General features: G+C 39.0%; 5 protein-coding genes across 23 annotated transcripts; all 5 read left to right on the forward strand.

Annotated features, from left to right (window-relative positions):
- The first annotated feature begins 36,833 nt into the window (after positions 1–36,833).
- RPS6KA3 (ribosomal protein S6 kinase A3) lies at positions 36,834–113,638 on the forward strand. The gene is made up of 22 exons (XM_051794881.1): positions 36,834–37,073; positions 50,172–50,228; positions 71,712–71,828; positions 74,019–74,100; positions 77,869–77,949; positions 78,937–79,016; positions 81,470–81,576; positions 84,690–84,727; positions 85,131–85,273; positions 88,420–88,490; positions 93,347–93,435; positions 93,693–93,757; positions 93,856–93,958; positions 94,365–94,489; positions 96,502–96,627; positions 98,458–98,547; positions 102,846–103,004; positions 106,109–106,270; positions 106,465–106,541; positions 107,326–107,443; positions 108,224–108,364; positions 109,530–113,638. The coding sequence occupies exons 1-22, from the start codon at positions 37,002–37,004 to the stop codon at positions 109,650–109,652; spliced, it is 2,226 nt and encodes a 741-aa protein (XP_051650841.1). The 5' UTR covers positions 36,834–37,001; the 3' UTR covers positions 109,653–113,638.
- A 1,445-nt stretch (positions 113,639–115,083) lies between these two features.
- EIF1AX (eukaryotic translation initiation factor 1A X-linked) lies at positions 115,084–124,120 on the forward strand. Of its 2 annotated transcripts, none has more exons than XM_051794899.1 (7): positions 115,084–115,257; positions 116,168–116,251; positions 117,978–118,081; positions 119,679–119,729; positions 120,938–121,019; positions 121,121–121,212; positions 122,775–124,120. In XM_051794899.1, the coding sequence occupies exons 1-7, from the start codon at positions 115,242–115,244 to the stop codon at positions 122,778–122,780; spliced, it is 435 nt and encodes a 144-aa protein (XP_051650859.1). In that variant the 5' UTR covers positions 115,084–115,241; the 3' UTR covers positions 122,781–124,120. The 2 variants fall into 2 exon arrangements, with proteins under 2 accessions (XP_051650859.1, XP_051650858.1); XM_051794898.1 differs by lacking the exon at positions 115,084–115,257 and adding an exon at positions 115,615–115,850.
- Positions 124,121–145,407: 21,287 nt separating this feature from the next.
- On the forward strand, positions 145,408–227,505 carry MAP7D2 (MAP7 domain containing 2). Of its 8 annotated transcripts, XM_051794860.1 has the most exons (18): positions 145,409–145,524; positions 190,613–190,690; positions 193,928–194,091; positions 201,797–201,911; positions 202,831–202,929; positions 204,816–204,926; positions 206,209–206,331; positions 209,184–209,332; positions 210,316–210,443; positions 218,125–218,357; positions 218,736–218,862; positions 220,145–220,349; positions 220,467–220,571; positions 221,737–221,790; positions 222,421–222,499; positions 223,170–223,356; positions 225,019–225,298; positions 225,884–227,505. In XM_051794860.1, the coding sequence occupies exons 1-17, from the start codon at positions 145,482–145,484 to the stop codon at positions 225,266–225,268; spliced, it is 2,250 nt and encodes a 749-aa protein (XP_051650820.1). In that variant the 5' UTR covers positions 145,409–145,481; the 3' UTR covers positions 225,269–225,298; positions 225,884–227,505. The 8 variants fall into 8 exon arrangements, with proteins under 8 accessions (XP_051650822.1, XP_051650820.1, XP_051650824.1 ...); XM_051794862.1 differs by lacking the exon at positions 206,209–206,331 and having other exon boundaries at positions 145,408–145,524; positions 209,208–209,332; XM_051794861.1 differs by lacking the exon at positions 202,831–202,929 and having other exon boundaries at positions 145,410–145,524.
- An 8,894-nt stretch (positions 227,506–236,399) lies between these two features.
- Positions 236,400–267,046, forward strand: BCLAF3 (BCLAF1 and THRAP3 family member 3). 5 transcript variants are annotated; one of them, XM_051794871.1, is made up of 13 exons: positions 236,400–236,494; positions 241,146–241,270; positions 245,056–245,127; positions 247,061–247,639; positions 247,983–248,648; positions 250,932–251,110; positions 251,768–251,882; positions 252,077–252,140; positions 252,947–253,065; positions 254,893–255,007; positions 259,805–259,900; positions 264,280–264,435; positions 264,573–266,173. In XM_051794871.1, exons 3-13 carry the CDS (start codon positions 245,087–245,089, stop codon positions 264,627–264,629), a joined length of 2,187 nt encoding a protein of 728 aa, XP_051650831.1. In that variant the 5' UTR covers positions 236,400–236,494; positions 241,146–241,270; positions 245,056–245,086; the 3' UTR covers positions 264,630–266,173. The 5 variants fall into 5 exon arrangements, with proteins under 5 accessions (XP_051650831.1, XP_051650833.1, XP_051650829.1 ...); XM_051794873.1 differs by lacking the exons at positions 236,400–236,494; positions 264,573–266,173 and adding exons at positions 236,855–236,998; positions 266,194–267,046; XM_051794869.1 differs by lacking the exon at positions 236,400–236,494 and adding an exon at positions 236,855–236,998.
- A 5,519-nt stretch (positions 267,047–272,565) lies between these two features.
- SH3KBP1 (SH3 domain containing kinase binding protein 1) lies at positions 272,566–487,039 on the forward strand. 7 transcript variants are annotated; one of them, XM_051794875.1, is made up of 19 exons: positions 272,566–272,758; positions 295,836–295,993; positions 347,444–347,567; positions 376,317–376,423; positions 385,972–386,095; positions 391,109–391,183; positions 401,757–401,953; positions 425,840–425,915; positions 435,312–435,406; positions 451,766–451,867; positions 455,458–455,509; positions 459,350–459,430; positions 461,862–462,018; positions 467,056–467,141; positions 470,776–470,867; positions 479,541–479,666; positions 482,589–482,860; positions 484,262–484,325; positions 486,356–487,039. In XM_051794875.1, exons 1-19 carry the CDS (start codon positions 272,755–272,757, stop codon positions 486,395–486,397), a joined length of 2,034 nt encoding a protein of 677 aa, XP_051650835.1. In that variant the 5' UTR covers positions 272,566–272,754; the 3' UTR covers positions 486,398–487,039. The 7 variants fall into 7 exon arrangements, with proteins under 7 accessions (XP_051650835.1, XP_051650834.1, XP_051650837.1 ...); XM_051794874.1 differs by lacking the exon at positions 470,776–470,867 and adding an exon at positions 478,129–478,238; XM_051794877.1 differs by lacking the exon at positions 470,776–470,867 and adding an exon at positions 478,129–478,238 and having other exon boundaries at positions 295,836–295,967.
- Positions 487,040–499,851: the final 12,812 nt, after the last annotated feature.

The raw sequence follows: 499,851 nt of genomic DNA on the forward strand, positions 1-499,851 counted from the left end.
GCTTTAAAACTGAAGTATTATGGAAAATTGCTGAGTGAATATGTTTATTTTTATGGTCTGTAAATCATAGTACTTATTTTAGGAGTGGAAATATCTAATGACAAGGGTTTAAGTGAAGTCAGCTAATTTTCTTCTTCCAGACAAAAAAGAGAATGTAGTCTAGAACAGAGAAAGTAAATTAGGACTCAAAGAAAAAAGCTAAGCACTGGAAAGGAAGACCCACAAAGCTGCATAAAAATCCTGTAGACTGTATGTATTCTGCAGCATTGGAAACTGTCTATTCTAAAGAATTTATTAGTGTATTGAGGGCCCTCTTATTGAATTTACAGCTTCTAATGTAATCAAACAATATTTTCTTTGGGACACTAATTACTTTTACTGTCTATGCACAAGTATGTATATGTCTGTTTTTACAGACCATTCAGTACTATATATGACCAACTCAATTCATATCATTTCCAAAGTTGTCTATAAAAAAACCCAAAAACAAATACTAAAAGTAAGAGGGAAATCCTGTTTCCATTAAAGTTAATGAATACTTTGCCATTGTTTCCAGCAGGGGTGAGATTTCCCCATAAAAGAGAACACTTACATAAATTCACTTTGCTTACTTTGCAGAGTCACACACAATAGAATCAGTATCCTTGTCCAAAGTTTAAGGGGAAGAGAGATCTTCTTCCAGTAACTTTTAAATTGTAACTCTATGTGATGCTATTAAGAAAGTTTTATGTATTTTCAAAATAGTTGGGATATTTTAGAAAGAAATCAGTGAAGAAGCCAACTAATATGTATTAGACACTCTTGTTTTATTACATTTCATTTTTGATAATCCAGTGATATATATATAGGGATATATAGATATACTGTCATTGCCATAAAAAGATTTCAATGCTATAAATTTACTACAAATCCCCTATTGGAATGATGTTTCTACTCCCAACATACCCAGCTGATTGATCAGCTGACAGCTGACAAATTCGGGTTTCATCAAATGAGGGGATAGAAGGCAAATCATAGGTTTAGCTTTAAATGGTTCATCTGGTGTTCCTATACATCTCAGCATTTGTCAAGTTTATCTTTGTGCTGCTGAGGACGAGTCACTTAAATTCATCTTCCGCATTTTTTTTCTGTATTCCCACAATGACAAACGCAGCCTTCTGCTCTGACATGAAATATGTAAGTTATCCGTAGTGGGGGCATGAGATTGGCAGAAAGCAGGAGCTCAACTACCTGAGCTGGGGAGGTTGCAGGAATGTGTGTCAGTAATGAACTGGACAGTCTAGCTGAAGGTGATCAGGGGTGGACTTCAATCATGCTCTCTTTCACCTTTTCTGCAGTTCCTAACTCCTCCCCTGCAAAGCAGCGAGCTAAACTGGAAGGCACAACTAGATTAGATGCAACTTGATCTTATCTATCGCTGTACAGATGAAATCATTGCAGCAACTGTCACCTTAGGGTGTCCCACTGAGCCCTGCCCTCAAAAACTAGAATAAAATGTGAGACTCTAACTCCTAGCACTAAAAGGCAACAGTAATAGAAGTGTCTGATGCGTGTTAGTAAAAGGGAAAAACGTCTGAGAGTGCAAAACCTGAAAGCAATAAAACAGACAAATATACTCCCCATATTACTCTCCAGGTAGGCAACAGTGACTCTACAGGTCTCATTAAACCATCCTGTAAAATGGCATTAAATTTTAGGTACCTTGTTGCACAGTTTAGCATAATGAAAGAGAGACATATGCATAGACGGGCAGTCAAACAGAGGAAAAATAAGCACTAAAAATAAACTTGTGGAGACCACGAAAAGGAAAGGATGTACACTCCAGGAAGGTGATACACTAAATAGTACATAGAAATATGCTTAACATGCTAATACAACATGGAAAATAATATTTAAATTTAATATAAGTCTAGCTTCTAAAAATCAGTTCTATCATTCTTATAAATTATTGTCCAGAAAGAGCACTAAATAAATTTTTCAAAACTTCTTAAACCAGACATATTTTTGTGATCCTGAAAAAAATTTTGAGTAGAGTTTCATTAACATACAGGTAAAAAGTGATGGCCCAACAGGATCAGTCATTGCTAATCCACCCAGTTGTACTGTATATTACTGAAGTAATATAAAACATCCCTTATATTTTCTGGAAGTCTGACATCATGTAAGAAATACTACTGGAGAAAAAAAAAAAAAAGAGTGGACCAATTAGCCATCCATAGCCCCTTATTATCTGTGAGCTTTTTTAGTTTTTTATAAGAACATGAAAGCCATAAAAATGACAAGACCCATTTTATAGATATTTATAGGTAGATGGTCCCTCAAGAGAAAGAACTGCTCCCTGCCGTCTGGGATAATATGTCTTACATTTAGCAAAACCTACAGTTTATGCTTTTTGATATTCATACAAATATTATGCACATAGACATCATCAACAGTACGGATCTTTTTGTAACTGTAACAGCTTTATGAAGAAAGTATATGTATTTAGATATCTGACATACAAAGGAGTGTGTTTGTATATATATAAGTATATGTGTACACATTTTACTTGATTTCTTCCCACTTACAATGTCTGAGACAGAATTCAGCCATCAGACTATTTCTGTGCTTTCTGTAAAATTTATTTCTTGATGTTTATAAAAATAAAGTATCCTCTAATCTGACTCAGTCATTATTTAAACAGTGCTTCACTGTGGACGGCTGATTTGTTCTCTTTATTGCCGTGAATTTGATTTTTTAGAGATTTGGGTACAGGGGAAGAGTTAATGAACAGTAACCATGTGTTGATCCCAACTAAGGTGCACTAATTCCAGGTTCCTCACCATTGAGTTGCTGATGCCTGAAAACCAGCAAGCAAAATGTAAGTTGTTTCACTACAATTTGAGTGACTTTCATAAAAATTAATAGAAGATACAAGCAAGGAAAATTAGCTGCTAAAATACAGAGGGAAAGGAGCTGAGTGGACAAGTGTCCTTCAGGCATGTCTCAGTACAATGTTTGGTGGTTATTGACTCATTCTACATCAAGAAAAGTAGTTTTTTGGCCAGGAAGAACAGTCCTTTAGCCATTTTTCTACATCTACAGAATAAAAACACAATCCCAGCATTCAGCCAAGCAGCTGGTTCATTATGTCTCCCAATTCAATCAAAAATCTATTTATGATTGGTATAACTTCTAAATTAGACTCTCCTATATACGTTCTTACTGTATATAAGGCACTGAGGAGAACAGCTGAAGAGTCAAGAGAAAAACTGACTGAAGTAGTCTCCAAATTAATATTAATGAAATGTAAAACTATAGCAGCATCTGCCTCCTTGAACTGTCTCTCATTTTCTGGTAGAGGTGTACCTGAGCAGTCCCAAGGGCTTAAATACATGAAATTGGCTCCTATGCCTTCCCTGACAGCTGATTAATTTGCAGTCATTGCAAGAGATAATGTTTTTAAAATTGGCAGGTTCTGTTAAAAAAACAGATGGGTATTTTATGCCCCCACTTTTGCTTTCACTACAGTGCAGCTCACTGTATTATTCTCCAAACTGGAAATGATAATTGATTATGGCCAGGGAAAAGGAGGAACTGGGAGAAGATACAACCAAGAGGGGACCTCATCAATGTCCATAAGTATCTGAAGGGAGGCTGTCAAGAGGGTGGAGTGAGGCTCTTCTCAGTGGTGACAAGCAATAGGGCAAGAGGCAACAGGTGGAAACCGATGCACAGGAATTTTCACCTGAATATGAGGAAGAACTTCTTTAATGTTCTAGTGTGTGGGTGACCACACACTGGAACAGATTCCCCAGAGACACTGTGGAGTTTCCCACACTGGAGATATTCAAGAACCACTTGGACACAATTCTATATCATATGCTCTAGGATGACCCTGCTTGAACAGGGGGGCTGGACAAGATGACCCATTGTGCTCCCTTCCAACTCAAAACATTCTGTGATTCTGTGCAAGGCTTTTGAAAGCACTGTGGGTTCAGCAACAGAAAGGAGTTACTTAAAAAGATAACAGACAAAAATGACTACGAAATATCAGTTGCGTGTTTGCCATCTGTCAGAGGAACTCTGATAAGCAAAACTGCTTAGAAAACACTTTGAAATCCTCCAGTGCTAACACAAACTGTTATTACTATCATAATTTCCTTCCCTCCCACAGGTTGGATGGCTTAGTCACTGAAGGTCAAAATGACTCACTGAATGGGCATGCGTTTGTGCCTGATTGCAGGCATGGAGAAACCCCCAAAGATCCCTGGCTTTAGCAAGGAAACTGAGGAAGAAACCGATGTGCTGGTGCTGCTGTGCCCACAGCATGCACCCCAGACCCCTGCAGAAAAGCACAGGGCTTCAAAAACTGCTCTGCCAAAGCTCAGTGTTTTTACTTCAACCATTGCATCGCCCCAAGGGTTGACCCAAAGCACACAGAAAAGAGGAAATCCAGAGAAGAGTCTCTCCCAGGACAGGTCCTCATGCACTTGGGACAGGCTGAGCTACTCAGACCCAGTCTCATTTCGGATGCAGCCATTGGACTCAGCCTAGAGAACCCTCAGAGGATTGCTCAGCAAACCTGTGATAAATGAACATGAGAAATAGGCCCAAATAATCCTTCCTGTGGTTCCCCCAACCCTCACATTGTATTTTTTCCTGTATAATAGGCACTCTGCACTAGTGTGCATGTGCTGCCATCCCAGTGACAGCTTGGACACAATCCTTGTTCAAAGGCAGCATTGCTCCCACTGGGAAAAGCAGGTTGGGATGTGCTAGCTAAAGGTCAGGTACAGAGGGTGACCTGACACAATTATATGACTAGGAGATATTTTGGGACACAATGAGGGACCTCGTGCTGAGGAGTAATTCACGTACAACATCTGTACCCAGGTAGGCCAATAAAAGAAACTTCCTTTGGCATTCACAAGTGTAACCCTTGGCAACTGTTAGAGCTGGCCAATACCCAGTGTGGATGTATTAATGAAAAATGTCCTGTTATTGCTAGCAACCAGATCAGCAAGTTATTGTTCTTTAAATGCTGCAATAACGTTCATGCATGAGGAGCACAACCCCAAATGGAGGTTTCTCCCCTGGCCAAACTTATCCTTGCTCTGTCTTCCCAGATAAAAGAGGACATACAGCAGGTATTAATTGTGCCTGGTACATCCAAGTGCTTTGGACTTGAATGCAATTGCTTTCTTTGACAGGAGGAGGAACGTGACTTACGTAAGAACAAGAGAACGACATAACCTCTTGCAAACTAATAAGTACATTGTGTGCCGAGACAAAGCCTGTAGGAAGAGGAGGTGGCAAGCATAGCTGAGACCTTCAAACAGTGTCCTTGGCCATGCTTTTAACGTGTCCTTGACCACTTATTTACACCCTGAAGAAATCTGCAGCTGCAAGGATGAGTGAAGAACAATACCACCAGAGGAGCAGAACACAGCCCTGACAGAGGTGTCCTGTGGGCACCCTGCATCCTGCATCCCAGCTCACTCTATGAACCATCTGGATGTGTGGGCCACATGGGAGTTTAATCTCACCTTCAGTAGTGCATACAGAAGCAAGCTCTTCTTCCACCTCCATAAGCAGATAGAGATTGGTAGGGAAAGGAAATATTGAAATTCCTCTGCAGGGAAGGAAGGGAGGATGCACAGTCCCATAGGTGCAAATGGGCTTTTTGCAGTGTTCTCATATCTTCTGGGAAACTCATAAAAGTGACCATCATCTGCACTTTTTAGCATGACAGCATTAATCCCAACAACAGAACAAGCAGAGGACACCTTAATTTGCATTTTTCAAAGTAGGAGCAACATGCCAAGAATATGCACATGAATATTCAACAAAAAAAACTGAGAAGCTTTGCCAGATGCTACATGTCAGGAAGTACTTGAATCCACGTGACCAAAAAGCATTGCATTCATCTATGCTTTCATGATAACAGGCTTTCCTATGCTTGAACACCTAAAATACATTGTTATATCTACAAAAGGATGGGTGACAGTTGTTTTGCACTGCATTTCCTACTCTTTGTCTGACAGTTCATTTGTCAAAAGGCTGTTTGATTCAGGCATTTGTACCACATATAATAATATAACAGTAATTCAATATTGCAGAGTGAAATTTGCCACCCATGATTACCTTGATCATTTGAAAACTGAGTGGCTTTGAGGATGATGATTGTAACTCACACTGTGTTATGGTTCCTCAAACAAAAAGCTGGTGTAAATCTTCATCAGAAGCAGATGAACATAAAGCTGCCACTCCGAAGCAGTGCCTGTCTGCCAGGTAGCTGTTGAATGAAATTTACAATGTAATTTACTTCTGGCTCATATTTGTACCAACAAAAAGGGTTAACCAAAAGTATTTCTGATCTTAAAAGCCAAATGTCTGGAACATCAGCATCCTCATGAAGAAGAGAGGACATCCTGAGGAAGAACTTGTGAAGAGGACTACCTGACAGAGAAGCCGTCGTCCATTTGTAACTCTTTTGAAATTTCCTTAGCAGGGAATTAAGGGAAAACAGCTTTAAAGTTTTCATCACAACCATCTGAAGGTTGCACAAGCATTTATACACTGTTATGGGAAGGGTGTATATAAGCAACAGTGATTTTGTTCCTTTTTCAGCCTTTGCCATCATAATGAAACTACAAAAAATACCTATTCTACTTAACAGCTTCTTAAGAGGAGTGATTTAGTGTTAGTGCATAAGGCACCTGGAGAAATCATTAGAGCCCAAATGCTGCTATACAACTTATATGCCCTCTTCAAGGCCATAATTAACCAAATTAACCAAATCCTTATTTGGGGGAAGGAGGGGAGAGGCTTTCCATGACACTGCCACAATTCTGCAGTGAGTGTGATGGTCCTTAGCTGCAGTTTATTGGCTTTACCATCAGATATGATGGGGAGACAAGGAAGAACTGCCAGTGAATGACGGGAATTGCGATTCCTGTCACTTGACAATTTTCCTAAGTCTGAATGCAGGCCTGCCCACAAGAGGCACTCGAACGGGGCTAGCAAGAGGAGAGAGAGCACAGGAGGGCAGCAGGAAGTAGTACAATAAGAAGGGAAGTGTCCCATCCCCTCAGGGTGCTGGCAGGGAGACAGCTCTGCTGAGGGCATGGAGCTGGGACACACTTTACCCGGGCTCAGGGAGGGGGTCACGCCAGCTGGGGCCCGCAGCTCTGTGGGCTGCCCCCGCCCTCCCTGCTCCTGGGAGGCTTTGCAGGGGACTAGCAAAAATACCCCTTTTCTGCTGGGTTTGTTCCACTGAGGAGGAAGAGTACGTGTGTGGTCTCCTGGCTTATGAAACCCTTGGCATTTTATTGCTCCTTAGCTTTAGCATAACTGAGTGCAGCAGTTTGTCTGCTGTCTGGGCCAAGCGTGTCCCGACTTGCATAAAAGGAAATTAACACTGAGGGTTTCAAGCTCAGACCATTTCTATACTAGGGTAAAACTGAAGTATTTTGACACATTCAGCTAATTTGTGCTGTAATCTAAAGAGTGGGAAAGAACTCCCTCATGTTAACCCATAAGTACCTAATACCCATTACAGCTCCAACTCCTTCCTCCGTAGGACTGAATCATCTCTCATTAAAATTTTGCCACTGGCAGCAAGAGGTCAGAAATCCCTGAGGATTTCAGCACACATTCATTCATACTCATGAAACATTATCCTTTCCTAGTGGGGACAGGCCTCCTCTAGGCTGAAACATTCAGGAACAGTGAGTCTGGAAGGAACAGGAAGAGCTTTACCTTGATAAATCACTGCAGCTGGACTTCCTGAGCTGTGCTGAGCATTAATCAGCTTTATTTAATTTATTTCTTTATTTTGGGAAGGTCTAATGAAGCTCACCTGAGGTAAGAACTATAGCAGTGAGCTGTCTTCACTAAGCAAATCCATTAAGCGTTCAGAGGAGTTTAAAGGTATGAAACTGTAACATTGCTGACAGAACGTACCCCAAAGGTCAGGCTGCTTTTTCATCTTTAAGGTATTGATTGTGGCTGTTACTGTCCTTAGAAAAACAGTGACATGCCAGTGTAAAGCCAAACTGCGCTACAGTTTTACAACCAAATTATCAACATGATTCTAAAAAAATTCTTATTATTTACAAATAAACCACCAAAAGTTAAAAGTAGTGAGCTATTAATTTTGTGACAACACCACATACAAATCTAAATCTATCCATTTCTGGTAACCATATTTGAACAGCAAGGGAAAGGTCAGGCAACTACACACAATCTGTTCCTGTAGAAATTTACACTAGCTGAAAAAGAAACTACAAATCCTACATCCCTCACTATGTGGGATGGGGAAAGTAACTCTCTCTTCAGCTGCCTCATGAAGGGTGAATAAGCCTGTGCTTTGTGTAAGCCTTTGAGTTCATCTTAGGTCCAGTACTAGAAGGAGTGTAAGTTTTTGGCCAAAGGTTGATGTCTTTGTTGCAAAACTGGAGATGAAGCTGCTAGAGGCAGAGCAAAGCAATGAAGCATGCTTCTATCCTGGCTCACTCTGCTTACCAGCAGATTCCTTCAAGGCTATTTTTGTGTCCTTCATCTACAATTCCTAAGTCAGGCCTTGGTCACTAAAAGTCCAACATTCAACTATTCCAACAGCACCCCAAGAGCTGAATGCCAACCTCTCCTACCTTTATCAATACACTCTTTCAGTTTTCCTTTCTCTGTACAAATTATATTCAGGCTTTACCTGGAAATTGTTGCCTTTAATACTCAGGGTTGCTTTTGACATTGATCTTCTTTGAGCTACTGCTTCCTTCTACCAGAGCCCTAATTCAGATGGGAAATTACTCATGTGTGTCATGTGTATCAGCTCCTAGAGACCTGTCCAGGTACAGGTGCAGTATTCATGACTTATCTTGGGTTGAGAGTTATCTCAAGTGTTCAAAGCACTTCCTTGTTTTTACAACATTTATAAGTCTGATCCTGTATGCTGCTAATTACAATTTAGTTGTACCTACTCTTACTAAGTATGTGTCATCAAACAATCTGTACCATTAATTTTCCTTTTCATAGAGATTGCACATGACACATAGATATTATATGTGACTGATATTGTTAAAGGGATTTTAGTCCAAGGAATTTCCACTCCACCCCACCAAGGCTCAGGACACTACGGTGCCACGCTGAATGCTTCAGAGATGAGATGATACCCATGAAAGCCACAAGTCTGACATCTGCAAACACTGATCTGTTTTGATAACTGCTCTGCAGTTGCTGAGACTGCTGCTGCCTGGATGAATTAAAAGCAGAAAGAAATTACTTCTTCTCTCATATTTAAAAGCTAGAAGAAAACTCAGTTCACAACAGATTTTCAGCAGAATCTAACACTAATCAAAAATAGAGGCCTGAGTATATGAGCCTAATTATTGTGCAGGGCTGTTTCTCCAAGATTATCAAGTGCAAAAAGAAGTCATGCTGCTTGGCTTCAGTTCTAAGCTAAACTACTCTGGCAAATAGTGCTTCATGTTCCTGAATCTGCTGACATATTATATTGTTTACTGTGTGATTTCCTATGCACTTTTTAAGCAAGATGAGAAAACTGACACACACAGAACTAGTACTAAAAAGACTTTTATATTTTACATTTAAAATGTGAGGATACCAAGAGGATAAAGAAGAGTTTAAGTCTGTGAGACGTTTTGTTATTGGGTTACTTTCAAAAGTTTATCTGTGAAACCATGGTTTCCTGAAGCGAAACTGTTCAGGGCTGCTGGGATAGCATGAGAGATGGTGAGGGCATCCTGGAGTCAGAGCAACAAAGACAAGAGCTGCTTGACTGTACCACTGCATCCCAGGCAGCAACAAGCACTGCACTCCCTACTAAGTGTACCAGCATTGTGTGCCTTCAGTCACGCTTGACCAAAAGGTGTAGCTTGGGTCAGGTCACTTCCTTTGGCATTTTAGGCCATCTCCATGATGGTTGGAGATCAAGACGAGCTTCAGGGCAGGTACAGCAAGCAGGCATATTCCAGGGCACCAAAACCACCAGCACCCCACTGCCAGCTCCACTCCAGGCTCTGCCCCTCTGCAGACCTTGGGCATGACTTCTGCAGTTATACCTCTTGTGCCTTTAATAGTAACAGCAGAATCACAGAACCAGAGAATATATCAAGATGGAAGGGACACACAAGAATCATTGAATCTAATGGCAATATGTGTTATCTTTGGAGTGCAAAAGGTGCAAGGAGCATCAGTCTTGGTAGGCCATAGGCTAGGATGCCACTTCTTCACTTGTACTCTAATATGTCTATTCATATTAACTCCATTTAACATCTGCAGCTGTGTATAGATGGTTCAAAAAGTCTGTTGGTGACCATATATTTCATGAACTGAATCCAAAACTGAACTCTTGTTTTACTTGGCATTTATTTTTATTAGTGTCATTTCCTTTTTCTGCGTATGTGACTATAGCATATCCCCGGGTGTTAATGCTTTCAGAAAGCTGGGGTAGATATCCTAGGAGCTCTGACAAGGGGAGCTGCATTGATTTAATGTTTATTTAAGAGGTGAAAGCACAGGAATTATTTGCTGAAGACTCCAGCTTTTCAGATGTTGCAAGATGTGATCTTCCCATCCACCAGTCTGGTTGGCAGGCAGAATGGTCAGGGCTTTTGCGTGACATAGTCATAAGCCAGAGGTGTTAGGCAGAACTTCAGTAGTTTCAGCAGCATAGCCACAAAAAAGATAATTCCCCCAAGAAAAAGGAACAAACATCACTTTTTTGTCTGCAACCTCATTTGGTAGTAACTATGCAGTGCTATCACATAACTGTTTCCAGTTTTAAAACTTATTAAATAACTTTTAAAGTCTGCACAATTTCCAGCACTTCATAAAGACCTTGGGTTGTGCCATTTTCATTTTGATCATCTTCAGAAGCTTGCTGAGTCACTGAGATGGCAATCCAAAGGGAAGCTGCCGTTTCTCTGAGCCAGTGCATCCAATATGAGTGTGTGAATGTGACTTTTTGAGGGCTCTCAGAAGGAAATAGGACAAGGATAATGTTCCAGATATTAAAAAAAAACAGGGAACCTCTCTAAATTACTTCAAGCATATGCAAAGAAGGAAAGGACTGTTAAAACCCACATCTAGAAAATCATGGCATTATAGTATAAAAGCAAAAAAAATAGAAGATAAAATCTAGAAGCCAGAACAAGAAAGACAAAAAACTGCTTGCACACATTAAAAAAAAAAAAAAAAAGCCTTTTTATGAATCATCAGTTGCAAAAGTTGGGAATTACTTTATTTTAAAACTAAGCTGCAAACAATTTGGGGTTTTTTCCCCTCTACCTTCCCTTCTGGGACACTTGCTTGTTTTTCAGCGATAGTGTAACAGGTAAACTGAAAACCTCCCGTACACAGTGACTGGTTTTGATATGTATTAGTTACTCTAAAACTATTCTCCTGTCAAATCAAATCAAGAATAGTGTGTGGAGGTTGCGAGATGAAATTCACTCATGAGATGTCCCTGACATTCACTGATCTGGAGTTTCTCCAAGAGATCCATGCCAAGGTACTGTTTATTTCCATAGCAACTATGTGCCAAAGAAAAGGTAAGTACTATTAATGTGTAACACTTGTTAAAAAGTTAGAGTCATCATAAAGGATGGCTGGAAGAAGCATTGCTTATTTTCATAGCCAGTCTCCTAATGAGAAGTCTCCAACTTTATTTCAGCACTAAATAGGCTTTTGTGTTTTACTTTGTTGGTTTTTTTATTTTCGTGAATTTCTTTAATAATTTTTTTAATCAATGTAAATTTTTAGTTTTTCAAATATCCCCAGGACTGGGTTCTACAGCTGAGCTGCTGCCTGGTGATTTCCTTGAATGCTCATTCTCACTTTAAAAGAGCAAAATGATCCTTCCTTATAGACCTCCATCCCATATATGATTTTATAGCTCTTTCATATTTCCTCTGAGTCAACACTTTTCACAGCTAGAGTCCTTGTCTGAATTTTTTGTATTGAGCCTATTTAACACACATGATTATCCTTGTCATTCAACAGTGTATCTTTTTAGGTCCTATTTTTTTAATATATATATAAAATATGTATTTTTTTATATATATATGTACTGATATGAAGGCTAAAAAATGTCCATGACATTCAAAATATTGTAGCCCAGTACTGTTTTATGGGTCATTCTCCCTCCCTTCTCTGGTAATTTGCTTCATACTGATTGCCATTCAGGACTGTGCTGATGTTCCTACAGAACTTGCTATTATAACTTCAGAATCTTTGTACTGCTTGATAATAGCTTCTTCAGAGTCTGCAATTGCATATATTAAATTAGGATTTCTCTTGTGAACTCTTTTTATATTTTCACACATTCTCTTCCCCAACCCTGCCATAATACTCAGTATCACAAGATGTTTTAGCAACTCTTCACACTTTCCTGGGTTTTGTTTTTTTTCCACAAAGAAGAGTTTAGAACAGTCACTGAACTTTGCCACGTCATTTTTCACCCCTTTTCCATTCATTTGTGAGTGTAATGAAGAGCAGGGCTCATCAGATATGTCCCTGTGGGACCACAGTGGAAAGTTCCCTCTGGTGAGAAAAGTAACTACAGATTCTTTTAATTGGTTGCTTATCATGTCAGCACTGTCCATCTCATCCCAATCATAATTTCTTAAAGACCCTTCGGTGAATGATCTTGTCAAGTGCCTTTCAGGAATCCATGGAGACCGTGTGAGCTCTATCTCCCATATCAGCATGCTTGTTCACTCCTTCAGAGAACTCTGATAGATTTAGGAGGAATGAATTACCTTTACAAAACCATGAAGAATCTTCTTCAATGTAACATATTTCTCTACATAACCAATAATTCTACTCTTCATTAATGTCCAGTCTGTAATCTTCTAAAACCTCTGCAACTCCTTTCAACAGCAGGCAGCATCATTTGCTATATTTCCATTCCTCTGGTATCCAGGTTATTGGTTGCAGGTGAGACATAAGTGGCTGTACACTAAACTAGCAGTTAATTTGCATCCATTTAGAGCTCTCTGGTGAAAAATATGATCCTGCTGGAAACCCTCTGTTAACTCTCCATGCAGCGGCCACTTAGGGCAATCTGACTTTTCACGGGTTTGCCTTTGCCAAGGCTCAGTTCTTCAAAACTGCTTCAGGTTTGGACATTTTGAAGTCATTCTTTATTCCTATAAAATTAACTGAAATGAGAGTTGTGGAAAGGCCAGGAAAGGAAAAAACATAATAATCTGTCACTGAAAGAACCATGCCAGAATTCTCCTTTCAAAGAATGGACATTTAAAACATCCTTATTTAACTTCCCATGGTGTTCCTTGAAAACCTCTGTGGATCAGCAGGAGAGAAAAGCAAGAGCCTGTGTTCACAACAGCCTCTTTTCCCTTTCAGTTGTGTTTGTTTTTCTGTCTACAGTCAGACTTGTCCTGGTTCAAAGGGAATGAACAAAAAAAGAGATCATGGTGAGTAGGCATGTTCTTTTCAAGTAGGACGAGCCTTCACGAAATGAAAGTTTCTGTAACAAAGGCTTTTAGACACTGGGACTTTTTATACATTGCTCACATATAATTTAGTAATGAGTAGTTCCCAGTGTAGTTAGGCAGTTGTGGACCCAATTATCCAATTACTGCAACTGACGGCACAAACAGAGGAATTGTACAGGGAGCACATTCACGTACTTTGCATTGGTGCTTTTGTAAGCCTGGTGTTATCCTTTCAGTGCTGTGCCAGACTGGGGACATTTCATCTTCATCCCCCTCTGTCCTAGGGGAAGTTTTAGCTCATGTTTTGGGGAGAAAACATTCTGGGTTTTCACAGAAGGCAGCTAACAGTGGAACTATCACAAGATAGCTGGCAAGCCAGAACATTAATTCTCTCAAATTCAGATTACATTGAAGTTAAATTTGCTGTCTCCTCTGAGCTTCCTCTCCTCAAAGTTCTTTCTTGTGATAATTCTACTCCTTATAGATGTCAAAAAGTCATCGCAGCCTCATCAGCCAGAAATTTGCATGCGACCGAAACAAATCCACAGTGAAAACTGAATTTTCTTCTTTGCCTTAACAGAATGTTAGTTTAGTGCATGCCACAAAATACAAACCCAGACCTAGCTCACAACAAACTTCAGCATTCTTTGTGTTATTCCTTTTGACACTTGGGTTTGGCATGAGAAGGGAGAGGTGCATCTGTCAAGCCTGTACCTGCGCAACAACAGTACAAACAATTAGGCAAATTTTTCTTCAAGACACAAGTTCATGTGGAAAGCTAAATAATAAGAGTAGGTTATAAAAAAAGTAGGTTATATGGGCAATTGCAAATAAATCAGATCAAAATTTCCTGCCAAGTGGAACTGGGGTACATATTCTTCCACAAAATGAAGCAATGCATTTCCCTTCACACGTCTATTTCTGACTGTGAATTGTTGTGTGGGAAGTCTAATAGCTTGAGACAATTACTGATTAAAATGGCACTGCAGGAAGGGAGATATTCTTCGTGGGATGTAGTAAAGGTAAAATCACAGATTGTTCTAAATTGCTTGTATAGAACGTAACTTAACAGCGTAAAATACATAAGAGTATTTTTGCCTTGATATAACAATATTCTTACAGTGGTAATCTTTCGCCTGTTAATCTCCTGGATTCCCACAGTGCATAGCTTCCTTCCATTGGTCCCATATCCTAAAAAGTAGTTGATCGAGCTCCAGGACCATGTTTATCTTGCTGGAGGCAATTAGTTAGGACCAGCTGTCAAAGCCACAGCCGTTCCTAGCACGCGTGTGTGCATCTTGTCAGCAGGCACAAGTAACTGCATATGCCTTCCAGAAGATAATGACACTGATCTTAAGCTCAAATTGGGTTTTGTTTGATAGAATAACACATGGAGAATCGGAATACACCATAACCAAATACTATGATATTTCAATAAATGATTCAACTTCAGACCTATTTTCAGTGTTGTAGACTGTTAGCACAGCAGCTGCTTGTAATATAAGCTCAGTTTATCTGAGTACTTAGAGGTTTGAGTACTCCTTTTGAACTTACTTCCATCTCTATATTTAAAAGCTCATTTATCAGATAAGTGCAGCTGAAAGACCAAGAAACCTCTAGGCTTTAAATGGATGGATTAGATTAAAGTGTTGGGCACAAGAAGTGAAGACTTTATTCAATCATGCAACTTCCCCTGCACATCAGTGTTTTCAACACTTTGTCACATTTAGAAACTGTTTAGCTGCAATATTATTAGAAACAGTAGTTAAATGTTACTTATGAAAGAAAAGTAAAATAATGTTACCAGTTCGTGAGCCAGAAATGTCTACCTCCTACTGAATGAGAACTATCAAATAATAAAGAGCTCTTCGAAAACTATAAAAAGACTTCTGTGGCTAAGTGCGTTCCACATCAAACCTTTGTACAAATTCATAATGTAAAATTGATAAAGAACAAATGAAGATTAAGCTTGCAGCAATTACTAAGTACAGGTCAGAGATGGGAATATTTTATTCCAGGAACAATTATCAGGATTGAGAGACCCTGTACTTGGGTCAAGATAAATTTCTGAGGAGGAGCTTTCCTCTCTTGCACTCCCAAAAATGCTGCCTCCCCTGCAACAGCCCCAGAAGAGAACTACAAAAAGCCAGAGGCTTTTCTGTGCAAGTGTTTTTAGGAAGAGAAAGTGACCTGGCATGGCTGGAGCAACTTATTGGGAAACTGAAACAACCATCTGGGAGGGAAGTTCAAACCCAATGCAGTGATCTCTTCTGAAACTGTGAAGTAGAAGAAGAGCAGAAACAAACTGCTGAAGCTTTGAGCCACTGGTAATTGTGATACCTTGCAATAAACAGGGAGCTAATTAAAAGCAGACAAGGTAATATCTTGAAAAGAAGCAAGACAAGGAGGACTTTCCCCTTTTCTGAAGCACTGGTGTCTCAAGCTGGATTTGGATGTGTGGATGTGCTTTCTTCCTGTTCATCATTTTGACTGTTAGCTTTGTTTAAGGCAATGCAAAACTCCTGAGCAGCAGAAGAGCTCAGATTTTTTCATTTGCTTTTGAATTGCCAAATTCTAGACTGTGGAGGTGATTAGCCTCTTTAATAAAGGGTGTCCCTTTCTTTAGAGAAGGGAAAGGGAGCTGGAAGCTCAGAAGTGGCGTGATTTTGAAACTCGCTATCTCCACACTAAATTTTCAAAACCTTTCTCTTAATAGATAGTATTCTGTGAAGTGCAAGCAAAAGAAGAATATGGGCAAGAGAAGATATGGGAGATGGAAAAGGAAAATGTTGAGCAGATTCTGAAAATTATCCAAGTAATTTCTTAAATGAAAGTAATCCTTGACTACGAATGCAGAGGCTGCAAGTAGATGAGACTTTTGGGTGAAGAATTCTTACTAATCAGAAAGAGAAGCTCTGTGCAAGTAATCTGAAAGGAGAATAATAGTATTAGTCACTCCTCATGCTCTGAGATTAACTTCTTTCAAAACGCTGATTACAGCTCCAAGTACAGCCCAAAACTGGGATTTATAAATCAGATGAGAAAGCAGCATTTTTAGCAGTTCCATTTCAGATCCTAGCCATCCTCTTTCTGCATAACCAAGATCAGCTTTTGTGGGCTTATGAAGTATGAACTGTATATAGTTACTCATCCTATATAGTGAATTTTCCCCATAAATCATATTGTTCTTCAGCTGATTTGACAGCTAGGACTGGCAGCTGAGTGGGGTACAGCAGCTCAACAACCAGCCCTGGCCACTGCAGACATCTGTGAAACATTTCTGGCTTTTCAATCTGCATACACAGGTCAGGCTTAAAACAATTTGAGTGTGGGTCACTTTTGCCTCCTCTGTTTTGTTTGCCCTCCTAGCTGACACAGCACCCATGGGAGGAGACAAGGCCAGTTCTTGCATCGGGCACAGGGGGAGTGGGAACACTGAAGCCTGACCGCTCACTTTCACGTGCTGCTCCTGGACACCCTTGGCTCTTGCTCAGGGCAAACCAGTTTTCAGCTCTGAATACCCAAAATCAGTGACAACTAAGCAATAAATTATGTCATAAGAATATGCTGAGCCCATGCCAAAGACATCTAGAGAGAATAGCAGAGAAGATCCATTTGGGAGAAGATACAGTAGGAATTAAAAGCAGGAGCAAAGATTGTCAGACAGCAGACAGCCTTCTGTCAGAGGATGCCTAGTCTGACTTTTTTTAAATTATAGACTGCAAATTTAAGCACAATAACCCTGAAGTAGAAAACTTCAATGGATTCTTATTTAACAAGCCCATGTTTTCTCTGGCTCCTCAAGGAACTAAGTTGCAGAGTCAGTTCCTGCCTGGTTCACTTCCAAACATCTGGAGGTTACACATTGCAGGTGCCCAGAGCCATTTGCAGGGTCTTAGGAAGATGAGTTTGTCTCAGAAAAGCTTCTCCCCTTCTCTCTTTACCTCTTCTGCCTTGTGCCTGATGATGTGTGCTAAATCCTGGCATCCGCAGGCACAACTCCGAGACGGGACATGTTGAATTCACATAACTTTAAACATATGTTTAAGCTCTTGCCCAAATTAAATCTTTAACCACTGCTTAGCTCATACTCTGCCAAATGAAGTCCATGAGGACTAATAACCCCAGTGTTCAATGATTATGAAACCGTGTGGTCAGACTAACAAAGCAAGTGTTCATCCTGTGCTGAATCTGAAGAAGCAGGTTGAACATTTGTCAACATGGATGATGTTTCTAGAAAAGATTCTAATAAAACCTTAGACTTAAAAAATTAGGAGACCAAAACTCTTTAATAACTACATTTCATTACAGTCATTCAAAAAGTGAGAGCCCAGGTGAAAGTGAATTGATCTCAGTTTATACACTGACACTGTATCACCTGCATCTTCATTAAAGGCAAATACATTTAAAGAACATGTCAATTGCCTATGCACGGCAAGACAGAAAATAGGAATGCTGAATTTATGCATTCAGTCTTAAATAAGGCCCTTTCACTGCTTTTCAACTGGTAAGATAGCATTTCTCTCCATTTCTCTATTTATTCCCGTGTATCAAGTCATTTATTGTATATTGTCACCTAGTCCCAAAGCAGTCATTTTTCCTTTAATTGTTCCTCAAAGAAGTTATTGGTGTGTCAATAGATGTCTAAATATTAATATCAAAAAGAATTGTTTTAAAAAGGAACAAGCATCATTGTTTTGCTTATAATGTCTCCTTTTTCCTCTTTTTAAATTAGAGTTTTGCTAATTACCTCCCAAATTAAATGGGTTTTTTTTTGAAATATACATAGATGAATTTGGGTCCATCTCAGTTCCTATTCAAACCAATTAGCAGAATTCCTAATGATGCAAATGAAAGGGAAAATGAGACACTCTTATATCTCTCACTCCCAGCCTCAGCTTCCTTTTTTCTCTTCCTTCTTAGATTCACTATACATTTATCTTGGTTTCTGAAGGAAATGGGGATTATCTGACCACATCGTTTGTCTGCTCACCTTCACTTTTGAACTTTCTGGCTAAACATACCTTGACCTGAGAGAGCTACTGATCTCCAAGAGACTATGTTTCTGTGCATTCTGGTGAAATAGCAGAGGAGAGACAGTCAAGTCAGTCACCCTGCTGGGAGAAAGGTGGCAGTGTGAGATGGGTAGTTACTTGCCCCCATTTTACCCATCTGCAATGCCTCTTGCTAAGGCAAGAGCTTGGGAAGCATGGATACCAAGGTTGGTAGCTGGGTATTAAAGAACACAGAGAAAGATGAGCTGGGATGAGTGTGATAGGAGCCTTAGGCAGATGAAATGCCAAACTGGAAATTAATATTCACATGTGACAACTCACAAACTGAATGTTCTGTAATTTTTATTTTTTTTTTTTAAGAGAGGGAATCAGTTTGTCTGCAGTTCTTGTGAATATCTAAGTTCTGAAGAGGAATCCACCCACATGAGTTGGACAAGCATTTGGCTGAGCTAAAACTAAGCAGGAACTTCAGGACTCAATCCACTGGTGGTAAGAGCTCACTTCCTCACAGTGTTTCCTCCTCAGATGTAAAATGAGTATTTCACCAGAGTACCAGCTCATCTCACCCAGACCAGCTGTGAAAGCTCATGTTAAGTCCAGGTTCTAAAAGTACCACTTCACCTGGCATTGAATTTTTCCCTCTTCCCTCAGTGATAAATTCAGCAAACCTTTCATTTTTGTTTCAGAAATATGATATACCAAATGCCAGGTCTTAATGAAAGCTGCCATATGTAATGTTTTATAAACATAAAAGTAGGACAAGAAATAAGAAAATCAAATCCCATGGCCCACTCTGTTGTGGGAATTTCTTTCATTATAATAACGAGTGCAGCTAAAGCAGATCGACTACAGCTAAAATTGTTCATATGCCTGTTCCATTTTCCTCTTCACAGCAGCTTTGCTATTTAAAAAAATGTGATCTAAAAAGGTTTTGCCCATATACTGATCCCACAATCACATTGGCCAGTTCCTCCAGCATCTTTAGATAAATCCTACCCAGCCCTACCCCATGGTATTGAGTACATCCAGCTTCTTTCAAGTCTCTAATTTTTTTGACCTCTCCTCACTGAGAAAGGGCTGTCCCTTTCCACCCCACAAAATGCCAATACCAAAGCAGGTTTTGCTTGTGAATCATGAGGTGAAAAAACTCACTGAATACTTGAGCCTTTTTTTGCCCCATTCTAACTAGGGTTTCTTCTCTACCCATCACTGGGTTCATGCTTTTTCTGAATTTACTTTGAAATTAACATTTCCACAGAGTCTTTCAGTGCCCCTCAGAACTTACAGCTCCAGCTTTGGCCTTCCCAATTTTGACACTAAGTGTCTAACATTGCTCTGTACTGCCTGTCCTTGTTTCTACTTCTTCTTCACTTCATTTGTGTGTGTTAGTTCAATGAGAAGCTCCCCATCTAGCCATGCAGACCTTCTCCAGAAATTGATAGTCTTCTCACATGACACAACGGTTTATTCCTCAGCTCTCAGTACGTTGCCTTTAGAAACCAGCCATTTTTCCTGGGCTCCCTTCTCCATCACCACAGTTCCATAAGGGATTGTGCCAGGCAACCCCTGAACAAGTCCCTGTTTGCTTCCCCAAAGACCAGGGTGCTCTGCCTTCCTCTGGGCCCAATCTCCAGCATCCTGTGGTTGCTGCATCCCAGGCTGCTCTGTGTGACCAGAACTGTCAGCAGCTCTTCCCTGCGTGTGAGGAGCAGGTTGAGTCAATCACAGACCCTGTTCAGCTAATCTGGCATTTCCATGAGGACCCACAACCTACACGGACCAGGAACCTCCTGGGTTTCCTGCCAGGTGCTGGTGTTGCCCTCCCAGCAGCTGTCTGAGTGGTGGAACCCCCACCCCAAGGGGGAGAGCCTGCAAGCAGGGGCATGGTGCTAGTTTGGAGCTTGTGCTTGTTCCCGAGGAGCAAGTACCATTCTGCTGTGGGTAAGTGTTGTCTGGCTGTTCTGTCAGGCACTGCCAGCCACAGCCACTATTAAACTTCATAAGACTATTCCATAATAGTTTACCATTGAAGAGGCTAGCTAGTCTTCTATTTTTAGATCAGTGAGAGCTTTTACATCAATTATAGTGAGGCTTAATACAATGAAAATGATATTTTTTTTTAAATCTGGACTTTTGAACTTCTTCCTGAAAATAACAGGAACATCAATTCAAATTACTGCTTATCAATTGCTGATGTAATTGGAAGTAGTTTTACGTGAAATAAAGCTTTCCAGTTTGTTTTTATTCTAAACTATTTTCTGGTGTGACACCCATATGTCTTCCCCTGCTCCAGTCAAAGACTTCTTTTTTAAAAATTTTGATCCAGTGTCCGGATCTTGGGAGGGGATTCTGGTGGTTAAAAAACCAAAATAGTATAGTACGGGGATAATTTTTTTTTAGAGTTAATTAAGAAAATGACCACGCCTGTAGCATAGCATTCCTAATAGGCACAACTACACCTTGCTCAATCTGTGATTATGAAACCACTGTTTAGTAAAAGCAAAGATGGATTTGAATACATTGTAGGGGCAGGAAAGAGTTTGCAGCATAGTGGAAATGGAGTCAACAATAGTACGCCTGAAAAATCTCACTCAGGGATAAAAATGGTATAATTATGGGGAAAAAATATATATTGGTTTGGCACTAGCAGCAGTTTGCCAGGCTGGGTGGCTAAACCAGAACAGTCTACATCAGAGAGACATGACCTTAATACTGTGTTGCATGACATTAATGTTTTTATAGCATCTGGAATCCTCAGTGTTGAAATTCAGATACAAAAATGTGAAACATGATGAAAAAGTTATTACCTTCAAGACTTTTCTCATTTGAAAGTCTTAAGACTCCTTTTTCTACAGGAGAAAGAGATATCAGCTCTGTCAGAGCTGCTCAGTGTGGTGTATGTGTGTGTTTTACGCCGTTTTAGTCTGCAGGATAAAAACTGAAAGTGTGGAGTGTTGGTTTTAATGTTACCATCTACATTCTTCCTTTTCTATACCATTCTTTTTGATACTTGAGGTTCACACTCTGCAGATTTTCACCACTGGAAACTCTAATTTTAGCATCAGAGATCCTAAAATGAGATCCTTATTCCTGAGGATGAAGAACACGCTGCAGATGGTACAGAAATGCCAATTATTCTCAGGAATAACTATAATAGAAATTTAGAAACAGACAACTTTGGCCCATTTAGTCCGTTATTTCTTATTCCAGTCACATGTATCAGCCACCAGTCAGGTTTTCTTTCAAAGTTCAGAAGATGTGTAGTGCTTTGCTGCATTGGTTGCAAGTAGAGTGAAAGTCTGTAATCCTTGAGTACTTTTTTAAGGGCCATGTTGAAACAATTTTTTTTTTCCCTAATGTCTTCCTCCTTTGCTTTCAATGTTCTAGGTTAACAGTGTTTGCTAGGCCACCTCTGTAATGTAATCTCTGTTTACAAAGCATTATTTCCTATTCCCTACCTTACCCTACCTTCTTTATCTAATCAGGTTTGCATGTTGGTGCTCATGCCTAAGTACCTGAATGCTACCAGCAGAAATTTGGTTCTAATATCTACAGAAGCATTTTATCTTCTAAATGATTACCCTCTCACAGAAAGCCACTGATACTTCAATTTTCATTTAGCATTAGTGTTCTTTGTTATGGACACTTATGGTATCTGCCCAAGCATAAAGGTTAAAGACTGACCCAGGAGCAATGGACTAGATGGAATTTCCCAGTGTATCAAGTTCTACCTATCTGGTATTACTGGCAAACAACCTGCATCTTCCCTTTCATAAACCAATCAACTTCTGCTTTAAAAGTACATAGATCCTGTACTCCCTTATTTTTATTGTTGTTTTAAAGCAACCAAAACTCTATTGCTTTGATGGTTGTAAACCATCCCAGCTTTCAATCTACATTTATTCATGGCCAATTTATACCTATTCATTCCTGTGCCAGTATTGTTCTTGAGCATAAGCGGCTCCTTCCCTTCCAGGTGTTTTACCTGTTTAACATTCACAGAGAGTAACCATGACTTCTTTCAGCCTTTGCTTTTCTAAGCTGAGCAAGCTCTCTTCTCTAAAACACCTTCCATTACTGCCATCAATTTCCTACACCTGTTCCAGTCTGAATTCCCTCTCCCTCAGTCATTGATGCTCAGAAGTGCACATAATAATCCAGACAGGGTTTTGGCAGAGTCACTCACACCTGCAGGAATATGTCTCTTTTTTTCCTACAATTACTTCAATTGATAAATCGAAGCACTGCACTTCCAGGAAGCCTGTCATTAGTGGCTCATAGTCTGATTCTGATCAGTTAATATGCCCCAAAGTACTTTATGCCCTCCATCATTCCCACCTGGCACTCTCACGACACTTTCTCCAGGATATTTCTGTAGGGAATGGTTTCATTCATAAAATTTTAGCCATTTAAAAGTTAGTGGTCAGGCTCATCAACTTTAAAGCAACTGTCCAGGGCAATTTCTTCCAGGATAATTTCTCAGATGATGCCTGAGTGTAGACAGAGGAAGGCCAATCGAGGCTAGAGCAATGTTTGGGAAACAGTTTTGATTACATCTCTCCACTTTTTCTCATTGTTTGAAATGGGTAAAGCCAGAAAAGACATGAGACAAGCCTACAATATCTCTGGAAAAGCTATTGCTGCTGCCTAAAAGCAAATCATAGTTGGACATTAATAGTTTTCCTATGAGCTTAGGAGCCCAACAGTCATGCCTGACTTGACAGGCAGGTGAACAAAGTAGGTCTAGGTCAATCCATCCATTCCAGGACCAGGGAGGAAGAGACTATGACTTTCTCTGAATCTGCTTATGTGAGCAACTTCTGGTTGTTGTGGTTTGCCCAGCTGGCCCTCCTCCAAGTTTTGCTTTCAGGCCCACTCCCAGCCTCTGCCCTGACCACAACCCTCCTGTTCTTATCACTGCAGGTATTCTGGCACTTTGTAGCACTAGAACTCACTTTTTTGTTTTGTTTGGGGCTGTTTTGGTGTTGGGTTTTTTAACATTTCAGCCAAAGGAGTGAAGGTTGACCAGCAAACTGCTAGCTACCCACCACTGTTAGCCAGCATCCAGAGGCTTCTCATGCAATATTCAGAAAATGCAACCTATTTAGGTGCAGTCTGCTCCTACTGGTGAGAGGCAGCTCTCACCTGATGTAGTTGGACCCCACTTGCATCTCTCAGTTTTGAGGCTGCTGTGAAGACCTCCAAGGCTCTCTTTAGGATGTGGTGGGCTGGAAGGCAGGTGGGTATCTCCTGCCGTGCCTTCTGAAAGAAGAGAGAAGAAAGGAGGAGCAACTCTTGCATTCTGGGCAAGAAATGTTCAAAATTAGGGGCGATGATTTTGTGCAAGAGAAGAGAGTTCTGCCAGCTCTTTCTCACATCTGCATTGCCCTAGTGACAGTGCACTGAGGATGGTGAAAAGGCCTGTGTGTTAGTGGCTGCCCAGGGCGCTGAGAAGCTTGGTAGAGGCTTGCCCACAAGAAAAATCACAATTTGTTGTTCCACTTGAGAAAGTACTGTCTGAGTGCAGAAAGCTTCTTCCAGATACAATGCTAAGCTTGATTTCAGGTGACTATCATTTTTCCTCCCATTTTCAGGTTCATCTTCATGTAGTGACAGTGTATACAGCTACACGTAAGCTACATGTGTATCCATCTTTCCACTGTTTCCAGGTTTTAAAGACTGTTAGAAGTTAACAGTACATCTCAATATTACAAAATTGCCAATGATAATTGCCACATTCTACTTTAGAGACAGTAAAGTAGACAGTAAGTTTCAGACAGTGAAGTTTAGTTGCATTACCATTAAAAGGTGCTCCAGATGTGCTAGAAGAACCAACATTTCTCAACCTTAATAAAACCTGTCTCTCCATCCTAGAGGAAGTTTTTTTAAAGTATGTTGTCTCAATGCCTCCAAAAAATAGGGCATTAGACATGTTTCACAAAACAATACAAACTCATAAAGCTGGGATTGCTCTGTACTTTATATTATCTCATAGTCCATGCTTCCACCTGGCACTTAATGCATCATAAATGCTATAATAAGTACATCAATGCAGTCATCTATTTAATTTTGGCAAGTCCTTGATTGCAGCCTTTTGTAGGGAGGCAGTTGCAGCTAGGAATTGTGATAGACAGTAAATCTAACTGATTTTGAACTGGCAACAATAGCTGTAATGAAGATTTGCATTTTTAAAGGCGCGTAATTAACACCAGTATTAGCTTCTTCCTCCAGCTAAAAAGTCAAGCTGAACTACCTTTTCCTGAACTTGTGTTGGGTTTTGTATTCCTTTTGCTTTTGCTTTGACAAGTATAAAGCATGCAGACCAGCTGCTGCCCAGGTACTATTTTGTATGTTGCTCATACAAGTGGTTAACCCACGAGAGAGAAGCAGTTGGACAAATCAGTAGATGTGTTAGGAAGCAATGGATGAAACAAATACATAACTTATTTCAGGGCTTCATCTGAGACATTACCCTTAAAAACTTGGGCTTTACTCTGTTTTCTAAGGCAAAATTACACAATGCATAAGGCAAGAAGAACTTTCCTTCCATGAGTTCTTCACTTTTATTGTATTTCATATGCACAATCAGCTAATGCACACGATATCAAACATAGAAATGGCTCCAGTGTCCTTTATGTTCCTCCAGCCTTTAGGTGTAGACACTCAGTTAGTTTGAACACACCCATATGAAGACATGACATTCAACCCAGTTATTACAATTTTTTAAACATCACTAAACACAGAACAGTATTATGGTAGACAAAGCACTAATGCTTATGGTTTTGAACACCTTAAAACCCACCTATCAATCAATAAGGCTGAGTTCCTAATTCTTGCAATGCTGTTTACTTATTGTTTCTATAATTTTTTATTTTCCAGAGATTGTTTCTTTAGCTGAGATCTCCTTCAGCTTGTTTGACAAGCTCAGTAACTGCCAGTAGTAACAGTGAAGAAAGATTTACTCAAGCTTTTTCTGGGCCAGACCCCGAGGTATCTATCTAAAGTTTATTTGGTTCTCTGTCAGACAAAATTTCCATGAGATTTTAATGGTCTTTGCCTTTCAAAAGCCATGAGCATAAGCCATTTTATAGGATGCAGAGCAGTTTATGTGAAGAGTTCATCAAACTATGCACAAATTAAAAAGCAAGACTAAGCACGAACTTTTTAGATGCCACTGTGGAATGTAAGATGAAGTCCTTCCCAGTTTTGTTTATGACAGAGCCCCTGAAGCATGGAAATTTTGGTTCTCTAAGTTAAAGTTCTTCACCAGTCCATGAGCAAAAGGAACTATTCATTAATCTTCATTAATTATTACAGACTGAAAAAGAAATACTTGGATGTTTTCACAGAAACTGAGTATATTAGTGTAGCACATTTAAGCCAGAGATATAAGTACCTCAGCTAGTAGTGTACATTTTCCTCATCCTGCATACATACTATCTTGAATCTAGGATTCCTACAGCAGATTTAAATTAGACTACCATAGTCAGTAGCATTAGAGTCAGCATCTGATTCTGAGTATAGAGACAATATCTTTTAAATGTGTGGTGTTATATTAGAAAGCTCTTTTGACAGCTCCTAAGAATGCTCTGCAGCAATCCTTTATGACTGGATGAACTGTGCCATTTTAAAATAAAAGTTTAAAAGCTAGAGGTTTGGTCCTGTAGGTACTTATTTGAATTATGCCTATGGTTTCAATGGGAAAATAAATTCTATTCTTTGTTTTACTGTGCTACTACATTGCAGAATCATGGTCACAGAATATTCAGAGTTGGAAGGGATTACCTTCCCATGTACCTCATATTTAAATTAAATGTTGCCATTAGTTTTCAGTTTGTTTATAAGAAAATAAATTCTAAAATTGAAATTAATCTCTGGGGCGAGAGTTATAAAAGAGTGGTTTCATGAATGGGAAAACCAATGACTGCTTAACCAATCTGATATCCTTCTATGATGGCATGGCTGACCAGATAGATGGGGGAAGAGGAGGGGGTGTTCTCTGCCTTGACTTCTACTGTGAGGGTGACAAAGCACTGGAATGTCTCCTTCTCTGGAGATATTTGAAACCTGCCTGGGTGCAATCCTGTGGAGCCAGCTCTAGGCAAACCTGCTTTAGCAGGAGGGTTGAACAAGTAACCCTACTGTGGTCCCTTCCAACCCCAACCATTCTGTGATTCTGTGAGTATTGTTAATGTTGCTGTGACACCAATTTCGAGAATTCCTTGATTTTTTCCTGCAGAAATACACACATGATTAAAAGTGTGACAAATAAAAAAATGATTCATTGAGTCCATGAGAATTTAGAAATATGCCAGCATGTTTTTCTCCTGCATCCTAACAAAAGGGTGAAAAAACAGCAAGGAGTAGCTTCCAACCTACACTCTAGACAGAGGACCTAAAAGCAAACAAGCTAAAGGCAAAAAATGTGATTAGATCTGATATCAAATAACTTATAAGGCTTATAGAAAAATAAATTGAAACTAAGGCAATGCTAGTTAAACATCCTGAGGAAAACCACACAACTAAAACAATCTGTATATTTTTGCTTATTCTTATTTCATGTCTGTGTTCTTCCTTGCTATGACTATTTAGAGCCATTCATTGCATTCAAATATACCTTATCTTTTGATTATGGACTCAAGTCCATTTTGCTTAGGTGAGTCAGTGGCAGCCAAAACTTTAAATCCCTGAAAGATGCAAAGTGGACAAAAAAGCTAGAGCCCCTCTCATCTTCTGCCAGCAGAGGATCTGGCCCCTGGATACTTAAACACAGAAGGAAAGCCAAAAAAAAGTATGCTGTCAGGAAAAGCCTCCACTTGCTGCTATTTTGCCTGTCCAAACTAAACTGCAAGTTTTATGTTTTTCAAAATGTACATAAAATACATCATGTAGACATCAAAAAAAATATTCTTTGTGGGCGAGAGCAATTCTTGCAGGTACACGGAAAGCAAAAGATAATAAAATGGATAAAAGAGGGTCCATTTGCACACTGATTTTCAACAAGACTTTTTCATTTCAGCTTGCAGAGACATTATAGGGCAGGACAGGAAGGAAAACCAAAAGCATCTGAATAGTGGATCTGCAGCCAAACCATCACTTGCTGACACCGCTATGTCAGCTGCTCAGGTTGGGGTGAAGGTAACAACTCAACCATCCCAGACAACCAACTAGGCCAACACTGTGGCCTAGTATAGAGGACAAAAACTATTCATTAGGACAACCCTGCAAAAATCTTATATATTCCTTTAGACAACACCTCTATGATAACAAAGTGCAAAGTTATTTCAGACTCTACATTTCCTTTTTCCTTCAAGAATAGGAGTACCTGTACCTGCCACAAAGGAGATGGATATTTAAAGACTCGTGGCCAAAATAGATGAAATAAGCATAACTACTTACTTTAGACCTAACAAGTGAGTCAGCAGTCAGATTCTATTTCCCTTGCTGAAGTCAGAAAACAAATTAAGCTGACAGCATTCCTCTAATGGTGATGACATCACTGAGAGCAGAGTTATTTTCAGTCTCTACAGCACCAGTAAAGGAGAAGCATAAAAGAGAGAAAGGGAAGCTTAACTTTTTACTCACGCCTACTCGTAATATATTTCCTTTGCACCCACTACCTCAAATTAGGTATTTTTTGTCATTGTCATTCTGTGTTTAAAAGTATATATGCATTTTTTGGAGGCTTGTAACTGAATAAAACTTTTTTCTTTCTTTCTTTCTTTAGAGAGCACCAATACATAAGGTTTACAGCAATTTTAGCCTTGTATGAAGTGGGAACGAGTCCTCCAAATAGTTTAGAATTGCACCTAAATAAAACAGGGAAGACTTTAAACAATTTACCAAAATGCTCAAAAGCGACCTTATATGAAGTCTATCAGTCTTCAGATGCCCAACCTGTGAGTCCCACAAGACAGTACAGAATGTGGCTCCACATCTGCAAAAATACCTCTCTCTCTCTCAAGTAACTGCACCGCTTACTTTTGAAGGGGAGGCGGAAAAGCTTCTGCTTTTTGACAGTACAAAAACTGTACTTTGAAGAGTTTTTTAACTTGGAAAAAAAAAACTTTCTGGGACAGCAGCTGAGAGACACTGTTAAGGTGGATAGAAGAAGACTCGAGGGGATTTGTGGAAGAGCAGGGCTTTCTTCATGAGAAGCCTGAAGCACAGAGTGACATAAAAAATGCATGAGTCTGAGAAGCAGTAGAAAAGGAGATGCTTAAGTATACAGGCCAATGAACAAAGGAGGAAAGGAGGAAAGTGAAATAAGCCAAGACAGAATTCTGCCAAGCCATGAAGCTGAATCTGACTAAGAAGCAGAAGGAAGTGTGGAAATGTCAAGAGAGATGGGAGCAGCCTGGCTTTGTCGGTGAGTGATGAGACAAGAGGTGATGAGACCTTTGCAGCCACGGGACTGCAACTCCTGGCAGTGGCAACAGACAGGAAGGAAATGCTGAATTGCAAATACACAGTTCCTGAAGGTACATGATTTAATGAGAAGCTGATCACTTGACAAGGAGGATTAGAGAGGTTGGTTTCTTGTACAGCAAGCGGGAATTTATTAAGAGAAAGGGTTTAGGTGTGAAAAGGGGAAGCAAAGTTTTGGATGCATGGCATAAAATATAGAGATAATTAAAAATAATGGTGAACAGGCAGGAAAGAGGAATTGGGGTGAGGAAATAGATGTACATGAGGTGGATGAACACCTCAGATCCACTCAATATATTGCAGGGAGAGCAAGCAATCTTCTGCCAATTGTCAGCTTCAAGCTGCATGAGAAGGATGAATAATACCTTGAAAGAAACACAAGAATGAAGTTAAGAGAACCAGGTCTGTCTTAGAAGATAAAATGGAGAAGAAGAAATGTACAAAGGATTAAGAGGACCGAAAAAGGCAGTCAGAGCTGGCTAGAAGGAAATTAGTGACAGATTTCCTGCTTGTCTCTGAGGAAAAATAAACCCAGTGTGGAATGTAACCCTATAAACAAGAGCATTGATGTGTCACTAATGTAAAAAGTGTTTCTGTAGACTAAGGTGTACAAATTTTGTCATACAGATGAGTGGTGCTTTAAGAAGATAATAAAGCATCTCTTTGTCCTGAGAAACTCTCAAACAAAAAAAATCTGTGCCAACAAAATTAATAATTAAGGCATCCTTGCAACAGACTGATTCAGCACTCTCTGGAGATGGCCATCTTATTGCCATTTACACTCTCCCTCAACCAATGTCATTAATAATGGTTCTAGAGAGCAAAAAGGAATGAGACACTGAAATACTGCAGGAACACCGTCAACACTGATCAAAGCCCTCATCGTAGCTTTTGTTCAACTAGGGCAAGTGGCTCATTTGTGTGCAGCAGAGGAGCATTCACTCTGGTGAAGCAGGCAAAATAGCGTCATTCCTTTCTGAAAATTGTGATTTTTAAAATAGCATCTTTGAAGTCAGACAAAGTTTCAGTTTTGCTGAAAGTGAATCAGTGGAGGAGGAATATAATCCTGACAACTCGTTTAATCCTTTCTACTGTCTATGGTGATGTAATACCTAAGACTATTAACTCATGAGATAAAAATTTGCTTCTTACTGCAGTTAGCTGAAGCCATTGGAAATTTTATCTGGTTATAATGGATTTCATGAAATAATGAATGATTGTTTGTCTCATTAATCTTGTATCTAGTGACTTTAAAAAAGAAAATACTGCCAGATTTCTATAAATGTTTAGAGTATCTCTATGGTTTATCACTGTTAACACAACAGCATTTACAATTCTTGTGATTCACTAAATATTGACACAAAAATTCTTATACAGGACTAACTGGCTATTCACTTCCAAGACGCAACTGCTCCTTATATGCTCTTTAAAACTGTTCTGCTCTTTTTCCTCTTCCTTGTTTAAAGAGTCATCTGTTCTCAGCATCCTCTTTCCGTTTCATCCTACATGTTACATTACCTTCCTTTGCACTTACTGGAGAAGGACCAACAAGCCAAAAATCTTCCACAATCTCCCCTCCTCCACTTACAGCATCTTGCCCGATCTAGTAATAGGTCAAGTCCATCTCCCTTCTTAGCTTAAGCACACCACAGCCCAGAACGTCTGACAGCTCAAATAGCACAGACTTTACAGTTTCTGACTCACCTGTTGCATACATACCATTTTGCAACACCAAAGTTCTAAATAAGGGACCACATCTTAACACAGCCTTCAGCTGCTCTGCAATACTGGATAAATGTTGCTGCTTCCTCATCCTGCTACTCCTTTTGGGAAGGTTGTGACTCTGGAGCAAGGCCGTGAGGATGCCTTTGCTCCACCAAATAGGACAAAGTGGGTCAACACAGCCAGGACAGAGTGAGGTACTCATGAGGGGACTGGGTTTGTTTCATCTAACATTTCTCTTCACTGCTTCCAGATAATGAGCTGTCTTCCATCAGGTTCGTGCTTCCCAGTAAGTGCTGACTTTGGGTGATAGAAATGTGTGCTCACTGTGGAACTGTGTCAGCGCACGGTGCTGAAATGATTGCTGGGGATCTAAAATATCTGTATTTAGAGTAGGCACCTTTTCACCAGTAAATCACCCACGGGACACAAAGAAGGGTGCCATGCTTTGGAGTTTGCTAACCCCTAGCTAATATTGAGTGCTGAAGAAACACTTCAGAGTAAGTCAATCACCAACGAAGTTCCTTTTTCACACATCAACAACACATAGGATTGTGAATCCTTCACATAACTGAATTATAGAGGGAGCTAGGGTTCATGCCAGGAATTCTCCTGCTGCACTGGAACAGCAGACATCATATGGGAAGCTGGGGAAAATACTACCTACATACAGCCTGTTGCACAACGTGCACAATTACAATCCGTATTGATTTACATTTGATAATGTAACAAGTTTTATTGATCACTGGAGAACCTTTTTTAACATAATCACAAACCTGGACCCCTCCCGAATGCCAATGCTTTGTTCTCTACAGGGAAAAAGGAAAGGCACAAATGTGAGTGAACTGTCTTGAGATTTCAAACCAATAGAGGTAGCAAACTGTATTTTTAGGACAGCAGGTATTTTGGAAAATATCAGCAGATTGCTGGGAACAAGCATCAGCTCAGTTGTCAAGCAGGATAAAGGACAGCTGTTAGCTCAGTCAGGAGAATCTCCTTCAGTATAATTAAGGATCAGTAAAGAGAAAGTGAAGCTTTCTAGATTTAAAAGGGATTCTTGGCTACAAGATGCTGGATAATCTATAAAAGGAAGTGAAGAGTAAGATTGTTAGAGTGGATGATTTGGTAGGTAATTTTCAATGAGATCAAGGGATGAGTGAGGACATTAAAACTATTTAATTGTGAGGGCATAAAATCAGGAAATTTAGGTACTAAGGTTAAATCCCAGAAAAAAGTGAGATAAACTAGGCTTTGCTTGTCAGTAGGCTCTTTAAATTAGACCTAATTTGATAACAATAATAAAATGGTATGTGACCCTAAACTCCTAGGTCTGGGGGAGGTAGGCTATTATATAATGCTGTGGCCTCCTCTGGACCTGGTATGTTTTATAGCAGTGATTTGTGAAGCTGACAAGTTTTTTATTGCTATATTATCTTGTATAATATAATATATTCTACCTCTATCACCTTTATATCTTTTTTCTCTCTCTCCTTTTTTTTTTTTGTAAATAGCTATCTTTTGTCATATTTAACCCAGGAGAACCCCAACCCTTGATGACTGACTCTTGTTCATACTCTACCATTTCCTTTCTGTCACAAAATGCCACAATCTGAAATTCTAATCTGCCTCTCAATGTTCCACCGTAATGGGGTGACAACTTGTATTCAGTATTTGATAGCAGGTTTCCATGTAAGATTTCAAAGCTCAGCAAAAGCCTTCTCATATTCTGTGGTGAACAGGGTAAGCTCTGTCATTCAGAAGATAAATCTGAGCTATCTGTATGTACAGAAACACTAAAATGAGAACATATGTTGGAGACAGGTATGCTGTAATGAGGCCGTATTTTATTGAACTCCAGATTTCCACTCATGATGTAGAAACCACAGGCACAATTATTTCCTGCTAGTATTCTGACCACAGATAAAACTCAGAGAAGTAGTACCATCAAACCTGATGCATTATGCTTTACCCTTTCAGTGCAATTTTATGTAAACACACATACATCCAGAAAAGCCAGTTTTAAGTTGTGAGTCAGACATTGTATCTCTAATTTATATAGGATTTAGAAGTTTTTTTATTGTCATTATCACAGATTCTACCACACTTGCAGGCTTAGAACTTCAAAGAAGAGCCTGCCAGAGGAAAATGCCGGAAATGTTTGCATTCCTGTATGATTCCATCATCCCGGGGCCTGTAATGGTAAAAGCACCCTCCAGCAGATGTTGCTTGAAAGGTCAGGTTAAGTCTTAACACACGCTAGACATTCATTTCAGTTCTTCCCTTTTTAATTATTGATTATAACTCTCTCTAACCCTGGTTCGTACAGCAAATCCTTCTGGTGTCTCTGCTATGACAACTCGCACCAGCTGGAAACTTCTTGCAGCACTTTGACTCTCCTGCCCTGGTCTTTGCCAGCTTTCCAAACATCAATGAAACCATCCTTTCAATATCCCAACGAAGTTAAGGAGATGCTCTTTATACTTGCAACTAAAGCACAGAGCAACCAGTTCTAATTAGCACTAAGGCTTCCTTAGTTTATTTTGGCAGGATGTATTTACACTTCTCCAATCACGGCCTCTTCACACTACTGAAAACGTTGTGAAGAAAGACTAAGTCTCCGTAGTTAAATCTCATCTATAAAAAGTGACTGACTAAATTACACAATTGTCCTTTGTGATCTGCTAGGAATTGAATCCAGGTGTCTTGAGAGTAAGAAACTCTCTTTTTCGCCTAGCTACACAAATAAATGGTATTGATTTTTTTTAACTCCTTGGAGGTTTTCCCATGTAAATTTGGACAGTACTTCTGTTTATTTTCCTCTGCATTAAATCCAAATTATATACCTCAGTACTATGGTTGTACTACTTGAAACGGAATTTCACTCTTCTGCACTGCATTTACTATTTCGTATTCTATTCAGAAGATACTGCATTATAATTTCCACCTAATACACTACCAGACCTTCTAGATGAGTGTCAGATTGTGGGTTTTGTTGCCATAGTTTCCTTTGTTTTTTCCCCCCTTTTATGTGTATTTTAAAAATGCAAGTACAAGTTCCCAAACATTATTCTGATAGCAATATTAGCAAACTAATTCTGTTTTATATGTATTATTTTTTGGGCATGACTATGGTGATTTACTGAATTTACTGAATTAATCTGCAATTAATTCTGCATTAATTGCAAAGAGTAAGTAGGTACTACTTCAAAGCCAGGCTCTGATACCACCAACCTTAAGCAAGCTTCCCTAATTTCTGCCACTCACATATCAAGATGCCCTCTGTGGGAAAGACAGGTTAGTCCTATTAAGCTGATGTCTGCCTTGCAATCGGGTGACATTTTAGTGAGATTTGTTAGAAGCAAGAAAAGAAAAATGATGCAGCAGGTGAAGCTCACCTAATTCATATGACAGATTAATGGGATTTTATACAGCACTGTCATTTCTCTGCCAGATGCTACCCTTTTCCTAACAAAGGTGATCAAATTTTTTCATGCAATACAGGTAAAACATCTGTGTGGATGCCATAACGATTGCAACCACTTATGCAAGGGTGAAATCAACCCCCAAAAGCGAGTCTGGTGACAGATAATTCTTAGTGGTGACTACAGTCAAGCAGTGATGGCTGTGCCCAGAGGGAAAGTGGGTAAAAGAAAAGGTCTGCTGCCACAGGTGAAAGCATTACCTTGCTTTGGCCTGAGAAAAAAGGAATGAAAAATAGGAGCTACTGTCTTGAGGCAAAATATCTTCAGCATCTTACCTTTTGCTGGGAGGATGATCCAACTCTGAGCTTAGCAGGATTTGAAAGTCAGAATCCCCCGCATCTTCCAGAGATTAACTGATATGTTTGTCTTCCCTGTGGAGACAATTTCCAGATGATTTTCTTGCCCTGAAGTCTGTTCTTGCATAGTAGCTCCTATTAAAATCCTGATGCAGCTTTCTCCTATATAAAACTTGTGTGGTGTGCTAATACTCAAACCCCTGAACAAGGAAGTGGCATACTTCTATCTACACTCGGTACTTCAGTACCTGAGAAAAGGTCAGATTTTTATTGTTTGCAGCTCTCTTATATGCTAATGCATAAGATCTTTGCCCTTGTTTTATCCTGGATTTGTAGGATGCATACAGGGAAGGACGAAAGATGACCAATGTAGAAAATGTAGAGACACTAACCAAAATATGACATCCACTCTCCTTTTAAAAGAGTTTTTATTTCAAACAAGTAATTTAGAGTATGTATCTGTGGCAAGAAAGAACTAGACAACTATGAAAGTAAAAGAGATGATAATGGAGTTTTTTATTTAGAGGAAGGAAGTCTTTTATAAAGAGGGACTTGTTGAACTTTGTGAAATGCAAGCTTAGGTTTGGGGTAGTTTTCCTGTTTTGACTGTCATCTTTCAGCTGCTCAGGTTCTTCTACCTAATGGCACATATCAGATGTAAATACCTGACTCTGTAGATGATGCAGATACAAATGGATGAGCTCCGATAAAGTCAAGCAAATTATCTCTGAGAGGGAATAGAAACTCGTATTTCCAGAGGGATAGAAGGTAACAATTCTTTTAACATCATGGATTTTCACATGAACTCAAGGATTTTTTTAGAAGTCCTGATTTGTGTGTCAACCACATAATGTACAACTGCTGTAAAAATGAGTTTTCTGCTCAACATTCCAGCAGCCAGTCTGAGACTGAAGTGACCTGGTGCTGATCAGAGTACAAAAACTTATTGCTTACTATTAATAAAGGCTGCCAAGCACTACTGAATTATCTGTTTTAAATTGCCTTCTTCTAAATTTCATACCAATAACTGGCCAAAGTTCCACAAATTGACTGTGTTTGAAGAAAGCAGTCCTGACCTCTCTTCAACCTTTAATAGGGTTGGTTGGTGGGCGGTTTTGGAGGACAAACGAAAGGCAAAAATGGTAGGGTTAGTTTTGATGTGATCTATTCCCTGGTCTAACCACATGGCAGCACAAGCAATCACACCACTTCAAAAGAGAGGCTGATGCAAGGTCCAGACTTAACTGCAGTGAACAAGGAGAGGGCACAGCTGCTTCCCCTGGCAGGGGTGATGGCTTCAAGTGATCATTCAACTATGACCTTTCACTCCAGATATGGAAGTCTCTTGTAGGACCAGCTGAAGTCTGAGTCATTATGAGCAACTGCCTATCCACTCTTCTGTACCTCTTTGTAGATAGGTATTCATGCTTACATGAATATAAAGTAGGATCAAAAATGCTACCAAGCAGAAACAGAAGTAGCCCATGTTCATCACAGTGGTGTGTGCATGCATGCACACACATTTTTAATTACTAGCACTCTTGCCATTCCTCCCACTCAAAAAAAAAAAAAAAGGACTTCCAAATATTTAAAGAATGTTAACTTTTTTCCAAGGATGGAACAAAGCACGTGGCCTGTCAAAATCCACAAATGCTTTGGGACAGTGCGGGCTCTTGAAAACCAAGTGGCCTTCTCAAACAGTTCTGGAAAGTTTGGCTTCTACAGCAAGAAGCCTGACACCAGTGCCCACCCACCTTCGGCTGCTGGTCTAATGTTTCAAGGATTCTTCAGCATCAGCCAAGCCAGCTGATGTTGCTAAAGGATGGGTGTTTATTACGGCGCTTAACATTTTAAGAGAACCATGTAGCGCTGCATACACTGTGCGTCTCAGTATATGTTTAAGTCAGCTGTTTGTGTACTAGCTAACAGCTGAGGGTAAAAAGTAAAATAAGGGCTGTTTTCAGAACCCGGGGGGGGGGGGGGTTTGACGACTTTATCTTCACGTCTCCTGGCCTGTGGAAGTATGACTTTCCCGCTTCGAGGCACCTCCTACTCACGCAGTCAAACTACTACTTAAACGGTATCGCTACAAAAACAAATTCCTACACCCTAATTCCTTTCCCTCTTTTGCCTAATGATATTCTGCACTACGCCGCATCCCACACGCGTCCCAACTCCTCCATCCGCGCTGCTGTTCGTGCAAACAAATTCCGCGTGTCTCCCGCTCCCCCCAGCCCGGGGGGGTTCCCGCAGCCCCCGGTGCAGCGGCGCTGGGTGCGAAGCCCTCACGGCGCTCGGTGCGAAGAACCGCCTGGGCAGCGCTGCCGGGGCGCAGGCGCGGGCGGGCGGCCGCCATGTCGTGAGCGGAAGCCGGCGCGGGCCGGGGAGGGCGGGTGCAGCGCGGCCCCGCCCGGCGGCGGGGAGGGCGCGGGGGAGGGACGGGCGCACCGCGGCGGCGGCGGTAGCAGCAGTCGCCGTAGGAGCCGCCGCCGGAGCCGGCCGGGCTGTCCCGAGCGCTCGCCGCCTGCCTCGCCGCCCCCGCCGGGGAGCGGGAACGCGGAGCGCGGAGGCTGCGGGAGCCAGGCGGGGAAGATGCCCCTGGCGCAGCTGCCAGACCCGTGGCAGAAGATGGCTGTGGAGAGCACGGCCGAGAGCAGCACCGAGGTACGGGGGGGTGCTGTGGGGAAAGTTGTGAGGAGGAGACGGGACCGGCGCTCCCGCTGCCGCCGCTGCCGCTCAGGGCACGGGCAGAGTTTCCTCCTCGGGGGTTTCGGGGCCGGTGCTGGGGGGCAGCGGCCCGGCGGGGGCACCGGGCGGGCGGCGGGGGGCGAGCGCCGGCCCCTGCGCGCCGCTTCCTCCGCGGGGCACTGACTCACGGCCGGCACCGGCCGGGGCTCGGGGCGTGTTTCCCGGGACCGGGCTGCTCCCGGCGCGCTCCCTCCCCTTCCGCCCCCTTTCCCGGGAGGGAGTTAACCTGCCTCCCCGGCGGCCGCCGGCCCGGGCGCTTTTGTTCCAGTGCGGTGTCTGATTACTGTCACGGCGAGTTTCCCTTCCCGGAGCGGCCCCGCCGGTGGGGCCCGGGGTGGGCAGGAGGGCCGGGCCTGCCCCCCGCCGTGTGCCCGGTGCCCCCCGCCGTGTGCCCGGTGCCCCCCGCCGTGTGCCCGGTGCCCCCCGCCGTGTGCCCGGTGCCCCCCGCCGTGTGCCCGGTGCCCCCCGCCGTGTGCCCGGTGCCCCCCGCCGTGTGCCCGGTGTCCCCCGCCGTGCCGCCGCTCTCCCTGCGGCGGCCAAGGGCCGTGCCCGCCCGGTGCCGCTGCCCCCTTATCTCGGCAGGATGGGGTTTGCCGGCAATTTCGCAAGCGTTTGGGAAACCGCAGGGCCGTTTCGCACGGGTGAAGCTTTGTGCTGGGCGGCGTTGCTGGGAACATCCCCGAGGTGCCGCGCAGTGTGGGTTTCCCGCTGTCGGTAGCGGGGCGTTCGCGTGGTGCGCCTGCCCTTGTTAGGCAGGACGCGTGTCAGCTTTCCTAGGCTGGGATAATGAGAGCGGCTGGAAATTAAAAGTCGCCTGCGTCCGAGGCCATAGAAGGCTTCAGTTATGTTAATTTTTCCCCTACTACTGTGTTGGTGTGGATCTGTGTAAACACTACACCTACAGTCAGTCGTGCTTGCTCCGTGAGTTGCTAGTAGCCCACAATGCGTCTGCTAGTTTGCGACCAGACTCCTGTCTGGAAAGAAAAAGCTTCTTCTGACAGTGCAGCTTCTACCTGAATCGGCTCCAGCTGATACGCAGCCAGACTGCTTCAAGTGATGCTGCTCTTGAACGGTGTGGACTCAGGCCAGCTCACGATAATTAGTCGCAAGGTTAGGACTTGTTCCTTAGTGAGGAAGAGAGACCAATGCAGAGTTTCTGCAGTATCGGTATTTGTCCTTTTGATGTTTGTCTTGTCATCCTTCTGTTTGAAGGGACTTATCTCTGGGGATGAGAAGAACCTGCAGTTCAGATCTGACAGGCAGATATGTTTTTCAAATTCTTGCCAGTTACTGTAGTTACTTTTAAATTCTTGCTAGTTATTCACTGATTTCTGAAGTGGTAATCTTGGATGATTGTTTTTAAATGGGGAGTAACTGCAATAGTACTGTGATGCTTGAGGGTGAGGCAGAAGGGTTATGAGAGATCACTTAAATTAATCACTTAGAGAAAAGATCTTAACTGTTGCTTTAGTCTTCCGTGCTCACTGCATGCAGTTTGTGTAACTTCAGGAACAGTATATGTGCCGGATAGGTAGCAAAATAGAGTACATTATTTGAAATGTGTGTACATGCATGTTACTTGTTTTAGCGTATTTGAGACATGATTTGTTTTTAAACTGCTTTCATAAACCTCTTGAAACAAGTGTATTTTGCCTGTTCCTAAAAAAAATAGTTAAACATATTGACATGCATCTACAGTAGTGTATCACCAAAGAATTTCTAGGACTACTAAGAAAACATGAAACAGCAATGAGCTGACAGGTTTGCACTCTAAGGCCCTAGTGTAGAATAAACACTCAGTTCTTGAAAAGACCAGACTGCACCTGTAAAAGCTTCTTAGATGACACTCAAGAGGAAAAAGTTAGACAAGTTGCTTATCTGAAATGAGTCTTCAGGAAAAGAAGTTTTAATAAAAATAGATAAGTTGAAGTCAAATATATAAACAAACTACCTAAATACATCACTTGAATTTTTGATTTGCATGAATTGTGTCTGTGTGTAGCATAGCAATATTCTAATTACAGACCCTATGCTGCACGAATGTCCTTGAGCAAAAATATTTCTTACATTCACTTGGAAACTCATTGTGATTTCAGTTATAGTTTGGTACTAATAAGGTCTTTAGCTGTAACACTGAGTAAAGAGTTTCTGCTAGTGTCTCAGATTTGTTGACACCGTTCTGTCTAATCCCAGTTTGTGTCCTGGCTTTCGTGGAGTTTTGTTGATCATGAAGCTAAGATCATTTCTATGGGAGTATTAGATGCATCTTGTGCTTATAACAGCTTGGTTACATTTCAGTCTTAGTTGAAGTGATAGTGGAAAACCACTCTTTACGCCGTATAAAGTTAATTTGGGTTTCTTGTGTGACCGCGGTGGCTGGCACAAGATTTACCAACCCTGGTAGGTTGCTGTATTATCCACATAGAATCACAAATTATCAAGCTTTAAAACTCAACTCAGACACTTTCCTTGTCTTAACAACTCATGGAGTTTTTAATTTGATATTTCTTTCCCAGGGCAGTCCTGTATTTATTGTGGTACCACCAAGGAGGTGATATTCTGTGATGTGTGAGCAAATTTAGGAGGAGGACTGGAATACCTTTAAATTGCTTTACTTTGGAAGTGTAGTTAACCACAAACAGCTGCTGTAACTTAGGTGTGCAGGACAGCAGATCCATAGAACGTCGTCTTTCTTAAGAAATAATGCAAACAATTTTCTTTTAGATAAAATATGGCTTTATAGTTTTCAGAGATCATTTGCAGGACATCTGTTTCTAAAGGTGTAAATAAGTCAGTGATCCACATGGCATCTCTGACAGCTTTTTCAATGTGTAAAGTTGTTACACTGTTTTTAAAATATTTTGTCTATGTAATGTGTGGTTTCGGGTTTAAAGCTTCCTGTTTTAAATCACAGCACCTTTAAAGCTGTGGAATGATGCTGTCTCTTATAGACTCAGGGTCTACTCAAGATTCATAACAAGCTTAGGGGTTTTCTTTCATGGTGAGAATATGCCTGTTATTTCAAGTCATTTGCTTTCGAGCAAATTGAGTATTGATGATTTGAGTTTGTATTTGAATGCCTGATAAGTAGCCTGATCCTTTGATCTGTATGTACTCCCAGCTATGCATATTAATGTCAACTGGAATAGAATGAATACAGTTATGGCAGCCAAATTTTGGACACCAGTATGTAGAAAGAGCTGGCCATCGTAAGGAGATGCCATTTGCTAGACTTTCTTGGAAGCGTTTGTGACAGCTATCTTTAGGAGTTTTAATTTGGGTGCTCTAAATTGGCTGTGGAGAAAGTTCATTTTTTTCCACTGCTCTTGACAGGATTTGTGGTCACCTGTTTAGGTGTCTAAATAGATGGTATGAATCTCCCTTCACAAATTTCCTGGTTTATATTCTGTATCCACAGTTATTTGAACATGAGATGAGGCAGCAGCATATAATAGTCATACTGATGCTTTAAAGAAACTGATATAATTTAAATTTTGCTTTGTAATTTCATTTTGATGTCAGTGTGACATTCTCTATGTCAATATATACCTCTGGCCTGGAATCTGAAATTCGTCTGATGTCTTGCCACCTGTAGCCGTGAGCCTGCGGCTGTGATTGTCTCTTCACATTCTGTACTGGTCTGTGTAATCAGTGCAGTACTTGTGTTCCACCGGAACAAAGGCTATATTTACATTTGCTATAGCCAACACAGGTAAATAATCCAAAGCCAAAGTGGAATCACCTAAATGGACTGGTCTCTGTGGATTTTGAAGACTATTAGTTGTCTCTCCATTATAGGCAGAATTCTCTGCAGCACTTGGCTATCACCTCTCCTACATACCTGCTGTCAGTACAGTGTATTCTGAAGTCTGTTTCTCACTGATTTATGGGGTGACATTTTCTAACACGGGGTTAAAAATGGGAATTGGAAATTTAATTCTCATCTAAGTAATATACTCTGTATTCTACAAACTGCTGTGATAGATAACAGATGTTATATATATGTAAATACTTCTGAGAAAAATATCATCTGCATGAAAAGTGTTTAGGGGTGTGTGTGGGTTTTCTTCAGCTTTTTCATATCCTTATTGGTACCATTTTACCTGCTCTGTGTTTTGGTTAACACAGTCCTACTCCATGACATAGTACTGATGTCCTGTAGCCAGCTGGGTGGGGTAGGAGCAGGCAGATACTTTGCTCTGTTGAGTTCAGTACCTTCATGCACTGTTGTGTGCACTCTGCAGCTCATGGTTTCCTTGTGAAGGTGTTGGGTTTGACTTTTGCTTGTTCTATTAGTTTTCTTATGACATGGGCAGTTCTTATCTTGTTATTCTTTTGTCTGTTGTAGCGCAGGCAATATTTCTTGCCCCGGTTGGGACATCCAATACAAAATAGATGTAAGCAGACTGAAGTTTAAAGGCTTGTCTGTTGTGTTTGAATTGATTGTGATCTGTCACATTAACTGGAGTTGTTTGTCATTTGAAATGCTTGACTTAGAGTCACAATGATACATAGACTGAGGTGGGCGTTTAATTATTTCTGCACATCAAAAATATTAGCTTTGTGTTGACTGATCTTGGCAGTTGGCAGATCTACCAGCTTTGAGAACTCGTTCAAGAAACTGGTTTGGGGTTGTGTTTTTTTGTGGTGTTTGATTGGGGGTGGTGTTTTGGTTTTTTGTTTTGTTTTTCCCCAAATACAATAGCCATATTCCAATAAGGAAACTTCTAAGCAGTTTTTCAGGCAAGAATAAAATCTTGTAATTATTTTTTTCGGTCTTGGTGACTTTCAAACGGGGAATAATTTAATCAGCAAAACTGGGTAAGTTAGAATCTCTTCAGGGAATTTTTAAGTTTAGACAAACTACTACACTTGGTGTTCTATATGCTTGCATACGTGATACTGTGCTACTTATTCTTTCCTTATTCCCTGAAATAAGATTAAATGCCTCACCCAAATAGAGAGGAGAAAAAATCCTGTGTAACAGATGGGAAAATGAGGCTCAACAGCTTAGTGACCCCACCTAGCATCATTCATGGAGTATCTTCTAGAACTGGGAGATGAACTCTGATTTCCAGGACCTACTCCAGTGACTCGACCACAAAGTTACTGAGAGCTGATTCTTATCAGTAAGAGTTACCATATGTTGTCTTTGATGCAAGGAACCCCCTGTGGTATGCTTAATGCTCCACTTAACTCTTTTCAGAGGAAATGTGTTGCCATTTTTTTTTAATTATTAATTAATACATTTATTGAGTGGAGCCATTCAATTGTATATAAATGAGTATGTGTCTTAGAAATACATTATTATTGTCTAGGTCTTTTTCCTGACACAGTTTCTACAGTTCCATTAAATTAAAATAAGTGTTAAAAGAAAATTCAAATCATTTAGTTTCAAGCAATTATATATTGAATCATGCTTAGGTATATCCAGAATATGTGAAGAAATGGTATTTTATTGTGATATTAAATTTCAAACAATACATAGCTTTGAAAAATAAATACATTTTTTCCTGCAGACTCAAAAGTAGTGGTTTCAGGATGTGAGAGACCATGATGAATATTGTTTGTATTATTTCTTACATAACATGTTTGCCAAAATTAGTTACTGCTAGAACTTAGACTTATATGTGAAACAATGCTTTTAACTTAACAGGGTGTCTTTCTCCTCTGGTCTTCCTGCAGCTGACTTTTGTTATATAGAAAACTCGGAAGTCCGGAATTTTAGGAAATAGTGAAGTTGTTCTGTAGCTTATTCTCTCTTCTTAGCAGAATGTATTAAATTAATAAATGATAAAATAAGCGTGAAAGAGTAATGCTTTAGTTGACTTCAGTATTAAATTTCAGCCTTTGTAATCTATTGTGCAAAGAGGTTCTGAGAAACCAACTCATGTCTGAAAACCTGTGTCTGCCACATGAGGAATTGTGGCACAGCCCGGCTGTGCCCGTTGGCTGCCCCGGCTTGCAGAGGAAGGGCCTGGCACATCCTCCCCTCTGTGTGCCCCCATCCCTTTGGCAGGAGCCCAGGGCTTTCAGTGGGCCTGGGACTGCAGGAGGCAGGGAAGGCACCTGCCTTCTCATGCAAATACGGCCGTGGTAATAGGTGTGTGTACACTCGGTGCTGGAGTCACTCTTAGGGTAATGCGTGTGAGCAGAGAAGGAATTCTTTTCTTTTTATATGTGCAGCAGTGGTTGGATATATTGAAGGGAGTGATTTCTACATGTATATTTCTTCCTCTTTGGAGCAGATGAACAGAGAATAGGTGATGTGGGTTTTTTTGGTTTTGTTTTACTAAGGTTGATGAATTGACATGTTAAGTGTAATAATTTACCACCTATCTGCTCGTACAGGTAGGAAACTAAGTGAGACTTTCGCTTCCTTGTCTTTTTTTTTTTTCCTCTTTTCCTGAACACATGTGATTTGGAGCTGGTTTTAGGTAAGGAAGTGGTTGGCTAGGACAAAGATTTTATGATAGTATATGTCCAGCATCTTGGGTGAGTCGTGGCACTTGTGTGACTTAAGGATGAGTTAATTCAGAGAGTTAAACTCACTGAGAGCTGCAAACTTTTTTAGTTTTCTTTTTCTGACCTGACTTGGCACAGTGCTGGACAAGTGCCAGTGCCAAGGAAAGCATTGCAGTGCAGGAAAGGGAACTGCTTTTCTGTATTGTTAAACTATACTCTTGAGTCATATTAGATGATAAGAAGGTGGTAAAGTAGATAGGATTTACGAAATCACATAGTTAAAGTTGCCCAAGTATCCTGACTTAAGGAAGTTTGTACCTAAATGATCTGCATGCTAATGGCTTTTATCTGAGGTTGATTGTCTATGGAGAGGCAAGTTTCAACATCCTGTTTTTTCTTTTAATACTCAACAAAGGAAGAAGTCAGTCACCTTAGTCAATAAAGTTCAGAATAAATTATATGGACATCGTAGAACCTGAAGTAACAAAGTTTTATGTAAAAGAAATACTTGCAGTAATTTGATGTTTCACAGCATCAAAGACTCATTTTTTTAGTTTTTTGATTCTTTAAAAAAATTGTGTTTTTAATTTTGCGTGTGCTATTTCTAACAGTATATGCAAAATGTATTGAATATATGCTATGAGAGAACAGCTAAAGAAGTCTAAGATGATAACTCACTTCTGCTATTTACATCTAGTCAATTTTAATCAGGTCAGGATTTAGGTAAGTGCTTTGGATCTGTGTGGCTTCACAGCTCAGGAGTTAGGGCACAAGTCATTAATTCAGATCCTATTAAAGCCTTATATTTTATTTAAGTACTGGAGTAGATTGTGAAAACTGCTGAAGATTTAAGAAGGGCTTAGACATAAACATCTTGTGAGCAACATTATAGAAATAGCTGATCATGCCTTGGTGCATAGAGTGGATGACCTCTTAAGGCTTTCTCAGTCTATTTTCAACTATCTTTTTGCGGACCTACAAATTTTTTCTCAGGGTAGCTCATTGCTGCTTAGAATAGCAAGTTTGAGCCTGTACAGTTTGAAAGATTTTTACAGAATGTAGTTGCACACAGTGCCTTGTGTTGTGAACAGCAAGTTTGTTAAGAATGTTTCAGTGGGAATACTGCAGCTTTGAAACAAGCCAGAAGCATTGTTATAGCTTTCCTCTGTTCAAGGACCTCACGGCTCTTGAGCTTTGTTTGTCAGTGGAGAGTCCCTTGAAAACACCAGAGAGTAAGTGCTCAGATCCATATATGCCCAGTGTTTAATGACTAAGCAGTAAATAATACTGGAAGTTTGTGTGTTTAAATCTTATAACCATGCTTAGAAGTTGTTGGGTAAGTCTGGAAGTTTTGGTAGCTGAAAAGTAGGAGTTACCTGAGAGTAACTTCATCGCCTGTGTTACTCATTGATTGACATGTTGAAACTTCTAGTAACAGTTTTTACATGGTCTGATTTGGACGTCTTGGGTGTTGGTTTTTTTTCTTATTTGTGCACTCAAAGCATTATCGTGCACTAACAGGCAGTTATAATTCTTGATGTATCCAATTGTTAAGCCTGAGAATATAACACTTTTAAAATTATGTCTTAATTTGGTTTTATGGCTCTGCTAAAGGGCCCCAATTACAAGGAAAAGTAAATAGTTACATAGTATACTGAACTCTGTTACTAGTATAAGGACTGGTTACTAATTTATATGCTCAAGACCAATATGTGCAATTAGGTAACGTTGAGTTTAATAGCTGACAAATTATTCCAAAAGCCAAAACTGGTATCATTTTCATAAGGGGTTTTTAAAAAGCTGACAAATATAGTTGGGTAAAGAAGTTAAAATTTTTGGCAGAAAGAATACTTAAACATCCCATAATAGTCTAGCAATAGTCTAAATGCAAAGGAGAGACATTTTTGGGGTGGAAAAAGATACTTGGTGGTGTCTAATATCAAAGAAAGTTTGGGGGCAAACATGTCCTTCAAAAAAAATTCCTTTTAGACTGTAGAAAAGAACATAAAGTTTAGCAAGGTAAGTCCAAATTAGTGGAACTTCAATTTGCGAACAGAATGTAAGAATGGAGATACTAAACTGAATCTAAAAACTTCAAGTGGATACTATCTATAATATTATTGATGAAAATAATGGTAAAATAGGAAAAGTTAGTACTATGGGAAACATAATTATTTGCCCACTTAATATTTCAATTAATACGGTTTAGATACCTGTAAAAAAACACTGTGTAATTGGAGTGATGGGTGCCTGATATTATTATTAAATAGAGATATCCTGTCCCAGATTGATAAGTTCAAACTATATTTGTGATTCTAGATGGTGCATTTTATATACAAAATTACTCCTGTGGGTCCGGTACTAATTCGGAGGATAGATGGGAAAAGCATTAGGTTTATTGTGCAGGTGCCCAAGATAGTATAGTTTTGCAGGACTTTTGAGATGAATTGCATCTCTTGCAATAAATGTTGTAATTTTTTTTTTTTAATTATGTATCCAAGTGACATTATGACTTGCAGATCAATATATAGGTGTAGTGTGTAAAGTGCAGGATATTCACTGCTTCACAGGATGTGGTGAATTGATTGTGGGTGGGATGTGGGCTACATTTTTTGATGTACTTCTTTCTTAAGAAGGATTTGGTACAATTGTATTTTCTGAGTACCAATACCTTAACATATGCCCCTGCTTCCTACCTCATGGTCCCTGCAGTGCAGGTTTTTATGGGAGCAATTACCGGTCAAGAAGTGAAACAATATGGATCTCAAAAAGCTTTCTTTAAAATGTCTTTCTTCCAGGAAAATTGAGTACTTGATTATATGCTAAGAGTTCTGTGGGTTTAAACCTGTAATTTTTCATTGCTAGAAATATTGGTGGTTGACTTTCACATCAGAGGTTCTGTCAATTCGTATGGGGGACATTCATGTACTAGCTGCCTGATGCAGATTCCCTGATGTTTGTCTGCTTTCTGCCTGGTTAGAGAACCTGTAGGGTCTGTTTGTGTTCCTGTCCACATGCATTCAAGAAAACTGTTGGAACCCAACTGTGTTTTAAGTATTGATTTCTACTAATTTAGTGAGATATAGCAACAGGTTTAAAAGCTTTGGGAAGCCAAATTTGTAGCTAACTTAACATGAAAAATGTTTCTGGAAAACAGAATAGAAAGTGGAATTGGAGTGGATTGGAAGAGCATTTTGTAGGTTGCCTTTCTAAGGGATGTGCACCCTCCTTTCATTGACATAAATTCATTTTCTGTGGACCTTTTCTGTTATTTTTCTTATACTTGTGCTGTCATCTGAAATATGTTTTACTTTTGGAACCAGGGTACTGGAAATAGCCAGATGTTTGATTCATTCTTGCTTAGTGTCCTGCTATTGGAGGAGTGCAGCTGAAAAGTAATCAGGATCTAGAGTCTCTGTCTTTTGAATTAGACTAATCTGAGAATGTGAAAGATATATTCAGCCCTCTCTTATTCTGGATTCATCAGACTGTTGTATCTGCTTCCAATCTGTTATGTCATCGAGACATGCCCTTGGTTGTAGTTAAATACTAGAGGGAGTCTACACCCAGTAAAACGAAATGTGTTTCATTTGCTCACCTCTTAAGCATGCTGCTGACCTCCTCACTCCACAGTGGTTTAAATATCTGATAGGAACCTTTTGGCTTTGCATTTTAACTCATAAGAAAGACAGTATGCTTTGTAGACTTTGTGAATACACAGCTGCTTTCCATTTAATGGTATCACATACTGGCAAACCGTAAATCATATATACATATTCTTCTTTTCATGGCTCTGACTGCTCTGAGAAAAACTGGTTCTACCATCCAGTGATTCCCTTAGCATAATCATTGCTTGGGTAGACCTATTTAAAAAGATCTTGCTAATCCAGTGATCTGGCTCAGACATGATTGCATGGCACACATGCTGATTTCTTGAGTTTGTTCCTAGTTCCAATGAGTGTGTTTCGAATGCATTGCTCGAATTCAACTGAAAAGTTACTGAAAGCAGTGCAGGGTTAAACCGGAAATGAGATTGTGCAAAACCGTTCGTTTTGCAGAAGTTTGCTGTGGTTTTTCTGGTTGACTGTTGAAAAAGTCAGTGAGGTTGAAAATTAGAGCCTTTTTAAAAACAGAGGTTGATCTCGCCTTTTTGTCTTTGAAGGGATTGTCTCAAGTTTCTGATATGGGTTTCACTTTCAACTAGTTTCAGTTCTCTTAAAATAGTACACGTGAAAGCCTAAAGCTTACTGTGTGGTAAATTCTTACTTAACCTGTAGTTATTATTATTATTCAGCAGAATGATTGTTGTAGCAGGAATCACTATTTCTAAAAATTTGCCTGTGCAGTCAGTTTAGAGCACATGGTTTTGATACACAAATTGCCCTATTTTAGGCCCCAGAGTTTAGCCATCAGTACTTGTTAGAACATTATAGACTCCTCCTTTCCAGCTGAAGTCAATTGTCTTATTTGTTCCTACTGGTTTTCTCAGGTTTTTTTTTTTTCCTGATTGACAAGATACTTGGGAAACTTTCTTGTAACATGAACAGACTGTAGAGATGTGTAGCTAAAATACAGATGATAATTTAAATATATGACATAGATTTGAGAAGAGGGAAAGTATGTGACTTGTGGCCTTGGTGATAATGATAAATGTATAGACAATATGCTTCCCTGTAAAAAAAATTATTTAAGCACTCATTTCTGTTACTTAGCTAAACTGGTACTTTTCTGATCATCTGTTTGATAATTTCAACTTTTTATGTATCTTAAGGAAAGATAGTACAATATTCACTGTCTGTACATAAGTAAAAGATGCTATAGCAAGGCGAATGTGGGCTTTTTGGAGCATCATCTTATAAAATGACCCTGAGCTGTACAACTAGAAGGTTGTACTGACTGCCCTTAACTGAGGCAGCTTTTAAAGCTTATATTCATCGCTGTACTAAGCTGTGAAACTGGTTTCTTGTCCTCTGTCATGGAAGGATGACTTCTAGAGTAGACTGTAGTCATGCCAGAAGTCTCTAGTATCTTCCTGAAGCCAGGAAAGATTAGAAAATAGCACTGCTACCATGTGTCAAATCTCTGCACTGGAAAGACAGTCAGAAGACCAATCATCTTCCTCTCCCCAGCCCCTAAACAAAACAAACAAAAAAACAACAGCAAAAAAACCGAAGAAACACCACCCTAAAGACCCCTCAATGCACCTGTGTCGTATTTGAGAAATCCTTCATTCTTCTAATTTAGCTTTATCCAGCTGCATCTTCTAGCAAAAAAAAATGCTCAGGAGAAAACCTGTTAGAGAGCAAGTAATCCTCTTATGGCACACCCAGTGTGCTTGCAATATCTGAAAATTAGAATTCCTAAGTGGTTAGTATTTAATCTGTCACATATAAAAGACTCTCCTCCAGCCATATGCGAGCTAGAAGACTGTATTAATCAGAAGTCATTACAGAAGAATGCTAGGATTCCGAACAAGAAGTCTGAAAAACTTAGCAGTGGAAAGGAAGGTGTAGAATGAAGCAAAGATCTCTGAATTTCTGAGCAGCTTTTATTAACTTTCTAATGTCTAGAAAATACCTAGACATGTATGTAACTCTTAAGTAAATTAAGTTTTGAAAAAATAGATTAATTAGACTTTGTGTTCTCTAATGCACAAATAAACTTGAATTCTGCCTCTGGTGGTAATGGAAAAGGTAACCATTTGTAACAGTTTTTCATTTGTTTCTAAAATCATACTGAATTGCTGTTAAACTTTTGGAGCAAACTAAGACTTAATGTCCCAGGTGATACCCCATACCATAACTTAGGAAATAGTCCCTTTTGCTTACATCTTGCTAATACTCATGTTTGTTGTGTAAGCAAAGTCATTCGAAGTCTTTCAGGGAAAAACACCTCTGAGAGATTCTCTGAGTATAGTATCACTGTCAAGAAAAAGAAAGCACTTGTTGACTCACAAGGTTTTTAAGACTTTTTAGAACTTTATGGCTAAATTTCAAATTCAAAAACCTATTTCTGTATGCCTTGTTAGAATGGTCCTTAGGAAAGTACAGAAAATAGGAAATGCTGGCTAATAAAACTCGCATTGCATTCATTATTTTTCTAAGGCTATACTATAGTTATAAATTTTCTTGAAGGTAAAGACTGACTTGCCAAGGTCTCACTCTTAGAAAGAACCTGTTTATCTATTTTTTGTTGTGGCTTTTTACTGTTCAGTCTTCATCAGGTTTAACTGGTTTGCAGAAGTTGTAGTAATGGAAAGTAATGTCCAGCTATGTAGTAGTGAGGCTTCAAATGCTAGATTGTTTTATATATTTCTTACTGTGACTTCATCCAGTTTGATTATTCATAAGGGTAAAGGCAAGAGTGGTATTGTATGCCAGCAGTGTGCAGTTTTTCATGTTTACTTTCAATTACCTGTTTTTAGACAATATTAAGAAGAAAGCACTTGATCCTGTACAGCAGCATGCTGTGATAGCACATCTGCAATATATTTATTTCTGTACTTGTATTCAGCATTTCTTGTAACTTGCTGTGTCTTGTTTTTTACAGAATGGACAGCAAATTGTGGATGAACCTATGGGAGAAGATGATATCAACCCACAAACTGTGAGTAAAGCATGCTTGTAATAAAGATAGGTAGCACACTATTGGGTCACACTGACATCACTTCATTTACAGGCAGTTTGCCACTAATGTTTGGTTGTTTAGGTTTACTGGACATGGAGTGCAATCTAGGATCCTAATATTTTTGAGAGAGGTTCTTTCTCCCTGACTCTCATCTGGTTTGGTATCCTACTGTTTGTTCTAAAAGCTCATACCTCATATTCCTTTCTGCCTTCAGCTTGCAATAGTCTTTCAGGGGAAGGTCAAGGGTGAAGAACTGTGAAAGTGTAGTTTCCATTGCACTTGTTACTGAGAGGCATTAGTTGAAAGAATTCTTAACCTAGCCTTCTTGAAAATAGAGACTGCTACTAAAGAGAAGATCAATGAACCTTCCTGACTGTGATAATTTTTTAAAGTGCATTATCTCCTTGTCAAACTTGCAGTTTACAAAATTTCATAATGTGAAGATCCCACTGAGTTCAGTTTTCTTGTTGTGATGACTGTGACTTTTGTCAAACATGAAGTTTGCCTGTAGTTTTGTGTTCGAGAGTACTAGCTGACTGAAATCTGGTGATAAATGGCCTCACCAATAAAACACTGTTTTTGGAGCTCCGTATGTGGTTGGAGTTCAGGATTTGTATGCTGGCATTGCATCTTGGTTCCTCCTCATAGCACCAAGGCACTGCTGTCTTTAACAAAAGGTGAAGAAACAAGGCAAGTGCTGACATGACTGAAGTAGTGCAGTGTTAAAGAGTAAGAAAGGAACAGTATTTGTGTGTTTAGAAGGCAACACTAGGAGAAGATAATTTGTTCTAATATAGTGTAGACTGCAGTCCTGGAAAAGACGATGGGGAGGCAGGCTGTGCACCTGCAGCCCACTGGAGGATTACAGTGGAGAAGATATCCACCCTGCAGGCTGTGAAGGACTCCACACTGGAGCAGGGGGATGTGCCCTGAAGGAAGCTCCAGCCTGTGGAGAGCCCACTCTGGAGGAGGCTACTGGCAGGAGCTGCAGCCTATGGAGAGGAGCACGTTTTCTGGAAGGAAGTGCAGCCTGTGGGAGACTCATGCTGGAGCAGTCCATTCCTGAAGAGCTGTACTCCATGGAAAAGGACCCATGCTGGAGCAGTGCTCGAACAGCTGTAGCTCATCAGAAGGACCCTGGAGAGGGGGAAACTGAGGAAGAAGCAGCACAGTGTTACAAACTGACAGCAATTCCCATTCCACCTGCTCTAGAGGCAGAAGGGTGGAGAATAAAGGAGCAAAGTTCAGCCTGAAAAGAAGGTGGAAAGGTGTTTTCAGCTTTTTCTTTGTTTCTCACTATCCTACTCTAATTAGCAATGAATTAAATAAATTTTACCAAAGTTGGGACTGTTTTGCCCATGATAGTGATTGGTGAGTGATGTCCCTGTTCTTATCTCAATTCATGAGCTTTTCTTCACCTTATTTTTTCCACATGTCTTATTGAGAAGGGGAAGTGAGAGAGTGGCTAGCTGGGTGTCTGGCAGCCCAGAGGTTAACCCCTCACAACTATGAAACTTCTCTCTCAATATATGATAACTGCACTATTACTTACAAGTGTTTTCCTGTATTGCCTTCAGACATTTCCGAACTGCTAATTCTTTTGGTGAGCAACTGATTTTAACACAGTGTGACCAGCACAAAATTAAAACATTTTTCTAATACTCTTTCTGTCATGCTTGAGCTACTTGGTTAAGATTGTTTTACCTTTTTAATGCCTCAGACCAGTATTTTAAGAACATATTTTGTGTTTATTTCTAGGCTGTGCTGAGTAAAAGATTGCCAATAACGGTGTAAAATAATCTAGTGTCTTTTAAACAAGAAGTTATTCCAGCTGCTCAGTCACCTATAGCTGGAAGCTAACCTGTGCTGTCAGTCAGCTGATAAAATACTATTTCAGCTGGGCTGTGATATTCTGTGAGTGCACAACATAAAAGCTTAATTTTAAAATACCACTGAAGCTCATTTAAGTTCTTCTGTTTAACTTTGCACTGAAATGAACTTAGAGCACTTACAGGGTTGCTGACAATTTATGGAATTTCTCAGCTGTAAATGAGGGCAGGCCTAGGGTGTATTAGCATATCAGGTAAGAGGACAAAATATTTTGGTGGGTGTGTAAAGGATGCAAGCTCAGAATAGAGAGTTGCCATAGTCCTGTGGAGATAGAAGAGGTGAAAACTTGAAATCTGCATCCTTTTTCTGTGCAAACCTGATAAGAAATTTAAATAAATATTAAAGCCTAACACAGTTCTAACTACATAGGTACACTCTCTAGTATTCTGTTTATCAGAAGATAAATTTTGTTTCATTACAGCCCTGTTCTTTTGGTCAAAAGTGGAGTTAATTGACATGAGAGCCTGAGTTGCATAGGTTTGATTCAAATTTGTGGCTTGTTTTAAGAAAACCAGGACCTGTAACAATATCTGTTTCTGAGGAATCCGAGATCCTGTATGATTCAAAGTCCTTCTCTTAGAAGGGGTATCATTCAGTAGTCTGGTTTTATTACAGCAAGTATACTGGTTATATCTGACTTTATAGCTTGTCAACATTTTATATCTAATATATCTCACAAATGATCTGTGACCAGCAGGAAATAAGTGTAAGAACAGCTGGCTGAAGCTTGAGCTAATGTGAAAGCTTAAGTGAACATTACTGAAAGAGAGGAAGCTATTTAAAGCTTTCTATTTGCTACCTTTCTCACTCTTGTGCTACCTGCCATTGCTTTCTGTATCTCTGTGTCCATAGAGATTGAGTAAATTAACTGAGCAAATCAATTGTTTTGAGCTGTTACAGTCATGCTACATGCTTTATTACTAGTTAAAGCTAACCAGAAACTGCAGCTAGTCCAGCAAGTAGCTTCTTATTTCGTATGTATGTGAAGAGCATATCGTGTGTGTGCTGTTCTTTGTTATGTTCTTTATCTGAATTCAATTTAGCTGACAGGACACTTGGTACAACCTGTGTATTACCCTTGCACTCTATTAGCTTAAGCATAATTATCAAGCATACACAAAAATATTAGGTTCCAAGAATTTGTGAGAAGTTTTTTTTCAACAAGGCTTTGTCAGTTGCAGAAAAGCTCAGGTGTATTTGGTTTTGGTAACCTGCAGGGACTAAAGATTACTTTTTTACAGTACAGGCAGGAGTAGAACCTATTCAGGCTGAAACTTGCAATGAACCTCTCTTCAATGGAGGTAGTAGGGTAATATTATTACACTTAACTTGTTGTATGCTTTGGTAAAACTTTAAACAAAACCCCACTTTTAAATAAGCAGAATTATAGCATATGTAGAATTAACTAGAACTAAATCATAATGCAACATATTAAAATATTCTGATCTGGGTGATTAAAAAACTGTCTCAGTAGCTGTCATCTTCTTACTAAAAATATATAACTAAGGTAACAGTGACTCTAATCAGTGGGTAGTCAAAAGGTAGTGTAAGAAAGGCTTGCAAAGTCAGTAGTTAAAAAGGTCTTTTTCATTTATTGTTCTATAGTAGAATTTAAATAAAACATCTATTTGCAGTCAGGAGAGATGAAAATTAAGACCTTTGTCTTGCCAATCAGTATTTTAATAGGAGAGTTTATAAGGTAAGTGTGATCTCAGGAAAGGCTTCAAGATACATTGGAAGAATAATCTGAAGCATGTGACAGTATAGTTTCTTTGCTGAAGTACTGAATTTGATCAGTCAATTGTATGTAGTAATAATGTTGAGATTCTGTATTTTATGTGCACAAATACTGTACAATTTACTGTGAATCTATAAAACACTGGTCAGTGGGGGGGAGAGAAGGGATGTTGAAATAAGAGGAGGGAGATTGTTCACCGATTACAACCATGGGCAAAACAGGCACCATCACTCGAGCAGTAATATCAAACCAGAGTAATCTGGGGTAATCTCATTTATTGTATCACCATCCATTAAAATAATGAAAGATAAAAATGTTATAATGAAGTAATTCAGAAAAAAAGCATAATCAAATTGACAAATTTTTAAACTTGAAAACATTTGACAGAGGCTTTAACTGATGTTTAGTTTCACCTCAGTTTTAAATACTACAGCATTGTACTAGTAAGAACTCTTAGTTTCAGAAACCTTGCCTCCATTTTGGCAAGTTGAAGCACTGCTTCAGGACTGCTCTAAACTTCTGTTGGATATTCCTGTTTGGATGCTCAGTAGCAATTTCCAGTTTCAGGAATAGTCATGTGTGTTAACAATGACTATTTCTGATGATTGTTTTTGATCATCATTACTCTTGCTGGTATAACCTTTACATTTCAATTTTCTGTGCATGTTTTGTCAATTTTTTGATGTAAATTCTTGGCTTCGTGGTAGAGGCTCTAAGACATAGCTAGAATTTCTTAAACACTAGGGAAATGTTTGGATTCACAAATGTTCATAGCCCACTAAGTTCCGGATGTCTCATTTTTACAGATTGATACTTAATTTTAGCTGAAACAGCTGCTTGTGTAGCTTATCAGTAGTAAAACAGTGACAGCTTAATATTTTTGCAGTTTTACTGAAAGATGAGGTTTACAGTCGAGTTATCCTTTCATATTGCTTAACCATTCTTGAATGTTTAATTATTGCCTGTTTAATGGAAATCAGACCAAGGAAGCTTTTGTTACAGCATAGTAATGCAATTGTTTGAAACAATAATATTACATAACTCGGTATAACATCATATTCCCTGTTATGAAGTAAATTGTAATTTCTGTTGAAGCCAGCTGATAACCTGGCCATCTAATGAGAGTGTCCACTGTGTAATGGAGTGAAGGAAACAGTCTGGTTTACAAATACTAATCTTGGACTTCAAGGTGTTCCATAATTCTTACATTCCTTTTAGTGCATTTTACTAAATATACTTAAATATATATGCATGACTATTTAATTCTATTTTACAATCAAATAACTTGATTCTTGAACAAATAAGTTTCCCCAGCAAAGCATTTGTAAAACTTAAGTCCAGTTATTCCCTTCTCAATGCCCAGATTTTGCTTTGTAAAAGGCAGAATGCCTTTTTTTCTGTAATATAACGAAATTGGAAGTTCATTATCTTCCCAAGCACTGTACTCTGCTGCAACTTGGATGAATTTTGTTAGCAGCTTAATGGCATGCTTGCATCTTACCTCTAAGAATGGACTCAGAGGTCCTTGTGCAAGAAGTTACAGCATCTTTGTAAACAGTGCAGGGCATCAGGTCTGAGATGTTAACTCTTAGATATCAAACCCTTATAAAGAAGGCAAGCCCTGGCATACTTTTTTCCCCCAAGATGTCATCAGGTCTTGAGGAAAGGCTACAGCAAAACTTTCATTGATGTGTTCTTATGGATTTTCTGAGTGGCTTATTTTGCAGTCATTGTCTTAGGTGCAGGGTTCTTTCTGGAACTTGCTCAGGAAATTGAATAATTTGAGAGTAAGCAACATTCAAAGTCAAGCTGCTTAGTTGTTACATGGAGAGAAAACAGATGGTAGCCCTGCAAAGCCTGTAAACTAACAGATGGAAGCTGCCACACCCCCTGATTAATAGAATATTGCTGCTTTGGCTATACAAACATTTATTATGAAGAAAAGTATATTATTCAGCTTCTGAAAACTCAGAAAATTAGCTTTCTCTTCCTCCACTGTTGACCTTCATGAAACAAGGGCTTTTCATTCCTTATGTGTGCTCCCTCTTTGTTTTTTTCCAGATAATTGAAAGCAATCTTTACTACAGAACCTTACTTGTCTAACAGCATAAAGACTTAATTTGCATTATTACACTTCTCAAACTGAGGGTGTAGGAAATTATCAATCTGCCTACTGGACTTGACCTAGATTAAATGTTTCAACATTTTCTGATTATGTGTAGAAGTGAGCATCACACCATTGTGTGCACATTTTATTCAATAAAACCCATATATTCCCACGTGTTCTTTACTGCTTTGAGAGTTCCTCCAGCATGTTTCAGTTTTCTTGCTCTCTGTAGTGTCTGCGAGCCCCATTCTCTTGAATGTCTAGATGGCAAGTGTGATGACATTTTGTCTTAATTTTTGTAAATTCAGAGCAAATTTAAATGAGAGGAAGATGAGAGATGAACTCACTTTCTATTTCTGTAGTGGAGGAGAAGGAAATGCATTGTGCTAGTGGAGTTCTGCAATTCACAGAACTGTCACTGACAGGCGTAGCAAATTCCTTTTGTTTTGGACACAATTGTTTTGTGATAAACATATATCATATAAATCCTTATCAAAGACTTCAAGGTAAAGGGAGCAACTTGCTGGAGCAATTTGTCCTTGTTATCACAGACTTCCCTGTTGGGGACTGCTGCCCTCTAACCTGTCTCCTCCTTATGCGAAGGAATATTTAAAAGGGCAAACTCTCTTCTGAGAGGTTCTCAAAATGAGTTGTGTAGCATATATCTTAATGTTTCTGGTTGGCTGGTAGTGCTCTTTGGGAACTGTGCAGGCTGTATTCTCCCAGAACACAAGAAATTTCTTCCACCTGCCGCAGCCCCCTGTCAGTTATAGGAGAGCTATTGTTGGGAGGTCACCCCGCTGACCCCTGAGCACTGTGCTTTGTGCTGCACTGGGAGGTCACATAAGAGGTTTGGGAGAGCAGTGGTTCAGTAATTGTACAAATGTTGCGGTTGAAATGCCTGATTCCTGTCACCCTTTGCAGATACAGCGTGTCTGCAGCAGAGTACACTCATACCCTCACAGCAGAAAGATAAGAGAATGGTCGTTTACCTACAGTATCTTTTCATCTTTAAGGAACACTGTAGTTAGAGTAGCTCTTACCACTTACTCTCCATTTCTGCTTTTAGCTGTCCTTGCTACCACAGAGTTTAATTTAGTGATTTGAAGATTCCTGTTCACTCTGCTTTTAGTGTATCAGTTCTTAGACAAGGTAGGGCAGGGAGTTTGAATGGGCTTCCATTTATTTATGTAAATTTATTTTACATCTTCAAAGTGTAAACAACTATATTGCTGTTAAACTGCAATTCTTGAGATATTTCAGTTTGGAATGGGGAAGTAGCTGGAAGTTTAAAACAACTGAAGAGAGGAAAGCTTCAGGTAATTTTCTGTACTATTTATGAAATAATTGAAATCCTTGCATTGCAGGAAGCTCCTTCTGCTTGAGAAGCTCTGTTTATCCCAATACAAATATTAAATAATTTTTCATTCTGTGTTAGTGCCATTGTAGTAGAGAATGCTTCTTCCAAAAAGGCTGTAACACAGTGGACTGTAAAAAGTGCATTGTCAGTGGGGACTTTTGAGCCCTCACTTGAGTCACAAAGTCTTCCTTTGTGCAGTAGCAGTTCCTGAATGCCTGTGTAATGTATAATAATAATTGTGTATATTCAGTACACAGCATTTAAAAGATTGTCCCTGCAGATGGGACATAAAAAAAGACCCAGAGAAGTACAAGAGAACATAAAGAGGGAACAATTTTGCTTGTGGGATCCTGATAAAACCAGGGTCTCTATTTCATCTCTCCAGGTTTAAAGGAAAAGATAGAAACCAATAGTGTAGACAGCCAGGATGTGGTATAGAGATAGAAGCAATGTGTTGTGTCACTTAAATAAACTACTGACTTTGTCTTCTGATGAGGAATTGAAATATAACAAAAAATGCAGTAATCCAGGTATTTGTTAGAACCCAGTCAAGGGAAGCAGTTTGGAGTGTGGGTTTGTTTTAGTGTCTCGTGCAAGTGGGAGTACAGTATTTTACTGTATGTTTCCATTGCTACAGAGTCACTACATGGAGTCACCTGGGTTTGTTTATAGCTGTGTATGTGTATATGCCTTTGACTAAAGGTTGGTACTTGCCTTTGTTTATTACTTGAAAAAGTCTCCACTAATGGAGCATGTACTGTGCAATTCAGTGGTTTTAATAAATATCAAAAAAGATAAAGATATTGTCAATATTCAGAAAATAACTTCCATACTAAATATATAGAGAGATCAAATTAAAAATTTCATCTCTAGCTGTTTGAAGTAATTAGATTGAATTCTAATTCTTAAAAGCATTTGAGTTTTTTTAAAAGCATTGAAAGAAAGCCTAGGTATCTTTTATTACTCTAAGAAGTTTTTCACCCTCTACACAACACTGTAATATTGGTACATAAGTCAGACATTTGAGATGGGCAATCCAGTTCAAATATTTTTGTAGTCTGCCTTGGCCTATAACATCTGTGTAGCATTTTCCATGTGCAGGATTTCAAAGGGCTAGGCACAAGGTCATTTTGGTCCTCTAACTTTACTCTAGTAAATAAAAACAGTCTTTAAGCATTCTCTGCGTTGAAGTCTAAAATGTAGCAATAGACATTAAAATATTTTGTAAAGTTAAAAATCATAAAAATACAGTTATCACAGATAGGACTTAAAATACTTGTTCTTCTGCTTAACTAGTGAAATGTTGCACAGTAGTGTGATTTCTGAAATAGATGTTGATCTCTTTTGGTTTTTTTCTGGGAACCAGGAATCAGTAACATCTGCAACTGCATGTTGCTATCAGGCAATCTGCTTAACTTTCCTGTCCTGATCTCTACCAGCATCAGGAACATGAGTACCACTGCTGCTCAGTTTTTCTTTACCACATGTGTGTGCATGTGGAATCAACAGCTTTTTTTTTTTTTGACCTTTTTTTCGCCCCTTCTCTCTCTTCCCAACCCCCCCCCCCTCCCCCGACTGTGTCTGACTTGCCTGACAGGAAATTTTCTAATTGCCGGAACAGCTGGTCACAGCAAAAACACCAGGGTTGGTCTTCCCTGCTAGACTTGTGATCGCTCAGTCAGAAAATCTAAACATCATGGTTTCTTAGTCATGTTGAAGTTTCTGGCTCTACGTGGTCGTTCTATTCGGGTGAGCTTAGTTTCTTATTTAAGGGAATGAGGGGAAAAAGGGAAAGTTTTACTTTAATTAAACTTCTAATTTGGGAGCGATTTTAGTCTCTCCCTACTTAGGGATTGGTGTTGTTTGGATACAAAGCCTTTTGTATTTTCTTTAAAACAAAAAAAAGTCTGTGGTATGCTCATATTTTGTAGAAGTTTGTAAGGTACCTGCTGATAATTTAGCCTTATTGGGAAATTGTTACCTGTATGTAAATAATGTATAGGCTTATATTTCGGGGGCAGAGGGGAGTGAAGTATGAATTTAGCTGTATATTTCCTCACTGAGAGTCAAATTTTATTAAAAATTTCTGTATTTTTAATAATTAGTGGTTATTTTGATAGTTGCATTGTCATGCATTACTTTAAACTGTAAAATACGACTGTGTGGGGTGACAGTTAAAATAACTCAGGCTTATTAATATCTTAAATTTAGTTCTGAAATGGTATTAAGAACAGTGACACTGTTGCTTGCATAACAGTTAGTGTTATGGTTATTTCAACTTTTAAGTGTTAATTTAGTCATAGCAAATGTTGAATTTGTATAATTTGTCTTACTGGGCATATATTTAAACATCAAAAAGTTTGTTTTAAGTTGAGAAAAATTACTAGTGCAATACTGTATCATCCCAGGCACTGTTTCAGAACTATTTAACAATACATGTAAACATTCAACATGACAGAACATTTTATCGTTGAAAGTCAAATCACTTTTCATGTTTCTCCTCCTGTAAGTCTGCAAATACTTTGCAATGAGGGGGGGAAAAAATATAATCCTCACGACCTTCTTGTGTAATGTCTTAACATCTTAAGAGAAGGTCTATTAACTTGTAAAAGGGATGGTAATTTAACACCCATTAATCTGTCTGCTGATTTAAACTTTACAACGCATATTAGAAAATTAAATTGAATTTTCTTGCCACAACTGAAATGCTAGAACAAGACGTGTATGTAAAAAAAGGGAACATAGGCTGCATTATAATCAAGTTTTTTTAATGTAAACCTTATAAATATTTATCAACTCATAGTCCTGAATCATAGTTCTTTTCCACAGGCAACATGAAATGTATTCTTCAGAAACCTGATCAAAAAACAACATTGTTTTATCTACTTACAGCAGCTCGATTACATTGTCTTTAACATTCTATTGATTGTAAAAGGTTACATAGTGCAGACCAAAGTGAAGGTTTTCAGCCCATATAAATTTCAGAATATATTTGGGATATTATCTCACTAAAACAGGATTTCATAGAAAAGAGCTGAATATGCTCCTGAATTATTTTTCGTTTTAAATAATTTCTTTTTGTTTAACTTTGAATTAGTCTTTTAATTGCAATGGTCTGAAATGTTAGTGCTTACAAAGTAGGAACAAAACTTTTATCAAGAGTTACCGGGAAATGGAAGTTCCACCCAATGAGTATTTTTTTCCAATGCTGACAAGTGCACTTCAGTTCATGAGAAGTTTGTGGTGCTTGATCAAAAGAGAGCTGCATTGCAGAACTGCTTTTGGTGACCAACATGGAACTTCTAAAATGCTTACAGGAATTTCTCAGCTTACCTGCTAAACAACCTACTGCTCGTAGTTCCTTTGGGAAGGAAGGAGTAGCGTCCTGCTTCTGTCCTGGCCTTTGTATTTTCATTCTGAGGAAAGAAGGCATCTTCAGAATTACCTTCCCAGTCTGGTGAACTGTTTATCCAGAGGGCCTCACCTGTCCTTGGGCTTGTTGCTCTGGAACAGGACTCATTCTCCAAACTCCTATCTTGCTTCATCCTATAACACCAAAAGGATGGGAGGAGTTCTGTCTCGGTAACCAGGTCTGCAGTCTTCATTATGGGAGTGAGTTGGCTGTGTGGAACAAACACAGACACAGGCATCCTTCTAGATCTCAAAACTGTTGCAGTAGAAAGCCAGAAATCAAAAAGAGTAGAAAGTTAGAGAGTAAGAAATAAATACATAAATACAGCAATTTTTTTCCCTGAAACTAAATATTTGCAAATTTAATTTGCTTTTAGGAAATCCTGTAAAACAATAGTTGCTGTCTGCAACAAGTGATTTGATGTCAGTCAGAATTGTAACTTTTTCTGTCTTTTAAAAAGATGCAAATACATAAATTGTGGAAGCCTATATTTCTAACTTCAAATGTCCATGTTAATTAGGAGTTCTGCTCTACTGTTGCTTTTCTTTGGTAGTAGTGTAAAACAGACAGCATACACAGAATATCCTTAAGTCGGCTTGACTTAATTTTGTGCATGATAGTGCTTTGATTTTTGTTGTATTAGAATAATTGCTACTTCAAAAGCAGAATTTTTAATTTTTAGAACAATTGTTTGTGTATGAGCATACAAGTAATTGTTAGTTCTGTTAAGTGACTCAAATTGAATATTAGTCACAGATATAAGGAATGGATTTTATTCTATGAGTTAGCTCTCTAACATTGCTTGCTGAAGTAATGAGAGATTGTGAAGTGCTTATTGGACAGTGAATTTTATTTTTAAGGTAGTTTTTAATTTATAGATAGGAGTATAAAAAGCATAGAATGTATGAATGTATAGAATGTGCCTGAGATATTTAAAAATACCTAGACTAGTGCACTCCTCACATTTTTAACTCCCATTTTTACTTTTATGAAGATTTCTGTAAGCCCTAATATAAGAGGTAAAAGTAATTGGTTTTCAGTTTGTTGACTCTTTTTTACTTCAAAAAGCATAGCTCAAAAGGGTTTCATTTCTTCAGGTAATGCTGAAAATTCATCCTATGTTCATACCAAGCTGGGAAAGTAAAAATGCATCTAGGAAACTTCCTGACTCAAGGGAGGGGAGGAAAAGGAAATTATGTATATGAGTTGGGGAACTGTGCCAACATTGAGTCATCCTTTTAGAATCACTTGATATCCAATAAGCTGACTGTCCTTACAGGACATAACTGCTTTATGTGACTTCAGCACCAAGGTTTTAATATCATAGTCAATATTTCAGAAAAGGTTTATTTGATTATATTGATTCACATTATTATGCCTGTGACAGCCAGAAAAATATTTTGCCAAATACAGCAACGTCCAGTAGAGCTCTTATCAGTACATAAAGGCTAACAAAGTAGTAAAAGGAAACGTGCAACTGTGATTGGAGCAGTGTTAAGTGAATTGCTGGGGATTCCATTTTTCTGTTTTCAGCCTTATCTTCACTTGTACTGGGTGTTCATGTGCCTTAAGAGCATGCATTTGTCTAAAGGAAGTAAAACATTCCTGAAAAAGATACTGAGAGGGGTGAAAACAAAGCTGCTACTTCCGTAATGAAAATGGAAAAATCTATGTAGCTACATACCCAATACTAACAAATGAAAAATGATACAAGCACTGTCTTTGCTGCTGCTCAACTTTCATGTGAAAAATAAGATTGCAATTAGCTCTTTATTTATTGGATTGACTTTTTTGAAAATTGTATGGTCAACAGCATAAACTGATTTTAGGGCTGTGATCTTATCTTGAGAGGTGGGTAATGACTGAGGGGGGGTTTTCACCGATATGGGCAATATAGTTCTGACTTAGTTGTTGTGATTAAATCTATCAAAAAGATTTTTTTTTTTCTCTCATTGTGACTGTGTAGAAGTTGAAATTCCAGAACTGTGACCTTTTCTTATGATAATTCTGGCTGTTTCTCATGTGTAAATTATTCCTATACAAAATAAATATTTAAAAAAAATTAATATGTAATTTTAAGCAGAAACTATTAATGAAATAGTTCCCTGAAGAGTTTCTGATGGAATCCCACCAACAATTTTTAATATATTGCTAGTGTCCATTTAGAAAGGAATATTAAAACCACCAATATTGGCACAGTTAAGTGCTGAAGTGTGAATTAAAAAAAAAAGAATCTTGCACAATCTGTGGGAGTGATTTGACTCGGGCAGTGACTCTGGAAGGAGCGATGCCACTGCCTCAGGGCTGGTCCCTCAACAGCTGCGAGCACTGCAGGCAAGGCAGGACTCTCGTAACTGGGAGTGTGAGGCTGTTGCTTTGTGAGCAGCATCACTTAAGGGGCTGATGCAAGGGGCTTCCATAATAACGTGAAAAATCAAGTAGTAAAAAATGAAAAATGATTCAGAAAAGACCTTACAAAACCAGGAGCTAGAAAATGAGTTTATAGTAAAAAATCTGAACAAACTCTTAGGGGGTAAATTAAGTCATAACTGAGTCTGTAAGTAACTATATGTCAAAGATGGTTCTGGTTTGTACCTTCTTAACTCTGTTAAGAGCAGTACAGAATTAACAGGTAAAGATGAAACCTGGGTAATGCTGGAACCAGGATTATCAGTATTTAAGTTAATTTCTCCAACAATTACTTAAACTGGCTGAGCTACTATAAAAGGTTTTAATTATTCATTGAGATTAAAATTTATTATTAATCTGCTTATCTAACAATTACATCAAGTCAAAGTCTTAACCTCATTTTTACAGTTTTTGGTCAGCATGTCAACAATGTTTACTGTCCAGGAAGAACTGTTTTGAATACTGGACCCATCCAAGGACTTGTTGCATGTATCAGATTTCCCCACCTGGTTTTGCCAAACTCGAGTATGTATAGCCATCTCTGTCCTGGTCATCTGTGCCTCTTATTGGAAAATTGCAGTTTATTTAAAAGCCCTACCGAGAGTCAAGTTGCTTCTCAGTGCTATAAGCAAAGATATTATGTGTTTTTTCCTGTCCAGAAATTGTGTCGTAAAATTCAGAGGTTTTATTTAAAACGAGTGTGAGGGTTAATGTTTCATCCTTGTTCCTTTAATATGTCCTTTATTTCATAACTTCCATCTCTGTTAGATGTAACAGAGGTTGATGTGTGGCCTTTTTCCTTCTTTAACTGTGAAACCTTTTGTTCTGATGTTACAGATTTGGTAACATCCAATTTTGGTATTTCTTGCTATATTTCATAGAGCCAGCGAGTGTGCAGAGGGGAAGTTTTTTGATCAGTACTTAGTCATCTGCCAGCTGAAATTCACTGCACTTCTGAGGAGATTTTCACCTTCATCTGGATTGCGTTCTTTTTGTGGGAGAGTGACCGTGCAGCCTTGTTTTGCAGTCCCTTCTGTCCCTTTTAGGAACGGCACATGGGTGTTGTGTGGTATCTTCAGTATCCCTTTCCAAATGCGAAGGACTCAGGACAGTAATTCCTCACATCTCACACAATGAGGACTTCTGGGATTTTCTCAATCCATATATGAACTTTTTTATAAAGAGAAATTTCTCAGGAATCCGTTTCTGAATTTATTATAAGCTTCTTGATGTAAAATTCAGATATGGCAAAGGAGCCATTTATTTTGTTCAGCCTTTAGCTGCTTCAAAAAGCCTTAATCTATAGGTATTCACAGCATGTACTGCACATACTTATCTTGGTCTTGATATTATAAAAATTTACCTGCTATATTTTGGTATTCTCTGCATAGTTAACCAGAAAGATATTTTTTTAAAACCCACACTGTTATAATCAAATAAAGCCTTCCTGATCCTTTCCAACCCCAAATCTTGTTTTTCCTGCATATCTCTGTTAGAGATCTTACCCTGGGGTATCTTGCTTTTGGTTAACTTCCTGTTTCACCTGATTTCAGTTTAATTTCACTGAAGCTGACAGCAGAGGCTCTGCAGTCAGTCTTTCTGTTCAGGATGGGTCCAGTTTACTTTTAGAGTCACATTCCATTTAAACAGAATTCTTTGGATGTCTTATGCTGTAAATGTTTCCTTGTACTTTTTTTCTTATGTTTCCAGTTCTCTGTCACTTTATGTTGTTACACCCGTTAAATGTCATCTGTGTGTGGGACAATTTAAATATACCATTCCATTATAATTATTATTGCAATGAAACTACTTTTTTTTTTTTAGATGGCTACTGTTTTTTCCCTTTGGAGTAATCTGTGCATGTCATAATTTTAACTTATACTTTCAGTATACTGAAGAGTATACACTCAAATCTTTGTCATTCATCATCATGAGTGATGAACTAACTATTCTTTTAATAACTGTTATCTAAAGTAGGCTATCATAAAGATTTGTGTTTTTTAAATATTACTACTCATTTCCCAAATCTTCGTTCGCAAAGCCCAGCCATGACTCATAGTCACATAATTTTGAATATCTAGAAAAGGAGAAATCTATCTTCAGGGAATACCTTTCCCAAGTAAGCATTCCATGTGTGACATACCAGTTTGTTCTTTGATGTCCTGTTTAAGTTAATTCACATCTAATTCTTACACATCTTTAAGGGTAAAGTCACTTTCTTGCTGAAAGTGACTCCCATTTCCCATTTCTGTCCCTGTGAATTGGAATTTCTTTGTCAAGCACTTGTCATGGTGCATGTTTGCACTTGACTTATATCTTTATTCAAGAAGCTGAGACTGAGAATTTTAGGTGCAGTGAGACTCCTGTGGTGTTTATATGTGCTAATATTCCTTATTCTGAATGGCCTTCCTCTTCCTGCTACATGTAAGAGCACAGATCTGATCCTGTGCAGTCTGTTTAGATGATTCAGAGCTATTTCCTTGTGTATTATTTTGCCAATATCAGACATACATTTAAAGATTTTTTTTAAATTATTTTAATCTTTAGTTGGTTGTTTCTCTATCCTTTCTATATAAAATTTGTAGACTAAAGATACTTCCATTTTTCGAGGTGCTATTTAAATTCTAATGAGTGCTTATTGTGTTTTCTCAATTTATCAGATTTAGGTTGTGTCATAAGAGCATGTCTCATGGCACTCACAATACTTGGGTTTTTTAAGTGCATGTCTGGCAACTCTCACAAAGTGTCTACAAATGGTTTAAGCTCAGACTCCAGAATTCTCTTACAGCCCCTACTGTCACATTGTCTTCAGGATTTGGAAGTTAGAGATAAAAGGGTTGTGTAGTCTTTTTGCTGCTGTATTCATGCTTATTAAAAAAATCCATCTGGCATATCTAGGAGTAATAAAAACAGGTGGAAATTACAAACTTGTGAGAACAATACCAGTGGTATTGTGGGTGATACTGGTAGCTCTCCTAGTTATCAGTTCAGAGCCCAGTTTACTAATCCTAGACCAGCTTTTCAGTTGTCCCTGGAACATAGTGCTCAGGAAAAGGTCTGCAGATGACACACTGCTTGTTCTACACAGATGAGTTTATGCCACCCAGCTCTGCATGGGCCACTTGTTTACACAGAACAGTTTTAAGATTACTGAAAATCCGGAAATCTGAGGGGTGAATTGCAGAAGAGTTTATGTATAGATAAACACACGCTTTTCTCTTGCTTTTTCTAGGCTTTTTCATTACTAATGAGAAATACTTACCTAGTAAGGCTCTTCTGCTTCTACTTCCTTTAGGGGTTGAAGTCCAGTTTCCTTTTAACATGTTATCTAATAGTTGTTCCTGTAATAAGATCTCAGAAACAAATACAAGTATTTTATGTTGCAGCAGAGTTAGTTTAGCCTTGAATTTAAAAGTGAAGATAAAAATAATTCACATATATTCAATTACTAGAAGCAAACTGAGTGTTTAATGTTCATTAAGTACCTAAAATATTGATTTATTTTTTTTTCCCCCAGCAACATGATTAGGCTATTATTTTTATAGCCTAATAATGGTTAAATATTTTTTCACTGCTTACCTTGAAGGTGTCTGTCCTTTCTTTCGCTGACAAGCATGTTTCCTATTCCAATTTGCATGGTGCTGCGATCTCTCTTTTTTGTTTTTGTTTTTTTTTAAGCTTTTCTCTTTCAGATTTGATTTGTCTGTGGAATATAGTCCATTCAGTGTTCTTTCCTATGTTTTTTTGCTTTCCTGTACATAGACATACGTTGTGAGGTGCATTACTAAGAGGTTACTTATACTGAGATACTGCCCAGAACGGTTCTGACATGCAGACTACATCAGTACAGGAAATTATTTTGGAATGGTGGTGTTTTAAATTCGCACTCAAACTTGTTTATCACTCACTTCCCTTCAAGGCCAATGTTGATTTAACACTATTACATTGTTGAGGAAACTGAGGGTTATGTTACCTTCTGTTTGTTTCCTTGCATTCTATATTTAGTTTCACTATAATGGTAGCCAGTAGCAACCACTTTAAGTTGACTAACATGGCTTGTTGTTTTTCTTTAAACGGCTTTCTGTGACCCTTTTACTTTCTTGTGTGAAGAAGGCCTTGAGAGAGCTGTGTGTCTAGAAGAGGAAATTATGTCTTGAGACTTTCAATTAGACATTGTGGCAGTGTAATGTTTGATAAGAGGGAACTTTACAACCTTATAAATAACAGAAATAAAATGTAGGCAGTAGAGTACAGTTGTAACTGGAAGGAAGATCCCACCATTGCAAAGGACAGATCACTGGTGAGTGAATGTCTGTACACATCTGAAAGTTGTCAGGGAATGAAAGAAAGGAGAGGAGAACCCAAGTATTTCAGCACCTTATATGTCATCTCATTTATTTTGAATTCGTCACATGGGACAAATGTTTTTACTGTTTATCAGGGAATGATCAGAGATGGACCCTAAGCCAAATTCGGTACCAGACAGAATGGCTGGCTTCTCTTCCAGCTTCCTGTAAGATGCCATCTATCATCTGATGTAATTAGTGCAGTTGGTTGAGAAATAGAGATCTCTTTCTACAATGTGTAAGACTTGCATTCTAATTCAGGTAGATAGTGGGTACAGCGAGGGTTGATTACTTCTGCATATAATTTGTGTTCTATAAAAGGCTTAGCTTTTGTATTTTTAACTGCATTTGCAAAACACTGTTTAGTTTAAAATAACATACATTCAGCAGTTATGTCAGAAAAGGAAACTGCAAATTTGTGGGCAACTATTCATCATAAATCTTCCTCCCAAACATGTTTTATGGACAAGCTACTAAAGTAGGATATTGTTTGAGTTCCTTTTTGTTTAAAACAGAGTTGGTTTAGGTCTGCCTTTTATGGACTGAGGAGTATCTGAACCCTGAGAAACTGCAAAGGCTGAGAATATTCTCTTAGTATCAGGAATGTGAAGTGGTGGTTTGGGGTTTGTTTTGTTTTTTAGAGGGTGCCCAAAATAACCACTGGAAAGTTGGTTGCATAATATTGCATCGTATTCAAAAATAATAATTTTGTTTGTGTATGGAGAGGAAGTTAATATATTTTCTTTTTCATTTCTTATTCTTGTTGAGTTTTGTAATGCTTTAAAGCAATATAAAATCATAGAATGGTTTGGGTTGGAAGGGACCTTAGAGATCATATAGTGTCAATCTCCCTGCCATGGAGGACCAGGCACTTCCAGTAGATCAGGTTGCTCAAAGCCCCATCCAGCCTGGTCCTGAACACCTCCAGGGATGGAGCATCCACAACTTCCCAGGGCAATCTGTTCCAGTGCCTTACCACCCTCACAGCAAAGAATTTCTTCCTAATATCTGACCTAAATTTTCCCTCTTTCACTTTGTACACATTACTCCTTGTCCTGTCACTACAGTTCCTGATGAAGAGCCCCTCTCTGGCTTCCCTGTAGGCCCCCTTCAGATACTGGAAGGTTGCTGTGAGGTCTCCACACAGCCTTCTCTTCTCCAGCATGAACAGCCCCAACTTTCTTAGCCTGTCTTTGTAGGGGAGGTGCTCCAGTCCTCTTATCAACTTCATGGCCTTCCTCTGGACTTGTTCCCACAGTTCCGTGTTCTTATGTCCACCTTGCTTTGCCTCCCTGAAGGAAGTAGATAACAGAAAGATTTGAGGAAGTTGTTTCACATGTTTTTTACTTTCCCAAGATTCCCAGGGAGCAAATAGATAAAACAGTAAAGCAGAAGTGGATCAAAGTATCTGAAGTAATATATTCTTGGCAGTTTGTTTCGCTGTGCTATTCTATTCCTCCCTTGGGATTCTGTTAGATTGCAGTGGGTGGTTTCAGTAGTATGTAATCCAACTGATCACATACTAATTTAAAAGATAAAACTGCAAATGTTCACCAGCAAATTATTCCTTTGACAAGTAAAAGGAAACAATGTTTCTTTCAGACTCTGTAAAGATTCAACCTTGAGTCAACGATGGTAGCATTTTCTCCTGAAAGGAAAAAGAAGTTTAGGTTTATTAGATGGAGTACTCAGCATGCCTGTGTGCACACACATGCAAAATTTTGGTTGTCTTACAATGGAAACTGGCACCTAAACTTACTGGTCATCTTGGATTTGTCTTGTGTGCTAAAACTAAGTGCTTCACATTACAATATCTTTTTTCATTTCTTGATTTTAAAAGTTGCCAGGATGTTCTGTGCCTTATTCCAAATCATGTGCTGGATTTTTTATATATGTACACACTCTCACACATACATGCTCAGGGTTTCCTATGTACTGCTTGTTTACAGCTTTGGCTGTAATCTTTTGAAAAAGAATTGTCAGTCTGGGAGAAGGATGTGTTGGAACATGCTGACATAGATGGACAGTTGCTCTACATTTATACACAGTGTTGAAATGACCAGATGCAAAAGGATACTTTCAGCATTAATTCATGCACATAAATTTTGCAGAATACTTGAAAAACTTATAAATCAGTGCTTCAGAAACACAGCTTTACAACTCTGCCTCTACTAACCCATCACTGTGACTAATCAGTGCACATTTTGGTGCATACAGATGAAGCGAAAGTCTGGAGCAAGGAAGACATACCCTTGGAAGCAAATCATAGAATATCCTGAGGTGGAAGGGACCCATCAGGATGATTTAAGTCCAACTCATGGTCCTGCACAGGACAACCCCAAGATCCCACCATGTGCCTGAGAGCATTGTCCAAATGCTTCCTGAACTCTGTCAGACTTGGTGCCATGACCACTTTGCAGGGAACCCTGTTCCAGTGCCCTCTGGGTGAAGTGCCCTCTTCCACCCTCTGAGTGAAGAACCTTTTCCTAATATCCAACCTAAACCTCCCGTGATACAGCTTCAGGCCGTTCCCTCGGGTCCTGTCGCTAACCAGGTTAGGGAATACTTTAACAAACTGGGTGTACACAAGTCTGTGGGCCCTGACAGGATGCACGAGTGCTGAGGGACCTGGCAGCTGCCACTGCATGGCCACTCTTGATTATTTTCTAATTATCATCATGACTGGAAGACATGACTGAGGACTGAAGGAAAGCAAATGTCAGCTCCTCTCCTCAAAAAGGACAAGAAGGAGGATGCAGGGAACTACAGGCTGGTCAGCCACACCTTAATCCCCAGCAAGGTCATGGAAAAGCTTATCCTAGAAACCATTAGCCTGTACATGAAGGACAAAAAGATAGCTGAGGTCATTCAACATGGATTCACAATGGTGAAATCATGTTCAACGAGCCTGAAGGGAGGGACTGAGGCAATGGGCAAAAACAGAAGCATGGGAGGTTCAGTCTGAACATCAGGAAACACTTTTTCACTCTGAAAATGACTGAGTGCCAGCACAGGCTGTCCAGGAAGGTTGTTACCATCCTTGGAGGTATTCAGAAGGTGCCTGAATCAGGTCCTGACAACTGGCTCTCGGTGGCCCTGCTTGAGCAGGGGGGTTTAGATAAGGTGATCTCTAGAGGTCCCTTTTAATGCCAGCCAACCTGCAATTCTGTGAAATAGGTCTAAGAGTTTCTCCTTATACAGAGGAAAAGTGTTCTCAGATTTATTTTATTTACTGTAACCTATAGAAGAAATAGAGAATGCACAAGAAGTTGACATTGTAGTCATAGTATATCACTTTCTGTACGTCCACTTACAGTGCTTTGCATTATGTGTGTTAATGCCTAGATAGATCTACAGATGACAGTAACAAGTGTGCTTACTTTACTTATTTTCGAACAGTTGCTGATAAGTTCTGAAGTTCTTTTCCTGTGTGGTAAGGAGCGTCACTTTTCAGGGGATTTTCAAATTCAGTGCAGAAAACACTGAGTTAAGTGCAGAACACAAAAAGACTAGAAGCTTCACTGCTGCTTAGAGCTTTCTGGTGACCAGTTTCTCACAGAAGGGGAAACGCTGCAGACTGGACAGCTTTTACAAGATAGGATCTTCTTGCGAAGAAAGGCAGTTAGATTCTTTTCCACAATAGAATTTTCTCAGTGGAAGGTGGAGAATTTATTGCTGCTGAAGTGGGAGTGGAGGCTGTGCTGCTTTACGTGGAAATGTCTTGAGTCTTGCACTGTCTTATAAAGGTGTGTCACTGCAGCAGTGGTCCTCATTTAAGTGTTAAAAAGGAGGGCTTTCCAAAGATATCCAATCCATTGATGCATTTTAGGTGTGCTTTAAGAGGTTTAAATTCTTAAGAAGATTGGTTTCCATTAATGGTTGTAAATCTGGAACAGAGATATGAACCAAATAATATGGACCTAACCAAAAAAGCATGGGAATTGCTGACTTGTTTTGTCTACTCTCTTATTGTTTGGAGACTGATACATCCCTGAAAGTTTAAGCCATGTTGTTACTGAACTAATGCTGCTTGTGTGCTCTATTTATGCAAATAGCGTTGCACAGTGGTTTTTGCCTACATTTGGAAGCATCTAGTTTGTTGAGTTCAGTGGCACTGGTATTTTTCAGTATATTGTGAATTTATAAACCTAGGAAGATGCACCATTAATGTAAATTTATTCCTCTGTTTTCCTCTGTCAGGAAGAAGGAAGTATCAAAGAAATTGCAATAACTCACCATGTAAAAGAAGGACATGAGAAAGCAGACCCTTCACAGTTTGAACTTCTGAAAGTACTTGGACAAGGATCCTTTGGAAAGGTTGGTAACTGAACTCTTATGGAGCCAGTTACTCAGGAATATGGCATTGAATATTGGGAGTGAAATATTTAGAACAACCACAGTCTTGCATTAAGGCAATGTTGCAAGTGAAAACTGCTTTCTAAATTAGTGCTAATGAGGCACTGTAATTGTGGCAGATCTTTTTAAAGCAGTATTTTTTTTTCTAGTTTGCATGATATGTAGATTTCAAAGTTTCGATAGAAAAATTGGCTTGATATGGAATAATTGGGTATTCACTGTTAAAATGGAATGTCATTTTTCTATAACTACTCTGCTGTGTTTGAGGGGGTGAGGGTTGAAAGGTTTTTTTGATAAGTATTCCTAGTTGCTAACTTGCTAATGGTAGGTCATCATTAGTACAGAAGCTATAGCAGAATTTATTTTTGTGGCAGATTGTAATTGCAAGGAACAGATTTTAGGCAGTAATGGCTGCTGAAGTAAACATGATACACCCTAGTCTTGTTCATGCTGGCATTATCTGTCATAATTTAGTTAAGGTACAATGTGCCTTCATATTTATCTAAACACCTGTTAAAGACTCAATGTTTCTAGCATTTGGTAACTGCTGTTCACACTGAGATCTCACTAGGCACACAAGATTTATACTTTTAGTTGTCCAATCCCAACTTGAAAGCAAAACATTAACTTCATATGGACTGAATGGAATATGTAATGAAAGACAACAGAGCCTTTACATCGACTTTCAGCCCTAATTGCAATTCTGAATGTGATGTTAAGCTCTAGCATATAAAGCCAAATCCATCTTGGATATGGGACAAAATTAGAATAATATATCAAATTCTCTTTTGGTGGTAGGAAGTTACTGTTAGTCACATTATTGTTCCAGTTAGGTTTGGAAATCTAGATGCTTAGAAACTATAAAATTTTGTACTCAAACTAGCAAGAATTGACTGAGAAACCTGATTCTAAAAGTTTGATTTAATCCAGAATCATAACAAAGTTTTCATTTGAAAATCTTCAGATCGGGAGAAGTAAATCATTCATGGACAAGGAAATGTAAGCTCATAAATGATCAGCCATCATTTTTTATTGATGTTACTAAATTCAGTACTATAACAGGGTGTGGGGAGAGGAATGTGAGTTTTGAAAAAGCAAAAATAATGAACTGTCTAGATGACTCAGTTTTGCAAAAATGCCAATCTTGTCCTCAGTTGTCTTAGCCTTTATGCAAAAATTATTAATATTAAATTAATATTTAAAAATCCATAATTCCTTTGTTCTAATAATTTGTGAAGGTATCACTGTGTCCCATTTAGTTTAAAAGGAGTAAGTCTGAGTGATTTTCAACGTTTCTTGATGATGTTCTGGTAGTCTCTGGATAGTGCAAATGGTTGTTAACATGAGAATGGGGTACAAAAAGAGGCATAAAACTGCTTTCATATAACATGTTTAATTTTCTCATGTACCAAAACATGTATCTGTAATTTTTTCATAAATAAGCAGATAACCTGTGGCAGGTATATTTTTTCTTTTTCATTTCTAAATCTAAAATTTGGCTCTGCTGGAATTAATTTTGTGTTGAGGTTATTAAAGACAATCGCATTTATACTGAAGAAGGAAATGAAACACACTTTAATTGTGGCTGGTTGTTCTTTATTGGTAACATGCAACACTCATCCAAAGCATGTAATAAAAAAATGTTTTTGTGACACAAGAGGTCAGTCTTATAATTTTATAAGTTATTTTTTGAAAGTTATTTATTATAAATTGATTCATGTAGGTTTCTGGATCAAATTTTGTTCACACGTTTATCATCATATCTGACAATTATTTTACTAGCACATTTGATGTGCCATCTTATGAATTTCAATAAGATAAAACTGGAGATTAATTTTAAAAAAGCTGAATGTTGTGTTTCAGATTTGTATGAGCTTCTGAGAGAATCCAAATTCATACTTTTTTTAACTCACTGAAATCAATTAAGTTAAACCAAAATTAATTTGGCAATCTTGAATGAAACTTTTAGATTACAAAATGAAGGACTAGTAGGAGAAAGTTAAAGAAATTTTTTGTTTGGATTTACAGAATATAAAATTGTCAAATTGAGTTTCATTGAAATCATACTGACTACTTGAATTTCATAGCAAAATACATTAACCTGAGTTGCTTTTATTTTCTTTTAAGAATTCTTTCTAATCTTTAATGCAGGTCTTCCTTGTCAAAAAAATCTCAGGATCAGATGCTAGACAGCTTTATGCAATGAAGGTATTGAAAAAGGCCACCTTGAAAGGTAAGCATTGTTTAGAGAGAGGGAAGGAAAAAAGAGAAGATAAATAGGGGACATTCTACCAAAACCTAATCTTAACACAGATGCTGTTCTGCAGATTGTCTTACAGCTTTCTTCTATCAAACAGCAAATAGCAGAATACACTGCTTTGTGCTGTGAACCTGGAAGGATTCAGTAACAACAGGACTATGTTGGTAGTTATAGGGGAAAGTGGGTTCCTTTCCTTTCCCCACTGTGTTCCTCAGGTGATGGTGGTTTGATGGAGTAGTTGTGTTACATCTGCCACCTGACCTGCTCTGAGCTCTTACTTGAAACTTGATATCCTTCCGTTTTTCATTTGCTGTGTATCACCAAGGATACAGTTAATGCCTTTTGCTCAGTTTATAATTAGGTCATGATATTTAAAAGTGCATTGTATCAGCTGTTTAATTCTAAAAGTTCTAAGCACGGGAGTTAAAGTCTTGTTTTTTAAAACAGACATACACAGTACATTTGCCCAAAGTTTTTGGCACTTGTTCTGGATGTAGAATGTATTTTATAAAATCTTAAGTAAGTCCTTTAAGTTACTTGACCAAAAATGTGTTGTAGATTGATCTGTTTCTTGGGTGGTTTTGGTCTTGAATAGTATCAGTAGCAAGATAAGTTTAAGCCTGAACAATCTCAATTCTGTCTCGGAGAATTCTATAAGAAAAAAGAAACAATGTAATTTTTTACAGTACATTAAAGTGGAAGTCATCTTTCACACTAATACCTTAACAAGAATGTTTGCTTGTTCTTTTATGCCATTATTTAGTACTTCTGTCTATTTGAAGTTCTGATTTATGACTGCACTGAAATTGCAACGATAATTTTGGGATGGTCCCAACAACTTGTAGTGTTTTTTTGCCTATGTTATTGATTATTATATTGAATTTCAATTTTAACATACAGTTTATAGAACAGCAAAGGGAACAAAAACCCTCATTGAATTGTGAACATCTGCTAAAATGTTGAACCTGATTTTTTTTTTTTAACTTAAGATCTTGTGCTGAATATCTCTCACAGTTCTCATTATATAAAAACTATTACAGAGAGTATGTTTTTGAACAGTTTCCTATATTTTGATTCCTTTGTGTTTTGTGGCACGTGTCATTCTCATTATTTACTTCCTATTTTTCTGAAATTGATTTCCACTCATTTAAGGTACATTAATATCCTCAAGAGCCTTTCATTCTCCAGCCTGTTAATGGCTCAGGACTGGTCAAAGGTCACTCAGCAGTTGCTTTTTTAAGATGTTTGAGGGCTTCTCTTCATCACCTTTTGATTGCAGTTTAACCTTATGTGTGAAAATTACAGTCCAAGCTGTGGGTCTGGTTTTGCCTACAGATGGCAGAGACTGATAAATACTGAAATTGGTAGCTTGACTTTTAATTGAAAAAGGGGACTCTTTGAGGCACTAAGAATTCAAGGATGCCACAGTTCTCAACACTTTGTATCTGAATTTTCAGATGCTTTTATGTGCTGTTTGGTTGTGATTCATGTTTTAGGAAGAGCAGAGTTGCAAGCAAATTAAAGTTACTGTTGAAATTTTAATATGAAATTACCTGGAATTAATCCTATTTTCCATAATTGCAACAGTTTTTGATATATAATACTATGTTTTTAAATAATACAGTGTGTTACTTGATTTGTCTGTGGTTCTTTAGCTCTTTGAAGTCTATTTCATAAAGTTATTTTTGTATTCTAAAATTAAAGATAATGCCCTTTAAGACCACACTTAAAAGCAGTGTGCAGGATTCACAAGTCAAATTTAGAGAGAATATTTTCATGGGAATGCAACTGTATTAGCCAGAACACATAGATGTAACTACACAGTCCAACTTTTTAATGTTTAGGGCAAATCTAAGCATAAACACAACTTTGTTTACTGCAGAGACTAGTTTATTAATACACTCTGATAGAAGGTATCATCTTTCAGTGCCCCTTTATGATGGGGGAGAGAGAGAGAAACAGGGCCCGATCATTGCTGGAGAGTCTGGCATCAGATGTAATAAGAAAAATCAGTACTTCCAATAGTATGCTAATGGAAACTATATTCAAACAAAGGTCAGATGTCAGGTCAAATAATGGCTGATACTAATATCTGAAATGAGCTCAGTTCTTTACACTTTTTGTGCTTGAAATTTTTTAAGTCTGTACTTTTTCTAGCTTTCCAGAAATAAGGCTTGTTATCCATATAGCTGTTCCATAGCTTCAAACACTTGAAAGTCTTAAAACTTTTTTCTCAACTGAACCTTCCTAAAAAAAAAACAATATTCTGAATTTCAATTTTGTAATTCAGATGAACTACTGAAACAGTGAAACTACACAAATATCTTGTGACATTTTCATGACTTTAGATGTGAAGGTCAAAATCTAAGTGTGACGTATGCTCTGTGTTTGCTGAGCCCTTATTTCATGTCCTTCATTTTTAGGAATCTGTTTTGCAGGGAGATGGAAACTTGATAGCTTTATTAATTCATGAAAATGTATCTATATAACTTTTTCACAAGTACCTATATTATTGTTAATGCCTATTTCTGTGAAAAGATAGATAAACTTTCTAAAGACCCTTTTGCTTCTTGTCTTTTTTTTACTGGCTTGTTATGTTTTAATATGTGAAAACTCTGGCTTGTTAACTGTACAAGGAGTGCTGTCAGCTTAAACTTTGGAGTGGACTTCATTGCTCTGGGGTGCTTCCCTCAGGTAGATGTAACATTTGTGAAAGGAGCAGTAACAAAATGTAGATTAAGGGAAAGAAAGAGAAATGCAGCATCTTAAACCACTGAAAGCAAACTTTGATAGCTCTCACCTGTCAAGAGCTCTGAATTGTGTCTCTGTCCTGGCTGATTTGAAGCTTGAGGTGTGAACCAAGCCCGGAGTGGGGTGGCAGGGGAGTTGTGGAGGACGCAGCTGAAGCAGGTGCTGTGCTCAGCTGCCCATCCTCCCCGAGCCCATGCGTTGCCAGCACTGTGATGTGGTGCAGCTGCACGGGATGCCCTTTTGAGTTTCATCTGTCCTGGCATAGGAGCCACGTCCAGTTCTGAGCTACCAGGGTGGGACAGCACAGGCAGCTTGAGCAGCAACTGCTTTGATGTCTGATATATTACTCCATGCATGCTTACTCCAAGTAAATGCTCTGAAAATCAAAAAGATTGTTGCAAGTGTACACTATGTTGAATCAGTTGTACTTTTATTTTAAGTTCATAATAAAGAAAGGAAATGAAAAAAAAATTTCCCTTCCAAATTGTGAAGGTACTTGATATCCTAATAGGGCAAGTTATTTGAATGAGTTAAACCACTATAAACATCTTTATGGTAGTATAATTGTATTTATAAGTTTGTTTTGCTATAACTTTAATTCTCTGTGCTTTTTAGCATTAGAGAAAATGGCTATGTTTTCTGTACATAGCTGTGGCAGTTTTGCTCTAGTGTTTAAAAGGATAACTAAGTGTAGAGCAGACTGAAGGGTAGATATGTTTTCTCACATGCTTTTGTTAAATTTATTTGCCCAGCATCAGGTTTTGTCAGTAGCACAAACTGAAGATGATTGAAATGCATGAAGATATTTATCAGAAAACTCTGAACTGTGGAATAAATTCTCTCTCAATTCCCCTCTGTGTAAGGTAGTACACAACTGCAGGCAGTTGTAATATTACAGGATACAATGTGAAGTACATCAGGAAACATAGGAGAAGTACTGATTCATAGTGTAAATATTTTTTTTTTAATGTTGCTCATGTTCTGTTGTAGTTCGAGATCGGGTTCGGACAAAAATGGAACGTGATATCCTAGTAGAAGTTAATCATCCTTTTATTGTCAAATTACATTATGGTGAGTTGCATAAAAATTCATTTTTATAGCGTAAAAATGGGTGTTTGTCAAGATAGTACCTAATACTTGCTTTGTGATTCTGGGAGTCATAGAACATTAGTGTGCTAAGTCCTGATTGTGCAAAGACTTGCTGTGTAGTAATTCTCATGCAAAGTAAGCACATGGCAGACTTCATGTCGTCTTAAATCTTTATAGAACTGAAGAGTCTGTAGCCCTTTGTGCTGTTAAAAAGCAGTTATTAATAACTAGCAATTCTTTTCCAAAATTACCAATCTTTATTATGTCCTACTTTAAGTTATTTCTTTTAGTTGCTTTGCTTAGTCTGTAGGAAACAGATGCAATGGCATTACTTCCAGTTGCATCAAAATTGGTGGGAATGTGCCTTTTAATTTTAATAGTATGGGCAATGTGGAAGATGGGAGGATATCACTACTCTTAACCTGTCATGCAGAAAGTAACGTGAAATAAATGATAGAAGAGTTTCTGGTGTGGTTTGGGTTTTCTTCAGTTCATTTTTCTTTTAGGATCCATTTTTTCCTATAGTTCAAACCTCATATCTCTCTCTCTGATCTGTCTTAAATAATGTACTTTTCACTATTTTATTCTTCTGCAAACTGGACAATCTCTTAAGCTGAGTTTCTAGAGTTTTTAAAATAGGTGCATTAGTTACCAGTTTGCCCTTTTAAATCTGGCTTGTTACTTCAAAATCTGGAATTAAATGCTGACTAACCTAAATAAAGTTTATTTTTTTAGAAATTTCATTGGTGACTTGCTTTACTTTGACAAGACATAGGAGTTACTTGGTCCATGACAGAGGACCAGTTACTTAATTCATTTAAATACATTTTTTCATTAAATACTTTTTTCCCCAAAGGATAAAGAAGAATTCATTTTGGTAATGAAAATAAGGGTGAATTATTTGGTATGTTATTTTTCTGATTGTGGGTAAAATTAGATAATGTTTACTTTTTTAATTGATCTTTTCAGCTTTTCAAACAGAAGGGAAGCTATATCTTATTTTGGATTTTCTCAGGGGAGGAGACTTGTTTACACGTTTATCCAAAGAGGTAAAGTTTTTTAATTTGAAAAATTGTCTATTGATAAAATTTGATTATAAGTTGTCTGTAGACAACTAGGAGAGTTTACTTTTTAAATTTGGTTTTCATTGAATAAAATTTTAATCTCTTTTTAACCACCTATGTTTTTTGTTTGGTTGGGTTTTTTTCACAAAGCAGTTACTTTGTGAAAAGTTAATTTACATTATTTCTGAAAAAAAGGCTTAGACAAGCAGCCTTTCTGTGCTGCTGATATACCTGACAAAGTTTTCTTCTCGTATTGCTCCCATGTTTAAATATAAGATTCAGAAAGAGCATGGTTTTATATAAAGTAACTGTATTCAAATTAACTGATTTATGTCTGGGTTTAATATCCAGAATTCAGTGTCAAATAAGATCTTTTTCAATTTACATATGAATGCAAAATCACATTCTTTATAAATACTGAAAAAGCAAGAATTGTATTCCACTTATTTTAGTAGTTTTCCAACAGTTAACATTTTGCTTTTGTCATGATGGTGATATCTCTGTGTAGATATGGGAACTAATAACCTTGAAGAGTTTCATTACCTCAAATTAATTTGATTATAATTCCTAAGAAATGTTGACATTTAATATATCATATTTTAAAAAGATTTTTTGGCCATCACTCATGCAAAAACTTGAAACAATATATGTTGATAGAGATATAAATATATCCGATATATATCTGATAACCTAGATTTGTAATTGTAGTTACCTTCCATTTTCCCTTGCTATGAGAGTATCTGGGACAACTGGGTGACCACTGCAAAGCTACATGGTTATTAAAAGGAGAGTAGAATGCAATGCATTTTGTGTATAGATATATCTTCATTTCTATGCTGACCACATAAATTATTACATGTATTTTGGTGAAACCATCTATTTCAAGTTGTTTCTTGTAGTTTGTTTTGCCACAGATAAGTAAAATGTTAAAAAAACTTGGATACTTTTCTCTTGAAATCCCTAGTTTATTCTTGATTCCCGAGAAAGGGTGTATATTCGTTTCTTGCTGATGACTTTTTCATCTTGAGCCACTGAAATTTTATAAATCTTAATAGGGTTAGATACAAAATATCACCATAGGTACCTGAATCTAAGAGAAATATTCATAAGTGATGAGTGAAATGGGTATGCTGGAGGCAATTAATGTTGTCCTCATATCAATTCATGTGATTTTAAAATAGATCAGATGAACTAAAAGTTGCTTTTCCCCTATTGACTACAAAGGGAAAAGTGATTAATTCAAAGCTAGAGGTCTACACTGCAGATGTTTGAGGTTAGGAGAGAAAAATTCTGTGCAATGCTTTTAAAGAACGTAGTGTGGGTGTATTATCCTCATGAGATCTTATTCTTTGAGATTTTAAACGTTTCTTATAGAAATTTCCCTTCTTGAATGTGCCTGTACTAAATATTGGCTCTCTTGTAGAAGTAATATCAGCAACAACCTTTTGTACCAGCTTTGGTATCACTTTTTTCTTTAAACTACTAAGGGGAAAATATATTATATTGTCTATTTTTAACTCTTGTTTAGAATAATTTTCATCTTTGCTCCCTATTGCCATTCTTTTTTGTAGGTCCATATGCTTTACCTAAAGATTCTTAAATAGTCTTAAATTCTAAAAACAAAACAAACAAAATAACTGAGTAGTAACTGAAATAGAATCAAATCATGCAGGATCTTTTTTTATTTTTATCTTTTTTCTACAGTCCCAGAAAAGTTGAATTTGAATGTTTCCTCTCAGGGATCACAACAGTTGATGTAATTAGGACAACATGTTTGTTTCAATGAGTGTAAACAGGGATTGGTTTATCTTCCAAACTGAAAAAGTGGGATTGCTACCTGGATCTCTTACCTGTGCTCTTACATAGACTGTTTCTTTAGTTTACTCTTTGACCTACCTTTTCTGCAGTTACATCTCAAGGTTGCATATTGGGGCTTTTACCATCGCTGTAACTTCTTTCTAAAAGTACTTAGTATTTTCAAAACCAACATCCATAAGTTTTTCTTGTCTTTCTGACTTTGTAGACAAAATTCAGGTATTTGGACTTCTTTGGTTAATTTGTTGTCTAGAAGTGAAATGGTCAAATCCACCAAAGAGGTAGTCACATTCTTTAAGGGCTTCCAAAATTTGTCAATCCTACTACAGTTGTTCTCTGGAACAATCAGAAACAACTAACCTCCTATTTTGCAGAAAGAATAATATATTGGCTTCAAAATTATTTTTCATGTATGTCCAAGTATTTCAAGTATGAAATAGTATGGGTTATAAAATCCTAGATTTTGTGTCACCAATAAATTTGAATTTCTAGTGTTGTGTATAGAAATGAATTCAAGTATTATGAAGAGCAATTCTGAAAAACTACTGTTGTTGTTGTTTAGTGTTAGTGCTGGTGTAACCTTTACAGATTCACATGTAAAACATATTGTGTTGCTTTTTCAGGTGATGTTCACAGAAGACGATGTTAAATTTTACTTGGCAGAATTAGCACTTGCTTTAGACCATCTACATAGTCTTGGAATAATATACCGGGACCTAAAACCAGAAAAGTAAGGCTCCTCTGTGAGAAATGCAGTGTATTGATTTCATTTCATAGCACTTCTACCTATGCACTTTTTCTCAGCTGTTAAGCTTAAGTAATTTACTGTATAAATTGAACAGACGGAGGTGGGGGAGACTTGTGGGCTGGTTTTGCTTAAAAGGTTGGATTTCACCTGTCTCAAAAGGGAAAAAGGCTCTTAGCTCAGGGCTCCTTGAGAGAGCTTTAAATTATGTTTGAAGGAGGATGGGAACAAAGCCAGAGATAAGCCTGGAGGTGGCACATCCCAGTTTGAAGGACAGTGTGCTACCAAGGTCCTTCCATCTGCCATATCAGTGGAGGTAGGGGATGGGGATCCATGCGGCAGCAAGGATGCAAGAATTATTGATATGTTAGAAATGTGTTATGGAAGTCAGGTCCTGTTTGACCAGCTTGATCTCCTTCTGTGACAAAGTGACCTGCTTAGTGGATGTGAGGGAAAGGCTGTGAATGTTGTCTTCAGTAAAGCCTTGGACACTGTTTCCCACAGCACTCTGCTGGAGAAACTGGCTTCCTGTGGTGTGGGTGGGTGCATTCTTCACTGGGTATAGAACTGGCTGGGTGGCTCGACCCAGAGAGTGGTGGGGATCGGAGTTACATCCAGCTGGTGGCTGATCACAGGTGCTGTTCCCCAGGGCTCAGTGTTGGTTGGGGCCAGTCCTGTTTAACATCTTTCCTGATGACCTGGGCAAGGGGATTGAGAGCACCCTAAGCAAGTTCACAGGCAATACCAAGTTGGGTGGGAGTGTTGATCTGCTGGAGGATAGCAAGGCTCTACAGAGGGATCGGGACAGGCTGGATGGATGGGCCAGGGCCAATTATATGAGCTTCAATGAGGCCAAGTGCCAGGTCCTGCACTTGGGTCACAACAACCCTATGTGATGCTCCAGGCTTGGGGAAGAGTGGCTAGAAAGCTGCCTGGTGGAAAAGCATCCTGGAAATGCTGTTTGACAGCTGGCTGAACGTGAGGTGACAGTGTTCCCAGGTGGCCAAGAAGGCCAATGGCTTGTGTCAGAAATAGTGTGGCCAGCAGGACCAGGGCAGTGATTGTCCCCCTGTACTTGGCGCTGGTGAAGCCACACCTCAGATCCTGTGTCTAGTTCTGGGCTCCTCACTACAAGAAAGACATTGAAGTGTTGGAGCATGTCCAGAGAAGGGCAGTGGAGCCAGTGAAGGATCTGGAGCACAAGTCTTACTAGGGATGACTGAGGGAACTGGGGTTGTTTAGCCTGGAGAAAAAGGGGGTCTTTACAACTACCTGAAAGGAGATTGTAGTGGGGGTTGGCCTCTTCTCCCAGAAAAAAGGTGACAAGACTAGGGGAAATGTTGCACCAGAGGAGATTTAGACTGGATATTAGGAAAAATTTCTTCGTTGAAAGGGTTGTCAAGCACTGGGACAGACTGCCCAGGGAAGTGGTTGAATCACCATCCTTTGAAGTGTTCAAGAAATGTATGCATATGGTGCTTAAGAACATGGTTTAGTGTTGAACATGGTGATGCTGAGTTGATGGTTGGACTTGATCTTAAAGGTCTTTTCCAACCTTTACTATTCTATGGTTCTAAGAGCATCTTACTTCAGAGTGACATGCCAAGTGCTATAGTCCAAGTTACTTTAAGTAAAGCATAAACTAAAATATACCTGCCTTTGGTTTTCCATGTGTTTTAATACATGCAAAAGAGAAGAGGTCGTCTTGGCCTTTTGTTTTTATTGTTATCATAGGATTTCTGGATTAAACTTAGAACAAATGCATGATACAAAGTTGCATTCGTATGTTATATCTTTGCACTTGAAGCCTGACAGCAAAAATTTTTTTTCCAATGCTGGTTTTTAAAATGCATTACAAATAAAAGCAGAATGAAGTTTAAAGTAAAATATGAAAATAGTAAGTCATAGGCTTTATTTAGTGTGTTGGCAATCACATAATTACACTGAAAACTTAAAAGAAGCTTGAAAGTACAATTGCAATATGGTGGTGTGTCTTGATATACTAGTCATCCATGCTTCATTCAATGACTGAATACTATCTCCTGTTTATGCCTTTCCTCCATAATTTTTTTTTTGAGTTCTAGAAGATGTAAAGGAGAAAATTATGAAAAATGTTTAGCCCTGACTGACAAGAATGGAAAGATTCCTGCTCAAATCAGGAAATTATAGAGTTTTGGCGTGGGATTGCACTTACAAATGAGCAGGGAATGAATTCTGTTTAAACTATGAGAGTGTTCTGTTAAGTAATTCTGAAGTGAGGAAAAATAAGCTTAACATGTGGAAAATGATCTTCAGAAAGCAAAGTGAGAGAACTTCAGTTATTTTTCTAACATTAACTTCCAAGAGGAAAAGGAAGAAATAATAATTGACAGAAGACTAAATAGCTACTGCCTCAAACATAGGGGGTTTTTTTGTTCTTTTTGTTTTGTTTTTTCTTTAAATACTATTCGTCTATACCTAGCCTTGGGTTTAAGTCTTGGGTGCATTCAATTAAAAAAAAAAAAAGCCAAATGTTGAAATTACTTGTAAATTATGGATGGGGAGTAACAAGAGTAATTCTTACAGGCTGTGTCTATATTGTGGGGCTGTGGAAGCACAAGGCCTGCTCCAAGTATAGGGCCTGTTGGTCCTGTCCTTTGGTACAACATGAAAATATTTATTACTTGATGTTATTTGAAATGGTCGACACCCTCTGGAATGTTAATAACAAATTAAGACCTGTTTTGTAGGCATATGAAAACATACCTTGTATAAAAGAAACAGAACCACATCTCTATATTTAACAATTGTGATAAAGCTCCAGGTGCTGCAGATGGCCAAAACTGAAAGTTCAAGATAAATGTTACTACGTATTGAATTTAACCAAATGGTTAAACAAAACTTTGATAAACTGATTCTTTCATTATCTTTGAAAAGAAAGAACTGAGGGAAAAGATGTAGTTTGAAAGTATCTTCTAATAACTCATTTTCATGCATGTTCAATGCTGCTTGTCTTTGTGTGTGCTGTTCTGTTTATTCCTAAATGTCATCACTGCATTGTCCAAAACAGCAGTTAAAAGATATTTTAATTAATTTTTGTATTATTTTTTGGTTTTTAGTATCCTGCTGGATGAGGAAGGACATATCAAATTGACAGGTGAATAAAGAGAAATTGCAATACCTAGATCTTTTCTGCTCATCATAAAATCTTTGCATTTTTCTTTTGGTAAACCAATATGGTAAAATAAGTAAAGTAAATAAAAAGTAAATAAGTCATTTTAACTGATAAGTAATTTAGCTGTGGAGAGAATAGTGTAATTGAAATAAATGAGATACATAAATATTTCAATAAGATATCTGCTTTACAAGTATATCTGATGTTATGGACCTATGATAATGTGGGGAGGAGAGGAGAACTCTGTAATCCCCATATTAGTATTTGGTTTTATATACAAATGATATAAGCATAACACTTCACATTATAGTAAAAGTATCAACCATGAGTGATTTTTTTTTTTTTTAATGTATTTACAGTTGGAACTATTTTTTTTCCCTTTCAGATTTTGGCTTAAGTAAGGAGTCAATTGATCATGAAAAAAAAGCCTACTCTTTCTGTGGAACAGTGGAATATATGGCACCAGAAGTTGTTAACAGACGAGGCCATACACAGAGTGCAGACTGGTGGTCTTTTGGTGTTTTAATGGTAGGTTTCTGGTAAATGTAAATAATAACAAGACTGTGCTTTGCAAGGTTTGGTGAAACAAATAAAACACTAACCTTTAAGGTGAGCTCTACATGAATTCTACAAAGGAAGTCTAAATTATATGAAATTAATAATACCACAGAGTTTGGATCAAGAACATAGACTAGGTTTCATATCCACACCAACAATATGCCATATTTTTATCATCATTTAATTCAAATACTTTGCATTTATATATGTTTATATATTTGCATCTATAGTAGTTTGAATGTTATGGAGACTAAGAGGAATACTGAAGTATACAGAAAAAATACTGTCTATTCCAAAGTGGGGAAGAAATTTAGATGCAAATTTTAAATTTGAATTTACTTTCAGCAGGAAAAAGATCAGTACCTTTCTAATTAGAGCCTACAGTGTAATTAAAACTTAGTGGAATAATGACGACTGTTGTTTTCACACATCACAATAATCTGAATGACACTGAACTGACCTGGGATGTAGTTGCTCAGTTGCTTATGGTGTTTCTACAAGGGTTAGTTACTATGAAGTTGCAGGGTTGGGGGAAATAATATGTATATGGAATATGAATTTGGAATAATTAATAGATCATGTTTGGTATTTGAGGAATGCTGAAGGGCTTTTAATATTTAAAATCTTTGTGTTCAGTTTTGACGTAGAGATTAAATAATTGTATTTTTAAAGAAAATGTTTTTGTTTCTTACTGCTTCTGCTAAATGACTGCAACAGTGCAACTAATGTGTGTGCTCTATAGTACAAGAAGGACTCTTGTGTCTGAAAATAGGTCATCCTATCACTTCTTAATCATTTAGAATGCTGTTGTGATCTGAAAACTGACTATGTAAAAGTAGCACCTGAAAACTAAACTCTCTCCAGACACGCACACACACTCCTCACAACTGCACATATCAGTAAGAACACAGTCAATTAAAAGATAATTACAGTGTAGTTGCAGAATATTTGTTGTTGATAATACTAACATAATTAAACTTCAGCTTTACTTTATAAAACTGGAAAACATAATTTTGTGTTTATCAAGTGCACATGGTAAAATTAAAATCAAGTGCATATGGTAAAATTAAAAATGGCTGAAAGATGTTAGATGTAGCTTTCACAGTCTAAGTGCACTGCATGTTAAGCACTTTGGCTTCTACTTTGAATACAAAAATATGACCTTAAAAAAAAAACACAAACAAATTCTCTGAATTAGTATATGGAATACAGTGCAGTTTTCTCTAAGACATATTTTTGTTGCTTGCATTTCTAGTTTGTAATTTGCATAGACAATCTGTATGTATCCAGTTTTAAATCATTCTTAATTATTTTCTGTGTTGATCAAGACTTCAAGTGACAGTTGGTGTGGTGTAACTACACAGTATCTTACACCACAGAAATTATAGCATAGAAAGAGAGACTCTAAAGATACTTCAGCAAACCATTTGGCCTCTTTTCTTGTGCTGCTAGAAACAAAGTAATATTTAAGCCATTGTTGAGAAATGTATTGCAATTTGTCCTTTAAAATGGTGACAGTTTTAAGGGATGCCATACATCTAAAAGCATTCATTTAAAGTTTTCAGAAGCATTGAGATACTGTCCTGCTGAAATAAAACATTATAACTAGGGAAGGTCAACATTGGCTTACTTTTAAAGTACTATTGGCACATAATGTTGGAATATAGTATTTGAGAAGGGCAACAAAGAACACATATGCTGAGCTGTTAATACAAATGTTTATGCTTGTGACAAATCAGGAGCTTGCCAAAGAACTTTATATTTCAAAACATGCAGCACTACAAATTTACCTTTTAAAAAGTGGGTTTCTTTCAAGTGCAACTTGTGAAAGACCAGAAACAAACAAAAAAATTTTTTTCTTCCTTATACCTCACACATCTTTCTGACAATTGTCTTAACTGTTAAAGTATTAAAGTTAAAAGCCGGTTTTTTTCATGTTGGCATTATTACTAAATTTAAATTTTTTAAACATATCTTGGAAAACTATTGTTTAAGGGTATAAAATATCTAGTAGTAGTGAAGAGATAGCAGTTAGAAGTTTAAAATTTATTTTTAAAAAATGGTGTTTTTAAAGAATACTTTTAGTGCAACTTCATGCTCTTATTGTAGATCTAAGAATACTACAGTCACACATTATTCATTCAAGTTATCCATGTACATTTTTAATGTTTAAAAAGCTGAATGTCTGAGTCGTACCAGAAAGGAGTGGAATAGGATACCTTGTGTTCAGTATGACTTAAGTTTGCATAAGCTGTTCAGAGGGCTCCTTTATAATTATTTTAATTTTTATGTCTTTAACTGTATGCCATGAAATTTCATTGAACTATGTTATTTTGCAGTTCTTAAACCAAAAAAATCATGATTTCTGCCTTAGGAGTCTGGCTGCCATGACTGCTGCCAGACTGCTTTCACTACCTCACTTAGACCTGATATCCCTGCATTATACTGCAGCCCAACAGAAGTGCTTTTATATTTATCTATTTTTACTCAGTCACTTTCAGAACAAATCAGTATTTTAACGGTGTCTGTTGCTTATTACAAGGCACTGTAGAATGTGCATGTACATATTGTGTAGCTCTTGCGTGTTCCTTCAGGCTTTATTTCCACTGTATGCATACAGTAACCACTTTTCATCATGCATGTCTTTGTCAATCAACTAACCTTTCCCCCTTTTCAACAAAGACTATGTACATGCCAGTTTTAAAAATATTGACCTTTTTAAAAATCTCTGCATGAGGAGAAATCATCACTAACTTTTGAAAGGGGAATCTTTTTCCCTATCCCCCACTTTGTTGAAAACTAAAAGTACAGCTGTGTAGATCAAGTCTTCCAAGAATAAACTTTTTAGGCAGAACTGAAACACAGAAAGTTATAGTCTAAATTGTTCAGGTAAAAGTATGTAAAGCAAGGTATCAATATAGGAAAATACTTTGCAGCTTTAAAAATGGCAAAGGCTGCTCAATGTTTGTAGCAATTTAGACTGTACAATGAAGTTGTTTTGCACAGACTTGATTGTTAACATGCATGAATTTTGGAAGGTTAAGATGCTAAGTAGTTTTGTCAAAAATTAGTTTTTGTCCAGGTAATGTAATTGATGAAAGTTTTACTCTATACAGTTTGAAATGCTCACTGGTACTCTACCTTTCCAAGGGAAAGACAGAAAAGAAACCATGACTATGATTCTCAAGTGAGTACACTCTTATTTATATATCTCATCAGGTATTCTACAGGGATGCCCTCCGGGCTGCAATATCTAATTTCTACTCTTCCCTCATTTTCAAAGGTACTGGTAAATCCTCACTCCCTATTCCATATTATTAATTCCCTTTGCCGCCTATCTAATTTGCTTTTCTATTCCTCCCCCATACCAGGTACAAAGAATTTCATAGCAGCTCTTTAATCTGTAATAATAACTCCAGCCATATGATCTTTCCCATCTGATTTCCATAATATTTTTTAACTTTCTTATCCTTTTTGATAACCTGTGCGTTTTTTCCTTGGTGTTTTTTTTTCCCTTTGTTTTAGGTTTTTGGGGCTTTTTGAGAATGTATTTTTTTTTTCTCCTTCTTTATCTTACCAGCTCCTCACCCTACTTCTTTATATTAATGGTGCTACCAACAACTTGCTTCTCCAATACTTCCCCTATTTGCTAAAGTGCATCCTCCCTTCTGTACTCTCCTATAGCTTGCCCAAGCTCCAATTTTCCCCTTGGCTATTTTCAGTATAGATTTTGCATTAGCTATATTGTGAAAATGGCTTTCCTTCATGCAGTTCATGTTCTTGTTTTTGCTAATGAAGGTCTGCTTTTTTTTTCCCTGCTGATTCCCCACATATTGTCTAAACTATGGCGTAACTGCCCTGTTTTTGGGACTGTAGCCAAACACTGTGCAAACAAGTCTGTTTCCTCATATCATAGGTTCACTTCTCTGTTTCCATCCATTTTTAACTAATACCATTTTTTCCATGAAAACTCATAAGACTATTTTAGTTTTCTTATTTGTTTTCTACTTTATTGATTATCATTGTTCTTGATTGATTATTTATCAAGTCCTGTTACCACTTGTCTACCTGTATATCAAAGTCGATATTTCTTCTACACCAACAGCCTGTTTTGAAAAGTAAATATATGAAATTCTTTCATATTTTTTCGAAGTAATTAGAATGTAAAAAACGCTAGAAAACAAACTCATTCTTTTCCTTGCTTTTGCTTTCATAATGCATAAATTATGTTTTTCTTTGCCCTTGTTTTTCTTCCTCATCTTATTTGCAAGTATATTTAGTGATGCTACTTTCTTCTGCTGGCTCAGCACCATGCCAGTTCAAAGCCTCATGTTGTGATTATTCAATGTCTTTAACTAAAAGGTTCTATCTATTCACAGCAATTCTCACCACCTCCTATTTACAAGAAGCTAGTCAGAGATAATTCTACTGCATTCTCACTTGTTTCAGGAGCCATGCATTTTTTTCTATCCACGTCTCATGAGTCACATCTTTCTCTTCTTCCCTTTGCTTGCATGTGACTCCACTCTGTTCCTCAGCAGTCTTTTCACTGTTGCTATAAATATCTTCTGTATTCAGCTGCCATGTAGAATATTCTCATTGCATCTCCCCAGTTAATTGATATTCATAGCCTTTGATAGCACAGAGAGTGGTGGTGAATGGAATTACATCGAGCTGGTGGCTGGTCACAGGTGATGTTCCCCAGGACTGGGTTTTGGCACCAGTCCTGTTAAACATCTTTATCAACAATCTGGACAAGGGAATCAAGGGCACCTCAGCCAGTTTGCAGGTGATCCCAAGTTGGGTGAGAGGGAATATGGATCTGTTGGAGGGTAGGAAGGCTCTACAGAGGGATCTGGACAGGCTGGATCAATGGGCCGAGCCCAGTTGTGTGAGGTTCAATAAGGCCAAATGCTGGGTCCTGCACTTGGGTCACAACAGCCCCATGCAACACTCTAGTCTTAGGGAAGAGTGGCTGGAAAGCTGTGCAGAGGTCAACAGCTGAACATGAGCCAGCCATGTGCCCAGATGGCCAAGAAGGCCAATGGCATCCTGGCTTGTATTAGAAATCAGGTGGCCATCAGGACCAGGGCAGAGACTGTCCCCCTGTACTTGTCACTGGTGAGGTTTTGGGCTCCTCAGTACCATAAGGACAGTGAAGTATTGGAGCAAGTCCAGAGGAGGGCAATGGAGCTGATGAAGGGTCTGGAGCACAAGCTGCAGATCCCTGCAGCTGAGGGAGCTGGGGTTGTTTAGCCTGGAGAAAAGGAGGCTCAGGGGAGACCTCATCACTCTTTACAACTACCTAAAAGGAGTTTGTAGCGAGATGGGGGTTGGTCCCTTTTCCCAAATAAGAAATGACAGTACAATAGGAAATGACCTCAAGTTGTGCATGGGGAGGTTTAGACTGCATTAAAAGAAAAGTTTCTTCACAGAAGGGGTTGTCAAGCATTGAGACAGGCTGCCCAGGGAAGTGGTGCAGTCACCATCCTGTGGAGGTTTTTAAGATGTGTAGATGTGGCACTTAGGGACATGGTTTTGTGGTGGACTTGGGACTGCTGGGCTAATGCTTGGACCTGATGATATTAAAGGTCTTTTCCAACCTAAACCATTATAGGATTCTATGATTCTGTAATTACTTTCAGATTTCCTTTGAGCATGAATCTCTTAATTCCCTTGCCAACTTTATTTTTTCACCTTCTAGTCTTTGTAATTGTTATTAGTTTCAAATAGCTGCACAGAAAGAGTGCAGTGTGTTTTATTATGTAAAGGTGTTTTACCCTCTTTTAATGTTTTCTATGCTTATGAATAGTACACACATAGAAGTATTTTGCTGTTGGTAGTATAAAGAGCTGAAAAACAGAAGATATTTTAAAGTGTTTTCTGATAGGTTCACACTTGTTTTTTCTGGCTATATGTTCTATTTTTATTTTCTGCATACTGGTATATTTTTCCTTAAATTTTTCGTAAAACTTTAAAATGGACAGGTGTGCATATGAACTGATGTTTTCATAGTCTATCATTTAAGATATATTGCTTTTCTTACCTTCTGTTCCTAAAAATCCACAGAAAATGCATTCTTCTTACAATACATGTTTTTTTGGGTTCTTTATTTCTCACAACATTATCAAGACAAGTTTTTGTTTTTTCTTGTGTGTTTTACCTAAAACTGAGAAACTGTAGTTTGAAGAAATCATAGGTTGCAGCAATAAAGTTCAATTTTTAAAACATATTTTCTCTTTACTGAAGAGGTATGCCTTCATCGAAAACTTTGTTTTTGTCCATCAGGAATGTCAGAAAAAAATTGCTGTCACTCATGTAGTTGCATGACATAGGAACTCTGAGGACCTGGTGATTGCCTTTTCTTCTGCTGTGTCACATGTCCAGTATGGGATTTTGTGAAAGGTGCTCCTTCACGATGGAAAAGGAGCAGTGAGAGTCATAATCTTTGTAGTTTGCACGAGGGCCTCTAACTCACTCCTCTGTGGACTGCAGTACATACCAGTCCTTTGTTTCTGTTTATTGAGTCACTTCTCCAGTAGATTTATTGCAATTGGTTTTGGCCTGGTTTTAGATTTTTCTAGGCAGTTGACCTTTCATGCTAAACCTCCAGGGCTGCATCCTCATGTTGGAGCTGTTTTGGATTATAATAGGACAAAGATTTCCACCCACCCCAGCACAGTCCTATCATACTTGTCTGTTTGCAGTCCTTCAGGAACATTGTAAATGTTACCATTGTGCTTTTGCAGACAGTGTGTTCCCTGCTTTCAGTGTAGCTCTGTGATACTTGACTATGAGCAGAAATGACATCACATGAACATGCAATGGTATCACAAAATATAAAATGCATGAGTAAGAATTCAGCTGCTAGTAGTGCATTCCAATCAGGAAGCACTGGATAGCCCACTGCCCATTCCTCCACTCCACTGGTGGCCTTGATCTGCCTGTAGTTATTGAAGAGCCCAAAGAAGGCAAAGTTTTTCAGACTTTTCCTCCTCCCTGCCCCTGACTTTTTAATGCTGAAAGGAATGGAAAATATTGCAAATTCTGGTTTTAAAGTGATGAAAAGTGAACCGGTAACAACACATAGGCATTTGCTGAAGTGTCACAGAGATGGACATCTACAAATACCTGAAATACAAGGCAGATCATGTCTTCTGACTGAAACCTACACAAAGCTTGTGTCATGGACTGTTACAGAAAAAAACAAGGTACAGTTTGAATTAGTGATGGAAAGGAGGCAGTTATATCCCTCTTTACCATTATTGTTGTTATAAGAAAAAGTGAGCCCTAGTAACAGTGAGAGAATGGAGACTCAGTGTTAAGGGGAGAGGAGAAAAATATGGCAAGGATTACAAAACAAAACTAAATGACAGAGCTACAAAAACTTTAATTGAAAAATTGAAGACTGGCAAGCTGGAAAAATAATATTTGAAATAGACTGGGAAGGGGAGTAAAAAGAAAAAAGGAGTGATCTTTTTTAGGTTTTTTTTACCTGCTGATCTTTTAAAATGTCCTACCTTAAATCAGTTGCTGTTATCTAGCTTAGGTTTCCTGCTGTTTTTCCTGGGTTCTCTTGGTATATGTCCTATTGTGGTAGTTTTCTTACTCCTTCTAAACTGTCTTTTATATGAACTATCAGAATGGTTTGTTTGGTGTCATTTGGTAATAACTGGACCTATAAATGAATCAAAGCATATTACAAAAATTTATAAGTGTGTAAACTGTTATCCTGTAGCTATTCTTTTCTATGTGTTTTGCTACCTCTTCCTCTACTAAAGTTCCTGAGTCATTACTGAAAATATTATACTATTCAAAAAAAAAAAAGAACAAACCAAAACAAACCCCTGTGACTGACAGCAGCCTGTTTACATGACATGTTTACATGACTGACAGCACTTTTGCTCTGTATCTGATGTCTGAAGGCAATTTCTCAGTGATGCTGCTTTGTTGCAGATTTTTTGAATGACAAAGCAAGGGAGAATGCAGAGTTGATTCTCACCTAAATATATTTGTATACTATTAATTATTTTTATTCTATAGGGCCAAACTTGGAATGCCCCAGTTCTTGAGTCCTGAAGCACAGAGTCTTCTGCGAATGCTCTTCAAAAGAAACCCAGCAAACAGATTAGGTAAAATGTTTAGCAAAATATTTTAAATTTTACCATAATATTCATAACATCAATGATAAATTTGGGGTTTTATGTAAAATAGGCTTTAAAGTAAGAATGTAGTTTGCCTGTTTGCTCTTCTAGTGATCAACAAGGTATTATCATTTCTGCTAGTCATACATCTAAAATTAATGCAAAAGAAATAAGAAGTAATTTTTCTAGCCATTCCTTTGATCAAGGAGAAAATAGTTCACAGACATTTTTCTTCCTTATAAAAGGAGCAGGTCCAGATGGAGTAGAAGAAATTAAGAGGCATGCATTCTTTTCCAAAATAGATTGGAATGTGAGTATCTAATTAAAAATTAATTCAGCAAACTTCTTGGTTAAGTCTTTGGTGGTGTCATATAACTTTTCCATTCACTATGTGTTCCTTCTCTTCAGAAATTATACAGGAGAGAAATTCATCCCCCTTTTAAACCTGCAACTGGGAGACCTGAAGATACATTTTATTTTGACCCTGAGTTTACAGCAAAAACCCCAAAAGGTAAACAGATAAGAATGAAACTATTTACATATTCAAAAAATAGAATTTGAATGGATCAATTTTGCAGTGATCCATTCAAAATTTCATAGAAAGTTGTCTTTACAAATTTAAAGTGTTACCAAAATATCAGTATTCTCCCACAAAAATGTGATGTAGATATGCTGCTATATGTAAATATTTTAGTAAAGTACTGGTATTTGTATTAGAAAATTGTGTGATTATCAGTTGTGTTTCTAGACAGTATATGCAAAATAATTCATTAATTATTTGTATTTTCATCCTCAGAAACACTTTCTGAAAATTCCAGTCTGTGTAGAATAAAGCTGTAGTTTGCTCCTCAGCGTAGACATAATCTCGTATCTATATTTTAAAAACTCTGCTTGTAAGTAGACAATATGTTTTTCAGATTCCCCTGGTATCCCACCCAGTGCTAATGCACATCAGCTTTTTCGGGGATTTAGTTTTGTAGCTATTGCATCAGATGATGAAAGCCAAGCCATGCAGACAGTTGGAGTGCATTCAATCGTCCAGGTGAGTACATCTGCTTAAAAAAAATTGGTAGATCAGTCAATTTAAAAAAAATCAGTGCTGCGTCTTGGTGGAGGGATTGTTTCCTTCCTCACAGAATGAAGTACCATGACAAAGCCTTTATACAAGAAAAATAAAGATCATAATGTTTTTATCCAAACAAAATCTCTGAAGGTGCAGGACCTGTTTAATTACTGAGCAGCTACAGGTGTAAATAGGTTTCAACCCTTAGATGAAAACATTCTACCATCTCTACTGAATTAACTCTTCAATATGAAGCCATAATTATAAGATGGAGGGGAATAACAGATGTCTTGACTTTTTTTCTGCATGCATGAAAATGTCAGTTGACTCCTGCAATGCAGGAGTAGGAGGCATTGAAATACAGTTGTGGATTATATCTGGATGTTCTGGATTGCTGTGCATCTTGGAATCCATGACCCAGGACATGGAATCCATGTCCCTCCCAAGCCACTTTAAGTTAATTTGCTGATCTGTGCTATTTTGTGACTGATTTCAGTGTATCAGACAAGTCAGTGTTACAGTACATACTCAAGCTTTCGCTTCCTTGAAGTATTAGAATGACTCCAGTACAGTCTCCCATATAATTGTGAGGTTGTCACTTCTAATAATAGCCTAATGCAGTTGCTATTCTTAAATATTCTGCTATTGCCAGTGCTGCTTAGTTTTGCACAACAGACCTTTGGGAAGGTGCAGTTTTCTGTGAGACAAGAAAGGTGAGCCTTTTGCTAGAATGGGGAAGAGGCTTGCCTTGCCTCCTTATGAGGCTGAGGTCGTTCCAAAATACACTGGAGAGCTTACAACTAGCAGGGACAAAAGCAGATGCACGGACAGGAGAGAAAACTGGAAGACCTCTGCAAAAATTGTTTTTCTACTTTGTCTTTCTGCTTTAAAAATTCTAATTACTGAGTCATGAAAACCAACTGGTAATCTAAATTGTGTTTAAAACTTCCTAATGTGGGTAGGAAATAAAAAGGTGTGCTGTATGATTGGGTTTATTTGTATTTTGCACTCCACAGTTATTTTGAAAATGTCTGAGAAATTAAAAAAACCCACAATCTATTCAGAACATGCATAGCTCTTATATTTCGTTAACATTCTCATTATGTTTAGAATAGTCTCAACTTGCTTTTTTCTACATGTTACTGTTTCATGTGTAATAAAATTTTGAAAATACAAGTTTATACCCTCTTTCATTCTCATGAAGCTGTCTGATTTGATATATGCATAGAATTATTTCTGGTCCTGGTATCTTGCTAAAAGTGTCTGCAAGCTTTTCTGTGCTGCTTCTTTCCCCCATAGTTTTGTGGATGAAATTATTTCTCTTTGTGTATGGTTTCCTTCTCTTGTAAAGGTCTGTTTCTCTGATGCCTTTCCTCTGTGCCCCTCAACCGCTTCCTCACTCTATTTCCTCTTTTCTGTGCTGCAGGATACCCAGATGGTTTCCTGCAAATGCTTTGCATCCTTTGCACAAACTCCTTACACTAGAACACCATTTCCTTCCCTTACAAGAGTGAACACTTGTCCTTCTTTCAACTTTTTATTTCTGTGAAAGGATTTTTTGACTGCCACTCCATGTAATTCCATTTAATTATATTCTATTCAGTATGTCTGAATTCTCCAGCTGGCATTCATCTATCTATTCAGATAACAGAAACAGTGATACTTCTTTACCATTGTTGTATCACTATTTTATCTTGAAGTCTTCTGTTTTTCTTTGGTTTGGAGATTCTATCTTCAGTAAGTCAGTACTCAGAAAAATAACTCTGTCAGTTTCTAAAATACAGTGAGTATTATTTACAATATATCTAATTTATAATTTACCCCACACTAATTTTGAACAGAAGGTAGTGGCTCTTTAAACCACTTTGACGTTGTACAGTCATCAGTTGAAAGTTTGAAGCAAATCAATAGGAATTTTAAAAAGCTTATTTTAATGAAAAGATCAGTTACATATTAAGAATATTCATCAATTGATAATGTTATTTTGGTAGCAGTTGCACAGAAACAGCATTCAGTTTACTGATGGATATGAAGTAAAGGAAGATATCGGAGTTGGGTCTTACTCTATCTGCAAGAGATGTATTCATAAAGCTTCAAACATGGAATATGCTGTAAAGGTAATGACTTTGTTATAAACCACACTTTTCAGATTTTAGCATTGGGCATCTTTAATTTATTTGCCATAGAGAACATAGAGATTAAGATAATTTTTTAATATAAAAAAATATTATATGCAACTGTGAACTATACTAGTCAACCAAATAGAATAGATACTGAGAGATATATAGAATTTCTATGGCTTTTGTTATCTATAGGCTATTTTGGGTGGGGAAAAGCAATTTTTAGTCCTTGAATGACCTATATCATTATGGCAACTGATAGGAGCTGCAAGACTGCTTCTAGGAGGAAATGTACTGCAAAAAGCTTTCATGACCTTTTATCATTTCTTTATAGATGTATTCAAACATAGTTATATATGGGTTTTTTGCTTCCAAAGTAAATTCATAAATTCTCAGGTGGGTAAGGCATTCGTAACAGTGTTAAGTCTGGTCATCATCATGGCTGGGCTTCACGAACGAAGATTTGGGAAGGGCTCTACCCACGTTTGTTGCAAGAATTAAGTCTGGTACAACTTCCAGAATAAACTTCAGCTCTTTATTTTTGCTTCCTAGTTTTCAATAAGATTTTTTATGTTGTTATTATGTTATTCTGTTGGGCTTTCTTAACACTTCTTTGAAGGCATTAAATTCTTAGTTGAAATCAGAAGATTTCCCAGAACTGCAATTACAAGTTTTTTTGTCTTTCTGTATAACCTTGTGGGACTGAATGGTTACTATGAAAGCAGAAGTATGGATTAGCAGATTTTCTAAGTGGAAAAATAAAAGCAGTCTTTAAATCCTGTACCGTGAGACAGTTCTCTTTTTTAATTGCTGAAGAGCTTACTACTTAATTATGTAAAATGTGAAGATGAATTATGTTTTGCTGTATCCTTATATGTAGATTGCCTCCTGGAGACCTTCCAGTTTCAATTTGGTAGTTAAATACATATCTTCATTCTGGTTCTGGCCAGGAACAGATTTGATTTCTGTGCTTTCAATTTGAAGTAATTTTTTGAAATTAGAAGAAAGTATTGGTGTAGCTGTGAATTCCCTCAGCTACAACACTTATTGTGAAGATTGCCTCACTTTTTCTATTGCCTCTGTTAAGGCATTTTTTTCCTCAAGGAATCATGACAAAAGGCATAAGGTGATCAGTGTCTGATGTGTTAGGATGGGGCTGTAGCAGTAAGGGCATAAGATGAAGGGGTAGGACAGAGATGGAGAAGATGTTATAAGAAATTCTACAGTTCAGGAGAGGAAAAAAATGAAGAATACTTTCTAAGTAGGGCAAAACAATATTTTTCTTGTTTACACAGGGAGAACTTCAGAGCCTTGTAGCAAATCTCCAGAGATTCAAATGGACTTTCATAATGAATGCTTGTTTGAGTTAACTTTGAGAAATTTTTACTTTTTCTAATTTTTTTATTCTCTTACTCTCCTGCTTTATCTTTTGCTGCACCAAATATTTGTTTGAGATTAGCACTGTGAAAATCAGTTCATTAACATAATCAAACCAATATATCATGTTGAATTAGGAACTTCCTATTTTATTAAATAATAGGTGACTGAGGACTTATCTACTAAAAAGCTTTGCATTATTTATCACAGCCAAAGGGATCAGATCACTTATCTTCCAAAATGCTTTTCAACAGAGATTTTTTTTCACTTTTTCCAACATTTTTTGCTTTGCCTTGCTTTCCAATTTAACAAACTGGATTTGGGTTATAATCCATGCCCTGTACAACAATAAATATTGTTTAACTGTTTATGCCAGTAAGCACCCCAAGGTGTTACACTGTATAATATTCACAAAAAGAATTATGCTTATGTATCTATTTGCTCTTACAGATTATTGACAAGAGTAAAAGAGATCCAACAGAGGAGATTGAAATCCTGCTGCGCTATGGACAGCATCCAAATATTATTACCCTAAAAGATGTAAGTGGTGTTTTAGAGACATCCTTTAGTGTATTATAATCGTGTATCACTTTCTAATTTGAGAGATGACAAACGACATTTTAGATTTGTGTTCATGTTTTTCAGTATTTAAAAATAAAACAATGTCCCAATGCAATTTATTCAACAGTATCCAGTTTTTTACAGACATGTTTTCTTTTAAAGACGCTGATGTTTTGGTACAGCATAATCCTAAAGAGTCAAATAATTCATCCTTCATAAATGCTAGCACAAAAATATGTCATTTGACATTGGCTGTATTTTTAAAGGAACAAGCAAGGGTTTTTTTATTACTTAGTTAACTTTGAATCTGCTTTTGTCTACATTAATCAAAAGCAATTTTAATGTACATTATTATATAACTAAGGATTCACTGTTAGCACAGTACCTGAGGTAATTTTCATGGAGAGTAGCAAGTATTACTCAGTAGTAGACAAAATCTTTCCATATCCATGGCTGTCAGTCTTTTTTACCTAGTATCTTTGTCTGGTCTTTGTATGGAACACTATCTAGCTATTTTTTCTTTGCTATTTGCTCTGACCATAGAAATGCTTTGACCATAAAAAGCAAGGAATACCATAAGTCGGGAGGTAGAGGTTTTTCATAGTGAACAGTAGATTCTGATGATCTAACAGAAAAGGAAAATTGTCTTTCTCTGCTTGATTATTCATTGAAGAGGATTAAAAATTAAAAAGGCATATGCTTAATGACTTTGTTAGACTGCAGGAAAATATTCTGGTTCCCCAAACAAAACCTCAAGCAAAACAGCAAACCGTTTCCTGGAAGCTGAGCTCAGCTGAAGGGCGATTGTCAGACATTTTGAAGTCATTAAAACAATAGCTCATTAATACTGTGGAGATGAGCACTAGAGAACTCTGCATGAAGTTCTTCTACTACAATCTGTCTTCACCTTATCAATATCATATAGTTTGGCCCTTTCTTGGATGAACAAAATAAGGCAGATATACAAGGGAGCCCACCATGGAATTTATCTTGCTGCAGGCTGGATACCATAATTACAATCCCACTTTCTGTTCTGCTTCATGCCATTGCCAATAAAGCAACTGTACTAAACAGAACCTGCATCAGCAATCATGTTGCTTTTAGTGCTGCATGTTGGCTCGTGTGTTACTTTAAGTCATAATAGAGGTTATGTTATTTAAGTGGGAAGACAAACATAAGAATGTGGGCACTTTCCTGAACTTTAGCTTTATGAATATTTTACACTGAGAACAGAGAAATCCAGTCAGCCTTGAACAGTTGCCATATATGCTGAATTATTTTACTTGGTAATTAATTTTTTATCATCATCAGTCATCTTTCAGCAGGAACTGTCTTTCATGCACAGCAACAGCAATACACAAATAGGAGACTACAAAAAAAAAAAAAAGCCTTAAGCCTACAGAGAAAGACAGCAGGCTGTAATTCTCACTCACTTCAGCTTCAGATCAGTTCCCCAAGCAGACATCATGGATGTCCAGTGTAAGGGAAGAAGTATAGGATTCATATACAATAGAAACTTGTATAATATCCAATATTGTAAGAATTTAGCATTAAGTTTTCATTGTCCTAAATCGGTAGGTCCATGGGGCAGATTGCTTGCATATCCCACAATACAGTGGTGTGCTATTGCAACTTTCAGAGGGGACAATAAGGAGTGTTTTTCCTTCAGGTCTCAAACTCGAGCACCATGTCCTATTATAAAAAAAAAACTCATTGTTGATTTGCTCAGTTTTTCATTCAGTTCCACATCAAAACTTAAATGCTTCTAATCTGAAATAGCAAAATAAAACATTTCAGCATTTAAGTGCCTGTCTTTGGAAATAATTATCCTGCAAGAAATAGTTTCTTTCTTTTCTTCTATTTCAAGAAGAAATGCAGTAATACTTGAATTTAGCTTAAGATGGAAATTTTAATTCTTGTTCAGCCTTTTTATGTTATTTAATTCTGAAGGTGTTTGAATTGAAACAATGGATATTCAAAAGACCAAATTATTTCTGCAGTGCACAGTCCTCTGGGGGTTTTCCTTCTGATGGTTATCAGTGGTCTTTTTCAGTTACACAGTATATAAACAAAAGAAGAAGCTATATTGTGCTAACTCAGATGTCCTTCTTATCCAATATCCTGCCTCTGACAGAGGCCATTAGTGGATGCCTAGGGAAACAGTGTAAGAACAGAGGAAGCACACAGCTTCCAACAAAACATTACCTAGAAACTTCCTGTGCCAAACCATTATATGTATGTATTTTAATGTATTAGTTACTGTGCTGTAGCAGAACTTTTGTACTGTTTTGAGTTATTTAAAGCATCGCTTGAAGAATCTTTTCCAAAGCATTTTAGAAACTTGAAACAACATATCCAGTCTCCCTGTCCAAGTGCTTATTTATGAGTTAAAAAAAACCCTCACTATATGTATGTAAAATCTTACTTCACTTTGCAAGAACCTTGTTTTCTTTTTCCATTAAATTTTATGTGCCTACATTTGTTTCTCACTATAGTTTCTTCCACCTTGCCTGGTAGAGAAGACAAACCAACTGATCTTTGGCTTGTGCCCAGAGTTAATTTAAAAAGTAGGGTCACATTTATGATCTTAGCATAATACTGTGCACCTGACTGTGAAGAAAACTTCAACAGTATTTATTCAGTGCAAACAACTAGGTTGATAATACCATCAGAGGCATGGGGGCGAGGGGAATGGTTTGTTTGGGGTGAGTTATTTGTGGGCTTTTTTTGGCAGGCAAACAGGACTAGCAGATAAAATAGTAACCAAATGCAAATTTTGCTTGAATGCCTTCAGCAGTACTGAGGTGTGTCTGCTCTGTCTGTCAAATGAAATAAGCTTATTTCCTTATGTTATACTAGGATTACCGAAAGCATGCCTATTAAAAAGTATCCAGTTTAGTACCTAGAATTAGATAATTCTGCTTTTCAATACTGTGCAATGTTTAAAGTCTTACTACAAACACATTCAGATGATCAGTCATTTATATTTCATGGGGGAAAATTTCTGTTAAATGATAACACAGAAACTCATCATGTCTTCCTCTCCTTAAGATCATAAGCTTGTAAAACCTGCAGAATTATTTCTTTAACATTCTTCCTCTTTTTTTTTTTTAATTTGGTGAGAAAATAAATCCTTTTAGTATAGTTAAGAGCACAAAAATTTTGAAGCTTAGAACTTTAGTAGCATATATTTCCCAGGTTGGGATGAAAACTTATTTTCCTCTTCTCTGTTATTTAGCTGATATCTATTCCCAAATTTATTTTACTACAACTTGGATAATTGTTTCTACTTAAATTAGTTCTAATTTCAAATGTTTTACTGAAGAAAATAATTGCAGCATCACCATAAAAAGATAGGTTGAAATGATAATAGGGAACAGAGCCTGTAAAAGTTTTCACCAAAGCAGGAACCACTTCTGGATGGGTGGTTTGAGCTGAGCCAAGGCCAGGTTGGATGGGGCTTTGAGCAACCTGGTGTAGTGAAAGGTATCCCTGCCCATGGCAGGGAGATTGGAACAAAAGGATCTTTAAGGTCCACCGTTCTATGGAAGTGCAAGTGAAATGAAATGCTCAAGTATATTCCTTAAAACGTGGTTTGGTATCGCTCAGTCTGTAGCGCCCCCTGGTGATAATATAAATAGTTCCCACCCGCTGCTTTCCTGGAAGATAAAAGCCATGCAAAAATTAAGCCATTTTCCAGAACTAGAAGTAAGGGCTAAAATAAGCATATTCTATAAATTTTAGACTTCGATATAGGTTTTATGTGCTTTGTATGGATTCACTTCAGTGTTCATGGAGGCTATTTGAGGTAAACTTCCATTTATTTTTTCTATTTTTTTTCTGGCTCACTGTTCAGTTGAAATGATCTCTGTTCATATTTGTAATTTGGTGCAATAATTGCTGCTAGAATTGGCTCTGGTTTTGCCTTAATTAGACTAGCTTCCATTTTCTACTACTTAATTTCTCTCATGTCTAGTTTAATTTTCTTTTAGTAAAACTATTGGGGGAAAACTATATGTTAATCATCCTTTTTTGTCTTTAAGCACTTACATGCCAGTATTTTTATGTTATTTCATTACTGTACTGCCTTTTTGTAGGAGGTTTTGTGTTCATTTCTGAAGATGAACCATGTTTGGATAGTGTGTGGGTTGAGAAATATGGGGAAAATAATTGAAGAAAACAGCTTGTGGACACACCTTCACTATCTCTGAGTGTTTCACAGGAAGACAGCAGAGAATAAACATTTTGAAGTTTACATGTTTATGTACTTTTTGCAGGTGTATGATGATGGAAAATATGTATATGTAGTAACAGAACTGATGAAAGGAGGAGAGCTGCTGGATAAAATTCTTAGGCAGAAATTTTTCTCCGAGCGAGAAGCCAGTGCTGTTCTGTTCACAATAACAAAAACGGTGGAATATCTCCATGCACAAGGGGTAAGTTTTCATCTCGGACAAAATGTTTATAGTTGTTAATATTCTTCTCTTTCAGAAGCATGAAGTTATATCTTGGTACATTCTTCTGTGTAGTAATTAAGTAATTCTTTGTAAACCATTACACTGCAGCAGGAATTCATGTTGAAATCAAAACATTCCTTATCACCTGTGTATGTGTTCAAATAACTGAGATGATGCAACTGTTTCTGTTGTTCTTCATGTAGTCTGTCAGCAGTTCTGTGGAATATGCAGATAATGGCTAACAGAGAGGATATGAGAGGAAGAAAGTCCAGGAAGAGGTGCTAGGACCAGTTCTTTTGCTTACCCATAGGACCTCATGTAATTTCAATCTCATCCTGTGAAAGACTCTGAAAATTTATTTTCCACCTATCGCACTTGTAATTTCTTTGACTTCTTGGTTTTGAAGAACGCTGTTTATGACTTGTAACTCCTGTGCCATAGGGTCAGGAAGTTGTAGTAGACTGTTAGGAGACAGAAAATTGACACTTTGGGAAATTAGTCTGGAAACAGAGGAAGTAGTTCAAATATAGAGAAGGCCAGTGTGACAATTGCATGGCAAGAATGACAAGTCGTGTTGCATTTTTAAGTAAAGAAGAAAAAGGGAATAGAGAAAAAACAGAAAGTAGGGGTGCAAGGAAAAGTCAGGTTGCTGATACGTAATGTTATTACCCAAGGAAAGATGCTTTGGAACACGTAGTACTCGAATCATTTTAAGTAACAAATAACAATTCAGCACACACTGACATTTCTGGAAGCTGTTATTCCAGAAAAGTTACGGTCAGAGTTATCTGTTATCTTACTCTATGATTCATAACTTTCTGAATCACTTGCTCATGTGTGTGGTTTCATTTGAGTCTGTATGCCCAGGACTAGAATCCTTGGCCAGCAGCATCCCTGGGAATTATGAACAAACCTTGATACATTCTGTATGGAAATACAGATAACAGAATAACAAATCATAACTTGGTTCGTTCTTGCAAAATGGGGCCAAAAGAGGCCCAGTGTCCTTGCATCAAGTAAGGGATTTTAGGAGCCTTTGTTTCTTTACTGTAGACCTCTGTAAATATTGGCATTTTAACTTCTATTAGACCACCTGCACTTTGCAATTTTGGCTTTTGGAAGTTTTCAGGTCTTATGTTAAGTACATCTCCACGTGAAAGAAAGCCACATGTGTAAACAGTGAGCACTTCTGTAGTCTAATTTTTGCCTGGAAGAGTCCTTCCTGTCTTCAGTGGATTTTCCTGTTGTAACTCCTTTGGACACCAGAGGAGCTCATTTGAATATGGTATTATGTAATATCTGGTTTGACAGACTCTGAATCTGTGTGCAGTCTCCACAACCCTTCCCAGAAGGAGTTTCCTCATGGACATTCATAGTACTTTTGAACTGAAAAACTAGCTAAGTAAGGAAATCTTCTTCATCCATCTCTCACCCAAAGCATTCTAAAAGCATATAGCAATTAAAGATTGGCACAATAGACATCATCATAAGGATAAACAAGAAGTACCATGTCATCTTGGAGCAGCAAAATTTTGCATGCTGGTAAATAATTGAGACTGCTAGTCAAAAACATGATGCTAAGAAATAAAGAACTGAAAGGTCCTGCACATTGTTTTGCTCTCTTTTGTTGCTCTAAATAAAATTTTATTTCTGTACAAAATATCAAAATAACCTAAACAATCTGACATATTTTTTTAAAAAATTATATTTCTAAATATTTTCAAAATTTAACTTTGAGAAAACAGCTTAATACAGGAAGGTATTTTATTTATTATTTGACATAAACATTTTGATTGCTTGGGAATTAGCATTTGTATTTGAACTAGACTGTTACTCTTCCCCCTACTTGAGAATTGCTTCCCCTTCTTCCAAAAAAAGCATAAAACTCAAGCAGACTGATTCTAGAAACTGCCAGATCCCCAGATCTGTGCTGCTTCTATTGCCCACTTTTTCCTTTCTACCCCTTTTAGAATCTATTTTTAAAAAAAAACCTTGAAGCATCAATGAGAATAAAACTATGATTTTTATTTTTTTTCTTCTGCCTCTTGGAGCAGTAAAGGATGTTTCACTCATTAGTTAGAGAAAAAGGTTTCTCATCTATTTGAACACCAAAAACAAAGGGTTATCAGGACAAGATTCTCTCATACACTGACATCTAAAGCCAGGATGTTCCCCTTGACATGTACTGTTCCAAGTCAAATTCTTTAATATCATTTGTATATTTTGGCTTACAAAGTGCTTGTTTCCATAATTTTAAGCATCTGTTTTGTTAAATCTGAGAATTGCAAAGTATTTGCAGGCTGAAAAAGTCTCTTCTAAATAGACTGTGTGTTAAATGGCTTTGCAATGTGCAAGACCCTCTGCGCTCTTTCACTTGTTAGCCTTATATTATTTACTTCCCTGAAACGCTGCTCGCCTTGGAGGAGTGTGTAGAACTTCTGCTTTCTGCACTTCTCTTCCTTGCAGGAATTTAAGAGTATCTTCTCATTCCAACGTGATTACCTTCTTTAAAGATTTCACCACAGTCTCTTCTGTTCAGATTTAACCATGAAAAGCTGTGTTTATTATTAATAAAACACCCAGGACAATCAGGAAGATAGAGGCCTTCATGTTCTATTTAAATATTTAAAGGAGGACATTTAGATCCCCCCTACTGTTTTAGAGCTGTATATACCCTTTCCTTTACAGAGAGCAGACTCTGGAGGCTTTAGGCTAATTTGTCTTGTGAAGAAAATATAACCAGTCATTACAGACGCCCATAACTCCAAAAGACAAACTAGGCAAAGGGTCTGATTTAAAGAGCCTTGTCAGTATGCATGTTTAAAAGGAATTTTGTGATTCAGCCATTAGAACAAGACATCTGGAACTCTCTCTACAAATAAATTGGGGGTGTGGGATGTTTGGAGCGTGTTTTATAGTTAAGAGTTTCCAAGTTAGAATTGTAGCATTCCAGACACCACTAAGCATCAGAACCCTGCAGGTGATGGCCCAAGGTGAAATTAAGTAGCAGAATTGCGAATTATAATAGGAAGTTTTTCATGTGTTTAGCTTATTGTATTTAGCAGTTTGTTTTATTTTTTCAGGTTGTTCACAGAGACCTGAAGCCTAGCAATATTCTTTATGTTGATGAATCTGGTAATCCAGAATCAATTCGAATTTGTGATTTTGGCTTTGCAAAACAACTGCGGGCGGAAAATGGTCTTCTGATGACACCATGTTACACAGCAAATTTTGTTGCACCAGAGGTAAATACCAGGATAGCTTATGTGCCTTGATTTATCTTAATGGAATTTTTGCTAGTTAGATATTTTTTTTGTTCTTGCATAACAAGTAGAATCTCTTTGTAAACACTAAAAATTTGAAATCTTACTATTTTTATGGCATAATCAAAGCATTTCTGAGCAGGTTTCTCAGAAAAAAAAAAATTTGTCTCCCTCAGGTTTTAAAGAGGCAAGGTTATGATGCTGCATGTGACATATGGAGCCTTGGTGTTCTGCTTTATACCATGCTCACTGGGTAAGGGTAATTTTAGTTTGCTTTGCTGTAGAATAGCAAACCAATATTAAAAAAAGAATAATAAATGTAGGTCCACTGTTGCAGATGTTTCTATCAAAGCACTGATTAATCTTCACTTTGGGGTTGAGAATATGCTTTGTCTTTAGTAGAATCCAGATTTGGAGGGACTGATGTGAAAAATTCTTTGCTTCTAACATCTCATCCATTTTAGATGTTTAATTTCTGGTTAAAGGTGATTTAGGACCAAGATCCTATTGTCTCGTGAAAATTAGAAGATTAAGCAGCATATATGTTGAAGAAAATATATGTTGCAAATAAAATTGAAATGCATTAAAGCCTGATTGTGTGCAAAATTGAGCCACTGAATAGTTTGAAGTGATGCAGTTAGGATATAATGTGTGATAGAAAAGCATTTTATATGCAATGGAAATGAATTGTAGAAAAGATGATGAATAATAAATTAAAATATAGTACCACAGGTTCAAAAGATATTTGGCAGATGCAATAGCAACTAGATTTATCTTTTTGTGCTGGCTTATTAAGGTTGCCACTTTGGTGGAAAAATCTGCTTTTCAGACCCAACAGAGAATACATGCAGTAAGAACAGTTCTGTAGTCAGTGCCATGTATTTTAATGTGTTAAGAATAATTTCTTTTTACAACTGTTTGACTGTCTGTTGCCTGTAATTATGCTGAACTCACTGAATCTTACAATCAGATTTATAATACCTATTGAGGTCCGGGTTATGGAAGTTTATTAACATTGAAATTGTTTGGTTAAATAGCTACACTCCTTTTGCAAATGGTCCTGATGACACCCCAGAGGAGATTTTGGCCCGAATAGGTAGTGGAAAGTTCTCTCTCAGTGGTGGTTATTGGAACACTGTTTCAGACACAGCTAAGGCAAGTATATTTCCTTTGTCCTTTGGGGGATCAGGAATGGATAGCAATATAACATGTTGCTCATAATGTATATTTTATATATGATTGGGTTTCTCCCATTTGTTATTTTAAAATACTGATCTCATCCCTTATGTGGCTGGAATTTTGTCTCCTGTTTTTGATCCTTTCATGCTTGAACCGTCACTTGCATATGTAGGAGGAAAAACAGCTGTGCCTTACACTGCAGTAGTTAACAGCTGACCTTAGAAATACAGTGTATTTTATCAGTATTCACACCCATGCACAGTTATCCATGGTGAGAAATGCACTATTAAAGCTTCATGTGGAAGCATGACATTAAAAAAGCATACAGACAATCTAAATCATGATAATGAAAACCACTGAAGTGTTATACTTTCTTTTTACTGCATTTGTACAAACTAAAAATATCGGACAACTTTTTTGAGAAGTACATCAAATACACCAAATAAACTCTAAATGAACTTCAGTGTGCAATATCCTTTATGCCCCTTCTATGTAGATGCTTAAAGTGCTAAAGTTTTCCTTATTTAATTGGATACCTTCATTTTGTGTTACCAAGTTTCCATTAAGTCACATAATTAAAAGATATACTGTTAGCATTGCAAGGTGATTTTTCATTTGTTTTAAACTGACATTATGAGCATATTTTTATACCTCTGAAATCTTCAGTTTGGAACTCTAATCTGTTTTAAAGCTGAAGTTTTACTGTTATTTGCATCGACCCTTTATATATTATTTTGAATGTATATTTTGAAACAGGACCTTGTTTCAAAAATGCTTCATGTTGACCCTCATCAAAGATTGACTGCAGCCCAAGTTCTTAGTCATCCCTGGATAGTTCACTGTGACCAGTTGCCTCAATACCAGCTGAACAGGCAGGATGCTCCCCATTTAGTGAAGGTAAGTAGATATTTTCAGCTCGTTGTTTAGCCAAAAATAGTGTAAACAAAAGGGGGTGGTTTTGATTTTAAAGTTAGGGTAGCATGTGTTTCCTCTAAATACTGTTTAGAAGTTGTTGTGACTGACTGTTGCACTAAATCCTAAAATGAACTTGTAATATGTAATAGGATTTAATGAGAAACTACTTACGGGGGTCAATCTAAAATATTTTAAAAATACTTTAATTTTCTTGTGTTTGAAATCTATTGGACTTACTTATACTGGAAGGCTTAACTGTTAGGAAACAAGCATAAAGAAATCATTCATCTGATGGTCAAAAATGTTGTCAGGTGAGTATAGGGGAGCTGAAAAATTGTTTAGCTAATTTTACAGTTTCAGAGAAGCGTTAATTGTCAGTAACTAAAACAAAACAATATACTTTGTGTTCACAGTAAAAGCTAAAGAGAAGTCAAAAGGGCAGTGTTAATTACAGTGGTATCATACTATTCTGCAATCTGTCTGAAACAAGATCTGGTTTTGACCCTGAAATTTTTTCACTTTGAACAAGCAGAGGAAAATCAAAAATAATTGAATTCTACTTCTCTGTATTCCACCCTGTTCGCAGTCCTACATTCAAGAATCTCCTGTGCAACATAAAAGGGATCTGAAGAATATAATTAACACTGTCTCTGAGTCAGCTATTAGAAATTTCTAGCATCAAAAACCACAAGTGGAACGTGGGGGATGTTCTGCTCCCATGGCTTGCAACTTTCTAACTTTTTTTTTAAATAAATCTTCATGTTTTGAATAATGTTGGTGATTTTATATATTTTGATGGAAGCTGAAATGGTTATATAAGTGATAAACAGAGACAACCTACTAATGGGATTTCATTTCCCAAATATCTCACACAGCAGAGAAAGAGAACTTAATTTAGCAATCTAGCTTATACCTTCTGGTTTTGACATTTTAAGCAATGTAAAATCATTCATTACCCTAAAAAACCACTCACTCCTAACACTGCTGGTACTGGAGTAAAGCAGCAGTATGTTTCTGTTTTGTAGATGAAAATAGACTGGAAGTTAAAACTTGAATGTTCAGAGTCTCTGGCATTGAGCACTGTGTGTCTATGGTGTGTGCGTCAGTCACAACATACTCTTACTGGTTTTTCCCCTCTACCCAACAGGGTGCAATGGCAGCAACTTACTCTGCTTTGAATCGTAATCAGTCACCAGTTTTGGAGCCAGTTGGCCGTTCTACTCTTGCTCAGAGGAGAGGTATAAAAAAAATTACCTCAACAGCCCTGTGAAATGACCTCAACCAGACACTTGGTACCGTGGCATAAGATGATAGCACAAATCATGGCGACAGGTAGCACATATCTGACAGATACCTGCAAGCACACTCTGACCCAGCTGGTACCTATAATGCTGCTGCTCCTGCTGCTGCTACTGCTTTCATCTACTCTTGCTTTAAACTGTTGATGGCAAGTTCCTGATCTCACTGGAGCCGCAAACGGAGCGACAAGTGGAACCAATGACAATGATCATGTTCGCAACTGAATAAACCAGAAGAATTACAAATACCACCTCTGTCAAAAATACACTGAATAAAGCACTCTGCACCACATAGCATTATTTTTATAAGGAATATTTTTTTTGTCCCCTAAAATATTCTTTGTTACAGGTAGAAATGGACAGTTTATGTTAAGCACTTAGCTTAAACAATCTGTTTATATTAGCACTATATACTTTGTGCCATCCAACATTTTGTATGTTTTTGTAAACAGTTCACAAGCAGTACATTTCTGTGCTGTTTTCTTTAATGTATACATGCCTTGTTTTACTTAGATAGATATTATTAATCATTTTGACAATTAAGTCTGATTAAACAGTTCACCTGGATTAATCAGTATTGTTGGACAGCTCTAAAAGAAGCCTGACTGTTAAACAGCTATTGAATGTAATACTATGAATAAGTAGTTCTCCTTACCTATGTCTTTTCTGCATTTTTGTGTTTTTGACACCACGTCATGTTATGAATATCAGGATACTGTTTATAGTACTCAAAATTCAGACAGTGGATTTCTCACCATACTATATATATACAATAGGTAATATAACCCAGAGAAAAGATAACTTGCTCTGTCTTTTGTTCCCCTTCCCCTCCCTTTTAGTCTCTCCTGTCTAATCTCTGGACTCAGGAATCACTGCTATACTTTCTGATAGAGGACATTTCTATATCGTTTATTCTTATAATCCATCGTTAATATTTTATCTCTATTCTATGACTTTTGTTTAAGCTGCAAAGGATTTGTTCAGTGATTGAATGTTGGCATTATAGAAGAAAGACAACATTGAAGATAAAGCAAAACATTGTCCGCTAATAAGCGGAAGCCTGTAAAAAGTAGTTTTAAACTGCACTCACTGCAGTTGCAAAACTGATGGATCTAATGTTCTGTCAGGTTTTTTTCTGCTGATTTTAATTGACATTAAAAGCAAAATGAGAGGCGAGTCATACAGATCTGTTGGGTCAGAAAAGGGTAATTCTAATTTAGCATGAAAACAGTATTGTCCCAGTCAGGTAAGATAAAGCTGTTCAGAGTGAACATTCTCACTTGTTTGCAGATGGAAGCAAGTTTGTAATGAGGATGAAAGACTCACTTTAAATACCAATATAAACTTTTAATACCCTTGGCCTCTTGGTGTCTAAAGTAATTAAAGGCGCATCTCGATGGCTGGTCTTGAAAGATCAAATTGCCCACATGAGAAGGAGCACTGGAATGTGTTTGAATTCAGTGAGTGTTCCACTCCACCAAAATTACATGCTGCATTAACTCCTTTCAGATATGAAAACAGCTTTTGGGAATTCAGCTTTAATAAAATATGGATCTGGGTGAACATCTTACATGAACAATGCAATTTAAAAACTAAAAGGTGCAATTTTGTGTTTTGCATAAGAAGGTATTTCCTTGGTTTAGTTGTATTAAATTTCTTTTATGATGATTAATTGGCTTGTTTCCCTGAAATCATCAGAGGTTTGTTGAAAGGGAGGATAATCTTTATGACACCACAGATTTGCTCTAAATGAATGGGAGTGTTTCTTCTGCCAGAATTTCTGAGCTCCTAGGGGAACCTTGCTTTGTTAAACTTGAAAACTATCCCATTATTGCCCTTAAAAATCTGCTAAATATTTAATCCATGATATAATTTGGAAGGAATTGGTTTTATAAACAAGGACTCTTAAATTAGCATAGCTCTCAGAAATTTGAATACACAGCTCTTCCAAGCAATTTGTATTTTTCCCTTACTTGGTGCTCTAGCATTGACATTTGCTTTGTACAGGTGCATCTACCCTTTCTTCAAGAGACATCTCTAACTAGAGGCAGAAAAAGACCATTTTATTTTTTTTTGACAGTGTCAGCAGTTCCAGGGGAATTTAGTAAAACCTTACCTTTCAGAAAATGTATTTTCAGCTCTGTGAGCAATTTTAAGTTGGGCTTCTCAAAGCCTGGAAACTGTACTTTCTGGTGGCTTTTAAAGGGTGTTAATCAGAAGACTGACATATCTAGTCAACAAACAGGATTTAAAACTGATACTGTTGAAATAAAGGGATGTCAATACGTGCCAGTGTGTCAATAAGAACAGTTCAGGAGGGAGTTTCTCCTCTGTTCAGTGTGTATCTATAGATACCTGGCAAACAACAGACCAAAAAGAGGAAGTGTTAAGCTGCCTCACTATTGGCAATATCCATGTTAAAATAATTTAAAAGTACTTCCAGTAGTTTTATTGTAGCCGTATTTTGTTGTCCTCAAGCTCACTGATGATTAGCCAAACAGTGAAGCAAAGTTAACTCCTACATTTTATGTATTTCCATTCTCAAGTGAGCTGTTAATTTAGTCTAGACTTGGCAGATGTTGCTATTATGTCATGTATAGAGCAGCAGAGAATGAACATTTTAAATTGTAGCAAAACAATTGGGGTTTAGCACACCCTAATTTGACTGTATTCAAGTCTAGATATTTTTAAGTTGCTTTCTAAACCAAGGTGTAAAGGGTCTGCCTATTTTACAGGCTAGACATTGTTTTATGTACCTTATGTCCTGGTTCCATGTTCACAACTTTCACATTGATTTTTATGGTTTTTTAGCTGCAGCTGTTAGAACCTATAGAGAAAGCCAGATAATGGTTCTTTGAGTCCCAGCACCTTTCTATTAGAATGTGAGTGTATGATACACTGTGTACATTCATTGCTGGGCTGCTGCTTGGTCTGCAAGGCGTAGCAAGTGACTCAAGGGTGCAGAGTCATAGAGGACAAAAAAAGGAGAACTGCAGATACAGGTGAATTTCTGGATGTCAGCCATGGGGTTTTTTAATTTCTTTTAAGTGTGAAATTATAATTTACTGTGCTTGAGAGCATGAGCAAATGGAGGGAAGAGTATAGTTGCAATACACATTAAATGCCATCTATATCCAGTAAGGGCAGTGTTCTGTATTCATAATCACTATAACATTAAATGAAACTTATAAGGAGTTTTTCAAGGAAGTATTTAAAACTTTTTTCTAAAGAGACAAGGCCATAAGAAAATACATTTACGTGTCTGGGATTTTTTTTTGTGTGTCTTTTGCTTTTGTAAATGTGGTGTACCAACTAAAGCTGTGCTTTTCTATTATTGGAAGGAAAGGATTCGAAGTGTGCTGGCCCTTAGTAAGCAGCAATGGTTAATAGATGAATTTTCACTTATGAAAATGATGTAAATGATTAGCTTTATCTGATACTCTTGACCTAATCAAAGGGAAGGTGTACTTATGAGGGATGTAATTATTTTGCAACCTAGTTTGGGGGGGAGTCTACTTAAACTGTTTTTAAAAAATTACAAAATCACAGATAAAATATTTTTCTACGATTCTATACAATCATACTTTATACTAGTTTTCTCAGCATGGCATGTAAGTGAGTCTAAGGTACTGTTCCAGGAAATCAGTGGTATTGTACCTTATTCTAGACCATTACAATAGCATCTGTTAGATGCTTGGCACTGCTGTCATAGAACTGAAATGCTAGTTTTAAAAAATAAAAAAAATGTACTGAATACTTTAAATGATTGTTTTATTCAGAGTCTGATATAGAAAATGTTCCAATCATGTTATTAATGTGTAATTAAAACTGTTCCAGATGTAACTAGAAACAGTTCTGGAAAGTTATCATTGCTTGTTCTCCTGTCTAATGGCAGGTTTTGTAGTCTTCAAAAGAAATTGAAATTTCTACTATGAATAAACTTTCAAACATCTTAAAATGCTATTTTGTTTAATCATTTGTCCTGCCTAGTTATAAAAGTCGTCATTTGTTCATCACTAACACTGAACTCTACCTTTACAGCACGCACAGTGTGCATTGCCAACCAGAAAGGCTTTTTAATAAGTGTTTGTGAGTTATAATGTTGCAGTGTGACTGCATGTTGAGTCAGGTAAATAGGGAGCCAAAGGAAAAATACACATTCAGCAGATGCTTATAGACCTGATATATGATACAACAAGACCGAAGTGCAAGGATATTGTATTTTAATACCTTGTAAAGATCCCAGTCCACTCTAAAGTAGCACTTAAAGAGAGGCCGGTAAATAATACCTGCTATGCCTGCATTGCTCTGGACATTGAAAATAAAGGCATATTTAATAGTTAACAAACCTTTTAAATATTTGAAAAGTGAAATTATATGCAGAAGCACTCCATAAACAACAGGCCCGTATTTTAGCAGTTCACACAACTTGGAAGCTTACTTACAGCTGTAATTTGTTTTAGCCTTGCAATGTGAAGAACGTGGAAGATTTTGAGAAGTTTGCATAGTTTACGTAAAATTACAGTACTTTTGATAGAGAGTTTATGAGGAATGTAACCAGAGGCCGCCTTCAGTAGGTACCAAAAGGAAGATGTCAAAGGATATGCAGAGGGGTTTGGTGACTGGTACAACAGAAAGCGAGGAGAGAGGTGAAAATCACACATGGGATCCAAGGTGTGCATCGCTGCTGCCCTTTGCTCACACAAGGCTTTGCCCCACTGCCTAAAAGCGTCTTTAAATTAATTTACAAGTAAATTGGATGATCTGTCAGCCTCCAGAAGCTCTGCAAAGGAAGAAAGGGGGGCTGATACAACACAGATATCCTGCTGTTATTATCTCTCCTTGCTTTAGCCTTCCTTACCTTCATACGTGCTCACTTACAGAATGGTTTGGGTTGGAAGGGACCTTAAAGACCATCCAGTTCCAATCTCCCTGCCATGGGCAGGGACACCTTCCCCTAGACCAGGTTGCTCAGAGCCCCATCCAGCCTGGCCTTGAACACCTCCAGGGATGGGGCATCCACAACTTCTCTGGGCAACCTGTTCCCATGTCTCACCATCCTCACAGCAAAGAATTTTTTCCTGCTCTGTAATCTAAATCTACTCTCAATTTTAACCCATTCCCGCTTCTCAAGGTCACTACATTCTCCCCTAAACACTCTTGCCCCATCTCTCCCGTGCGTTCCCCTCAGATACTGGGAGGAGTTATCCCCGGCAGGACTCCGGCCCGGCGGTGCTCGCTGCCCGCTGCTCCTCCTTTCCCTCGGGCTCCCCCACCCTCCCGCTCCGCCGCTCCCGGCCCTGCCCGCCCGTGTCCGCACACGGGGCCGGGCGCGGCGGCGCCGGGCGGTGCCGGGACCCCTCCGGGCCGCGGGGGGGCGCTGTGGGGCCGGGGCGGCGCGGCCGGAGCGCAGCGCACGAGCCCGCGCAGCGCCGGAGCCGCCACCGCCGGTCCCGCCCGGAGCCGCCGCCGAGCCCGAACCGCCGCCCCCGCCCGCTCCCCGCCCGCTCCCCGCCCGCAGCCCCCGCCCGCAGCCCCTCCGCGGCGGAGCGCCCGGCGCCATGCCCAAGAATAAAGGTGAGGCGCCTTTCCGTCTGTCGGGCTCGCAGCGGCGAGGCCCGGCCCGGGCGCGGCCGCGCAGGGCAGGCCCGGGGGGGCCCCTCACGTGGGCGCCGCCGGGGCCCGGAGCCCTCTGGCACGGCCGGACGGACCCTCCCGCCGCCCTGGAGGGGCCCCCGGCCGGTTCCCCCTGCCGGAGGGCGCCGGGGCCCGGCCTGGAGAGGGAGGCCCTGCCCGGGGCTGGGTTGTCAGAGGCGGCCCTGCCGAGGAGGCGGCCGGGCCCCGCTGGGCCCTCACTGGGCAGCGGCGGCGCCGCTGTTGGTGCTGCTGCTCCCCTTCTCCCCCACGCGGAAAGGAAAAGCAGAAACAGCGAGGGGAAGGGAACGACAGGTTTTCAGCGGGGGAAGGGAAGCATGAGCTGCTCTTGTAGACGTCTTCGTGAAGAGCATCTAATGCTATCGCCACGTGTGTGCCTTTTACAAACAGCAGCTACACCTGGAGCATTAGCTTCTCCTTGAGTGTTTCAGGGATTTTAGCACCTCGGTAACTCAGGTTATTCATCTGCTCCGTGATGGTTACGTGCGCCAGGTTATCCCACCATTGTGTAGGAGGTATGTGGTGGCAGGGATCACAGAAGCTGGAAATGGCCATCTTGTGGAATCCTTGTTGAAGGCTGCTGTCACTCCAGAGCAGTCAGGACATCTTGTACAGTGGAAACTCTAATATTTTAATTACTATGTAACTACTCAGCTAAAAATTTAGACCTACAAATGTTAAAAGTAGGCAAAAAAAATCTAGATCTGGATAGGATACTTGAAATAGCCATATAGAGAACAAGCACAGAAAAATCTCCATAAGTCTGAATATTGTATTCACTGTACTCAGAGACAGTAACACATGCTTTTTCCTCCTCCCTCTTTTAATTTAGGCAAAGGAGGTAAAAACAGGCGACGAGGTAAGAATGAGAATGAATCAGAAAAAAGAGAACTGGTGTTCAAAGAAGATGGGCAAGGTGAGTTTTTAACTGTAGTATGGCAGTGTGATTGTTTTCAGTAACATACTATAAATGACATATAATGGAAGTTGATACACAAAACATCTGGATGACTGAGAAAGGTGAAGTAACTGTTATTGAGTGAAGAGAGGTGTTCTTATTGGGGTTGTATTTGAATTCTAAATGACATATTGGGTGTAGGAGAAAGTAGGAAAAGGGAAATTTTAAATAGCTCCACAACTTAAGGATGAAGCTTGCCTCTCCGGGACCTCACTGTGATGCTCTGTGTAAAACAGCACATAAGCATCCCCTAGAAACCCCTTGAGTAGCTTTTGGTGAGGGGCTGTGAGCAGCTGGTTTAGCAGATGTGGCCAGTAATTGTTTCTGGGATGCACAGTCCCACTTTCTGTTTTATACTGACTGTGATGTCTCTCGAATCCGTCAATGAGCTCCTGAAGTCTGACCTGGCAGAACCATTCAGCTCACTGTTCTGTCCCCTCGTGGTTTGGTTCAGTTGGCTCCTGGGCTGGGAAGTCCAGCAACTATTAAAACAGGAGCAATAGGTAGGTCCTTACTAGGCTGTTGTCAGGTGAAGGAAGCTATAGGAGTGGAGGGTGATGATTACATTTCCCCCTGCCCTGCCTTGTGGTGACAGTGAGCTCACCTCCCTTTTGACTTGCCCTGTCTCGTGTGTCACACTCTTGTGGTTGCTCACATAATCTGAGTACTTTCCTAGTGACCAAATAAATAATCAGTTGGTTTGTCAGAAACATGGGAAAAGTCCTGACTGATATCACTGTAAAAGAAGTGACAGTGAACGAATTTCTGATAATCTATAATGGCTGTAAGCAAAAAAGGAGTTGATTTTGATGCACCTATGGAACTTAAAATCCTTTTCAACTCCCAAGCAAAATCTACTCGAATTATTCTCAGTTATGAATAGTCTCATGTGTTTTGTTGGACTGTCTGATTGGTGCTAAGGAAAGGTTTTAGAATTTTGAGATACAGCTCTGGCTAATAGATAGGTTTGTTTTCCTGGCAATTTTGGGTGGTCAGTTAATGTTAACTTTGTAACTTACAAACATCATTATCATAATATAATAATAATAATAATAATATAAGTTTTATTCCTTATAGTTAAATGGTAATACATTATGCTGCAAACTTTAATAATGTGTGTGAAGGTCTCCAGTTGTAACTTGTTGTTGGAACTTGGTGAGGGAGGAGATGAAATACATGTTGAGAGATTGAGGGTAGGTACTGGAGATATGCTTCATAGATTTCAGCTGAAGTCTGGCAGTTGTCAGCAGCGAGATTTTTGTCAGGACAGGTGCTGTGATGCTGTCATAAACTTTCAAACTCTGAGTGTGACTCAGTAGCTATGAAAATTATCTGTAAGTAAGCATTTCAGAGGGAACAAAAGCATGGATGCAACCAGAATGAGTAGTATTTGAAAATATTGATATTAACAGTAATACAAAAACTGTGATACATTCAGCAGCCTGTGTGGCTGCTCAAAGCTGCCCTCAGCTGTTCATGTTTTGACAAAAATTTTGGTTACAATGGCAAAAGCTGTTGGATGCATCATGAAGCTGGAGTTGCTTAGAAGTTTTGCTCTGTGGCACTTTGGGATGGGGTTTAGTGGTAGACTCAGCAGTGCTGGGTTAAGGGTTGGACTTGCTGATCGTACAAGTCTTTTCTGACCTAAATGATTCTATGTTTTTTATGTTACCATCTCTTTTAGAATATGCCCAGGTGATCAAGATGTTAGGCAATGGAAGACTGGAGGCATTATGTTTTGATGGTGTGAAGAGGTTATGTCATATTAGAGGGAAGCTAAGAAAAAAGGTAATTCTGAAGCATTGCAATAGAAAACAGTGACTTTATGCATGTTATGTAATTGTTAAAACTTACATACATAGCTCATTACAAAAGTTAATATTTCTACTGCACTTAATACCTTAAATATATTTTTTTGATAGTAAACTAGTTTCTGTTTCTCTTGCCAGCACAAGAGTAAGCAGTGTTTGGCCTTTGGGTGAAGCTTGTAGTTGAAGGGCTGCCTTTGGATGTTTGTACTTCAGGAGAAGGGGCTTTGGCTGTTTATGACATCATAGTTTTCGTATTATAGAAATTTATATGTATATAAAATAATAAAAAGCTCCCTAATTGTAGATGGAGAACTTGATGACTATTTAGAAACCCACGTTCTGTCTCATACTAGATCAGCACTTTGCTTAGCAGCAGAACTTCTATAACATGAAGATTGACACCCAACATAAAAAAATACAGGTGTAAGAGACTTGTCCCAAGCCACCTTTTCTGTGTGCTATTTCCCAAGACCAGTAAGAATCAGGATTTGAGACTCCACTTAGTTTGATCTGTGGAGGAACTGAATAATTACCATCTTCACACAGGATGATTTATCTGTGAGTAGTTCAATAAGGGCAGTTCAGGAATGTTTCTTTATAGCTTCCCACAGGCACCTCAGATGCCATCATTTCATTGTCCACTTCAACAGCTCCCAAAATACTTCTGTGCAAAGCTGATCAGCAGAGATTTGTACCTTTGGGGCAGTCAGGTGTATGTGTTTGCATTCTTAGCTTTGCCATCTAGGGATGGTGTCCCCTCTGGCCCTTGTCACATGTTACAGCTTCCTGTCCTCTGCTGGTGTGTGGTACAGAGGAGGTCCTCTCAGACATTCACTGTCTTCATTCTGGATTGTTCCACCTGTGGTTTTTGGAGACCATTGAATGCACATATCTTGGTATCAGTGTGAGCAGTGCTACCACTGCCTGCAATAAACTGCTGAAGGTGGAGAATGTGCATAAATAAACACTGAGTGCTGCAGAATTAATTTCTTGCTACAGAAAGCATAATTTATCTATTCCTCATGTCTAAAAGAAAGGAAATCTCAACTGAAAATGTGTTTGATCTCCAAAAAAATCAGCTCCAAAAGCTGATGTATGCATTTAAATTAGCATGTCCTGTTTTGCAGACTTTTGATTAACACAGTTTCTAGAAACAGTTGTGTTCATTTGCTTCTGCTCTTCACTGTGCTTGTCCATCACCCCCTTCATCAGGTTTTGCTTTAAGTTTTCCCCTTGTGGAGCTCCATTCACAGAGTGGTGGCTTGATGCATTAATTCTGCCTTCTCAGAAGTTAAGGCTTAGTAACCACCCCGTTGGCCAGAAGCTCTTCAAAGAAGTTTGATTTATCTTGTAATAGCTCCATAACATGTAAAATAATGTAACAATGAGTATTTTATGACCTCAGTTTTGCTGTTAAAATATGAAGTTGGATATTTCCAGCTTACTGGTTAGAAAGTGAGGGTGGTGGCTGTAGTGACATTTTGTGTCTCAGCAGACATAAATGTACTGCTTGCTTCTTGTGTTACATGACAGAAGTTGAATTTCTGTAACATGATTTATGTTTTCTCGTTCAGGTTTGGATAAATACATCTGATATTATATTGATTGGCTTAAGAGACTACCAGGTAAAAATTCAATATAATTTGCCAGTACAGAGTGTCTTATAAGCAGCTTTATTTAATGTTAAACTGCAGCAGGTGCTGTGAGGAAATTCCTGTCTAACTTTGGATTTGTATTTAGTTATGCTAAATCATGACTTTTAGTTTCCTTGTATTACAGAAAGGTTGTAATGAGTAGACAAATTCTGGTTCAACTTGTTCTTCTAAATTGCACCCTGAGACTTTGTGAGTGGAGGTGCTTATTGTCATCAGGCTTGACCTTATTTTTTTTAAATGTAGCTGTTTGATGCTTGGATCCTGTGATATAAAGGGAGATTGGGTCAAACACTAAACATTTTATTCTGATAATTATAATTTTTGGTAATCAGAATTTTGGAACCTTGATGTTTAGGCTTTTACCTTAAGAGGTAAATTGGACAGTGATTAGTTTGTACTTAAATTTCCAAATATGGAGTAGCATAATTTTACCTAAAATAAAGGGTAATAGAAAACAGTTGTCAGATTTTCATTAGGTAAATGCCCTTCATGAATGTTAGTGTTGTGTCTTCAGCTGAAATAAATCCTGCTTCTGACATGTGCATTAGAGTTGTAAAACATTATAAGATACTGTCACTTACTGTATGTATTAAAGTACTTAAAACTAGGAATTTTTCAGTTTGGCACTTTCTGATTGACCACCAACCACCTCACTACATGTGATCTCTGAAGAAAGGTTGATTTCAAAGGCATGAATCTGAACTTCTCAAATTGTCAAATTCTCAGAAGTTCTCAATTGTCTCAAATTCTCTTCTTGTTGCCCAGAGAAGTTGTGGAGCACCACCCCTGGCAGTGTCCAAGGCCTGCTCAGTGTCCTGGATGGGACATTGAGCAACCTGGTCTAGTGGAGGGTGTGCCTGCCCATGTCAGGGGGGTTGGAACTAGGTGATCTTTAAGGCCCCTTCCAACCCAAACCATTCTGTGAGTTTATAAATTACTTTTAATAGGAGAAAATTAAGTTACCGCCCAGAAGAAATGAAAATATTCTACAAATGAGGATTTTCTGCTTAACATTTAAAGAAACTGGAGGGGAAGGAGGAACAAGATATTCTTCTATAAATAATATAGGTGTTACTCCTCTGTAAATAATATAGTTATAAGTAACATAGTCTGCTGAGGTTAATAGATTTATTTTTGCTTCATAGATGACTAATGAATTCTAATAAATTCTTTTATAGGATAACAAGGCTGATGTTATTCTAAAGTACAATGCAGATGAAGCCAGAAGTCTGAAAGCATATGGGGAGCTTCCAGAACATGGTGAGAACCTTTTCACTTCAAATTGGAAGTTCATATTGGACAAGAGTATTCAGTCTATCTAGTGTCAGTGCACTCCTGAGCTTCTCTGAATTCCTTTTTAGCCAAAATCAATGAAACAGACACATTTGGTCCTGGAGATGATGATGAAATCCAGTTTGATGATATTGGGGATGATGATGAAGATATTGATGATGTAAGTAGTAAATGTGTATTTTGTATCATATGCTTGAAACTGTCATCTTTGACAATAAGCTCTTGTTCCTTGGTTTATAGCCAGTAAAATAACACATTGGTCTTTAGAATAGGGACAGCTTCAGGAAGTGCTGAGGTGAATTGCAGCTTTCTGTTCTCTCTCCTCTCCTACAATCATTCCTTAGTTGACCTCTAAGCACGTAGTATACTTAGTGACATGCTGTTAAAACACACATGGAGAGCAATCTTCTCATTACCCTGAAGATGCCTAAAGGAAAATCAAAGTTTGATCCCCAGATTCCTCTGTAGGTTTAACAACCTTACTGTCTAATAAGAACTGCAGAAATAATCAAGGCATTTGTGGTTTTTAAAAAACAAAGGCTTTAGTTCTCCATTTTTGTTTACATAAAGATTATAAAAAGCTGCATTTTAATAGTTTCTAAAGTTAACCGTAATCCTGAGTTTACAGATTGTCACAATCACTTGTGTTACTGCTTATCACTTCATAGTAACTGGCCATGCACACTCTGAAATTATAGTAGTAAAATTGCTGTAATTCAGATTTTATAGTAAATTGCAGAAGTAGGATCTGCTGTGCAATGTTTTCTAAGATGATGCACTTTATTTACAGTTGAGAGATGAATGTGTGCAAGGTCAGCTGGCTGAGAGGATAAGTAGTAACTTACTGAGCCACTGAGTTAATTGGATAGACTGTTCTAAGTATATTATTATGTTTTAATTCTTCATCTTTTTAGTCCTCTCTCTCTGAGTTGATAACATGGTTAATTCTTTTAAAATACTTACATTATTTTGATTTTTTGAGGTTCTCAGTCTATGATTCATTAGAACAAATATTTTAAAACTATCAAAATCATCAGACGTTTGACCTGCCAGTGATTGAGCTTACTGAAGATTTAGCTCACTGAAGCAAGAAAAACTTTCTAGTATTGCATGCTTTTAATAATGAAACTACTGTAAGGCATCAAAGTGATAGGTCTGTAGGACAAATTTGCAAACTAATGGATCTGTGTGTGGAATAACGTATTTAAGTGAGCAGCTATAATTGGTTTTAAGCTTTTGTCAGCTATGCAAATAATATGCTTTAAGAAAGGAAAAGATGTAAAGACAAAATGTGTCAGCCTGGTATTCCTGGGATGAAGTGGAGATTCCAAGGTCATAGTTCAGGTGAAAAACTCTGTGGAACCTTTTCTTTGTTTTTTATGTCATAAGAATGATTAGAAGGTCAATTCAGGGAATTGACCCTCAAACTTGGTTTTATTTTTGGTTTTGAGAATCATAGGCTAATTTGTGACTGTACTGTTGATGCATAACTGTATTGCAGATACTGTGGTTGTGCAGAATGGCTCACCTGCATGACCAGAGTATTGTCACAGGGCTGTGGGGACATAAGTGTTAAGAAAACAGGATATGAGCTGAGGCAAAACCACAATGTACTAAGTTCAGGAAGACTCCCGTTGAACTGTAAAGGTAACTTTAAGAAAGAGTTGCTTGATGAAAAATGCACTTGCATTAAATACATGGTGTGGTGTTTTTGCTTTTCAGATCTAATTTGGAACAGAGGTTTACATTCCGACTTTTTTCCTCCAAGGATTGTTCTACATTGATACTTCAATTATTTTTTGGGTGAAGTCCCTTACTTTTAAGAAGACTGAAAATTCTCAGTAAAGAGTGTAGTTTGTTACATCAAAAGGATTTATTTTCAATGTTTGTTTTAAAGTATTTATATTTCTTTAGAAATGGATAATGCTGGATTATCACAAAGGTTCAGTGACACACCACAAATATTTTGTCTCTTCACCAATTAGAGCTTTTACCTCTGGATGTAAGTGACATACAGTGACATGGGCTGTAAAAGACTGCATTTTCCCCTCTTCTGCTTTCATCACTACAATTCCAGTTAAACTTGTATTTTGAAATAAAAAATGTTTACCCTGTAATTATCATTAAAGACAAATACCCAGTTCAGATTAGTATCAAATCATACTATGCAGTGTCTGTCCTTATACCCCTTGCCTTGATGTTACCTTTAAAAAAGATTTTGATAATATAAAAGGAAGGCAGAAATCTGCATTTAAACTCACAATGCTTGATCAATCTGCTTTTCATGTCTAGTAGCATGCTGCTATTTTTATACTGATTTTGATAATTAAAAACACTCATTATTTCAAAGGTGTAAATTTTCCACGGTGGAGGGAGGGGTAGGGGAGGAGGAAAGATAAAAAGTGAGCAGCATCTCAAAATTCGCAGTTTTTGGGAACCGCGGTTCGTGCCGAGGCCGAGCTGTAGTTGCAGACGATGAACACTGGGTGGCACCCGACTGACGAGCGGGACACGAATGCGAAACGTTCGCAGTCGGGTTTGTACTGAAAAATAACGCAAAACAGGTTTTCCCCAAAGTGAATGCCTAACATTCTTGATATGGTAAACATGTAGAATATTTTTACATTATATAAAAGGTTATGTTAAGAGTAGAGTTTTATTTTAATCTGAAATTCCATACATTGTAAGGTGCAACATAAAAGCTTATGTGAATGTTGAGTAACAGTATAAATGAGAAAATAAATCTGTGTCAAAAGTAGGAAGAGAATCTTTTCATCCAGAATAAATCACTGAAGCAAACTACTGGAAAGATTCTTCTCCACCTTCAGACTGGAGGAATCAGTTGAGAAACTGAATAAAGACTAACATCATCATGCAAATATTATTTTGTGGTAGCCTTAGTTTCTTTGTCTTCGATTATGTATTTAACAACTTTGAAAGCAGGCTAATGGAAAACTTCCTTTTGTGCCATAAAGATCTGATTCTTGACACTTGTATTCCTTATACAGTCTTTTTGGTATGATGTAAAGTGACTACCCCAATAGATAAAAACAAAATGGCTTTAAATATGGAGTGGCCTCATTGCTTTACGTGATTTTTAAAGAGATTTAAACACACAGAGCTTTTGTGAAAATGTCTTCCCTTTTACTTTTTTCTTTCATTATAGTATCTATTTTCCTAACATGGATCTGGTATCTTACACTAGGAGTAACATTTTCTTAGTAATAAGTAATTTTGCCAAACGTTTCATGGATTTTAAATATTTGTTGTAAAATCTTGCTAAATACTGAGGAAAAGATAGTACCAGTACAGGATTCTTACTCCACTGATCTTTAAGTATCAATTTATTGTCTTTATATGCCTATCACTTTCACTTGTGAAGGAACACAAATGATGTAATGTTCCAAGATGAGGCTTATAAACCATTCCCACACCCATTGGTTTCCTTAACGTATTAAGCAGGCTTTTAACCTCTGAAAATGGTTAAAAGCTCCCAAAACTGATGTTGAGATCGAAGTGCAGAAGGTATCTGTTATTCCAGTTGTACTAGTGGAAAGGTTAATGATTGAATTGCAGTGAATGTGTACTGAAGATACAGATATTGTGGAAATTATACTCGCCAAAACCAATCTTGTGTGTGTGGGAAGAATGCAAAGTGCATGGTCAGTGCTAAGGAGCCACACACACGTATGTGCTGCTGCTTAGGGAACTGTCACTTGTGTTAGCCATAGTTTGGTACCAGAGTCCTCCAGTGTGACAGAGACTTCAGCTGTGGGTCAGAGATGAACCTCTGTTCCTGTCAGAATTGGTTATGGTTTGTCCTGAGGTTCCTCTCAATCTTTATTGCTCCCAGGCTCATGTCTGGCTCAACCTAAACTTTGCAGGTTTTAAGGAAATTTCCTATTTAACTGGTGATTTCTTATTAGTACTGTGGCTCAACACCATCTGGTTTCTGCTTACGTGCTGGGCTTTGTTACCTCCTTGAGTACACTTGGTCATCTTGTTTCTTCATCCACTGCTAAAGCTCCCTTCATAGTCCAATCTAGGCAACCTTTTATTGTCCCTCTTACCTCTTTTTTTTGGAAAAACAGTTAGTACAAGTAGCTGTCTTTCCCACATCTCCATGCAGGCAACAGTGGAAGAACAGCAGCTGCAAGGTAGCAGATTGCAAAACTGCTGACCCTAAAGCCATGAAAGGTGCTCCATCTGTAAGAGTATTTCCTAGATACATTTTCAATAATTCTTGTTTAACTTTGGGAACTGCTGCTGGCTTTTCAAGTATAGTGCAAAATTGAAAGTAGAGATTCAAAAATTATTTTCTTGCAGCCAAAGTATAAACTTTGTGTTCTCTGTTTCCCACTTTGAGGTTTTCTCTGTGGTTAACATTTTGAAAAATTATTTTAATTCATTGTTCCAAATCTTCTTTGTCTCTTTACCTTGTGGTAGGGGCAGCTGTGCATTTTCTTGGACAGCCCTATTGTTTTTCCATGCTAATCCTTAGCAGATACAGTCCAGATATAGTAACTGAAAAAAATAAATGATTAAACAAAAGAAACAACCTCTCTGCTTCTGCAAGAGGAGGAGTTAGTAGTCCATGATTGTTGAGCTCTGGGCCATTTATTTGTTACTGCTGATACGTTGTGTCATATGACTGTGCCCTGTATGTGCCACCGAGCACATCCATGGTTCTGTGTGCTACTGCCATCCTGCTGCATGGCACAGCCATTCGTGTTACATGTTTGGTGCCATATTGAGCACATCCATGGTTCTGTGTGCTACTGCCATCCTGATGCATGGCACAGCCATTCGTGTTGCATGTTTGGTGCCATATTATACGTACACACACCTAAATTAGTGTGCAGATGCAACCTGGTCGAGGTGGGGCTGGCACAGGGATCGCTCTGCACCCTGAGCGATGTCCATGGATGGAAATGGCCCGATGACAGAGGGTGCCCTGTTGCTCCATGTGCTGTCCAGCTGTACTGCTGACCAGGTTCTTCACAATAAACAGGCAGGACTGGTGGCACATCTGCATGTGAAATAATGCTGGGACTGCTGCTTCCTGAGGCCCTCTGGCTGTAAGGTAAGTCCTGTCTTCGGGTGAATTGAGGTGTCAGCTGTTCCTGCTGTTGAGCAGGCTCCAGTCTAATCCATAATTGTTGGCTGTTCCTGAATTTGAATGTCAAGGGACTTGAATTATCCTGTGGTTTCCTGGAGGACTCGAACATAGCTTTTCATCTATGGATACTATAGGTAGTTTGGCCACTTTATAGAATAAGGCTTAAAATAAGTGTAGCTTTCTGGAAGATGTGTGGGAAGAGGGACATATTATCTGAAATAACCTTGTAGTAGTCTTGAGTGCAGTTTGTCTCTTTAAACTTGAGGCCAATTGCTGGCTTTTCTGAAGGTAGCTGTTGGCAATGCTTTCTCATTTTGATACAAAAATGAATCTTTAGAATTTATTTCTCGGGGTGTGATTGCCCTTCCCTTTGGAGAAGGAGGGAGAAGATGTAAGTAGGGAGGATGCCTTTGTTTCATTATATTTTGAATCACAGCAAGCAGGAGTCAGAGTTCCCATTGATTAATTCAGGTTATAGTTTGTGCTCTGTCTTGCCCATCAGATTTCATGCCAGAGATCAATGTTGTGATTATAAAATGCAGTCTCAACCAAATAAAGGAGCAAACTGAACCTTACCTTCATGGAGTAATTCCAACTAGGAAGTAGGTACTAGCAGCAAGGAGCCACCAGAAAAACATCTAAAGACTTGTTTCTCACTTTTAAGTGGGTGGTTGCTCCTGAGCCACACTTGGGAACCAGATGTTTTAATTCCACCAATTACATTTTCAGGATTTCTGTTAGATACTAGTGGGACAAAAAATACACAGATGTCTGACCTGTGAGTTAGCTTTTCTTTATGTTTTTTCCAACATGTTTGTCGACAGAGAGGACCCTTGTACAGCAGTTTTATTTATATTTATTTTATTTATATCCAGGCTGCTGACTCAAGGAAGGAAAGCTTCAGCAGAAGCTGACAGAGACTTCGTAACAGATAAAGGGCCTATTACTGCACCGCTTGCTCAGTAGATTCTCCTTTGAAGCACACTCACTGTGTTTTGTAGGCACCCATTCTTCCCTCTTGCAGAAGCAGGTGGCTTGTATTTGTGTGTCTGAGCTGTGATGGTGTAGGAGTCTCTTCTGTGGCCAGCAGCATCTATATTCCTTAATCAATCCTACTCTTCTTTATGGTTAACGAATTTTATTCCCAGCTGAGGAAGATGATCAGCTAAATGGCCTTGTGTGCTTGGCCTCTGGAGGGAGCAGACAAGCCAAAAACCAAGACCTTGACAGATGAGAGCAAGCAGATTGCCTCGCCTGTGGGTAGAAAGAGTTCCTTGCACTGGATGTCAGGAGGTGCCTGGTGTCTGCAATAAGTATTGCCAGCAATGGAAATACTTGAAGGGGGTTTTTTTAAGGTTTTTCAAGTAGGTTACCTTCTTCCTAAAAAGGCAGCTGATTGAAGCATGTAATGGGCTGAGGTGCAAGCCTGGCAGTGGCAGCAACATATGATGATGATACTGCTGTTCTCAGCTGTAGCAAATGTAGCAAAGAGCAGCAGATATACTGGAGGAACCCTGTGGGACACTCAGAACTGTGTAGGTTATATACGTTCCACTATCTGCAGTGCCAGCTGTCAGGGAGGATTCAGCTTTGTGACAATCCTCAAGACAGAGACAGGACACTCTGCAGTTACTGTGTTTAGCCCCTACGCTTCGGGAAGAAAGCCAAGAGCTGCACAGGCCTTGAGGAAAAAACTGACTCACAAGACCTTGAAACTAACTGTAGTAGACAGTGGTGGAGGGTGGGGAAAGATGCAGAAATGAGGTTGCTGAGAAGAATTTTACTCTTTTGCTGCCTGACTCAAGAAAATATCTTCCCTGCTCACTGCTGAAACTGGAGATGTATAGAGAAGCTGCAGTGCTAAAAGCTGTGGAATGCCTTGCCCCCTTCCTGTCCAGTGGACAGCGACTGTGCCAACTTGCCTTGCCAAGTTGCTCTGGAATATGTCTGGGATGTTAATAATCAACTGTTGCAGCAGGTGGCTGACCAGGGGGAGTCACAGCAGCTCAGTCAGAGGGACCCTTGTGCAAATAACAATGTGCAGCCAGATCCTAAGCTTTGCTGAACATGGCAGAACTAGCCTGTGCTAAGTAACTGTGTGGGTTGTGAGGGAATATACAGAGATGGATCTTCAGATCTGGTTCTGCCAGCCCTGTTAGCTGAAAACATCTTAAAAGATGTCCTAAGACCCACTGGTGCATCATCCAGCGTTACTGTGTTCCCCTTGGGTGACTGGGTCAGAAGCAATGGGCACCTCTATCTCACTGTGGTTGTCAGCTCCATCCCCTTAATAGCAGCTTATACCACTTCCAACCTAGTAATGTGTCTTTGAATCACTGCTGTTAACCAGAGTATGGGTGAGTGAGCAGAAACCTCTTCCCAAAATAGGGCAGCAATTTCACAAAGGTGTTGGAAATGTGCAACAACTTAGGGGCTGTTTCATTAAAAATGTGAGTGGAACAAATAATTACACTGGCACTGACTGATGAAACACTTTGAAAAGAGGAAAAAGCCAGTATTAGCTAGTGCTTCTCTGTATTAAATTATGCTGTAATCCTCAACAACTCCCTTCTCTCCCCCTCCTCTCCCTAGTTTGAATTGATGTATCATGTTGCTGGGTGTATGCTTTGTCCACAAATGTAGAGTGATCTCAGGCTTCATGAAATGTTTTAAACTACACTGCTGTAAAGTTAGTGTTTAGGACTACTAAAGTCAAGGTTAACTGCAGTATTTAGTATAGGATAATACAGAAAATAATGTATGGTTACACAGAAAGAGAAAATAATGTAGACAGTAGCTGACTATATGGTTTTATAGACAGCTTAGGTTAACCTAGAAATAGTTATGTAGGCTAGAGATGTTAGAGAATCACAAAATATTGAGGATGTGTGTCTGATCTAGGGCATGGGAAGATGTTTAGAAGAAACAGCTTGAGTGCCAAGAAGCCAATATTTTTATATTGAGAAAGCAGCATGACTGTCTCTGATTGCTTGTGTAGATTGACATCTAAATCAATTAAAATAATAACGGGGGAAGGAAGAAGAGTGTGACACGTAATAGTTTCCTTCTTTAATACGCAAGCCTTCCTTAAAACAGGTGATTTCCTTATTAATGGTTTTCAAAATAGTATTTACTCTTAACATGGTACGTGAGGAGAAAATAAGATCCAGTGGAGATCAGAACTGTACATCTATAATCTTCCAATCAGATTCAGATTAGGGACTCCTGCCTGTTTACATATTTTTTTAGTATTTTTCACTGTAACAATAATGAATGCACCTACTTTGCACAGCTGAAGTATTACATCCATATGATTTCTTTGGTAGATATTATATTGTACTATTTATTACACTGTAAGAAGAAATCACGAGCTGCAGAAACCTTGCTGTCTCTTGGGCTGAGCTGAATTAGTTGAAGCCTGCAAGTCTTTGCAACTAAAGTTTCCCCACTGTAGTTCTTCTGTGAAACAAGTTCCTTAAGGTAATGAGGTTAGTTTTATGTTTATTATGATGGAGTTGAGTATTGACCACTTTAGGAAGTTGGTATTTATATGTATATATAGGGTGTTACTCTATTTCTGCATGGTTGTGTTGGCAGGATAATGCTGCACTGGTATAATTGGCAGAGAAAAGGATTGGAAACCAACATTTACTAAAACAGGAGAGTTTCTGAAATAGCAAAAATCTTAACACTTATCATTGGCAAGACAATATTTTTGGATAAATGATCTTTAGGTACTTCCATGGTCAATACTCATTTTGAACCTCTACCACAGTGTGTACAACTCAACAGTTTGCAGGGGGATTTTTTGCAAACCTCTTTTTAATCTGGCTCATTTCACTGTTCCATTTGCATTAATGCCAGCCAACCCGAAGGAGAAGTGCACTGGGGGGTGAGAAGAGCAGGAGAGGTATGTTGTAAGCTGGTGCAGCCTCTGAAGGCTTTGAGGAGACCCTGGCCTCAAAAAGTTGTTAGACTCACAGAATTGCACAGGCTGGAAGGGACCCCTGGGACTTGCCAGTCCAATGTGCTGTGCAAAGCAAGTCCAGTTAGAGCAGGCTGCTCATGGCTTTGTCCTGTTGCATTTTTAATGTTTTCAAGAATAGAGGTTCCACAGCCTCTCTGGGAAATCTGTTCTAGTTTGAGCACCCTCATGGTTAAAAGAAATAACTTCCTCGTGTCTCATTGGAATGTTTTCTGTGCCCTGAGTTGTATCCTTTGCCTTCTGTTCACCCACAGTGTGCAACCAAGAGGACTTTGGCTCTCTCCTCTTTCCCTGCGCCTCAATTATGCAGTTGCAGACAGGAGTAAGATTTCCCCTAATCGTTCTTTTCTCCAGGCTGGGCAGATCAAGATGTATGAGTCTCTCCCCAGATTCATGTGCTCCAGTCCCTTCAGGAGTCTTGTTAATCTGCTGGATTTGCTCATTTTTCTTATGTTGGCGAGCCTCAAAATGGACACAGTCCTTCAGATGCAATCTCAGCATGACAGTGTTCTTCACTGCAGTCTGAAACAAGCATCTGGTGTATGATTTTTTGTCCACTGCTGAGCTGTTGGAGCATTTGATCTGAATCACAAGATTTGAACTTGACTCCAAGGATCTGAGAACTCCTGACTCTCTTCCCTCTTAGAGAAGGTAACTGAGTGATTCTATCTGAGCAGAGGATTGGTGTGAAATGGAAAAATACAACTGGGAGGTATTGCATAAAAAATTTAGAGGCTCCTTTTTTTTTTTTTTCTTTTTAAATAGCTTTTCTCTTCAGTGCAATTAAAAGTGCCTCTACCACTAGTGAAAACTGCACAACAGATTTTGGTATTGGTTACTGTCATAAGCACAGACATATAGATCTGAAAACCTTTGGGGAAACTTAGAACTAAGATTCAAAGGTGTGATTAATATCTCTGAATCCCAGCTGAGAAAAGTAAATGCTGGTATAGAGGGTAGGACATAGTTCTCATACCAGAAGGAACCTTCAGATGTGTACTTGTTTGAGCTGTGAGGTTCTGGAGATATTTTTAAGTTCATGTTTGGACAAAGTATTTTTCTTAAGTCTGTAATCAGTCTGAGTGTTCATTCAGTAGGATCATTTGTTCATCTTTTTTATTTAATTATCTGGCAACCTTTCTTCTAAGGAGGTGCTTTCTGAGGAAATAAGTGCAACTGCCTAATGTATAACTGCAGTAACTTAATTGTTGTTATTGCTGAGAGCAATTTTAAACTCCCTTCCTGTATCTGTCTGGATTAGGTGGATGAACTGTTTGGTGGATGAAGAATTGGTTGGATAGTCACATCCAGAGGTGGTCAGTGGCTCAGTACACAGATGAAGAACAGTGTCAAATGGCCCTTGGGGGTCCTAGTACTGCTTAATGTCTACATCAATGACATAGTGGGATCAAGTGCACCCTCAGCAAGTCTGTGAATGGCACCAAGCTGAGTGGTGTGGTTGACACACCTGATGGACGGGATGCCATCCAGAGGGACCTGGACAAGCTTGAGGAGTGGGCCCATGGGAACCTCATGAGGTTTAAAAAGACCAAGTGCAAGGTGCTGCACCTGGGTCAGGGCAACCCCCAGGCTGGGAAATGAACAGATCAAGAATAGCCTTGCTGAGAAGGACTTGGGAATCCTGGTGAAGGGAAAGCTGGATATGAACTGGCAATGTGCACTCACAGCCCAGAAAACCAACTGTGTCCTTGGCTCCATCCAAAGCAGCATGTCCAGCAGGTCAAGGGAGGCAATTCTGCCTCTCTACTCTGCTCTTGTGAGACCCAAACAGGAGTGCTTCATCCAGCTCTGGGGGCCCCAGGACAGGAAAGACATGGATCTGTTGGAATGGGTCCACAGGAGAGCCACAAAGATGATCCCAGGGCTGGAGCACCTCTCCTATGAATAAAGGCTGAGAGAGTTGGGGCTGTTCAGCCTGGAGAAGAGAAGGCTCTGGGGAGACCTTCTGGCAGCCTTCCAGTACCTAAAGGGGGCTTAAAGATGGGGATGAACTTTTTAGGATGGCCTGTTGCAATAGGAGAAGGGATAATGTTTTAAAACTAAAAGAGTTTAGATTTAACCTAGATAAAAGAGAGAAGTTTTTTACAGTAAGACTGGTGAAACACTGGGACAGGTTGCCCATAGAAGTGGTGGATTCCTCATCCCTGGAAACATTCAAGGTGAGGTTGGACAGGGCTCTGAGAAACCTGGTCTAGTTGAAGATGTCCCTTCCAAAGAGGGGTTGGACTAGATTGTCCTAAAGGTCCCTTCTAATCCAAACTATCCTATGATCTAATCAAAGGCCCTATTTATTTGTCACTGCCTTGATGTCAGCAACACCTAAAGTCAGTCAGACTATTGCAGTCTATCTACAATATTTAAGGCAAAAGAGTCTCCAGCTCAGTCTTCTAAGTGTCAGAAGCTGAAGGCCCCTTCCATGGCCAAGTAGCAACTGTCACAGACAGAATGGGAACAGCCACTGGTGGCTCAAACAGCACCAGCTTTTACTGTACTGCTGGATCAGGTACTGGATCTGCATGAGACAAGGGCAGAAGGCAGGTAAAAGGAGACTTCTACTGCTTGGACCTCAACTAAAGAAAAAAGGAGGTCAAACATAGTGTTTCAGTGTATCCTCTGGTATTTCACTTTTTCCTCCCACAGACAGGACTTGGCATTTTCTGTTCTTGAACTTTATAAGGATTCTGTTGACTCATTTCTCCAGACTGACAAGGTCCCTTTGAATGGCAGCATACCCATCTGATGTATCACCTACTCCTCCCAGTGTTGAGTAATTTGCAAAGTTGCTGAGGGTGCAGTCTCATCATTCAGGCTGCTAATGAAGATGTTATGTAGTATTAACTCCTGGGTTACACCACTAGTGACTGGCCAGCTGGCCTCCAGCTTGACCTCATGCCCCTGATCACAACCCTCTGAGTCTGACAGTTCAGGTAGTTTTCAATCCACCCCATTGTCCATTTATTTAGTCTTTATTTCATCAGTTTCTCTGTAATGATGTTATGAGGGACAGTGTTGAAAGCCAACATAAATAAGATCCACTGCTCTCCCTTCCTCCAACAAGTAACACATACGATCTCATCATAGGGGAGGCACGATCTCCACTTTGTAAATCAATGCTGACTACTCCCCAACACCTTCTTCTTAATATGTTTGGGGATCATTCACAGCATCCCTTTCCCAGGGTCTGAGGTGAGACTGCCTGCCCTGTAGATTCTTGGATCCTCCTTTTTGCCCCTCTCGAAGAAAGCAGTGACATTTGGGTTTTTTCCAGTCCCCAGGAACCTTCTCTGATCACCGTCACCTTTCAGAGATTAGTGAGAGTGGCCTCACAATGACATCAGCTCCATGGTGTCATAGCTTACATAACTCAAATCTAGAGGAAGCAACACATTCCATGAATTGCAGGATTGGCAGGGAGGAAGAAAACCAGTCCTTAATTGTACATGACTGTGAACTTTAACCTTTGCAATTAAGGTAAGTTAATGTTTGATTAATATCATATATTTACTCGAGTATTGACATGCATGACAAATATCTAAATACATCTCTGTGAAACTCCACACAATTATAGAATCACAGAATATGCTGAGTTGGAAGGGACCCAGAAGGATCCTCAAAGTCCAATTCCTGGCCCTGCACAGGACACCCCAAGGTCACATCATATGCCTGAGAGTGCTGTCCAACTCTGTCAGGCTTGGTGCTGTGACCACTTCCCTGGGGAGCCTGTTCCAGTGCCCAACCACCCTCTGGGTGAAGAACCCTTTCCTAATATCCACTTAAACCTCCCCCAGCTCAGCTCCATGCCATATCCTCCAGTCCTGCCACTGGTCACAAGAGTAAAGAGATCAGTACTTTCCCCTCTACTTCCCCTCATGAGGTTATTTTATCTTTTTAACATACATTTTGGATTTCTTTGTTGAAAGTTTATACATTATAAACCAAAACATCTGATTTTTTAGTACTTGTAGGTACATTAGGTGTATCTCATCAGATACCTTCTAGTTTTAGTTTCTCCAAGTATGGCTGCTCTGCTCCTCTCCTTTAAATACATCGTCCTACGTTTTCTCCACTGAAACTGAGAATACTGGACCCAAGATCAAATCCACAAATACAAGAAAGAATTCAGACATATGGAATATATGGTTATATACTACCCTCTGGGAGTAGGGAAAAAAATACACAGTTCTAAATAGGAGACAAGCAGGTTACTGTTCCCCCAAATATGGTAAAGCAAGTTTTATTGGTGGTGTGATCAGTGTGGGAATCTTTTGGCTGAGATGTTACGGAATTGATATAGTTCACAGCAAATGACTATTTATATCAAAGCATTTCCTACAGACCAAAGAAGTTGGATGCTGCCTCAATAACAGAAGGCCAGAGAAAGGCTAATTACTAATTTAGGTCCTCTTCATTTCAGACATGCTGGAAGGAGCAGCTGAGTCTAGATTCAGGTTTTAATGTGGTAAAGCTCTAAGTCAACTAAATTGGAGAGGTAAATGAGTGCCAGGGTAAAGGAAAGAGGGATGTGGAGCAGAAGTGTGACTTTACTGCCTTGCCTTAGCTGAAGTCTCTTGCTACATTTCTAACTCCATAAAGTAGGTTGGTGAGAGGTGTTGTCTCAGTTAGGTAACTCACCGAGGTGTTTCCCATCTGTTGAATCTTCTCCCTCCAAACAGGCTAGGTGACAATCTTTTACCACCACTCCTAAAACCAAACAACTTAATAAATAGATTATTTTAATAATAGAGCTTTATTAATACTATGTGGAAGACCTGAAACCTGCTGCAAGATCATAAAAATGTTAGTTGAAGCTTGCTTTTTAGTCGGACTATGTCAGCCCTGGACTATGTCACTCTTAGCTTTGTCTGAGTCTTGAAAATCCCCAGTGACAGAGATTGCTGCACTCTTCTGGACAACCTGTTCTAGTGCCCAGCCACTCTCTTGCTGATTTCACTTCTTCATGCCCAGTCTGAACCTCCCAAGTTGTACATTGTGGCAATTGCTCTGTTAGAGCAGCTGGCAGTAGTAAGAAGAATTTGGCTCTGTCACTTTTGCAATGATCCTTCAAATAGTTGTAGGCTGATATTATGTTACTTCTTAGCTTCCTTTTGAACAGACTAATTAAGTCCAGCTCCTTCAGCCTCTCCTCAGTAGCTTTCTTATTAACCCTCCATTGAACACTCTCCAATCTTGCCCTGTCTCTCTTGACCAGAGGTATCCAAAGGTATATTTCAGGCTTGGCTTCACCAGTACCAAGCAGAGATTATCAGCAAATTCCCTTTGATGTGCTGGCCATGTTTCTAACGTGACCCAGTATGTCCCTTCTTTCAGAAGAGCAAGCTGCGTGTTCACATTCAACCTCGTGTGCACTGTAACCCACAGGACTGTGACCTAGCCAGCCACTTCCCAGTCTGTACCTGCACATGGGCTTATTCCAGGTGTTCCAGGGGCAGAACTTCGTACTTCTTATAAGGATCATGAGGTCTCTGTTCAATCCTTAAGTTTTTCAGGGCCCTTCTGGGTTGAACCAGCAGCTGTTTCCTGGAACTTGGTGTTGTCTGCAGGTCTGCTCAGAGCAAGCTCTGCACTGCAGCCAGGTTGTTGTTGATGGCATTGGATACGGGTGCCAGAATTGAGCCCAGAGTGCTTTGCTGATTACCAACCAAAGACTGAGTTATTGACTGCTTTCAATCCCTCCAAACAGGCTGTTTGTCCAGTCCATCCTTCTGCTGTTTTGAGAGGGGAAGGGTGGGGAAGGTGGGGTCAAAAGCCATATTCAAATCAAGGTATATTATACCCACTGCTCTGCCCTTGCCCACAGGGCCAGACATTTCTTCACAGCAAGCAATCACGCAGGTCAAACATGGTTTGCCTTCCTGGGCTGACTACTGCTGATTATGTGCTCCCTGATCTTTCCATCAACTGAGATGTAGCTGACTGGCACATAGTTGCACCAAGAGGGCAACCCTCCAATCCTCAACCGCTTCCAACCCAAACCATACAATGATTCTATCATTCCCAAGTCCTCCTCCTTGCCTTTTTTTAAAGATGAGGATTGATAATGGCCTCACACTCAGGCCCACCAGGTCTCCCAGTAGCTTGGGGTGATTCCCATCCAATCAGATCCAATGGATCTGAACACACATACCAGTTGCCCTAACCTGTTGCTCCTCCATTGCTGGCTGCAATCCCTACCCCAGTTGTGCCTGTACAGGCAGAAGTCTGGGAGCTGGCTTTGGCTGTGAAGACAGAGGCAGAAAAGAGGCACTGAGTTCATCAGTTTTTTTGTTGACACAAGGGGCCTCTGTCTGCAGAAGCCTATCCTTGAACTTGCTTTTCCAATTAGCAATCTCCAGAATCCGCTTTGTTCTCACTGTTTCTCAGCAGTCTTGGCTCCAGCTGGGCTTTGGCCTTCCTGGTTTTGACACTAAGTACCTAACACTGTGGGTGGTTTTTGTCTGTCGAGTGGAAGTTGTTCACTTAACACATTAGAATACTTGTGTTTAGTTTGTCTAATCTAAACCACATAGGAGATGGTCTTTCTGACTCTTGCACACTTTTTCTCCTGTAGGTCAAGACTCATTAATGAACATGGAAAAATTACTCCAGCTACAGAAGCAATTGTCTTATAGTAGGAAGACAAGAAAAAGAAGCCTGAAATTACAACCCAGTTAAATGTGATAAATAAAAATATCAATAAAAATTGAATGAAATCATTCTGGGTTTTAAAGATTTAGAGGGAAGATGCAACTAGACAGTGAAGACCAACATATGACCCTATAGGAAGGTTTAGGGTTGGTCTGCCACTGGGAAACATTCTTGGAAGAGGATCATACTCAGAGTAGTTTGAGTTCTGGACTGGGACCAAGGCTAATTTGATTGGTAAAGCTTAAATTTTAAAGTAGGGAGCAAAGCTGTGAAAGGTTCATTTAATCTGCATGAGGATAATGTAGTGAGAAAGGAATATCACAGGGTCAGAGGAATGAAAGTGCCAATACTAATATACAGACTTGGAAACTGCTGGCTAAAAATCAGCCTCTTGTGGTGGCCAGGGTGAAGTTATTGCATTGGCACAATGAAACAGAGGATCCAAAACAATTGAGTCAGAATGTGAAACTAGCTAGCACAGAGACCTGTGGAAGATCAGCAGTTTTGCCTGGAATAAGAGGATGGAATTATATGCATAATTTTGGAAAGATGGAAGAGAAAAATAAAGATGGCGAAACAGCATTATGCAATAATGACTTCAGAGAAAGAAAAGGGATGATAAGTATAACATGGATCATGTTGGAGTTAAAATCATTTAGAAAAAGGTAGGAAAAATACTGTACTGTACTGAAGTGTTGAAGAGTCTGCAGTATCCCAGAAAGCCTGGGAGATAGATTTGGACAGGGGTGTAGATGTCTGTCATGTCATTTGGAAAAGAAAATAAGTACCCTTAGTATCTCTATAAATATGGAGATACAAGGTTGTAAGGCCTAGATGTATTAACAGATCACTACACTGCAGTAAGGAGATATGCAAGAGTGGTATGAAAACTTTGTCATATGGCTAGGAAGGAATTTGCAGAATCCTTAAACATTTTTAAGTGCAAGTAATTAATTTCCATTACTTCGACTGGAAATAAAAAGAAATTCTGAGATGTCAGAATTCTCATCAAATAGAAACACTGGTTTTAACCATCATAATTTTTCCCTATTAGTTGTGTTAGTTGCATCAGGTTGTATCTTCAAATTGAGCTTAAAGACAGAGTAAATAACCTCTCTCATAAATATCATTAATTAATTTAAAAACAAACTTTGAACACTCTGATATGCAGTAGAAATAAAAAAAGGGAAATTACAAGATGTGTACTAGATACAATTCTGATTTTCAACAGAGGGAGAGGGAAGACTCAATTTTCAAAGAACTAGAATTCATAAAATACACTAACTGACTAAAAAACAGCATAATGCATTTGGGACCATCCTTAACATTATTTCATGATTCCAGCAAGCCTATTTTTATTAACTCACTAGCACTTAGCAAATGTTTCTATTTTAGTCTCTCTTATGTTGGCTTCAGAGGTTTGTAAATGTTTACAAAATGCATTCACTATATTTGCTGAATTATAACTCCTATAAAATTAAAATTTAGAGGAAGCAGAATGTTCTATGAATTGCTGAATTGGCAGGGAGGCAGAAAATGGATCCTTAATTCTTTGTGGGAGTGATCTTTAACCTGTGAAATCAAGGTAAGCTCATGTTTGATTAATATCTGATGTTTACTCAAGTTTTGAAACACATGACAACCATCTATATGCATCTCCATTAGACTTCTTAAAGTTGTTATTTTATCTTTTTAGCATACATAGTTAGGAGTCCTATGTTGAACGTTTATACATTATAAACTGAAGTAAATGAGTTTTCAGATGCAGATTGAGTAGTTTGTCGTAGCTGTGTTGAAGTCACTGGAGCTCAGCCTGAGGACCCATTTCATTCTTGATGAACAAGTTTTGTCAATAGACCCTCCCCTTTTGTGTTAAAATGTTCAGTTTTATACTCATTGATTTCAGACTCAGCTCAACCATTTCTCAAACACTGCTTGCTTCAAAATTATTGATCTTATTTTAATAACTAGGAGACCTTTAGACTGCAAGCATCTACAGGTATAGCCTGATTTATCATGCTTTGAAGCAACCATCACTGTGATGAGTGTTGCTTTCTCTGTGTTTGAGTTTACCAAGTCACAAACACGGCACACTCCATGTCTGTGGAAGTTAAGGAAGTATGAAAAATTGATTATAAGAGTAAATCCTCATCTTCTACAAAGTTCTTTCTCTTTCAATAAAAGCAATCAGAATTTGACTTCTACTTCCCTATGTTGGACATGCACCAAGTATATTAAGTTACATCTGGGTCTGTCATAAATTCCAAAGAGGCAAAAATTAATGAATGAATGTTCATGATTTAAAAACTCGTTAAAACTTATTTATGAAAGCAGACCTAAAGTGCACTGACTTCTCCCCTTGAGTTATCATCTCTCCCAGACTTATGAATAGTGCTCAGAGAGAATGAGGCACTGGACTTCCCAGGCATTTAGCATGCAGTGAGCACAGAGCATGCAAATGGGCTCGTTGAAAGTGTGAGGCAGAGTCTTGCTGTGCAGATGCAGTACTACTCATAAGGTTATGTAGTCACAAGATCACATGGCTTCTTGGACCTACCTAGTCTAAATATTGTAGAGGTTTTGCATCCCCAGGGTAGGCATGATTTCCCTTCTCTTCCAGGTGACTGAATTTATTATACTCAGGATAGGAGTTTAACCAAAAAAGTAAAAAACCTAATTCTCTACTGACTGACTGCCATCTGATGCAGTATAATTATTATTCAATGATAACTGAACTTAATAAGTTTAATGCTATTTTAGGCATTCAATCAGAGTAGAAATATCTTAAGATTTGATATTCCATAAACTTGAGAACAGCTCATTATCAGTCTGAGGTAGGTACATTCCTGTTCATGCTTCTATCATATATGAATGTAACATAATCCTTTCCTATATGGTTAAATGATGTACCACTGGGGGAAGAATGTTCCACTTCCTGGCAAGGTATGCTGGTGCAGTTAAACAAAAATACTACAAATAACTGCAAATCCTTCAGGCACGTATCAATCACTTCAGCAGGTGGTGAAGAGGAAAGGAGAAATGTTTCTCTGACTGCAGGGCAGACATTCTTTCCTTCCTGAGCAAGACTTATCCTCTCCTGCCTCTCCCAGTAAATGCTAAGACTGTGTCACATCCTGTTAAAGCATGAAAAGCTAACAAAGCTTTTGCCTTTCCTTTGCCTAATACTGCAGTAAATAACCTTTAGTTTAATCCCAGAATCAAAAGCAATCCAAAACTCATCAAAATCTAACTGGTTCATATTCCCCAATGACACCTGCTCACTAATCTGCAAAGTAACTAGTGACAGAACTTTTCAGATTCATGGCTCACAAGGTTTTGAATTTGGAGAAGAGCAGGTATTTGGTGGCAAATAAGGAAGGCCTTATTTTACAGGAGAACAGGAGAAATAATATATATCAGTCTTTCAATGAAACATTGATGAAAAACTATTCAGTTTAAATCAGGTATGAAATAGATTTGTGCTGCATTCCACTACTGTCTATCCCATTACTATGCTCAGTAAAGCAGGGTGTGTATACCAGGGCTATGTTTGTACATGACTTAAAATGCCTGTGCTGTCAATAAATAACAAAGGACAAGGTGATGAGAGAGTTCCTCCCTTGCTCTATTTTCACTTATTTTTGTGAAGATCAACCCCATTAGTGTCAACCTTTTCCAAATCAAACAGCTATGGCTGAACTTCAAAAGATAAAAGTGTGAGGCAAGTGAAAATATGCCTCTATTCAAGGCATTTGAGGAGTATAAAAATCATATGTGGCATAGGATAATGGGGTAGAAGATGTGATTTAACAATATACAGGTTTTTCTTAACATATTTTCACATGGAGGAGAACTAATACAGTTTTCACATGTCAAATAACAAATACAAAAGCAATTATGATTCATCCTAAAAATTATTTTAACATTTAGCTGATATTACTCACTGAATGACACTTCTTAGATACGTAAATAAACAAAAATAAAGCAGATGGATGGAGTTCAAGCTTTACCAGACTGAGCTGCACATTTTTCCTCCTCTACAATCAAGGGAATTTAAAAAGACAAGTTTAATATTTGTGAATATCTATGGCTTCTTAGACAGTGAGAGAGAAACTGAAGCCATTTCACCAGGGCAAATGCAACTATTTTTTATACAAACATTCATGACTAAAAGGTAGAAGTCCTTCAGAAATACAACCATGAGTTCCAATTTCAAAACTGTGGTTTTGAAATAGCACACCATTTTGCTGTTGATATGTCCCTTCAAGACTGACACCACCAGCACATTTTATAGAAAGATTTCAAGTGACTGGAAAAAAAGACTTTCCTCAGTTTATTGACTCATGATTTTTTTTGTGTAAGATTGATCCCTCTTGAGGAAGATTTCTTATCAGTCAATTAGTCCATCAGCATTTCTGTCATTTCATAGAATCATAGAATAGTTTGAGTTTGAAAGGACCTTTCAGAGGTGTTCTAGTCTGACTCCTCTGTGATGAGCAGGGACACCTTTCACTAGTCAAACCCACTCAAAGTTCCATCCAACTTGGACTTGAAAACTGTAATTAGTTATACCCACCACCTTTCTTAGGTTTCTCATACATGTTAAAACACTCTTTTTAACTTCTGAGTTATGTTCTGTTTTTCTCGGAGGGTGCAAACTTACCTGATGAAGAGGAGTACTTCTCTTCAGATGAGCTTGGATTGCTTGTAAAAATACCTTGGTGCAAGCATTTAATTTCATCCAGAAGTTATGAGGCAGGGTACTTCCAGGAGTTTCAGAAAAGGAAGGATTATTTGGAAGTTAAAGCAGATAAACACTGCCCAGGAGAAGTGGATTTACCATCTCTGACATGCAGCGTTTGTGTGACCCTGGGCCAATCACTCCAACTGAAATACCACAGGCGGCCATTCTGCTTGCCTTACTTTTTGGGGGTTCTCAACTTGTCTGTTATTGATTCAGAATAGCAAAATAGAGCAAAAAGTGTGGACCAACACAGATTTTTAACATGGTAAATTTTGCCAGTTTGCTCAGGACTCACTAATCTGTTTTCCCTCAGAAGCATTCCTGGGGAGAGATGGCTTTGGTTACATAGATACAACCATCTAAAAACACAGAAAAGAAGGCAAGATTTTCAAAATTAGTATATACTTTTGATAATTTTGATTTGAGTGTCTGTTAAGTTGGCAAAATTAGCAGTATCTCCATCTTCTTTCTGTCTGCATCCTGAGCTGACTCTAAGACTTTACTTCTCTGCAAATTTACCTCTGAGATTTTCACAGATGTAGTTCGACCAACACCTGCTGTAGCACATGTATGAATATTTGCACAGACCTCTTTAAATACAGCACCTGCTAAAAATGTATGGTAAGAGGGGAAAAATGTTTTCCACAAAAGAAACCCAAAGTGGTATTGATTTTAACAGTGCACAACACGCCATAAAATAAAGAAACATGCTTTAAAACACAACAGTGTGGAACAAATATTACCAAAAGACACAGAGGGACAAACTGGGCATCAGATGAAGAAAGCAGAATAACCAAAGTGTCTGCAATAAACACTCTCCCAATCCAAGTGCTCAATAGGATGTGCCTTAAAGAGATTAAGTTGTGCTTGGGAAAATTCCTGCACTGCTTTATGGGAAATTTCCTGCACATGTCAGAGAGCTGTGATAAGAGGCTGGCCAATGCCCAGCAAACACATAGCTTCTCTCTGCTGTCTCCTTGCCCTCACAGGCAGTGCTGTGATAATTCATGCTCCTGGCTCTGGAGGAGAGGAGAAACTTTCCGATCCCATCCCTCAGCTCCTAAAGGCTGTAGGACTGTCAGGCTGTGTAATCCTTCCCCTATCACTCAAAAGTGGACCCTCACGTTGCTCCTGGTAATGTGCCACCTCTAGGATGGTTTCCTTCCATTCATAGGAATGGATAATGAAGAAAGGTGGAGTATGGAGAGTTAGGGAGGAACATGTGACATCTCCAATTCTGAGCATGCAGACACTGGTTACAGTCCCACCACAGCTGGAAAAGCCCCTTTAGCTGCTCTAGTCAGGAAAATAATCTTGTTCTGTGGAGTATGGGCAAAATTAAACTGTTTATAACTTCCTTTTTAGAGGCTGAATATTAAAAAATTTCCTGGAGTTCCTCTATCTGTCGTAAGGCAGGATACACAAATATTTCTGGAACTAGTTCCTGACTCCCAGGTGTAAGTGCAAAACTCTGTAGATTGTATCACACTACCTCCAGTGCTTAAATATCCATAAATTATTTAAAATCAAACCTGAGCACAAATGATTATGGTCTTGTTTCACAGGTGCTGGTGGATGCACACTGTATTAAATCCACTACTCCCTGCTTGAAAACAACCTGCCAGCCTCCACAACATAAAAGAGTTAACAAACAACTACAGACAACTCCACACACATTACCTGCTGTTAGTTCTTCCCTGTATGTGAAATACGATAATAGCACTACTTCAACTTAGAAGGCTGTTACAAAGTTAAATTTACTAACATTTGAAGGAGTTATGAGAGTACCGCAGGAATGTCATCATGGAAATTAATTAATCTGCCTTCAAGGCAGGGTTTGAAGAATGTACAGTGAATATGACATGAAAGATTTCACTTTACATGATGAAAATGAAGAGAAGCATTAAAGAACTATACATTAATTAAACACATCCTTTGCACTGAATGAGGCAGGAGTCGTGTGGAAAAAACCATTCTGCAAAGGTAATTTGAAAACTAACTCATATCACATACTACATAAAATACTATAGGGGAGGTTTTTGTCTTCATAGATTTAATGTTTTCTGTATAGTTTCCTAAGGTTTTCTTTAAAATCTCTTTTTTTTTTTTTTTCACTGCATGTCTCCCAGTCTGAATGCTGTGAACCAGCTATCAGAGGAAATTACATCTGTAGGAGAATACTTATTTCTTCATGTGACATGCTATGCTTACAGGCTCCATGACCACTTCAGAGCCAGCACTAGTTCAGCAGGGCAGATTCTCCAGCAGTCCCATCCATCCCTCTCCACCCAGCCACTGGCTACTGCCTGAGCACCCTCCCTGCAGATACCCTCATACCCCTTTCTTCAGCTTCTGGCTATACTCCCATCTTTTCCTGCCCCTTCATATCCCTCACATCCATTCCCTGCTTTCCTAATTCCCAGTCTTGGAAATTCATCCTCTCTGTTTCCTTCCTCTCATCACTAAGCCCATGTAACTTCCACTGAGACCAGCTGTTCTTTCCTGTGTCTTTGTCAGACAGCAATAGGCTAAAGATTAATTAGGATTACAGGAGAGTCTTTCTTCTTTTGGTCTTGTTGCCAAAGGTGCCCCTGGAAATCAGAAGGCACAGCTATGGTAAGACAGGTAGAGTTTTTCTTCTGTAACATGAGCTAAACTGTATAATTTAATCTTTAGAGAGTAGAGCTCCTTGATGGAAGGTTAGCCTAAGAAAGAGCTGGCATGAAAACATCAATTTGGCAGAGGTATAAACAATCAAAATTAATTATTTCATTGATAAGGCAACATTAGGAATACCTGTTACTATACACACCAGAAAATCTAAATCTATGTAATCAAACTTTTATTGAAGTGTATGAACTCAAACACAAGGATATCACTTGAATGTATAGATGGAAGATGAAATGTTGCTCAGCGCCCCAATAATCTATAGTTAATAAGAAATAGTGATTTACTGGGAGACACATGAAGAACACCAAAGCAAATGCTTTCCAAAAAAACCAGTCACAAATAGTTTCCTCATCCATCCCCTTATATTGACTGTGGTCTGTATTTTCAGGTAAAAAATATAATCGCTTGGCAAAAAGAAGAGAACAAAAGGAATAGAGACGGAAAGTGGGAGGATTAAATGTGTCTTTCAGTAAATTTTGGTAAACTGGCAATGAAGATGAGTCAAAGAGGTGTTTGGCATCTCCCACCACTCCTATTGTTTTCAGGGCAACTTGGCGGGAGCTGCCCCAAGGCCACACGCCCCGGGGCCGTGTGTGTTCCTGTCTCTCTGCTGAGTCCCAACATGGTCCAGAAGCAGCAAGAACAGCAAGGTGGGAGCAAAATAAATATGTAAGGTGTGTGTTAAAGGGCCGTTCGACCACCACCAGAATGTAAGCGATGGGGAGAAACAAAGATGATGTTTCTTTATTTCTCCTCTTCTAATACTGAGTACAAAGCGGTCCTGCCCCTGCAGGGCCAGCCCGGCCCGCAGGGCCGCCCGTGGGGCGCACCGGGGCGCAGCTGGATGAGAAGGACACGGTGCCACCGATTCCTCCGAGGCCGCGTGTGGCTGCAAACAGCGGATGAAACCACCTGGATGGAAAAATCCGGGCAAACGGCGGGACCCCTCGGGAAGCCGGAGGGCACGCGCTGCTTGGCTCTCGGGGATAATCCGATGGAACGTCCCCGGTCCCCACGTCCCGGGCTCGGCCGCGCTGCCGGAGCAGCACCCGCGGAGCCGCGGGGCGGGGCGGCGGCAGCACCTGGCGGCCCCGGAGCCGCCCCCGGCCGCGCAGGCGGCCCCGGCCCCGCTCCTCCCCGCCGTGTCAGGTGCCGGGGGCGGGCACTGCGCCTGTGCGGCGGCCGCGGGGCGCCGCGGAGCCGAGCGGAGCCCCGGCGGGACACGGCGGCGGCACCGGTGGGAAGATGGCGGAGCCCGGGGCTGCGCGCAGCCACCCGCGGGCCACAGGTAAGGGATGGGTCCGCGGCACCGCGAGCTGCTGGAGGACAGCGGCTCGCCCGCTCGCTCGCCCGCCCGCCCGCCCGCATCCCGCGGCTTCCCCCGGCGCCGTCCCGTCCCTTCCCGCCCCGGCGCTGCCGGAGCCCCGCGGGCGGCGGGAGGGGGTCGCTGCCCGGCGAGCCCGGCAGGTGCCGAGGGTCCGGCCGCCATCTCGCAGGGATGGGGCGGGCTGTGCCCAGCGGGAGCCGCGGGGCTGCCGGGCGGCTGCTCCGGAGGGGACACCGAGCAGGGCTCGCCCGGGGCTCCCGGCGAACCTTTCCCTTCCCCTTTGTGGTGCGGGAGGTGTTTGCCGTGAGGTGGCTTTTGTGCCGCCGCGGTTTCCCCGACCGCCGGCGGTGCTGCCGGGGAGGGCGGGCGGCAGCTCGGCTGTGCCCCGAAGTGCAGAGCAGGGAGGCAGCGATTTATGAACCTCTTTGCGAGCGGTGCCTGGGCCTGCCCGTGCTGGTGCTGCCCAGCCCGGGCAGCAAACTGGTTGAGCTGGTATCGAGCGTGAACGCCTCACTCGGAGCCCTTGTAGAGGCACGGCTCCCAGTTAAGGTCCCTCCTCGTTGCTCGGCGAACGTAACTTTTAATTTCCGAGGGCAAAAAGGGTGTGTGAGATGTGGTGGAGGCTGCTGCTGCTGCGTATGGAGTAGGTAACACCTGGCACGGGATCAAGTCCCTGGGCCCCAGGAGATGTTGCGGCCGGGGCTGGTGGTCCTGACCTTGGCTCTTGGCTCCACGTGTGGGTGTTGGGGTGGGTCCGGCCGCTGTTTTTTCACGTGACCTCTCCTGGGCATGAGGTATGAGATGAGTGGTGATTAGGTTTTAGGTAGCTGCTCATTATATTTTTACCTTAAATATCTGATATGGAGCCTCTGCTTTGTGGATGGTAAGCCATCTAAACCTGGGGCATCAGGGGGAATTAATTTCCCTCTCGTCCTAAGCCATTGTAGTGACTAAAAATAGCTTTACAATTCTTTAGGAGATAAGGAAGTTTTATTATATTATTATCCCAAAGTTATGGAGCGGGAAGATGAATCTGAGACTTTGACTTCTCTGAGGTAACACAATGCAAGGAGCCAAGGAGGGAGACGGGAACGCCTGTGTTTGCTGTTCTTCGCCCTTTTCCTTGTACTCAGCACTCACTGCTTCTGCTGTGGCAGTTGAGCACTCAATCTCTTCTAGCTCTCGAGTCTCCATTTTTTCATGTTTCACATGGAAGAGAAGGGAGAAAAACAATATTCGAAATTCATATTTGTGACTTTTTCTTTTTCACCTCTTCTCTATAGCATAAGGAATTCTGCCCAATATTGACTTGCACTGTTCCTAGACATTTTTCTTTTTGTGTTTTTCTAGTTTATTCTTTCTAATTTCAGAGGCAAATGTTGCAAAGAACATTCACTTGTTATATAGACCAGTACATCATCTGTTTTTCACCCTATATGAGGTCGGGGATCCATAGAAAAGGCAGCATGTGGTATAATTAAAGATGATATCAAATGGGTCATGTTGTAGACCATGGACAGGCACAAGCTGATCTAATCACTTGTGGTCAAGCATTGGCCTTTGAACACTAATGCCCAAACAAGGCAGTGTAGAGTGGTCTTAGCCAAATTTTTTATTTTATTTGAATTGTCTGCTAGGAGGTCATGTATGATGTGGTGTGAAGGACTGTGTGTGTGGTGTGTTTTACAGGCAGCAGTATGGATGGGATTTGGATCTGTGCAGCAGAGAATGAGACTTTTTTTTTTTTTTGCGGGACTTAACTTACTAATTTTGTAGGAAGCACAACAGCTACTAGCAGAATCATTAATATGGAAGTGGAAATTATGTTCTTTTAATTCATGTGTTTGTATGTCCTGGAGTCCTCACCTTGTTCACAGGAGTAGGAAGAATCTTCCCTCTGTGTTCCAAAATAGGGCGCTGCCCCCCAAAAGGGCGCTGCCCCCCAAAAGGGCGCTGCCCCCCAAAAGGGTGCTGCCCCAGCTACCATCAGTGACTGCAGCCACTGTTCCCCTTCCTAAACTTGTAAATCTCTGGCAGCGTCTGAGTTTTGATCTGGAGGATTCTCCAATGCTGAGGGAATTGCTAGGATGGCAGTGAAAAGAGAGGAAGGACGTTTGGTGTGTCCAGCACTTCAGAGTGTGTGCCCAGACAAGCTGTAACAAGCAAGCCTGCAATAAGGGAAGGTATTTGCATCTCTAGACTACTAAGGAAGAGGATATTGTTCAATTGTTTATAATTCTGCGAACAAAGAGCAAAATTCTGTGGCACATGTGAATAATATTTGCAGAGCTCAAGTATATCCCATTGCCAAAAATTAAAGGCATGAGGCAAACAACAGAGAGGCTGCAGCCTGAGAAGACACTGTAGGAATGTTTTAATCAGGAAGAGTGTTAGGTGACCTAAACACAGGCATTATTGCTGTCTGTAGTAAAGGTAATGACTAAACAGCATTTGAAGGACAAACTGCTCAGTATTGAATCTCCCATCTTCCTTTCCGCTGCCCAGTGAGACTTGCTTAATGTATGTGCTGAAAGATAAAAATACTGGATATTCTGATCTTCAGAGCAAAAATGTTTTTGTTTTTTTTTCCTTACAGAAAACATGGTTACCCCTAATGCAGTTTTTAGGAAAAATAACGTGTTGTGCCTGTGTATCACAAAAACAGTTTGTGTGAAAGGAATTAATGTGTGTATTACTTTAAAACTGCTGTGTGGGTTTCTCTTCTTGATCTCAATGCTTTTCCAAGTGATTTCTTATAGGCCAAAATGATTTAAACAATCTGCACTTATACTCTTCTTTTTGTACTATACTATTTTCTCTCATATGGACATTCAAAGTTGTTTATTGCCTACGTTAATTCATGTGTTGCTTTTCATGTGATGTTATCGTTTGCAAGTATTGCCTTTAGTTCAGGGCAGTTTAATATGCTACATCCTCTCAAGGTTACTGTTCTGGTATTTGAAATATTGTAACATTGTCAGACTTTGTCTCTGTCCTTTAAAAGCAAAAGTCAAATCCCTTTCGAACAAAGTTCATTTAATTGCAGTGAAGAAAAACATCTTGCTTCTGAATTGCAGGATTGCAGAAATAAAGGGTATATCAGTTGAAATGCACATGTGAAAGGAAAGTGAAGGATCTGAAGACTTTGGTGTTTATAAGACACTATTGTATAGTGTCACATACCTCCATTTGCTTTGGTGGTTGGCATATCAGTAGCAGTGGAAGGGCATCAGGAATGATTTTTTTAATACTAGGTAATTATTTCTAGACATGCTAATTGCACAAGCATATACATATTTAATGTAAATGAAACTTTATATCCTGCATGATGATATTGTATGAAGATTTATGTAGTAAGGCTTTTTTTAATCTCATGAATAAATAAAGTACAATTATAACTTTCTTGGTTATCAGTCTTTTAATGTATGTGGAGCAAAACTGACAGGGGAAATGCTTTTAAAATCTTATTCGTATCTGTCATTCACTTACAAGGGCATTTTAAGGCTACACAATTTTCAAAGCAAGACTTTTAATTCTGTTTAATTCTGGACCATTTAGGTGGTTAGGAAAAAAAAATCTTATTTTGTTTTTGTGTGTTTCACCTCTACCAGAAGGTCCCAGTGTCAGTAATGTTGAGTAGCTTGTTTGACTCTTCTCTGTTTTGGTTGTCTTGACCTCTCCTCATGAAATTTGGTTTCTGCACCTACTCTGATAGACTGCTGGAGTTTTCAACCCTTCATTTGTGACTGCTTCAAGCTGTCAAGCAGATCCTATTCTCAGTTAAAGTTCTATATCCATTTATATAGTGCTGTTTTGGTTTTTCAAAGTAGTGTTTTATGGAATTTTTATAGATAACTGGACTGTACAGGTTGGAGGGAGATAAAGCTGATCAGGATGCAAATTTTGGGAATGCAAATTTTGGGAATGCTAACTGCATTGAGTTACAACCAAGTCCAGTTGTCGCCTCCCAGTTTCCATCTTCCTTCTTTAGTTGGCTGTCACAGTTATTCTCAGCCTGGTAACTTCAGGCTTTGTGAGAGCTGTGTGTCTTCTGGGTCCTGTTTGATGCAGTTGCATTTCAGGTGGTGTGTGTGTGACAGGTTATGCTCAGCTCTCAGTGTACTGTGGTACACTGATTTGGGTCAGTAAGTATGTTAAATGCACTTGTACTACACACTCAGATTTAACTTTCTTGTGGATATCTCCTACTGACAGAGAGGGAAAATCTGGATAATATGCTTAAATAGTGGAAGGAGTAGTAATGCTGTTATTATATAACCAGCCAAGGTTATTGGAGTAATCAAAAGCAAACTTCTTTCAGTACTGCAATGGGGCTTTTTCTAATCTGCATGGCTTATGACATCTTAGATAACTCCTGAGTTATTTTTCTCCAATTGACTTTTGTTTGGTATTTCCATTACAACTTGATAAATTACTGTGTTGTTTTCTGTGACTGGAATTAGTGCGTGTAGGAACATGGTATGTGTTAGTTTTCCCAATATACTTGTGTTCAAGCAGCTTACCCCATGAAAAAAGTGACCTGAAATCTTGGGTAGTCAGAGTTACTTTACAGCAGAGCATTACCCTGGACTGACTTTAGATAAGATATTTAGAAATACCTTTCACTGTGTTTTATCTCCACAATGATTAATGATGATTGTGTTGCTGTGTAAAGATAAGAGGTAAGTGGGTTTCACAAAGTGGAAATCTATCTAACCATTAAAATGGGAAAAAATTAAAAATCTCAAGATTATTGTTATGCTTGTAACACATCTGACAGACTTTGTGTCTGTCATTCAAATAATACAGTTTTGGTTTTTTTCTTAATTTGTATCACAAAGCTGTCAAGGTCCTAAACCCCTAGCACCCAGCTCAGCAGGTCTGACTATTGTAAGAATTTTAGTAAAGTACTTATTGTTGCAGTTAAATAGTAATCAAAAAGTGTTTCATATGGAATTTCTTCTGGTTTTGAGTTGTCTTCTGTGCTCTGTGTATGTACATACATAAGACTTTTTCATTTCAGACTTTCTGCAGTTGTAATGAACAAACCCATTAAAATGCCTGTTGGTCTCATCTTAGTTTTTTTTATTTTCCTCCTGTTACTCTTAAATGCATTATCCACAGTAGTTACGCCTTTCCTTAACTATTTATTGTCTATATCCTCTGTGATCTGAAGTCTTGTGAAGTATTTATTGTGCTTCTTTTCATTTAATGTATTATTTGTGCATACCGTCTTTGCTTGCCAAATGCCAGATTAAACTGCATGGAAATGTTTTGCCGTAAATTCTGGGACATCAGTTTCTCTTTTGCACTCAAATATCTGAAGGTTTTTGCTACTGCTTTCATGTGTTTGTGTCTCTTTCCCTTTGATCAAAAGGAAGCTGATTATTCTTGTGTTATTGAGGTGCTGCAGACAAACGTCTATTTTACGGAGATTGATAAAGCATTTCCGTGATCTTTGCATAAACTTCAGCTATGTAGCAAGTAGACTCCTGTTTGCTTTTTTGGCAGCTTTGCAGTGAAAATGTCCGAGGCAGTGATGAATAGTAGAGGTATTCCTGACGTTGTGCAGTATTCCTGGTTTGTGCAATTGCGTTGTAGCTGTTTGCTTAGAAGTAATTTTGCTTTAAACTGTTTTTCTCACCGTGCTGAAGTTTGTTTTTTGCTGTGTTTTCATGTTATTTTTCTTGGCATAAAGATGCCAGTAGCAAACTTCTCTGATTAATGTTTCACTTTTGTTAAATTCATTCCTTTACAATATGGAAAATGCAGCTTTTTGTGTTGCAGTGTTACATAAACATGCTTTTTGATTGGACCAGTTGGAAAAACATAGTGTTGAACTGAATGTCTTGTAACAATTTAGCAGAAGAGATTGTTTCCTGTGCTTTACATAGTATTTAACTTTCTGAACTTTCTGCTTTTCATTACAAGAGTAAATACGTGTTTGGCACAGTCTTGGACATTCAAATCCTTTTTTTTTTTTTCTTTTGTGAAAAATCTGGAAACTCTCATTTTTCTGTATTTTGATTACAGAAATAGGTGAAATTGTCAGAGTGTTTGAAGTCAATCCCTTCAGTAATAAGTTGTCAATTTATTGTTTTGTGAAGTTGTTCCTGTGTGCTTGCATTTGCCTTCCAAGAGGATCAGTCCACTGAATATGTATTAACTTGGTTTGATAAGATGAGCATTGTAGTCTGGGGCCCCTTCTGAGTTGGTACTTCATGCCAGAGCTGACTGCCTCTTGGCCTCATGTCCAGGTTAATACATCTGCTGGCACAAAAAGAAAAATGGATTTTATGCCCCATAACCTTACCAACCTTATGCACCATCATTGGTGTATTGTGCATCCAAGCATTTTAGAAGAAGAAAGTATATGAAGCCTCTTAAGTCTGCTTAAGTCTACTCAACTATTCTTTGTTGAATAGTTTCTCTTAGATACTCCTTTTTCCTAGTAGTGATTTTAATAAATTAAATGAGGCTCTAGAATTTATCAGTTCTAGCAGAGGTTTTGAAGGGATGGAAAAAGCTGTGTTGGATAAAAATACATGACATTGTGTATCAATTTGTGGATGCCACTATAAAAACATCTCAAAAAAATCTCCTGAAACAGCACTGACACTAGTAAATCTGATTGTTTTGTCTGTTTTGATGCCAGATGCTGGAGAACTGTTGTGGTTTTGTTTTACTTAGGTAAGATCTGGAAGTACGCCTTGCTTGGTTCAATCCATATGAATTACCAAATTACTTGTCTCGTGCCAAGCAGAAGCTAGCAGGGCTCTTCTTTATTTCAGCAAAATGTTCATTCAAATATTTATAGTTTGCAATTAATTGTGCTTGTGGGTGTGGTGGAATACTGAAGTTCTTCATGTGGCTTCGATCAAAAGAGAAAGATACAGATTTTCCTAAGGTGCTGTGGCATGCCTGGGTTTGTAAGTCCGGCAGGAGTGCTGAAGGGATCCTCCCCTGCTCTACCACAGAGAGCTCTGCTGCCTTTTCACTTAAGCAACAGATCAGGTGATGGCTGGAAAAACACTCCAGTCTGAATAAACTAGCTGTGATTGTTGAGGTGGGATAAACTTCCAATATACAATTATTTTGTGAGTAAAATAAACTTCATTTTGAAAAAAATCCAGTCACGTGAAACAAAAATAGTTTTCCATGCTGTTAAGTTCACTGCATGGCAAATCACACAAGAAGGGTCTTTCCTTTTGTCCCGAAGGGGAAAATAGGACCATATTGCAATGTTTGCAATCTTTACATATTTTAAGTAAAGGGATTTAGTTTTTCTTCCCTTGGGAGGGTGGTATCAACTAGTGGGAAGTGCTTTCCTTCTCCTGTGGCTGGTGACTTGCCCGCCTCCTGCCAGGTTTCATTGCCTTGTTTGTGTTGAATGTGACATCTGTGTGTGTGTGCAGACCAGCTCTGTGTCAGGGGAAAGAGACTTCGGGGAGAGGACTGGAATGTGCTGTTGGGTATCTTAAAATGTTGATAAACAGTGAGCCAATTATGGCTTCCAAAATAAATGACGGATGAGGTAGTTCTTTCCCTCTCCCGAAGGGAAGAGAGAGTAGGGCTTTACTTTTATGCTTAGTTTCTTGGCTTTTAGTACCACGTGTCAGCCACAGGGCATCTTTTTCCCGTATGCTTAATGGCCTATTAATAGATGTAAGTATTTCCAATATATTTCCTGGGTTTAGTAGCACTAAGTGCTGTGGTTATAAGTAAACATGGCAGTTTTCAGTAGTCAGAGGAAGTGGTTTAATGGTGCAGTGAAATGAATGGGTGACCTTCCTTTGGCATAAATGAGTTTTTGATGAGGTTCTGGATGTGAATGCTGGATTGCAGGGTTATGGGCCAGGATATGTTTCATGGCTCATTGGGGGCAGGTTATGGCACTGAATGAAAACCTTTGAGTGATGCACGGGGAGAAATTGTTTAGAGAAAGTATTATGAAGAAAGGTTGCATTTCTCTGGTGTTATCAAGTTACAGAAAGAAAATTTGAAACAGAAATAACTGCACAGACTAAGGCATTTACAGATAACGGAAAGAGTTTGGTTTTCATAATAATTTTTGTAATCTAAGGGCAATTTTGCATCTCCCTTGCAGTATGTTTTCCCTGTTTTGGGTTGGACTGTTTTTTTGTGCCTCTGAGGTTTTTGTAATCTCAGTTCTTATAGTCACTGCCTGTATCTAGCCTTCCTTTAATTCTCATGCTGCCAGAAGATGTCATAAAAAGAATAAGTGGCCTATCTTTGAATTATAATATATTTAATATGTGATGAAGTTGTCCAAGTCGTGTGTGAATGGAACTGAAAGTCATGTTACACAGTACAAGCACATCCACTTTCAAATCCAATTTTTGTCATGACTGGTCTCTTTGAAATGCTGAATACAAACTGAATACTGTAAGGGAAGTCTTCATGCAACCGAGGTTCCTTGTAATGAATGCTCCCTAAAGCACAGTGACAAGCTTACAGGCCATGTAGCAACTGAAAAGGTGTTTAAAATAGCACAGTGATGCTCCTGGAAGACCACTGACTTCTCTGTTGCTGAAAACCCGTGTACTGCATAGATCTTCTGGTGCCTGCTTGCTGATAGTGGTGCATCTGTGCTACTGATGAACTGACATCCTACTGGGTTAACTCTTGAGATTTTATAAGTTGGCTTTTTATTTTTCTCTCTAATGGCGTTTTCCTCATTCCCTGTTCTCGTGTACTCACCCCTGCCTACAAAGGGATAAGTGAGAGAGAAACAGTATCTCCTTCACTGCTGTCTTCCCTGGTGGCCAGAAGAAAAGCATAAGGGTTGGGTGTAAGATCACAGCAAGCATACAACATGCTTCCTAGAGTCCCACAGATTACAGTTACAGGAGTTAGAGATGTATCCAGAAGACTTGGATACGTCTTCCTTACATACATATTCCCATGCTCTAGCCTGGTCCTTGCTCCAGCTTCATAATTACACTCAGTACAGTAATTAATTCTTGCATTTGGTGTTCCAGCAGAGCTCGCCCCTCTCCATTCAGCCTCGGGAGTGGAGGGAGAGAAAAACATGATGCTAAGGAGGAGACTGGGCCCATCAGATGGGATCCAGCAGGAACTGACCTCTCACCAGCCCACCTGCGTCCTGCAGTGGGAGCCCAGAGGGCTAAAGGAGCTCCAAAATTTTTCTTGTGGCAGCTGCAGGGGAGGCAAGGAGACCTTGGAGAAGAAGAAGATGGAAAGGAAAAGAAAATGCATTCCATGTTATTTAACCTCTGCTTCAGGCATTACAGTTCAGTAATAGAGAATCACCATATCAAAGAGCTCTTTGAAAATCAAAGGTAACAAAACCAAATAGGCTGAGGAATGTTTTTCTAGTCTTCACAGCAGCTATTGGTGTTGTAGTGGGATGTAATTTTTTAAGTTGTAGACTTAGGAAAGTAGAGGGACAGAAGTCTTCAAGGTGGTTTTCTAATGCCTGTTTTGCACTGAAATGAATCCAGATATCTCCTGGTGATGCACACATTCTGAGAAATTCTGGTCAAAACTTCCATGTTACAAGGTAGCACTTGGAAGGTGTAATTTTCCTATTCTGACTTTCAGTCCCAGTGGCCAAGAACTGGTGGATCTCATTTTGAGGAGCAGTGTTTCAGGCTGATTATATTATACAGTCCTTCATAAAACTCTACAACTGAAAAGTCCCAAGAAGGAAAACTCTTGCATATGGAAAAACTGTTCAGCAGCTCAACCCTTTTATTACATCTAGATTTGAATGCATTCAGCCAGCCCTATCTGTTTCTAGCTGTGTAATCTAGTCCATTACTTCATGCCTTGCCAGAACAAACAAATTTCTTCCTCTGTCATTTGGTAAAAAAGGTAGTTTCAGCATTGTCTGGCAGATGCTAAGTGCTGTTATTAGGGAACAGTGCAATAAATAAAGATACATATTTATTTGTAGGTAGAGCGTGAGTGACAGTCACTGAGTATACAGTCCAGGGTTTTGGGAATTCTTGTGATGCGGTTTACCTGTAAGGACTGATGGTGTTAGGTTTGTAGAGGAAAAGCCTTTCAGTTTACATCAACTAGCACTCCTTTGATAAGGTGGTACAGGATTTGGCTCCTGGTTCCAAGCATGTTACACTGAAGTAATCTGCCCCTGAGTCTTCAAATGTTTCATCAGGCACAAGAATCCCTTCATCTTCTAGTGATAGCTGACTTTCTCCTTTTGGTTCAGAAATGTTCACTGCATCAATAAAAAGGTATTTAAAGCAAAAACAGAAGTATTTATTTCTTATGGTTAGATGATCCTCTTGCCTATGCACAGAAGCAGTACCAAAATGTTTGCTTGCTTGTTTGGGAGAACTTAATTTCAAATCCCATTCATGTTCTCGGGTAAGAAGTTTAGATGCTGACCTACTGAAAAAAAAAAATAAAATTGTTTTTCTTTTTTTTTTGTAGCATTAACCCTTCTCATTGAGGTAGAGAAGGTGAGTATAGTTGGCTGTTTGTGATAATATATCTGTAGTTTTCTTTGTCCCATTGCCTGCTACCCTGTATGAATCCATTCCTCCTTCTCCTCGCAACTCAGGCTTAGAGTAAGGCCAAGCCCTCTTGTGTGTGTGTAGACCTGCTCTTCCTTCTGCCAGACTTACTTCTTACATGCACAGAGTGGGATGTGGCTTTTGCTGCACCTCTGATTTCTCTTCTCCTCTTCCAAAATACTGACTGGCATCTGCTACTTAAGCCAACTTAATGTACTCGTTTCTCTCCTCTTTTCACTTGCTGCAAGTAGGCAGTTTTTTCAAGCCCTGACTCTGTACACTTTCAGCCTGGTGCACGGTGACACGGGGCTCTGTGTTCAACAGAACTACTTTGTTGCCACTATCAAACAAAAGCCTTTCCTCATACAGGTGTGTCCTGAACTTTGCTCTGACCACAGTTAGTCTGTGTCTAATCAGTCCTGGCAAGGAGCTCCACAGTCAGCTGCCTTCTGTGAAGAATGCTACATCTGATGAATGTATCTTACCAGTGAGGCAAGGCTTGTGGACAGATAACCTCTTTTTATTAGACCAGCCAATTATAGTCCAAACAAGCAAGGTTCCCTGCCCATCGATCTGAAGAAGGAGCAACTTGGTTCATGACATGTGGAAGTGGAGAAGTGAAAACAACAGGAGAAGTGGATGTATAAGCCTTGAGGCTCTTGAGGCAGCCACTGGTTCTTGCTCTTACAGACAGACAGGATGTTGTAAGCCAGCCTTTTATACTGGGACACAGCACCTGTGATCTTTTACTCTGTTACAGGTGTGCTGAAGTGTGGCAGCCACTGCTCAGGCTGGTTCTGTTCAATTTGGTGTGGGTTCTAGACAAGCACTAGTCAAGAGGGAGGGAATAAAAATTCAGATGTCTAATTTACTTAGAAAACTATTCTAGTATGGTTCCTGGATTTGCAGGGTGGATATTGCTATTACATTTCATGAGCTGACAAGGTGAAGTTGAGAGAAATCTCTTGGAATTTAAAACAAAGTGTGGAACCCGTTGATGAGTTTCAGGTTTTCTGGGCTCATATCCAAAACTAGTGCAGTTGTTGTTCACTTTCCTCTAATGAAGCAACTCTGATGAGTCAGTTTACTAACTGAAGTTGTAATGGTGGAATTCCAGATTAGCAAAGGAAATAAAAACTGATGTCAAAAAGGAAAGAAATAGTAAAACCCAACCCAAACAAGGCCTCTTTGATGTATCTTTCATGTCTGTATGTTTTGGTCCAGGATGCATATTTACCTGATTTTTAAAAGTAACTATCCTGATATGTATCATCATGGTATGCAGTATTCAGATTTCTTGTAAATGCTGCAGCTAGCAAAGTTTTGAATGCATTCTCTTGCAATAATTACTAAATATTTATCAATTTCTAAATCTAGTAAATGCATTTAAGTAGGCAGGCAAGGCTTTTGTTTCATGTACTGCTGTTGATTTGTCCTCTAGGTTTTTCACTTGCTTGCACAGTATAGTGAAGATAAATGGCAGTACGGGTTAGCTTCCATGAAAAATGGGATGCAGTCTCCACTTTCCTTGTTAGAGACCTTCCTTTGTTAAGGTAAAATGTCAGATGGAAACTTGCTGGCTTTCTGGAAGAAGTAAAAATGTCATCCACAACACAGTTAGCAAGCTTGGATTTTTCTTTCTCAGTGTGGTGGGATTTATGGCACCAGACTGCAGGCACATCTGGAGCTAAACTGCAGCAGGCAAGCATGTTACTCTGACTCCTTTTGCATGGACTCTGCATCTGCTGTTGTAGGCTTCTAATATTTCTTCAGTAGAAAGAAGTTTAACAGTGTCAAGTGTATTGTATCAGTAAAGCAGCAGGAGCTTTGCTGTTTTTCTGTAAGATTTTTAGGGAGGATTCCAGGGTTAGGAGAGAGTAAAAGAGATCCTGCTGCCACCTACAGCATCAGTAAATATCAGATCTGTTCTGAGCACATGCATGCTGTCCTTTAGTGTTTCAGGGATAAGTTACTAAGACAGTTAGGGATATGCAGCAGTTATCTGAAAAAAACCCTTTTCTCTTACTTAGTTGAGCTGTGTTTCTCATTGGGAGCCATAACTGGAACCCACTGTCAGAGTCTTGCATGCCCAAGGGCAGATTTTTTTTCAGCAAATTTGAAGGGAAGGGAATTTATGAAGCCAACTACAACTGCTTAGTTTCAGATTTCAGAGCTTTCAAAATCATTATAGAACTTGTTCTTGATGCTTAGCCTTGTTTTATTCAGCTTGATGAAAAGTTCAGTGCAGTGTAAATAAGGCGGGGGGGACCCTGTTTTGAGTGTTATGTAAAATAACCTTAATTTTTTTGCCTTTGAAAATAGTATATATTTTTATCTCCTGCACAGATTGCCTGCCAAGTGTAGAGAAATAGCAACTCTTTTAACACTTTGCTTGTAGCATGAGGGTGTGTGCTTTTTAAAATGGCTGGCAGAGCAAATTGCAGACAGGAGGAGTGAGGGGGTTTTTTTGTGTACAGCACAGATGTGTAGGAGATGGAAAGTTAAACTTTGGAACAGTAAACTATTGAGAAAGGCAGAGATTTCCCTTACTACTTTCATGTCTCATCTTTTAAAGTATAACCAGATAAAAGGTTTAGTTTCATTTGACTGACAGAATGAGAATAGTAGCAAATGTGTGTCAGGAGAGGAGGTTTTTGAACTGTATCCTCACGTGTGTGGAGGCAGAGGATAGACTACAGAGAGATGTATGTTGGCAGGGGTAGTGTGAACAGTCCACTTTATTTTAGAAAGAGTTGGAAGGAATAGGTATGAAACTGTACATTTTCTTTGAGAAGCTGTAGAGGGAACCTAAACCTGAAGGTGGTCCTGAATGCTTAGGAAAGGTGATAAGGGCAAAAACTGTAACCAGAACAAAGGGAAATCTTGAGCTTGATTTCAGGGAGGTGAGGAGGTGTGGGGTGTCTGCAGTTCAAAGCTGTTCACTGGGCATCCACATGCCTTGAGAGTCAGCCTTGTATTGGTGAGACAGTACGAGCAGCTGTGAGGCAGCATGGGTTTATCCTCAACTTGTTGCAGTCATGGAAAGCTTTCGATTTCAAAACCCTGTGTATTTGAAATACATAATGAAAAATATTAGGAATCTGCTTTTTGTGCCTGTTAACACTGCTGTAGCCTAAGTCTTAAATGATGACTGATGTGAACAGCTTTGACAGCCCTGGTGTCATTGGTAAGGAAGGAATCCATTAGTTCTTCATTTTTTTTGTAGAAGCTTCTAAGTTCTTCTGAAAACAAAGTCTCTGCTTCAGATATACATGGTGAGTTCTGGCAAACTGTTCAGTGATTGTTCTGTGCCTGTTCTCTGAAGAGAAGTGTTAATGAGGGGAAAATGGTAGGAAGCTCACACTGATATCTTGTTGTGGGGGAACTACAGAAAAGGGTTTGCTTATTTACATGAAACATTCTTTTGTCAGTTGATGCTACCAAGACATGACTGTAGTTATGTATATGTTACCAATAATGAGCAATTGGTATTATTTTCCTTAAGCCTTCTCATGATGCATTGATTTTTTTTTTCTCCCAGCTTGAGTACTCTACTGTAAAAAATCTTTATTGGTTGAAGTCACTAACTCATGATATTTGTTCTGATGTGTCCCTTTTTTCTTAGTTTACTTAGTGAGGTTTGAGTTTTGCAAGGAAGATACATTTGCTGATTGATGAGGTGACTTGATCTCCTAGGAGGGTATAGAGCTCTTTGGTCACTTGAACTAAAATAAAAAAGGAAGGGGTGGGAGGAGGGGGACAAGACATTGCAAAGCAGGTGGGTGTATTGTTTTGTTTTTAGAGACCTAAAAGCAAGAACGAAGCTCATCGTTTTAGTGTCAAAGCTCTGAAAAAATATGGAGGAATAAATAAGCCTTAAATCTGTTAACATTTTGTAGTGTATTATCTAATGTGCTTCTTGCAACAGGATTAATAATATAGGTGTGTGTAATTACTTTAAGATACTGTGGTACCATGGGTGAAGCAAGGAACCATACCCTGAATTTCTAAAATGTTAATCACACCTCTGCGTCATTTCTGCCTCTGTTCTCACTCATTTCCTCAACTATTGCAAAACCAGCCTTTGCTGTTGGTATTAATATTTTTTATGGTGCTTGTACAATGTACTGAGTAAGATAGCCATAGGTTGTTCATTTGGAGAGATTTTGCATGGGAAAAGTCTTGAGGAAGCTATTTTTGAGCAATACCTCCTAATTTACTTATGGCAAGTGTAAAATGAGAAGACGGTGAGGTGAGGGCTATTTGCTGTTTTTAACATCTGTAAGTGACAGAAGCCCTGGTGTAAGATCCACTCTCAACTATAGTTTTTGCAATTTCTTTTGTTTTTAGTAGATCTTGCCTCCTGCTGTTTAGTTAATATGAAGACAGTGTGCAGGTGTCTATGTAGAGTGGAGAGAATCATCCTAGAAGTGCCTGGACATGGACATGCTTACGTCCGAATAATGCAGAGTGTGGGAATTCTCTTCCTCTGATGAAATTTTTTTTTTTCCAACTGTTTCTACCATTCTTAATGAGTTACTCATCGAATGCTAATATTTCCTTTACAGAGAGGGTTTTTCTGTTCTAGACACTTAGGCTAAAATTGAGCAAACCCGTGATTAATAACAGATTACACACATTAATTAAGCAATAAACAGGGTCCATATACATTCTCTGAAGAAATGTCATTATATTAGAGAGCAACTCATCAATTTTCATCGTGGTCCTGTTATATATTTATTTATAAATATGGAAACATAAGGAGTTTGCATATTGACTTCTTTTCTTTACTCAAATCTCTGCTTTTATAAAAGAATCTTTTAAAAAGAGCATCCTGCTCCTGTTAGATGATCCTGGAAAAGAAAATCAATGGATGAGGATGTATACCGGAACATCTACCAGATGCATTGACTAAAAAATCTTTAATCCTGCATGTAAATGAAAAGAAAAATGCAGTTCAGGAAGATTATTTCTTTTGTTCTTACAGTTGATTTTTCATCCTCTGGTAACAGATTTATCTTTTGCAGTTTTTGTGCATACATATACACACATGAAAGAATTCTTCTGAAGTGTCCTGTATTTATTTGTACTTTCTGTAGAATTCTGCATACAGTCATGGGAAGAAAATGGCATACATCTCTTTGTTTCAGTGGGATTTATTGTCATGATGGGAAAAAGAATAATGGGATTAAGATTAAATAAAGGTCGAGCATTTTATGTTAGCATTACTGCACTGCTGTTGTTTCCTTGTGACCTTTTGCAAGCATCGTTCTTGCTGTGCTTTCATTAAACTATGAAAACTCTGAACTCTCCATGGGTTTCTTTCTTATCTCTCAGGTTAACAGGGCATGAGCACCATCCATTTCATGCTGCTCTGAGCATTCACTTGAGCGAGTGCTGAACCTGGAAGTGTGGACTGGAAAGCTGGTGCTATTACTGTATTCATTTGTTTGAAATAGACTCTGCTAAACAGTAGCTGCTAATGAGCATTTCCACGGGTTTGTCACAGGCAAAGAAGATATTGTCAAGTGCAGATTTATAAGTGTAACATCAACAACTGGTTTCTCTTCATCTATTTTAGGCATTCTGCTTTTTAAGTGGTTCAGTTTTGATAGAATAGGTTTTGAGGCTACATTTCATCTCTTTAGCAGACCAAGGAGATAATTACGAAGTTAAGTACCTAATATTTCAGTTCCTTTACTAAGATACTTTAGCTGGTGTGTGTTCAGTTCTTCTCAGTCTTGCTGTTCTGTCCTTTCTTTCCCTCAAGGCCTGTTCCTCTGCCTTCGTTCAGGAACCCAAAGGCTGATGATGCAGGATATAATAGTATAGAATGGAATTTAAAAATATGAGCTTTAGATGGTTTAATCTGTTAGAAACCCTTATCTTAGTGTATTCTTTTAGAAGCCTTTGATCCTTAGCTGAAAATTCATCATTAAATGTTCCTTCCCTGAAGGGATCACGATTCTGCTGCCTCATGTTCTTCCTTTGTCATCAATAAAAATGTAGAGTTTTGAGATTCCCCTCCCTCCCAAAAAAAGTTTAAGTAAAAACTGCCTCTTTGCTATTACATGTGCAGTGTCATTTTTCAGCTGTTAATAAGAAGCCAAATGAAGACAGGTGGTAATTTGAAAATACCTGTAGAAAATCCTCCTATTCCCTGCACGTGCCCTAATGCCTCACTGGCAGGAGAGTGCACAAATTACATTACTGTGCACAGTTAGGTTCTCTGCAGGAATTCATCTGACATCTGTCTACCCTGGCTGTCTTGGGCTCCCTTTGAGTGGAGTGGAATAGGCACTTCTAAATTCTTCCCTCAGGAGGAGGTGACAGGTCTGAGAAGTACCCGCTGCTCTCCATAAAAAGTGAGTGAGAGGGACGCTGAGAGCTGTTGGTTCTCAGAGGAGGTGTGTGTCTGTTTACTCAAGCAGCTGAAGTTGGGATGAATCTCACCCTCCCTGCTGCATTGGAGGTGCTGTAGCTGTTCTGATGTAGTGCTCTGTAACTGAGAAGACAGTTTGTGAGCCGCCAGCCACTCTTCATGATACAGCTGTGAGCAGTTGCTTTACTTCTCTCTGGTCAGGCTTTCAGGGATGCTTGAGAGGTACAGGAGGGCTGGTTATGGCCCCTCCCATGCTCTGTTGAACCTACTGCCAGCATGCCCGTGGGCAGGGAGCTGAGTGCTGTGTACACACCAGGTTTATCATTCATGTTGCAAAGGTTAAGTGCTAGTCTGCTCTGACATTTTCTCCTCTGTTAAGAGTGTGTTGCTGTGGGCTAGCAGTTCATGGAGCCACTGCTCAGCCTTGGCCTTTATCAGAAACCTTGCACTGACTTACAAAGGTGTAGTCAATGGGACTTTTCCAGCGGCAGCAGTTTGTTTCAGGCTGCTGTCTTCCTCAGTACACTGATGGCCTTCCTGGTGTGTGACTTTAAATACTCCATCTAGGCAAGGGAAAGCTGTTTGTGATCTGTGTGACCTGTATGATGGGCAGCAGATGGCCAGGAGGCTGTTGGTTTGGTACCACTGAGTTGATTGCTGGTAATCACTGCATTTAAATCTCTTCCTCATTTAAGAAGGCAGGCAGACTTCATAGGATGTTCTGTTTCAATTATAGATATGTTGATGTGTCATGAAAATATTTATGGCATGCTGTTGCTTATCTGGCTCTGAAAGCTTCTTACAATCATAGAGTTACTGTTCCATATATACTGTATGTCACTATAACCTTTGACCACTTTGTTACAACACATGCCACTTAAGCAAATACCGTCTGTGGTGCTTCAGCTTTTTGCAATATAGTAATTGGAAATGTGGGATAGATGTTATGAGAACTGCCCATCCCTGTTTTAGAAAGGTCTGTGTAATATAAAGCCATATATATGGATTCCTGTGAAGTCTCTCATTCATTAAAGCATTTGGGACTAGGTTTGAAAATATTAAAAAACAATACTAAAAGTCATCAAGCTTCAGGCTCTTGAGTTGTTTTGTCTTGATTATACAAATTGTTGATCCATGTAGGGTATTTTTATTGCTGAATTGAGGGTAGCCATGAAGATTAAGACTTAAAGTACTGTTTTAATTCTGTTTGTTGGACCTTGATATTGGGTACATGTTTTCATTGCTTATTATGTCCTTACTGGTGAATGAAAGCTTACTTTCCAGATATAAGTAGAAGGCCACAGATTGAGCAGGCTGTGTAACCCCCTGCTTTGGAGATGAAGCCATTACTGATACTCCAAAACTCTGGAAAACAAAACCTCTTTTCTACATCGTTTCTTAAATACAGGTAGTATTTAATCTTTGACCAGTTTTTCTGCCAGAGCTGCCTTATGTCATTTTTACTGTTATAACTATCATCACCGTGGGACAGGGACTGCCTTTTTTTCTGTGCTTCTGATGCACAGTGCAAATCTGAGCCAAATATTACAGACTTTTTGCATGTTTTTCTACAATGGAAAAGAAATTTTTTTTCTCTCCCATAGGAAAAAAACTGTATCAAAATAGTACTTTCTTTGAACCCTTAAAAAATGGTTAAACAGCAAAGTAAAGGAGGATATCAGAAATAAAGGGACAAGAGGGAAATATATCCAAATGAGAACATGGAAGAGAGCATAATCTCTGGGAATTTCAATATTAAAATTATAAGACAAATATTTTTGAGAAGCAAACTGGCAAAGGCATAAAAAGAACAGTGAACATGTCACCCTTCACACAGACCCTGCCAGACTTTGTGGTAGGTTGCTAAATGGTCCATGTGTGAAAGGAACAGTCAAGAAACATAAGGCTGTATCATTGAAGCTTAGTTACTTGCTTTAGTATTCTGTGTGGAGGAGCTTAAGGGTGTCTCTTGTCCAAATCTTTCTTAAAATCTAATATACCTAATCTATTGCTTAAATTATATTTGATACCAGAGAAAATGAGCCTTAATACAAAGGTTTAAAAGCTCTAGAGAACTGAAGAGAGACAAATCAAAGTTTTCAAACATCACACTGAGTCGGCAAAATATGATATACCAGGAAGAGCTTCTGTGCTTTCTGTAAGGGGATGTGTTTTGTAAAGCAGTTGGACTTCGCACAAGAGGTCAGCAAATAGGCAAGGTGGAGTCATCGAAAAAGAGCATGCTTGGTTTTTGTAAGAGATCTTTGTAGGAACCTTCATCAAAGACACTAAACATCTTGAAAGCTCTTTATGATCGGGTGAATTCATGATTGATGTGAAAAATGTGTGAATACTGTGATGGGGTTTTTTGTTGATAAAGTTTTAAAAATAGTCATATAAGGAATAATCACTTACTAAAGTTTGTTAGAAAAATTAGTACCAAGTGATTGACTGAGCAGTAAATGGCAGATAAAATTCAGTGCCCGTTAGTACAGATGTGTGTTAGGAAGTATTGCTTTTGGGAGACAAGTATAAACAATGAGGTGTTTTGAATTACCCTGTAACACAGGGGAGGGTGCTCTTGTAGGAGGGCCAGTTTGTGGATGGTGGACTGCACAGTATATCAAATGTGGGGGTGACAGGCTTCCCTGAAGGAAGTCCCAAAGCTTGTGAGGGTGGATTTGGCTGGGACCCCTGCACGTGCCCTCACAGAGTTCCCGCTGCGGCCCAGAGCTGTGAACGGTCTGAGTGGTACTAATGATCATGCCGAGGTTGGTTCTCTGTGGAGGTGTGAATGAAACCTTTTTTAAAGCCAATATTTAAGGATTTGTAATAGAACTATTTCCTAAATGTGATGTATAATTTATTTTTAGAGAAAAACTCTACTGGTTGTGTTAGAATTATTTATGATTATTTCAAATAATTTAAAAAACTTGATCTCTATTCAGAATTTGCTACATGTGAAGGCTGCCCATTATAAATGCCTTTAGCCAGTATTTGCACCATGAAGTCCCAAATCTATTTGAAAGGTAACTTTCTGCAGAACATATACAACAAGCAAAGCTTTGTCAAGCCTACTGTCTCTTCTAAAATCTACAAGTTTACTCTGTATTTTGTGCTTTATTTTCTTGTACAGGTTAAGTGTCCAATTTCATAAATACGTAACCACAGTGTAGACTTGCAGAGTTTTTCAATTATCTGTTAAAACTTGGAGTAATTTTGAGAATTAAAATTTAATTATATAGACACTATTCTCTTTTTTCTTATGCAATATTTTCTGTTTTAATCAGATATAAATGTAATCCTCCATAGCAAAATAATTTGTTCCTTATTGGTTTATGTTCAAAGGATATTCTTAAGTTGTCCTTTAAAATCCTAGGGTGGTTTTAATGGAGATAAGAATATGAACAACTTTCTTTTTTCCAAAAGGTAGAAAAATTTTAGATTTTTGAAGATGATGATGTTCTTGTTAGTAGTCTATCTCCAAACATCTGCAGTCAGAGTTCCTGGCACTTGTTTTTGCTTTAGAAGGCTGTTTATTCTTGCTGTTTATTCTTTTTAAATCAAATAAGGCAAATGGTGTTTCTGATGGATTTCTAATATCATGGTTTTTACTGTAAACTGTTTACAGTTCTTAATCAAGTTCCAAGGTAAGTGGAGTTACTGTATTGAAGACTTAACACCAAATATTTTCATTTTCCATTCCTGATTTCCCCACCTCCCATCTGTTTCCTGCATGTAAATTTGCATACATGGCCTAATATGCTTTTTTTGCCTCTTTCTCTTAGTTATTATGTTCAGGAATGTAATCACAGTATTGTATTTGCTTGTTTTTCATCATCATCAAAATATCCACATCGTTATCTCCTCTCTGTGCTGTTGTAGTATTGTCCTAGTTGTCCAGAACTGGTCTCTGCAAAGGAAAGCAGTCCATGCATGTCACTTCCATGCTTGGCTCTGTTGTTTTGAAGTTCAAATCAAGAGCATTACTCTGCTGTGCTGCATTTCTACTTGCTGTCTTTAAATTTTGAACTGTTAGATGAAGCCATATTATGGTGGCATCTCGTTTTTACATGTGTTTTAGATGGACATCTTGTTTTTTCTTCAAATATCCCTGTAGGGTACAGAAGTTAGCTTCTGATTCTTACATCAATTGGACAACAGTGTAAAATGCTGACATCCCTGACAGCAATTTTCTTGTTTTGTGAATGCCTGTTCAGGCAAGGCAGGGAGAAAGAGGGATCCTTTCCCTGCTTTCCCACATTTCAGGCAACAGCACTTTGCACCCTCCTGGTGGTGTATCCCATTTGACTTCTGCCTAGCCCTGGTTCCTTGAGCTTGGCAATTATGCCTGTTTTGACTAACCTTAGCCTAGAGCTGTACAGTCTACTCTAAGTCTGGCTTATTTCATGATGATGTAGACTATTTCTCAAGCTTTTCTTTTTTGATCTATCAAAGAATTGCTGTTAACAACACACAAAAGTACAGCAATATCAAACAGCTGAAGTTTTGACCCTTGAGAAGGGGCACAATGCTCTGAATCTCTCTAGGCCTTTGGGATGTGCACATTAAGGGAATTTTCACTGAATTACTCTAAAAGATTGACTTGCTTTGTAAAGTATTCTGAACTAGGGCTCGAGTGACTGCAGAGAATAAAAACTAGCATTTTAAGAGTATGTCATTAAATCCTCGTAATACCTTAACTTTGTCTTCCCACGTACACTATTTGCTTCTCTTTTTCTTTTTAAAAGCTTTTTTTGCCTCTGGAGACTTTCAAAGTGATGCTCGCTCTTCTCTAGGTTCCATATGCCAAAATATTTAGCTTGGTCTGGGTTTTTTTGTGTGCAGATGATGAAGGATGCTGCTGCATGCCTTATTATCATGATACTCAGCGTTCTCAAACAACACTAGCATTATCATTACAAATAAGATAAACAAGTAAAATGAAATGGATCTCTTGCCTCAAATAGAAGCTCTTCCTCCCTGCCTAGTAGAGCCCTCTGCGCCCTTAAATTTGATTTACCCCATGGTGTTCTTAAGCAAAGACTAGGGAAGTGACTGTCCCCTGTACTCAGCACTGGTGAGGCTGCACCTCAAGTACAGCGTCCAGTTCTCTGCCCCTCACTTTAAGCAAGACATTGAGGTGCTGGAGCATGTGCAAAGAAGGGTAATGAAGCTGATGAAGGGTCTAGGGAGAAAGTCATAAAAGGAGAGGCTGAGGGAGCTGTGGTTGTTTTGCCTGCAGAAAAGAAGGCTCAGGAGTGACCTTATCGCTCTGTACAACTACCTGAAAGGAGGGTGTAGCCAGGGGCTAACTGGGGGGGTGTCAACTCTTCTTCCAAGCAACTAATGACAGGACAAGAGGAAATTGCTTCAGTCTGCATTAGGAGAGGTTCAGGTTGGACATCAGGAAGAATTTCTTCACTGAAAGGGTTGTCAAGCATTTAAATGGGCCGCCCAGGGAAGTGGTGGAGTCACCATCCCAGAAAGTGTTGAAGAAATGACTGGACGTGGCACTTACTGCTGTGGTTTAGTTGACATGGTGATGTTCAGTCAAAGGTCGTATTCAATGGTCTTAAAGGTCTTTTCCAACCTAAGTGATTCTATGATTCATACATTTGGATGGATAGTTTGAAAGGAGCTAGTTGTCATACTTGGGCATAGTATTGTATTTAAATAATTAATTAATTTACTTAATTCAAGCATTAAACAAAATCCTAAATCAGGTGTGTTGGGTTGTGTGGCTAGGTGTGAAATTCTGTAATTTAGGGAGGTCAACACCTGCCTCTTAGCTTTAAAGAGCTATGATGTCACCCTGCTCACGTGTCAGACAGCTGCCTGCTCCAGCTGTAACCTGCCAAACTCCTCTAGTGGATTTGCTGGTCATGGCATGGGAGAGGCAGTGGTGCAGAGGTGCTGTGGGGCTGGGTGTGCTGCTGGGCTCTTCTGCCTTCAAAGCATTCCTGCACTTTCCTTCCACTACGGCTGCACAGGGTGGCCCTCTCACACCTGCCTGCCTTGCCAACTCAGTTCACAGTCATCTTCCCAGGGCAGGCAGAGAAGGTGAGTGATCTGCTGTGCCTGTGTGCAAACATAAACTAGAAATCCCCAAATAGGATCTGCTGCTGGTAGGTTTGAGCTATTTTGGTGAGGCATACTCTGGAGTTCCTGGATTGCGTGTACCTACACACAATTTAGTAATTCTTTTCCCAGGGCCAAATATTTCTACTTCAAGCTATTTTGGTACAGTGAGTAGGATGAACATTTTCTTGCTAAGCTTTCAAAAGTAATTAGAAAAAAAAATAGTATTTTCAAATACCACACTTGAGTGTGTGACAGACTTGCTGGGTGAGTAATCTCTGTGGGTTATCTATAGAATACTCATCATCTTGGTGTTGAAATACTAAATCATACAGGGGTTAGATTCATAGAGGCTGTAGGGACTATGATGTCTTGTTCTGTTCCTTGCTTCTTGGGTACCAAGCAGTCTTGCAGCACAGCACTCTGGAGAGGTATTTCTAGCTGTCACAGGCAGCCAACCAGTCTTTGCAATGTTCCTTGCATGTGGCCACTAATGGATTTCTGCACCTGCACAGAGCCTTCCTGACTGGTTTGCAGGATAAAGGCATAGATATTATAGACAACCCTCACTCCCAAAGCAAATCTGTTACATGGTCTACAATATAATGATTAATAGGTCTTTTTTGCTATAGAAGTTCAAAAGCCCAGCTGTGACACTTCAGGTTGCAACTAATTACAAAATCCTGTAATTATGTCTTAGTATAGTAATGTCTTAATTTCTTCTAAATAAATTGACTCCCCAGGAAAAACTGTTATACTGAGAATGAGCTTCATTTGTCACTTACAAATAAATGAATTTCATAACAGCTTGAATGCCTTATGTTGAGCTGCTTATTTCTGATTTAATGAATAATGGAAGAACTGGAGGACATTTCATGGTGAGGTTTTTGTTTTGTTTTTAATTGCATAATTTGATAAACCTTCTAATAGATTTTAATAACTATGAAGTCCGAGACAAGCTCCTGCTGCCCAAGTCAGTATCCCACATCTGCGAAATAAATAGGTGTGATTCACACTTCCTCGAGCCTGTTGACTGAGGCATATATATAAATTTATGAAGATTATTCCACTTGCAAAAAATTAGGTATTTTTGTACAGAAATTAGATTCTGAGCACCAGAAGGCAGTTATCAAAAATACCATTTGCTCAGCTGCTGTAAGCTGGCCCAGTTCCTCTCCCCTGGCTTGGATCTTCATGAAATGAGAGCAATACAGTTACTTTCTTGCTCTGCTGTGTTTCTAACCAGATATGTAGCAATGCTGATTATCACTACGTAAATGTGCCTGGTTTTGATTGCCCTAGGAAAGTAATGCCCCGAGTATGTTTATTTTTGTTACTGAATTTAAAGCTACTGTAGCATAGAAGCAATAGCATCCAAATGATCTCCTCTGCTATAATTATCTAAAGTAGATGAGAGCCCAGGACTCCTCACTGGAAAAAGGAATTTGTTCAGAAATTGACTGTACAGTGCTATGAAAACATTCCTTTAGCAAAGATGCAATTTTCTTTTTAAAGGACTTGTGTGCAGGCTCACTCCAAATTAGCTACATTAGGGTAATCACAATATTCACCAAGTAAAAATGTTTTGTGTACAGATGCTCAGGGGCATCCCTTAGTGTTCAAATTATGGTTACGGGACTAGTGACTGTAAGAATTCTTTTGTTGTGGGTGGGTTTTTTTGGTGTGGGTTTTTTTGTTGCCCTCTTTTTTTTTGTTTTTAAGTTTGACTCTGACCTTATTTATAGAGAGGGAGCAGATCTGCAAAGTTTACTGTGTTCCTTCATTTTGCTGTCAGTGAGGCGGTGCAATAATGCGAAGCTTTTAACTGGCTTCTAAGTTGGGGCTGCTACGTGTGTTACCTCCTTTTGTTCGCTGAACCGGTAGTAAGCTTCCTAAATTGTTCTGCTCGCTCAGTTCTCACAAGTGACACCGCCTGCAGCGCCCGCAGCCTGCCTGCGAGGACCTGGAGCCATTCCCCTCTCCTGCTCCCATTTATCAGTGGGAAGATACTTAAATCTTTGCAAAGCTTTTGTGCTCAGACAAGCCTGTCAGCCTCAGTTTCCGAGCATTGCATTGAAGTAGCTGTGGTACCCAAATACTTACTTTGAAAAGTGGTGTATGAAATAGAAATTAGGGTTGTTTTGTCTGTGTAGCACGACAAAATGTTGTTGTTTAGAAGGTGGCAAATAAGACTTTACAGTTTTAAAGCAGAGAGATTTGACTGAGGACTCAGAAATGGTATCTTTACAGAATTAAATGTCTTTGCAGACTAGTATAGGTGGAGTGGAAAAGGAAGAAATGGTCCTTAAAGAGGGTTCAGAGACTGTCAAGTGAAAACAGCTTTAGACAAGGATGAGAAAGTGAGTTGATTTTCCAGTATTTCTTAGTTGTAAACTTATTGGTTTGTTATTGTCCAAGTATTTCTGAATGAGGGAATATTTTCCATTTATACTAGAAATTATCAATGTTTTTTCTATTAAAAGAATTACACTGAACACTTTGAAAAGAACTACATGTTGGACTTGCTGATTCTGTAAATGCAAACAAGCTGAGAATTATTCTGTCCAAGGAGGCAATGAGCAAACTTGGGTGGATCCATTTGAAGTTAAGTTTATAGTTCTTGCACTTAGGTGCAGATGACAGATTTTTCTTTTTTTCTCTTTCTACTTCTCATGGAAAACATAGAAAGAGATAGAATTCTGAGTAGTGCCACAAGATAAGCCAACCGTAGTCATAACAAAAAGGATAACCAGTACATCATCTGTGTATCCTTGAGTCCTTTTAGATAAAACCATACTGAGGTTGTTATAGTTTGGGTCAGGTCATTGCAAGGATATTCACATATGCCAAATACTTATTCAGATAACTTCTATTTCATGTTGGGGTGTGTGTTTAAGTTTTAAGAACTAATCAGAAGTACTTTGTAGAAACTAACATTCGGCCTTTGCATTAAGGTAGTTCTGGTGTCCTGACATTGCTTTCAAATTTTTTAAACTACATTGTTACATATTTCTTGACCCTTAAGCAGTCAAATATTATTGCTTATGTACAACTACAGTGTAAGGCAAGGCTTGCAGAAAACACTTCAAGTTAAATTTCTATTGTTCTTCTGACTGCCATGTTCCCTTTTGCCAAACTAAACTTTCAATTGATCTTGCAGAGATAGTTAAAGCTATTAAAAGAGAATATTAATACTATTATAGTTACAAGAAAACTATTTATTGTAATCAACTTTCCATACCAACTTTTTAGTATCCTCCTGTATACATTTTGATTAAGATAGGAGTTGAAAGCTTAAAAATAGAAGCATACATGTACTTTAGAATCAAATAGAACTAGATTTTTATGGAAGTGTGATCTTGAAATAGTGCTGTCTGCTTTTTGTATGGGAAATCATGTAATCTGGAATTTTGGGGCATAAAATTCACCAGATCATTTCTAAACACTCTATATGATTTAAGATCAGTTTGGATTTTAATTTTGTAGCTGAATAATCACTCAGTGAAGTTTGAATGATGGAGAAGGATATGGAGATATAGAGGAGACGATGCAGGAGAGAGCTGTGTAGTTCAGAAGAGATCAGAGGAAAACAAGTGGAAAACTGAGTAATTTTTAAAATTACAGTAAGAGGAACAGGTTTTCAGTAGAGGATTTATATCTCGTCTCTAAACTTAGGCTATTTTTTATTGAGTATTTTATTATTATACTGAAAGCTGCATATTGACATCTGGGTACTGATTAAGAACTGCCATTTTGCATTAAATATTTCTGGACTAACTTGGTTCAAAAAGAAAAATAGACTTCTTTTTCCAGTCAGTTGAGTACAGAACATATTTAAGATTCTTGTCAGAGAGCACCTAAAGTTCAATAAAACATAAGCTTTGAAATAATATATATATGTTTTAATAATATAAAATTCATTTGTTTGCATTGATTCTCTGTTTTCTTCTTCTGGAAATTGGAAAAACTCTTACTGTAAGGTATATTGGAGGAAATTATTGACAAAAGTACTAGTCTAGTCAGCTATTGTAAGGAAATGAATGCTTTTTTTCTACTGTGATTTTGAGTTTGTCCTGCCTTAATAATGATGAAGAAAGAGCAGTGTGTTTTTCTGGTGTGTTAAAACCGTGCAAAAATATGAGACATTTTGGACATAATTCACACAATTGCCTCAGATCATTTTGATGCTCTTGGCCAGGCTGCTCTCCTGCTTACAATACTCCAAGACCCTGTTGCAGGTCTGTGCCTGGAGCTTTAGGAGCAGAAGAGCATCCACCTTGTTTCTGCCTCTTTCATCCACGCTGCAGCCTGGTCCTTTGCTCACCTCTTTCCTCTGCCCCACTGGGAAGAATCAGTCTTTGGGGCCTGCAGTGGTAGCACAAGATACTGGGTTTTATCCTCCTGTTCTTCCTTTTGGAGACCAGGCATTTAACCTGGAGAAAAGAAGGCTCAGGAGGACCTCATCACCATATTCTAGTACTTAAGGAGTGGCTACAAAGAGGATGGAAGCTCTTGCCTTTACAAATAGCCAAATGGTGAAGGCAGAAGGCAGCGGGTCCAGGTCATACCAGGAGAGGTTTTATCTTGATAAAAGAAATTTTTTACAATGAGAGGTGTAATAACTGGAGCAACCTCCCGAAGGACATGGTGGAGGTCCTGCTGCTGGAGCTTTTCAAGATGGAGTTGGACAGGGTGCTACATAATCTCATTTGGGCTCCCTCTCTTGTCTAATGTTGGACCAGGTGATCTTTCAAGGCCATTTCCAGCCTGGCCTGTGCTGTGGTTGTATGAACTTATACCCTGCCCTCACCTTTACAGGACAAACTTTAGAAAGCAACAAGCAAATCACATATTTCCTGTACTAAACCTAAAGTTTTGGAGTTAGACCTGATGTGTGATTTTTGTAAGAAAAGCCCATGTATGGTTTCTGTGTGTGGCCTGGAACCACTCTGGGTCAGGAGTGCCAGAGTCCTCACACTGGGGTTTGGGGGCTGTTGCAGCTTACAAAGCCTGTGGAAGTTCCAAACCTCCTTCCCCTGTGAGTGGAGTCGGTAGGAGTGAGGGAGAGACTTCATGGTCTGGTAAAAATATGCCTCTTTTCCAGTTGAGGGCTTCTCAAGATTCCCAAAACAGCGAGCATGTGTGGGTTTGCTTGCAGTGGGTGCTCTGGAGCGTGCCAGCCACCTCTGACAGCAGAGTGCTGGTGGCACTTGCCTTGCCAGGGATGTCAGCTGCTCACCTGAGGAGCCTGCAATTGCCCCCTGCAATTCCTTGGGGGCTTCCTGGAGCAGTTTGCAAACCCTGAGAGGAGATGTACGTGATGGTGGGGTGCAGGGCAGTTGTTCTGAAAGCCACAGGGCTGCAGGAACAGCGTGTTGGATGTGGCACAAGGCTTTTTATTTCAGGTGTAAGGTTTTGAGGGGAGAGAAGAGCTCATACAGATTTGTGCTGAGAAGTGGGATGGTATGGGGCACGTCAGAAAGGGGGCATACAGGCATAGGCAGGGCCTGAAGGCAGTTTTTGTGTAACTTGAATTAAAAGAAGGGGAGGGGTAGGGAAAAGACACCTTTGTCTATTTTTTGTTCTCTTTTTAATTGTAAGAGTGAGGAAAACTGCATAGAATGAGGAGAAACAGCAGAAATCAACATATTGGTACTCTGCACAACCAAATTCCACAAAAGTGGAAACAGGTAATGATCCTAATTGCACCGAGGTGTCTTAGAACCACTGTACACATATTCTTGTTTCTCAGGTGTGTATAAATACAACTGGTTCTGTTTGCTAGATAAAGTCTAAAAATAAACACTGGCTAACACCAGGGAAGCTTAATATGTGTACTGTTCTTTACACATCAAAGTTCTTAACGTGGCTATAACATGTCCAGTGCTGCTCATTTGGGCAAACCTGGTCCTGTGGGGGAGAGCTGCTGAGGCACTTGCTGTGCTGGGGAAGGAGGTTTGGAGGGAGGTCATTCCTGGTCTGCCTTGCACGTGGAGGTTGTGGCAGTGGTTTTTCTACTGATATTTCAGATAACTTTCCTGCCCTTAATACTATTTCCAAGCTAGGATGCTCACCAATTTTCAAGGTTAAATAAGCCTGCCATGAGATTTCCAATGAATAAACAAACACAAGAGGTGTTTGAAAAGATAAATGTTCACACAGCACTACTATTTATCACTCTGCTTATAGAAAACTCTTCCAGTTTTCATGGTTTTTGTTGTTCAGTTTCTTTCCTTTCCACCGACCATATATATGTATGTGGGGGGAATATATCTATCCACACACACATAAATAAAATCTTTGTCTAAATCTTACTGTTTGCTCTTAATGCTGTAAATCAGTCTAAAATGGCTGAGACAAATAAATCGAAGAGCTAATCCAGTCTTTGGCTCTTCATATAACAGACAACACTTCCAACTGAACTCTTTGCCATCAAGAAAAGTAATCTTGAATTAATTATGTGCTCACTATATAAAGTATATATATTTTTGTCTAGAAAGACAATATTTACAGAGTGCTACTCACTGATTCTTCTGTAGAAGTTATCTTTGTATAAATCATAGTAATTGACCTATTAATTTTTAGCAGGGTTGAAAGATGGAAAGTGCTTAGAAAAAGCCTGCATCCACTTTCAGTGAGAGGAAGGGGGCTCAATTGCTGATACCACCAGCTGCAGGTGTCTTTGTCCAAAGTAATTTTGAGTGCAACTGAATAACCTCTATTAATACACTTTGTTTCTTAGAGGAGGGAAACATATATGTTGTCTTCAAATAGTGTTTAGGAATGTTTTCTTTGAGATTATCATGATGTCTGCTTAAGTGGTTATCAAAAACATCCTTAAGAGCTCCTCTTCAACATGGAGAAGGAAATCATTGTGGCTTTGCTGCAGTGGCTGTTATGGGCAAGACTTATAAGAAGCTGTACTTGACTTTTTATTTAAAATAAACCCTGCAGAGTGTTTTCTGAAAACAACTGTTAGTGCTGGCTGTGGTATTACAATTGAAAAGAAGAATGATTTTATTTCCCTGCTGTTGTTTTTCTCAGCTGCACTGGGTAGGATATTGTCTCCCATCTGGCTAGATCTGTGTGATATTAATAATGAGAGTTGTTTGCAAGGCAGGCTGATTTCATTTTCACCTTGAATACTTCCTATTTTCAAACTGAAACTTTTTGGATTTCCTCCTGGTTCTACCTTTATCAATTTCAGAACTTTCTGTAGCTGTGTGGTGTGTTTATATGGGGTTGTCTTGGTTTGGTTATTGGATTTTTTTTATATGTGGACCTTTGGGCTTTGATAGACACATCACCTTGAACTCTTTGAGCTGCAGATTTTATTAGGCAAGTAGCCCTGATCTTTTAGCTGAACTGCCATGATGGATTACATAGGGCAGGAATCTGCCCTTCAGCAAATGTGTGTTCAAGACACCCTTCATCCTAAGTCTTGCTTTTTAAGGTGACAAAATAAAAATACTTCTATTTCAGCACTCAAAATGTAGTGACTCTTGTTGACATTCCAACCTTTAGTCTACGGAAAGGTTGATGAGCAGCATGACCAAAAAGGATAGAGGTTAATATAAAGTGGGGCAGGGGGAACCCAAAACATTGCTGTGTAGGTCTGACATTTTATTTCCCCTGAAATTGTCTTTATCTGATCACGTCTCATTATGCAGGAACAGCTGCTGGTTTCTTGGGATGTGCATGAAGGAGCAGAACAGCTTTTCCTTCCCTTCCACTGGCAGCTGGTGGCCCCTGTGCAGTGAGCAAATGAATGGTTTGCTGGCTTCTGGTTACTTGTGCACCAACAGCCATTTCTATGTGTTAACAGAATTGTTTATTTATGAACATTTTTTATGTATAAAGTATTTGGTCCAGCATGATCATAGGCTTGGGTAGTGAGCATGTGTGGCTTATTAAGATAGAAACAGAAGAACATAGTAATACCAGTTTAAAAGGGTTTAATTTTCTGTCAAAAAGAAGAAACCTCTTACAAGCTTCTGTTTAAAAAAAAAAGAGAGAAGTAAATATCACTGATTCACATAACAAATGGACTTGAGGAGACATTTATGTTTAAAAATATAAGAAACCTGGTACAGTGTTTGCTGTTGACATAGCTGTTGTTTTACTCAGTTGCTATCCAATGGATGGATTAGTAGGATATCACCCTATTACTGTTTTTTTTATTTTTTGTTTTATGTGGTGAAAAACCATCTTGTTTTATGTCAGTTAGTGATTCCTGGAAGCCAGAAGTGGAAAAGAGCATGCAGGTTTCTGTTGCATTAAAAGGGATTAGAAATAAAAAAGAGCCTGAGGTAAAGACAGTGGTCCCTGGTCCTCTGCCTTTACAGGGCTGTTCAGTGCAGCCTGTGCTTCTGCCCAGTGCAGCCTGGGTACAGTGAAGTAGCTCCTGGGCTGTGAGTTACAGAGATCTGGAGTTGAGCACTTTGTTTTACGTGAGAGAACCATCAAAGGAGTAATTCAGAGTTTTGTGTGTTGAAAATTGTGCAGCACAGCAGAGTGCTGGGAGGAGGCTCCATTGGCAGTGGTAATTTCAGTCTAAATTTCAGTTTAATTGACAGTCTCATGCTAGTAGGGTGATCAGTTGGGTCCAGGGATCCCAGCTGGGAAGAGCAAGTGTTTGGGCTGGAGATGGAGATGCTACCTGGAACATAGCCCAGAGCCCAGCCCAGAGGTGCAGCCAGCCTGCATCCTCAGTTGGGATCCATCCATGTGGATCCCTCCTCTATGCCAGAGGTGTCTTCAAGGAATGTCCTGTGTAAAACTTCTCTTAATAAGTGAGTTGACAGGTGAAATGGAGTGCACAGCTGCAAAGTAATTTCAGTGTTGACCCCAAACTCTAATGGTGTCCAGTAGACCCTTTACAATGCAGATGATCAGGTTGCTTGGAGCTTGGCTTTTGTGGGGACTGCTGAAGTCTTAGTGTGTTTCAGTTTTGCTTTGCTTGCAAATTCCTTTGGATTAACCCTTTCTGTTTCCATTGTCTGTGCGGTTTGTAAACTGGATAAATTCTTAATTAAGGGTTTTCCAAGAAATGCTTAATACCTTTAGCAACTATTTATCAGTTGTAGTTACTTCATATTGTATACTTCATGGGAGATTTTTTCAGTCAGTCAAACGAAACCCCTCTGCCTGGTCACTTTTGAGGTAGAAGATAGCAACAGGACATGATTATATATGTGGTAAATCCTAAGTAACTATATTGCAAACAAAAGAAAAGGTGATGAAAAGACAGTCTGACTTTAATAAAATTGGTAGATTGCTGGAAGATAAAGTTCATCCATTGATAATTATATGGTATTTCTATAATTGTATGGTATTTCTGTAATTGTGTTGCACAGTTGCACCAGTTTATGTCAGTGGTATAGCTGAGAAGATATTTTTTAAATAAAAGCGTCTTTAGTTTTGTAGGATCCAGAATAGAAATTATTTTAAATAATTGAAGATGTTCTTCATGTGAGGAAAGTTTTGTATGTATCTCTACTCCATAGCTATGATGCCAGTCCTGGAAGCCTGAGAGGTGGACAGTCTCACTGTCTCAGTAAAAACCACAGTGAGATATGAAGGGCAAAGGTAAGGAATAAATTGTAAGTAGATACTCAGACACAGAATAACTGTACAGAAAGATTTAATGGTGCAAATGTCAAGAACTGAAGTACCGTGTAAAACTAGATCTTCATGTCTTACTGTTTTTGTGACATGAAAAGAAAAATAGTCAAGTAGGAAAGAACATAGCTTGGGATTTAGTGTTGACACTGGGGCAAGGAAAGATGATGACACAAGTTGTTACAAGAATTAAACCAGGATTATTTTGCTATCTGTTTTGGTGCAAAGTGGATGTTAAGTTATAAGCTTTTGACAATAAATTCCTACATTTTGGTGCCAAATAAAGCTACATTTGTTTTGTTTGCAGGAGCAGTCGGGTTACATTTTCTGCCAGTAATTGTTTTATTAAAACCACAATTGCAATACATCAGAAAAGGGGGAGAGGGAGGAACAAACGAACAAGAGAAAATGAAAAAGTAAATTTTAAATAGAAAATACCAACCAACCCATGCATGGGCTAATTGTAGGCTTACAAAGTCTAAACGTGCATTAGAGGGAATTAAATGAATTGGAATCTATCTTTGAAAATGTATAATTACATTGTATTACAAGTAGATAATTTAATTGCAAAATCATTATTCAAGTGTTTTCAAAATGAATTAGAACAAAGTATTGCCTGACAAGCAAGTGCGACCTTCGGCTTCACGCATTTATCAGGCATTTATCTCTATTGAAGAGCTTTCCTTTTATCCCCATGTACTCATCCACACCATGTGTTACTAGACTGTGTCATAGCATTAAATAAATGTGTTTGCCGAAGAGTCTGGCTGCATGATTAGATTTGGTGTATTCAGTGTGGCATCTCCCACAGGAGGGAGTTGTCAGTGGGAATTCAGCAGTCATTCAGCAGTCATCAACCTTAGTGCATTTATGCTGCTGTTCACTTGTGCAAATAATTGTCCTTGTTTCTTTTTAGAGCTTGGTATATTCCAAGCAAGTAATTTTTTCAAGCTCATCTGTTACCATCCACTTTTTTAGCTAAACAGTGATTTTTTGATAAACTGCAAGCACTCAACTTCCCATTCTGCTTTTTATGAGTAACACAAAAGAAATTACCATTGAAAATTATTCTTCCAGTATTGTTGGTCAGTTTATCTTGGCAGTTTAATGTCATGACACTGGATTAAGCTTCTTTTAAAGTACTCAGATGTTGTCTCTGTGTTTCTTTAAGCCTCCCAGTTTAAACGTCAGGCAGTTAATTACTACAGCATAACATCAGTACAGCTTAACATCATATGTTTTTTTCCTAAAACATTTCAATTGTGTGTTTAAATGTGTGTTTTTTGGCTAATCTATGCCTTTATTCTAGGTGAGTTATTCAGAAAATGTGCAGAAGAAGATAGTGATTTTTCTCTGAACTATTAGGTTATTAAAAACCATAACGTGCAGATTTCTGTGTTTTGTTGTTTTTAGAAACTTCAATAATTTTGATAGATTTTCTTGAGTTTTCTTTTTACCCAAGGCCATCCTGTTGTGCGTAGCTGGGGCCCTGAAGATAGAAAACCTTGATTGATGTAGGGCATCATAGACTGAATATGCTATATTTCTCAAGGCATGCAAATGAATAAGGACTTTGATACAGGTTTTAACTGTCTGGCTACAATTTCAAGAACTCAGTTTCTGTATTTCTTCAAAAAGAAATGAAGTGTAGAGGATCACACTTTTCTGTCTGTCCATCCTTCTTTCTTCTCACCAGTAATTAGCTGTTGAAGCCATCAGTCAACCTCAACAAATTTGACAGAAATTACAGTCTGAAGGATGTTCCTGCAGAGATGGTAAAAAGAGGTGATACCACAGAATGCATTAAAAGCTCTCCCCGTATTACATGCCCCAAAATTCACTCTCAGCATGGAGTTGTTTATGAATTCCCCGACTTCTGAGAACATTTCAGTAGAGAATCTGGTGTCAAGGCACAGCCCTGTAAGAAAGGAGGCTTTTCAGTGCCTATAGAAGTTTTTTCAAAGTGACTTTTTTGAAGAATTTGAATTACCAGAAAAATTAGATTCTGTGAACCAGATTTCCACCTCTGCCCTTACATGAAAACAGGAATTTGCTATGCAAAGTGCTACAAAATTAGATGCAAGAGTATACAGAGGCAGAAGGAATAAAATAATAAAAAATTTTCTTTTGAACCAAACAAATAGTGTTTATTATGCTGTCATGGAAGACCCATACAAACCTTTTAATAGAAGTTTGTAATTATAGACAAATATAAACCACATCTTTTTGTTAAAACATTTAAAATTAATTTCTACTGCTTTTTTTTGTGTCCAGAAAGCATCTGGACACTGATGTTGAATTACTAAGTCTAACACTTACATACCAGTGTTGGACTTAGTTCTGAAATCAAGTCAGTCTTCTCCAGATGGTAGAAGGATCAACAGAAATAGTCCAAGAAATGTAATTCTACAAGTATTTGCATTTTCTTAAAAAAATAGTGTCTTGAGTCAATGTCTCTGTTCTCTGAAATGAATTCAGGTAACAGTGAAAAGAAAACACAATGCCTGTAGAGTGCACGTGTCTGTGCAAGAGCCTGTTTGTGTCTGATGACTCTACATAGTGATCGTGCCAAGGGAATGCCAGTTGAGTCCCTGTAGTTGTCCCCTGGTGCCTGCAGTGCCTGCTGCTGCACGGGACTCTGAGCTGGGGCAGGAGAGGCAAACTTGTCATGGCAGTGAAAACTGCACGTTGTTGACTGTAATATTAAATACATCTCTCTTTGGGCCACGAAGGTCACAAAAGGGGGTAGGAGACATCACTGCAAACTGGAGTCTCCCTTCATCCTGCACAGTTTTGCCACATATCACAGCCGAAGTTTAGATGAACTTTGACAGAAAATACTGAATACAGGATATGATCTCTGTGCTAAGCACTCCTCCTGCAAAGCTTAGTGACCCACTGTGTTTTAAGTGGCCTCTTTGTGTTGACCTAAGTGTGCTGTCAGTCCTGGATTCAGTGTATGTTTTCATCTTTGCATATTATTTAAAAACTTTGCATGCAGCTTAGTCACTTTGCACTTCTGTTTTGTCCTTTACTTTTATAGGCTTTTGTGAATCTTTGTAAAAGCTCCACATGCTTACCCGGAAAAAAAACAACAAACCCTTCCTCTTTTTGAGACTTGAAAAATTAGTGGATGCATAATCCAGTCATCTCTCTTGTGTAGAAAGTTGTGGTTTGGTAAAATATCTTAATTATTCTGCAAGTTAAGAACCTGCATATATAATGTGACTTGTGTTCTGAATTTGCATAAATGGCTAATACAGTTTATAGTGTGAACTCAGTGAATAATCCTCTGAGAAATTACAGATTAAACAAAGATTTATCTTTTGCAGTGGTAAAAAGGTAGACTTAATCTTTTTAACACTTTTTAAAGTAGTGAAAATCCAAATAAATTCCACTTAAGAACATAGGTTCACATAACCCTTTCCAGGTATGCAGAAATCATCAGCCTTATTTGTGTATCAGTCCATCTCCATACCATTTCTTGCCCTTGAAAAATAATCTTCCAAGTACTAACCTGATAGATCCAAGGCCTTCTGTATCCATAAAATGTGAGCATCGTCTCTCCAAGAGAATGGGGCAGGGAAGGGGGGTGGGACATGTCTCAGTTACAGCTGTGGCTGTGTCTCACTGTTCTCTCATCATCTGGGACTCTTTCAACAGGCTGCTCTAGCCCCATGCATAAATTAGGTTGCCCGAGTCAATGTTAAGGCAATCTCCACTTTGGAGTATTTCCTAGACATCTGGGAGCTCTCAGTAATTCAGACCTTTCAGTGTAGTTCAAGGGTAAGAGTTGAATGAAGTTCTTGCTTTTAGAGCCTTGTCCTGTGGGGGGATTGGCTTGGTTTCCAACAGAGACAATTAACTCTGTGCACAGTGGCCAATATTAAATAGTTGGATCAAGAACAATCATTAAAAATGATCATACAAAGATACATACATTGCATACAAGAGGATGCGTGCAAATGTAATATTTTTGTTCTCTTTGTCTGGGGCAGCGAGGTTGCCAGTGCTTTGTCAGGTCTCAGCAGTGTCTTGCAGGTGGATTTGCATCCACTGAAAGCTTCCTGGAGAGCCAGAAGCTCACAGCTGACAGACAGGTAGAAAACTAGGCAGAAGCTCTAACAAGGACATGTTAGACTCTTGATGGAAGACCTAGAATAATTAGATACTCAGATAAGGTGAAGTGACTGCATAAAGGTCAGAGGGAAAAGTTCTGGATTTAAAAGGGCCAAGTATTTGGATTCCATCACTAAATTATATGACTTATTAAGAATTATATCTAGGGGCCAAGACTGGGGGATGCAAAAGCAGGAGCTGTATGGAGTACACTTTGATAAAGAGACCAGAAACATAGTTAAAACTGTACGTCTATGCACAATGTTATAAATATGTAGTATGTTGGTGTAGTACATTCTACTAAAATATGAGAAAAAAGTTAAGGATGAACATTTTTTTGCTAAAGCTTTTCCTCCCTCTGAGGACTTACTGTACATGTTCCTAGAATAAATTTTTTTGATTTTGTTAATCAATGGATGTTGAAATAAATACAAGGGAAATATAATTAGTGTGAAGCAAAGCAAAAGCAACATTTTACCTGTCACTCCTAATCATAATCAAGTCAACAAAGGATGAAGTTCACTTGATCGTGTCTGCTGTGGATTAATCAGCTTTGCTTCTTTTTCTTTGGAAGCTTTTGCCAAATCATAGGGAAAATGTGCTTTCTGCATTTGCTATCTGGTAGCTACTTCGATATGGAATAATACACTTACTCAGCAATGCACCTGGTAGAGGCAGAGCGAAGTGAGGTTATTTAGGTTAGTCCTTGATAGGTACATGCCTTGTTAGTAAGGCATCAACACTTTTTTTTTTTTTTGCAGAAAGAAATATATAAATGGAAACTTGCAAATAGATTTTTCTTTTGTTAAATGCTCTATATCCACTTTGCTCACTGCAAAGCATAGAAACATCCTAAAGCTTTCTCTGAACCTTCAGTAATGGTGGAGGACAGGGTATCGTGAGAAATGAAGGTTCATGGCTGCTGGTGTGTGGGGTTTTGGGGGTTGTCTGGCCTGTGATGGAGTCAGCACAGTCACCCACTGCTGAGGGGAAGGTCACTCATGTCCCCCGGCCAGTGACACTGAAGAGCCGGAGCATGGAGCCGGGAGCTCAGCCCAGCATGCTCCTGCTGACCTGAGTGCTCGCAGCCGGGAAACTCCCTGTTTTCTTCGGATAGTATTTGCAAATACTGGCTCCTCCACCCCTTGGTTTTAAATTACAGCACAGGGTGTTGCAGGTTTGAACGAGTGATCACCGCTGTCAGCAGGGACACAACCCGCAGTAAAATGAGAGTTGTGGTGCAGCTCAGCTGCAGGTCAGCTCCTCGCCCGCCTGAGGGCTGTGCAAGGCTCCCACTGAAGCTCCTGCTACCTGGCTATGGAAAAGCAGCTCGGTGCTCTCCCTCCACTTTTGCTGTCTTTCTGCGCTTCAGCTGCTGTTCGATAGTGCAGCACGGGAGTGACAGCTGTAAAACCACCAAAGCATAAGGTCACTGTGCAGTGCCATACACCAGCAAAGCCAATTAACTCAAATAGGAAGTGTGTTTTAATGTGCATTTGGGGATTACAAGCTAGTGGGCAGTGGGAGAAATGGATACTTACAGTTCCCATCTGGTCTGCTGATGCTAAAAATATCCGAGTTTCTCAGTGAAATGCTAGTTTTTCACTGAGCTCTGGAACCTGGTACCTAATAATAAACATGTGACATCAGCAGATATTGTTGCATAAATGTATATTGTAAGTCCAGAAACACTTTTAATAAGAAATTGAAGTGTGCTAGAGTACACTGTAGATGCAAAACTTCTAGTTCATTTGAGTAACAAAAGTTATTAGCAAATAAATGGAATTTCTTTCATTTTGATTTGTATATTTCTAAAATGAGGTTGTTCAGGTTGAATTCACTGCAATAGAGAAACAGATGTATATGATCCTAACAGATGTATATTATCCTTAGATAATTTGGACAAAATAACTGTGACTTGAGGGTTACTGTTCTGCAGTTAGGCTTTTTCTTGCAAAAGTCAAAGTGAAGTGAACCAGGCAAGCACTGTTTACAATATTTATGGCTGCTCTCCTTCCAACAAATGTGTTTTACATTTATTATGATAGTACGTGAGTGATAGGACTTTTTTTTCAAACTTGGGTGGGGCATACAGGGGCTTCTTGATCCGAACAAGGTATTTCCATATTTTCTGTTTTAACAAAGTAGTTGTGCTGAAGTCAGTGAAACTAGTCTGTGCAAGTTAGTCAATGCATAAATTGTAAATACGTGTTGGGACTACTGCTAATTCAGGAGATATGCAGTGAGTGAATGAAAGAAAAAAAAATTTCAGTTATGGAAAAAAATTGTTTCATTTGTAATGGTTATAGCTTTGGGGTTTGGGGCTTTGCTTGTTGTTTTAGTAGAAAATTTCTAGCTACTGTCACAAATTACTCCTTGGCAAACAGTAGTAGTTTCAAAACACTAATTGTGAGTTAAAAGCAGTATTTTTGTTTCTTTTTTTTCATCGGTTCCAGGAAGCAGAAAGTTGCAGCACAGGCTAGAAGAGAAGATCCTACCTACAGATTCCAGATTGGTCTGGGGTCTAGTGGTGTTTGAAAAATACAGCGATAAACATTCATGTGTGTTAAATCTGGGAGAAAGACACCACCGAGAGGTGTTGGTTACGCCTCCAGATTCCTTTCTGCCTGAGATTACAGGAGTACATAAATAAAACATCAATGTGTGTAGAACACACATTGACACAGTGCTGCTGCTTTGTATGTGCTTGGTGTGGTGCACTGTCTGGTAGGGACCTGTTCAGTAAACTAAATAATTAATCTATTGTTATTATTTGTCTAGTGTTTTCATAAGTAAAAACATTCTGCTAATGTATCCTGTCAGTTCTCCGAGTGCTCTTGAGGTGGATCTGCTGTGTCTGCCTGATACTGCAATCACTGTGGGACACCACTAGGGCTGCACACACAGTTTGTACGTAAAGCACACAATCCCATGGAGCTGATTAGGGTGTCTGTGGGCTCATGCAGAACTGAGAAGATATGCCTTTTATTTTTTAGCAAGTTTTTGCTCCCCATGCAGTAATTAAGATATTTCTGTTAATATATGCAATCACCAAATGATGTATATACATCACTTCAAGGTTATTTGGCCAGCATTTTGGAGCAATTTCACTTTAAACTTAAATAAACATATCAGTAGGATATATTTTGCCACTGTAATCTTTGTGTAAGTATAGTTTACAGCTGAAGTTCTTGATTCAAATGAATAGTTTGAAAATCCAGGGTGGGGAGCAGAAACATAAGGCAGGTGTCCTAGTTGCTTAACCAGAGTGTGCAGTCCCTGACAGCTTCTCTGCTCTATCTGCCAGGCCACTGCTCAGCCAATTAGCCTGAGGTGTCTGAAATGTCACTGTGTTTGGCAACTGTTTGCCTTTAATGACTTCATCAGCTTAACATCTTTATAATAACAGATAGCCCTCCTGGTGTTTTAATGAGACATAATAGAAAATGTCCCTTTTACTTTTCTGGTTGTATTTGAAATCCAGCCTGGCAAACATAAAATTAAATAGCTGAACCTCTGATTCTTTGTATCAAGATTTTTAATTAGCAAAAATGTAAAGAAGACAACAATTATCAAAAAAGACAACAGTCCACTTAATCTTACTGAACATACCTGCAAAGCCCTTGTGCTCTTTGCGTGTTGCCTCTACCTGAAAGCCTGTCAGCTATATACCATAATTAAAATTCAGGAAAAGTGCCTTTTGCCAACAGAAAATGTCATCCAGGTACAGCCACATTCAGTTTTATAACTTCTTTTCCCCTCAAAGTATAGTCAGTAACTGAAAACTTGAACATTCTTCATTCAGTAGTACCCAGAGGGAAGCGGTGGCAGTTGGAAAAGGCTGTTTATTATTTTCTCAAAGAACAGTCCCAAGGGAGAGAAAGTTTTTAGGAAGGAAAACCTTGATTTTATCTATTAAGTTTATATTAGTTGAACAACAGAGTTTGCAGAATGGAAGTGTAAGTGCAGTGGTGTCTCAGGCTCATCAGGTCCTGGGCAAGGCCACCCATTGGCAGGCTGCATCCAAACTGGGAATTTCGCCAATGCAGCAACATCGGTGTAGATGACACATACTGTGGCAAAGGTCTAGAAATGTTGGGACAGTGTCATGTGGAATGGACAAAGGTCTAAATGTGTTGAACATGATCATGTAGAATGGACAAAGGTCTCAGTATGTTGAACACTTGGGCAGAGCTGGCCTCGGATCCCCAGCTGACTTCCCTCCTGTTTCGGGATGCCGGCTATCAAGGGCTTCTGTATCTGCTATGTATACCTTGTGAAACCAAATACTGTGGGATGTTATAGAGGACAGAAGGGTGTGTGGGTTCAACAACAAAGTAGGAAAAAAAAAGAACGGAGAACTTACCTGCTGACAATTACTCAGGTGTGAATTTTGGGAGACAAGGTGTCCAGGTAACCGGTTGGTCCTTCTGCAATGTAGTCTCAGCTCCCAGTAGCATGACTGTCCTGCTCGAGAACTTGTTTTCTCACCAGAAACAGGATATGAATTTCAAAAGACAGATCTTGCTTTGTGTCTCATCAGGGCAGGACAACCTTCCTTTGTCTTGAGCAACCACCCAGAGGTTTACACAAGCAGTATGTGGAGCAGAGCAGTGTGTGTGGACCTGTTCTGGCACTGTTCCATCAGTCTGAATAGGTTTACCTTGCCCATGAAAAAGGGTTGAAGCAGTGATTAACATGGTAGTTTTTACTTCTGTGAATATGTATTTCAAAGTAGTATTAAAGTATTGAAGGAATCCTGCAGCATTAGCTGGGATATTACTGCTGCAGGACTGCTGCTGACATTTTAACCGGCTTTAAGTTATGGTCTTTTCCTTTGGAAATGCTAATTGTAACAAAGTCCCAGAGGAACAGTTGGCCCCCCTCAATCAAAAATTGAGGCCCAGTCTCAAGGAATTAGCCCTGTGGTTAGAAGCATGCCTTTGAGAGTGACTTTTTGGAAAGGGGTTGGGGAGGGCTGGGAGATTTTTTAACAAGTAGCAGCAATTTGTGTGCGTGCTTCCTTAGAGTAAAAGATTTGATGTTATTATTTGAGCAGTTTCCTTCTCCTTATTCTTCTGCAAGTCTGGGAATAAAGGTTTATAACAGAATTTTCTGCCGGTGTCTCCTTATATTCATTACTCTGTTTGGCAGAAGGCACAACCAGCCTGCGTTTATTTCCTGCCTCTTAAGCACGTTGTTAGCTGGTACGTGCCTGTCTAACTGAGGGATCAGAGGCTTAGCTGTAAACATGAGGATGGCTCAGGATAAAGCTGCGTATACAGACTATTACCCCGAGGTCGCCTAGCACAGTGAGAGGTTTTTTGCTGTGGCGCTTTGTTCGTTCAGACCTTGTCCTGCCCTCTGCTGGCAGTTCCGTGCTGCGGACAGGGATGCCCTGAACGTTATTGCCAGGGTAGTTACCTGTGCCAGCTTGCTGCCTGCAGTCTGTTTTGTCAAATGGAGTTCGAATTCCTGTCATTAATGAAATTTCTCGCCACAGGCAACTGCTGTGCCCATTGTGTTCATAATGTATATTATATGAAGATGTGTAGTAAATACGCTAATTTTGGCCTTCGAAAGTCATTCCAAGGTACAAACTATTACCCAGGGAATAGTTATGCTGTCCTTCAAAGCTATATTTACTTTCTGAAGGCAAGCAAATTCCTGATTTTTGGCAGGCATGCTAATTGACAAAGTCAAGTACTTGAGTTAAGAAATGCCAGTATTGAGGATGCCTGTGCTATTTTAATGCTACTCTTGCCACATGCATATGTGTTTGATGCCTGTACTTACTAAATTGCCTACTGTTTTCCTCCATTTTTTGCATGTTGGTGTATTGCATATATAATGAGCAGTAATTCCATATATTTGTAGTTTCACCTGTGACATAGCCAAGTCTGGAGGGCTGTTCTCCAAGACAGACTTCAGACATAGTTCTGTGTACTTTTCAGTTTCAGAAAGAAATGAATCAAGAAACCCTAATAACTTTGAACTTGGCTCACCTCTTAAGCACTGAATAAATAAGCAAATGGACCTAACAGGGAAAAGTGCATAATATATGTGTAAGACCAGACAAAATAAGGATGGTACAGACTGTTTCAATTCGAATGCATCCTCACTTCTTAAGTATCTGACTTTACAGCCTTGATCATCTGCCCCCATCTGAGTGGGGTGGGGACGTCCAAATGCTTGAGAAAGCCAACCTGAAAAATTGTGCCTCTGCTTTGGATAGCTCTGGCAGTTGTGAGCAAGATTTTTAGATCCGCTTCTGCTAGTTGTGTTCATGAAGCAGTCAAAGTAGAGATGAGTTAGCTGTAATTTTATTGACAGACATAATGGGATGTATTTTTGCTGATGGGTTTCAGAGATAGTTGCTGTAAGCAGGAGAGTGATGGGAATCAGTGCAGGATTTTGTGCACATAGTACATGAACATGAACTGTCTTGCTGTTCCTCTCCTGTCCCTCCAGCTTATCTCCATCCTGGATTCCATACTTTCCATCTGACTTACATTCTTTGCCACAGAAGACCTTAACTTGTGCCTCTGCTTGTCCCTTTCCCTTTCTCCAGCCTCTGCTGGTTCCCAAGCCCAGTCTTCTGTCGTTGGGCTCTTGGTCCAGTCTTGATTTCACTTCCCTCTGCTGCTTCTAGCCTGAGTTGTAGATTTCATGATGGTTTGACTTTCAGATCTCTGAAAACCTTTCTATTGGAGCTGTAATGTAGCTAGGCTGACAACAGGATTCATCTTCTTAGCTACTTTTTGCCAGGCCCCTTCAAAGTAGTTACAAACCTTCGCCATGGTTGTTTTACTGAGCCACCACCTCTTCTCTCCTTCCTTGTCAAATGTGACAATAAATGGCAGCCAAGGGAATAAACAAGTGGACAACTGTGGAAGTAAGACGTGTCTTCAGTAATAAATAAATATGTATTTGACCCACAAATTTAGTTGTAATTAACCAGCTGGGAGCTGTAATCACAATTTTCCAGGGGCCTGGCTGCTGTCAAGTAGTTGCTGTCTGTGTGCTGGGGAGGGTTAGAGATGCTGCCTGGGGAAAAAGCAAGCTGTTACTGTAATGGGGGACAGCTGAGACCTGTGTGTCTAACCAGTCACTAGGGACCACCAAGGCTGGCTTTCAGCCTTCTTGCAGAACAGTGCATTTTATGGAAAGGGACTTCCTATGCAAAATCCTTGCTCTCAGACAGGATGCCTTTGGAAAGGAGCTTGCAAGTGTGACTTTTCAGGAAGTGACTTGGAGTTACAGTCTATGTAACTTTTCCACTCATATTTATATGATAAAATTAGTAGCTGCAGTTCTCAGAGCAAAAGGGAAGGGGTCTTAATTATAATTCAGAAACTCAGTAGGGAGCCCAGATAATGATTGCAAAGGATGTAAACGTGCTGTGGGACACCATGCCTGTTTGCACTGCTCAGACCCCAGGAGATCATGAAAACAAAGAGAGAAAGGAGGGCACTGGAGGCCCCATCAGCTGTTTTAAAAGGATACCATCCTTTAGATGGTCTGTCAAGGCACTAGTTGGTGGCCTTACCTGTGGTGTCGCAGAAGGTCCATCTAAGGTCTGTCTGGCTGCTTGTTCCAGGGCGTGCAGGCAGGTGACCCAGAGGCACCTTGTCACACTCTGCCTTCCTGCCTCCTTAAACTGGGCTTTTCAGTTGCTCATGCTGTGTAAGGAACTGGGGTGTCTGGATCCAGGCACGTAACATCCTTAGGCAACCTCCTCCCAAAGTAACCTACTTTTATATACCAACTCAAGGAGGAAACAAAGTGCTTCTTACCTGGAAAAGAGGGCAGAAGGGCTGCTGCCTGCATAGCCTCATCCAGGGGTAATTGCTGGTTGTTGAAATGAGCTGGTGCTACTGAGCAAGGAGACTGTGGGGCTGTGGTAAGCCATAAAGATGAAGGCTGGGACTTCCCATGGCTGCTTACTGCTTTTTTGACCTACCTTTTTTCTTTCTAGCCAAAAAATTTAAAATGAGCTTATTAACAAAGATAAATAAATATTAATTGCATCCTTATGGTTTTTCCCAAGAAAGTTTTACATTTTGAAACAAACACTAACAGCATGCTTGTTTGCTCTGAGAAGAGGAGTCAGGCATTTACACTGAGGAACTGTGCTTGGAGTTCAGCAGTAGGTAGGAGACTCTGCTCAGGATGTATCCAAGATGCACACAAGTGCAAAATTATTTTTGTTATGGGAGTTATTAAATGCAGTAGTAATTATTTATTTTTTATTTCTTTTGAATGCTTCTTTAGTTTTACTAACACCTTTTTAAGACTATTTTTTTCTTCTCTCTGTCTTTAGCCATTGATGGATTTTTAAAAACTGATGAAAGACAAAGACTGGCAAAGGAAAGAAGAGAAGAAAGGGAGAAATACCTTGGTAAGTTGACAGGAGGTGTATGTATTATTTATGTATATGTGTTAATAGGATTAACTAACAAACATTTTTTCTGTTGTGAATTTAAAACATTGTGGTTCAGTCTGTTCCCAGTCTTTATCGCTTCTTTTGAATTAAATAAAAAAAAAATCTGTCATTCTGGATTTTCCATTCAAGTGTTTAATATTCTGTAGTTACAAGCTGATATTCTTCTTTGATTTATGTGCTTTTGAATATAGGTTTATGTTCAAGATACTGACTGTTAGTATTCTGATTTGTAAAAATATCAAATAAGCTTTGGATAATACTCAGGGTAATATGTAGTAAATACGTTGGTAAAGCAGCCTCAATTTTAGCCTGTTAAGTTTTAGTCATACTGAAAGATATCATAGAGTTGTTAAAGCAGATACTTTTCCATAAGTTTTTAAATGATTAATCTTTCAAGAGAATGAGAAAAACTATTATTCAGTTCCTGAACAGCATAAGCATTGGTTTCAGAGAATTTTTTTAAATAATAAGGTATTTTAATGTATTAATAGAACCAGGGAAATGTTGAGGGAATTGTAAAATATAAATGTGTGTGTGTGTAAAATAAAAAATATATATAAGGGGGTGTGTGTATGCCCAGTTAATATATATATGCATGAATAAAATTAACTCTGAGACATTGATTTGGACTTTCTATAGTCTATATGTATATATATAAATTAAAAAAATATTGAACAATTAACTTCACTTTTCCTTATTGTAATGACAAGAAAGGCTAGGAGCACTGTTCCTAGAGGTTACCTGACAATACCTATCAGTGTTTTATGATTTTTGTAAAATTTAAGCTAGGCATATATTTTGAGGAAATGTCAACTAAAACAATATGGACACCTGTGAAAAGAATCATAGGAAAATACTGTTTTTCTTGCTTTAAATAAACAAACTGCTGACCATTTCTTGACAAAACCTGAGGCTTGAGACCAGTGACTTGATGTTTTTTAGTACCATGGGCTTGGTCAGCAAGATTCCTTTTGGTAGTTTGGTGAAAATCTGCTGCTGTTTAGCACTTCATCTCCCCCGAGGTTCTGTCTATCTGGGGCATGAACCAGCCTGAGCTGTAGGTTAGTTCTCTTCCAGGTATGCCCAGTCTAGGCTATCTCTTCTGTCCTCTTGATTATCCCTTTCTTGCTGGTTCCTGAGAAAGTGACATGATGAGTAGATTGGAAAGGACTTGGATTAAAAAAGCGGAAGAGATGAGAGGGAAACTGAAACCTGGAGAATTTGGGAGTGGTTGGCCCAGGGAATTTGGAAGGTGTTGACTGCAGTTTTTTCCCAGACATCATATGTGCCTTCTGGGAACATAGTTTTTTTAGGGTTAAGACCATTTCTGTAATGGAGAGCTCTGGATTTTGGTCACAGTTTGACTGTGGCAAATTTCTTTTACAAGTTCAGAAAAAGCAGCGTGTTCCCCAGGAGGTCAGACCTTTAAACAATCAGTAGGTACTTTGCAGCAACATGGAATAACCTTTTCAGCAAAGCCAAAACTCATTAATCAGTGCTTTCCCTAAATCAAGGAACAAGAATTGTATGTATGTTCATGATGGTTTGCTTCTCTGTCCAGAGTCAGTCCCCAATTTCACTTACTTACTCAGAAGGTACAATCTCTGGGTGCTTTATTTTTGGTTTTTATGAACTCCAGCATGCTTTTTTTCACGTACTCTACGTGACATGGCTAGCTGTTGTGAATAATTAATGAGTGGTCACTTGTCTTCCACTGTCTCTGAGGTAACTCTTTTTTTGTTGACAAGTCTGGCTCTTCACACATTCAATCCAGGCTCATCTGCAGCACTGACCACCCTCCCCCCCCCATACTGCCCTGTCCTGGGTGGGAAGGAATAGTGGATTTTCATAAGGCAAAAAAGAAGACAACATCAACTATATTTCTAACAAGAATAAGCTAGAAGGTGTTCTGCTAAGCAAGCTGAGTTTGAAGAAGGATTTTAGGAGGATTCTGTGTTCAAGGGGAAGAAATACAACTGTTGGGAAAGGATCTGGGTGTTGGAAAGACTCTGGCTTTCACCCAAGGGCTTGAGGATGTAGTGGGGCCAAAAGGGACCAAAGGTCACAGTTGCAGTTAAAGAGCCTGAGGGCAGGAGCTGAGGGAAAAAGGCTCAGAGGAGGCAATTGAGGTGGCTGGGCAAGAACCTAGGAATGATGGGGAGATATTGCGATAGAATTAGAAGGGTGAAAATGTTCTGTACAAGGAAACAGGAACTGAAGGAGCAGTGTGAGGCTGAATACATGAGCATGATGAAAGACTAGTTCTTGTATAAACAGCATTAATTTTGACTTTCCCTAACTTTCAAGTTCTTAGCCTGGCAACTTTGAGAATATTCCTTCTTTGATATCGGCTGTGTGTGTGTTGGTATGTGACATTACAGGCTTGTGCGTATGTAGGCATGCTTACTGAACTCCTCTTTCCTGCCTTCTTATGGAATACACTTGCATGAGAAAAGTGAATTTTTCCTCATGATTTGCCACATCAACTTCTGCTATTTGTTCTCCTCCATAAACCTGAAGCAACAGTCCTGTATGTAATGTTGCACTCTGAATTTCTGTATCAAGGTGATCTTGCAAGAAGGTTATTCCTCCAGTTGGAATAAACAACTGGGCAAACCCTCGATAACAGAAGTAATTTTTTTTTCATGTGAAAGGCAGAAGTGGGTAAAGATGAAATACCAAATTATGAGCTGAATGGTGTATTTTCAAAACTTCATAGAAAACTTAGCATATGTTGTTTTCATGTATTTATTTGGAAGGCAGCTCCATAACAAGAAGCAGTTTTAAAGAAATTCCAAGGGCTTTTGCTTCAATTTACGTAACCGATTCACTTCAAAGCTTACTGGGAACATTTGTTATGTCTGAAAAAATAATTTGGCTTTAAGCTACAGAGAGATTTGAAGCATAAACAAAAAAGTGTTTTTAAACCGTTCTGCACACTGTTCTTACATAGGTAAGGGGCACAAACTGTCACCTTGTGTACAAAGGCTTCCTTACTTGTTTATTGAGCAAATCACTTAGCTTTACTCGTTGTTTCAGCACTTCTGTTCACTATGTTTTTAATCTTAGTGTACTAAGACCCTGTGTACTTTTACACTATTTGTTCTTTTACACTATTGTGTCATGCTATCAAATAATTTTAAAACAGAAGAAGATTTTGTAAAGTGAAATGCACCTTTTTCTCTGCATAAGCTGCCAGGGAACAGCAGATACTGGAGAAAGAGAGAAGAGCAAAACTTCAGTATGAAAAGCAAATGGAGGAGAGGTGGAGAAGACTGGAGGAACAGAGGCAGAGGGAGGAGCAGAAGAGAGCAGCTGTTGAAGAAAAACGGAGACAAAAGCTTAAAGAGGAGGAGGTGAGGTCCACGGGGAGATGTGCAGCAGAGCAGTTCTGTGTGGTAGCATTAACCATAGCTGAATACTGACATTCATTAAACGATTTGGGGGGGCAGGACTGGAGACATGTGGGTATTGCTTCGGGAACTGCAAACCACATCACCACAGCTATTAGGAGTCTGCTACTGCTTGTACATCAGAAAGACTTTCCAAAGCGTTTTTTTAACTTGATTTCTGTCTGATCTCACAGCGTAGTTATCTACTATTGCTAACATATCTGGGACTCTCATTGTCAAATGATAAAGCATCAGCTTTCCAGAAGGTAGTTTTTAAAGATGAGTGTTTCCAAAAAGGGAAAGATTTTTCTTACTGTTCTGTTTATTGTCATGAAACAGAAATAATGTTTATGAAAATGTGTTGTTTCATTTTTCCTTGGTGACAGAAACTCAGAAATTCTTACTTAAAGCAGTAAAGAATCTAGACTGCTTTAAAATTCTAGCACAGAACAGAATTAATCACATATATTTTAAGCATCTTCCTACCCTTCCTCTCTTCTATACTCCCTGCTGAGATTGTTTAAGGTTCTTTTTTTGCTCTAGTGAGTCCAATTTCTGGTACAGATCTCTGAATGCAGTGTCTGTGTATATTTCTGCATGACTTTATAATGAAAACACTAGCACTGCTACTGCAACTGATAAAGAATTAATGATTTTTGGAAAAGGGGGCAGTGGTTTGAAAAAAAAAAAGGCCAGTAGAAGATATTTCCCTAGTTCCTAGATAAAAAAAGCTCTAGAAATCTGCAGTTCCTCCTTTTTTCTGCCCCCACCATCTTTTGATCACAATAACTTTGCAAAACAGTTAAAACACTTCTGCATGGAATCAGAATAATATACTGCTGTTCATTGAATTTTTTGTTAGATTTTTCACATTAAGTTGAAGAGAAGATTACATCCTGTCATTTCTCTTTCAGCTTTAACATACTGATTGTGGCTTCTGTGTAATGGCTGAGAATTAATTTTAAAATATTTTGTCATGTGGTTTGTTTCAAATTCTTTTAAGAAAAATGGCAAAAATCAGAAACAAAGGGGGGTGGGTAGGAGGTCTCTCTTCTGTGGTAACATCGTTGACCTGATGTGCTCCTTCCCTAGCATTTCTTGCTGTAGTAACCTTTTGCAGCTAAGCAAAATTGATTCCCTCTGAGGGTTGTGAGGGAAAGGGGCAAGTGCAATAACTTCCAAACCCCTGTCCTCAAAATTTGCAGCAGAGGGAGGTGGGGAGATGAGCAACTGCCTGCTTTCCCTGCCTGCACGGTTTACCTTTGCTGGACAAATGAGAGCAGGGTTGTTGGACATAGGAGAGGCTGTGGCAGGTCAGAGCCAAGGGGTCTGTTCAGTGGGGACTCCATCTCCTGCAGTGGCCTCCTGCACTTCCCTAGTGATGGACATAAGGGGCTGAGCATGGAGTGATGTTTGTCCCAAGCATCAGCAAGCCTGTTACAGCTCCCCAGGACACTGTGTGTGATGGGAGACTTCTCTAATGGTGAGAGAAAGGCTGCTTCCAAGTGTTTGGTCATAATACAAGTACCACTTCTCTCGCTGGGATGGTCTTTTTTTTGCTTAGACTGTCCAAAGCCTTTCTTTGGGAGTTAAGACAGGCCCAGATCTGGCTTCTTTACCTTTTCTTTCCTCCCTCCCTCTTCCCCCAGGCTGAGGAAGATGAGAGGGGCAGTAGGACAGGAGAGGATGCTTGCTTGTTTGGGGATGGATTAAACCTGGTGGGAGGAAAAATCCAGGAGCCTCTGAAGGAGGAGAGGGTACACAGGGGAATAATCTGTAGAACAGGGAAGAGTGAGAGAAGAAGGAAACTGGGAATGTGAGACATCACCTTCTGGCTTCCCTTCGTGGTTTCTTGTCCCTCATTTCTCAAATTCCACTTGAATTCTACTAAAGGATCTGCCAAATTCCCCTTCTACTTCTGATGAATCCTTCAAACCCCATGTGCATAGTAACAGTGAGGGGCTGAGTAAGGATGATGAACTAGCAGCTCCCTGGGCATTGCAAGTTGCTTGGCTTGTGAGTCATTGTGGCCATTTAAAGATCATCTTTACTGGAAGAGCTTTGAAGCTGTATTTCCACACCTGGGGTGGGGAGTGGGGGGCACCCTGGCCAGTGAGCCAATATAATGCAACATGTCCTCAGTGTTCTTCATTTTAACTCTAGTTTACACTGGCTGGGGACTGGAGCACCCATTTTACCTGCTCATCAGGTGTCTGAAATGACAAGCAGAGAGATTTTGTTCCTTGCTCTCTGCCTTATTGGTTGTCCTTTATATTTTCCCAAAGTTATTTTTCCTTGCTTTTTAACGCAGCAGAAGGTAGTGCATATTTGTGATAGGAACAGGTTATATAAATATCTCTCTACAAAATATTGTTGCATCTGGAAGACTTTGAGAGAGAGAAAACTGGTGGGGACTTGTTGACTCCTATGTCAGAGCATCCTCTGCTTGGCTGTTTTGCATGCTAAGGACTTCTTAAAGAGGAGGTGGCTAAAATTCCATTTATTTTGCTTACTTTTTCCACTCTACAATGCCAGATAAGATATGGTGGGTTTATGTCTGTATTGGTAGGAATGGAGGTGTTCTCTTAGAGTTCACCTCTGGGGCAGCTGGAGCTTGTTGCAGAGCACAGTGAAAGTGTCTCCGATTCTTCAGACAGGACCTGAATAAATATATATGAAAATATGTGCTTGCCCCGTTGACACTGACTGCACCTTTCTTATCTGCAGAGGTCTTCAGTAGCACTGTCCTTCCCTGTGTATTACTCTTAAAGTTGCCCACCTCCTTTAGCAAAAGCAGTCCCTGAGCCTTGAGGAAAGAAACATGTTGTTCAACAGAAGTGATTAAAGAGTTGCTTTTAACTGGGACTGGATAAAAGTAAAGCTAGTCCTTTTTCAGTTAAAATAATTTTTTCCACTTCCATGTGACTTGGAAAATGCCTTGCAAATAGGTGTCTAGCTGTACATGGGTTCTTGGAAATCTTCATAGGAGCCATGTTCTTCTGCTGATCTTGGATTCCATAAGACAATATGTACATCACTTGTACAGGCCATGTCAAGGATGCTTGTGTGAATAAGGGCAATAACATCCATCTAGTCAAAGATTTATTTTTAATAAAACCATCAGATTTTATTAAAAAGGAAAGTGATAAAATTAGTACTGAGCCTACCAGTAAACTAATGTTTAGATGACCCTGTAGACAGCATCAAATCTAAGCCAGCACTTGACTGGAAAGATCGATGTAACAACTGCTAAATGGAAAAGAATATCCTGCATCATTGGAGAGATTGTTTTAGTGCACATGCAGTATTTGTTACCTTTGTAAAAAGTATGCACTTAGACACAAGAGAGTGGCAACTCTCAAGATATTATAGCTTTAATTACTTACTGTATTATATACAATTCAAATTTAATTACTTTTAAAATTATAATATATGAAATAATGATTGCTTTCCAAACAGATTTTGGCAGTTCATATCCTGAGTGGGATTCTGTTGCATGAGAAATATAAAAATTCTACTGTAAACTGTTTGAGATTGCAAGCAGTCTTTCACTCTGCTCTGTGGTGGACATGAGGGGAAATATTTAGTCCTCATTACTGACCATCCTCTGCCCTCCCCCTGCCGTTCCCTGCTGTGGCAGCTCCCTTTGTACCTTAACCCAGAGCCTTCCTCTGTCCTATTTGTTTGATGCACACACCCTGACACACACCCATAACTGTAATTGGTTGAGAGTAGAAGTTAATTTTATTCAGAATGGTAGTAAAATTTAATAATACTGTATTGCTTTTTAATGCACTATTTAAATAGAAAATAACACAGCTCTTTTGTTGCTATATGGAAAAGCCACTCAAAAGATGAAGCCAGCTGATAATATCAGGAAACAGTGAGCTACTTACATACTGTGCTGTATGTAAAGAGAAGAGGAAAGAGGTGCTTTTGGGCTCTTTTAGATATTTATATTTTAGGTGTAAGAAGATCGGTTTAGAATTGTTTGCACAAATTATTTTAAGTCATAATACTTTTAAAATTAATTTTTTCCCTGTTGTCACATCTGTGTTATATTTTGCACAGAGAAGAGGAAACTACTTAGTCAAATTTCTTGTTTTCTCACAACTGGGTTTTGTTTGTGGGTTTTTTGTTTGTTTTTAATTCAGACAGTACAAGTGTTTATTCTGTTGCTCAGGCTGAGGAAAACCTGGATGAATAACTGAATTTTGGAAGGTAACATGTATTTTTAGATACTAGCAGTAGATGGCTCACTTTTATGGTTTTATTAATTCTTAATTTAACCTACATGCAATTCTTGTGCATTATAATTTTTTTGTGGGAACTCACTATATCTTCACTGCAGGCATTGTTTCCTCTATCTGTAGCTGTTAGAGTTCCCAAATGAGGATCACATGGGTAGTTTAATATCTTTTTAAGAAGGTATTTCATCTATAACATAGAGTAGAAGGGTTTTCCACGTTTGCTGGTGAAGGAATGCTTTGTCTTGTGGTTTAATTTTCGTCACAGAACAAATTATTAATGTATGAGGTGTTTGTGCTATGCTTCCTTGTGTCTTATTGTTTTCTTTGGCTTTTTAGTTTTGTGCCAACTTAAAGTGTTTTTTTAATAACCATCCTTTCTTTGTGAAAAATGGCCTTCATATTGTTCTTTATCTAAGCTATATCTGCATGAGCTTTAATAATTATGTTCTATAGTGCTTTAATGAAAGGCTCTTTGCAAATGAAATTCAATGATCCTTTCCACATCACGTAGTTGAAGATTTCAACCTCAGATTGTAGGTAGCATGGACTTTCAATTAGGTATGAGGAATCATTTAATTTCTTTAATCTATTTCACCATGCATTTTATTCTTAAAAGACTTGCATAGTAGGTGGTATAAGTGTATTAGGTGGTTTGCCAACTATAGAATATTGCTGGTTCTTGCTCCAAACTTCATTAAAAAACCCTAAACAAAACAGCAATCAGCCAGATAATTGAAACTTGACTCCTTTCATCTTATCTTTTTTGATTAATGTCCAACAATATTAATTAGAGATGGGAAGAAATAAAGGTTCTGTATAAGAATATGTTTTAGTGAGAAATAAATGGTAGGGCAATTTTCCTTGGTGTAAAGAGTGTGGGTAGAAGGGTAGGTTGGAGCAAGATGCATAGTAGAAGAAAGTAGTGAAAAGAAGCAGACTGCAGAGAAGAACTGCTGATGAAATAAGTGAGGTTTGGAAAGAGTAAGGACAGAAAAAGGACTCAAACAGAATTAAATTAGAGAGGTGGGAAATTAAAAAACATTAACTTGAAATGCGAAGGCAGCACACACAGGTTTTAAATGTGAAAACTGCATCATCAAGTAGTAAGAGAAGAAAGAAAGACTGTAGCGAACTAAATCAGAGGGGAGTGGCTTCGGATTCCAGAGGCTGAAAGATTTTTTTCCTTTTTACACCCCAAGTAGGGACAAGAAGTGAATAGGGTACTCAGAACTGGGGGATTTTCTGTGCTGTTGCAGAAGAGGCTGCACTTGAGCTTTGTGCTGCCTCCTGATGCTTCCTGCATTTGCTCTACAGGGAGAAGAAGGGGAAGGAAGGAGGCAGAGCTTGCATTTTCATGCCTGCCTGGACACTGATGACACTGAGGAGACAGAAGGGGGGAGGGAGGGCGGGGAAGCAGCTGCCTGCTTTCAGTGGTCTTTGAATGATGTTACCTGATAGACTGTGAGCTCAAAACACATGACTGAAAAATCGTCTTCCGGAGACAGCAGAAGAAATTGTAACAGCAGGGTGGGGCACCTGGCCAAAAGGTAACAGGGACAAGAGAGCTGAGAATGATGGAAAGAGTATGCAAAAATTTTTTTTCTCACTCTTTGTATGGAGGGTAATATATTGGAATTCTTTATAGCACAAGTGATTTTTAATAAGATTGAGGGAAGAGAGCTTAAAGATTAAAGGTAGTGGCTTACTGTTGATATTGATGGATAACTGTTAGTAGGGGTGGATGAGGTGGAAAAATGAGGTCAGAAATAAGTTACTGCAAGTTGTAGTAGAAGAGATTCTTCAAGGATGTGGAAGAGACAAAAGTATATTGCAGATAACCAGAAAATGATGGGAAGACATCTGGCATTGTAGAAGGCTGTAGACAGAACCCCAGGAAGGTTACAGGTACATGTATAAAAGTTCTGGCATGGAGGTTTATGGAGGTGCCTGATGTTAGGGTCTGATGTGCTGAAGGTGTTTCATCAGAGACTACAGGCTCAACATCAGTGCAGAGACTGAAGGAGACATGCTTGAACAAAGACTGAAATTCTGTGGTAAAATATCTCAGAGCAGGGCAATAGGAAAGCCAAGTCCAAAGGCATGAATCAGTTAGAGAAAGTAATCTGTCCAAGAGATGTATGAGAGGTTTTCCATGCAGTTGATCTGAGCTGCCAAAAGATACTGGAGACAGAGCAGGGGGTTGATAAAAATCCGAAGGGGTATGATGTAATCACAGAAGCCTGCAGGATCCAGTTTGAAGTGGATGAGAAGTAGGAATTTTACACTAGAGCAGAAGGACATAGCAAAGATAATAATTAATAGCACCAAAAATACTTATAGGATCAAAGGTCTAAAATCCATTGGGGCAAAAGTTGGAGGCAGCAAGAGTAGACATCTTTCATGGTAGGGGTTGGGCTGTGAGGGTGAGGAGGTTGCCAGATGGGAGGAGGAAGAAAAGAGGCTGTTAGATGATGGAACGGTGGGTGGGGAAGAACCACATTATATCTGCTTGAAAGGAGGAAAAGAAAAGGTGCAGAGATCATTGCCACAACAATAAATCACTGAGAAACTGGCAGAGGGAGGAGGTGGGAATGAAACTCAGTGGAGGTCTTTCAGTAAGTCAGGTGGTGATGGAGAGGGCATAAGGTGACCAGACTTTGCTATAAGTTAAAGGCAGAACAGGATTTGGGGAGGGAAAGAAATATATTTATTCTCTCATGTCTGAAAATCCTACCTCAGCAAACCATGGAGAAGAACATAGGGATAGAGTGAGGGGAAAAAAAGTGAATCTTGGAACAGCATGATCTAGGCATGCACTAAAAAAATACACAGAGGGAAAAAAATCAGAAGCTTTTAACTGCATAGACTGTAAGGAACATAGCGGAAGCAAGGAGGGAGTTTTTGTAAAAATAAATATATAAATAGGGCATCCTGCAAAGTAACCTACTTTGGGTTTGAAGTGATCATTTATCTGAGTGACTAGGTGGAGCCACTGGCATTGCAGCAATTTTAATGTGCTCAGAAAGAGATGGGAAAAAATCCTGATGTCTGCATAGACAAGAAGGAGTTAATGCTTGTCGAGCATTATTCTTATACAAATTAAGTCCAGAGCACAGCAGCAGCCTCACCAGCAGGAGCAGATGCTAGGCAGTGATGCAACCTGTGTTATTTACTTAGGCCTCTGTAGTGACCTCAGTGGCTTGCAGACAAAGGACACACATATCTGGAGGTAGGTAGAATGCTGATACCTTCTTTTTTCACTTCTTTTTCTTTTATTGAGAACAAGTGCCTGTAATCATCTTGTGTGGAGCAACAGGGGGACTGTGTATTTTTAGCATGGTTTCAGAAGGCAGGGGGGAAAAAAGCCCCCCAAAGAACTGACTGAGATTTGGTTTCTGGTTTTGTACCAACACAACCAGGAACGTTTAGAAGCCATGATGCGTCGGTCCCTTGAACGCAGCCAGCAGCTGGAACAGAAGCAGAAGCGATGGTCGTGGGGAGGAGCACTGGCTGCAGGCTCAGGAGGGAGAGATGGTAAGTGAAACAGGCTGCCTGCATTGCAGATCTGGAAGTGCAAAATGCGTGAGATTGTGGAGATAGTAAGTATGATGGTTTTATAGTTAGGGTGGTACTGTAGGGGCTTCTGCCTTGGGGCGTGAATAACTACTTTGTAATTGCTTGCCAGGCTTCCTCTCTCTAATGCCTTCTGAGGAGAAAGGTTCCTCCTAACTTTAGGAATGCAGATCATTTTAATGGAGTAACCAGAATCTGTTTGGAGGATGCTAAATGCTAAAATTAAAATCGATGCACAGTCTCCCTTATTATCTTCCTCCACATTGTCTTCCCACACATACAGTTAGCAAATTCAATATTCACCAAAGGACTGAGTGCTGTCTAAACCTTGCAAAATGATGATCTGTTTTTGTTTGGTGCTTTTAAAAACCTGCTGGGAATTTCTAGATGACTATGCAGCATGTGCAGTTTAAAACAGTTTGTTTTTTCCCCCCATATACATTCTGTTACTGCTGTTTTTGCTTTGGCTTCAGAGCAAGTTGTTTTTATTACATAATCAGTCATGTGCTGCTTTTATATTTCAAAAAGATGCATGTTTTCTCTTTTATCATACAATTTATTTAAATTTGTCAGATTTGAATAAACTGATGTTATGAGGAAAATGTCCATGTTTGGGTGATGATGAAATATGACAGTTACTCTTTTAAACAGTGTAATATACTTAACTTTAAAAAGGCAAACTCTGTTTCACATCATAGTTTTAATGGTATGCCATTAAAAACCCCAGAAATTAAATATATGTAATAGTAAAAGAAGTCTTTTATATTTTGAGAAAGAAACCAGTTTTTCTTTGTGGTGCAGTTTATGCTTAATTCCAGCTCCCCCAACTTATTCAGTAATTTCTTTCACCTCTTTTTGCTCTGATTTCTCTGCTGTGTAGGTGAATCAGAAAATACCCCACCCCCTGTTCTAGGTTTAGCTGCCAACACCCTTCCTCCAGACCCTGTGACCTCTACTGCTCCTGCTGATTCCTTCAATGGTATTTCAGAGAATCACAGTACCATCATGTCTTGTTTATAACTGTTCTAATCACTGTAATCCATCCACTGATCTTGTCCTTCCTAACCACTGTTTTCTTATAATTTCAGTCTGGTAGTCTACAGCATTACCCTTAGCGTTGTAGACGAATGTCTTTTTAATTTCTTTTTAATTTTGCCATGGTGGAGCAGTGCATGCCTCACATTCCAGCACAGTAGAGGCATTTCATGGTCTTCTCAGTAACTGTAGACTTCTACCACCCAGATTCTCATCTTTGTTAATTCTGTGGGTGCTCTGTGTGTGTGTGTGTGTATAATTAGGCATATATTTGACAGTTCTAATGGATGGGCACAGGTGCTGTTGAAAAAAATTTCAGTTGCCACAGTAAGACAAAATGTGTTATGAAGACTGTGTTTCATCAAAACAGTCCTCTTTTTACATCTCAAGGACCTTTTTCTGCAATATTTTAAGACCAAGTAAATTTGGAATAAATTTACGTGGCCATGCTGTGTTTTCAACCTCCTAAAATAAATTTTGGTTTAACTGGTATTTGTAACAAAGTCAGGGAGTTGACTTTGTTTAAACAATTATGTTTTATACTGTTCAGTTATCTTTTTTTGCATTTTTTTTGTGGCTAGGATTTTTTTAGTTACTGTTTCCATAAAAGGACTGTGAAGAACATGAGTCCTCCAAAATTACGAATGTTTTGCATATAGGATTTCTAATCTTGATTGTAAATGTACTTGGCATTTTGAAAACAAAACACAGCCTGTGCTTTTGAGAAGTAGGTTCCTTCTCTCCCCTCAAAGGAGGAGTTAGGCTTGGCTATTACTCCTGCAGAATGTACAATAAATGTTCTGCCCATGGTCTCACAGAATTCTTATTTCTGTGCAAAGAGATTCAAATTCTTATACTAATTGTTTTTTATGTGCAAAGATATTTGGCTGTGCAACTGATGTTTTGCAGCATACCAGCATCATACGTGCTTTTTTAAAAAAGCAAATTGTATTGTCTACTGTAGTAGATGGAAGCAAATCTTGCAAACCCCACTGAGGCAATGATTTGATGGATGTAATGGGGAATACAGTAACTTAGGAGCTGCAGAATTACACATGCATGTGCCTTGCTGAAAATATTTTTGGTTTTGAAAGAAATAAAAATCAGATTTAGAGGACAAGGAACCTATGTTTTTGGCTTCTGAGTATCATACAGTGATCATCATGTACTAGTACATTGTAGTAATACTTAGGTAACATTTTTCCTTCATTCAGTTGAATAAATGCCAAGGTAGGAAATGGATATTGTGCTCAAACAGACTTTGTCAAACAGTATTTCAGAAGAAAAATGTACCAAGAATCTGCCTGCCTTTTTTTTTTTTTCATCTTCTCAAGCACAAAAAGATAAAGCCAAAGAGTGAGGTCTCATCATGCAAGCACACAAATGTTGTTTAATTTTACTATTAGAATAATACCTGAGGTCTATCCCAGGTCTTCCAGACTGAAAGCAGAGGGGAGAGGGAATGAAGATGAGTTCGGAGTTGTCATGTGTGCAGTTTGTTTTCTTTGGGTAACTTTATGCTTGTGTTGGTATTGAGTATCTTGTATCAGAATGGCTTCACTCATTCAGACCTGATATATAATTAGGTGCCAGAGGCAGTACAAAAGATAGGCTGTTGTAAAACTGGAATGTTAAAATCACAGGCAGAAAAGTTGCATCCCAAAGCATGTGTCACAGGATGCTGCTCTTCCAGCAGTCAGAAAGAGCTTATCTCCTGCCTAATTCAGTGCTGTGAGTGGCAAGGGCCACGAGTACAAATGCAAGGTTAATTTGGGGAGTTTATCAACACCATGACGTGAATACAAATATCTTCAATGCGTTTCTCTGCAGCATGTGACAAACTTTCAGCTTCTACAATGAATCTGCCAAAGCAAATGGACTCGCCAATCAGTAAGCGCCTCTCCTCCTCCACCGCGGCCATAACACATTCCCCCGACAGAGGCAAGTGAACCTGCTGGTCTCCTGCCAGCCTAAACTCTCCTTCTGCTTAAAGCACTTCTTGTCCATAGAGTTGTGTGATTTGCTTATGTATGTTATTCAAAAGAGCTCAAACATTTGAGGCATTTTTAAATTAATACAATAAAGTAGTTCCGTAGCCTGTCCCATGACTGTGCTGCCCTGCTGGAGATCATAGTCCAGCAACAAATGCTGTGGGTTCTCTACTGATTCTTTTTCAAGTTTTGATACTCCAGCAAACAAGGTTGTAAGTACATGCTGTGACTGCAGCAGTTTCACATAACTGTACTGCTCGTGACCTTCTGGCCAAATAAGGAAAAATAAGCAAACCAAATATGTGGCTTGATGGTAGATATGGGATGTACTGTGGGCAGGAGCCACCTGGGACACGTCAATCTGGTGACCAGAGTTGTAGAGCCCTTTAATTTGTTAGAAAACTCTGATCCACGAGAGACTCAGCAAAAGATGATCATCTTGTAGGATTAGTGATTACTAAACACTAAAAAGAGGACCAAAGGGTTTATCTCACTGTGAACTCTTTGGCTTTTTTAGGTTTGTTTTGTGTTTCTTTTTTCCCCTCTTTAAAGTCTAATGATAAAAAATGTATTTACTGAAATAAGTGACTACAAAGGCTTGTTTTTAGAATGAAAAGAGAAGGTACATTTATTTTAAGCTCTGAATTTCTTAATGAAATAACCTCATCAGTACCTTTGAGGTTATTATGATGGATGACTGTATATACGTGTAATAGGAACATCTATAAATATGTCTTACATAGTTGACTCTTACATTTATGGAGTAGGAAGGAATGCAGGCATATTGTATAAATAAGACTTACATAATGCGGTGAGATGGCAAATTTTAAATGCAGTCCCAGTTCGGTTGGCACGTTAGGGAGCAGCTGCGCTGTTATACCAAATGTTTTACCTCTTCTACTGGGGAAGAAGACAAACCTTTTTCATGCTGAGTCATGAAAGCAACCATTTTACATAATGGAACATGCCTCTGAGTAAGAACAAAATGCAACACAGTCTTAACCTTACTATATTTATTGTACAGGTGGGAAAATAACTTAAAAGGATGGAGAAACTAGAAAACCTTTTTCAGAGGGAATGAAAACCATCTTCAAATATTTTAAATCTCAAACACTTCCAGGGTTTTCGGCATTTCATTTAATCATTTCATCATTTTGTTTCAGTTATTTTTATGTAACATGGTTTTATTTATTTGCATTTTAAATTTTATTTTATTTGCTCCCATCCTTCAGCTCACCGCATGCATCTTAGTCCAATGGAAAACTTTATTGTTTCTCGACTGCTGACTCCCACACAGTCATCTTTAGCCAGAAGCAGAAGTACACTAATGCTTTCTGAGCAGTACAATACTCCAGGTAAAATGTGACTTACTCACTTTGAAACCATTCAGGTATATTTGTGGCTGCATCTGTGTAGTTGCTGAAAGAAATGGAGTACCATGAACCAAATGGCAATTTACATGGTAGTACAAAATCAACAATGAACTAAGTTGTTCCTGATTGCAGTGTATTTAAAATCTTGGAAAAGCACATCATCTTGTCTGTCCTGTCCCGAATGTCTATTTTAGGAGAAAAAAAACTGAAATCATTAAAACTGAAGCCAATAGAAAAGCTGAATGTATTCATGTAAGAAACAGGTTTTTAGACGAGGGTGTGACACCTCTCAGAGGCTTTGATTGATTTATTAATGTCATCCCTGTCATACTCAAATAGTATGTAGAACAAAAATCCCAGTGCACCATTTGAGCTTTAATTATTTTTATGAAGGTTCCAGTTCTTAGCTGTTAAATACCTTTTTGCCTTTAACTGTGTGACAGTGTATTTATATATATATTTAGGTATACATACATTAGGTATACCTATAAAATGATACATACTTAGAGGAAAAAGCAGAGATACTGATAAGAAAGTGTCAGTTCCAAAAATTATTGATCTTTAAGGGATGATATTTAACATTCCTATCTGTAAATGGTAGTCTGGTAAACCCATTATTTTGCAAACATCTACAAAACTAATGTTTCCAATCCTGCTAATACTTAAACAAGTGCCTGACTTCCAGAGTAGTTTCTACTTACAAAGCTATACCTAGTCACAGTGTTGGCTGAAACATGACAAAAGCTTCACTGCTGATATTACTTTTAATAAAACAAACAAACTAAAAAACACACCAAAGAACACACCCAAATGCCTGTCTGCAAAAGGAAACATTTTTTCAGGATTAAATTATTTAGATGATAAAGTCTGATCATCTTTGAGTATTTTCACACACCACGATTAAAATGGGCTTAGGTCTTTCATCAGGGCTTTTAATACAAAGCCATTTTAAAAAAAATTGCAAAGTAAACCTAATTTCCCTTGTGCATTGCTTCTTTGTTCAGTGCATAAGGACATTGATATTGAATGGCTCTAAAATTGCTTCTCTTGTTTCTACATTAAAAGCAACCTCTACTGGAAGCGAAGATGTTGTCATACAGTACTTGGCCTATGAGAAAATTCCCAGTTTGCTTGGTGCTCATAGATCAGCTACTGCTAAGAGTGAGCAAAAACCAACTCAAAATTAGATCAGTATATTCTGCTTAAGATTTTGAGGTGAATTGCTAGGGCCACCTACAGATGATGTTTTCCATGTTGTATTTGATATCAAAGAAATCGATAGGGATGACTTTTTTCCTTCCCTACTAGTTTTGTTTGTAAACTCCCAGCTTTATCTCACTCTCCATCACAGGACCTTTAAAGTAGCACGCTGGCATGTCTAATAAGGATACCATTTGGACTGCAAACTCCTTTCTCACTGAGCTGAAACAGAAGAGCTGATTTTGGGAACAGCTTTCTGAACCAGCATCCTCTTGTCATTTCCTCACAAGGCAATGGGACTGTAGCTGACAGTTTTGTCAGTAATTGCCAGGAAAACTGTTGAGCGAGATCTCCCATTTGTCATGTAATTCTCACCATAGAAGTAGGTTCCTGAACAGGGGAGAGGGTTCTTCCCTTCCAAGAGCTCATTATACTGGGGTCAAAATTGCTCTGCTCCTGCATTTCTGTATGCTTAGAAATGAGGAGCCTCAATTTAAGACTTCAGGGCAATAAATTATTAATGTCACTCTGAATTAAGATATTCAGGGAAACAGTTGTTACTGGACACATAATTAATTCTTTTAGCAGTTGAAGTGAAAATACTTATCTTAAGCAGGCTTCAAGTTTCTGAACACTTTTCTTAATATTCAGTGACCTTACGCCAGCTTGCTGGAAAGTGTGTCAAAGAATACAAAGGTCTAATTAAACTTTAAAGCATGCAAAAAGGCTTCATAAGAAGTTTTATAAGACTGCCTCCAATTAAAAAAAAAAGATTGGAAATGTGAGTTTCTTTACATTAGCACATGATTACTGTTTTTCCAAAGTCAGTATCCTTCTTGACTTTAGTTGACCATAATTGGAAACACACTATCACTTGGTTGCAATTAATGTCTGTCTTATTAATAAAAGATATACTCTGTTGATTGTTCTATATGTATGTGAAGGTTTCATCTTAGAAGGCAATATGAACAAAACCAGGAGTAAAATATACCATTTAAAAAAAATCCTGTTCATATTGCAAATAAAAAAAGAGTTGCCCTGTAAGCTGTAATGTGTGTGTCACACTCAAACTGATGTCTCTCACAAATAACAATAACTGAAATACCTACAGCAGCATTTAGTTTAGGTTTGGGGGTTTTTGGTTAATTTTTTAAAATTAAGTATTATTTTGAAAAGTAAGTAAGGTATTTAGGAGCCATTGCCATGTTTAAGCTTTAAAAAAAAAAAACCCAAACACTCCCTATGCTCCTGTCACCTTTCCTGTTTTGCGGTATTTGTTCAAAAGTCTCCCAACTAGAATTATCTGATTACTCTTCTTATCATATGCAAAGGAAGCTGGACTTTTCAGAGGAAAAAATAATCACACAGGTGATTCAAAAAGTATGTGAGAGAGCAATATTTTAGAGATAATTTCTAAAAAATCTTGTAAAATGTTACCTTCAGTTGAGACATTTTTAATAAACATGGGACCATGTTGAATGTGTTACATACTGTAATCTTTTGAAACACTTATTTAAAAAACCTTTAAAATTACCTTTGAACATTATAACATAAAAGTATGCTGTCTTCTCCTCTCCTTTACTTCCTCTGTCTGTGCTCCCTTTTGCTCTTGCTATTGTACTATAACTCTTTAGTATTCCATATCTGTCCTCGTGTAGCACCAGCTAGTCCTCTTAAGTCTCCCTACAAGGCTTCTCCCACTCGGAGCACGGACAGGAAGAAGGCGACCTCACCCTCCACTTCCAGTGCCATGAAAGGGGCACCTGCAGCCGAAGTTACTCAGGTGGGTTTGCAATGGTTTTGATTTCACTGCTGGGTAAACTGGTGCTGCTTCTGCTTGTTATCTCTCCCTTTGCATAAATACAAATAAAGTGCTAGCCCTGCTGTAAGAAACAGCAATAAGAAAGTATGCCTTGCAAAGGTCTGTTGTTTTCATGCTCCACTGAAGCAGCATTTTGATATCTTCCTCCTCCTGAGAATCAGTGCTGAGTGCTGCTATTTGAAACAGCAACACACCTTTATTTTCAGGAAACTGAGGCATTGAAGTGTATGTTTTTGGACTTGCTTGTAACTTCTGGGAATGGGGAAGACAAATAGGATCTCCCACTGAGTATGACTATCCAGTCTTGCTGGTTAATGAGCGAGCTTCACATATTTCAGAAACTCACCAAGCGTATTGACAATGCCTCTGTTTTACACCACTTACTTAACTCTTTCTTCACTGAGTCTACACAGATTAAGGCATATGTGAGGACTGTAAAATTCACATAAGGTCTTGTGTCTTGTAATAGTTAATAATACAGGAATTCATGCCATCTAAATTAGCTGCAAGTGAGAGGACCAAAACTGAGAGTAAAGATGTGTGTGGTGTCAGTCTTAGGTGTGATTCAGTGTTACCTGCAGCAACATTTCTGTGAGATGCCTGGTTGCAGTACTGATCATATCTAGGAGGTGTTGCAGGGGCATATATATGATTTTGAAGACTCCACCCAGCGCCACCATCCCTCCCAAGAACTCTTGCAGAGGCTCTGATGTGGTATTACTGCAACTTGTATGCCATGTCCATTCAAGACGGGGTGGCTGTGTGTTATGTCTGTGTAGAACAAAAAACTATTAATAGCACCTCAGTTGTGAGCTGCTGGTTAAAAAACTTTCAAATGTTTGTTACAGAAATCACTTTATATTCCATCTTGTTAATAAAACAATCAAATAGACTTTTGATTTGTTGATACTGATTATGGAAACTAAAATGAACTGTGCTTCTAGACTGAGAAGATAAAGAAAGAGAAGCGACCCACAACACCTGGTTCATCATCTGGAATGGGATCTCCTCTGAGAAGGTCCGATTCTCCTGCTGCCATGTCCAGAAGATCTGCATCACCTGCAACACCTAAGTATGCCTTTCTTATTAGTGGACTAATATACTGTGAACTTCTCATTACCCATAAATAAGCCACAGATTCCTGAGGAACTTCCTTTGAAGTGTTGTATAGAATCTAGTTAATTTTAGTTATACATTCACACATGTACAAATGGGAAGAGAGAGAGAGAAAGAGATGGAGATGAGCAAATCTAATATATGTAAGATTGTGTTAGTGCTCATTAGAAACAATTCTCTACCTCTTCTCAGTCATTTGAGATTCTAGTGCATTTCATAATTCATGTGAAATTTTATTTAACATTTATTTTTAAATATGCTTTTGTTTTATCTGATTTTGAAGAAACTGCCTAATGTGAAGAAATGCACACAACTAACTAGAAATTCCAGCATTTAATATATGCATTTCCTATTGTTGTCATGACCATCTGGTGCCATAAATATACTTAACTACGTGTCATCTAAACCATTGGTTTTAACCTTTGCTCATTTGCAGACCTCTGTGATTTTGTTGCTTTTTGTTCTTTTTTTTTTTAATGTAGAGCTGTGGACTGGGCAATGCAGAGCAATGTCTGGTCTTACTGCATTGAGTTGCTTTCCTTGATTGTCTTTTGCTGAAAACTCTAGTCTGTGTACCACAGCTTGCAACTCAAGTCTAAGCAAATGGGTCTTCAGGTTTCTTAGAACAGAATATTGTCTGACTCAAATGTAGAAGTGTGCTAAAGTAGTCATGGTCTACAGTAGTTGTTGGATTTTTTTGGCTGGTTGATTGGTTTGGTTTTTTTTTTCCTTAGACCCTGTTCATGGGTCCCACTTCTGTCTTGAAAATTGTATCTTTTTGTCTTATTTTATTTATTTATCATTTTTTAATCTGCAGCTGGCCATATTTTGAACCAATATTGATTATCCCCTTTCTGACAAATTTCTTCTGCCTCAAACACTAGCTGGTGTTCCTTTTCTGTTCCAGCTCTGAGGGCATAGGAGAATGATTTTGTGTGTGAATGTGGGGCTAAACAACATACAGGAAACCATCTGACCCTGGACATTCTTTCTGGTTTAGACATCCCCTTGTATGTAACTGGGACACTGCAATTCTTGGTTCATGTTATAAGGCTACAAATCCTCAAACTTTCAATATCATATATAATATTGTCAGATTCTGAACTACATAAATTTTATGAAAAATGGAATGATATGAAATGTTAATGACATTCAAGGGTTTTTACAGTTTTGAGCAGATAATTGTCTAGTGGCATTCTGCAACGTACAGAAAAAAGTTTGAGCTATAAAAATGTGTATTATTCCACAAGTACTGATACTCCCTGTTCAGAAAGCATCTCTCAGTTCATTCAGCCAGTATGAGCCAGTAAGAGACACATGTACTTAAGCAAAATGGATAGCTGAGAGTCAAGTGCTTCTTGATGGGCAGGCATCCAAAATGGTCAATGTAGACCATCACAGAGACGTGTAGGGGTAAAATGAAAAAGCTTTTGTGAAACAGATGTTTAGGGCTACATGAAAAAAGTATGCCCAGTCTTAATTTGTAGCACTAATTTCCATAAAAGGTTTGGCAAAGATGGAGAATTTTTTGCCCAGAGGCGCAGATTATGGGAACCTTTTTATAGTAAAATGTTTTCATTCCTATAAGGAATATAGGAATTTAAGGAATACTATTTTTAGAGGAAGAAACAGATGCTGCATGGAGGAATTAAGAACCCTACTGGTGAGTTTCTATGTGATTGTGAGCCACAGTAGTGATCCTTTCCGCCCCCCTTCTCTTTTCTCAAGAGAATCTGATTCTGACCACAGCTAGAAATGTATTACTGAGCATTTAATCTTAACATGGTCCAATTAAAACACCCTCCTTGATCTTAGAGAGATACAATAGAGTTTAAATGCATGTGTATTACTGGTTCCAGAAAGACAGTTCTGCTTCAGCACTTTCAAAACTTCCCCTCATAATTTTAAAATAAAAAATTATGATCACTATATTGTATTGTCATATAAACAAAAATAATAATAATATAATTATATGCATTTTTTCATACAACTCAAGTTCCACAGTTAATTTTCAATTTATCTAAAGGGAGGTTCCAAAAGCCTTACTGCCTGTATTTAAATCCACTGACCAGCAAGATCATTATCTGCCATATAAGTATACTTTTAATCTGACTAAATATGTATACAAATAGTCATTTTCCTTGCAAACCTAATGATCCTTTATAAGTTTAATCTTCCAGAACACCATATGGCCAAAAAAATTACTCTGGAAGACATAAGGGTACATATTGTACAGCATTAGTAGTTACTGATCCTGCACAGCACCTTACCTTCGAAAGCTGTTGGGGGGAGAATCAAATATGGCCAGTGATTTAGATGACAATTAGCTCTATGCATTTCTCTTCTTAAAAGTATATGACTTGACATTCAAGTTTTCTTGGTATTGTTCTAGTTTCTAGTTCATTGCAGTTGTCATCTTGGCTTCTCAGTGGCAATTGCTTGTCTTCTTTATATGTTATTTCATTATTTATTAATTAAAAAGCTCTTTTTATCATGGTAAAGTAGTTGAAACAGGATCAAACAAGACAATAAAACTTCAACCTAAAGAGACACAGTGATTGATGGCAGAACAGCATTGCAGTAATAACATAAATAAAATACTAATGTTTGAATGTGCAGATTTTAGTGAGAAAGCAAAAAGGGACAGCCCAAAAACACAACGTCCAAGATGAAATGAGTGAACAGATATGGGTGTAAAAAGGAGAAAAGGGGAAAAAATAAAAAATATGCTGAGCAACAATTAAAAACAGGGAAAGAATTCAAAACTTGAAGTTATGTGGAAAAGTAAATATATCATGAAATGTCACACAAGAAAGAAATCCAAAACTATTATTTTAAATCTAGCACACATCAGTTGACAAAGATGAAAGTTAATGGATTAGAGTTTGAATAATTGAGACATTATCTCTAATTTTATCAATTGCTCTTGGATACTGATTGTGTAAGTGCTCCTTTTCTTTAGATCTTTCACAAGATCAATAATACCAGGGGTTTGGGTAATTTTTTTTTCGATGCTTCATCTTCAAAGATCTATACATTAATCGGTTTATTCTTGCGGTATCCCTCAGATAATAGGTAAGTGTCTTCCCTTATAGATCGGGAAGGCAATAAAGCCTGTGTCCTTCACATGTCTTTGGGTAAATAGTCGCTTTGCAATCAATGGCACCTGACTGAATCAAGGAAGTATGATTTAGTTTTAAGTGTCTTCAGATAAACCGTAGTACAAGCCAGTGAACAGAAATGGAAAGCTCTGACAAGCCTCTGTGTCACATTCTTTTGCCAAAGCATTACCTCATGAGAGGAGGAAAAGGCAAGGGGGAAGGGAAAAGTGACTTCAGCACTCCTGGTGGGTGGTGGGTCATGTTTAATTTCCAGATCCCAGACTATGTCATTGTTCTTTGCTCATGGTTTCACTAACTGAAGCCCTGACTTGGTGGTTCCTGTGGGTGACAACCCACTGCAGTCACTGGGACATGCTTTTGGTGTCAGAAAAGCACATGTTCAATCACATTACAGAATACTGTTGGAATATGAACGTAGAGTAGGACGAAAAAAAGCCCAAACTTGTAAAAGTTTCTAAAAATGAGTTATTGGAAAGGTGTCTGCATATGGTGAATTCCCCACAGAAGTAGCTTCTATGTCCTGCAGTGACCTACTTCCAGATTTTATTTCATATGTGCTACATATACTACTCTTGATCTTTGTTTGGACTTGGAAAGATAAAAACAACAGGTAGAATGCTAGATCAAGACTGTTTTGAGGGTTTTTTCAGCAGTTGGCTAGATAATGAGCCAATTCAAGATTTTGAAACATCTATAACACAGCTATCAAAATACCTATTCTACAGGCCTATGCTGAGTTTGTACTCTTTTAAGAAATGTAAAAGAGAAATGAATCTGTCTCTTGCTAGAAGAGATCAAAACTAAGTGAAAGAAAACAGCTTTTGAGAAAATATCACAGGCAGCAGAGGAAAAATGTCAGAACCCAGGAATAGCTTGTGATCAGAGCAATGTCAGAAAGGAGGCTGGAGAACATGCAAGTCCTCAGTGTGGTTTCAGCAGAGCTTTTGTTGAATTAACAGGGATATAGTGGAAAAAAATATGCAGCTCTGGCATTGCTGCAGATTTGTGATTCACAGTCAGCTTTCTGAACAGCCATAACCAGCGACCTGTTACATACCTGGCTTTTCAAGAAAGCTTACTGTTCTCTCCTGTGCTGTTTATGGCCAGAATTGGATGTGACCTCTGACTTGTGTGCTACATGTACTTTATTTTCTCTGCTTAGCCAAAGTAAGCACAGAACCCCTCTTTTGCTCTTCCTGAGACATTCTTCTTCAGTATGGCCTATCCCTTTCATAATTAAATAAGAGCCACTGTAATTTAAGGATCAGTGGATCCTCACACCTGCTAGAGGTTCTAGCAGTGCATGTAGGGGTCAACTTCTTGCATGCTGCTGCCCCCATGCCAACACAGGGTAGTTAGGTGAGAAAACTAATATCGTCTCAGAAGGAGGAAGATGCTTCTGGTACTTCTGTATTCCCCTGTAAAATCTGGTTATTGAGATGAGTGAGCTGTCAGACAGCTAAAATGCTGCCACTTCTTGGATTTTAGTGATTTGTTATCTTAATTCTCTGATCCTCATCAGGCACAATTCTGTGATCCCACTTTCTTAACATGGTTTCGTTATATCCTTTTCATTTTCTCCCATGTCAAAAACAAAACATTTTTTAAACCTAAGCAGACTCCTATATAAGTTTTTATACTTTTTTTTCTTAATTATCCCATTTTTCTGTCTTCACAATCAAGTTTGGCCCTTTCTGGTGTAAAGCAGCATAATTTAAATACTATTTAGAAGGAGTGTTTTTTCCAGTAACAATTTTGCCTGTGTCTAATAATGTTAAAGATGCTAAGTTGACTATATGTTTTAAATACAAGGGAGAAAACAATGTTGATTTACTACTTTCTACTGGCATCAAATAAATGATATAAAAATTCTGAAAAATTATTCTTATTACTGATGGACTTTCTCATGTTTTCACTCCTTGCACTGTAGTAATTGGTCTTCTTCTTCTTGCTTTTGTTTACTTTAAAGGAAGCAAAGCCATACTTGTTATTCCGGCCCAAAAGCTGTAACAAAAAATTACTGTCAGTCTAAAAGTTCAAAGATGTATTACTTAAATAGTACATTCAACATGTTTCTAGTCCAACTGCTAAGTTGTACAGCCAGTCTGCTCTAATGCCTGTGCAGTGCAAGATACGTAGCTCTCATGACTAGACTCCTTCCTACCAACCTCTTTAATTTGATTGTCATGTCTTTATTTGAGAACAATTACTTTTGTGCTGACACTGAAAATGACTCAGCCTTAGTTATTAGCCTGTTTTGCTCCTGCTGTCACAACAAGTTAAATAAAATGTATTGCAAGGAACGTGTGGTAAAGTTGGAAACGTAAACCAAAGACAGCAAGAAGGGACTGTGCTTTGAAGAAGTGTCTAATTAGCAAGAAGCATCCTCTGTGCTACAGAAAAACATAAGAAAAAATGTTCTTTACTTTGTATTTACCAGTTATATTTTTATGAAATGCAATTGGAAATGACTGTCATGATGAGACACGTGTGAGATGTACACGTGTAGGTGGGGCCTTGAAATCTCTGCTTTTGCCTTCAGAAGGGCTTGGAAATCCATCTATATCCTAAAAAGGAATCTAAAAACAATGCTAAAACCCAATTTGGTCAACACCAACCAATCTCACTGGCTTCTCCCTTTGCTGTTTTTTTCAAGATCTGGAAACACACTTGCCTGTTCTCATCTTCCAAAGCCTGTTTCTGTCATGGAGCAGCAGGAGTAGTGTGTGGCAGCAGGGCAGACAAGGGCAGGGACCTCACCCACAGGACCCCATCCCATAGCAGACAAAAAGGGCCCAGGGTAGGTCTGGTGATGGTGACAGGGTCAACCAAGAGTCCACTGATAGCCAACCAAGGCCTTACTCTGAGGCAAGTCCAAGGACAAGCCAGGACATCATGTCAGGATCAGCAGGTTAGGAAGCCAAGAAGAACAGGCTTACCTACAGCTTAACTCAGGCAAGGACCTGAGCTGACAGGGAGCTCCTGGGCCTGCAGGCAGAGGGTACCTGAGCTGAACTTCACATTTAATTGGGTGCTACTGTTCCTGCAGCCCGAGGGCTTTTGGAGTCTGTGATGGCTCTTCTGTGGGAGTAAGAAAGTACGGATGGTGCAATTCTCTGCAGTGTCTTCCTCCCCACAAACCAGGCAGCTCTACCTCTTGCAAATGCAGCATAATATGGTGGAAAAGAACCCTTTCTTCTACTGAATTCATAAATTTGTGGGGGGAGTTGAAAGATGTCTAATTTTTATTGTCTGCTCTGTAATGCAAATGCTGTTCCGGTTATAATAGTCTCTGACTACACAATATTATAGTTACATCTATATAAAACTTGCTACTCCAGTCCATTAATTTTCGGCCATTGTTCATGTTTTTCATCTTTGTGGTCTGCCAGAACGAGTGTATAGTCCAGAAAACATGTTATAGTATATGAAACTCTATATTGTGTAGATGAAAAAAGTGATAAAGGATAATACATTTATATCATAATTGCATTTCCATAAAGAAGGTTAAAAATACATGTGTAATGTTCAATTTAATGTAGGATTATTTATTCTAATGGGACTCACATAAATCATTATTTTAAGATTGTAATCTCTTTATTCTCATTATATTTAGTTACACAGCCCAGCCTCTCTTAATGTTATAAGTGCTAGTTACTGGTGTTACATAAATAATGAATGGTGTTTGTGGTAGTTTTATGTTTCCTGGTAATCTGTTCTCTTTATGTGCACCTATTTTCAGTGAATATCTTTGCCTTTCCACTTTCCCCAAACTGACTTCAGAAGTGAGGTTATCACTTCACCTGAAGTGTGCAACAGCCAAACAATCAGTGGGCTGCACTGCTCCTGTGCATCACCATCTCCACAGGTGCAGTTGGCTGAATTCCAAGGGCTGAGTTTTCAGTCTTAAGTCTGTTCCATTGGGGCTCATTAAAGCACTAACTGAAACAGCAGAGCTGATGGTACAATGGTTTGGTCAGTTCTGTCTCTTTCTGTGGTACTCAGCTTTACCTTTGTTTATAGTAGTATTTGGTGCTTTTTTTGAAAATCGAGTACTGTTAGAAACAGACCATGTTTGGCAAGGTGGTGTTTAGATGAAAGCAGCACACTGTATCTCATTATAATTTCTACAGATAGAAAGCAGCCATAGCTTTGTTTTAAATGTTGAGAAGGACTGTAGAATGCAGTAATGTTGACAGAATTGTTTTGAAATGGTCATTACTAAAATCATCAGTTTAGGTAGTCCCTGATTTCCTGTGTCTCGCGTAGACCTCAGACAGTGTTGCTGGTCTATTTAAATGAGAATTTTCTGTAATCATGTGCACTTGCATGCCAGTTCCCTGCATTTCAAGTTCTGATTACTTGCATCCAGGTGATTCTATTCAGTATTGTGCAAAACAGCTGGTACTCCTATGTAGCCAGAAACACAAGAGAAGAGTGACATATGTGAAGTGGGAGTTCAATTCCAAGCTGTGTAACGCATGGCCTCTTTTGATTTTTGTTTTCCCTCATCAGGACAGTTGCAAAGACTTACCCACAGTCTCCTAAAAACACCAAACAATATCCAGCTTCTCCTGTGAAGCATCGTGCCACTTCCAATCTCAACCAGGAAACTCCTAAAAAGAAAGCAGACAAGGAGAAAGAAAACGTCGGCCATCAGAAGTCCCCAGGAGCACGCACTGACGAGGCAGGCCAGGTGACTCCTGAGAAGCACGTGCCTTCTGCTGGGAAGACTGAGAATAGTGAAGGTGAGTCTTACTGCAAGAATATATTGCAAGATATCGTGGGTCCCTGAGACTTTTATGCAGTGCTGAGCTGTTCTTTTCGTGAAGCTGCTCTGTCATAGGCTATGAGAATGTGTAAAGATACATATTGGACCCTGTAAATGTATAGTTTTCACTAATGTACCAAAACCACTTGTTAGAGAGGATGTGAAAATACTGAAATTCCAGGATGCCCTTACCTATTCCATATTCTATCTGCTGAAAATGCTGAGGGGTGCTTTTAAAAAGGTGTCTTCCAGTGTGAACCAGGCCCATTTCAGCCTCTGTGCGAGTTTGGAGTTGCTGAGCACTCACTGTCTTTGTTCCCTGCTAAACTTTCCACCCTTGGTCCTCTTCTCTTAGGGAAGATCACGGCAGGAACAAGTGATGCAGAAGAAGCTTCAAAAATTCTAGCTGAAAAAAGACGACAGGCCCGCCTGCAGAAAGAACAGGAAGAAAAGGAGAGGCAGGAAAGAGAAGAACGGGAAAGGTATGTCTATTGTTTTGTGAAAGTTATTACCTAATAATTAAATAATTTATCATTGAAAATCCTTGAATATGTGGTAGTTTTAGAGTCAAGTGGGAGCTTACATGTAGCTGTTAATTTCTTTAATCTCAGACTCATATTTCATTAATGTCTTTTGCAGTCTCTATGACCAGTGAAGTTCAGAAAATAATGATTTGGCCTCTTTAAGAAGATTGAAAAAACTATTACTTATCCAAATACTTCAGGTATGTCCACACTGCAGTGTACTGCACACTGCAGTCTGGACATACCTGAAGTATTTTACATTGTAAAAAAATATTTGAGGCAGCTTTAAATGAGCTAGATCACATAGAAGAAACAGTCTTGCAGTAGTAGTATTGCATTAAATGGCAAGGCTTGTATTGTTCAACAAATTAACCTGAAATTCACCTTCCCACCCAACTCTGCTGTAAGCACTGAGGGCTTTAGGAGTTTGGGCATAATGAAGGTTGCTGTGTCTAAGCAGCAAAATTCTGGTTCTGGCTTATTCTCTGAGCAAGCTTTTAGGTTGTTCTCCAGATGGGATGCTGGTTGCAAGTGTCAAACCCTTCCTTCAAACTCGTCATAGTAAATCACTAACTCTGCATGTCTAGATTCAACTTTGTTTTTTCTTATTAAAAACACGGCAGTGGGGGTGGGTGGGAGTGGAATCACCAGCTCCTGCCACTTTGGCTCTGAATCCCTGATAGAATGATAAGAATGATCACTTGCAAAGCAGCTCTCACCTGTGGTGACAAAGGAGCATGATGTCCCTCAGTGGGCCAGGGAACAACACAGGTGGAGTTTAGACCCACTCTTTCTAGTGTTCCACTGTGTTTTGTGAACTTCTGCTGCTGCTCATCCAGTCTGTTTATCTTCAGCTGAAACAAAGGATAAAAGAACCTGCTTGCTTGCAGGTACCAGAATTCTGGGTGTCGAGTACTGGGGAAGAGGGATGTTTTTATTCTTGAAACTTAATTTTATTATTGACCTCTAATTGACACTCTAAATTGAAACATTTTCTTTGATCATACCTGTTTTTTCAATGGAAATTTTAATCTCTGTGAAATATTTTAGGCATTGAAAATAAGATTAGAGTAAAAGTTTGATAGCAGCCTGAATCCTGAGCATGTGTTCAACCTCTTTGCTGTATCTTGGCATCTTTCGTGAACATGTGTGTTGATGCATATGCTATCAGTTACTGATACAGCAGGATTCATGCTAAACAAGGTGAAGCCTTTTAAACACACTGTTATGTTTTTTGCAGGCTTGAAAGAGAGGAACAGAAAAGAAAGGCAGAAGAAGAAAGGATTCGTCTGGAAGAAGAAGCTCGTAAGAAGGAGGAGGAAAGAAAACGTGAAGAAGAAGCAGCCAGAAAAAAGGCAGAAGAGGAAGCCAGGAGAAGAGCTGAGGAAGAACAGATGCTGAAGGAAAAGCAAGAAAAAGAGCTCCAGGCCAAACTTGAGAAACAGGTACCATCTCAAGCAGAAATGTGAAACTTTGTACACATATAAATAAATACTTTATAGTATTTGGTAATCTGCCTGAAATAAATAATGGCCCTGTCATATTTTACACATTTTTATTAGAGGGAAGAAGCAGAAATCAAAGCCCGGGAGGCAGCTGAACAGCTCCGTCTTGAAAGGGAACAAATCATGCAGCAAATTGAGCAAGAAAGACTGGAACGGAAGAAGGTAGATATTTGCATCTCTAGATAATTATTTCATTTCTTGTTTAAATACATAATCCAGGAAGTACCCAATAGTATCTACTAACAATAATCTGAAAGGATTACAGATGACTAGTTATGTCAAACTTAGTATTTGCTACTTACATGTTAGGGGAACATGGACATCAGTATTTGTAACAAAGTGGAATTGCCTAAGGCAAATGACTCTCTACTAGGCACTGAACAAACATAGAATCAGCCTCTACCTCAACAGTTAAATAAATGCCTGAGACAAACAGGGAATGGCATGTCAAGGCAAATGTCAATTGCTACCCAACCCAGGACATCACAGACTACTGAGGAAGATGAATGACTTTGTTGGAAACTTTCTCAACAGAAGGTCTGTGTCATTAGTGGAGAAAGTTTATGTGATTAACAAACAACTTTTCTCCCACCTGGCTTGTTTCTTGGTTACATTGTGCAGAGGCAGCAGGACTGTGGCCAGTGCTGCACAGGGAAATGGCTGGAGCTGCATAAATTAGCTTTGTCTACAACTCTGTGGCAGGAAAGAGAGAACAGCTGCAGAACCCCTGTCTGGTTACAAAAGGTCATCTGTCCATTTTATTCCAATACATTTTTAACTGTTTACGACTGCCCTGGGAGCATGTTTCAGTTGGAGATTATAATACCAAACCAGAGTGTCTTGCAGCAGAAATGGGTTCCTTTTTTAATGAACAAAGAAGGAAAACAAAAGTATTTTAGGATAATACCTTATACATTTCCAGCAAGAATAACTTTAGATACTTCATTTTACTCTTCTATTCCAAAAAGGCTAACTATTTTTAAAGGAACTGTTTGGAAATAGTTGGAAGAACCAAATTAAAATAATTGCTGTTGGTTTTAAACTAATGTCTTGTTCCAGAAATGAGCACAACTCATAACTGCAAACACTTGGAACTAAAATACCTGTTTCTAAAGTGCCTCTGCAGAGAAGGTTATGTTCTGTGAGATCTGATAGGTGAAAGCCAGCTCCAAGATGTTTTCTACCCTTTGTTTTCTTTATTTTTCTTATTTGTTCTCCATTTTCCAAGACAGGCCAGGATGAGGCCGTGACAGTAAAGAAAAGTGTCTTTCTGTCGTGTTAAATATTCTGTCTGCTGTCTCATCATCAAATTTATTTTTATTTGTAGAGAATAGATGAAATAATGAAGAGAACAAGGAAGAGCGAAACACCAGAAGTAAAGGTATGAAACTGTATGTGATTGCATGATTTTTTTGTTTTATTTCCATATGTGGAAATTAAATTCTAGAGTAGTTCCATGTTAGTAAGTATACTTGGGTGCACTCTAGACTCAGATTTTAGTTGTATTTCAAACTGAGAATGACTCTTGGTTTGTCACAGGCTTTGCTGTGCCACTGCTGCAGAGACACAGCTTTGTGCAAGTGTTGCAGGTTAATCCCCCCTCACTATCCAGCAAAGTGGCCACAGCCTGTTTCTGGATGCTGGAGCTGTAATGTTTGCTGCTGTTGATGTGTCTTTTCGTGCTTTGTACCAGCCAGTGAATTAGTTACTGAGCTCTCCTTGTTAAGCCTGTCAGGAATGTAGGATTGAAAACAATGCAGTTGTGTCCAGCTAGGAAGTGACAGTCAGGTTTTCACTTCTAGTCTACTGAGGAAACCGTCTCTTCAGTTACTTTCAGAGAATGTTTTTCTTTTGAATTTAAAAAAAAATGCTATGCCTAATTAAAGGGGGAGGGCCAATCCTGTCTTGCTGTTGATGACCTTGCTTTGACTTTCACAAATTTTGAATCCAATCAGTCCCATGAAGGTTACAGTCCTTCCTCTAATAGACTTGAGTCATTACTTGATTTCAGAAGGAAGAGCCAAAACTGGAGATACCATCAACTTTGAATGTGGAAAAGCAACCAAAGGCACTTGTTCTCAACCAGCCAGGTAAAAATTGCCATATTTTTCTGAGGTTTTTTCACAGTTACTTCTCTTCAGAGTTTTGTGATCTGAGGCACAGCATTGTGTATTTTCATAAATTCTTTGCTTTCATCTCAAAAAGAACAGCTACATTTGCATCAGTGACAAATGTTAGAAACTTTGCCACTTAAGCAGAAGAAAGTTTCTCCTCCATTTTAGTACCTGAGGTAGCATTTTTGTAAATGAAAAGTTCTAATGTGTCAATACATTTGATTGCTGCAATCTGCCTTCAAATTTTGTAGGTAGAAAATTTTTGCACACAACCAAGCTTGCAAGCTTTATATAGTATGTCTAAATCTTATATGTAGTTTGACTTTATAAAAAAATTATTTAAAGTATTATTAAATAAAACATATGTATCTGACATTTATCTATATTTTGTTTACTTCCCCAGGCTAAGACTTTTAGTACATGACATAAAAGATATAACATTCTCTTCCTGTTTCCTCAAATTTAAAAGATGTAGCATAAAGAGCAATTTTGGAGTGGAAAAGAGGAATGACAGAGTAGTATGATGAGTCATGGATTTATACTGAGTCCTACTGCATTGTCAGTCTTCCTTTCTACTCAATCTATAACCTAATACTATTTAAATAAAGAAGCTTTTACTGTAATAATTTCTAACCTTCTTTTATAGAGATCAATGGATTGGCAACCTGCCTGAAAAATAAAAGCTTAGAAAGTGCTGCTTCTGTAATCCCTTCCCAAGATGTAGTTGCTAATGGACTGAAGTCAGTTCCAGGACTTATTCAGCTGGAAGCTGTTGATGGGAAATCCAACAGCATGGAAGATTCAACAGATGAGGTTCAGTCCATGGATGTGAGGTACAGACCGAATCTATCAAGAGGGATTGTGCAATTCATCTGAGACACAAATTTTTCTGTTTCACTTGTTAACACTTTACTGCTTCTCTTCTCACCTCCTCCCCAGCGTGGCAGTCACGTGTCCACTGTGGCGTGCTCTGCTCCTGGCAGGATGCAGTTGGTGTTTCAAGCAAGAGGCACAGAACCTCATCTCACTCTCACATATTTGGCAGGGGATGGGGGGGGTGTGTGGGCTCTGAAATCCTTCTACAGTCCTTGCTTACAGATTCCATACAAGTTTGCCCCAAACCTTTCAGATAGTTTTGTGAAAGCAGCTACTGTAGATATTGTTCTGGTATCACTGTTTTTTAATTTGGCTGCACAGCTGTGATGCATGAGCTTCTCTGCCTCCATACAGAGTAAAGAAAATAATGCATTTAGCATTTTAAGTACTTAACAAGTAGTAGTGTATGGAAATCAGTAAATAACTTTGTGTTTTTAAATACTCTTGGATTTTCACAGAAGGACGTGCAGAAAAGAAGAATTTTTTAATTTAAGTTTTATTATTTACATATTTTTAATATAGGCAGTTAATTTAAGACTGCTAAGACAATTTTAAATGTAGATTTTTTATACAGTTCTTCCTTAATCAGTAAGACAGCTGAACCTCTCATACTGTTTCAGTATTTCCAATAAATATGCATAAATATATAGAAAATGCCCTACTGGAACAAGTTCATGTAGCCCATTATTTGGTCTCAGAAAGTATCAGTAAGAAAACCTAGTGATGGAGAACACCTGAGCCCACCATTTTGTGCAATCCAAGCCCACACTGAATTGTTGCATTAGGGATATTAGAGCGGGCAGCTCTGCCTTGCCCTTCTGAACAGCCACTGGTTGACATGTTGCCCATGAGTTCAAACAAGTTTGGTTTTTTTTTTGACCTGCTGATAATGTTTGTGTCCAGGACCTGACCTGGAACAAGTGCTACAGTACAGTCTCACTGGGTAAATTATGTTCTTTGATCTGTAAATTATGTTATTTGATCAGTTTCTTACTGGTGGCACTGGGCACCCCTTGGGGTTTGTGTTGCAGCATTTCATGCCACAATAGTTTTGTCCTCAACTCATCCCCCACCCCATCATGGTTTTAGAAATCTTTGTGAAATCCTTCCTCTGCCTTCTCTTCTCCAAACTAAAATGCACTAGCCTTACTAGTCTCAGCAAAGCAGCTGGTTACAGCATTTCTTAATTATGGGATTTCTATGTCTGAAGTATATCATAAAGTCTTAAGAAATAACTTTTTATTTAAGTTGTGAAATGTGAGCACTTTAAGGAAATGTTGCAGGGTCAGGACAGTAATTTGAAAGGTATAATAAACATTTAGGTAAGGGAATGGTGCAGGGATTGAAACAGTGAGTGACTGGTAAACTGTCACAAATGTGGGTTTAGGAGATGAGTGCTCACATCACACAACTACCCCAAAACTTAATCTTTAAGGGACATAGATTAGGTCCAACCTTCCATCCTGAACAGTGCAATGTCTTTTTCTTTGGATTAGGATGTATTCTAGGTAGAGTCTTGCTGCAGCTGGCCTTTAAAATAAGCTTTTGAACTGTCAGAAGTTTAATTTGATTGTTACCTAATGAAAAGTTACCCACTCCTTATTCTTCCTTTCGTTTAGCCCGGTTTCAAAAGAAGAACTTATCTCTATTCCCGAATATTCACCCATGAATGAACTTATGCCGGGTGTTTCTTTGGACCAAAATGGGACGAGTAATGCCAAGGCTCTTGAAGACCTCTTGGATTTCACAGGACAAGCTACCTACTCCAAGACGTCCAGTGATACCATTAGCCTAGATGACTGTAATAAAAACTTGATTGAGGGATTTAACAGTCCAGGACAGGAAAATACACTTAATTCTATCTGTTGACAGCCTCGCTTTTCAGCAGAACAGATACAGGTACAGTATTGTGATAAACATCTTAGATATGATAAATTGCTGTGATTTCTTACTAGCTTCCCAGAAACATTGAGCAGTTGTACACAGCAGTGCGGATGGAGGAAGAAAGCTGGTCTCCTAGATCTTTAAATTCAGCACAATCTTTCCTATTTGCAAATTGGCATCATATGCAAACTGACTGTATCATAGCAACCACAAGTACCAGGTAAATGGAAACATTTCCCTTATGCATTGAGAATATAATGAGAAGGGTTGTTTTTTTTTCTTCATTAATACAATACCTTTCCTATATATCTTTGGAGCCTTTTTGCATGAAGAAAACAGTTAAAAGTGGGGTCAGTCTAGGAAATGGTAGTTATTGTTGCTGCTTACTCCTTTCAGCTGCTGTAAATACTTGCAGCACAGTGTAGAATCACATGTCCTGAAAAGCCAGCATAGTATAAAATCACAGCAGGCTTCAGTGACAGTTTCAAAGTACAGTGCCACAGTTGGTCTTCTTGAAAGAGTATATTCTAAATTACAAAACTGAGGTCATCTAACTGGTGTGGCTGACTCGATATTCTTCTCTCTCTTTTTAATTGACAGCGGTAACAATTTGTGGAGGATATTTATCCCTGTGATGCTACTGGCAGTAAAATATGAGCTTGTCACTTGAAAAAGCTTTCTGCAGTCCTTGAACACTGGATTCCAAATAATCACAGCTGAATATAACTTGTCTTCCCAGGGAAATAAATATGTTGAATAACTGGCTGCTTTTGGTAAAACCAATGATCTAGAGCCTTGATGGTTTCGGGGAAGACGAGTGTGCATTAGAATTTGAGCTTTAGCTGCTAATAAAGCACTTTTTAATTTAAAATTCATCTCAACACATCACTGTGATTTTTACCTGTGCATTTTATTTTGAAATAATTCTTCCCTAAACTTTACCATACATCCGTTTAGACATCTTTTTCTTGTAAATAATGATGGGGTTTGCCCACAGTGCATTGAAACAAAATAATATACTGTACTTTAGTTTTGTGCCTATCTTTTTTTGTCTTTAATAAGGAATTATTGGCAACTTTTATGAGGTGTATAATGCAAAACTATAACTGAAGAGGCTTGAAAAACATACAACTGCTGGAATCAAAGGAGCCTTCTTATTGACTGTGGAGTGTGGGAACTATCCTATTATGGTTACATTGACACTTTTAGTCACTAGTGGCACTTAATGGTTAATATTAATTAGTCCAGGAGCAACTATCAACTGTGTGTTTAAAAACATGTTTGTGTAACACCTGTAAGCAAAGTAGGCAAAATGCCTGGTGTAATCCCTTAATATATATGTAGTATAGCTGTAGTAGATCCAAGTGATGGTCAGGAGGGTGAGATAATATGTTAACTTTTGAAGATGCAGACACTTGATTGATACCAGCAGGCTTTCGATCACACAGAGAAGTATTTTGTCTTCTGTAGACTTAACAAATGAGATTTAGTCAGCAGCAAAACAATATGTGAATGTTGCAGCAGAAACACAAAGGCCAAGATATGTGGGGAACTGGGGGGCCCTTAACATTCTGTATGGAACAGTTCACATTAGGATGTACGAGATCTGGACATCATGTGCCATACAATGTTAACTTTATTTCTGTTGGTGAACCTTTATGCTAGATCAGGTGCTGCTTTAAGGACATTTTTGTCCAGTTCCTTATAAGAATGAATTTTAAATACAACTCTCTTCGGACACTAACACAAAAGAAGTGAAAACTTGGGGGGGTGGTTTTTTTACTTTATATTTTGTTTGTTTGTTTTTGGGTTTTGTTTCCACATGTAAGGGAGTTCACAGTGTAGATTGAGCTCAATTGTAGCACCATTCTTGTGTTCTTTAAAGTCAGCAATGAGAAAGTAACCAGTGACATTATGTGCAATGCATAAAGAAATCATACCTACAACAACCCAGCTTTATTTATGTTAGTGTAGTCAAAGAAATACTTTCTTTGGACTGTGCAGTAAGCTGTAGCATGGTACTGTGTCTTCCAAATTAGTCCTTCATCTATTTCCTAAATAATAAACAAACGGAAACAGTTTGTTTTGCTGTAATACATTGTGTTTGACAAATGTCATATTATATTTTATTATGGTGTCATTGTATAACCTGTAGATTTCTGTATTTGCATGACCTGTATAGCATGTATAAAGGTGAAATACATTTTCATTTATGAATCTGAGTTGTTTCTTAGTGCTTTTTATTCCCAGCAAAATATGACTCGTTTAAAAACACATATATGTTAATTTGTTCTGAGGCGTTTTCTGAAGGAGAGTGGAATACTGAATGAAGGAGTAGTTGTCGGAACCTCCAAATGTTTCACCATTGTTCCCATTGCCATATACTCATTTTCTTTCTGAGGTCTTGCCAGTACACCAAGGAAATGGAGGCTGGTGGCAGAAGAGCCTTAAGGTGAGGGCTTCCAAATCATGGCATCCAGGGTGCTAGTGACAGTATACAGGCCAGTTTACAGCCCCAGCCTCTACCCTCGGGCAAAGAAAATAATGAAAATAAAACTTGGGAGCTGTGTCCATTAGACACTGTTCTGTTTAGTGTGCAAGAGCTGTTCTGTAAGAGTATCCGTGACATAAATGCTGAATTTCTTTTCAAGCTACATGCACACACTGCTGCTTAGAAAGAGGCCAGGCCTGGAGCTGCTCTTAGTTTTTTAGTGAAATTCTAGGGAGAAATTTTAAAATATGTTTTGTTTAAATCATCACTTCAGTCAAAATTGAAAATGAGAGGATCTACTTTTATTCTGAAGTGTATTAATGATTTCCATGGTGACAGTTCATCTCATTTGTATTGACTCTTGAATCATTCATGTTATTTGTTCCCTCAATTATTTACTAGATTGAAGGAAGCAAGATAAATGAGTATTTGTGAAGAAAGAGATTGCATATTCACATTTATATTTGCTTTCAAATGTAACTTTATAAATTTGGCTGAATATCTGGAGCTGAGGGGTTAAATCGCTTCTTTTTGCTTTTGGTGATACAGCCTCTTCATACCAGTACCGTACTGGTGTTTGCTGCTGTGATTCAAAACTCTGCAATGAGCCTTATTTTTAATTAGTCAGTGGTCTTGAAACTGTGGTGGAGGATCACTACTGACTCACATAGGTCTTTGGTAGACCTTTTCTCCTGTAAAGCACTTGAAAATCAAGCTGTCAATAGTAAGAAGAGTTGAGTGTTGATCCTTGAGTGGCTTTTTCATAAATGGTTGAATGGATTATTTTTTTTAGTTTACTTTTATAGTAAAGTGATGTGATAACCCAAATTGTAAACTTCTGCAGATTTGTTTTATGTAGCTATTAGTAAGTTTCTAATACACAAATAAATAATACCTGCGTGGTAATTGGGCATCACAGTAGCTCTCTGATTAGGTTCAGCACTTTCCATGCTGTTGACCTGGGAAATGACACCCAAAGCTTGTCTTGGGCCCCAGCAAAGGCCCTGAGCAGACCTCTGTCTCCCCAGTGAGTGAATTTCAAAACAGAATTGCATCAGTGAGGGTTGGATCTGGATGCCCAGGCTGCATTTTCATCTAGTGATGAAGGGCTAAAAGAGAGGGAATCATCCTCTCTTGTAATTGTACAAGTGGTACAATTCTGTGGAGAAAGCCACAGAGATAGCAGAGACTGCTGCTCTGGTTGCCAGGGTGGGGATCTTCCCAGGTCAGAGAAGCCTGGGGTCCCAGGACACCTCTGGGCTTCAGTGCTGCACAGCAGCCTGAAAACCCTAGAAGGAGATATCCTTCCCATAAAGGTTTAAACTATGGCCTATGGCCCCTCCCCTGTATTAAAATGTAAATAGATCAGTATTCAAGAGCTGAAGACTAGTTACTCTGTGAGGTTTGTATCTTGTTTGCTCTAAGCCTGGTCTGTATCCTGCATATCCTTACTCCTGTAAGCAACACAAATGAATCAGCAGGAATAGGCTGCTCCTCCTCCTGCTTTAGTGACCTGTGGGACTTCTTCCTTACTCCTCCCCTCTCCCTTCCTATTCAAGAACAAGGTAGAAACTGAAAAAGTCTCTTAGTTTGTTTTCATTTCAGGGCAATGTCGTTCAAGCTGTTGGTTGCCTCCAAAAACAGTGTAGAGAGTAGTGGTTCACCTACACTGCCTCTGTGTATGTATGTGCACAAATATATCTCATTGGCAGTTACCTGACCTTTGGGAATGTTGGTTTTCAGTATCAGTATTAACCTCTGAAAAGTGTATCACTTCTGAGCCAACTGTGCTGAAATCTGGAAAATACAATGTATGTGAGGACTGAATGCAATTTTCTCTGGATTTTCTTCTTCATTGTAAGAAAAAGAGGTTTTAAATTCATTCAATCTGTCCAGAATACATACACTTAAAAATAACAGAAAACTTAAAATATTCAGATGCATTTTTGTTATTGCTGTTAGTGGCAATAATACCAGTCCAGAACACAGTGAGGCACAAAGTTCATCTCTTCCCTAGTTTTTTAGCCCATCATTTATCTTACCCTTATGATCTCCTACAGCTGAAGAGTAGGTGATGCTGTTCACTGTCAGCCAATTTTAACGTGTCTGTTGAAGCAACGTGTGAAGTGTAAAATCCCTTAAAACTGCAGGCAGAAACACTAAGAGGATGTTTAGGCTTTTAAAATAATTACATAAAGTATAAGAAAATGGTTTCCTGACCACTGGAATAATTTTAGATGCTTGTTTTCTTCCCAGTTGCCTTGTTTGTTCTCCAACTTGTGTAAGTTTTACAGCATTTCTAACAATTCAAGGCTGAGGCAGTAATGTCTTCAAACTAGCGGGTTTGATGATTACCAGAGGCCTGCAATTTTCAGGATCAAAATAAATGCTCTGGAAGGTAGTGTGTCGTGTTTGCTTGGGAGCTTTGCAAAAATAGATGCGTATCCCTGCTGAAATCAAGCCTTAATGATTTCCAGAGAAAAAACAACTATGAGGCAGGAGAGATCCAGTGAATAGAAGTGTTGCAGAATAATTCGAATTTAGTAGTAGAATGGCTAAGGCTTAGTAGGAGAGTAGGCCTAGAAAGCAGCACTCCAAAGTAGTAAGTTAGCAACCTTGTTTGTGAGCATGGAATGTGCTGAAGAGATGGCAACAACAATCAAAGGATTTAGTCAAGCATGTATATAATGATTTGTTACCTGGGATGTGGTAAGGGTCTGTTAATCAGTTTCTAGGGGTAAGACAGCTTAAGAAGATTTATGATTAGAGTAGATGATTATTAATTGTTATCAGTATGAAATATGAGCGTGCTTGTAACTGTTTTGTTGTAGAAACTGCTATGAGCTTGTTTGTAACTGAATGTAACTGTTTTGCTGTGGAAACTGCAGGTAAACTTGTTTGTGTATAAAAGCTGAACTGAGAATGGAGGTCTTTGGAATCCTGACTTGGGACGCTAGTCCTCAGGTTCCCGGGGCCCCGAATAAAGCACCGCATAAACCAGCACTCTGTTGGTTTGTGGTTTTTTATTTGTTACGGGCAACAGAAGGAAAAGGTAAGCAATGTGCTGCTTGTTCTATGAAGTCCTTGCTCTAAGAATAAGTTTTTAAAATAGTTACATAAATAGCTCAAACCAGCAGCTTTGCATTATCACTTAGATCTTGCTGTGCCTAAAAGGAATAAGTTGAAGTCAATTGCACTTGTAGGTGACTGGCATGGTACAGGAATGGACCCAAGAACCTAAAATTGTGTAACTGGAGAAAAAAATTAAGGGGTGTGAGAGATGTTCAGAACTGGGGAAATTACTCTGTCAGTATTTCCTCCTTTTTTTTTTTCTAGAAATAACAGCCTCTCTCACCAAATTCAGTATGTGAGCAGCACAGTAGGCAGGATCAGGACAATATCTGTAACACTATATTAATATGCTCACACATCCCTTTTCAGAGTAACTTCTCTCTTTTAAAATACATGTAACAGCTTTGTCTGAAATATTATTAGCACCTTAAATATGCAGAGCTGTGGGGGTTTATAGCAATAAATTCTATGGAGTTGCTCCTAATTTTCCTGGTGGGAGGTCTCAATCTGAGAACAGTTTTCACTCAGTCCTTTTGTTTTTTCTTAAACCTCTCATCAGTTCAGATACACAAATGCAAGAGAATACAGATTCTGGTGGTTGCCTGCTGGAGTGGGTTTGTTCTCTCAGTGTCTGAACACAGACTGTCCACACCACTCAAGGCAGAGGAACGGGAACTCCAAGGAGTCTTACGGAGACTGAATGTGTGCAGTAGTATGTTGGGGACAGCAGTGAAGCCCTGCTGGCACAGGCAAGGAATATAATCCTGGTCAGACATGGCCAAAACTTCCCCAGCTGAACACTGGGTCAGAAGTTCTTCCCTTTTGGCAAGTAATATTTGTATCTCTAACCTACATTTTTACAAGGTTAATTTGTGCTGATGGTCTTTGGCCAGTGTTGGTTTTCAGGGCAGAAAGTGTCCGGTAGCAAATGAAACTGCTGGTGGATTTAGCAATTAAATGAGCTGAGGAATGGGTGAAGGTCACAGTCACTGAAGAATGCTAAGATACTTTGCATGTATTTACTACCACATATTTACTACTAAAGTCCCTGAGGCAAATCAGTATCAGTCATGCCCACAGTGTCTCGAGCTGGACATTTTGAAATTTTATCTCTCCTCAGACTTCTCATGCTGCTGTTTCACTCTGATTTCTCCTGCTGTCATCTTTCCAAGAACTGGCTCTTGCACAGGCAAAAAACTGCAGCCTTTTGTGCCCCTGCCTTCCTCCTCAAATTCATCTGGTGTAGCCCCTTGGGTGATAAGCTCAAAGCCTTTGCTTTTAAAATCCTGTTACTGTATTTATGTCACACATTGGTGTTAATTCATACACTGAGATTGTTTTCACTGGTATTCTGCCAAAAATCCTACCAAGTTTACCCGGGCTGTATGCCTCCCAGCAATGGCACATTTTCACATGTTACAGGAAAGCCACGATAACCTTATAAATAAAACATTCGGCCATCCTTACGTCATGAGAACCCAGGCCTGCTAGAGGCTCTCTTTGAAGAGTAAGTTGGTGATACTATCAGAGCCAAGTCATGCAGTCAGTCATCCTCTCACATTCCTTTGGGTTTTAATTAAACAATTACTTTTCAGCTTTCCTTAAGTTTCAAGGCTAAATAATGTAGGACTTATTTCCTCAGTTAGGGAGAGAGTCATTATCTGTTGCTTTGAGCCTGGACTGAAAAAATATCACAGTTCCCCAGAAAGCTGTTTAAGTTCTTAAAACTAAATTTGGGGTTTTTGGTTTATTCTGTAACAAATTCTTGCCTTCTCTGGATAAGGTATTACAGATTTGAAATTACTTTTACAAGTGACCTCAGGAACTGACGTAAACACCAATATCTCATTTTCTGTAAAATAAGACCTGATGCTCCTTTGCTGGGGACTTGGAGGTTTACCTAATTTTATTCCACTGAACAACAACAGAAATATTTTTTTATTATTATTATCATTAGAAGAAGCAAATGAGTAGCGTGCCTGCAAAGAATTAGGCAGCTTGTTCTCATTTCAAGACAGGAGACAGACTTTGTGGTTTGGTGAAAGTAGTTTAATAAAAAAATGCCTGATTGCACTAAGGGATAGTGGTGGGTGAGGGGCAGAAGAAGAAAGCATAAAAGTGAAATTCCTCTAAAAGCAGAGTTTCAAGTTTATGAAGCCATGCAAATCTTATCAGGAGGCATAACAAGACAGTGAAGTACAAGACAGTGAAGTACAAAAGAGACATTTCCCTTTAGATATTATGAGAGGTTGGTTGGTAAAACCATGATTACCCTTGAACTGCAGTCCTCGATGGTGGATCATGCCCCTGAGAGTTTTGACTCCATCAGACCCTCCCTCACTGCTCCAACATGCTGCTTCCCTTTTAGTGTCACCATCTACAGCCTCTGTCTGCAGACAACAAAACAAATTGTGTATGATAACCAAGCTCACCCACTCTTTACAAAAAGCTTTTAATTTACTTTATCTGGTGCACCTCAGTGGAGAGCAGGTGCTGAGCAGCAGCTGCTGTGGTGGTCAGCCCTGGCAGTGCAGGAAAGCCCAGGCAATGCTCCCCAGCACAGCTCAGGCTCCCTTGCTCTGCCTGCTGCTGTGCCTGACCTTGCCAGCAATCAAGGAAGTGTTTTATTTCCACTTTTTTTTTTTTTTAGATTAGCATAATACAGTTCAGCAAAGTTCAGTGCCAACAGTAACATTTTATGTGGAAAATGAAATGCCTCCTTGAAAGAACAGATCTGTCTGCTGTCGAGGGCTAGTTCCTGCCTTTGAATTTTAGGTAACTTCCATTCATCATTTCCAAGTATTTAGCATGCAAACCACAGCCATGCTCTTTCCAAAGGGAATGTTTACTAAATTAGACATTAAAGGAATATGAAAGTGATTCTCTATTCTAATGACACTTAATTAGAAATAAAACATGGAAATAGATTAAAATAATTAGTCTTAATAAGCAGTAATTGCCAAGTCTTGTGCAATAGAATAGCCTTCACAATTTGGAGATGGGGAATAATGATGCTGTGGAGCTACTAACAGGCATTGATTTGAATATTAATTTCATTTGTAAAGTGTGCTTAAGTTGTTGTTTTCTTACACTGCATGGTCCCAACCACTGAGATCCTTGTGTCCTTAATATCCATCAGGATAGTATCCATCCTGCTATCCATCAGAATAAATGTATGTTGGATCAAGACCATCTGAGGCAACTTCAAGTACAGAGGTCAATAATGAAATTTGATAATTCTTCATTTATGTAATGTAGAAGTTTATCCTATATACATAGAGGCTCCTTGTCTGTACTTCATGCTTTGGACCAGTTTTTGCTTCAAGTTTCAGGGCAGCAGTAGCCCCCCATGTGCAGAGATCAGGCAAGCCACTACTCCAGCTGAAGTAGGTAATAAAACCAAACTTTTTTTACTGTTAGTTTGACTTTCTGAATCTTGAGAATGAAAGTGTGGCTGCCTATACAGTGATTATCCCACGTATTGTGAGAGCTGTGCCAAACTGGTACTGCACATTATGTGGCTGAGCCTCCCAGGCTGGACCAAGTTTCTTTGGGAAAGTGCAGATTAACAGCATTTGTCTGCTTCAGTCTCACTATCTCTATCTAAAGCTCACTGGGCCCAGTTCTCATCCCAAGTGTCTAATAACAAAAATGCCAACATAGCAAAGAGGAAGCAAGTGTTGTTTAGTGCAGCTTGACACTGTATGTCTATGCTCTACAGTTCAGTAAGTCTTTTGCAGTGCCTTTTAATTGGAAAAACAGTACAACTAAATTTAAAAATACTTCTAAATGTTTTTCCTAAGAGAATTTCAAAGTGTTTTGGTGAATGCAGGAAATTATTTTATACAGACATTGTGAGGGGTTCCTTGTGTTTGAGCTAGTCCACAAAGAACCGAGCAGGATCCTGCAGACAAAGACAGCAACCAGACTGATGGCTGTGATGAGGAATCCCTTAGTCCCACCTACAGCAACAGGGCCAGGGTTGAGAAGATAGAGAACTGAAGATAATGCTCTGCTAAAAGATCAGTCCTATAAAAGGAGGGAGGAAGATGTCAGCAGCTAAAAGTCCAAAAGGATAGCCAAAATCAGCAGTCCACACTGGTACTGGGAATGTAAGGAAACTGAGACCATCCCTTTGAAGAGGACTAATTATGATGCCAAGAGTAAGCAGCCCTTCCTCTCCACTTTTATCCAGTGAATATAACTTCACCCTATTAGGCCATGGTTTGATGACAGAGTAAATGTAGCACTATGACTCTGAGCTGGATCAAAAATGTCAAGGCTGTGTAAAACAGAGAGCTGACTCTGCCTCTTTTTTGGGCTTAAATTAATTTGTTTACAAAAAAAATGTTGACAGGCTAACTTTACACCAGATCAGATATCACCTGCCTAGGCTCTGTAATGATACCATATCAGGTATCACCCATCTTCCTGCAGCTACTGTAAAAATGCAAAACCATCATCAGTTCTGTGCTTCGGCTAAACCAAAAGTGTGTGTCTGCATCTGAGCTGAATCAAATTTGTATTAATGAGCTGAGCTGACAGTGCACCAAAGAGTATTCACGATCCCTGACCAACAGCCTTGGATGCCAGTGTAATCTAGATAGCATCAGTTTGCGTGATCTTTTTCTGGGTGTTTTTCTGCCATAAAAAGATACTCTGTTTCCAAAGGACTTCAGTTTGTGTCAGTGTGTGACCCTGCTGTTTACAGCTCCTGAAGGAAAAACTCACACCAAACCTGTTGGGCCTGCTGGCTATCAGGACTGGCAATCGAGGGAATGAATCCCATCTCCTAGGGAAGGAGAGCGCTGCCATCCTGCAGTGCACGCTCTGACAGGAACTCCAGGAACTTGCTAAGAGCCTCGGTGAGCACCACCTACAGCTCACCATCTACACTCTCATGACCCTCACAACATGGGACAAGAGGGCCATGGTCACCTCACCTGGGATGGGTTCAGCTGTGGAGCTGAGCCCATCCAGCCTCGGGGAAGCTTTGGTCCAGCCTTTCCTGCCCGACCCACTACGGTACAGCCAAGACCAGCAAAAGAGCCAGGTTGCTGGGTGTCCCCAGCAACCACCAGCACTTTGGGCCTGCCCTGCTCCAGCCACACCCGGCCCCATGCAGGAGCCAGCAGCCACTCCCTGGGCTAGAAGGGTGGTGGGAATTGTCACAGAAATACAGAATATTCTGAATTGGAAGGGACCCACGAGGATCATCGAGTCCATCCGTTAGCCCTGCACAGGACCATCCCCAAGAATCACATCATGTGCCTGACAGCATTGTCCAAATTCTCATTGAACTCTGTCAGGCTTGGTGCTGTGACCACTTCCCTGGGGAGCCTGTTCCAGTGCCCAAACACCATCTGGGGGAAGAACCTTTTTCTAATATCCAACTCAAACCTCTCCTGACACAACTTCAGGCCATTCCCTCGGGTCCTGTCACTGGTCACCACAGAAAACAGATCAGTGCCTGACCCTCCTCTTCCCCTCACGAGGAAGTTGTAGACCACGATGAGGTTTCGTCCAGGCTGAATAAGACAAGTGATCTCAGCCGTTCCTCAAACGGTTTCCCCTCTAGACCCTTCACCATCTCTGTTGCCCTCCTCTGGCTGCTCTCTAATAGCTCAATACTGCACACAATATTCAAGGTGAGGCCGCCCCAGTGCAGAGGAGAGCGGGGACAATCCCCTCCCTCGACCGGCTGGCGATGCTGTGCCCGATGCCCCCAGGACACGGTCGGCCCGCGGTGTCACGGGAGGGCTCTGCTTACCACGGGGCGTTCCAGCCGCGTGGCTGCTCGGAGCTCAATACCCTGGGGAGCACCAGGGCTCCCCGTCCTCTGCCGGGGCCGGGAACGTAAGGCCCCGCCACAGCCCCGAAGAGCAGCAGCAGAGCCCGGCCCGGGGGGCCCCGGGGGGCGGCCCCGGCCCGCGAGGGGCGGTCGGGGGGCGGTGCCGGAGCCGCCGCCGCTCGGCCCCGCCCGCCCCGCCCCTTCCGGGCCGCCCGCCCCCCGCCCGCCCTTTCTCTCCGCCGCGCCCGTGCGGAGCAGCCGCGGCCGTGCGGCTGCCGGGACCCGCCCCGCTGCTCGCCAGGCACCTGCTCGGGGCGGAGCGGCGGCGGCCGGAGCAGCGGCGGGAGCGGCCCCGCAGGCGGTGAGTGCGGGCACCGGCCCCGTGGCCGCGGTGGGCCCTGGTGTGAGGCCCGGCCAGGGGGGCGGGGGCCGGTGCCGCGGTCAGGGGGAGCCGGGGCCGGGGCGGCCGCGGGCATTGTCCCTGTCAGCGCCGCCTGCGCCGCACCGGCCCCGGCCTGGCCCTGGCCCTGGCCCCAGTCCCGGCCCCGGCGGGCGGGGGGAGCGGGCGGGCCGAGCCGCCCCGGGGGCTCCGCCGGGCCGGGGTCCGCGGGGCTCCCTCGCCCCCGCCGCGCCCACCGAGGGCCCGTTCCGGGGAGGCGGCGGGCGGGAGGTCCCCCCCGGGAGGAGCTGCCCGTCGGTAGTGTTGCTGCGGGGCTGGAGGTCGGCGGGGGTTGTGCTGCTCCCATCTTGGGTCTGCCGGGGCAGCGGCGCCCGGACCGCGCCTCCCTGTGCACAGACCCGTGTGTTCGCGGTGCGGTGCCTTCAGCGAGATTTGGGAGGGCAGGAACAAAGCGCAGGGCAGGGCAGGGGCGATAAGTCGCCGCGGGTCTGTCGGCCGTGCCCCCGTGTCGTGACTGTTCCAGAACAGCCGTGTGGTGCGAACCCTCGGGGCCGGCAGCACCGCAGAGCGGAGGTCGCTGCTCGCTGTTCTGTAAGGACACCTCAGAGGTGAGCAAGGCATAAATACCAGCAGTCCCTGTTCCCAGTAATTTATATGTTGTCACACGCGGATTTATGCCAGTTAAAGTCATTGTAGAGACTTTACACAGTACAGGCTTCGTATAGCAGTTACATCTCAATTTCAGCACATCTTTGGTTTAGCTTAATATATTTTCAGGACTGAGTCAGCTCAAAGCAAGATGACTTGGTGCTGATTTGTCCAAATCAGTGGGTTTTTTTATACTTCTTTGATTGGTTTAGTTCATTATGCACAGTTGTTCATGCAGCTCTGGGGTGCAATTGTGTCTCATGAGGAATCAGTGATAGCAGTCTACTCACTTGGCTCAGCTCCATCCAGGACAGCAATACCTAATTTTTACTGCCATTCTTAAATGCCTCAAGTCACTTATAAATATAGTTTAGGTTCCTGAGTTACAAGGGTTTAAAACAAAGGCTACTCAAATTGCTGGGAGATTTTAATTAGCTGCTTACCTTGCGTGTTTGTGGGCCTCAAGGAAAAGTGAATGTTTCATGAAAGTCTTGCTGGGTGTGGATGGCTGGAGGAAGAGTATGGAAGGGAATGCCAGGAAGGGAGGGGAAGAAGTATGCAAAAGGCATGGAAGGATCTCTGCTGGTAGATGTTATGTTGTGGCAGCCTGACACGGGGCTGGGCAGAGAGGTGCAGAGAACACAGATGACTAAGTCTTTCCCCTTATTTTCGTATTTATACTCTGAAAGATTTATCAGAAGCTATGAGGATTTTTCCCTTTTCATTTTTTCCTACTACTGGTGTTGATGAGGTGAACTGAATTAATTAACTTCCTCTAGAGGCACACCCTGTTATCCTGATAAACAGCTGTCAGTCTTGAGTGTCCATGCACTCCTCCACATCTGCCTTCAGCAAAATAACTGGTATTTCTGCCACTGCTTTTGTAAGAGTGATCAAACCAACTCTCCATCCGCCTGCACTGGGATGAGATGGGCTTGATTTCGGTGCAGTCTTGGCTTGTGGGTGTTCACAAGGAGGTGACAGAGGCTGGGTTGGTGTTGCAGCAAGCTGGTGAGCGATGTGGTTGCACAGAGTTAGGTTTGCTTTTCCTCTCAGGTGGCAGCAGGCGCTCGCTGTCTGCAGGGAAGGGAGGAAACGTGTTGGGAGTCTTCCAGCAAGGGTGCATTTCTCTGATGTGACTGGAGAAGGCAGCCTGGGCTTCCCAGCCTCCTGATAATGTTGCTGTGTGGCATCCCTGATTCTGAAAAAATAAGGGTCTTATTTTAGTTTCCCAGTGGTTTTTTGACCTAAGGTGAAAAAGCAAAGGTTTTCATTGTGGTTTGTATGTGTTGGAGAGCTTTCGGTAGGCAGGAAGTTGTGGTGGTTTGTCTCTGGGACTATTACATGCTTCTGGTGTCCCCTTAGAAAGTGGTAGGCAGAAGTGGCTGGGGATGGTGCTGTGACATTTGACACTGTAGTGGACAGGTGTTAAAGGCCCCTAATTCAACACATTATAGGAATGGCTCAATAATGTATGTATGGGTTGTGCCTTCTTTGTGTAAAAAAAAAAAAAAGTTTATTTGAGAGTGTAATACCTCACTTATTATGTGACACAGATTTATCCTGCTTAGTCCTTCCAAGTTGGCATTGTAATCTGTTTTTCTGCAAAGGTGAGGCATCGCTTGCTAACTAGTGTCATTAAACGGGTTGCTTTTAAATGAGAACATGCTGAGAAGTTTCACGTTCAGTAGACTTAGTTATTTTTATTCTTTTGCTCAAATATGCAGGCACGGGGGAATACTTTCCATGTATTCCAAGGAATAACTTAAAATTTGTTTAATGGTCCATCAGGAAGTTCTGTATGCTTCAGCTAAGCCTGTACTTTCTGTCGGAGGTCTTCATCCTGCTGTCAGTAATTTTTATATCTCTTATCCATTTTGTGTAGCAAGTAGAAGAGAGTGATTCCCACATGCTGCCCCTGCATGGCACAGTTACCTTGCTGATGTGAGGCTTGGTTGTCTGTTAACAATCCTTGGCACTAGGATACAAGCTGTATAAAGCCTGCCTTCCCTGGCTTGTGCCAAAGAAAAATGACAAAGCTGAGAAGGACTGGTGTGGTTTTGGTAGGTTGGAGGGATGCTTCTGGTGCTAGGGAGGCCAGGTGTCTCGGCAGACAAACTGGAGCATTGGAGCTCGCTGCACTCCTTGGGTTGTGACACATTGGGCAGTAGTGTGGACTCAGGGTGCTGCCTCCTGCTATGGTTGCACACCATTCCCAGCTGCTCTGCCACAGCTGTCTGGGGAGGTGCTGTGGGCCAGGTCTGGAAATCTGATAAATATGGCATGGCACTGAAAAGGAAAAATTAAAATGGTTTAAAAAAAAAAAAAAGGCACCATCTCCTTGGTAGTGTTGGTGGTGAGGATTTAGGCTGTGAGACAGCAGTGGCCTGGGCGTGGTGCTACCAGACCTGCTACAAAATATTGTGGAGATTAAAAACATAACCTTAGAGATGTGGAAGGTGCTCTGAGAGTGATAAAAGTCCAGGAGGAGGGATCTGTAATCAAAAAGAGCAGTTGTTGAATATAGGAGAGCTATAAGAAAACTGAGGATGGAAATTTGGATCTCAGTCACTTGCATTGATCTTCTGCTTGCTGTGTTGTCTAAAAGAGGGAATGGTTTAGAAATCCCTCAGCTGAATTTCATTTGCCTCAGCTGAGTGTGTGTCCTTGACTTAAACAGCTATTCTAGCTCATAGTTTTCAAACCTGTCACATATGTCCTTCCCTCAGGTGATGTGCCTTGAGATGGGAGTCACCTCCATGACTGAGTTACAGCAGAGCTGTAACTGGGCTCCAGGCACCTCTCTGGTGCTGGTGCAGCGATGTTGGAGCACAGGCCAGGCTTGTGCTGCACAGCTGGTGACATCCTTTCTCCAGCCCCTGGAGGGTTGGGGTTGGTGGATGCAGGTGCCATTTGGGAGCTGTGGTTTTGAGATCAAAGGTGTTTAGTGGAAAGCTCACGGAGAAATGAGTGTATGCATGGCCTAGCACAGCACTGGAAACCTCTGCCTGTGGTTATGGTACTGAAGCCAGTCTGAGAGGCCTTGACTTTTTAAAAGTCCTGTTGCAGGTTGAGAAACATTGAGACTGGTAGGTTGGGAGGTATTTCTCTGGTTTTGCACTCTTTCCTGGGCATTTGCTGTTGGAGATTATAAGGTTTGCTTGGAAGCTGAATAGGCAAGAACATGCCAGGCTTGTGTTCTGCTTGGATAGTGTCTGGGGCGGGCACTGCTGGGACAGCTTTTGCATCAGGTATTATAACCTACCTACTGGAGAAGTTGGCAGTTCTACGGTTTTCACTTAATGACAGTGTAAGTGGCTTTCTGAATTGCAGACTTTAAGGTATTTCTTTTTTTTTTTTTTTTATGTCTGGATTGCAGCTGGGGTTTTAACTGTATTTCTGTCAAAGACTTGGTTGTCCTGATATTGAGTATCAATTGCTGGTTTTTCTTTCTTGACAGACACTGCAGCAATACAGACTTTGGCGTGTCCCTTGCAGCTTCCGATTGATCCCTGCCTAGAAGACAGTCAATGGAAAGCTTGGAGCTGCTCCTTATCTATTTGGGCAAAGTGAGAGAATAGTGAGGTGGGTAGTTTTTTCAGCAAGAGTCAGTGTCTGTCTTCCTGTCAGCTGTGGGACCCAGCTTATGAGAGACTTGCTTATCCCTTTCCTCTAAAGGGTTTGCGAGTCAGTGGCAATGGTGGCTGGGCATTCCCTCCCAGAGGGGTGAGGAATGACATCTCCCTTCACTGGAGGTGAAATGGCATTGAACAGCAGCTCCCTGGTGAGGAGCACTGTTGGTATTGATCTGCTCTCTGTGTGTCCTAAATAGAGTTTCTTCCATGATCTGTTGTAGATGATAGAAGGCATCAAAAAGGCATGTAAAGCAGTCTGTACATTTATAAGTTTTTACAGGAGAGTTAACTGCTTCTACTGTGTCTGTGGTGTATCTGCAGGGTTTTAGCTCTTTGAGTCTTGCTGATGTGGGGCTCTTTGCATTAAGAGGAGCTCCAGTTCCCCTCTGTTCAGCTAGATGACTGCAGTCATTTAGTCGCTTGTGATTTCTTGTGTTTCTGCTGGAGAATGTCAAGGAGGTTGAAGACTGTTCTTTCAGGAGAGCACCTTGGTAAAAATTTATAGCCTTTCTGAAAGAACATGTGTTCAAGTTGGCACATTTCATAGTTGGTTTTGAGTTCCTTGTCTCAAGATACTCCTTTCAGGTTTGTAGTAGATATATACTACAAGAATTTTGTGCTTGTCAAAGCACTGATCTCTCAAGGATGGAATCAAAGAGAGCTGGCAGCAGGCTTGAGGCCATTTCTCCTGAGAGGGAAGTTGTCTGATATCAATTCCAAAAGTCAAGGGAAAGAAACTAAAAGGTGGGATTCCCATTAATATTTAAAAACTGTCTAAGCACAGTTACTGATAACTCCTCCAATAAGTCACTTATTGTTGTAACACAGCAAACACAAGCAGCACTATGAACTTAATAATACTTTTTAGTTAAAAAAAATAGTTCTTCATGTTTTCATAGTGACAGCATCTCACAAAGCACAGCAGAAGGTCTTGAAGAAATTCAGAGCCCAGAGCAGCCAGGTCCTGGCATTTCTGGTCCAACATGACCTGACTTTTCAGAAGCATCTGGATGCTGACTCAGAAACCGTAGGACCTTCACTTAATTCAAGTAATTCTGCTATAGACAGGCTTGCTACCCAGTACTGTCCTACAAAAAGCTTGCTTTTGGTATGGAACCATATTGCTGGTCTAGTTGAGGTGATTTAAACCTGGATTTAGCAATGGGTGTACAAATTCTGTATAGATTAATTTGTGATTCTGGTGTTACGTGGGGAGTCTTGGTTGGGGTCGAGTGTCTGCTGCCTTTGTATGGTGTTTCTCTGTGAGGAAATCATACTGCGTGGGTCATTTTTGAGGAGGTGCATTGAAACAAATGAACACTTCTTTCCATTAAACAGAAGGAGTGTCTTCATTGGAAATTACAGCAGTCCTCCTTATCCTAAGGCAAGATCTAGGACATGCTGTCACAGTACTTCTCATGCTTTTAGGTACAATTGTTTAGCCAGTCTCAAAAGAATAAGGAATTGCTCGGTATGTATGTTCAGTTTCTATCTCAATCAGTCTGGCAGATCAGGTTCTGTACCAATGGTTGGGTGGGGTTTAATGGTGCTTTTGTCTTTTCATTCACTTGAATATGAAGAGTAAAGTTCAGAACTGAAGGGAAGATATAAAGAAATAATTCAATCAGCACATAAAACACTGTCACCTTTAAAAGTTTACTAGAAGAGAGGGTAGTAGTGAAACTTTGAAGCTTGCAGGACACACACCATGTTTTGAAATGTGTTAACCAAGGAGTGTGGTTTTTGGTTTCTGAAATACTATTCTGTTTTGTAAGGTGTGTTTTTATGGGTGAAAAACAGGCAAGCATTTTTGTCACAGTATTACTTTTCTTTGAAAAATAATATTTAATGAATACTGGCATCGGAGCATCATATTTAACTTTGGTCAGCATGATGTTCAAGTAAGTAAAGGACCTGAAGTTAATTCATGCTATACAGTCCTCAGATATATGCTTTTAGGATCTATGAGGCAGGGATAACTTCATAATTCAAAGTTCAGGGAACAAGTATTTTGTCCAGGGAACAAATACTGTATTTTGTCCTTGTGGTACTTTGGGATTGGATTTTTATTTGCTTCACTATCCCTTGCGACGCTTCCAACTTTGTGCTTTATCACATGGAATGATTCATTGTGGAGCAAATACCCTCATGGTGCACAGGAGAGTTTTGAGATTTTTGAAAAATAAATTCTGGAGGTTTTTCTTCAGGACTAAGCTAATGGTGTCTTGCAAATAAAGGTCTGGTTAGCTTATTGTGCAACTTAGTGAGAACTTTCTAGAATCATTCTGAAATATAGGAGGTGACTTGTCTAACATGGACCTGTGGGGTAGGCATCAGAAGTATACTGTATGTTCTTCTCTTGAGATACTGCTTTTTCAACCATGAGCTATTCATACTAAAAAAATCAAATATAGCAAGGAGTGATACTTTATTTGACCAACTAGTGGGATGGGGTGGGCAGATGTGTGAGGCACTGGCTCAGACATGGGTGCACAATACTTCAGGTAGTGCCTTAAAGCTTGCTTCTCCCCTTTCAATTTCAGTTTTTCAGGTAAAAGATTTAGTTAAAGAAATTATTTGAACACTGGGAGTATCAAAAAGGCCATACTTGGCCAGCTCAGACTAGTTTTCTGTCTCCATGAGTGTCTGAGCAAATAATTACAGCAAATACCAGAGCACTTAGAGAGTGACATTGACCTGGGCGTTTTCCTTCATTTTCCAGTGATTGGTTGTTCATTAATTTTAGAGCTGTTGATGGACCTGCTTTTCTGTCTATTTATATTTCTGCCCTTTACAGCATCTTGTGACAATTGGAAGGCATGAGTATGTGGTCCAAATTCCAGTTTTTAACCAGTTAGCCAGTAATTTCACTCTGCTTTAATCCTTTGTATTTGCTCAATAATGAATAATGATTTTGTTTCTTTTCACCAGTTGCATTACTGGTGAGTTGGTATATACTTTCATCACTTGTTTTCCAAGGTCCTAATATCTTTTTGCAAAGAAGACCTAAAAGGGTAGATTACACTGATATTTTTCTCATTCTTCTGTAGCTATTATGAGAAGGGATGCCCAGAGCTACTTTCAGGAGTCAGGAGCAACACTTTGTCATAGTGCATCCATAGTATATTTAAATGTGTGTCCAGGTAGTAGGTTATTAGCAGGTGAAGTTTATAAATGAAAAGTGACCTTTTGTACCTGGTTTTATTTGGATGAAATATGTGATGATCTAGCAGTTAAGATTTGATGGAGCAGTTAAAGCTTACAAGAGGTCTGTAACCATGTAAAAATATTGGTGTATATTACAAATTTGAAATTCAGTATATATGGAATTCAGAATATAACTTGATGCAAAAACATTTTTTTTTTCACAAATTTGATTTTTTAAGTGTTTCTCCTCTGTTGTCTACAGCATTCAACACATACTAACAACTACAACAAATTTTCAGTTGCTGCAACTTGCTTATGAGTTTATTAACATTTAACAGTAGGGTGAATAGATGGCAAGAAAAATGGAACAATGATAAAATATGTAAATCTTTATAAAGCAAGTAAAATAAGCAATTAGGAAAAGAAAGCTACTTGCCTTAAAATGGGTATTAGAGGTTTACCTTTTAAGTAAAACATCATAAAAATATGTCTCACCCAAACTTTGAAGAATCTAATACTGTGCTTGTTAAAAACAACTGTTCCTGGTGCAATTTATAATCAGACTAGTAAATGATATCATTTTTACAGCTTCAAGAAACTCATAAGCACGTGAGAGAAGATGACAAGATCTAGATCAAGATCACCACGGTGGAAACCAAGGTAAATACCCATAACTTGTGTTCTGAAATGTAGGATTTGTAAGTAGGACCTGAATATTCCATGCTGAATTGCAATTTGTAAAGTATATTTTGTAAATTGTAATTTGTTTTCCAAGCTGAACACCCTCTGCAATTTTTTCCCAGCTCACAGTTTCATTATGATGATTTTTTTTAAACTGGAGGTGTTAAGTTTTTGCAGTCTGCCAAGAACCTCGTTCACCTTCCATATTTTGGGATTTAGAACTACGTTAAGCACAAAATCGAAACACCAAACTATTTAAGGTTATTTTTACTCAAGCACTACCTTGTGCATTTAAATGTCTGTAACTTGCTCTTGGTTTACAGGGAGGGACTGCTAAAAAAAATTATTAGTTTTTTTTTTCTTTTTTAAAAACTTCTTGGTCCAACACTTTGAGCTTTCTGAGGTTTGGGGGCTCAACTGCAAACTGATCTTTAGCAGAGTCAAACATGCCTTGCAGCATAACACAAACTGGAAACATGGGAGTCAGTGCCCTTCTCCTTGGACATTAGCCTAGTAGCATGTGTTACTGATGTTGTCACGAGAATAACATCCAGCTTACTTCGTGCTGTTAGTTACCTGCCTAATTTTTAAGGCTTGCAGTGCAAATTCAAGGTGCTAAAACTAGGAGGCTCGAATACAATTTAAGCTTTTGAGAGCTCAGAAGTCCTTTTCTGCTGTTTTTAGGAACAGTCTAAGTTGTGATGAACAAGACAAGGAGAGTTTGGATAACACAGAAAAATGTGTGGGTTTTTTAATTAGTTTCTTTCTTTTTAAAAAGAGAAACCCTATCCATGTCTTTACTAGATTGATAGTTGTGAATATGTCCTTTGAGTAAGAGCAGGGAGGAATGCCCCAGCTCTCATTAAAATGCAAGCCATAACCAGACCAACATGGGACAGCAGCCGCAGTACGGGTGCTATTGGAAGTCAGCCATTATGTTTTTAGGAAGATCTGTGGTTCTGAATCTGAACTCAGTTGCAGAAATGGAGCAAACAGTTCTGCCAAACTGTACATTTGCAAGAGGTGTACAGAGGAAGTGACTGCCTTGATATTTTTTTTTTCCTGCTTGCATTTTTTGATGTTTTCATTAAAGAGTGTGTTGAGAGAGTGCAGTGAATGCTTGAATACAGGCAGAACTGTTATGTCTGGGATTGCTTTCTGGTTCTTGCTAATGGCTTGTGCTGCTTTTTCTTTATTTAAGCAGGTTTTGGCTAAAACCTAACAGGTTGCCCTTGTTTTTGTAAGTGTAGGTGAAAATGCAAAGCATAGTGATGCAATTGAATCTTTAATAGCAAAAGCTGCAGTAAGTGTGGTAGTGCATATGTATACGTGTGTGAACATGTACATACAATTATTCAAAAAGACCTAAGCATTTTCTTCAAATTCAGTCTTTTCTGTAGGAAAAAGCCTACCTGTATGACATTTTAAATAGAATATTTTATAATGTCTTCAGTAAGCTTTGGGTGTTGTTGACATGCAAAGAAAACCTGAAAAGGCACTTTTCTTAAATTTCTTAATATGCTGTTTTTCCTTCTTTTTTCTCTTGGCACTGAAAAAGATAAGGAAATGCTTGAGAAGTGTGAAAATACGTTTAACAGTTGTTTTCAATGTAGTGGAAACTTCATATATGTGAAATTATTTTAAGTTTTAAATTAAAAACTTTGAAGAGACAAAAATGATTGACTTACTACTATTTTGAGTGGGTATTTTTCCTTTGAAATCTTTCAACAGAGTAAAAGTAAGCTTGCTGCTTTAGCCAGGAAAATGTCACTTTGAATATCTTTAGTTTAATTTTTTTACAAGTTGATTAAAATTGTGTGCTAAACTCTACTTCCTTAGGGAATAGATGTTCTCATTAAGAAGATGATTCAATTTTATGGACTACTGAAAGTGGATTTTATTTTTGCTCTAGGTCCTTATCTCCAGCATTTAGGAGTCCAGAGCATCATAGGCAAAGGCATGCTCATATTAATTATGACTGTGAATATAAAAGCTTTCGTAAGGACCCAAAGAAGCCTATGCCTTGGAGAACAGAAGATGAAAAATATGGACAAAGCAATTCCAGGTTTGCACCTCATGGAAATAACCACCAGAGAATATATGAACGTAGGTCACCTTCACCAAACCTGAAAAGAATTCCCATGGAAGATGCTTACAGTCATAAGCCCTACAGAACACATTCATCTGAAAGAACTGAAAGCAATAGGAGATGCCAGTTACCGCCAAAATACTCGGAAATACCTTATAAAGAGCATGATCGTCCATTTTACCAACACAAAATGGAGGACAGATATGTGTTTGATCACTACAAAGTCACTGGAAACGAAAAAGGAATGAAGCCTTTTCATAGACCATTAGGGTCTTCATGTAAACTTGAAAGAAAATGGCATGAAGATGACTTGAGGCACCAGAGGTTACATGAAGAGAAGTATGGTCAATCACCCAGAAGAGTTTCTGATGAATTCACGGCAAGGAGCTCTTTACAGAAGAGGTATAGGAATAAAATAATTAAACCCTGGGTATTGTGGTGTAAAGCCTCAAGTGAAAGTCTGTTTTCATTATAGTTGAAGATATCCACCTTGAAACACGTTGGCCACTTTGTAGTTTAATTATGGGCGACTGGTAGTAGTGAAGTATTTGTCTTTTAAGTAAATCGTATTGCTGGCTGTAGTATGAGAGGATAATATTTCCCTCTTAAGAGCCCCTGCACATCTGTACCTTGGCGTGAGGGATTTTGGGTTAACTTGCCACGCATTCTGCTGTCCAACATTCTGCACGTATAAGTTCTCACTTTCTTCTCTAGTGCAAGTGTAAATTGCTTTATGTCAACACAGGTATCCTGAAGATCACGATTACAGAGAATATGGGCACACGTCTAAAAGGGCTAAGGAAATGGAGAGGTATGACTGTGGAGACGTAGCAAGAAATTCCAAGTGGAAGCAAGAACGTTCTTTTCCACCCTACCAAGAAAAGGAGGAGCAAAGATACCCGGGTGCCCAGTCCCACCGGTCGGCTGAAAGGGAGTACGTGGGGGGTTCTGTCCCAAAGATAGCCTATGAGTACAATCACAACCGGCGCAGGCATCCCGAGGGGGAAAAGCCTTTTCCAGGCGATAGAGCTCAGAAGTACGTGAAGCAGGAGGACCAGAAATACAGTTCTTCTAAGGGTGCCCGGAATAGCAAAGAGTCAGAGTACTTTAGTGGTGGAAGAGTGAGGCGGACTGAAGAAGGACACGTCGAAGTACCTGTTAAATATAGCTCGAAGAAGGGCTGTGATGCTTGTGTTAACTCTTCCAAAACGGATGTTGAGCCGAGATCTTTTAAAAACAAACCGAATGAAAGAGTAAGGAAGGACGGGGAATTAAGGAAAAACGTAGATTCCTCCAATAGCCAGTGTGATTCGAGTCATACTGTTTCAGATGTGAAAGTGTCAGATGTCAACTGTATGAGGGAACATCTCACAATCAAAGTGGATCTGAAGAAAACAGTGACCAAGTACAGGTATTGGTTTTCCCCTCACCTCTTCTTTCTTCTACTCTCTTTATGGTTTATGGGTATTGGAGGAAAGCATGGTTTCTTTAGGAGGTAACAGGACAAAGTATGACTGTACTTTTTTAGTTTTATTTCTTTTAAAATGGTAACTTACTCAGACTGAAAAGTTACCTATTAAACCTCTATTAAAGACACAAAAACAACCAACAAACAAAAACCAAACAACAAAAATTCTCTACTTCATTTCATGGAGATGTAGGAAGTGAAAAGAGCAGATATGCCTGATACAAACCTGTAGTTACAAGTTGGTTATGATCAGTAAATATGCTACTTTTATTTAAAAACAAAACCCCAAACAAAATGCCAAAGGCAGAAAAGCCTAGTCCTATGTTTTGTTCTGAAATATGATGACATTTTTTTGACTGAGTGAAAAGTTTTTCTGAAAGTCAGATAATCTTTAAATTGCGTAAATCTCAAGCACATATTCAGATGTTCAAGATCTCAAGGTCAGTAAAGCTGTCAAAAATGAGAGATCCCTGAGTTGTCACTTATTTTTCTGAAAAAGTGGCAACCTGTTGAGGCATCAGAACTGAAAAGCAGTAGTCTGCTTCTGTCTGTCTTCAGTGTAATTGTTGTTGTTGCATTTAGCATTCCCAATGCTAGCTGAAATGGAAAAAAAAGAAGTAATGCTATGAGACTTTAGGTGATGAATATGTGGTAGAGAGTAAGCAGCTTGGTTTTGTTAGATTTTTTTGCAGGTTTTTTCTGGTTTGTTGCCTTGCTATTGCAGACCAGAACATCTTACATTGATAGTAATTGCTTTTGGAAGAAATTACCTTCCTTTCCAAAATGATCAACCTTCATTTTAAAAGTATTCTGCCTCTTGTCCCAAATAAAACATCTGTACTGATTTTTCCCACTATTTCAGAAATATGTAATACAGTGGAGGGTTACAAAGACAAGTTACTGCATATATGGGGCTAATATTAAAGACTGAGGGAAGGAAAATAGAGTATTGCCCACTCCCACCCTCAGGCCAGGACAAGCATTTAACTTCCTGGATGATGAGGAGAGGAAGATTGTTGTTGGGTTTTGTTGGAAGCCCACAGGACAATTCCTGTGTCAAGCAGCCTCTTGCTACTGTTTTTGACGAACAATGGACATGGTAATTGTTTGCAGACTAAAGAAACTACTACATTGATTACAGTTAATTTTATGTGTGGAAGGTTTGCTTTTGCAGCCAAAAGTCCTAAGTATTTTATTTTTTAAAGATAAGAACGCCAGATTTACGGAAGCTGATGAAAGGGAATGTTCATGCTGCCTACTTTAGGCATTTAAGAGACACCCAACTTGAAATGACTGAGCCAAGAAGAATAGTTTCTTATAAAACTGGGGAGCAGGTAGATAATTCAAATCATCTACAACTGAGGTTGCTTGGATTCCCTCTTACATGCATTTATTTCCAGTTTACTGGGGGCAGATAGATGATTTCTAGCACCTGCTAGAGGCTATTTCCAATACAATTTTTGTATGGAACTCTAGTCTTATATGCTGCTTATACAGGATGGGCAGGCACAAAATCACCTTGCAGAATGCACAATTAACAGTCTTCATCCTAAAAGCTTTTACATGGACTCTGAGTCCTCAGCATATCTTTTGGAATGACAAACATTTTCCTTGCAACAAGAACAGCAGGATTTTTGAAGTGTTGGCTTTCTTGTCAAAATAATGTTTAAGCAGCAGGGCAACCATTTGGGGTGTAAACTCATTTAGAATGAGTAAAACTTTACAAAAAGATGCTAAACATGTTCTTAAATTCACACACTGCTCCTGGAGCAGTTTTGCTGCTGTTTCACTGGGTTCAAGTGTTGATTCAGTTCCCAAAGATGTGAGATTTTTTTTTATCTCTAAACCGTTCTTGAAAAATTGCCTAGAGCTCCTTATAAACAAAGACATGGGCATAATTGCCTTCCAGAATTATACTAAAGAAATATGTCGAGATCTTCATTTGCCTATATTTGATAATCTAGTTGAATTAAGTTTAAAATTCACAAATTTTGTTCTTCGTACTTCACAGAAACAAAGATTCCTGAGAGTGAAGTATTTTATTAAGAAATTTTCTTCCTTATGAGTTTTTTAATTAAAAAAAGGAACAAAATGAGATTTTTCTGTTTCATCTCATTTATTCCTAAAATGAACTTCTTAATCGATTGTTTTGTTCTACTTGTCTATTTCAAGTTTTCAGATGTAGATATTTACTTTAAAATAATTCACTGTAACTTTTTGTTCTAGGACTGCTTCCAGTCATACTACAGAGAGACAGATATCCCATGATCTGGCTGCTGTTGGCAGAAAAAATGAGAATTTTCATCCTGTGTTTGAGCACATGGAATCTGTAACACAAAATGTCGAAAAGGACCCATCAAAAGAATTTACTCAGGAAATAATCACAATTATTCATCAAGTTAAAGGTGGCTGTAATATTTGGAATATATGTATGTGTTTATGTATATATGACTATTAAACACAAATCTAATGGTTTGGATGTGATGTCCTTGTAAATTCAGGCATTTGCCTTTGGCTTCATTCTGTTGTGTAAGGAAAATGTAGGTAGAGGATTTAAAGTAGCTGGGTGGAGAATGGCTGTAAGAAGGTCTCAGACCTTAACTGAGGCATTATTGTAGAGTGTTAGGGTCAAAAAGATTTTATACTAGTACATGAGAGTAACCTGCTGATTTAGGAAACAAGAAAAAAAAAGAAGTTTTGTTGTAGCCACAATTTTCTAGTTATATGTGGTTTCTTTAATTTTTCAGATTAGTGTTCAGATTGCTGCATGGTGTTCAGTGTTGAATGTTATAGATTCTAGTAATTTGAGTAGTACCATCATAGAGCTGCTGATTAGTTAACTTTCTATTGAGTTTAATCTTACTAAATAAGAAGAATGCCTAAGTAGGGCTGGCCTGATCTTTAATTTGTGAATGTTAAACTGAAAGTGGAAATAGTTTGAAATTTCATTTCAGTAAAGTTGTCATGGTATCCTTAAGAATTAATCTTTTAAAAGATAGATTTTCCCTCTGTGCATTTAAAATACAACGAATAACATTCTTGTATTTAATATCTATTCACAGCAAATTATTTTGCATCTTCTGACATAACTCTACATGAACGGTTCTCAAAAATTCAGGATAAACCGAGTACAAATACAAATGAAGTGAAAATACATTTGGATCCAGAAATTCATAGGTAATGATTGAACTTTCTGTCTTAATTTATTTACATTAAGTAATTAATCTTCAGCAGACTTTACACAATGTGAAGTGTTTCTATTCCCTGACTAACCCACCTGCCCATATTCTTTAAAGCATTCTGTAGTTGGTCAGTGATACTTTTACTTTTATAGTGATGGCATTTTTTTATGTAATATTTTTGTGTTCCAGGAGAATTGACATGTCTCTAGCAGAACTTCAGAACAAACGAGCTGTGCCACCTGAATCTCCCCAGGTATCTTGCTAGCTTAACTTTTTTGGCAAACAGTAAGTTCAAATGTTATATGTGTAAACAACATTTTTATTGGTACATAATTTTTACATGCTTTGAAGACCACCAGTAATTCTGAGTGTTTTGAGAAAAGTGCACACCTGAGCATGTTTACATATGTCACAGTGGTGCAAGTACACAGTGTTCACTGACGAGTAAAATGCAGATGTGTTCTCCAGAGTAGCTGGAGTGTGGCTATTCCTGCTGCTTGAACTGCTGTCTGATTTTAAACAGTGTAAATACTAAGTCTGTGACTGACATGTGGTTCTTGCTTTCCCTCTAAGATTACAAAAAGCCTTAATGTTTCTTCTACTCTACTGTTAGAATGACCCAACATCCACATAGTTCCTTAGAATGCTGTTTTATCCCATGCTTTCATCTGGGGTCATAAGATTTTCTGTCTTCGTCTTTCTTTTCTGTAGTACAAGTGTGTGGACATTCAGCTTAATTCAGGATAGTAAAACTTCTTAAGATTTACCGAAATTTATGTGAATGTTTATGCCTTGGAAACTCCATGCAGAATTCCAGTGCTCCATTCACTGTTGCTTGGAAACTTGTAAAAAGGCATATATAGCACAAGAAAGGGTAATTGTTTAGGACTAGCTGTTAGTGTTTTAGACTTTGGATCCCTGGGTTGATGTGGATCCTAGGTGCAGACAGTTGATCTGTGTTAACAAAGTTACATACAGGGTGCTGCCCCTGAGGGACAGAATCAGGTCTGTTTTTAGTTCATACCAGGTAACTTGGCTTCAACCTTTCCTTTTAACTAGAACGTTGTAAGAGTGTTAGAAGATCCAAATGATCTACGGTATGATATAGAAAGGAGAAGAAAAGAGAGATTGAAGAATGAAGATGAGAGAGTCTTTCATGTAGATGGTGTAACTCCAAGGTAATTAGCAACTAATTTTGTTGGCTCAAGCCTATAGTTCCCTTATGTGTTAATTTTTGAACCCTTACACAGTTATGTTCACACTTGTGATTCTTTTCTGTAGTTTGGCCTTAAAAAGTTTGAGTGGGACTGAAATTCAACAGATGTACATTGCAAACTACTCTGTAATGAAGTGTTACCTTGAAAGATGTTAAACTGCATTGAGGAAAAAAGGAAAAGCAAGCCCAAACTGTAGCACTAAATGGGAAGAGGGGAGGAAATTAAAGATGGTTAACTATTTTTAAACTCCTCGATGTGCCATATAGCAACATTCTCCTGGTATTTTGTAGTTTCATAAAAGCATTCTAGGATGAATACATTATTGTGTTGCCCTGGTGGAATGTGGAATATCAACAAATAATTGGAATTTTTCTGATTCCTGGAGAATTTGAACAGTTGGAATTCTGGAATAGCATTTTACTGCTATGAATGCCTCCAGCAGCTTTGTTAAAGGTGTTTGCCCCAGAGGTGTTTGCTAACCTCAGTCATCCTGTTCCACTTCTGATATTGTGATATTTGATTGGAGAAAGGGACTTGTGTTAGCAGAAATGTTGATTAAAGCATTGCCACAATAATGAAATGTATCCACACTGTAGTCATGACTTGCAGATGTGCTGCTCTTTGTTAATTTTTAATGCAGTCTATAGGCAACTAATGGCAATACACACATTTGGAAAAACTGACTTGCGAAGGTGCAGAAGTAATTTCTTGTATTTGAGATTCTTTAGACAAAAAAAGTTAAGGTTAGCAAGTGAAGGAAAAAAATGCCTGGACTTGTTTTCATGTAGCCTTTTACATACCTGGGGCTGTATCTTTAGTGTATGTTTGGCCTAGTTTTCTGGGAAGGCTTTTTTTTTTCTTCTCTTTTTTTGCCACTTCCACGGTTACTGTCCTGCTTATCTTTTGTCTGTGTGCTCAAAGTGAGCAGTGCACATTTCTCTACTAAGTGTGGCTGTTCTGGAGTTTGATGTGAGGAGGGTTATACTGTCAGGGTAATGTAGGCTGAGGGCAGTAAAGGCATCATAGGATTTTCCTGAGGTTGAGGAGGTTTAACAGTTCATGTGAGATACTGATGATGCCTATGAGTTTGTGCAGTGTGCCTCTATTTTTTCCTTATTAATTTATTTTCCAGCTAGGTAAACTATTTTTTTTTTTGTTTGTTTCATAAAATATGAGTTTTGACTTCTGGGGTTACTTTTCATGGTAAATGTTTTATTTAGACACTTACAGATGCATCTGTACTAGTAGTATGCTCAGTAAAAAAGGAAAAAAAACCAGAACAACGAAGTGCCATAAAAACAAGCAAGCAAAAGTTCAAATCCAGAATAAGCTGCTTGCTGAGGATGAAACGAGTATGTAGCAATTTATCTGAGCTTCTGTCGTATTGGGGATGTCATGAAATGGCAAGTTCTCTACAACTTTACAACTTTAGTGTGTGAAGATGCTGAAGTGCAAAAAGCGTTTCCACCAGTGGAGGGCAGCAGTGACCCGCCGAGAGGGCTGGGCCGGGGGAAACCTGACTTTCATAGCCAGAATTTCAGGAAGCAGAGCACCTCTGCTAATTTGTCATTGCATGAAAGAATGCACATTGCTATATAATTCTATGAAATTTGAGCCTAGACTAGTAATTTGTCGAATATCCTAGGAAAAAAATTACTTAAAAACTGCCACTCGGCATTTGTGATACACTTGCCAGAATAAGCTAATTTAAAATACAGGGTGTTGACGTGCCATGGCTTAACATGTTTACTGTTCTTTCTCTTTCCCTCTCTCTCTCATACGCATCAGGAACCAGCAAAGCTGCAGTCTTTCAAAGTTACAAACCTCTCAACTTGATGGCTTCCAAAAGCCTATGAGGTTCATTAAGCCAGCTTTCAGGAAATTTATTGGGAGACCTCATCTGGTAAGTCTAAATATAGAAATAGTAGTTTCTGCACTGTTGATGTATAATTCATTTTTTTTTTTTTTGCTGAATTGTCTGTGCTGATGTAAATTTAACAATCTCTGTCTTGCCCTTTTAAATTTCAAGTGAGGCTTCATTATCTTCCATCTGCACTCAACAATAAAAATACTCATAATTTCACAGCCCTAGTGCAAGAATACTTCCTCAGGTATTTGTTGGAGCAGAAATTAATACAAGTGAGCTAAAAATACTTTGCTACTTTCTGTAAAAGAAATATGTATCTAGTATCATTTCTTCCACGTAATGGTGTAACATCTGCATAGTAAAATAGAAAGCCTTGTTATGGAGCAGGTAATCTGAGGTAATATTGAATAGCTTGAGAAAAAGAGTACTCTACTGCATTCTAGTTGTCAGTGGTTGGAAGGGAAGGTGTGAATCTTGTGAAGGTGGTATTCTTACTGAAACAGTGTTTCTCCTCATTATGACAAAAGTTCTGGAAAGCACTTATTTTAAATAAAAATGAGGAGCAAATCACATAATGAGAAGTGTCTGAAATAATGTTCCTGATGATGGAATGTTAAAGAATGGAATATCATATGTTTGTTGATATTGCATATATGAAACCTAGTTTTGGACAATTAGTCTTTCTTAGGCTATCTTTCCGTGGTGTACTTTAATACTGAAATGGTCAAGACAGTTCTGTTAGGTTCAGTAGAAATAAACTTGTCTGGTTTGGAAAATTCCTTCTAAATAAATGTAGTAATTTCCAATTGCTTGTGCTTGTCTAACTTGGGGAACTGGTGAGAGTAGAAAAACTTTATTAATGTGTGTAGTATAATTCTAAAACATTTTCTTTCTTTCTGATGGCTGCAAAATAAAGAGGAGATTAACAGAAATTGTCATTCTTTATACACTGTAACTAATACCCTATGGACAGGGTTCTAGAAGCCCATGAAACTTTTCTGAGATCCATCAAAAGTAGCTTTTATGTAATCAATTCTGGAATGTAGCTGTCTTGCAGATACAACAGTGGCTCTTTCAGTGTAAGGGAATGCAAGATTTTAATGGTAAAAAAAATATTACTTACTCCAGACTAAGATTAAAGCTTCCCAACACAAGTAGTAACTGCTCATTAAGTAATTGTATTGGGTCTGACTGAGATGGAGTTAATTCTTCCCTCAGCAGCCCTCACAGTGCTGTGGTTTGCATTGGTAACCAGGAGGGTGTTGGTAACACAGCAGAGTTTTGGTTACTGGTGGGCAGTGCTCCACAACATCAAGAGTACCTCTCCCACATCCCCCCTCACCCACTAGGCTGGGGGTGGGCAAGATCTTGTGGGCATAGACCAGGACAGCTGACCCAAACTGACCATATGACATCTGCTCAGCAATACAAACTCAGGGAAAGGAAGGATATATGGGGAGGAATTGATTATTATGACATTTGTCCTGTGGAGCAACCACTGTTGGGTACTGAAGCCCTGCTTCCTTGGAAGTGGATGGTTGTTGCCTGCTGATGGGAAGTAGAGAGTAAATCTATTGTTTCCCTTTGCTTCTGCTTGCAGACTTTGATTTTGCTTTATTGAACTGCCTTCTTGACCCATGAGTTTTTTAAAATGTTTTTTTCTCCTTCCCTGCCCTGCTGAGGAGGGGAATGATAGACTTGCTTGGTGGGCACGTGGCATCCCAACAAAATCAACCCACCAGAGTAAAACAGTATTGCAATAAAAAGGAGGTTAATTTCAAATAGACAATAAATTATTGTTAAATGTGCTGAATATTCAGGAAGATTGCATTTTCTATTTAATAGTGAACTGCAAACATGCAGTCTTTAGGAAGTCCTGCACTGCAGTAAGGAATTGTTCCCTTTGGAACAACAGTAGCTGTGTAAGCATGGCCATTACAAATGCAAGGCATCCTAAAGATGGAATGACTCTTCATGGTTAGCCATGCAGAGGCTGGTTATGTCTTGAAGGTACAATTGTCTGTCTGTGGTGGTGGGGAAACAGTTTTCCCCCTGAAGTTATAAAATGGTAAAACCCCAGGGGGTGGTGACCCTTGAAGTTTTGAGGTTTTACCCAATGAGCACTTCTGCAAAATATAAACATATCACAAGCAGAATGGAAGAGAAGGTTAGTTGTGTTCTTGTAGAAGAAGTAGCTGTGTTGTAAAACCATGAGGAGAAGCAGCAGCAGCCCCACTGGGGGCTGGGCCCCCCAGCCCCAGCTGGGGGGGGCTGCAGGGACTTGGAACAGTGTTAAACTGAGCTAAGTGCCTGTAGCTAGAAAGCTGAAGGAGTTTTCTCCACCGTGAGTGGGCAAACAGAGCAGCAGCAGAGGCAGCAGCGGACAGAGGACAGTGGCAAAGAGCCAACAGATAAGAACTGAAGAAGCAGCAAACAGAAGATGCAGCCAAGGGAGACACAGAGTTGTCTGAGAGAGCCGAGAGAGAGAGCTGGCAGCAGAGAGAGAACTGAGTTCTACAGAGAAAGTTTGGGTAAGAACTGAAACTACAACCCCAAACTCCTTGGAGACCTCCGAGAAAGGAGGATGATGATGGACTCTTACTTGAAAGAGTCTTAAAGTGCTACAGCACTGCAGAAAGGAGCTAAAGAGTTCCGAGAAGGAATGCGGAGGGGGTGACCTTGGCCCCCCCACTGCTTGAGACAGAGCACAGAGCTCTGCAAAGGGACTTGAATCCCCTGAAGATAAGGACCATCACAAAGACCCCTGCGCTTCGTGATATGACGTGGTGATAGCGCCCTTGTCCTGGGAAACACAGCCCATGGAAGAGAAGACCCTCACTTTAGACGATGGGCCACGAGGGCTTGGATACCCCCTCGTGTGTACTGGCAAAGATCCAGTTCCAGCTGCTGCATGGAAGAGAGAGACAGAGAACCTGCTGCCTTAGAGACATTTCTTTCTTCCCTCCTGGACTTTTATTTGGAGGGGAGAAGAGATTTGATCCATTGTAAATACTTATGTCATGGTAGAGATAATTAAGATTGTACATAATGTATTGTAGTATTTATTTTGTACAGTCATTGTAATATATTCCCTTTCCCCCATTTGAGTCTCGTGTAGTGTCTGGAAACCATCTCACACTGGGTTGAGATGTGGGAGGGGCTTTGGACTAGGGAATTAGATTTTGGGGTTCTCAAACCTTGACATTGTCTAACCTTTATTGTAACAAGTGTCCATCTAGCCTTGTACTCTACTGACAAAAGGAGGATAGCTAAAGAGGGAAGTAGAAAATCAGAACAAATTTTTTTTTTTTTTTAATTTAAAACCTCTGGTTTAGGAAGTTTCTGAGAAGTAGGTTGCTATATCTTTGTGTCAAGTTATTCTAATGTTTGTGTTTCCATGAGTGCACTTTAGTCTTGAGGAAGGTGAGAATGGGAAAGGCTATATCCACAGTTAATTAAAGCAAGCTTTGTTTTAATTCCTAGAGGTTTATTTTTAACTGTAACAGGGAATTTTCTTGAATACTTTTTTTCATCTTGATGAATTCCCAGCTTTAAGGAAGAGTGTACTTCAACTGGGAGCTTCCAGCTTGTGTTACGTGGAAGAAACTAATTTGATTTTTGTGGAGTGTCTTCATATTCTTAGAATAAGAAGGGAGCTGCAAGTTTCCTGACATGGTTTTTCCTCTTTAATTTTAAGTTTCCATACCTTTTTCTCAGAAAAGCCACTTTGATTACTTTGAACTCGCTCCATAAAGTCTTTCTTCCTCTCTTTTTTTGTTCTCTGAAACTCTTCTTGTCAAAGCACTGTAAGAAGCTAAATAGTTGAGTTGTAGATAATAATATAGTCTAAAACAGCAAAGAAAAAAAATAAAGTTTAAATTCTGGTTAAAAGTTAACTTGGATTCTGACACCATTCTATTATGTTTATATACACACACACACACCACACCTTCAATTAGTAACAAGTGTTCCTGGAGAGTTTTGGTAGTTTACTAGTGAAAAAAAGTTCCGTGAACAGCGAAATATGCATTTGCATTTCTTATTAGATGTTAGAATATATTAAATATTTCAGGACAATTCTCTTCTTAGGTTCTTTTTAAAATATATTTGAAGCTGTTAAAATTTCCTTTGAGAAAATGGAGTTCAACAGCGTTGGAATGCGTCTGTGATTATTCAAGAATGGAACATAAACAAAAAAAAAATTTGATAAGGGTTCATCAGTAAGTCTGTTCTGTCTGTATTAGGTGACTTTAATGTAGTACATGCCAGTATATGCCAATGATTCTGTAAATATTTATGATCCTATGTAATGATGGAAGAGGATGACATCTTCTAGAGGTAGCTGTCATAGGGAAAGTTGGAAAAGGGCCAAAATGCACAGGTAGGTCAGTGGCTGGAGTGCTCTGTTTTAGGCAACCATGGCTGTTTGACTGCAGCTGTTCAGGGTGTTGACACAACAATTTCAATACCGATTGTCTGTGTGACTTGCTTTTGAAATTGTCTGTGTTTCTGTGGTGGGCAAGGCAATCCTCAGATGCTCTCCTGAAACATAGAGTTAAAAGTAGAATTTTCTAAGTACCAGTGTAACATGCTACACAGTTGTTTGGTTGCTGTGGAGGTGTGCACACTAACAGGGTGTGCCTCTGCCATCCCTTCAGCCAGCCTGCACTGCAGGCCCCTTGCTCCTGGTACTCTGTTCCTTTAAACTGTGTCATTGTGTCAAATGCTACAAGACTGAAAATGTTGCAATATTTGTTAGGATGACCTGAACATTTTTTATTTTTCTCTTGAATAATTTAGTAACCTTAACCTATAACTCTGTTTCTCTACTAGAATTCTTACTATTCTTCAAAACCAAGTGATAGTTACCCTCACAGACGAATTAGAGGACACCTTGAAAATGCAGGACCCATCAGAAGGCATTTTAAGGTACAGATCAACTTTTATCAGTTGTTTGTATATAAAATGGTGATTGAACCTGTTGAGTTTAGTAACAGGACACACACTTTTGAAGATATTAAATGCCATGCAACATAGTGTCATCACAGCTGAATTGTTTCCATTGTTCCAATGGGAGGCTTAACTTTTAGCAGGTAAGAGGGCTGGCAGTGGATTGAGCAGAGTTGTCCAGTATTGTGTCCATGCAGTTGAAATAAATAAGTTAACTGCAAAGTTGAGAAGGAGAACTGTAGAAATTGGACAGTGACTAGAAAGCTCATCTATCCAAAAAACCAAGCTGCTCAACTGTCTTTCCTTCACATGGCAGAAGCCCAGACTATTTCCAAAGACTGGGAGATATGAGTTATATTACTTTCAGAATTGTATTACTAACCTTTTCAAACAGGGATTTCTGGGGAACTCATCTTTTGTGAGTACCCTGCGTACTGCTAGCTGTGCATAAAAAAGATTGAAGGAAGTGAAGTTTTATTCTCAGGGCCTTAAGATGTTAAAGGGGTGGGCAACTACTTTCTGGGGTAGTGCAACAGTTTTCTAATGCCTTTTGATTGCAAAGTGTATCCTGGGTTCAGCAGAAAAACAAAACACTTTCTTCCTTTTCTCCTAACAGTGAAATGCTATGTATGGGTCCAGTTAGAGCTGTTTATGTGAGAAGTATTAATCAAATCTAGAGCAACTTACACTAATTTTCTACCTTAAAATTACTCCTACTTTTTTAATAGGTGTGTTTTCAGGAGTAAAATAATACACAGAATGAGTAGTCATCTTTCCTGCTTTGTAGATAGTGAAGTTGAAGTAAAATTTTAATGGCTAATTAGCTGTAATTTTTGGATGAAACTTTGAAAGGAGGGGAGAGTGTTGGTGTGTGTTGTGTGGGGGGTTTTTTTGATTTCCTCCTTTCCCCCTTCTTCCCCTCCCCCCCAGCTAAACATAAGAACTGTTGGATAAAAATGCTTTTAGGCTCTGCTGTTTACATGTGCACTGCCAGTCAATCTCAGATAGCTAAGCTAATACTAGCAAAAAGGACTGTCTTTATTCTGCTGGAGAAAAGTCTTTTTCCAAGCTGAAGTTAGCAAGTGTCAGCCTGATATAACTATTTTAATAAGTAAGGACATCATAGCCTTTTGATCAGCATTCCCTCCATGTTGTCAGCCTCCAGGTGATGGAAGTGTCTTTAGCACTGGCTGCCAGATCTCTGAGGCAGTGTGGATGCTCCCTTCATTTACCTCAATTCTGCTGGAGACTGGACAAGCATGAAACTGTCCATTTAAGTTGTCATCTCACAGATTATACGAATATTGTTGTATCCAATGATCTGTCCCATGGAGTTTTGATATTTGTAGGGAAAATAGCATATGCACTCATATTGCAGTTTGCATATTTGTATAGCACTTTTATCATTGCCATGGAAACAGCAATGCTGATTTCACTTAATTTCATCAACTTTTTTTTACATTTAATTTCCTCCTGTGTAAAGGGGCTTTTCCTTCTCATGCTGTTGGTGAAATTAAGGTGATTTGACTATCTTCTATACTTAGGACTTTCTTGGCTGATTTAAAAAAAAAAAAAAACACAACATACAAACAAAACCCCACCAAAAAATCACATGGAGAGAATTCTGTTCTCTGCAACCCCAACCCCCTCCCAAAAAATCACACCCCATTTTTTCTTGATAAATATATAATGGGGGCATTTAAACTTAGTAAGCAGAAAATGGGGGTTACTTGGAGTATTTTTTAAAAAAACATAAGGTCTTTTCCCACTTCTTGGGAAAATATAAAGGATCTGGAATATAAAGGATCTGGAGAAGTTTTACAAAATTTAAAAGGTCTTTTTTGTAATGACACTTTGCAATGAATCACTAAGCCAGGCTTTGAGTACGGGCACAGTGATCTTTAAAACTAAACTGCCTTCACTTTTTAAACACAGTGCAGTGTATTAATGGCTGTGGTGGGTTCACCCCTGCTAGCAACTAAGCACCACACAGCTGCTGCCCACTCTCCCCTCAGCTCCCTTCCTCTCCCAGCAGTATGCAAGAGAGAATGTGGAGAACAAAAGTGAGACAGCTCATGTTGAGACGAAGACAGTTCAACAAGTGAAGAAAAGAGGAAGAAAAAAGTGATGCAAAGGCACTCACCACCTCTCAGGAGGTGACTGATACCCAGCTGGTCCCCAAGCAATGGCTGCCTACTCCAAAACCACCTTCCCTCAGTTTCTGTTGCCAGAGAGGCAACAGGAGGTCATATGGCATGTGACATCCCTGTGCTCAGCTTGGGCCAGCTGTCCTGGCTGTGTCCCTTCCCAGCTTCTTCCTTGGTGTACTTGCTGAGGGGCAGAGTGGGGGAAGAGGAGAAAGTGTTGGTGCAGTGCAGGTACTGCTGGGCAATAACCAAAACACTGGTTTGCTCCCAGTGCAGTTTTAGTCACAAACACAAAACACAGCACCATGCAAGCTGCTGTGAAGAAAACTAACTCCATCCTAGCCAGACTCAATGCAGTGGTATCCATTTGCTCATGGAGCTTATTTTAGAGCCTCAGGCTATTTGTTCATAGGAATTATCATTAGCATTATTTATAAAACAGTCTTTATGTAAAACTAAATGCTACTTGGGCAGATTTTTTTTCTTATTTTTAGACCAGAAGTTACTGATGTATCCCACACACTTTAGATTACCTTGTTTTGCTCTAAGCTATGTGTGCCTGAGGTGCCTGTATATATATCATCTGTTAACTTTGTCTACAGCAGATTCTGTTCTACATTAATAATACTGCTATTCCCCTCCCTCCCCACTTATGGAACATGTAGATACTTGAGTTGAAACATCTAAGCTGTCTGTAATGGAATTTTCAATCTCTTGCAGCTTTTCCCCATCTCTTACTTGTTCTGCTCCTTTGCCTATTGTCATACAAGTGCAGTGGCAGACCACCAAGGCCCCCTTTCTAGCCTCTGAAGTCAAAGAGAACCATAGCAGCTATGGGGGAAAAAGGGAACTTTTAACTGTGTTCAGGGCATTAATCCAGCATTAAAAATGCCCTTCAGTTTTCCCTGAGTAGGCATATACCCACCTAAAACAGCCAAGTGCACATAAATTTTTTATGCCTGCACTTTGATACTCTTCAGGAAAGGCACTGGCATTTAATAGCCTTCTGCAAGTGACCTCCATCAGAGTAACCTTGGAGGAATGATGGGGCCAGCTTCTCAGTTATCTCCTGCAAAGTAGGTGGGTGAAGTGACTTGGGAAATAACAAAACTTCTGTTCTTTACATGTACAGTCCTTTCTTAGTTGCTCATCAGCCACATAGTGGAAAATGCAGTGGAAAAACTGGTACTAAAGTTATTGCAACTTCAGAGCATGTGATTTTTCTTGAAGTGATCCTTACTCTCTCAAAAGGAGACCAGTTTTGCCAAAGTAATTATGTCATGCTCAAGAAGGGCTATTTCTGTGATATATTTTTTCTCCTACCCTTCAAAGGTGTTTGTAAAAAGACAAGACTTTATATGGTCAAGAGGTTTCCTCTGATTTTAGCTGAAAAGCCATTGTTGGTTTAAATTTGGATGGGGTGGAGAAACTAAATTTAAAAGATCAAAGTATACATGAATGCTTTATGTCAGGACTGTGCTGGAAAACTTAAAATGGCAGTACTGCAAAACTATGAGAAATTATGACAGTTTTTCTTACTCTAAAGATTTTTACCACCTATTTTGTTGGATGTCTGAGTGCTTAGTAATAAAAATCTTTTTCTAGCTTTAGCTGCTGTGGTCAGTGTTGATCTTGCTTCTCTTTGTGTATTTATAATGCCATTCATTGTTAAGTCTTCTGCTGTCTCTATGGCCTCCGCTCCTAGTCTCATGCTAGGTTAGTTTACAGTATTCCAGTCTGGGGGTATCAAAGGCATAGAGCAATGTATGTATGTACATTCAGACTGTAAAGACCTTAAACTATATGAAAAGCATATATACTGACTTCTGCGACACCTGTGCCCACTGCAAACTTGGCATCACTGAATTTGTTTGTGGCAATGAGGTGTTGTCTGAAAGTTTTTTGTTGATGGAGTGTGCCTCTCCTTAAAGATTGAAAAAAAAAAATGTTTAAAGGCTGTACAATACATTTGCTTTTTTCCTAAGAGGAAGATAATTTAGATGTTTTAAACAGTAATGCAGTAGGTCTTCAAGCCAAGTGGTAGCTAATGGTCTGAGGAATAATAAATGGAAGTAAAGGAACAGGGTGTGCACTTCCAAATGCACGCTTCTGTCACTGGGTGCTGTAAGTTTTACATGTGTATAACTGTAAAATGAACTTCTGAGTTTTGGTGCCCTCATTTTGCACATTTTTTTTCCTCCCTTCCCCCAGAGCAACTCTGCAGATGGCCGTTTGCAATCCCATTATAAATCAGGCTTAGTACAGAAGGGTTTATATATTCAGGCTAAGTACCAGCGGTTACGTTCTGTTGGTGTAAGGGGATTTACCACTAATAAATTCAGAGATGGATTTTTGAGGAAAGAAAAGGTAAGTTGGATTAATTTATTTTTTTTACTAAGCCATTTATAAAATATGCATATTCATAAGATCCATTTCAATTTTTAAATCCTCATGGAATAACTTTGATAGAATTTTCTGGAATATTGACTCTTTGTACTTTACAGGCAACCTTGATTGTGTACTCCTGTTTCTTCCATGTTTATTCTATGGAAACTTGCTGAAACTTGCTTCGGGTAACTGCAAATCAGAGGTGGCCTCTGAGATTCTGTGGTTGCCCCTGTTTCAGTATTCTTTTCTTGAACTCAGTTGATTTCTCTTCCTACTGACAGGACAAGAAAGTGGCCTTCTGTGAAAAAAAATACTCTGTCCTCTTAAGCTATGGTTTTAAATCGAAGTGAAGGGTATTAATTTTTTAATACATCTGTGTGCTTCCCCTCTTTGTTATGTTACCTTAAATTAATCATGTGCTTTAAAGTATGCACCGGTGTGCTGCTCTGAATAAAACATCCTACACTATATAATGTCTCTGTAAAATGGTTTGATAAGCCTGAACTGGAATAGGCATATCTGGTTTATGATGCTTTGATTTTCAGTGTGTATGCGACAACAATAATGTTGAACTGCAGAAGAACTTGTGAACCATATAAAATGTTACAGCTTTTATGAGGATCAGTAGTTAAAACATTCTAAATCCTGTGTTAGAATTGAACAAATATGATCAAAGTAGTATGAAGTTACTGGTGACATCAGAGAGTTGGATTAGATGACCCACACAGCCCCTTGCAGTTCTGTGTTCTTGTGTGAATTCTTGTTTTGTAATTCTGTGTCCATACAACTACAAGTAAATACACTTGCATACATAAGAATTTGTAGTTGGATTAGAGTTCAGCTCTTAGAGTACAGAGGCACCTTAGAGCACAGGTTCTTACAGCTGTTTTCAAAAAACCTCAAATTGACAGCCCAGTGTGGGAGGGAAAACCCCCCAAAAATGTTAAACACACAGAATAAAAAACAAAACAGAAAGAAACCAGGCACTTGGGACAAGGTAAATGGGTCACTTATTACTGAAGTATACTGGAAAATGCCTCTTATATTTGCATGGGCCCTGACAAGTATTATCTCTGAAGGTTAAATTGAATTGGAATTAGTCGAAAATAGATATAGAAAGATTACACCACCCCCCCCCCAAAAAAAATTATGACTTTGTAAAATGGGTATAGAAGTGTTATAATTTTATTGTAGTGAGCTTTCTCCGGTAATTTCCAGTGTTCTTCTATAATTGGCTATTAAGGTTCTTGTCTGGAACCTATAACACATGCTTAACACAATCTGGCTACTAGATATTATGATTTGAATCACAGAATTATAATGAGTTCTAAATTTTGATTTTTTTTTTCTTTATTGGGCCTGATGAATTTGAGTATGTTTAAGTAAAATAAATGCTGAAGAATAAGTATGACAACCATTTTCTTAACAGCATAATGGTTGCTGGTTGGCTAATTCTTAAAAACCAAAACTGTTCCTCAAACTCTAGCATTTTGCCTGTTGTAACAATTAAACTTGTCAAGATTTGTTAAAGTGGCCTGAACATCTTTATTTCACTTTACTTCATTGGAAATAATAATACTTGTGCATCCTTTAGGGTACAGTCTTTACAATTGTGCTGTTTCAATCCATAATTGAAAGAATCTTACATGTTACAGACCATAATACAGTACTTATGAAAGTTGAGAGGGTTTTTCTGCTGTTACGAATCAGGAGTAATTATTTTTTTTCTCTATGTAGGGAAATCTAAATATTGCAACAGAAACCTGAACTGAACTGTGATCCTGAAGTTGAAACAGATAACACAGCAAAGGGAGCATCTGTTCGTTTTTTGACAACTTTGTCAAGACTTAAAATAGGATAAAGGAACTAACGCTGTAACTTTCGTGATTAAAAAATAACTTTATTTTGAATGCTGCAGAACTTTTTTACAGTTTTAATAATTGCTTTTAAAGTACAGTATTCAACTGAAACATCATGGTGTGTACCTTTTAGTTCCTTTGGCATACCAGTCTCAAGTAAGGAAGTCGTTGAAGGGAGTCTTATTTATTAAATACTTTCTCTCTCAGCATGTTGTTACAGATGGAACTTGAGTTGTTATACCCAGAAGTTTATACGTTGAAAGTTTATTGCTTATGTAATAATAAAAAGGAAAAAAAAAAGTGCCTGAATTGTTTGGTAATAGCACATTAGCTCAGGATTTTCCAAGTAATGACCTTTTAGGTTGTGCAATAGATTTTACACCTCTGTTCAGCCATTTCCATAAAACAGTATTTTGTATTACTTTAGTTTAATAATATACTTGGGTTTCTGATATGTATGTACATTTGTAAATTGTTAGAATGTTGGGACAACTTTTGGCATTTGATTAAAATGAATGGGAACGGGCAGGTATGTAAAGTTATGTAGCAGTAGCTTATAACTGCACTGAAAGCATGCTTGGGTTTGTTAGAGGGTTAGTTGGTCTGTACTCAAAATTATTCTGTCTCATTATATTTTGGTGTATGAGATTCTTGACCGAGCCACATTTCTCTAATCTTTTTTTGTTATAAATGATTTGGTGATTTCCTGGATTCTGAAATTGGGGCCTGAAGTATTTAATTTCAAGAAAAACAAAAAATGTAAGTTTTTGAAAGCATGTCTTCTAGCAAAGCTGTTCATAATTGAAACTGCTTTAAATGCAGATAGCTTGTAATTTTGCCAGTGATTCTCTGAAGTTTACCTTACTGCAATATTGTTGGGCTGAGCACAAAACTCAAATAGCCAGACCTGTTTCATAAGCAGCTATAAACAATATTGTATCTGTTTCCTGTTTATAGCCTTTGCCTTAATGCATAAGCTGTGGTAGGGTTGTGTGTCTGTATTACAGGTTTGTTTGGACTTTTTGCTGATGGTAAGTTAAAGACTCATAAAACGTAGTTTTAAGAGATGTTCTTAAGAAGGAAGTTGTTCACAATATCCATAATACATGCAGGCTAATGTATTTCCATAATTTCAAAGGTGTGTTAGCTATATAGAATGCAGGCTAGTCTCTGTTGTGGCTAGTAGATCAGAATTCAAATAATGGGTTAGGGGTATGTTCAGGGGAAAGGAAACTTGTTTTTTGGGTGGAAAGTCAGGATGTGATTTCTGCATGCTTTTTTTTGTAATGGTTTTTTCCACAATTTCTTCAGTAGAGGGACTATTTGAAAATGTGGTTATGGCTCAGAACAGCTAAAATGGTGTCATGTAAGATCTTCAGTTCATGGGGTGCACTGCTTAGCGTTCATGGGGAATAAGGCAGGAAGTGTGCAACATTCATTGATGCTATGGTCATTCAACAGTAACAGATGGTTTGTTTCTAAAATACAGATCTTCAGTTTAAATAACAATCATTAATGATTTAATTAGTTTTTCAGTAACCTCACATGCATACACAAAATGGGAAGTGAAAGGAAAGAAATTTTGTGGCCGGATAGAGGCAGGCAACTTTCTGCAGATAAGAAAGTGGTATTTTACTTACGCTGTCAGTGATGAATCTGGCAGAATCATCCCATGTAGAGTTACTGGGAGATGAAAATAAGGAATTGAAACAACAGGTTAAGTGAGTCAACCCAAAGCAAATGTGGAGTAGCTGCAGTTCTGATGAGTCTGCTGGTAAGGGAGCACTGCACAGGCCCCACAAATGAGGGCAGGTTTACCCTCAAGCCAACAAGCCTTTCACACAACTTTTGAATGTGCACTGTGAAAGACGTAAGAAGTGAAACCATATATGATAAAGGACGAACTACTGAAGTTGTATTGTCTTATTCAACAGGATACTACTGTGTCTGTAAGCTTCCTGCAGTGTTCTTACTAAAGCCTGGAAGTGAACTCATTGTTGAGCAAATGGGAAAAGTGGATACATGAAGAAACTTCTGACATGGCAGTTTTGCTAACACTGCTTGGAAGTAATGCTGAAGTAGTCAGACTTCAGTCAGTTAATGCTGCTTTAACCAGTTTTAAACATGTGACTGACTCCTCTGATTTTGTGCTTTCTTATTTTATCTATGCATGACTAGGTAACTCTAATTTGTTTTGTACTTTAACAGTTTAGCTTTCTGCTTTATTTCTATAACTGTGACCAACATACTACAAAGAAGTTTGGGGGGTTTTTTTGACATGTTTGCTTACTTTGATTCCCCCCCGCCCCTCACCTACCCCTACCCATCTCAAGATGAATGTAATGTGAAATATAGTTACTGTTTCAGTTGGTTTAGCTTTTATGTAAGGTGATACTATTTGCTCAAATCACATTCTTGACTGATAACTTCAGTAATTTGGGATCCTGTCATGATAAAACTTCCTACATTTTATAAAATGCGTACAGAAATGTATGAATTTTATAAAAATTCAAGGCTTAGATGCTAGAGGCATCTACTCTATATCTGGTGTGAGACATTGCTATGTAGATTTATCTTTGTGAATTACAGGGGCCTGTGTCTACATGCTTATAGCCAAATCATTTATTCTTTTAGCACAGAAAATTCTGTTGAACTGGAATACAGTGTTTGGTTGAGAGCATTGTACTGAAGTTACTGATTGGTTGTGGAGACACAGGAAAAAGTGTTAAGTAGAAGAAAGGTCAATTTACTTGAATAACTTGGTGCCTTTCTGTATTGTGACTGCATTGTAGAAAACACCTGTACAAAGACTGAAGTGAAATCCCGATCATTGCATTCTTTCTAATGGGAGCATGGATTGATAACAGTTCTTGTTAAAATAACTGTTTACTTTAAATGCGAAAGCCTCAGTAGGAAAACAGTGACTCTTTTATTAGTAAAGTCACTGCATTTGCATTGGAAGGGCAAGTTGAAAATGTGATTGTCTTAAGAGCTTTCTAGCTTTCTGTTTTATACTTTGAAAATACAAATGTGAATTGCCTTTCTTTTGTTTAGCTTGAAATGGCTGTTAAATGCTCATGTCATTCTCAGTTGTTCACATGTGAAATTGTTTTTTTAATTGCTATCCAAAATGCAATGGGTTTAATATGACTAGAGTCTTCCTACTAAGTGTCTGAAATACTGAGTGGCTATGATGTTAGCAATTACATTGCTGATCCATTTAATCTCTGCATAAGTTGGTTAGAATTGTTACTTTAAACTTTGTGATGATTGGGTTCACAAGGTTCACAAAATTCTGGGTCTAGTAAGAAACAACACATTGCAAGGCTTCTACCAGCCTGCCTTAACTGTAATAATTACTTACATGTTTAAAATCATTTTACCTGATGGATTTAGATGGTCTTGAGACCTGGACATAACTGTCTCAACTCAGGTAACTGATAGAGGTTGGGAAGAAATTCAGCTGATTGACTGCCTGATGTGTAACAGTTTTTATCTGCTGCCTTCTTCCTTTGGGCCTCAGGGTGAAATGCTGAGTTTTGTTTAAATGAACTTGGTTGCTTTAAAGACAGAAAAAAATCCCAAGATAACACTGTTGTGGCATTAAAAAAGGCAGAGTTCTCAAAACTTGCTTTTTATGCATCGGAAGGTTATTTTCTGCCATGTCTTGGAAATGGATAGTTAGAATTGCTTGGAGAAGATGATAAAAATCATAACAAAGAGAGACTGATTTCTCAGTGTTTACCTTAGATTGTAAATGGAGGGTGTTCTTTAATTTCCTTGCTTTCTGAAAGGAAAGCTTTTCCCATTCTGTGTTAGAAACATGCCTTTGCCTTTCTTCAAGCATCTGAACAGCAATCTACAATGTTCTTCATGGGAGAGCCCTCTTAAAAGACTTCAGACTTGCATCCTAATGAATTGGGGGGGAAAAAAAAAAGGATGTTTCTGCACATAACTCTGACCCTTGACAGATGTCATTCCATTGCTGCAGGATTTGAAGATAAGGAAGTTCTTCAGCCTCCTTATGAAGGAAAGAAGTAATAAAAGCCATTTCAAGATCTCTGAAAGCCTCCCTTAACACTTGACTCATTAATAGACCTTAAGGATAGTCATGAACGTTTGTTCTGTTTCAGGCTTTGTGAGCATAAATTTTCAGTGTCAAGATCAGAGAAAACTCGTCATAACACCTGCCCCTTCCTTCTGTGCCTGGTGGTTTTTGTTGTTGGAGGGCTTTTGAGAAGGTATTTAGCCTTGTGGTTTAGTAGCTCTGTGCTGCCTGCCACTTTAATACAGTTTTCTTCTGCTCACTCTTCATTCCTCTGAATTTTATCTAAGAAGTCTAAATCTCATGTTGTCTTAGTACTTCATTTTCTGTAAATAATGTAGTAGATGGCTTTCATTTTGTGACTGGCTTCTCTTATGTCTTTATTGAAGGGAAGAGACAGGGTGGAAACAGTTGTTGTTCGAGTACGTTCTTCATGGAATAAAAAAAGCCTCATTGTTTTGTTTAAAGAATAGCAGGAATTTTTTGCCCCCAGTTGAATGAGGGGAACTAATGTCCACTTCTAAGGAATAGATTGTTGGCGTTATTTATATTGTAGTTTCACAAGGACTGTCTAATGTGTGTATGTGCACATGTATGTACACATGCAAACACACTGTTAGAAGCCTTTAATGTAATTATTTCTAAGTGTGGATAAGAAATGACACTTTTGAACTACTGAAGCTGGAGTTAAATGCAAATGCAATTTAAGTCTGTAGTCTTTGAGTCCACAAAGGTGCTTCTGACAATGTTATCCCATATCTAAAAGCCTCATTCATAAGTATATATAGTAAGATGTAGGTATGTTTATATGTATGTTTAACATAGTTTATATAAAATAAATGTAAATTTTCTTTCTACAGACAATAAATGTTTTCACAAAATTTTTACTTAAAAATAATTCAGTGATTTGATTCAGTAGTTATTAATGTTTGTTGTCATTTTCAGGGTAAAAAACCCCATTTTTTTTCAAAATAAATTCTGTTGTGCAGGGAATGGAGAAGTACAAAAATGTATCCTTTCCGTTAGTGGCAGTTTTCTGTCTTCATATACAAATTACTATCTGAGGTTAGAACAGGTTTGTTTTGTGGGTTTTTTTTTGCTTAACCTTTCATTAATAGTCAAGGTGTTAGTGCTGTAAAATGTTATCTATATTTTATCTTTTATGACAGATTTTTTTTTTTAATCTGCACTTCTCTGCTACTACCGTAGACCTGTGAGCAGAGGTGCCTATGCAGAAGCCTCCCCCCCTCGCGCGGTGCCTTTCTGTGCAAACGTGTCATTGATGCGTGCACAGTTACTGCTCTTCCTTTCCCTCGGTGTTACTGGAGCTTCTCCTCTCCCTCCAGTAAGAATAATCAGTGCTCCTGTGCGCCTCTCCTCTTTAGCGAAACATCATCACCACCACCATACGTGCACTCTTCTTTAATCTTTTTGTCTTTTCTTCCTTCTTTCCTTCCTTCCCTGCTGACCTCTAAAGCCAAACCTGTGAGGATGTGGGGGAAGGAAGGCTATCCCCCTCCCATCCCCTTCTCTCACGGGCAGGGCCTCCTTACTCGCGGAGATGCCGCCGCGTGTCCCTGACGGCAGAGCCCCGGCGCCAGGACCGGGCACGGCTCCCGGGGCCGTGCGCGGACGGGGCAGGTGGGTGCCAGCAATCCCAGGTACCGCCCGTCCCGCCGCTCGGGAGCGCCCTCCATCCTCCCCCAGCGCCCACATAGGGCGAGCTCCTGCCCCTCCCCGTGCCCGGCCGACAAGTCCTGGCCGGAGAGGGAGGGAACCACCCCCTTCCCCGCCGCTCCCCGCCGCCCCTGCCCCCGCCGGGACCGCGGCCCCGCTCCCTCCCCCGCTCCCCGCCCTCCTTCCCCCGCCGCTCCAGCTCCCGCCGGCCCGAGGCGGCGCAGCGGCTCTGGCGCAGTCTCGCGACACTTCCCGCAGCGCGGAGCCGGAGCGGCCGCTCGCCCCGGCAGCAGCAGCGGCGGTCGCTGCCCGCGCTCAGAGCCCGAGCCGCTCCCGCGCCCTCGCACCGCCCGCCCGGCTCGGCGACCCTCGGCTCGAGCCCCCTCCAGGCGCGTTCTCCCTGGGCTGCTCTGCGTGGCGGCAGCGGGGCCCCAGGTGGCTGCAGGAGGTGAAGGCTGAGCCCGTTCTCTCGCCTGATTTCTGTATATTTTGTTTTCCTCGCACACGCCGAGGGAGCCGCGGCGCTGCCCGCAGGATGCAGCCCGGCTGCGGCGGGTGCTGAGCGCGGCGGCCGCCGGAGGAGGGAGCGGCTCTGTCAGCGCCTCCGCTCCGCGCGGCGGCGGCTCGGGCGGTCCCTCGCCCCCTGCCTTCGCCGTGGCCACCCGCCCCAAACTTTCAGCCTGTTCTCTCTGCCAGGCGAAGCCCAGCTCGACATAAATGGGTGAGTCCAGGCCGCCGGGGTGGCGGTGCCGCGGGCCGGCCGGGGCTCCCGGCGGGCGGGTGGGGTGCGGGTGCCGCTGGGGGCGGCGGGAGGGAGGTGGCCGCCACCGGCCTCCGCTCCTTCGGCTCACGGCTTTTAACTTCTCCCCTCCCCCGGCCGAGGCAATAATTGCTTTCATGTGACAGGCGGAGAGGTCGGGGTGGGTTGGCGGCGGTGGGGCGCCCCTCGGTGCTGCCGCGGTCGGTAATCCTGAGTGGGGCTGACACGGTTACGAGCCCTCCCGTGCACCGGCTGCGCGGCCTCGCCACCTTCCCGCCGGGCACAGCTCTCCCCGGGCATCTGAGATGTGGTGGGGCCGGGCCGGGCCGGGCGGAGACAAGAGGGACCTCCGCCCCGGGCGCACAGGTTGCGCTCCGAGGGGTTGCGGCGAGGAGAGCTGCGGGGGACGCGGGGCTGTGCCGGGCTGTGCCGGGCTGTGCTGGGCTGACCCGTGCTGCCAGCACCGCCCTGCCGGGCGGGGGCGGCCGCCGGGTCCGCGGCGCGGGGTCGTTGGAGCCGCGGGGGGCGGCCGCGCTCGCAGCCGCTGCCCGTGAGGTGTCACCCGCGGACTTCGGGAAGAGGCTGCGCTGGATGCCCGGCCCGGGGTGGGCAGCACCCGTTACCTGTGCGGGGCGGGAGGGTGCGGGATGAATTGTCCCATTATGCGGGGCCAGGCGGCAGCTGTGCCAGGCGCGGGCTCGCCGAGCGATGCGCCCCGGGGCGTCGCTGGAGCGCCGCTGCCCGCGGCTCCCTCTGCCCAGCGCGGTGCCCGGCGGAAAATGACGGATAGCAGGGAACAAAAGAAGCCAGGCAGCCCTGCTGCACCCACCGGCCGGCGTCTGGAGGCAGCGGCGGACGGTGCTCCGGAACAGCGGCGTTTGGGTATCCCCAGGCCGCCCGCTTCGCGCACGGCAGCGGAAATGCTGCTGGACTGTGGGGGAACCTGAGAGCGGCATCACCGAAACCGCTGAATATCATGCCTTACGTGGGAAGACATTTTACACAATTTTACCTGTTGTAGTACAGCGACGTTGGGAATGTAGTAGGAAATAAATCGTCCCTTTGTTCTTTGAGAGATTAGTTTGAGGGGTACTGTCAGAGCGATGCGCAGCTGCTCTACCTGTGTGTTACAGGATTAAGCACTAGCTTCTCACTATCGACTTTCAGTTAGTGTTCCCGTTCAGGCTGAAATGCGTTCATCCCTATGCAGCTCATTCAGCTGTATTGATCCGGGTGAACTCCGGTGCTGCTGGCAGTAGGCCGGCCTCCCAGACCCACACGTTTAACTGGGGGCATTGGAGAAGACTCTGTTAGGGTTGGTTTGCCTGCTCGCTGGCACAGCTCTCAACTTCTGTCTTCTGTCACAACAGATGAGATTTTAAACATAGTGCTCTATTGATATGTAGAGTTTGGAACTGCTGAATGGAACAAAATCTGTATTAGTAGGGCAAGTCATAGGAATCATTTTTTAGTATTATTTTTGTTTTCTTATACTCTCCTTGTGCATTTATTTCTTACTAACTTTGTATTGTAATACAGTAAGACTTGTCTAATTTCCGTTTAATCCGTAGTCCAAATATTAGTCTTTTTCAGGTTCATGGTGGAAAAGATTAAGGAAAGCAATAAAGGACCAGTGAAGTAACTTGCATTGATAGAGGTCTAGAAAGGGTTTTGAACACTATAACTTGGTAGCAAAGGCCATATTTTTTCTTTTTACCCACCCATCCTTCTCCTGGGCTGTGATCCTGTGTGTTGGTTTCTTTAAAGCTCATTTGGATGATGACTTTCCCAAATCATCGTGATTCAGTCTGATGTTTCTTTGTAAAATGGGAGTGGAAGGAAGGTAGATATGGGTTCATTGTTGTTCATATCTTTAAATGGTAAGTGATTCTTGTAGTTTAAAAACAAATAGAGAAATTGCTCAAGGAAATGAAGTTATGAGTAGAATTTCTAGGAGATATCAAATGAAAACAATTTTATTAAAAACATTTTAAACATAGCATTTTTGAAAGATGTCTTAGATGCTGATGAGAATAGGTGAATTCTTTGTATACTATACTGTTAAGATTCTTAAAGTTTATTTTTAAATTACCTGTGTGCCCTGCATTTTAACCATTTGTATTTTCTGTGTGGCACTGCAGAGTGTTGTTAGGCCAGCACTGTGTATGTGTATCTATATATGTACCTTTATATTAATCCAGTGTGGGGACCCAAGATTTTTTACAGCACACGCCCCAAACCTTATAAGAAATACTTTGCTTAACTGATGTTTTATGAGCTCTTCTATGACATTAGGGGTAGAGTGCCTTAAAATGAATTAATTTGCACTCAGAATGCACTTGCCAGGAGAGTTGAGTGAAATAATGGTGTTCTCTACAACGTAAAAGGGGAAGATAAGGCAAAGACCTTAAAGGTAATCATGAATACAGTGGAACAAGCTTGGTCCCTCTCTTTAAATGTCTGAGAAATGAAGAGGTGGTGTTTTGTGGGGAGGTTGTTTGTTTGTTTTTGCCTTTGGGTTGGATTTGTTTTGTTATGTTTTTATTTTGACACTACTTAGACTTGCATGTGATCAGGGAACTCCTGAGTCTCATTTGCAAGAGCTCCCACACATCAGACTGTCCTCCTGAAGTTGAAGGTGCAGAAGACAAAGGAGGTATGGGAGTTCCTTGGGGAAAACCTGGTTTGAAATGTCCCGCTTATCAAATTTAGAAAATGCAAGAGTACACGTCTGATTCTAGAGAGCAGCATTTACCTGCCATCATCACCAAGCAACTGTGCAACTCCTTCTGTCATTCGGGACACACCTTCCAGCTTCTGCAGCAGAAGAAGGAAAATCCTTTCTTGTGCTGTGCAGTCTTTGCTCATGTTCAAAGCACAGATGGTTCAGTGGATTAAATGAGGTATGGGACCTGTATAATAATGCTGCTATGAAGCTAAGCAGTTGAAGCCTTTGTCATAGTGCTTAAACACTTTTTTCATCAGTATTTTTTCATCTTGATATTTTTAAGGTATTGTTAAAGCTATCCTGTTGGGAAAGGAAGAGGAAATGTTGCTGTTGTTTATGTGAAATCACATCGATCACCTTTGCTGTCGCCGTAGTTGGGAGCTTGGATCCAGAGGCAGTCTTGTGCCCTTGGAACCAGTTAGATCACTAATACTGGCAGACAGCTGTTGTCTGCATGGTTTTGTATTAGTAGTTGAGAAAGGTGCTCTTTTGTTGAAGACTGCAGCTTGTCTGTACACACCAAAGGAATGTTACACCAAGAAGTAATCAAAAAATTCGGTCTATGTGAGAGTCTGATTATTCTGTACCAGTTAGAATCTCTTTTCCTGTTTTTCACCTTTCTTAATTTTATTTTTTTTCCTCTTCCAAATTCTCCTCTATCCCCTGCCCTCAACTTTCCCCCCCTCTCTGCTTCTCTTTACACTATTGAAAGATGCCACTTCCTTCTCCTTCCTCTCTCTTATCTTCATCCTTCTTCCTCTGTCTTATCAGAGTGCTCTGAGGACATTTCCTGCATGTGAGGCCACACTGACCACCAGCAGCCAGAGCTGTGTTTGCATCAGAACAACTTCTGGCCTTGTGGTGTCACTTGGAGAGTGCTCACTGCAGCAGGAGCCCTGGGGAGTGTACCTGGTAAACTCCAGCACCTCTACACTCCCATCTAAAATGGAGCATTTTTGGGTCCTGAGCTTAGCAGAAGTTGTATACATCACACACAGAAGGTGGTGGGTGTGTCTGTGCCCTCTCCAAAATGGTGGAGATTTTGGAGCCTTTCAGTAAAATAGCTGTAAGATTTTTTTAAAAATAGAGATAATATTTGTCATTCTTGTCATCCTTGAAAGCAGTTGAACAGTTTCAGCTGAATAAAGAAAAGTCATAAGAAAGATGATTAACATGATGTTTTTCACTTTGATTTTTTTTAAAAAATAAGGTTTTAAGCAGCTGTAAAGTGGCTACATAGAGGAACTGTTATGTAAAAATCCTCCCCAGTCTGTAAAAAGTCTTTTTTCTCCTCCTCATATGGGGTGTTAGTAATTTTAATTCTCTGGTGGTTATTGATAGATTTATTTTTCGAGAGAAGACAGTTGCATTGGAGATGTTCAGGATCAGATTTCCAGTTGTTTGGTGACAATATACAGCCTGTGAATGTCTTATGACCTGAGTTCCAGTGGAGTTTTTCGTAAACTATTGTACAATATTTTCAGTAACCTATATGAAATTTCATTAAAAAATAGCTGTCACAAAGCTTTCCCCCCCCCAGAAATCAAGAGATAATGATATTTCTGCCATAAAAGGTTGTCAGAACTGCCTTCTAAATGGATCAAGGTAGGGGTCTGAAATAGAGAAATGTAAAATATTTAAATATGTGTGTATATGTAGAAGAATATGAAAAAAATTTCTGATTTTGAGGTCTTTTTTGGATGTTGGTATCTCTTCTGCTTGCCCCTTTCAAGTAGCTCTTCTTTTCTCAGACTCTTCATTATAGTTGGGTTTTTTTATATAAACTGTTACTTTTAGCTCAAAAAGTGTGATAAAGAAAAGAATACTTAAAATAGATGGTTTCTTAAAACAGCAGAGTTCTTGATTGTTTTTGTGCTAATCAAAATCTCTACATAATCTGTAGAAAATTAAGGTAGAGCTGCTAGAAAAGGTATTTTTTTCTCCGGGGTTTAAGGAAGTAATGTAATGAACGTGCAATAAAAATAATGTAATGTAATAAAACACTTTACTGAAAAGCAGTTTTATTTTTATATTAATGCTGTGTGCACACACTGTTTAAACTGCTACTAATGCAATATATACAATTTATCACAATTTATATGTGATGTTGTTCGGATTGCTTCTTTTGTAATTGTTATTTACTGGATGTTAGAGGATGTTTTTAGGAATAGTGCTGAAATTCACATAGGAGATGAGTGTTGACCTTGTAGATAATGCATTGACTCCTTCCCCACTTGAAGAGGAAGGGACTCATGTGTAAGGAGGAGAAAAAGGAGAGCTTGGTAACGTGAAATGAGCAGCTGAAATTTCAGGTCTTATATGTTAGAGGTCACTGAAGTGCTGCAAGCAGGTTAGCCCTGATGAGATCAAAGGAGGGAAAACAGCCACAGAGATGGTATCAGTTGTTTTGCTCTGATACTGCTGGTATAGAGCAAACTCATTAAAAAGTATGATGGATTTTATATGGTTCCTATCTCTGTGGTTTTTAAAATCCGGACCAGGGAGCGGATATTTTCCCTTGATGCAAAAGCAGGAAGTAGCTGTAGGGCATATCTGTGTTCTGTACACTGAGGAATGATGAAAGAATATATTAGGGGGAGGGGAATGAGAGAGGACGTGAGTATCAAGATTCAGTAATTCAGCTAATGTAAAAGTAATTGCTGTCAGTCTACTTCACACTGAGAGGAAACACAATAAATCTTGAAGTCCCTAAGTGTGAGGGAATATGCAGTTCAGTATTCATGGATTGTATTAGCAAATGAAGTTCACTTTCCCCTCCTTTTTATTTTTGATAATTGAGAAGCATCAGTAGAAACCAGCTTTTCGAAATGCAGTGGTAGAGTCCACATAAAAGCTGTATGTCCACATAGAAGACTGTTACAAGGTCTTGGCTGTGATTTGTTTCTAATATAACTTTACCTTAAAAAAAGAAGCATTCTGCAGGATGAGCAATGAAAGGGGAAAGGATGTCTTTTTTCTCAGTCTTGTAGCAGTTTGTATTCCAGTGGGGATGTTGCTGAGAATTTGTGCTTCTGATTTAGGATGAAGAGTTGTGTAGAGTTGTGGGTCACAAATGATGTCTGTGCTGATACAACTCTCTTCAGCAGCAAGGATAATGTAGTATGGAAAGCTGAGCAGTTAAACAAGGAAAATATCCCTAACTTCTGATTAATCTGTAGTGTCAGTATAAAGAGGTGCCTTTTGAACTCTGCCTTTGAATTTCATTAGGAGTATTGTACAGAAGGAAAAAGTTCCTCTTTATCTGTCTCTCTCTCTCTCTTTCATACTATGCAGCTAAATCACTTCTGACAATTGAAACCAGCTCACACCAAAACCAGTGTAAGTCTATTCATTTATTTGAAGATCAAAGTCAGTATTGGTGCACAGCTCCCCAGGGAACTAATGCTTTTTCAAAAATGTCAATATAGATTTGTTGCATGTGTTGCAAGTCAGGGCCCAACTAGACTAGATGATCTTTAAAGGTCCCTCCCAACCCAAACCATTCAAAATGATCCATCAATATTTAATTAGCTTTCAGCGGTCACACTGCTCATATTTAAAAATTAAGTGTTTTATGTCCTACAAGTAATTTGTAATAAATGAATTTGCAACTTACATTTAAAAAACTCCAACCAACCCAAAACAAACAAAAAGCCCCACCCCAGCAAAGTAGGAATCCCCATGACGTGTGTCCTCTGCTTGTAGTTTCTAGGAATTTGCTTGTTAATTTATAAAGCCACACACTGATGCTCTTTATTGATAACAAAGTCTCAAAACAAACACACATAAAAGTCACTTCGGGGTGTTTTCCTGCTTGTTTTAATTGGGGTTTGTGGGAAGAACTTCATGGAGGTCAGTGCAACTGCTGGTTCTGGTCCGTGCTGTATTGACTGCCTGTGCCAGCCTGACTGTCTTTGTATGTAGTCTTTCCAGATAGATGGAATTATAAAGGTTTTAGTTAAAGGTAGAAGTATTAGAGTATAAGTGTACATATACAGAACATTTCATTTTTGAGCGAGTTGTAAAACTATTCTTTGGAACTCTCATCTCAGATTTGGATCAAATATGTCCTCTATCTGTGGTTGCTGATTCATCCTTACCACTGGGAAGAAACATTTTTAATACTCTGGTAACTTGGCAGAATGGATCTTTTTTTTTTCTTTTCTGATAGGTTTGTGCAGCATTGAAAATTTGCTGTCCTTATGACGAATATAAAACTGGCAAGCAGCAAAACCTCAGCTTAATTTTTCAGTGTTTTTCTCATTCCTGCTGTTCTTTCTATGAGGTCTCACTGAGCTCTTATTGAGCTGTTAGTGCTTCTCTATTTCTATATCCCACTGTCAGAAATTCCAAAGTGCATCCAGAAAAAGATGCCTTTATTTTGGGGTTTCACTATGGCAAGGTTTGAAAAACTTTTTGCTGTTAAATTTGGACCAAAGAAGTGTTTTAGCTTTGGCCTTATGGTTCCAAATGTGAGGATTACTGGCTTTGGAAGAATGGTGATGGTAATTTATAAATAATATTTGAATGTTTTATGTATGAAGATTGATGACCAAGATTTTTTTTTTCCATCAACTGTGTCTTAGGGAATTTGTCTTTATTGTCATTAGCAGCTTTATGGAAAAATATCCTATCAAAACCTTCCAGTCTAGACAAGACCATCTTATTTTCTTGTTAAGTAATCTGTTATTACATTTCATGATTCTATTACATTTTGTTGAGATTGGAGAACTGAGGTGTTTGCTGAATGCAGATATCCAACTTTCCTGCTTAAACTATCAAATTTAAAGAAACTCTAAAACCTACATAAGTAGCCAAAATCCCTCAAACAACTCCTACCAAAAAACATCCAAACCCTGGAAGAACCTGACTTTGCTCCCCTCATCTTCTAAATGACTGGGCAAAGAGAGGGGAAGGGAAGGAGAAATGAGTGCAGAGAGTGAAATCCTTTCAGTAAAGGCTGAGCTTGAGAAGCCTTGCCTTGGGTGCATGATCAAGCAGTTTGTGGCAATGGGTATTCCTGAACATCTGAGAGTGAGCAGAAATACTTCCAGGAAGGGTATGGTCCTACTAACTGGGAAAAGAAAATTGCACCATGTGAAGGCAGACCTGGTAGCAAGAAATGCTTGTAACTTCACTTGCTGATATAATGGAAAATAAATTCTAGTTTCGGAAGAGTGCACAAATATGTCTACAAATTTATGAATCCTCATGATATTAAAGATTTTCTTCCTTAATGGCATGAGCCATGCCTTATTATTTGATTTCAGTTTTCATTCACAGAAACATCAGGCTGCCAGCAGTTGTGGACAACATTGGCTTGGTAGCTTACAAGATTTGCTTTTTATATATCTTTATTTTTAGATTGCCCGTGGGAAAGAAAAGGTTAATCATTGTGCAATCTTGACATCTAGGTTTGGTTCAGACTAAAATATAGATGGTGAAGTAAAACGGTTTAAACCCTCTTCAACCAGTAGATTTGAATTTTGATACACTTCTGTGCTCTTGTTGCATTTTTGTTTAATGAAAATGGTAAGATTTCAGTTTCATCTCATTTTAAGATTCTAAGCCATTTACTGCATTGTGCTGATCACGTAACTAGTCCTGTCATTAATCTCAGTATGATATTAGATTATTTTTAATCTTGATTCATTATTAGTTGCTGTACTCCTAATATTGGGAATGTGTTCTTTGTAGCTATTTTTGCTAGCAACTTGAATGACACAGTTAACTTTTCAGGTGACATAAAACTAAATACTTTCTGGATTTTGTTGGATTTTAGCTAGTTAGTTTATATATACATTTGACCAACTTCTCATTTGCTTCTTTTTTTTTGTAGCACTCTTTAAGTCTTTCAGATACAGTAGACCAAGTTTTACTATCTGTATAAGACTGCTCCAACTTCATAGAGTTAACATGTTTAATCAAGGGATTTGTGAGTATAGTTAATCCAGTCTGATTAACTGCTGTTTTATGGATGGAAGGTCTTAATGAACAGAATCCTTCTATGACTTCTTCCTTGCTTGACTGAGTGTGTGATGAAAAGAGATGTACCTTTGAGAGGCAACTAATTTGTACAAGTAAGATTGCCTTTTTCTGTTGCAAGAAACAATCTTTTAACTGGGAGAGAAATCTTCCTGCTACTGTTGCTGTTGTCTTTGGTTACAGTAGTTTTTAGTGTTCATCCTCCTGGACAGCAGCTCATTCCTCCTCCATCCAGTAATCTCTGCTAAAATTGGAAAGATCTTTATTTTCTTTGAAACTTAATATAAAAGTTCCTTGTATCTGCTGATTGTTTCATTCATCAAATATCTTTATTTAGCTGCATTTGAAAACAGTTGAAATACACTTGTCAGTTCTACTTTGACCACTGAGGTCAGTTTGAGTGGTCTTGTTCTGTCAGCTCATACTGCCTTTCAGAGTTACTCACTTGGATTTGCATTAACTGTGCTACTTACTTTAAAGACTACAATTTCTGTGTGTGAAGCACCTATAAATAGTGCTTTTGATTAGCTGACATCTCAATTATCTGACTGTGGTTCGTGGAAGATTAAGATGCCATCTAGTTCATGATGAACTACTACATTCTGACAATTCAAAGTGATCTTCACTGGTTCCAGAGTCAAGAGAGATCTGTTCAAATGTAATTCCTCTGCAACATATTTGATAGTTTGTTCACTGTTGTGGAGAAAATAGTTTTGTTTATTACTGTGTGTTTCTCATTCCTTCACCTCATTCTGTCAGAAAGCAGTTGCACCTTTCCCTGTCACGTAGTGAAGTACATGTATGCTTCTTTCCTTTTGAAAATTGAGGGGGTTTGTTGGTTTGGATTCATGTGTTGTGGTGTTGTTTTTTTTTTCTTTTTCTTCTTTAAATAAATCTGCATCGCGTTTCTCTTCTGTTTCTCAGGAAAGAAGCTCTTCAGCCTTTTTTTTTTTTTTTGGTTTGTTCAGGTACTGGATGCTCTGTCATTCTGTCATCTCATCTGCTGCTCTTTTTAGAAAGCTTTCCTATGTACTTCCCTTACACAGTCCCAGAATTCTCTATATTAAGATGCAAAGATGCACAGAATTCTGAAGGCAATCTGGTGTGGAATATAGCCTGACTGTGGATGATCCTTTACGAGTTTTATTCAGAATTAGGGAAAGAAGAAACCTTTGACTGAATTTCCATAAGTATGATGTCAGGAAGGAGAAGGACTGGCTGTCTTTGAAAGACTATGGCTTTAACCTGTGGAGTTCTTTCAGAGTCAGAATTGGTACCTTGGAAGGTACCAGCATAAATGCTGAGGTGTGTGTTGCATATTTTGTTTTGCCAGCCATGTTTTTGATATTTTTTGATGGAAGACCGGTGCCTTTGGTATGTGAAGTAAAACAGGTTGTGGAAGTTGGCAAAAAAATGCTGAAGTTCCAATGTTTTTTTTAATTTGGAGAACTTAAAAGCAGGATGTTGCTATTTTAAGTAGAATTGCAGTTCCTGTCTGTTCAAGTCTGTCAGTGTCTCTCTCAAGAACCAAAATCAAGGAGCTGATGTAATTTCTCTTGTAGGCAGAGAAATTAAATGTAAGAAATGCTCCTTGCCTCTCCAGACCCTCTGAAATCTAGGATTAGTTTTGGCTTCCGATTTCCTTAGCTCCAAGATCTTGAAACACTGGAAACCAGGGAAGGTCCTTACAACGTTCTTTAGAGGGATGGAGTCCAGCAACCCTCTTCTTAGATGAGGGAAAAGTAGAGCTTTCTCCTTAACCTTGGAAGAAGTGCTCAAGGTAGATAACATTCAGAGACAGCCTTATTCCTGTCCTCTCTAGTTCTCTTGGTTGTGTGGTTTAACCTGCACGCTGCTTCCTGGGTGCCATAGGAAGATTCTGTGCCAGCATCGACCCCTCTGTCCTGAGGAGAATCTGTCTTATTGTTACTTCCTTGGCCACACACTTTGTCCTGTTCCAGACAGTACCAGTGCTGGTTACTGGGTGTGGGTGGGAGGAGGAGGTTGTCAGAAGAATAATTACTTATAAAACAATAGGGTTTATTGCCTCTGTTTGCTTGGGTTCCACAAAGCTCCATCCTGCTGCTTTCTCCCCCTTTTCCCCACATCCTCAATGCAGCAAAGGGTTCTTCTGTCTGAATGCTGACTGTTGTTTGTGCTTTCACACTATGCACAGCTCGGCTGAGCATTCCCATTCAACCAGCACAGAGTGGCTCGAATTCCCTATTGGAACAATGCTGTTATCAGGTCACAAGCTGTTCCTGCTCGCAATGAGAGTCAGTGACAAGCTTTCAAATGTACTTGTTTGGCTTGCATCAGTTTTTGCTTTCAGGATTGTTCTTCTAAGGTGGAGATCTATGTAGTGCCCCGTTTTTGGAAGTTCATTCTGGTCATATGAGTTAAAGGAGATCTCTTGGAAGTATAAGAGTGTTTTTGCAGGTGGAGGAGACTTCTTGAGACCTTTAACCTGCTACTAGAAGATACCTCTTTTAGGAGCTGTGTCTTCTACTTGCAACATAACCTTTGCTTTCTGAAAGGCTTTGCCTTGATCAAAATCAAGAGAATTTCTCGAAGAAAAAATGAAAATAAAAAATGTTGATGGAAGTGCCTACTTGCCCAGGCCTAAAACTGACACATAGGATTTTGAAAAGCACCATTAAAGCAAAACAGAGCTGATTATTTCTGTTCTACATCCAGTCCAGCTTCTCACTGCTGTACAATGCATCTCTTTGTGACAGTTTATAATGCATCAGTTAAAACACGACTGGTTTGTAGTCGTAGCATTTGACAGGTGGAATTAGAAGAGTTGCTGCTGGGGTAAATATTTTGCAGCTGCTGTCTTAAAAATTATAGAATTCCATGAAACTGAGGGAAAACAACGTAACTTTAAAATTTTTATAAGACGCCGTGTTTGTCTACAGCTGGCATTTCACAGCTAAGGGCTGTAGCACAGTCCAAGGATTTTGGCTGTATCAGGCTACTGCTGCCAGCAATCTCTTCTTGCAGAAATTGCCGCTTCCAAAAGCAGGAATACCACAACAGGATGTATCTGTGCACCACTTTTCAGTATGGTTACTTAATGTAACACCATTTTTATAAGCACTTCAAGAAAATGTGGCTAAGATGCAGAGGAGTATGTTGTATCCTCCCCATCCTCCTCCTGTGCAAAAGGGTTGCTACTTTTGGCAAAGATGTGTGGTGATAGTAACAGCTTAGGCATCTAGTGAAATCCTCCAAGCTCCTCTGAGATCATAGTCGTAATTACATTCATGCTTCTAGTCTGATTTTAATGAGACTAGGTGAATGCTGCTGTTTTAGAAGCTTGGAATTTTAACAAATGCTATGCAGTACTCAATATGAAGACTGTGAACAAATTGTTGACCACAACCTCTGCTCATCTTCTGGGAGGTTAAATGATGGTACATCATGTCACTGAAAAGGTTCTGAAGAAGTAACTAATATCCTTCCTAGCTTCTCAGTTGTCTGAGAGTGAGATTTAAAAACTGCAAGGGTAGCATTACTAACAAGTTTTTATGAATATATAGTTTGTCATATGGAATTATTTGTCTTTGTTTATCTTACGTTACAGTACTCTTCACCTTTTCTGTTTATCTCAGCAATGGGTATAATAATTTATACTCTTCAGAACTTTGAATTATTTTTATGGCTATTAGAGGAGTCAGGAACTCGTGTTAAGAAGATGACAAGTGTTTTCCTCTGAACCTAATGTCTTTCATGTCTTCTGGATGGCTTCTTGTGTGCATTAGTATCTGAGGGGAAGAACAGTGCTAAAGATCCACCAGCTCTCAGGACAATTTTGCCTCTGAGAGCACTGTATTACTTCAGTTACAGGTTAACAGTGCACATTGTCTACAAGCTTGACAATGTGAGTCTAAAGTACGTTTGTTTGTGCATGCTGTATGCTGTAGTTGAGAGGCACTCTGGTTAATAGAACCAATGAATTACAGTAAAATTAATCTCTTTCAGTGTCAACATTATGATTCATTTTGTTTTTTGAGACAGAAGGACCGCTTTGCCCTGTAGGAAAAGATCAATTAATTCATGGAATACAAGTGCTTCTCTGACTGACAGCCACATGAGTGCCAAAGATTGTCTATGCAATCTCAGTCTTTCAGAAGGGTTAAGGAGACTCATCCCAATAAAATCTAACATGTATTGTTGGATGCAAAGTGATATTTAAGGGGAAATACAGATGTAACTGCTGCCATCTAGAACTACCACAATTATCTTTTTTTTCCTTGCTTACTCCATCGTTGCACGTGTGTGAAAGTCTTTGGTGATCAGATGTGCTTTGGCATACTGCTTAAAAAGTTTGTATCAGAGATACGAGCTTGACACGATAAATTCAGTGAGAGGCAACTACTATGATAACCCTAAGAAAAGCTTAACAAATTTATAATATTTATTAGAAATACCTACCTGAAGTTGTTTCCCACAGAATTGCTATAAGGTGCAAATTTTATATGGAAAGGTCCCACGTATATACAAAAATACAAACACACTGATTTACTGTTGATCTTTACCTGACTGTAAATGTAAGATTTTTGGATGGATTGTGGTCATACCAAATGCCTTAGCTGGAATATAAAGTATTACTTGTCCTACTGGGTGAATTCCACAAGAATAACTGGGTGTTTATGTGTTTTAAAAGCTGGAACCAAGCTACCTCTTTGAAAAACAGAAAACTAGCTCTCCTCTTTTCCTGAAGAACAGCTCGGGCATTATGTCAGCTGGAGTGGCTTCAGCTCTGCTGCTGCCCAGAGAAGAGTCACGACAGCCCTTGGCCAAGTGTTCACTCTGCCCTCCAAATCCCATTTTGGTTGGGGTGCTCTGTACAGCTCCTCTGTTTCTGTGCCTGCGTGTGTCTGTACCTGTGAATTGCACACAAGGGGTCTTCCCCTCAAATGCTTCCCGTGTGTCCTGAGTGCTCTGTGGCTGCCTGTGATGTTTCCAGCGAGTGTGGCCTGTGGGAGAGGGCTGGGACTATAACACAGAAAGGTCCCTGGGTGATGTGACATGGGTGGCCCCTTCTGCCACTGCTCTGCTCTTTGACAGAGTGATTCAGTGAAGGTCCTATTCTAGGACTGTGACCTTTAGCTCCCCCACATTGTTTTCAAAGGGGAAGTAGGAAAATGTAATGTAAACTGAAAGCTGTTGTCTTAGCAGAGGAGTTGCTGTTTATCATGTAGCATGGCTTTAACATCTTGAAGGTTGAAGAGTACAGATTTTCCTTCTGATGTTGTTTTTATCTTCCCCTCGAGCTTTTTCATGAAGCAGAATCCTTGCAAATACTTTTAGCAGGGAGTATTATTCCTGGTAGTGTTGCAAAAGAAAAATGCTAAAAATTGAGAAAAAATTTGAGTTAATTTTTCAAGGAAATTACATTTCTTCAATACTTACTTGCAATCAAGTAGATAGAAAATGTGTAAGTTAATTTTTCTGCCACAGACACGTTACAAAACTAGGAGGTCAAGCTTTCTGAAATATCCCAGTTGCAATCTACTTTTAAGATGTGAAGTTAGTGATATATTGTTATTTAATTGTGTTTTATGTGCGTTTCAGAGGTATACATGGTAATGAGCATTTCCATTTTGGTCGAGTGATGACTCCAAAGGCTATTCAGTGGCTCCTTCATCTGGTATTATAAAGTATAATGACACTGAGAGAGTTGAGTCTTTATAAACTAGAGATTATTTTGTTCTCTGGTAGAAGAACCCCATCAGACTTTATATGAATCTATCTTCCTTCTCTCAATTGTATTTGTACTACAGCATCCCACATGCAATTGGCCTGCCAGCTGTTCAGTGTTCTTGGAGTGCAGAAAACAGTGGCCTTGTAGGTCATTTGTGATCTTCAGACCTTCTGGCCCTCTAGGTCTAGTTTAGGAAACCAACACTATTGAATGTGAAGTAGTTTGGGGTTTTTTTTAAGTTTGAATTCTGATTGTAAGTCATCAGTTATGCTTTGTGGTTTGGTCTAATAAAAGGTACTGATGTTTTTCTCTCCTAGTGGCTCCTAACGTTTTACTAAGAGTTTTCTTGCAACCTGTCATACAGTAAAAAATAGTGATTTTATTTTTTTTAAGTATGCCCATAAACTCTGAAAGAGTAGTGCATTCACCAGCTTGTACCCAGGTGTCTCAAACAGAACAGTTCATTTGAAGAAGACCTTGTCTGTCAGGTTTTGAGGCAGATGGAAATTGATGGGCAGATTTGTAACCCGTTATGAAACATTGTCTTTATGCAAAAGATAAAAGCTCTGATGCACTCTCTTCTGAGAAAATGTAATTTGAAACTTTAATTTAAAGCTTGAATGTAGAATACTTGAAGGTAGTCTGTCTAGTTTCCATTTGGGTTTTTTTGGGTAAGCTAATGCAACAAGTGTGTTTAGCATTCATATGAAGTGGAGTGACTAACAAAAGTGAAATCGTAAAATTTAGAGAAGTAGAGAAGCTCTTAACTCTTTGCCTGCCATGTTTAACTGTATTCACAATCTTTAATGTCTACATTTGGGTGTGAAACCAGCCTGCTGCAGAAGGTGGAGTTGCCCTATGGATGGAATAGTGCCAAAGACATTAATAACATTTCCACTGTACCTACACACTTCAGATGTCACAAGAAACTGATTTAATAACATGGCTTTTGTTGCGCAGTAGCAAATCTCTGTTTTTTTTTTCTTTATTATTTCTTACTTGGAAAGGCACTCTATAATAATTGAAAATAGCATAAACAGAGACACTTCTGTCTTCAAATGTTTGTGGCATTATTAAAGAAATTCTGACTAGGTCAGTTTAAGAGATTAGATTCTACTTGTAATTTAAAAGGTGGCAAGGAAACAAATTAAACAGTAAAAGAAATGTTTGTAATTATCAACAAAATAATTTTACATGTATATGTGACACTAACTCGGGGAATGAAAGGTAGGACTAGTTAAACTTTTAATCAACAGGTTTTTTCCAGATACGCTTTTTTAAATATAGCTGACAGGTTACATTTCAATGCCTGGTTCATAGCATTAACATTTCAAATTGTATATTTTAAACCCAAACCAGTAAGCATTAAATTAAAAAAATCTTATTCCCTGACATTGCAGTAATGAGTTGTACTGTGCCAGTCTCCAGCAGGGTTGTTAATAACTAGCTTTGATTCTGTTCCGTGAGTTTTTATGTTACAATTTGGATTGATGGTAATATAAGGCTAGGAATAGCGGATTGTGTTGGCATGAGAATGAATGTTCCCTTTGTAGATCAAAATAACTTGAATAGCTTTTGATATTGGATTTCATTCCTAACGTAAAAAATGCCTTCTTCCAGCAGAAAATCTGATAGCTAGAGTTTGCAAGCTGGGGCAGATTAGACATACAGACATCATGAGGTACAATATTTTGAAGAAAAATTCTCAATACAGCAAAGCCAGATCTTTCTGTCCCAACTCTGCCATTTTATTTTACTCTTGGCTTAAAAGGGATTTGAGTTTTGGCTGTTAATGTAACAATCTGTTTACCTTGGCAGAGCTAGGCCTAAGACCAGCCTTTGTTGGTTAACAAATAAAATTAGTTTGAGCTCACTGTCCATAGAGTGTTTTCTCACATCATGAATCACTGGGCAAACTGGGACACTGTTTTAGTCCAGCTCTTGAGGAGAAATCTAGCACAGCACTTCAGAAATGTGGTGTGTTGTACTTACAGATGTGAAGCACAACCTCTGGTTTGCTTTTTTCTTAACATACCTGGATCAGCATTTTCTCCAGCTTCCATGAAGACAAAATTTCACCTCAAAAGAAACAAAGAAGACTAAAGTTGACTGGCAAAACGAATTTTTCAAAACACACTTTGAGAAGGTTGTGTGGTTTAGCATGCTTTGGAAAATGAGGTTGATTTAAAAACTGCAACTGCATGGACCTGTAAATTATAAAGCACTTTTAGGCTGTCATATGCTCTCTAAATTTCAGTAGTATGATAAATGACAATTTTGAGTGATCTCAGAAGTACCTTCCCATCAGTTTGTCACAATCTACACATTTGTTAGGTGTGTTCTTATTCCTCTTTCCAAACTGTGCTCTTGGTTTCCTTTGAAGAGTTTATAAACATCTTGATTGTGTGGTCCTGTTTTGGTGATTCATGTGTCTCTGACAGCTTACACACACTTATATTGCAGTAATCAAATTCTCTGAGAGGAGACAACTTTTAAAAATATTTATATGTGTTTTTTAATAATTGGAAACTTTTATAGACAGAGAAAAGCCTGCACAGTAAAGGAGGTTTTTTTTGTTTGTTTAAACAAACTTCCAGTGAAACAAAAGTGATTGAACAGCTGCAGCTGTGGGTATGTGAATTAATGCAAGGCAGACAAACTTCAGGGAGTTAATTCCAGTGCCTCCAGCCTACCCAAACAGCTGTACAGTTAAGTCAACAGCCCCATCCTACCTTTTGGTCTCTCAAGGTAAGAGAGAGAATGTAATTAATAAGAAAACAAAACTGTCAGTAAACATGTCATTTTTACAACCTTCTTAAGGGAAAACTGCAAGCACAGCAACAGATCCTAGAGCTCTTTTAAATCATGGGACTTAAAGGGTGGGAGAGTTGTTTGTCTTCCTTCATTATGTCTTGTTGCAGTCTGAATGTTGAGGAGTGTTTGAAGAACCGGTAGTTGGAGCCAACCTGAATCCCTGCTCCATTGCCATGTCCCCCTTCCAGCTCTCTAACTGCCTCCTGGTTACTTATTCCATACTCAAAGCAGTATGGAATTGCATTCATAGCAAAATCAGAGTAGGATTTAAAATCTTCCTAAGTAGGAAGGAGAAATGACTTAGCACATAAAAAAAGTTTTGAGTCCTGAGAGCAAGTGCATCCTAGGCTGCTTAAAAATGAAGATACAGGGCCTTGCTTTCAAAAGATATTTCCTGGGATTCAACCAAATTGGAAATACCCTTCTAAATAGCCTGAATTTTGCCTTTTCTGAGCCACAGTGCTGTTGTGTTCTGTGGAGATAAAAATTTTCATTGATGCATATATACCTTGGTGCCACTACTTGAATCCAGTAATCTTTAGAGAGCTATTGTGTAAATACAAATTCTGAACCAAATTCACTGGTTGCTCTGGGCAAAAGTGTTTGTATGTGTGCATATGTAAATATATATATATATTCATAATTATATGGGTAATATTGTTGCTGTTTTTAGAGACTTTCATTTATATATTAGAAATGTGTCTTCTTTTTTTTTTTGGAAATTTTCTCTAACTGGAATGGTCAGTTTAAGTTAAACAGATTTTCTAGTTTGTGTAGCAGTTGGCACAGAAGGGGTCCAGAGACTCTGCCAAAGGTGGTGAGGAATGATGCAGTAGTTGTGGCAAGATGCTGCAGGACAGCTAAGGAGGTTTAAAAAGCTGTTGGTTGGCTGAGTTCAGAGTGTTGGGCTTTCTAGATCTTCAAGTCCCTGAGGCTTCAAGAGACCAAACCTCCAGCTTTCCTGAAGGAAGTGCAGATGGAGTCTGTGCCTCTTGGGCTGTGTCTGGGGACTCCCAGAATGGCAAGTCTGAAAGCCTCAAGTTTATAACTTCTGACACCAGGAGGAAGGCTCCTGCTCCACCTCATGATCTGCAAGTAGGGAACAAATTCAGTGCTTTTATAGGTGACGAGGGTCTTGCTCCATCTTTAATAATGCCACCAACATTTGAAGACAGAAGTGTCTCCATTTATGCTATTTTCAATTATTGTACAGTGCCTTACCAACCTGGTTCATCCGAACCATGAAGGAGCACCAGGAGAAAGTGGCAAGGGATAATAGTAGGAAAATTCCCTGCTGCAGGGAGTGGAGACTCCCATCTGCTGACCTGACCTGTCATCTAGAGAGGCTTGTTGCTTGCCAGGAGCTTGGATCTGGAACACTGTGGCAAGACTGCCAAGGCTTGCCTGACCTTCAGATTACTATTCCGTGCTGCTCTCCCATGTAGGCTTCAATGATACTGCCTGTAGTGATCTGGAAAGTATCAGTTGTGACTGTATGGCTCTGGGGTGACAACCAAGGGTGTGGGAGCCTGGGTGGATTTCTCCTTGATGCTTTGGGTGAGAGTGAAAAGTGTGAGCGTGAGTGGACAGATCCTGTGGGTAACAGCTTGTTGCATAGTTGGTGTCAACAACAGAATTCTGCTTTTATTATTGTAAGACTCTGGCTTGGAAAAGATGGGATCCACCTGACTAGGGCAAAAGTATCTTTGCTAACTATCTTATGAGCAATTGGTGGACCAATGTGTGGGGGTACAAACAGTGGGGACCTTCTAATCAAAAAAGTCAGGACTGAAGGGGGCCCTTTTCAAGCATATCTGTATAGACAAGGATGTGCCTTTCAGAATTACCTGCTGCTCTTTTCTGGGAGGTCAGCATGGCTGGTTGCCTCTCTGAAAAGTCTGTATTCTCATTCATATAGCATGGGATGCAAAGAAGAGGAATTACATGTCTTCACGCAGTTGCAGGGTTATGATGAGGCCTTCTTCAGACAACTGGAATCTGGCTCATGTTGGCAGGACCTGGCCCTCATAGAGGATTTTAATCACCCTGATATCTACTGGAGGGATAGAGAAGTTTGTTTGTGGACTGGGTTGGGTGTGAGTAATACAGGAGGTTTCTGGAGTGTGTTGTCTGCTCGATCTCATACTTGCAGAAGAAGAACTGTTTATTGTTCTGAAGGCTGAGAACAGCCTTGGCTCCACTGACTACGAGATGATAAAAGTTCAGGATCCAGAAAGGAGGAGGGAAAAGGCAGAAAGCAGGATTTCAACCCTGGACTTAAAGAGGGAAGACTTTGGCCTGTTCAAGGCTCTGAAACCAGTGGGAATGTCCAGGGCAAGGTAAACTTTCCCTCAGTGGGAGAGAATCAGGTTAGGTAATATTTAAACGAACTGGTCATGTGCAAGGCCGTGGCCCTGGTGTGGTACATGCTGAGGGAGCTAACTCATAGTGGGAGGCCCCTCTTGATAGTGACTAGAAAAGTCACTCTGATTAGGAGAGGTTCCTTAAGACTTGAAGAAAGCAAATGTACCTCCTGTCTTCAGGAAGAACAAGAAGTCTCTTTTTTTTTTTGTCGAGAACTACAGACTGGTCAGCCCCATGTGAACCACTGACAGATGATGAAGAAAATAATCCTGGAAGCCATTTCCAAACATATGAAGGACAAGAAACTGGTTGGCAGTAGTCAGCATAGGTTTATGAAAGGGAAGTCGTGTCTGAACAATCTGTTGCTTTTCTGCGGTGAAATCACTGACTCACTGTTTACTTTGACTTCAGCAAAGTATTTGACACTGCCTCTCATATCTTAACAGACTGATGAGGTACAGACCAGGTAAGTGGACAGTGAGGTGGACTGAAAACTGACTGTGATCAGCAGCACTGGCAGTGTTCCACAGGGAGGGGACAATGGGGCTGCTGCTTCTCAGTCTTCAGGAATGACCTGGATGACAGGGCAGAGAGGACTCTGAGCAAGTTGGCAGGTAATGCAAAAGTGGGAAGTGTTTGAGTCCCCAGAGGATTGTGCTGCCATTCTTAGAGACCTGAACAGGCTGGAGAGATGGGCTACCAGGACCCTCATGAGCAGAGGCAGCGGTAAGTCCTGCAGCTGGAGAGGAATGATCCCAGGCAGCAGTACAGGCTGTGTCTGAGTGTCTGGAAAGCAGCTTTGTGGAGAAGGACCCAGGGATCCTGGTGGACAATAAGTAGATGATGAACCAAGACCTGATGCTCATGGCAAGGGCAGGTCCTCACTGCCTGGGCTGCATTAGGCTGAGTGTTGTGAGGAGGTGAGGCACATGTGGAGTGCTGTGTCCAGTTGTGGGTCCTCCAGTACAAGAGAGAGATGGAGATAGTGGAGTGAGTCCTGTGAAGAGCTGTGAAGGTGCTTGAGGGATTGGACAAGCATGTGACATCTGAGGAGAGTGTGAGAGAGATGGGACTGTTCAGCCTGGAGAAGAGAAGGCTCAGGGTGATTTTATTGATGTGTCTGAAAACATTTTTAATCTTAAGGGTGATCGAACACTGGAATTTCCTTCCTTTGAGATACTCAAAATCTGGCTGCATAAGGCCCTGAGCAATCTGTACTTTAGCTGTCTCTGCTTTGAATAAGGAGGTTTGGTCTACAGAGGTGCCTTCCAACCTCAGATGTTTCACAGAATATTCTGAGTTGAAAGGGACCCACAAGGATCATCAAGTCCAGGTCTAAAGTGAATGGCCCGTACAGGGATCAAACCCATAACCTTGGTGTTATTAGCACCATGCTGTAACCAGCTGAGCTGATCTCAGGCTTACATTGTGTGATTTAGGTAGTGGTTAGTGGTTTGTACTCTACTTGCAAGCTGATAATAAATGAAGTACCACCAGGGGCTGTCCTGGGACTTGCTGTGTTTAACATCTTTATCAATGGCTGGAGAAGGAGTGCATTCTCCCCAAGTCTGTGGTTGATACCAAATTGGTGGAACAGTTCATGTGCTAAAGAGCAGAGAGACCTGAGGCTAGAGGAACTCCAGGTGTCTGTCTTGGAGAAGAGAAAACGAGAGGTCTGAATAGCACCCTGACAGTGCCTAGAAGTAGATGGAGTGAGTGCACAGCAGTGCATGGTGGGGCAACAAGACCAACGGATGAAAACTGGTACAGGAATGGTTCCAGTGGAACCATTCTCTCCATAGAGAGAAAACCTTTTTCCCAGTCAAACAATGGAGCAGATTCCCCTATGTGCCTTACCTACCTCTGTCCTTGGAGGTTTTCAAGACCGATGTGGACAAAGCCCTGAGTAAGCTGGTTTGACCTCAGAACTGGTCCTGCTTTGAACCTAACTAGAGACCTGAGGTCCCTCCGGGTCTGACTGACTCTGATTTTTCAGTTAAATTTCAGTGTTGAATTTTTCATGTTCTGTTTGCGTGTCAGCTTGTAATGTGTGGTGCCACTCTTCCTCTATTGCTGTTCATGATGTAGTTTAGCAGGCCTCTTGTAAACTGGTTTTATAATGGTTTTAGACTTCACAGAAGAAGCAGTAGTTGAATATTATAAGCCATAAACTTGTGCCTGGTATGTATCCAAAAGTCAGAACACTGTTTTAGCTCTGACTTGCAGGCTCTGGAGGAGGGACAGAGATGTTCAGCATTGTGACTGTGTGACATTTTGGGGGTGGAAAGAAGTAACTCTGCTTTCCTGTCAGCTTAATTCAATTTAGTATGCAGGGCTTTTTATTTAGGCAGAACCTTTTTGCTGTCTGTGGTGCAATGGTTGACTTTGCTTTGTGAGCTGGTATTGCCTGTTTGCAGGCTAGAGCTTGCAGAAAGCAGATGCCTGTTACCAGTTCTCATTTTGCTGTTTCGATGGTTGAAGTGCTAAATGTTTGGTGGAACATCCTGGGGCAAGGTTTTCCACTGAAGTAAACAGGACTAAGGTTTTGCAGATATGGCTGTCCTAGACCTTGCCAGTCTGGCTCCTCCTAGTAGATATATGATGAACCACGAAATACAACTATGGCCACTTCAAACCATATTTGAACACCCCAGGTCTATTATCTTTGATTATCTGAAGGAATTTTTCTGTCTTTATGACTTCTTTAATTCTCTGTAGGTTTCCAGGGATGGGGAGACCTCTTGGGAAAAGACAGAGATACACCATATAATGGTAGCAAGCTTATAATGCAAATCTGATAACAGACATTCAGAGCAGTAGGATTAGTTCATCTTGATCCTCTGATACATAATCACAAGTGAAAGTAAATTTTTCTCCCTTTGGTGAAACCCTGTGGGAGCATGTTCATGAAGCAAAGCTTTGCATTTCTATATAAACAACAGTGAAACTCAGCATGATGCAAAAAATTCCTTTTAAATATTCTTTGGGTTGATAGTGATGCATTTAGCAAAGTAATTGCAGTGGCTTCAAATACTTACGAATTTGAGAACCTTTCCAGAAATAAAATGCTTTAGAAATCCCATGAACAAAAGCTAAAATTTGTCCAAGAAATAAAAATAAACTTTGTAGTGCTGCCAGAATAAATACTGCTGAAGCATCACAAATTGATTTCCTCTAAACAGTAAAGAAAAATGCATGCTATTTGTTGCCTTACCATGATAGGCATTCCTGTATTTTTTCACTTTGGCCTCTCTTGCAGCAGTTACCCACAGAATGTTACCATTACATGTTGCCTATTTGATGTGCTCTCTTGGTTAAGCTGAACGTATAATTCACTGAGAATGTATAATTGCATTGATGTTTTCTTATGCCTTTCAAAGGCATGAAAACTGAAATGTAGTTAATAATTATGCACATGTGTGTTTCTCTTTTAGTGGAGGCGATAGTGGAGTTCGACTACAAAGCTCAACATGATGATGAGCTGACGATCACTGTAGGTGACATAATCACCAACATCAAGAAAGATGATGGAGGCTGGTGGGAAGGACAGCTCAAAGGCAGAAGAGGTTTGTTCCCTGACAACTTTGTAAGAGTGAGTACAAAGTGGAACTGTTCTTGTGTTGTGTGTATAAGTTTTATGTACTGTGCTGTTCAGGGTAAATATCTGCCTTTATATCATGATATTTCTTATATCCAAAACCATAATAGATTGCATATACACATATATTGCATATATACAGTACATTGCATAGATACATTACAATGTTCTATTGAGGCAGTGCTACAAAGAAAAGATTACTTTCTTTGCAAACACAATGTAGTTTTGATATGCTGAAAATAAAAGAAACTACCCCTACATTTCTTTGCTGTTCAGTGATTATGTTTGACTTAGTGAGAACAAAGTGGTTATTCTAGAACAACTTACATGTCACTGCATTTGAAATATTTTCTCTTCTCTGTAACTGCTTCTGCTTCTCTGGAACACTTTCTTAGGTTTTATAGAAGCTTTTTTTGTGAATATTTATTCCTGGCTAAACTAGTTGAGAATAATTAAAGTGGATTTTTCCATACAGTTGCCTATAAAAAACTTTTCAAAAAATCATTACTTTGTATTTTGTGTAATGTTCCATATAGCTTGCAGTAATTCTGGTTTTAGGAAAGCCATTCAGAGTTTTAGAAACATCTCTTTTTTTTCTTTTTTTTTTTTTACTGGCATCTGTGTGCACACATATGTCTGCACATAAGAGGCCAGCTATTAGTACCTCTGGGCCTCCTTGATTTGTCATTGCAGACCTAGGCTGTTAGTTTCTATAAAACTCTATAAACTTGGCTCTCCATTATGAAAAAGAGAGCCAGAACTACAATAAATTACATAAATAGATTTTATGTTAATCTTTTACAACAGCTTCAGAGGATCTTTGGTACTTTCCCTTTTCTAAGGGTATAAGTGTCTTTTTTCTTTTTCTTCTTCTAACTGTGCAAGCCTGTTGTGTGTTTAGACATATGCACATAATGAAGTAATTTCATTTTGCTTCAATAGCACTGCATATGTCGAGGTAATTTGGGAAAGTGGTCTGGTGGCAAACGTAGCCAGCCCATAGCGGGGGGTGTGGGGGTGGACACAGGAACCTCAGGTGTTTCTGTGGGGACAGACATACTCACATCCTAATCCTTGCTCCTGTCATTGCCAAGAAGAACGAACAGCTCTGTGTCTATCAGGCCGTAAAGATTAGGAGGAAATAGCAGCCTCAGTGAGATGAAAGGGAGTGGAGGAGGAAAATGGATACCCTGTTTCTTGTTAATCTCTGAAAATCCACACTTTGGGGTAGGGGGAAGAAACTATTTTGGTTCTCATTATGTGTTGGTAATATTTTTCTGCTTGAACTCTAATGAACTGTGAAGTTCTGTGGGACAAATGTAGGCTTCCTCTAAGCTTTCTCCTGGCTGAATCTGCTACTGATTTTAGGAGGTGCTGGATTTAGTGTTCTAAACAAATGTGGCCTCTGAATTTCTGTTATGGAAATATAATAATCTAAATATGAATATTTGCAAGTTCTCCCCCTTAGTACCTCATTTTTAAGGCCTCTTATTTCTAAAATGACTTCAAACTGTGGCATCCTGTTGCATAATTAAAATATAAATAGCTTTTTCTCAATAGAAAGTTCTAAAACAACAGTAAATGGTTTAGATTTTCACAAAATCACAAAATACACTGAATTGAAAGGGACCCATAAGGATTACCGAGTCCAACTCCTAGCTCTGCACCCATTCTCATAAAATATTACTCCCTGCTCTTTCCTTCCTTCCCTCCTTTTCCTTTTTTTTTTATTAGTCAGCATCCAAGACTGTCTTCTAAAAAACTAAAAACCACATCGTGTTCAAGCTGAGACTGAGGAAGAATTTAAAGTCAAATACATTTTTCATAGTTGAGCATTTCCTCTCTAAATTAGGTAACATGGAGTGGAAGATAAAAATTTACCAAAAGCGTAGTTAGTTTCTGAATCTCTTGAGTGAAAACCTTTATGTTTCTTCAGTTTTTCCTGTGTAAATCTCCTTGTATCTGGAGAGCTATAGTCAAACAAAACAGCTGTGCCATTAGAAAGCCGGTTGAGTGTGATCATTCTGCTCGGTAAGATTATAAGTAATTGTGAACTTTCTCTTTTGTTTTTGGAACATTTTTGACCCAGTGTATGCAGAGTGGAGCTCACCAGCAACCAGTTCATGCCCCCTTGCCAACGTATGTGTCAACAAGGTAATTAAGAGGCAGGCAAAAAGGGGTGCTACAGATGAGTGGTGGACTTGAATGCAACTCCAAATTCCCATTGCTTGTTGGAGTTGGTTCTAAGAGTAGTTGAGAAAGTTACTCGAAGGTAAAAACTATTCATGAAATTCTTGAGGTACTTTGCATTCTACCTTCAAGTGGTGGGAATAATTTCTTATGGAAAAGCACTTTTCCTTCCTGTGATTTTATTTCCTTTTGAATAAGTTCATGATGACATTCCAAATAAACTGTTGGGGTTTGCAAAAATTGAATGTTTGGCTGAAATGAAACCATGGGATTAACATGGTAAGGAGTCCTGAATGGTCTGTGTTAGCATTTGTGCACAGATTATGGAGGTGCAGTTTGGAAGAAAAGATATGGAAATCAGAAATGAAAAAAATTAGGGAAATGCAATATATTGAAATGTTTATGAAAAGACAAAAATGTAAAGTGTTACTTAAGCAAATAAAACCCCCCATATTTTTCAAGGGAGTAGTAGGTCATGAATGTGGAAAAGACTTTTGGAGTTGCCTGTAGAAAAAGTGGTTTTAAATTTCTTGGAATAAATGCAAATTAGGAGAACACTGAAGTGGAGTTGTCTGAAGACAGATGTGAGAAAGAAAAGGAAAGGGGAGGTAGCAATAATATGTATGCAGTACATGTGCAGTAATTTTTTTTTCAAGGGACTTTCACTATGAAGTTGTATCAGAGGTGCTTCCTGTTCTTGAATCTGCAAAACAACTGCTCTGAATTTTTTGTATCCAGCCACAAGAAAAAGAGATTCATACCCTTCTTATGCTCTGCAATTCAGTATGCAAGACGTAACAGAAAAGGTATTTGAAATTTATTTTCTGTTTTCATTGCTGAGTAGTCTGGGGCTATGGTCACTTGGAAGATTTTGTGGAAGAAGTTCATCTAAATATGAGAAAAAATCTTTGGTTTCTCTTTAAGATCTGACTTACCTTTGTCCATCTTTGAAGATACCTACTTTTATTAGAGTTACTGGTGCCGAATACGTAAGAAATGTATGAAGGTGTATCTGGTTGTTGTCTTTTTCTGTTTTCTTTCAATTTTTCAGGTAGCGAAATAGAAGTATGAGTGGAGAATTATGTATTGTTCCTGGCTGTCTGTTTTACTTCTCAGTTAAGCAGCTGAAAGAGAGGAGGTAGCAGGTGATTGCAGTGTTGTTCATTTACATGGTATAAAGTTGGTTTTCAATATCTTTCTGTTTTGAAAACTTTAACTTGAAATCCATACTCTGCACTGCAAAACTGTGTTTGTAAGTGTGACAGTGTCTGAGACAGATTTTGCTGATAGCAAATGAAGATGCAGAAAGGAGGAAACTGGTGCAGAGCCATGCTTGCTGGCTTTAATTTTCAAAGCGAATTCTATGTGGGATTGAATAGTGTTATACTGGTAAACTGAATTTCTGCGTGTGACAACCTTAAAGCTTGTCTGTACTCCAGAGAGCTTGCCAGTATTGTTAGCAGAACTGGGGGTAAATTTATTTTAAGTAAGAAGTTTAGTGGTAGTTGTTTTTGCAATTCTGGTGTATAGCTTGTGTTTTAGAATCAATGCAACAGGATAGGGAGTTTGTGTAGCTGTACTGCTGGCTCGGGTCAGAACAGCAACCTGGATTTCTTGTTATGCAAGCAGAATACAATCTTTAAATAGTGCATGTTAGTTGTAGGATGTCACGGATGTTGATGCTGTTGATAAGTACATGGTGAGATCCTTATCTGTTGCTTGTCATTTAATTTTTTTCTCTGTGTTTTGTTTGTTTGATTTTAATTTCCACAACCATCCAAAGGTTGCAGGGGACTGTGAGTGATTCCTTGCTGAGACCCCCATGCTTGTTACACATCCCTATCCATCCCTGTTAGTGCTTTCATAAAACCTTTCATAAGACTGGTCCTGTGCACATGCAGGGGCCCTTTGCAGCCATAGTTTGGCTCCTGGGAGGGAAAAGAGAATATTCCCCATATCCCAGAACACTTTGGTTCCTGCAATGCTTTCTGCTTCCCTGGCCCTTCAGCTGCTGTTTGGTACCTGTCAGGTCAGAGAAGCAGCCAACTCCTGTTGGTCAGAGAAGCACCCAACTTCCCTCCTGCTTAGCCAGTAACTTTTGCACTCTCTGACACCTCTGTGACTTCCTGCTTTTGCTTTGGGGCTGTAGGTTCGTATTGCCTTCACTGCTCCCCTCAGTACTCGCAATACTGTTAATTGAGTGATGTCTGTGTCAGCTTTGCCCAAGTAGCCACTTGTCGCAGTTCGATTCACTTAAGAGTTGGACTCAATGGTCCTTGTGGGTCCCTTCCAACTCACAGTATTTTGTGATTCTGTGAAAGTTATGACATCAGTGGAGGCGCTGAGGTTGTATGTAGACTGGGGAAAGCAGTGTTATTTCTGTCCATACCTGAAAAGATAACTTGCTTTATGATTCAGTGAATGGTTATGTTGGGCTTTTTGGTTTGATTTTGTTCTTTTTTATGCATACTTGCCAGGAATTTGCAATTCAGTTACTGAACTTCTTGTGTGTGTGTGTGTGTGTGTGTGTTGGAAATCTTACTAGAATACTGTCTATGTATTCGTTTTAAGGAAATGTTTTAGATTGTAGCATCCTAACTGTTAGGTTGTCTTGGGAATAAAAGCCAGGACTGCTAGTTTCTTATTCCAAGTTCTGGGTATGGCCAGAACTTGTTATCCTTACAGTGAAATGTAAGAGAATATAATTAGTGAAAGAAACTCAGATTGGTTCCATCATGTGAAAATGTTGCCTCTTTGAGCTTTTGTTTCTGTCAACAGCAATTAAGATTTTGTGGGGAGAAACATAACATCATGGGTGTGTTATTTTGTATTATTGTTGCCCTTACTGCAGTGAAAGTAAAACTAATAAAACAAAATCTTTCTCCCTCTCCCAGCCCATCTCCTCAAAGACACAGATCTGCAAGATGGTCTTGTACCAGTCAGTAGTCTCTGACTTGGCTGTGTTTGCTCTTACAAGGGAGTTGAGCACTCTGGGCTCTCCTGGATGCCCAAGGCATGATTACAAATGATGTCACACCTCAACCTGTTTATCTGGATTCAGAGGAGATGGGAGAGCTCCCAGCAAGGCAGCTGCCCTGGGTGTTTGGCCTGGAAGTGATTTGAGACTCCCAGGCAGTGAGAGAGGCTCTTTCCCATTCCCTGTGACAGGTCACTGGTGATACTCCCAGCTGGATGGGAAGGGTGCCATGCTCATTGCAGTCAGCAGAATGGATCCCGTATGTTTATCGTGGGGGCAAGCGTGGAGTTGGCTGGCTGGTGGTGATCAGTTTGTTGGATATGTTTTCATGGCAGGCTTTGAGAGGGGGGTTTCCTCGGGGGAGTGTGGGGGTGTGGAACAGACAGGAAAAATTGTTGTTGTTTGGGGCTGTCAGCTGTTGGATATTTTGTGGGAACCAGCCTGTGAACATTTTATGAAGTATGTGAAAGTGAGAGGGTTTTAAATACGTGCATCAGTCATGTAGTGAACACACAGTAATGTGAAGCTTCAGTATTAAGGTTTTTATTAGTTTTTAGTGACTAGTACATTGTATTTAAAAAAGTAGCCTTCTGAAAAGACATTGGCTTATTTGTAGTTGTATATTGATAGAACTGATGGAAATCCAGCCATGGATCCAGCTTCTCCCATGGCATGGGAATTTGAGGGAAATGGTCTTTAAGGTCCCCTCCCCTAACCATTCTATAATTCTTTGAAATTTATGATTTTGCAAACAAAATGCGTTGCTTTTCATTCTTTATGCATTGTAATTGCTGATGTTTAAAAACATTCTTATTTAAATACACATAATATTGTTTTACCGATAGAGTTTAGTGTAGGTAGTATAAGTTAATATACAAAGGAAACTCAATTATTTCCTCTTCTTGTTCAGGTTTGTCTTTTGTATTCTTAAGAAAACCTCAATAGAGTATTCCTGTTTAAAATATGCTGTTGTTTAAATTGTAAATTACAAAAAATACCCGCAAAACACAACAAATTTGGACTAACAGGGAAACTAAACACTTTTCTGTTTTCCTCTTTCTGAAGCTCCAAGCCATGAGGAGAATCTAATCAGAGACTGAAACATGGACTGAATGTGCTATCTAGAAGTTATCTGTTCAAAGATAACTTCTTTGGAGATATAATATCATAATTCTTTAAAGTAGCTTCAGTTTCTTCAGAACTTAGTTATATGCTATTATTATTTGAAGTCTGTGTTATATAGAGAATTCAATGTGGTTATGGCAATAGCCTCTTAAAGTAGCTTCCATAAGGATTTATAGAATTGATAGGATTAGATGGTTGATGGCGTTTCTCCAGCCTAGCCCTGAAAGGTTGGGAGGCAGAGAAGGTGTCCTGAACTTATACTTTCTCTTCCTTGAAATCAGTTTTTTCTTTTTTTTTCCCCTCTGGCAACTTTACAAGCTCCGGATGTTTTTATTTTCTCTGTAGATTGTGTGTGGGTGGGTATGTTAGTAATCCATGTATTTTGGTCTGATTCATTTTCACACTTGTTCTGGCAATTGTTTTACTGTTGGAGGAGGCTGCTGTGAGAAACTCTTCTCTGTAGGTAAAATCTGTAGAGGTGCTTAGCAGCATTTGCTAAATATATCTTGCAAATATATATCTTGAAAAATATACTTCTACAGTTTGGGATTTAAAGAGAGTACAGCTGTGTATCTGATTTTTCCTGGCAGGACCAAAAAAATCATTAAAATTCTTAAAACACAAGCTCCTAGAAAATTGAATTGCAGTTGAGTCCCACTGCTGTTTGAAGATAATGTGTGAATACTTGTCGATATTTCCACCTTTTTTGCAATTTAATTACAAGACCCTGAGGTGGATTCCCTCAACTTTAGGAAATGTTATCTGATTCTGATGGTTTTAATATTTGTTTGCAAAAAAGTAAGAGAAAGAGTATTCTGAATGCCTGTGGTGTAGCTGCAGCATTTAATAATCGTAATTGTGAAGGGTTGTACTTCAAGTTTAGTCTGCCAAATAGTCTATTTTCTCCATTACAATGATCCAGACTTCATCTACTGATTTTCTTTCAGTTTGTATTACTTAATTTTTAAGTAACAGTAACAGTAAGTAAGAATGAAGATGGGAGCAAGAGGGACATGTAGAAAAAAAGAAAGCTATCAGGGATTGCAAGACTAGTTGCTCTAACTGCTGCTGTCATGACTTAATGGTACTGTTTACTTCTGATTAAACACTATAATTTATTAATAGTAAATATATGTGTGTATGTGGGGGTTGTTTAGAGATGTTGATTTTTAATTTATTTAGATTTTCTCTGTTGTATTTGGGTTTTACTTCTATGTACAGAAGTGCTGGGTTTTTTGTGAGGTATCATGTATAGACCATTTAACAGCTTTCATGTTTTTATAAAGTGTCGTTCCAGTATCAACTGAAATGACAAACTATTTGCATTATTTGCTATTAGAAATAATGTTTGTGTAATTAGGTATCTTTGTGTTCTGTGTCTGTAAGTGCTGCAATTTCCTCCTAAAATCTTATGGGAACCATTGGGGAAGCTGATGGTGAAGACAGTCCTTAAAGGATCCACCATTTCTTGCCGTCCCTTAATTATTTACTCTACTAGAATTTCACTGGCGCTGTTGGTAAAATTATAATAGGACAGAGTACATTAGAGCAGTTTAGGTTTATGATCAGGGAACATGTTGTTCTCTTCAGAGTTGGAAAGAGATGAGTGTATGTGAGTCTCGTAATCCTCATTTTTTGGCTTTGTTACAGCCATATGAAATATATTATTGCATATATATATATACATTCTGGTTGTTTAGTTACCCTTGGAAAAGACAAAAGTGCAAGTAAACTACCATCCTGTAATAGGATGAGTTATTAGTTTTGACTTCAGACTTTTTCAGTAGTGGATACTTAGCACTAAAGGTTGTGATGGGGGATGGTGAGGAATGAAAGGCAAGAAACAAGTAAAGCATACATTTTTAAAAATAACATTGGTACCTCCTTGCCAGTGAAAAGGAACAAGGCAAACCTGTCATCTTTACAGAAGGAGGTAATGACTTCTTTTATTGAAATTTTTTTTTGACTGGGAATATTGAGGGAAATAAATGCGTCACAAGTAATTCAAGACTGTGCAAGGTCTATGTATTTGCTGCTTCACAAAACCTCAATTTGTCTATTTCCCACTTCACGGAGAACTCACTGCACCTTCTGAAAGATTGATTCAGTACTCGTTCTTCCAGAGAACTTGCATTCACCTTCCCAGAAGCCATAAGCCAATATTGTCAAAAGCCTTGATTAAAAACACCTTTCCAACAGAAACCATCTTTAAAACAGAAACTTCTTTCGTAACTTTCTTGATTGCTTAAGGTTGCAAGTTATTCCCCTTATTGTGGCTGGTTCACGATAACCAGCTTAGCTAAGCCTTAGTTTCCCTTTTAAACATACTTTGGTGTGTTTGGGCAGCCTGATTTGTCTGTCAGTGTTTACTTAATAACTGATAACACAAACCAAAGGAAAATCTTTTTTATCCTTTTGGCTGAAAATGATTCTCTTTGTACTTGGAGCCAAGATCATCATGACATTCAGCATTCCCTTTGCCACCTGTGTTTATCAGCTTTTTAATTGCTTGATTGTTTTGTTTTTGTTTTTGTTCCCTCGCCCCAAGCTTCCTTATCGTGCTGCCCCCAGGGCCTTGCCAGCAGGTGAGCAGACTGCCTGTCCTACTGCACATTGCTGTCACCTTGTCTGCATCACATGGCCATGGCACTTCAGAGACATGGTTCATACACTGTCATCAGCCACTGCTGAGTCACTGTCCCAAAAGTACCTAATAATAATAGGTAGAAGATAAAATTCAGATCTTCATGTTTTCTTTATGCTTCTCAGATGTCCTGTGTCTTAATTTTATTGTACTGTCAAGTGCAAAGAAAAAATTTAATTTGTTCCTCCTTCTAAAATGACCTCCTTCCAAGATTGAATTGCAGAAATATAGATGGAAAAATGTCTGTAATTCAGAACTACCACATTAACTATCTTGAATAAAAAATATCTAAAATTCACCCACCAAAGAGGTGCACGTGTCTCAATGTAGCTTTCAGTAAATTTTTTAATGCTTCCCTTTTGTTTTAGAGGAGTCTAATTCTACAACTTAGTTGAATAGTTGCTATATAATTTGTTTCATGAAATTAGGTTCTTCTAAGTGGAATTACCTGAAAGGTGGTGTTGTGCGTGTACAGAGGGACATAAGCTAAGTTTTTTTCTTCTGTTCCCACACACCTTATTAATTTTGCAACCTTCAGTTGATTAATAATGGTCTGTGGTTTGTTACTGTATTTACCTTTCTTTGACTCTGAGGGATCTGTCCCTTCAAACTGAGAGCACTGGAAGGCCTATGGTTGTGAATTTGAGTTGATCAGTTTTCATGACGGATTGTCACAATTAATGATGGTTAATTAAAAAACAAAAACTGGTTTGTTACTGATGTTGCGTAAAAGTGTATAATGCTAAGGTTAAACTAAAATCCTGGAAGGATTTGAGTTAGCTTGCTGTGAGACATCACCAGTGTTTTTCCCTGCAGAAGGAAAGATCATATGTACTTTGAAACCTCCTTTCAGTAGTTCATGGAATAACTAGGAGGATACAACTGCTTACATCCACCAGTTCTTGTGGGACTGAGCACTGTATTTCATAGTCATTAATTGCTCTATGGTTCTGCATAGAAAACTTTCCAATTTCTCTATTCTCTTCTGACTTGTTTTTAGTAGGTAACATGAACTTCTGCAGCCTTTCAGACAATGTGAAAGTTTTTTAAAGACTATTCAAACTGGTAGACATCAGGGGAAACTTTTGAGTAAGTGGAGGAATTAAACTGTAAAATAAATACTCTTTTTCAAACTATAATCCCTTTCCTGGTGTTTTCAGCAATACATATATACATGTTCATGCAGTAGGTGTGCATAATGTGTGTATGCTGTATGCAGAAATAAACACTGGATCTAAAACCAGAACATACAAATTAAGGTGTGAGAAATTATTTTTAAAGGGACTTTCACTTTACAAAATAAAGAAAGGAAGTTTATTCTCTGGTATCATCCATTAATTCAACCTTTTTTACTCCACTAAGCAATTGCATAAGGTTGTTTTTTTTTTAAATCTGAGAGTTTTTACAAATAGGTAGAATGTGTGTTGCTTGTGCCTCTGAACCCTGGTGACACTTGCAGGGACACTCTGTAATATTGACCCCATTTCTTTGTGCTGGGATTTTTACCACTGCATTATTTCCTTAGTGAACATTCAGATATTTAGAAAACAGCAGTTTTTGTTTGGTCTCTTTAAATTGAGTGTACTGTACTCCCAGTAGTTTTCTTTTTTTTAAGGTTCATGTGTTTCCATTAGAAGCTGCCCTTCTCTTCCCACTTCCCCACCCCACAGCTTCTGTGTGGGTTTTATTTTCTCATGGAGCTGAAACTGGGTGTACAAGTTACAGGGTTGAAGAACCTCCTGCAGGGCTTCCTTGCTCATGCCTGGAGTTACTTGTAATGTGTTGGTAACCTGCCTCTCCAGTCTCTGTACCATGTCCTTCTGCTGTCAAATTGTAGCTCCATGACACTGAGCACCATAAAGAATGAGAGAAAATACTTATTATACCTGTGTCAGAAAGAGGTTTTATATTTGAAGACTGGTTATATTAGTGGAGGCTTTCTTGGTCACGCCTTTGATTGAGCCTGTCTGTACTAAAATGAGATTCTCAAGTCCTACTATTGAAGAATGTATGTGGAAGGACAGACAGGGAGATGGGATTTGAGTTTTAACAACCAGCAGTGCCAGGATTTGCTAATGAGTGCTAACAGATGTATTTGTTTTCTGCTGATGTTCTCAGACATTCAGAAAGTAAAAACAGGATTTACAGGGAGAGGCTAAATTACTATCTCTTACTAGACTGCGTTGTTGGAAAAATTGACTAGGCTCCCAGACTTGGGATCCTCTCATCAGATCTGGCAACAAGCAATGAAATTAAAGATAAATACTGGCTACAGGCAATTATTTTTAGTTAAAGCCAATTAATATTAGCTGGTTAGACTGCTTGAGAGAAAAGGGAAGTTTGCATCACTGGAGCATGATACAGAGTAACAGGGGGAGACTTGAACTTCAAACAGCATTCTTGGTACTGTGCTGCCATTATAGTGACACCATCATTTTATTCAACTTCATCTCAAAGTAGTAAGATTTTGCATTCCTGCTGCTGTCAGGGAAATGCAGGTAAGTAGGACTTGCAAAAGGTGTCACATGATGCTTGAATGGATTTGTGAAGTAAACCACCACAGATGCAAAGATACATAGGATAAAATAATACAAAACCAAAATGTTCTTTGTAGACATTATGGATGAACAGCCTCACTTGTGGTAGGAATATGCATCTCCTGCTCTGGTGTACCATTGTTCTTTCATGGTTATAGAGTGTTAGTGTAATGTATTGCCAGAGAGCTCCTGCTATGCAGCAGCTGTATAGCAAAGCTTTGCTTTGGGGCCATCTAGTAAAACCCTGCACAGGAAGCAAACAGGCTGTACCAGTAAAAGCTCAGTCAGTTAAACCAGTTTAGCTAGTCTAAGTCAGTGGTAGGAGCTTCTGCTGGTTCAATTACAAATCACACCTGGTAGTCTTCCTGCTTCAGCTATGCTAACAGAAGTTTGCAAGTAGGTACCATTTTGGGAAATTCCGCTTTGGTTGTTTACCATAGGTAGCACATTGTTGCATTATAGTCTTTTCCTTTTTTTTCCTTCTCCTTTTGTATCTTTTTTTCCCCGTCCTCTCCAAGGAATTTACAGCTATGCCTCTTAGTTGAACGTAGCTGCTCTTGGATATGGTTATTAACTACCTACCTCTCTACCTGATACATTTACTGCACTCTTGGAAGAAACAAGAGAAGTTTAAGGGTTGAATTCTGTAAGTGGAAGAAACAGAGAGTAGTTAATATTCAGATTTTATTCTGAAGTGAAAGAGCTAGAATGAATAATGACAGCTGTGTAAGCTGTGCGAGATAATAGGACAGCATTTAAGATCCAAATAACTATTGCTTTTTCATAAAACAGTAGCATTAACTCTGTTTTTGTGTTCAAATATTAGCAGATGAGACAACTGGAAAGGACTGATTGAACAGTTTGTCTAGCATTTTTTTAAAGTGAAAGGGATGCCTACTCGGTATCTGGAAAAAGCTGCTTTAAGATGAACCCATAGTGAGCTAACTCCACTGTACAGGAAATGTAGCTAAAGCACCCAGTGACATTGTTTAAAATGTTAATGAAGCAGTTTCGTGCAGAAACCATAGCTATGCTAGCACAAAACCAAAGTTGTGCTCAGTGGTGTATTGCCTTGCAGCTCCACTCTCCTGGGTGCATTTGTGTGCAGAGAGAAAAGCTGTACAGCTTGTACTGTGTTAGATTGCTTTCATGAAAGTAGTAAGAATGATGTGACTATGCAAAGTTTGGGGAAGCACAAGTTTGATGAGGAAAGAAGCAGAATAAATAAGAAAAGATATGGAAGAAATGGGCACAGGACAAACCACATAAATTCAGGTATCTCTTGACAGTGTTGAAAAAAGCAGTGCTCTAATATCTGCCAATTATGTGGTGGATTACATAGGAACTTCTCTAGAACCTGGTTCTAGCCTGTAGCACTTCCTTCCCATTGCTGTTTCCAACTTAACCTATTGGAACAGAAGTTATTCAGCATACTGTCTATTCCTGAGTTTAGGAAAGGTAACTTCTTGGGAATTAATTCTACCACGCTGCTTGTGTTAAAGCTTATTGTGGACAGATTATGATTTTTGCCAAAAACTCTGTAATAGCATAGTTCCCCACAGGAAAGTTGGATGCTGTTATAATACATGGTCAATCTTTTTTTCATTGTAGCTCACAGAATGTATATATGTTCTAAAAAATACATTTTAATCTGCAAGGTGGTGTTTTAGTTAATCATGTAAGTAAGAATGAGTGTTGGAATTGCTTGAATGGTTATGTTTTACATGGCTTAATTTCTTTTCCTAGCCCTCATATGAATGCTTGCTCTGTGTTCTGATCGATTGCAAAAGTAAAGATAACTTTATTTGCAGTGTTTTTGCTTTGGGAGACCGATTTTATTCTGTCAAATGTCATTCAGTAACACTAGGTTATATTTGCTTCCACAGTATAAAGCATTCTCTCCTCTCTATCATTGCTGCAACCCAGCCTGATATCTGAAAAACAAGTGTTATTTTCATTCATACATCATAAAGGTAGCATAGACAGATCTGATACAATGCCTAACCCACAATAAAATCTCAGAGGAGATTAGTTCCAGACAGAAAATTGATTTTCTCAGAAGAAACCTTAAGGGAGGCTCCTGGGGAGTAGCAGAAAGCAAAAATTGATCATCTTTTCAAGAAGGAAAAGGAGAATTTGGGGAACTCAAGCCTCACGTTGACCTCCTGGAGTAATTTCCAAACACATGAAGGACAAGAAACTGGTTGGCAGTAGTCAGCATAGATTTATGAAAGGGAACTCATGTCTGAACAATCTGTTAGTTTTCTACCATGAGATCACTGACTTGGTGGAGTGGATGTTGTTTATGTTGACTTCAGCACAGTATTTGACACCTCCTTCCATATCTTGACAAACTGATGAGATGCAGACCAGGTAAGTGGATGGTGAGATGAACTGAAAACTGTCAGAAGTGCCAGACTCAAAAGGTTGTGATCAGCAGCAGGAGGTCCAGCTGAAGGCCAGTCACTGGCAGTGTTCCACAGGGAGGGATAATGGGGTGATGCTGCTCAGTCTTCAGGAATGACCTGGATGACAGAGCAGAGAGGACTCTGAGCAAGTTGGCAGGTGATGCAAAAGTGGGAAGTGTTTGAGTCCCCAGAGGATTGTGCTGCCATTCTTAGAGGCCTGAACAGGCAGCAGTATAGGCTGTTTCTGAGTGTCTGGAAAACAGCTTTGCAGAGATGGACCCAGGGATCCTGGTGGACAACAAGTAGATGATGAGCCAAGAACTGGTGCTCATGGCAAGGGCAGGTCCTCACTGCCTGGGCTGCATTAGGCTGAGTGTTGTGAGGAGATGGAGCAATGGGATCCTTCTCCCTTTCTCCTTTCTGGTGAGGCACATGTGGAGTGCTGTGTCCAATTCTGGGTCCTCCAGTACAAGAGAGAGATGGAGATAGTGGAGTGAGTCCTGTGAAGAGCCCTGAAGATGGATGAGGGATTGGACAAGCATGTGACATCTGAGGAGAGTGTGAGAGAGATGGGACTGTTCAGCCTGGAGAAGAGAAGACTCAAGGTTTTGTTATTGATGTGTCTGAATACATGATGTGATGGAGTACAGAAAGTGGAGCCAGAATCCTCTTGGCAGTGGAAGGAAGAGAGACAATGGCTATGAATTGAAATATAGGAAAATCATTTAAGCATAAGAAAAAATGTTTTATTGTGAGGTTGGCCAAACACTGGAACAGGTTGTCCAGGGATGTTGTGGACCCTTCATCCTTGAATGTAATTAAAAGCCTGCAGAACACAGCCTTCAGTATCCTGCTCTCACTGACCCTGTTCTGAGCAGAGGTGCCTTCCTGCCTTCAGCCATTCTGTGAGTCTGTGAAAGCAATTAGTTGGATCACAGTACTTTGGCTCTATAGACATCACTCAGCTAAGGAGTAGTAAACAGGAGTGTCAGTTGAAGTATGGAGGACAAGACACCTGGAGGCTGTATCTGGGGAACAAGTGACGCCTTTTCTGTATAATCAAGTAAAGTGTTGGTTTTAGTTTCCGCTTCTATTTATAACTACGTATTTTTTCTCTCAATGAGCAACATGTTTCACACTGCAATTAAAAATATGTCTTTCCCAGTGCTTATATGCACATGCACTTATGCCAAGAATAAAGAAGGAAGTTGCACCAGCATTTTGAAATTGTAATTCTTGAAGCACTTGAATAGGCTGAGTGAACTCTGGTGCCTTTAGCTGATTCTTTTTTTTTTAATGTAAAACCTAGCTTTCTGCAGGCCACACTTTTATGTGCATCCCTTCCCCTCTGTCCTTCCTCCCCATATGCCACAAGTTCTGAAGTGACCTTTAACTGTGAAGAGGTGAGTTGTTAATTTATTACAAGTAACCCTTTGTGAAAGCAGGCAGCTGCAGAGAGTATCCACATTCTGTGAAAGACAGCAATACAAATTCAAGGCATGTCTGATGTAAAAGAATCCAGGGGGAGAAGAATGGTTAGAGGTAACTGCTGATAAAACTCGTGTACAAAGAAATAAAAATATCAGAGTATCAATCAATCTGTTACTCTGAGTAGCTTCAAATTACTCAGAGGGGTGGGGAGGAGGTAACTGATTAACGTGTGTGAGTGTGTATGTATCGGTTAGTTCATGAATGAGAGAGCAAGGGCATAAGATGAGTTTGGAAAACGTCTCTTAGTTCATCCCCCTACTCTTGCAGGCTCTATGTTTCACATTTATGAAGATTCATTGTGTTGTTGCTGTGCCCAGCAAATGCTGCTTGAGAATCAATTTGCTCTTGTGCTTAGCAATGTTCATTTATACTTTATCCTCGTGAGTTCAGATGGCTTTTTGGGGTTTTTTTCCCCATGATGTTTCATCAATCCTGTTTACTCTTTGATCTTAAGCAGACATTGAAGGTCTTCTCTTTGCTTGAGATACTGTGGTGAGGTAGGCTTTCATTCTCTTGAGAATACTGGTAGCACTTCTCTCTATTTTATTTTACAGTGCATGTTATGTGCTGGGCAGACATGACATGATAGAGTGATACACAGTAACCCAGATGAAGCTTCAGTATTGCAGTGTATATTGACTTTGACTTAACCATTATCCATTTAATAATTTTCTGTCGTTTTCGGTAACCTGTGAATCAATTCATGGACGTGTATTTGTCAAATGGACTCAAAACTATGTGAGAAGCAAAATCTGCATGGTACTTTGGAAATCATAGGAATTTTTAATAGCTAGGAATTTTTCTAGCTAGTCTGAATTGCTATAACTTTCTCTGAAACTCATCTCATTATAAGATTGGGGGTTTTTGAGCTGTACACTATTGATTTGTTTGAATTTTTTCATGTCATCAGGATTGCTCTTCTCTCGTTAGCTGCCACACATGTAGTTTGGTCTTTTCTCCAGAATTGCTTTTTACTAGCTTGGTTGCATGTGTGTGTTTGTGTGTTAATTTGTGGACTTTATCTATCAGCCAGCAAACCACCTGCATGTTGTCTGGTAAGCAGGATGCAGACTGGGATGAGATTTGTCATACACTGAAGTGAGCATCGGGTTTTTCAGCTACCTGAAATAGCCTCCATTTCACAGTTCCTGTAGAGCCATCTTCTCTGTACAACCCTCTTTCTTTTACTGCTAATTATAACCTTCTCTTATGAGTTCTTACAGTCAGAGAATTCCCAAACTGTACCAAGGGGAAAGAAGGATTTAATAATTCAGAGAAAAATGACTGAGTGAAAGGGAAGAGAAAAACGATTGTGGAGAAAAGGCTGTGATGTGTATGGGGCTTTATATGACTTTGTGGAATGATTTAAATAATTTAGCTGCCAAAGGAATCACACACCTCCTTTGTCATTCATGGAGGGCTCTGCTAAGACAGAAGCTTTGTATGAACAAGATGTTTTCAGAATAGAGCATTAGAGCAGCCTGATCTGTCTTGAAGTAAAATTTATTTTCAGCAACCATATTCTAAACATGCTGTACCAGTGAGAGAGAAGTACAGAAAGCACAAAATCTTGGAGTACAATTTTGTCTCTGAGTTCAAAGACATTTGACAGAGGCCAGCCAAGATAGAAAATTACCTGGATTACATTTGGAAATGGAATATTTACCTCTCTAGGACAAACCTTTTAGAAACTGGAATTAGGTTGGTATTAGATTTAAGTTAGGAAAATAGAGGAACAGTGAAATTACAATAGAGCAGTTAAGGGAGAGTATTGTAACAACTGGGGCGTGATTGCTGTTCTGAAGAATTAAAACTGATGACCACTGTTAAAATAGATAGAAATAAAAAAAATAAAAGGATGGAAAAGAACAGTGTGCAGTTTTAAATATTTCTGTTGAATTGCTAACAAGGGCTGAATTTAAGAAGGGTGATTGAAAGGGAGTGAAGCTGTGGGTTGGGGTTAAAAGGCTTGAATAGGGCACTGTAACCAGGGTAATATGCTGAAAAATATAAGTGCAGTTAAAAAAATGCCATACAACACTAAGATGAAAGTGGACTGGAAGAAATGCAGAGTAATGTTCAAACACAGCATAACAGCTCTCCTGTGCTTCCTTTGGGGTTTTGGGGGGTTTTTGTTGTTGTTGTTTTTTTTTTCATGCATCTTCTTCCTCAGTCATCACCACTGTTAATAAGCATACCCCTGTGGCTTTCTCTTCAGACCATAAACAGTGTCTGTAAACCATCTCTACTCCAGCTGTTTCACAGAGGTTTGGTATAAAGACAGAGGGGCAAGATGAGCGAGAGTTGATGGAAGGCATAGGAAGTTAAAAACTGGAGCACTGAGGTGGAACAGAGGGGCTCTCAAGAGCCACCCCATAGGGCCCTCAGTCTATTTGTACTGAGAATACCAAGGTTTAATACAAGCAGCAAAGAGATCCTGGATTAAAAAGTCCTGTGATAATGTGTACTGGCAAAGACAGACAGCTGTGTTTGTAAGATTTTTGTTCCTGTGGTGGTTTTAAATGTGCCTTGGTGACTTTATATAGATTTTCCCCAATTAGACTCCTTTAAAACTTCAGTAAACTGTGTAATCAAAATCAGTTTCTCTGATCTTCTTTTGATTTTTGGGTTTTCACTTTTGAGAGGCACTAACCAGCAGTTACTTTGCATAATTTTGTTTTATGTAGTCTTCTGTTATTGGTGATTTGCAGTATTAGCTTCATGGATTTGATCCAAAGCTCTTGTAGTCTATTGTATTGGAATCCCCTTGGATTGCACTGCCTATTGCTAATCATAAGATACATTTTCTTTAATTTATGCTTTTGCCTGAACATTTTAATATATGGCTCTGTAAATGTGTGTGCCTCTTATCTATCTCCAAACCATACTCTTGAGGTTTTTTGCAGTGCCTAAAGAGGAATAGAAAACACTGTAAATTGCGTGTACCAATGCTGTGACTTAAATGACATACCTATGGAGTTTGTTCACTGTCTTTTTGTTTCTTGAAACCTCACTCTTTTAAATAGTGTTAATAAGAATTAATTCTAATTGTCTACAAAACCTTTAAAGTTGAATTGGTGCAATCTGTTTTGTATCAAGGTGGAGTAGCAGAAGGTAGCCCTTGCATCTACTACCTTTGCAGAGGCTAAGTGTCATTCTGAATTCTCTTTTCCTTTTTATGGCACAAGTGGTATTTAGATCATCTTCCTTAGTCACCTGTAAAGATCAGAGTCGGTTGTGACAACTATCTGGGACAGGCATCTCTGCAAATAGTATCCTTAGAACATACAGGAAACAGTTCTTGTTCAAGCTGAGGAATCTCTGTGCTAGAGCAACTCAGCATGTCTTTGTTCTAATTATGAATACTTCAGGCCTCAGGGGCTGCAAGTAATCGTCATGTTAAGAACCAAACACCTGCATGAACCTAACTTTCTCTTGAATACCTGCTTAATATATAATTAATGACCACATTATTTAAAATTATTAATATTAATGTTGTAACTTTGCCTCTGAAACACTTAGTGATCCCTCTAATATTTGCTTACAGTAAAATAGGTGTAAACATTCCAGAAGGACATGCACTCTGAACTTCTGCAAGCTCTTTAATGGCTGCTGTAGTGGCTTCTCTGACATCAGCATTTAACCAGTCTGGTTAACACTGTTTGGTGACACTTTGAGCATAAAAGATGCTAAATAAAGCTTAATGTTGTGCAGTACAACACTACCAGTGCAGATGGCAAGCAGCAGTTTCATTCTTTGTGAAGTTGGATGGCTTGCACAGTGTTTGCATAAATTCAAGCACGATCTGATGCAAGGAGAAATAACATGTAGTTGTCTGTTTTCAGAGCAGCGTGCCAAACGTGGAGCCAGTTAATGACAATATGTTTCTGATTTGAGCTTCAGATACATTTTTTTTTCTTTTTGGTAATACATGACTGATTCAAATAACAACTTGTTTGTATGAATATAGTGTCCCTAAAATGATTGTGTAAGTATTGTGATCAGAGGACTCCGTTAGCTTTATGAAGCTTGAGGATGAACCAGAACTTTTGCTGAAGTAGAAAGTGCTACTTAATATGGAACTTAATATTCCCTTTAAAGTGGAATTGCAACAATTGGAATGACCAACAGCTATGAAGAGACTGTCCTACTGAATTCTGATGCACTTAAAAAGAAGAGGTAGTGTCATAATTTTGCTGCCTTCTTGCAAACCTCGTAACAAGTATTGTGGAAGGAAACGTGACTGTCCTCTTTTCATGAGAAGATGCTGACAGAAGAAACAAGGGTGAGCTAAAGGCTGCAACAGTTTATTGCAGAATCTATTTCTACATAGTTGTGTGGCCATTCTGCTGAAATGGGAAGAGTAACTATTGTTGTAGTTTACTGTCACAAATAACCCAATCTCGAGGACTTTCACAGCTTAAAAAATGCAGCATAATGCAATGAAAACTGGTAAATGTTGAGGTGGTAAGATTCATCATATAGTGTGACAATGATCATCTGGGATGAGCACCTTATTTTCTGTAGGAATTTTTAGAAGCTACCTTTTGTCAGGAGCAAAGCTCTTTTCTGTACTCATTCATTTCTTGTAAGGAAGAAGGGAGTTTCTGCCTACTTAGATGGGGTGACCAGCTGACTCACAAGAGCATGTAACTTAACCATGTTTATTCAAATATGATAGCCTGTCATATCAAATACATTTTCTCCAGTGTATTTCTACTTTAAAAGATTTTTAGTTAAGTAATGATTTTTTAATTTTTTTCTTTTAAATGACAGAGTTCATGGAGAAGATTATCTGCTTGCTCTTTAAAAACCGAAAAAATCTGGAATAGATGAATTGACATCACTAAAGCCTGAGGCATAACTTTAATTAGTTACTGGCATAGCTTCCACTACAGCTATTATGCAGTACATACCTTAGGGAATGTTTGTCTCAGTGGATTTATACTGTCTTATGCTGCATGGATTTTTCTTACCAATGTTAAAGAAATGAGTGGAAGTGTTAGGGAAACTTTTTTCATTAATTCCCAAAATGATGTTAGAATTTTTAAGCATATAATGGTGGCTCATCATCTTCATACCTGTTTTCGTTTTGCACTTTTTGGAAAAGCTGCAGAGACCTTAAGGATTTATTACATTTCTTGAACAAAATCCTTCTCAGGTACCAGAGCAGTTGTTTGTTTTCAGAGGAGGTATCTGTGCCTGTATTAGCAGCATGGGTACAAAGCAGGAATGTGGTTTTGTGTTGATTTTAACAGAGCAAACCTGAGGTTTTTTAGTTATTCTAAAAATGTTATTTTTTATGAAGTTTGTCCCCATTGCAAAATGTCAGCAGTTACCCTTGCACTTGTGTTCAGAGGATGCCAGGGAATTTGCTCCAAAAGCAGGCATAGAAACTTCACTCACAGTCCTGTTCCTGAGCACCTTGGTAGGCTCCAGCCATGGGGCCCTGTCTGGCTTCCTGGGAGCCTGTGTGAGTCCTGCAAGGGCTCCTACTTTTGTGGAGCTGCAGGTTCTTTTCTGCATCTGTGCTGTGAGGAAGCAGACCACCAGTGAGACTGGCAGAATAGATTCTGTAAAGGGCACTGCTTTATCAGGGCCAGGAAGCAGTTGTTGGCATTCAGTCTTCCCAAAAGATTACATTTCCAGCCCAAAAATTCAAACTTAATTTATAAAAAAAGTTTGTGTACTTGTTCACAATGTTACTATCCTAAAACTGGAAGTTGTAGTTTAAGGTACATGCCTCTGATGCCAACTTCAACATATGAGAAACCAGGTATAAAGTCTCCTATCCTTGGGACAAGGGGGAAGATGAGATAATGATAGAGAAACCTGTGTATCTTAATACACTCATTAGAAGGGATCAATGAAGTAAAGTCTCCTCTCCCTTCTGATTTGGTAAGACATGGAAAACTACTAATAATTAGTATGCAGTATTGTGGATTTACTTTTCCTTTTTTGAAACTCCTTAAATCCAGCTGTAAAGAAAACATCTTGAAATGCACAGTTTTGGAGACTTTGTTACTTCTGTGGTTTATGAATTTGCCCTTACTAAGGAACTTCATGAACCCTGGAAGTCACTTTTTGCCTCTTCCTTCTTTTGAACTGTTTGGGTTGCACAGAAGTGACAAATATATGCAAGTCTTCAGCTACTCATAAACCTTCCTTTGACAGGGTGTGCCAGAGACTTTGCTGAAACCTGCATGTGAGGTGTTATTACCTACACTTAGGTAGACGTAGCCCTTTCAGGGTCTTGGACACCTCAAACAATTTTGGTATAATTTCTCCCCCAGTCTGACTGCTTTAATCTGTATTCAAGGAGCTCAGGAAGTTACTTTGTTTGTTTGCCACATTTTTTTTTTTTGACTCCTGAGTAGCAGCTGAGGGAGTCAGTCAGAGCTGTATATTTCTTGGTTTTAAAATGGCTGTTCTCTTGTTCATGTTCAAGCTGAAGATACTCCTGAGAGATCCTGGACGAGACACAGATGACTCATCCTCCTCCCTCCTCCCTCTGCAGTGCTACAGAAAGTTACTGTGGCTGATGGCTGAGCTCCTGACACTAAAGGGGAGCAATGGAAGGCAGCTGGAGAGGCTGTCTTTTAGAGCTGAATGGAGTACTGAAGTTTACCATCAGAGAGAATGATCTAGGAGAAATTGTATTTTTGATGCATCATCTGTTAAAAACCACATTTTTAGAGCGTGGAAGGGAAATAATGGTCTGAGTTTGGAGATTAAGTACTAAGTAAGATAGTATCTCTCTTGGGTCTCTGAAATTGTTAGAAAAGTGTTTCCAGCCCTGGAAAACTACTATTTGATATAATGGCTGCAATCCTGAGGCTCCAGATAGGAGCAAGCCTGTATTTCATCAAGCTGCGCAAATGTGCACGATCACATCACTGAATGAAAGGTTGATTGTTTTAAAATAATTGTCAACAGCCCTATGACCTCATCCTTTGGTGTGAAGGAAGCCAAGAGATTTCTTTGTATTTTTCCGTGTTTTTCTCTAAAAGCAAATCAGACTAATTACAAATATTTCAACATGTAGGTGAATAAAGAGATACTAAAGATTCAAACAAATGACAAACACATGGAAGATAAAAACAGAAATAAACATGGCCTTGCCTGTTGACTGGCTATGAATGCCAGTTCTGTCTAATGTCTGCTGTGGTGGAAACAAGAGAAGAGAGAAAGGTAATCTCTAGATGTCTCAAGAAATCCCTAAAGAATCTGACATCTCTAACTGTTATACAACCATACTTGTGACAACTGGTCTTTGGGGTAGAATCTACAGTAAGAAGTGCCTTTGCCTGATTTTACTGCTTCTGTAGACTAACCACTGCACATACTAAAAGTAAACACAATAATTTAAGCTGTACAAGCATCTTTGTAAAATGATCACTTGTGCCATGTATGGTTGGTATGAATTAGACTCCTTGGCTAGCCTTTGTAACCACTGTCATTTGCAGCTAATGAATGCAGTTCCTTCAAGTGGAATACCTTTTCTCCCTTGCATTTAGAGAAATAATATGCATTTTAGATTGATAGGATAGGGATCTAGTTGCTATGGGGTGATTCGAAGGTCTGTGGGGTTCCAGGAAACTCAGACAGCATGTCTGAGTGTTGCCACAGGGAATCTAACTTGGACTTCAGTAATGGATCCTACCAGCTGTTGATGCTGCCTGCCTGCCTGCATCTGTGTGTCCAGGGGGGTGTTACTGAAGATGCAATGCTGCAGCTGTGGTGGTAGGCAGAGAATAAGTGTGCCTGGAGTGTTCTCATCCTACTGTTGCTTTCCTTGAAGTTCTGCCCCAAGCCTGAGGGGGCTTCTTTACGGTGACCCCTCTGGGGTGGTGGTGAGCACTGACTGCTGTGTTGACTTTGTCTCTCAGCACGGGGCTTCTGGATATGTTAAAGTTTCCAAAGGTTGGTTCAGAAGTTTGTGGAAACTACCTGAGAGCGTTATCTCTACACTTACTACGCCTGAGAGTTCTTTCTCTTTGCTTCTTCCTCTTCTCACTTCCTCCTCCTCCTCCTTTTCTTCTGCTGTAGAGAAACCACTCCATTGAGCAACTGTTTGTAACCCACTTGGAGTGGTTACCTCCAGCTAGATTGTGCTCAGTGTGGGCTGCCAGTCAGCTGTAAACATGGAGCAGTTTGAATCAAACTCATAGTGAGAAAACAAAAATACAGCCTTATGTTTATCACAGAAGAGATGGGATGCTTGAATGCTGCTTTGTGTTCCATCAGGTACCCGTACAAGAGGAAACACTGATTCCCACAGAATGTGACTGTAATATACTGTAACTTTTTATTTTTTATTATTAATTTACCTACATGATACATATTTTCAGGTTTCTTAAGAAGTAGTGCAGCAGTTAAGAGGTAATGGTGATGCAGACAGGGTAAATCTACAATTAGATTTGAAGCTTTCAGCTGTGTTTTAAGATGAACTGTGCTTTTTAGAAAGGCATGTTTTCTGGGTTTTTTGGTCATATAATAAAAAAATTAAAGTAATTTATTGATGTTGGGAAGTATGTCTTGCTAGTAAGTTTGAGTACACATATTTCTCAGCGTTTACTGGGGGAAAAGGACCTTTTGGAACATTTGATCATCTGTATTCTATATCTTTTTTTTCTTTTTTTTTTTTTTACATTTTTGAAGAGAAGATGCTATACTAAAACCTGGTCAATGGTATGCTGCAGCAACTGAGAAATATTGATTATTAAAAAAAAAAAAGTGTGTGGATGAAGCCAACAACCCAGCATCTGCAGATGATTTTAGTCAGCCTTGTCTTTAGTGTAGGAATATTTTTAAGAAAGTGAGGACAGAGGAAAAGACAGTAGATGTCAAAGAATTCTTACTAGGATGTAGGATCTTGTGGTGCATTTTGAAGGATTTAATCTCATTTGGAACGTATGGAGGACTCAAGCAGTCCATTCACTGTGATCGGCTGTTCTTCCTCAGTCACTTGCGTTGTTCTTACGGGTCTGGTTTCAGTGTGCTCACACAAGAGGTGGAACCTGCCCTATGAAGAAGGGTATCTTTCTGTGTGCAGCTGGTCTTGTGTATTCTTCTCCCACCCTCAGCATTTGTGGAAAGTGTGACGTATGTGAAAAGTTCTGAGATCAGTGGAAATCAGTGTTAACTTGTGGCAAAGACATACACGAGTTTGGAGTAGCCTCTGTCAGTGTGTCTCTATATGCAGGTGGACAAAACAGCTGGTTAAGATGGGGTCATGCCTTCAAAATGCTCTTTGCAGGAGAAAGAAAGGAATAATCAGTTTTGAACAAAACCTCTGAGATGTGGATATGATCAGAGCTGAAGCCCTTTGTTTTGGGGTTACCAGACATCTGTGAACAATGTGACTTTAACAGATATTATTTTTATTTTACACAGAAATAACATAAAATATCCTCGGTGTCAAGAGTTAGGGCAAAAAGGATTATAGATATGTGGGTGGGCTGAAGCCTGCCTGTGTTGGAAGATGGATTAGCTAGAGGTTTTACTCCCATTTAAATATTTATTAGAGGTCCTATAAAGAAGACCTTTCGAAAACAATTATGCAAACTAAAAAGTATTCATGACTATACTACCCACAAATGGCTTTGTGCCTTTTTTCATGAAAATTGTGCCCAGGAAACACTGAATGAAACATACAATTAACCAGTTGTTTTGTGAAGTTCTCTGTTGTGGGGCCAATGTGTCTTTTTCCTCATAGCAAACAAATGATAAATTACCTGTGGTTAATTTCTAGATAATTTTGCTTAAAGGGAAGCCTGGTTGTTTTGGAACCACTTTGGTTAAGCCAAAATGAAATGTTTTCAGTTGTGGTATACTGTACCCTTTTTTCTCCTGAATGGAAACATTAAACAATTGTAACTACTGCATTCTGTAGTTCCAAGGTAAATGTTTTGTCTGGAGTAAAATTCTGGTCTCCACTCAATACTATAATTCCTATTTAATTTAATGGTTACAGGACTTCACCCTTAAATATGAGTAGATCTACTCTAAATGTGAGTAGGATGCTGATTCAATAGCAGTTAAAAACAGAACAAAGCCTCTTGTCAAAGTAGATAATGTACGTGTGTGTTACTTTTGACTTACACTGTATCCCAGAATAGATCCAGAACTCTTTGTTATTTCAGTTTACAGGTCTTTCAGTAGAATACATTTCTATATTACAAAAATAATTCAGCTAATGCTGCTTTCCTTCAGCTGTGGAGGAGTTGTGCACAGATGTCAGAAGAGCATTACAGGCATTTCAAAGTCAGACAGAGTACAGAGCTTGAAAACAAAACAAAACAAAATGCTGTCTTTGTGTGCTGGTCTCAGTAAACCATGTTTTGCTGGCTCCCTGCTTTTGGCTGTAGCCATTGGAAATTAAGAGGCTAAAAGCAAAACTGGCAAAGAGCAGAACCACGTGTGGCTTTTGACTGGAGCATGTTATTAGCTCTGGGGCTGTTTGTGGGGGAGAAGAAAGGCAGCCCCGGCTTAGGATCCTGGTGGGCAGGGCCTCCAGGTGAGTGTTCTGATGCTCCTGCACACCTCTGAGAGCTCATCTCATCACCACAGCAAGTTTTTCTCTGAAAGATTTAAAGGTGGTGGTTGAGGAATTTTTTACAGGGAGGGTTTGGGCTTGTTAGCTTGACAGGGCTTTGTGGGTTTAGTGACTTTAAAAAAATACATTATTTTTCTTCTTTTTAGATGTTACTGAAGATATTGCTCTTATGATTTAAAAAAAAAACCAAACCAAAACAGGACAAACCCCAACTAAGCAAAAAAACAACTACCAAAAAAGACCAACTACAAATAAATTCCTCACTTGTTTAGCATAAAATTATTCCTGGGAGATCTGGGCTTATTAATTCTCATGATTTGTATTTCTGATTAAATAGTTCCTTCCCTTCCTGTTATCTTACTATTCCTTCCCCTCTGATGTATTTTTAGAAAATAATCATACATATTTTCAATGTATCAAACAGGCCAAGCTCTTTTGATTTCCCCTTTCAAGTGTCATTTCCACTGATCGATCCAGCCCTTTGCTTTGCCTCCCTAAGTGTGATTAGTCCTTTACTGCAGAATTGTGTGCAGCACTCTAGGAAAGGCCATTGTACCTAGTTATTTACATGGTAACAGACTGTTTTTCTACAAGGCTCCTGCCTTATTCCAGCCTTTTTTTTTTTTTTTTTTTTTTTTAATTCAGGCTCTGTATCTTTTTTCAGTTGCTTTCCTTCCCTTCTTCCTGCCTCCTTCTACTCTTAAGCTTCAGCGATGCTGTTCCTTTCCTTGTCAGGTGTCATTGCTCTTTCCTCAATCCCACCTCTGGGGCTTCTTTAGCTTGTCATCTTTTTCAGCTGTGCCAGGCCTCCTCCTCTTTTCCCTGGCTCTGTGTTTCCTTTCTCTCTCCCCCTCCTTGCATCTCAGGTCACCCTGAATTTTCTCTGCTTCACCTTTGTTTTCTTCCCCAACAAGTTTTTGATCCAGATCCTCATTTAAGTCTAAATGCTTTTCCTCTCTTAGTACTTTTTCTCCTCCAACTCAATTTTTGGGGATTTCCTCCTGCAGTGGTACCACGGGGGCCTCTGGAAGCACAAGGCTTAGTCCTGGTGCCCGTTTGTGCACCTGGCACAACTGGGAGCTGTCGTGAGAGGGGAGCTCTGCCTTCCTTCTCACAGCCTTGCAATGAATACATTCAGGCATCCCAGCACATGTAGCATGGTGAATGAGATTGGAATCTGTGGAGATCCTGTCAACTATTACTAAATTTGTCAGTTGTCTACGTTTATTTTAATTTTCAAATTATTATTTTTCTACCCTATTTGTGAGATTTTTTATGTGGATACCAAAAGCATATTCCTTGTATAAATATTACCCATGGTAATATTTAAAGGCATGACATATTAAAACATGCCTCTAACTGTGTGTTATTTAAAGGTTTAGGATCTTACCATAATTAAAACTACTTTGTCCTAAGGTGTTTTTTTTTTCTAGAAATATATTTTTGTTAGAAATAAAAAAAGAGAATTTTAACATTTCTCCTTTTAAATCTCAAACACTTTGTTATATAGTGTTTTTTAAAAATTTGTCAAGATAATACCTAGATAAATACAGTTTTCATAATAGGAAATAATTTACAATAATGGAGAGTACTACTGGGATCCTGTGAGATTTGTACAATGTAAGTTACCTTTTCAAAGGGACAAAATTGGGTCAGCTTTGTTGTTGAACTTGTAACCTCAAGCATAGCTTTACACAAATAAAACCCAAAGAAAATAAGTTTTTGTACTAAATAAATGTTTCCCTATTTTTAATTCTAACAAGCTATTAAAAAGCAGTAAAATTTTAACTGCTACCTCAACCAAATTATATAGCCTTGTTTTCATCCATGATGCTTGAAATAAACGAAAAGAAAAAAAATAGAATAGATTCCAAATACAAAATATCAGCAAAAAATTTTAGGCAGTTGGATTTTTACTTGCAAATTTTATTTATCTGATATAAAATGTTATTTGTGGCAGGCATAGTTACCTCTGTGTACGATCTGTGTCCACATGCCAAAGAGTGCATTTTTGTGCAGCATCATGTGTGTATTAAACTGTTAGCTCTTGAATACTAAGGCTCCAGCTTGATATGCAAATGTTATTAGTGACCATTTACATTTTTTCTGGAAGAAAAAACAGAATCACAAAACAGCAGAATGTATTTCCTTACATGCCACACACACACACACACACACACACACACACACACACACACACACACACACACACACACAATATCTCCCGAGGCAACAAACAGTTACAATATTGACTGAAATATCTAATATCTGCTCATTTCTTGGCAGAGCCACCCTTACAAAATTTGTACTGTTCCAGAACCCACTAAATAGATTTAGAAGCAGATAACTATTATGAGGGAAGTAATTGCATTACAAATATCCTGCTTGAATTCACTCCTCGCTGCAGACAATTTAAAGATGTTATGAATAGTAGAAAAAGCAATGAAAGATAATATTAGGAATTTTTGTATGCTTTGGAAATTCTTCTGAATGAAATGAAATATTTTTAATTTCAAATTAGAAAATTTGTTCATGTTAACGGTAATAAAAAAAGTAAACACACTTGGTTGCACAGGTGAAAGAAATATTTCTTTCCAGTATTCACAATACTGGAAATTCACTTTTTTGTTTCTCATCAGCATGGAGTTTAGCGTAGGGATTCACCTATTTGACCACATCACAAGGAGTGCTATGGAGAGGGGACTTAGGGATCACTCCAAACCTTTTCTTTGTGAGGGCTTCAGCTTTGGGAAATGAAGGGATATTTTTATTTTTAATTTTTTTCCACTCCAGCTGACATGCTGTCTGACCTGGCAATAGCAAGGCCCTGTATGATGTGTTCATTCAACCAGAATTGTTACTGCTGGATCCTTCAGTTGGACTTGGAATGAGCTCCCTATGAAAGCCTCTGCATGTTATTAGAATGAAATGGTGCAAACTATTTGGGGTGAGGAGGTGGGAACTGACTGGCTTTTTGCTGGTGGTGATAGGAGGCTTGATTTTCCCCTGAGATGGTGAATGGGTCTAAATCACCATAATAAAGTGCCTCAGGGTTATTTCACAATCTGTGGTTGCTCTCTGCTGCTCATGAAAATAGCCTTTATTGTTGTTTCCATGTTCTTACAATTTCTCAGGAGTCTGGGAATGCATTTGTCATCTCCCACACTGTTTTCTTCCCTTTATTTAGTTCTGAGGCAAAAGAGGAACTAAACCCCCCTTAGGCCTTCTTCAATGGCTGCTGTCACCATTTTTTGCCATTTATTACTGAGTATGTAAAATCCTCCACAGAGTGCTCAGCATAGGGAATGGAGAGCCTGAGTCTGGGAGGGAGAGGAGTTATTCTTCCTGTAGCCTAGCTGAGAACTGAGGTGTTGTCTGAAGAAGCATCATAGTAATTACAGAGACTGAGAGCAAAATCCTTTCTATCCGGATATATGGAGTCTCAACTTACCAGTTTATTTGGGGAAAAAAACCAACAAACCCAAGTTAACTGTGTAAGCAGTACTTTTTTGAGTAGAAGAGACTGATGTTATGACCTAGCAGATTAATTCTATTGTATGTTACAGTTACAGGGACATTTACAATGTATTTAAGACTAAATCTGTAACCTATGTAAATTGTAAATAGCAATATCGAGTGATATTATGTTGTGCACATGTACCCAAGAGAATTACAATGTACTCTGTGCCCAAAAGGAACACTTATTTCGCATCCTATGGACTCTCTGATGGTGCTGGAAAGACAGATGAGGCTTCTTTTTTTTTCTGAATATGTTCAGATTCATGTGACAAAGCCAAAGCTACTATGAAGAAAGAAGTGGATAATGTGTTAGCTACTCACACACGTTACCTTTCTTAAAACTTTGTTTCTCCTCTCACTGTTATTTGGAAAGGGGTGTCTGTGTAAGGACAGAAGTAGTTTATTTGGCCAGAAACCAGTTTGCTAGCAGGCTCACTGGGAGGTTGGTATCTCTGTGGGATCAGTGTTTCGCAAAATGATTTCTGCCCTGCGCTCACATTCCCATTCCTGCTGCCGCAGCTCGCCCAGGTGGCAGCCACAGAGCTGAGACAGCGTGGGAGACTCTCTCCAAAGATCCAGGGTGCGTACTCGGACTGATGGGACATGTGAAAACTGTGCCTCTCCTCCAGATATATGTGCTAGGCATATTACAGTGGTTCAGGCATGCTAGCATGAGGTATGTTTTTGTTCTGCTAGACTTTGAATGGAGGTAGAATTTGTGGCTGTGGTGGTATGGAAGTTATGACAGTGCAGAGTATGTAGTAGGGAAGAGAGAAACTATTTAAGCTGCATAATTTTTCCTTAATTTTTTGTGGTCTAGCACAATGTAACATATTCATATCACATTAAAAAAAGGACATTTGTTTGAAATTTTGAAGAAAAGGTTGCTCTATTTCCTGAATAAAGGAAACTTTGTATTAATGAAATGTTCATATGGATATCTTACCAATTCTTAAGGGAAGTATTTCCATAATTTTTACAAAAGTTACAAATTTCTTAAAATTTGAAGTTGTCTCTTTACTTAAGATTCATTACTCTGAAGAAAATTAATTTGCCTGTCTTTGAGGCAGTACAGAAAGAATCTGTGATTCACCTATTAGACATACTGCATGGCATTTCTGAAAATAATTTAAAAGGAGGAGGAGGAGGTGGCCTACCTGAAGCAGCCTAATGTTAACTGCAAAGGTCTCAGAAGTGATGTAACTTAACAGGATTTGTCAAAGCTGTGATGACTTGATAGTGACGAACATAAGTGATGAAATGCATTTTCTGTTGGTTGACCTTTTAAATTATTTGATATTACTTCTAGTGTTATTTTTAAATGATCCTTCTTTGAAAATATGATGCTAGTATCTTATTTCACTTTGTTTCACTCCACCTTCACCCATTTTTAGTTTTAGCTTTCCCTCTCCCATCCAGTTTTATTTTCTTGAAGCATTATTTTGTTAGATGGCTAACTGCTGTCAGGATTGTGAAACAGAGGCAGTGAGATGTCCCTTGTTGTGCCTCAGAGATTATTTGAAGTAGAGTAATTGGGGGGGAGGGGGAAGTGAGGGAGGAGAAACCAGAGATAATATCCTGAAATTTTTTTAAGAACAGCCTGAAAGGATGGGCCATAACCTTAATATCTTCTGTGCTTACTTTGGAAGAGTTCTGGAAAGTTCATATACTTAAGCTGCAGATGACTGTCCATGTGAGATTCCCCTTCTGCCACACTACAAGTTTTTCCTTTCTCTGTAACTAATTAACTCTATAGCTGGTTCTATACATGGTAGTGTTTAGAGCCTGCAGAGTTAAAACCCAGTTAGTAACCATGGCAGCTCACAATGATCCCGGGTGTCTGGCAGCCTTTCACCAATTCAGCACATTTTTTAAGCTGTAGGATTGGGCTCCTGAGTCTGTGTTAGCAGTTTGATTGTCCCTGCAGCTCCATTCCTAGTGCAGTAGGACAGCTTAGAGTGCATTTCCTACTGGATTTAGAAATTTTTTTCTGTGTGGAGTCTGAACCTTCATACCTAGTTTGTAAAGACTTTAAAAAAACACTCCCAAAACCACTGAGGGGACAAAACCTAGCCCAGAACTTATTGGAAGAGTATTTTTGGGTTATGGATACCTACCTTGAAGACCAGCAGAAGAACCTTCAGAGTATTGCTTCCTCCATATTACAGCCACTAAAGTATGGAGACTCCTGCTTCACAGGCTTGGCTCAGTTTGAGCCTAGAGGAACACTCCAGTTAGTACCTAGTGGAAGAGAGAAGGGCAGAGCTCTTCCTTTGACTACTACACATAGGCTTTTAGAGCTTTGGCGTGAGGGAATAAGAAATCAGTCTGCAGATTTTGAAAGGAAACTTAAAAATGTGTGTCCTGCTTTACGGCTTATTGCTTAAGCAGCTGGAGAAGGCAACAGCTATTAAATGTAAATGCAAAACCTTTGGTTAAAAATACATGCTTGTTTTCCTTTCTTGTGCCAATCAAAGTTCCTTTCTATGTGTAATAGAAGGGATTGTATCACTTCCATTTAGCGAAGTGATTTTAGTCCTCACTTCTTTCAAGCTTATTTTGGAAAGCAAAGGGCTGCTCTGGCTTTTAGAAGGCTGTGGCAAAAGGACTGAAAATACTCAGAAAACAATTGCATTTTTGCATAAAGCTTGCAGTAGCAACACAAGGTAATAGGACTGCAATGCCACAGACTTGGTCTTTTTTAGGTAACCAAAGAAAGCACAGGTTACTTGTTTCAAATCAGTGCATGTCAGTAGAAGTACCTTCATCCCTGTGTGGGGACAAGAGGTTACACTTTAAAATGAAGGAGTTGCTGTAGCACTGGTGTATCTTGTCCAGCACCCTTTTTCCAGCGCTCAGCAGTAATGGATAGTTGAGAAGAACAGGCCGTAGACTCTTCTGAATTAACTCATCACTGGAGTGTTTTTTGTTATGTCTCAAAATGGGAGTGTAAAACTCCCAACGTTTTTGTTGTTTTCTATATAATGCTGTATATAACCTGCCAGTTCTGGGCTTGATGCTTTGAATATTGAAGAAATACTATTAATACTACTTCCAGTGCCCATTTTCCTCTTTATTATAAGATGTAATTGCATTATTTGAGTAGATACACATCATTTTTTCCATTTATTTGTATGAAAATTGACTTGTGATCTAATCTCATTGACTCCTTGCTTGCTCTCTTTTGCTCAGGAAAAATCATTGTGAATTTTTGAGAAAAGAAAGTCCAACCTCCTCTACCTTATTTAAATTACCTGTTCTCTTTGTTAAATTAGCTCTTCCAACTAAGTTGTCACTTAGAATTTAAATGTGACAGAGGAGGTGGCTGAATGGCATTTAGTTTTAATACTTTGAAAAAGTGTAGGGCAAACCAAAACTATAGGGTGGTTACACTTCATAGGGTGCAGGAGGACAGGGTAACATTATACCTGCCTTTTTGATCACATCATGTGTGAATCACTGAGTTGATGTTGCCCACAACCTACCTCTTAGTAACATAAACTTCTAAAATCTGTAATTTGGGTAATTACTTGTTTTTCTGAGCCATGAGAGGGGAAAAAAAAACCCAAACAAGTTAGATGTGTATTATAGTTTGTAGATACTATTTTACAAGTCTGCTCAGAAGAGCTGCATTTCTATTATTGAAGGGGAAAAGTGTTATAGAAAGGAACAAATTGCATTAGTGGTACATTTTAAAATGCAATAATATGTTAGCATTAGTTTTCCCAAGGCAGATGACTATTTGTGACTTAGTGTGCAATATATGCTGATAGAAGAAATGTTCAGATAAAAGTAAAAACAATAAAAGTGAGCTGACTGAATTGGTTAACTTGGTGCTTGGCCTGCTGGGAGCTAATCCATGCTGCTTGCTGTACATCTTTAATCCCTGTACCTTTGTTTTCACAAATAATACCTTACAGAAATTATCTGTACATCAGGTTGAGAATACGTATGTATGTATGTATGTATGTAACCCTGGGGGTGTTATACTATTAATATGCCTCTCCTGCTCATTGCAGTACTGTGTGGTAATGGAGTTGAGCTTTTCTGTATTTACCACTCAGAATCCATATGTACAAAGTTGCAGATGCTAATTATTGTTCAAGAAAATATAGGTGCTGACTTTAACTTGGTGCTCTCATGCAGCTCTGTAACTGCTGTCCTTGGGGAGCAGGGAATCAGTATCTCAGCAAAGTGATTTGGCAGAGGTAGATGAGGAACAGTTTACAGTTTGTCCTTAGTAAGCAATGTATCTTTTATATGTGGTTTTTATGTATGTTTACCTATGTATATTAAAGAAAAAATAATTTGCAAATTCACTCTCTTCTCTCTTCAGTTCATCAAACAATTGTAAATAATAGACTGGGTTTTAGACTGCCACTGCCTGCTGATTTACATGTTCCTGCTGTTCTAGACCCAGTGTCTGCTTTGCCAGACTTCTGGTTCTGTTAGGACATGTTTTGTATTTAGCAGCCTAATCTGTGGACTGATTTGATTTTCAAGGGAGAGAGTTTCCCTTTCCACAGCCAGATCTTTGACTGGAGCTGATGCCCAACCTGATGGATTGTTAATCCCTGTTTTGAAATGCCCAGTTCATTTTTCATTATTTACGTTCTCCACTTTCCCTCCTCTTAAGTCTTGGTTATTATAGGAACACTGAGTTTTGGTGACAAACTCCTTCTTCTCAAGTACACTGTATAATGAGATGAAACTTGCTAGCAAGACCTGTTACTGTACTACTGTAGACACCTGTAATTGCAGAATTTGTATTTCTTTCCCTTTCAGCAGCACAGCCTCCTATTGTTGTAGTGCATACTTACAGGCTGTAAAGGGGCTGTTATAAGGGTGTTTACAGGACTCTGCTGTAGTCAAAGGAAATTCAGAAGGGCTGTTTTGCAGCCTGTCCCAAGCGCCAGCTTCTCTGGAAGCTTTCTTGCATAGTTACTCTAGCTAAGAATTTACAAAAGAATACCTCAACACACCAGGGAAAAAACTGAGTGGGCTCCATTGGATGAAAGGTGAATACCACCTTGTGCAAATGTTATGGTGTTTAGAGTCTTTTTTTCCAGTCTTAGACATTTTCTGTCTGTTTTGGCTCTAATTCAACATAAGTGTTTCCTTTTAAAAAAAAACAGGATTGCTTTTATTTTCTTACCAGGTAGCCTCGATAGTTTCCGAGGGTGGAAGGCAGAATGCAGTGTGGCAAGACAGAATACATTTATGTTGAAGGGTTCTTTACCTGCTCTACATGTTGCTAAGTTTCCTTTTCCCTCTCATTTCCTTATTCTTCTCCCCTATCCCACCCCCAGTCTGAGGATTCCTCTGCTGTTTTGCATCTTAACTAAAACCTTCCATGCTTTGATGGCTGTCTAGTTAGCAGAGCTATCTCTCCCTTTAGGGCATCTGAGCACTCTGAGTTGCACAGTGGACTTTTCTTCTGCCCCCAAGCAAATGGGATAGAAAGAAATTTTGATTGTGTACAGGCTTTGGGGCTGGTTCTAATATCTTTGAGTTTTTAATTTTCAACTGTTTGTAACAAAAACCTACTTTAGAAATGATCATCAGCTTAATACAGTTATATGGTGAGTAAAACCTGCATCTTCAAACCTGTATTTCAGTTTTTGAGGCTTATTTTTTTGTTGACAGTTTGTACAAAATGGTAATGGTAGTGTCTCATGGAGGTTTTACTGCTTGCCTTCCTGAGATTCAGTATTTCAGCAGGATGCACATGCAGCATAAAAGGTTATAAAGATAATGCCTTGAGAATATTACATTGGTAAAGGTGACATCACTGCAACGGGCAAAAGTGACATCTGTCTGTGGTCAGATACAGGTGCTTGGTTTTGTTTTGTTGTTTTCTCTGACATCTGGGTAGGGCAACTCTGAGGTTACTTCCTCTGAATTTAAAAAGGCATGTTTAATATACTTTTCTGCCATGAAAGTCCTTACAAATATATAAAGCTAGCTTTTCATATGTACAGTGACAGGATGAGAGCTACCAAGCAGTTTTTCTTGCAGTGTTCAACCCTGTTGAATTATTGCTCTTGGCCCTGAAAATCGAAAACTTCTCATCTCCTTTAGCCAGGGGCTGGCTGTTGTTACTGCCTGGTTGGAGTTTACAGGTGATGCTTGTGCTATCAGCGTTGCTCCTTCTGCTTCAGCCTGGATCACATAAGCATGGAATTGAGTTCAACATGTTAAAATCTAAATAAACACTTCCATGTTTTTCAAAACTACAGCATTTAAATGGGATGGCTTTTTTCAAGAAAAATATAAGAAAAAACTTTCACAAATGCCATGAATCAGCTAGATTTCCCAGCTTTGTCTTACAGTCCATTTGGTCAGAATTTCTACTGATCATGATGATGATTTTCTAGTCTATCCAACAGACACTCATTCAAACAGTGACCGCGGAATAGAGTCGAAAGAGTCAGAGTGTTCTTTTTTAAAATAATTGTATTAAAGCACCCACTTAACTGGGAAATATTAAATTTATGAAATAAAGCCTACAAAATGAAACAGTTTATAAATGACTGTCAGTTGACTACTGTCTTACCTTATGCATTCTTAAAAGGATTTGCATATACCAAGGCAGTTTAGATAATTTGCTTGGTTTTTGTTTTCTTTTGCTTATTAAATATACTAAACTGTTCTGGTTTTCATTTATACAAAATAATGTCCTAGGACTATTCACTGTAGAACAGTGGAGTGTGGATAAGTACCTTGGATTGAAATAGTCTTCAGGGCATGTTTGCTTTTTGACATCTCATGTTGTTAAAATAAGGAAAGAAGTTTAAATATGTGATGTGAGAAGAGATTGGAAGTAAAATTTAGCTGTGTCCTCCAGAGGGTACTTTAAAAATTGCTGATGTTTAGAAATGCACTGTGAAGATTCTAATTTTCTCTGGTTTTGTTCAGTTTAGCTTATTGTGTATGAGACACATGTGTGTGTGTCAATTAAGAATGCAAGACAAATAGTTATGATAATTCTTGTGATTTAATAGCATTTTCTCCCTTGTTTTAAAAATGTGCTATAAATTTTGAAGAGCTGGTAAAAGTGCTTGGCCAAAGATTCTTACTGAATCCACATCTAGTAATGTTTTTAGAATACTTAGTTGAAAAGTGTAATTTGTGGCTAACTGCCACAATTTTTGAGTGAGTGAAAAATATCTGAAGGCAAGGACAGAGCTATGATTTTGTGAAAAGGGAATAGTCTGCTTTTCCAGTTTCTCTTCTGCACTTCAGAAATCTGGGTAAATATTTTAAGGTGCCGCTGATCTACCAGGAATCCTGAGCAACTAAATGAAAGTCTTATTTTCTGGCCTTAGAAGAATCTTTGTATAGCAAATGACTTTCTTGAAATTTAAATTCTGAGTAGGAAGAACTTCAAAGATAAACTGAGACAAATAAGTAATATATAGAATTTCCCTTAGAACTGCGTGTATGTATCCTGTAAATAGATTTGAATAAAAGAAAATTTGGAAGTATGAGAGGAAATTTCGTGTTATAGAAAACCGAAGTACTTTATTTTTCATCGCTGATCAGTGAAATTGTCATACTGAAGACAATGTTATGAGGTACAGGAGAACCTAGGAGAAAAAACACTGTGTCATGGGATAAGAGAGGGAGAAGCCCAAATACTTGTTTTAATTACCTGTGTCTTCAGCCTTTGTTTTCCTAATGAGGAATGACTTCCCATTAAACTGTAAATGGTGTTACTGTTAAGGGGTACTTGGTTCTGTTTAAGGGTTTGTGTAACTGTGTAAATAAACGGAGACCAGACCGTGTATTTTGTCCTGTGTGTGTATTTAATAAATAGCTAAGAATGCAGGAAACATCGAATTGACCAGTACTTGGCTAGTATAGCCCTTATTATACTCAAGCTTCCTTTTTCATTTTTTAGTGACTCTTTCCAGTTACAGAATGTTTATTTGTGTGGACTTGGCCACAGTGAATGTGAGATAAAGCTTATTTAGATGAGGAAGTGATTTTTTTTAAAATATGTATAAAGTAATAATTATAAACATGATTTTTAAGGATCCAATGTGTTAAAATTGTTTGTTTACAAGCTTCTTGTAGCTGGTAGAATATCTGGCCTCAGCAGATTAACTAGGAATTACCAAATCTGTTTGATCATACCAGTTACTTCTCTCCCCACATAGGTGAAGGCTCATTCCCAAGCACTTCAGCTGTTGAGTGGACTCGTGACTCTCGTCAGTGTTCACAAAGGAAAGAAACTCTTTCCTCGTGCCCTCTAGTCTGTGCCAACTTAAATTTAGTGTTAGCATTGATGGTAGATAATGAAATATGTGTTGAAAATACATAGGTCTGAAAATACCTCTAAGTACAAATTCAGTGGTCACTGACTGTGCAACACTTACATGGTGGGGGGACAAAAAATGTATGAAAAGTGACCAGGAAAAAGTAGGATCAGCCAGTTCTCTTTAAAGGACTGAAGGTTAAATAGAGACAGTGTTGTTTTCTTGATAAATTCTTGATAAATTAGGCTTAGATCAAAAAATATGTCTTCCATGTATAGTATATGCAACTTTCTCCTCTTGATTACTGTTTAAATGTAAAAATGAAAACTTATGTATTAAGCTTTTTAATTAAAAAGTTCTTAAAGGCAATTTCTGTAGGGGTTTGTAGCTGCTGAAATCTTGTTTCTGCTCCCTGTGTCAGTCTGCATCATCATCATTTAGTGATGCTCAGCAAGGCAAGCAGATTGAGAGGGGTCAGTCCTGGGGGTCCAATATACCTTTATATCTGGTCAGACTGCACCATTTCTTCATCCTTGATGACTCCTATGCCCCTATTGTCTGCTTGCTTTCTTTAAGTCTCATCTTCCAACTTTCCTTTCTCTTTAGCAGAACAACATAATTAGTACTTTTCTTTTGCCTCTATCTTATTTATAACAGCAGTGAACTGGTAGAGCACACTGGTGCCACATGGCGTGTTGGGAAAAACCATAAAATGCCTGTGTCTCCTTGGAAGGAGACTTATCCTAACAAAGATCATACTTTCTCATGCAGCTCATCTGTGAACAGGAATCCTGCTGAGTGTGCCAAGCAGATATACATCATTTTTTTTCATGTGGACTTGGCCATAATATGTCCTCTACTGTTTTTATTTTCTTCTCTTAATACCAGCCATTGAGTCTCTGTGGCTATGATATGCATGAAAGTTTGTTTAAAGTTTCATGCGTGCTGAATAAACAGTAGGTTGAGAAACTGCAAAGGTAGTTTCAGTATGATGCATTACTTCAAAGGTAACATGCCAATCTCTTTTGCAAACATTGAGTAATTAGGGGATTGAGTAATTTGAGGTGAGGATCGTGGTCACCAAATCTCCCATCTGTGATGCTAGGCTGCACCTCTCCTGCAAATACCAGTGGCATATCAAACCCTCTCAGGCAGTTGTAGCACTTATGACACATTTTTTAGTCTTGAGAAACACTCTTTACTGTTCTGGATCAGTGTTGAGCATGATTATTTCTTCTGTTTGCATTCTTTATACCTCTCTTCTCTTGGATAAGACCAAAACATAGAAGGTTGTTTTGCTAGAATGGATTGACCTATACATCTCCTTTTGCCTGCTTGTTCCTTTTTCATGGCTATAAAAGACCAGATAGAACATATGAAGAGCCTAGAAAGTTCTACCATGAAAAGCTTTGCCCAGAAACCTCCACTCTACTAAGAGAAAGCAGTCTCAAGTGTAGAGGACAGCTGCTGCATTTCTGTGTTGCAGCCAGGGAATTTTTGAGACCCATTGTTTAAGGTTTGGGTCAATTTTCCCAGCAATTAAGACTTTATGAATAGGGCTATCTTTTCTAAATATCAAGTCTTTAGAGTTAAGTCTAATACCTCCAAAGAAACACGTGACCTACATTTTATAAAGGGATTTCCATGGTTCTGGGACATCTTTAATGGGGATTATTAAAATAGTTTTTCTGAATCTTTCAGTTTCATACTTTTTTTTTCCCCCCTAAAAAATTATCTCTGGATATGAGCGTATCAGCAACATGCTGGAATGGAGAAGCTCTAGCAGACAAAAGGAATCCACAAGATTTGTGGCCCCATCCCAGACTCACATGAATTAACCTGTACCTACTGTAATGTTTGCAGGAAGCAAGGTCAGATTAAGATGGAAAATAATTAAATAACAAATTTTGCTTGACAGCTGCAAGGGTTGTTGAGGAACGTGACTGTCAGAAGTTCTGAGGGAATGCTTCTGCTGTCAGTCCGCTCTTGAAATTGCTGGTGCTTACTACCAGGAAAAACTGGAATAATAATACATTTTTTCGGGAAGCCGTGGCAGGTGGATGCCAGCAATAGTTATGAAGAGACCTCCAGCCCTAAACTGTCAGACTGCAGAAGGAAGAGTGTTAAATTCTAATCTCCGATTTACAAGTCTGGCAGTGCACGCTGTTCACATGGTGTGTGATTTGAATAATGATGTGTCTATTCCTGATCTCATTAACCCTGATTTAATCCAGGATCTTATTTCATTAATTCCTGCAAGCTTTCATACAACTGGTTACACAAACAAACAAAGCCCTGAAAATCCTGTAACACTGTGACTATCTTTCCAGCTAAATATTTTCATGAACCCCTTTTTTTCCTAAAAAAGTCTCAGCTTGTCTGAGGGTAGTCTTTTAAAATACTGATGCACCTTCAGGAGTCTCAGTTTTCATTTTACATGCAGGGGTATCATCCAACCCTTGCCCTCCTTAGGTAGGTTCAGTGGACTTGTCTGCACAACCTTTTTAGCTGTGTTGCAGAGGTTGAGTAATTGTGATGGTTTAATAGGGTGTTTGAAGAGAGGTCTATCAAAGAACAATAGAAACGTCTGTAATTTGCCCTAACCTTTTTACGACACAGTTTTTCATTCTGTAATGCAGAATCGTGTGATTAAAGTCTTCTATAGGAATTTGTGTAACTTTTCATGACTTGTTAATTGGTTAGAAAAGTGGCTGTTTGGACCATCACCAGTTTTTTTTTTTTTAAATGTGGTTGAAATTAAAATTTTGAAATTCTGTGGTGCAATATTTTTTCTATTTTGTATGTTTTGTGACTTCCTTTCTGTTTGTGGGTTTATTTTTTTTGTTTCTTTTTTACTGTACAACATCATTTAGAAAAGATAAATGCTTTCATAAAAAAATTCATCTGTATGATTTTAAACAGAGAATGCGAGACACTGGATGAGTCAGTTAATGTTCTCATTAGAAAATCCTGCTGCTAAGGATCATCTGGTCTGTGATAGGATTCTGCATAAGGGATTTGTTACTTTGTCTCTCTAAACCTGTCTGTGTCATAGAGATAGCTTATCTGCTTATCTAACACATTACAATTTGTAATACTGCCTCCCATCACTTTATTTTAAAAATCTATGTTGTCTCTTTTTTTCTCTGTAGTGGTCATCTCTTCAAATTGTTGTGAGAAGGAACATAAATACAACCCTGGAAATTAATGGATTTAAGTAGTTTCTTGTATATAGTATCAACTTAGCTTTATGTGGTAATATGCACAGCGCTTTTCCTACTGACAGCAGAAGTATTTTTACTGCATGAAATATCCACTTACCACCCTCTAAAACTGTAGTCTGTTACAACAGGCTTTTTTAATATGGCCAGGTGCCTGTGGGGGAAACTATCAGCATGCTGAATTCTGGCATATCCCACTGTCTGCTTGAAGAAATGAGGAATGACATTGCACTTTCAAGTAAAGCAACAATGCTTCTAATTTCTGGGTTAAAATGGAACCTTTGTGAGAAGAAATTTAATTCTATTTGAAATTGCTTGAATAATTTCATTCTACTTGAGCTGAACTGAGGAGAAACTGCCCAAGAAGCACCTTTTGTGCCTCCCCACAGTACCTTGCTGCTGTACTCATGGATGCAGGAAGGAGCACGTGTGTGTTTCTAAGCACCTGCACAAATGTGCGTGTGTGTGTGTGTGTGTGTGTGTGTGTGTGTGTGTGTGTGTGTGTGTGTTGAGACCACTGGGCAGCTGAAACACACACAGACTGTACTGTTCTGTTGCCAAACACAGGTGAAAGGCAGGAATTCCAGCTGATGAAAGCCTGGCTGGCCATCCATTGTCATAAAGGTTATGGAGGTGGGAGAGGAGGAGGATGAGGGTGCCAGTTAGAGAGTCAGGTCGTCAAGCATCTTCCCCATGACAATCTTTGCTGCAGCAGTGCCTTTTCCCCTTTATCCCACTGCTCATATTTGTTGCTAAATATGTACAGCAAAAAAAATTCTCAGCCCCAGATTAAAACTGGGGAGGACAGTGCACTGCAGGGGTTCATGGGCAGGTGTTAGCAGACAACTCGATGGCAGTATGAAATAAGAAAGGTGCTTCCAGTTCCTCTACAGGTTGTGAGACCTGCTGCAGTCATACAGTGTGATTCTCTGTGAGGTTTCAGAAGTGCAAAGTCCATGTCAGCTCTGCGACATGTTCACTCTAAATCTTAAAGTCTTTGGGTCATCATCTCTCAAGTTCCTCACGTGTGGGTGGTGGGACTGTGTCCCTCTGTTCTGGTGACAAGGTGATGAGTTTGGTTTTCCTCACCTCTTTAGTAAATTTATAACAAGCTTCTGCCTTTGTACTTCTCACCTTGGGGAACCTGCACATAAAAATCTACAAATGTACTTGCTGTTTTTCAAAGCCTTCCTTAAAGGTGTCTTGTCACAGTGCTTACAAAATGCTAAAGTGCTTATGCACCTGGCCTATGCCAATCACTTCTGCTTCTTCCTGCTTCCTGCCATCTGCAGTGTCTGTTAATCTGTTATGCTTTTGCTTACACCTAGATTGTGAGATCTCAGAGAGAGATACTGTTGTTTTTTCAGTGGGGTCAGGATGCACTAAGTGGCTTGGAATGGCATCCAGCACCCAGCACTGCATCCTTTTCCTATTTGCTTTTTTTAATTGCTCTAATTATAATTTTCAGCCTTGGTCCATTAAGTGCATTGAGATGTAATGAATTGCTTTTTCTGTTTGTAGCGAAGCTAATCACTGCTGTAGCCAAGCACATCTCCAAAACCCAAACCACAATAAGTAGAGGGTGTATTCTTTTTTCTTCTTGACTTTCTCTGAGACAAGTGGTGTTATGTGTTTGTTGCACATTTTTTAAACTGTGCTCTCCACTTTTGTTACTGTTGTTTCCTTGCTGTTTCTTGTAGCCTCCATCTCCCCCCCTCCCCTGCCCCCCAATTCTTTTAGTCTTTTCTTTTTTTGGTAATTAAAAATACCCAACAAACTAAATGGTATAGGTGAATATGAGCTGTCTCCTTTTAAACTGAAGAACAAAGTCTGAGGCTAAGGGCATGGAACAAGGAGATTTTCTTGACCTGAAGGGATGCAGAAACACACACTCCTGTTCCCAGAAAAGCACAGCTGAAAGATTGCATAACACTCAATAAATCTGAGAGTTTTGTTAAATTTATTATAAGGCCTGCACTTATCTCTCTAGAAGTACAAGGCTTTCTACAGTTGTAAGAGTGTATGTCCTATCCAAAGGCCTTTTTTAATCAAAAGTATGTACAAAAAGACATACCAAAGCTGTATTAAAAAGGAAGAATGGGGAGATTTCTTTACAAGAGGAGCTTGAGTTTGCTGGGCATTGGTGTGTAGGAGAGGAACAGAGGCATTCAAGTGTGGCACAGTGTGGCCTCCTTAGAGCTGTGGTGGTTAGAGCTGTGGTACAGAAGGCATTGTAGCATCTCGAGCTGGGATAAACAGGGAAAGTTCAGACACGGACATCACAGAGAAGTTACCAGCAGTTCAAGCAGGAACAGGTTGCACTGTGCCTTTAGTGGCACAGTATTTTTGTGGCTAATGTTGAATACCCTGGATGTAGGAGTTAATGGGTTTTTTTCATAACAACTGTTAATTTGTCATTTCATTGTAAATTTTTCTGTTGGAAGTTGTTTGCACTAAATCCAAACTATTAATTTTTTTGTATGGATGTTTTCACATGCCCCACTATTATCCCAAATGTTTGAGTATCACCTTTGTATTAAGTTTATAAATAAAATTAGTAATAAAATGAATATTTAGGTGCTCTAAGAACAATACACTTGGCAGATGGGCTGTTGAAGCCTTTACTTATGGCTTTGTAATGAATTTATGATTGTCCAGACTGGGTTCTGGGGGTATGGTAAATAGCAGAGCAGTGTCCTGACAGGAAGCTTTGGAGTGTTCATAAGGTCCTCCCATCTGAGAAGCAAGGGCAGCACTATGGGCTCACCTGAGCAGCCATGCAAACAGTGCTGCTGACTGTCCGTGGATGGTGTTCAAGGCTTTAGTTGTGCTGGGAGAGAGCAAACCAGTGCATCTTTTTTTAGGTAGCACAGGAAAAAGAAAGGAGGGTAACACGTCAGAGTCCTCATCTTTGAGGTGCCTCCTTCTGCTTACTGCTGGTGTTACTGCTGGAATAGATGCACTGTTCACAGGTAAAACTGGGTGAACAAACGTTTTTCCCTATCAAGCTGTAAATCAGACAGGAGTCATGTGAACCACAGAAATACACTTGATTTTGAAGGCCAGATACAGAAACCAAAGAACTGTTTGAGAAAGGCTTAGGAGGCTGTGGTTTAGAAATAACCCCAGAATTAGGCAGTACTAGCACAAACCAGGAGGCTCATGAACCGTAACCCTGTCTCTTTTTTTAATTGTATTTATTTAATGTCATATGCCTGACAGACAGCTGGGAACATGTTTCCTATAAACTTGGGATAAGCTGATAATGAAAAAGGAGAGAGGATGTGGAATCCTGCAGCAGTGAAACAAGAGCATAACTTCTATCATAAGCTCAGATGATGTGTGCAGTAGCAGTATGGGATCTGTGCAGCTGTTAGAAGCTGGGGGTCACTGCTGGGGAGGCACACTTTCCAGGCTATCCTCCCCACTCTGCTTGCTGACAGGGCCACTACTAAGTGTCTCCTGTCATAACCAGCTAATGGAGAGATCTCAGTCTTGATTATGGTGCTTGAAGGTCTCACGTTCTCCCTCTGTATCTTGGTATTACCCTAGAGAGGAGAAGCCAAAGACTAGTGATGCAGAAGCCAGGAAGATAAAAGCTAAGTGGTTTCTTAATTGTCCCTGAAATGTTGTCATTTTGCTCATGTAAAGCTTGTGCTATGAAAGTATACTGGATTTTAGTGCTGCCACCATCTTTCTGGTTGAAAATAATTTTCATATTGATGCTAGTTCAGTTGATGGAAGGTTTGTTCCAACCTTGCTGCAGGATATGGTATTTATTTATATTAGAACTACAAGATTCTTGACAATATCAGTGCTGCACTAAGCACATTTATAATTATTCACTAACTCTTAACTAGTTTCAGTGAAAATGTCACAGGAAATTAGGAGGAGTAAATATTGCAGTGATGTACTCTGCAGCAGAGCTTGAGGTTTTAATATAAATGGATAATTGAACTCATATATTGTTTGAAGTTGCAGATATTGGTTTCAGGAAATCATTGTGGCAGATGTCTCTTGAAATGTAAAGTATGTTTTTTGAGAAAAGAGATTGAAGGAAAAGCATTCTTTATCTTGGAGGGGTCAAGAGCAGTAGCTGTTTTTCCCTTTGCATGGAAGCCTCAGATAAATTACCTTATAGTCTGATAGTGATTTTTCTCATAATTTTTCATGGCTCCCAACAGCTTTGAGGAATGAACTGTTGGCTTTAGAATTTTGTACCTGCAGCAGCACAGAATAGCATTTTGTTGCATTTACACTTCTGGAAAAGGTTGCAGTAATTTCCTCAAATGTTTTCAGCTGAGTTTCCTGTAAAGGTCAGAACTGCTAGAGTAAAAAAAAACTTGAAACTTTGGTGTAATGAAAATGACAGAAGTTTTTGTACTTTCCTAACTGTAACTTTTGTGGCTGACCTAATTCAAGCATTAGCTATAACTTCAAGGAAACTTTTTGGTAGGTGAATGGGAACTTCAACATGTAGACACACAAACAGAATAGACTTTTTCTGTGGAAGGTAATACAATATGAAATTCTGAAAACAAAGCTAGGTCTTGCAAACAACAGTAGAGAAATGACATGTTTTCTCTTTGAAAGCTGTTAACCGCTCTTTTTGTCTCTCTCCAGCTTGACAAGGAATGTGTCATGTGAATGAGTAACAGTTTTTGACGTGCAGAAGATAAGGTGCTTAGTTTCTAGATTTTATAGATTGAAATAGCCATTTAATAGGCTACAGGTACACTTGAATATTCCTATGTGATGGACTTTCATCACACTGCATAATTTGTTGTTATTTAATATTTTGTCACGTTGTAAAGTTCATAAGCTTATGGAAAATGTCTTACAAATTTCCTGTGGCTTATACTGATGTAGGATTGGATTAGAGAAGATCCAAATAAAAACAGCTCAAGGATTGTCTAGGATTTTGTGTTTCTTTGGAGAAACTGTTTCAAAGTTTGCTAGAAGAAAATCTTTTTGTGGTGATTTGGCTGTTGGTATCTATGTAGTATGATTGAATCCTAGTTACAAAAAAAATTATATTTTTAAGTGTTAAAAGGATGTACAAATTTTAAGGGCCTCCAGAGTACTCTATGCCCCCATATCTTTGAAATCGTAACATTTCATGAAATCAAGCTTAGTTTATTTTTAAAGCTCACAATTCCTTTTTTCCAATATTTCTCAGATCGAGGATGCCTCTTCCAAGTAAGAACTGCTTATTATATTGGAATCACACAGGAGGTGGAAGATGTCTTAAAATTTCTGGCGTCAAGAGAGCCTGGTTCAGATTTTGTGGGTGAAATGTGAGGTTATTTACTTAAGGCCTGGGTTCCCTTACAGCTTGGGTTCCTGAGGCATAGCCTCTTGAAAATGATCTGCTAATAACCTGCAGTTACCTTTGTGCAGGCTAAGAAAAAAATGCAGCATTTTGATCCTTGAAGTTTATACTGGGCATTGTCCCAAAATCAAGTACCAAACAGTACCAGAGATTGAGGTTTAGAGGTATTTTTGATGCTGGTAGCACTGGGAAAGCCTAGCTCTTTGCAGGTAGGTTATGTGAGTGAGACAACTGCTCATTCTGCAGAAACATCTCAGTATTGGAAGAAGGGTGAGGTAAAGAGCCAAGCGCTGCACTCAGGATCCCTTTGAGCTCCTTCTCCTGAGGCTCTGTGTGTGGCTCTCCATAGACATTTGTCTTGTGAACTTGGTTCTGTAAAGGGCTCTCTAGGTTGTTGAGTCTGGTCCAGATAGTGTCAGGGATTCTTAGTGAAGGTGCTCGCAGTATCCCTCTGAGGAGACTCAGCACAGCTCAGGTGTCCTGAAGGACCAGTTCAGCCCCCCTTGTTCTATCCAGGGGCAGATTGGTCCACAGTGAGTGGTGGTTGTATCTGATTAAGTTGTGAATATATTTGCTGTAGTCAAAATACCACCAGAAACAAATGCAAAAGTCCTAGTCAGGAGGTGCACTGAAGTCCTTGCTGGGCAGACAACTTGCTCAAGTAGGTTGAGCTTTTCCCAGTATTTTAGAGAAGTATAATGTAGTAAAATCTCTTAGCTTTCTTGTTTCTTCTCTCTTTTCATACACAAACTCTTTTTTCAAGAAACTTGAACTTGCAACTGCACTATTAGTTTCTGTTCATCCTCCTTTAGCATTTAAATTCAGCTGTTCTTGAACTACTTAAGGCAGACGGAGGACTTCCATCCTAACTCAATGTTTGCTTTCTACTTACTTACTTGTGTACATGGAATTTCTTCTTTAAAAGAAATAATATCCGAAAACTTCAACTTGAAATCAGAACCAGAAATAGAGCTTGTCATATACTGGGAAGGTTCCCACAAGCCACCTTTGTTATGCACAGGTTTGCAAGCTCATTTGCCTACTCTTTCCATGTGTGGTAGGCTTTGACTCCTTACAGATCTGGAATGAGTGGATTATGTAGAGAGACTTCTATAACCATTACTGACACAGCACCAAGACTTTAGGGCCATTATGGTTGCATCATTTACCAAATATGCAAGGTAGTAATTTTTAGTGTATTTTTTGCAGTAAAGTGAGCTGACTTGGTGTATCTGTTTGACCAGACTTGTTTGTGTTTGTTTTCACTTCATTCTTCAAGGAGAAATGAAGTTTTCAATACAGCATTATGGTATTTTAGAGTAATAAGCTATTTTTTACAGCTGGTAAGAGTGGGATAGATACAAAGGGCTATGTCAGTATTTCTAAATTTTATCAGCACTAGGGTCCCTTTCTTTGTCCTGAGGGTAGGGCTGCCTGACTCTGTTTGGGCCACAGCTGAAGAAAAGTCCTAAAATCCTAAGTTCCTTAAGGGTGAGCAGTATAGAAGAGAAGACAGCAAAGAGGCAGAAGCAAGATACTAGAGAGAGGAGAGAGGCTGTAATACCGGCACCAATGTTTGCTGCAGGCTGCACTGGTGAGGCTGTTGAAGGTGTGGGGCATTTGTTTGGGTTTGTTTGTAAGTTTTTAAGTCTTGTGCTGTAGACTAAGACCAGGAATTGAAAAGATGTGCAAGGGTCTTAAACTGGCATAATTTACTGCAGAATATGTGCTAAGATATGGGCTCCCTATAGGGTATTGCTAAGTATGGGTATGTTTCTGGTACAATTTTAGGCTTAGTAGGACTGGATTGACTTTTGCTTGATTTCTGTTTCACTATTTGGACAATTATACACTTTTACTTTCAATTCTCTCCTGGATCTGTGATTTCAAGCTGCTGGGGTTGATCATGTCATGTTACTCTGGGCAGTTAGCTATGAAAAACTATGACCCTTCTCATGAGCATCAAAGGAAACAGTAATGAAAAGTAGCTCAAACAAGTACTAGAAAGGCAGAAAATAAAGCAGTACTTAGACGATTTTGGTGACTGCAAGGTGAAAATTCATTCTATATGGATTTCAGCGGAGTGGACACTCAGGATGTGTGACTCTCTTCTTTCCATGAATAGTGGATGAGAAAGGAAGTGTAAGACTTCCCACCCTACAAACAAATGCCAGTGTTTGGGAGTTGTTTTGTATTCCTGTTGCTTTTCTCAGGAGCCAAACAAGGCTTCCTCAAAAAGCTGTCAGCAGCAACAAAGGCACCAGTGTCATTCATCTGGAGACTAAAAGGTACAGCACTGTTTTCTGGTACAGCAGACAGTTTTTTCTGTCAGTTTTGAAGTTGCAAAAGGATTTTAAAAATGAAAAAAAAATTGTACTGTTTTTTCAGAATGTGTGAATTGAGGATTTGATTACATTCTGACATAAAGAATGAAAAATAACACAGTAATGATACACAGGAAGCAAGTTCTGGCAAGATGGGGTCTTCCGTAGGGTGTTGTCTTGTGGTCTGGTTCACACGAGAGTACTGTTTGAGTCACAAATTCTGTTTAAACTGTAGATAATATTTTAATACACAGTGAATTTGTCACCTAGCTGCAAAATAAATTTAAAGCTTCAATATGACAAGCTTTGGGTGAACTCATTTATTATACATTTTATTTTTTAAAGCTATGAAAAAAAAACTTGTGGAATAATGTATGTGTTAGGTCTAGTACATTTTTTTGTAGAAAGTGATATATTCCCCTAAATGTGTACAGTGTTCTTAAATTCTCATGTGGTTCACTTTTCTACAAGAACTATGTGCAGCATTTCTTCTAACAACAGCAGCATCTGTCACACAGATACCACACTCCTTTCATTCACATATCCACATTTGTTATTTCAGTTATTATAGTTACTGTGATGAGTTGGATTTTAGATACTATTTTACCTTTGTGATGTCACTAGATAAAAGATTTATTGTACCCTCAGTGGGCAGCAGTTTATAAAACTTTTATCTCTGCTAATGGAACACAGAAAATGCTTTGTGCAGATACAGAAGACTGTGTTAATGTTATGTAGCTAATAGTTCAGCTTCGAAATACCAGTTGGACTGGGGAAATAAGATGTTAAAAATAAAGAAGTTCAGGTTTAAGGTGCATTTTATAGAGAATAACTTGCAAATTCTTGCTTTACTTGATGCTGTTCACAGATGACAGCTTCAGAAACTTCATATAGAAATGTGCTTTCTATGGTTTAGTGCCCGCGTCTGACATGCTGAAAACCTAAATAAGAGCTACAGTATTTCCTGTGTATGTAACAGTGCTGTGGGAAGGTGGAGGTTGATACTGTACTGGGATGTAGAAGAGGGCAGTAAATGTAAAAGAGTTGAAAGGGAGGAGGAGAGGTTGAGTTTTTTATAAGGCAAAGAGTTTGTCCAAAGCCATCACCTGTCCCTGATGCCAGCTCAGCGTAGATCTCATCGGATTTGCAGATGATACCAAACTGAGAGAGCAATTAACATGCTTGAAGGCAGGGCTGCTGTTCACAGGGCCCCAGACAGGAACATTATGAAATCCAGCAAGGGCAAGTACCAGTTCTTGCCCTGGGAAAGAGGAATTGCTGTCATGCAGAGTGGGACCTGATAGGTTTGGGATCAACTCTGCTGAAAAGGACCCTTGGGTCCTGGTGGGCGGCAGCCTTGTACCCTGCCATCAAACACAGTGAACAGCATCCTGGGCTGCATGAATAGCCTGCAGATTGAGGGAAGTGATAATTCTCCTTCACCTGGCACTCATTAGTCCACATCCAGAATACAGCATCCCATTTTGTGGATGGGATGAGGATTTTACGTAAAGGAAGAATATCGATAAACTGAAGCAAGCTCTGTGCCTGAGGAAGCTGAAGCACATGTACCCTGAGGAGATGCTGAGGGAGGTGGGGGCTTATTCAGCCTGAAGAAATGGTTTTGGGGAGACCTTCCGATACACACAAGAATGTTATCCAGGAGACAGAGCCAGGCCCTTCCAGTGGTGCCTGGTGGGAAGGACAGGAGAGAGCAGATGGAACTTGAAAAGAAAGTTTCGGGCTGGCTTGAAGTGGGCTTGTGCAGTCTCTGTCCTTGGAGGTTTTCAAGACCCAGCTGGGCAAACAGCCTTAAACAGCCTGGTCTGACCTCACAGGTGACCCTGGTTTGAGCTGGGAATTGGAGTAGGGACCTTCTGAGGTCCCTCCCAGCCTGCGTGGCTCTGTGGCTCTAGGACAAAGCTTGGAGCCAAAACTTAACTTATTTTTCCTTATTTTTTGGGACATGGTTGAAAGCAAATGGTTTAGCCTTTGCACTGTGTCATTTTCCCATCTATAAAGTGGAGGTAATGCTGTTTGTCTACTTCAGTGGTGTTTCAAGATAAGATATATGTGAGGTGATGATATTTGAGATGCTTTGTCAAAGTGGGTGTAGGCAACAAAACAGTTAGACCTTTAAAGTCTGTCTAAGAAGCTGATAAAGAAGTATTGTGCATCTTCTCAAGCACTAACTGTGAAGTCTTAGAAAGCTGTTTTCTGTGGATTTACTTTTATGAAACCCCACCATATTTATTTTCTCCATGTGCTGCCAAAGAAGTCAATCACCTTAAAAGGTAGTCAGCAGCAAAATGTGTTAGTGTTAGCAGCAGCTCTGACAGCAGGCTCTCTATATGCTTCTGCCAATTATGGTAACATTTGTCATATTTGCCTAGTTATTATTTTTCTTCCTGCTATGGTGGTTATTTCTGTGGGCTTTTCAACAGAGTGGAAACAGACTTAGCTGCCTTTACATCAGGAGCACTGTACCGGTTCTGCCCTGTGTGTCAATTGTCCAGCTAATTGCTGGATAAACTAAGAAGCCTTTTTTTTTTTTCTCCTCACACCTTCCAGCTTTGGTGATCTTTACTAAGAGATTTGTAAAGCTGTCCTACAATTTTCACACATAAATAAGGAATTATTCTAAAACCAAAAACTACAGTGTCCATTGGAAAAGGTTACAGAAAATTGCTTTCTTTTTGTGGCATTTTGTAAGAGTCTTTGAGGTAGCATTAGAGTAGGCAGGGCTGTATACATCGAAGTTTTAAGATAAAGTCTTGGGAGCTTGAGATTTAGGATATTCTATAATACCTTTTTTTAACTCTTCTCTTTTTTCTCCCTCTCTGTCTGCCTTCTGCAGGAAATAAAGAAGGACATGAAGAAAGAAAACACTGCCAACAAACCACCAGAGAAGCCTATAAATGAAGTTTCCAATGGAAGCCCTTTACTGTTGTCTGAGACAATTATTAGAACCAACAGAAAAGGTATAGTATATAAGATGCTTAAATGCAGATTAAATTCAGACCTTTCAAAGAACAAAATGTAAACCTTTCTTGTTTCTAGAAATAAAGCTGGTGTCTGTTTAACTGAAAAGGCGTAGCAGGAATAATAATAACAACAATAATAAGAAAAAAATGTTGTCCTCTTAGACTGTCATATGGATGCATGTATTATGTCTAATATTTCCACATTAATTTGCACAGACATCCCTTTCTTCTTAAAAAAATCCTTCCTCAATACATTTAATTAAGGTAAGCTGTATGAGGAGATTACTAAAGCTTATTAAAGTGGGGAACTGACAACTTGCATATATGGTGGTTTTTGCAGTGATGTCAGTCCACATTCATGTATTCCTACTTTATCTGGGACAGAGAACTTTAAAAAAAAATTTTAAAAAAGTGGAAAACATTAAAACTTAATGCATTAGTTTCCTGGGAAGTGTCTTTCGCTGTCTTCTGTTTCAGACTGGAATGTATGCTCTTTATGTCTGGCTTGATTCCCAATGCAGATTCCTATGTAGGGTTTTGGTTTGCTAAAATGAAAGCCTCCAAATCTTCTGTCTCATTCCCTAGCTCCCAGTCCCGCTCTCAGAAATATCAGAATTAAACAAAAAATTGGCAGTATAAAAGCTGGAGTTTTCTTTAGGTTATGTTTCTGCTCCTGTTTGTTTGTAGGAGGACAATTGTCTCTGTGCAAGAGGTGTGCTGTAATTTCTTCTGGAGAATTCACTGGACAGTTTCTTACTTGCTGTCTCGTACAGAATAATCTGCTGTCATTAATCATTGCTGTAATGTAATTTTCATTTTGGCATGTCTTTTAACCAGTTAGGACTATGCATGTGGAAATTTCTTCTTCTGTATTATCAGCAAATATTGTATTTGAGCTGCAGTTTGAATAGAGGTCTTAAGGTTTACAACTGCAAGTGAAGAAGATTTAATAATTTCTGCAAAATGTATGACTTCCTTTAACATGTGAGGGGGAGTAATCTCTACCTCTTTTGCAAGGATTGATGTCCTCTGAAAGAAAAAATTGAAAATAAATCTCAGAAAGCTTTGTCTTTTGAGCTTGCAGTGTCATCATGAATCTGTAGACACATCCAACATTTCTGATTTGGGTCATAGGTTTTTCAAGCAACAGCAGAATTAAATTACCAAGAATTATTCTTTTTCATGGCTGCTATACGGAAACATATGAGTAGCTGAGAAATTATCTGGGGACCAAGTTTGTTCCATATTGCTTCAGCTGCTATTTGGAGAAGGCTAATAGCTGTGGCAGATGCAGAGATTCAGTTCAGTCACAAGGGGATAACACTCCAAATATGATACTTAGAACACAGGCTTTCTCCTCCTCTTTCTTCCCTTTGGCTCAGAAGCTTTAAAGGATTCAGGAGATAAAGAAATTCTCTTTTTCTGTCTCTAGCTGAAGAATACAAAACCTCATATTTGTTGAAAGGAGAAAAGCAGACTGACATGAAGATCTTGTAGGTGGAGGAAGAGGTTAGATCTGGGTGTAGCAGATTTTGTTAGGATGTTGCTGCATTGGATTTCATTGGTGGGGATTACACTTCTCATGGCTACCTCTGCATCATGTCAGGGCTGGTGCACTCTTCATTTTGGCTGCTTCTCCACAGCTGTTTCCACTGCTGCAGAGCAAGCAGCTGCAGGATGCTGTGCTGGAGCAGTACAGCTAAGGATGCACAGAGCATACCAAGGCCAAGAAAGCTTCCCCTCGTTTTTCCTGGGATCAGTTTGAGCACGGTGCCAAAGTAGCCTTGTTTAAGTGAGGACAGCTGGGCAAGGAGTTGCTGTTGTGTTCAGTAAGAGTTTTCTAGGATCTGAGGCAGATCTCCTTGTGGAAACTGTTGCAATATGTTACTGAAAAGGGAACCCTAAATGCCATTGGCGTTGTTTTCTTAGTGTTCTTGTCCTGGGATTTTTATTAAACATTAACTCAGTCTGTTTACTGATCACAGAATGTGACCAGACTTGAAAGAGGGTATGGGTTTGTGGGGGGTTTTTTGTTGTTGTTCTTTTGGTTTGGTTTTTCTCTCCTTATTGTTAGGAAGTGAGGGGGATGGGGATGCATCTAAAGGTCTTTAATCACTGTTCACCAGTGAAAATAGTAGGCAGTATTATTTATTTTCTTGGGCGATGTAATCTTGCTGCTTGGAACTTCAGAGCAGTCCAGTGATGTGGGAGTGAAGTATTTTGTGCTGCTGCATTGTTTCTATTACCAAGATGATGATAAGTGCTTTTCTACTGTTGTGGTGTTACATTGCGTAGATTTATTACTTAGCTTGGTTGGCCTAATTTAAGTGTCAGCACTTTAGCAGGCATTTACATTTTGAGCAGAAGAATCTTGGCCTCTTGGGCTTCTGGCGTGTAGAGAGTTTTTCCTTGAGGAATATTGACAAGTGTCCAACAGTGGTATTCAAGGAAAATAGCTAAGTTATTTGTAAGAAACATCTACGTAGCTAAGAGGAAAAGAATCAATTTCTGAACTGGAAAGATATTTAGGATCCAACTTTTTATCTTTTTTGTTCATGCTAATTATTTCTTAGCACTGTATTGAAATTAGGTACTCTTATAATATGTAAATGGAAATACATCTTGTAAAGGCTTATTTCCTCAAGTAAGTGAGCAAGTGGCTGCATGATACTTATTTACTGACTGGGGTTAAACCACAATAGTAATGAATGTTTCTACTTTGGATTACACATGTAATCTAGGAGCAATTTAAAGATGATGTAACCTCACCAGTAGTAGCCTGGCTGGATTAGTACTCTCATTGCAAAGTAAGGGCAGCAGCTGGCTGTGGTATTATTAGTTAAGGGTCACCATCAGTGAATGATTCAGGTTTTAGTTATAAAGACCGAGAGAAGATGGAAGGATTTGATTTTGTCTGCTTTTCACTGTGGGTGATAAAACCAGAACATTTATCTTCCTTTAATGTTTCTTTTTGACCACAGATACTAGTGACCTAATGGAAACAAACAATAGTGACAACTGCTGTGGTGGACATAATTTAGGAAACTGTTACATTAAGCCTTGATGTATTTGTGTAGGTATTTCCTCTCTTTACAGGGTTTTAAGTATGATCTAGAAGCTAGGGCTACACTTAAGAAATAATGGGGTTATTTTCTAGATCTGCCACAGAGCTGCTATGGAACTTTTGCTAATGCATTTAAACTATTGGCCAAATTACCACACTTATCTCCTAGGATCAAGTATCTTAATATAGATTGATTTTTCAGACAGGCAGAGGGTTTTTTTTCTGATTTATTCCAGTGACATATCCAGATTTATGAGTAACTTCTATGTATTTCAGCTGTCTCTGCCTCAGGCTGCCTCTTGGCAAAACCTGGGTTTGTGCTTGCCTCACTAAGACATTGGGATGTGTTACAGCGTGGTAGTGATGGCAGGTAACATCTAAGAAATTGGGCATTCTGATATAATACTCCAGTGGGTTCCTGCTTCACCTGTGAAAGGCTCAAAAAAGGACCATTTGCTTGAGTGTAGAGATGGAGCTGGAGAAGCATAACAGCCTTGTGCTTTCCCTGGCAGTTCCCTGGGCTGCAGCAGCTCTAGGCTAGTTTTGATGGGTGCTTCAGGTGCTGCATTATCAGCCCCTGTGGAAGGAAAAAGACTATGGCAGTGGATGACCTGCCTAAGGCTGTATGAATGTCAGCTGTGGTTGCCTTGCATATCCATTGCCAGAAGCTGGGAGGGATCATTCTTCTGCTTCTTCCTACAGTTCATATGCCAAGAAAATCCATTTCTCAACAGGTGTGGGTCTTCTGGTATATCTTTTCACTACTCCGGATTTATTGGCTGGCATATAGAGCTATTCTTCTAAAACTTCTATAAAGCTGACTTAAAAAAAAATTAATTCCTCTTCTCTGTTTAGAAATGGCATTGTTGCACATTGGTAATAAAGGTTGGCAAAGCCTTTTCTTCCCTGAGAACGTTTTCAGATTGTTTGAAAAAGGCAAAAATATTGCTATTGTTACAATTATCTAATAACATAAGAAAATTACAACCAGATCTTGGAACAGGAAAACACTGGAAGATGTCTTCTTTTTTTTTCTTAAGTGCTTTTCCAACATGCTGAAATTCCATCTCTTCTAAGTTAACTTTCAAAATCTAAAAACAGATCTGAGGTTGTGCAACTGTTTCAGATCAGTCATAAATTCAGTATGATCTTCATTCAGGTGTAAAGAGATATAATGGAAACTTGCATGCAATGAGCTTAACTGTTAAATGGCTGGCTATAGCTTATTGTAGACTACTTTTGTTCTGATTTTTGAGTATTCTATTTTTAAGTATCATATTGATTGTGCTATTTTGTGTATCTGGGAACAAGAGCCCACTTGCTTAGGCCAAGTTGCAAAACTGGAGCTGATAGGCTGTATTTTGTAAGTAAACTAACAACAATTGTTATATGAGTAAACATATTTGAGGCAAAGATATATTGCCTTGTCAGATATACTTATTTTCTATAAACTGTAATTGCTGTCTGCACTGAGCTTATTCAAGCCAACAAATCTGGAACAGCTCATCACGTGTTACATGTTCTTAATCAAAGCCAAACACTGAAAGCAAGGAAATGTTTTTTCTAGTTCTCTCGAGAATTATTTATTTTACCTTCCAGCCTACATTTAAATAATGAAGGGAATTTACATCCTCTGCTAAAAGGGGAGTTTTGTGAAAGTAGATTTGATGATATAATAGGTTTTATTTAGGAATAAAAAGTCTGTTTTATGCAAAACTGATATTTAAGCCCATTTTTGTAAATTAGAGAAATGGGAGAAGTATTTCACCAGAAAAATGCTTCATCATTTTGTTCAATAGTGTTTTGATTATTTGGATACCAAAAGACACCCCGTTTATTAAAAAGACAAGCTGTTGGCGACTTGACATGTGTGTCATGAGTGTGATGACTCTGAGTTTTGTATTCAATAATGTATGTTAAGCTATGGTTCTGGTCTTATTTTTCAACAGAAAGGCAAACCTCAAAAATTTCCTTCATAAAGTATTTTATTACCAAGCAGTGTAAGAGACTGCCTTCATCATGTCTGATGAGGTGTCTGACCTTCAGTACGCTCAGCTTTGGTTTTCCTTTTGAGCACAGTAAGTTTGAAGGCACTGATTTGTCTTTTGGTTGGATTATCTTTCTGCTGTTTATATGTTCAGGCCTTCTGCACAGACAGGCTTTGGTGTTCCCTTGCAAATACTGCCAACTTCAGAGAAATTATAGCTAGCATGGAAAAAAAAATCCTTTTCATTTGTATGATCAGCTAATTGGTTTATAATCAGTATACAGTTTACACAAATATGCACAAGAACATACTTCTCAGCCTATTAAGGTTAAAATATGCATGCAACATGACACAAACCCAAAATGAGACATATAAAATTAATGGCACAGGAAACTTGAATGTGGCAAAATATTTATTCTTTAAGTTTAAATACCATATCTGCATACACAGAAGTAGAATCTGAGATAATACACATTTCCTTTAAAAGTGCTGTTTCTTGAAAATAAGGGCGAAAATTATCCCAGTATTTAAGTAGGCTACACTGCACTGGAAGGCAATGCTTTCAGTTCAGAGAGGCAGGAAAACACACCGATCTGTGCTGGACGTGTGCAGCATTGCCATGAATATTTTTTTTTTGGTCTAGAAGAAATATCTCAATGCTATCTTCTTGGCAAGAGTGGAATGTGTGCTCACTCATTCTTTTCAAGCAGATCTTATTTATTAGTTCTATTTAAATAACAATTTAATACATATAAAATATAAACTTTTTTTCTTTTCTTATGGTAGTTTGCTGCCCTGGTATTCAGTTAAGGTTTGATAATCTATCCAGATTCCAATAGCTTGTTCCAGGGAGATAATTTCTTTTCTTGTCATTAATATTCAGTGCCCTTCATCTCCTTTTTATCCTAAGTGCCTACCCTTTCTTTTCAATTACTCCTTCCTTGTAGTCTTCAAAATGCACAAATGCTGAGCCCTGATGTAGCTTCTACAGTTTTGCATAGTTGAATTCAACCACTGCTGTGGGATCCAAGTGAGTGTCATAAGGATCTGTGTAGGAGTGGCCTGTTGAAGCCAGTTGTAGAAATCCCTTGTTTGAATTGTAATTCCCTTCTCCTTGTGATTAAGGAATGGCAGAAGACAAGCAGGGTGTCTCTGAGCCTTGGAGCAAGACTTCAGGATCTCTGTGTATTTCCCAGTGCCAAACTTGGGTATCTACCCCAAGCTGGGATAGCAGAGAGTCGGACTTCTTATTCTGGGGTAGAGACAATGAGAGTAGAGGAGAAATGCAGGGATACTGTTGTGGAATATAGAACACAACCCTATCTGGACTGAAAATTTGGGATGAAGAGAATATACTTTGACTGTACTTTAAACTGGGTCAATTATGCTTGTCTTGTTGTTCCTTCAGTTAATTTGGATGAATTAGTAACTACTAAGTTAAATATGGCCCTCTAAGTGTGTGCTCACACTGACAAGTAGATCCTTACTTTAGTGCTTCCTTACCTTTGCTTGCTTGGATAATAGCTGGAATGGTGCTGTGTGGAGACAAGGAGCTGGTGTTAGCCCTCCCTGCTGGGCTGGAATGGGGGCTGTGCAGCTGTTGACATATTTTGCACATGGCCTGTGGGTAGTGATAAGAGGAAGCCATGCTATGGTGAGTTACAGCACTAATCAGTGTCCTGAGGTAATCATTGAAGGTTTCTGGCTCCTTTGATAACCATAAAATCATTTGAATGATTTCTTGGTTTGTAGGTGAGAAGCAGGGCCTGTCAACAGCTCCCTTGGGTCTCCTTCAAATTGCAGTGTCATGTGACACGAACTGAAGACCTAAATAATTCGTGTAAATGGTTGGTATGAGAATTTGTTTTTTAACCCAGTAAGCACCCCTCTGTAAAAAAGATTTTTGTATTTACATGAAAGTTTAATGTAAACATATGCCTTTGTAATTTTTTCTACGATTTTATACCTTTAAAAAAAATCCATACTTGTGCTTTCTGCGTTGGCATTGAGCGACTTGTTCTGCTGCTGTTGAGTCACTTCGGTGCAGGAGACTTTTTAATTTCTGTCTACTTGGACGAGAAGGAAATTACAATCATTATTCAAGAGCTTCCTCTTTTGATGGAGTGGTATTTATAAACCCAAGTTGGAATAAACTTCTGCAGAAAGTGGCAAGAATGTACACAGGAAAAATGAACTGTGCCTGCTGGTGGGAAGGAACATCACTACCTTGGTGGTTTGGGAGAGCTGTGCAGAGTTCTGCTTAGAAGTATGTTGCTGGGGGGACTTCTGTCAACCAGCTGCTTGTTGGGGTTTGGTTAGGAGTGTGTGTCTGGGGAGGGGATTTAACTCCAAATGCACTTTACAGGGGTATTTTTTACCTGTTCTTTTACCCTGCTCCCTTTCCCATGTGCACATTTGCAGCATCTAGAGCGCTTTAAACAAAGCTTTGCTGTTGGCTGCAGGTGACAATAAACTATATGAAATTATTCTCCATAAGGCACATTGTTTGTGCTGTTTTATGGTGTATGATAGATTCTATGAAACATTTTCCTACCAGGAATTGATACAGGCTTTAAAAACATTCTTCTGATAAAGTGACATGCCTGGAATAAACTTGTCACTGCATTCATTTTAATTATTTTTCACATACTATGTGAAATGCTTCCATTCATCTGGCTAAAAGCCCCTGAAATTAGGGAAGTTTGCTTTGCTATAACTAGATCTGAAAAACACATGGAGGTATCAGACAGTGTTGGCAATGCACTACTTGGATTATTCTGAGTAGGATGGCATTATTAGCTATGTAGGCTTTCAGTTTTCTGATTATGTATTATGCAGATGCAGTAAATTGAATAACAAGATACTTTGCCTGCAAAGGTATATTTCTTGTTTCCACTGGCATGTAGCTTCCTAAATTTTATTCATTGAATACTTCATGCATGTTTTATCTTTTTTCAGAATTTTCTTCTTTAAGGTCTACTCTGCCATTATCAGGATGCTCACAGCATGGAAAGTTGTGCTGTTAGTGGTGTGTTGTGATGTATAGTACTGTTTACCATATTTTTTTATGGTTATTTCACTGCTTTCTAATGTTATTTCACATTTAAGATGCCCCAGTAGTTTGCATTAGTTCCTATTCTGTATCTTTCCCTTTTCCATTATAAATACATGTTTGTGCCTTTTTCTTGCCTGCTGTTAATTTGTGGCATCATCTTCTTTAAAAATTCAAAGCATGTTGCTGATGATGGTTAGTTTCCAAGCTGATTGGTAGGGTGGTTGTGCTTGACAAGGGAGTGAAACGTGGAAGTGCTGACAAGTGGCTGATGGCTGATTCTTGGCCCCAAGCTCAGGATTGCGATATGAAAGATTATTATTATCTGTCACCCAGCAAGAGCCGTTATTTCCTAACTTCGGCGCCGACTTTATTTAGAAACTGAAGTGGGGGCTGGGCAGAGTTCCTCATGGGGAGAAGTAGCTCCCTGCAGATGCACAAATTGGCTGGGAATGAGTGTTGAAGTCTGTGGGGCTGTAGTGCCACTGGCATGGTGCTCTGCCTGGGCTGCATCGCTCCAGTGAAGGCCCTCATGATTTTAGATGTTACTGTTGCATCATCTGTGGCTGCATATTCATAAATCTGCCACTGTACTCCACAGACTGTTCCAGAGAGCACTGGCACCACAAGGACCCATGACAGCCCAGGATACATCTGCTCTCCCCTCCCCCAGAAATACTTGGCTGCTCCAGAATGTGTTTCTGATACTGCTTTCTTTAGGAACCAGATTTTACTGGCTTTGTACCCATACAGTGCTCAGCCTGGCACTGAAAATATGCTACTATGGCAATTTGTAGATTAATACCACACTATTTTGATTTTTAATGAATTCTGTTTGTCATAATACTGCTACTTAAAACACAATTTGATAATATCTTTTCTCATTATGATAATGTATTTATTAATGATATGCCCAAGCCTGATGGCATTGTTATGTCCTCTTTGAGGATTTCAGGCATATACTTTGTACTTCCAAGCTACTTTTCTTGTCTTATGTTGGCATGTTTCATTGCTATGCATTTAGTACCATGTGTACCTTGTATTGGCTTCTGTTAGACTCCTGCTAGATTCCAGATGTCCCTGATCTGTATCATCTGGCATCTAGCTCTGCAAAAGCTGCAAGATGCAATGTCAGCCATTATTGTTTCATTTTGCAACTGCAGTCATAAGACTTGGTATTTTTCGGGCCTCAGAATTCTCCATTAGACTACTTACTCAGCAAGTTGTTATGCTGAATTACACGGGTCACAGTTACTTCTGGGAATTCATAAGAGGTAAGGAAGTGTCCAGGAAATCATTTAAATAAAAAAAGCTCCAGTGACCTCAGGAAAACCAAAAGGTTCAGTCACATGCCTGGCAGCTATTGAGCAAATAGAGTAGTGGAAAACAAAAGTAACAAATGTCTAAAGGTTAGCCTGAGGCTGTAGTTTCAGGAAGATGTTAAGCTAGCTAGTGATGCCACCAAATAAAAGAGCCATCTTTCCTGTTTTTATTCTTCTTATGTTCTATTATAGATGTTTGGCTGCATGGTGGGCCAGGCGAGGAGAATGAACAAAGTTAACATTAAACTAGCAAGAAAAATGCAGAGGTTGTTTTTAATAGCTGTCTGCCTCCTTGCACTCTGTTAGTGTCAGGATGGCAAGGAGTATTGGAGGATCTGTGGGAAGCAGAGGGATCAGCAGTGCTGCCTTTTATTTGGTTGCAGATGAAAATAGTTCCAGAAGTTCTCTGAGAGAGTGATGGTTTGTGAAACTTTTCAAAAGATGGTTCATGATCATTCAGTTAAATTAACTGCTAGAGAAAACAGACATGCTCTCTTGTCAGTTTGCATGGTCAGTGTTGCCCTTCACTTTTCTCTTGTGTTGGGAGGGTATATGGATTGGTCAGTGTCCAAAAAAACCAGCATTGCAGTTGTATACAGAATCCTTCTTGTACAGAACCCTTCTCTCCTCCCTACTCTTCATCTTGTAACCACAGAACTGTTTTGGAGATGGATTTCATTACTGATGCAACTGACTTGAGCCAGAGGCCTATTTATTCACAGTTTTTAACTTTGAGGAAGTAACTTCTCATTCATGTGGCAAGTGTAATGGAAAAGACAAGAGGAACTTGACATTTTAAGGAAAAGATAGTGTTTATCCCAGCAAAACTAAAAACATTGTTGAGACATTACAAACTTGAAACCTAGACAGTTGTGGGGTTTTTCCCCCTAATTATTTTAAAGCGAAGGAGTTTCTTTTACTGTGCATCTCAGTTGCCCTGTCAGCTTAAGCAGTCTTCCACATACATTTTTATTTCTATGCAAATTGGTATTCTCCTATCCATTGTGTGAAAAAACTACTAAAAAAACTGAAACTCAATAATGCCAGACAAATAGGTCGATAAAGGGCTTTCAAATGCACAACGTACATTTTGAGCCCTTTTTTATTACTTTTATTTTCACAAACAAAAGTAATATTATTGAACAAAGGCATTGGCATAACAGCTGACAATAGTTTTGTAACAGACTATGATTTAGAAGGAGAGGGTACACAGACAAGTGGTGAAGGGTGTACAGATACCATAAAAAAGGTTAGCAAGATGACAAGGTATGAAACTAGCCTGCTTGCCTTGCCTGGCACCAGAAGTCTGGAAAACTCCTCTCTAAAGAAAACAGAACAATATAATAAGAAAGTTCCAGTAAACTGGAAGAAATTGCTTGATTAAACATGGAGAGCTCTAGCACTTTGATTAAACATGATTTTAAGGAATCTTAGGCAGAGTTCTGGTGAAAGTTTGTGGAGGTCACCAAGTCCTTAGACATGGGGATAGAAATAGTTTGTGTGAGTGCTGTTGCGGGGAGAAAAAAGACAAGGATTAAAGAAGAGGTTTGGTGGCAGGTTCAGTAGGGAATCTTCCATGCAGTTGCATCCTTGGATAGAGTTAGGAGAGCTGTGTAGCTGGATTCCAGGAATTAGTTAATTTGGCAGGAAGTTTTATCCTTGCACAGATCAGAATTGACATGAAGTCATCCCTACTCACAGCGTGTTGTCAGAAGTGGAAATGGTTGTGGCCCTGGAGACAGAGCTGAAGGGTGTTAGGGTGAAGAGTCATGCAAGTATGACATACCCAGATGTATCATGGAGTGGGGAAATCTGGGTTAGCCTACTGGATGAGGGACTTGCAGAAAGCAAAGCAACAGAGGTTTTTGACATGAAGTTTTGTACAGCTTAGAAGTCAGCATTTGGTACAGTGTAGTGAGACTGGGTTACCTCTGTACAGAAATCTTTCAGTGTCTAATTTAAAACCCACTGAAAACTAGAAAAAACCTGAAAATACAAGCTAAGTGAACATCATTAGAAAGGTGGTTAGTAATAGTTCCCTTGAATAGGAGACAGAATATTTAGTTTGTTTGTCACTTGCTTTTCTGAGAATTACAGAAATTATAAGGCAAACAAACTTTTAGTATTAAGGCACAAAACCCAACCAGCACATGTTCTGCAGTCAGTTTGTAGGAAGTGGGTACACAAGTGTGAACTGACCATGTCTGGAAGAGGGGGCAGAATGATTAAAATCTAGTGTGTAAGTTTGTCTGAACTATGTCTTTGCTGTGTTCTAGGACTTCCCCACCATTCATGTTGTGAAATTCATTGCTTGATGCAAGAGTGGCACACTGCTCAAGTAGTTATTTGAAGTTAATATTTAGAAACATAATGCAAACTACAGCATCTTTGGGACCAAAAAATATTTCATGTGGAAGTGGATACTCAGGCATTTGCATTCCACAGTGTAAAAGAGACAGCTCTTTAGTAGCTATCTCATTATGTAAAAATTACATTAGATTTCCAGCTTTTCAATGTAAATACTGGACCTAACGTGGAGAAACTAATATTACCCTGAAGAGTGTTGTTTTCAAGAAGCAGACAACTGATTTGCAAACAATATAGAAAGCAATGAGGATTTTATTTTCTTCCTTACTCTTCTTGTCTAGTTCTTCAACTGCAAAATGTAGTGTGGTAGATAGAACCACTTTTGAAATAAAAATTTAACCAAGTCCTTGAAGAGGAAAAGACAAATTTGTCATAGGGAGATTCTTCATAAATGCTGTATATCTTCGTGAAAACTTAGTTATTAAGATCCTATAGGAAACCTATTACAAAACTCATTTCACCATGTGAAGGCTCTGATGTCATTTTCTGAATACTCAAATACTGGTTTGCATATGAGGGAAGAGAATAATTGAAATCATAATTGCAAAGAGAGTGTTGTCCTGTGACAATCTGGATGCCTTTGCTACTAGGAGTTTTATTCTAATTTCCTAATGGAACAAATGTTGTTTGAGAGAATCTGTTTATTTGCCCTCTTCCTCTTGATTTTTTGGAACTCTCTGCATGATACCAGCTAGAGTTGACAACAGATTAATGTATTAAATGTCTTCAATACATTTATAGGAACATAATAGTTCTTTTAAATTGGAAACTGAATGGAGAAATGTGACACATATTAGTGCTTCTAACTGAATGAAAACCTCAATTCTGAGAGGCAAGAGCCAGTGGTCAAGCCAAGCAGTCAGTCAGTCCCTGTCCTGCTCTGTAGCAGTCCCAGCATCTCAGACCACTTTCCCAGCTGTGCATGTGTAGTACAGGTGAAAGCTGGGGAAGGGGTGGTGGGAGTAGGTTGAAGCTGAGGTGATTAGAAGGCACTCCATGTAAATCCGTGGTTCTCCAAGCCTCATTAATTCTGCTGCTCATGAAAGAACTATTAGATGCTTTTAGATGCCTTGTTCTTCATACAAAGATAAAATAATTTAATAATATTCTGATATACATAGAGGTTTCACATAGTTCTTAGCAGACAAAACAATTCTTTTTTTCACTCACCTTATGCCACCTTTGTCAAAATACAATGAGGAGCAAAATGTGGAAGTTTATCTTCCTGATTCCTTTTTGAGGATAAAAATAAGCATTAGTTCTGGAGTATTTTTGGTACAATGACAAAGGCTTCATTTCCCCTTGTATTTCAGCTACCTTAATGGAAGTCTTATCAGTTAAGAAGAAAGAGAGGAATGAAAAGTGCTAAAGAAAGGCTGTCTGCAGCTCCCTAGTGAAATGCCAATCCTCAGAGTCTACAGTTCTAGTATTTGCTTTCTGTTCTCAAGTGGCATCTACTGCAGACAATATCCTGAGGGAGTTTGGCTCAGCCTGGAAAGCTGAAGGTTGGGTTGTACTAACATGTGGTTTGTAAACAACGAAAGGCATCAAATATATGAAATCAAGTTTCTGTGGTTTGCTGACAGCTCACACCTACTTGCAGTAATATACTCTGCTCTCAGCATCTTTACCTGTCAGAGGCTGACTCACAGAAAGTGGTTGGATTTTTGCAATGAAGCTGTATACAAGGAAGCTTAATAACAGAAAAGTAATACAAAACCATGGGCTACAGGGGGTTTAAAGGGTAGCCTTAAAATAGGGTGACAGCATAGCTGAGGTTGGAAGGCACCTCTGGAGATAGTCTGGGTCACCCCCCCTGCTGAAGCAGGGTCAACTAGGATCAGCTTCCCCAGATCATGTTCAGTTGGGTTTTGGGTATCTCTGAGGATATCTCCACAACCTCTTTGGGCAACCTGTGCCAGGGTTTGATCACCCCTGCAGACAAAAAAAAAAGGAAAAGTAAGAAAAAGGTAAATGTGGACAGGGTAAGAGGATATCAGTAAAGGCTGAAGGGAATGTATTGTGGATGGGGTGACAACACAGGTGAAAAAGTAAACATGTGTAAACAGCTTTTAGAGGTTTATGTGTGTTTCTTTAACACCACATAGCTCCCATGCTGGACAGCACTGAAGCAATTTAATTTTCAGTTGCCTGTCTTGAAATATTTTTTTGGACTGATCGTGCTATCAGTCCTTTATTTCACTTTCATAGCACAGTAGTCATTTAAAACAAAGGATATATATGTGTATATATGTGTAGACCAAAGATTAAAACAATGAGAAATCTGAATATGTGCAGGATAACTAAGAGTTAAATACAGCCCTGGAATCAGGGCAGGTGGCATGAGTAGAAGAAAAAAAAATCAGTTAACATGTGTTCAAAATTGGTAGATATCAATTATGCCTTTTATAAAGAAGCTGTTCCTGTATAATTTGAAATCAGTAGAGAATCAGTCAGGAGGAGAAAAGGCAGATAATAAATGATGCATTTGCTTGCTTCCTCCTTGAGATTCTTTTCTTTGCCAACTTAACAGATGTCTTAAAGAGTATGAATTCGCAAGAAAATAACTCAAGGCAATGGGCAGCCTAGACAGTCTTCTGATAGTGTAAATATTTTGTTTCTCATATTTTATTACCCGCTGGATCTCGAAATCTAGAAAAGCTCTTATATTAAGGAATGACTTTGCTTACAAACATTTTGGTAAAACGAGGCTTTCAATGAGGAGAAGTGGTCCTTCTGTATTAGAACTGTTATGTGTTTTGTTCATTGTGACCCAGCCTTTGGTTACAGACAAGTCAGTTAGGCCTGGGGAAACATGAAGCCTGATTTTTGTTTCAAAGTTTTTTTGCAGAACTTTGTGATCATTGGTGAGAATGAATTTCAAAGAACACTTGTCTTCTTTATTAGTATGAAATCTTTCAAGGTAATTCAGAGCAGGCTGTATTTTCAGCTTCAGTAGGGGACCATTTCTCTGCAGTCACTATTCACTAGGTGGGGTTCTTGCCTTAATATGCTAATCTCTTCAGGGATCTCGAAGTCCCACCACACAGGTCTGTATTGAAGATGCTAAAGAATGCTTAAAGAATACTGAAACTTGTTACAACAAAGCTTTTGCAACCCAGAACAAACATGAGAGTGTATTCTTTGTGAGTTTCTACATTGAAAACACGCTGCTTTTAAACTACCACAAACAGCATAAGATGTGAAGTAATTATTTTGACTCAGAAAGGGGTTATTTATATACTCTGACTTTAAGAAAAAGGTGAATATGTTATCATTCGTGTGGATCTCTGTGGTAACTGAAATGAAGACTGAAGGACTGACACTTCTGAGGCAGCTGTCAATACTATGTCCTGGAGAACTACCAAGGGATCACAATTGCACAGTTGCTCTGTGTTTGTCTGCAAGCAAACGTGTCTCCGTGTAGTGCCATGTTCTGTACTGGAGCACTGGTCTTCAGTTAGATAGACTCTGTCTCTCTGTCTTCCTCTGTTGCTACATAAAAATTTGGCTTTGTTCCCTATGCTGTGTGGAGTTCAGAGGTCTTTTACATGCATACATATCCATTGCAAATTGATTTGCAAGAGCATGTTTACCCTCACAGTGAGGGCCAAATGGTCATCAGATTTGTTGTTATCCAGGCTTCAGTTAAGTGTCATCTGTTGAAAAAGGAGGTGAAACAGTGCTGTGTTTGCTTTTGCCTGTTGCTACAGAGTCACCATCCTACCTTAGTGGACTGTTTTCTAAGTATAAATACTCTCTCTGTCTTTACAAAAGGTTGTTTAAATTGCAGCTTCAGTGCAGGCTTCAGCTCTCTTAGTGGGTTGTAAGATATTGAGCCTCTGTGAACACCACAAAATAATAAACCAAAGCGAGTGATCTAAGAGCGGACAAGGAAATGTAATTTACTCAGAAAAAAAAAAATACTAACTTCAGTAATCAGTTACTTACAGGGATATTTCTGTAAATAAAAAGTATGAGTTACCTCAGAGGCAACTAAGTTATCAGATGTTTTGCATGCTTCATCATCTATCTTCAAAGGCAAAAGATAGTGAATTATGCAAAGCTTTACATAGATTGGTATCAAACTTCCATTGCAGCATAAAGATAAAAAGTATCTTTTGTGAGGTACTTGATTTAAAATTTTGTCTGAGATATGGAGTCCTAGGTTTGCTTTGTTATTTTTTTCATCTTAGGTGTTGTTAGAGATTTCTTCCATGCTTAAATAAAACTTTCTATATTACTGCATTTCCTTACTCTCTCGATGTCATTTAATGCAAGCAGCACACACTTTCTGAGAACAGCCAGGGTTCATATTAGTTCCCTGGTGCTGCTTTTTGTGGAGATATTTAGACTGATATTAGTAGATGATTTAATATTTACAGATGACGTATCAGGATACAGTGTGGCTCACAGTAGTTCTGTAAGCAAACATGCTGCTGCTGTTCATAACATACAAAATAATTTTTGCCCTGAGGTCAAATATAAGCATTAGCCTGGAAGTGGAAGTTGTCTGTGGCTGCAACTGTGCTACGGGAATGCGGGTGAACACAAGGCGTGACCAGGAGGCGGCTGGGAAAAGTCAGTTGAAATTCCTTAGTCATGCAAGGGCTGCCTGTGGAAGCTGCATACTTCACCTGTTCCCCTTCTCCAGCAGCATGACAGATTAACCAGAAAAAGCTACTTTTAAACAAGATTTTAGTGGATATTTGTACCTGGAGTAGTGAAGAACAGCACATAATGAAAGGACTTTAAGAAATGTTGAATCCAAATAGTGTGAGGGTCATTGACAGCTGTCTTCCCTGTTAGCAGGTCTTGTTTCAATTGCTTTTGTGGTCATGGGCTTTCCTGTTTCCCTTTCTGTGTTATGTCTTACTCCCTTGAGTAAGACCACTTCTAGTGTCGTAGCATCAGCGTTTGAAGAGGTGTGTGGTGACACTGGAGGATGTACTTGGGCCTCTCTAAACAAGTGTGGAACCATATTGATGCATAGCAGTGCTTCCAGTGACTGGAAGAGCAATTATAAAGTTTGACTGTTGTGTTTTGTGTAATATATGTGAAAGCCTCTAAAGTCGTGAATGATCATTAGGCTTAGATGGCAGCAAGGTTTTTAGAAAAGCTTATGTGTGCGTAATGCTTCAATGAGAAGCGGTTTTGTATGTTCTTTCAGTCTAATGGAATAGAATTGAAGACTGATTATGTGTATCTGTGACCATATATGCAGCTGGAATATAAGGTTAAACCTACGACTGTGTTATCCTTTTATCTGTATATTGAATAATATTAAGGAATACAGAACAGGAAGTATGTTACTGGAAAATTATTTAGTAGTTTTAAATCTTGTGGGTAATGAGGCACCAGGAGCATATTATGAAAAATTGTGTGCATGTATTTCTTCTTACTTAATAACAATTGCTTTTAGTTATGGAGGAGAAATTACAGGAGAGTATTTTCTTGTTTTGACATCTTTAAGCAGCATGATTGATACATGTATCACTCAGACTCAGTCTCATAATTTTCTGCCCTCATAAATAAAGTGTATCTGCAGAACACATCCAAGTGTCCATGTTGTTCTAAATTGCTTTATTTCATTATTGTAAAGACGAAAATGCATCTCTGCAGGATTTAAGGGGCTTTTTTGGTCAGGCAGGGAAACAGAATAATTAAGGGAGCAGTGAGAAAAAAAATGGGGAAGTAGGGTATTGTGTAGTTGTGATTATGTGGGTTGAGCACATAGGGGCCAGTTACTGTGCCACTTTGGACCAATATCTTTTCTTGAGGTTGAAAAATGCTCTATGTTTTTGGTTTTCCATTTATACTTGAACATGTTGTTGGTTAAGCATTAATGATTGCAGTCAAGCAAATCCCTTACACTCAGGGCTATAAACCTCTGAATATGCTTAGTAGCAGAGGATTTTGAGGTGTAAAGCCTGCTTTCCATAAGAACTAAAGCTACAAGGCAGTAATGACGGAATTGAACATTATATCTTTTGGCATTTTTGATTAAACACCCTTTTGATAAACTACAGTTTTTTGAGCATGTTAGAATCTTCTGGAAAAACTAAAGGGAAGAAGACCAGAAGAATATGATTTATGTGTGGCATCTTTTGAAAATGATGCTATATTAAAAAACTAACTTGTTGGCAGCCTTCTTACCATGAGCCATCACTCTTAATATTTCATCAGTTTAATTTAGTAAAATTGAATGCTTCTAAATGCCATGGAGCCTTGTTTAACTGGTGAGAACAAATAAGAAAATATGAGAAAATTTCTGTGGCATTCAGAGCTTCCCAAGACCAAAAGCCAAAGATGCTGCAGAGCTGTCTAGATGCAGGTATTGCAGAATGCTGCCTCCCTTTTTTCTCCAGCCTTGCCTGAGGGAACTTCTTCTGCCCTTGCACTGTATGTGTAGGTTGATGACTTGCCAAAACAGCCTTTTAGTTTGTTTCTTTTTCCCCATTTGTTGCTCAGTTTTAGAGGATATACATCTGATCTCCTTGATACAGAAATATTTGTCCTTTGCTTGTAGAGGGAACTGTCCTGTGTGGATACTGTGGCAATGTTAATTTTTGAAGACGTTGTGGAACAATGTATGTTAATTTTCACTTTCAGTACTGAGATATGCCATCCTAGAGCTAATGGTACCTGGGGTGTTAGAGGTCCAGCAGCAGCAAGAATAATCAATCTATTTCAATTTTTGATTTCATTTGGTTTATTTATTGCTCTTCTGAACATGTATTCCTGCGCTCTTGTGCAACCCTCAAATACCAAAGTATAGAATAACATGCCCTTTAGGACAGCAGGTTATTTTGGATTATAGCATTTTCATGATGGTAGCTGAGAAATAATAATAAATCTTAACACGAGGAGTGCAATTGAGTGTCCTCCTGGTGTGTTTTCCTTTCAGCAGAAGTGAAGGACAGGTAGTTGTATAACCTCTCACGCTGAGCTGGTGCGTATCAGCAGCCCAGTGAGGAGCCCTGCCAAAGCTCTGTTCTCTCCAAGGGTTTGAAATGTCATGGCTTAATTGCCATGGAAGACACATGCCCCAGTGCTTCTGCCCAACTGACAACTCCTCTCAGTGTATGTGTTGCAGAATCAGACCCTTAACACCAGACTGGGTGAGTCATTTTCGCAGTTTACCAAGGCAGCTCCTACCTTCCTAGTGTCAGCTTCCTAGAATTTAGGATTTGTCTGGGCTTATGTTTCAAGACAGATGTAATGTAGTTTCCTAGGTTTTAGGAACACTGCTGAACTGGAAAGTGAAGTGTGTGCTCTGTTTGTAGATGTGTTAATATTTTTTGCTAATTTTATTGCCTTTAATGGCAAAATGAATATTCAAATTGTATTGATATTCTAGAGGAAAACAAGATTATCGGTTAAAAAGCTGACTGATGTTCTAGGCATCCAGTAGGAATGAGAGTTCTGGGTTTTGTTAAGTGTTGTTGATTTATTGCATGTATTCATTGTGTAATAGCTCTCATGAGTGCAGCGAGCAGAAAATTGATTGTTATATTTTTTGCATCTTTTCAACATTTCTTGCGACATTTGTTGAATGTATGTTGTTACCTGTTGGAGTGAAAATAAAATGTTGACTATGATGGGGGTTTTTACCTGGGTAAGAGAGGCTTATTTGAAACTGATCTGGCAGAGGTCAGAGTAACATCTTCAATGTAATGTCATTACAGAGATTGAAAACCTGTCAAAAAGCATGGATACTCTGGTATCGAAAAATGAAGTAGCACATTTTTTAGCAGTCTTTAAGAAAAAAAGTATGCTTTTTAACGCTGTTTGTGAATTTTGGCCAGAAGTCAGCTTCAAGACAACAAGCTTGAAGTATAATAATACTTTTGGAGATTACTGTGTAGGAATCCATGTGGTTTATTCTAAATACCTTTATTTATAGACAGGAGAACACAACATAAACTGAATATGTACAGTGGTTTCACAAATTAGAGCTATTTGCTTTCATTTACTGTATGTTTGGAGTGCTGCTGTGCATAGGCAATTTAAGCTATATGAATTATGTGACGGAACATAAGAAAAGTGAGAAAGATGCAACAGTAGGTCATGTTTGGTTTTGGTTTATTCAAATGTTTTTTCTAGACATCAATACAAAAAAGCATCAAAGGGCCAAATAGTTGACCACTATCTCAAAACCTAGCTAAGGGGATAATATTTTGAGATTATCCCATGATAACATGAGCTGTATGCAGTGAGAATGGAAAGAGAAAAGGTCTTTTTGGGCCATTTGCAAATCTCATTGTATTTCTTTTCTTGCATTTTGAACCTTGATCTGTCATCTAAGAAAGAATATTTCAAGTCTGTATATCCCTTCTTGTTCTTTAGAAAAACTGATTTATTGCTACAGGTATCTATTGAGTAATAGGTCCCCTCATGTCAACAGGTGCTAATTGCATGAAGGATAGTGGGGAATCCCAGTGCCAGGCAATGGGACCGGACCTAGTGCATGTGGCAAAGTTACACATGACCAGGACAAACCACCCTGCTGAAATATGCCTTGGCTTGCAATGAGGACAAAGGCATTTGCTGCTTCTTGGAATGTACTGCTTATGAAGGACAGTAGACAGAGCAACAAATTGTTATTGCTGAGAACAGGCAACAGAATGTGTCATTTAGAAAAAGCTGTTGTAAAAGAACCCCTTGCTGCTGCGAAATATTTTTACATCTCAGAAACAGGTGGGAAGCTGAGTGCATTTGTCCTGTCTTTACCAGAACTGTGTAACTGCTTTTAAAGTACAGTTTAAAAAGCCTGTTTGAAACCCCCTCAGCAAGTTCCAGTTTTTGTCTTGTGCTGGAGTGTTTCAGGTAATTTACACAATGACATTTAAAAGATACAGACACTAGAACGAGTAGCTTTGGTGAACATACACATTTTCAGTTGTGCATGTGGTTGAGTTTAATGTGTAGTTTAATACTTTATTTTACACTTTCATGTAAAGGATAGAGTATAAAACGTGCAGCCTGAGTGGCAAGTCCAAGGATTCCTGTTAGGGTTTGGACTTGCTTTGTCTAATTTGCTGGTGTTGATTTCACTGCATTCTTGATGAAGTTTCTACTCCATTTATGTGCATTTTAAAACTTTCAGATTCAGAAAGAAAAAAATTTTGGTGGTGTATGGTTCAAACTGTGCAAGTGCCTTCTGAGTTTATTTACAGTTACTTTTCTAGTGTTTCCTTCTGCTTTGGATTAGGCTTAAGTAGTGATCTCAGCCTCACTATTATTGCAGTTCTGTCTGTCACGCGCACAAGCCTGGCTCCAACTGTGGCATATGCAAGTGTTCCACTTCTCAGTTAATTTATGGTTTTCTCCTAAAAGCATTTGACTACTGGTACCACGTTGTTGCTGTAGTTGCTTCAGTTAATTACTGCTCTTGCATGCAAAAGACTCATACACAATAAAAGGCCCGAATATTGCTGCATGTTTTTAACAAAAGAATAAATTAATTGAATAATGTAAGGTTTGCTATTATTCTGACAGTACATACGAGTAAAAATGTGATGGTGTTAAAAAAAAGGTGTCTTCCAGGCTTTCAGGTTCCTCACAGACAAATCTTGGCCATAAAATTCAGAGCAGCAGCCAGATGGCTGAAACTTGGAAGTGTTGCTGTGGAGTCTAGCAAGAGAAAACACTCCTCAGTAACAGAAGAACATTAACACACTCAGAGTAATACATTACTAGCAGTGATGCCGTACTGCATTGTGGCTTAATTGTGCTTAATGGAGTCCTACAGTCTCTGTGATTTAGCTGCGTGTGTCAAAGCAGGGCACTTCCCAGTTCCTCTGCTTGTAGAAAAATACAGCAGCTTTACACAACCCATTTGATAGAGTACTGGAAGCACCTCAGATATTCCATCTTTCCTCACCCCTCCTTAACAGTTTATCTTTCTCTTCTCTGGTATATTAATGTCACAAATTCAAACCAGACCAAGGAACCCAAACAAAACAAAACCTCTCACAAACACACACTCACCCCCAATACGTATTTCCCTGTCCTTCCTTCCCCCCCCCCCCCCGATATTCTCACCCAGCTTCTGTTTTCTGCTAGACAGGGAAGAGACCTCAGCAGGCTTTTTTTGTCATCCATCCAAAACCATTCACCTTTTAAGAGCATGTGGGTTATGAGAGAGTTGGAATTGACATGTCACATCCCAGGTCAGAAATACTGCCGAAGTCCTCCAGGAAAAGGAGGAAATTGGAACTTGACAGTTCTGGTACGTTTTCAAATCAGAACTGTATTTTTGCTTGTGGATGGATATAAGAGGATGGAGTCCTTGTTTTGTGGAAGATAGTGACAGAATCCACAGGAGGATTGAGTATGACTAAGAGTTTATCGGAAATCTTGTAATACTATCTTCAATACACTTAAAGCAATTTAAAAAGTAACATTTTTAATGCTAACTATCTGTTTGCTCTTAATTAGGTAACTTTCTCAAAATCATCTACTGAGGGTAGTGGTTTTAAGAAGAATTTTTCTCAGGAGTGAATTTGTAGTTCTACCTTTTTTCTTAAAATGTGCATTTTCATATATACAGTTCAATGATTTCTAACAACGGAAAGGTGATACAGTAACCATTTGGCTGGCTGTCCAAAACAGCTGTACCAGATCCCCACTAGTAGCATTAAAATCAGTAACATGCACCCTAGATGCTTATACATCACATCTTAGTTATGCAATAGTTGCCTTTTGTCTTTTTGCACATTAAATTTAGAACTGGTTTCTAGCTGAATCATATCACAGCCCAGCTTGTCTAGCCAGGAGTCACTGCACTGAGCCAGTTCCCCCAACTACAAATATAGCTTTGAAAGCTGGAAGAATGGGAAGTGCAACTGAGGCTGAAGGACAGATGATGCTGTGTGCAGGAAAATCTGCAGCAGAAGACAGGAAAGAAGACAGGAAACTTTTCCTCCAACTTGTCATTTTCCTCCTAATAGACTTAAGTGAAAGGGGCTTCTTTGCCAAACAATTTTACTGAATTCAGTCCCTTTGCATCTACTTAAATGGATGTGGATCTCAGTTTCCTTTAGCAGTTCACCTGAGCCTGCCCAGCAAGCCCACAGTAGAGGAAAGTTCGTGGGTCTGAAGGAACTATTATGTGCTTTAGTGTGTTTGAAATTTTTTAGATGTGAGAGAAATTGTCTTATGCTCCTCAGGCTTCAGACCTTTACTTGAACTCCATCCTAACCCATGGAATTTCCATAGCAACACTCCTTTTTTAAAAAGCAATAATAAAGGAAAATCCAGGATCAGTTGGCATGGATTGTTTATCTGATCTGCACTGATATTGATACAGGTATAAATAATAAACATGATATAAACCAGATCCAGTGACAAAATGGTGGGGCTTAGTTTTGAAGAGATTGTCAGCCATTTAGATATACAATTTCTCAGAGGACAGACATTTGCTCCGTGGTTCTGTTCTCCAAAGGGTTTTATTAAATAGTTTTTTGACTTTAGAATGGTTGTACTGTGTTACGAAATGGATTGCTATACTTGTTCTCTCGTGGTGGAAAAAAAGTGCATTAGTATGTAGAGTTGATGGAGCTTCTGTTTGTGAAGTTAAACAACCATATGGCTTTCACTGACAGGACAGGCTACAAAGACATTGGCATCAGAGGCTCTACAGAAACCACCATATAACCCACTTTTAAGTTCAAAAAAAAAGTAGTTTGGATTTGAAAATTCCAGTCAACTTTTAAATAGTTTACTTCCTAGCTATTCTGCTGCTGCTGCCATACTTTTCATCTAATCATGAGTGGTCAGTTTGTGACCTTTCCTGGGTCTGATGGCAGCATGTAAGTACCAGTGTGACTTCTTGTGTAGTGTTGCATCACCTTTTGGTGCCCCTTACACAGATAAGCATTGAATGCCAGTGTGTTGTCATTGCCTCCTTTTTTTGTCTTCATTGCTAATGCCAGAGGAGTGTTTAAATGTACAGAAATAATGCTCTCTCTTGCCTGTGTACAACTGGGAGAAATTTTTTTGTGGTCTCCTGTGGTCAGAGGCAACTACGTCATTTTTAGAATCTGATCAAATGCTGGTTTGAAACAAATCAGATTTGTGCCCTCAAGTATTTGTTTGTTTGTTTGTTTCAAATTTCTAAATATATGTTCACTCCTCTTTCCATTTGACCTAACTTTAGACCTTTTAAAGTTAAATGTTAAGGTCTTTTCTTGCCACACCAGTAGAAAAAGGCACCTCTGGAGAGTCATAAATTTTAGTTTTCTGTTTTACAGTGACACTAAATACTCTCTGGAGATGGGGCTGGGGTCCTCTCTACGCCTGAGTGATAGGCTCAGATTTAGACATTCAGCTCAGGTATACCTACAGTCAGACAGGTGAATCTTAGATAAAAACCAAAAGGAGATGATTTAGCAAAACCTGTTGTTTACTGTTAAGCTACCAAGTTTTATTTTGAGTGAAAGTGTTTGGGGAATGATTGGAGAAGTTGTTCACCTCTCAGGGCAAAGGGAAGGGAGCCTCAGGTGGGGCGAGCAGGACTTGGCAGTCAACAGCTGCAAATAAGGAGGAAGTCAGCATTGCTCTTAAAGTGGCACGACACCTCTCTCAGTGCAGGCAAGGCCTATTTTCTTTCCTCTTTTGCTACATCTGCAGATACTTTGATAGAGCCCTAAGAAGGAGCAGGGCAGAGTCAGGCATTCCCTGTGGCACAGTTGAGGTCTTGGTGCCTTTGCTTCAGATGCAAAATGCTTTGCAATGCTATGTTAGTTACACCCCTTGTACAGACACAGCAAATTCTCTGTAGCTGTCTGGTTTAAGAACCAGCACAAACTAGACATGATCCGTTTTTCATTTTATGTATTTGATTATAATGATGTAAACAGGAGCCAGTGTATTTTTTTTACAAGAGTGAGTGACCTATTTTCCTATATCATAGGTAGCTTGTTCTGAATACAGTGTAGTTTGGTTAGTTCCCAACCTACAACTCATAGATGTTTTGCCTTCAAAATGTTTCTGATGTTGTGCCACAGTTAAAGGAGATGAAAAAGCCTAGAACTGCCACCAGCACACACCAGTGTGGTGCTGCTTGCAGCAGGTTACTTGCAACAAATACATGGGCCAGTAAAAGTTCAGTCATCCTTTTTTTTATTTTTCTTCTTTTAAGCCTTTCAAAACACAGTGAGGACTTTGCAGCACACCTTTTCTGATTTTAAAGTACTTGATTTATTACTTGCCTTTTCACCACACGGTAACTATTCCCTTGAAAGTAACTCAGTTTATGCTTAAGTGTGAAGAAAAGAGCACAAAAAACCCCTTCTACTAATTATTTTCTTCATCAATTTACAAGTAGGAAATAAATGTATTAGATTAGAAAATATCTGCAGTCTTCATTGCAGCATTGTTGCCGTCTATAGTTTGAAATTAGCTTTACATACGTGTGCCATTTTAGAACTCAGATAACCAGCAGTTAAAGCATAGACTATAATAATATTCTGCAGTAAGTGGCAATATTAGCAAAAGGGGAAATGGTGAGAGACCAAGACTTCAGTGGTTTTCTTTAAACTGCTTGTTAGTTGTTCCAGTGGGTCTTCTGGTTCCTGATCACGCTGTCTTTGGAGACTGTGCTAGTTAAGAAACAGACAAAAAAAATCAGTGGTGTGTGGGTGGGAATATTGCATTTGCAAAACCAGAGCTTTTCTTTACTAACATTATATACATATTTCTTGGTTACTCTGACTTCTTTCCCTATCGGGTCTGGTTTTTTTAGAAAACTCGTACTCCTGTATTATCCACATTGCTTTAGTGTAAGAAAAACCAGATATTCCTTGTCTGTAGAGCTCTTCACAGAACTCAGGTTCTTCTCAAGTGCACCAAACATTAGCATGTACATAGCAACCATCAGCACCAGCTCCTTAAAACCAAAGGTATTCACTACTGGATCTGTTTGCTTGCATTAGGTCAGAGAGAGGAACTAACTGGTACATAGAATCTATATCTCTTGCTGGCTTGCTACTCCTTATACTTGCATTTCTTTAGAGAAAGATTTGGAAGGTGAGGGAGAGCAGTGAGACAACCATGAGACTAATGGAGATAAATGCAGACTTTCACTGAATTTTCTCTACAGCAATAAAATAACTTTATGACTGGGAGGGGGAAGGATTCGTACAGTTGTATTGTTAACATCCAGAATTGTGTTTTTCTCACTCTCTTAGCAATGTCAAAAATATTCTTCAAAGAGTCACACAGTATTTATTATTAAATAGGATGGCAACTGCCATCTGTCACATCAGGCAACATCAGCAAATCAGTTGCTACTTGATGTTAGAAATCATAGTGGGAATGTTATTTTTAGGGAAAATAGCCAGCTTCTCTTGACAATGAGAGAAGCACTCAGTATGGAAGGTATTTATTATGTTTATTTTGAATGCAGCTGTGTAAAGTCATCAGTTTAGGACCATTTTAGTTTAGATGGTGAAGAATGAACAGTCATCTGTAGGTGGAAAAAAAGCCAATTTGAGTGAGTTTGGTTACATTGCATTTAGGTATTAATTTTGACATTCAAAAAACTGTCACTCATGCGGGATTGCAGTGGCTGTGAAAAATATTGTTAGAAAGCCAAAATCAGTGGATTCCCTTCTCCTTTCTTTCTCTAGTTTCAATTAATAGATTAGAAAAAAAAAATCTGTAACTTTGCCCTAGAGCAGGATTATCAAGAAATGTTGCAGAACAAAAAATAGACTCACTATAAGATCTATTTCTGTAATTTAATTTCAGATTAAGGCCATGCTTGGAAAGGGTTTACGCAACCCATTTTGGTGTGTATTGAGTGTGTTTAACAGTTAAGAGAAATAGCATAAGAGAAAGTACATTTACTTTTGTGGAGTGTGTTTGTATATATGCTTGTGTGGGTACATGTATATAAATTATACAAAATAGCATGGTTTATACACTGCACATCTTCTGGAGAAGAGAGAATAGTCAGGGAATCCTGTGTTTTGGATAATTTCTCTTTTCCTGCCTTCTGGTCGGTCCTTCACCACATTCCAACACAGTCATGATTCATATCAGAAAGTTATCCTTCAGCTAACAAAGGCTAAGCAGCCAACTTCAGCAACTTAATTTAGAGAGATTCTCTCATCTCGTACGACTCTAATTACATGTAAGCCAACAGATCTGGCAAACAAACTCTGGAACAGAGTATTTTCACTCATCTGTATGAAAACTGTGATAGTAGAAGGGTCAGACTTTGGCCTATTTAGGGGACTGGTTGACAGAGTCCCCTGGGAGCAGTCCTGAAGGGCAAAGGAGCCCAGGGAGGCTGATCATTTTCTTCTTCAGGAAGGAAATCTTAATGGTGCAGGAGCAGGGCATCTCCTTGTGCTAAAAGATGAGTCAGAGAGAAAGGCAATGGGCCTGGCTGAACAGAAACCTTTGGCTGGAACTCAGGAAAAAAATGGGAGTTTATGACCTTCAGAAGAAGGTGTAGGGAACTCGGGAGGACTACAGGGATGTCATGAGGTTATGCAGGTAGAAAATCAGAAGGGCCAAAACTCAGCTAGAATGTAATCTGGCCCCTGCTGTAAAAGCCAATAAAAAGGTTTCTATAAATGTATTAGCAAACAAAGGGCTAAGGAGATTCTCCATTCTTTGTTGGATGGGGGGGAGAAACAGTGACAAAGGATGAGGAAAAGGGAGGTACTCCATGTCTTCTTTGTCTCAGTCTTTAATAGTTGTACTCCATGTATCCATCCCCCTGAGTTAGAAGAGAGGGATGGAGAGCAGAGTGAAGGTCCTGTAATCCAAGGGGAAAAGGTCAGTGGCCTGCTACACCACTTATTTACATACAAGTCTGTGGGGCTGGATGGGAGCCACTCAAGGCTAACGATCGTACTTGACACCGGTGAGGCCAAACCTCAAATCCTGTGTTCAGTGTTGGGCCCCTCACTACAAGAAAGACATTGAGCCACTGGATCATGTCCAGAGAAGGGTGATGGAGCTGGACTAGAGTCTGGAGCACAAGTTTTAGGAGTAGTGGATGAAGGAACTGGATTTGTTTAAAGGGGCCTGAGGCGGAACCTTGACTCTCTCTGTAGCTACCTAAGAGGAGTTTGTAGCCAAGTGGGGGTCGGTCTCTTCTGCCAGGTAACAAGAGACAGGATGAGAGGAAATGGCCTCAAGTTGTGCCAGGGGAGGTTTAGATTGGATATTAGGAAAAATTTCTTCACAATAGGGTTTGTCAAGCATTGGAACAGGATGCCTAGGGAAGCGGTGGAATCATCATCCCTGGGTGTATTTAAAAGATGTAGATGTGGAATTCAGGGATATGGTTTAGTGGTAGACTTGGCAGTGCTGTGTTAGCTCAACAGTTTTGTTGTACTTAACAATCTTAAAGGTCTTTTCCAACCTAAATGGTTCTATGAAAAAAAAATGTATAAAAATGGTTAGTGAGACATTTGTACACCTGTGAAAGATTTGTGGACAAAAAGATACAGCTGAGAGGCTTATTTCCTTATAAGCAAAAGCCACAAGGCTTTGGATCCCTTTCCCATCCCTCCAGTTTGCCTACAGCATGTGTATAGAGCATAAGCCTAGAAGAGAAATTGGAGCAAATACACCTGAAAAGATCCTTTGGGTAAAGTTTGTCCATTCTGTCACAAGGAAGCACAGTTAGTTAAATTTTAGCTCTTGAATAATACTACAGAAAGGAAAAAAAACCCACACAATTTATTTGCATTTATAAATTGCATTGAATTTTAGAAATAGTTGAAAAAATAATATGCACCAAGTATCTTTTCTCCACTCTCTTTTTTAAGTTAATTCTAGGCAGGTAGACTAAGCATTGCAAGCATTCAGGTTCTGGTAAGAGTGCTCAAAGAATCATATTTCATCTTTCATAATTTCCCCTGGCTTGTGTTTGGCATGGAATTTTGTTTTCATTTAATGATTTCCCTGTTCCTTTCATTTCCATCAGGAGAGAGAAACAGAAGAAGGAGATGTCAGGTGGCTTTCAGTTATATGCCTCAAAATGAAGATGAACTGGAATTAAAAGTTGGCGACATCATTGAAGTTGTGGGAGAGGTGAGCACATCCTTAGTTGACTATACACACATGCAGTACTGACATATCTTGTGCATGCTAAACTCTTCAATACAGTCTGTTTTAAGACATAATTTAAACCAGACATTTTTCTGGTATACTGACCTTTCTGGTATGGATTGCTGTTGGGCATGAGGGGATGTTGCTGGTTTTTTTATGGATTTTGTAACTTTTTCCCTATAGCACTTTTGCCGGTTCTTCTCAATCAGTTGGTGTTTCAGAGTTCTGTTCAGGGAAAGAGCTCTAAGTTTGTTCTACAGAGCTCTTGAATTTATATCTCTGAGGAACCAAAGATTATATCAGAAGAAGCTTTTCACAGTTTTAGTAAGCCAGTCACAGGGAAAATTATGTTTGCGAAGTTAAACAAATTTAAGAAATTTACTTGAATCTCCACTGGAGTTCACCATTTGTCATCTTTGCCATCAAACTTTAAGAATTTCATTTTAGTCTAATCAGTTTAAAAAAAACCCTAAAATCAAGCAAAAAAAACCCCAACAAAACATTTGAGACTTGAGATTCATTTATTTTGGGTGCAGATAGATGTGGAAAATTAATACACATCCCTTAGATGGACTGGGGACAACCTACAAAAGCTTGGACAGAGATACAGAAATTTTCTTTGTGTGAGTAAATCTGGGTGCAGTATCAAGGAATGATGTTCACTCCCAATACCTTCAGTGTTCCATTAGAGATTTTACAAATATCTTCTTGAGTTTAATAGCAAGAAGAACCAAAGTCAAAATTATAACGTGCATTCTTTAACTAGAATGTATTCAGACTCATTTATTCTTTATTTACTTAGCTTTAAAAAGACCTTAGTCTGCTCAAGCAGCCAATAAAAGGTGTGTTTCAGCTTGTATCATTTATTTGTAAGATTTTTTCTCCCCTGTGACTCAGCAGTTAGGACGTTAACATTAATTTACTTCTTCCTACATCTGTCACTTAAAAAATCAGTTCTAAAAGAATATAAATTCTACTGCAACCTACATGACATCCAGCATTTTCTTATGAGAGATTAAATTCTCACTTCTGAATGTAAGAAGCTTAGTGATCACTGGTTTTGCTTTAACCTGGCTGTGCATGCCAGCTCTGCACATCATTCTTCCTGGAATCAGACATGATGCGCCACTTAAATAACCTTATTCTGTCTGTGAACAGTTTTGTAATGGGGGAATTCAAGGTTGTAAGATATTTAAGAGCATATTTTGAAGACAATGTAAACTTGATATTATAACGAGTTTCACGGCATCACATAAGCTGTTTTCATTGGGCACTTTGAGGTAAATTTGACCTCACATGGCCACAGAAATATTACTTAAAATTTTTAAGTCTGTGTCTTTCCAGAGTAAATTGATGGAGTGAAACCCTTTCCTAGTATCCAGCCAACAAACTAACCCTACCAAATGAATAAGTAATTACTGAGTAATTAAATAATTTAGATGAGACACGAGGCTTCTCTTACAAAATGCATTTCTTGTCTTTTTATAAATTTGAGCAACTTAATTATAAATAACAGATTTATTTATATCCAAATGAGACTGAAATAGTTTACATTAAAATTGAAAAATGTAGAACTATAAAAGTGAAACATTCCATGTACTTGCATATGTGTGCTTATAGTTAAGGGCATGCTTTTTGTAACCCACTTGGATTGCTGATTACAGACTTCCTAGTCTTAAATTTGTACCCTGAATTGCTACTGTTGAGGAAAACATTGACAACTTTCTTATTTTAAGGTTTAAGAAAATATATTGTCTAGGGCTGCTTTTTTGATTGGCAGATATAAAGAATGTCATGATGGAATTAGTTTTACTGTAGTGTGGAACAGGACTGCTCATGGATAGCTTGAACTGCTGGTCATAAGTAAATGCCAAAGAACAGCTGACATAGGTGAGGCTGTGCCCACTTTGACCTTATAAAATACCCTGTTCTGTCAGCTACTGAAGCAGAAGGTCAGCTTCAGGCTTCATCTAGTGCATTCATGCGTTGTAGAGCATTGTCCAACTTCTGGGTGGAACTAGATCAGCTGGTGGAAGAGGGAAAATAGGAATCTAGAGAAAAAATTCTCAGTCCCTCGGGAAATGTTATTGTGGGGCCTTTATTTTCCATCATGGTTGATACCAAGCAGTTGATGTCAAATACTTATTGTTATTACTTCCTCTTCTGCTCTTATTATAGTAGTGCTAATTCCTCGAAAAAGTAGGGCAGAGTATTTATTTTGAAACAGGAACTTTATTTGATGCAAGAAGTTGCACCAACCAATGTGCTGATTTCACTTTTTACCCTTCTGCTTTTAGATAATGCTGCATAAAGTCATTGAAATAGCATTCACAGTGTTAATGTCATTATACAATTAAAAAATATGGCTTCCTCACTTGTGAAAATTGAGGTGTTTTGTTTTGGTTTTTTGGAAGGGCCAAAATCATGCTGTGTTATTGTACAAAAAAATATAAAACCACAGCAAAAAACCCTCCCACATAGGTAACAATTGGAGACAATTCTTGTAAAATACCAATTTGGTTTATTATTACTCAAGACTGAAAACTGGAGGACATCTTCAGCATTATTTACAGTGGTTCAGTGTGTAATTGGAACATAAATGGTCATTTACTTTCCATTTCCAGTTGTTCCTTTCTCTTACCCCATCTTTTTATTCATGAGTAGGTCTCAGATTCCCATAGATAGTATTTTATTGTCTCCTTCTAAGAAAGTTGCATCAGTTGAATTAATTAGTTTTAAATTGACTTAAATTAATATTTTCAAATCTCTATGGATTTCTGCTTAGTTGAAAATAAATCGATTCCTAACTGACTTATGGCAAACTGAACCTGGTATTGTTTAGGTCAAACACTGTCTATGTATCTTTATGTGGCTATTGAGGAAAAAAAAGTCTTTAAATGTTGCTTGTGATTGACAACTCATTAAACTTTTGCTGTTGCAAAGAAAAGTTAGGTGAGCTTTATCCTTAAAGAAGTGTGTTCTGCTCTTCCTCAAACCCGTTCAAGTTCACTGCCTCCAGCACAGGGTTGACAGAAGGGAACACAAGTGTCAGCTGCCTCCATCAGTGTCCATGTGTGTTTTTCCAGACTCCCAGTGAAAACAGGTTACACTGACATCACACAGTGATGTGCTGAGGATGAGGATGTCTTCCCTTCTCCAACCTCTGCTTCAGAGTGTGGAGGTGTAGTAGCATCTAAAGCTGCCCAGATCCTTCTTCCTGGTGCCAACAGATTGGATGTGATACTTTTGAAAGGGTTTTTATGTCTGTAGTAGTGGTAGATAAAATTGGAAATTCCTCCTGTGGTAAAAGTGGTTTGGGGCTGTAGAGTGGATTGAAAGAGTAGCAAGTGTGAGTTGTTGCCAGATGAATGTCCTTGGAGGCTGTATGTGTTAAGAATTCACAGTTCCTTTCTACTTGTCCTAAATAGTTGGAAATTAATTATGTTAAGATCAAACATTCAACGCAATAGAAAAAATGCTTGTTGTTAAAATAGAGGTTTCCATAACTACAGAGACCCTGATGCCCATGAGACATTAATTAACAGACTTAAATTAAAAGTACATTTAAAACTTAACAAGAAAAGCATTTTCATCATTGTTTATGTTCACGTTTATTATGTGATTGATAGCTTTTTGCTTGTCATTTTCCTACCTCATTAGCTATAACTCTAATTAAAGTTGTCCCAAAATACAACTGTAACTAATTGTCTTATTAAATGCAGATATCTGAATTCCAATTATGTTTCACCCTTAGACTTTCATGGGATGCCAGATAATTAACCTGCAGCATCAGAGTAAGGACATTTGGCATGTCATTCAGCAGCTCTGAGCCTGCTTTCATTTGGGATTAGTGTGTCGTTGTGCTGCTGTACACCTTTTGGCCTCATCCTGCTGAGAAGTCAGATTTTTGGCAATGGGTAGTGCATGAAGTTAAGCTCACAAGTCTGTGACTGAGACATTCTGTAATACCATTGAGCTTATTCTTTGACTTTTAAGTAACATTGCCATATATTACATGATGAAATCCTATCAGTAGCTCATTTGAAATTATAAAAATACAGACTGAATTTTTACAAATCGGTTGCTTCTTATGGGCAAGATTGGTGGATACGTTTTTTTGTTCTTATTGTGAGATAAAGTGGTGCAACACATGTCCAAGAACAGGATAAACTGGGGTTTGAGCTGGACTTTTCTTACAGTGACCTACTTTGGCAGCTATAGAGTTGAAAGGAGAATGAATATTTAACCGTCGCAAGGGGATGGTCTGTGCCACAATTGCAGAGCTATATAATATGCAAGAAAACAACTGGGAATGAATGCTGGGGTTTCACATCTCTCAGTTACTTTTCTGTGGAATGCTGTGGTAAAGTATTTTTCTGGATCCTCTTCTAACAAGTTGTTCACAAGGACTCTGGGACTACTTGTTTGATTAGTTCGTGTGGTAGGAGGCCTTTTTTGGGGGAAATAAGGGTGCAAATACTGCTAAGTCTGTATAGGGTCATCTCAATTCTGTGTGATTACTTTCACTGCCCTTTAGTGTCTTTTTTAGAAGAGGATGTTAAAAAACTTAACAAAACCATGAATGACAAAAGCAAACAAAGAAAAATTCCCCAAGCACATTTTGACATTGTAAAATAAAGAACTCTGAAGCTGAAAAGATTCCCCAATACAAGGTACTTGTGCAGTTTTTAATTCTTACCTTCTGCACCCGAGTTATCAAACAGTTTCCAAATGTGCTGTAGCAGAGTCCCAAGGGATGGTTGGTGCCTCATGGGTACAGCTCCTCTGAATGCACTCCCAGAATAAGCCATCAAGTGGCACTGTAGGCACCATCTTCTGTTCAGGTCTTGTGTCCAAAATTTATTTTCCCATTGGCAGCAAATGTGATTTTTTTTATTTTGCCTCTTGGGAATCTATGTTTTTAATTTCCTTTCAACATATGATTGCTTTTGTCCTTTAAACTCATGATTTTCCGTTAGAATTTATAAACTAAGGGACCTTTTTCCTTTGCTTTCTGTGCTTTAGTTCTCTCAAAGCAAAAGAAAATTTGTTGACCTTGGGCTTCTCTCCTTCCTGTTGCCTGCCTCTGGCATTGCTTTTGTTCCTGGGACTATGTTTTGGTTTTAACAGTCCAGAAAAACTTTGTTAGGGTCCAGGGAGACTTTCTTCCATCTGAAACCTTTCCTGACTCAGAGCCTCCCTCATCTGCCCTGGCTAAGCTGTAAGTAGTCTGTCAGCCCAATAGGCAAAGCTGCAGGTTTTAGAAAATCTTGTGGAATGAGCCAATACAGGAATTTATTGGAAATACACTTTAGGTCAGTGATTCCAAGGAGCTGAACATTTTAATCATTTAACAACTTTAGCCTATTAATTATATAGCAAGGTGTAAGCAAGCAGCTGGGGCAGTCTTAGACATTCTGGCAAGCAGCTGCTGGTAGTTGGCCTCAGCATTTCCTGCTGGTTTGGGATATCCTGTCGTGGAGTTACAGGGGTGGCCCCCCGGTTCTCTCAGGAGAAGGTGCTTCTAAGGCTTGTAGCAGCAAAGGTTTGTTGCACTACAAGTCAGGATGACCTTTCTTTCTTTGAAGGGGGATGTTGCAGATTGTATTGGCAGTGAAGGGAAAACCTTCACATAAAATGTAAAGTGTCCTCACTTTTGGATTATCTTAATCTTGTCGTCCTAGTGACCTACTAAAGTGATTTTGTTTTCTTTAGTTGCTTTACAGTTACAGAATAAAACCATATTCCTGGTCTGAAATAGAATTATTATATTTGCTTGAAGGCTTGAAATGCTATCCTTTTTATTTTTTTTACTTTAAGCATGGAAATAGGCTGATTTCAATAAATTTTTGTTATTTTCTAAGCAGCTTAGTGTCCTAGCCTCTGTATATCCTTAGGAGAACTTCGTGTTTGTGTGCCTGAATGCCTCACTCATATAATTCTCTGGTATTTTCCTGTCTGTCCACTTCCATGGTATCTAATTTGAGTACTTGATTTATTATTTCTTATTTATATTATTACTTTTAAGTAAAATTAACTATTACAGCCTTGTACTGTCTTTGTAGTCTGGGTTGTTATTGTGTGCTGGGATCTCACAATTTGATTAAACATTTACTTTCTCATGAAGTAAAACAGTATATTTCAAATTATTTTCATCTATATTTGGTTTATAGTTTACAAAAAAGCTCATTTACATTAAAAAAGGCTCTAGTGGTTGAGTAATTAAATTACAACAAAAGCACAATAATCTTTCCTCATTGAAAATTTAAAACAACTAAAGCCCAACGATACTGGAAGAACATTTGAATGTCGCATAATTATTATATAGATTAAATCCCAAAGGCCAGGCTTCTTAATGGGATGAATTTCTCTAGAGCTGATGAACCACTCTCTGGTGACATTGTTCATTTGTATCTCGTTCAGTCACATCCAAGTGTTAGATTGCATATTGCATCTGTCCCTGCCCCATGCGTGGCATTGACTGAGTTGCAGTTGAGTGCATGTTGTTGTTACCTCCTAAATATACAAAGTAATGAAGTATCTTCAGTCATATGTGGTGTGACAGTACTGGCAGCCTACAGGCTTGGCAAGATGAGGATGAGCCACGCCTATCCAAAAGGCAGTGAACAGATAAAACACACTGAAAACACATCTTAAAAATATCTCTAGATGTATCTGCTTACATTTGGCAGATTGGAAAGATCCTTCTTATGAATTAAAAAAAACCCACTTCATTTGCAGACTGATCTTACAGTTGGTGTGTAGAATATTATGAATCATAGAACTTCTTATCCAGCATAGGGACATGGACTGCTGAATGAAATCCTTCTCTTTTTAGATTGTTTGGTTCAGCACCTGAATGCTGGGCATAAATCAGGACCTAGATGTATAAATTCTGAAAGCACTTTGTTATAATAGCATGGCAACAAATTTTATTGAGCTCGTGCCTCCAGACGGATTACCCCCATGAATAATGGATTTTCATTTAAAAGGTTTTATTGGCTGTGAATTATTGCAACTTTTCAAACCATATGGTAATGGACTGCCCCAGTTTGGGATAACTAAATCCTAGAGGCATTTTAGTGTTTTCTGTTGCATGGATTTATCTCTAGCTGCTGTGTTGAGGCTTAAAGTTATGTAGCAGGTAGCTATAGTGTTTAAAAATACCTAAAGCTTTTGATGCTTTTGGTGAAAATTTCCTACTAAATCTTTGGGAGGCGCAGTTTGACCTGAACCTCTGATATCTTGCTAACATGATTCTGCATTTTCTTGTGGAAAAAAATCTAGGTTTGGCTTTAGATTTTTTTCTGAAGTTGTAGAATTATTGAATACAACATGGTATTATCAGGCAATTAATTTTTCAGTCAAATGGAAAACTTACAATATGATAATGAATGCTGTGAGTATATTCACATCCAGTTTAGATTTACCTGTCTAAAGATCTTTGTATATATGTATATTTCTATACACATATATAGGGATCCATACATCAACATGCCACATGAAAAGTGCTAATGTGAACTGTAAGGAAACTGTGAAGTGTTACCCTGGAAGAAGTAAGCAGGTGAAAATCACTTGAGGAAAAGATGAAACTGGATTATATTGGTCACATTACTTGTGTCAAATAATCTCAGCATCTTGCAAAGCAAGGATCTTGGGAACTGTGTAAATCCTCTGATTAATCTACTGGTCAATCAGCTAATGCAGTTATGGTTTGATGTTTAGCTCTACTCAATATGGCCATCTGGGAATACTGCATTAGAAAAATGGAAATATTTTATTGCTGAAAGAGTCTTGGCCATATTGTCTATTTTCTGTATACCAAGATATCATATTTTTATGGGTATATAGTATTTATATCATATTTTATTTAGATATATAATTTGTACATATATATGTGTAGATATATAATTTATCTACTAAGTGTTGTGTGTCGTGCAGTTTCAGTTTTCCATATTGTTTATTATTGGTCTGGAGAGAAGAAAGGGAATATTACTTTTTAGAGACTTTGATGCTATAATGTGAAAAATCTCCACCTCACTGAAGTGATTGAGTGATATATATGTATTCTATCTTCTGAATTTACAACAAGATAATAAGAAGTGCAAAATAACTCCCAGAGTTATGCTGGAGCTCATAATGACTACTGATGAGCTAAGGGGGGGGCAGTGGAGGGAGGGCAAATTTTGTCAGGGACAGGTACTGAGATGAAATGAAAGTCTGGTCTGAACTCCTTTCAAATTAAAACAAAAATTCAACTCAAGACAATGAGAAATGTGGGGGTTTGTAGTGAAATTGTGTGTGTGACTAAGTTGAAAGAAATGCATACATTCCTCCATATTTTTGGGAAATATTTGTCTGTATTATTAAGAGATTTCTAAGAACTCGAGTTTTTCACAGATAGGTGATAGGAAATGGACTTTTTTTCTGTAGTAATTAAGTAGTTTCATTTAAAATGTGGAGCTCTTTTTTTTAACAGTAAACATGAACACCCTCAGCCTTTCTATTTCAGTTGACTTTCTATTTTCATAATTGTGGGGGGAAGGTAGGCAGGAAAGAGATGTGTCAAACTTTATTGGAGGCTGATGTGTCACAGATTGACACTGTCCTCCCCTGTCATCTTTTTTGGTGAAAGGACAGTGTCTGACAGATGAAAAATATTTCCCTATCAAGGATGTGTTTAGCTGATGCATGTAATAAGTCGTTTCTTGCTGTCCCATTATAACCTAAAGGCATCTGCTTTCTGAGGGCTGTCATTTCACTGCCTGACACTGCCGTTCAATGCTGAATGGGTTATACAGGAGGGAGTTTGTAATTTTAAAGTGATATTTTCCTCTTGGGATTTGGCTAGGCAGTGTCCCTCCTCCTTCTCACACCATCATTATGTATATCAGTACTTCTTTGTAAATCTAGAGTCAAATATTCATTAGCACTGTTCTTTGTTCTCCACAGATTTCTTACATTAACAGATTAATGAAGTAGCAACATTCTTAATTTTTACAACACAGAACTTCAGATTTTGATGGAGAAGGCAGGAATATTCACATTATTTAAGATACCTAGTTTAGATTCTCTGAGTAGCTTTTCATGGGTATTTCTCTTTCACCTTTGATTACTTAGGGAATTCAAACTCAGAATCTGCAAAACACGTCCATTAAGATTGTCTTGAATAGTCATACAGTTTGCACTGAAAATTTAGCGATTGAATGGACAGCCATAAAAATCGAAATGTAGAGACACTGTATGCTCTCTAGTTGTTCTTTTATCCTTTTATTTAATGCTCATCCATGCTTCTGACTGCTGTCAGCACTGATGACATTTACAGATGGGCTCATGCATCTTTCTTGTTTTCACTTATCAAAAAAAAAGAGAGATGTTCTGGCTTAGAGCCTATGCCATGTGCTCCTCATACCTGAAATTAATATAAACTACTCAGAGTCATTACTGTAATTTATTGAATGTATATAACGTAACTCAGCAAAGTGTTGCTTATATTAAACCCCCTTTTTTTTATTTTTGTCTTGGTGCAGGTGGAAGAGGGCTGGTGGGAAGGAATACTCAATGGAAAGACTGGTATGTTTCCTTCCAACTTCATAAAGGAACTGTCTGATTCTGATGATGTTGGAATAGCACAAGAAGAGCAAGTAAAGTCAAGTAAGGAAAAAATTATTATTGATGTTCTGTATGTACACCTGTGTCTTTACCCCATAACACCTTGATAGGAAAGCACATTCTTATCTCTTGCTTGGAAGTGTTTTTGAATGCCATTGTTCTTAATTTATGCTGAAAGGGTCAGATGATGATGATAAGTGTGTACTTGCAGAGCTACCTGAGTTGCAATATTGCCAATGCTCCCTGAGCTGTGTTAAAGACTCGCTGAGCCGCAACAGATCAAAAAAAGAGAAGGCAATGATGAATATTGAATTTGTATTTCAGAACTAATTAAAAGGGACTTTAGACATGGAAAGTAACCAAACATCTACAAAGTGGCTGTGCTTATTTAAGCGAGGGATTAAAGTGCCATGCCTTCTATAATGACTCCAGTAGATTTAAGGATTCATAATTATTGGTGTGGGACATGCGGCACTTTTTCCCTCCAGGTGCTGAGCATGTTACTATCACCTCCGACACCCACTGCCCCAGCAGCCAAGGGGAAAAAGGCCAGAACTGGGACATGGACTTTGTTCTCTCATTTACAGTGGGCCAGTACTGCTGCAGGTGAAAAGCATGTTTGGTAACTAAGTTTGCAATAGTATAAGCATGGTAGTGGGTTGTCCTATTTATAACTTCCCTTGGAGAATAACCTGAGCCAAAAGTGTGCTGTTATATGAAATGGAAAGTTGTTATTCTTCATGGTTTTTTATGTTCTTTAAGCAGATACTCTTTTTGTTTCCTAATTCAGTGGTCGATTCTGAATCCTTAGTGAAAAAGTCGATTGTATTTGCATATTTCAGGCTAATTACACAATACTTGCCAAGGTCTTCCTATTTTCAGCACATATCCATTGCTATGTAGTGTTCTTCTGAGTTCTCTAAACAAGTAAAAGTCAAAGAACTATTAACATCTTTGTAAGCTTATCTCACCTGAAATTTACCAAAGCCTTTATAGTTCATGCTGTCAGTAAGAGGTAGAAAATTATAATACTTCCTTCTTTTTCCTCATTTTTCCAGTTAAGGCAAATGTATTGTCCTTATTTCATGCCAAAGAAATAAGATTCTAAAAAGCATGACTTTTGCATTGATGAAAAATTTTTATATTGTTTTTGTAATGGAGCACCTATTCGTGTGTGAATGGGCACTGGTGACCCAGTCTTGTGGTCAGTCCTGCTAAAGATATTTACATGTAACATTCCTTCAAACTGGAATGAAAATGTTTCTAAGTTAAAAATTTTAATGTGATAGGAAAAAAGGGCATTAAGTGAAGATGCACTTTTCAGTGAGATTGCAAACTCCTTTCTATAACCTGTATATGCTATCATGAATTATGTTCATTATAAATACAGTGAGTCTTGAAGAACTAATTGTGTAGATGTAGTTCCAGCTCTGGAGTCTGTAGTGTTTGGTACTAAATAAATGAACAAAGTAGGTGATACTGTTCAGGAAGGAATACCCCAGTTTTATCTACATGAATGAATGAATGTTCCATTATAAAGTAATATTTACTTTATAATAAGCATCTCTAAAGTGGCCTTTAACAAAACATACATTGGAGTGTGCCAGAGCAGCCACAAAGCGTTAGCTATTGATGTCCATTATGGCACATGCTTTATTCAAACTCAGTTTTGTGTGCTGGTTCCAACTGTCAGTGGAATCCAAAGCTGTGATACTTGTATGGAGAAGATAGCAGTAACACAGATATCGGTTTTGTCTCTTTAAATAACCTGAAGGTAACTACAGTTGAGAGATGGATTTTCGTCTTTCTTGTATTTAATTTAATTCTTTGGAGGTGCTTTATGGGTAAGTAAGATGATGTGTTATTAGGAGCTATTAGATACACCTATAAAACAGAAGAACACTGTAAACCTCCTGAAAGACAGACTGGGACTCTTGGAATTTTGAGATTATTATGGGGATTTTAATGCTTTTTTACTTATTTTTCTTCAAGTAAAACCACAGATTTAATAATTACATTCCCTTAGAAGAATTATGGGAACTATGCATCAACTCAGTTCTTTCTGTATGGTTTATGTAATTGATACAGGTGTTGCTCTCTACCACATGGTGCTTCATGAGGCTCAGTTCAGATACACTGACTATCTGGATTTGAAAATCTCCATAATGAGATTGCAAAAATTTCAGTGAGTTTATGCAACTGACTAGGAATGATAATCTCATTCCGAATATCTGTGCTTATTCTGAAAACATGGTAAAATAAAAAATGAACAAGTAAACCCTGAAAGATTTGAGCATCGGGTTAGTATTACTGTCGAAATGCTCTGGGTAACATCTCAAAAGGGTGTATCTTCATGCCTCTAGATTGTCTCCTTCCTCCATGGATCACAAGACATGACAGCACTTCAAATCTGCAATAACTCCTTTTTGTTTCTCTGGAAACTTTGTTTGAATACATCTGTATCACAGGATTTGAACAGAAATTCTAGATTATGGCACTCAGGTGTGAGAGGCTATACCAACACATTGAACAAGAACCTTGGGCAGTCACTGAGGTTCTGCACAGAAATGTGGAAGAGAAAAAATATATAACTTGGCTTTTTAGGAATAAGGTTAATAAAAACACATTTTTCTCTGCCCTTCTGTTACAATCTACACCAGGCCAAATGGGGAGAATGTTGTTTGATTTTATTGATCTTGTTGTGTTCATGTAAATTTTATGGCAGATCAGAGTAAATGGCTAGAAGAAATTATCTTGGTTTCTTTTCATGCTCTGCCATAGAGTAACCTCAGAAGTTTCTTCAGAGCAAAGATTTCCTATTTTGAAAATGCCTGAGGCTAATTTGGAAGTTCCCAAGTATTTCTGAATCCTGACAGTGGGACTTAACTTTCCCCTTAACTTGGAAGGATTGGGAACCTGTGCCTTCCCTCAGATAGTGAGTGCTCAGCAGATTGGAAAGCAAGACTGTTACAAGATCCAAATATTTGAAGGTTGGCTTGTTTGATTTTAAAGTATTTATCCCAGCTGTAAAGTGACTGCCAAATTTTTTTGTCTTCAAAGGCATGTTTTGTGATGGACATGATCAGGTACTCTTAGAGTAAACAGCAGTTCCTTGTTTTTTAAAGCATGCTCTTAAATTAAAACATTGCTTTTCTTTGACCAACAGTTACAGCATGAACAGAAGTATACATTATAATTTTATTCCTATATTAAATAGATACATGAATGATAAGATTAATTTCTAGATTTCTCAGAGATCTAGTATTAATTTTAAGACTATTTTCAATACCATTTCTTGTCATTGCAGCCTGTCGAGAAGCAACAAAATGACATGTGGTCAAATAAATTCTATTTGAGATAATAACAATTAATTATTAAGGAGGTTATTTTGAAAAGCATTTTGCATGTTCATGACAATGTCACGACAGCATTTAAAGGTGGCCTTTTATATCTTGCTGTCTCTTGTATGTGTTTGTTCAGGTACAGCCAGGCCTCATGGTACATATCAGCTAATTTTAGAACCTGTTAGTGATGGCCACTGAGAAGAGTTAGAACTGATGACAGACTCATCAGCTGATGCTTTAGTCAGACAACCTCCTCTATCCTGAGTTCTTAAAACTTTAGATTTCCATTATTGTCTCTTTGGCTCTCCACAGTGTCATGAAACTTAACATACATTTCTCTAAGCAATGGGTTGATTGTTGTTTGACTGTTTTAATAATATTCTTTTAATGATATCTTGTAAAAACAAAGTGAAAAGATGAATTTGTGGCTTTTTTATTTCATTTGCTTTCATCATGTAAAAATGAAAACCTTTCGTTATTAATTAAACTGCAAGAACAAAACAAAGGAACAGCTTTTTATAATACATAAATGAGTATAGCTTTTTATTTTGTGAAAGTCCAACAGAATGATATAGAGGAGAAAAAAAAATACACATTTTTGGTATCAAAATGGATGTGATTCTATCTTGGGACAATTCCCATATACTGGCTATTTTGCAATAAAATTTTACTGAAGACATTAATTTTCTTGCTGGTAATGTAGGGGAGATTGGCAACAAGCCGGCATTGCTATAATTTTGGGCTTACCTGGGTACCTCGTCTTTAAAAAAAACCCAACACACAAAATATCTCAACTGCTTATTCCTTTACCTTCACTTGAATTTTGTTTTCTAAATATCAGAACATGAGTTATCTCAGTAGCAATGAAAAAAACCCCAAAACTCACCCAATAAGAAATTAATAGTTTTTGTTATAAAAATGTTATCTTAAATATATAAGATGGGAAGTGGGATTTATTTTTTGTTGTTTTGCTGTTTTCTCTTTAAATTTTAGTATTTTATTATTTTTGTTAATGTGTGCCAAGTCAAGCACCTGATTAAGCTGTTGGTGAAAAACTGATTTATTCGGGTTTTAGCGTCCTATCCCTTTCAGTAGGCATTGCTTAAGACCATGTACAAAAACTGTTCTCCCATCTACAAAATATTTCTAATAAGTCATCTTGGAAAGACTCAGTATATCTGATGCTCACAGCATCCTGGTACACTAGAGAAATGTGAGTATTTCATTGCCCTGTTTGGATGTCAGCTGTGCTTGTTCAAGTGCAGTGCATCTGCATCAGGAATGTTGAACCACTGTGAGTACATCATTGCAGTGCAGTAATGATATTTTTTCAGGATTCCCCTGTGCTCTTTGAGGAGACTGCATAAAACAGACAAATAATTTTGTTTGCAAGACTCACAACTTGATGGACAACAGACAAAACCTAAGAAAAATGCATTCTGTTGGACACTGTAAAGAACAGCTTTAGCAAAATCATGAGATTATTTTATCTGACATACATGCAGTAAGAATATTTTAACTTCATGTACAATCAGATACTTTTGTTAATATTCTCGTTGTTTTGCTAATGAGGCTTTAAAAATGTTAGTGACCTGAAAATACAGATTAAAACGTCTTCCTTTCCCTTCTTTTTACCACCATTCGATCTCTTTACCCCCACCCTGCCCCTTCTCTTTTTTTTCCCATCTTTCCTTCTCTTGCCTGCTGTCAGGAAAATCTGCCTTTGAAGGGACAATTCTGTACAGAGTGGTACCGGCAAAGATTGACAGCTACAGACGTTATAACAGTGAGTGTGTTTCAAAATCAACAAGCAATAGCTTTAGTCCTCTGTACTTGTTTGATTTATCTACACTTGTAAAACGTGCCACTGCTACTCACTTATGGCTACTCTACATGCATATATATCTGTCTGTAAGCTAAAGTCAGTTTGCTGCTGATGAATTGCCTTAATGCAATGAGAATGCACCTGTTCCTTCTGTGCATGTGTATGTTCTGTGTCTGTATAATGTGTGTGTGTAAGCCCACAGTAGAGCGTGAATTACATTGGATGTTTGAATCTCAGCTATGGATTGAAATTAAGGACATTTAGTCCCATCCCTTTAGCCCCCTGAAACAAGAAGACTGTTGGTAATAACCACCAATCTTTGAATTAAAAGTTCTTCTGCTCTAAAAATAAAGTTCCCATTGTGATTGCTGAATTCATAAAATATGCTTTGCTTTTCTTAAAGGACATTGTGGGGTTTGGTTTGTTTAGGGTTTTGTTGGGGTTTTTTGTTTGTTTTGTTTTGTTGGGTTTCTTTTTAGTTTTTAATTTACTGCATGCTCTTCATTTGGCATTCTGTCTTTGACAGTTATTACTCACAGCATTTTGGCTGAGACATTTTTCCTGCTAAGGAGAGTAAAATATATTTTCATTTCACATTCAGGCTTTTACCTTCTGCCTTTTAGAAGAAGGGCACATTCTGCTATTAATGTGCTTTTACTGCCCTGTAAATACAGAATAAGAGAGGATGGTTAGATCAGATGCAAGACAGAGGAAGCAAGGAAGACAGAAATCTGTCCTTCCAGCTGCTTCCTCGTTGAAAAATCTAGCAGGAAGAGATCCTACTGAGTCACATTCAGCATGACTAAGTACAAAGTGTTCAGTCCTGTCTTCCAGTGAGCAGGATTTTGTGCTGGCTGTGGCATCTGCTTTTGTCGCAGAGAGCTTTCTCTTGAGAAGATCCAAGCTGTGCTACCCTTCTTTCTCCTTTCTGGCTGGGAGTGTTTGTTCTCCTACCTCTGAGAGCTTATGCACATCCACTGCAAAGGATGAAGCAGCTGTAGTGATATTATTCTATTCTGATATTTGCACTTACACCTTTTTTTCTTTAACAAAACCTGATCTTTTATTTTTTTGAACAAAAATCTCTGTGATTGTATGCAACTCTGATTATTTCCTCATGGATAATTATCTCCCTGTCTACTAGAATTCATTTTGCAGCTCTTCTCAAGCTTCCAACCAAGCTCTTGCCGTGGATGGAGCAGACCATGTGGCTGGTGGTCTTCAGATTTTTTTGCTGTTTCTCACCTTATAGTCTTCATGACTGCTTATGAATCACTCAAATTTCATGCTTTTTGCAGAGTTCTTAGACCATCAGGTTCTCTAATCCACCTATCCGATGAATATAATAAGAATTTATGAAGTAAATCTCCAGTATGCTTGACTTCTGACTTTAGGATCAAGCTTCAAGTCAGATGCATGGTCTGCCTTTGGAGCCTTTAATTTCACAATCTTCCTTTCAAAGTTTTCCAGAAACCTGCTCTCCATGCCCATCACCCCTCCCCTTTTCTTAAGTCATTTAGGGTGAGCATAAGTGGTCAGGAGGAATTCAGTCACCTTTCCAGTTGTGCTAGAGCTCTGCATTTAGTTCTCCTTGTTAATCATGGCAGCCCATGGTTGTGCCATGTCACAGAAAATAAATTTCATCAAATTGATTTTGGAATGCAGGATTGGATAGGTGTCTACAGGAATACTTGATAACCAGCTGCAAGAAGACAGCTTAACCCACGGTAGATTGTCTCACATTACTTGGGGCACACACCTGTCTAAGCTTTGTTTAGATGATAAAAGATATCTTGTTTAATACTACCTTCCTTAGCGTTTGGTTGAGAGTTGCATGTTTTTTCATGCTGCAGAGGTATGTTGCTTTCTCCATAAAACTGCATCTCAGAAGGCCAGATATCCAGATACACTTGTGGCCTGTTTGTTGCTTACTGGGTTGGAATTGGGACTGAGGAGTAGGCAGTACTCAAAATCAGGTCATCAGGAAGTCAATCTGGAAGTTTTAGACAAAACAAGGGTTGGCACTGTTGTTACTATTAGAGATGTTCTCTCCTAAACTAACATAGAAAAGAAGGGTTCCTTATTCTTCCTGCTCTGTCTGTTGACAGCTCACTTCCTGCATACTCATCGTGTTCTTCCTGAGCAGGAAGAACACATCCCGACTGATGATGTGACCAGGTCCTTCCATTTCATATCTGATCTGTGGTCCATACTTTTAGGCAAATATCCATGTGCTTATGTCTCCAGTGAAAACCATTTGGAGGCGTTCAACAGAATTGTTTTCATTTAGGGATGTCTGTTTAAAACAACCCATAGCTGCTCTAATTTCAGCTTTCTGATTTCTCCATAAATTAAGCTCAAGTCAATTCATAACTTCAGATTAGTTATGCTGAAAGGGTGCTTGAATTCACTTGTATCACACTGCATGAAGCGTTGCTCAGCTTTTGAATCAAGCTTAGAGCTTTTACTTTTCAAACACATGCTTAGTGCTAAATACATTTATTTCGAAAGCCATTTCCCAATTGCTCTGTTTAAAAGAAATTTTCATACTTAACAAAGGCCTGTAGTAGCTGTTCAATTAGTGTGGAGCTGCTTCTAGAGATACCTTCACTGGGATATGCAAGATTGTCTGCTGCATAAACACCTGGCCTTGCCTTCATATGCTGACATGGCTTTTTGGTCATTAGGTATGGTAGGCTCTGCTCAGCAACAATTCCAGCTCCTTGGCATTCTGCTTATCAATCTGCTGTCAGAAAATCTTTGCTACTGCATATGCTGGGTGAAGAAAGACACGCAGCAATAAAAAAATTCCTTACTTGTCATTTTGTTGATCACAGCCCTCTTTTCTCTCATCCTACAACTTTCTTGCACCTCCACGAAAAACGCTTATTGGATTTCTAATTTTTTTGGTTTTACTGATTTACTTTCTCTTTCTTGCTTCACTTTCTTTTTCTTCAAAGATGCAATAACTGAGGAACAGTGCAGATAAAATGCTTGATTTGACAAATATTTGCCTCTCTTTCCTTATATGTGGATCCACAATGCTGTCAGTAATAGATATTAGATATAATGGAAGAAGATGAGACAGGATCGTTGAAACAGAAGTATTCGTGAGTAACCTCAATTGTGTTTTGTGTTTTCTTTTGCTCCACCACTTTTTTTTCTTCTTTTTTTTTTTTTACCCTCCCCTTAATCCTTGCGGAATTATGGCTGGTCAGACTTCTGATAAATCAGTATGATTTATGTACTTATGATGTTATAAACCCCATTTAGGAGTGTCTGAATGTGAGGAGAGTTAAATGAGAAACCCAAATGTGGATTTTAACAGTTCTGAAAAGAGGACAGTTACAATTTTGTGTTCCACCTCAGCTTCTTACAACTTGCTTGCAAAGAAGAGCGTATATCAAATACACAGCTACTACAATATCTGAGAACGAACAATGATAAAATTGGGTGAGGGAAATTTTTATGATTAAAAGTAAGCATCCTGTTATCTGGAGAATGAATGTACAGATGGCGAGGGATTGGGGGTGGTGTGTGGAAGCATTATATTGACTGGGGTGAAACACATTAAGTCCTTCTGTTGATTTTGATTCCCATTACCAATTTTTCATGAGTCTCACCAAAGACCGGTGTTTGGTGAGTGGCCAGTAAAGAATCCTATCGCCTGTGGTCACTGTCCTTTCATGTGTAATGACATGTTCCTGTACTTAGTGAGGGTGGTGAAAAAAGTGGTTCCAAAATGAAGACAATGATGGTACAATTGTAGAACTCCTGAATGAGTGGTTGTTCCTATTTGCTCTTACAGTACTCGGGGAGGTGGCTGGGGATGAGGTGAAGCCACCAGCTCCCGTACTGATGGCTCTGTGTTCCTGCTGCAGAAGATGCTTGCGCTGCGTGGCCCTTAATGCATGCTGCTGCGTGGTGCTGGACACCACTCCCCTTTTCCCTGCATGATTACCTGTGCAAGCATAAAAGTCTTGGGGCTGTTACTTATGTGGCAAGAACTGTTGTGCAAAGGAAAATGAACACGCTGAAAGCAAATGACAAAATATTTAGCTGACACAGTTATGTTTTTTCAAGGAATATGACTGAGAATAACAAATAATGACTAATACTGAGATAATCTGCCTCAGCAATTTGTACATGTATAACCACTCCTGGTAAAGAAGCATAAATTTGTTTTTTGAAAGTATGAATTTATTAACCTTTAAACTTTGAAGAATCGACATGTCTTTCTTCTACATTAATGTTTCAAATCCAATTTCATTTCTGTTTTTGATTTTTTAATGACACTGGAATATTGTTGATGATTTTCTTGAGCAAGCTCAAGAAAAATACCTTATAGGCTGTGTGTACTCATTCTGTCTTGGCCAATATGTGGGAAGAAGAACAGTTCCTGTCTCATCTACTGCAATTACCATGTGTAACTTAATCACCTTTGTCATTCAGATCAGTCACCCGAGCATTCCATGCTATCATTCTCTAAATAGAAGGAAAGGACATATTTCCCCTTACCTTCCTTCCCTTCCATAAAAGGCAAAAAACCCAATAGGCTTCGTTTACAAAGTTCTTTGTTCTATTAAACACAGTTGACAGCGTTTCTCTCTGGCTGCCAGACCAAATCAGGAGATCCTTTGCATTGTCTCAGGTGTGTGCCTCTGAACAGCTGACCTTTCCGTCGCTTAACAGAGCAAGCAGGGAAGTGCTTAGAGGGCAGAGCATCATTGGCTTATACTTTGTCAGAGTGGTTGTGCTGGTTTAAAGGTAAACCGGCAGGAGAAATGAACCCAACTCAAAAGAGATTATAAGTCAGGGTTATAATTTAATAAAAGTAATACAATAAATACAATTATATGGACAAACAATTGGTTTTAACCCACAAAACCCAGATGTATAACCCAGCACCCTGGGACACAAACAGAATGGTGTTCTTTGGCCCCCATGCTGAGCCCCACGTGGTCCCCCTGAGTCCAAAGTAAAAGGAAAGGAAAACCTGTTGGTGAGAGCACTGGTCGCAGCCTGGTCGAAGTTCTGGTCCTCCTCTGGATCCGATGAGTAGGCCCAGAAGTTCCAAGACCCCGAGATGATACACACTCAGGTTCGAGTGGGAATGCCCAGTACCTCCCCCAGGGTGGGGAGTTCCACAGTGGGTGATTGTGAGTCATGAGGTATTTTTGGAATCCTTGGTGGCTCATTAGCAGCCATGACTCCTCAGGCTGGGTGTGGAGGTGCTAATGACTCCCTGGAGGAGTGTTATAGAGTTATCACACCGGAGTCATTGGTGTGAGGATGGGAACATGCTCCTATCTCACAGGCTTCTTAACACCCAGATTGTAGCCTGGGGGGTCAGATGTTCTCTGGGCAGCTGCTGCAAATGGTATATTGTTAACAGTTCCTGGGAAATGACATAGAGGGTGTAGAATACACAGTTTAGGTTACGCCCACACAGTGATGGTCCCAGCTGCTCTAACTAGGGCAGTGGTCCATCCTGGTCCATTTGCCCAGGACCACAAATTGTTGGTGGAGAGAACAATCCAGAATAAAGAACAAAAATTAAATTGCCAAATAATAGCTCAAAATAGAAAACTCTGTAAACTTACAATGGATTCCCCTTTTTTTGTCCCTGCCATTTTAAGCTGTTTAGAAACGATTTGTTTCCTGCTTTGAATGGAGTTAATTTTATCACAGCTGTTTATTTTTGTTTTAACAGCTTTAGTTTACACAGCCCTTTATCATCCCTAACTATCTTTCTGATTTAGAATCTTGGTTTGATGCCAGCACAACTCTGAGAGGCCATTGGTGAATTAAGTCTGATATTGTGGTCTCTTTTTAATCCCTCTTTGAGGTAATCTGTTTTGGTACATTTCAGAATGTTGCTCTCAAAAGACCTGCAACTGCTATAAGCAGGAGTGTGGTGTGTTTGAAATGTCTGGAGAAAATGAATCTCTCTTATATACCCATAGAGGAGAAAATGTGTGTAAAGTGCGAAATTCCTCCAGACAGTGTTGAGAGAATTTAATTTTCATGAATACTAAATTAGCTTGCATTTGTAAGGAGCATGAATCAACAAAGAATCGGAGCTCTGAGCATTTTTAAATAGCTGTATGTCAGTAGTCCCTTATCTTAGCCCAGCCAAAAGCTGGGAACAGTTGGGCCCTGGGAATTTTAACTTCTTGCTGGTGATGCTGCCCTTGTTCAGAACTTGCTAGAAAAGTGCACCCAATACTTAGATTTGAGCTCTACCTTGTGGTGCTATAGATGATTCAGCATCAGTAAATCTAGGTGAAAGAACAGTGTTTTTGCTTACAGAGATAGAAAAGGGGAGTGATATCCCCAAAAGACTTATGTTCTGAGAAATATTAAAGATCTGAAAAAATTTCCTGCTATTAAGCCTGATGTGATAGTAGGCACATTAGTGAGCACCTTATCGATGTCAGCTCTCCAAATGCTGACAGAGAGGTGACAGATTCTAGAGAAGTTCCTGTTAAAAAAAAAAAAGGTAACAAAAAATAGTGAGAGGCCTGGCAACTGTAGCTTTTATCCTATACTGGCTGTATTTGAAGTATTTAATAACTGGGCTTTAAAGAGAAGCAAGCTCAAGTTTTCTGAGGGTAGCAGTTTGCTGAGCTGCTGGCTTACCTTGGTGCTCAAGTCCATCACTGTGGTAGACCACAGCTGTTTCAGGCTGTGTAGCTGTGCTGTTCAGCACACTGTGACAGCTGAAATGGTCTCAGCTATTAATGTTCATTTGGCAACCTGACTTCCCTGCTAGCTGTAGCTCTTCATGAAGAAAATTTCATCTTTAAAATTCATAATGACAGTCTGTCACTCAGGTTCCTGCTTAGATCCCAGCTCTATCCATGGGCTACATTTGTCTTTTGGAGAAACTGTCCATCTAGATATATTCTCCTACTAAGCTGTTTGCAGTAGTGTCATAGAAGTCCATGAAAAGCTAAACAAAATACGTGTGATTGGAAGAGTGACATTCTTCTGTTCTTAAGAGGAGAGATCACCTGAGCCATCAGTCATCCCTTCCTTCCATAGGTAGGGCTGGGGAGGCCAGTGCAGCTGCACTTGGCAGGATTGAACTCAGAGTATTGATGACACATACATGCTGAGATCTCTCTCTCTCCCCGCCCTCTCTCTTTTATTCTCCCTTTCTCTCTCTTTTTCTTTATATATATCAGGGAACAACCCAATGAAAAAGAATATATGAGGAGACAATTTTTCAGGCAAGGGTGGACATAGTGTTACAAATCCTTACCTGAAAGTTCTTTATCTGTACAAATCAGAGTTGTATATCTCATGCTCCTCGGGAGGAAGGTAAGAGAGTCTCCTTAGCATGTCTTTAATAGTAAGAGCATGTTAGGCTATTTTCTGCAGGACTGTTTTGTACTTAAACACTGCATTATTCTTTGTTAATGTAATTGCAGATCTTTATCTGATTTGTTCTCAGTTTCCACTGCATATAGTTCTCCTCTTCTTTCACCTTTGTCTCTAGACCTCAGCCGTGTTGGGATAACAGCGAGAGCAGACTAGTTCTTGTAAAAACCAGGGCTTTTATTCTTACTGATTTATTTGTTTAATTACAGAGTCAGTTTCTGTCAGTCAAAAAATAATAAATCAGGTCATTTTCTCAGTTGATCAGGAAGAACTCTTTTAACTCTGAAGGAGCTTTGTGTCTGACCACTCAAATGCAGTTTAGTTGGGACAGGCCTTGCTTCAATCCGTTCTGTCCCCATTAAAAAAAAAAAAAGAAACAAAAAAAGAAGAAAAAGAAATGCTGTGTTGCTTTCATTAGGAGGACTGTATACTGAGACAGAGCTCTGTGGCAGCATAGAGAATGAAATGGCTCTTGGATTGTCATCAAGCACAGATGGGTGATGCTTGGGAAATCTGTTTTAAGCCTAAGGTGAGGCTTCTGATACAAGGGTGTGATGTCTCATCACAGAAGAATGGTCATAAAAGCTGAAGATGCCATAATGAAGAACAAGTGATGGCCCAGAAAGAAATAAAAGCTTTATTCTTATTAGAGCCCCTTGAGGTTTTTGATCTTTCTTTCATGCAGACTTCAAAGATCTGGAAGTCCATGTGAGACCTGTTGAGTAATTCTCATAACTACTTCCATATTTTAATTCCATCCACTGACCAAGTTCCAAATCCTCTTCTCCCACAATTAGGGATGCAAAAAACCTGTTATAATTACCTGTTTTAAAGATAGCTTTTATGTTCATTTCAGCAGTGGCTAAGAGCAGTCATGGATTCTGTCAGTTACTTGTGGAGGGAGGTCTTTGCACTTCTCCTTCCCTCTATCACAGAGTAGTTAAAGGAGATTTTGGGAAGGATGGCAGAAGGAACCTTTGCTGGAGCGTAATTTTGCTATCCCATATCAAGATTTTTTGTTCAGCAAAAAGATGATGATCACTGCAATTTGAGTTTTTTGAGCTGTGGATGTTTTATACTCAGAAAAAATTATTTGGAACTCAGTATAGTCAGTTGCTGACCATTCCCTTTGCATTTAAAAGTGGTAAATAAAGTTAGTTCTGGCCTCTCTCTCAGCCAGGGCCCTAGTCACTGATACTTTGCAAAGCTGGGGAGGGTCCAGCTAGTAGAATGTACAACTTCTACCTAAGTCACAGCAAGGTGAGGGAATAAGAAAAGGGCAGTGACTTTGCCATATTGCCCAAAGAGATTTATACTTCTCCAGCTTAATTAACCCTTGCATCTCTGAGTGCTTTTGCTGGAAACATTGTAGAACTACTCTGCTTGGATGACCACTCCTCTTCTGCCAACCACAGCACAGAGCAGGATCTCAGTGAATGCTTGAATTCCCTGGTTACTGCTTTCCTGAGGTCTGGAGTAGAAGTAGTGCACAGAATTTGCAGGCATACAACCATTCTAACTACCATAATAAACGAGTGACACCACATTTAAAGTTTTCCCCGATCCCCTTCTTCAAAAAAATAAAGATCCAAGTAAAGATATCAAGACTTTTGCATATTTAAGAAAATAATTGTAATAGAATTATTTAATATTCATTTAAATTCCAATCCTGCACAGCTTATGGAACAAATAACTTGTTCACTGCTATCTAAATTGAATGTCTGAAGAAATAGAAGTGTTACTGATGTTCAACAGGTAGATGGCAGCCACTTAGGAGGCCAGAGGGCCAAAACATTTTGCTTAGTCTTTAGTCCTTCTGTTTCTTTCTAATTGAGAACTTTCTCTGATTCTGCCTTTATGCTCCTTTCATGTTTTGGATACAAAAAATCTCAGGGCGGCATGTGATGACTTTTCTGCTTTTAGCTAAAAGTCTTGATTCCTGATTTCATTTTCTAGCAGCACGCTGGTGTTGAAACCCATTTAACAGATGAGCCTCTTGTGTCTTGGATCATGAAGTTGTACCTGTAGGCCTTAGGACTTGCACCGGGTTCTGTAGTTCATCTGTACTGGCAGCCTTTTATGATGAAAATCTATTGTGATCTCTTTGTGGACCTTGATATAAAAATAATTAAGAAGATAAGCTTGAAATTCTTCTTTCTTTGCCTTGTAAGATCCACACCTGTGACACCGTGAATGGTTTTGAGGGGAATGTGAGGATTTGAGTTTCTTATTATTAGGTAGAATTAGTGCTGTAGTAGCAGCAATTTCTGTGGTTTTCCTGGAAACATAGTTAAGTCAATCTGTAGTGTAGGGAGGCAGATTTAAATGGTCTAGGGGAGGAAACTTCAGTGGGTCACTTTGGCTGCCAGTGGCTGTTTGGCCTGATGCTGCACTTGTCTGTAAAGCAGCTGAGACATCACCTTATTGCATCTGTGGCCCCTGCTATACAAGCAGCAGATATTTTCAGATAAGTGCAGATAAATTTTCCTGTTCACTGGGAGAAGTAATGCAAATCAGAATGTCAGTTTTGATTTGTCATATTCCTAGAGGATAGTGTGCATGGGTGCTTTTCTTATGAGGCTGTTTATGCTGCAGATAGCTTTAATTTTCAGCAGGGAAAGTATTATGCAGCTTATTTGATTGCAAATTTGTTTGAACAGCTTTCAGCTTTATATTTCCCAGTTAGGTAATGTAGCTTTAGATACTAATTGCATAATTGGCTTGAGTCACACAGATTTAAGGTACAATGCGCCTGGTCTGACTGTTTGTTAGCTTTAAGTGGCTTTATACAATAAGTGCCCTACAACTGAATTTAACTCTTTTGTTGAGTTCTCTTCCAAATAATTTTTGTCTGAAGAAGGATTTTCGTGGTACTCAAGGAATGACCATCCCTGTTCCTGAAGTTCTGATGCTGGAGTATGCATGTTTTGTGGATTGGTGTAATTTCTAGCTGGTACACCAATATGATAAAATAAAGTGATTTTTAAAACTCAAAAGTGAGTGCATGGCACAGAGAGCATCCTCTCTACATGTTTCTTGTCGTTTCACTTTCCTCTAGAGGATAGTGGGAGGGATCATTTTCCAGTCACAATTTGATAACAGTGAGCTTCATACTTAAGATTCGTTCTTTCATCCCTCCATTTCACAGGCCTGAAAGATGCTACAGGCTCTGAGAGTGATGGTGGTGACTCTTGCAGTACAAAATCGGAAGGAGCCAACGGAGGCACGACAATCCAACCCAAGAAGGTCAAAGGTGTTGGCTTTGGAGATATCTTCAAAGACAAACCCATAAAGCTACGACCAAGGTCAATAGAAGTTGAAAATGACTTTCTCCCAGTAGATAAGGTACGTGGCATTTCTTAATTCTCTCTTGGTGTTGGTTTAAAGAAGTTTTCATGTGAAAGTTCTAAATTCTGTCACTGGCCAAAACTTGAAGCTTTATGGTCATTATTTCCTAATCTTTCTGTAGAGAAGATTCTACCTTTTTTTTCCTTTTGCTTCACAACAGAAAGTGAATTCCAGTTAGGTTAGCTGCCTGCTAAAATGAAAAATAAAATAACAAATTAATCAATCTAAGTTATGTTCTTTAGGGAAACAAACAAAAAAGTGCATGGTTTCCTAATGAATTAACAACTAAAGAAAAATCCATGAAATTCTTCCTTTAAGTGAACAGTTAGATTTGAATAGAGTTACTAATATGCTGAGAAGTGTTAGGAGGCTTCCACAGTCTCGAGTTTGCTATGGGCATAGTTTCATGATGCATTTTATTTGCCTCCATGGTGATTTTAAGAAGCTCCTAGGCAGCTGCTCTTGGTCCCTGATGTGGCAACTTCTCACTTCTGAGTCGTGCTTGCCCAGTTGTCTATAGAACCAGGCACTACAGGAATTAGATTTTTTGGCCTGCAAGCTTTGGGGTTTTTTTCAGCCTAGATCGTTTCAGTGATCTGATTTATAGCTCAGCACCTACCCCGGTATACACCCTGAGTTACAGGAGAAGGGAAGGGCCTGCAGGGCCGTGGTGGAAACTGTTAAGTTAATTATGCTGAGGGAGATTTGGTTAATATTTTGCAGGAGACCATTTTTCAGTCTCTGTAAGGAGGGTAGTAAAGAGCTGGGATAATAATCTAAATAAAGGGAAAACCTAGACTGTGTTACTCCTTGACCACTGTTGACTTTTTCAAAACTTCCATAGTACCCTGCTTGCCTTCTCTTTCTAGGTGCAAACTTCTGGTTTTGGCTTTGTTCGTGTGCAGGGAACAGCTGAGCTGTATTCCAATGGCACCTCATCAAAGAAGTCCCCCTGAAATATAAGATAAGGACAGGTCAGGCCTGGTGGTGTTCACTGAGTAGTAGCTAATGAACCTTCCTCCTGCCAGGTTCAGGGAATGGGGTAGAGAGCAGCGAAGTCAGCTTTTCATGGAGCCACGAGAGTGTCTCTCTGCAGCATGTTTATTTGTGACCCTGACAACATCACAGTGTTTAAGGTGCACTTGGGCTTTATGAAAACTTGCAAGTGAACTGAAAAAGGATTTTTACTAGAACATGAACTTAATAAAAAGGTTCTTCTTGTTATTTTTTAACCCATTTTGGAGGGCATTTGGTTTTGTAATTTGATGGCTGCTTGTGATATTTTAGTTACGACAACAAGTATTTCCTTACAAGTCCTGTGTAAGCAGAATTACTTTGTATATAGGAAGCAGCTGATAGCAGGCAGACTTAAATTCATGCATGGCTGTACTTAAGCCTGTGTTTTTTCCCTGGGACATTAAAAAGTCTTGTAGCTTCAGCAAATATGTATTTTAGTAATGCAGTTCTACAAAAGGTGAGGTGTTTTAAATTATTAATTTTCTGCATGTAGGTATGTAAACAAAATATGCAGTGCAGGAAGAAACTCACCTAAAATAAACATACGATTACAGTTTACATTATAATAGTATTTATAATGGTGTGTAACATAGACATGCACTTGTAAGGCACTGACCATAATTCAAGTGTTGCACAAAATTCAGTTCTTCTAAGTCTGATATAGGGAGATTAGAATTTACAAATGATAACGCCCTGTTAATGTCACATGAAGGATTTCTTTTGTTGCAGTTTACTATAATTGTAGTTATCTCTACACTAGTGATTTTAAGTGGGAACTGACTAAAATAAATTCCATATCCCTTGAACTCTGGAGTCCTTTGTTTTAATATGTTCACAAAGTGCTTGTGAAGTCGCTTTCATTTCTTGAAGGCAAGTCTTACTCCACTTTATAATAATGAGAAGTCTTACCTTTGTTTTTCACAAACAACAAATAGGTTTGTTACCCAGCAGAAAAGTGAATATGGCATTTTCAGGAAACAGAAAAAAAATTTCATCCTGCCCACAGAACTTCCTTCCTATGTCTTCAGATTTCTCCTAAAGTTGGCATGGTTAGCAGAAAATAATGGCTTCATTTTGTGAATACAATCCATTATTTGTGTTTTAAATGTGTAGGTAACTAAAACCAACACTTCTTTGCTGTTGTTACTTTCGTCCTGTCTTAGGTTTAGATTCACCTTTGAGAGGTGCCATTCAGAGTCTTTAGCACTGTGGTCTTTGCCTACTAACAGCACCAAAACATGAATCAGTGACACAACATTCTGTTACCACTGCAGACCATTAACCTCCCCAAATACTTGTCTCCTGACCGCAAGAAATTTCTCCCTCGTCATTGCCCTGTGCTTTGCCATTTGATGCTGTCTGTGGGGGAATCCTGCATTAAATTTGCCATTCCATGCAAGGTCATATTTAGGTTGAGAGCTCTGCATACTAGTTCAAAAGTGTTGCAAAGATCCTGCAGAGTGCCAAATCGATACATATTTTTCTCTAGCAATGTAGTTTTTAAAGAGATCTTTGCCCTGGTATGTGTCTTGCTCCTTTACAAGTAGCCTCAGTTTTTCAATAATTTGTAATCTTTTGAAGAAGTAGAAACAATGCTTTTCTCAATTCCTTTTTTTAAAGTGCTTTCTGAAGTTTGGAGACCCTAAAACTTTCTATTGCTTCCTCTTGATACAGTTATTGATGAAATATTACTGTAATGATACTGCTACATTTTTGATTTAAAATTTCCTAACAATTGCTTTTTAAATAGCATCAGTAAATTACTGTGAGGATTTTATAATGTGGAATTTTTTATAACATGATAATTCCTATGGAAAATGTCAGTCCCATTTACAGAAGAATCAACAGGGTCTTATTTTGTTGGTGTTATCACTTCGTATTCTAATATGTTTTCGATTTTATGAATCACAAATTTAGATCATATTTCACACAGACTTAACAGGATGCTAAGAAGGCTTTTACACAAATATTGGCAGGAATATGAGGGCAGAAAGGTTTGCTGCCAGTAGAACAGAAGCAGATGCCACTAGGCTCTCCAGTAAGTCATCGGGCAGTTTGATGTAGTTCAAGTGTTTGCCCAGTGGTAACAATGTAGGATATAGTGGCCCTTGTCTTTTAAGGTGATCAATAGACTCTCAATAAAAGGCAAAACTGAGGAATTGCATGAAACCTCATTGGTTTTATTGGTGTGCAGAATTAATTGCTTAGCTGTTCTTTGTTCTAAAAATCACAGAAGCAGATTATCCTAGGGAAATTAGTGATGCATTTGTGGGAGTTTAATTTGAGCAGTGCCATCAGACCTCTGCTATTTTAGAAAAAGAGAAGAATCAAATACTTATGCTCTGTAGTCCATTTTATTGAGTGTTTGTGCTGATGAGTTGATTGCTGGCCATGTATAACTAGAATCAGATTCCTGAGGCATGGCTCTGTCAGATTTCCACTAATGATAGATGTAAGTGAACTGTTTTACAATGCTGTGTGTGATTGAAGACATAGCTTGCCTACAGATGAATTTTTAGAAGAAATACAATATGCATATAGATATGTTGTGTCTCCTGGGAAAATTCAGTGTAACACTCTTAAAGTAGTACAAGGTTTATGGTCAAATAGAAATGCCTGTTTCACGTGTTTTCCTTCTGCTTGTGCAGCTTCAAGACATTTAAACAAGTGCTTATGCTTATTTATTTTTTTCCTTTTTGATTTCTTAGTAGCTTATCTAAAGCGTCTGGTTCTGGGTTGGACTTCCTTGCAATATGATCTGTATGGGCTTCCATTGTTCTAACGAGCTATCACATTTTCCTCTCCTGTATCTAAGAATAAACCTCTACAAGTACAGGAAGATTAATTCAACCAATACATTCCATAGTGTGAATTAACTGTATTGGATTGGGTTGTGAGTTGAGGCTTCAGTCTGGAAATGCTAAAGGTCACAATAGGTGAATATAGAATAAAAAGTCTTAAAGAGCTATTTTTATCTTTCTGAAAACTGCCCTTACTTCAGAAGAGACTGTTGAAAGTCTTTTTTGCATTTTCCATTTGAGATGTGTTTGTAATGTTTTTCAGTCAAGACTTCCATAGTTGGCTAGCAGAGGTGAATTTGGGCAGAGCTAAATTTCACGAACAGCCTTTGATGAGGTCACAGTACTGTTTGCCAAAACCTAGTGTAAATTATATACTTAGCTATCAAACTGGGGAATATTGCAGCCACTGTAATGATTTAATATAAAGGGGAGGCAGTTATGCCTTTAGATTCAGCAGCTTGTAAGATCTAGTTAACTGGTGTTTAGGGATCCTCACTGCAAAACACTGAATTTATACAGAAATTTTTTTTTTGTGTATATTCAGTATGTTTGGAAGAGGAGAAATGGAGAAGAAATAATGGAAGTAGACACAAGGGCTATAAGGGCTAGAAGCTCCTGTCAATTATTAAGTCTACCTGTCCTTTGTAATAAGATAGAAATTTGTAAACTCTTGAGACTGAGTGCCTGCAAGGTCTGAGTTTCTATTTTTAGCTGGCGAGCTGGGGACCCAGGAACTGCAGTGAACGCATTGCACTGACAGTCTGTCTTTGCCACACCTGTTCTGTCGGTTCCTGCCTGGCTCCTTTTAGAAAACATTTTTACCTCTTAATTTTCAGTGGTTTAAAGAGAATTCTTTTAGAGATGCAAGCTGGAGGCTCCTCCTGGTGTTTCTAAACTGGCTGACGATGTGCCTGAGCTCTGCCAGCCCTGACCAGCAGCACCCATGGTGTGTGGCCAGCCCTGGTTCTGTGTGCACTTGCCTCTCACTGCTACCTCCTTTGCCTCTCCGATGCCTTTGGAGGTGCTTGCTCCCCTTGCAGAAATGTTGAAGCCAGTTTTCAATATCCTGAGATAACGAAAAAATGTATTGCAAGCAAAGCCACCTGGTACTGACTATGAATGCTATTAAAGACACCTGCTGAGGCAGAGCATGTGATGGGAGCACTGAGTGTGTGTAGTGCTTTGCACTTGAAAGCACAGGTTTCTGGCATTCCTTTATTCTGACATTCAGGCATCAGCGATGGCAGCAGCAGTCGTGCCAAGCATCAGCAGTTTGTCAAATTCTGTGTAGGAACAGAGGAAACACTCATCTCTTCAAGCAACATTCATGTTTTGCTTTAAAGTTTCTGTAGGCTATGGTCTGGCATCCCTGTCCTAGCCATTTATTCTAGTGCCACCTTGTGAGGAAACCTACAGGGGAAAAAGGACCCTGACCCCTTCTGCAGTTGTCCTGAGAGCAAAGCTGCCTGCAGTGGGGTGTCACTCCTTTGCTGGTGTCACTTTCCATTCCTTGAATTCAGTGTGGAAACAGATTCATGTGTTTCTTTCATTATGTGAAAAAATAGCACAGGCTTGCAAATGGTGGCTGGTGTTCCTGAGGCAGTGGAACTTTATAAATAAACACCTTAGAAGATTTACTACCCTATTTTGGAGGAATAAGAAAGAAGGGTAGGGGAAATAAGGTGAAATGAGGGACAGTCAAAAAGCAGCTTGCCCCGTTGTGGGGAGGCTAACTCAAAGCAGGACCTGGCACCAACGGAACAGAATAGAAAATGCAAAATGAAGTTTAAGGAGAGGAATAAATTTGATAACCTTGGCTGTCAGTGACTCTCTGCTGAGTCACTGAAGTGTGCAATGTGAGTGAAGAGCGACTCCTGATCTCCTATATACTTCCTGCCCTTCCCTGCTATCCCATAAGATATCTGTGCTTTTATGTTCTGTCAATTTGGCTTCTGAAATATTCAAGCTGCCTGAACAGAGTTGTCCAAGTATTGCTGACATGGCTCAGCTTACACATCAGTCTGCACTAGCAGATTTTGGCGGAGGAGGTTACCCACACACTGGTTTATGCTGCTTGTGATGTTTTATTAGGCTTGCTTTTAAGGTAGTTATTGGAGTCTAAATAAATTCAAGTTAGTTGTTGTCTATGCCACAAGACTTTATAGTATGGATGTATATGTGTATAGTTGGACTTTTTCAGAAAAGATTTGTCGATATGAAAGAAGCACATTGAGCATATGCATGAAAATATTTTCAGCTTATGTTCTTGACTTGAACTACTTGAAGAACATCTTAAAATAGAAGCAGAGTAGTGTAAGAAGTACTGATAGTACTAGAAGTTATTCATAAAAGCAACGTGGAAAATCTGGTCTGTTCTCCTGGGGCACAGCACTGGGCTTCTGCCAGAATGAGTTCTTCTGGAGGAGTTCTCTCTGGGAGGGAATGCTCCTGTTATTTCGGTCATGGGTTTGATTAGGAAATCTTATGATGCTCCAGTCAGAAAAACAGGATGTGTAGGTTTAAGCTAATGCAATTTTATTTCATAATAGGATGACAATAAAAGTATGTACGTTGTAAGTTGCTCTGGATCCAGCTGGTGATCATTAGCTTGTTAGTCACTGTAAATCTCTGAATTTCAGTTGACTCTGTAGCATTACCAGGCCTTTTACCCCAAGAGACATTTTAAAAGAGGTATCATTAAAAAAACCAAAATACTGTGCTTAAATAGCTTAGAATAAAGCCGATTTCCTGAGTTCCAGAGATACTTGATGGAGACATAAACTGAATTTCTAGGAAAGTTTGTCTCATGTTTCAACTTCAGTACACAGAAAATGCTTCAGTAATAACAGTACTGACATGCAAGCTAGCTTTTTTTGCTGTCTGATGAGCTTTAAGAGAACTGAATCAATATGTATAGGATGCCTAATAATAGCAATGAATTCTACCTAAATAAAAGTAATTTATATAAACTGATATAAAAAGATTTGAATTAGTGTAATCAAGACTTTAGGAATAAACAGTTTTATAAACCGTGTCATAGTAAAATGAATTTTTCTTTCTTGCCTCACTTGGATTTTGTTAGATAGTATAAGTGATTTTTAATTGCTACATCTGAGTTGTTAAGTTCTATAACTTTGACAAGATTATAAAAAAAACTAATGAAATAACTTCTGATATTCTTAGCATACGTGAACTTAAAAATTAAATAAGAAATAGAATTACGTGAAAAGAAAAGAATAACCCACCTGACTTTGAAAATTACATTAATAAAAAGGCTGATGAATGTAAACCAAAGGGAATATAACCTGTAAAGTGAAATCTATACACTCTTCTTTTGTTGTCTATTTAGCTTTATTAGCTTGTGGATTTTTTCTGAAATGTTTTCTTTCTTTATATTTTCCCTAGTTGAGGATTATTTTTTAAAAGTCGTGCTTGGTTCCATGGTCTAGTAACCACGGCGGTAGTGGACCAAGGGTTGGACTTGATGATCTCAGAGGTCCCTTCCAACCCAGCTGATTCTATGATTCTATGATTGCATTACTTACACTTTTATATACTCATAAACTGTATAAAGTATAAACGTGTTACAGATTATTCTGTTCTTTTAAAGCCAGTGCCAGTAACTTTGTGTTTTCTGGAAATTAAATTTATGATATATTGTAATATAACTTTAAAATAATTTGTCATTGGAAAATAGAAATCAGGAAGAAGATTGCAGCCTCAGTAGGACTTCAGACTTTGCTCTAAATTACTCCTGAAGGTGTCCTGCAGCATGGTGCGGGCACAGGGAGCATTGTTGCAAGAGATGTTGCCTTTCCTGTGAGCCACAATCTTTTGCTAATTTCCATTCTTTAAAATAGCCTGATATTTTTTTTGAATATTTGTACTTGCAGTGATAGTCCTACTCAGACCAGTTTCCATTTGCTTGCAGTATAAAACCAAAGGGGATCTCCGAGATCATCTAATCCAAACCTCTCAACTGGACTAGGACCAAGTATATCTAAGTAATCCCCAAGGGATTGCTGGTTCTTAAGAAAGCATCCCATAAAGACAATTGCGTATCCTCATACTTACTGTTTTAGCAGCCCATATACTGTAATAGCCTTACTCTGCAAAATAACTTTTTTATTGGGGTGTTTTTTGTTGTTGGGGTTTTTTTCCTTTGGGTGGTTGGTGGTGGTGGGGGGGTTTTTTGTTGGGTTTGCTTTGTTTTGTTTTGTTTTTTATCTTTTGTAGGAACCATTTTGAAAAATTTAATCTCCTCCCCTTTACAATCTGCATACTGTCTAAGTCTGTCACATCTTTCCTTATGCAGTTTCTTAAAACTAGAGAGAAGCAATTTTTTTTGCTTTCACCTTTTTAATGTGTAAATTCAGAGGCTTTTCTCATGTCCCATAATTGTGTTGGCACTCCCGTTAAGAATGGCTCTGTAGAGAGTGGGCTGTGTGTCTATAGGGAATGCACTAAGTATGCCTAAATATGTCCATAGTAGATGTATTTGTGTGTAAATACTTGCTCAATAGGCAAAAGTCAAATGGGAGTGAGAGTGTATAGTACCTTGTGGCTTGCTTAAGTATAAATCTTTAATTTCTTCCAAATCATCTGTGTCTTTCCCTCCCCTGCCCTTATTCAGTCATTTTAAAGTTGAATATTTATAGGGAGGCAGTATTAAGAATTTATAAGATTTTAATGGCACAGAGCATCATCTTAGTGATATTTCAGTTTCTTGATCATCTTTCTTTAAAAAAAAAAGGCTGAAACAAAGACATAAATAATATGAAATTTCAACCTTCCCCCCCGAGAGACCAATACACTCAGAATTTGTCATGAGCCCATTTGCCTATAGAGTTATTTGCAAAACTTTCTGCCTGGGCTGTTCACAAAAGGTCTCTAAATCGTCACTCACATCCTTGCTTTTCCTAGCTGTTGCTCTGAAGAAGCCGGGAGAACTGGTTAAGTTTCCTCTCCTTTCCCAAGCTTCCCTAAGCTAGCTTGGGAAAGGAGAGGAAACTTCTTGCTGTGTGTGAGCAGAGGTAGGAAAAGCTCCAGATTTCCTGTAAAATAAACAAGTGGAACTTTTGTTTCCCCGGGATGGCCCGGATCGTGAGTCAGTGTCAGGGCTGGGCTCCCGCTCTCACTGAGCTGAGCTCATGCAAGGAAGGGGCAGGACTCCAGGACTCTTCGTGGACACTTCAAGCTGCTGAAAGGCAGCTTGGCTTCACAATGGGAGAGGAGGTATTTATTTTACAATTAGTTGGGGTTTTCTTCTGTGGCTGTTTAAAACTGTATCATAATACTTATTCTGCAGAGCACTAGTTTCAACTGCAGGGTTCTTTGGTTCTTCTACACATTTTGTAGGTGCTGAGTAGGTAAAGAGAAGGGAAAAGAGTACTGAAGTCCATTTCTGCTATAGAGTACCATATTAGAATAGGGAGTTACTTTTGTATGAAAACATATTCTATCCTGGCTCTGTTTAGTTTAAGTTTTTTTCCTTTTGGCCTGTTTGGCCATTAAACTTGCACAGATGTTTTCTGTTCCTATATGATGTAGTTTCAGTTTTCTTACTGTAAAGAATAATGCAACTTTATAGTTAAGCAAGATGAGTCTCAAAGTCTTTAGGATGTGTTGCTCTTTTGAATGTTTGCTTAGTAAATGAAAATTCACCCCCCACACCCCTTGTTTTTTCCTTCCTAAATACACTAATAAAACTGTACTTCTTCTTCTTGGCAGAAAAAAGAGAATAAGCTTTATTAATTCCTCTTCTTTGTGAGGTGACATTTGTACAAGCAAGGAAAATTGATGTGAATGAGTTCTGGAGAAAATTATATTGGGATAATAAAATCTAAATGGAAATAATCTTCTTTTCTTTCCCCTCCCAAGAAAAAGCAACTAGAGTCAACTGTTGCTTGTAAAATTTTATGTAAAGCTGAATGGAGAGATATCAAGTAAACTGTTTAATGATTTGCAGATAATTTGGGAGCTCTTAGTACAAAAATGTAAATTTTCTTCAGCTTTGGCTTTTCATAGCTGAAGTCAGTAAGCTGTGTGCAGAAATGAAGCAACAAATTTTCTGAGTTGCTTTTTCTCTTAAAATTTGCCATGTGTCTTTCTCTTTTTCTGCCTTAAATAAAGAAAAGAGGAAGGAGGGAAGGAGAAAGGATTGTACACCAGCCAGACACTTGGTAGGATAAAAATCTGTAGGCCAGTTTCTAAGATGCCTTTTTAACGCTTTGTATGTGTTTCTATAGGAGGTTGGTGGCATTCTGTGTTTCTAAAATAGTGCTTAAACACTAGGGACATGAGCCTATATTAGTACAGTTAGTTGATTAGGTGCTTCATAAAAACTTCCAATAAAAGGCAAGGAGAGGAGAGAGAATGGAGCTCCTGGGGAGGAAGTCCTGATGCAACAGCGACTGGTAGCCAAGTTGGTGCTGCTGGTGCCTCCTTTCTGCTGGGTGCTGGGTGGGCTCTCTGCCACCCACTGGCCACCCAAAGAGCAGTAGACCTCCATGTGTTCAGCTGGTGCTTTCTTCTGCAGCAGTCTCAGTACCTCAAGCACTTGCTGAAAAGCAAAGATGAAACACATGATATTATTCATTTTCCGTTTGTGTTTCGAGTTGCTTGTTCCTCTGCAGTTTTCCCTGTAGAGTTTAAAAGACATAAAAGATGTCCCTGTTTTTCCTCAGTGGTGCAAGGTGTGTGTGTGGGGGAAAACCCAAAACTAAAAAGTGAAAGATAATCTGAGGAGAAAAGAAGAAATATAATACTAAAATGGAAGAAATATTTGCTGTCAGCACTAAAGCTGGGGTAATCTATATGACAGTATGGGTTTACTCTTTTTTTTAATAATCATTGAGTTTGAAAAATATAATTGAACAGCTACTTGTCAGTTTGTTGACAACATTGTAACTTTCACAAAAGAGCAAAGAACTATTCTTGCCACTTAAAAAAGGAAGATATTAAGGAAGTGCCATTCTTTGCTTACTGTGTTCCTAGAATTTTATTTTTTTTCCATGTAGCAGTTCATTAAGGTTCATAAGGTTCATTAATTTTTGTAAAAGAGGGAGGTTTCATAACAGCAGTCTAAGCTGGATGGTAAAATCTGGATCATGCCAGTTACCAGCTGCAATCTAGACAGGCATGGTTCTCTTGGGAGAGCCAGAAGGAATTTCATTCACTCAGTGCAGACTGACTAAAGAATTTTTCCTAGAGGAGATAGGAATTAATTGTGAATGGCAAAGGCAAATGGTAAAATTCATGGCAAGGGGTGCAAGGAGACATGTTTTCGTTACATTTATGTGAGCCACAGTCAGTAAAAGAGAAGAATGAAAAATAAAGCAGGGAGGAAATAAGACTTTCTGCTCAAAAACCACTTTTGTTACAAAAGCACCTTCTAACATTGCAAATTTGCAGCTTGAGGAAGAAAGAAAATGCTCATTTGGATATGCACACTTCCAGTGCTTTGAGATGAGGCAGCTGGGAGCGTGCTGTGTGTGTTTCACTCTGTATTTTCCTTTTATTTCATTTACTAAAGTCTTTTTACTCATCAGTGATTCTAATATGTCTCGCTCCATTTGTTTCAGCAGCATCTATCTAATCTAAACTCTTACATTCACTTTCTCACCATAAACATTTTAGGAAGGCAGACTTTTAGTTCATTAGTGGTTTGAAACCGACAGCCTGACAGCATCAAATGTCAGGATTCCAAATTTTACAGAAATATTAGTTATGAAGCATGGAAGTTAAGACACATAGGTTTCTCTCCTGTTCAGCACATCAAGCATATTGGTAGAAAAAAGCCTCTCCAGTGCCCTCCGTGCCCATAATTTCAAATTTTAAGAACTTGTCAAACTATGAAGTTACAATAGCTTTAGAGTTGAAACTCACCTGCTGGTAGAACAGGTTTGACTGTGAGAACACTCTAAAAAGCAAAATTTGCACTGTTCTGCTCTGCAAGCTACCCAAAGTTTTAATGAGAATGATGTTTCACTGATAATGGTTTTGTTTCTACTCCCTTTTCCATCCAAGAGGTTAAGCCAAAAAATGCATGTTTTTCGTACTTATTTCTTCAAATGTTATTTGATATAGCACAGATCTCTGGTGAGTTGCATAATACTAATGAAGATATTCTTCATCTGTGGTTTGTAGACTGATGGTGGTCTGCTGAACACCTGGTAGTTTTTGTGCATGGGTAGCTGGATGAGACATTTGGTCATTTCTAAATGGAGCTCAACAGCTGGAAACAAGAAAAAAAGTAATTTTCCATTTAAGCAGTTCTGAAATCGCTGAAGAGATGTTTTGTCGTTTTAAATGGTAAGTTAGGAATTTGTAAAACAGTCTCTAATTAGAAGTCTTCCCCACCATGAAGGTTTGAGACTCTCCTTTAAATGCAGAAGTATAAATTACATGAATGTGGATGATATAAACAGTTACAGTTCAGTGTAAACATCAATATCATTGCTGAGGGAACACTTTGTATTCATATACTGAAATATTGTGCATCTGGAGACAAATCTATAGCAGTTTCTCAGAGAAAGTAGGCAACAGTCAAAGCCTTTCCAGACAGTTGACAGAGTCGGAATTTACTCAGGAGGTTGGTAAGGTCTTACAAGCGCTTGACTTGGTAGTGTTGTGATAGATATAATCCACTTTACAGGTCATAAGAAGTTTGAGATGGCTAGATAGGAAATGTAAATATACATTTCTGTACTGTGGATTTGTCTTTTTCGTTGCAATAGCTGATTGTCAATCCAGTATTTGATTTTTATAATCTTTCAGATTCATAGTGGGTTTCTTTGCTTCTGTGGGAACTACAAAAGATGGCCCAGGACAGTTGCATATACCACAAAGCATTTTTTAGTTTTGAAGTTTTTTCATTGAAAATTTCTGTAGTGTCCTGCAAATCAGAGGATTCAAATTAACCTTTAAGAGTTACTGCTTAATAATTTTGAAGACTTTTCTAATTATTTTCTCTATATATCTTGTTCTCCCTATGGTTTTGCTTTCTTTTTAACAGAAGAAGTTAATGTGTTTGATAATGTTTGGGGGAGATAGGAGTTTGAGTAGTTCTTTGAAGTTTTCCTTGAGTTATCACTTTGGTTTTATGTCACCTTACTTTACTTAAGTTTGCTTTCTGAAGCATACCATATTCAATATTCCATTTCCATATGTTAAAGAATAATATTTCCAGGAAATGGGAAGATCCTGAGACATCTTTAGTTCAGAACTGTGCCTGGGCTCATGTTGTGCCTCCAAACAGTAGTCAATTCAGAAAGGCTGGGGAATAGTGTGAGACCAGGTCACACATACAAAGAAAATCCTGCAGTGAGTCTTAACAGCCTGTGGTCATTTTGAATTTTGTGTTTAATAACCATAATGGATTTTTGTTCCTTGTCAGATTGAGTAGTCACATTTTCATTGCAAATAATGTGTTAGCATCTGTAATTCCTGTGAAAGAGTTCCAGTCTGCTGGATCACACATTGTGGGAAGGAGTTACCTCCCTTTGTTTTGAATGTGGTACCTGCTAATTTCATCTAATAGCCCTTAATTTTTATTACTGGAAGAGATGAGTGAGTCCTTAATTTTTATTACTGGAAGTGATAATTAGTGAGTCTTCCCTAACTACCTTGTTAATGTCTCCCGATTTTTATAGATCTGTGTCACCTGCATGTATCTTTTTCCCAGAATAAGGAATTTGTTCCATTTGTTTGATCATTCTTGGTGACTGTCAGTCTTTTTCAGTTCCTTTAGGAACTAGGATGGTTTATGTGTGAAGGCAAAAGGAGGTGAGAACTGCACACAATGACTTAGGTGTTGGATGGATTTATACAGCATTTTGATAGCACTTTATATTGCTCTTTATTGCTTTCCAGAGTATTAACAGCTATGGGTTTCAAAGCCTGTCATCTCTGTCTAAAGATAGTCTTTTTGTCCAAATGTGTCATTTTACTTCTATCTGAAATGAGCTTCTGTCTTTCCCCTCTGCTGGACCATCTGTGAAGAAGTGAAAAACAAGAGCCTTGATCTAGATCCCTGAACAACTCTACTGATCACCATGATGAAATCCTATCTTTTGTTTCCTGTCTTTTAATCACTTACTTATCCAAGTTAATCTTTCTTAAAAAAGGATGAACAGTAAACTCTTCTGAATCTCAGTTTTAGTTTGGAGTGTGCACTGAGGTCACCATTTCCATCTTCTTCAGGAGCAAGGACTAGCAACTTTTTTATTTGTGTGTTTTAATGAAAATTGCTGTCAATTGGCTTGCAAAATAGAAAAGATGACAGTGGACTTGTATAAAGACAACATTGTATCGCTGTAATATCACTATTTATTGATTTTGTAGCTGGATTTATAGATTTACTGATAATCTATAGATGGATAGATCCAGATAGATAGATGAGGAGACTTCTTCAGATAATTAGCTGGCTGCTCTCCTGGCAAGTAACATGCATGGACTAGACAACTAAAATATTTAGAAATAGCAACTATCATGGGATTCTTCTGATTGAATTTATGTGTCTATGGCGTTGCTAGTACTCAAGCTTTCTTCACAGTCTGTGGACTAAAAGGCATTATTAAGACATGAGCTTTCTTTATCCCAAAGGAGAAGTCCAGATGAACTACATGCTAAAAGGGCTGTTTTACCTCCATTGACAGAAGGGAAGCCTGCAGTGACTGCCCCATATGGACACATCTGGCTCACAGTTGATGTTCAAATGAAATTACCTTCATCTTGATTAACTATTTCAGAACACAAATATCTTGGCTTTTTTACATCTCAGTGGCAAAACCAGCTGAATGCCATCATACTGAGAAGTACAACCAGATTACATGTAAGATATGAGGCTCATGCAGTCACAGCACAGCAGAAGGGATGGCCAGCCTGAAACCCTACATTTTAAGATTTCTTATCTTTTCAGTAGCTAAGTAAGAAATCGTGCTAGATGATGACTAAAATAATGAATAATTGTGAATAACATATTCAAGAGATTAAATTTGATTAATCCAAGATAAAAACAATAGCACAAGATGGTTTTAATTGCAGGACCTAGTGCTTTCTCCTGAAGAAAGTACATACCTAAAAGTCTACCAAGGAACATACTGCTCTCATCTTTGGTTGTGGAGTAACAGAATCTGAGCCATCAGGGAGTGTCAACATACATTGATTAAATCATCCTTGTCTTCCTTTCTCCCTCCTTTTTCTTCTGTATGTAATCCTTCACAGTGGTAAGCCAAAGGTAGTGCAAGCTTGTAATTTTTTCTTTATTTTCCCTTGAACATTCAGAATCATATAAATAATTACTTGTCTGTCACAGCAAGTGATTTTCTAGAACTTCTCTTTATGTGATTTTCAAATACTTTTTGATGTAATTAAGTAAAGCACTTGAAACTTATTTTATTAAATATTTCAGAAGTTACAGTTATTTTGAAAAAATAAAGTAGTTTTTAATCAAAAGAAATGTGACTATTCCCTAAGTATTCAAAACATTTATTCTCAGGCTTGATGTTGTTTAAGCATTTAACCAATGAGAAGAAGTAGTTTTGCTTCTTCTTTTTAACTGTAAAAAAGAATGAAATCAGAAGAATAACCATCAGTGATGAATCAGAAAACAAAGCCCTGGCAAAATCATGTTTTGTTCTAAAATTTCCCTTGTCTGGGGACCTCTGGGCTGTTTCCTTTGCTTTGTTTACTTTCTTCCTTGCTTGTCTGTTTGGATTCCAGGGCTGTGACAGTGGATGACAGATACAGTAATTGTAAGGTGCTCTGACACTCAGTGCTGTATTTCTAGGGCACCAAGTGAACTGACTGTGGTGTAACATAATCACAACCTGTTTCCCATTCTCTGGAATGAGAATTAGAGTACTGTAGTAGGATTTAGACTGACATGCTATTTTTACACACACACCCATTTTTTTTGTCTTTTGCATTCAAGAATTAACTTTTGCATTTGGTAAAAATGTATCAGTTTCTGTGTGAACACTAGCAAACAATTTTCCCCCAGATACCTTTAGTTTTTCTGCACATGGATGCTCATTCCAAAAGCCTTTAACATTCACACAGCATTTACTCACTGACTGCTTGAATATTGCTTTCCTCTAAAGCAATGCTGGCGTCTGTCACGTAGCCAGTTCCCAAAGGACTGATGTTCATGAACAGCTACAGGGCCCCCACCTCTTCACTCTTGACTTGGGACAACTTGTCTGCTTTGTCCAAACTTATTAATTGTGGTAAGAGTCAGACTGATGCCTGAAATTGTGTTAATTTTCAAGGAGGTCCAGTGGGATAAAGGCTTTGATCTTTTGCTTTGTAACACCAGAATATTTATTTGGAGGAACATCTTTTATTCAGAGATCTGTTGATTTAGTCTAGGCAGAGAGAATTAAGATGCCTCTGACAGCATCAAAATACAGGGTTTTGCAACTTTTGCTATAGGAGAGTAAAGGCTTTCACAGGTAATTTTTTTTTCAAAATAAATAAAGGATTTATTTATTTTAAAAGATATACTGTCATTCAGAAGTCCTATGTTCATCCAGCTCCAAAAGTCATCTGATACAGACATCAGTTGTAAAAACTGCACTTTAGTCTGCTGGAATATGGACTAAGTGTGAAAATGTGTCATTTGAAGATTGTCCAGTAGAAGATAATGTAGCTTGACTATGTGCAAAGAAACTATAATATGAAGTTGAAAACACTTTAATTGCTTTGTTGTTTGCATTCTGTGAAACATTTGCCAAACATCCCACTAGAAAGCACTGTGGGTGTGTGCTACATCTGATGCTGTTGTCAGGGGCACCCATTCTTTATGGAAGCATCATCTGGTATGTAGAGCTGAGTGTCATTCATGTTTCAGCTTTTGAGTGATGTAAAGGCAAGCATCATTAAAGAAGAGTTCAGACCCTGGATTTGAGGCAGAGTCAAGTTATTACAGGTGGGTGCCTCCAGAGAGGGATTCTGAACAGAGAAATCTCTGGGCCATTGTACTCTCCCAGTCTGTGCACAAGATCTTCACGTGCTCTGGAGATGCCTCTTGGTCCAGTGGAGATTTATGGTCTGGGATCTTCCAACACCTCACTGGATTCTTTCTCCATGTCCCCATGGGCAGCCCATTAACTGCTCTTATCTTCCAGACTGGGGCAGCTTTGGGACCCTCCAGGGTCTCAACCCTTATCTGAAGGTATCCTGTCTGTCTCTTGTTTGCTCCCTTGCTTAGCCAACCATGCTAACAAAGGGAGCTCATTTAAAGTTCGCCTATGCCAAGCTTTGAGCAGGGAACGCTCCTGCTAAGCTGTTAGCAAGTTATAATTAAAGTTAAACCTGCACAATTAATTTCTAATATTCTATAAGTAAACTTATTTTAATCCCCAACCAGCACTTACACAGCCTTTCCTTGGTTTGCCCTGAGCTCGGTCCAATTGTGATATCCTGGCCTCAGGAATTACTTGCACACACTGTGAGATGCTCACCATGCTTTCCAGATAAACCTAAGCTTGTATAAATAAGTGCTGCAACTGAGAGTTGCACCTTCCCCCTGTGACCATAAATTTTCCTGCCTCAGTTTCGACCAATGTTTGTGCAGCTATTTAGCGAAGCAGATAACGTTAAAACTCTGCTTTTTTCCTTTCTTCCCTTCTGCAACACTTCAGGATATGGGTCAGTTCCCTTCTCTCTCCTTTCAGATGCACCAGTGTCACAGCACAGGGGAGGAGTGGCAGCCAAGGCCAGCTCCCTGGGGATGTGCCCACCTTTGGTGGGTGGGCTCAGGCAGTTCTCTCTCTCTTACTCACTGCAAGTGAATTATGAGACACCTGTGAGACAGCAGTTATGAGACAGTGTGTCTCTCTTCTCATACTCAGAGTAAATTATGAGCAGGAGAATAAAATGGTTTTTGCTTGCTTGTGCTTGAGACAGCCTGCTTGTAACTGGGGACTTGATGAACACTTGTTTTCTCTCCCATCCATTCACCTAACCTAGTTTTAAGGAAATTACCCTGCGCTGTGGTGGGAGTGTCCTCAGAGATGAGGTCAGTAGAAATGTGTGCAACTTGGGCAACTGGGGCTCTCTGTGTTAGCTGGGAGTGCAGATGTACCTGCCTAGTTGCTATTAAAAATATAAATAACTGTGGTTCAGGAGAATATGGATGGTATTTCTACCAAAGCAAAGCTGAGTAGAAAGCAGTTACAGAGGAAGAAGCTATTTTAAATAACTGAGACAATGAAATGTGCAGATGGGGGCTTAGTTGCACTTTGCCTAAGGAATTTTTGTTTTCTTTATAAAGTTTTCTTAAAATTCCTATTACCTTCTTGTGCTGGTAGTGTAATGTGGTGACCCGTTGGGAAAGTTAGCTCTGTCCTTTAGGGAAACCTTAGGATAGCAACACTTGATCTTGCTGTCACAGAAAGTACTTTATGTGGAGCTGAATGTTGGCATCATGGGAAAAACTGAAATCCTGGACATTTCTCTTACTTCGTCTCTGACAGAGTGAGGGCATTTTGACATGTGGAAGTCTTTGAGGTTTTTATATTTTGCCTCTTTCTTTTTTTTTTTTTAATTTAAGGTCTGACAGGTAGGATGGATAGAGGACTTGATGACATTCCTTAAGCACTTGAAGGATATTAGGAAAAAAAAGAAATTAATTTGGCTGCCCCTCACAACACCACATGTGAGAAGATTGTTTATGCTTCTGTTCAACCAGAGCTGGAAGAATATAATGATCATTTCTGCTTTTTTGTGAAAAAATGTTCTCAGTTACAAAATGGACTGTCAAAAATACATTTAAGAATACAGATTTTATACTATCACTAATAGTGGCCTTGGATTTGCACGCAAACCATTTACATTCTCATGCAAGTAAACAACATCTAAAAATACTAGTTGAATGCTGAGAGGAAGTATTGTGGTCAGAAAAACATGGCACTTTTTTCTCCCCAACCTAATTATTGATGTTTTCTGAAATTCTAAAAGTTCACAAGATACGTAACTGTTTTTTCCTGCTTTGTATAAAGCATCAGTGCATATTGTTATATTTTCACTATTCAAACTGAGTTTAAACTTAAAAATATTAGTGTTTTCGGTTAATACATCCCTTTTTAATGAATTCTTTGATGTCTGATATATTTTTTAGAATGTCTTCATGGAGTTATATTCCAAGTAGCAGTTCCAAAATTTTTTTTTCAGGATAAAGAGCTCAAGACACTTTCCAGAATAATACTGATGATGAGTAAATATGGTTTTCCTTATTCCTGAATTAATAAGCTGTTGCTTCAAGAAGCCTTTATATTGTTAAAGGAACCTCAACGGATAAGTATGTTTCTTTAGTGCAAAGAAGTATAACAGAATCTTCTGTATGGACCTACCTGTGCACAACTGACAATTCAATTTGAATTTTCAGATTAAATGTTCTAGAGACACTAGACCTGAATAACAAAAGTAGATAGACAAGGCAGTTTTGAACAACAACAGAAAACCCTGAAGTACAATTCTAAAATGTCCTGAAGAAGGAAACTTGGCCACAGGTCTTTTTTGATTCCTCTGGTCAGGGTTCAGTTAGTTGTAGGGAAGTACTTTTAAGTGAGAAAAACTGACTTGTATAGTGCCTATTATGTGCTCTACTTCTCTTGTAGTGTTCTCTGCTGTTAGAGGGATTGCAGCTTAGACAAAATATATAAATGAAAGAAAATGAGACTCTTTAGATTGTACCATGACCTCAGTCACATGACTTTGTGTGCTAAAAGTCAACCACTTTTTTAATCACTGTTACTTCAGTATCAGAGGAAACTGGCTTGCAGTGATATGGATTTGCAGTGTACCTAGATGCCATCAAGGCCTCTTCTGCCAGCAGAACCTGTTATTTAGTGCTAGGCTGTCCTTCCATTGGCTTCGTAAAACAAAGCATAAATACTGGTAGATTGCTGCTAAATCTATCTCATCCCTCTGAATATCTGTACACCAGATCATTGTCATTTTTCATGCTTTTATCAGCTGTTCTGCAGCAAGAGGGCACTTCACCCCCTTTCATCTTTAGGATTCACTTGTCAGGCGATTAGCGGAATTTGTGTCTGACAGCTAAATAATCTAATTATGCTCGCCTTGCAGAAATAGTGGGATCAAGATTCTGCCTTTTTTTTGGATAATGTTCTGTTGTGTCTTGGGAGTCAACATAGGCTTGGAGTCAGCAAATACAAACTCTGTTTCCGCCAGGTGTTTCTCGTGTGACAGGACTAAGCCCATCGGTGGTATCTCCAGAGTAATGTAAGTGGAACGAGGCTCACTGCCACCATCTACAAAAGAGATTTATGATAACTAGCATACTGGAGGAGGATAGAGGGAAACTGAAACAGTAGTCTTTAGGAGTGTCTCTGTACCACCACGCTAGAGATACAAAGGCACAGAATGATATGCTACTCTTCTTGCTGGTGCTGAAACCATTCTGCAGCCAAGAATTCAAGATATACAGCTCTAGAGAGAAAATGCTGAACTTCACTTGTGTTTGCAGCCTGGCAATAAGGACACTGCTGGGAGGGTGTCATTATGGGCATTCTGGTTCATGCCATGTGTGACTTTTTATTGCTAACATTATTGACAACATGATAGAGTTAGGTAAATGGAGAGAGGCACTTTATGCTCAGAGATGTCAGGGGATGCTGGCAGAGTTGAGGATCCTACTCTTGGATTTGGAATGTTTCATTCCCAAAAAGCCCTTCAAGGTCTAAATCTTGTTTTCTGCCTGTGTTAAGGGGTCAGGTTTGCTTGCTTCTGTTGAGCCTCATAGGTAGGAATGAGTCAGGTAAAAGCTGGAGTTGTGTATCAGTATATCAGTATATCAGTATTTTGCAGCATAGATCAATGTGTTTAGAAGGGCTTGGACCTTCTTCTTATGTAAAGGAAGAACAGAGGAGGAGAAAGAATTACATTGAAATCTTCAGTTCAACCTCCTTAGAGTCTTCTTTGCTCTCATGTTTCATTTTTTTTTAAAAATGAAGGAGATTTCGATAAATTGCATTGGGCCTTCAACTGAAGAAGAGACCAAAATATTTTATAGTAACTAGTGCCTGAGAAGAAAGCATGTCATGCAGAAGAAAGAATGTCATGCAGATATATGTTGGATCAGCAAGAATTTAAGTTGGGCTTGCTTGGTTTTCCTTGCCAGTAGTAAACTTGGTAGATATTTGACCTGTCTGGGAGTATGAGTGATGTAGAACAGTTGGAGAGTCAACAGGAGAGTTGCTGGCTTATATGGAAGGAGATGTTACTGTCTCCCATTTTTGTTTTCTTGTCAGAAAAATTGGTAACTCTGATAACACTACGTGATCTGGGACTCCCAGCACACAGATCTTAGCAGTATTTAAGGTTTTGTCCTGTTAAAGCAGAACCATCAGATTTAACAGATCATAAAGGATTCAGTGTCTCTTAGAGCGAGGCAAGTTTATCTTGGGTGTTTCCTAAATGAACAAATGAGTACTGTGTTAAATTTCTTGGAAAAGGTTCATGTACGTTTTCCATGCATAGATCAGTATAGACCATTTGGTAACATAAATAAATCATAATTTAAAAATATGCCTTCTTTTGTACCATTTCAGAGGAAGAGTAAAACATCTTGGCAGCACAGGTCCACCTGAAACTAGATTTGTATGGCTTAGCAATTTTTATTCCCTTTTCCTATCAGTAGTGCTCATGTCACCTGTAGAAATCATAGAGTGCAGTCCCCTTACAATTAAAGAACACCAGTTCCACTTGTCTTCTCCTCTCCCTATCCCACAAGAAATGCACATGTTCACTCACTGGAGTGGGTTCTGTGCAACCCTCATTAAACTTATTTGAATTCTGCCTCCTAGCTCCCCATAGAAGAGCAGCCTTGTTTAGATGGTATTCTCTGTTCAGTTCACAAGGAATCAGTTGGTTCCCAATTCTGATTTATCACCTGCACAGGCATTCATTTTGAATGAACAGATTAATAAATGCTTTCAAGCACTGCCCTTGCATCAGTTTCTGTAAATTAAGAAATTACATTGCAGCCTGTCTTTCCCTTGGGATACACTAATATATTCCCTTTTGCCCATGATTCTTTTGCTGTGATTTGTAGCTTGTTAAATCTGAGCTTGTTGTGGGTTTATCTGGGTTTTGGTTTCATGGCATAAAATCAATGATTCATATACGGCGAAGCAATTACCAAATTATTTCCTTTAATTAATTGCTCTTACATAACAATTTCATCTTTAAAAAAACCCCCAAACTCCCCTAAATTATTAGGTTTGGATATTCTTTTAGTAAGCGTGTCTTTCTGAGTTAAATAGCGGTGCAGGTTAGAGTACATGCTCTCATTATTTTCCAAACCATTTTGTGAAACAGAACTGTGAAAAAAGATTTGATCATGAATGGGCATATACTGAAATGTTCATCTATCTTGAACTGCCCCATTTGCCTCTGAACCAAAAGCTGTCTTCCCAATCTTGCTTTCATCTTGCAGGCATTCTGTGCTTTTATCTCTGTAAATGCCCAGTAGGTTCAAATTTTTCATTATATCTCTTTGACTACAATTTTCACTGTTTTCCAGCTAGATCTCAGTCAGCTCTTTCTCATAATCCTTCTTGCCTTTTAACTGCTTCAGCACAGGCAGGTCATGCACTTTTCTTAGTTTTACCCTTTCCTGGTTTGCAGGAATGCGTCACGTCCTGTTTTTCTATTCTCTTCACAGTCACTGCTTCAGTTAATGCTTCTTATCTCTCATTCCCACCTCAGCAAAGAATTTCAGAGGTTCTGTAGAGTTTTGTTCTTGATCTCTCTTCCTCAGCAGTTCACAAACTCTGGGTTGTAAGCAGAGTCATTAGCTCAGCAGAAGGTCAGTTGTTTCTGCTGCCACCTGCAAGTTAAGTTGCAACAGGATGCTTTTGGGTACTGCAATTTATAGTTTGTCTTGCTGTCAACACAGATTAGATGACTGTTTTGGGCACCTCTTAAAACTATCTCTGTTCCCCAGTGTTCAACCTGAAATCCCTGTGTGTATTTTAGTCCTTTTCATAGATATGTTTTGACACATTAGTGTACAAAATTACTAACATGGAGCTCTTATTATTCTTTATACAGCTTGGAATTTTTCAGCTACTAGAAGTGCTATACTCATATTGCTTCTCGTATTGACCAGTGTTTTCCTTATGGTCCCCAAGAGTTTCCTTAGGTCTCCAAGACTAAATCTTAGCTCTCATCTCTTAGCTTTTACTCAGAAGGTCAAGGGAGCATGGAGGAGGTTTTGTGGTATTTATGCATACATTGCCAGAAAAGGACGTTGAATGACAGCTAGGGCTTTTCAGTACTCCTATTTATATAAACAAGTAATAGTTACACTTATTTCTTCAAGTACACATTGCTGGGATTTTAAAGCTAGGCAACTTCCTTGGTAGGGAGAAAAGCTGAGAGAGAGAGAGGGGAGAGAGAGCGTTCATATAATAACAGGCAAAGATATAAAGATTAATACCAATTTTATTTTATTTTGGTGGGGGCAGATAGCATTTGTTTATTGTTACAGCTTACCTGTTTGAGGGTGGTTATTGCTTATTGTAGTACTGATCTGTAAATTAAATATTTTTGCTCAAAATAAGTAAAAATGGGAATGTTTTAGAGAGATGTTGTCAATATAAAAATCACACTCAATCTAGAATGACTGAAATGAATACTTCTTGTATGGACAGAAGTCAAGGAGGTTCCTCCCCCTTCTCTCAGTTTGAGTTTTGATAGTGAATAGCACCTTTACTTAAGTAATTTCATCACATGTTCAGTCCACCAATGAAACTTCTCTGAGTCTTCCCTGAAACTGTGTTAAGGGATTATTGTTTAAAAATGTTAGTAAACATTTTTAGAGGTAAATTTGAGGATCACATTTTTATGAATTCTTTATAATTTTTGAAAAAGTTAACAAAACCCCCAGCAGCAAACCTAAGTATAATTTGCCTCTGTTTCTTTATTTTCCTTTTTCTACTCCTGTATTTTGTATTTCCATTACAATTTTTTATGTTGTCCAACTTTTAACTGAACCTGCAAATTTTAAAGGAGAATAATTATTTTTTTTCAGAGTGTTGGGAAGAAATTACCTCCAGCCACAGCAACTCAGGAGCCAACAAAAATAGAAGTGGACAGCAGAACAAAAAGTAGGTTTCATAGGTTTTTCTTTTTTGCACTTTGTGCTATTAAAGGCAAGCTGAACACTTTTCTCTGGTTTTGGCTAAAAGCATCCTGTATATATGAAAAGCCAGGATGCAGATAGATATATTTAGAATAAACTTTGAGTAGGAGGTACATAGACAGAATGCTTTGTTTCACAGAATCCTCTGAATTGTTTTTGCTCTGGTAATCCTACCTCAAGTTCTCTGCCACCAAAAATCAAATTAAATTATGTGATCAACTTTCAGCCTTGAGGGTACTTAGGAATTAATCAGAGTTGAATAAGATCCAACTTCAGGCTGTAACTTGTAGGTAGCTCATAGAAAAATTTCATTGTGAGTGCCCTTGCTTTTTTTCCTCTTCCTTTTTTAAATTTCATTATGTACAAGAAATAATTTGTGTGGATGGTATATTTTGTATGGGAAATCAGAAGAGAAGGCTCCAGGGAGACCTTACAGCAGCTTTCCAGTACCTGAAGGGGGCCTAAAAGAAAGCTGGAGAGCAACTTTTTACAAGGGCATGTAGTGACAGGAGCAGGGGGAATGGCTTCAAACTTAAGTTTAGATTAGATATTAGGAAGAAATTCTGTTCTGTGAGGGTGGTAAGGCACTGGAACGTGTTGCTCAAAGTTGTGGATTCTCCCTCCCTGCAAGTGTTCAAGGCTGGCTGGCTGGGGCTTTGAGCTACCTGGTTCAGTGGGAGGTGTCCCTGCCCATGGCAGGGGGCGTTGAAACTAGATGAACTTAAAGGTTCCTTCTGACCCAAACCATTCTCTGATTCTCTGATCTTCAATTCTTTTCTCATCATTTCAGTGCTTATTAATCAAAAAGCAATGATTAAGTCTTTTAGGGATGTTCCCATGCCGTTCTAGGGAGGCATATGTAACTAGCTTACCAAAGAACATATGTATATAAATATATTTCATATGTATATAAATATATTTTATATATATATTTTTTTAAAGTTACTACTAAATGTTATGGATTCTGGTGGAAAAGAGGGAAGAGAACATAGCCATACCATGTAAAAGAAGATGAGTATAATATAAGGAGCTGATTTTTTTTAAGTCTTGCACAGTGCTTCTCCTTCCCTGACGCGTTTATCCTTCAGAACTGAAGTACATACAGACATAGGAAGGATAGCATCTGGATCACCAGAACAGGGTCTCTCTGAGTGAAGTGTATGGTTACAACCTGGTTTGCAGAGGTTTTCATCTCAGAGTTGCAAAAGCAGTTTAAAGCAGCTTTTAGTGAATTACTGTCCATTAGCTCCAGCACACTAATCGACTTGCTACATCCTCTTATCTTGCTCCCCTGTGCCACCAGGCTATAATGGGAAGTACTGCAAGAACTCAGTTGCCCTGAGGAAGTGAGAATTTGAAATATTGAAAAATGTGTGAACTGGTAATGTAGAGCAGGGCTACTGAATGTGTTCTGGAATTACTTTTCCCAACCTGCAGCTTGAGCAGGTTCAGCTGATCTGAGTGCAGGTGCCATGGGAGGGGTGATCCCATGGGCTTTCCCACCTGCAGAACTCACCTTGGGTGTTAAGCCAGGCTGTGAGACAGGTGCTCCTTTCCACATCAGCTCATACTTCTGACAGCTGAAGCTGCTCACGAAATCCCATCCCAGGGTGCAGGAGTTTCTAACTTTGACCACTTGTAAATGAGTGTGGAAATCTTCCAAACAGTGGTTAGAGAACCGTACCTTCTACAGTGATCCATTAAGCTCTGGCTGACAGAGAAACATTTCCATCAACACTTTGGGGCTCTGGTTGGTTCTTCTTTCACCTCTGTTGTTTACCTCGGACGTGACTTTTTGGCCAAAAAAATCCATCTTCATTCAGCATCCCTTTTGCCAGAGCTGGTGAGAAAGGTGGGCTACTTATTTGTACAGTATCTTGTTCTATGAATTTTGCCTAAAATTTATTATTTAGGACATTTTATCCTTCCTGGAATGTCTGGGGCCTCAATAGAATTCTTGGTATCTCTGTTTGTGCTTGGGAAAGAGAAGCACATGTATAGGAAGGTCTGATGTAATTATATATAATTGTCTTAGTCTCAAATGGCACCACCGAAGATTTATTTCAATCAGTTGAAGTTGTCCTTCACTTAAATTGAAAAACCTTTCCGTGAAAATGAAACATACTTCAGTCTACTTTGGTTTTTAATGTAGGCAGAGGAATAATTTTTTCATAATAAAGTTAATGTATGATAGACGTGAAGAGAATGATCAGACTCTGGCATAGGAGTGTGATCTGTGTAGTATTTATCATTTCTCCAAAGTTACTGCTTTTTACCACAAACAAACTTGAAAAAGCATTCAATCTGAGGAAGTTTTGCAGTCTCAGAAAACTGATGAATGTTCTGATTGCAGCGTTCAGCATAAAAGTATCATTCCACCATGGACCTCAACTACTTTCACTTTTTCCTGGGATGGTAGTGTCCCAGTATTTCTTGGAATCTTTAATTGATACTGTGCCATTGTCCAAGAAAGTAGCAAGAAACAGAAGACCCGTAGATTAAACTCAGAAGAGGGGGCTTTGGATGTGCGATTTAGATTCCCATGGGATTACTGCTGGAAATGAATGCTGCGAGCAAGATGGGGGTTATGTTGGTAGAGAAATAGTAAAGTTTTTTCATTTTCCACCTGTTTGTTTCCACAACTGATGCTGTTATTCCTTAGTCCCAAATGGATAAAAAATGCAGTTGCATTGTAAGAGAGCCTGCTGAGAGAGGAAAACAGACAGCAGCAGCACCTTCCCCCTCTGCCCACAGGGGCTTCAGCATGGAGTGATGGTTGCTGACTCTTCTCACATCTTGATTAGAGCCTACTTTTTTCCCATAGCTTTTCTGATGTGATAGAGCAGTGATTGGCAGTGAGACACTTGATATGTTTACCATCTACTCTTGGTACATGCAAGATGGCCTAAGGTCTGCAGCAGGATGAGTTGGTCAGAACAAAAGACAGAGGGTTGTGTTCTCTAAGGTGCATCTCCCAACAATATGCTGTGTAAATCTCCCTGCAGATTTAGGGGGATAGATAAGAATGACTCTTCAAAGAGGACTCTGCCAAAGAGGACGTTTTGCTCAAAGGAAGAGCACAGTGAAAGCACAAATCTTTACAGAACTTGAGTAGTCCCTTGGAAAACATGACTAACTTTTCAAGAATGAGAGAATGCATCTTTGAACAGAAGAGGGGAGAGCTGTTTAGTTTAGATTTGTGGGTTCCTAGATTTAGAGAGAGATTCTCTTGTTGTAGTTCCATATGTAGATAGGAGGGCACATTGATGCATGAGTGTTTATAATCCCGTTTCTGGGGTAAGATGTATTGTTTTTTCTATGAAATAGCTTGTTTTTAGTATAAGTGGCTTGTGGTGAAAAGGATATGTTGTAGAAAATATATATAGTTTTGAAGTATCTCTGTTGGATTCTAAAATTCAGCAAAGTGAAAACATCCATAATGTCTGAGAGAGGTATTGCAGATTACTGAGTCTGCGAAAATGGAGTATAAATAAGCAGACAACAAAATAGCAAAGGCAGTAAGTCACAGAGTGCATTGACCACAGCACTTAATTTAATTACTCCACTCACTGAATATTTACAATATGTGTTAAGCTATTGCGTAGGACTATCAAAATCATAGCAAGCAACTAATCTTTTTTTGTGATGTATAAGGAATAGCTGAATATGCATTAGTAGGGCCATAATTAGCTCTGTTTCTATTTTTTTTTGTTTAATGAGGTGGTGTTTTGGCAGTTGGCATCTCATGAAGTTCTGTAAAAATATTTATTAGTGCAATCTATTTATGAGTCTTGAGTGTAGCAATTAATAGTAAAGCCAAATTCTGCTGTGTATAGTGTTTTGATTTTTCATCTGGTTTGTGGATTTGGTTGTAATAATGTAATTTTTCACTAGATTTTGTATATTCCATTTCAGAAGCATTTTATGAGTGATGGTCAAAGAGAGGAAACTTAAAGCTTGAGGAATAATACTTTAATGCTGCTTGCTTTCTTAGTATTACTGTTTATGTCCATATTGATTGCTGTATGATTTAGACTTCACTGATGGGGAAATATTTAAGCCTCAAAAAATAACTGTACAAGGAAGCAACAGTAGAGGTAAAACATTGTGTCATCCTGGCCTAAGAGGAAATGTAAATTCCAGAGTCACTGTCCCCTGTGAAATTTAAGCTTGAAGGTATATTTGTCTGTGGACTGCTGTCTTGAATGTCTCAGCTTATCCTAACAGTGTGGCAGGAGAACAAATAGAAGAGGCATGCTTTTAAAGTACAGCAGGGCTCACTGATACAGTTAATGGAGTTTGCTCAGTTCTGGTTTGAACAGTGTAATATTTAACCAGCCTCTAAAAATACAAACAAATGAATTTACCTGCTATAATACTGCAGGACCCCAAGTCATAGAGAAGGTCTATAGGTTGAAATCAGTGCTTTACACTGCAGTTGTAAATACATATTGAGCCACTGAATTCTGTGAGTGAAATACAGCCCTTGCAATGGCCTAGGTAATGAAGCAGTTATATTCTGTAGGAAGGCTGTCTCTTGCTATTGTTCTCCCTCTTGAGGCAATGATTTTTTGAGGGGAATGAGACTGTGTCAAATAGGCCACATTTTCAACTTGGGACAGACTATGGAACATAAGGTGCTGCACAGAGATGCATGATTACTACCCCTGTACAACATTTATTTCTTTTTATAGGATAGCCCCTTTATAGTTTTTGGGATGGGCCTGTGACATTTTCCTCAATAAAGTATGGACAGTGACAGACCACTTGTAATAAATATCTAGTTCTTTGCTACTTCTTTTTCTTACAACTTCTGAGCTACAAAGATGATATTGGGAAGGGGAATTGTGTGTCACTGTCCCCTTGGGGTCTGTCAAAGAAGGTGGGAATGACTTTGTTCTTTCCAAAGGACAGGACTAGGAGTGGCATGGGCAGTGAAGATGCTTATTGTTGTGTCATCATTGTACCTATTCTAGTTGGAACAGTACAGTTCAAAAATCACAGGATGTAGCTAAGGGTGAGTATTTTTAAATGGTATTACTCCTAGCTCAAGCTCTCTCCGTTCAGAATATGTTCAGAAGATGAACATCCTGCATTAGATCCAGCCTGTTTGATTTGCAAGACGTGCTGTGAGGTTTATGTACTCTCTCAGTTCCCTGAGCAGTGCCCATTGACTGTGGCAAGTTGTTGTCCTTTGATTGGGAGGAGCTGTGAGTTTACAGTGAGAGACTGTGGTTTGACAGTGAAGTATTGCTGAATTAATAAATGAGGACTGAAAATCTCATGAGTATCGTCTTTTCTCCTCCCTTTTTTCAAGATATGTTTTCAAGATATCTGCTGTTGGGCTTTTATTAGTAGATATATTTTTAAGATGTCTTCAGGTCAGAGGGAAAAAGAGAAGCTTCTGGAAGGACCATCTGTGATGTATAAACCCAGCCTTGGATGTCAAATGTAAACATAAGATTTATTACCTACAGCTGAGGGTTGCTTAGTATCCTAGTTTGAAGCTTTAATTTTGCTTAAGTTTATTTACCAGGCTTATAATAGGATATATTGTTTTGACCTTTCGTTTTTTTGGTCTTTTTTTTTCTTTTTTTCCATTTGGAAAACCCCAAATTCAGCAAGTTCCAGTGTGACCTCTACAATGCTGTGTCTGAAGTTAGTTTTTCCTTTTATCTTTTCTTCCTTCCTATCTAAACATAACTGTTGACATTAAGTGCATCTGCATCCTCTTGTGGTATTATGCTCTGCTGAGTAAGGACAATTTTAGTACTGATGTGACATAACCCATTAGATTTTCTCTGCTTTTATTAATCTGATTTTAAAGGTTCGTATTATTCTGATTCCTGTTGGCTTAGCTGGTGCTTGCTTTAATCATGTTCTACCATTCCCTTAGGAGAAGTTTGAAAGCTGACTTTGTCCAATCACTTACATGGTTCCTAACCCATCCATGTTGTTGAGACCTAGCTCTGTTGCAGCATGATCCAGTGGGTCCTTTCCAGGCAGAGGAATGTATTGATTTATTATATATTTGTGTGAATTGTATTCAACAAGGGCAGACTTCCACTGTACATAAACCATAGTTTTTTCCATGGCTGTGCCTTAACTCTGTATTCCTGTGCCAGCATTCAGAGCATGGGGCGGCCGTGAACCTCCCCCAGCTCCCTCTTGTGCCTCTCACAAGATTGTCTCCTGGCTCTTTATAAACTGCATCAGCATTTGGCTGATTTTGAAATTTATCTGTAGTTTAATTTCTTGTTTCACTGCTATCTGTACTTTAAAAAAAAAAAGGAAAGAAAAAATTCTAAAGCTTGGTGGGGAGAGCAGACAGTTATGGGACAAGAGAGTTCTTGACATCAAAACTAGAAGATGAAGATGTGTAGCCATTTGCTAGAGGGTACTTGCTTCCTGTTAATTATTAAGAATCCAGTATGGCTTCCGTTCTGTATCCCAAAAAAGAAATGCTAAGCATGCTTCCAGTAACTAAGGACTTGCCTGAGTTTGCAGCACTCCGTGTCTTTAGTACAGCATTACATCTACATTGACTCTGGACTAATTCACTGAATCTGTTATTTAGCATGGCTGCTTTTCTGGGTGTGGATATTCTCAGAATAGGAAAAAACCCCCACCATGGTTATTTAAGGTAGCATACCACTGAAGTGTAAAATATGCTGAATCTCGTATTTATCTACAGGCTGCTTTACATTGACCTAAGTATGTATGTGTCAACTTTCCACCAGCTTTTACATAAAACGTTCTGTCTTGAAGACAAGACAGTGATCAGGTGAAACATCCTAGACAAGTCCACAAAGAGAGATTCCAACCTTTCCTCCAGAATGCAGTAAAGCAGCAGTTAGACACCCCTTTCATCCTTTGAAATCTGAGTTGTGACCTGGTGGTTCTCACATGCCCAGTGGTTTGGAAAAGTCAGCAGGTGTTTATTTGACAGTGTTCCCTGCTTTCTGAACTAGGGAAAGGGATTTATTTTTTCCTTGCTCATTTTTTTCCTCCAAAGATTGGGTTCATTGTCTTCATCTGACTCTTTGTTTCTTCAGAGACATCAGAGGAGGTATGGTGGGTTGACCACAGCCAACAGCTCTGCTCGATCCAGCCACTTGGTACCCCAGAGGGGAGAGAACAGGGGGAGCAAAAGCAAGAAAACTTAGGAATAAAGACAGTTTGATAAGTAAACAAAAGAGGAAAAATATGAGGCAACACAAAGACAATCATTCACCAGGTACTACAAGTACATCAATGTCCAGCCAGTCTCCAAGCAATGGCAACCTCCTACACCAACACCCCCGAAGCCCACCCTTTTTTATTGCTGAGCAGGAGGTCATATGGCACAGAATACCCCTTTACTCAGCTTGGCTCAGCTGCTGTGTCCCCTCCCAGCTTCTTGCCCACCCCTGGCCTACTTGGGGGATAGAATAGGGGTACAGGTATAGCTGTGCAATAGCCAAAACACTGGTGTGTTATTAGTGAAGTTTTAGTCACAAATCCAAAATAACAGCACTATGTGGGCTGCTGGGAAGAAAACTGACTCCATCTCAACCAGACCTAGTACAGGACAGGGCCTGAAAACCAACTGTAATGATAATGGATTAATTGAAATGTTTCTGTTCAGAAAAATAAATCTGTGAAGCCTAAGAAGTTCTTGTTTACTTGAACCAGTGCCACATAAAATTCATGCTGTTTCTGATTGGCAGTATGTGATCTGGAGAAGAGCTTTCCTCTTCCCCGTTAGTACTGTATAATTTCTTGGGCTGATGGTGCTTAGAAACAGCCACCCTTCACATGCATGTGTGTTGGCTGCTTCTTTAAGGTTGATGTTCCTCTCACTAAACTCTAAAAGCTGGAATGCAGCTTCTGTGTCAGAGCCCTAAGTTTGGGTTATAACCATGTGAGCTCGGTATCTGGACTTAAGTGGCTCCCACTGAAGATCTGTCAGTGCTGTCCAGAAAGTTCAGAGAGTTATTCAGCTGATCAAATGTAGGTGTCTGCTCTTGGAGTGAGGAGTGGCTCTCAAGGCTTCACTCATTTTAGTGACTTGATCTCCATCAATTGACCATGTTGATTTCTAACATCAAGTCCTTGAATATAAATTCAGATACAAGGCTCAAACCTGGGGGCTGAAATCAGCAGGCTGCATCTGGAGCTGTTTGAAATACCCCCCGGGTATTTTGTTTTGACTTGCCTTCAGCTGTCAGGCCAGAGGGACCCAATTCTCCCGTAAGTTGTGCATCAACATAGGTATCTGCCAACTCTGCAGGTGTCTTACATACCCATGAGTGTCTGAAATGGCACTTAGTGTCTGGGCAGCTGAACAGACCCCCCCAGTGGAGCCTAAAATACCCACAAGTGTGATAATGCAGGTTCTCTTTATAGCAAATACAAAGAAATAAGTCCCATTATTTCAAATAAATTTATATTTTTGTGTCCTGCAAGTACCTTCTTGTCTGCATTGAATATGAGAGTTGACTAGATGAAGAGGTCATCAAAACTGAGACATTTGAAGTGAGGTGAACATTTCTGCAGAGTCACATGTCCTTCTACAGATGATCAGGGAGTTTATTTGGTCTTTTTAAACTTTCTGCCTAAGAGTATCACATATTTTTATACATAGTTTAACAGCTGGAATACATATTCCTTTTTTATTTGTAAGGCACATTGACATACTTGTCTGTTGCACAGCAACATGTAAGTGCTTTTCATGACAACTGCTTTTCATGATTTCTGAGTAGGAGTGCTAGCTCCTGTATTTTCCAGATGAAAGTTGAGATGATGCCCTTATTTATAGACTGTAAAGGAAAAGGGACAAGGAAACTTTAGAGTAATATTCAGAACTCTTATGCAGAGTATACAGAAGGTTAATTATTAATGCATTTACATTAATGTATTATTTATTGTTTTATCATCTTTACAGATTCAGAAATATCCGCTGTCTTGCACACAAGGGGATAGATAAGCTGTATTGACCTACTGGGTGCTTTATGCTTCCAGTTTATGTGACCTGGTGGAAGGCTATACCAGTGGAACTGTTGGAGCAAGTGTCAGATACAGGCTTGCTCTAAGGGAAATAGTTTGTGGCAGGCTGCTGTCTGGAGCGATGTCATTTGGGATAATGGTTCTAGGGGCTCCAGAACCAACTCCCTGGATGACGTGTGCAGGAATGCTCATCAGTGCAGTTTTTTAAATATTTCATACTGTTTATGAAGGTCTAAAATAAAAAGAGAAGGATGGCAAGGAAGTAAAGCAGCACAAAGAGAAACTAGTGGAATATTTTATGAAGATTATTCACCCTTGAATAAGCAGTTCTTATAAAGGGATAATTTATCACATTGAATGTTCTTCCTTTCAGACAAGGAGTATTGCAAAGTGATATTTCCATATGAAGCACAGAATGATGATGAGCTCACAATCCGAGAAGGCGATGTCGTCACACTTATCAGTAAGGTAAAAGCAATATTTTTCTCCTATAAGCAGGGATAAAGCTTTTAAAATTGGCATCATTTAATTGCTATAAAATTCCTGTTTGTGCCTTTGACAGTGTTGTTCCTAAAGCATTGCTGGTTTGACAGTGAAACATTACACAGACTTCAGAGAGCCCTACATCTCCCTTCCTCTTGTGCTTTAGAGCCTTACCTTGATAACGTTAAGTGAAGAACAGCCAATGTGTACTCTTGAGTTTATAAATTTATACAATTAATTTTAATTTGAATCTGCTGGCAGGTCTACATAAATTGTAAATAGCTCCCTGTAACAAACACAATGGCTTAGAGAATAAATTGGAAGAGTCAAGAAAGCAGCAGCTTTGAAAATTTCTCTTAGATGTGTGAGTTATTTTTCCTGTAGGAATTATGAATTATATTTTTTGGGTTATATTGAGATAGTGTTCCTAAATTAACTTAATGAATTAAGCCCTTATTTAAAATATAGCCACCCTTAACACTATGGTAAAGCAGAAAAAGATGGTAAAACAGAAATTAAATAATTTTAGATCTGTGTTTTTTCTTTCAAATTACTTGAAGTTACTCAAGATTTGAAATGAAAAACCAGTGCCAGGATTTATACAAAATCTTAAAAAAACTCTAGAGTGACATGGTGAGTAAACAGTTGGTTTTCTTTTAGAAGGGCTGTGCACCATGTTATAAAGAACTTATAGGTGCACTTAATTTCCTGCTCATGTGTAAAGACTTTACAGTTTGTTTAAAAGTTTTTGATTGCTGGGCATAAATATTTTTGGGGAAAAAAAAGATATAAACTAGAAAAGGCTGTGGATTTTGCATGAGGAGGATGAATTGTAATGATGTGCACAGTACTGCTGCTGTTCGTACTTATATGAAAGTAAAATAATTAATTCTATAATTGATAAGTTTCATAAGAAATTATTTGACTGACCAATCTGTCAGCTGGGTGGAAAAAAACCAAAACCTTGAGAAGTACATCTGAGGGAGTGTTTGCCATTTTCAATCTTAGAGGCCATCTTCTTTGTCCTGAACAATACACTTGTAACCAAAGAAAAATAACCAGACATTTGGTAGGAAGAGAAACTGCAAATTTAAAAATAATTTGTTTACATTAAATATCCTTTAATGACTTGCCTGCAGTGACTTTTTTTTTTAGCTTGTTTGTAAAACTGTTTCACTTTGCCTGGTTTAGAATGCTCTCATGTGAGTATTTAACAGCATCTCTGATCATGGAAATGGCTTTTAAGATGTTGCTCCTGTCCACTTTATGCTTTGTTGACCATGTTGATTTAACTCCCTGAGATGGCTGGTCTCCAGGTGGAGCTGTGTTCTTCAGTATGCATAGATAGACAGATACTTTACTGGAGTATCAGTGTGAGATTTCATTTGCTTGCTTTTCCCCGTTTTTTTCTTCCCGTTGCCTCTGCCCCCACAGTGGAAGGATGCTGGTCTGTCATAATAACTGAGCTGATGATTTTAGTAGATTGATCAGTTTTCCCAACCATGTGTGAGAAGTTTGTCAGTAAATGTACTATTCTCTAGTATGTTGCCCTGTCCTTCTACTCTCCAGCCTGGTTGTATCAAGCCGTTGACGACATTTTATTTTATTTTCTTCTTTTTTTCTGTGGCATGCCACATGTCTGTGAACAGTTACATAAACCCATGCCTCTAGAGCGTGGGGGGATCTCAGTGCACAAAAGCTTGGGGTTTCTCTGTGAATGCCTTTTTATGCTGTGTCTGAACTGATCTGAGCTACTGAAGAAACAGGACTTAACAAGCAGTCACTTTTCAGTTCCTTTTGTGCTGTGGGGTTTTTTTCATCTTTTTTTAACGCATAGTTAAAAAAAATAAAATTCCAGTGATGTGGGGCCAGGTCTTTTCTGTAGAGTTCAGAAAACAGTGGGGTATCCTTCATGCTCTACCACCTAGTGTAGTAAGTTTATTTTAGTCCAGGTCTTCTGAAGCAGGTGCATGTTGTCGTTTTTCTGTTAGTCAGCAATAACAAAGCGAGCCTCTCCTTTCTGCCCACTAATGGCTTCTGCTAGACAGTTGCCTTTTACCTGGAGTTGAAATCACCGTGCTTAGAGAGTCCTTTTCAGGGCCAGTTAGTGAGCCATGCTGACTAGGAGGCATTAAATGGAAACATATGGAATGCTTCAGAAACTACTACCAGAGTTTTGCTTTGCCATGAGATTACAGAGTTTCTTTTAATCTATTTGTGATAAATTGTTTTGCAGGGTTTGCTTTCTATGCTGGAAAGCAGTTATTCTTTCCAATTACCTAGACCCAAGGAGCAAAGATTATTACTTTTAAGGAAACAGATGAGTGTCATAGTACTTCCCACAACCACGGATGGATTATCATTGTAAAATAATGTATTTTGTTGAAATCACGAAAACCAAAAAGTTATGTAGATTCTCAGTATGAAACGTGCATCACTAGACTAATCTGTTTTCTCACATCAGATCCATAGGAATGTTGAAGGCTCACAGTTTTAACTTATGCTGAATTTGCATTTAATTGAAAACAACAGCAATGGTCAGAATGTAAGTGGCTAAAGTAATGAGTGAGTAACACAATAATGGAAAACTCATGAAAATAACGTAAAATCTATTACAATGATTTTAAAAGCATGAAGATGAAATAGCATTTGATAAGTGCTAAGAGGAACAGGGGTGACTTAAATGAGCTAAATGGGAAGTTACTAGGAGAGCCCCTGTATATGTGCACACGTGAGACAATATGTGTGTGAGGAAGCTGTTAGTCTGGTATTCATCTTAAAATGCTAAGACTTAATTTTGTGGAAAGAATTACAGAGGAGTAGAATCAGTAAATGCAGAATTCAAAATCACTGTTTTAACAGTTTCCCACAGATATAAGGGATAAGAATACATCAGATTTCTCTCTTTTATTCAGTTAAATTAGTTATAAAAATCCCTTTGTCAAAATCATCAAGTATCTATCTAATATAAAGAACAAATCAATATTTTTTTTTATCATGGCCTTCGCAGAATGTGTTTCAAGTTCTTATTCTGTTTTGATGGATGTTGAGATCTTGAATCACAAACCAATCAGACCTTTCCTATAGGGCTCTATGATAAAGGAATTTGAATATCTCAGGGTTTTGTGAAATAACCAGAGAATACATTGAACAGATTTGCTGAATCCCAAGTGACGCCCCTAATCACATGGAGAATGTGCTGGTAAGGTGTATTTAAGGTGCTGAAGTGAGTCAGTAGAGGCTCATCACTTACAGATCAGAATGGTTTGTATTTTGAGAGCTATAAGGGGAAGGATGGCATTATGCAAGACTGATAGCCAAAAATAATTTACAGTTATTTGGAAAATATACACTGAGAGAGAGTCTAAACATATGTTGTTTCCTCATAGGTTAAAATTTACCTAAAAGACTGAAGAAATAAATGTATTTACATAAATGTATTCCAAAAATTTCTGGAAAAGGTTTTTCTCTCCTCCTTTTCCTCAGCGAAGCAAATATCCTTGTAGTACCTAGAAAAGTTTTTATTTATTAGTAAGTGGAAATAAAAGTGGAGAAATGTGATTCCTCTGATTCCTTCATGCAAAATATTCTGAAAGACTAGAAAACATTGCTCAGAATTGTAAAGGAAGGTAAAAACTTCATCTTCAAGGCAACAAACTACCGTAACTGGTGCCTTTGCTTTGCAAAAAAGGAGTCTAAGAAAAATATACCTTTGGAAGACAGAGAACAAAATGCAAGATACAGTAACTTTACCTGTACAGTTAAGGTGATTGTTGTGCAATTTTATTATAAGGTATGTTCATAAGCTGAAAATATATGAACGGCAAATGGCCACAAGATTGACCCTGTAGTTTGTTTTTGTATTGGCAAACATTTCAGTTCCTTAGGTAATTTTTTTTAGTGTCTTCAAAATATTCCTGACAGCATTTGGATAAGGGCGAGAACACTGGTAATGACTGCACCATGCAGCTGAAGGAGAGGGGCAAACAGGTGTTTTATCATGCTCAAATATTCATTTTGGAGATTGTATTTATAATAAATAGAGTTGCTTCTAAGCAACAGAAGATTCACATGACATTTTCAACTGTCATCATGAAAATCTTACAGGATTCTTCATTCCAGCACTTTTAGACATAGCTACTCTAAGCTACTTTCCAGTTTTAATAAACTCTTTATGTAAACACTGGAAATGTATTAATAGCTCTGATAAATTATGACAAAATACATAGGATTCTGAAGATTTCACTGGCCCACAGAAAATGACCTGTGTGAGGAATCGATAGTAATAGCTAAATAATTTCAAAGCAAATACATCAAGCACACACTGGCAGCTGTGCACTCATTTGAAAGCAGTTTCACTTGCAACAGTGTGCAGGATTTCATTGCACTGCATCAATCTCCCTGAGCTCTAGGCAGTAAAGGCCACTTTGTTCCCAGGAATTAAAATGGTCTGGATAAATAAAATTAACTACTTGCAGATTTGGAAAGCTGACAGTGGTATGAAGGTGTCCTCATATGAACCCTTATTATGAGAGGTAGTGAAGGGCACTGATATCAGTGGCAATTCTGCTAATTCTGAATTTACAAGATGATTTAGCTGATGCTATTCAAATAGTGTTATGAAAGTTAATGCACTGGTACCATGTAAGACACAACAGACACAACTGCCTGTTGCCAGTTAAAACCTTACATGACATCTTATCTGGTCTAGCTATTTAATGACAATCCAGATATTCAATGGCAATCCAATTTCGTGTTGGGTAAAAAAGAGCCATAAACCTAGTTTCTTAAAATAAGCATAATGGCAATCAGTTTTTGCAGAGCTCGTATTTGCTTTTGGTGTTATTGTTGATAATTTACTTTACTCTGAGATTTGCAAGTTTTGTGGTTCAAAAAGCTGTACATTTAGTGAGTCCCTCCCCTGAAGCATATGCAGTCAAGTGATAAGACAGACAAGTACGTACAGGTGAGTAGAAGGGTATAAAGAAACAATTAAATGAGATTCAGTCCTGATAATCTCTTTCATCATGTCCTGCTTCCTCTGTTGCAATGGCTGCTCTGTGCATTTGTCTGTGTTAGAGTGTGGAATCTGTCATTATGTGGAGTGCTTAATATAATCCAATCCTTAGGGTAGTCATGAGGCAGTTAATTTAACCCTGACTGTGTTTGTAGACACTTACTGGAGTATGGCCCGTTTGCCAAAACAATTGTACTGTTTTTCTCTCTCACAACATCTTTAAAAGCTCGTCTTGGTGCAAGAGGTAATGGTCCAGAGCACTTTCTTGAGCTGAGCGATCGCCAAGGCGAACTCAGCTGGGTAAGACTGTGAAGGGAAACAGCTGCTCTGATGGATGCAGGAGGCTCCTAAAGGGATGAAATTAGTAAGTGCTATGTACAAGAATCTTGCCAGTGACTTGAGGCCGTGAGCAGGGGAAGGAGCAAGAACTGGATGGTGTGATAGAGGAGGACACTAGCTGATACTCAGTCGAACATTTCAACATGTTGTAGAGTCTCTAGGGTAGAAATCTTTCTGTTGCCAGGAATCATTTCTATGGGGTTTACTTCATTGATGGATTTTTCTGTATGCTTTTAATTGCAAACAGCAAACACATATTTTACAAACCTTGGTTATAGAAATATGTGAAGGAATTAGAAGACTTTAAGTTTTTAAGTACGAGCTAATAGGTATGTAGTATCACTAATTCTTTCTTATTAAGATGAAATTTTTGGTATTTTCCCCTCTATGGATAAAAAGAAGAGTGATAATATTTGGGTCATTAAAAATATATCCAGTTGGGTTAGAAAACAGAAATTTTCAGAGTAGAAATAGGGTAGCTTAAGATTGTGTCTTATAAAATAAAGTTTAAGGTTGTATCTTTCTTCCTATGAAAGAAGGGAAGAAGTTAGTCATATTTCATGATAATCAGGTTATTTTTGCTTTTCCTTGATTGACAGCTAAAATCAAGCTTTTAACTAATTTTTAGAAAACAGTTTATTAATATAACTGCAAAAAATTTAGGTTATTCAGGGGAAAATATGGTCTGGTTTTATAAAATATAAAAATGGCTTTCTGTCAGAGCAACACGATGGACTTTTGTTACACAAAATATTTGGTTATGCAAATACCGCTCTTTAGGGTTTTAATTCAAGATATTTTGAGGATTTGCAGCAATCTTGCTTACAGAAACTGAAAGAAATACAGTAAATAAACACAAAACAATGCCCAACTTTAAGAAGGCTTTTATGATAGCCATAAGAAAGCTTTTATGATGTTTTGTGTTTAAATAATAGCATGTAAGCAATAACAGCACTTATTACTTGCTTCTGGAAATTAATAGGTATTTCCCTCAGAAAGAACAATACCATAAAGGCTCTCAGTGCATGCCCTTTTCTCTCCTGAGATAACCATGAATTACTCAACACATCATTGGCCAGACCTAATGGCCCTGCCTAATCTGCTTTCTGTGTGCTTGCCCCCTACCCTATGTTGTGCTCGCTTGGCACCGGTTTTTCCCCCAAGACATCCCTCCTCCTTAGCTGATGGAGAAACCTGCTTGTGACCACGCTGCTGATTTCATACAAGAAATTATTTTGCAAAGTGTGCATGCTGAGGGTGCAGTTTTACATGATGGATGGTAGGTGGCTGCTGAAAGGGATGGTTCTGCTCCTACCCTTTTGCCTTGCATCTGGCAGCCTTGGCCATGGAACACACAGGGGCACGTGAGCAGGGAAGGGTGATAGGAGGAGTGGGACTGTCCCAGCAGCTTGTCAAGAGGCTGGCATAGCAGTAGGGTTGCTTTTCCCTGGCCTGAAGCTTTCCTCTGTATGTTTTGACCTAATAGGAATGAGAAGGTTTGTATTCTTTCTGGGTTTCAAGCAGTGGCACCATGCGGAATGGTAGCTGGAGTAGGTCCTGCAGAACAAGACCCATGCTGCTAATGAGTGCAGCAAGTGCATGGAATAAAACTTGTGTCATTGCACAGAAGCATGAGTGTTTCCTCAAATGAGTGATATAAACAGTTTTATAAAACTTGTGGGGACACTGATGATCAAATAAATAAATATGTCCATTTTCTAAAATGATTCAATATATTCAGTAAGTTAGGGGAAACAGACGGTAATTCCTCTTGCTTGAACCTTGTCCTTGGCCAAGACTTCTAAATGTTTATAAATAATTTTTTAGCACTTATTCATATCTTGCAGCATTTCTTGGCTGCTGTGATTAGCAAGGGGGCATTAAGTAAGGTCTGTGTAGAGATAAAGCCTGACAATATGTTTAATAGGGTACCAGGTGCAGCTTACTTTTCACTGGTATCTTTAGAAACATGACTGCAACACTACTGTTTGAGCTGAACACTTAAATGTTAACTGTGAAGCCTGTGATTAGTCCAGGGCAGAAGGGAACAGCCAGCACTTCAGTGTTATTCTTGTTAGTATATTTATAATATTATTTTTTTAAAGTACACACTGCAGTTCTCTTTTCCTGTTCTTGTTATCGCCAGTTGTGGTGCTACAGCAATGCCTTCAGAAAAAGGGATTCTGTTCTTCATGGAAAGTCCCAAATTTAAATTTTGACAAATGGGCGTTCAAGCCAGGCTGTGTTTGGGAAGTGGCAGGATCCCCCATGCACACAATGCTTCCAGATTTGCATAATTTGAAACGCATTAGGTGTATTTGTGAGTATGTTTAATACAGCCAAGCTAATCTGAAAAGGTGACATATTTTGAGATAAAAAGAGAAAGATTTTTTTTTCTGCCCCATGCTTACAAGAGATATTGCTGAAATGCTGAGGCATCTGGAAAACTGTGATTATTGTTCACAATGTGGTCTTTAGACTCACTGCTTAGCTTCATCCTTTCTTTTATTCTGAATGTTAGGTTCACCTGCTGATTTGATGGCATTATCTGAAGTCCAACCTTTTCAGGGTAGGGAGCTATTTGAAGGGAAAGTAAAAATGCACATACAGTACCAAGTAATTAGTAATTGTAATTAGGACCCTGGTCCTAAGATATCTGTAATCTAAATATTAATAGCATTAAATAATCCTTGAAATGTTTTGTTCTAGGTTTTTATAATCTTTTTAAATACAGAAAATGTAATTACATAAATATTTTATCTTGGCTCATCAGAGGCATAAATTATGTCTGTTACTACCACCGCCTTTCATGTTTGTGTTGGCTAATTTAGTTTTAATTTGAGTATTGGAGTGTTACAGTTTTATGATGTGGAACATATTTACTTCGCCATGAATTCTGCTGACTGAACATTGCAAATTAAGTGAATCCCCAGAAGAGATTGTTTTGTTCAATAAGCAACTTAATTCTTCCTGTTTGTACAAATATTTCATCAAAGCTTTTTAACTTCATTACTGATTAAAGTATTTAATCACAGAATGTAAAGTCAAAAGGTTAGATCTAGCCTGAAAGAGATTTAAAAGAAAAAATACATCTGGTCTGGTAGATCCTCTGGTCTAACATCCTGGGTATTGCAGGTCATTCATTATTTTCAGCCAGTTTCTTTTTTGCAGGGTCCAGTAACAGGCCAATTTTTGAACAGACTGTGTCTTCTGGAGAGGTGTCTTCTTGTTGTGCCTGCCAGTAAAAAACACTGCCTGGAAAGAGTAGTGTAACCACAGCTGAAAATTTCTGACAGTCTCTCCCGTTTCCTTCCATGCAATGTCGACATGGGAATTTCTTAGAAGAACCTTGGAGCTGATAACTAAAAATCTCCCTGTTTGACTCCTTAAGCGTTAAAAGATGCAGCTGGCATAGCTGGCATTATCAGATGTAAGGTTCCCTATGGCTTGGGCGTGAGAACTATCAGTAGCAGGGAAAGATCAATGCAGGACTTGAGGCTTTTGGGACAGGTTGAGGATGTAAGCAGGATAAATCCCTGGGTTAGGAGCCAAATAGAGCCAAACTGGGAGGTTTCCTCTCATACTTTTCTGTCAATATTTCATAATCTATGCATATTTGCAAGAAGTATGTAAAGGGAAAACTGGTGTTCTCCAGGACTGCCTCAGAAGATGACTTTGCTGTCTATTGGACTGTCTCTTTTATGTAAATTATCTTGGATTAGGTAGTTGTTGAGAGATTCACTGTCTTGTTGCCAGATTTTAAAATCATGTTTCTGCCAAGGGGTACTTGATTACTAACAAGATGCTCTAAACCATAGCCATTTTTTTCAAAAGAATTTAACAAATTCTGCACTGTACTTTAAGGTCCTAATCCCAGTAATTGAGCTTAGTAAGTAACAAAGCTTGGTTGTTTGGAGAAGTCCTAGGTAGCACAATGTGAGTCTAATGTAAGCCTCTAGAGAGATACTTTCATTCCATAGGTATTTTACCAAGTTTTATGAGAATTTATGAAGATTCTAAAATGAGTTATTTTCTGACATTTAAAATAAAATTGGATTTTGAGAATGGTCTGTCTTGGTTTCAGCATCATTACACTGAATGTAGTAAGAAAGTCTAAATAAACATACTGGAATATTATTGAATTGCTTTTTTCACTCAGCTTTTACATGATTTTGTTGTTTTCCCCAAATGCCAGGGTCATATTAATAAAGATCTGATATGGTTTGAATCATGGTTTGAAAGTTAGAGAGCCTGTCCTGTGGTCTTCTCCAGTATTTGTGAGAACTGGGATCTCTTGGCCCCCCCACCACAGTTGAGCCCAGTGGCCCCACGGGTGCTCTGAATGGCAGAGTGCCTGTCCTTCACATTCGTCTTTCTATAAGGCATTTAATCCTCAGATTCAGATGGCTTTATGTTATATATATATATATATATATGTTTGTGTGTATGGATGTCTTCAAAAGTCCAATCGATGCATTTGTTTGCATTAATGGTGGTTTGTTTTTCCTTAAATTATGAGGTTGGCTATCAGTTGTTGAAAGGCTGCTGGAGAGATGCTTACAGTGGGTTAGCATTAATTTAATGGGGGGCTGCCAGCACAGCAGAGCTGACCCATGAAAACTCTCAGTGCCAGTGTAAGAGGTATTCATGGCTTTCTGAATAATACAATTTTACCAGCTCAACATTCTTCTTGATGAGGCTCAACTTCAGAAGGGCAGAAGGAAAGTAGAGATTTAATGAATAGAACTACCAACTGGTGGGATTGATTTTTTTTTTTTTAATTTTGTAAGGAACTGTGCATTCTAATGGAGATTTCCATGAAAATGTGGTATCTTACCAGAAAAAAAATTCATTTTCAAACCCTGCACCATTATGGTGTATCTCAGTACTCTTATTAGGCTGAATTTTGGCATTGTAAATTTAGTTTGCCAATTGTATATTTTAATTTTAGTAATCTGTAAATCTTAAATTAAAAAGGTAATTCTCATAGCCATTTTTAGAAGATCTCTGTAACTGATGATTATGTGTGCAAGTACATCTACTGGCATGAGCAGAGAACTTATCTAAGCACTTCAAAAGTATGCATATGCTTTTCTGAGGACCTGCTTGTTCTCATTCTTGTTCTTCGTTCCTATCCTAGATGTAATGATGAAACCTGTATGAAGAAATGTTTCTGTATCAAAAACTTTTAATCAAAAAGGTGAAAAATTGAGTAGTTATGTGTTGATGTCTAATCTATAGCTTCATATTTTAGCGGTTTTACAAAGCAACATCATGTTCAGAGGCCCAGCCTGTGCAGTGATCTGCTCCCTCAGAAAAACAGAAGTCCTATTTACAGATGAGAATATTGGCCTTTTTTAGATGTATTTCTTCAAGAGTTTACACAGCTGCAGTTCAAGCCATGGATAGGAGAGAAGATGAATACATGGCTTATTACTCATTTTGGGACCTTGGGGAATAGAAAAAAATCTCTCATTTACTTTTACCGACAAAAGCCGCCTTCTTGCTAGGGGCAGCTTGGACGGTAGGTTAGGAAGGGGAGAGATTAACTTGGGCCATGGCACTCCCTGAAATATTCAGTCCTTCCAGAGGTAGCGAGAAATGAGGGAGTGGGTGCTGCCTTGAAGGCCTGGTTGCATTGGAGGAAAAGGCAGGAAACATCTTTGCTCCTAAAATAAATAGAAAGCATGGCTGAAGGAGTGGATGCCTGCCTGACTGTCAAACTGTTTCTGTGTCTCTTGCAAGCCTTTATTATGCCCCTGGTGTGCTGCCAGCTGTGGTGGGGCTGTACCTCATGGAGTAAGCTTCATGGGCAGCCCCTGCCAGCCTTGTTCAGCAGATGCTCTCAGGCTTCCTTGTATTTTGGTAAAGCTGCAGAAGTTGCTGAACTGTTGGTAGGTTCCCAGTGAGTATCAGAGGGCTGCTAATGCTCAAGAGAGCAATCTTGAAAGTGCACTTCTTGAGTGTGCACTCTCAGCTGGCTTCAGTGATGATCTAGATATTAGTCCGCTGGGCTTCTGAACACAGGTAAGAGGAAAACTATAATGATAACTAAACACACAACCAAGTTGCTACAGGTTTTTATTTAAGTGATTAAGAACAGTCTCGTGCACATAGTAACTTGCCTGTAAGTGGCTTCAAGAAAAAAAGTGTAAAAAATAATGAAGTTAATATAATGCACATTACTTGGAGGAAAACATACACTCCGGAGCATGTCTAACATTTAAATTACAGTAATCTTGCATCTTTTATTGACTCCTAGCAAACTAATGAAAAAAAAATACAAATAGGAGAGTTTTATTATAAATATGATCACAACCAGAAGTGCTGCTTTGCATTTTCAGCAAAAGGGTTGGTTGCCTTCATGTTCCTTTCATCTAGCTCAGGCTTAGAGTGCAAATAGCAGCGTGAGCTAGAAATAGACCCAGCTGTAATAACCAAGCCCTTTTGTTTAAGAGAGAGAGCTTTATATGAAATAAAACCCCCTCTGTCTTTGGGGTATATGAAATTCCTGCCTCCTTGCAGCAGAGGGAAAGGCTGTGAAGCTGTGAGCATTTCCAGGAGGAGAGTTAGTCATGTGTGTGTAATGGGGCAATTTGTCATTGCCAAGCTCGTAGGTGGGACACACCTCGGCATGAGAGAGATGTGTCACCTGCTGGGTATGAACTTGAATCTTTTAATTTCATGGTCTTGAATATGATATCAGCTAGTGAAGTGGAGATCAAGTTAGCAGGGGACTGACTTCTCTGCCTTATCAACCTTGGTTGTCACCTCTTTTACTGCCAAAGAAAACCAGCGTTGGTGTTTGAGTGGAGGGAAGTTTGTGTTCTTGTCTTGTGACCTGCTGTACTCCTGTGCTGGGGAGATGACTAGGGATAGTGTCTTGTCAGTAGTGTCTCACTTCTAATTACATGAAGAATAATTCTCTCCTTCTTATTCTTTACATCAAGAAAAGGACTGATGTTTTTTAGTTCACCTCTGTATACCCTTAAAACTCTCAGCAACATTTTGCCAAAAGCTGCCTGTATTCTGGTTTTCTGGCAGTTGTCAATTCTCCCACATTTACCATTTCTTGTGACTTAGTAAGAGTTCCAGCTCAGATTGTACCTTATAATGTGTGCAATTTTTATGTCTTAAAAAGTTTAAATATTCCTTCTCAAAAAATCCTCAACACCTCTGGCTTTCCCATCACTATATTTTGTCCAATTCTTTGCCCTAATATTTAGCACAAAACGCATGTTGGTAGTAAATCCAGTGTATTGGGTTTTTTATCTCTTATTTGGGAACTGCTGAGTTCCAGGAGGAACTGAGTAGATTGAGGAGTATCATGGAGTGCAAGAGATAGACAGACAGGCAGCTGGAATCACACCCTTCCTTCCCTGGGGGAGGCCCAACAAGCAGACAGGATGCATGATATGGAGGATTCCCTATCCTCGCTCTGCCTGGCTGAACGCGGTGCCTGAAGAGATGGGGGCAGTGGTGGCAAGTTCCTGCCCAGTGCAGCAGGCACATCTCATCTGTGACTGTCCCACCTTTCCAGGTGCCCCGGCATAATAGGTGTGAGGCTCTCCCAAGTTAGAAGCGATAGGACAAGCGATAGGACAAGAGGAAATGCCTCAAGTTGTACCAGGAGAGGTTTAGATTGGATATTGGGAAAAATTTTCTTCACCAAAAAAGTTGTCAAGCACTGGAACAGGCTGTCCAGGGAAGTGGTTGAGTCACCAAACCTGGAGGTACTTAAAAGGCATGTATCTGTGGCACTTAGGGACATGGTTTAGTGGTGGACTTGGCAGTGCTGGGTTAACAGTTAAGCTCGATGATCTGAGAGGTCATTTTCAGCCTTAACAGTTCTATGATTTTACTTCACTGGAAATGAGGATAAAACCAAGATTTGTATTCTAATGAGAAAATGCCAAAATTTCCCTCTAAGATTTTTGATTTTTCTATTTCACTAATCTGCTTCTAACTAAACAATCAAAGCAGGTTTGGCAATGTGAGCCAGCAGTGGATTTCTCTGAGGTCTTTGATTGCACTGTCACTGCAATGAGTACGTGGGTGTAGTCTCCAAATTAAGCTTTGGTAGGAGCTGATTTTTACAGTAGCTAAACGTTGACCCAGCTACCACCTAGCTTGTGTGAACTCCAGTATCTGTCAAACACAATTTCTTCTTTTTTGCCATGTCTTACTATTCAGTTTTGTAAATCTTTTGTTTTCTTTTTTGTTTATTAAAGGAAACTAAAATGCATTTTTAGTAATTGGAATACATTTTTTTCATAGGACTTTTGGGATATTTCATTGTCTGATTTTTCTTTGTTTACATTGTTATATGAGTGACAGGATAACATGGAGATAAAGCAGAGATCCACTTGTTTTTTTAATAAATTTCAGAATATTGACTGGATTGCTTGGCAACTTTTCTAGAAAATCTGCATTTTGAAATTACAGCCATTTCGCTGAAGTCAGACACATGAAGATATGTTAAAAAAGACAGTATGGTTGATGAGGATCTAGGAGGAGTGGGTTTTGCTCAGTGTTCACAAGCAACACATTGTTTTAATCACGTTGCCTTGATTGTGCTTCATAGCTCTGCCATTTATTAGTCCTTGAGGCAGCTTGTGCAGCTGTAACTGAGGTTTGCTTGAATGGTGGTGTGTCTCATGATGAAGACCTACCAGCTGCCAGCATCTTGGATCAGCTTCCAGAGGTTGCTGAGGCATAGCAAGCCTGCAGTTGTGGGTAGCAGGAGGGCACCACCACAGAGATTCTTCACCAGATTTCATCTGTAGCTTTTAATTTCTGAGATCTCTTTCTGTCTTTTTTCTCGGTGACACATAAGCCTCCTCTTGCAAGCAAAGTAAATGAGAAAATTAAAGAGAAACTGCCTAAAGAGATATACTTACTCTATGAAAATTCAGCGTGGTGATTGGCTGTGTAAACCTGAGTGACAAGCTGGAGAGGAAAAAAAAAAAAGCAAACCTGCAGCTGTTTGGGATTAATAAATGTGTGTTACACAAACAGCACTTCAGGAAAACAAATGAGCTTTAAAACAAGCATCAAATAAAAAATTCACATGTGTTAATGAAATGAAGAAGAAGGAGTAATATTTGTGTTTTCTAAGCACATAAAAAATCCGACCTAAAAAGAATATATGTGATGTCTCATGCTGCTCAGTCGGGATTATTAGCCAGCACTAAGCTGTGCAATCAGTTGAAGCACAAGGTTTTCATCTCTGGATGCTTGAATTATTCTTAATATTTTTCAAAATCGAAATTGGGTCATAAATGTTTTGGCAATTTCAGATTAGCAGCGCAGGGGGTGGAGGGCATTATAAAACATGCCATGTGATAGAACAGTTGAGTGCACTGATTCCTAGGCTGTGCAAGTAGATAGAGCCAAGTGGGAGAGCGCCTTCACATCAGGAATGAGCGGTGCTGGCTCTGCCGTAAGAGTAGTATCCTGCACAGTGCCTGCCTGTGCCATGCGTGACTAGCTGATTATCTTGGTCCTCCATGGAGTCCCTGACAGCCCTGTATGCACTCAGCAGACACTTTGAAAACATCACCTAGTCAAGAATCAGCCCTGCTCACTAACAGAGGTCTAACAGAACCAGTAAATACCTCCTAAATAACTCTTGGTAAGGTCTGAAAAATGTAAGTGTCCTTGGTGAAGACCACCCTACTAAAGAGAAGGGAGAATACAGGAGGAAAGCACAGATTAGACATGAGAGAAAATTATCAGAAAAAGAGAGGAAGGATTGTTCAGTGCCTGCATTACCTCGAAGAAAAATTTCAAGATATAAGGGGGGGAAAAAAACAACACCGAAACAGAGATGATGCAATAAACTAGGCTGTTTAGCTGGTGTATTTAGTTAGCACATATTCTATCTCAGGATGGACTCAATAAGCTAAATAAAAAGTGTAGAACAGAAAAATAACTGAAAAACATCCCCAAAACATAAAAGCAATCATATTTTTAATGCTAATGTTTTTGTTAAAATAACAAGTACAGTCACTGTGAACAGTATTTTTAAGACTTGGTGTTACCTACACCTCATTAAGTTAACTTGCATTATTCTGTCATCCATTTAGCAGCTGAAACAAATGGGTTTATGGAAATCATGAAAGATTGCCCAGCCCAATGCTGAGCCAACTGCAAAAATTGGCTGAGCAGACAATGGGTGACTTTCCTGTAATTGTGTTTTGGAAAACAGCTGAATTGGTTTGGCTTCAGCTTTCAGAAAAGAAGAATGTGGAAAATCTCAACAGGAACTGTTCTCTGTAGCAAATACACAAAAAAAGTGGACATGGAGCATTGAGGACTTAAGGAACAATTTTAACCTCTAAAATTGTTGTGGCTTCTGTTACTGTTATTATTTATAACCAAAGTAGCTGTACTATTTTTTTTCATCGTTTAGACTCTCTGATAGTACTTATTCACTTATTTATCTGTACATTGTTTTGCTACACACTGCATTGTGCTGCTCACAAATGCTGCAGAAAAAGGTGATGAATGATACTGCTCAGATGTATAATGCCTTCTTAACTGGAGTGTGATGAATTTAATAATTCTAATGACTCAAGCTTTTTTTGAATGTATGGGAAATAAAGAAGCTTTTTTATCTCCTGGGATGTATGATGTTGAATTAAGTTATTGGCTTTTCTGTAAAATGAAGTCAGACATAGTGTCATGTGTGCTCAAAATGCTGACTTGTTTAATAGATTAAATGGTGAAGTAATGTTTTAGACACAGACAAGGTCTTGAGCTCTTATAGCCTGTTTATGGTTCTTTCCTAACTGCCCTTGTGATAATGAAATGCAGGGTGATTATTGAAGTTTTTGTCTGGTAGATTACCTTGTTAACCTGGCACTCCAGCAAATTGTCATACTCTAGCAAAAAGACAGGACATTATGCAAAAGAGTACTTCAGCTCACAAATCTGTTCGGCACACAAGCACGCTGTGGTTTTCATTTTATTTTACTGTTTTTTAGGATTGCATTGATGTGGGTTGGTGGGAAGGAGAACTCAATGGCAGACGAGGTGTGTTTCCAGATAACTTTGTCAAGCTTCTTCCTTCTGATTTTGAAAAAGAGGTAAGCAATGTATTCTTTCATTTCCACTTGAGAATTCAGAATGAAAGTAGAGTTGAAAGAAATACTCTTTCAGATATTTGGTTTTGACAAAGTTTTACTTCTAACTTAATAGCATAAAAACATATAGGAAACAAATTTCTGAGTTAAAAAGCATCCATGGAGAGAATGTGTGGTGCTCAAAATCATATTATGGAGTTTGATTTGGCCATCCAGTCACCCCACTTCCACTAGTGTCCTAAAAGTTTGAGAGAGAGAGGAATTGGAGGTCCCAGGACTGTGTCATGTGATGCAATGGCATCCAGAATTCTTAATCTTCTCCATTGTATTTGTGGTGGAATAAGAAAAGTTAGTGTACCATCTGCATGCTGATGGACAGCAGTTCAAGCACTGTTCCAAAAGAAAAAGGGTGACATTTTAACTGTGAAATTTGAAAAACGGTGAGCTTTTGGTATCTCAGAGGCATGTTCCTTGACCTCTCAGAATTATTAAAAAGGAAAGTATAAAATCTATGCATTAGCTTTTCAGCTTCTATTTATTCGAAAAAGATGGCGTTGTTATTTGCCAGACAATATTTAGAAATCTTGCAGTTTCCTGGAATAAAGTAACGGATTCCTTACCCCAAAAGTCCATTCCATTTTCAGGAACCTTTTCAGCCACAGTGGGTATTAAAAGCTGGCAACCAGGCTTTTGATGAGTATTTTAGCGTGACAGTGTCAGCCTTCTGTGATAAAACCAAGACTCACTGACACTCAGCTTCAGTGTTTGGCAATAAAAATTGGATGCCAAAGGCAAAAATTAAATAACTTGTAAAGCTTAATAAAGCAACTATTAAACAATTCACAGAGGCTAATATGATAATTATAGAAAATGAAGGTAGAAGAGCAGCAGAAACGGTGGGAGATGGAAATGCAATTCTATAGCAGAGTGGATATCCTGGCTTTAGGCCTAATAATAAAAGAAAGTGATTTCCAGAAGGGCAGGAATCATAAACCTTAAGACATGGCGAGCCTATTATAGAAGTAAAAAATCTTTACCCATATCCATTTTTTGTGGTGAAATTATTCAGTCTTTTTGAACTTATAAATTATATATCTTTAAAGTATTTTTTAGAACACACTTGAATATAACTGGTAGAATAAATTAGATATTCAGACACTTAGAAATTGCAGCTAGGTTTGCTCTAAATGTGGAGAATAAAATTTTATTAATTTTTAAAATGCCACAAATCTGGCCACATGAGTAAGTAGCTGGTAGGACTACAGACCGTCTGTCTTTGCTTGAATCAGTACTAAAAGGGAAGGAGATAAATACTTTTCCAGTGATTTTGTCAGGTATTTTCTGATGTGATCCAGAAACCTTGGATTCCATCCTATGCTCTGAAAGTATATGTTGCAGTAGTTCTTCTGTCTGTTGAACAAATCTTGAAATCTTTTCCCTTCTCCTTGTTCACTCCCCAGTTTTCCAAACCTGATTCTTTTCCACACATGGATATTTGCCCCAGATCTTTTCTATTCACTGCCTAGTCCCCATCTCTACCTCTCAGGTGGTCTCCATTACAGGATTTTCCCCTGAGATCACTACCTGAATCTACATCACCATCTGGATTTACTTGCTATTCCTACAGCAAATTTCTTCTTTTCCTCTCCCCTTGTACTCTTTGTCCCTGCTCTGTAGTTCTGTTCTCTTCTTCTCCAACCAGTCCTGGTTTCCTGTCTATTGGCTTAATTTCTATTCTGTCTCCATCACCTTCTCAGTTATCTCACCACCTTTATCCCAACACAGACCCTTGTAAATCCTTCTTGCTTCTCCATGTTTCCCTAAGCACTCTTAAAACTTCTTCACACTACACCCATTCTGATCTTTATCTGCCTTATTGAAACAATGTATTTCTCTCTTCAGCTTTCAGGTAAAGTCACTTTGTCTAGTGAACCATAGGACCCTTTCATATTTGTGTTTATCTACATAAGGGCTTTAATTTTAATCAGGAGTGGGATTTGTAGTGAATCTGTCACTTGTCCATCTGTACTTGCTATGCTTTCGAAGACACATCTCAGGGGACATGACCTAGACTCCTTACAGATGAGAACTAAGCCAAGAGATCTGCTAAAGGAGTGCATATCTTATATCCAGCTGCTGATGTATGGACAGTCAATGGGATCAGTCTCACACCACTCCAGAATAAAACCTCAAATGTGTATATTGTACTGTTGGACCTTGGCATCAACTATTTCACCCTGCAGCCATTATCAACAAAACTCCCAGTTGCTATCACAAGACATTCATTGTTCCTGTCATGTTTCCTTTCCTTTTTTTTTTTTCGCTTTTCTGCATTTAAACCTTTAAACACGTTGTCCAGATTCTTGCAAAAGTATCTCTGAGAGTATAAGGGACTCAGTGTTCCTGGACAGTGGTCCTCAGCAGGCAGGCTAGAGAAGATCATTCTAACCTCCTGAGTTCTTGGCCACACCTTGTTCAGGTTGATGACAGGAGGTGATCTGATCAGGATAAGGTGATAGGAGAAACATGAGGGTTACTGGATGACAATTTCTGAGATTCAAGCTGTTAGGCTTATCCAGTCTGTGCAAAAACTGGTGGTTTTTTTCCTCCAGAGATCAATAGGTTTGCTACACTTGAAAGAGGTCCCTTGGAAGGGTGTGTGGCAAGGGCTCAGCCTTCACAGCAAACCTGCTCCCTGTCAGGAGTCAGACCAAGATCTGAGAGTTGTAGGGCAGAGGCTGAACTAATTACTGCAAGTGAACAAAACAATTGATCTTTCTCAAAAGATTTGGCAGATACATAGAAAGTAATGGGCAGGAGGGCAGGGATCAATAAGAGTCCCTCCATTTGGTTTTGTACTCATCCCAACATATGGTGAATACCAGTATGGTGTGTGTGCATACACACACATTGGCACAGAAGAAAAGCCATCCCTCCCCTAACCTGCAGGTGAAGAGAAATGGTTCTGGCACTGCTTTTGTGTTCATACCATTACAGATCTTATTAGGGAAATGGTCATAACAGAGAAGGTAAAAGTAAAAAGTACAGATTGATTGGAATAATTTGTTTCATTTCACCAAACATCTAAAATCCTGATAACTGTCTTTTGCAATCGTGGCGAGTGAATAAAAGGTAACTTTTGCAGTATGCTGCAGTATTTCCTGTGTTCTGCATTTTTGCATCATCTCTGAGTCTGAAAAAACACACGTCAGGTTTTGGCACAAGTATCTAGGGGTTTCTTTGTGTTTGGTTTTTCCAAAATGGATAGGAATATTTACAAGATTAAATTTTAAAGAGATTTCTTCAGTAGACCAAAGGTCACGTATTCCTCTAATCTTAAGAGGTATGTAAAATGAACCTTCTTTTACCCCTCAATAGGATATTTCAATCACAAAAGCATAAAAATGACATTTGTCAATGCTATTTTCTCTCTTCAGATTCATTTTAATGAAGTTATTTCAGAAGAAATATGTGACACTCTCATAACTTGTAATTATTAATGTTAAGCATTTTATTATTAACTCCAACTTTTGTATGAATGAGATTTACAAGCATTTTGAAGCAATCTGTTTTCTTCTGTTATTAAATTTTAGAGACCGAAGAAACCACCACCTCCATCAGCTCCTGTCATCAAACAAGGATCAGGTAAGATATAGCTGATTATGTACAGCATATGTCAGTGAGCACATCTCAATCTAAATTAAGTGTATTCAAATTTATATAGAATTCATCTGTATCAAAATTGATAAGGAGATGTCTAGACAACAACTAATAAATCAGAATCTTTCAGGGTTGATAACTGAAAAACTGTGATGTGTGTTTTTTAAATGCATTTCAGGCAATCATCTGCACTATTTTAAAATATCCTGTATCTCCCTTTAAACATGTTAAGTCAGAGCAAGTGTGACACTTCAGTTTTTAGAAGTTTTATGGTTCTGTTCCTTGACTGAAGTTAATTGTGTGCATGTCTTCGCAGTATAGACCCAGTATGTTGGAGTCTGATAATACCTGCAGGAGGAAGCTGCATTCACTACAGATCTGATTTATTCTGGAGACAAAGAGCTTTTCTGAATATCTATAAAATACTCTCATACAGTGATCTCATCTGAGTTGCAGTTGAAGTCTTGTGGGTCTGCCTGAATGCTGGAGCTGGCTGACTGCTCCGGAGTCTATGCCATAGTTAGATTCTTGGGTTTCAAGAATCAAGGGCTACTTTATAGCCCTAAGTATAATACTAAAAGGTTACCCTGAATTTGGTTATGTAGATAATGGTGTTGGAAATGTATTAAGGGGCTGATTCTGTTTTGCAAACAGATGAGTGCTAGCAGAACTGGTTTTGTGGTATGTTAGACTGAATTGTGGGTGCATACTAAGAGCTGAACTCACTTTGATTTGTAATTTTCAAACGACCCCTCAATACTAATTTCCAAAAGTGCCTGCATGATTTATTTTTATCATAAAACTTAGAAACACTAAAAGTATCTATGCACTTGACAGTTCTGACCTTGGAAACCAAATTCCAGTTCCATTCATGTAAAATTAAAAAACACAAGGCAGGGGATGCTCTCGGAGTTTTCATTTGTATTGCAGTGGTGGTGGTGGAAACATAACTATGGCTGGAATTCTTTAATCCTTTAAGTCAGATGAGTCTGTAAAAATTCTGCAGCAGCATTAGTGCTTCCCCCGCTGCTGGCACACATTAAAACCAAAACAAATTCATCCAGTCTAGCCAGAGAGTTTTCCTGTTACTGTGGTCTGTTCCAGCTTTTGGTGCTTTAAAAAGTAAATTTCCCTCTCCCACAGTCTTGAGCTGTTAATAGAAGAAGTAACACCAGTGTACAATTTACTGTGAATCAATATGCTATAATTTAACTAGTTTGAATTTTTCATGCAGTTCTTTGACTATAGAATCATGACTATAAATATTTGGGTTGCTTATTGACATCCGTGGTTTGTTCTTTACTCTGTCTTGAGACTCACAAAAACATAAATTTGATTTTAAGATCAGTAACAGTATCCAGAGAGAGCAGTATGACTTTGCCATCTAGTGGTGGTTGTGTATTAACGATGTCTTAGTGACAACTGTTATAGCCTGACATGTTTTGGAAAAGCTCTATAAAACATTCTATTTCTTTAAATTTATACTCCTATAATTAGAGAATAACACTTTTAATATGTACCTGTGTGCATGCAGTGCATTAGCCGTGTCACCAAAGCAGGATAATGTGGCCATTTTCAGAAGGAAAAATGGGTGCATAAAGAATGCAGACAATTTGATTAAGGCCATCTAAGTCTAAGTCAGAGCCAAGACTATTGCAGTTCTTTCTTTTCAGTCTTTGACAAGTCCTGGCTGATCAGGCACCAAAGTTTCTTCTGATAGGTATTGAGAGCTGAAAATTGTCCTATGTTTATTACCAATCAGACATCCTGTATTCATCAAATTATCGCTTCACTGAGGTTATACTGTGTTTTACCACATCTCCATGTTAGATCTTAGTGCTGATAGTAGGTAACAACTTGCAGTAATGTTTCTTCATATTTAACCAGTCACAGTGCGATGAATAAATTGAAAACTGTGAGTTGCAGCCTAAGCAATTAAATATCAGTATCTTGATGCAGAGCATAACATCAGAGCAGAGAATTAGAATTGGTCTTTGTAATACAAGTGGCATATGTGTGAAAGAGGTGTCTAGTTTGTATTATAGTAGAGATAACAGTTTGGCTGTATTTCCAAATTCTCTACAGCAGTAGGCTGCCAGGGCCTTCTCTGCTGCACTAGTTTACAAAGCAAGGCAAAAACTGGAGAGACAAATTTAGGAGCACAAGTCCCTTATACATAATCATTGAAAAGCAGTGGGCATTTCACTGGGTAGCTGGGATAAGCAACACAACTGCGTCTGGACCGAAGGGTGGGAATACTCTTGAATTCCTCTGGGAGCTGATACGGAGTTCCCCAGAACTTCCTTGCAAGTGACCTTCACCTGAAAGTAAAGGCAGGATCACAGTGCCTGCCTGGGTGCTGATTAATTTGGGGGGCACAATCCAAGTAGGGAGTACAGCTGAGCCTGGGAGCTCCTCAGTGTTTGTGGGCTTATTGTTTTAGACTTGGCCTAAGAATGTCCTTCTGTGTGTTAATGATGACTGTTAATCTTACTGTAATTAGACACTTGTATGTCTTTTTTTCTTGATCACACTGCTGTGTGCAAGATTACCAGTATGTTGACTTGTGTTTTACATATCTTACGTGTAGAAAGGTTTTAACTGGTTTGCAGCAACAGCTTTGCCTTTCAGGAGTTAAGTATTGTTCATAGAATCATTTAGGTTGGAAAAGAGCCTTAAGATCATCAAATCCAACCATAAAATGTGAATTTAGTATTATTTATTGACAAGATAAGTGGTACAACTGCTGTCCAACAGCACATTTAGGTAAAGCAACAATGACTGCTGATCACTGCTGAGCACTGGTTTCTAGGAACCAGCTGCAGAAGGGAGTTGCAACAACACATTTAGAAAATGTAAATGTACTTGAGAACTTCATATAACAGAATAGACTGAAGCAAAAAATTGCCCTGTGTTCCCTGCCCTGCCTCCTCTGCTTTTCTTGGATTTCATCTACTGTAATTTTTATTGAGATACTAATAGCATTACCTAAAGGGGTTTTCAACACTACAAAATTGAAGTGGCATTAGCACCTAGTGGTCAGCCAATGCAGCAAAGCCAATATCCAGTCAAGTATTTCTTATAATATGAGAATAATATAATATAATATAATATTATATCTTGCATGTGCCAGGAAATTTTTGCAAAGTATTCCCATCGTTGATGCCACAAGTTTCCATATTCCCTGGAGCAACAGAAGTCGGTATGTCAGGGCCACTAGTACAGAGGCAGAAGGTAGCAGGAGCCTACAGCTCCAGGCCAAAAGCTGTCAATTAAAATAGTCATGCAGAATACTGCCAGCACTGCTCTTCTCATCCTTCTAATATGTGGAAGTGAACAGCTAGTACTAGTGGTGAAAAAGAGGAGGAAATGGATTAACTTACGTAAAATAAACTCTGTATATGTTGCTCTATCAAGTATTCTCTTGGCATTATGCAATTAATTGATTTATTCCTAATAATTCTGCACATTATTGAGTTGCTCTTCATTTACGTACATCTGTAACGGTAAAGCATCTGTCCATATTTTAAAATCTGTGGTTATTGGGGTTTTTTTTCCCACAGAATGGTCTGAAAGTGTTTATTTTTTTGGGGTGCACGGTTTGGAAACCGTGAACTTGATTATAAAGACATAAACATCCAATTGCTTTTTTGTCATTATGGTGTAAGCAAATACTTGAAATAAATTTATGTTCAGTTTTAGCAAGACATTTTCAAATTGGAGAATATAGGAAGCCTAGGAAATTGCAGAATTAAATCTTATGTGGCTGTATATGCTGGTTTGTTGGCTTGTTCAGAATTCAAAATTTTTTTCTTTCTTTGATAGGGACCACAGATCGAAAGCATGAAATCAAAAAGATACCACCTGAAAGGCCAGAATGTCTTCCTAATAGAACAGAAGAAAAAGGTATGAAATGTGCTTTCCTGCCTGCTCTCTGCAGAGACACGAAGGAAATGGAACCAGTGCACATTCTCATTTCACAGTCTCTGTTTTCATTAAGTGTATTGTTTGGGTGTTTGTTTCCCACTCTGATAGATTGTGATGGTAGGCATTTTGGAAAGGATCTCATTGTAGTTTATGGACTAAATTTAGGGTTTTCAGTTGTACCAGTCCAGAACTGCTAAGTACGTGCAGCCACAACTGAAGTCAGGGGGAGATTTGCTCTCAGTACATGAAATGCTGTATAAAGCTCAGTGCTCTCTAAAACCCACCTTGACCGAGTAAGATACCCCATATTAGCATGTACTTTTTTCTTAACATCTGTTTCCCTTGGTTCTCTAGTTGAAAGCAGGATTGGTGGTTTTCCTGCATCACAGAGGGGTTTTGTGAAGATATAGTCATTAATGATTATGAGTCACCCCATTATCATAGCCACAAAAGTCATAGGCAAGGCTGTGAAGAAATGAAAAAGTTCTGTCTTCAAAGCCGTGTTTGAACATTGCGAGAAATGGGACACGGTACCACACAGAGCAGGGACAAGCAAATTAAACCTTTAATGGTTTCATTGTGTTCACTGTGCATTCCTAATAGTTTCAGGAAAATAGTTACATCAGCTCTCTAATTGAGGATGGTGTCAAGTTTCATACGTTTAAGTGGACTATTGGATTGTATGGACAAGTTTATTTGTGGGATTTCTTTATTTCTAAGTATTCAGTCTTGCAGCCTTTTAAAAGGCACACAACTAGATGTATAACAGGCAGTTATAATTTAGTGACAGAACCTTCAGTCTTTGCACCAAGGTCTGTTTCTGGATAAATGTCTTAGTGATCTGACAGGTGTTTTAGCAGTTCATTCTGTGTATGCTTACTTTTGGCTATGTGTGCTGCTTCTCATGGTTATCTTTGCTTTCCATTTTTGGATTTACAAAGCCAACTGCCAAAACAGCACAGGAAGTTTAAATATGTTACTGTCCCAGGCTATAAATATCTGTAACTCCTCTAAGCATTGAAAAGAGGCTGTAGGAGTTGTGCCTACATTTCAGGAGTACCGGGGAATGACAGGAATTGCTCAGTGTGGTGTGGCAGCAGGGGTGGCACAGGAAAGTTCTTTGTGTTGGCACACTGCCTAGCCTGTCCCTCATGCATAGTTTAGATTCTTGGACACTGACACAGAATAAATTGTCATAGGATTAAGTGTGTAAAAACGTCACAGTATGCTGGAAAAGCCTCAATATTACTGAGGACCCAATGACTGCCTCTGCTGAAAGTGCACCGGAAAAGGGTTTATGCCTGTGAACAATAGTTGCTAACTGGACTATTCCAAATCTAATGTGGATTGTGTTTCTGGTGATTTATTCCAAGATCCTCTCATACTGAATGAAACCTAGAAACCATTAAGCAAAGCCCTGTAACATTCCCGGTACCTCTTCTGTGTATACAGAAGTGTAATATTCATGGTATATCATACAGACAATGTTGTCAGGGAAGTGGGGTGTTTGCATAGTAGGATACAGAGAGCAGAACTTTGGTCCCTTTGAGAGTTTTGTCCTTTCTTTGAGAAAAATCAGGTTTCCTCTGGTGTGGCATATGTGTTCATGTGTTTGGTTTGTATTAGAAATTTAGAGCATATTATTTACAAGAGTTATTCATGTGTATTGTACTATACATATTCACAGGCATTGTGTGTTTGGCATTGGATATTGGTATCGTGGCACTCCCTAAAAATGTGTAATCAGTTCTGCAATTGATCTAGTTTTTCATTGGCAAGCTGAAAAATTCAGCGTATAAGTCTGTGCTTAAAAACCTAAATAAAAGATCTGATTTTTCCAAGGGGTTTACATCCTGCTAAACATTGCTAAATTTTTATGCTTGTATTTTATTTTCATATTTTAACTGTAGTCCACTTGAAACACACTTTTTATTTTCCCCCAGAAATTATATTTCTCTGTTTCTCCAAGTTATGTTAAGAATATCCAGCATAATTTTTTCTGTGACCTTCTAACTTAATATTGTTTCATATTAGAATTTAATATAAGTTGTGCTCATGGGAAATTGTTCCATGTGGTGCATAAGTTCTTGCCATTCTGATATTTTAGTCAGAAACCAGTAAGTTACTAAAATAAAAAAAAAATATTCCCATTCAGACACTGCACACACACATTTTGGCCATGAGGAGTTACAGGCAGAACAGTCAGGCAGGGCAAACAAGTGATTTGTGGTAAACAGGTTATTTCAAATAAAGAATGATTTAGAACAGGAGTGGAAAGGAAATTAGTTTTTTCTTTGTATACAGTGTATCTACAGTGGAAGATTTCTTGTTTAATTGTAGGCTTGTGAGTGCAAATGAATTCCACTTAATAATATCTGTGTTCTTTTTTCTGGAAATGATTGATTTAAAGAAAGATCAGAGCAAAAACAGTTAGACTTGCAGAAGCCTTCAGTTCCTGCTATACCTCCGAAGAAACCTCGGCCACCCAAAGCCAACTCTGTGAATAGACCTGGTACCTTGCCCCCGAGACGACCAGAAAGACCAGTTGTGCCTGTGACTCACACAAGGTATTGCTTTTCCTCTGTCCAGTGCTTTTGGGTTTAGTGGAAAAAACACACATTTAAAGAATTTAGGTTTTACAGTTTATGTCACACTTTATTTCACAGTAAACTGTATTTAAAGAACAAGAAAAAAGAAAATCCTTATAGTCACCTAGCTGAATCAAGAATAGCAGTATTAGACTGTTCTTTACTAGTTCATTTCTACTGATGAACACACTGTTACAAGACACTGCAGAATAACATGGGAAATATCAGTAGATGCAGATCTGCATCTGCACTGATGTGTCTGACTTTCTTAGTTTTCCTCAAATTATTGCAGCTTAGACTGGGCACTAAGTCAGGGCAAAAGCTTGGATTGTTCTGAGGAAGAGTGTTAGACAATGCACATTTCAAATACTGCCAGCTTGGTTTCAGTCTGGTTTTTTTGATCATTTGATATCAATTTTCAGCAAAATACATGTGTCTTCATAGAATGCTCTTTTAGCTGGTGCCACTGCAGAATAGTGCTGTCAAATATTTATGCTCTAACAAGGGTTGTTCCTCTACAGTTACATGATACAAGGTTACAGCCTTTGAGGAGCACTGAGAAATAGGACTTGCCAACACAACTCCGTTTATTGCCTGCTAGAGCAGAGGCTGCAGAAATTAAAGGCCTCACCCATAGTCCTAATCAAGTCTAGGTGGCTACATTTTAGTCATCAGTACCTGGGTTGTGTGCTGTAGACTTCTTTTATGCATAGTGAATAGAGTTAGGTGAAAACCACAATAAAAGCAGTTGCATAAAATGGGCAAGCTGTACATGTTGCAGAAATACTACAATATAGGGATAGAAATAATTTTACTGTTGCATTGTTAGGAAAATGAGCTGCCATTGAACTACTGGAGTTCACATATAGTAATGGTGAATTAAATACCAGAATCAAGTATAGGTTAGAGTAAAATTAAATGCTAGACATAGATTCCCTTCATTCCTCCACATATGGTTCATTAAACAAACGCTCTCAGTGTGAAATCTGAGGCACATGAAAAGAGAAAAAGGCACCTGCCTTGTGCACCCAGTTTCATCTTACTGAAGTCCTTTGGCTGTACATCTCTGAGAACTCACCCTTCTATCCAAGTGCTACTACCATGGCTTCTTTTGGACTTGGCTTTGAACATGCTTGCCCAGTTATTCCAAAACAGAGTCCATACCTGCTGGTCACTTGGGCATGCTTGGAAATGCAAGTATTTGCTATGATCTTTAGCTAAGTGATCTTGGCAAGACCAATACATGCCCTAGTGTTCAGTTCACTGGCGAGTCATGCAGTGGGGTAGCTGTTCTTTTGTTCTATCCTTTGCCTGAAATATTTTTAACATATTATAAATTTTTTAGCATTTAGAGTTTTAGAGGGGTGTTTTGTTGCTTATGTTTTCCTTTTTTTTCCTAAGTACAAAATTGCATAAAGAAACCATGTTTTTTAAAGATATTTCAATTTTCGTGTTATCAAAGGGAAAAGGCAGACCTAAACAGTAACCCTGTTATGCTCTTAATTGTCCAAACTCTGCTGTGTCTAGCACAGAAAAAAATGGTTCATTATTTTATCTAATACCATTATATATGAAAGAATTTTACTTGTAACAGTAGTTAGATTAAAACTTACAAGGAAAGGTGATTTTTAAGGTGATGATGATGCATGTTGATCACAGTGCTAGCAGTTTCCCTATTAATTTCTTTATCAGCTAATTCAAATTAATGGATATATCTCATATAACTGTTTTGCCTGGTGAGCTCTAGCTTCTAGATGTGTATTATAGGAAGAGGGCGGAAAGTTCACATAATTAAATAGTCCATTGAATAAACTTTGAATTGCTTGGATAATTAAGATACGGGAAACTTCAAAAGGAAGCAGTGACTTTACAAGTAAGGTGTTTTGTTTTTAAATTGGTTCAGTTTAATAAGATAGTAATTATTTTAAGACCTACTGGTATCCATTCCCGAAATCTGAAAAACTTCAAGCAATTAGAATAAAAACTGAACCAGCAGAATTTTTGCTGGTTGTGGTTTAACCCTGATGGGCAGCTCAGCCCCATGCAGCTACTCACTCCCCCACGGTGGGATGAGGGTGAGAATCAGAAGGGCAAAAGAAAGAAAACCTGTGGATTGAGATAAAGGTCAACAGGTAAAGTAAATGATGCATGTGCAAGTAAAGCATAGTAGGGAATTTGTTTTCTGCTTCCCATGGGCAGGCAGGTATTCTGCCATCCCCAAGAAAGCCAGGCTTCATCATGTGCAGTGGTGACTTGAGAAGACAAATGCTGTAACTCCAGACATCCCCACCTTTCTTCTTCTTCCTCCAGCTCTATATGCTGAGCATGATGCCATTTGGTGTGGGACATCCCTTGGGTCAGCTGTCCCAGCTGTTTCCCCTCTCAACTCCTTGTGCACCCCACCCTCCTCACTTGGTGGGGCCATATGAGAAGCAGAAAAGGCCTTGTCTCTGTGAAAGCACAGCTCAGTAATAATGAGAACACCCCTGTGTTATCTATGCTATTTTCAGCACAAATCCAAAATATAGCACCATGCTAGCTGCTATAAAGAAAATTATCCCAGCCAAAAACATACATGATCCTTAGTAGGGGAAAAATGGATGTAGTTATAAGGTGAGTTGTGTGCGATTTCCATGGCAGCTGCTGAGCCAAAGAGGGTTTTCTTCTGTTCTGAGTAAGTGGCTTGCATCTTATGCATCTCACTGACTTTTTGTAGTGATGATTAGTTTTCCATTTAAATACTATCCTCCTTCACTGGAGGCAGAGTAGGGCTTCCAGGGCAATAGGAGATATAAAAACCACATGGAACAGTGAATAGCTGTCAATTTGCTCCAAAGGCTTCACAGCTTGGACATACTGTGATTATACAATTTACAGATAAGTCAGTTCTCTGGAGTAGGCAAGCCATAAACACCTACACAAAGTGCATCTTTACAAACAGTTTAAACCACTCTTTGTCCATGCTGCTGCTAACAGGGGCAGGTTCCTTCTCCTGGCACTCCATTCCCACAGCCTCCCTTATGTAGCACCAGCATTTGTGCAGCCGTTCAGACATATGGGTCAGGGAGTTGCTCCAGATGGCAATTAATCAGTTTGCAGTGGGATTTCTATTAGTGTGAGGTTTCTTTCAAGGTGATCATCTGTCTGATCAAGCTGACAGCCTATCTGTATGGGCACGAGCAGAGAGAAGGATACACTGGGACCAAGAAGGGCTCCTCCATTCTTCTCACAACATTATGAATGTAGATTGGCATAATAAGACTGTTGATTCTTCTGACAAGGGTTGGGGTTTTGTTGTGGGGCTTTTGTCATATCTCTTGCTATCTTCTGTAGTCAAATGATAAATGTTGTGACTTTCAGCCCTAAATCACACCATTCTAAGAATCTCCTCCAAAACCATACTTACACATTTCCTATGCTGCTTCCAACTCACATGGTGCTCTCAGATTGCTGGGAAATATATGTGTGCAAAACATAGTATGCAGACAGATGCTCATTGCCCCATTAGCCAAGAAACTCTGTTGCCTCTTACAGGTTTACAAATATGTAAGCAATTTTTAAAAAAAAAAGTTAAAGACTAAAAGATAAAAAAACTAATTGTTTAGGTAGACAACTTGGAAAATACTCTTATTTATTGCCAATTAATACATTTTTCTATGTGTGTGCTAAATGTCTTCTGTTTCCTTCCTGGTGCAGACCGCCTGCCATATTGTTAGTTTGCTTTTCAGGTTGTAATCTGGTTGTCTGGATTTTTGTTCATAGAATACCTGTCACCCTATCACAGTGTTTAATGGGATATATATATTCACTTAATCTGTGACTTCCTCTGGGTTTTAATAAAAATTTTGAGGCTCTTTATCGCAGCCTTCCTGAAGTCTAAAATACAGTTTCCAGCCACTTTATGTTTTGCTCATAAGCTGCTGCCATGAGTTGAGGTTTAGGCCATCTGTCATCAGCTTATGGCACCAAAGGTAGAGACCAATGAAAAAAATCAACAAGATTTGGGAGCTCACAGTGTATTTTACTTTCAATGGCTAATTATTGCTGTGCACATCTGCCTGGGTTGTTTCAGGGACAGATCTATATTTTTATCCCAAAACCGAGTACCTTATGTACATCATCACTTTTATACTGGGAACAGTCATTGTGGAAAAACTATTATATTTACTAGGTGATCTGACAATGATGGCAAGTACAATTTATTGCATTAATTGAACATTTGTTATCACAGTAAATATCACAGATATTTGTGTGACCTGTGAAATGCTGAGTTACTCACATACCACTGGCCTTTTTTAATTAACTGTTTCAATAGGTAGATTATTGTAGTAAACATAAGTAGCTGTAGGATTGAAAGTTCTGTGAAGAAAGAAAAATTATGTTGCTTACGTTTGACCTCCTGTTTGATTTTAAAATAGTTCCTCTGTATAAAGTATCACAACTCCTGTCACTTGCCTATTCCAAAGCCATTTCAGACAAATTAGCTGATCTTGGTTCTTTGGACCTGTGGAAACAATATTCATAGTCCAGTTTCCTAAGAAATGTGCAAAAACATGGTGGAGGAGCTGCATTTATGAGTAAATACTGGGAACTGCTAAAACGTACAGGGCTAGCTTGAGGTTCCCTCCCTTTCTGCAGCATTCCAGATAGTCCATTGCTGTAGTTTATGCAAGCCAATTAATTAGAAAAAATTACAAATAAGATGTTGAAGAATGTCCCCTTGCCCCTAGGTTTCCTTCATGTTGAGATGCTGTGAACATCTGAAGAATTATTCGGGACGTTACGGTGTCTAAAATAGGCTTTTTTGACAGGTGTTAAGGAGAAATGAGATAAGGTTAATCCACACAGCATGTCTACTTACTAGAGATTGCTCTCTCTGACATATTGCTATTACTCTGGTGCTACAAAGGAAGAATATTTTGCTCTCCCATTATTAATTGCAAGTTAACTACCAATTTACTGTAATCCACACAAAAACTCCCAATAAAACATCTCCTCTTCTTGATCCAAATGCAGGAGTGATAGTCCAAAAGTGGAATTAGTGGGCAGTACAGTATCCGGGACTCTAGAGAAAGACTCCTCTGAAAGAAGCAATGACATCGGTAAGTTATAGTGCTTTTTACACTTTGCCTAAGAAATTTATGATGTAAGTTTCTGCTTTTTAATGGCTTTGTTATGATCCAAAAGGCAGATTGAGGATTTGGCAATGAATGTGAGTGCATTTAGATCAAATTTTAACTGCAGTATTAAAGGATCATTTGTGCTTTACTTAAAATAGTTTTGTTGGGGTTTTCTGTTAAAAAAAAATAAAGCAAATATAGAATAGTGAGCTACTTTGAATAGGAAGGCTCATTATTTTTTTTGAAGTCTGAAACAAGTGAGAAGGCCAACAGTCATAAGGCATAGTTGTTTAACTGATGTAATATTAGTGCTGCCGTATCTTTAACACTGCAAAAGATTATGGGTTTGGTGAGTTAGTAATCTTTAAACTTTCCAATACAGAGGAGTAGAAACCCAATTCAGGTCAATTGGACTACATTTTACTGCATACACTGATTAAAAGCAGTCTAAATTTGCCTTGAAAATAACAATTTGTGTTCCTGACACACAAACTGTTTAATTAGGAAATCACCTGGAGAGGAGTAACAACAGGTTATTTCTCTGTCTTCTCTCACCCTCCTTCCTTCTCCATTTGGCAGTGCAGGAGTGATGTTTGCTGGGGTGGGTGCTGCAGTAAGTGGCCCTTGGAAAGGAAGGTGCTCTGAGTCCTGTCCCAGGGCTGCAGGCTAAAGCTGTGACAGCCATCTTCCACCTCTCCTTAGAAACCCGCCGGGACAGCTGCTGCCGTCGCTCTGCTCTGCAGCCGCAGCTGTGCCCCCAGAGACCTTTTCTGTAAAAGGCACAACCAGGGAACCCTCCATGTGTAAGTGCTACTACCTTTCACTGGTGGCATTGAGTGTTATCTTGGCATGGTGGTTTCTACCCAGACTGCTTTATTAGTAAAACATTTCTGCGAAATAGTATATTTTCAACAGCCAAACCTGCCTTTCCTTCTGATTTGAAAGCAGAGCTTTAAGTTATAGAGGAATTTTAATTGTAATGTAAGAATAAAATGCTAAATTAATTTCACATAGGTCTATGAGCTTTCCAGCATACGTTTGCCTTTTTTAAACCCTCTGCTGTTGCTATCATTTACTGTAGTAACCTTCTTCTGGAGAAGCAGGTAGTATGTTTACCCAGGTTTTCATTTGGCATAAACATAGAAAGCTAGAAGCTTGTGATAAATTGCAGGAATGTTTTTATTGTAGAGATTACTATAAAGAATGGTATGGAAATGCAGACAAATTCTACCACGTAGTGTTTCATACCCATGTTTACAAATTTGCTTCAAAGCATGTAAGCCTCTGCTTACTTGAAAGTTATGACTGCAAATAGCATATAGTGGCGTGATGGGATTAAACTTTTTTAGGCCTTGCTCTAATTTCCTTGGAATCACTATAAGGATAAAAGCACAGTGTTTTGTATTTTTTTTTTTTCAGTTTTGTTGGGTTGGGTTTCGTTTGGTTTTGTTCTTAACATCCCGTAAAGGTTAGGTAGGAAATTTGATTTATAATAGGTTTTGTTCATTTCCAGAATTTGTGGGGGGGAGGTGGAGGGAGGAATTGAAGTTGTTGTTTTTTGTGGGTTTTTGATGTGGAACAGGAGCCAAGAAGAGTCCATAAACCAAACCACACACACATGTTGCAAAGAGTTTAGCTGATGACCTCCTGTTACCACTTACAAGGAGAACCTATTAAGCCCAAGGATAAAATAGTGTGAATACTTAGATATGTATAACTGGATAGGGTCAAACCAGAATGGCATTTACAAGGGCAAATCATGTCATTCTAGCCTGTTAGACTTGTTAATAGAAGAAAAAGAATAAATTATGATTTTGGATTGAAAGGTGATCCAGAGATCAGAACTGTTATAAATTTTCAGGGGGCTTTTGACAGCTCATCTAAAATATTATTAAAGAAATAAACAGCCTTTTTAAGAGAGGGCAGAGCAATAAATTAAAACTTAATAAGCAAAAACAATTCACAGTAGATTAATGTCTTTTACTGTGAGGAGAGGTTTGGAGTACAGGACAGTTTATGGGGCAGTGTAATGTAGAAATTTATGATAAGTATGTTAGTTTTTTTTTTATTATTATTTACAAAGAGAACAATTGTTTGGAGAAATCTTGTGGCTAAATGAGTTATTAGAAAAACTGATGGATGTGTGAGTGGAGTTGTCCAGTGTATTCCAAAACAAAGATGGGTCAGGCTGTGTGAGTCCAGATAGTATTTGACTGGGATATGTGCTACTGGTGTTGCCCCCATGTCATGTGCTCTGTGGGAAGGACAACCTGAGCTTCTCTGAGGCCCATCCTTCCAGTCAAAATGGATTTGATTAAATCTACCATTTGATGTCTTTTTAGTAATCCAGATTTACACAGCAAATTGGAGTGGACCTATGTGACAGACATGGTGGGACTTAGCAGTAGCCTTTGAAGCAAAGGCAAGTTAAATGACCTTTGTAGCAGCTTGGGTATGTGACCATTCTGGTTACTGGGCTCCTCTTTATTCTTCCATTATCTCCACACCATTCCTGGGCACTTAGAGCTCTCAAGGAGAAGAGAGGAAAAAGCAAGAATCACTTGCAAGTTGCCTCACCCTCTTTCATGCTTATGCCAAGTAGTGATGGTGAATTGTGGATTGAAAATGAATACCACAGCATCTTCTGGATTTTTTGCACTAGAGATGTGAAGCTGGGTGGTGGCTGTCACTTTCTCAGTCCTATAGGCAGTCTAAAGCTCTTGATTCAGTCAGAGCAGAGAGCTGGACAAAAGCATTGGAGAAACAGTTTTGGTTATTAAAGAAAACCATACTAATGCTGGATGGAGAGCATTTTTTGTGTGTGAAACCTTTTTAAGAATTTCTAAGCTGGTTCCTTTTCTTTACCATGATGAGACCAAAACCTCTATGACAAGGGAGGAGGAGATCTGGGGTCCTTCCATATAACATCTCTCAAAAAGCAAACAAATAAACAGCACCAAAAAAATCAGTAATGCCATCAACAGTTGAGAAGCAATATGCAGAGATGAACTGCAGAATCGAGGTTCAAAACTCGCATGTTATCTAGGTCCCCTGTTCTAGATCAGTGTGTTAAACAATTGCATGTTTCAGAAACATCATTTTTCTACTTATATTCCGAGTAATATTCCACCGGTGGATCAGTGTTGTCTAACCAGAAACCCCACACCTTCAAAAACACATTTAAAAACATTCTTACCCCACTTTACCAATCAGACAAATCACAAGTGCTTGAGCAAGGCTGAGGTGATGTGTAATACTGTGCATAATGTTCTGTGAGTTGCATATATAGAAAGTTATTTCTATGTAGATGTTAGCACATGACTTGGTTTCCCTGATATGTTCTGCAGAGTTATGACTTCACATGTAAATTTCTTCATGATAATACAGTACTGATTACAATTTTGCAGTCTCTACTGACGAGCAAGTTCTGTTCAGCAACATCACTGCTCATTGTAGATATAATGGCAGCTGTTACTACTGTTGTTCATGCCTTTGCTTCTTTCCACAATCCTTTCAAAAACCATTGGAAAACTAGCTTTCGGAGTATATTATTTAAGAGGAAGCATTCCCCATTCCTCCTCACTGCTTCTTTTGTTTTCTTTTTCCCTGTTTTCAGTGATGCCTTTACTTTCTTTTCCACACATCTTGCATCCAACTTTTCCTATTTACATCTCTTTGCCATGGCTAACTCTTCTTCATTTCATGAGGGTAAGGCTTTTTTTTTTCCATCTTTTATATCCTGTCTTTGCTTTAGTTCACAACACATAACAAGCAAATACCAAAAGAAGTATTTTGTAGAACACCAAAGTTTACATGGGTATTACAGATTTTTATTTTAAATTAAGAGTTGAAATTGAGTGTACTGTGACAGAAAACCTTGCACCATAGTATTGAAATGAGAAATCATTATCATTTATTGTACCATAAGAAATTTTAGTGACAAAAGTGACGTGTAATTTACACGTGCTGTTTGTCAATGCTCTGGTTTCATTAATCTGTTCTTGCAGACAGGTTTTGTCATCGCAAAGTTTAATGCCTATATTTCATTGTGCAAAAATATTCAGAACCATGCTAGGATGATTTTATAGTCTGAAAGAGGAAAAAAAGTCACAACAAGCCATAACATAGAAGAGTGCTCCCTGGTGCTCAGTGGAAAGTGCATGGTTGTGTCTCCGAGGACTTGGTCTCCATTGTTGCCGTGGTTAAATCACAATGGTTACATCTGTTGGCACATCTGTACCAACAACTGTTCTGGATTGGCAGTGGGGTTTTGAGCTGTTTAAAATGCTCCTACAGCAACATAAGCTACACTGACAGTAAGCCCTGTTCTACCAACAGAAGAGCAGTTGTCATGTAGAATTACATTGATTTCAACAGCTTAAATTCATGCCTTATGGCATAACTTGGCCTTCTTTTAGGTTACGTGTTTCTTTTTAATTTCATAAAGAATTCTTGTATATGAGGGCCACTGCAATGACAGAAACATCTAGCACATATAATAGTAAATATAATAGCTTACTGGATCAAAAGCTAAAATTGGTATGAGTTATTTCTGCAAGTCACTATCAGTCTTTTAACTATATATATATACACATATGCGTGCACACTTCAGAATTCTGGAATCCTGAAGCAAGTCTTGTCTATCCAAAACAGGCTTGCTTTGGCATCATCTAATAATTAAAATCATATGGATTTAAGCTAAGCGATTTAAAGAATAAGCCACAAAGAATTAAAAATAATATATCTACTGTGGAAATGCTCAGTTAATCCCCACAAGAAGCAGTTTCTGTGCTTTGCAGAAAGCTGCAAAGAGCCAAGTGAACACATCTTTCCAATATTTTTTCCTGGCTCTTTACACATTTTGCATAGTGTTTGTGAAAGCAGTTAATAATCTTCATCAGTGCTAATGTAAGGCACATATGCCTTCTTTGATTCTTGCTGAAACATCTAATGATGGTATGAATTTTTTTAAGATTTCCCCTGAAAGCTGGTTAGTGCGAGTCCATTTTTCAGCATTTCTTCAGACTTTAATCTGCAGAGCAGTTGCTGGTGGATCATGGAGTACTGGCTGAAGCCACATCGTTAGCTGTTCTTTTTTTCTGTCTCTCCTTGCAAGGCTGGTGCTAGCTTGCCTGAAAGGATAGTTAAAAATACCCTCTTGAAAAATATCTAATAAACAAACGAATAAAAAAATCTTCATATATCATGTTTCCTTGAGCTGTATTTGCAGTTGTTCTAGAGCTGTAGCATGCTCATATCTGTCAGGAGAGATGATCACTGTGACTCTGACTGGAAGAAAAAGTGATCTAATAAGGTTTGGCCTACACTAGGGAAAAAGATGGAGAATATTTCCACTAAAAGGTTGTAGAATGGAGCAGATTTGTCTTTAAATCACAGGCTGCTATACTGTGAGACACTGTAATTATTTTGCCTGAAAACACAGAATAAAAGTTGGAAAAACAGAAAATACTGGCAAATATAAGAGCTGGAGAACAAAATGTGACTCATAATGAAGACCAAAATCTGTCTAAACCAGTTATTTCTTTCTGTGCTGCAGTTCACGCTCGTTTTAATAGGGCAAAGCAAAGGAACAGAATTGCCCAAGTGGGTTAAGTTGTAATATTTATGTCAGTGAATCAAAATCACCCATAAACATAGTTCTGGACTGTAAATATTGTAATCAGGGATATGTAATGCTCCATCATATAAATTAATTGGGTCTCTTGCCCTGAAGGGTCCAGAAAAAAGCAGTACACTAGAAATCTAAATCGTTTTCCATCTGTGTCAAGTTGAGGTGCCTGAAAACAGCATATCCATTTCTTCTAGCTCCTCGGTTTTCTTGACCTTTCTGTTCTTTCTTGGCATGTTCTGAATCGTTAAAAATAAAATCCTTATGAGGGCACTGGCAAGTGGTTAGCAAAGCTCATTATGGCAGCTTTCTACATGCTGCTATTAAAGTGATAAAAGTCAGGACTGAAATGGAAAAAGATAATTGGATGCTTTAGGAAAGAAAGGCAGCTGTCCACTGACTGTCCTGGGAAGCCAGGTGAACTAAGCTGTTTCCCTCCAAAGCAAAGAACCAGGCGGGCAGGCCTCCCTGGCACATCACTGTTGCACTCCTAAACAAAGTAACCCTGCAGCCACAGAGCTCTCCTGCTAAAAGTTCATTGCCCAAATTGTAAAAAACAGTCTATGATTCATTATGGGTGAGGTTCTGCTGCCCAGACCCTTGCTGGGAGTGTGGCTGTATTCCTCGAAGGGTGCAATGCTGTTCAGCATGGAGGGAGTAGCAGAATCTGGATGCTTGAAGTAGTTAAAATAATTGTACTCTTCTGAAAATCCCCACTAATATTCAGATTATTGAGTTCTTTTTTAATTAATGCTATATATTGAATGGGCACTAATGCAGAAGATTTTGTCTGCAATCTCTGTGTCATTTGATAGCTTTCAGTATTATTGCATTTAAAGACAGTATACATACCATTTCACAGGCCTATTGTCAACCTTTTAAAGGTATTGAAGATGATTATGAAATGAAATCTACCTCTGTGGCTTTTGTGACATTATCTTCTTCAAATGAATTGAATAGCACCTTTGCCTCCCTTCTTTCAGACCTGCTCTATTTCTGTTCTGTGAAACCTCACCATTAGCATTCTGAACATGTTGATTCTCTTATCCATCACTTTCCATTTCAGTTTTCTCAAGGTGAAATCTCCCTGCTAATTCAAAAACCTTTTGGTCTTTGTTATGTATAAATGACTTTGCCCAAATACTAAAAAACCTAAATGGAAGATAAAGTTAAGGCCTAGCCACGTTTTATGACAGAATAGTAAATGCAGGGGGTAAAAGGGGTAAGGAAGGAAGCATAACGGTTTAACTTTTTATTTCTAGGATTTTTTTGAGGGGAAGGGATTGAAGGTTATTTTCCAGAAAGGTATAATGAGTTGAGAACTTTTTCCTTAAATAACTGTTTTCCTGGATCTGGGCAATTTTTCAAAAAAATCATCATGCTTTAAATAACCATGTTTCCAAATGAACATAGCAATGGGGAGAAATATCCTATTCATAACTGGCTTGGAAGGATACCAGGGAATAATTCTTGCAGAGCTAACATTTTTCATATTAATGAAATATGTTTGCTCAGTAAGCCAGACATTTGATTGTGTGTACTACACCAGTATATTAGAATTAGTCTCATGCTTTTCTTCCCGTCTCATTAATTACTTCATGGATTACCGGCTTGATCAGTGAGACAGTAATAATGATGAATGCATCTGTTTATTTGTAGAAGTAGTATCAACTATTTTTTAATTAGGGAGTGGCACTTTTAATTGATGAGTGCCCTCTGTGTTCTATGTGTTTAATAGAACTTTCCTTACTGTTTGTTATTACTAGACATAGAGAAATCTGGACCAGTGCAGAGTTCAAGTCTGTTGGATGTTGATGGCAATTAATCTGGCTGTGAATACAGTGGACTGGACTTTATTTTTAATGTCATTCCATTTGGGCCACCTCAGGAAGGCTATATGTTTAGCTTAGTATGTAAATTTAAACTCCCAATCTGATAGCTGCAGAAATGCAAACCAAAATCACATCTCTGCCTTTAATGACCTCAGTGAGTTTAATATAGTCAGACCTGTATAACCTTGCTTTCCATCAGCAAAAAGTAATCAAATAACCAGTACGAGTGAATTCATTACTGAATCCACAGTATACATGACAGCAAGGCAGAGGTTTCGTGGGTGGCTCTGTTCTTGTACTAGTTACCCAGTTACTAGATGGGAATTTTCTTGCATGAATATATCCATAGGCAATGTTTGTGGAAGGTGGTGATAGCCTTAGATGCAGAGCGGATCTGGGAGGAAGAACCACATGTAAATAAGGAGAACAAATGGAGAGATAAAGGGCATATGGAAGTACTGGGAATGGATTTACTATGTTACCATTATACCAAGTGTTGTCCATTACACTTAAATAGAGTTCCATTTGTATTATCAGCTGAATGGCTGTGATTTAACTAGTTTGGCAGCAGATTCTACCTGTGGGGCCTTTTATAGCCTCTGTTCCGCTCTCTTTTTAAAATTCAGTGTGGGTATAAGGTGCTTTAGTTTATTTTTCTACCTATCAGAAATGCATTCAGAAGTGCAAAAAATTCCCAGTTTCTTGATAATAGAAGCTTTGTGCAGAAATGCTCATCCTTCATGGCATTTTATAAAATGCGTGGAGCAAATGATGTCTGCAAGTGCTTATGGATCTCAAGGACACAAATTCATACACTCTTTGTTTATCAATACATTTTACAATTTAAACATGAGTACTTTATTATTATGACCAAATATACAACTGTAGGTAACTATTAGTTTATTTAGGCCAAAGAAACACATTGAATTAATTTCCTTCACTATTTTTTCATATTAGTGTAGATAGGAACAGTGGCACTTACTGAATAGAATCATTAAAGTTGGAAAAGATCTCTGAGATCATTTAGTCCAACTACTAACCCAGCAGTGCCAAGTCCACCACTAAACCATGTCTCTAAGCACCACATCTACATATTTTTTGAGCACTTTGAGGATGATGATTCTATCACTTCCCTGGGCACACTGTTCCCATGTTTGACCACCCTTTCAGTGAAGAAATTTCTCCCAATATGCAATCTAAACCTCCCTGGCACAACTTGAAGCTGTTTCCTGTTCTGCTGTCAGTTGTTACCTGAAATAAGAGACCAATCCCCACCTCACTACAACCTCCTTTCATACTCCTTCTATGGAGACCACAGAAGTGGAAACACTAAGAGAGGGAAGTCCTGCACTGGAGCCTTCCTAGGCTGCAAGATAACTTCAGCCAGCATGCTGCCCCCCAAAGCAGTAGTCTGATCTTCCCCTCAGTTTTAGCAGCTTGAGTCAGTCCTGTGGTACTGATACTGGGCCTTCCTTCACATGAGTATTTGTGTGGCTGGGCACATGCTGTTGGAAAATGAGCTGGATGAAAGCTAGCTCAGGAAAAAAAATAGTAAAAGCAGTGAGGTGGGAGAGAGTGGCTGGGACAAATGCAAGGGTTGCTTCAGCCTCCATTTCTGCTCATGTATGTGAGCATCACATGTTTAGAGATGAATGTATGTTTTTTATGGTTATATATTTTTGCTGTGCAATTTAACAAAGTAATACAGTGGTGAAAATTAAGACAATATAATAATATACAGCACTGATTTTCTGTGTGATCTTAAGTCATTTAGGTATGGATCAGCTTCAAACTGGATATTGCTGGAAACCAGCTCTTACACTTGTTTTGTTTTTTTTTCCCCAGAAAAGAAATTTTTACTTCCATTTCTCCTCTCCTGAAGCCCTGATTTTCTGTAAGGCTCCAGATAGGTTTTGTGCAATCTCATAATGTTAGCTCATTTTTACTTTCAAAGTGCTGTAGCCCCACCTGGTATGTTGGGTACAGCTGAGGCTTCAGATTGCCAAATTCCCACTGACAGACTGGGTGACCTACCTTTGCACATAGGTTGCAACAGTCAATAAAAAAGCAATGAGAAAAATACGTGGTAAAGGGCAGTGGGGTCACTGGTTATATATAGGAAGAGTCGCTCCAAAAATAGATTAGCATTTGGAGGTGAATAACCTTGGACTATTTTAGGGCTATTGAAAGAGCTCTCTTTTTTTCTTCTTTTTTTTAATGTCTTGGAGATGGAAGAATATTGTTGAATAAGAAATGTCTGATACCATTTGCTTTCTAGTTGCTAAATGATGAGTACTTGGAATCAATTTAAACGTCATTCAGTGCATATAGTTGCACAGGCCCATTAATTAATTTGTTTTTCCATTGTATAATTTTGTACAATGGTTGTAATATGGCAACAAGACTGGATCTTCAGAGATTCATAATTCTGTAGTAGTTCTGAAAACTAAGTACCCAGTATACAGAACTAGTAATTTGAAAGCTATTTCTTCCTACATGTGTGCAATGAAAAATAGTCTCTGAATAATGAATATCATTCCTGTATTTGATTCATATCTGAGAGTAATTTTGAAACATTTTGATTTATCTTGTCTAAAGTACCTCTTGTATGTTTTCTGACTCCTTCCTGCTTAACATACGCAGTAGGGCATTTTGAAATGAAGGTGAGTGAAACTGATACAACCCATAAAAATAGATGAATGGTATTAAGCCATTTGATTCAGGCATGTAATCATGAGCTGTGGTATTCCTTTAGCCCTCACATCGTTCTTTCATATAAACATGTAACCACGTGGCTGGATTCAGTAAACACTTCCCCACTGCATTTCTTTGACCATAAAGATGGTTGACACAGCATTTGAGCAGATCTGCTTTCCCTGGGCTCTGTACAGCTTCAGGACCCTATTGCAGCTTTTACTTACCATAACCTCTGGACTACTGGAGGGAGATAGTCTTCTCACCTATAGCTGCTGGAAGCTATGGTGCCTCCAGCTGCAGGTGTCTGGGAACCTGCAGATCTCTTCCAGCTCGATCATTCATATTCTTCACTCCCCTTAGCAACTGCTGCAGATGCAGCACTGACAGTACAGCTCTTGAGACAATGTGTGCACTGTCTTATATCTCCAGTTATTCAGGAAAAAAAATTACTAACCCCTTCAAGTAGCCAGATGGAAATTTTGAAACTGTTTATTCCATGCCATAGGACCCATGATGTCATTTAGCTTTCACTGTGCCGAAAACAAAGCCAAGGCTCCTCTACACGTTCCCCTTCTGCTTCATTGTGTTTGAGATGGAAGGGTAATTGTTCTTGGCAAGGGTGACTGGATTACAGCTGCCTTTGACTTCCAGGTTTTTTTAGTGCCATCGTGGTGGCTAAACATGTGCAGAACACTGTGACACAGTGGGGAAAATGGGATTTCATTTCTTTGAAATTAGAAAAAAAAAATGTGAATCTTTCCCTTTGAAGACAATTACCAAAAAATCAAATCAATTCTATTTTATTTTTAAGACTTGGAAGGTTTTGATTCTGTAATACCAATTGCTGAGAAGCTTAATCATCCAACTACAACCAGACCAAAAGCTACTGGCAGGCGACCACCCTCCCAGTCTCTCACATCTGTAAGTCAATTTTCCTTTTCTTTAAAAAATATTTTTTAAAATATTTTTTCTAATTTTTCCTCTCCTCCTCTTTGTGTTTCCTGGTGTTTTTTCTACTTTTACACAGCCATTCCTTCACATGTACAATGAGGCAGAGAAAAGCAGTTCAGGAAAATTAGTGTCAAAAGGCTGCCAGTGTTTTGAATACTGATGTTTAAAACATTCCCTTCCTTCTAAGATCCATATCCCCTTGTTTGGGTGCTGCCAAGTATTCTTTGCCAGCCATGACCAAGCCCAGAAAAATCCTTTATAAAAATCTGTGGAATCAACTCATTTGTCCTAACTATTAAGGATTTTGAAAGTGTTTCTCAAAAGAAGCATTTCCCTTGGGTTCTCTCGGACATTTACCCAATTTTGAGGACAAACAGACCACTCAGTCTTCAACAGCTATACTTGAATTATCGTGTGTTTCTTCTCACTAAGGTCACAATTCTAAATATAAACATGATTTAAATTTCACTCTCTAATATGTATCTTATAAGTTGGTTTTGTAAACTATACTTTGGAAATCACTTCTTAGTTTTTCAATGTCTTTTTCTTTGGAGTTTGGGATTTCTTGGCTTCCATGCTTTTTGCATTCTGGAATATCAGAATGAGAGCAAGTACTGATGGTTACCTGGGTTCATGTTGCTGAAGAAAAACAAAGTGGAGGCAAAGGATTATTGTGAAACTGATAGGACACACACAGAAAAAAGAAAACTTTCAAAATTAACTGTCATCATAAATATAGAAACATAAAGACAGTAAAAAGGTTTTCCTTCCCCTGTCAAATCTATGGGGAAAGGAGCAAGGGGTGGAAAGAACCTTCCCTCTTTGCACCTTTGCAAAGAGGCCGTGCACAAGGCAGCCCTGCAGTGCCAGCAGCGTGCAAGGGCAACAGCTGGGTCCTCTCAAGAGCAGCGAGGTGAGACCTGCACTGAGCAAAGCCGGGGCAGAGCTGCCCAGGGGGCAGTGCTGGCATCCTCCCAGCACGGTGCTCAGTGTCCCAGCTCTACTCGTGGACAGGAGGGTGCTTTCATCTTATGATATAATGCAATGCAAACATGTACATTAATGTTGAATTCAACTCTTAAGCATATCTTATTTCTTGAATGCTTCGAAAGCAGTCTAGCCTTGAAAATAAGATGGAAAAAACAGGAAGTAGGGGCCAAAGAATCCTGGTTTTAAGTATTGTTACTTTGAAAATTATAGCAAAAAAAATTCTTGAACAATGATGATATCTGTGCTTTTTTCTTCTTTTGTGGTGTGTGTTTGTCTACATAGTCATCCCTTTCAAGCCCCGATTTCTTTGACTCACCAAGTCCTGAAGATGAGAAGGAGGAACATGTTTCCATTGCTCACAAAACCCTTGAAGTGTCAAGGAAATCAAGAACTGTTACAATATCACAAGTAAGTTAAATGAAATGCCTCTTCTTCACCTCATCACATGCATCTTCATTTCTTAAAACAGTACTGAAATATTTAAAGTTTTATTCAGCAGTCACCTGGTAACTAGCCCCTTAAAGAAGCTTAAAATTATAAAGGTTACTAAAGATTGTTCTGTGCTTGAAATGCAAGTCTAAAGTGAATTGCATAGTTAAAATGTCTCCAATAACCATACTGTGGAAAAAAAATCCTTCTAGTGTAAATGCATTTCACAGAATCACAGAAGCTAGGGAAATAAATTTTAGAAACAAAGACCCTGTCTTTTTCAGCTGTAAATTGAGTTTACATTAGAAGAGTCTGTAAGTAGAGAAAATAGAACTCTTTGACCCACTCTAATAATATGTGAATTTAAATTTGCAAGTATAATCACTTTTTATACTGGTATAATTGTATTCATCTTATAGGCTTGTGCCATTCTTATTGTATATTGGTAGAGTACTAAAGCATAATTAAATATTGCAGGAGTGCGTAGATCACACCTTAGAAGTTGTAGCTGTTTTTAATACATAAGGATACCTTTAATAATACAAATATTATATTATAATAGTATGACAAAAGAATTTGAAAGATGAAATCGTGCAGTTTTGTGATCAAGTTATAAGGATAATCTTTTGCTATGTAGCTCCCTCTTCTGGGAGCACTTGCATTAAGGAATACTCTTGGGCCAACATTTGTAAGTTATACAGCAAAGTTGTAGATGTTGTTCCTGTAAAATGAGATGACTGCTATCAGAAAGTAGCTGCTTGAGGATTTAATGCTGATATCCAGTTAAGCTCTGGAATAAGATGTTCAGATCAATGCCTCCAGTTATGCCTTGCTCGCCTGCTCCAGATTTGGACTCAGCCTGACGTCTCTCTTCAGTCCAAAGAAACTTGCACCTACTGATATATGGGGTTATTATCCCTGAGAGATCTGTTTATAGTACACATTACTCACAGCCTACTCTACTCTGGTGAGACCCCACCTGGAGATGCAGTCATCCAGCTTTGGGGTCCCCAGCACAGGAAGGATATCGACAGCTTGGAGCGAGTCCAGAGGAGGCCACCAAGATGGTTTAGAGGGATGCAGCACCTCTGCTGTGAGGAAAGGCTGAGAGAATTTGGGTTGTTTAGCCTGAAGAAGGGAAGGTTTATTGTGACCTTCCAGTACCTTAAGGGAGCCTACAAGAAAGATGAAGAGGGACTATTTACAAGGGCAGCTAGTGACAGGAGAGATTGTTGGAACAGTTTCAAACTGAAAGAGAGTAGGTTTAGATTAGATATTAGTAAAAAATTCTTTATTGATGATGATAGGCACTAGAACAGATGCCACAACAGAGAAATTGTGCCCCATTCCTGGAAGTGTTTAAGACCAGGTTGGATGGAGTTCTGAGCAACCTGGTCTAGTGAAAGGTGTCCCTACCCATGGCAGGGGGATTGGAACTAGGTGATCTTTAAAGTTCCTTCCAACCCAGATAATAAATAAACTAAACAAACTAATCTATAAAATGTTAAAAGAGTATTATTAAGGTCATTAAGTCACTTTCAAGGCACTGGAGTAATTCAGCTTTCTTATGATTATAACACAGTTTTTATTTCTATGTTCAGACTTGTTTTTCTGCAGAACACCTTTTGTGTTCAGTGCTTTCCCAGGGTAGGTTCTTTGCTCAGTCATGGTTGTATAGCAGAGAAGACTGTTTTTTGTAGAACTCGGTGGATCCTGCTCTTCTCTCCCAGTTCCACTTTCTTCTTATTTTCATCTCTCAGTTACTTTGGTCAGCTAATGCCACCCTGCCAGTCCCCAAGTCCTCACAGTCTCTCCTTCGATTTCCATTTATTCTCAATATCTTACCCTATTTACCATTCAGCTTCAATATCCCTTTTCCAAAGACAGAGTTGGAGGGTTGCCTGATGCTTTTTCTTACTCTTGTCCAAATCAGATTTTCAGATATGCATGGTAGCTGTCATGTAATGCACACACTAGCATTGCCAGATAACAGTGTGATAAATAATTAAGACTCCCCTTACTTGCCATTGTGATAACTGTACTTGTACACTGTACTGTGTATTCACTAGTAGCTGATCATGTATGGCTGGTGGACTTCAGATTTTCTATAGCTTGTCTAATTGTAGAGCACTGGATTGCAGTTCAAAAAGCATGGGATCCTTTATAGCTTACCACATGGTACCAGGGTTACTAGCTTAATGATGTGTTTTTCTATTAAGTGCCTGGAGAAATAAAAAGCTATTGGTAGTTATGGGGATTCATGGAAGCTTCAGTTAACAGAGGGTTACATTTATTTATTATTAATATATTACCATTTTGAAGCCATGGAACTTTTTTTTCTGTATATATCATACCAACAAGCAAACTTAAAGGAATATTTTACTATTTTCATAATGCTAAGGAGAACATGTAATACATTTTTGAAAAAACATTGAAGATTCCTTCAGTGGTTAGTTGGCGATCATAAATTTAGTTTGCAAAAAAATACAGCTTGGATTCTTGGTCATGTGCTCTGTAGGAGCACATTGTGCTCTGTAGGAGATGTCCATGGATGTAGATATGTTCTCTCAAACTTCTGAGAGAAACATTGAGTATTTGTGCCTGGTTTATTTCACTGCTAGGTCTGAGTTCTTGGAAATGCTGTTGCTGACTGGTTGTAGCAACCATGGAAAGTCTTACTGAAGCTATCTGAACTTCTGCATCCCAACTAGACGCCCTCTGATGTACATGTACAAAGATAATGACTAATTGTTATATTTATCATGCTTTGGCCAAAACTGTCCATGTTTGTCTGTGGGACTGGTAGCATTACTGAAGAGCAGTTTAATACTTGGCATTGGTTAGAGGTTTGATTTTCATAAAGCTTTCTACAGACATTGAATATTACTCTTTTTGCTGCAGGTGTCTGATAACAAAACTTCCTTGCCTCCAAAACCAGGAGGTCTGGCTAGTGGCAGTAATGTACAACCATCACTATCCCCTTCACCATCACCTGGATTTCACTCAATTGCTATGGGAACAACAGGCCACAGGTCAAATTCCCCATCCCTGTTTGGTACTGAAGGAAAGCCAAAGACTGAGCACTTGAGCCAAGGTCAGACTGCCCTGGAAGAGCTGAGAACACAAGTTAGGGAGCTAAGAACCATCATTGAAACTATGAAAGACCAGCAAAAGTAAGTTCTGCAAATCACAACTGTAGGTGGGATGTATCCATTTGTGCATAGTGGTGGCTTGCCTTGATGTGTGTTACTCTGCACAGTTTGTCTATGTGTTTGTGAGTGATTTTCATGTGACAGAACATATTCAGGGGTGAGAACCTCAGGAAAACAGACCAGCACTATCCACCCATAAACCTTTTTTTTTTCCCCTGAGTTATGACATAAGCAGATCTTTATGGGGTCTTAAAAAAGTTAAGTTACAAGCTATAAACAGTGAATAAGGTTCTTATATTGTTTTATTTGCAAGTAACTATTTGGGAACTCATGTGCATTGATCATAATAAAAGGGGTGCATTTGTTCTAATTGTAGTAGAAATTACTACAAGTTCCTAAAGTTATTAAATCAATTTGTTGTTTGACTGTCAGCACATTTTCCCAGGAAGCTCATGTTACAAAAGTAGTAATTGAACCGTGATTAGGACCTTTGAAGACCTTTATGGTTATGGCCCCAAATCTTACTATTTTAGTTTTGGGCATCTTTATTTTCTTTAGGTTGCTCATTTCTTAGGAGCAACTGGGGCTGGCATGTAGCTTTTGCTGTTCCTGAGAATATTTAATGCTTTGGAAGCTAAACCTTCACTTACATTGTCAGTTGTGTGTAGCCCAGGCAGGAAAAAGAAAAGGGGAAGCAGCGTGCAGAGCCTGTGGCGGATCAAAGGTGTGCGGAGAGTTTGGGAGAAGATGCGGGAGGGCATGGTTCAAGCTGGATGTAGCCAGCAAGCCCCACGGCTTCACCTCTTAGGCTGACCCCTGCTCCTCCAGTCTCCCCTTCTTGCAAGGGCAGCTTCCACCTACTGGTTTCTGTCGTAAGGTGAGATCACTCAGTGGGAACATGAGAACGTGTCTGCTCCTTATAGCTATGTTCCCCTTCCCAGCAAAGAGGAATGACAGAAAATGTATATTTGGGATCATTCAGTCTTATAAATGAAGTTGAAGGTTACGTTGTATTGCTGGCATAAGCAGCTTTTAAGTGGCTTAAGTATGTGATAGGACGGGCAGGATTTGTGTTACCAGTTCCTATAACCCACAAACAGTTAATCCATCTACATTTTGTAGGGAAAAGAAAGGGTGCTGATACAGTGTTGATACAGCTAGTCCAGAGCAAAGCCTATGGATGCAGGTCTATTAGGTGGAAATTTATTATTCATTAGCCCTGTGGGATGTGGGGGGTACTGTCTTACAGAGAGGCTCTGTAGTATAGCCTACAGTATACAAGAGTGTGATGACTTTAGTTAGTTGTTCAGAGGAAAAAAAATAACTAGTGAAGCAGGGAAAATACCTCTTCAAGAGATGAGCTTTTGTATTTTACTAGTTTAATAATTTTCATTCCAAGCTTCTTTTGCATTCTTGTAACAGAAAAGAGATTAAACAGTTGCTGTCTGAGTTGGATGAAGAAAAGAAGATCCGTCTACGATTGCAGGTACTTATTTATAATGTTAGAGATGTATTGGCAGGTTTGATTTAGCCTCACATATGGGAGAGAAAACTCTGCTATAAGATACTTAGATTTCCAGTGAATCAAAAACTACTAATGTTTCTGAAAGGGATATACCTGTTCCCTTCATATCATTGCCATATATATTGCAGTCTGGGTTTTTACTGAAAAGCCTGATAATTATCAGCACAAGTAAACAAATTTAAAAAAAATTAAACACAATACAGAATTCAAACTATTATATTTCTTAGTCTTGGTTGTAATTGTTTGATTTTGTCACAAATGAAATCATGCCTTTTTACATTACTTACTTCCTGCCAAAGCTTTATATTTTGTAGTAGGCTTGTCTTAGTGTTAATGTGCTTCAAATATGATTTCATATAGTGGATTTTTATGTCTGCTTTAGAGGCTGTACTCAGGTTGTCTTTACTAAAGCATCCTTAACAATATAAAAGAAAGTGTTCTGATTAAGAGCCCAGTTACTGCTACCATACAGTAACAGTACAGTACCTTAGTTCTAGATGTTATCATCCTGGCTAGTCATTTGCCAGGTAGCACACTGCCCTGCTTGTGGGAATTATGGAGCTTGGTCTTTGCTAGAATCATTAACTGCTTCACTGTGGAGTGACTTTGAAACTGCTTTTTGGGGTTTTGTAGAATGATTTGGACAATGCCATTAACAACATGCTTTAACTTGGTCAGGCAGTCAGACTAAATGGTCATTGTAGGTTGCTTCCAAACAAAATTACTCTCTGCTACACTATGCTATATTATACTATTCTAGTCCATGTACTTGATAAGTGCGTTAGTATTGATTATATTTTATATTTTTATGTTATAGGTCAGCTGTGCTTTGTACTAGGGATAGAAAATCAAATTGTAGTTTCACTGGACTGTTCCCACTGTGAAGTGCTTGGGAACATAGCAAAGGGTGGCAGAACTGCGGATCATCAATGTTTATGCTCCAGGGCTGCCTAAAGGACTTTATGTACCACATGGGAACATGTCTTCTAAGAAAACACAATTCATGTTCAGCTAAAACTGAAATTTATTCAGATAATCAAGGAATATTTTCAATAGCTGTTATTGATTTAGTCTAACAGGACAGACTATCCAGAGGTCTTGATTCTACCTCCAAGGATAACTTTACATCTTTACAGAGGCCTGCATTGATGGGTTTAAAATTATGATCTTATAGCTGAATGCTTTTACTCCAGTTCAAGTGTTGTTCATACTAGTAAATGTTCAGATGCTAGCCAAGATGGCATTATTAGCTTTACAAAAAGATAAGAGTTAATAAACAAAAATTGCATTAGTTTTAGAGCTCTGATCATCAGGAAGTAGCACATGCATTAAAGAAGACTGCCTTGATCATGCAGTTTGAACACTGTGGGTGTGTTTGAATAAATCTAGTATACCCCTGCCTTAGGGTTTTCAGTGTCTGTCAGAGGGGCCAAGTGTGCAAATAGGGCTGATGATGGTTTCAGCCACATCCTTTTACCACATCTCTGTATATCCATCAGAGCACTTAAGGTACCTGGGCACAGGCTTGATGGGTGTAGAAGGCAACCACCATCCTTACAGCAAGAACCGTCCCTGTAGGAGAGAGATGATCAGTTTTGTTCCTCAGCTACCAGTGCTCATTGCCAGCAGTGCAGTTTACTTGTGCCAGCTCTAAGTGCAGTGTGGACACAATGCTCATTCTGCAAGTAATTCTAGGCAGTGAGCTGAGTGGCTTGTAAAAGTTGTAATTTGAAGAGATTGAAAAGTCTTGCATTACATTCAATGACTATACTTGTCAGGCTCTGAGGGGAGGAAGCCATGAATGGTCATCTTATGCAGCTGAAAAGGACACCTCAATTTGTGAAATCTGTGGAAATAAGAGTAGTATAAAACCCGTACTTGACACCTGTGGACATGATGGAACATGTGCTTTTCAAGTGGCACCAACTGTGCCTCAGTTTGCTGAAGCATCTAATTTAATCACAAATACTTTTTTTCCTGTTTGTTTTCAGATGGAAGTTAATGACATAAAGAAAGCTCTTCAATCAAAATGAATACTTGATAGGTGGAATGTTGCATTATTCTTCATGACTGAGACTCAAATTTATGCCCCAGCCAAAATAACTTTGTGCCAAATGATTTAAGAATTGCCTCAACATCCCTTTATTTGAAGGATTAGCACAACAGTTTTTGATAGCACAACAAAAATACCAATGAAGACAAAATTTCCACCCAAAGCTGTGCTGTGCAGCACTAGTTGTGACTGAAATTGATCTTCTTGTGCTAAAGGTTCTCTACTTCAAGATCCTAGGTGAAATGAAAACTCAGGCAGTTTAATCCATAGTGGTACTATTTTGATGATATTTTTCCATAAATAAAGTGTATCTCAGATTATCTGTTTACAAGCTTTATGATTTTGACTTTTGGTTTTTAATTGTCTTTTGTCACAGATTTTAAAATGTTTGTACTGCATATAGCCAGGAATGAATGTTAATGTTGGGGCTGGAGGGATTATTTTTGCTTCGAGATGGAACAGCCTACTTTTTGTTATGGTTTTAAGTTCTGTTAAATATGCAATTTTATGTCCCCAAATCCCCTTCAACTTAAACTCGCGTTGTGTACAGTAATGTATTTACAAGAAGGAAACAAACCAACAGAAGTCTGGTCTTTGCAATGATTTGTGCCTTTCTTTGCCACACACTGACTGGAGCCAGTTGAGGCCAGGTCTCCCTGATGTAGCTCCCACGACGACTCCTGTCCCCGTTGTCCGGCGGAGGTCACTTCCCAGTGTACAGCTGCTCAGTCAGCAGGGCCGGGTTTGTGCGAGATGGCAGGACAAAAGGGCGCAGCTGAGAGCAGCTTTGTCTTGAGCAGCTGTGGCTTTTTAGCTTTCCTGGTTTGGATAGGCCTGTCCCTCAACCTGAATGTTCATCTCTGCTTGATTTTCATTAGATGATTTAAACACCCGCCTCTGTCCCCAGTTTTGCACAGAGTGAACAGAATATGCATTATTAAAGCAAAAATAAATAAAAGTAATCTATAAAACATGAATAAAAACTTGTATTATTTCATGCACAAGGTTCTCTGTCGTGTGGCACTGTTTCATTTGCTGTTTATGTGGTATTGTTTGCTCCATTATATTGTACACTTATAAGCTGATACACCTCATAGTCCTGTTTTTTGCAGCAGGACTTTCTTCTCAATATTTTGTTCTACCTGATGATTACTTCATTTCTTCCAGTTTCTGTGTTTACTTTCATCCTTTCACAATAAGGTCTCCCAGTTTTCTGGTTGCGGTTTCATGTGTGCTTAACTAGCCACAGAGTATCTCATACCTTGTCAGCAATCTCTGTTGAGTTTATACACAGTGTTTAAATAATGGATATTTTTGCATAGCATGAAGTTGAGTGGGTGAGTGATGTAGGTGATGCTTTCAGCATGGCAAAAAAAAAAAAAAACAACCAAAAATTATCTATTTATCATCTCACCAAATGCTAGAGCTGGCTCCAGCAGCACAGCCTATATCAACACTAACCTCCCTGCTTGCCAGGAGCTGGGTGAGGCATAGTATGCAGTTGGCTGTTCACATTCACATATGGTTGGCAGAGTTCCCATAATCCTTTTTATATGCATAGATATATAAAATACACACTCCACCATACTCGAATCTTGCTTTATGGCTCTCAACTGGCAATACAGAACCTCACTGCTGGGATGATTTTCTCTTCCAGAGCATCTGCTTCTATTGTAACAGTGGTGTCTGAAACTAAAAGACCAGATAGTGAACCTTGGGAATTTTTTTTAAAGTCACAATACTTTGCTCAATGTACTCAAACAGAAGCACTAATAAAATATTTTATCACTGAAATGCTCTTATGTAACATTTCTAAATACATTAAAATATTTTTGTACAAAGAATGAGAGTCCCACCATAGCTTTCTAGCAATAAAGATTTCTACATTACTTTCATGGGTTTTGTGAAGTTAGTAGCAGAGTTAGGAGAACAGGAGGAAATGAGGGGATAAGGAATAAGAATTCTGTTTGGGTTTGTAGTCATACTTTTGCGACATTTATCCAGACATTAACAGCTCTGGATTCCTAATTGCATCCCTGAAAAGAGATAAATTATTGTATCTGTGGTAAATAAAGTATTGATTCCTGAGCTGTACCTCAGAAATACGAGACATCTCAGAAATGTTCCATTTTTTGCAAATGAAAGTCTGAATTTGGAACTGAGTTTCCGTATATCAGATTATAATAATTTTTTTCTCCTGTTGAGATGATAACTTATCATTTTATAAATCCAAGTTAGGAGTCCAACATACCATGCTTTGTAAAAGACAGTTAAATAAGTTTTTTTGTGAAAATGCTTGGATTTGCAAGTTGGTTATTCTAGGAGAGGAGAGTTTTCAGAAATACAAGCTCTTCTTTCTGCATTTCATTATAATACTAGAAAGTATTTCACATAACACACAGATTTTCCCTTTTTAAAGAATGTCACATATGCATTAAATGTGTGGATATGAACTGCTGCTTTTAAAAGTGTTTGGGTTTATATTTAAAGAAAAACAAAACACTAGTGAGCTACAAGGTGATTTTGTTGTGAAAATGATTAAATATTGTTGTTTGAGTTGTGTAAAATGACTTGTCATTAACATGCACACACCAGTCTTGTGGCAGACTTCTGTTCATGTGTAAAGTCGGGTGTGAAACATCAGGCTCATCTCTTTGAATGATAATACCCGTATTCTTGATTTGGAAAATTTTTAGGTTATTAAGAAAACGGTTTTGTGTTCTCTTTTTGTTGTTCTTTCAACTCTAAAAGGAGCAAGTATTTCCTAATGTGCGATCATAGCACTTAGCACTTCAAAAAAGTTCTACATGGAAACAAGATGGTAAATGTTCAAAGTGTTTTTTTAAGTTTGTTACTTAAATTTCATCTTCTGTGGTTTTCTTATTAATTCCATTGTGAATGAGCAAAAGGTTCAGATGAATCTTTTGTGATGCTAACAGGTCAAAGGTCTGAACACAACTATATGCCATAAATTTTGTGAGCTACTTTGTGTGTAAAACATCCAAAATACCCTCTATGATAGCCAGGACTGAAAGTTGCACTTGTGAAGCAAGGTGAGAGAGTGACATAAAACACCCTCAGAAATTCATGCTCTGCTGAAGTTACAGCATTGTTTCACTCACGTGTGAGCAGGCCCTGCTCTGCCCCTCTGCCCAGGCTGTCCTGCTGCACAGGCAGCCACCAGGGGCTGTGGGGTTACCACCTTCCCTGTCAGCAGTCTCTGCAGTGCCAGGAAGAGGTGTGAGGTCTCCAGTGTCTGCTTCTTCCCCGAATAAGGACCCTGGAGCTGGAGACAAGACAGAGGTGCACTGATGAGGAAAGTTGTCTCTCTGCTGGTGAGAGAGAAGATACCTTTCATACAGGAGGGCTGTCGTTTGAAAAGCAGGCAGGAATTTGCTTAAAAGTTGAAACAAGCAACTACTTTACAAGGTCTTCATTGAGGAGGCTTTTCAGCCGTGTGGGGGTGGTAGTGCTGCTGGGAAACTGCAATTCCCATAGGCTTTGGCACGGAGAGCACTGACTTTGGTTCCTGGCAATTCTGAGGTTAAAAAGAGCCAGAAGAGGTGGAGCTGAATTCTTCCCACTAAACATCGGGTACTTGTATCCATGGTTATTAATACCCTTCAGCCAGAAATTAGATTTTGCTTGGCACCTTTGGCCTCAGCTGACCTCTCGAGCTGGCCTGGGAATTAGCAGCTGGTTGTGCATGACCTGGCCCATTCACTCGCAGCTTCCTGCAGCTGCTTCCCTCCTCCTGCAGTGGCCCCTCCACTTCAGTCATTCCCTGCCTTTGGAAAATAACCAACTTCTTTAGGTCCTCAGTCATGCAGGTTAGGGGGTGCCAGCACTTGCCAGCCTGGAAAGAGCAACTGAGAAAGCAAAAAACGCTATTTAAATGCCATCAGGAAGCTGCAGTGCTGTGTGTGCTGCCAGGGGATAAGCAGCCTTGGTGCCCACCAGCCTGGTGTCAGCCAGGCCATGGCCCAGGCCATCCTCCGCTCTGCTTCCAACTCAGGTAAGGAAGGTTATTGGACCCACTCAACACATTCTTGTTTGGTGTTATCTTGTTTAAATTGAAAGACAATTTCCAATGCCAAGCAGACACAAACGTTTGCAGGTAGTGAGTGTAAAGCAGTGGCAGTCCCAGGAACAGAAGCTTTCTTTGTGCTGCCACAGACGGGCTTCTCTTGAACCAGCAAGACAGCTGAGTTGCCCCTTGCAGTGCTCACAGTTCCAGTACTGGACAGTGTGGGGGTCTGGAGTGCAAACAGATGAACTGACAAAATGGCTTAATGCTCCTGAGAATTTTTATTTAAAGTATTAGAAATTCAATCATATTTTTAAACGTTAGCACTGTAGGATGAAAAATTTAAGACGCAAATTAATTTTGTTGAATTGCTACCCTACAAACTGGAGTGATTAGTGTATTTTAGCAAGAAAATTAACTATAATCTCCATGAAAATAATTGTCCTGACACGTTGTAAAGGTTACAATCTCGGATAATAAGGTTTCAAACTCCTTATCTTCCTTTTTTTTCAGGTAGGAAAAGCAACTGGAGAATGTAGATGATTATAGTCACAGGAAAACAAAATTGGCATTTATCAGTATGATCTTAAAACTTGTAATAGGCTGTTTCTCCTGGAGGAGAAAAAAACTTGAAAATTAGAACGCCAAAGCAAATTAGATAAGAATTCAAAAGCAATTTAGAATATCAGAGCATTAAAGAAGTATCTCAAAACTATCTCTAATAAAACCTGTTCACTTCACTGAGTCCAGACCCAGCATTTTCACTTGCTCTGGGAGATCCTTTGTCTTCAGTACAACAAGCTCTGCCCAGTGTGCTTCATCCCAGCCAGTGAACAGCAAACATCCTTCTGCAAAGGGGCCCATCAGGCTGCTCTTCACCTCCTCAGATAACAGCAATGAAGAGTTTGGGATTTTGTGAAATCAATTCTTAGAGCTGGTGAAAATTAAGTTAGGCAGCTGTCCCTGCTACAGAGTGACCCATTACCTTGGTTTACCCCCTTCTGGTTTTCATTGCAAAGGACACAACAAGTAGAAGAGAAAGCAGAGTCACACAATCTGTGCACCGTCCTCTTTCTCCTAGCACAAAGCACCAAAAAGAGAACAACAGCTAAAATAGGATAGGTAGAAAAGTAGGTGCACCTGCATGGAAATCGCTGCCGCTGCTGGATAATTTGGCTACTCTGGATTCAAAGAGCCAAATTTACTGAGCTCAACTGGAAGCACAGATGCAGCTATTTGGGAAATAAAAGCACAAAGCAGGGGGAAATACGATGTAAATTTTGAGAACCCAGCAAAAGCAGAGCTGGCTGGAGAAAGCTACCTCATTAATGGATGGCATGCCTCTCATGGGAGGTTCAGGATGTTTGTGCTGTGATTACACAGTTGTTCCTGGCATGTGTCACTGATCTCAGAGGAACACAAAACCTCTGACGCTCTAACCTGAAGAACCCACTTACCTCAGAAATACAAGTGTGTAACCTGTGCTTGGGACACTCTTAACACAAGAAGAGTCTCACATTACTGTGACAACTACAAGCTTCAATATTGGACTTGGACTAATTGAGATATATTACACTTAACAAGGCTGATTCAGTTTAAGTGGTGATTCAGAGCTCCTAAATGTCACCAATGCACTCCCTCCAGCTGGGTGCAAGTCTGGGGTAAGCCTGAGTTGTCCCACTCCTATTTTCACTCACCTTACTGGTCCCCCTGACTCAAGCCTCATACTTTCTCAGCTTTTTCCTGCTTAAGTATAAAAGGCAGCAATCTCAGGCCCTAAACTTTCTCTTGTCCTGAATCTGACACCTTCCTGCTCTAGAAATGTATGTCCTAGTACCCCTGTGACACAGAGGAGGGGGCTGCCCAACTAAGGGTGCAGCCCACCACCTCAGCCCATGTGCAGGTGCTGATGCTGCTCAGGTAAGCTAGTTGCCTTCTGCAGGCTCTGGTTGATGTCACTTTGTAGGCTGGACTGAGATGTTGCTGTGCCTCTCTAAAGTAGAAAGAAAATGGGATGCTTCTCAAGTTGGCTTCATGCTGCAGCAGTGCGTGTGTGCCATACAGAAACCTGCAGCTTGTTGGTCTTTTCATTCGGGATGTAAGAAAGAGTACCTGATGTTTGTCCTACACACGTGTGTGTGACAAAGTACTAACCTTATATTCTACTTTTTGTTGCTGTGTGAATAGCTGAGAACACTCCAGATCAATACTGAAATAATTCATGGTTTTGCAACTGGATTTAAACTTCTAGAGAAAACAAGGCTGTCAGGTAACAAAAAGGATTACCTTTTACTACTGCTTCTGGAAATCTTACTGCTATCATCAGCTCATCTCTTTTCTTCAAATAGCTATCATTTGGAATTTCCCAAATTAAAAGAAGAGGTAGATGTCTCTATTATAAGGCCATTAGCAAAGCATGTATTGGTTCCTATGAAAAGGTCAGGAATGCTTGGTGCTTTCTAGGTGTTTAGGAATAGAACAGGAAGTGGGTTATTATTTAACTTGCTTTTCACTGTTATGTGCAGGAAGAAACTTCACAACTTTAACAGAAATGTGATTTGACACAATGATGGGCTGAAGGTCTTGCTTACGGCTTTGTAAAACCCTTCTGGAATGATTCCTATCATACTGGCAGATAGATGTCTGAAAAGGGACTGCATTTGAGTGACAATGTATCTGCCCATAACCTTTTCTAACTACAGGAGTGGTGTGTTATTTGGCAGCAGCTTTAGTAGCCTTGAACATGTGACACTCCTCTAGCTAAGAATAAATAAGTTGACAAAGCAGAGAAGACAAAGTGTCTGGCTCACACCTAGGTCTCACTGTGTAACCAGGAGACTTTCAGGACCAGCTGTAGGTTGGTGCACGGTATTATGTACATTCAGGTACCATCATTAAAAGTATTGAGAACTTCACCTAGGCAAACTCACATATTAAAGTCAGACCCAGTGCTAATAACCTCACACTACAAAGCATGGGCATCATGCAAGCAGAGAAAATAGCTGCCAGAGGTTTTGAAAAAGGCTGATGTTGCTCTCTGTCTCACAAGGTGCCTTAATGGTGCTCCTACCAATTACTGCCTGCTTCTCCCATGACTCCTCACACTGCTAGTTTATGAATGTGAATTACCTATTGATTTCATTTTTAAACAAGAAGCCCCTATTTTCAACACTGGTAGACTTCCTTTGCATATCCAGCCCATATTTAATAATGCCGCAATTTCTTGACTGCCTCAACAAGAAGAAATGTAGATGCAACTGAAAAATTCTTATTGAAGTTGCACTGAATTGCCATATTTGCTTAAATATAGGAAGCTTTCATCAGTACCTATAACAAAAGTGAGCATCGATATAACAGATGAAGGTTTTTTTTATTTGTCACTTCAAAGCAATTCTTGCCTCTTCAGGATTCCTTTGCTCGCAGTCCCAAGTGGTAATAGCAAAACCACTGTGATCACAGATATTTAAAATGCTTTCAAGCAGCACTGCAGATTTGCTTTTGCTAAGCTTCTAAGCCCCATGTACCCTCATGTATCTGCATCTACAGCAATATGAAAATCACCTAAATGTGAATAAAAATGGACCACATATTCTAGTCCTCTCCATTGTTTGTACAATATGCATGTATAACTATATTGTCACAATTTTGCTGGGCTTTCATTAATCAGTAGGCAGAAAAGGCCTCCTTAACTGGAGTAAAAGTGAAAATTCAGGTGGCCCTTATCATGAATATTTCTTCAGAGAGAAACAACTTGAGAAAGGCTAAAAGTGACAATCTCGTCTTAAAACAGCAATAAAAACTGCAATGAAAACACTGAGCCATGACACATAAAGAAGTCGAAGATACTTTCATCAAGCAGAAAACAGGAAAATTAATCAGGCCCTGTAAGAATATTTAATCTTCTGCCCATGCAAACATTTTAAACTGTATCTCTTGAAGCTGCTTCTCATTCCCCAAGGAAGTGTTCATTTTTCACCCTAGGACCTGCTAAATTGGAGAGAGATGTAACCCAAGCAACCTGTTAGGTTTAGGACAGCAAAAGAGAAAAAATTCATCATGTCAAGATGCTGTATGAGTGAAGAAATCTAGGGCTAATACTGTTAAGTATTAGAATATAGTATTGAATATAAAGTTCAGAATTATATGGACAGTTGGATAAGGACTCCATCCTCCTAAGTTGAAAGTTTTCTATTTTTCTGGGTTTTCTTGAGGTTTTCTCTAAAATTAGTCATCTTAGTCGGCATTCAGAATTTTCGGGGTCTAGGGGAGGTCTTTCTGGATGGTGGTCTGGCTTGGTCTTCTCAAACCTGAAATATAAACTATAAGTTATTATAAACATGTTGAAAACTGGAAATAAGTAATTTTCTGTTTGACTAATTGATTAAAGACTGTATTTTGCAGAACTTGAGTTATATTGAAAGCATGAGCTCTCTGCATTGATACAGATTCAAGAAAGTTTGGGAGTTTTTTTAATCCTCTTTGCTGTGATATTTACTGGTGGTTTGTTGGTTTAGTTTCCTTCATTATTTGAAATGCATGCACTCATCAATAAGTGAAATTCTGTTTTTTTGGAATCTATTGAGAAGACCTGCAGTATTTTTTCACCGCTAGTTTGCACTCCTTAATCATCCATGCTCCCAAAAACTTGCCATATAACTACTCAAAATCCAAAGGCAAGGACTTCTGATTAGAGTGCTGGATGTGCTGAAAACTAAAGAGATTAGGAATCTGGAGTTAAAGCCAATTTTGAAGTTGATTACATTTTGCTCTGTGTACTTGTGAGCACACAGAGCGTATTTATAAAATTATCATTCTCCAAGGCAGGTGGAAAACAAAGGAAGAGAACGATCCCCCTTTGACTAACCTTGCACATCATACAAGATGTCACTGTGTCCTTCATTTGCACGGGGTAGTGATGAGCAGATGCTGTGTGCAATGGGCTTCCCTGTGCAAAACAGTGGGTCTGAACAGAAACTGTGCTAGGGATCATATTGTTTGACCCAGCAGTCGCTGTCTTTGCCTTCATTCTTTGTCAGGCCAAATGAGCTTGTGAGGTCTCATACTGTCCACTGAAAGACAAGCAAGAGGAATCCCTGAGATCTCTAAACCCAGTTTCATCAATGGTCTGGTGGCCAAGGTATTTTGACTTCCTGTGACTCTGAGGTGCCCAAGTTTCCCCCTTGCAAAAGAGGTTTGCTTTGCTGCAAGTCAACTTTTAAAGCATTTAAAAGCATTTTTAAATCTCTTCATGAAGTTTTTCTTCAAGAATTACCCCTGTTGCTTAGATTCCGTTGTACAGAGTTAATATTTTTAATCTGACTTTTGAACAAAACCAAGTAGTTTATTAAGGAGAATTATTCTTAGTGAGAATTCACAGCATTTTATTTAAATTCTAGTAAAGTTTTACATAATGACTTTGAAAATGAAAATGTATTTTGTCTGGATCCATAGTTTTAAAAAAAAAATTATCTTTTCGTTCAGTAAAGAAATTAACTATTTTCCTCCTCATCACATGACAGCAGTATCTGTATGGTTACCTGGAGACTTGCTCACTGTGAATGAAAATAAATGGGGTAGCCCACTAGCAGAAGTAATACCAAGAAGTCCATTAACAAAATGTTTGCTCGGAATAGTTTAAACACTAACATTACAAATTGCACTACCTCGTGGAAGGTTGGTACAGTGGCTTGCCAGAAAAGAATTTGAACATCAAAATATTCTCCCTAATACCTGATATTCACAATGCAGAAAAAAAAATCTCACATCTAGGATACAGAATTCAGGGGTTTTGGATGCATGATAATGCAAGGCAGCTGTTGCCCTGATGGTTCTCCTTGGGGAAGTCTGTACAGGATGCTGCTGCCTGGCCCCAGCTCTGGGCTCTCCGCTGGGACACGAGGGTGGGGGAGAAGTGGCCGTGGCTCAGGATGTGTCTGAGGCTGGTCAGTGCCAAGTGCCCAGGGACAGACTCCTGGCCACCCCTGCACCAGGTGCAATGGATGCCCAGGACACTGTGCTGGTTGTCAGCCTTCAGGAAATACTGACAGGGCATGGGAAGGTGGATTTGCACTTCGGAAGAACAGCTCAAATCTGCAGGTTCCCCATGGACCCAGGTGTCTTCTGGATTACTTGCTACTTAACTGAACCAAGAGATCTTAGCTTTCCCTGACACTGCATAAAATAGGAGGAGCCCCTTTAGAGCTGAAAATGTTAGAGAGCAATGAAATTGCAGCCTGACGTTTATGACACTAGTCCTAGTCTGTGTTTTCTTTTAAAAAAGGGAAGCTGAGGTATGCTGTAGCTATCTATATATGCACCGGGGAAAAAGGTGGCATATCTACCAATGGAGTCAAACTTTATATAAATGTACAGTTTGAACCAAAATTTCGTAGCCCTGGGAAAAAAAGGATGGCTTCACTTCTCATTAGCCCAGTTATGTCTAGAGAAACAGCTGCTGCTGCCCAGGGATTTGCAAAATGAAAAAAAAAAAAAAGGTGGTTTCAAGGACATCTATTATTTTTGGAGAAGTGGTAATTAATATTCTGCACTAAGTGGATTTGACAGGTGCAAAGTGCTGATTGAGAAAATTGTGGCATCATCTTTACATTACTATATAAGAGCAAATGTTGACTTCTTGGATTGTGCTCGTTTTTTTTAGGCTGGGTTCCATGCAAAAGCAGAAGGTCATGGAAAGGTGTATGAAAGCTCAATATTCACTTGTGGCCTGGACCTTTGGATGGGCAACTCCAGGGGCAGAGTGGCTCTTCTTATCACCTGGACTTTATCCAAAAAGAGGAAAGAGTGTTGCATTTTTTTTTCTTCTACATTTAACATTTTTTGGGTTGCAGAGAAACAGTTCAAATATCCCAAAGCATGAATCTCCCATTTATTTTCACTCAGGTGACTTGCAAGACCTGAAGATACTGTTGCTCAGTGGAAATGTCAGGCATACCAGCACTGAACCACAGTTTCTGAAGACACAGTCACAGCCTATAAAATGAAGCTTTTTCATTTAAAAGTGCTCCTTGTTTCTAGCTTCAAAGAAAGCATACAAACTCTGAACAAGCTGCACCAGGTTAAGCCACTGAAAATCAGTGATAACTTGTTAGGAGAAATGCCCAAGGAATAGTGAAAATACTGTTTGGAAGATGAGTGAATAGAATTAAGAAAAGGGGATAATATAATTTTCTTAATTATAATCATGTAAAGTATCTACTAAGAGACTATCACTCTTTCAAGACCAAGAGAGAAACCTTTCAGCAAGCAATTTAGAACGTACCAAGTGATAAAAAATGCAAAATGAAACCTGAAGACATCTCTTAGATATACAACAAACTAAATTTTTATAATCTCTAGAAGGCACAAAAGGTTTATTATGTCTCAGTGGTATTCTGCTAAGCAATTCCAGCCTACATTTTTGTTCCACTTAAACAATTTTCACAATTACAGAAAGCACCACACCATACATCTATTATTCTGAATACATTACATTGCAATTTGGTTTTTTACATTTGTTGCTAAAAGCCTAAGAATGTTCCTGAGAAAGATAAACACTTTCCTGTGCAAATAACCCCTTACCTTCACCAGCACTGTACTTTTCATTTCAGTCTTTAATACCAGCTGTCCAACCAAACTTTCTTATAATTCAAAAAATACAAAGTAGAATTTGTACTGGGGAGGATTATAAACTAATGTGCCAGTGCTTTTTGTTGGTCAGAGGCTCAATGTGCACACTGGGTACCTTCTAAATGCAGATTTCGATTTTTCTGCTGTTACATCAGCTAATTGGTTCATTACTGGATCAGGGCCAATAGAGTTAGGGTTGTCATATAAAAAGGCTTACTTTGCCTAAAGAGGAAATTTGTCAGGAACAAGGAGGATCTCTGGTGGCCATATCATTCCTCCAATGTCTCGTGTACTAGTGCTTTTGTCAAAAAAGCACACACGCACACCTGCAACCTGTGGACCAAATCCAAAGGTTTATTGCCCCAAACTCTCCAAAATGAGAAACAGGTTTGCCTGTTAAATTATTTATCTACATTGTCTCTAAAATCCTTAAGAGCCACTAAGCAAACATGAACACTGCACAGCGCTCTGCTATCCTCACATTGGAGTGTTTCTCAGGAAGACTGGCTACTACAATTCTTATTATGGTTACCAAACCCCAGTGTTCAGACCCTGGGTTCTGAGACAGAGTCAGGTTATTACAGGTGGGTGCCTCCAGAAAGGGACTCTGAACAAAGAATTCCCTGGACCATTGTATTGCCCCAGTCTGTGCACAAGATCTTCACGTGCCCTGGGTGTGCCTCTTGGTCCAATGGAGATTTATGGTCTGGGATCTTCCAACACACCTCATTGGGTTCTTTCTCCATGTCCCTGTGGGCAGCCTGTTAACTGCTCTTATCTCCCAGATTGGGGCAGCCTTGGGGCCCTCCAGGGTCTCCTCAGCCCTTATCTGAAGGTATCCAGTGTGTTTGTGTTTGCTCCCCTGCTGAGCCAGCTCATTTAAAATTCACCCATGCTGTTTTGTACAGGGCCCATTCCTACTAAGTTGTAAGCAAATTACAATTAAACTGAAGCCCTCACAATTAATTTCTCATATTCTATCAGTAAATGCATTTTAGTCCCAAACAGCCACATGCCTAGAGAGGAAAATAGTGTGCTGTAAGCCTTTGGTTGTTGCTTCTATTGTATTACTTCACTGAGAGAATGGCCAAGCATTAGAATAGGCTGCCCAGGATAACGGTTGAGTCACCTTCCCTGGAGGTGTTCAGATGTGGATGTGGCACTTGGGGATATGGTTTAGTGGTGAACACGGCAGTCCTGGGTTAACAGTTGTACTCGATGATCTTAGAGGTCTTTTCCAACCTTAAAAATTCTATGTTTCTATGATAACAGCATGTGGTAAAATTATCTCAGATAGCCACAGGGAGACACACTACAGCAGAAGGAGAGGATGCTGTTAGTTTAAAACCTGTTGTCATTGTGAGTGAAAAACGAGATGAAAAAGCTTTCCAGACATGTTTACTGCTTCAAATACAAACTTGGTGGAGTACTGCACTTTTCCACTGTTCCTTTGATCGCCACTAGGCCGTGGTCTCCATCGGGTGTATCTGTGTCCTTTTGACAGCTGGGGTACAAGGCCGAGATGGGAAGTTATCCAGGCGCAGCCAGCCCTTCACTTTCTCCTGCCACACACATCAGTGCCTGGCTCAGCAGCAGTGCCAAACCCCAGGGTGCCATCATCAGGGCAGCTAATAAGAAAAATATGTTAGGAAATTAAAATTAATTTTGTCCTTGTGAATAACCCAGGAGTTTCCACAGAGTTACTAAGAGCCGATTTTGTCATGATCGGGGGAGATAATAAAAGAAAAAGAGAAGGAATTTAAGGATGAACTATTACCCAA

Source organism: Manacus candei, unplaced genomic scaffold (genome assembly GCF_025592945.1).
Source record: "Manacus candei isolate 608988 ecotype Guabito, Panama unplaced genomic scaffold, ASM2559294v1 h1tg000041l, whole genome shotgun sequence".
Lineage (NCBI taxonomy): Eukaryota > Metazoa > Chordata > Aves > Passeriformes > Pipridae > Manacus > Manacus candei.

Bases quoted from the DNA above. Each gene is read 5' to 3' on its own strand.
- RPS6KA3 (XM_051794881.1), top strand. From the start codon at position 37,002: ATGCCCCTGGCGCAGCTGCCAGACCCGTGGCAGAAGATGGCTGTGGAG. The intron at 71,829-74,018 runs GTTGGTAACTGA...TCTTTAATGCAG, and splicing joins GACAAGGATCCTTTGGAAAG to GTCTTCCTTGTCAAAAAAAT. The intron at 79,017-81,469 runs GTAAAGTTTTTT...TTGCTTTTTCAG, and splicing joins TTACACGTTTATCCAAAGAG to GTGATGTTCACAGAAGACGA.
- EIF1AX (XM_051794898.1), top strand. From the start codon at position 115,811: ATGGTTACGTGCGCCAGGTTATCCCACCATTGTGTAGGAG. The intron at 115,851-116,167 runs GTATGTGGTGGC...CTTTTAATTTAG, and splicing joins ATCCCACCATTGTGTAGGAG to GCAAAGGAGGTAAAAACAGG. The intron at 118,082-119,678 runs GTAATTCTGAAG...TTTCTCGTTCAG, and splicing joins GAGGGAAGCTAAGAAAAAAG to GTTTGGATAAATACATCTGA.
- MAP7D2 (XM_051794860.1), top strand. From the start codon at position 145,482: ATGGCGGAGCCCGGGGCTGCGCGCAGCCACCCGCGGGCCACAG. The intron at 206,332-209,183 runs GTAAAATGTGAC...ATAACTCTTTAG, and splicing joins TGAGCAGTACAATACTCCAG to TATTCCATATCTGTCCTCGT. The intron at 218,863-220,144 runs GTATGTCTATTG...TGTTTTTTGCAG, and splicing joins GAAAGAGAAGAACGGGAAAG to GCTTGAAAGAGAGGAACAGA.
- BCLAF3 (XM_051794871.1), top strand. From the start codon at position 245,087: ATGACAAGATCTAGATCAAGATCACCACGGTGGAAACCAAG. The intron at 245,128-247,060 runs GTAAATACCCAT...TTTTTGCTCTAG, and splicing joins TCACCACGGTGGAAACCAAG to GTCCTTATCTCCAGCATTTA. The intron at 251,111-251,767 runs GTGGCTGTAATA...ATCTATTCACAG, and splicing joins AATTATTCATCAAGTTAAAG to CAAATTATTTTGCATCTTCT.
- SH3KBP1 (XM_051794874.1), top strand. The intron at 391,184-401,756 runs GTGAGTGTGTTT...TCCATTTCACAG, and splicing joins CAGCTACAGACGTTATAACA to GCCTGAAAGATGCTACAGGC. The intron at 451,868-455,457 runs GTAAGCAATGTA...ATTAAATTTTAG, and splicing joins CTTCTGATTTTGAAAAAGAG to AGACCGAAGAAACCACCACC.